The sequence below is a fragment of the Pan paniscus genome, chromosome 18 (assembly GCF_029289425.2).
Source record: "Pan paniscus chromosome 18, NHGRI_mPanPan1-v2.0_pri, whole genome shotgun sequence".
In the NCBI taxonomy this organism is placed as follows: domain Eukaryota; kingdom Metazoa; phylum Chordata; class Mammalia; order Primates; family Hominidae; genus Pan; species Pan paniscus.
This window is the reverse complement of record NC_073267.2, coordinates 75,908,805-76,406,609: the sequence shown is the minus strand read 5'-3', so window position 1 is coordinate 76,406,609 and position 497,805 is coordinate 75,908,805. Positions and strand designations below refer to the sequence as shown.

The window sequence follows — 497,805 nt, the reverse complement described above, 5'->3', positions numbered from 1 at the left end:
TCTTGTAAAGATGGAAAGGTGAATTGCAAAGAGAAGGAGGGAAATTTCTAGGTTCATACAGCCATACGATGCGTCACTTGAGCTACAACCACCACTTTCTGGCCCTTATCCTAGATGGATAAATAGGGAGATAGGAGGGTGCATGGGTGAATGGATAAGTGGATGGCTAGGCAGAGGCATGGCTGGATGGATTGGTGGGTAGATGGATGGGTGGGTTGGTAATTGGGTGGGTGGGAGACCCACAGACGAAAGGGTGGATGACAGGATACCAGGGCAAATGAAGGCATCTGCTCTAGTTTGAGGGCTTCTTCCTCGGGCCTCCAGGCCCCAGACCACTCTTGGTTGTCACTGCTGGAGCTGACCGCCAGGTCCACAAGCCCCTTCTCCACAGACAAGGGCCCAGGTTCCTTGGGCATCTGGGGACATAAAACTCTCCTGTATCCTCAGCCCCATTCTGCAGAGGAAGTGGCCAGGTGTGGTGGCTCATGCCTGTAATCCCGGCACTTTGGGAGGCCAGGGTGAGAGGATTGCTTGAAGCCAGGAGTTCAAGGCCAGCCTAGGCAACAAAGTGAAACTCTGTCTCTACATAAATAGAGAAAGAGAGAAAGGTGAGGATCAGAGAGGGGGTGTGGCTTATCCTGGGTCGCAGAGGAAGAGAGGCACAAAGCTGATTGGTCTCTAGGCTTGGCAGTGGGCCAGTGAATGCCTGTAGAGATTAATGCTAGTGAGGCAGGCTTCATTCTGCAGGCAGGGCCTCGCCCCTTCTAGAGCAAGGTGGGGGCCAACCATTAGCTCTATGGGTAGAAGAGCATGTGTTGTGCTTATCCATGCGATGTGTTCCCAGGAAAACTGCTTCACCTCTCAGAGCCTTGGCTTACTTGGTGATACAAGTTTTTGACGTTAGGAAAACTACATGAGATAATCCCTGCACAATGCATTTAGCACAGTGCCAGGCACTGCAGGGCTCAGTAAATGCGACTTTCCCCAGTGCATGGATTGTTGAGGGACCTACATCCCCACACTTACACACACTCCCTAGAGGTCCCAAGAGGCCCAGGCTTTTGGGAGGGAGTTTGGAGAGGGGCCCCAGCTCCAGCCCCAATGCAAGAGTGCAAGACACCCCTTCCAGCCCCAGCTCCCTTCCAGTGCCCAGGTGCTCATAGGGTCTGTGATGTCCAGGGTCTCACAGGGTTCTGGGCTGGAGCTGGAGGGGGTTGAGGGGTGGGCCCCAGCAGAGGCCTCATGCTCCCCTTCTCCCAGGCCCCTTCCAGAGGCACTGGGCCAGATCAAAGGGACCCAGCACGGAGGATCAGGAGGCAGCTTGGAAAGAATGTAAACATGAGGATATTTTTAAACTTTTTCCAGCCCCAGCGATTAGGGCTCTTGAAGCCAGAGGCCCAGAGGTCAGTCTGGCCCTCACCCACAAAGAAAGCAACAGTCTCGGGCCCTCAGAGACCCCATCCCACCCACATCTACCTACACCCACCCAGGACTCTAGCTGGGGCCTCAGGGCAGAAGTTCTTCCTAGGGTGTCACCTCCAGACACACTGCTACGGCGGGAGGATGCGTTTCTAATGTGAGGGCCTCAGCGGCGTGGGACCCTGACTTAAGGGGTGGTGGGGGCCTACCAGACAGGGCTGGTGTTGGAAGACTGAGCTTGGGAGACTTCTTAGTGGCCCAGTCACTCTACCAGGTGTGTGTGCACACGTGTGTCTGTGGGTGTATAAGTATATGCTGCAGTCTGCTCTGTGTGATGCATACATCAGAATGTGTGAGCGTGCGAGGAGCTTACCTCGGCCCACCCTTCCTCGTTCTTCCCTAGCATCCCTGACCTCCTCCCTGGGACCCCTTTGGTAGGTGGGTGACATGGGGGGGGGGACAAAAGAGGAAGAGTCGCCTGAGAACAGGGAGGACGCGAGGAGAGAAAGGCGCCAGAGCCGGGGGCAAGGAGGCTGGGGGTACCAGGTCCGGGGCCATGCAATGAGTCAGGCTGTGAGAGCTGCAGGAGTCACTGATGTGGGGACTGGGACTCGGCTCCCTCCATCACCCCCATGTGTCACAGTTGGAGATGAGTCTCCCTGGATCTCCCGATTCCGGTGTCACAACTATGCTCACCATGGGTTCCATGACAACAGCCTCTTACCTTGTAGTCACGCAGCTACCCTCACACCCTCACAGGAGTGTCACAGGACTCATGCAGGGCCCCCCCAACACCACCCGGTGGTCGTATCCCAGTGACCCCCTAACTATGAGACATGAGGACCCTCACCGTCTTCACATCCCCACTGACCAGAAAGCCAGAATTCACAGGGGCACTCATAAGCCAGACTAGACTGTGGTCACCAGGACAACGGGGGACCCAGCCCCTGGAGAGGCCTCGGCTGGCTATCTCATTCTCCAGGGGCTGCTGTGCCACCTTGCCCTGCTTGTGGGCCCTGAGAGGGACAATGTCCAGCTCCATGTTATACAGCTCCCCAGTGAAGGGCAGGGCTCAGGCCCCAGCTCAGGATCAATGTGGCGATGGCATCCCCTCCAGATTCCCCCTGCTGAGGCAGCAGCTGCAAGGGATGTGGCTTGGAGTTTTACCCTAAGATGTGGTAGGATTTTGGGCCCAGGATGATGGGGGAGCTAGGTGGGGCTGGAACTGATGAAAAGGGGAACCTGGAGACTCATCCTCAGTCTGAGGCTGAGGCTGGACACCTAAAGACATGGTTGGTGTCCCTGTGGGTGCCCACTCACTGGGGCTGTTGCTATTCTTATCCACCTCCCAGTGGCGGTGGCAGTGGTAGTGGCAGTAGGGTCAGAGATAGCTGCTAGATGGGAGACAGTCATGAGCACCAGCCCTTTATCTGACACATTCCCTGGAAACTTGGCAGGGCCTGCCAGCCTCTGGGGGCCTGGGCGGGGCAGGGCGTGAGGTGGTCACAGGGATAGGATGAGGGGGCTGGGCTGGGCTTAGTGCCGATGAGGACCCGCTCCAGCCGCCTCTCCCACAGCCAGGCAAGGTCCTCTCAGAACTGGCCTGGGGGGTTCTAGTGAGATTTCTTCCCATGCAGAGACTAAGACCACAGGTCACCCTCAGCTCCTACTCACCCCCAGTCCGACCCAGAACACCCTACCGTTGGCCCCATCTCTGAGCTTTGGGCACTCCAGAGAACAATGTATTGGCTTCCTCAGTGATGTGCCTTCTTCCACGGGAGAGCACTGGACTGTGAGCCACAGTGGCCCCATCTGGTGGCTGTCCTGCCTACTTCCCAGCCACGTGATCTTGGGCAAGTCAATTCCCATCTCTGAGCCTCAATTTCCTCATCCCTCTCCTGGGCTGTGGTGGAGATGACAGGGTCCAGTGGTCAGGAAGCAGGCTGACGGCTGCAAAATGTGAGTGTGTGTGCACGTGAGCACTTGGGTTGGGGGCCAGAGTGGGGAGAGGGAGGCATATGGGTCTCCCACTTTGGGAGACTCCCGCCCTATGGATTTTCCACTGGCACGTCGGCACCCTCTCCCCTAAAATAGGCTCTACGAGCCGTGTGCGACAGAGCCCAGACTGAGGGGCCTTTTTTTAGCTGGCCTTTGATTGTCAGCTCTCGAGCGGCTGCTATTTTGAGCCCCAACGCCTAGAGGAGTAGGGCCAAGTGGGGGCTGAGGTTAGCTCAGTGGGCCTGGCTGGCTCCCCGAAGGCATCCCCAAGGGGGCTGGCCATCCCATCTCACACCCTGCATTGCTGGCAAGGAGAGCACGACATCTCCTATAGATGGGGCCTAAGGGCTCCTCTGTCTACCTCTGCGGAAGCTGCAGACCTGGCAGAAAACAACCACATTTATAGAGCACACCCCACAGGCCACTGCCCACCCACCCCCACCCAGAGAAGAGCACGCTGTGGGGATTAACTGAGATCATACAAGCAAAGCCCTTACTTAGCACAGAGGCTGGCACATAATTGGCTCTCAAAAAATGGAACAGCTTCTGTTATTATTGTCATTACAGCTGCAGTCATTCTTGGTTTTGTTGTTATAGTTATGTTTTTACCAGATTTCTTTCTTTTTTCTATGCATTTATTTTATGTTACTGGGTTGGGGACATGACCCTTCCCACCCCATCCCCATACATGTGTACACGCCTAGTTTCAGCAGAAAGCAGCCCCTCTCAGTCTGCTGGGGTGCCCTCTATGTCTCTGTGCTCCACTCCATACAGGAATCCCCCCTTCTATAAAAGGCTTTTGGGGTTGACCCTCGAGATGGCACTTGACCTTTCAGAGTGGATGTAGTCGTGCCCACAGCTTCTGTGATTTCTTCAAATGCCATCAGCCACTGCCCCATAGGATTCCAGGCCCCCAGTTCTGAATGTCCAGTTCTAGATGCTAGATCCCTGGCTGGCCACTGTACCTGGGTTCTAGAGCCCTCTGACTGGAACCTGAGGAAATGGGCTTGGTCCACAGCTAGATGTGAGAAAGTGGCATTGCCACTGCATAAGGCGTGGCAAGGGATCCTAAGGACAAATGTAGATGCTCTGGGACCCTGGTTATGGGGTGTGTTTGTGTGTGTGTGTGTGTGCGCGCAGGGGTATGGGCTGCTGAGAAGAGGGGGATGAGGGTAGGAAGCCAAGTTCTGGGAAGTGGCTGGGGCAGGCCCTCCCCTTCCCTATTGGGGTCACTTCCCGGCAGGGCAGCAAGATCAGCTGGGGTTGGGGGGTCATATGTTCCATCCTTGTCCCAAATGGTTACTGCACAAGGTGAGACTTCCTTGTTACCCGAAGGACAAAAATAGGTCCCAGGTGATGGGCCACGATCCATGCCCAGAACCACAAGGGTTATTCTGAGTAGCAGGCACAGGGCCAGGCCTGGCCTCAGTCAGGTGGACCTGAGCTGGCAGTGGCATCCTCAGCCTGCGGGCTCGCTCTGTCCATTCAGGGACCCTAAATGCAGGTCGGGGGCTGGAACTGCATGCAGGCTGACGCTCGATCGGTAGGGGCTTGAGTCCCAACTCAGCTATGTGACCTTGGGTAAGCCACTTGGCATCTCCGAGCATCTACCTCCTTCCCAAATGATGGGAACCCTGATCCCTGCCTCTCAGGGTGGGTGAGAGAATTTAGTGAGGCTGACAGATGGCACTCAATAGATGCACGAATCCCTGCTCATCTGTCCTGGAGTCTAGGCCCAGGGGTCCAGAGAGGGTAAGGGCCTTGCCTGAATTGCCTAGCAGCAGAAAGGTCTCTTCTCCTCCAACTCTGAAGAAGCAAGAGCCAGGCACAAGAGCACATTTCTGGGAGGGCGTATAGGGATTTTCCAGGAACAGCTCCATCCAGCTGGAGAATTCCATTCCCAGCCCTGCTGCCCAGGGCCCAGGCTAAGGAGGAGACACTCCAGCTCACTCTGGTTCTGTCCAGTTCCTGCTCCTCGCCGGCAGAGCCCAGGCAGAGTGCCCCACACCCTGTTCTCTTGCTGTTTGCTGTGGGGTTTGAGGGGCCTGAGGCTCCTAGGTGCCCCCCTCGAGGCCCTGGCACAGAACAGCTGGTCTGAGCACACAGCTGGTCCTCTCCCAACCCCTGATCCCTTCCAGGAGCCCACTGTTTCCTTCATCCAGCATGTCCTAGAATTTTCCCTGGACCCAGCTCCTGCCCTCAGACTCACCCCAGCTGAACATAGACAAGCTGACATGATGGACGCTGACTTGGGGACAGATGGCACCTGACCCAGCTCCAGGGTGGGGGTTGACAAAGGCAGCTGGAGAGGGGAAAGGTGGTCAGGCTGGGACAACTGTCTGGGCAAAGGCTCAGAGGTGTGGCTGTGCTCAGGGGATTGGGACACACTGCAAAGTTTCCTTAAGGCTGGAAGTCGCCTGATAGGCACCGGGGGGTGGGAGAGTGGGGGCGTGGGAGGTAGGGGGCAGGCAGAGAGTTGAACAGAATATTTATTTGCTGAGCTGGAATTGAGCCCTAGTCCCTTTCCCAACACAGACTTATCTCTTCCCCCCACAACCATCCTCACCAGAATTTTGGCCAGAAACAAGGGGAGTCCTGTCCGAGGAGAGCCCGGCTGGCTGACTGGAATCCCAAGACATGCCAAGGTGTTAGAGGCACTGCCAGGGAGATCCCTCAGCCCTTCACACAGTGGCTATCCTCTGGGATATTCCTGTATCCACAAAATGTATTTTCTGCACACACAGGTCCCTGGGAAATGACAGGACACCCAGATCTGCTGGGAGCAGAGTTCTCATAGGGTCCCAGCTGAGCCCTGGAACTCCCCAGACCCCCTCTGCCACTCCGTCTCTGCGTCAGCCCAGCACCTGTGCCCTATCCAGCTTTGGCCACCATCTCCACCCTGGGGAGGGGGAGCATAACCCCCCTCCAGCCTGAGGTTGGCGCCAAGGTTTAGGAGCCAGCACAGAAGCCTCTGAGAGCCATAAGGGTGGAAAAAGTTACCCAGTACTAAATCAGCCAGCCTTGGGGTGATCTCATCCACTTCCCAAGATAAGTCCCCTCCCCCACCCTCTGGCCACTGGCCAATAGGGTAAGTCACGAGGCAGCTGGTGGAAGAGTGTGTGTGAGGGTTGGGGGAAGGATTTCAACTTGGGGTCACACTGTACATTTTGTTTTGTGATCAATTCCCCCCGACATTTACAGTATTGACAATTAGCAGTTTCCTGTCAGATAAACTTTAAAGATCTTCCCCCATCACTTTTTCTTTTCCTAATTATTTCTAAAGTCTGCCAGGATGGACACATCAGAATCTCTTTGTCCAGTCCTTGAGGAGGACATGTCAACAGTGTCCAGTTTCTCTTTCTTACAAACACCAGTGCCATAACCATTTTTGTTCAAATCCTCTTACGCAATTGCCTCTCTCTCTCTCTCTCTCTCTCTTTCTCTCTTTCTCTCTCCCTCTCTCTATTTCTCACTCAGTTGAGATAAATTCTGCCTGGTAGCAGGTGGGAGGGCAGGCCTCACTGTGTGCCTGAGTAGTTCTGGGCCCTTCCCCAAGCCAGAGGTGCCAGGCCCAGGGCAGAGGCCAGTCCAGGGCCACAGGGTCAGGACAGTGGACAGGCTATGGTCTGCTGGACTCTGCCTGCTCGAGGCGGGCTCCCCAAGCTTCCACCTGCTCTTGCCCACCCCCAGCCCCAAGGACTAGGCTGGCCTGGACACAGGGAAAGGCCATATACAGGGTATCCCATGACCCATGCGTGCACACAGCCCCCAATCCCAGGCATAGGCAGAGGTCCCAGCCTCAGGGTGGGGCCCCCACACTCCGTCCAATTCACATCTTGCCTAGTGCTCCCCAGCTCTTGCTAGAATGCTTCCATAGACCAACAGCTCACTCTCCTTCCTAAGTTGCTGCCAGGCCTTTGGGGAGCAGGTGGAGCACGTGCTTCTTATCAAATTAATACCTATTCAGTAGAATCACATGATTGCTGAGGAAGCTTTGGATTCAGACACCAGGGTTTCAAACTCGACTCTGCATTTACTATTTTTGTGACCTTGGGCACATCCTTTTACATGCCCAGGCTCAGTTTCTTCATCTGTAAAATGGGTTAATAATACTTGATCATTGGGTTGCATGAAGATTAAATGAGATAATACATGTAAAGTGCTCAGCAAAGCTCACAGATGTGACCTAGTTTATGATCACAAATTATCACAAATTGAGTCCCTACTATGTCCAGTTAACAGAGAGACTCCCTCGCTGGAAGCAACTCAGAGTGGCTGAAGCACAGAAGTGGTAGAGGTATGAGATGGGGTTGAAGAGTGGGCAGGGCCAGGTCACACTCAGCCTTGCACATCATGAAGGGATTGTGACATTTTTCTGACTCCTTGGAAGCAGGGGAGGATGGTGGGAGGCAGGAATGGGAGGATGTCACTGAAAGCTTTTATTATTTTTTTTAATGATTTGTTTGTTTGTTTGTTTGTTTTAGAGACAGGTCTCTATTGCTCAGGCTGGAGTGCAGTGGCATGATCATAGCTCACTGTAACCTCAAACTCCTGGGTTCAAGCGATCCTTCTGCCTCAGCCTCCCAAGTGGCTGGAACTACAGGGGTGTGCGACCACTCCTGGCTCATTTTGTTCAACATTATTTTGTTACAACATTGATGAAGAAAAAAATCTATTTCTGGCTGGGGCTACTGTCTGTGTGGAGTCTGTAGAGGACTTTCTCTGGGTACTCTGGTTTCTTCCCCCATCCCAAGGATGTGCATGTTAGATTAACTAGCTTGTCTGCATGCTCCCAGTCTGCATGAGTGTCAGTGTACTCAAGGCAATGGCATCCTGTCTAGGCCTGGTTCCTGCCTGGCGCCCTGAGCTGCTGGGATAGGCTCCAGCCATCCATGACCTTGAACTGGAATAACTGGATAAATAATTGTATTACTTGTTTTTATTAATCTTTCTTGCTTTCTTTCTTTTTTTTTTTTTTGAGATGGAGTTTCGCTCTTGTTGCCCAGGCTGGAGTGCAATGACACAATCTTGGCTCACTGCAACCTCCGCCTCCTGGATTCAAGAAATTCTCCTGCCTCAGCCTCCTGAGCAGCTGGGATTACAGATGCCCACCACCAAGCCCGGCTAATTTTTGTATTTTTAGGAGAGACAGGGTTTCGCCATGTTGGCCAGGCTGGTCTCAAATCCCTGACCTCAGTTGATCTGCCTTCCCCAGCCTCCCAAAGTGCTGGGATTACAGGTGTGAGCCACCACACCTGGCCTTGTTTCTATTAGTCTTTCTTACATGTGTTTCAATGTTTAATATGAGAAGCATTTGGGTCTTTGTTTAGAAGTTTGATGATATTTCTATCACCAGAAATATGCTGTAGGAACTTAACTCTTGTTTATGTCAATTAGCCTATGACAAAATTGGTTTCCTTGTATGTCATTTTGCTTAAAGCTGCAATTTCCAAGAACTACATTAAGTGAGGACATTATATAAAGACTTACTATATTCTATTAGTTATTGTCAGACCTCTGAGCTCAAGCTAAGCCATCATATCCCTTGTGACCTGCACTTATACATCCAGATGGCCTGGAGCAACTAAGATCCACAAAAGAAGTGAAAATAGCCTTAACTGATGACATTCCATTGTGATTTGTTTCTTCCCCACCCTAACTGATCAATGTACTTTGTAATCTCCCCCACCCTTAAGAAGGTTCTTTGTAATTCTCCCCACCCTTGAGAAGGTACTTTGTGAGATCCACTCCCTGCCTGCCAAACATTGCTCCTAACTCCACCGCCTATCCCCAAACCTATAAGAACTAATGATAATCCCACCACCCTTGCTGACTCCTTTTTCGGACTCAGCCCTCCTTGAGTCCAAAATAAATAAACAGCCTTGTTGCTCACACAAAACCTGTTTGGTGGATTCTCTTCACATGGACGTGCTTGAGACAGTTATAAGCAAGACTCTAAGGCCAGCCCAGATTCAAGAGGAGAGGAATTAGACCCCACTCCTTGATGGAAAGAGTGTCAAGGAATTTGTGGTTATCCTTAAAACCATAACAGGGCCAGCTGGAGCAACATGGCGAAACCTCATCTCCACAAAAAATACAAAAATTATCCAGGTGATGGTGCACGCCTGTAGCCCCAGCTACTCGGAAGGCTGAGGTGGGAGGATCACCTGAGCCAGGGGAAGTTTGTCTCACGTGTCCGTGTGAAGAGACCACCAAACAGGCTTTGTGTGAGCAACAAGGCTGTTTATTTCACCTGGGTGCAAGTGGGCTGAGTCCGAAAAGAGAGTCAGCAAAGAAAGGGTGGTGGATTAATCATTAGTTCTTATAGGTTTTGGGATAGGCGGTGGAGTTAGGAGCAATGTTTGGCGGGCAGGGGGTGGATCTCACAAAATACATTCTCAAAGGTGGGGAGAATTACAAAGAAACTTCTTAAGGGTGGGGCAGATTACAAAGTACATTGATCAGTTAGGGTGGGGCGGAAACAAATCACAATGGTGGAATGTCATCAGTTAAGGCTATTTTCACTTCTTTTGTGGATCTTCAGTTGCTTCAGGTGATCTGGATGTATACGTGCAAGTCACAAGGGATATGATGGCTTAGCTTGGGCTTAGAGGCCCGACATTGTTGACGCTGCAGTGAGCCATGATCCTGCCACTGCACTCCAGTCTGGGCAACAGAGTGAGACTCCGTCTCAAAACAAAAAGCCCATAGCAAGAAGCAAAAGGTAGAGGGTTCTGGGCTCCATCCCAGGGATAACCAGGGCACAGGCCCAATGCTTGCAAAAGGTGACTTCAGCTTGTGAGGAAAGATAAGGATCTCTTTCTCTTTTCCCACTCTTTCCTCCCTAACATTTTAAATGCATGTGCAAGTGCCTGCTTCATACCAGGCACTGGGCTGATCCCTGGGGACTCAGAGGAGAGTCAGAGGAGGTCCCTGGTGTCGCCAAGAGGGCAGACAGACTGACAGACATTGGCAAGCTATCTGAGGAGATGTGATGGAGGTCCCAGTGCCATGGGAACTGGAGACAGGAGCTGGTACTGCCTGGAAAGCCAGGAAGTCTTCCCAGGGCAGGGGATGCTTCAGCAGAGTCATGCTGAGTCATAGGAACAAGACAGGTGGAGGTGGATGGTGCAGTGGTAGGTGTTCCAGCGGAGGGAACAGCAAGGCCAAAGGCCTGGCATGTTCTAGGAACATGTGACAGCCATGCCCACCCTGCTGGGAACAGATGGAGGAGGCTGGAGAGGCCACCCTGGGGAGAGGGAGTCTGAGCTTTCCTCCTTAGGGTGAGGGAGAGCCAAGGTTCGGAGCAAAGGAGTGACATGGTCACAATGACTGTGGTGTAGTGGGTGGAACTGACTAGACGGACAGCCGTCATTTGGGGCAGTGGAAGATAAAGGTGGTGTAGTCCATTATTGGAACTGGGACAGGGGAGGACAGATGGGAATGGCCCCCGGGGTGCTAGAAGAGTGGCTGTGGGGACTGGCTGTAGGGAATGGGGTAGGGAGGATGGGGGTCAGAGGCATGGGGCGGTCCACAGAGGAGAACAGCCATGCGGGGGAAGATGGTCAAGGTGGCAGCCACTCCCCCACCATCTGGAGCCCACTGCCTGGCTCTGGCTTCTCCTGGGACCCCAGCAGTTCCTTCCCTACAAGACAGGGCTGGGTGACCACAGGATCAGCCCTTCCTCCACCCACACTTGTTCCCAGCCCCAAAGACATCCCTAGTCCCAGGAGGCCTTCCGAAGGTGCTCCAGGCTGCAGTCGCCGGGAGACCCAGCTTGGGCTGGGGACAGGCCTCAGGCCGCATCTCATGAACATTTTCCTCCAATGGCACTCAGCTGATGCCAGCGTGGTCAGATGGCGACATCTAGAGGCAACTTCTGCTTCATGCTGCCTCACTCACAGAACCCCACAGCCAAAGGCTCCCCACTGGTGTTCTCATCATGCCACCCTCAGGATTTAGTAACCAAGACACCAGTCAGAGCTTGGAAGAGCTTCTCCACCCCTTCATGCCAAAGCCCAGTACAGGGCTGGCAAGGTCCCTGGGACCCCAAGTGAACCGTGGACACTCTCCCCTTCCACAGGCCCAGGAGCATGCTGGCTGGTTGACAACCTTCCCCACCCCATCCCTGCACGGCTTCGTTTCAGAGGAAGGGATTCTAGCAGCTTAGCCAACTCTCCGCTCATACAACAATGTCCTCAACTCCGCCTCACCATCCGGGATCATCCTGTGTCCAGGGCCCTGAGTGAGAACACAGAATGGCCCTCACCTTTCTGTAGTGTTCCCCTTTTTCTGTTTTTGTTTGTTTGTTTTGTCTGTTTTGTTTTGGAGACAGGAATTCATTCTGTCACCCAAGCTGCAGTGCAGTGGTGCGATCATCTCTCTTTGCAGCCTTGACCTCCCAGGCTCAAGCGATCCTACACTTCAGCCTCCCAAGTAGCTGGGACCACAGGCATGCACTACTACACCTGGCTATGTAGTGTTCTTTTTTTGGCGAATTGTTCATTTCCATCCACCCACACCCAAAGCCCCTCTGGTACTGGACACTCCTCACCAACTTTCCTTGCTTTTTAAAGCCATGCAGCCACTCACTGTTTGCCTCCTTCTCTCTCACCTGCTCCTCCCTTAATTGTCTATCCACCGCACCATCAGTCCTCCCATCCTTCCTCACTCATTCCACAGGCAGCCTGTGCACCCCCAGGGCAGGACAGGGGACCAGGACTGCAGCCACAGGGATGGGGATGAGGAGGAGGCAAACAACGAGGAAACAAGAGCAAATACCCAAAAGCCCTGGTATCAACATGCAGGGGAAGTGGGGGATTGAGGCAGGACTTTCTGCTTTGCCCCCTCCCTACCTCTATGCTGATGAAGAGCCAGCCATGCCTCCAGCCCTTCCTGAGGCCACCACATGATCTTGCTTATTTTCCCATTCCAGGAGGTCACCTGCAGGGCTCCTCCCACCTAGCCACATTGGCTAGTCCCACTGCCTCCACAGTGGCCCTGCAGCCCCATCCCAGACCCACCGCACGGGGCCACAAGCTTGTGCAGGGTGGACAGAGCAGTAGCTCATGGCAGACATTCCTTCTGTTCATCTGTTGCAGGGAAAATGGGGTGAGGCATGGGAGGGGTTCCCAGAATCCCAGAAAGGCAGAAGGAGTTGAGATCTGAGACAGAGTAGGCTTTGGAGACTCCCTCCACAGACCACTCTCCCAGGGGCTAGGTTAATGGGGCTGCTTTGGGAAGCTGGGGCAGGTGAATCACCTGAGGTCAGGAGTTCAAGACCAGCCTGGCCAACATGGTGAAACCTCATCTCTACTAAAATACAAAAATTAGCCAGGTGTGGTGGCACATGCCTGTAGTCCCAGCCACTCGGGAGGCTGAGGCACAAGAATCACTTGAACCCAGGAGGTAGAAGTTGCAGTGAGCCAAGATCACATCACTACACTCCAGCCTGGGTGACAGAGTGAGACTCTGTCTCAAAAAAAGAAAAAATGAAAAAAAGAAAAGAAAAGAAAAAGAACTGGGGCTGGACACGGTGGCTCACATCTGTAATCCCAGCACTTTGAGAGCCTGAGGCAGGAGGATCACTTGAGGCCAGGAGTTCAAGGCTGTAGTGAACCATGACTGCACCACTGCACTCCAGCCTGGGCAATAGAGCAAGACCCTGCTAAAAAAAAAAAAAAAATATATATATATATATATATATATATATATATATATATATACACACACACACACACACATATATATCAGAACTCGAGCCCAGGCCTCCACAGCCCCGCTCCCCCACTCCACCCTCCCTCTCACTTCCTGCCTTGCTCCTCCCAGCTAGGTGATTTCCCAGATCAAGGCTGCTTGCTGGTAGAGAAAGTCAGGGGCCAATGGAGCAAAGACATTTGGACCCACAGACGTCAGTAAAGGTTCATCCATCCCAGAGAGCTGATTGGAGCACTGGCCACCAACAATTCAGAGGATCACTAAGCTGGGGACCATTTAAGGGCATTTAGTAGCATCAAGTAAAATGGAAACAGAAACTCTAGAGATGGGCCAGGCATGGAGGCTCACACATGGAATCCTAGCACTTTGGGAGGCCGAGGCAAGAGGGTCGCTTGAGGCCAAGAGTTTGAGACCAGCCTGGATGACATGGCAAAACCCCATCTCTACAAAATACAAAAAAAATTAGCTGGGCATGGTGGCACATACTTGTAGTTTCAGCTATTCTGGAGGCTGAGGTGGGAGGATGGTTTGAGCCCAGGAGGCAGAGGTTGCAGTAAGAAGATATCATGCCATTGCACTCCAGCCTGGGTGACAGAGCCAGATCCTATCTCAAAAAACGAACAAACAAACAAACCTATAGAGATGAAAGGCAAAAAATAAGTCTATAAGTTTAATTCCTCCCCGCTCTATTTAAAGAGCTCAAACAGCTCAATTTAAAAATTTTAATTCTGGCCAGATGCGGTGGCTCAAGCCTGTAATCCCAGCACTTTGGGAGGCTGAGGTGGCAGATCACCTGAGGTCAGGAGTTTGAGACCAGCCTGACCAACATGGAGAAACCCCATCTCTACTAAAAATTAGCCAGGCATGGTGGCGCATACCTGTAATCCGAGCTACTCAGGAGGCTGAGGCAGGAGAATCGCTTGAACCCGGGGACGGAGGTTGTGGTGAGCTGAGATCGTGCCATTGCACTCCACCCTGAGCAAGAAGAGCAAAATTCTGTCTCAAAAAAAAAAAAAAATTTAATTCTCCCTGTGTTCCCTTTATCATGTTCTAAAACGATGGGACATTGGCATGTGTATAAGTTAAATATATGTAGCTTTACTCATAAGAGCGAAAGCATTATCAGAGTCCACAGAGCTATTTTATTATTATTACTATTATTATTACTATTATTATTATTTTTGAGACTGAGTCTCGCTCTGTCGCCCAGGCTGGAGTGCAGTGGCATCATCTCGGCTCACTACAACCTCTGCCTCGCGGGTTCAAGCAATTCTCCTGCCTTAGCCTCCCAAGTAGCTGGAATTACAGGTGTGTGCCACCACACCCATTTAATTTTTATATTTTTAGCAGAGACAGGGTTTCACCATGTTATCCAGGCTGCTCTCGAACTTCTGACCTCAGGTGATCTGCTCACCTTGGCCTCTCAAAGTGCTGGGATTACAGGCATGAGCCACAGCACCCAGTCTTATTTTATTATTATTATTTTTGAGACAAGGTCTCGCTTGGCCGCACAGGCTGAAGTGGAGTGATACAATCATGGCTCACTGAAGACTCCACCTCCTGGGTTCATGCAACCCTCCCATCTCAGCCCCCCAAGTAGCTGGGACTACAGGAACACACCACCTTGCCTGGCTAATTTTTATTTTTATTTTTGTAGAGATGGCGGGGGGGGGGTCTCACTATGTTGCCCGGGCTGGTCTCGAACTCCTGGGCTTAGGCAATCCTCCCACCTTGGCCCCCCAAAGTGCTGGGATTACAGGTGTGAGCCACCACACTCTGCCCATAAAACTATGCTATTATCAGCAATAACCCCCCAAAAGCCTTCTAGCTTCCTTTCAGTACCACCAACCTCTCCTCCCAGCCCCACCCATTCCAGAACAAAATTGTGCAAAAAACTGTACATAATTCTCCCTTCCTGAAAGCCCAGTATTGGGACTTTGGACTTGGTTCAAATCCTGGCCCTATCGCTGTGTCGTGGGTGTTTTTCAACCTCTGGGCATCAATTTGATCTTGCTGAAAAGGAGGGTTGGCTGGGCATGATGGCATGAGCCACCACACCCTTCCACTTCTGCCCATTTCTCTCTTCCGGGGCGAGGGGGTAATGTGCCAAGTTGGTTTTAATGTCTCAAGTTAAATAGTATGAAATTCTGGCAGGCTTTGGCCCTGAGTGTGTGGAGACCCTCACAACAAAAGCCTTCACTTCTTTTCAGGTCTCCACACACATGGTCAACACTAAATGAGGATTTCCTGGGCAACAGCCACCAAACCTTTGCAGAGCAGCATACTTCTCTTTTGGGTGGACTCTTGAACAGCCTAAAATCTTCCACGGTCAGATAAAGGTGGTGAAACAAAGGTTGGCCTAATCTAGTACCCTAAGGACTGAAAAAAAAAATTAGGATTCAAACCAAAAGAAACCAAATTTCATTTTGTTTCTTTCATTTCCAAGTTTTAATTAAATATCTCTAATGGTTAGAAAATCAATGTCAAATACGAACATTGGTATACAGCTTAAAATACAAATGTCAGTAATTATTAAAGAACATGATTAATCATTGTTCCAAGTAAATGCTAGATCATTATTTCCCAGGAGGCAAGTTAAGCGTCAGGTGCCTGAGGGGTAAGGGACAGGGCTTCAGTCGGCTCGGATAGCTGCATGGCTGTCCCAATGAGCTTTCCACTCAGATGGTGCCAGGGGCAGCTCTCATCACAGGCTGGCTCACTGGCCTTTATCCCCAGCTCCGAGGAAACAGCAGGGCTTTTTCTGCCATGAGAATCGTGTTTCAGAGTCAAATGATCCACTTTAAGACGAAATTTGGACAGCTCAGTTCCAGAATATTCTAGTTTAACCTGGGAAGTTAAGACTTCCCAAAGGCTGAAGATAGGCCACTAGGGGCTGATGGACAAGAGTCAGGCCAGAGTCACTCTAAACACATTTTTGTTTTGTTCTGTATAATTAATTATACTGTATCTTCTTTAAGTAACTCAAGTTCAAGCTCTCTATATTTCACTTATGTTTAAAAGGTGCCAATTTGATTGTGTCTAAACTGAACTTTACCCAGTGTGCTGAATACTAAAGACCTTTTAGGCCAAAGGTACTTCTGGGAAAAAGATGTTTATATATTAACATACCTCAAAGTTTACATTTTCATTATAATAAATTAGCCTTAATGTTAACAAATAACATCTCAGAAAGTTGAATCTAAGTAACCTGATCTATCATGCTAATTTGAGTTTGTTTTTTGTTTTTGTTTTTTTGAGTTGGAGTTTCACTCATGTTGCCCAGGCTGGAGTGCAATGGCACAATCTCAGCTCACTGCAACCTCTGCCTTCTGGGTTCAAGGGATTCTCCTGCCTCAGCCTCACAAGTAGCTGGGATTACAGGCATGCGCCACTATTCCAGGCTAATTTTTGTATTTTTAGTAGAGATGGAGTTTTACCATGTTGGTCAGCTGGTCTCAAACTCCTGACCTCAGATGATCCACCCACTCTGGCCTCCGAAAGTGCTGGGATCACAGGCATGAGCCACCGTGCACAGCCGACTTTTTTTTTTTTTAATTCAAACTTTTTTTTTAGACACAGTCTCACTCTGTCACTCAGTCTGGAGTGCAATGGCACGATCACAGCTCACTCTGGCCTAGACCTCCTGGGCTCAAGAGATCCTCTCATTTCAGCCTTCCAAGCAGCTGAGACTACAGGCATGTGCCACACCTGGCTGGCTATTTTTTTTTTTTTTTTGTAGAGGCAAGATCTATGTTGCCCAGGCTGGTCTCATACTGTACTCAAGTGAGTCTTCTGTCTTGGAATCCCAAAGTGCTGGGATTACAGGTGGGGGCCACTGTGCCTAGCCATGAATTTGAATTTAGAATACTATCTTATCTATCCATTTTGACCAAGCCCCAGAATCAACAGAGATGCAGTTATATATTTTTTAAAAATCTGGTGAGGCATGGTGGCTCATGCCTGTAATGCTAGCACTTTGGGAAGCTGAGGTGGGAGGATCACTTGAGCTCAGGAGTTCGCAGCCTGGCCAACATGGCGAAACTCTGTCTCTACTAAAAATACAAAAAATTAGCGGCGTGTGGTGGTGCATGCCTGTAATCCCAGCTACTCGGTGGCAGAAGCACGAGAGTCACTTCAATCTGGGAGGCAGACGTTGCAGTGAGCTGAGATTGTGTCACTGCACTTCAGCCTGGGCAACTGAGTGAGACTGTCTCAAAAAAAAGAAAGAAAATAAATCTAAATTATGCCAATATTATCAAAGTTTCTTACCTAAAATCATATACAATTTTAAGCACCAAAGCATACTTTCTTCAAAAGTTACATCCAAAATATTAAATGTTCAATCTCATTTTTCAGTTCATTTTAAGTCTCAATACTGAAATCTCTGTATAAAAGGAATAATAAATGCTTTGAAAGACCTGACAATTACCACTAAACTCCTCTCAAATCCCAGTGTCCTGGGGCAGTAGCCCATGTGCTTCAAGAAGTCCAATGACAGCAGGATAGTGGTCAGGGAGACAGGAGTTTAATCAGGAGGTGCTCCCCAGAATGTTCATGGAAAGAACTGATGATTCACAGTGGAAAAAAAGCAAATGATAAATAAGCCTTTCTTCTTTCTCAATATTACTAACTAGAAAGCAGGAAAATCTATTAGGCAGAGAAAAACCAGATATGCCTGGAGATACAGGTAAGGAGTCTGTGTTCTCTCAGCTGTCTCACAAGTTAATGAATCAGATATATTTATGACCCATGCTAGGCTCCAAAGTAAGATTCAGGTACTCTGTATGCCAGTAAAGGCTTCAAGGATACTCCAGGGTTTAGCTAGTATAAAGAATAAAGGACAAAGAAAATGCCAGACAACCAGCCTGAGCAACACAGCAAGATCATGTTTTCACCAAAAAAAGTTTTTTTAATTATCTGGGCCTGATGGTTCATGCCTGTAGACCCAGCTACTTGGGAGGCTAAAAGGGGAGGGAACATTGGAGTCCACGAGTTTGACAGTGAGTTATAATGATGCCACTGCACTCCAGCATGGGTGACGAAGCAAGACCTTGTCTCAAAAAACAACAAAAAGTAAACGTCAGCTAGAATCCTCAATTTTAGCAACAAACCCTCATGCTAGCAGAATGGAAGTGATTTACATTTTATTTTTGATTCAAGATCTAGGAGATAGGCTGGGTGCGGTGGCTCATGCCTATCATCCCAGCACTTTGGGAGGCTGAGGTGGGCAGATTGCTTGAGTCTAGGAGTTCGAGACCAGCCTGGGCAACATGGCAAAACCCTGTCTCTACAAAAAATTAAAAAAATTAGCCAGGCATGGTGGTGCATAGTCCCAGCTACTCGGGAGGCTGAGGCAGGAGGATCGTTTGAGCCTGGGCTGCAGAGGTTGCAGTGAGCCAAGATCGTGCCATTGCACTCCAGCCTGGCTACAGGGAGACCCTGTCAAGAAGGAAAGAAAGAAAGAAAGAAAGAGAGAGAGAGGAAGGAAGGAAGGAAGGAAGGAAGGAAGGAAGGAAGGAAGGAAGGAAGAGACTAAGAGATAAGATGGATTTTTTTTTTTTTTTTGAGACAGAGTTTCACTCTTGTTGCCCAGGCTGGAGTGCAATGGTGCGATCTTGGCTCACCGCAACCTCCGCCTCCCAGGTTCAAGTGATTTTCCTGCCTCAGCCTCCCGAGTAGCTGGGATTACAGGCATGCACCACCACACCTGGCTAATTTTGTATTTTTAGTAGAGACGGAGTTTCTCCATGTTGGTCAGGCTGGTCTCGAATTCCCGACCTCAGGTGATCCATCCGCCTCGGCCTCCCACAGTGCTGGGATTACAGGCGTGAACTACCGCACCCAGCCAAGAAGGAATATTAATGGTTTCAGAATAAAAGGATCAAGGCTTAAATATTCAAAAGATAATTTCTTAGATGAAAACACATGACTAAACAGTTGCACTGAAAAATGTACAGAGAAACACCACCAAATGAGAAGTATCCCAACATTTGACTGAATGTCAGCTGGGACATAGACAAAAAACAGGAAACCAAACCTAGCTATTTGTTTTTCTTTTCAGTAGGTGGCATAAAGGGGTAAGATGAGAAAAGGGATCAACAAATATAGTTCAACTTAATTGAAGAATTCTGCCTGATGTAGTAGAGGCAAATAAAATTGTTGGTTTTGTGGGATTATATTTGTTTCCATTTAGGGACACATTTCCTGTTGTTTAAATGCCACAGCAACTCATGAGATGAAATTCATCTCCAAAACGGATCCACATAACTGAATTTCCAAGTAAATACAAAGAGTCTACCGCCCACAGAAACCATTACAAATTACACTTTTATTTTTGCCCCAACTCCTATACTAAATATGGTCTAATTCCTGAGGACTAGCAATGGTGGTTTATCCCACAGTCTTGGGGAAAGCGTCCCATCTGATAAGTCTCACTCCTCCCTCCTACCCACCACCTCTCAGGAAAGGATTCAGAGAAACTTGGTTAGAAACTGTTGTCCTTAAGCCTTTGTGTTTTCACCTCTCCAGATAGAGGTTGAATCTTAAGTCCACAATCCGCTAAATTAACCTGTCCTGTCTAAACGTCTATCACCACAACTACCACATGCAATCACATTTTCTCCTTTCCTGCAGCCATAGGAAGCAGGAACATGTGAAAGATTCTTTCAGACAATATTTTGCAGTTGGCAGGTGCAGGGTGAATGAGGGGTTCAGCATAGCAGAGGTAGAAGGATTGTGTGGAATTGACAGAAGAATGTTTGAGAGGTATAATCAGAAAGCTTAAATGCTGTGAATCAACCCCCAAAGGCTCAGCCCAGGAGGAAATTTTACTAATGCAGGAAAGGTCAGGAGTTAAGGCATAGACTAGTTACCTCCTAGCATGGCTCAAAGTTTCTGGAATGGGACTCAGTAGAAGGGACAAAAAGCTGCACCAGTAAGTTCAGCTGGTCCAGAGGCATAGATCCTATCAGCTGAAAACCAAAACAAGTCATTCCAAGCATGCTTACAGTAGGCGTGTTTGCAAGTTTAAGGATTCAGTTTTAAAATAAACGAAAACAGAACTAGAATGTAGTATTACAAAATTTCTCACAAGCATAATCACAAAAAAAAAAGTTAGGATATTGCATAGAAAAGTGTCCTGTAGTATGCTTTGTAAACCTAGACCTTAGTAATTTAAATAAAAGACAAACAAATAAAATATCTCTTCATAGTCTACAAGTCCATGATTGTGAATTCAGGAGAATTATCAAATTTGCAGATTTTTGTGGCAAGACCTAAGAAGCTCCTGAAGTTCTTTATTCTCAGAATCATGATTAAATTTACCCTTTGAAGGCTCAGGCTGACACAGTTTAACAACATCTTTATCAAATGACTGGGGCTACACGAGCCCAAGCCAATTCTATAGACTTTATGCTCTGTCCTCTCTGCATATAAGACTTAATCAGAACATACAGGGACATGAAATCACTGCTATTTCACTGTTTTTTAAAGCTAGGTTGTTTGCTTTTTTCCTCCTGTTAGTCTATTTAGCAAATTAAATCTGCCTGCGCTTTTAATAGTAAGGTTTGGATAGCTAGTGTAGGAGTAAGTGAAACATTTTAGAAGAGCATTTATGTTAACCTTGACAATAGGATGGGAGATTCTTAACCTCCCTTGTAATATGCACCGATCGATTCTGAGTTAAAATACACCACAGTGACAGTGATATCATCCCTGTACATCCTCGCCAAGTCCTCTGGCAATGTCAGCATCGCCGCCAGCCGCTCTGCCTCCATCTCCCCATACTCATTGTTCCCGATGGCATGTCTGATCAGCCGCGTGGCTGCATTTTGGTCAGCCTCGTGGAGCCCACTGGCTTTCCTCTGCAGCAGCAGGCTCTGCATGAGCCCCAAGTTGGCGGGTCTCTGGGCCAAGTCTGTCTTGTGCCAATCTGCCTCAGCCAGGTGCCCCACCACCAGCCTTACCACGTCCTCATTGCTCAGCATGTCCCACAGGCCATCTGAGGCCAGCACAAGGAACTTATCCTGGGGCCTCAGCCTGTGGTATGTGACCTCAGGCTCAGCAGTCAGGTAGGGTGGAGTGTAGTAGTGTGGGGGTGTGAACTGGTAAATGTTGAGGGCCTCGGTATTGAAGCCCCTCTCCAGAATGCTGCGCTGCAACTCTTTACTCCACTTCAGCTGAACATCCCCAAAGGCCCTGCAGGGGATGAGGACGCCCAGCAGCCTGTCCTCCATGATGATCGTCCTGTCCTCTGACTCAGGGTGCTCCCTCTTTAGCCGGGACAGCTCGGCCTGGTTCCAGGCATTGTGGTCACGTGTAAGGGGCAGACAAGACCACATGCCATTGTCCTCCTGGACACCAAGGATGGCTCGGCAGTCACCAGCATTTGCCACGTGCAAGTGAATTCCATCAACATGGGCCATGCAAGCTGTTGCCCCAGAGAAAGCAACCTGGAGTGACAGGTTCCTTGTCACCTCATCTTCCAGGGGGGCCTGGATTTCCAGCGAGATGTCAGAATCCAGTCTCTGGAAGGAGTACATTAATGCTTCTTCAATGCTTAGTCCCATTTCCATGTGCAAGTCAAGCAGTTCCTGCCAATAGACACGGAGGTGGTCAAGATGCACAGATGTGACATCCTTGTAGATGCTGTCCCCTGGGTGCTTGAGCCAATGCAGGATGGGCAGCAAGGGTTTCATGCTTTCCATAGCTCCCTCCATGTGCTCCAGGGTCTGGTGGGACATCAGGGACACTGCCACATAGTAGAAGAGCCTCTCGCTCACTGCTTGGGCACATGCATGACCACCATGTCCATCGAAGATGCCAAACATCAGTCCATTGGTTTGCAGGCAGGAGGCTACACCTCGCCGGTCCTCCACTGGGGAATTGGCAGCCAGCTGGTTGCTCTCAAACCGCAACACTGAATTTGGGACTCTGCTTTCAAGGTCAAGAATCTTGTGGGTTGACTCGCCAGCTCGAAGCACTTCATTTATCTGCTCAGGGCTGAGTTGCAAGTGAAAATCATCTTCCTCTGTTGATGTGTGTCTGTAGGCTTTGCACAGAGTAAAGCCACCACATGGGGAACTGTTTAGGGTGGGTGGCACCCGGGAAAAGAGCCTCCATTTTAATTTATTCCTATTTGAGACATACCTGGAGTATAAGCGTCTGCCCCCTTGCAATGTGGCAATGCTGTTCCTTGTAGAATTTAAGATCCAGTAGGACACAGTACTTGACATTCTGAAACTATACCAGCAAATGTGTTCCTTCAGCAAAAAAGGATATTTTTAAACCTAAAAATTAAAAAGTTGAAGTTTCAAATTTAATTATTATTTTTTTTTTTTTTTTTGAGATGGAGTCTCGCTCTGCCGCCCAGGCTGGAGTGCAGTGGCGCGATCTCTGCTCACTGCAAGTTCCGCCTCCCGGGTTCATGCCATTCTCCTACCTCAGACTCTGGAGTAGCTGGGACTACAGGCGCCCGCCACCACACCTGGCCAATTTTTTGTATTTTTAGTAGAAACAGGGTTTCGCCATGTTAGCCAGGATGGTCTCGATCTCCTGACCTTGTGATCCACCTGCCTCGGCCTCCCAAAGTGCTGGGATTACAGGCATGAGCCAAAGCACCTGGCCACAAATTTAATTTCTTAAAAATACTGACTTCTGAAAACATTTGCTAACATCCTGAACAAAAATGACTTAGAATAAACTATTTAAAATACACTAAACTCACTCTCACCAGCAGACTATAAGTGTTCATTTAAATATCTGCTTCGGGGGCCAGGCCTGGTGGCTCATGCCTGTAATCCTAGCACTTTGGGAGGCCAAGATGGGTGGATAGCTTGAGCCCAGGAGTTCAAGACTAGCCTGGGCAACATGGTGAAACCCTGTCTCTCCAAAAAAATTAAAAAAAAAAAATTGCCAGGCATGGTGGTGTGTATCTATAGTCACAGCTACTTGGGAGGCTGAGGTAGGAGAATCATCTGAGCCTGGTAAGTTGAGGCTGCAGAAAGCAGTGATTGTGCCACTGCAGTCTAGCCTGGGCCTCACTAGAGAGGGAGTGAGACCCTGTCTCAAAGAAAACAAAAACAGGCCTGATCCGGTGGCTCACGCCTGTAATCCCAGCACTTTGGGAGGCCGAGGTGGGCGGATCACGAGGTCAGGAGATCGAGACCATCCTGGCTAACACGGTGAAACCCCGTCTCTACTAAAAATACAAAAATTTAGCTGGGCGTGGTGACGGGCGCCTGTAGTCCCAGCTACACAGGAGGCTGAGGAAGGAGAATGGCGTGAACCCAGGAGGCAGAGTTTGCAGTGAGCCAAGATTGCACCACTGCACTCCAGCCTGGGCGAGAGCGAAACTCCGTCTCAAAAATAAATAAATAAATAAATAATCTGCTTCGGGCATAGTGGCTCATACCTGTAACCACTCCAAAGGCTGAGGCGGGAGGATCACTTGAGCCTAGGAGTTCCAAGACCAGCCTGGGCAACATAAGGAGACCTGGTTTCTACAAAAAATTTTTTTACAAATTAGTTGGGCATGGTGGCGCACACCTATAGCCCCATTCACTTGTAAGGCTGAGGTGAGAGGATTGCTCAAGCCCTGGAGGTCAAGACTGCAATGAGCTGTGCTCCTGCCACTGCACTCCAGCCTGGGCGACAGAGCAAGACCCTGTCTCAAAAACTAAATTTTATATACATGTATATTTCCCCACTAGTCTATAAACTCCATGACTCAAGCAACTATGGCTGCCTTACTCACCAACAGCTTTCCAGTGCCTGGCCCTATACCCGGCACACACTAAGTCCTCAAATACTGGCTAAATATGACATTTTCAGAGGCCCAATAGCACACTAGCTGTGATACTATCTTGTGTAGCATCAGACACACTGCTGATGAGGTAACACTCCAGTTATCTATTGGTGGAATGGGAATATTAGTCTTAGAAGGTTTTGTGAGAATTTAATAAAATATGACCCTTCTGCTAAAAAAAAAAGAAAAGTAGTTATTATTTTCATCATTAGGTATATACCCCTCTAGTCATTCTGGTTTTTTTTGTTTGTTTTTTTTTTTGTTTGTTTGTTTGCTTATTTTGAGATGGAGCCTGGCTCTGTCCCCAGGCTAGAGTGCAATGGTAAGATCGTGGCTCACTGCAGCCTTGCCCTTCTGGCCTCAAGGGATCCTCCTGCCTCAGCCTCCTACATAGCTGGGACTACAGGCATGTGCCACCAGGCCCAGCTAATAGACAGGGTCTCCCTGTGTTTTCCAGGCTGGTCTCAAATTCCTAGGCTCAAGCGATCTTCTGCCCTTGGCCTCCCAAAGTGCTGAGATTACAGGTGGGAGCTACTGCGCCTAGTCATTCTGTACGTATTTTTGTAGAGTTGTAACCACAACTTTGAATCTGGCTACAAAAAATAAGAGTATTTTTTCACATCTGATGGCTACATTTTGACATAAATAATCACAACTTACTTAACTATTCTTTACTGCTGGAGATTTAGAGGTTGTTTCTACTACTTGCTATTTATTAATATAAAATACCAAACTGGACTGGGCACAGTGGCTCATGCCTATAATCTCAGCATTTTGGGAGGCCAAGGCGAGAGGATCACTTGAGGCTAGGGAGTTTAAGACCACCCTGGGTGATACAGCAAGTGCCCCATCTCTACAAAAATTTTTAGATTAGCTGGGCATGGTGGTACGTGCCTGTAGTCCCAGCTACTCAAGAGGCTGAGGTGGGAGGATCGCTTGAGCCCAAGAGTTCAAGACTGCAGTGAGCTATGATCACACCACTGCACTCCAGCCTGGGCGACAGAGCCAGATCTGTCTCTTTAAAAACAACAACAACAACAAAACCCCACCAAACTGTACTGCTTTATGCAGTAACCTTTTCTCTACTTAGGTTTTATCCTAGTTATTTCCCAAACAAGGAGTCAGTAGGTCCAAGGGTGTAGACTCATTGCCAAACTGATTTCCAAAAGCTTCACATCTGCCTCCGCAAGGGGGTGACGAGTTTCCTAGTCCCTTCACTAGCCTCTGGTGGTACTTTTCCTTGGAATATAATAAATTAAATTAAATTAAATTAAATTAAATTAAATTAAATTAAATTAAAAAAAAAAACAGAACAAAACCTTGACCCATTATAATGAGCTTTTCTCCGGTTTCATGTATGAATCCTGCCCTCGGGATCTCGAGATCATTTGTCGGGACCTCAAGAGTTCCCAGGACTGAGGACCGTCCCCTCACTCCCCAACCCCGCAGGGGGGGGTGCCAGCCCACCCCGCAGAAGTCGGTGCGGGGGCGGTCTGTCCGGGAGCAGAGGGCGCCTGACGCTCCGGCCCTGCAGTCAAGGCAGGCAGCGGTGCAGGGTGATCCCCCGCAGCCAGGACGCAAACCATTTTGCATCCTTAAAGAAAACAGACAGGTCCCAAGTTCAAATCTCTGACTTCAGCCTCATCGCTAAGTGCATGGACTCCGGAGCCCACCAAAACCGATCTCCCTAGAACCCCGGCACGGCCGTACCCCAGCTGGGTGCCCCCGGGCGACCCGCTTGGTGCCTCTGAGCCCCGGCTTGCCAGCCTGTAAAACAGGGGCGTGCATCGGGATACAGAGCCCCAAGGAGTGCTCGATAGGCCAAAGGAGCTAGTGGGGTGCCCCGGTAGGCAGCCAAGGGTCCTCGGCGAGCCCGCGGGCCCACGTGGCGCGCGCACGTGAGTGGGGTGACCGTGGTCGTAGGCCCAGCTGGTCCCTCTCCGCCGCGGACCCGCCCCCTCACCTCAGCTCTCCGCCCAGTCACCTGAGCCGGTGCCGCAGGCCGGGAGGGTCAGGCACCGGCGAGGCCTGGCGGGGAAAGAGGTGTCCACATCCCCCGCTCGTTACCTTCCCTACCTCGGACCCTCGCCCGCTTCTCACCAGCTGGCGAGGCCACAGCCGCCCGCTCCGTCCGGTCAGTTCCGCGCCTGCGCACAGTGCCACAACTGCGGCCACCAGGTCCTCACCTCACCCAGGCAGTCCCTAGTCAGGACCCAGCTCCAGAAGGAAGCGCCCTCCCGCCAGCCCTGGTTGGCTCAATTGCGGAGGCGGGCCCTTGATGGACAGAGGTATTGCCCAATGGCTAAAGAGGATGAGAGGCGGGCAGAAAGGCGGGACCCGGGAGGGGCCAACACCGCCCCTTACCCCCCTGCCTGGGTGCTGAAAGTGTTCCAGCGCGGGGCTACAGGACCAGGCAGTCACGTGCCTGAGATCGCCAGCTACGTGGCCGCTACCCTCTGCATACCCCGAACCCAGCGGCCTCCCCAATTCCTCACCGTTGTTAGAACACCTCACTGCTTCCTCTCCACTTCGGTGTCGACCACTCCAGAACCCTCTCTTGAGCGCCACACCCTGGTGTCCAGCCACCTGGACACCTGCCTCTGGAAGCCCCCAGGCGCCTCAAACATAACTTTCCCCAAACTCAGCTTTCTGCCAAACTTGCTTTTTCTCTTCTCTCCTAACCCAGTAATGGCCCCACCATCTGCCCAGAGACCCAAGCCAAAACCCTGGGAGGCATCTTGATTCCTTCCTCTCCCTCACCCTCTCTTTCCAGTTATCTAATGCTGTAAATCCTATCTCCTAAATCTCTCTCCACTCATCCATCCGGCGACGCAGCCACCCTATTCCAAGCCTCTCACTTGATTTTACGGTTTTCCCTTCTCCACCTTTGACTTGGTCCTAACCACAGAGCAGAGCAGCCAGAATGACGCCCCTCCCACCTTTTCTCGTGGTTGGTGGGTAGAGACAAGGTCTTTCTATGTTGCCCAGGCTGGTCTCAAACTGCCGGGCTCAAGCAATCCTCCCACCTCAGCCCCCCCAAAGTGCTGGGATTACAGACGTGAGCCATCACGCCTGGCAGAATGACACTTCTAAAACTCAAATTCCAAGGCCGAGTGCGGTGGCTCCTGCCGGTAATCCCAGCACTTTGGGAGGCCGAGGCGGGCGGATCTCCTGAGGTCAGGAGTTTGAGACCAGCCTGGCCAACATCACGAAACCCTGTCTCTACTAAAAATACAAAAATTAGCTAGGAGTAATGGTGCGCGCCTGTAGTCCCAGCTACTCGGGAGGCTGAGGCATGAGAATCATTTGAACCAGGGAGGTGGAAGTTGCACTGAGGCGAGATCATGCCACTGCACGCCAGCCTGGGAGACAGAGTGAGAGTCTGTCTCAAAAAAAACAAAAACAGAAACAAAAACAAACCAAAAAAACCCTCAAATTCCTGCCCTAAAGTCTTTAGTGGTTTCCCACAAACCATTAAGCTTTGAACTGACCATTATATTGGCCTGCTACTGACAATTAACGCAGCACGGCTGGCGGCTGGTAGGTTGAGAGAGACAGCGAACCCCGACACCAGATAATCCCTCCGTCCCTTCTGGTCCTAACATTGTGGCATTCCGGTAATCACCTGCTTCCTTATAAATTATTTTCACAGAACTCTTGTAACTATGGTAAGTCAGATGGAGTCCTTCCCTGGAGACAGAGAAAAATGGGAGACAACCAGAAAAAGCCACTTGGAGCCCTGAGAGTGTGGTTTTCCAGAAGGAAGACACACTGGCTTACCTGGGCAGCCTGGCCAGCCTCCTGGACCCAAGGACGTGGTCACAATAAAACTGCTCATGTCAGACTTGCCCTTGTATATTTATAGTTCCACTCACCCTTAGCCCTTTCCAGAAGTTCAAAGTCAGGATTGGCAATATCTCTCTTCCTGCATATTAAGAGGACTGTTTCAGACCCAAACTAAAAAATAAGTCTAAGGGTTTCTAATAAATGAGTGCAAGAGAATGCAAAAGCACACTTCTTCCCTCCCCCCAGCAGACAGGTCATATAGGGTCACAACGGGTTACCCTTCCGGACAGAGGCAGCAGTGTTTAATTATTCAATCTGCAGGTGTTATGGGTGCCCACAATGTGTCAGGCCCTGGGCTGACTGCTGAGACACACAGATGGCGGCCCCCGCCACTTTCCTGAGAAAAATTACATCATTCCACCAAGCCTGAAACCACTGAGTTTTTCTAAGTTACCACACACACCCACTTCCAAAGTAAAAATGCACCCTGGAGGATTTTATGTGCACTGGAACTTTCATTTCAAGGCTATAACCAGTTCAGTCACCCTATATAGGATGGCCAGCCCAAGTCCCTCGCCGGATGTCTCAAGGCTTCCTTGTCCCAAGGTCTTATAAGCAAATACTCTTGGCTCTTTGTCCCCACGCAAATCTCATTTCAAATTGTAATTCCCACTTGTCAAGGGAGGGATCTGGTGGGAGGTGATTGGATCATAAGGGCTGTTCCCTCATGCTGTTCTCATAATAGTGAGTGAGTTCTCACGAGATCTGATTTTGTTTTTTTTTTTTTTTGATGGAGTCTCGCTCTGTCGCCCAGGCTGGAGTGCAGTGGCGCGATCTCAGCTCACTGCAAGCCCCGCCTCCCGGGTTCACGCCATTCTCCTGCCCAAGCCTCCCGAGTAGCTGGGACTACAGGTGCCCGCTACCACTCTCGGCTAATTTTTTGTATTTTTAGTAGAAACAGGATTTCACTGTGTTAGCCAGGATGGTCTGGATCTCCTGACCTCGTGGAGATCTGATTGTTTATAAGAGACAGTTTCCCCTGTGCTCTTGCTTGCCTGCCGCCATTTAAAACGTGTCTTGCTTCCCCTTTGTCTTCTGCCATGATTGTAAGTTTCCTGAGGCCTCCCCAGCCATGCGGAAATGTGAGTCAATTAAACCTCTTTCCTTTATAAATTATGCAGTCTCAGGTATTCTTCATAGCAATGTGAAAACAGACTAATACAGAGCATACATGGAGGCTACTCAATGGGCATACCTTTGATCCACTAATTCTACTTCTTTCAATTTATCCTAAAGAGACAAAGGTGAACATTACAAATTTTTTACAGTAAATATACATTACTCCATCTAGCATAACTTGTATAATGGGGGGGGAAGCAAAACTATTTTTGTTTTATGTTTTATTTATTTATTCTTTTTTTGAGACAGAGTCTTGCTCTGCTGCCTAGGCTGGAGTGCAGTGGCACAATCTTGGCTCACTGCAACCTCTGCCTCCTGGGTTCAAGCAATTCTCCTGCCTCAGCCTCCCAAGTATCTGGGACTACAGGCACACGCTGCCACGCCTGGCTAATTTTTTTGTTTGTTTGTTTGTATTTTTAGTAGAGACGGGGTTTCACCACGTTGCCCAGGCTGGTCTCGAACTCCTGAGCTCAGGCAATCGGCCCGTCTCGGCCTCCCAAAGTGCTGGGATTACAGGTATGAGCCACTGCACCCAGCCGCAACACTATTTTTAAAACAGCCAGATGCAAGAGAATCTCTTGAACACAGGAGGCAGAGGTTGCAGTGAGCTGAGATCACTCCAGCCCGGATGACAAAGCAAGACTCTGTCTCAAAAACAAAACAAAACAAAAACAAAACCACCCAGGTGAGTGACAGGGGTAGAGAAATGGACCTCTTGGATGATTCCTGCAAAGTCCCCTGATTCCTCACCTATGCGACAAGACTTTTTTTTTTTTTTTTTTTTTTGAGACAGGGTCTTGCTCTGTCGCCCAGGCTGGAGTGCAGTGGCGCAGGAACAGCTCACTGCAGCTTCAACCTCCCAGGCTCAAGCGATCCTGGGACTACAGGCGAACACCACCACACATGGCTAATTTTTGAATTTTTTGTAGAGAGACTCCCACTATGTTGCCCAGGTGATCTTGAACTCCTGAGCTCAAGTGATCGCCCACCTTGGCCTCCCAAAGTGCTGGGCTTATAGGCATAAGCCACTGTGCCTGGCTACAGACAAGACATCTATGGAATGTTAGGAAAGCTGGATTTGAGGATGATCTTGTGTCAGGAAGACCTGAGACGGTGGCAGCCAGTTTCTATCTCACTGTTAAAGCTGTAGCATCCGGCCACGCATAGTGGCTTATGCCTGTAATCTCAGCACTTTGGGAGGCTGAGGTGGGCGGATCACTTGAGGCCAGGAGTTTGACACCAGCCTCGCCAGCATGGTGAAACCCCGTCTCTACAAAAATACAAAAATTAGCCAAGTGAGTGTGGTGGTACATGCCTATAGTCCCAGCTACTCAGGAGGCTGAAGCACAAGAACCGACTGAACCCGGGAGGTGGAGGCTGCGGTGAGCCGAGGTCATGCCACTGCATTCCAGCCTGGGCAACAGAGCAAAATTATGTTGCGGAAAAAAAAAAAAAAAAAAAAAAAAAGCTGTAACGTCCACGCTGATATCTAGGACAATTTGTAAAAATCTCAAGTGTCTTTGTTCTTTGCCAGTTAGCAGAAAAGTTTGTCATTGCAGTAGTTCTGTGGCATTCTCACTCCCCAGAGCATCTGAATAAAGCCAGAAGAGCTACCCCTCCCTGTGGGGCAGCTAGCTCAGGGATGGTTTAGCAAGCCTTGAGGCTGTGCCAGTGAAAAATGCTTGAGAATTTTTGAAAAATACAAGTCCTTCTTCAGCCCTTTATTCAAATCTCCTCTGAAGTAACACCACCAACAAGTTTACCAGGTTGTCGGGAGGCCTAAAAATTGTCGTTTTAAGCGCCTCAAGCTAAAGCCAATGCTAAGGCTTGCTCTCCTGTAGAGGAGGATGGGCAGACTCTCTGGGGGAAATATGACCTGTGTTTTTCAGCCTCTTTTCCAAAGAGGGGCAATTCCTTTCACTCACCAGAAAGAGCAGCTGCACACAAGACTGCAGTGATCTGTGCCCTAGGGGCAAAGCAACTGCTCTCTTTGCCACCACCAAGTCCCACTCATCCCCAATCAGGCCTTATTCAGGAGTGGGCTCATTATTTTCCATCGCCTTGGTCAGGGGTGGTGGCTCATGCCTGTAGTCCCAGTGCTTTGGGAGGCCAAGGCAGGTGGATCCCTTGAGGCCAAGAGTTTGAGACCAGCCTGGGCAACAGAGACAGGCCAACAGAAGAAAACAAGAAGAAGAAGGAGGTAGAGGAGGAGGGAGGAGGAGGGGGGAGGAGGGGGGAGGAGGGGGGAGGAGGGGGGAGGAGGGAGGAGGAGGAAGGAGGAGAGGGGAGGAGGGAGGAGAGGAGAAGAAGGGGGGAGGAGGAGGGAGTGGAGGAGGGGGTAGGAGGAGGAGAAGGAGGAGGAGGAGAAGGAGGAGAAGGGAGGAGGAGGGGGCAGGAGGAAGGGAGGAGGAGGAGGAAGGAGAAGGAGGAGGGAGGAGGAGGGAGGAGGAGGAGGGAGGAGGAGGGAGGAGGGGAGGAGGGAGGAGAGGAGAGGAAGGGGGAGGAGGAGGGAGAGGAGGAGGGGGTAGGAGGAGGGAGAGGAGGAGGGGGTAGGAGGAGGGAGAGGAGGAGGGGGTAGGAGGAGGAGAAAGAGGAGGAGGAGGAGAAGGAGGAGAAGGGAGGAGGGGGAGGAGGGGGGAGGAGGATGAGGAGGGGGAGGAGTGGGAGGAGGGGGAGGAGGAGGAGAAGGAGAAGGAGGAGGAGGGAGGAGGAGGGAGGAGGAGGAGGGGGAATAGTGGAGAGGAGGGGGAGTAGTGGAGAGGAGGGGGAGGAGGAGGGGTGATGAGGGGGGAGGAGAAGGAGGAGGAGGGAGGAGGGGGGAGGAGGAGGGAGAGGAGGAGGGGGAAGAGGAGGAGAAGAAGAGGAGGAGGGGGAGGAGGGGGGAGAAGGAGGAGGAGGGAGGAGGAGGAGGAAGAAGGACAGGAGGAGAAGGGGGAGGAGAGAGAAGAATTTTCCATCACCCTGTGGGCCTCAGGACTGAGGCCCGGCTCTGCCACCTACTTGCTGTGTGACCCTGAGGGCCAGTCACTTCCTCTGAGCCTCAGTAAAACTACATGGAAGGGCATTTGTGTGGGCTTTGTGGTTGTCGTTTGCACTCCAATTGGCAAATGACTCACATCCTTTCAAGAAGGGTAGTTTGGAGAGTAGAACGGCCTAAAAGTCTGGTGGGCGTGGACGGAGAAGAGGAAGCTGGGAGAGGAGACTACGAACCTCCGAGGCTCAAGCGGCGCGCATTTGCGGCCGAGGCTTCAGGGGACACGGCCAGCAGGGGGCGCGGCCCGGCGAGCTCGCTCCCAGGAGGCGCATGCTGTAGGAGACCGCAGAGTCGGCTGCGTCAGCAGGCAATGGCCTTGGAGCACCGGCCTGAGCTACCCAGGGAGACGGTGGATCTCCAGGAAACCGCGAGTGCCTAGGAGCCCCTCCCCACCTTTTCCGGGGAAGCCCTGGTCGGAGCGAGCCGGTGAGCAACTCTATGCAAAAAGCATGCGAGCACTGGGGGCTGCGCACAAGGGGGGTGTGCAGGGTGTCAGCACCCCAGGTTGGGGCTGCAGGGATCTCACCTCGGCCTGAGCAGGCGCGCGGTTGGAATTGGCCAGGACAGAACATCAAGTGGAAAAACACGTTTACGACAAAGAGAAGGCGTTTTGATAACAACAACGATTTATTTCTGTATTTCTTCTCTATCCCCTTTTCCTCCCCGTGTGCACGCCTGTTTATATGCAGAGAAAAGTTTAGTAGGACACACAAGCCAGCAGTTACCAATGCTTATCTCTGGGTCATAAAACTGTAGGTCTATTTCTTTATTTCTTTCTTTATTTTTGAGACAGTCTCCCGTCAGGCTGCAGTGCAGTGGCGCAATCATAGCTCACTGCATTTGAACTCCTGGGCTCAATAGATCCTCCTACCTCAGCTTCCTAAGTAGCTGGGACTACAGGTGTGCACCACCACAGCCCAGCTGGAACTCTTACATTCTTTATTTTTCCATTTATTTCATTATTTACTATTCTTATATCTTTTTAATTAAAAAAAATTTTTTTTACTAATTTATTTAATAGAGACATGGTCTTGCTATGTTGCCAGGGCTGGTTTTGAACTCCTGGGCTCAAGCAATCCTCTCCAGTCACCCAAAGTGCTGGGATCACAGGTGTGAGCCACCACTCCAGCCCTACTCATTTTTTTTTTTTTTTTAAATAGAGACAGAGTCTCGCTCTGTTACCCGGGGTTGGTGTCAAACTCCTGGACTCAAACAATCCTCCCGCCTCAGCCTCCGAAACTGCTGTGATCACAGGCGTGAGCCACCGCCTCTGGCCTACTTTTCTTATTTTTAAACATGGAACATATATTTAATAATCAGGAACAATTCATTAAAGTCTGCCTTACACACTTACACATAGGAGTGGGAGGGAAGAAGACACAGCACACCCACTCTCTGGGGCAAGAAGGCAACAGAGAAGAGGCCAGGGTGCAGCTGCACCTGCCCTGCGGGTGAGGACTGGAGGCACCGCCCTTGTAGATAGGAAATCCAGGAAGGCTTTCGGGAGAGATCTGAAGGAAGTTATGGAGAGAAAACAGCAGGGGCAAAGGTCCTGGCCTTGTGGGCCAAAGGAAGGGCTTGGATTTTATGGCCAGGGCTGCCTGCCCCATCTCCAACCCTTGGGCCAGGGCTGGAAAGGACTTGCGAGGGCATCTCCCTCCTGCTTTCCTAAAGCATGCTCCCTGGAACACGATCCCACAAAATGTTCTGAGAGAAAAGATCCATAGCCCACTACCCACCCTTGGAAGAGATTCAGAATGCACAGTGTGTATAGTCAAGGCTTTAAAATTCTGCAGTAAAAGGAATCCATCCAGTTTTATTGCAGCAATGCCAAATGTTTCCCCATGAACCTCCTCTTTGCTGTAGAAACTAGTCACATCTGGCTGGACCCATGTACTTTGTGAGACACCCTTCTAACCATTTTTTTTAAGACAGAGTCTTGCTCTGTTGCCCAGGCTGGAGTACAGTGGCATGATTATAGCTCACTGCAGCCTTGACCTCCTGGGCTCAGGCAATCCTCCTGCCTCAGCCTCCTGAGTAACTGGGACTACAGCCATGTGCCACCACTCCCAGCTAAGTTTTATTTTTTGTAGAGACGAGACTCACTATGTTGCCGAGGCTGGTCTCAAACTCCTGAGTACAAGCAATCCTCCTGCCTTGGCCTTCCAAAATGCTGGGATTGCAGATGTGAGCCACCTCGCCCAGCCCATCCATTCTTTAAGGTGTAAAATAAAGTACAGAGACCTAAACTGACTTCTGCAGGTTCTCTTTTTTTTTTTTTTTTGAGACCGAGTCTTGCTCTGTCGCCCAAGCTGGAGGGCAGTGGTGCCATCTCGGCTCACTGCAACCTCCACCTCCAGGGTTCAAGCGATTCTCCTGTCTCGCCCTCCCGAGTAGCTGGGACTACAGGCGCGTGCCACCACACCCGGCTGATTTTTTTTATTTTTAGTAGAGACGGGGTTTCACCATGTTAGCCAGGATGGTGTGGATCTCCTGACCTCGTGATCCATCCACCTCGGCCTCCCAAAGTGCTGGGATTACAGGTGTGAGCCACCGCACCCGGCCTTCTTCTGCAGGTTCTCTAGAATCCCACTTTAAGCTCCTGGCTGAGGTGGGTCTGGACCCCATTCTCTGGACTCCCATCAAGCCACTTTCCTGGAAGCTTCCCACATTTAGTAGTTGAAGGAGCCAGTTTGGACATCTCCAAAGTCAGAGAGAGAGCTCCTGTATGCTCCTCCAGGGAAGACAGTTAGCGTCTCCAGCTCCATGCTGTGGTTTTTTATTTATTTATCTTTAGATAATGACTATAACTTAATTTTAATTTTTTATTTTATGCTTTTTTTTTTTTTTTTTTTTTGAGATGGAGTCTCACTGTGTCACCCAGGCTTGAGTGCAGTGGTGAGATCTTGGCTCACTGCAACCTCCACCTCCCGGGCTCAGATGATTCTCCTGCCTTAGCCTTCCGTGTAGCTGTGATTACAGGCATGCACCACCACGCCCAGCTAATTTTGTATTTTTAGTAGAGACAGGGTTTCACCATGTTGGCCAGGCTGGTCTTGAACTCCTGACCTCAGGTGATCCACCCGCCTTGGCCTCCCAAAGTGCTGGGATTACAGGCATGAGCCACCATGCCCGGCCTATGCTTCTTTTTCTTTTCTTTTTTTTTGAGACAGAGTCTCACTCTGTCGCCCAGGCTGGAGTGCAATGGTGCAATCTCAGCTCACTGCAACCTCTGCCTCCCAGGTTCAAGCGATTTTCCTCCTCAGCCTCCCAAGTAGCTGGGATTACAAGCACCCACCATCATGCCTGGCTAATTTTTGTATTTTTGTAGAGATGGGGTTTCACCATGTTGGCCAGGCTAGTCTTGAACTCCTGACCTCAGGTGACCTGCCAGCCTTGGCCTCCCAAAATGCTGGGATTACAGGCGTGAGGCACTGCACCTAGCCTCTTTTTCCTTTGCAAAATCATTGGTAAAGAAAGACTATAATTTAAATATACCCATGCATTGCCTTCATTTCCAGGGTGCTAACAATGTATGGGTATTTCTGAGCCTGCTCCCTGACCCCCACTGCCTCCATGGGAAATACAGTTTCAAACACACTCATAGAAAGTCAAGCACTCTTTAATCAGCCATTAGCAACAATCAAACCCTATAAACCTTCACCTGAACAACCCAGTTCTCCATAGAAGGCTGAGAATCCAAACTGGGTATATTTTCTTCCCTGTTGAGGACCAGGAGGACACTTTGGCCTGGAGGCTTGTGTAGGAAGTGCACAGCCCATGACCTCTACTTTCCCCAAAGACAAGAGCCTCCCCTGGCACAGGGTACCCCATGTGATGTGGCAGTTTAAGAGGCTGGGCAGACACAAGAATCCCAGCACTGCCATTGGTCAAATGAGTGACTTGTGCAAGGAACCTCAACTGCATTTGGAGCCTCAGTTTCTCTATCTGCTGAATGGGGGCAGCCGTTCCCATGTATATTGTGGGGGCAGACCCTCCCCCAGCTGTGTGTTCACTGCAGAATGGGGGGCAGGGAGAAGTATGCAGAGTGCTGGAGCACAGCTGCCCTCCTTTCCTTGGCTCAAGAGCTATTTCTGTCTGAAGAACTAGGACCTGTCACTGTAATCAGGGCACCCCCATCTCCAGGCTATGCTGAAGACTGGGTCAACTTTATTTTATTTTTAAAAAAAAATTTTTTTGAGACAGAGTCTGGCTCTGTCACCCAGACTAGAGTTCAGTGGTGCAATTTCGGTTCAGTGCAACCCCCGCCTCCTGGGTTCAAGCTTCTCATGCCTCAGCCTCCCAAGTAGCTGAGACTACAGGCAGATGCCACCACACCGAGCTAATTTTTGTATTTTTAGTAGAGATGGGGTTTAGTAGAGATGTTGGTCGGGCTGGTCTCGGTCTCCTGACCTCAAATGATCCACCCAAGTAGATCAAGTGATGGGTCTCCCAAAGTGCTGGGATTACAGGCGTGAGCCACTGCGCCCCGCCTTGGTCAACTTTTTTTTTTTTTTGAGATGGAGTGTAGCTCTTGTTGCCCAGGCTGGAGTGCAATGGCACAGTCTCGGCTCACTGCAACCTCCGCCCTCCGGGTTCAAGCGATTCTCCTGCCTCAGCCTCGCAAGTAGCTGGGATTACAGGCACCCACCACCATACCCGGCTAATTTTGTATTTTTTTTTAGTAGAGATGGGGTTTCACCATGTTGGCCAGGCTGGTCTCGAACTCCTGACCTCAAGTGATCCACCCACCTTGGCCTCCCAAAGTGCTGGAATTATAGGCATGAGCTACCATGCCTGGCCTGGGTCAACTTTAATTTGGCTTTTTCTCACACCTTCAGTTCCATGTAACTGCCTCCTTGCCCTTGCTGTTCCCTGCTTGGAATGCCCTCTTCTTTTTCTTCTTTTTTTTTTTTTTTTTTTTTTTGGAGATGAAGTCTCGCTCTGTCACCCAGGCTGGAGTGCAGTGGCTCGATCTCAGCTCACTGCAACTTCCACCTCCTGGGTTCAAGCAATTCTCCTGCCTCAGCTTCCCGAGTAGCTGGGATTACAGGCATGTGCCACCACGCCTGGCTAGTTTTTTTTTTTTTTTCTTTTAGCAGAGATGGGGTTTCACTGTGTTGCCCAGGGTGGTCTCGAACTCCTAACCTTGAGACCTGCCCTCCTCGGCCTTCCAAAGTGCTGAGATTACAGGCGTGAGCCCCTGCGTGCTGGGATTACAGGCGTAAGCCACCGCGCCCGGCCCTCTGCCCTCTTCTATCCTTCATAGTTTTGGGGAGAAGTGCACGTCCTTTCCCCAGGAGTCCAGTGGTTGTGGCGCTGGCCAGCTGTCTGCTCCGTCCAGTGCCGGAGCTTCTAGCCAGCAGAAGCAGCAAGAGCTGAGGGCATCAGTGAAACAGGAGATAAACAACAGCAAAAATATTGTATGTAGTTTGACAAGTAGCAACCTGCCAGGCAAACTCTTTTCCAGCACAGCCAGGCTCAGGCCCCAGGTGGTGGATCCCCGGCTAGGATGCACTGAAGACACAGCCGCAGCTTTAAACGTGGCCACCAGGGGGCGAGAACAGATTGCAGGAAGCACCTGAGCTTCTCATTTCCCAGAGTGGAGGGAGGAAGAGTGTGGAGTGAGTGTGTGTGTGTGTGTGTGTGTGTGTGTCTTCACTCCTTTTCAGGGACCTAGTGTGGGGCGGGGGGCTTCACTCCTTTTCAGGGGCCTAGAGCTTGCTCAGACTTCGTTCTGGGATAGACCAATCGTGGCCCGAGCAACTCCTGGCTGTGTGACCCAGAGCAAATGTCTTAATCAATTTGATCCTCAGTATCTCAGTTGCAAAATGGGAATAAGGCCGGGCACGTGGCTTATGCCTGTAATCCCAACGTTTTGGGAGGCCGAGGCAGGAGGCTCACCTGAGGTCAGGAGTTCGAGACCGGCCTAGCCAACCATGGCCAAGGTGGTGAAACTCGTCTCTACTAAAAATACAAAAATTAGCTGTGCGTAGTGGCAGGTGCATTTAATCCCAGCTACTCGGGAGGCTGAGGCAGGAGAATCACGAACCTGGGAGATGGAGGTTGCAGTGAGCCGAGATCCTGCCACTGCACTCCAGCCTGGGCGACAGAGCAAGACTCTGTCTCAAACAAACAAACAAAAATGAGAGAAAGAATAGTACCTATCTCAGAAGGTTTGGGGTCTTGGCTGGGCATAATGGCTCATGCATGTAATCCCAGCACTTTGAGAGGCCAAGCTGGGAGGATTGCTTGAGGTCAGGAGCTCAAGACCAGCCTGGGCAATATGGGGAGACTCCATCTCTACTAAAAATTTTAAAAATTAGCTAGGAGTGGTGGATACTCTGGGGGCTGAGTTGGGAGGATCGCTTGAGCCCAAGAGGTTAAGGCTGCAGTGAGCCATGATAGCGCCGCTGCACTCCATCCTGGATGACACAGTGAGACCTTCTCTCAAAACATTAATTAATTTCTTATTTTTTAAAAAGGTCTTGGGTCTGATTAAATGAGTCAGTTCATGGACTGTTCACTGATGGGCCATTCCACAGGCACATGGAGCATGTTCTCAAAGACACCAAAGGAAGGTGCTCTAAAACAATTTGTTACTTAACATTTTATTAAAACAAAAGCAGCATGAGGGAAATCACAATTATGTTTACCTTCCCTGTAGTTACTTGTCAGTTCGGTATCATTTTGGACTATTTTTCTGTTTAGTGACATACTTGAGGACCCCATCATCCTCTTGGTGTGTGACTTAAGTGGGTTTTCAGCCCACAGAGGTCTCCACAGGAGCTATAGATGACAGGGCCCCCACTGTCTGTTCAGGGGTGCAGTTCGTGGAGGGCCCAGAGCAGTTGAGCAGAAGAGGTCCATGCAGGACCCAGAGAAGTATAGGTTCTGTTGCATCCTCTGCAGAAAGCCTGGGGTCTTGGGCAGCAAGGCCCTTATAGGGTCCCCCCACCTTCCACCCCCAGAGACCAGCCTGCTCCCCCAGGATTTGGCTATGGGGATGCTGCACCTCAGAGTCCCTTGTCAATGTTCCCACCTGGGCCTCCGCCTCCTTCAGACCAACCCCAACACTTTATTCGCTGCCCTCCTGGGGTGCACTTCCCCCAAGCGTAGCTTCTCCTCTCGTCCCCTAGACTTGTTGTACCATTCTGAAAAGCATCTGGGGGAAGGGGTTGTCACATGGCTGGGGAGACCCTTGGCATTTGGGGTGGTCACAGGTGCCAGGATTCCTCCCAGTTCCACACAACAAGGGATTGTTTGAATTCTTCCTGACCTTCGAGTGTCCCACCAGCATGTTCAGACAGGTGAACGATCTGTTTTGTTTTGTTTTTTGAGACAGACTCGCTCTGTTGCCCAGGCTGGAGTTCAGTGGCACAATCTTGGCTCACTGCAACCTCCGCCTCCTGGGTTCAAGCAATTCTTCTGCCTTGGCCTCCCTAGTAGCTGGGATTACAGATGTCCACCACCACACCCAGCTAATTTTTGTATTTTTAGTAGAGACAGCATTTCACCATGTTGACCAGGCTGGTCTCGAACTCCTGACCTCGGTTGATCCTCCTGCCTCGGCCTCCCAAAGTGCTAGGATTACAGGCGTGAACCACCATGCCCAGTCTTGTTTTGTTTTGTTTTGTTTAACCAGGTCTCTACAGGTAGCTGATGAACAATCTGTTTATCATCATTTGAACCTACAACCTTGCTCTGTTTTATTTGGAAACACAAAGGGATTTTTGCACAGTCTTAATATGTAGAATATTTTCCAAGAATACAATTATCATGTGAAATGAGGGAAGATGATACTTTGTGTTGAGAATTTTACCAGGAGTTATCATCATCTAGGAAACTCACACCGTGGGGGCAAAGAGACTCACTTTCCTCTGCCTGGTATGCATCTGAAGCCGCTATTTATGGAGCTTCAAAATAAGGTACAGGCTGGGTGTGGTGGCTCATGTCTGTAATCTGAGCACTTTGGGAGGCCAGTGTGGGAGAATTACTTGAGACCAGGAGTTCAAGACCAGCCTGAGCAACATGGTGAAACCCTATCTCTACAAAAAAATACAAAAATTAGCCAGGCATGGTAGTGCACACCTGTAGCCCCAGCTACTGGGGAGGCTGAGGCAGGAGGATCGCTTGAGCCCAGGAGGTCAAGGTTGCAGTAAACTATGATCGCATCACCAGACTCCAGCCTGGGTGACAGAGTGAGACCCTATCTCTAAAAAAAAAAAGAAGAAAAACAATATGGGTACAAACATCAGAAGACTTCATCACATCTTTAGTGGCGTTGTCCCCCACCATTTACATACTGACATAAATATTATTTTTATTTAAAATTACATGATTTGTGTATATACATACAATTTTATTTTTTATTTTATTTTACTTTTTTTTTGAGACAGAGTCTCATGCTGTCGCACAGGCTGGAGCGTAGTGGCACGATCTCGGCTCACCGCAAGCTCCACCTCCTGAGTTCACGCCATTCTCCTGCCTCAGCCTCCCGAGTAGCTGGGACTACAGGCGCCCGCCACCACGCCCAGCTAATTTTTTGTATTTTTATTAGAGACGGGGTTTCACTGTGTTAGCCAGGATGGTCTTGATCTCCTGACCTCATGATCCGCCCGCCTCGGCCTCCCAAAATGCTGGGATTACAGGCGTGAGCCACCGTGCCCGGCCTATAAATACAATTTTAGTTATATCCATTTAAATACATATATTGTATTATATATTATAAATTACTGCCCTTTATGTTACAATTAAGGCATCAAAGTGATTTTTTGAAATTGCGTGCATAGATTAGTTTGAATTTCATTTCAGGCTCATAATGGGAGGCATTGGATTTATTAATATAAAAGTAGGCTCTGAGAATCTCACAAACATAAGCAAAAAATCCAGAAATAAAAGAGGTTTCTGAAAAGAATGACTTCATTTATTGGAAGTTCAAAGTCAGGCAAATATCATTTATACTCTTAGAAGTCAGGATGATGTTTACTTTGAGAAGGTAATAACTCGGTGGGGACATGTGGGGCTTGGGGTGCAGGAAATACACTTTTGTTGATCTGGATCCTACTTACATAGATGTGTTCAGGTTGTGAAAGTGCATCAAGGGTATATACTGGCCAGGCCTAGTGGCTCATGCCTGAAATGCCAGCACTTTGGGAGGCTGAGGCAGGTGGATCACCTGAGGTCAGGAATTCGAGACCAGTCTGGCCAACATGGTGAAACCCGGTCCCTACTAAAGATACAATTAGCTGGGCACAGTGGCAGGCACTTGTAATCCCAGCTACTCAGGAAGCTAAGGCAGGAGAATTGCTTGAACCCAGGAGGTGGAGGTGCAGTGAGCCGAGATCACGCCATTGCACTCCAGCCTGGGCAACAAGAGCAAAACTCCGTCTCAAAAAAAACCAACCAACCAAACAACCAAACAAAAAAAACCTTAAAGAAGGAGGGTATGTAGTTTTCTGTACCTATATTACATTTCAATAAAAAAATTAAAATCAAAATTAACATCACCAAAAAAGGTACAAATCAATATCAAGTGCCTATTGATATTGATATGACACTGAAAATTGATCATTTTTAATTATATTCCAACAAAATAACCTCAATATTTTCATGCAAAAACGTCAAACAAACCCAATTTGAGGATATCTTACTACCTAACTAGTTGTCTTCCCTCCCCCTCCCTCCCTTCCCCTTCCTTCCCCTCCCCTTCCCTACCCTCTCCTCCCCTTCTTTTTTTTTGAGACAGGGTATCCCTCTGTTACCCAGGCTGGAGTGCAATGGTACGGTCTTGGCTCAGTGCAGCCTCAACCTCCTGAGCTCAAGAGATCTGCTACCTCAGCCTCCTGAATAGCTGGGATCACAGGGTGCTGCACCACCATGCCCTGCTAATTTTTAATTTTTTTTTGTAGAGACAGAGTCTCACTGTGTTGCTCGGAGGTGGTCTTGAACTCCTGGGCTCAAGCGATCCTCCCACCTTGGCCTCCCAAAGTACTGGGATTACAGGCATGAGCCACCGCGCCTGGCCCTAACCAGTATTTCTCAACCTTATCAATGTCATCAAAGACAAAGCGATTGGGAAGTTGTTCTAGATAAAGGGAGACTAAAGAGACTCAGCAGCTAATTGCAGTGCATGGTCTGGGTTTTTTTGGTTGTTGTTGTTATAAAGGCCTTATTAGGACAATTAGCAAAATCTGAACAAAGTATGTGGCTTAGATAATAGTATTGCAGCAATGTTAGTTTCCTGATTTCGATTCTTGTACTGTGGTTATGTAAGAGAATGTCCTTGTTTTTTTGTTTTTAGACAGGGTCTCATTCTGTCACCCAGGCTGGAGTGCGGTAGCACGATCTCTGCTCACTGCAACCTCTGCCTCCCGGGTTCAAGCTATTCTCCCACCTCAGCCTCTCCAGTATCTGGGACTACAGGTGTGTGCCGCCATGCCCAGCTAATTTTTGTATTTTTTGGTAGAGACGGGGTTTCACCACGTTGGCCAGGCTGGTCTCGAACTTCTGACCTCAGGTGATCTGCCCACCTCAGCCTCCCAAAGTGCTGGGATTACAGGCATGAGCCACCATGCCTGTTCTCATTGTATTATTCTTTTGACTTTTCTGTAAGTTTGAAATTATGTTAAAATAGCCTGGCGTGGTGGCATGCGCCCATAATCTCAGCTACTTGGGAGGCTGATGCAGGAGGATCCTTTGAACCAGGAGGTTGAGGCTGCAGTGAGCTGTGATTGAGCCACCAGATGCCAGCCGGGGTGACAGACTGAGACCTTGTCTATAAAATGAAAAAAATAAAACATAAAATATCAAAATACAAAGTTAAAAGAAAAAAACTTAAAAAACATATTTAGAGGTGAGGAGCTCTGGGTCTGATAGCAGAACCTTAAATGCTGGCTATTCATTTCCGTTTCCACAGTTGCAAGCCCAGTTTTCCAGGGCTCAGAAGAGGGGCAGAAAAAGAAGGAAGAAAAAGAAATGCAAAGCCCAGCACCTCCGGCCATAGCAGGTTCTGAGTGCTTCAGATACTGAGGGTTCATCTCTAGGGGTCTTAGTTTACAGCAAAGACTTGGCAAGGTTGGCTTAGGTGGTTAAGCTCTCCCCTGCTAACAGACACCTGATATTTTTCTCCAGGCCCCCTCTCATTTATTTTTGCTCACTGGTACTTCTCCAAACCCCTGCATCATGACCTATGACCTCTGACCTCACGGGGTGCCAGGCTCAAGGCAGGCGCCTCAAAGACTGTACAACTCGATGCTGATGCCCTGACCTGAGCCCCTAGGAGTTGCCATAGCCACCCCTGCTGCCGGCTAAAGCAGCCAGGTTGGTGCTGAGCACTCCATCCCCAGCCTGGGGTCAAAGGGTGCCTGTGAGCCTCTTTGCACTCAGTGGACCAGAGCTGCAAAGTGGGGAGGGGTTCCCCTCCAGGGTCTTTCCACTACCCCCAGAAACCACAGGTTTCTGGATTTAGTGCTCGGGCCAGACCTTCAAAGGCTTGGCGCCTCCAAAATATCTTTTCAGCTCACCTGGCCCTGCCTGGAATTGTACCATTAGAGCCACGCTCTCCAGGAAAGAAATCATTTCCAAGCATCGACTTCTCTGAAAGTCAGACCTCGTTGTTGTATGGGTCATGGTTCATGAACTTGGATATGTGAAAAACATAGAATGCCTTTATTTTCTGTAAATCAATTAAATCTCACTCTGCGCTCCTATTATTGGGCTGCTGGGAAATTCAGCCTACAGATGCTCCTGTCACATTGATGGACTAAGGTCTGGGGGGCTTGGGGTCTCCTCCAGTTATTAGCCCTTGCTGGTTTTGCCCCAGCCCCATGGCCCCTTTCAGTTTAGGAGGCACATGGGGTGACCCACAGCCTGAGATCTTGTGTGTTTTGCCCCCCAGCTCGGCCACAAGTCTGACTCTACTTCTGGGGAGGGAATCCACTTTCTCTCCTCCTTCAAGTTCTACCTGAGGCCTTCCAGGACTCCCATGGACACATTTTACAAATGGGGAAACTGAGGCCTGGCGAAGCGCTCACACAGCAGACTGAAAAGGAGGCGATAACATCCTCCTTTTCATCCCAACAAGGTGTTACTGACTGTGGCCTTGGCAGCGGCACTTGCATTCATCAGGCAACCATGTCTTACCTGTGCACAAGGCACATCCAATGGCAGGATTTCAGGCACTATGACAGGCTGCCAGGGAGTTATTTGGAGCAGGGAGTTCTTTCTTTCTCTTTCTTTCTTTCTTTCTTTCTTTCTTTCTTTCTTTCTTTCTTTCTTTCTTTCTTTCCTTCCTTCCTTCCTTCCTTCCTTCTTTTTCTTTCTCCTTCCTTCCGTCCGTCCTTCCTTCTGTCCGTCCGTCCTTCCTTCCTTCCTTCCTTGCTTCCTTCCTTCCTTCTCTCTCTCTCTCTTTCTGTCTTTCTTTCTTTCATGAGATCTTGTTCTGTCATCCAAGCTGGAATGAAATGGTGTGATCAGAGCTCAGAGCTCCTGAGCTCAAGCTATCCTCCCACCTCAGCCTCTTGAGTAGCTAAGACTAGAGGTGCGGACTGCCACCATCAGCTAATTCTAATTTTATTTATTTATTTATTTTTGGTAGGGACAGAGTCTTGCTATGTTGCCAGGCTGGTCTTGAATTCCTGGGCTTAAGTGATCCTCCCATCCTGGCCTCCCAAAGCACTGGGATTACCAGTGTGAGCCACTGAGCCTGGCCAAGTGGCAGGGGTCTTTCTGTTACATAATGCTGTGTGGATAGAGTGAAAAGTCATAAATCCTAGCTCTTCTGCCAACTCACTTTGACAGACTCTGTTTCCTCTTTGGGCCTCAGTTATTGTATCTATATAATAGGATTAGCTCAGATGCCCTAGGATTCCCTAGATGGCTTGTGTGATGTTGTTCTTGTTGTTTTTGTTGTTGTTTGAGACAGTTTTGCTCTGTTGCCCAGTCTGGAGTACAGTGACAGGATCATAGCTCACTGTAGCCTCGACCTCCCAGACTCAAGCAATCCTCCCACCTCAGCCTCCTGAGGAGCTGGGACTACAGGGACATGTCACCATGCCCAGCTAAGTTTTTGGTTTTTTTTTGGTTTTTTTTTTTTTGTAGAATCTTTGCTATTGCCTTGCTCTTCATTCCCCAAGCTGGTCTTGAACTCCTGGGCTCAAGGAATCTGCCTGTCTTGGCCTCCCAAAGTGCTGGGATTACAGGTGTGAGCCACGACACCCAGCTCCTAGATGGCATACTGACCCCATCATGGCTCCCTCTGGCTGAAGAAGTTATGCCTCCAAACCCTGCTCCTGAACACTCAAGATCAGCAGTAGCAAGGGCCTATGCTCCAGGTCCCTGGGGGGTCTAGGTAACTGGAGAGACAGGGCTGTGTGCCCTCTGGTATCTCCTGTGTCTGGACATTCATGCTGAGAGCAGGAGCTGAGAAAGGAGGAGGAGAAAGAGATTCAAGTTCTTCCCAAAAACCTGAGGGACCCCCAGGGCTCACGTGCCCCTATGCCTTTCTCGCAATGCCAGTCTAAGAGGGCCTCTTGGTAGGAATAAAGGAACCATCTGCTCACCCTCCTATGTCCTGGAAGACAAAAGCACTTGAGTTGCAGCTGGAGGAATGTAGGTTACACTCATAGACTGCCAAACTGGAAACTGCCAGGGTCCAGGCATGATTCCATCCTGCAGGGCCAAGGAGAGGCAGCAGAAGAAGTTGATGAATTGCACTTGCCAGAATTTGCACTCAAGCCCTGGGTTAGAAGGTGGATTCAAACTAAGTGAGGCCTGGTGCTCTCTAAGCCTCAGGAAGAGTCCTCTTGCTCCAGCCCAGGAGGTCCTCAGCCCCTGCTTTAGACCTCAATGACCCCCATGGCCTGTGGATGTAAGGGTAAATCTCTGCCTGGCATTTGAAATCTCTGCAGCCTGGGAGCCCCTGTCTCCTCAGCCCCACTTCTTCTTTTTGTTGATACAGGCTGGGCAAGAGCCAGGCCTTCTTTTTCTGTCTGGTAAATGCTCTCTGCAGCTGAGGCTTCTGCCCCTCTCCTGGAATGCCAGCTTCTTTGTTCTGGGCCCCTCCTCCAGGAAACCCTCCCAGACTAATCAAATCTCAACCAAGCCAGGACTACCACCTCCCCTGACTCCCAACACTCCTCTGCAGTCAGTTCCTTGCTGAGGGTCTTGGCCTTTCTCTCAGTGGAACAGGAAAGGCCCTTCAGGGTGGCCTGGGGCAGAGCCAGCCACACTGGAGTGAAGTGGGGTTAGAGAGGTTTCCTGGGGGAGGAAGGCCCTAGCAGAGGGAGCCAATTTGGCATCAAATGTTCTGAGGCTGCTCTCGTGGAGGACAGAGGCTGGGAGCAGATCTGACTCATTCCTGCCACTTTGCCTGGCTGCACGCCCAGCCAGAGGGCTTTCTCAGACACCTGTCCAGCAGAGTGACATCCATTTAGGACTGTACTGTCTAATATGGTAGCCAATGGCCACATATGGCTTTTTTTCCTTTTTCTTATTTTTTAAAATTAGCAATGGGGTCTCACTGTGTTGCCCAGGCTGGAGTGCGGTGATTATGCACAGATGTGATCATCATGCAATACACCCTTGAAGTCCTGGCCTCAAGCAATCCTCTTGCCTCAGCCTCCTGAATAGCTGGGACGAGAGGCACATGCCACCATACTGGGCCACATATGACTTTTTTCTTTTTTTCTTTTTTTTTTTTAAGATGTGCAGTCTGGGTGCAATGGCTCGTGCCTGCAGTCCCAGCACTTTGGGAGGCTGAGGCAGGTGGCTCACCTGAGGTCAGGAGTTCAAGACCAGCCTGGCCAATATGGTGAAACCACGTGTCTACTAAAAATATAAAAAATTAACCGGGTGTGGTGGCGGGCATCTGTAATCCCAGCTACTCGGGAGGCTGAGGCAGGAGAATTGCTTAAACCCGGGAGGCTGAGGTTGCAGTGAGCCAAGATAGCACCATTGCACTCCAGCCTGGGCAACAAGAGCGAAACTCTGTCCCCCCCAAAAAAAAAAAAAAGATGTCCAACTATATACTGACAAATAAGGCTTTGAGCATATGAAATGGGGCTGCCCTATGCTGAGATGTACTGTAAGCGTAAAGCACACACTAGATTTCAAAGACTTAGCACAAAAAATGTAAAATATTTCATTAGTTTTTTTCTGTTAATATTAGTGACAGATTAAAATGCATATATTTTGGATATAATTGGGTTAAATTAAGTACATTATTTAAATGACTTGTTTCCTTTTACATTTTTCTTTTCTTTTCTTTTTTGAGACTGAGTCTTGCTCTGTTGCCCAGGCTGGAGTGCAGTGGCGCGATCTTGGCTCACTGCAACCTCTGCCTCCTGGGTTCAAGCGATTCTCCTGTCTCAGCCTCCCAAGTACCTGGGATTACAGGTGCACACCACCACGCCCAGCTAATTTTTGTATTTTTAGTAGAGATGGGGTTTCACCATGTTGGCCAGAGTGGTCTCGAACTTCTGACCTCAGGTGATCCGCCCGCCTCGGCTTCCCAAAGTGCTGGGATTACAGGTATGAGCCACGGTGCTCAGCTACATTTTTGTTTTTGAGACAGGGTCTTGCTATGTTGCCCAGGATGGTCTTGAACTCCGAGGCTCAAGTGATTTTCCTGCCTCAGCCTCCCAAAGTGCTAGGATTACAGACATAAGCCACTGCACCCGGCCTTATGTCTCTTTCTATATATTTTATATCAGTATTAGAAAATTTTAAATTACAAAAATGGCTCACACGTCATTTCCATTTTACAGAAGAGGAAATAAGCTTCAGAGGGTTTGAGTGACAGATGGTGCAAAACCCAGGTATGACCCGGGTAAGTGGGCCCTTGGATTTGTGAGGAGATAAGACTTCAAAAGAGATACATTCCCCAGGCCTTGCTTCTGGCTAGAGGATAAATGCCAGAACATTTCGTGATCAAAGAGTCACATCTCCTCCTCCCCCCGAGTCTTGACCAACCAGCAGTACATTTGGCCTTTGAGGGTGGCCTCAGAATTGATGTTGTGACCCATGGACGCGAGAGGATCCCCAAGATGCTCAGGCTGTTGTCTGACCTCTCTCCCCAACCCCAGGCCAGCTCCAACTGCATCCGAAAGCCTTCTGGCCTGCTCCAACCCCTCTTAGCTTTGACATCAGCTGTGGCTCCCTCCCAGGCATCAACTATCAGGTTATCTTGCAACCTCCACCTCAGACCTATTTCTGTTCCTGTCTCCAGCTGTTGCTCAGGCCACAGATCACTCTCCCCACAGATGAGCACACCAGTGGGTATGTGTCCAGCGCTAGCCATGAGGGGACACTCCCAAGCCTTTGCAGCAGCAGCAGCTATAGGGTGACCATGGGATTGTAAGACAGCCCTCTGCAGAAGGAGCTTCAGGGGGATCAGATCTTCACAACCATCCCACCTCCTGAGGCCCGCCCCATAGAAGGGACTTGCTCTGGGGCCCACAGCCTGCACTGGAGGGAAGACTGTGACCCTTGCCTGGGCACAGACTCCGCAGGCTGTGGCTGCTAGCAGGCCCACAGCCCTGCCTGGATCAATCCAAGGGCCACCACTGGCTGCCCAGGGAGGGCCCCTCTGGGGTCCTGGGAGCAAGTAGAGCTCATCTTGTCTTGGATGTCCCAAATGTCCCCAGCATCACTTCCAGGGGAAAATCTTGTCCTGAATGAGGACTTAGGACCCAGTCCTGGGTCCCTTGAGGCCAGGTGTGCTGGGATCCAGCTGGGACATCCCATTTGGATATAATAGGGTCAAATCCGGGGCTGTAATTATAACATAAGGAGGCCACTTTCAGCTTTAAAATAGTTTTAAATTTAAAAAGTGAATTAAGGGAAAGGACTTAGGGAGTGAGGATTCTTGGCAGTCTCGGGGTAATTATTATAAAACCAGCTCCCATTTTCCAAGTCCTCTGCAGCGCCGGGCCTGTGTTGCCACCATCCCTGGGAGGGGCTGGACAGGGTCCCTGGCACAGTTAGCAGCATTGGGGCTATTATGCCACCTCCAGATGGCCACCATCATACCCATCCCACCCTCCTTTGAGCCCAGTTGCTCTAGTACAGAGTAGAAGAGTTACTGGACAGATCCTGGTTCAAATCCTGCTCTGTGACCTGCCTACCTAACCTCCCTGAGCCTCATCATCCTCATCTGTAAAATGGGGTAACAGCAATTCTTGGATCACAGGGAGAGCTGGACGTCTGCCTCAGGCCCTTTACCTGCTTTAACAGGAACATTACTGGCGTTGCTTCCCTGTTACCACAGCTGCGTGCCTCCAAGCTGAGCAAATGTTGTCCTCCAGACACCTCTCTCCCCCTCCTCACCATCTCCTCAAAAGTGGAGGGAGAAAATGGCCCCTACCTAGATCAGGCCAGGGGCGCCTGCAGGGTAACTCTCTATTTGGCCTGCTCCTCCTGTACACCCCACTCCTCCCCACTCCGGAGACAGGTTTGCCCTAAGCATGGGAGTGGGAGGGGGGTCCATAGAGCAAGCCTCTCCCTTCCCCAGATCACTGAGGTCAAAGTTAATCTAAGACCCAAAAGTGCCCTGTGGCCTGGGAGTTCCCTTCTGGTATAGTGACATTGACAGGAGCTGTGGTCAAAGTGAGCTGATGACATGCACCACCAGCCCCTCCTGGCCCTGCAGTGGGGCCTCCTTCCCAAGGGTGTTCGGACATTCCGTCTCCCCACAGCCCCCTCCACTGTCCCTTTCTCCCCCTTCACAACTAAACTTATACATGTGAGGTCCCAGTTTCTCACCTCCCCTCACTCCTCAGCACCCCCAGTGTCTGTCTCCTGCTCCTGCTGCTGTCTCATCTGGGTCACAATCATCACTTGGTCTCTAAGCCCAACTGTGAACTTGCCCTTGGGCACTTTTTTGGACTTGGACTAGGGACTAGGGTGAGGATGCACATTTAAAAAAAAGCACTCTAGGGCCAGGCACGGTGGCTCACACCTGTAATCCCAGCACTTTAGGAGGCCCAGGTGGGTGGATTACTTGGGGTCAGGAGTTCGAGACCAGCCTGACCAACATGGTGAAACCCCATCTCTACTAAAAATACAAAAATTGGCCGGGCATGGTGGTGTGCACCTGTAATCCCAGCTACTTGGGAGGCTGAGGCAGGAGAATTGCTTGAACCTGGGAGGCGGAGGTTGCAGTGAGCTGAGATCATGCCACTCACTTCAGCCTGGGCTACAGAGCAAGACTCCGTCTCAAAAATAAATAAATAAATAAATAAATAAGTAAATAAATAAAATAAAAAAACCCCCTCTTGGAGTTGTGCGTGTGCAGGGCCTGGGCCTGAAGGCACATGCCCCCTTAGATTTTCCTTCCAGGACCCCACAATGCTGCGTGTCCAATGTGGCCAGCTCCCTGTAGGGTTCCCAGAGCAAATGAACGCTCCACTTTCTGCTCAGGGATATGCCCTGGTCTCCTCTCTATCCTGAACAGCCAAACTGTCTTTTGGGCACCACCTCCTAAATCTCTCTCATCCAGCCCTCTGTCTTCCACCTCCCTCCACCCTGTCCCCTCCCGCCTGGACACAGGCCACCCCTTGCTCCCTGCCACCATTCCTGCCTGCCCATCCGCATTCCTCAGGGATGTTCCCCATTTGCAGGCCTGGCCCTGCCCCTCCTCTACTATAAGCCCTTGGTAGCTCCCCGTCAGCCTGGGGAGGGGGTCCCAGGTTTCCCCCAGGGCTCTAGCCCCTTTGAGCCTTTTGAGCCCCACAACTACACTGGGCTCTCTCTCACCTCTGAGCCTGCACACTTGCCCTTCCCTTGGCCTCAAACATGCTGTTCCCTTCTATCTGATTTGGAATACTGGTTGGAATTTCATTTCTTCCTTTCTTTCTGTTTGAGAGGGCCTTGCTCTGTCGCCCAGCCTGGGGTACAGTGGTGCGACCTCAGCTCACTGCAACCTCTGCCTCCTGGGTTCAAGCGATTCTCCTGCCTCAGGCTCCTGAGCAGCTGGGATTACAGGTGCACACCACTATCACCCAGCTAATTTTTGTAATTTTAGTAGAGACGGGGTTTCAGCAGTTGGCCAGGCTGGTCTCGAACTCCTGAGCTCAAGTGATCCATCTGCTTTGGCCTCCCAAAGTGCTGGGACTGTAAGCGTGAGCCACCACGCCTGACCAGAATTTCATTTCTTTGCTGAGTGACATGGTCTTCCCCTCTCGTCTGCTCCCATAGCCCCTTCCCTGCCCTTTGTGTAACCCTCACCTGCTCACCACTCATATCCCTCCCAACGCGTAGTGCTTAACTCACCACCATTGCTCTCCAAAGCCTAGGATGGTACTAGAGACAGCACAAGCACTCAATTGGTATTTGTTGCATGGATACATGAATTTATTAATTCAACAGGGATGGACTGTCATGTAGGTGGCTTTGGTGACTGGGTGGGGACAAGGGGAGATACTGTATAAGCTATAGCCAGGGCCTGCCCGTGGCAGCAGGTGGCTGGAGGGAGAAGGCCACGTCACCTCCAGCATGCTGGGTGCTGATTTTAATGGCCTGGCAGTGAGGTGCGTGCATGGCAGAGCCTGCAGAAGAGGTAATGCCGAGAGGGCAGCTCTGCCCACCTCTAATTATTGCTTGAGTCTCTCTGGTAGTGTCAGCTGCCCGCCCTAGGGAGCTCAGTCTCCTCCATCACAGTGTGCGCTCGGGGTGGGGCTGCTGCCACTGCCAGTGGGGAAGACCAGAGGAGGTTCCCGGGGTCTTTGGGTCTTGGAGAGCAGAGGCAGCCCCAGGCTTGGACCCTGCTTAGCTCCTGTCCTTCCTGTCCCCAGGGCAGCTGAAGGGTGCCCCAGACTCAAGGGTCCCATCCAGAAGCCTCCAGGGTGACCAAGGAGCAAACTGGCTGAAGGAGGGTCCCCAGCACCCCCCAGGGAGGAAGCCTCAGATGGTTTGGTGTCTGCTGACATGGAAGCCCTTGGGAAGATGGTGCCCTAGTGGCCGGCTAGGCAGATGGGCAGCTCAGGCCCGGAAGGAGGCCTTCACCACGCGGCCCTTCAGTGGCTGTGGTGGCCGGAAGTTGTTCACCATGTGGATCCTCTCATCGTCCTCCGAGGTAAAAAGCAGGCTCCGGAACTTCCCCATCTTGAGGAAGCAGAAGGAATGCTCAGGGCAGATTGGGGGTGCTGTGGTCCTCTATGACCCCAGATGCATCATCTGGCATACCTGCCCAGCCAGCTCTATCCCTCCCTCCTCCTTCCCTTAGGGTCTGTCCCTACTCTTCCCCACTCATTTTTCTCTGCAGGACCCTCATTTATTTACTCACTAAAGGGTCTGGGCTCTGCTTTACCTAGTTCTAGTTCCAAGCCCATCTAGCTAAGACTTATCAGCAAATGTAGCATTCAGATTCCAACACAGTAGCGGGGGTGGGGGTCCCAGGATCCACGTATCCCCCCTCCCAGCCAGTGTCTAGGTTCTGGTGATTAACAATCAAGCTAACTCCCAACCAAGAATCTATACATTTATTAGTAAAAAATGGGGAGGAACCTTGAAGGTGGGATCACAGGCTGTGGGGTGCTAGTTGGAGAGTCACACTGCCTGGGGTGAGCCCTGAGTGCCATGTCCCTCCATCTGGTCCTCTGAGAGGACTCACCTGCCTTTCAGAGATGCAGATGGGCTCCCGGAGCACAATCCAGGTGACACTCTCACTGAGTGGGGGAGTCGTCAGAGAGCCCGGGTAGGTCCAGTAGTGCCGGCTGGCAGGCAGGAGGCACTTGGGGTTGAAGCAGCTGAACTGGGCTTTGGTGCCCTGGAACAAGGTGGAGGAACCCAGGAATCAGCACAGACCTCCCCCTGGGACCAAACCAGCAACTTCTCCACCCATCTCTTTCTTTCGTTTTTCTTTTCTTTTATTTTTTCTTTTCTTTTCTTTCTTTCTTCATTCCTTCCTTCCTTTCCCTTCCTTCCTTCCTTTCCCTTCCTTCCTTCCTTCCTTCCCCCCTCTCTCTCTTTCTTTCTTTCTTTTTATTTTTCTTTTTTTTTGAGGTGGAGTCTCACTCTGTCACCCAGGCTGGAGTGCAGTGGCACGATCTCGGCTCACGGCAACCTCTGCCTCTTGGGTTCAAGCAATTCTCCTCTCTCAGCCTCCCAAGTAGCTGAGATTGTAGGCATGCACCACCATACCTGGCTAATTTTTGTAAGTTTAGTAGAGACAGGGTTTCACCATGTTAGCCAGGCTGGTCTTGAACTCCTGACCTCAAGTGATCCGCCTGCCTCGGCCTCCCAAAGTGCTGGGATTACAGGCATGAGCCACCATGCCCGGCATTCTCCACCCATTTCTATCAGCAGGATTTAGGCCTCTCTGTGTCCACTATGCAAATTGTGAGCAAATGTCTGTGATCCCAGATGCCATCTTCCAGCCTGAGCCGGGCCCTCTCCATCCGTTTGCTTGTATGTAAAAGCTGTGGCTCCTGGAGGTATTTGGCCACGATCTTCCCTCCCTTGCCTTCAGCTGCCCTCAATGACATTGCCTATTAGACCACCATTAATGTGACAAGCATCTTATCAATTTTATACCTAGCCGGGCTTCATGCTGGACACCCAAGGGGGCTGCTGACCCCGATGAGGAATCAGGTGCAGGGCCCTGCTGATGCTGACCCTCCTCCTTGGTCTCAGCAAGGGTTTACTCCCAGAATGAAGGACTGGAAGGGCCCAACTTGTGAGCCAGCCTCTTCCTCTCTCCCCATCGGGCTGCTCGGGTCAGGGGCATGGACTTTACCTTGAACCGGACCATGTAGAGCGCATCTGTCAGACGATTCATGCTGGGGTGCTCGTCTCCTGTCTGTCAGGGAGAGGGCAGTGTGAGCCCAGAACCCACTGTGTTCTAGAACTAGGGGCAGTGCCAGGCCTCCCATGCCCCTCCAGGCCCCAGGAAACCACCACTCACCTCCAAGAAAACACCAACCACAGCCAGGCCATCAGGTGCTGAGGCCGCCTCCCCAAAAGTGCTGTACTTCTTGGCATTCCAGTGAACCAGATGCAGCTATGGGGCAACAACAGGCCAATGCTTCGTGCCTCCCAGAGGCAATGGGAACTCTGAGCCAGGCTCCCCTCACTCCCACCAGACCCCTGGCCTCTTTGCAGGAAGGGGAAGCTGTCAAGCCTCCAAGGATTAGGATTCTGGGGGGTCCAGGGGAGCCCCAGAGGGTCACAGGTAGCATCCACCCAACTCTGGGCCCAATTCTTTTCTGGGCTCCGGGGGACCCAAAGAGGAATCTGGCCCAAGCCCTGCCTTGCAGGGAACGAGCTGTGAAATCGATCATGAACATCCAGCGTGACACCTCCTTGAGGAGGTGGTGCCTACAGCTGAGTCCAGAGAATAAGCAGGGGGTTATCAGAGGGAAGCCTTGGGGAAAGGCATTCCAGGTAGAGAGAACAGCACAGGCAAAGCTTGGTGGTATGAAGGAGCCAGGTGTGGACAGGGGATTCGTCACATGCAGCTCAGTGTATGAAGAGGTGAGGGGAAGGATGAGGCCAGGCAAGATCAGTTCATGCACAGTCTTGAATACTGGGCTCAACCCTTGAAGGGCTGTCAGCAAGGCTGCAGTGGGACTGGGTAGCCTTTCAGAAAACTCCAGGACGCACAGACCAGGAAGGATAGCAGTGGACAGGGTCAGATGGAAGACCCTGTGCTGGGGGTGGGTAGAAAATATCTCTCCCAAAGGCCCCGGGTGCTCCTCTTCCCCCTCTCCAAGGCCCGACCCCAGGCATCCTCAAGCCCCTGACTACCCAGGCCTGCGTTCCTTCCCATGTAGCAGAGGGATTCAAGTGGAGGAGGGCCCGTACCTCGCTGGGGAAGGACTTGCCGTCCACCGTGTGCTCAGAACCCACATCGTGCTTCTTGCCCCAGTGGAAGTGAAACTGCTTGAGGCGGTAGGGCCCTTCCAGGGGGCCCCCAGTCACCACTGTGGGTAGAAGTGGGGCGAGTGGCAATGAGTAGGAGAGGACCGACAGCCCAGTGCCAGGACCAGGGCAGCAGCCCAGGAAAGGGACATTTTTTTTTTTTTGAGTCAGGGTCTCGCTCTGTTGCCCAGGCTGGAGTGCCATGGTGCAAACATGGCTTATGATAGCCTCAACCTCCTGGCCTCAAGCCATCCTCCTGTCTTGGCCCCCCGAGTAGCTGGGACTATAGGCATGTGGCACCACACCTAGCTAATTTGTTTATTTTTTGTAGAGATGGGGTCTCTCTATGTTGGCCAGGCTGGTCTTGAACTCATGGGCTCAAGCAATCCTCCTGCCTTGGCCTCCCAAAATGCTGGGATTACAGGCATGAGCCACTGTGCCAGCTGAGATACATTTTTCCTTTTTTTTTTTTTTTTTTTTTGAGATGGAGTCTCGCTCTGTCACCGAGGCTGGAGTACAGTGGTGGCACAATCTCAGCTCACTGCAACCTCTACCTCCCAGGTTCAAGCATTTCTCCTGCCTCAGCCTCCCAAGTAGCTGGGATTACAGGCACCTGCCACCACATCCAGCTAATTTTTTGTATTTTTAGTAGAAAGGGAGTTTCACCATGTTGGCCAGGCTGGCCTCGAACTCCCAACCTTAGGTGATCTGCCCACCTCGGCCTTCCAAAGTGTGGGATACATTTTTCATTTGGAAAATTCACTGGGCTGACTGGGCTTGGGTTGGTCCCCACTGCCCCCTAGACCCCTGTCCCTTGAGCTGGGCCAGGGCAGAAATCCTGACAGCCGGCAGGTGGCAGAAGGGTCTGGGACTGACAGAGGACAGCTCTCTATCTAGCTGTCCTCCCCGCTCCTGCCCGATTTCCCATGGAGGGTGGGACCCTGCCTCCCAGGACCCCCATTACCGCTAACAGTTAGGCCTCCCATGTCTGAAACCCTGATCCAGAGCTAGGTTGAAGAGACTATTTTGTTTAGTCTGCATAGTAGCCCATGAGGGACAGAACTTATTATTATCCATATTCTATAAAGGGAGAAGCTGAGGCACAGTGATGACGAGGCATTTGCTCAAGGTCACACAGCAAGGCACTGAACTAGGGTATGAACTAGTATCTCTTATGTCCAAAGCCCAAGCCACTAATCACCAGGCAACACTGCCTCCCTAGAACCTTGAAACTTCTTTAAACTTTGTGCTTTTCCAGAAGAGGAGGGTAGCTCCTGAGGGTCTCTACCTTCCTGGACAGGCCCAGGTGCCTCCAGTGCCGCCTCCCCCAGAAATGGCCTCTTCTGAGGGCCCCACTTGTGCTGGCTTTGTAACTTTCTTGCCTTGATATCCGGTGAGCTGGGGCCATGCACGAGGCCTCCTGGGACTGATAGAATTTCCAGCTGAAAGGGATCTGGAGGTGGAGGGAGCCCCAGCTAGGCTTGAATGTGAGCTCCTGGATCAGATAACACCCCAGGCTCAGAGTTCCCCTGGTCCCTTCCATGATGGGTGACCAGGGTAGGGCTTTGGCCCTGTGGCCTCCTCAAGCAGGAGGACAGGACAGTCCAGAAGTCCCTCTTTCTTGCCCGGTCTTATCAAAGAGGCAAGACCTGGGCACTGGCTAGGAGTCTGGGAGTAGTAGCTGTGGGCGGGGCCCTAATCAGGCTGCCCCATCCCTGGAAGCAGGAGCGGCTGAGCCTGCAGGCTAAGCAATTGGATAGGTCTGCAGATGCCACCCTCCAAGCATGCCTCACCTGGGACCCCATAGTGTGGGCTCCTGGAGAGGGAGCTCCCTCCGTAACACCCCTTGACCTTGGACCCCTTAGCCTCCTCCCCCAGTTCACACACAGAATGTGCTGCCATTCACGGGGCACTCAATGTGTGTTTGGCACTCTGCTGGCATCAACCCTTCTGACCTCTGGAGTGACCCACAGTGGGTGAGTGGCAGAGCCCCACCATCTCACTCCTCTTTTCACTGGCTTCCTGCGCCCTCCGGCCTGGGCATTCTGGGTGGGGGAGGGAGCCCCAGCCAGGCCTGAAGGCAACACCCCAGATCAGTAATCCAAAGGCATGTCCCCCTGTGTCTTCTCCCACCCCAGTGGCCTTCACTGAGCTACTGATTTCTTAGTTGAGCCCCCAGTGCCCTCTGAAGGCTGTTAGAAGGGACAGTCATATGAAAACTGTTCCTTGCCAAACTATCATCTAGGGTCAGCTAGAGCCCCATGCCCCCTCCCCAAAGCTCTGAGTAAGAGGCTTTTCTTAGAATTCAGTACCAGGAAATAAATGCTTTGTCTCTCTCCTGAGGATCTGCTAGACTCCCTTTCTTTTGCAGCAAAAACTATAATCAATCCTCTTTCTGTTTTTTCCTAGCCTACCAGGGAACTCAGAACTAAGTAAGATCACTCTTCTCATGAAAGGTCTGGCTTCCTTCATCCTCTTTGCCTTTTAATTTTCCATTTGAAACTTAAGTTCCTTTGAGGGCTTTTATTGTATTTGTGGGGAGGGGAGAAGGAGGAGGAAGGAACCAGTTATTAATACTTCCTTACACAAGAAACTCTAGTAGGTTTCTTCCTCGCCCCATTCCACCACTCTACCCAGTCATAAGGCCCAGTCATAAGGACGAAAATCCCTTCAATGAACAGCACTCCTGCCTAGGAATTTATCATGAAAGAACCTGGACTCTAATCCCAGGGCAAAGAGGCCTTGGAAGGAGCTGCCACGAATTCCCACTGGCCTCTTACTGGCCCAAGATGGTTGGACCTTGAAGTCATAGGTGAACTGGAGAGAGAGGGAGAGACCTTCAGGCTGGACCAGGCTGCTTCTGGCCCTCCCCAGCTCATCAAGCCTCTATTTGCCCATCTGAGAGATGGGTTATTGAGAAGAATAAATGAGCGGCTTGTGACTTTAGCAAGGGGTTTGGCGCATGTAAATTTTAGCTCCCTTCTCTCTCCCTGCTGGGCTTGGCCAGATCACACAGGGAGGAAGGCTTGGCAGGTCAGTGATGGGGCAGAGAGTGAAAACAAACCTGATCTGTAGCACCACAAGGAAGGGAAGGAAGGGAAGGAAAGAAATTAGCATTTCCTGAGCATCTGCTGTGTGCCAGATCTATCGACCTTACTGGGTTTTTTCATTTTTCCCCTCTATGACCTAAGAGGGTAGGTCTTATTGCTCTCACTTTATACATAAGGAGACTGAAGATCAGCCCAAGGCTTCACAGCTGGTGAGAGGAGGAACCTTTCTTACCCACCATAGCATGCTTCCTGAGACTGCCCAACACAAGGTTAGGACCCTAAGGGGCCAGGGGCCAGGTGCCAGGCTTTGGCAGGGGCCACTTACCGGTTCGGTCATCGCTGTCATTGAAGTCTACCTGGACAGAGTGGCCATTGTTGGTGATGCTGAGGGACATGCAGGCCTCATAGGAAAGCTCCAGTGGTTGCAGGCTGGGAGAGTACACAGCCTGGCTGGAGATGATATTGATGGGTGATTGGCGATCTCCCTGGGCAATGGGATACAGCTTGTGCCAATGCGAGGGGCCTGCAGGTGGGGAGGAGGGCAAGGACTCAGGCCAGCCAGGATCTCTGGGCTTCAGGCCGAGGACACCCATAGGGGAATGGTCTCTTCAGCATCCTTTCAGAGGTGAGCCCCTGCATTGGAGCTGCACAGCTTGGAGTTCCAATCCCAGCTTTGCCATTTCCCCTTTCAGCCTCCGTTTCTTTGTCTGTGAAATGGTCTCACTAAAACTTACCTTCCAGTGCTGATAGGAGGCCCAGAGAGGTACTGTACGGAAGGGAACATAACAGCTACAGGCTCGGGGTGGCTCAGAGTAATAAGTCTCCCCAACAGGGAGACCTCCAGACATCTGAAGTCTCTGACCTGACCCCATCAGTATCTCACCTCTTTCTGCGCCTTGGGCAATTTGGTGTTGGTGTTTGTGATAAATAACAACAAAAACTCACATCAACCTAGATTTGACTCTGTGACATGTATTTGCCTCTCACAACCACCTTGTGAAATAGGAACCAGCAAGATCCCCATTTCACAGATGAGGGAACTGAGGGCCACTCACACATGTGTGCATGCATATGTACTAATATAAATACAGCATGTGCATGCACTGCCCCCAGCTGCCCTCCCCACGTGTGTGCCTGCAAGTCCATAGAGATCTTCCTATGAACACATTAATCTTTCTATGATCTTCCATTGTGCACACAGAGCAGCCAGGCCCAGAACATTCATGTGTACAAACACACACACAGCCCTGCAGACTACATCTGACACACACATATGCTCCCTCACACACAAACCCCTCTGTTGGAGACCCAAGTTTGCATAAAGGACCACAGCAAAACACATGCCCATGCACACACACACACACACACACACCTGCATACACACCCACAGGCGCCCACCACCTGCCTCCCAGAGGATCCATCTGCAGCCGAGAGGCTCAGCATCTCCCTGGGGAACATCCTGAGATGCAGCCTATTTTTAGAGCTACTGCCGGCTGGTGCTTCTCCCCCTTTTTGGCTTCTTAAGTTTTCCTGAGAAAACAGCAGCAGGTGCCGACAGAGCCGTGTCCCCAATGGATGACTCAGAATCGTGGCCCGGCCCCTCTGGGTTATTTTTGAAGCCCTGTGAACACTGCTGCATGCCGGCACCTCTGTCCTCTGTCCTTCCCTTCCTCGACTGGACAATCCAGCTCTGCCTGGGTGATGGGGTGGCTGCCTTGGGGGAGCAGGCCCATGGAGCAGGCTACACAGGACACTGGGTGCTCAGAGCTGGTGGGCATGACTAGCAAGAAGGGCTGGAGGCAGGGGACTCTGGCTCTGGGGGAAGCACCCAAAAGGTGGCTCAGAGCAGGTGCTGGGAGAAGATGATCCCTATGGGTCCTGTCCATCTGCCCCATGTCTGCCTGTCTCTCCCTCTCTGCTTGTCTATATCATCTTTTTCTGAATGTCTCTTTCCAGCTCTTGCATACCCAGATCTGGGGGTTCTCTTCCAAAATATGCTCCTTTGTTCTTGGGGCCCCAGAGGGAGCCAAAGACTCCACAGCACCCTCCCTCTGGTCTACTGCAACTTTCTGGCTTCCCAGACTGTAGTCCCCCACCCAACCTCACAAAGTGACTGCCTCTCCGCAGAGGAGTGGGGCTGGGGGATGTTCCTCCCACCATTACTTTTTCTTCTCCACACCCCACCTGTCTTGCACTGGTTCCCCAGGGAAATAGGGAACCCCTTACCCCACATCCCCACCCCTGCTTGGTAAGAAATGGCCCCAAAGGGAATTGACTGCCCCAGACCCACACTCCAGCCGTCTGGCTCTCACCTTCTGCCTCTTCTCCCTTTCTCTGAGTCCTAAGGAAACTGAGGCAGGATGAAGGAGCTCTCTTCCGCGTCAGCCCAGGAGGCTGGTGTGGGCCACGGGCTCCCACGACTCACACCCGGACGTGCGCAAACACCCTGCTCGGTGTAGACACCCAGACACATGCTTGCGCCCCCAAGTGCCCCCTTCCCTCACGTACCAGCCGAGAAGGCAGCTCGGCCACTTCTGCGGGGAAATTCTCTCCGGGGGACACTGCGCCCTTGCCACGCGGAGCCCCGCTCCCCCGAGGTCCCCGCTCACTTGCCGTGCGCGCTCCCCGCAGACACCCGCGCACAGCGCTCCGCGGCGCCCGCCCCCCGCTGCCCTGGGCCACCCCCACGCGCTGCGCACGCCCGGGGCGAGTGAGTGAGAGTCTGGGCCTGGGTCTGAGCGGGCTGGGCAATCAGGGGCTTCGCGGAGGAGGCGGCAGGACACAGCCGCCAGGTCGCTTGCTGGCGGCGGGGCCACCCGGGGCGCAGCGCGGACTTTGCGTCTGGCGCGGGGGACCAAGGCTTGGGCCAAGTTCGGGGGCCGGGATGGGAAGAGGGGTCCCGGCCCAGCCTGGAGGGTGGGAGCTTTCCGGTCTGGGAAACCAGCTGGGCAAGAGGGTTGGGGCGAGTGCAGTTGGGTCGGGGGTCCGAGCCAGGGGCGGTGGGGGAGGTCTGCGCCTACCGTCGTCCTGGCCGTAGCCCCAGCCGTGGTGGCCGGTCATGCCGCTGCCGTCCCCGCAGCCGTGCACCTGCCCGGTCGGCTCGGTCCGCTCTTTCGGGCTGCGGCTCCGGCCCCGCTCGCTACCGCGGAGCAGCCTCTTAAAGCAGCGGCTGGCGGGAGGAGCAGTTCCCGGGGGACCCGCCCCCCACCCCCCAGCAGGGCCAGAGAGGCCGGCCTGCCCCGCCCTCGCCCGCCGGCGAGCCAGTTGAACCCCGAGCGGAGATTCAGGGCAGGAGGAAGTAACCCTCTCCCCCCAACTCCCACCCCTGCCCTGGCTGGGCGGCTCTCTCTCTTTTTCCCCCCAGCAACCTGTGCGGACTCTGGGACACTAGATGCCCGTGCCGCACATGGCGTCCCTTCCCTAGGCTTGCCCCAGACCTGCAAATGCCACCACCAGGGACCTGAGCTCTGGGTCCTGAATCCTTTGGAGTTGGAAAGTCCCCTTTAAACTGCAAACTACACTGACCATCAAGTGTCAAAAACTGGAGCTTCCACTGTTTGCCAGAGGCTGTTGCAGGTGCTGGGCCAAGCTTTGGGTCCTTCCTATGGTATAACCCTCTCTGTTACCCTTCAAGGTTGGGTGCTTCCATTAGCCCTATCTGACAGAGGAGGGGAGTGAGGCCCAGAGAAGTGAAGTGACTTGCCCAAGGTCATCTAGCCAGGAGGTAAGGGGTTCATTCGCTGGGGTTCTTACTCCAGACACTGGGGGTTTTGTGGGATTTGTTTGTTTGTTTGTTTGTTGTTTGTTTGCTTGTTTGTTTTTAGACAGAGTCTTGCTCTGTCACCCAGGCTCGTGCTATATCAGCTCACTGCAACCTCCACCTCCTTGATTCAAGTGATTCTTCTGCTTCAGCCTTCCAAGTTACAGGTGTATGCCACCACATCCAGCTAATTTTTGTGTTTTTTGTAGAGATGGGGGTTTCACCATGTTGCCTAGGCTAGTCTCGAACTTCTGGCCTCAAGTAATCCACCCGCCTTGGCCTCCCAAAGTGTTGGGATTAGAGGAGTGAGCCACCACTCCTGGCCTGACACTGGGGTCTTTACCATTTCTCCTTGGTGCTGGGTACAAGGGTGTGCTGTGAGTGTGGGGGTCCAGGAACCCTGGGGTAGATGCAGGGACAGGAATGGCAATGTGAACCCTTGGCCCAGGTGGAACCAGATCCCCCAAGGGAGAGTGAGAAGGAGTGGCATCAACCAATGGGCCTGAAGACAGGCAGACACCAGGTGGCTTCCCCATGGAGCTAAGTCAGGCTCTGACTTCCACCCTCCCTGTTATTTTGTCTGCTGCTTCCTCCTTTCTTCAGGGACTCTGCTTTGTCCCTCCGTAGCCTGCTGTTTGTCCCTCCTCTCCTGACCTCCCCATAACCTTCAGTACACCCCCTGGGAGCTCAGACCCTCCACCCTGCCCTCAACCCCAGTGCCTGCCTTGGCCCAGTATTTTCCCACCCACAAACCCTGGTCGTTGTTGTGCCCTCCACCTGGTGCGTCCTCTGTCTTCCACCCACTGGCTCCAGCCGGCCCAATCTGATTCATCTTAGCATGTGGCCTTGTGCCAGGGATAGGGCTTGTCTCTGGCTAGTCCTCAGCAGGCAGTTTTGGAAAGACAAACAGAGGGGTGGATGGAAGGACAGATAAATGATCCCACCCGGGGTCCTGTACTCAGCAGGAGTCGAACAGCCACTAGTACAATGTCTGCTGTCCAGATCTTGAATAGAGACACTCTTTCAGGCCCTGCTCTTGGCTGACCTTGTGCAGGAATCTGCCATCTTGTCTGCCTGGCTCCCCTTCATCTCTGTGTCTGTCTCAGTTTCCCTCTCCCAGGCCCTGAACCCCAGATCCTCAGATAGAGCTATGGAGATTAATTGATAACTGGTTGGGTGGGCCAATGTCAGTGACTGCCCAGGCCTGCAAAGATGGCCCTCTCTGATCCAGGAGCAGGAAGGGATCCTTAATATAAATATGACCCTAGGGTGGGGCAGGGGACTTATGACAGAGATAAGTAGCCCCCAAGACCATATGTGACAGAGAATCCAACACTGTCAAGGCCCCAGGTCTCCAAGCCGGAAATGGCATCTATAGATCAAGAAGACAAAGGCATGCTTCTGGGTGAGGCCTGGACCTTCTGTCTCCCAGAGAAGCCAGCCACCCTTTACCTGGGAGAGCTGCCAACATCCTTTACCTGGGAGAGAGCTCTGGGGATAGCCCAAACTCCATTGACCCATTTCCTCTTCAGAGGGACTCAGGTCTTTTTCATATTTATTTGTAGTTCTTAAAAGATACAACTGGGCCGGGCACAGTAGCTCATGCCTGTAATCCCAGCACTTTGGGAGGCCGAGGCGGGCGGATTACCTGAGCTCAGAAGTTGAAGACCATCCTGGGCAACATGGTGACATCCCGTCTCCACTAAAATACAAAAAATTAACCAGGCATGGTGGCAGGTGCCTGTAGTCCCAGCTACTCGGGAGGCTGAGGCATGAGAATTGCTTGAGTCCAGGAGGCGGAGGTTGCAGCGAGCCAAGATTGCACCACTGCACTCCAGCTTGGGCTACAGAGTGAGATTCTGTGTCAAAAAAAAAAAAAAAGATACAATTGGAATTCTTCATACAGTTTTGCATCCAACTTCATCTACATAGTAACCCTGGGGGGATTTTTACCCCATTTTACAGATGAGAAAAGCAAGGCTCAAGAGAGGATGAGTGATGGGCTCGAAGATGCACAGTGAGTGACTGAACAAAGATGAAAACCCAGGGCTGCTGGGTCCCTCGTTCAATATTGTCCAAAATCACTGGAAAGGGAGGAAGCGGATTTTAAATTTGACTCTCATTTGTGTGTGTATGCAAGTCCTCTCTAAAAGGACTTAGGAGAAGCTAGGGAGAGTGTTTACCTACAGGGAGGAGACTGGACACCGGAAGGTTGTGGAAGGTTGTGGAAGGGTGTGGTATGGCGTGGGAAGGACACTCTTTACTGGTACTCCTTTGTATCTCTTGAATGAATTAAGGCATGTATTACCTCTTTAACAACCAAATAAAAGTTGATCCAGTTCTTTCCTTCCTGCGGCCTATCTTCAGCATTTTCTCTGGGTACTGGGAACTCAGGAAAGTGAGAGGAGACAATGGAGACTGCCCTTCTAAGGTGAAGCGCCAGCTGCCCCAGCAACCCACTCAGGTCAACTTGGGGGAGCCTGTGCCTCCATTCAGGTGCCTCCAGTCTCAATTACATGCTGTTTTTAAAGCCAAGTTGATTTCTCTGCTTGAGAGTTTTCTCTTTGGTCTCACTGGTGTCAGTGGCTCCTGGTTTTTGCTATTTATATGGGAGGGGAAAATGGGGGGTGTGAGGGCTGTGATGGAGGCCTGGGGGAGGAAGGCATGAGCAGCCTGTACAGCCAAGCCTCATTCATCAAACGACCTTGGCCTCCAACTTTCACTTCCTTTTTTCTTTTTTTTAAAGATTATATAGAGACAGGGGTCTCACTATGTTGCCCAGGCTGGTCTCAAACTCCTGGCCTTAAGGGATCCTCCCACCTCAGTCTCCCAAAGTGCTAGGATTACAGGTGTGAGCCACTATGCCCGGCCTTGTTGGGTACATTTAAAATCCCAAATATTTCTTCTCTAATTATAGTAGTGACATCTATTGTAGAAAATTTGGAAGTCAGAAAAGCATACAGCAGAAAATTAAAATCACTGGTCATGTCACTACTCAAGGATCACCACTGTTAACATTTTAGTGACCATCCTGCCAAGGTTTTCTTTTTTAATTATATTTTTATTTTTTCCATAAGTTATTGGGGTACAGGTGGTATTTGGTTACATGAGTGAGTTCTTTTTTTTTTTTTTTTGAGACGGAGTCTTGCTCTATTGCCAGGCTGGAGTGCAGTGGTGGGATCTCGGCTCACTGCAACCTCCGATACCCTGGTTCAAGCGATTCTCCTGCCTCAGCCTCCCGAGTAGCTGGTATTACAGGCATGTGCCACCATGCCCAGCTAATTTTTGTATTTTTAGTAGAGACGGGTTTTCACCATGTTGGCCAGGATAGTCTCGATCTCCTGACCTCGTGATCCGCCCGCCTCAGCCTCCCAAAGTGCTGGGATTACAGGCGTGAGACACCGTGCTGGGCCATGAGTGAGTTCTTTACTGGTGATTTGTGAGATTTTGGTGCACCCATCATCAGAGCAGTATACACTGCACCATATTTGCAGTCTTTTGTCCCTCACCCTCCTTCCATTCTTTCCCCCAGGTCCCTACAGTCCATTGTATCACTCCTATGCCTTTGCATCCTCATAACTTAGCTCTCACATATCAGTGAGAACATACGATGTTTGGTTTTCCATTCCTGAGTTACTTCACTTAGAATATTAGTCTCCAATCTCATCTAGGTCACTGCAGATGCTGTTAATTCATTTCTTTTTATGGCTGAGTAGTATTCCATCGTATATACATATACCACAGTTTCTTTATCAACTCGTTGATTGATGGGCATTTGGGTTGGTTCCACGATTTTGCAATTGTGAATTGTGCTGCCATAAACATGTGTGTGGAAATATCTTTTTCATATAATGACTTATTTTCCTTTGGGTGGATACCCAGTAGTGGGATTGCTGGATCAAATGGTATTTCTACTTTTAGTTCTTTAAGGAATCTCCACACTGTTTTCCATAGTGGCTGTACTAGTTTACATTGCTACCAGCAGTGTAGAAGTGTTCCCTGATCACCAGATCCATGCCAACATCTACTGTTTTTTGATTTTTTAATTATGGCCATTCTTGCAGGAGTAAGGTGGTATCACACTGTGGTTTTGATTTGTATTTCCCTGATCATTAATGATGTTAAGCATTTTTTCATATGTTTGTTGGCCATTTGTATATCTTCTTTAGAGAATTGTCTAGTCATGTCCTTAGCCCACTTTTTGATGGGATTGTTTGTTTTTTTCTTACTGATTTGTTTGAGTTCCTTGTAGATTCTGGATATTAGTCCTTCGTCAAATGTATAGATTGTGAAGATTTTCTCCCACTCTGTTGGTTGTCTGTTTACTTTGCTGACTGTTCCTTTTGCTGTACAAAAGCTCTCTAGTTTAATTAAGTCCCAACTATTTATCTTTGTTTCTATTGCATTCACTTTTGGGTTCTTGGTCATGAAATCCTTGCCTAAGCCAACATCTAGAAGGGTTTTTCCAACGTTATCTTCTAGAATTTTTATAGTTTCAGGTCTTAGATTTAAGTCCTTAATCCATCTCGAGTTGATTTTTGTAAAAGCTGAGAGATGAGGATCCAGTTTTAATCTCCTATGTGTGGCTAACCAATTATCCCAGCACCATGAGTTGAAAAGGGTGTCCTTTTCCCACTTTATGTTTCTGTTTGCTTTGTCAAAGATCATTTGGTTGTAAGTATGTGGTTTTACTTCTGGGCTCTCTATTCTATTCCATTGGTCTATGTGCCTATTTTTATACCAGTACCACGCTGTTTTGGTGAGTATGGCCTTACAGTAGAGTTTGAAATCAGGTAGTGTGATGCCTCCAGATTTGTTCTTTTTGCTTAGTCTTGTTTTGGCTATGTGGGCTCTTTTTTGGTTCCATATGAATTTTAGAATTGTTTTTTCCAATTCTGTGAAGAATGATGGTGATATTTTGATGGGGATTGCATTGAACTTGTAGATTGCTTTTGGCAGTATAGTCATTTTCTCAATATCGATTCTACCCATCCATGAACATGGGATGTGTTTCCATTTGTTTGTGTCATCTATGATTTCTTTCAGCAGTGTTTTGTAGTCTTCCTTGTAGAGGTCTTTCGACTCCTTGGTTAGGTATATTCCTAAGTTTTTTGTTTTGTTTTGTTTTGTTTTTTGCAGCTGTTGTAAAAGGGGTTGTGTTCCTGATTTGATTCTCTGCTTGGTCGCTGTTGGTGTATAGGAGAGCTACTGATTTATGTACATTAATCTTGTATCTGGAAACTTTGCTGAATTCTTTTATCAGTTCTAGGAGCTTTCTGGAGGAGTATTTAGGGTTTTCAAGGTAAACAATCATATTTTCAGCAAACAGTGACAGTTTGACTTCCTCTTTACCAATTTGAATGCCTTTTATTTCTTTCTCTTGTCTGATTGCTCTGGCTAGGACTTCCAGTACTATGTTGAAGAGGAGTGGTGAGAGTGGACATCCTTGTCTTGTTCCAGTTCTCAGAGCGAATGCTTTCAACTTTTCCCCATTCAGTATTATGTTGACTGTGGGTTTTTCATAGATGGCTTTTATTACATTGAGGTATGTCCCTTGTATGCTGATTTTGCTGAGAGTTTGAATCATAAAGGGATGCTGGATTTTGTCATGCTTTTTCTGCATCTATTGAGATGATCATATGATTTTTTTTTAATTCTTTTTTTTTTTTTTTTTTTTTTTTTGAGTTGGAGTTTTGCTCTGTCACCAGGGCTGGAGTGCAGTGGTGTGATCTCAAATCACTGCAACCTCCACCTCCTTTCAAGCGATCCTCCCACCTCAGCCTCCCGAGTAGCTGGAATTACAGGTGCACACCACCATACCTGGCTAATTTTTTGTATTTTTAATAGGGACAGGGTTTCACCATGTTAGCCAGGCTTGTCTCGATCTCCTAACCTCAGGTGATCCACCCGCCTGGGCCTCCCAAAGTGCTGGGATTACAGGCATGAGCCACTGTGTCCGACCTGATTTTTGTTTTTAATTCTGTTTATGTGGTGCATCACATTTATTGACTTGCGTATTTTAAACCATCCCTGCAACCCTGGTATGAAACCCACTTGACCATGGTGGATTATCTTTTTGATATGTTGTTGGATTCAGTTATCTAGTATTTTGTTAAGGATTTTAGCATCTATGTTCATCAAGGTTATCGGTCTGTAGTTTTCTATTTTGGTTATGTCCTTTCCTGGTTTTGGTATTAGGGTGATGCTCTGTCAAGCTTTTCTGATACAGGTTGAGTATCACTTACCTAAAATTCTTGGGACCAGAAATGTTTTGGATTTCAGATTTTTTCCGGACTTTGGAATATTTGCATATACATAATATCTTGGGGATGGGACCCAAGTCTAAACACAAAATTCATTTACGTTTCATACTTACCTTAGGGACATAGCTTGAAGGTAATTTGACACACTACGTTAAATAATTTTGTGCATGAAACAAAGTTTGTGTACATTGAACCATCAGAAAGCAAAAGTGTCACTATCTCAGGCCCCCCATAGCATCATGTAGGTGCTCAAAAAGTTTCAGATTTTGGAGCATTTTGGATTTCGGATTTTTGGATTGGAGATGCTCAACCTGTATGTATTAGTAGTATGTAAACAGTCAAGGCCAGGTGTGGTGGTGTGCCTATAATCCCAGCTACTCAGGAGGCTGAGGTGAGAGGATCCCTTAAGTCCAGGAGTTTGAGACTGTAGTATGCTATAATCACACCTGTGAATAGCCACTGCTCTCCAGCCTGGGTAACATAGAGCGACCCCATCATAAAAAAAAAGGAAAACAATTGAGCAATCAGGATCATAGGATGGCTTTTTGACCAGTTTTTTCCCACCCAGTGCCCTATGGTAAATGTTTCCTTGCTTTATCGGCCTTGGAGAACTTGCCACATAATATTCATTCACACACTGCTGTGATTTTGTTATTTCTAGTTTTCAGTGTGGCAAATATCACTGCAGTGAACATCCTTACTTGCACATCTTTAGTATTTTTTTTTGAGACCCAGTATGATTTTTTTTTAAGAGATGGGGTCGGCCGGGCGTGGTGGCTCACGCCTGTAATCCCAGCACTTTGGGAGGCCGTGGCGGGTGGATCCCAAGGTCAGGAGATCGAGACCATCTGGCTAACACAGTGAAGCCCTGTCTCTACTAAAAATACAAAAAAAATTAGCCAGGCGTGGTGGCGGGTGCCTGTAGTCCCAGCTACTCAGGAGGCTGAGGCAGGAGAATGGCGTGAACCGGGAGGCGGAGGTCGCAGTGAGCCAAGATCGTGCAACTGCACTCCAACCTGGGCAACAGAGCGAAACTCCGTCTCAAAAAAAAAAAAAAAAAAACACGCAGTGGGGTCTCACTGTGTTGCTCAGGCTGGTCTGTCTCAAATTCCTGGCCTCGAGCAATACTTCCACCTCAGTCTCCCAAAGGACTGGGATTACAGGCATGAACCAATGTACCTGGCCTCCTTACTTATACATCTTTATATGTGTCTGATGATTTCCTTGGAATAAATTGATAGAGGTAGAATTACCAAATCAAATGATATATACATTGCTAGGAACATATTTTAAAATGTACAAAGTATGATGGCAATAGTTTCAGAAATTTATTCTTTAATTCAATAAACATTTATTGAAGACTTATTAGATGTCAACTGCTGGGCCAGGCACAGGTGATACAACTGTGAACATTATAGACTTATAGCTGCTTCAAGGAGCTTATGGGGTTGGGGAGAGAGGCAAGAGATCAGCCAATGAGGACCAGGGTGAGAAGGGATAGGATGTGCAAGGACAGGCAGAGAGGGCTAGTGGCCTGGGAGGATATCCTGGGTTATGACTTCTTCCTGGCTGGTCTCCCACAGACTATAATCTCTGTAAGCACAGAGCTAGCCCCAAACTTCCTGACAGCCCAAAGGTCCAGTCTGCCCTCGTTGAGACCAACTGGACTGGATAAAATAACAGATCTGCACTGGGGTCTGGTCAGATCTGTTGGGGGTATTTATTTCTTTTTGTTTGAGACAAGGTCTCACTCTGTCACCCAGACTAGAGTACAGTGGTGCAGTCATAGCTCGCTGCAGCCTCCAACTCCTGGGCTCAAGTGCTCCTCCCACCAAGTAGCTGGGACTACAGGTATGCCACTATGCCTGGCTAATTTTGTTTGTTTGTTTGTTTGAGATGGAGTTTCGCTCTTTCACCCATGCTGGAGTGCAGTGGCGCAATCTCGGCTCACTGCAACCTCTACCTTCCGGTTTCAAGCATTTCTCCTGCCTCAGCCTCCTGAGTAGCTGGGATTATAGGCGCCTGCCACCACGCCAGGCAGATTTTTATATTTTTAATAGAGACAAGGTTTCACCATATTGGCCAGGCTGGTCTTGAACTCCTGACCTCATGATCTGCTCACCTCGGCCTCCCAAAGTGCTTGGATTATAGGTGTGAGCCACAGCACCCGGCCACATTCTTTAGTTTTTGTAGAGACGGGGTCTTGTTATGTTGCCCAGGCTGGTCTCTAACTCCTGGCCTCAAGTGATCCTCCTGCCTTGGCCTCCCAAAATACTGCAGGTGTGGGACTACAGGTGTGATTACAGGTGTGAGCCACCGCACCAGACTGGGGTATTTGTTTCTAACCCCTGCACCACCTCTTAATCTTTGTTACTTCACTCTTCTCCCCAAACATCTGCCCTCTGTCTGTAAAACGGGGTTAGCAGCAATATCTGTTGCATTGAGTGGTTGTGAGCTCACGAGGTGATGCATGTCAGGGGCCTGCCTGGCATCATAGTAAGTGCTCAGAAAGCCAGGGTAGGATCAAGCATGTATCAGAATCACCTGGATGATTTGTTAAAACAGTTTCCTGGGCCTCACTCTGCAGTTTCTGATTCAGCAAGTATGGATAAGGTCCAAGAATTTGTGTTTCTTTTTTTTTTTCAGAGACAAGGTCTCACCATGTCACCCAGCCTGGTTTCGAGCTCCTGGGCTCAAGCAATCCTCCTGCCTTAGCCTCCTAAGTGTTGGGATTACTGGAGTGAACCGCCTTACCTGGCTTTCTTTTTTTTTTTTTAATACTTAATTTTTTTTTAAGAGAGGAATGTCTCACTCTGTTGCCCAGGTTGGAGTGCAGTGGCGAGATCATAGCTCACTGCAACCACAAACTCCTGGGCTCAAGTGATCCTCCCACCTTAGCCTTCCATGTAGCTAGGACTACAGGCATACACCACCATGCCTGGCTAATTTTTAAATTTTTTTTTTTCTTTTTGTAGAGACAGGGTCTTGCTATGTTGCTCAGGCTAGTCTCAATCTCCTGGCCTCAAGGAATCCTCCTGCCTTGGCCTCCCAAAGTGCTGGAATTACAGTCATGAACCACTGTACCCAGCCAAGAATTTGCCTTTCTTTTTTTTTTTTTTTTTTTTTGAGACGGAGTCTCACTCTGTCGCCCAGGCTGGAGTGCAGTGGCGGGATCTCGGCTCACTGCAAGCTCCACTTTCTTGGTTCACGCCGTTCTCCTGCCTCAGCCTCCCAAGTAGCTGGGACTACAGGCGACCACCACTGCGCCCAGCTAATTTTTTGTATTTTTGGTAGAGACGGGGTTTCACCGTGGTCTCGATCTCCTGACCTCGTGATCCACCCGCCTCTGCCTCCCAAAGTGCTGGGATTACAGGCGTGAGCCACCGCGCCTGGCCGAATTTGCCTTTCTAACAAGTTTCCAAAGTGATGTTGATGCCGCTGGTCCAGGACCACACTTTGAAAACCAATAGCTTAAATGAATTACACCATGGCTTCCTGGTCTGATATATCTGGTTTCCACCCTCCACAACAGGGAGAACTCACCAGTGGGCCCTGAAATCTTTCATGTCAGGGCCATCAAAAGAACTGTGTCTGATCAGCCTCCTCTGCTCCAGCATAGGCACCTTTACATGGTTTTACGGGTTGAATTATTATTATTATTTTCACTTTCATCTCTACAGAAAATAATCTAAAAATTAGCCAGGTGTGGTGGTGGGTGCCTGTAGTCTCAGCTGCTCAGGAGGCTGAAGTGGGAGGATTGCTTGAACCTAGGAGGTTGTGGCTATAGTGAGCCATGATTATACCACTGCACTCCAGCCCAGGTGAAAGAATGAGATCCTGTCCCCCACCGCTGCCAAAAAATAGTAACCAGACTCCAAAAGCATAGGCAACAAAAGCAAAAATAGACAAATGGGTTTATACCAAATTAAAAAGCTTCTGCACAGCAAAGGAAATGACAGAATAAAGAGACAACCCACAGACTGAGAAAAAATATTTACAAAATATACATTAGATCAGGGACTAATATCCAAAATGTACAAACTCAGACCGCTCAATAACAATAAAACAAATAACCCTATTAAAAATGGGCAGGGCCAGGTGTAGTGGCTCATGCCTGTAGTCCCAGTACTTTGAGGGGCTGAGGCAGGAGGACTGCTTCAACTCAGGAGTTTGAGACAAGTCTGGGCAATATAGTGTGACCCCACCTCTAAAAAAATAATGATAATATTAATACAAAGCTTCTGGGCTGAATTATGTCCTCCTCAGAAGTTACTGAAGTCCTAACCTGCCAGTACCCGTGAAGGTGATCTTATTTGGAAACAGGGTCTCTGCAAGTGTAATCCAGTTAAGATGAAGTCATCAGTGTGAGCCCTGATCCAACGTGACTTGTGTCCTTAAGAGAGGAAACACAGAGACATGAGGGGAGAATGCCATGTGACGATGGAGGCAGAGACTGAAGTGCTGTGGCTGCTAGCCAAAGATTGCCAGCAAACCCCCAGAAGCCAAGAAGAAGCGGACGGATTCTCCCCTACAGGTTTCAGAAGGAGCATAGTCCCACCCGTGCTTTGATTGTAGACTTCCAGCCTCCAGAACTGTGAGACAATAAATTTCTCTTGTTTTAAGTCACCCAGTTTGTGGTTCTTTGTTACGACATTCCTAGGAAACTGATACCCTGAGGTATCATTTTACAGACAACACCAACACAAACCTTTTCAAAATCATTTACTTCTTCACGGGCAATATGACTAGCCTTCTACCAAATTTGAGGGTGTTTCCTTTCATGAAGTCCATAGGTATGAGAAACTAAGCAGTGAACTCTCATCTGCTGCCTTTTGACCTTCCTACTTTCCTGGAGTGTATTTTATTATCCCTTATATTTTACCTGTCCACTTGGAGAAGGAAATGTGACAGCACAAACACATGATGAGCTGGGAAAGCCTCACACCTCTGTTTCCCATCAGTGTGTTCCATGGGAGCTGGGTAAGGGCAAGGGAAGGTATGGGAAGGTGTACTCTCACCCTAGTCCAGGAGACCATGCCCAGGGCAAAGTGCAATTCATCATCACTGCATCATTACCATCAAACTGTGCCATCTCTCTGATCCCCATCCTAGGGGATTGGGGGTGGGGATCTGTGTTCATGTTCACCTTATTTCAGGCAGTTATTAACCTGAAGGTGCCTGTAGGGTCTGCGAGATAGCAGGGAAGGAGTCTTCATCTCCCTCACAGATGGTCACCTTGTCTTCAGCACCACCACCCCCCTCCCAATTGTTCTCATGGGGTAACCTCCTTCCTTGGCCTCCCATCCCCACAGGACAGCCATTCTCTTCCTGAAAGGAGGGTCTTTTCAGGAAGTGGAGGACTTTAAATTCCTCCTTGGATCTATGTTCACAGTCCTCAGAACCCAGCCTGTCCCAACTGTCTCTCAAACCTTCTCAACCACTCCCTATCCTTCACCTGACCAAACTTACTCTAGCACCTACAGCTTGCTATGCCTTCTTTGCTTCCTAGAGATGGCACCTGCTGTTCCTTATGCTTAAAACACCCTTCCAGCTGGGCACAGTGGATCATGCCTATAATCTCAGCACATTGGGAGGCCAAGGCGGGCAGATCGCTTGAGCCCAGGAGTTTGAGACAAGCCTGGGCCATGACGAAACCCCATCTCTACAAAAAAAGTACAAAAATTAGCCGGTGTGGTGGTGCATGCCTGTAGTCCCAGCTACCTGGGAGGCTGAGGTGAGAGGATTGCTGCCTGGGAGGTTGAAGCTGCAGTGAATTGAGATCACACCACCGAACTCCAGTCTGAGCAATAGAGAGAGACCCTGTCTCAAACAAAACAAAACAAAACAAAACACTCCTCCATCTCCAAACCACATGAAACATTCTTGGAGAGGGGGACTGGGGAGGTTCTTCTGTGCACCCCTGAGCACCCTGCTTCCCTCTATCTAGAGGAAGGCCACATTGTCTGGTAAGTGCTTGTTTGCTGTCCCTCTTCCTTCATGAGACTAAACTCTCCAAGAACAGAGCCCTGGACTTGTCTGCATCTGCAGCAGGGAGCCCCTAGCTTTGTGATTCAAAATAGGCTTGTGGGCTTTTCATGAGAGGAAGAAATGGGTGAAAAATAATGATCATCAAAATGAAAGTTATTATTCATGCAAGATTTGGGGGGAGTCTGGCCTCCTGTATTCAAAATCTCATTTAAGGTCAAAAGACACTTGGGACCCATTTATCCCCACTGCACAGGTGAGCACACTGAGGATTTGAGAGGTAAAGAGTAGATCTCACAGCCAGTTAAGTGGTCGAAACACAAGTATGCCTGATTCCAATGCCCCAGTCGCCCCCAATCACTGCATGGACAGAGGGCAAATTGGCAGGCTAGCGGGTCTGCCTTTCTGGCCGATGGGGACCAAGAGCCCCAGACCCGCTCGGGTACCGGGGCCGCTTACGCCCCGGCGTACCGGCGACGCGTGCGCAGTGCAGTGCGGCGCCCCCTGCAGGCGGCGCGCAGGAGACGGTAGCGGCGGAGGGGCGCTCAGTGCGCCTGCGCGCTTGTGGAGCTGGTGGCGGCGCTCCGCAGGGGCTCGGCTGTTTTGCGCGCGGCAGGCGCAGCCATGGCGCAGCTGGGGAAGCTGCTCAAGGAGCAGAAGTACGACCGGCAGCTGAGGTGAGCCGAGGCTCACCGAGCCGAGGGCGGGCCGGCGGGCTTCCCAGCATTCGGGCCGGGCCTAAGGGCGCGGGCGGCGCGGTCGGGCCTCCCTCAGGCCTTCTTCCAGGCTGGGCCGGGCCGTGCGGGGCGCGGGAAGCCGGCGCTCGGGGCTCCCGCCCTGGGCCAAAGGTGCTCCGCGAGGGCTGGGACCCCGTCCCCCGCCACGCGGTGTGCAGTTCGGGGGACGGGGTCCCCAGCGCCAGCCGAGTCGCTAAGGCGGCTGCCGGCCCCGTTGCGCCCAGGCTCCTCGTTTTCCGAATGGGGAGGCCCGGAGCGCACCGCATCCCGGCCGCGAGGGCGGCACAGAGGGTTAGGTTTTGTTCTCAGCCAGCGCTGTCCAATGGAAATAAAATGCTAGTCTCATGTGAGCCGCAAATGTAATTATAAATTTTCTAATAACCACACTAAAGGTAAAATGAAACAGATGAAATTGATTTTTAAATACAATTTAACCCAATATGTCCAAAACATTACTATTTCAACACAATATAAAAAGTTCTTGAGATATTTTACTTAAATTTTTATTTTTATTTTTGTTTTTGTAGAAACGAGGTTTTTGCCACCTTTCCCCAAGCTGGTCATGAGTATTTTCCTTTTTAAAACTGTCTTGGAGGACCGGCACGGTGGCTCACGCCTGTAATCCCAGCACTTTGGGAGGCCGAGGCGGGCGGATCACCTGAGGTTAGGAGTTCGAGACCAGCCTGGGCAACATGGTGAAACCCTGTTTCTATTTAAAAATTCAGAAATTAGCTGGGCGTGGTGGTGCGCGCCTGTAATCCCAGTTACTCTGGAGGCTGAGACCGGAGAATCGGTTGAATCCAGGAGGTGTAGGTTTCAGGGAGCCGAGATCGTGCCACTGCACTCCAGCCTGGGTGACAGAGCGAGACTCCGTCAAAAAAGCCCCCCCAAAACTATCGTATAAATATTGTATTTTACACTTACCAGCACATCTCAGTTAACACTAGCCTCATTGCTTGTGCTCAGTAGTACATGTGGCTAGCAGCTACCTTAATGGACAGTGCAGGCCTAAGCCATCAGGAGGGTCCTTGGGTACTTCCCCACCCTTGCCTTTTCTCCTTGCACTACCCATTCCTTATTTATTGAGCGTCTTCTGTGTCTTGAGGCTGTGGAGATAACAAAGCTGCTCAGCTTTCCTCCTTCCTGGAGCCTCTGAGACAACAGAAGTTATATGTCCCCAAGGACTGGAGCTTCTGTTTGCGCCACCAGCCTAGTGCTGTATTAGAGGCTTTAGGCACTTAGTTCTGAGAGTACCCTTGAAAGCAACCATTTCCTGTGCTTTACAGTTGGAGAAACAGAGTCTTGGAGAAGTTAGGTAATTTGCCCAGAGTTCCCCATATCTTTGAGCCAGGATGTAAACTAAGGCTCTTCTGGCTTTTTCGGAGGTACTCAGTTACATCCTGCTTCCAAGCTTTTCGGAGAAGAAACAAGGTAACAGTCCTTATAACCAACTTAGGTTTTCTTGTAAATTCTTGGAGTTCTTGTGTTTCTAATGCAGGTATAACTGTACATGACAGAGCTGAGAAGATAGTTGAGGTTACTAAGCAACTCTAACAAAAGAGGGTTTTTGCTGAGGGCATTCCATTTAAGTCCCAAACTTTACTTTCATAGTGAGAACTGGTTTTGAAGTGTCAAAGGGAAGCAGTTAGAAGCAAAATGCAGCAGTCAATAAGCCCCTCCTTACTTCACCTTAGTTGGGCCGACAAGATAGTAGAGAGGACTGATTCATTTGGCCTATTCTTGAAACATGTTACTTAGAGACACACCAGGATTCTTTTTTTTTTTTTCAGGGACAAGGTCTCACTTTGTGACCCAGGCTAGAGTGCAGTGGCTAGAGTGCAGTGGCAAGAACACTGCTCACTGCAGCCTCAACTTCCTGGGCTCTAACGATCCTCCTGCCTCAGCCTCTTGAGTAGCTGGGACTACAGGCATGTGCCACCATGCTTAGCTAACTGTTTTAGAGATGGGGGTTTGCCCAGGCTGGTCTCGAACCTCTGCACTCAAGTGATCCTCCTGCCTCAGCCTCCCAAAGTGCTAGGATTACAGGCATGAGCCACAGTGCCTGGCCTCAGTATTCTTTTTGTTTTATTTTTGAGATGGGTCTCAGTATGTTACCCAGGCTGGAGTGCAGTGGCTGTTCGCAGGTATGATTATTGGCACACCACAGCCTTGATCTCCTGGGCTGGAGTGATCCTCCTGCCTCGGTCTCCCAAGCAGCTGGGACTACAGGCACACACTATCTCACCCTGCTTGAGATGCACCAGTATTCTTTTTTTTTTTTTTTTTTTTTGAGACGGAGTCTCACTGTGTTACGCAGGCTGGAGTGCAGTGGCGCGGTCTTGGCTCACTGCAATCTCCGCCTCCTGCATTCACGCGATTCTCATGCCTCAGCCTCCTGAGTAGCTGGGATTATAGGTGCGCGCCACTGCGCCTGGTTAATTTTTGTATTTTTAGTAGAGACAGGGTTTCACTATGTTGGCCAGCCTGGTCTCAAACTCCTGACCTCAGGTGATCTGCCTGCCTCCGCCTCCCAAAGTGCTGGGATTACAGGCGTGAGCCACTGCGCCCAGCCAAGATGCACCAATATTCTTAAATTTACTCTCCAACTGTCTAAGCATCCATCAACCATATATGTCAGGTGTCTTCTACGTGCCATACTTTGATGGAGAAAACAGGTGTTTACGGTCCATCTGGTTCTTCTAGGCGATTCCTCCATACATTTGACAGCTGTCTGGGCCCTTATGGAGCATACAGTGGAGTGGAAAGATGGATGCTCAGCAAACAAAAACAAATGAAACCAGGTACAGTGGCTTGTGCCTGTAGTCCCAGCAACTCTAGAGGCTGAGGCGAGAGAAATGCTTGAACCCAGGAGTTCAAGACCAGTCTGGATAACATAGTAAGACCCTGTATCAAAAACAAAAACAAAAAACAAGGCGGTTGCTTGACATGCTCTGGAGGACATACTGACTACATAATAAGGGGTAATCTGCTTTAGATGAGGTAACAGGGAAGGCACATTAATCACTCTATTAGAATGTTCATTGGGTAATATACTTTAAAGCACTCCTGTAGAAGTTGATGTGAGGCTTTTCAGATGATAATTCAGTTTTCTTGGTAAAGCTTTTGCAGAAGTCACAGTAATAAGCCCTATGTCGAGATCTTAAATGCATCTAACTTAAATGCATCTAATATAATTTTTTTTTTTTTTTGAGACAGAGTCTCGCTCTGTCGCCCAGGCTGGAGTGCAGTGGCGCAATCTCGGCTCACTTCAAGCTCCGCCTCCTGGGTTCATGCCATTCTTCTGCCTCAGCCTCCGAGTAGGTGGGACTACAGGCGCCTGCCACCACGCCCAGCTAATTTTTTGTATTTTTTAGTAGAGACAGGATTTCACCATGTTAGTCACGATGGTCTCGATCTCCTGACCTCGTGATCCGCCCGCCTTGGCCTCCCAAAGTGTTGGGATTACAGGTGTGAGCCACTGCACCCGGCGCATCTAACATAATTTAAGAATAAATGAAATAGGGCTGGGCACGGTGGCTCACACCTGTAATCCCAGCATTTTGGGAGGCCAAGTGAGCCGAGATCATGCCACTACACTCCAGCCTGGGTGACAGAGCAAGACTCTGTCTCAAAACAAAACAAAGAATAAATGAAATAGAAAACAGATGAGGTTTTAAATCCAAAGACCCTTTTTAAATGTTTGTTTGTTTGTTTTGAGACAGAGTGTCGCTCTTGTGCCCAGGCTGATAAGGGGCTGGAAGACCAAGTTTCTGTTTCTAATTTGACCCTCTCCCTCTTTTCCCCTAACCATTCAAGGCATCAACCTGAGTTCTAGATTACTGTATAATCACTATACTAATATCTGTTCCCATCTTACCTGTATTCTGTGGTTATCACATCAGTCTATGCAAGGAAAGTTTAAAGTTTAAAGATCAGCATTCAAATAAGAAAGCTGTATTTTCATGAAAGTTTTAAAAACGTCAAATTTGTGTCTGTTTTGTAGGTTGTGGGGTGATCATGGGCAAGAGGCTTTAGAATCTGCTCATGTTTGCCTAATAAATGCAACAGCCACAGGAACTGAAATTCTTAAAAACTTGGTACTACCAGGTAACGTAGGTTTGTGGTTGTGTTCTAAATATACTTCTTTAAGATTATGACCTAGAACTATGTATTCCTGACTGACTCTGTTTTGGCTCTCAGGTATTGGTTCGTTTACAATTATTGATGGAAATCAGGTCAGCGGAGAAGATGCTGGAAACAAGTATGTTCTATTCTCTTCAAATATATTCACGTTAAGGAAGGCAAGGCCTGAGTCTTAGCTTCACCTCCTCAGTCAGGGTGACTCGACTCTCAGTGGAAATCATCCTTATGTTTGGGATTATGGTGAGGAAGTGAGATAATATAGGTAAAATGCTAGTACAGCATCTGGCAAATAGGGCATTAATAAATGTTACCCATCATTACTGTCTTTATTGTTATTAATATAAAGGAGTAGTCGTTATTCCTTTATTCATGGAATATGGGCACTTCCTAAGCTCTTGCATTGATCCGTAGGTGTTAGCATATAATTAACAATAATGCCTGTTGTTTGTGATGTCTTTTAGGCTTAGTCTAGAGGTATCTCTCTCTACACTGTCAACAAAAATGCTGTTTTAAAGATGGCCTGTATATTATTCTTTAAAGTTTATATTTAGACTTTCAGAACATGCCCAAATTTGGATTTAAAGCTCACCTTTTCAGGGACTTGAAGTCTGGTATCTCTCATTATGTTTGTCAGTAACAACAACAGTGAGTAAATATAAGGGAAACCAGCAATTAGTTCATATTTAGTTTTGATGCCTTTTCTTTGGATCGTAGTGCCAGTTTCTGCTAGGCACAGCACAGCTTTTTTATTGATATATACCAAGAAGTCTTGTTATCTTTGCTTACTTGGTTGGTTAGAGTAGAATGTGATAAAAATAAGGTTTCTTCTTATGGAGCCAGTGAGCTTATACCGAAAAGTGGCATCCTGACTCTGATCAGCAGCCTCATATCTGGGCCTTGAGACATGTCAAGGGTATGTGTGGGAGGAAGCCTGAATAAATCTGTTACAGTTACGTGCAAAAACAAATGGTTCAATACACCGAGAGTGGTCTGTGGAACACCGGTTCTAGGGAACGATAAGAGCCGTTAAATGGGCCAGTGGGTTCCATGGTGAAATTAGTTTGGGAAATGGATCAAATGAAGTAAAAATTTCTTTACCATAAGATTTTAGTATCACATGTATTATGTGTATTATGAATTTCCAAGAGGGAAATACAGTATATGGTGTTTCCCAAACTTTTTTTGTTTTTTTTTTTTTGAGACAGAGTCTTTCTCTGTCGCCCAGGCTGGAGTGCCGTGGCGTCGGCTCACTGCAAGCTCCGCCTCCCAGGTTCACACCATTCTCCTACCTCAGCCTTCCGAGTAGCTGGGACTACAGGCGCCCGCCACCACGCCCGGCTAATTTTTTGTATTTTTAATAGAGATGGGGTTTCACTGTATTAGCCAGGATGGTCTCGATCTCCTGACTTCGTGATCCGCCCACCTCGGCCTCCCAAAGTGCTGGGATTACAGGCATGAGCCACCACACCCGCCGGTGTTTCCCAAACGTTTTTTAGCCAAGGAACCCTTTTCTCTCAGAGGATCTTGTGAAATTCACATGCTGTGGTACACACTTTGGGAAAGAAACATTGATTTATTAGCCTATCTTTCTTTATAAGTTCCATCTGATTTTCTTCCTCCAGGAAGGCCATTACAATCTGTAATCACAGTATAGTTTGTTTTATACTATGAATGAAATATGCATGCTATTACAAACAACTTTTCCTTTATAGTCAGTAAGCTTTACTTTTTTTTCCTTTATTCTGTTCACTTTAGTTTCTTCCTTCAAAGAAGCAGTATCGGCAAGGTAAACAATTAGAGAATATAGTTGGATGTGAGCATCTAATGATGCCACTGTGTTTTGATTGCTTGAAAAGCTTTGACTTTGAAAACGTGTATTATTTCTCTGAGAAAAAAATTAACTAATTTTTGTAATCTTGTAAATCTTCATATGTTTGGTAGTTTAAGAACTTAGAGGTGTACTATCTGTGTTTATACATTGTATCCTGTATTAAAGCTAAATCTTGAGTAATGTTAATATTCAGAGGATGGATTCTGGTTAACAAATTTTTTTTTTTTTTTTTTTGAGACGGAGTCTCGCTCTGTCCCCCAGGCTAGAGTGCAGTGGCGCGATCTCAACTCACTGCAAGCTCCACCTCCCAGGTTCACGCCGTTCTCCTGCCTTAGTCTTCCGAGTAGCTGAGACTACAGGCGCCCACCACCACGCCTGGCTAATTTTTTGTATTTTTAGTAGAGATGGGATTTCACCGTGTTAGCCAGGATGGTCTCGATCTCCTGACCTTGTGATCCACCCGCTTCAGCCTCCCAAAGTGCTAAGATTACAGGCATGAGCCACCACGCCCAGCCTAAAAAATCTTACAAAACCATGTTAGTCAACTTAGTGAAATGACTTTTAGCTTAGTGATTAACCACTCTTGTACAGGATTATAGATGTGGGTGGTTAGAGTGAGTCTGAACTTGATCCAGGATATCCCTGCCTGCTACCCAGAGTTTTTTGGTCATTTGCCTAATCAAAAAAGTAGAGTACAAGTAATGTCATTTGAGAACTCTGGATGATGATGGTTTTGCTCTGTTTTAAGTAATATTCTGTTGAGTGTTAAACACTAGGAGAAGCAGAATTGGCTGGGAGCAGTGGCTCACACCTGTAATCTCAGCACTTTGGGAGGTCAAGGCAGGAGGATTGCTTGAGACCAGGAGTTCAAGACCAGCCTGGGCAACATGTCAAGACCCTGTCTCTACAAAATATATTTTTTTTTAATTAGCTGGGCATGGTAGCACATGCCTGTAGTCCCGCCTACTTGGGAGGCTGAGGCAGGAAGATTGCTTAAGCCTAGGAGTTCAAGGCTGCAGTGAGCTATGATCAGGCCACTATGCTTCAAACTGGGCAACAGAGCAAAAGCCTGTCTCTAAAAAGAAAAAAGAAGGGAAACAGAGTTGTCATACTTATGCATGAAATTTGGATAGTTTTACAGTATGTTTGCCTGTTCCATAAATTGGGGGATTATATTGTGACCAAGTTTTTTCTAATTCAAGTTAAATGCTTTGTTTTTAAAAAGAACCGAGCTGCAGCTGCCATGGAATTCTTACAAGAATTAAATAGCGATGTCTCTGGAAGTTTTGTGGAAGAGGTATATATGTACACACATTATTATGTCTGTGCTGAAATACAATTTTTTAAATAATTCAAAGCCCCAGAAATTTAGAATTTTGAATCTTTTTGTCATTTATGATTAGTTGAATTGGAATTGTTGCCTCATTTGTTGTAAAATAGCTTAACTGTCTCTGCCATGTTTAATATGATTGTGAAATTGTTTTTTTTGTTTGTTTGTTTTTTTCTTTGCTGTCCTGTTTAGAGTCCAGAAAACCTTCTAGACAATGATCCCTCATTTTTCTGTAGGTTTACTGTTGTAGTTGCAACTCAGCTTCCTGAAAGGTAAATTTTTATGTTAATATGTTTTTATTTTAATCTTATTAGATTTGCATTGTTTTATTTTCTTTGCACAGTCTATGATGATATGGTTTTAAAAATTGTTAAATTCTACAGAAACTTTAAATATGAAACTTTCTTTTTTTTTTTTTTTTGAGCTCAAATTCCTGAGCTCAAGCAATGCACCCTTCTCGGCCTCCCAAAGTGTTGGGATTACAGGTGTGAGCCAACATGCCTGGTCAAGAGTTTCAGATTTATGGCTGGGCACGGTGGCTCACGCCTGTAATCCCAGCACTTTGGGAGGCCGAGGCGGGCGGATCACGAGTTCAGGAGATTGAGACCATCCTGGCCAACATGGTGAAATCCCATCTCTACTAAAAATACAAAAATTAGCTGGGCGTGGTGGCTCACGCCTATAGTCCCAGCTACTCAGGAAGCTGAGACAACAGAATCGCTTGAATCAGGGAGGTGGAGGTTGCAGTGAGCCAAGATCGTGCCACTACACTCCAGCCCTTGTGACAGAGTTAGACTCTGTCTCAAAAAAAATAAAAAATAAATAAAATAAATAAATAAATAAAAGAAATTCTTAGAAATCTTCCAGCATTGAAAAGATGAGGAAGAGAAAAATACTGAAACTTTTTTTTTTATTATTATTCTTTAGACAGAGTCTTGCTCTGTTGCTCAGGCTGGAGTGCAGTGGCACAATCTTAGCTCACTGCAACCTCTGCCTCCTGGGTTCAGGTAACTCTCGTGCCTCAGTCTCCCAAATAGCTGGGATTATAGGCATGTGCCACTGTGCCCGGCTAATTTTTGTATTTGTAGTAGAGACGGGGTTTCACCATGTTGGCCAGGCTGATCTCAAACTCCTGGCCCCAAGTCATCTGCCTGCCTCAGCCACCCAAAGTCCTGGGATTACAGTTGTGGAGCCACCAAGCCCAACCTTAGATGTGAAACTTTTGGAATATATTTAGAGCAGTTAAACCGAACATTGTTTTTTTGTTGTTGTTGTTTTTGTTCTTTGTTTGTTTTAGTGATTAAAAACTAGTTAGAATTGATTATTGAAGGCTGGGTGCAGTAACTCATGCCTGTAATTCCAGCAGAACTAGGCTGAGACAGGTTCAGATCACTTGAGCACAGGAGTTTAAGACCACCTGGGCAACATGGCAAAACCTTGTGTCTACAAAAACTACAAAATTTAGCCAGTTGGTGTGCCTGCTTGTGGTCCCAGCTACTCAGGAGGCTGAGATGGGAGAATCACTTGAACCTGGGAGGTCGAGGCTGCAGTGAGCCATGATCATGCCACTGCACTCCAGCCTGGGCAACAGAGAATTGGTTATTGGAATTGTTGGGGGTGTATTTGTGGGTTTTATATTTTTTCTCTATCATGGAAATGTTTAGAATTATCTTTCTTTAACTTTTCTCCTTAATATGACAGACTTAAGTTTCACATCCCTCTTGTCCAAAGATGTACTTTCTTTGAGACTGCAGCCTGTGGAAATGCTTGCTTTTCAGTGTGTTCTTGACCTGCTTATGTAAATGCAGTTATGTACCTTTGCATCTATTATTTAGTAAGAAAGTTGCTTTAAGACATTTTCATGTTTTGCATGTTTTCATGTTTGGCATATTTCCATTTGCTTATGTTCATATTTTGCTTTTTTTTTTTTAAACAGCACTTCACTACGCTTAGCAGATGTCCTCTGGAATTCCCAGATTCCTCTTTTGATCTGTAGGACATATGGACTAGTTGGTTATATGAGGATCATTATAAAAGAACATCCAGGTAAAATTGTTGAGCATATGGGCTTACTATTGGTTGCTTTAGCTATAATTTTAGAAACTTGACAATTTAGAAAGTCAGTTTTAAATTACAAAGTAAATTTGTAGCAGCACATCTCTAGTTGCACATTCAAAGTGGCAATCAGATTCAATAGGCTGCAATCTACTCTTTATGTAGCATTATAGAAGGATACAAAGCATGATATACCACAGGCACAGCTTCTTCATCTTATTAGGAGATCCAGCAACTATGCAAGTACCCAGCTTCTTTTGCCCCCTAACCCACATTGGGCATGTATGGCTGTGGAGAGCTAAGGAATGTGGATCACTCTGACCCATGAAGTTACACCACCTTTCCCCACTCCAGTCTTTTTTTTGTTTTTTAAGACAGAGTTTCGCTCTTGTTGCCCAGGCTGGAGTACAATGGCACAATCTTGGCTCACTGCAACCTCCACCTCCCGGGTTCAACTGATTCTCCTGCCTCAGCCTCCCAAGTAACTGGGATTACAGGCGCCCGCCACCATGCCCAGCTAGTTTTTTTTTTTTTTTTTTTTTTTTGAGACGGAGTCTCTCTCTTTTGCCCAGGCTGGACTGCAGTGGCGCGATCTTGGCTCACTGCTACCTCCACCTCCCGGGTTCACGCCATTCTCCTGCCTCAGCCTCCCGAGTAGCTGGGACTACAGGCGCCTGCCACCGTGCCCGGCTAATTTTTTGTATTTTTAGTAGAGACGGGGTTTCACCATGTTAGCCAGGATGGTCTCAATTTCCTGACCTCGTGATCTGCCCGTCTTGGCCTCCCAAAGTGCTGGGATTACAGGCGTGAGCCACCGCGCCTGGGCGCCCAGCTAATTTTTTGCATTTTTAGTAGAGACAGGATTTCACCATGTTGGCCAGGCTGGTCTGGAACTCCTGACCTCAGGTGATCCACCCGCCTTGGCCTCCCAAAATGCTGGGATTACAGGTGTGAGCCACTGCACCAGGTCCGTCCAATCTTTTATTTCATTCTCATGCAGGCTTTAGGTTCTCTCAATTCAGGTGCAATTTCACACAACAAAGACATTTACATAACTACTGTTCCCAAGGAAACTGTTGTAAGAGACCAAAGTCGTTTATAGGCAGACCTCCATCAGCTGAGGGTTTATATAAGCCCTTTACTTATAAAATTTTAATCTTAGATCATCATAAAATTTTCATCCAGTATTCATAACAGTGCTCTTTATTGACTCAAGAAAGCATTTTTACTATAAGCCAAGCACTCTGCTAATGTGGTGATAGCCATTGGCATTGGTACCGTCACTGAGGAGTAATATCTGTGTGGGCAGTTAGGGAGTGCTTGTCAGGATAAGCTCTGGCTGCTGGTGGTGAGCCATTTAAGAGTTGAAAGTGGTGTCAACTGATGGGAGGGAACAAAAGAGTTGAAAGTGGGAGAGTGACCATGTAAACATTTTATTTTAAATGGGTCACTTTGAAGTTGAGTAGAAAGTAAATGGATTTAAAGGGGCAAAGATTGGAGGCAGTGATTGCTGTTAGAAATTTCCAGTGGCCTAAGTAAGAGAGAGTATGTTCTTTTTCCTAATTTAGGGAAGAGAAGAAGAGAGGGTAGATAATAATGAAGGTTCAGCATTGCTAGTTGTGTGCCTGCCTTTATAAGAATTATTTCATTTACTCTTTCCAAAACCTTTATAAGGTACAGATTGAGCATCCTTAATCCAAAAATCCAAAATCAGAAATGCTCCAAAATGCAAAACTTTTTGAGAACTGACATAATATTCAAAGGAAACACTCATTGGAACATTTCTTACTTCAGATTTTTGGGTTAGAGAGCTCATCTAATATGTATTTGCAAATATACCAAAAACTCAACAAAATCCAAAACACTTATGGTCCCAAGCATTTTGGATAAGAGAGATACACAATCTGTAGATACTTCAATATCTGCTTTTTATAGATGATGCTGAGGCAATGAGAGATTAAATTATTTGCCTAAGGTCACATAGTTAGCAAGTGACAGAACTGGGCCTACCTCTAAGCACTCACTGAAATTATACACTCTCCTGTCCTCTCTCATGTGGAGAGCAGTGTACAGAGTGAGATTAGGAAGTGGGGAGTTACTGATGTTGGGGCCAAGGAAGCAAGAAGTGAAGGATGCCCATCAGGTTTCTGGAGAAGAAGTCTAGGTAGATGGTGATGCTGTCTATTGAAGACCACAAGAGGAGGAAGGATAGGTTGTTAGTTGCTATCTGTACATAGGGTTTGTCAATTTTGAGCTTTTCCAGTTAGAACAAATTGTGTTCTAAAGGAATCTTGGTTTTACTTTTACTAAAACTTTATAGTTGACTTAAGATTTCTGCATTTTACTATATGTAAATCGTACCTTAATAAAACAGTGAAAAAACCTGTGGGCCCTGTGTCCATTTAAAAATTAAAGATTTCCTAAGTTTCTATAATTCAGTGTATTGTCATCAGTATTGCCAAAGAATTAAGTTTATCTTTTGAGCTGGGCACGGTGGCTCACACCTGTAATGCAAGGACTTTGGGAGGCTGAGGCAGGAGGAGCCCTTGAATCCAGGAGTTTGAGACTAGCCTGGGTGACATAGTGAGACCCTATCCCTACAAAAAAATTAGCTGGGCACAGTGACACGAGACTGTAGTCCCACCTTCTCAGGAGGCTGAGGTGGGAGGATCCCTTCAGCCCAGGAGTTTCAGCAGTGAGCTATGATTGTGCCACTGTACTTCAGCCTGGGTAATACAGCAAGACCCCATCTCTCTCTTTTTTTTTTTTTAAGTGTTAAATTTATCCTTTTGAATTCTTTGTTTCACAGTAATAGAATCTCATCCAGATAATGCATTAGAGGATCTACGACTAGATAAGCCATTTCCTGAACTGAGAGAACATTTTCAGTCCTATGATTTGGATCATATGGAAAAAAAGGTTGGTAGTGTGTGTGACCTTACATTTACAGATAGACTTAAAACATTTTTTTTAACCTAAGGTTTTTGAATTACACTAAAGTGAGAAAATCCTATAAACTTCCATATTCCTGTCATCCAGATTACCCAATAACAGTATTTTACCTTGTTTTCAACATATTAATTTTTCTCCAAAATTAAAAAACTTTTTTACTGAAGACAAGTACATATACTGAACATCTGTGTAATCACTACCCAGGTCAAGAAATTGGACATTAACCTATTCCAGGTGGGGAGATGGGGATGGTTAATGGGTACCAAAGAAAAATTAGAAAGAATGAATAAGATTTACTCCTTGAAAGCACAACAAGGTGACTATAGTTAGTAATAACAACTTAGTTATACATTTTAAAATAATTAAAAGAGTTTAATTGGATTATTTGTAACATAAAGGATAAACGCTTGAGGGGATAAATGCTATACAGATACCCCATTCTCCATGATGTGCTTATTTCACATTGCATGCCTGTATCAAAGCATGTACCCCATAAATATATACACCTAAGTACCCACAAAAATTGAAAGTAAAAAATTTTAAAACAAAAAACAGAAATAAAAAAATTCCAAGAAGTTCTCTTTATGGACTTTTTCTAAACAAATAGAAATAATGACATAACACTATAAGGAGTATATGTATTTTTTCCCACTTCCATATTAATTAACATGCAGTTGTTTATTTGGTTCATCAGAAAACAGAAAAGATCCTCCTTTCTTACTTAGGATTGGTGTCTGAAATTGAGATTTGAGCTGTGTTTTTGGGTGGCAGTCTCTGAGACTGTTTTGCTGGTATAATGGGGACAATCATAGTATATATGTGACATACTAGGTATCTGCCTCTAGAAAAATTTGTAAAGCAGTTTTTATTAACTCAGTTCATTTTCGTCTATTCACTACTCTGCATATATTAGGAGATCATAAATATTGTTGAATTTGTTGAAAACGAGATGGTACAGTGAAGAATTCATAATACTGATATTTTCTTTTATTTGTCTCTCATTTTTAGGACCACAGTCATACTCCATGGATTGTGATCATAGCTAAATATTTAGCACAGTGGTATAGTGAAGTATGTCCTTTTTTTAAAAAAATTTCATATGCAACTGTATTTTCAGTTTCTTACAAAGGATTTCCTTGATGGGGAATGGGAGATTAATTTTTTTTCCTTATGGGGTTGTATGGTAGGGCAAATGGATGCTTTTAAATTTAAATCTAGCAGTTCCTCTTTTGATCCTGATAATTTTAATTAACAAAATGAAATTCAATAAATGTCATTATGAAACTGGCAGGGGGATTGAATGTAGATAAATGGTCACAGTGTCTGTTTTCTATCAAGTGAGCCTCTGATTTCACAGAGAAATATATTTGTTGATGAAATCTTATGTAGAGAATGGGGGACACTTTAGACTTTCAATTTCTGTATTTTGAATTTTAATAACTAGATTTTTAAAATTTTTAACCAATTTAGACAAATGGACGAATACCTAAAACGTATAAAGAAAAAGAGGACTTCAGAGATTTGATTAGACAAGGTAATATGGGATATGATTAAATACTGTATAAAGCTTGAAAAGCAAATTGCTAGAGGCAGGTGCTTATTGGATTTCTGTTAACACCTTTGTCAGATGATACCATCATGAGCTTTTATTTTCCTTCTGGAGAAGTTAAGAAGCCACGCCTTGTATAGTTTTAAGGACTAATGATAAGCCGTATTTCTTAAGATTTAATATTCTGCAGGATCTGACAAGGTTATTTTTATAATGGGGGAACAGAAGAGTGAAAAGAAAAGGGCTGTTTGCTAACAATTTCCCATTACAATAGGAATTCTAAAAAATGAAAATGGGGCTCCAGAAGATGAAGAGAATTTTGAAGAAGCTATTAAAAATGTGAACACAGCACTAAATACAACTCAGGTAATGAAAGAGTTGCTGAGGGATTCACATGAACAAGATGTTTTCTAGAGGCCTTGGCTATTAAATGGTTGACTATAATGATTTAAGTTAATATTTTCTAAATGTATAGTTAGAAATAAATACAGGGCCGGGCATGCTGGCTCATCCCAGCACTTTGGGAGGCTGAGGTGGGTGGATCACCTGAGGTCAGGAGTTCGAGACCAGCCTGGCCAACATAGTGAAACCGCGTCTCTACTAAAATTACAAAAATTAGCTGGGCATGGTGAACATACCTGTAATCCCAGCTATTCGGGAGGCTGAGGCAGGAGAATCACTTGAACCCAGGAGGCAGAGGTTATAGTGAGCCAAGATTACACCACTGCACTCCAGCCTGGGCAACAGAGTAAGACTCCGCCTCAGATGCCTTTGGTTTTGTTATGGCTTAGTTGTTGAGGTCTGACCATTGAAGTTTTTGGGGAGCTTTGGAATAACACCTGGTAGTTTAAGTTAGAATTTTCTTGTAACTTAAAACAGCAAATATGCTGCCTTTCAAGTTAGGAAGGCACGTAAGATTATTACCAACTTTTTAGAGACAACAAGGCAGTGTTGCTGAGTGATTAAAAGTGTGCTGGCTGGGGCCAGGCGCGGTGGCTCACACCTGTAATCCCAACACTTTTGGGAGGCCGAGGAGGGCAGATCACATGAAGTCAGGAGTCCAAGACGAGCCTGGCCAACATGGTGAAACCCCATCTCTATTAAAAATACACAAAATTAGCTGGGCATGGTGGTGGGCACCTGTAATCCCAGCTACTTGGGAGGCTGAGGCAGGACAACTGCTTGAACCTGGGAGGTGGAGACTGCAGTGAGCTGAGATCTCACCAGTGTACTCCAGCCTGGGCAACAAGAGCGAGACTCTGTCTCAAAAAAAAAAAAAAAAGTGTTTGCTGGCCAGGTGTGGTGGCTCATACTGTAATCCCAACACTTTGGGAGGCCAGGGCAGAAAGATTGCTTGAGCCCAGTTCAAGACCAGCCTGGACAACGTAGGGAGATCTTGTCTCTACAAAAAATTTAAAAATTAGATGGGTGTGGTGGCATGCACCTGTAGTCTCAGCTACTCTGGAGCCTAAGGTAGTGGGAGGATCGCTTGAGCCTGGGGGGTTGAGGCTGCAGTGAGCCATGATTGTGCCACTGCACTGCAGCCTGGGCAATGATATGAGACCCTGTGTCCAAAAAATAAATGTGCTTTGTGAATCACTTTTCTGGGGTGATGAACATTTTCTGTTTTAATTGGGGTTATGGTTAAAAATATGTATATATAGTTATCAAAATGCATTGAATTGGACATTTAAAATCTCTGTATTTCACTGAATATAAAACCACAGTTGAAAAGATTCTAATAGTTGGGGGGCAGTAAGCTAAATAAACAGATAAAAATGCACCAGGTGCTGTGAACAAAATTACAGCAGAACAAAGGGTCAGAGGGCATGTTGGGGACAAGGGAATCCGGGGTTAAGAGACAATTGTACATAGGGAGCCAGGGAGACTTTCCAAAAGACATTTAAGCAGAAGCCTGAGTGAAGTGACACGCAGAGGTCTGGTGGAAGAGCTTTTCAGTTGGAGGGAGCACATGTGCAAAGGCCCAGAAGTGGGATGAAGCTTGACTTTTGTTCAAGCATCAGTAAGCAAGTCAGTGTGATTGGAGTGAAGTGTAAAAGGGGGAAAAGTGGTAGGAAGGATTTGAGTTTGGAGAGGCAGAAAGGGCCAGATCATAAAGGCCTTGCAGGCTATTTAAGCATTTCAATCAGGGAAGTGGATTGAGCTGCTTTGTATTCTAAAAGACCATTCTGGCTTTCATGAGGAGAACACAATTGAGGGGACTGGGAGTGGAAGCAGAGAGACCAGTTAGGAGGTCCCACTGAGACATTTCTTTTTTCCACCCATCAGTAGAATCCAAGCCTATGATTTGTGTGTGTGTGTGTGTGTGTGTGTGTATATATATATATTTTTTTGAGACAGGGTCTCACATTGGTGCCCAGGGTAGAATGCAGTGACACAATCACTGCTCACTGCAGCCTTGACCTCCTGGGCTCAAGTGATCCCCCCACCTCAGCCTCCCAAGTAGCTGGGACCACAGGCACGTGCCACCACACCCAGCTAATTTACTTTTATGTTTTCTATAGACGGGGTCTTCCTGTTTTGTTCAGGTTGGTCTCAAACTCCTGGGCTCAAATGACCCTCTCACCTTGGACTCCTGAATGCTGGGATTATAGATATGAGCCATTGTGCTCTGCTTTATACTCTTGATTAACGTATGAAGATCTTGCTAGCAATAAAATTACTTTATGGTTTTAGTTTTTTTCAGAGTGGTTGTCTCAACGGTCACTAATTAGGGTGCAAGGGTTTCAGATTTTTGACAAGATGGAAAATCATGAAATACTACAAGTCTATAATCTGTTTTGTCTTCAGATGTAACTATATAAAATAATTTACTGGGGCCCCTTCTTTACCCCATTTATGGTATAAGAGAATAGGTATTAAATGGTAGCAACAGTGGGCCGGAGAGGTCTTTCTTCCATTCTTTCCCCATCAAATCTTCATATGGTACTGATTCTAAATAAAATTATAAACAAATCAGAAGTTTGTATTTGATTACAATTTGAGAATTCAAAGAACATATCTGAAGAAATAGCACTGAAAATAAAGATGGGCGAATTCTTAATACTGTGTAAGTAAATGTTTCATGTTCCTTTGTTAGATCCCAAGCAGTATTGAAGATATATTTAATGATGATCGCTGCATAAATATCACCAAACAGGTAACAACAACAAAAGTAAAAACATTGCTGCTAAAACTTTGGGTCAAAGTAAAACGCCACTTAATGTTAATTTTTTCTTATTCTTTTAGACTCCATCATTTTGGATTTTAGCTCGTGCCTTAAAGGAATTTGTGGCCAAAGAGGGTCAAGGAAATTTACCTGTTCGAGGCACAATTCCTGATATGATTGCAGATTCAGGCAAATATATAAAACTGCAAAACGTGTATGTCACTGTTTTCAAACTATGTAACAGAAAAAGTCTGATTATATTAGAGATAAACATTTTATCATCCTGTCAGAAATCAAATGAAAGTTTATTACAACCTCATTGCTTATAAATAAACTAGGCCAGCTGCAGTGGCTCATGCCTGTAATCCCAACACTTTGGGAGGCCAAGGTGGGAGAATTGCTTGAGTCCAGGAGTTTGAGACCATCGTGGGCAACATAGTGAGACTTCCATCTCTACAAATTGAAAAATTAGGTGGGCATGGTAGCGTTCGCCTTTAATCTCAACTACTCAGGAGGCTGAAGCAGAAGGATCTCTTGAGCTCAGGAGTTTGAGGCTGCAGTGAGCCATGATCATGCCACTTCACTTCAGCCTGGGTGACAGAGCAAGACCCTGTTTCAAATAAATAAGTAAAAATAAGCTGAAGAACTTAGACCAGGCTGGGCGCAGTGGCTCACGCCTGTAATCCCAGCGCTTTGGGAGGCCGAGGCAGGCGGATCACGAGGTCAGGAGATTGAGACCATCCTGACTAACACGGTGAAACCCCGTCTCTACTAAAAATACAAAAAAATTAGCCAGGCGTGGTGGCAGGCGCCTGTAGTCCCAGCTACCCGGGAGGCTGAGGCAGGAGAATAGCGTGAACCCGGGAGGCGGAGCTTGCAGTGAGCGGAGATCGCGCCACTGCACTCCAGCCTGGGCGACAGAGTGAGACTCTGTCTCAAAAAAAAAAAAAAAAGAACTTAGGCCGGGCGTGGTGGCTCACGCCTGTAATCCCACCACTTTGGGAGGCCGAGACGGGTGGATCACGAAGTCAGAAGATCAAGACCATCCTGGCCAACATGGTGAAACCCTGTCTCTACTAAAAAAATACAAAAAATTAGCCAGGTGTGGTGGCGCGCACCTGTAGTCCCAGCTATTCGGGAGGCTGAGGCAGGGGAATCGCTTGAACCCAGGAGACGGAGGTTGCAGTGAGCCAAGATCGTGCCACTGCACTCCAGCCTGGAGACAGAGCAAGAGTCCGTCTCAAAAAAAAAAAAAAAAAAAAAACTTAGGGGGCAATTCTTTTTAAGCTCAAAGCAAAATTGAATGGGAAATACAGAATTACCACATATGCCTAGGAGGCAGAGTTTTTTTTCATACTTCATGATAAATATTTGATCACTTAACTCTGTGCTATGAACTATATGTATTAAGTAATTTAACACACACACAAGGTTCACAACGACCTTATGAGAGAGAGAGAGACCGTTACTGGCCCCATTTTACACATGAAGAAACTAAGGTATTGAAAAGGTTACTTATGCAAGGTCAGATAGCTGGTAAATGGCAGAACCAAGATTTGAACCCCAGGAAACCCAGTACCAGAGCCTGTATGTTTAGCTATGGCCCTATACTACCTTCTATTTGTAACTTAAAACCATGAAGGTTTGATGAATTTTTTATCTTAATGTTTCATAATTTATAGTCTATGACTATAGCTAGACACCTTGCTATCCAGGTATCACTAGCCTGAACCCAGATAGACTATCACAGGGATGGGTCTCAATGAATATTACCCTCGTATAGTTAGGGCATGGTGCAAAGAATCCAGGTCTGCTGGCTTGGTTTCTTTGGGGTCCAAGTAATGTCACACAGAGATGATCTCTCTTCCCCAGACAGATTTCACTCTTTATCATGTCACCATTGAACGAATCTTGGTTTGTTGTCCTAGCCTAAGAGTTCAACTACTTAAAACCTGGGGAAGGTCAATTGAGGATAGAAAGAAGTATGACCTTACATGGGAGGTAGTCAGCCTGAACACTGATGATTTTTAGAGGGTGAAAGGTAAATAGACGTAAAGAAAAGTTTTATGGCCGGATGCAGTGGCTCACACCTGTATTCCCAGCACTTTGGGAGGCCAAAGTGGGTGGTGAAATGTGCCACAAGGGATGTTCACAGGTGTTTTAAATGGTTGAAATTTTATGTTTTCCATGGTCTGTCTCAGTGGTATAGATACAGATAATAATTGGGTAAGGGTTTTTTTTTCCTCTCATAATAAATAGAGTATTTTAAAACAATCAGAGGTAGAGCATGTTTATCTATGGCAATGCTAAAAAGGTATGAAGGTCAGTTAATTGAAAATTGTCATTAATACAGTATTTTCAGTTTCTAAATCACTTGAACCCAGGAGTTCAAGACCAGCCTGGGCAACATGGTGAAACTCCGTCTCTACAAAAAAGACAAAAATTAGTCGGGCATGGTAGCGTGTGCCTGAATTCCCAGCTACTTGGGAAGCTGAGGTGGGAGGATCAGTTGAGCGTGGGAAGTTGAGGCTGCAGTGAGCCAGGACTGCGCCACTGTACTCCAGCCTGGGTGGCAGAGCGAGATCCTGTCTCAAAAAACAAAGAAGTTTTACATTGGAGATGAACAGTTTTAATGTATTTAACTTTCCTTGGACTTGACTTCCAGGAGATAAGTCATGTTCTTCAGTAATGTATTTTTTCAGGTCCTCTGTCACAGAAGCCGAAATCATAGATCCCTCTAGGGGAGCAGTTTTTAAGTTGGGTGCTGTTAGAGGGACCCTGGGTTTTAGTGGGCACTGAGAGTCTGTCACTAACACTGGAAAGATTCCCAGCTACTCATGGTGCTGTTGATAGCATTTCCCTGGCATTTTCACATTTCATACATTGTCAGACCTGTGTTTTTTCATGAAAAGGAAAGAAAATTTTTGTTCATGGTAACAATTTAAATTTTGCTAATTTAAAAATTTGTTAGTAATTGCTTTTTATTCTTTTTTAGTTACCGTGAAAAAGCAAAGAAAGATGCTGCCGCTGTGGGTAATCATGTTGCCAAATTGCTGCAGTCCATTGGCCAGGTAAGCTACTGGGCACACTGTGCCCATACAGGCCTGAGCACGTAACTCCAGCCAGAAAGGGTTTAGAGACAGAGGGTGTGGCACTGGCTCTGTGCTTCTTTAGAGGGAGCTGTCATTTCCCTGCCTAATGGGAGAGCTTGCGATAAGGAAACAAGATATTTTTAAAGTGCTCTCCCAGCTCTTGGAGAAAGCCTTCCCATCTCACAGTGATTGGCTTTGTGCCGCACCCTTTGTTAATCTTCTCTTTTAAACTGGAACAGAATCTGTATTTATCTCTTTACAGGCACCAGAGTCCATTTCAGAGAAAGAATTAAAATTACTCTGTAAGTCCCCTTGAATTAATTTCCTTATTTTGCTTGATAGAAATGTGCCACAGGGAATGTTCCCAGGTATTTTGAATGGTTGAAATTTTAAGTTTTCCATGGCCTCAGTGATATAGATATAGATAATTATTGGGTAAGGTTTTTTTTTTCCTCTCATAATACAATACATGGCGAGTATTTTAAGACTGAATCAGAGGTAGAACATGTTTATCTGTGGCAATGCTATAAAGGCTTGACGGTCAGTTAATTGAAAATTGCCATTAATACAGTATTTTCAGTTTTTAAATTTTAAGTAATTTAGGAAGCTTTTTTGTCTGAAGACTTTGGGTGTGAAGTCTTGAGTCACATGTACATTGACAATATTGGTTTAAATACTCATTTTGATCTGTGTTAAATGACTGTAATGGAGTTAAGAATTTTGCCATCTAGTTTCGGAGTGGTTAGGTTCGTAGGAGTCTTCTCAGTAACTCCTCAGTAGGCCAAAAGCATTTTCTTTTATTTAAGAGTCAGTTTCAAAATACCCAATCTGTTGTGCATGCCATCTGAAGATTTCTCCCTGTAGCTACTGCTCCTACGTCCTGTGGAAGTTTATATTTTGCATGCTCCCCATCCTTAAAATAGATTTATCCAAGCTTTCCATTTTATGACTTCTCCACAATGTCTGTTTAGGCTCAGTTTTAATGTTTTCTGCCACTACTAATCTTGCACCTTGTTTGTTCTATTAGACTAATCTTGAATTAGCGTTTGTTGTATTAGATTATATAATACTAGATCACAAGTTTGATGCTGGGTATTTGAACATTTATTATTCTGTTCTACTTTGGGGCGTTTTTGAAAATTTCAATAATACAAAGCTTAAAAAAAGTCATTACATATATCAAGAGTACAATTCATAAACCTCTCTCCTTTAGGACTACTTATCCATAATAATGATGAAAACTATTATTTTTAGAGCCATATCAGGCATTGTGCTAGAGATGCACTTTATACAGATGTCACATTTAATCTGTAGAACAATTCTCAAAGGTAAACAGTATCATCCCCATTTTACACTTGAAAACTGAGGTTCAGAGAGGCCATCACCTTACTTGCTTCTGAACTGGTTGTAGTGCCAGGGATATAAATTTAAGGTGATTCATGTTCTAGTGCTTTCTCTGCTATTAGAACCAAGGAGAAAACATTTCTTCACATTCTCATGTCTGAGAAGGGTATACACATAATTCTCTGTTCTTAAAGTCACCTGTGATTCATAATATTCACCAGTCACAGTCATTACTTCCAGAATATCTTTCCTCTGTTCAGGCAGCAATTCTGCATTTCTTCGAGTGGTAAGATGTCGATCCTTAGCTGAAGAATATGGTTTGGATACAATTAACAAGGATGAAATTAGTAAGTATAATAGCCTTCTGATTCTGGGTTAATTTTAATTAATTTAAAAGATATAAATATTTTGTGTATAATAGTGTTGAGTATATGGTGATGATATAAAAGATAATGTAAACATTCATATTCTAATTTTATTCTAAGCTTATCTAGGTAATTATAATTTATGTATATATTATATGAAACTTACTGTATGCATAAAGTCATATTTAGGTCACTGAGTCCATTGTGTGATATGTATGAGTTAAAGTCAGTATGTTACTACTTCAGTAGAGATTGTGTGACTCCAGCTAATAGTCCTGAAACTCAAGTATATAGTAAATTCAGCCCTTCATTGTTTGTTACATTGCAAATTAACCAAATTAAACTGAAATTTTTTTTCCTTTCAGTTTCTAGCATGGACAATCCAGATAATGAAATAGTGTTGTACTTAATGTTACGGGCTGTTGATAGATTTCATAAACAACATGGTAGATATCCAGGTAAGAATAGCAATTGAATTACCAGATATAATAAGATCTTCAATAAAACATTTAAATTGAAAGTGTTCTCAGGGTATTTATAATAGTGTTGCTTGAATTTCACATTGTGAACAGATTACACCCCAAACGTTCCCCAGTGAAGAACCACCTTTTGTTTTTTAAGTTTAACTATTTGCAAAATAGTGTTCGATTCTAAACTATTACAGGGGGATGTTGGTTGAATATGTATAGAAGAAAACTTTTTTCTGTCATTTTCCATAGTTTGTTACTAAGACTCACACTGAGTTTAATTTAGTGGAATAGGAAAGCCACAAGAAATATGCTGGCCAGGCATAGTACGGTGGCTCACGTCTGTAATGCCAGCACTTTGGGAGACTGATTCAGGCAGATTGCTTGAGCCCAGGAGTTGGAGACCAGCGTGGGCAACATGGTGGAACCCCATCTCTACTGAAGATACAAAAAATTAGCCAGACATGGTGGTGTGCACTTGTAGACTCAGCTACTCGGGAGGATCACCTGAGCCTGGAAAGTTGGGGCTACAGTGAGTTGTGATTGTGCCACTACACTCCAGCCTGGGTGACTGTGGTGAGACTGTCTCAAAAAAAAAAAGTATGCTACTGATTTCTGAACTCAATAACTCTGAAGATGTAGGAATTTCTTTGTTTAGTTATCTACTTTTTATCTTCAGCAAATGTAGTCATTGGAGAATTGGCATAATCTCAAAGATCTGAGGTTGCTCAGAATATTTTTCTTTGGGATGATAATTTTAATTGTGCAGGATTATTGCATAGCAACACATTCTAGGGGTGTCATAAAACCTGCTGCTCCATCTGATACAGTGTGTCTCCAGAGTTTATAGTCTTTTTTTTTTCTTTTGAGACGGAGTCTCGCTCTGTCGCCCAGGCTGGAGTGCAGTGGCGTGATCTCAGCTCACTGCAACCTCCGCCTCCTGGGTTTAAGCAATTTTCCTGCCTCAGCCTCCCGAGTAGCTGGGACTATAGGCGCCCGCCACCTCGCCCGGCTAATTTTTGTATTTTTAGTAGAAACAGGGTTTCACCATGTTGGCCAGGCTGGTCTCAAACTCCTGACCTCAAGTGATCCTCCTGCGTTGGCCTCCCAAAGTGCAGGGATTACACGCATGAGCCACTGCGCTGCCCAGAGTTTATAGTCCTAACAAGCAAGCTTACTAGAAGAAAAAAAAAGAATAAACACCAAATATGTATTGCTTTATTTGTATTATTTGATTAGTATTTATTTCAGTTATCTGTTGCATAACAAACCACTTCAAAACTTAGTGGTTTAAAACAATAAATAGTGTCGTGATTTTGTGGATTGCCTGGTCTCAGGCAGTTCTCCTTGGGGAGGCATGCAGTTGCTTGAGCCTGGGGGTGGAGTCATTCTGAAGGCTTGACTGACTGAGTTAGACATGCAAGAAGACATTTTTACTCATGTAACTAGCACCTTAGTCAGAACAGTGGGAATAGCTGGCGGCTGGTCAGGTATCTCTTCACGTGGCTAGCTTGGACTTCCTTTTGGCATGTCAGTTGGCGTCTGCAGTTAACATTCCAAAAAACCCAAGTGGAAGGTACAGGGCTTTTTATGACCTAGCTTTGGAAGTCATACAGCATCACTTATGAGCTAAGTAACTTAATCTCTCTGTGCTTTAGTTTTCTCTTCTATAAATGGAGATAACTATACATACTTCATAGGACTGTTTTGAGGATTCAATCAATTAATATAGATATAAGGTCCTTAGAACAGTGTCCAGCATCTATTAATGCTCAATAAATGTGACCTATTATTGGCCAGGCATGGTGGCTCACACCTGTAATCCCAGCACTTTGGGAGGCCAAGGCGGGTGGATCACTTGAGGCCAGGAGTTCGAGACCAGCCTAGCCAACACTGAAACTAAAAATAGAAAAAATTAGCTGTGTGTGGTGGCGCTCTCCTGTAGTCTCAGTTTCTTGGGAGGCTGAGGCATGAGAATCATTTGAACCTGGCAGGCAGAGGTTGCAGTGAGCCGAGACTGCACCACTGCACTCCAGCCTAGGTAACAGCAAGACTCTCTCTCAAAAGAAAAAAAAAAAGTTACCTATTATTAATAGCTTTATGTCCTCAGTGTCATTTATCATTTAGTCTTTTAGAATTGGAGAATAACTTTTATAAAGAGTATAAGTAGGACATTACTTTCTCATTCATTAAGTTCTTCTATCAAATAATTATTAAGCACTATGTGCCAGATGCTTTTCTAGACAGTGAATATGATGCAATTAATAAAGATTTAATTAAATTCAAATTTTTACTAGGTTTTAGTTGGTCTCTGATTATAGGTTTGTGATATGTGCAAATATTGGTCTCATACTTTGTTATTTTTGTTCTTCAGTTTCATACATATTTTGACTAGAACATCTGAAACTAGATTAAATAAAGGAGTTGGCCATTAATTTTGAATCACATTTATTTTAATGAAAACTAACTTTTATTTTTAGGAGTATCTAACTATCAAGTTGAAGAAGATATAGGAAAGTTGAAGTCTTGTCTCACTGGCTTCCTTCAGGAATATGGTTTATCTGTAATGGTGAAAGATGATTATGTCCACGAATTGTGAGTATTTTTTAGGGTATCTAGGAGATGATTCCACACCTGTCATAAGGCTAATCAAAATTCATGTCTCTGTGGTCTCCTTTAGTTGCCGATATGGAGCTGCTGAGCCACATACCATTGCTGCATTCTTGGGGGGTGAGTTCCATATATGAGAAGACTCACCTGTTGTTACATAGTACAGTTACTATTTTAATACGAAGTTTTGTCGTCTAGCTATTTTAATTAGGGAGGTCAGTGAAGCAGGATGTTATATTTCTTTTTCTTTTTTTTTTTTTGAGACGCAGTCTCACTGTTTTGCCCAGGTTGGAGTGTATTGATGCCATCATAGCTCGCTGCAACCTCAAACTCCTGGGCTCAAGTGATCTCTCGCCTCCGCCTCCTGAATAGCTGGGACTACAGGCATGTGCCAGTAAGCCTGGCTAATTTTTCAATTTTTTGTAGAGACAGGGTCCCACTATGTTGCTCAGGTTAGGATACTTACTCAGTTGCCCCATACTGGTCTCCCTGCCTTCCATCTCTCCCACTGCCATCCAACTTAAACTCCTTAAGAGTCATTAATCCTTCTAAAGCATAGCTCTGATTGTGTCCTTTTACTAACCCTCTGCCCCACCAATATACATAACACTCTACAACAGTCCTCCAAGCAAGTCCAAGGACTTTGGCTTGACGTTAAAAAACCCTGTGTTTGGTTCCACTCGGCCTTTCCAGCCTTGGTTTTATCATATTACTTGCTTTCCCCCCAGGATGCCCTTTGATTTCCTGCTCCTAGATCTTTGCCCCTCTGTGCCTATTTGCCTTAAAAATATGTTTTTCTGCATGTCCAAAACCTATATGTTCTTCAAGACCCAACTCAAAAATGACATGTCTTTCATAAAAGCTCCCTTTACTTCCCTCCCTCACTCTACTTCCCCCTTGTCTTAGTCAGTTTGGGCTGCTGTAACAGAATATCATCGACTTATAAACAATAAAAATTTGTCACAGAGTTCTGGAGGCTAGAAGTCTGGGATCAGGGTGCCAGCATGGTCAGGTCTGGTGAGCGCCCATTTCCTGGTTCATAGGCAGCTCTCTCTTCTGTGTTCTCACATGGTGAAAAAAAAAAAAAAATGGCAAGAGAAGTCTCTGGGGTCTCTTCTTAGGGCACTAATCCTATTCATGAAGGTTCTACGCTCTTGACCTAGTCACCTACCAAAGGCCCTATCCTCATACAATTACACTGGGGGTTAGGATTTCAACATATGAATTTGAGGGGGAAACGAACCATTCAGTCCATAACACCTCTCAAAAAAAATTACTGTCCTGTGATCTCCTGTGGACTGAGCTATTAGCTTGTGGCATTTTCCTTCTAGATGTTGAATGTTTTAAAGGCAGATTTAGGTCTAATTAATATTTGAAGTGTTCAAAATGTAAATGAATCATACAGACCTAAGAAAACTATTTTCTAAGCAAATCCAAATTAAAGCCTGATTCAGAATAATTTATTTTAAACTAAAACCAAGTAGTCTCTTGTGCCAAAATAGCAAAATTTTCTGCCAATTCACAGAAAAGGGCAAATTATTATTTATTCAGATGCAGTCCAGAATCTAAGAAGAGGTACAGCCAGATGGATGGACTGGATGACTTAACTATAGCAGAAAAAAGTATAAATTGAAGGTTTTCTTTGTTTGTTTTTTTTTTTTTGGTTTTTACTTCTGTGCATTCTGTAATCATTTTGCACAGTGCCATTATATCCCTTCACTTCCTTCAGGTTTTATTCAAATGCTGTCTTCTCTGCGATGCCATCCCTGACTCCCCTATTTAAAATACAAACCCCTTCTCTTGTATTTATATCTCCCTTATTTGCTTTTTCTCCTTAGCACCTATGGTCAGTTGACATACTACACATTCTATTTATTTGTAAATTCTCTCTCTCTTGCTGCTAAAAAGTAGCATGAGGGTAAGTGGATCTTCTTGTCTTTTTTCCTTACTGTATCCCTACTGCCTAGAACAGTATTTGGTGCACAGTAGTCTCAAATTCTATCCAGTCGGCTGAGCGCGGTGGCTAATGCTTGTAAGGCCTCCGCTTTGGGAGGCTGAGGTGGGCGGATCACTTGAGGTCAGGAGTTCAAAACCATCCTGGCCAACATGGTGAAACTCCATCTCTACTAAAAATACAAAAAAATTATCCAGGTGTGGTGGCAGGCATCTGTAATCCCAGCTACTTGGGAGGCTGAGGCAAGAGAATCACTTGAACTTGGGAGGAGGTGGTTGCAGTGAGCCGAGATCACGCCACTGCACTCCAGCCTGGGTGACAGAGTGAGACTCTAGTCTAAAAAAAAAAAAAAATTCTATCCAGTCCATGAATATTTGGGAAAGAGGAATCTTCAGCTTATAGAAGATGCACAAGTTTTTTTCTTAGTAGTTTTTTTGTTTTGAGTAAATATAGCAGTCTGGCGATATTTAATATAGATCCTTCCTAAATTACAAATGCATTCAGAACAAATATACCTTTCTCCTCTTTTATTATAAAACAGATACAAGGTAAAATTCAAATGCAGCAGTAGGGTGTCCTTTGAGAATCTTTTATGCCTGTGTGTATCCTTTAAAGTTTGGTCAACCACACTACTGTTTAGATTTCCTTTAATAACAAAAAGAATTATAGGCTTTTATGTTGATATGACTCAGTAAGCTAACTGCATCTGTTTTGGGTCACTTTAAAACACCTTTGCTTTTGAAAAGGAAAGGTTTCTTTACAGAATTGAGTATGTAACTCTTGAACTTTACTCTTTCAAAGATTTGCTTTTCTCCTTTTTCCTTTCAGGAGCTGCTGCTCAAGAGGTCATCAAAATAATCACCAAACAATTTGTAATTTTTAATAATACTTACATTTACAGTGGCATGTCACAAACTTCAGCAACTTTCCAGTTGTAGAGTAAGCAAGCACCTTAAGTAGTGTGTTAATGATTGAAACTGTAATTGCCTTCGGGTTGTGCTTTAGTCTGTAAAATTCTAAAGGAGAGCTGCTAAATTGTTTTCTTAATAAACATTTTTCTCATTTGTAATAATGTAGTCTTGTTCTTTGTGGGGAGGGGAAAGGAGACAGTCATTTTCCTAGAAAATGAATCCTATCCATTTCTCACTGAGCATCAATACTGGCTTGCTATTTCAAAGTTACTTGTCATAGATTATCCTTGTGTTTTATTAGAGATAATTAAAAAATTTTTTTCTTACCATCTTCAATAATGAATTTAAGCCATGTGCAGATGTTAGCTATGGACATTTTAGGACCATCATCATTTGTTAAAATGAATAGAATTTAAAAAGATATTATTTCTGGATATGTAGTTTTCCCAGAAAACAAGACCATCCCCTTGTATGTAGTATTATCTTAATTAACTTGAGTTTTGGCTGCCTAACCTACTTCTTGAAATTTTATGGGGTCATTCTACTCATATATATACTCTTAAATTTAGTCACATGGGACTAATAGCATTCACCAGCATATTAGAGGGCAAAAAAAAAAAAAAAAAAGGATGTAGTAGATGCAAACGGAGTGGAAATCCAGAATCCAGAAGTGGGGGCAGTTCCCGGTTTTGGGCTTGATGTATTAATACTTAGGGCTGAGGAACGTGGTCCGTGGTGCATGACTCTTAGTAGCTAAGGCCCATAATCTGCTGCAACTGTCTCTGAGGGCAGCGTCTCTTAAGTGAGAACCTGTTAGATTTGCTAGGGTACCTCACAGGGACTTGGTTTTCCGGACGCTGTGTCAGCCATTCTTTGGCTGTTCTTCACTGTATCGGGGACCTTCCCCTCGCCTTCATCGCCTAGCAGTCCCATGGGCTGCATTTTACGGCAGAGGCGGCAAGGGACAGGCCTAGGCCTTGGCCCCACTCTGATCCTTTGGTCCAGGCGCGGAGAAGTCCTCCTGGACTGAACTCCGGAAGGCCCCTGGTGAGGTGGAGGCCTGGCTGCCCCTGTGGGGCTGTGGTGACCATTAGCGAGGTGCCCAACAAAAGGGAGAACACACAGCACAGATGCCAGGTGGAGGGGAGGTTGGGGCTCCGCCGTCCTGTGCTTCGCGGCCACCGTCCCATAGCCAGGCCTCGTCAACCGCGTGCACAGTCCCCTAATTTTGGGGGTAATGCTCGTCTGAGGTAAAAACCCTAAAAACCGGGGGCGGTGAGATTTCTCTTTCAAATTGTAGCTTTTTAAAAAATCTTGCGGCCGGGACACCGACCACCCCATTGCCCTTGGCAACCTAGGGCACCCGCGGAAGCGTAAGACACCGTGCAGGGGCGGCGGGGCTGCCGGCCGGAAGTCCCGCCCACGGACGTGAGCCTGGTCGGCTGGGCGGGAAACCCTGTCGTGCGTCGTGGCAGGTGGGCGGTGATGAAGAAAGGGCGGAAGCTCCCGCTTGAGGGTAGACGCCACGGCCTCCGCTCCCGCGCGTTGTTGTCCTGCCTTACCGCGCTTGGAAACTCTGTATGTTGGCGCCTGTGTAAGGCGGGTTGGGCCGGCCAGGATGTCTTACCGCCCCGTCAGGCCCTTCTTAGCCCACGTGAGAAGGGTCGAGTTGGGGGACGGGGCCTTTATGAGCAGGTGCCAGGCCCCGGCTGTAGTCCCCACAGCCCTTGGCGGGAAGAGACAGTTTAGAGACGTGTAAAGCCTGGCAGTATTCCCCCCTATTTCACTTCTGAGTCCCCAGGCGCCTCCCCAGGTGACTTTGATGTGTGGAGAGGGTGGGACCCACCGGTGAGGTCGTTTCCCAGAGCCAGGGCCGGGCCGCATGTCACACAGCACCTGAGCGAGGAGGGCCTGCTGAGGGGGCTGATGGCTCACGAGTGGCCCGCGCGGCTAACCAGTGTCCTGCTCCCACGCAGGACTTGCGAGCCCTGGTCAGAGAGGAGCCTGGAGGGGCCACCTAAGCTCTGCACAAGGAATTCATCCAACTCTAGGTGAGCGGGCCGCAGGCTGAATGGGCAGGAAGCCGGGCGGGGTGAGCGCCCCCGCCTTGGAAAGGTTACGTGTCTGTTACCTGTGGAACCCGGGAGGAGGCCCTGAGGATTTATGCTCTGGGCTGGAGTGGGGGGGTGTTCATATTGCAGAGCCAGCTGACTTCTGGTACCCACAGTGCGTTTTCTGGGACCTGAATGACTGTTATTTCTTGACCGTTTAAACGATCGAAAACAAATTTGCCCCTTCTCTCTTGCGTCTTCTTTAGAGGGTATTTTCGCTATATATAATTACAAGCTGGATATCCGCTGACAAAAAACAATTTAGTGGTGGGATTATCAGCCCTGCCAGCCTTACACAAAAAGATGCCATTTATCTTTCTGATATACTGGGATAATATTTCGATTTCAAAAAGCTTTCTTGGCCTGGTGTGCTGGTGGGCGCCTGTAATCCCAGCTACTGGGGAGGCTGAGGCAGGAGAGTCGCTTGAACCCGGGAGGCGGAGGTTGCAGTGAGCCGAGATGGCGCCACTGCACTCCAGCCTGGGTGACAGAGCCAGACTGTCTCAAAAAAAAAAAAAAAAAAAAAAACTTTCTTTATTTTTATTTATTTATTTTGAGACAGGGTCTCTCTCCATCATCCAGATTGGCGTGCAGTGGCGCGGTCTTGGCTCACTGCAACCTCCATCTCCTGGGCTCAAGGGATCTTCCCACCTCAGCCTCCCAAGTAGCTGGGATTACAGGTGCGTGACCACGCCCAGCTAATTTTTGTACTTTTCTTTGGTGGAGACGGGGTTTCACCATGTTGGCCAGGCTGGTCTCCAACTCCTGGCCTGAAGTCTTCCGCCCACCTCGGCCTCCCAAAGTGCTGGGATTACAGGCGCGAGCTACCACGCCCGGCCCCCCAAAAGCTTTTGTATACATTTTCTAAATCAGGTAAACGAGTAATATTCAGCTACTTTTCTTGCTGACTTGTTTTGGGGAGTGGGTTGAGTGAAACGTGTAAGTGGGAGAGGTTCTCTCTGTCATCCAGAAAAAAATCCTTTTTTCCTGTGAGAATACAGTAAAGAATTTTGAAATCTCCTTGTTTGTGGCAGTACATATATTCACTAAATTACTAAAAGCACTTCATAATCTGCTTTATATGGCAGATGCTTTTGTTCTTGAGAATATACTTGTTTTATAATTTTAAATATAATTTTATGATTATCAATCCCTTGAAAGTTATAACTTATCCTTTGCTATGGGTGTTTGTAAGCACTTCTCAAGTAAATAGATGACTTGTGTTAATGCTAACAAGTACTTGGCAAACTCTTTTTGTGCAAAGTAACCATTTATAAGAAAAAAGTATAAAAACAAAGGGAGAAAAGAGTGTGGGTGGCCAGTTTTAATTTCAAAGCATTTAGGTTTAAAAGTTATACATTACCCCTCTTAGGCCAGGCACGGTGGCTCACACCTGTAACCCCAGCAATTCCGAGGCGGGTGGATCACCTGAGATCAGGAGTTCGAGACCAGCGTGGCCAACATTGTGAAAGCCTGTCTCTACTAAAAATACAAAAATTAGCCAGGCATGGTGGTGCGTGCCTGTAATTCCAGCCACTCAGGAGGCGGAGACAGGAGAATTGCTTGAACCCGGGAGGTGGAGGTTGCAGTGAGCTGAGATCACACCACTGCACTCCAGCCTGGGCAACAGAGTGAGACTCCAAAGAAAAAAGAAAAAGTTATACATTACGCCTCTTAAAAATTACATTAAAAGCAGAATAGATTGGATAATTAAAATTAAGGAAATAGTCCTTAAGGTTGTCCATGAAACAAAAACATCCATATATGATAACAATTTTCCATTTTCTAAAGAGTTCATCTTTTTAAATCTGGTAATATTTTCCAAATCTTAACCCATTTGTTCAAAAGCAATATGTATTTATATATGGGAGACAGTATAAGAGAGGATAAGAGTGTAGGCCCTAGCCTGAAATTTTCTTGGCTCCCATTTTAACTCTGGCACTTACTAGCACTTTGAAGTTAGTCAAATTATTTGCCCTCTCCTCATGTATCTTCGTCCTTATAATTCCCTCATAAGGTTATTGTGAAGACTAAAAAGAATATTCATAAAGTGTAAAGAACAAAGTCTAGCCTCAATAGGTATTTACTGAATGTTAGAAGCTGTTATTATAAAAATTGTGAAAAATAGAAAATAGTGGGATAAAACCCATAGAACCACCAACTAAAGACAAGTGTTAATATGTCGTCTTTCTAGCCAGTCTTATTTTATGTTTACCTCTATCTACTTTGGATCATACTATAGATTAAATTGAGTCTTACTCTTTTTGGTTAACTTTGTAACATAGCATTTTTCTTTGCTATTGAACATTTCTAGTAAATGTGAATATTCTTGTAATAATATCCAATCCTGTGGACTTATAACATACCTACTTCTATTTTAATGTAATATTTAGGTTAAAAAATGGGCCAGGCATGGTGACTCATGCCTCTAATCTCAGCCCTTTGGGAGGCCAAGACGGGAGGATCACTTGAAGCCAGGAATTCAAGACCAGTCTGGGCAACATAGCAAAATCCCTGTCTCTACAAAAATATTAAAAAATTAGCCCAGTGTGGTGATGTGTGCCTGTAGACTCAGCTACTCGGAATGCTGAGGCAGGAGGATCACTTGAGCCCAGGAGTTTGAAGCTGCAGTGAGCCAAGATCATGCCACTGCACTACAGCCTGGGTGACAGATTGAGACCCTATCTCTTAAAAAAAAAAAAAAAGGCAAAAATAATATACTTGTACATTTGTATACTACTTTATAAAAGATTTTTACATTTGTTATTTCTTTAAACATTTCTTTGTGCTTAGGTATTTTCTTTTTTTTTTTTTCTTTTTGAGACAAGGCCTTGCTCTATAAATGGATAATTGGATATCTCTCTTTAACAACATAGTGTTGGAAGAAATAAGAATTTTAGAGTTTTGTGAATCCTGATTTGTTGCTCTAAGAAGTTAACTGGACTCTGAGGCATTTTTTCTAACTAATCAGTTTAGCATTTTAAAGTAGGGTATGTGAGAGGCCATATCAGAGTTGCCAGTTATTTTAAAAATGGTTCTAGGCTGGGCATGGTGGCTCAAGTGTGTAATCCCAGCACTTTGAGAGGCTGAGGTGGGTGGATTGCTTGAGCTCAGGAGACCAGCCTGGACATCATAGTGAGATCCCATCTCACTATACCATGTTGAAAATAACCATGGGTTGTTAATTTAGTATTTAGCTTGTGAAGAGAAAGGCCAATCTAAAGAGTGTGTGTGTGTGTGTGTGTGTGTGTGTGTGTGTGGTGTGTTTTTAAACCTCTCATAGGTAGAGGGGTCCCTAATCTGAAACTATGAGATGAAGATTTCCATGAAGAAAATAAGAAAATGGGGGCTGGGTGTGGGAGCTCACACCTGTAATCTCAGCACTTTGGGAGGCTGAGGTGTGTGGATTGCTTGAGACCAGGAGTTTGTGACCAGCCTGGGCAATATGGCGAAACCCCATCTCTACAAAAAATACAAAAAATTAGCCAAGTATGGTGGCATGTGCCTGTAGTTTCAGCTACTCTGGAAGCTGAGGTGGGAGGATCACCTTATCCTGGGAGGTCAAGGCTGCAGGGAGTCGAGATCAAGCCGCTGCGCTCCAGCCTGGGTGTCAGAGTGAGACCCTGCTGTCCAAAAAAAAAAAAAAAAGGAAGGAAATGGGACCAGCTAAGAGGTCCAGTTAGATCCAGTCACCCAATCATTCGTTTGCTTAATAAAATTTGTTGAATGCATATAGTGCTTAAAAATGCCAGATATGTTTATGTTTTTAAATGTAATTATGGTAACATCTCTGTGAAATAGGAATATCATTTCTATTTTACAGATGAGGATACAGAGCCTCAAAGAATTTAATCAACCTGCTTGATATCACACATCTAATAAGTTGCAGATTCAACTTATTAACTAAGTTAATTAAGTTTAATTATTATTTTAAAAGTTGTAGTTCCTCGGTCTTTTGGCTTCAGGAAGACAATTTTTCCCGCCCATTTGTACTTACATCTTTGCCATTCTCAAACATTGATTTAAATTGAGAAAATACCTTTATCTTATAGACAAAATATAAGGAAAAAGAATATAGACAAGCATGGAAAGTGAAGACACAACGAAAACACAAGGTGAGAAATTGATGGATCATATATCTGCAACGAGTTTTGTATTGGTAGAATGTACTGTAGATTATCTGACAGGATCCAGGAAATGAAAGAATCATTCAGCCATTTACATAAATATTGAGCACTACTCTGTGCCTGTCACATAATTTCTGGCTTCAGGAAACTGACATTCTAATGGGAAGAGACATACTGACAATTAGAATATCATGTGATAGTTGATTTAATGTCAGTGTATACAAGAATAATGGGAACCTGAGAGGACTACCATCAAAGGATGCCGGCAGGTACAGATTTCAGAATTGTTCCCAGAAAGATGGAAACTGAATCCATGGGCATGGAGGAGGTTAACCAGAGAGAAAAGTGTTCAATAATATACACCATCACATAAGGTTTTAGCTGAGGAAGACAGCCCTTAAAAAAAGTCTGAGAAAAACATTTCAAAAAGGTGAAAAGAGAGTCAGGAATGTGGTATCTTGGAAATCAGAACCTTACGAGAATGCTTCATGAGAAAGAGGTTGCTTAAGAGCCTAAAATGTCAGATGCCACAGCTGAGGACTGAATTTTCCACTGCATTTTGCATTTAGGATGTAATTTGTTATGTTAATGGTAAACTTAATAGATTTTAGCCCGATTGCAGTCTGTTTAGATTTGAGTGGAAAATTAAGATCTGAAGACACACAGTATGAATTGCTTACTCTTTAAGAGCTTGACTAAAGATATATGATCAGCCAGGTGTGGTGGCTCACTCCTATCATTCCAGCACTTTGGGAGGCCAAAGTGGGGGATCACTTGAGCCCAGGAGTTTGAGTCTAAACTGGGCAACACATTGAGACCTCGTCTCTACAAAAACAATTAAAAATTAACTGGGCGTGGTGGTACACACCTGTAGTACCAGCTACTTGGGAGGCTGAGGTGGGAGGATCACTTGAGCCTGGGAGGTCAAGGCTACAGTGAACCACTGCACTTAAGCGTTGATGACAGAGCGAGACCCTGTCATTCATTCATAAATAAATAAATAGTAAGATATATGGCAGTAGCTAGAGGAAAGTTGTAATGTCAAGAAAGTGTTATAAAAGACAGAATTTCTGAAGAGGGAATGGAGATTGTGGAGAGGGAGAAGTTGAAAACTGGAGAGATAGGGGATAACTGTTGGTGATTCCCCTCTCAAACCATTTACGAAACCTCCAACCTCAGTCCCACACCTCACTCTCTTCCATTTTAAGTCTTTAGGTTGCTCCCAGAAGTAGACTGTGAGATAAGGATTTGAGTGCAAGTACCTTTTTTCAGAAAGTGATCCCAGGAAACACTAGCTGGAAAGTGGGAAAATGAGATAGGAAAAAGAAGACAGAGAGTATGTTATCAAATAAGTAGTTATTATGGGTAACTGGAGCTTAAGCCCACTGGGAAACTGGGAGCCAGTTTAGAGTCATGTCCCTGAGAGTCATCCCAGCCAAAGGGTGAAGAGTATTTATCCATCAGCTCCCATCAGTCAATTGTTTAGCAACAGGGTGAAGTGGTATCTAATTGTGGTTTTGATTTGCATTTGCCTAATGACCAGTGATATTGAGCATCTTTTCATATACTTATTGGCAATCTGTCATCTTTGGACAGATGTCTATTTAAATCCATTCCACACTTTAGATTGTGATTTTAGTATTGCACTTTAAGAATTCTTTTTCTGTTCTGAACACAAGCCCCCTATTTATTTGGATAACTGATTTGCAGATATTTTCTTCTAGACTGGGCTATTGTTCTGCATTCTTGATAGTGTCTTTTGAGGTATAAAGGTTTAAAATGTTAAGTCCAATTTATCAAATTTTATTTGATTGTGTGTGTGTGTGTGTGTGTGTGTGTGTGTGTGTGTTTTTTTTTTTGAGACGGAGTCTCACTCTGTCGCCCAGGCTGGAGTGCAGTGGCCGGATCTTGGCACACTGCAAGCTCGGCCTCCCAGGTTCACACCATTCTCCTGCTTCAGCCTCCCAAGTAGCTGGGACTGCAGGCGCCCACCACCACGCCCAGCTAATTTTTTGTATTTTTAGTAGAGACGGGGTTTCACCATGTTAGGCAGGATGGTCTCGATCTCCTGACCTTGTGATCCACCCGCCTCGGCCTCCCAAAGTGCTGGGATTACAGGCGTGAGCCACTGTGCCCAGCCTGATTGTGTTTTTTGTATTCACTTCAGTGTTTGCTGGTTTATTTTATTCAGGAGGTATTGAAGGAACTAGGTTACTTTGCCTAGAGAAGATAAAAACCAAGGTGAAACATGATAGTTGTTATGTCAGGAGATGCTTTGGCTGGGAAGGGAAGGATTATGATAGGAGATACCAAAGTATGAGAAAGGCGTACAGAAGGGAATGGAGGAATACATAAAGAAGTTTCTTGCAGACCAGGCTTGGTGGCTCACACTTATAATCCCAGCACTTTGGGAGGCCGAGGTGGGAGGATGGCTTGAGCTCAGGAGTTTGAAACCAGCCTGGGCAACATGGCAAAATCCCGTTTATACAAAAAATATAAAAATTAGCCAGGCGTGGTGGCATGTGCGTGTATTCCTGGCTACTTGGGAGGCTGAGGTGGGAGGATCCCTTGAGCCCAGGAGGTTGAGGCTACAGTGCCCTGTGATTGCACCACTGCACTCCAGCCTGGGCAATATAGTGAGACCCTGTCTCAAAAGAAAAGAAAAGAAAAGAGAAGAAAAGTCTCTTGTATCCTGCCTGCATTGTGCCTAGAACTGAAAATCATTATGCTCCATCAAAAATTTTCTTTGGCACGTTGATGTGGCTTATTGGTATCCATAGTCAAACTTACCTTCTTATAGTGTCTGTTAGTGTACAAAATGATAAATAAATATTTGCTGTTGCTAAAAGCATCTTAGTGATAACCTTTGTACTATGGTTTTTCACTAACAAATTTTGTCATGAATTATTTCATTGAAACAAATTGACAGTTGAATTTCTTTCAACAGTGAGACTATGGCCGGGCGTGGTGGCTCACGTCTGTAATCCCAACACTTTGGGAGGCCAGGGCAGATGGATTGCCTGAGCTCAGGAGTTCGAAACCACCCTGGGCAATATGGTGAAACCCTGTCTCTACTAAAATACAAAAAATTTAGCTGGGCGTGGTGGTGCACACCTGTAATCCCAGCTCCTTGGGAGGCTGAGGTGGGAGAATTGCTTGAGCCCGGGAGGCAGAGGTTGCAGTGAGCCAAGATTGTGCCACTGTGCTCCAGCTTGGGTGACAGAGTGAGACTCCATTTCAAAAAAAAACCAGTCCGGGTGCAGTGGCTCATGCTTGTAATCCCAGCATTTTGGGAGGCCGAAGCAGGTGGATCACCTGAGGTCAGGAGTTTGAGACCAGCCTGGCCAACATGGTGAAATCCCATCTCTCCTAAAAATACAGAAAATTAGCCGGGCATGGCGGTGGGCACTTGTAATCCCAGCTATTCGGGAGGCTGAGGCAGGAGAATCACTTGAACCTAGGAGGCAGAGGTTGCAGTGAGTGAGATAGCACCACTGCGCTCCAGCCTGGGCGAGAAAGCGAGACTCCATCTCAAAAAAAAAAAAAAAAAAAACCAAACCACAAAACAAAGAGTGAGACTAAGTACTGTATTGATTGATGATACATCTTAATTTCTCTTAGTATGCTCCTCTATATTATATCCACCCTTCATCCTATATCTTTCAGAACTCTAAATTTTTTTTGTTTTGTTTTTTTGAGACAGAGTCTTGCTCTTATTGTCCAGGCTGGAGTGCAAAATAAAATAAAATAAAATTTTATAAAATAAAATAAAAATTTAAAAATAAATTGAGTAGTATAAAGTCTACAGTAGTGTACAATAATGTCTTAGGCCTTCACATTCACTCACCACTCACTCGCTGATGCACCCATATCAGCTTCTGGATATATCTTCTAAAAAATAATCTGTATTATAGCTTTTCTATGTTTAGATGTGTTTAGATATACAAAAATTTGCCATTGTATTACAATTGACTATATTATTCAATACAGTAACATGCTGTGTAGGTTTGTAGCCTAGGAGCAATAGCTATCCATATAACCTAGATGTGTAATAAACTCATCTAGGTTTGTGTAAGTAAAGTCTATGATGTTGATACAATGATAAAATCAACTAATGATGCTTTTCTCAGAATGTATCCCCATCATTAAGCAACACTTGGCTGTACAATCTATTTTTATGTATTAAAGAGTTATCTGGAAAACTTAGTTCACTGATTCTAGTAGCTTTCTGTAGATTCCATCCAGTTATATAGAAGATCATGTTGTATGCAAATTCAAATACTTCCTTGCCAATTTGGGTGCCTTTTATTTCTTTTTTCTTACCTGACGGCACTGGCTAGACTCTTCGGGACAATGTTATATAGGAGTGGTGATACGAACAAACATCTCTGTCTTATACCTGGTTTTAGAGAGAAGATATTCAGTCTCTCCCTGTTAAGTATGATGTTTGCTGTAGGGTTTTCAACTGTAAATGCACTTTGCCAGGTTGAGGAAGTTCCTTTCTATTCCAAATTTGCGGAATATTTTTCTTTAATCAGGGATGCATGTTGGATTTTATCAGATGCTGTTTTTACATCTATTGAGATGACCAAAAGGTTTTCCTGTTTAAGTTTTGTTACATTGATTTTTTTTAAATCATAAATCAACCTTGTATTTCTGGGATAAACCCACTTAGTCGTGATGTATTTTTATTTTAATATATTGTTGGATTCAATTTGCTAAAATTGTTTAGACTTTTTGCATGTATGTTCATGAGGGAAACTGGTCTGTAGTTTTGTTGCTAATGGCTTCCGTTTTGGTATAAAGGTAATACCAGCCTCATAGAATAAGTTGGGAAGTATTCCTTCTCTTAAACTTTTGAAAAAAATTGAGTAGAATTTATATTATTCCCTCCTTAAATGTTTGGTAGAATTTACAGATGAAACCATCTGAACCTAGAGTTTTCTTTGAGGAAAAGTTTTTAACTCTTAATTCAACTTCTTTCATAGATATAGGACTATTCAAGTTGTCTTTTTCTTCTTGGGTGAGTTTTGATGATGTCATTTCACCTAAGTTGTTCAATCTGTAGGTACGAAATTGTACGTAGTACTCCCTTAATATCTTCTGAATATCTGTGGAATGTGGTAATGCCATCTCTCTCATTTCTGATATTGGTAATTTGTGTCTTTACTCCTTTTTTCCTAATTCGTCTGGCTAGAAGTTTATCAGTTTTGTTGCTCTTCTCAAAGAACTTCCTCTGTATTTGTTTTCTGTTTCACTGGTTTCAGCTTACATCTTTATAATTTCCTTTCTTGTACCTATATTGGGTTTAATTTGTTCTTTTTCTAATTTCCTAGGTGGGAGCTGATGTCATTGATCTGAGACCTTTCATCTTAAATACTGTTTTTGTAGCATCCCACAAATTCTCATATGTTGTTATTTTCATTTTTATCTACTTTTTTTTTCTAAATGACAGATATTTAAACCAGTGTGGCTTTACTTAAAGAGAATAATATTTGGACTTTCTATTCCTATATTTATAAAAAGGGAAACTCAAAGAACTATAAGATGTTCATTTTAAGTTATTTTATTTAAAGAACATTTTTAAAAAAAATACATGGTTGTTGGATTATAAAAGTAATACCTGCCTATTACTTTAAAAGTTGACCATTCCAAAGATATGTATTTAGTAAGTGAAATTTGAATGGTTAGTTTATGAAATAAACCTTTTGGTTTAAAATAATGACATTTTTGTTCTTTAGAAATGAAGACTGACCTGAACTTATTATTGGAGTGTCTAAAGTATCAAATGGATAATGCTTTTTCACAAAAGGAAGCTTTGGTCACTATTCATTCAATTTGTCAACAAAACAGTAAGATATAATAGTGAATTTTTATCTGTGATTCTAGTTCTTTAGTACTCTGATATATCAAATAAGCATAGTTCTTTATCTTCCATTCAGTTATTCTACATATCATGTTACGTCTTCATGTGATTTATTTTATCCCTGAAAATAAATATCATTTCTATTTTGTTTTTTTCTGCACATCCTACAGGTAATGCAAGTGTTTATTTTCGGGAAATTGGTGGTTTGATGTTTGTAAAAAATCTTGCGAAGTCAAGTGAACATAGCATGGTAAAAGAAGCAGCCTTATATACATTAGGAGCTATTGCAGAGAAAAATGGTAAAATATAAAACTTTATTTCATTATACTTTAAGCATTGTGTTATATTTTTACAGTATACTCAAAAATAATTTTATAGTTAATTTCCTTTCCTTTTTTTTACGTTTGAATAATTTTATCTAGCCTCCTTCCCCCCTCCCTTCCTTTCTCTCTTTCTCTCTCTTTCCTTCCTTTCCTTTCCTTTCGTTTCCTTTCCTTTCCATTCCTTTCCTTGCCTTTCCTTTCTTCTTTCTCTCTCTCTTTCTCTTTCTTTCTTTTCTCTTCCCTTCCCCTCCCTCCTTTCCCTTCTCCTCCCCTCCTCTCCCCTTTCTCCTTTGCCCCCCTCCCCTTTTTCCTTCCCTTCCCTTTTTCCTTCCCTTCCCTTTTCCCTGTCTTTTCCTTTCTCTTTCATCTTCTTTCCAGATCAAAGGATGAAGATAACCCACAACCATGTCATGTGTGGGTAAATATGCTTTGGGTATAGAAATTCACATTGGCAAGAACACTCTTCTGCAGTGTATCTAAAATGAGGATGAATATAAACCATTGTTTTGTCAGACCAACTTTATATTCTTATATTTTTATTTATTAAATATTTCTTCATCAGCCAGGCGTGGTGGCTCACGCCTATAATCCCAGCACTTTGGGAGGCTGAGGCAGGTGGATCACTTGACCTCAGGAGTTTGAGACCAGCCTGGACAACATGGTGATACCCCATCTCTACCAAAAATACAAATAATCAGCCAGGCATGGTAGTGTGCACCTGTGGTCCCAGCTACTTGGGAGGCCGAGGTGGGAGATTGCTTGAGCCTGGGAGGTGGAGGTGGCAGTGGGCCACTGCACTCTAACCTGGGTGACAGACCACAGAGTAAGACCCTGTCTCAAAAAAAAAAAAAATCACCTTTTAGGAACCAATCTTTGTGCAAGGCATTGGGGATACAGGTATAAGTAAGATATAGTCCCTGAATTTTTTTTAAAATTTATTTTTAATTTTTGTGGCTATATAATAGATGTATATATTTATAGGGTGCATGAGATGTTTTGATACAGACATGCAGTGCATAATCACGGCATGGAGAATGGGGTTTCCATCCACTGAAGCATTTATTCATTATGTTACACAAACAATCCAATTATACTCTTTAGTTATTTTAAAGTGTACAATTAAATTATTATTGATTATGGTTATTTTGTTATGCTATCAAATAGTAAGTCTTAGTCATTCTTTCCTTTTTTTTTTTTTTTTTTTTGGTACCATACCCACCACTTCCCACTACCCTTCCCAGCCTCTGGTAATCATCTATCTCCATGAGTTCAATTGTTTTGATTTCTAGATCCCACAAATAAGTGAGAACATGATGTTTGTCTTTCTGTGCCTGGCTTAGTCCTTGCCTTTGAGATAGGGTCTAATGGCTGGTTCTAGGAACTGGATGAAATGTTGATTGTATCTTTATGTCTATATTATTTTTGTAAAATTCTGCTTGTTGCGTTATCACACACACACAAAAACTATCAGGTAGTATGATTTTTGAAAAGATTTTTATTTCTAGGAAAGTCTCAGAACATAGCACAAATATTGCTTGTCCCTCTGTTTTCCAAAGTAGGTTTCTGAATTTTCTTGAATTGTTTTTCTTGCTATGTTTTGTTACTCATCCTTTAAAGTGTTTTTTTTTTTTTGCTAAATTTTATTTAATTTTTTATTCAGATAAGTTTTTTATTGTAAATTCTAGGGGATTTCAGTATGTGTTTTGGAGCCTAGATTAAGTACTTTTGATTAATATTCTGCTTCTTTGCTAATTGAGTAAGCGCATATCAGTTTGTCAGAAATTTTGTTGTATGACTAGTAAATATCAATTAAATGAGATTTGGTTAAGAACCATCGCCAGTTAGGCAATTTTTTATTTTGTTCAGCATATTTTAAAGCATGTTTGTGACAATGCATTGAAATTAAAATTATATTTTATATTTCAGTTTACTGTCAGCAGACTTTGTGTACTTCAGAGTTGTTTGAAGACTTAACTTGGTTCTTATCTAATGATTCAAACATAAATTTGAAAAGAATGTCTGTTTATGTTATTTTGGTTCTGGTTTCAAATAATAGTAAGTACATTCTCTTATGACTATTTGAAAACACTTTAATCAATTGGAACAGCCATTATTAATTTTTTATTTGAGTTCTTATATCAGTTTTGTTTTTTTGTGTTTTTGGAGACAGAGTCTTGCTCTGGCACCCAAGGTGGAGTGCAGTGGCATGATCTTGGCTTACTGCAACCTCTGCCACCCGGTTCAAGTGATTCTCCTGCCTCAGCCTACTGAGTAGCTGGGATTACAGGCACATGCTATCATGCCCAACTAATTTTTGGATTTTTAGTAGAGACAGGGGTTGCACCATGTTGGCCAGGCTGGTCTCAAATAGTGCTGGGATTACAGGCGTGAGCCACTGTTCCCAGCCCAGTGTCTTTTTTTAACCTCACCTCTGAGGAATACTAATTTAAAGAAAAGTGGGTTATTAGCATGTATTTAAGCATTCAATACTTATTAATTTTAAGAAATAAAGTAATTTATAGTACTTAGCATTGAAAGGTAACAGGTTTAAAGAGAAAAAGAGAGGCATTTAATGAATTAGTTTATTTGATTTTCTGCTGAATTGACCATTTAGTTACAGTGTTTACGGTGTAAGCCAGCAATGGTTTTTATTTGGGAATAATTTTAGATTTACAGAAAAGTGGCAAAGAGAATATAGAATGTTCCCATATACTTACTGCTCAGTTATTTTTTAACTCTTTAAAATTTTAATTCTTCAAACTGTTAGAAATTCTGTAAGCATTTAAAATGTTTCTAGGCCGGGGTGGTGGATCATCCCTGTAATCCCAGCATTTTGGGAGGCCAAGGTGGGAGGATCCCTTAAGCCCAGGAGTTTGAAACCAGCCTAGGTAACATACTGAGACCTTGTCTCTCTACAAAGAAATAAAAAAAAAAAAAAAGAAAGAAAAAGAAAAATTAACTGGGTGTGGTGGCACACACCTGTACTACCAGCTACTTGGGAGGCTGAGGTGGGATAATTGAGTGAGCTCTGGAGGTTGAGGCTGCAATGAGCTGTGATCAAGCCACTGTACTCCAGTCTGAGTGACAGAGCGAGACTCTGCCTCAAAAAAAAGAAATGCTTCTAGGTAGGCACAGCAGGTCACATCTGTAACCCCAGCACTTGGGGAGGCCAAGGCTGTGTAACCCCTTCCCCATGTCTCCCAGGTCCCAGCACGACCATATTCAGTACCAGCAGACTCTCTCATGCCACCCTTCCTGCTAGAGGGGAAATGTGGGCATCAATAGAGGGGGAAGTCTGGGTGGTTGTAGGGCTCAAGGCCCAAACCCCCAGGGTGTTGGGTGGGGGTAGGGCAGCCTCAGGGAAGCGAGGCATCAGGTTGTATCCTTTGAAGGGGATGAATCAAGCCTCGCCTTCTTCTGCTAGCAGTGGCTGGTCTCTCACCCCTCTAGTCCTCTGCTATTATTGTTTCCATGGGGAGGATCACAGACCCAGGCACAATGGTAGTCTGAGCAGGCTCAGGTAATTCAGCTAAGCCTCTTGCCAGAGAGGCCTGAGGAGGCGCCTTCTTGCCGGGCGTGCACTTAAAAAAAATGTTTCTAGATTTTGTTTTATTTTGGAAAAACTAGAAAAGGTTGAATTTATTTATTTTTCCATTTTGGAACTTATCTTGATACTGCAACACAGAACCATGATGCAAAGTAAGAGTTTTGTAATTTTTAGAGGAAATTTGAATACAATTAGTCTCTAAGCAGTAGTGACATATTTTTCATAATAATCTTGATTACAGATTTTTATCCACCATAATTCTATGTTATACTTTGTAATACTTTAAAGTTGTTTAAAAGTTATTTATTAAAATAAAACTTAACTGTTCTTCATTTCTGCAAGACTATTTGTAAATAAAACTCATATTTTTATATGGCTATTTTTTTAAGGGACCGGACAAACACTCGTGAGAGAAACAGGTTGTATTACAGTTCTGTCACGGTTATTCAGGTAAACAAATACAAATTTCTTTTTGTTAATTATTCACTACTTAGGACCTTAACACATTTGTATTAATTTACTTTCTTTTCTTTTTGACCTAATAGGACAGTTATTTCAAAACATGAGTTGGATTTGTCAGATAAAAATGTTTTCCAGAGTTATCAGTTGTGGTCTTCAGTGTGTAGTACTCTGTGTGTCTGTGTCAACAATCCTCAAAATGGTAATTATCTGTCATGTTTAAATATAAAAATAAAGATAAAAACAAATGAAAACTGATATTTTCCAATTGTCATATTAAGTCATGATTGACTTTGTCTTCTTTCAGATGAGAATCAAATGTTTTGCTGTTCCCTTTTTCCACATGCTAATGAATGGCTAAAAAATTGCATGACACCTGAGATAATTCGCCCTATTTGCTCATTTATTGGACTCACTCTTGCAAATAACAGTAAGTGTTCGTTATTTTCTAGGTCATAGTTGAAGAAACATATTTCAAAGCATAATAAAAACTGTTGAATTTATTATTGAATCAATTGAATTCTTGTAATTTGGGTTATTTTGGATGTATTTAGACTCTTAAAGATAAGAAAATCTTAAAAGTAGATATTTTTAGAAGGATATTGGGAAGATGGTGGTAGCAGCATCATTTTTTTAATCTCCCCAGATACTCTCATAAAACGGAGAAACCAGATAGCAAGACTAAAAACCCATAGAGTGTGTTCTCTGATCACAAGGTAATTAAATTAGAAATGAATAAAAACAAAACATCTAGAAAAGCCCCAAATATCTGGTAATTAAACAACTTAGTACTAAAATCTGTGAGTCAATGCATAAATCATAAGGAAAATTATAAAATGTTTCTAACTGAATGATAATGAAAATACAACATTAGGCCAGGCATGGTGGCTCACGCCTATAATCCCAGCACTTTGGAAGACTGAGGCAGGTGGATCACTTGAGGTCAGGAGTTCAAGACCAGCCTGACCAACATGGTAAAACCCCATCTCTACTAAAAATACAGAAATTAGCTGGGCATGTTGGCAACAATTAGCTGGGCATGGTGGCAGACACCTATAATCCGAGCTACTTGGGAGGCTGAGGCAGGAGAATCGCGTGAGCCCAGGAGACGGAAGTTGCAGTGAGCCAAGATCACACCATTGCACTCCATCCTGGGCAACAGAATGAGACTGTCTCAAAAAAAAAAAAAAAAAAAGCCAGACGCAGTGGGTCACACCTGTAATCCCAGCACTTTGGGAGGCTGAGGCAGGTGGATCGCTTGAGGTCAGGAGTTTGAGACCAGCCTGACCAACATGTGAAACCTTGTCTCTACTGAAAATACAAAAATTAGCCGGGCACCTGTAATCCTAGCTACTCAGGAGGCGGAGGCAGGAGAATCTCTTGAACCTGCAGAGGCTGAGATCACACCACTGCACTCCAGCCTGGGTGACAGAATGAGACTCCGTCTCAAAAAAAAAAAAAAAAATTAAAAATTAAAAGAAATCTGTGGGATGCTGCAAAACAGTGTTTAGAGGGAAATTTATAGTATTAAGCCTTGTATAAGAAAAGAAGAAAGGTCTCAAGTCAATTATACTAGCTTCTGGCTGGGTGTGGTAGCTCACACCTGTAATCCCAGCACTTTGGGAGTCCGAGGTGGAGGATCACTTGAGGTCAGGAGTTCCAGACCAGCCTGGCCAACGTGACGAAACCTTGTCTCTACTAAAAATACAAAAAAATTAGCCTGGTGTGGTGGTGTGCACATGTAATCCCGGCTACTCGGGTGGCTGAGGCAGGAGAATCACTTGAACCTGGGAGGCAGGGCTTGCAGTGAGCCAAGATCGTACCACTGCACTCCAGCTTGAGCAACAGAGACAGATTCTGTCTCAAAAAAAAAAAAAAAAAACCCAAAAAAACCATATTAGCTTCTACCTAAGAAATTAGCAAACCAAGTAAGTTAAAATAAGCATAACAAAGGAAATAATGAAGAGAAGATTAGAAATCGTGAAATAGAGAAAAATAATGGAAACATGAGCTAATTCTTTGAAAAAATCAATAAAAGTGATCCTCTAGCCAGACTGATCACAAAGTAATGAGAGAAAGCTCAGATTACCTGTGCCAGAAATGAAAGGTGACATCACTATAGATCTTAACAGATATTAAAAGAGTAATAAAAGAATAGTAGAAACAGCTTTATGTCATGACATTTAACAACTTAGATGAGTTGGACAGATTCTTTGAAAGATACAAACTACCAAACAAAGCTCACCCAAGAAGAAATAGTAACCTGAATATTCCTATATCTGTTAAAGAAGTCAAATTTGTAGTTTAAAACCTTAACACAAACTGGGCACGGTGGCGCATGCCTGTAGTCCCAGCTATTGGGAGACTAAGGTGGGAGGATCACTTGAGCCTAGAAGTTCAAGGGTATAGTGTGCTATTATCATACCTGAGAATAGCCACTGCAGCCTGGGCAACATAGCAAGAACCCACCTCTAAAAAACAACAACAACAACAAAACGCAAAACAAAACCTTAGCTTAGGAAATTCCAGGCCTTAATGGTTACATTGGCGAATTCTGCTAAACATTTCAGGAAACAAACAAATAACTTCACATACATTATTCCAGGAAATAGAAGTGAGAGAAACACTTCCCAACATATAAGGCCAGCATTACACCGATATCAGAACCCAGAAACAACATTACGAGAAACTGTTGGCTAATAGCTCTATGAACATAGATGTAAAAATCCTTAACAAAATATTAACAAATCTAATTTAGCAATATATAGAAAAGATAATATGTTATGACCAAGTGGCGTGTATCCCAGGAATGCAAGACTGGTTTAACATTAGAAAATTCATCATATTAACAGTCTAGAAAAGAAGAACAATATGATAATTTCAATAGATGCAGGAAAAGCATTTGACATAATTCAACCTACATCTGTAAACTCATGGTAAACTAGGAACAGAAGGAAACTTCCTTAATGTGATAAACGACCTCTACAAAATACTACAAGTAACACACTTAACGGTGAAAGACTTAATGTTTTCCCCTTGAGACTGGAAAAAAGACAAGAGACTAGGTGTAGTGCCTTATGCCTATAATCCCAGCACTTTGGGAGGCTGAGGCAGGAGGACCACTTGAATCTAGGAGTTCAAGACCAGCCTGGGCAACATAGAAAGACCCTGTATCTACAGAAAAATTTAAAAACTAGCCAGGTGTAATGGTTCACACCTGTAGTCTGAACTACTTGGGAGGATTACTTGAGCCTGGGAGGTCAAGGCTGCAGTGAGTTATGATTGTGCTATGGCACTCCAGCCTGGGCAACAGGGAGATCCTGTAACACACGCCCCAGCCACACACACACAGAGTAACAAAAATAAAAAAGATATATAATACTCTGGATTGTAAGACTCAACACTGTAAGAACGTCACTTTCAAATTCATCTCTAGATTCATGGAATTCCCAAGCAAAATCCCAGCAGATTTTTCTCTAGAAATTAACAAGCTGCTTCTAAAACTTACATGGAATGCAAAGGGGCTAGGATAATTGAAACTTTTGGGGAAAAAAGTATAAAACCGTAGGACTGTGTTGCCTGATTTTAATACTTATACAGAAATCAAGAAAGCGTGGCATTGGTGTAGGTATAGACTTACAGATTCTTTTTTTTTTTTTTTGAGACAGAATTTCACTCTAGTTGCCCAGGCTGGCGTGCATGGTACAGTCTTGACTCACTACAACCTCCACCTCCCAGGTTCAAGTGATTCTCCTGTCTCAGCCTCCTGAGTAGCTGGGATTACGGGTGCCCGCCACCAAGCCTGGCTAATTTTTGTATTTTTAGTAGAGATGGGGTTTCACCATGTTGGCCAGGCTGGTCTTGAACTCCTAATCTCAAGTGATCCTCCCACCTTGGCCTCCCAAAGTGCTGGGATTACAGGCATGAGCCACCGCACCTGGCCTTGTAGACTTACAGATTAAGGAAACAAAAGTGAGAGCCCAGAAATAGACTCATACATATATTGTTGTTGATTGTCTACAAAAATGCCATTGCAATTCTGTGGAGGAAAAGATATTTTCAACAAATAATGCTAGAAAAAGTGGGTATCTATATGCAAAATATGAATCTGAACCCTTATACAGTATACAAAAACTAACTTGAAATGGTTCATAGACTTAAATAAGTATAAGAGTGAAAAATATAAAACGTTGACAAAAGCAGAAGATTCTCACACCTTGGGGGTAGGCAAAGGTTTCTAAGGACACAAAAAGCATAAATAACTAAAGAAAAAATGATAAATTGGACTTCATTGAAATAATTTTGCTCTTCGGAAGAGCTTGCTATGAGGATGAAAGGTAAGCTAGACTGAGAGAAAATATTTAAGAAACATTTATCTGATTAAGAATTTGGGCCCAGCACGGTGGCTCACCCCTGTAATGCCAGCACTTTGGGAGGCCGAGACAGGTGGATCACGAGGTCAGGAGATTGAGACTATCCTGGCTAACACGGTGAAACCCCGTCTCTCCTAAAAATACAAAAAAATTAGCCGGGCGTGGTGGTGGGCGCCTGTAGTCCCAGCTACTCAAGAGGCTGAGACAGGAGAATGGCATGAACCCAGGAGGTGGAGCTTGCAGTGAGCCAAGATTGCGCCACTGCACTCCAGCCTGGGCGACAGAGAGAGACTCTGTCTCAAAAAAAAAAAAAAAAAAAAAAAAAGAATTTGTACCCAGAAACTTGTAAACAGCTCTTATAAATCAGTAAGAAGACAAAAGCAACCTGATGATTAAAAAAATGGGCAAAAGATTTGAACAGATACTTCGCCAAAGAAGATATGAATATTAAATAAGCACTTGAAAAGATGTTTAAGATTGGCTGGGCATGGTGGCTTATGCCTGTAATCCCAGTGCTTTGGAAGGCCAAGGAGGAAGAATCGCTTGAGCCCAGGAGTTTGAGACCAGACTGGGCAACGTAGTGAGACCTTGTCTCTACAAGAAAATTCTAAAAATTAGCCAAATATGGTGGCATGCACCTGTTTTAGTCCTAGTTACTCAGGAAACTGAGGCAAGAGAATCACTTGAGTCCAGGAGTTCAAACTTACAGTAAGCCACGATCACGCTACTGCACTCCAGCCTGGGTGACAGAGCCAGAACAAGACTTTGTCTCAGGAAAAAAATGCTCAAGAAATAATTAGTTATCAGAGAAATCCAAATTAAAATCCCATGGAGATACTACTACACACCACTAGCATGTTAAAAATAAAAAATGGTCATGTTAAATATTGGCAAGGATATGGAACAACTAGAACTTTCACACATTGCTGATGTATATCTATATTCAAGTGTTTGAAACAAATACTCATATGTCACATGCAAAGGATGTATCTCTAGAATTCAAAAAAAATTGGAATCTATTTCCATGATACCCTAACAGTCCCTTTATCTCTAAAAGCCAACTTTAATGAGTGATAGTTATAGAACGTCATTACCCTCAGTAAACTACAGATCAGAGGAAATCTGAAATATTCAGTGTACAATAAATGTGGTCTAGGATGTTCTTCTGCTTATATGCCTGAGTTTTTGTCACTTAGGCTATAACTAAGAATCTGTGGTAACACACTGCCATTTTCATCAATGCATTAACAAGTGCTTTTTTTTTTTTTTTGAGCTAGAGTCTCACTCACTCTGTCACCCCGGCTAGAGTACAGTGGCACAATCATGGGTCACTGCAGCCTCAAACTTCTGGGCCTAAGCGATCCCCCTGCCTTAGCCTCCCGAGGTGCTGGGACTACAGGCACACACCACTGAGCCTGGCTAATTTTCAATTTTTTTTTTTATTTTGTAGAGATGGGGTCTCACTATGTTGCCCAGGCTGATATTGAACTTCTGAATTCAAGCAATCCTCCTGCCTCAGCCTCTCAAAAATGCTAGGATTACAGACATGAGCTACTACCACACCCAGCCTCTTTTTTGAAGATTTTTAAAAAATGAAAATACTTTCTAGGAAAGAAGTCTATTTTGGAGCCACCATAATATTGAAAATGTTTGCCTGCCCTTAAATAATGTTTCTGGGCTGGGCACCATGGCTCACGCCTGTAATCCCAACACTTTGGGAGGCCGAGGCAGGCAGGTTGCTTTAGTTCAGGAGTTTGAGACCAGCCTGGGGAACATGGTCAAACCCTGTCTCTACCAAAAATACAAAAATTTCTAGCTGGGCATGGTGGTGCACGCCTGTAGTCATTAAAGGCATGAGCCATGGTGCCTGGCCCAGAATTATTTTCCACTAGGGAACAAAAGACTTCAGACTTAAAAAAATAGATACCGGTCATTGAATCTTTGCTTGGAATAGTTACGACTCTCAGGGATCTGTTATAATTTTATGCTCCAAGAAGTAAAAGAATTAGGTGTAAATATGATGGATGAGATGTATGCTCTTTTAGAACAGTTAAATTACTTTGCATCTTGAAGAGTCAATCTGAGGAATTAGTTATGTTGGATTGCAGAAAATAGGCAGCTTGCCAATTACCAAGATAAATGAATGAATGTATTCTTTATAACTCTATTGAAAGACTTGTTTAATAATGTTGAGGGTTAGGTTTTTTTGTTTGTTTTTTTGTTTTGTTTTTGTTTGTTTGTTTTTTGAGACAGAGTCTTACTCTGTCACCCAGGCTGGAGTACAGTAGTGTGAGCTCAGCTCATTGCAACCTCCGCCTCCCAGGTTCAAGTGGTCCTCCTGCCTCAGCCACCTGAGTAACTGAGATTATAGGCATGCACCACCACACCCAGCTTATTATTTTTATTTTTAGTAGAGATGGGGTTTCAGCATGTTGGCCAGGCTGGTCTTGAACTCCTGACTCAAGCAATCTGCCTATCTCGGCCTCCCAAAGTGCTGGGATTACAGGCATGAGCCACCATGCTTGGCCTAAAGGACAGCTTAATAATGCCCTTCTTACAAAATAGAGCAGTTCTTACTAAATGAAACAAAAAAGATTTCTAGTACACAAGAAATACTGTAGTTTTACTGTGTCAAAGTAAGATACATAATAAGTAATCTATTTTATGATTATTTATATGCACAGGTAAAGATTGGATTTTTAGTTCTTTAATTTTGGGATTTTTAGAAAGTATTTGAAAAGGTCAATGTTATATTTAATGCAGATTTATTGAACAAGACATTCAGCTGTCTTGTTTGAAATATTAATAGTTTTGCTACTTTATTCTTTAAGCATATGTTCAGAAATACTTCGTATCTGTGGGTGGACTGGATGTATTGTCTCAAGTTCTCATGCAACTGGAATCTGATTCACACGAGACTCTTTCCAGTGCTAAACTTGCAGTGGTTGTGACAAAGACTGTGGATGCATGCATTGCTGATAATCGTGAGTGACAGTGCTTACTAGTTTTTTTGAAATTGAATTTTGTTTGAATATAGCATGAACAGTGTTGAAATAGTAGATTGAATAGTAACATGGTTTAGACTAACAGTTTCTCACAGGTGGAAGGAAGTATTAGAAAGTATCCAACATGGCTGGACGCAGTAGCTCATGCCTGTAATCCCAGCACTTTGGGAGGCCAAGGCGGGCAGATCACCTGAGGTCAGGAGTTCAAGACCAGCCTGGCCAACATGGTGAAACCTAATCTGTACTAAAAATACAAAAATTAGCCAAACGTGGTGGCGGGTGCCTGTAATTCCAGCTACTCAGGAGGCCAAGACAAGAGAATCGCTTGAACCTGGGAGGTGGAGGTTGCAGTGAGGGAGCTGAGATCACGCCACTGCACTCCAGCCTGGGTGACAAGTACAAAACTCCATCTGGAAAAAAAGGCAGCATTAAATTAAAAATTTCAGGCTGTGTGTGGTGGCTCACACCTGTAATCCCAGCACTTTGGAAGGCCAAGATAGGAGGATTGCTTGAGGCCAGGAGTTTGAGACCAGCTTGGTCAACATATCGAGACTCCATCTCTCAAAAAAAAAAAAAATTAAAATTTTCAAATGAGAAACCAAGGGATATTTTTGAGATTAAGAATGGAAACCCAATTTATGTAAAGAATACATCTCTTTCCGCTAAGTATGAGGTCAGATTTACCCAACACAGCATTACTAGTGAGTGGCAGAACCAGACTTGAACTCATGGCTGCTGCTTCTCACATGCGCAAACACTGAAGAGTAAGAAACTCTATTATTATTCACAAACAACTAGGGAGCAAAAAATAGATGGTTTTTTAAAAAGTGGTTATTGAGGACCTGCTATGTGCGGAGCTTTACAAGTACAAAAATGATTAAGATGTAGTCCCTTCAGGAATTCACAACTTTTTTGTTGATATTAGTATTGTTAGACTCTGGGTGAACTCTGTTAAAAGCCACATTTGGAGAAGTATAGCTTAAAATGGTGGTCTTTTTGACTTTTGTCACATCTCAGCATAGCTTTGCATATGCTTCATTGCATCAGTAAGTCAGTAGAACTGTGGTCAGTTAATAGTGTATTTTAAATGACAGCAGGAACTGATTATGTAGGAAAGTCTTTACTATCCAATCTAGATAAGAAGAGGTATGTAAGGGGAGAGTAAGCATACTCAGCTTTTAGGAAGTTAGTGTTACTTCATCTTCACAGCATTCTGCAGAACAATTAAGAAAAAAATTCTTCAAAAAATTTGCTTTAGTAATATGTCTTTAGTATGGGAAGAAAGAGTAATGAGGGTTATAGTAATAGGCCGCCATCTTATTACAATGAATTTATATTTTATTTATATTCACACATACATATATTTATTAGATGTTATGATATGTGTATATTTAATTTTATATAGATATATAACATTCTGCCTGAATAAGCTCTGAAAAATACATAGTATATATACATTTATAAGTTTTAAATTTGTACTATCTTTTTTTCCTATTTTATACTAATAGCTACTTTTGGGATAGTACTCTCCAAGTACCACATTGTTTCAAAACTTCTGGCATTACTGCTTCATGAAAGTCTGGATTCAGGAGAAAAATTTAGCATCATGCTTACTCTTGGTCATTGCACAGAGGATTGTGGTAAGTATTGGATTTATTGAGTGTGGTTATTAAAATAGTAGAGCGGAAATATACTTCTGTTTTTTTTTTCTTCCAGTTATGTGAAGGTCTTAAAAGTATTGCTTTTCTCCTAGTCATTCAGACCTCAAATTAGTCATTTCAGCTCCTAATTCTCCTTCACTCATTGTATTAAGTCAGTCATTAAGACCTGTAGTTCTACTTCTGTTTACTCTTGATCCCTTTCTGTCCAGTTCCAATGCTGCCCTTCCAAAGTAGGCCCTCAAACCCACAACATCTTTCACCAATATTATTGCAGTGGTTTTCTCACTGCAGCACAGGGAGAAAGCTCCTTCCCTTCTACCTTCATTTTTCAGCCCACTCTGCACATTGCTGCACAAATCTGATTCTGTTCTCCTTGTTAAAACTTTCAAAGATTCTTTCTTTTTCTACCTATTACTGTCTCCTCTCTCTTTTCTCTTTCTTCTCCCCCTTTTATTTTCCTCCTCCCCTCTACTTTCCTCCCATTCTCCCTCTGTTCAATCTACTCCTTCTTACCAATTCTCTCCACTTTCCTCTCTACCCCTCTCTCTTCTAATCTCTCTCTGCTCTTTCCACTCTCACTTTTCCACTCTCCTCCCTTTGCTCTCTCTTGCTTCTTCCACTCTTTCTTCCTTCCCTTACTTTCTACTCCCTCCATTAGTTTATTTACCTATTCTTTCCCTTAACCTCTGTGTAATTTAGGATTGATTATACCCTTTTTCAAACCAAGTGAGTTTGTTGACTCTTATGAGTTATGATACTACTCTGTGGCTGCGTTTCTGAGATCACTTATGAGACAGGTATTTTGTGTAAGTGAATTATTTTCTTTTTCTTTCTTTTTTTTTTTTTTGTTTGAGACAGAGTTTTGCTCTTGTTGCCCAGGCTGGAGTGCAGTGGTGCAATCTTGGCTCACTGCAACCTCCGTCTCCCAGGTTCAAGCAATTCTCCTGTCTCAGCCTCCCGAGTAGCTGGGATTACAGGCATGTGCCACCATGGCCAGCTAATTATGCATTTTTAGTAGAGACGGGGTTTCTCCTTGTTGGTCAGGCTGGTCTCGAACTCCCAACCTCAGGTGATCTGCCTGCCTCGGCCTCCCAAAGTGCTGGGACTACAGGTGTGAGCCACCGAGCCCGGCCTTAAGTGAATTATTTTCTATATTAAAAATCCTTTTGGGGGCTGGACATGGTGGCTCACACCTGTAATTCCAGCACTTTGAGAGGCTGAGGTGGGCAGATCACGAGGTCAGGAGTTCAAGACCAGCTTGGCGAGCATGTTGAAACCCTGTCTCTACTAAAAATACAAAAAAATAGCTTGGCATGGTGGCGTGTGCCTGTAGTCCCAGCTACTCGGGAGGCTGAGGCAAGAGAATTGCTTGAACCCGGGAGGCGGAGACTGCAGTGAGCCAAGATTGTGCCACTGCACTTCAGTCAGGGTGACAGAGCGAGATTCCCTCTCAAAAAAAAAATCCTTTTGAAACTATGTGTTTCTCTATTTTAAAAATTTGTTGTTGTTGTTTTGTTTTGTTTTTGTTTTTGTTTTTTGAGACAAAGTCTCACTCTGTTGCCCAAACTGGAGTGCAATGGTGCGACCTCAGCTCACTGCAGCCTCCACCTCCCAGGTTCAAGCAGTTATTGTGCCTCAATTTCCTGAGAAGTTGGGATTACAAATGCCTGCCACCATGCCTGGCTAATTTTTGTATTTTTTGTAGAGACTGGGTTTCACCATGTTGACTAGGCTGGTCTTGAACTCCTGACCTCAAGTGATCCACCCATCTCAGCCTCCCAAAGTGCTGGGATTACAAGAGTGAGCCACCATTCCTGGCCTATTTTTAAAATTTTGAACTATGTTCATAATTATCACAAGGAAGAATTATGACCTCATATAGATAGTTTATGATAAAATCATTGTCCTCTTTGTTTATGTTTTCCAGAGGAAAATCAGTATGACCTTTTTAAAAACAATGGGCTTCCACTCATGATTCAAGCCTTAACTGAATCGCAGAATGAGGAACTGAACAAAGCTGCCACATTTGTGCTTCACAACTGCAAAAAAATTAGTAAGTGTACTATTACTTTAAGAACATACCAACCAAAGTTTATAAAGGAGAATTTATTTCTGCTTTCATGAGCCAAGGCCCTATAGCTCTCAGATTCTTCTTACATTTGAAAAGCAGACTAGGCCCTGCACAGTGGCTCATGCCTGTAATCCCAGCACTTTGGGAGGCCAAGGCAGTCAGATCACTTGAGTCCAGGAGTTCAAGACCAGCCTGGGCAACATGGAGAAACTCTGTCTCTATAAAAAAATATATATACAGAAAAAATTATCTGGGCATGGTGGCACACGCCTGCCAGCTACTTGGGAAGCTGAGGTAGAAGGATCATCTGAGCTCAGGAGTTGCTCAGGTCGAGGCTGCAGTGAGCTGTGTTTGCACCACTGGCCCTCCAGCCTGGGTCATAGAGTGAGACCCTGTCTCAAAAAAAAAAAAAAAGAAAATCAGAGTATAAAATTTGGACATGACAACTAGGGTATATTCAGCATATACAAACCCATGTGGAAGAGAGCAGCAGTATAGATAATTCATTATTTTATGCCGTGTGCACAAATTTAGTTTGCAGGAATTAAATTTGTGGACTAAGGGTTACTTATTGTTAAATCATAAGTACATTCATTTATTTAAAAATGTTTGGGGCTGGGCGCGGTGGCTCACGCCTGTAATCCCAGCACTTTGGGAGGCCGAGGCAGGCGGATCACGAGGTCAGGAGATTGAGACCATCCTGACTAACACAGTGAAACCCCGTCTCTACTAAAAATACAAAAAATTAGCCGGGCGTGTTGGCAGACGCCTGTAGTCCCAGCTACTCGGGAGGCTGAGGCAGGAGAATGGCGTGAACCCGGGAGGCAGAGCTTGCAGTGAGCCGAGATTGCGCCACTGCACTCCAGCCTGGGCGACGGAGCAAGACTCTGTCTCAAAAAAAAAAAAAAAAAAAGTTTGGGCTGGGCATGGTGGCTCACGCCTGTAATCCCAGCACTTTCGGAGGCCTAGGCGGGCGGATCACGAGGTCAGGAGTTCAAGACCAGCCTGGCGAACATGGTGAAACCCTGTCTGTACTAAAAATACAAAAAAAATTAGCCAGGCCTGGTGTTGCACGCCTGTAGCCCCAGCTACTCGGGAGGCTGAGGCAGAAGAATTACTTGAACCAGGGAGGCAGAGGTTGCAGTGAGCCAAGATCGTGCCACTGCACTGCAGCCTGGGTGACAGAGCAAGACTCTGTCTCAAAAAAAAAAAAAAGTTTGAGTTTCTGTTATGTACCAGGCAGAGTGCTAGACATCAGGGACATCAGGGATACAGTGATAAAAAACAGTCTGTGTATTCACAGAGCTTAGTTTTAACTACAGAAATAGACAGTAACTCAAAAAATGAGATTATGTGTTATTATAAATTGACATAACAAATATATAGGGATAGACCACAGGTCTTTAAGAGCCTATAACAAAGGAATCTGGTCTAGACGTGGAGCAGAAAAGGCATTGGGAGGAAGTGATTCTTGAGCTGAGAACTGAATGTCTAGAGTTAATTAGGTGAAAAGAAAGGAATTTGTTATCAGTGAGTGTCTCAAGCATAAGCAACAGTGAGGCACAAAGGCCCTGTGATAGGAGGGAACCTGGTGCACTTAAGGAATTGATGGCCAGTGTAGCTTGAGCTCAGAGGGCAGTGTCCATGATGAGAATTTTGATCTTTGTGGAAGAAAAACTGCAGACACAGTATGTTTAAAAAAAAAAAGGATTATAGGAAGGAATCAATTTATGAACATTTTTTTTTTTTTTAAACTACTTTATTTTTGAGACGAAGTCTCACTCTGTCACCCGGGCTGGAGTGCAGTGGCTCAGTCTCTGTTCACTGCAGCTTGTGCCTCCTGGGTTTGAGGGATTCTTGTGCCTCAACTTCCGGATTATCTGGGAATACAGGTGCGTGCCACAATGCCTGGCTAATTTTTTTTTTTTTTTTTTTTTTTTTTTTTTTAGTAGAGGTGGAGTTTCACCATATTGGCCAGGCTGGCCTTGAGCTCCTGACCTCAAGTGATCCTCTCGCCTCGGCATCCCAAAATGCAAGGATTACAAGTGTGAGCCACTGTGCCGGGCCTAAAAAACTAACTACTTTAAAACCAGTATCCATGTACCTGAGGGTGTTTATGTGTCTGGCATAACATATTTGCATGTTTTTTCTCCTGTAACTCTGAAGAGTAAAGTCTGATTTATGACTGTTTGAGTCCTGGGCCTCTGCTAGGTAATCTTCCACTTACTTTTCAGTACCAATTAAGCTGTTAAGATAGTCTGGATGGAAAAATTTCGAGAAAGGAGAGGGTGGGCTGTGAAGTTGTCCTTATATATAAAGTGTTTACATAACTTTTCATTCATTGTTTTTTCCCATACTACAAAGCTGAGAAATTATCTCTAAGTCTAGGAGAATATCCTTTTGATGAAAATGAAACACAGCAATTAAAGGACATAAGTGTGAAGGAGAATAATCTTGAAGAGCACTGGAGGAAAGCAAAGGAAATTCTACACAGAATAGAACAGCTTGAAAGAGAAGGAAATGAGGTTGGATTCTTTGTTTTAAAGAATATAGAACTTTTTTCAAATTTTTAAAATTTCTTTCTTTTTTCTCCATACTACACTGACATATAAATTTTTTGTTAATTTTTTTTGAGACAGAGTCTTGCTCTGTTGCCCAGGTTGGAGTGCAGTGGCACGATCTCGGCTCACTGCAACCTCCACCTCCCAAGTTCAAGTGATTCTTATGCCTCAGTCTTTCAAGTAGCTGGGATTACAGATGTGCGCCACCACACCCGGCTAATTTCTTTGTATTTTTAGTAGAGACAGGGTTTCCTCATGTTGGCCAGGCTGGTCTTGAATGCCTGACCTCAAGTGATCTCCCTGCCTTAGCCTCCCGAAATGCTGGGATTACAGGCATGAGCCACCATGCCCAGCCAATATTTTTTAACAGTAGAGGTTGGAGGGTAAAACATTTTTTCTTCCCAAGTTATTTTTTAAAGTTTTAAATAGTTTTAAATGGAAAACTCCATAGTAATACTGGAAGAATCATGCTTTGACATAAAACAAAAAAAAAAAGATTTTTAAAAAGTAGAAATGATGACTGAAAAGACAGGAAATGTGGAATATTGAGCCAAGAGATCTAACATCTGAATAATTGAGGTTCAAGAAAGAGAAAAGTAGTAATAATCTAATAACTTCTTTCCTCTTTATATAAATATATTTTTCTATGTATGCATGCTTTGTGTTTTTGTATATGCATATATGTTAAAAAATCAAAACATAGTGTCCAAGTTAGTATAATATAGTGATTTTATTATTTTAATTGTCTGAGTAGTATTCACTATTGCAGATGTGCCATAATTGATTTAACCAGTCCTTTATTGATGGACATGTAAGTTATATTTAAATTTTTACCATTGCAAACAACTCTAAATACCTGCTACACATGTACGTGTGTGTGTGTGTGTGTGTGTGTGTGTATTCTGTAACAGTTTTAATGAGATATAATTCACATACCGTACAGTTCACCCATTTAAAGTACAGTCAACCCTTGGTATCTATGGGGGATTGGTTCCAGGACCTCCCACAGATACCCAAATTCATGGATGCTGTGAACTTTAGGGAAAGTTTAGGCAAGTTATTTAATCTCTTTGTGCTTTAGTTTCATCATTGATAAATGGAGAAAATAATAGTACCTCTCAAATACCTAGATAGACATAGTTTTTGTTATGAAAGATACTGTCAAATTGTTTCACCACAGAAGATGTATCAACTTACACTCCCACTAGCAATGTTTAAGAGTACATGTTTCCCCACAGCGTTTTGATCTTTGTGAGTGTAATAGATGAAGAAAAATATCTCAGTGTAGCTTTAATATTTATTTATCTTAAGTGGGATGAAACATTTTTTCTTGTGTTTAAGAGCTATTAATATTTCCTTTCCTATAAACTATCTGTTCATCTTCTGTGCCTGCTTTTCCATGCTATCGTTGATCTTTTTTCATATTTCATTATAGTAGCTTTTTATAAATGTTATTTTTAAAAGTTATCCTTCAGCTTGGGCAACATGGCAAAACCCTGTGTCTACAAAAAAATACACAATTAGCCAGGTGTGGTGGTGTATGCCTGTGGTCCCAGCTACTCAGGAGGGTGAGGCGGGAGGATTGCTTCAGCCCAGGAAGTCGAGGCTGCAGTGAGCTGTGATCATGCCACTGCACTCCAGTGTGGGCAACAGAGCAAGACCCTGTCTCAAAAAATATATATATATGTATATCCTGTTGCTTAAGATATATGCTTTATACATATTATTTCTGGGTGTTTTGATTGTCATTTGGTTTTGCTTCTGGTTCTTTATTCCTGAGATCCCTGCCCAGAATAACGTTTTTGGTCTCTAGAAGAATTAAAAAAAAATTTTTTTATGTGGTCGAGTATATTAGTTTTATTATTTAATTTTGGGTAATACTTAGAAAGGTCTTATACCCCTTAAGAATATTAAAATATAATGGTTTCTTTTAGAACATATATGACTTTGTTTTTATATTTAAATATTTGGTTCATTTTGACTTTATCTTTGTATAAGCTGTGAGATATTCAACTTATTTTTTCACCAGATGGCTACCCAATTGTCCCAATATTGTTTAATGAATAAACTCCCTTTTCTTCCTAATGTAAACTGCCTTTTATCATATATGTTCTATTGGCAATCATAAACTTTTTCTTCATTCTTCATTATTTAAATGAAGTATAAATTGGATTATAAAGGGAATGGATTATATTGAAATTATTTGTCATTTTTACGCTATAGGAAGAAATACAAAGAGAAAACTATCAGGATAATATTTCATCTATGAACATAAGTATTCAGAATACATGGAAACATCTCCATGCAGATCAGATTGGTCGAGGTAGCAAAGCAGAAGATGAGGATAAAAGCCATTCTAGACAGTTACAGAGTTATAAGTCCCATGGAGTCATGTCTAAAGCATGTACAAATGATGACCAAATGAAGACACCGTTAAAGAGCACAAATCCAGTCCATGCTTGTTACAGGGAGAGTGAGCAAAATAAGACTTTATATAAAGCCAAGTCAAGCTGCAATCAAAACTTACATGAAGAAACTACTTTTGAAAAGAATTTTGTTTCTCAATCAAGGTATAGTTTAATAATTGTGTGTAACTTTTATTTATTCAGCAAGCATTTATTGTGTACTACAGTATGCCACACTGTTAAATATTGGGCATGTAGAAGTGACATGATGAAACATGGTCTTGGGAAGAGCCTAAAGTAGGAAGTGTTGGGAAAGGAGTTTGGACAGGGAGGTATGGGCCAGTTAATCTAGGGCCCTGCAATGTCATACTGTGGATTTTGGGTTTTAACTCACAGGGTATAGGGAGTGATTGAGGATTTTAAATCGAGTGGCATAACAGATTTGAATTTTAGAAAGGATACTCAGAAAATAAAACCTAAACGGAAACCCTTTACTTGAAGTAACAATGCATGCATTGATAATCAGCAGTATAGCAAAAACTGTTTTTAAATTTAATGTGATAAAGGGAATAGGATGTGAAGAAAATTTGGTTTGGGTTTGCCCTTTTGTTTGTTCCCTGCACTTTGTCTCTAGAACATAGTCTTTTTCCCTTGCAGTTAGTTTGTGGGGCTAGACCTGGGATTGTAGCTTTTCTTAAACCCTTTATTGGGTTGTGCTCTTCTGTTGGTTACTGTACTTGGGAAAAATGAAGAGGATGCTGCTACATTTCGGGCAGGTTGAAGGGTAAACTAAGTACCAGGAAGAAGGGTTACACCAATACCACCCCTTTTATCTGTTTCAAGACCATTCTTGATGTTAATTTTAACTTGATTGCTCAGGTATGGGAATTGGGAAGCAGTAAGATATGGTCCTGGGCCAGCCTTCTTGACCTCCATCCCAAGCTTTCCACCCATACCCTTCTTTCTCCTATAGAGTTAGCCGTATTTCTTTTCCTTTTTTCTTTTTCTTTTCTTTTTTTTTTTTTTTTGAGAAAATTTCGCTCTTGTTGCCCAGGCTGGAGTGCAATGGCATGATCTTGGCTCACCGCAACCTCCACTTCCCGGGTTCAAGTGATTCTCCTACCTCAGCCTCCCGAGTAGCTGGGATTACAGGCATGTGCCACCACGCCCGGCTAATTTTTTGTATTTTTAGTAGAGATGGAGTTTCTCCATGTTGGTCAGGCTGGCCTTGAACTCCCGACCTCAGGTGATCTGCCCGCCTCAGCCTCCTAAAATCCTGGGATTACAGGCGTGAACCACCGCACCCGGCTAGGGTTAGCCATGTTTCTACCTCAGCCAACTTATTAATATTTTCATCTCTTTGAAATGCTTTTTTTCTCCTATGTAGTAGCTCCTACAAATATACGTACATGGACAGATAGCTATAACTATAAAGCTACTGCTATGCCTGCTATCTGATCTACAGTTCTTGCCTTTTTCTGTACTGCCCGTTAATCATTGTGACAGTATAATCAAAACTTGTATTTATTCATCAAGGACTACAGGGTTCAAACATACAAATGTTTTGGGGGTTAGGAAGGATTTTTAAATTCAGGTCTTTAAATGATTGTTGTTAGCACTTTGCCATCCTGCACCCATGTTCATTTTTGCTCCCACTGATTTTGTTCTCTCCTTTTTGCCTTCATCTCTCCTACTTCCTTCTTTTTATAATCTTTTTCTTCCATGTTTCTTCTGGCATCAATACTGTTGCCCTCTGGAGTCTTGTTTGACTCTAGCTCTAGAAACACAGCTGTAATTGTTGCAGGCCCTACTTTGGCAGAATTTGGTAGATTGTGGTTGATCGTGATTCCAGGTTGCTTTTGCCCACCAAACACCGAAAATCACAACACTGCTTACAGAAACATTGGTCCACACACCAAACAGTATGTTTACTTTTAGTAATCTGGTGTCTATTTTCTTTTAGTGACCATGTTTTTAAACACCCAGTTCACATTGCCAAAAATATAAAGCAGCAGTTACCAGTAACAGGTATGATTAAAAATGTTTCTTTGGTTTTTTAATAAAACAGATATTTAGGTAACCAATATAGCTAAAAATGCACATTGACTGGGTGCGGTGGCTCACGCCTGTAATCCCAGCACTTTGGGAGGCCTAGGTGGGCAGATCAGTTGAGGTCAGGAGTTCAAGACCAGTCTGGCCAACATGGTGAAACCCTGTCTCTACTAAAAATACAAAAATTAGCCAGGTGCGGTGGTGGGCACCTGTAATCCCAGCTACTCTGGAGGCTGACGCAGGAGAACTGCTTCAACAGGAGGCGGAGGTTGCAGTGAGCCGAGATCATGCCACTGCACTCCAGCCTGGACGACAGAGTGAGACTCCATCTCAAAAAAAAAAAAGTCCATTGCTATATTGGCCCTCTAAAGCATAAGCCACACCTTTGACTCTTTCTGTTGTAAATGCCTTCCATTAAGATCCAGAATCTTTCTGTTTATTCACCAGCATGACTGGAGGCATAGTACTAGGCTAAGGTTTATGAAAAGCTTGATATTTAATAAATCCTGAAAATATCTGATTCTTTTCATTAATCCAAAAATCCTTCATTTTGCAATTTTTTTCAGATCCATTTACATTATGTTCAGATATAATAAATAAAGAAGTAGTCAGTTTTCTAGCAACTCCCAGTTGTTCCAAAATGTTGACGTATAGGTGCTCAGGTAAGTATTTTTTTAATTGCAGTTGTTTCACAGTCAAAGCCTTCTATGATATTAACTAGAATTTTTTTTTTTTTTTTTTTTTGATACAGAGTCTTACTCTGTCACCCAGGCTGGAGTGCAGTGGCGCGATCTTGGCTCACTGCACTCTCCACCTCCCAGGTTCAAGTAGTTCTTGTGCCTCAGCCTCCCAAGTAGCTGGGATTACAGGTGCCCACTACCACACCTGGCTAATTTTTTTTTTTTTTTGTATTTTTTCGTAGAGCAGGTTTTTACCATGTTGGCCAAACTGATCTTGAACTCCTGACCTCAAATAATCTGCCTGCCTCAGCCTCTCAAAGTGCTGGGATTACAGACATGAGCCACCACGCTTATTGTAATTAACTAGAATTTATAATAGTTCTACATGTATGATTTACTTTGTTCCCTTTGGAGAAATAATACTGTGGAATATCAAAGCATTCAAATTAATATCTTCTATCTGGGCCAGGTGAGGCAGCTGTAATCTCAACACTTTGGAAGGCCAAGGCTGGAGGATTTCTTGAGGCCAGGAGTTCAAAACCAGCATGGTCAACATAGCGAGACCTTGTCTCTATAATTAAAAACAAAGCAAAACAAAAAAAACACCTTTTATCAGCATCAGGCTGAGCTTCCAATATTTGTATGTATGAATAAACACAGTTAGTACCTTTTTATTACTTTATTATCTTTTTGTCGTAATACCATCTATGAATTTAACCTTACTGAGTAAAATAAACATTTTTTAATGTTTTCAGAGAGCCGTTATTAGTAGGTATGCATTCTGGATTATCCTGTAAACATAGGCATTAAGTTTTAAAAATACCTATTTTTATATTTATAATATGTAAATGTTTCTACTGTTTCATGTTCATTATTTGTTTTTTCTGCAGGGCTCTTGTAAATGTTCCACAATACTTATTCCATCCCTTCTCCTCCTCCTTCACACCCTGGTATTTCCTCTTTTTTCATCTTGCTGTTGTACTCTGCTCTATGGACAAAATTGAGGTTCTCTATATTCGGCTCAGAACATCATTGTTCTTCCCTCTTGGATGAAGAGGTTATCTCTATTCTTCTAAAACTGATGTCCGGCCGTAAGCTGAATCTCATATCTTTTTTTTCTCCACATTTTAATACTAATTGCAAAATCTTTCTCTTCACTTCCATTCTATTCATTAACTCCTTTTGTTTCACCTTGAACTATGCTCATTTTTCCTCATCTTAAAAAAATACCCAATAGTTTGTTTGATTTGCTATCCTTTCAATTATTCATCCACTCCTCCCAGCAGATGCACATATACCATTAGAAAGTAAATGTATTAGGCCGGGTGTGGTGCCTCATGTCTGTAATCCTAGCACTTTGGGAGGCCGAGGCGGGTGGATTACCTGAGCTCAGGAGTTCACGACCAGCCTGGTCAACACGGTGAAACCCTGTCTCTACTAAAATACAAAAAATTAGCTGGGCATGGCAGCATGAGCCAGTAATCCCAGCTACTCGGGAGGCTGAGACAGGAGAATTGCTTGAACCTGGGAGGCAGAGGTTGCAGTGAGCTGAGATCATGCCATTGCACTCCAGCCTTGGTGACAGAGCGAGATTCTGTCTCCAAAAAAAAAAGAAAGAAAGAAAGTAAATGTATTTAATAACAATAAAAAAGTACAAATATTTATTTCAGTTTAATTGTATTATTTTTTCAAATGGCTACTAAGTTGTTAGAATATAAATACTTATTAAGTTGTTTTGGATCTGACAGAATCATTAGGCATTTCTTTTGGCTTAGAGGTGCCATGAACCTAGAAAGTTTGGGAATCTCTGGTCAAAAGTATTCTAGGTGGCAGAGTGGATGTTCTGTAATTGCTTAGTTTGTATGAGATGGTTATTTCCTTGTTCCTTTCTCCCCTAGTTACCATTCATTCATTCCACAAACATTATGGAGTGCTTAGTCCTTGGCTGGCACTGGAATCGAAGATGAATAGAACTCAGTCTTCACCTTTATCTTTCTCTTCTTGCCAGATTGCCACAAGTATTCTCCTCAAGACCTGGTCTATAGCACCTACGCAGTTCTTTCACTACATTTACTTTTGTAGCATCATCTATCATTTTATTGATGGTTTTCAAATATGTATCTTGACTTTTGGCTTCTAACGTGGGCTATAGCCTTATTCTTTCATTTCCAGTAGTTCTCAGCACATACCCACTTCAATATCTTCTTGTTACTTTAAGCTTAATGTATCCTAAACACAACATCCACAGCATCTTTCTTCCTTTTAAATTGGCCTCCCAACTCACTGCATTTCTGTCAGTGTTGCCACTATTTGTCTGGTCTCCCAGACTTTAAGCCTTGAATCATCCATGACTGTTCTCTCTCGTTCCGTCCCTTATTTCTAGTCTATCAAATTTTGTTCTTTTTTGCCACATAGGCCCTTTTTGTTTCATGCCTAAATTATCGCAGCAATTTTCTAGCAGTCTTTGTCTCAAGCCTCTCCAACTCCCAAGTATAATATGCATATCACTGTTAACTTATCTTCTTAATATGTGCTTTATCGTGTCATCATGCTAAAGAACCCTCAGTGCTTCTCTGTAACCCACTGAATCAACCTCTCTGCCTGGCTTTCAAAGTTGTATGGAATTTTGTCCTGCTTCCACTTGTTAAATTTCACTGTACATTTACTCTGAATCTGCTAGAAATGTGCTATGGTTATTTCAAACTTTGCCATTTGATCAAGTACTGAATTTCTTGAGAATTATCCTAAATGTTTCCCTTATCCCAACAGCTCATTATTCATCAAACCCTGCTAATTTTACCTCAGAAATCTCTCCATTCTCCCCGCAAATGCCTGGTTTCAAAATCCCTTCATTTATTTTCCGGACTACTAAAGTAACCTCTCAACTGATCCTCTTGCCTTCAGGTGCCCTTTCTACAAGACAAATGAAATTGTGTCATCTTCCTGCTTTTAATAAGTATCTCTATGTTCCTCCCTGTTGCCTTGAAGAGAGTTAAAATTCCTTAGCATGGCTTTCAAGACTTTTCTTGGTCTCGTTCCCTGCAACCCTTCCCATCCCCAGCTTTTCTCCCATACTTCTCTGTACTCTAGCCATATTAGAGTGTCCATGATGCTCTGAATACTATGCTTTTTCACACTTCAGTGGTTTTGCACATCTTTATTGTACTGAAATGTCTTCATCTCAGCCAACTATCTGCGTGGCCAACTTCTAGTCCTTTAGGAATGGGCCACTAATACAATTAGGTGACAAACTGATGGAGAACTTTATACTGGATGGACATGGCTGACATTATCTGAACCTATGAATCTATCTTTTTTTAAAAAATGTTTTTCCAACTTTTATTTTAAGTTCAGGGATACATGTGCAGGATGTGCAGGTTTGTTACGTGGGTAAACATGTGCCATGGTGGTTTGCTGCTGATCTATCTTAATATTTAAAAAAAGAGGGAGTTTTTCTAACCCTATTGGCTCAAGAGGCTGCCCAATTACAATTTCTTTTTTAAAAAAGAGAGAGACGGACAATATGTACCTCTTAATATGATACAGTAAGAAACATACAATACTACCTTCATGGAATTCTAGTAAAAACACTTGAACCTGAATCTGACCAATCATTTAGATTTAATTACTAGTTTATAGGATACACAACAACATTTTAAAGGACACAACTAGGATGCAATCAGCAAAACTTAGCCTTTGAGAAACTATAGTACAAATGACCTAGTATCTTCAGTAAGTAAATGACAAGGAAGAGAGGGGAACTGGTAGATTAAAAGCACCTTGACATATGTTAACCGAATGTAAGTCAGACACAGTGGTGCGTGTGTCTGTAGTTCCAGCTACGTGGGAGGCTAAGGTGGGAGGATTGCTTGAGCCCAGGAGTGCAAGTCCAGCCTGAGCAACATAGTGAGACCCTGTCTCTTAAAAAAAAAAAAAAGTAATGATGAACCTTATTTGGATCATGATTCCAACAACCAACTTTCAAAAGAAATTTTTGAATTGATAGGGAAAATTGAACACTAGATGTTAGATTATATTAAGCATGATTTTTTAGGTGTCATAATAGTTTTATCTGTTTACAAAAAGGAGTCCTGGCCGGGTGTGGTGGTAGCTCATGCCTATAGCTCAGCACTTTGGGAGGCTGAGGCAGGTGGATCACTTGAGCCCAGGAATTCGAGAACAGCTTGGGCTACATAGTGAAACCCGTCTCTAAAAAAAATACAAAAATTAGCTGAGTGTGGTGTTGCATGCCTGTAGTCCCAGCTACTTGGGAGGCTGAGGTGGGAGGATTGCTTAAGCCCAGGAGGTTAAGGTTGTAGTGAGCTGAGATCATGCCACTGCACTCCAGTCTGGGTGACAGAGTGAGACACTATCTCAGAAAAAAAAAAAAGTCCTGGCTGGGTGCAGTGGTTCACACCTGTAATCCCAGCAGTTTGGGAGGCTGAGGGGAGAGGATTACTTAAGCCCAGGAGTTTGAGACCAGCCCTGGGAATGTAAGGAGACCCTGTGTCTACAAAAAATAAAAAATTAGCCAGGTGTGGTGGAGCATGCCTGTAGTTGTAGCTACTTAGGAGACTGAGGCTGGAGGATCACTTGAGCCCAGGAGGTCAGGGCTAAAAGTGAGCTGTGATCATACCACTGCACTCCAGTCTGGGTGACAAGGAGACCCTGTCACAGGAAAAAAAACAAACAAACAAAAAACAATTCCTTATCTGTTAAGGATGCATGTGAAGTATTTACAGATGAAATGATACTTTAATGTAAATTCCAGGTGTCATAATCCAGTGCATACGTGGGGACAGAGCTGAGTAGGTAGAGGTATAAATAAAACATGATTAGCCATGAGTTAATAATTATTGAAGCTGGGTGATAGATATATGGGAGTTCAGTGTTTGAAATTTTACATAATAAAATGTTAAAAACAAAAAAGATGACTGAGCTTAAGGATCACTTCTTTTGGATATCTTCCCTTAACAGGGACTCTTGCTCAAAACCAGACAAACTAGATATTCCTTTTTCTTTTTTTTGAGATAGAGTCTCACTCTGTCGCCAGGCTGGCGTGCAGCGGCGTGATCTCGGCTCACTGCAGTCTCTGCCTCCCGGGTTCAAGCGATTCTCCTGCCGCAGCCTCCCGAGTAGCTGGGATTACAGGGGCGCGCCAATACACTTAGCTAATTTTTGTGTTTTTAGTAGAGACGGGGTTTCACCATGTTGGCCAGGGTGGTCTCCATCTCCTGACCTTGTGATCTGCCTGCCTAGGCCTCCCAAAGTGCTGGGATTACAGGCGTGAGCTGTCTTTTTTTTTTAAGAAACAGGGTCTTATTCTGTGTAGTGGTGTGATCATAGCTCACTGCAGCCTTGAACTCCTGGTCTCAAGGGATTCTCCTGCCTCAGCCTCTTAAGTAACTAGGACTACAGATGTGTGCCACCACACCCGGCTAATATTTTTTTTGGTAGGGACAGGGTCTCACTATGTTGCCCAGGATGGTCTTGAATTCTTGAGCCCAAGTGATCCTCCCACCTTGGCCTCCCAAAGTGCTGGGATTACAGGCATGAGCCACCACTCTCAACCCTTCAACCCTAGATGCTCTTTTCTTTTCTTTCTTTCTTTCTTTTTTTTTTTTTTTTTTTTTTGAGACAGAGTCTTGTTCTGTCACCCAGGCTTGAGTGCAATGGTACAGTCTCAGCTCACTGCAACCTCTGCCTTCCAGGTTCAAGTAATTCTTCCACCTCAGCCTCCCAAGTAGCTGGGATTACAGGCACCTGCCGTCATGCACGGCTACTTTTTGTATTTTGAGTAGAGACGGGGTTTTGTCATGTTGGCCAGGCTGGTCTTGAACTCCTGACCTCAAGTGATCTGCCCACCTCGGCCTCCCAAAGTGCTGCGGTTACAGGCATGAGCCACTGCACCCAGCCTAGATGCTCTTTTTATTTTCTTTTTTCTTTTTCTTTTCTTTTCTTTTTTTTTTTTTTGAGATGGAGTCTCGCTCTGTCGCCCAGGTTGGAGTGCAGTCGCGATCTCAGCTCACTGCAACCTCCGCCTGGCGGGTTCAAGCGATTTTCCTGCCTCAGCCTCCCAAGTAGCTGGGACTACAGGCACCCACCACCACGCCTGGCTAATTTTTGTATTTTTAGTAGAGACGGGGTTTCGCCATATTGGCCAGGCTGGTCTCGAACTCCTGACCTTGTGATCAGCCCGCCTCAGCCTCCCAAAGTGCTGGGGTTACAGGCATGAGCCATTGCACCCAACCTAGATGCTCTTTTTCTTTTCTTTTCTTTTCTTTTTTTTTTTTGAGATGGAGTCTCGCTCTGTCACCCAGGTTGGAGTGCAGTCGTGATCTCAGCTCACTGCAACCTCCGCCTGGCGGGTTCAAGCGATTCTGCTGCCTCAGCCTCCCAAGTAGCTGGGACTACAGGCACCCGCCACCATGCCTGGCTAATTTTTGTATTTTTAGTAGAGATGGGGTTTCACCATATTGGCCAGGCTGGTCTCAAACTCCTGACCTTGTGATCAGCCCACCTCAGCCTCCCAAAATGCTGGAATTACAGCGTGAGCCACTGCGCCCGCTCTAGTTGCTCTTTTTCTTTTCTCTTCTTTTCTTTCTTTCCTTTTTTTTTTTTTTTTTTTGAGACAGAGTCTTGCTCTGTTGCCCAGGCTGGAGTACAGTGGCACAATCTCAGCTCACTGAAACCTCCACCTCCTGGATTCAAGTGATTCTCCTGCCCCAGCCTCCCAAGCAGTTGGGACTACAGGTGCATGCCACCACACCCTGCTAATTTTTGTATTTTTAGTAGAGACGAGGTTTCACCATATTGGCCAGGCTGGTCTCGAACTCCTGACCTCATGATCCCCCCACCTTGGCCTCCCAAAGTGCTGGGATTACAGGCATGAGCCACCGTGGCCGGCCTAGATGCTCTTTTTCTAAAGCACCGTAACTGTTCATACCTCCCTCCCAGCACTTATTTCACTCTGTTGTATTTGTTGTCTTTACTCCCTCATATGATTTTGAGCTTCTTGAGGTGTTTATAGTTCCTGATTTTACTTCAGTTACCATCATATAGATATTTGCTATCATAGATTTGTTACTAGATATTTTGTGACATGTACACATAACTTTAATTTGTTTTCTTTTAGGTTGCATAGCAGTAGAAAAATCCCTGAATAGCCGAAACTTTAGCAAGCTCTTGCACTCTTGCCCATACCAATGTGATCGTCACAAAGTCATTGTGGAAGCTGAAGACAGATATAAAAGTGAACTAAGGAAATCACTTATCTGTAACAAAAGTAATTAATTCAGCAGCTTTAAAATTGTAATTATGGCTATACCTTCTGAACTGTTATCTAAAGCATTAAATATATTAAAAACTAGAAGATAAAATAATCTTAAAAAGAAAATCTGTCTCTAAGCAACAAGTAATTGAAGATGTACCCAGGGAGTAGTCTTAGACTGTTGGTTTAAAAATTCTTCCTAATCTATCTAAGTATTCCCACTAGACGGGGGAATAAAGGAAATATACTAATGGAATTGATATGCTATTACTCAGATTGATATGCTAAATGTGCTAAATGTTTTCCATATTTTTCAGAAATTCTGCTGACCCCACGTAGAAGACAACGACTCAGTAATGAATCTACTACCCCTGGAGGAATAAGTGAATATATTTAATTTTTTTTTTTTCTTGAGACAGGGTCTGGCTCTTTACCCAGGATGGAGTGCAGTGGAGCAATCTCGGCTCACTGCAGCCTCCGCCTCCCAGGTTCAAGGGATTCTCCTGCCTCAGCCTCCTAAGTAGCTGGGATTACAGACATGTGCCACCACACCCTGCTGGTTTTTGTATTTTTAGTAGAGATGGGGTTTCACCATGTTGGCCAGGCTGGTCTCAAACTCCTGACCTCAAGTGATCCGCCCACCTTGGCCTCCCAAAGTGCTGGGATTTCAGGCATGAGCCATTGCACCTGGCTGAATATATTTAATTTTTAAATGAACTTAAATTTCATATATTTCTGAGAAAGAACAGCTGAGTGGTTGTTCTCAGTCTCATTATTAATGGATCTTAAATGATAAACCTTGCCTCTGATGAGGGTCAGACCTTCTAATAAAAGAGACTTTCCTCTTCCCTTCATGTTGCTTGCTCACTCATTGCCTGCCAGCAGGGGAAGGAGCAGGAGGAAACTAACATTTATTAAGCACCTGCTAGGTGTTAGGTGTTGTATAGATATTATTTCCTTTAATTCCTATAGCAATATTGTAAGATATTAATTTGCTCCTATTGTAAGGCATAATTATTAATACTTGGTAAGTGGCAGAACTTAGATTCAAAAAGCCATTCTCCAGAAGCCCTTGTTCTATCCTCACATTTCTATTTTAAGAACAAAATTATTATGCACAAGTGCTTCAGAGAGACTTTGCAGGTTTTTGTTCATAACTATAGTGCTTGAAACAATAAAAATTGAAGAGACAAATAGTATAAACTTTAAAACTCTGCTTGAGAAATAAAAATGCCTCTTAAACAATTAGTTAATTTATGGGAATTTTTATTTAACTATAGGGTTAACATTTCACATTGATCACCATTTCCGATGTATCAGAAACTTAAATAACATCATCATTTTCTTTTATTCCTACGGAGTTAATACCTGCAGACTAAAATAGGTTGGATATATTAATTAGTAACATCTATAGAGCCACTCTGTTATTTAGACATTTGGACGTGATACATTCAGGAAGCATTTTGCCACATATATTTATTTGTCTATTTTCACTGCCAAAACTTTCAAGGAAATTTCAAATTTGCTTTTTATATCTGAGTCTTTTTCTAGATTAAAAGTTCTGCATGCAAATTATAATTAAGTATAGTACCACTACAGATGAGCCCACTTTCTGAAGTAATGTTTTCTATAGTAATTGTTAGAAAATGGGTGTCTTTTCATAGAAACATCATGCACTTGGAGATCTTGTTCTTGACAAGGGCTTGGCATCAAATTAATAATAGGTGTTTTTCAGCAACATGTCTTCAAAGCAAGTATGTAACAATGAAAAATATGCTGTAATCTATTTGCATATTAAAATAATTTGCAGAACTTCATGAAATGTGCATAATAATGGTTATACAATGATTATATACAGCAGTCCTATATACTGTTAAGTGACATCGAGCTCAGAAAAACATGCCTTTTTTTTTGTAGGTAAGACTTGCTTTAGCTAAAACCAAATAATCTGGCCTACTTTTTAGAATTTAGAGAGGAACCTTGAGAAAGTAGTGATTCTTACATCTCTTTCACAAGCCGGCCAGGAATATTTGGTATGTTGCCATTTTTTCCCCCTTGATAAACTTAACCTTTTTTTAGGATACTCACCACCATTCATTTAATTATACTTTATACTCAAATGTGAGCCCATTCTTCTGAGAAGGAACCACTGTCCTAAGCATTTACAGATTTCCCCAAGTCTCTATTTCAAGATGGATTGGTGTTTTGAGAGGGCTTGAAAAATAAAAGAGTCCTTAGAATTAAGCCCTCTTGCCCATTTTCCCTTGCTCTTCCCTAATACCTAATATTACGAGGAGCACTAAAGAAGTCACAGAGCGGGGAGCTTGGGGTGTAGAGAGCTGCTTCCTTCTTCCAGGCTGCTCAGTACTCTGCTGTAGGAATCTTTGAGGATTTGGGCACAGATATTAAGTATAAAAGTCAGGGAGATGGCAGCCACAATGGAAAAGTGGGGCTTTACATGATCAACTCCAGGGCTCAATATCCTGAAAGTTATAGTAACCAATCTAGTCCTGATTATTATGGGTTCAAATCATTTAGCAAGGGAAGTTGAAACCTATTTCTTGGATAGCCGCAGTTTTCCAGTACACCCAAAATGAAAGAATAATTTCATTGATAAGCTTTGAGATAGTTTTACCAATAAATTTTTTCTCTCAACAAGTATTTATTGACTACCTACTATGTGTCAGATACTATTCTAAGCACTGGGGATACAATGGTGAATAAAATAGATCAAAATTGCTGCCCTCATGGAGCTTACATTCTAAATAATACTATTAAGTAATAATCAGACATTTACACTGATATCTCAACCTTCTGCTGGGAAGATTTTTTCATCTGTTTTAAAAGGTGTGAACTGTGGCTCTTAGAAAAGGTAAACAAATGGCTGTCTTGGCCTGCAAGGGCAAGGTTTTCTAAGGGTGACCCAGGACAACTGCACCCAGTACTACGAAAGTAAATAACAGCCTCAACTGGACATACAAAAAACTTCTCCTCACCAGCATCTACCCACATTGATAACATGAGATAATAATGAATGAAAAAGCTTAAAGAAAACTATTTGCTAGTAATCATCACCAGAAAATATTTGTTTACAGATACCAGCTGTATATTCTTTCTTTATAGAAAGTATCCCTTAAAAACCAAATAGTTAAAAACTTCCTTCCTCATTGTGCAGCCTATATTTTGAGTTTTGATCTAGCTGACCATGTGTTTTTAAAAGCAAATTTCAAAAGACCCTTATTCTTAAAAATATTATCAAACCTAATATTTAACAAGTGTTGATATTCTTTTCTATTCTATCAAGTTATGGAGCCCTTTGGGAAGACTGTATCTCTAAGATACGTAAGCTGTTTTTTATTTTTATTTATTTATATATTTTGAGACAGAGTCTTGCTCTGTTGCCCAGGCTGGAGTGCAGTGGTGTGCTGTCAGCTCACTGCAACCTCTGCCTCCCGAGTTTAAGCAATTCTTGTGCCTCAGCCTCCCGAGAAGCTGGGACTACAGTCATGTGCCACCATGCCTGGCTACTTTTTGTATTTTTGGTGGAGAGAGATTTTTGCCATGTTGACCAGGCTGGTCTCGAACTTCTGACCTCAAGTAATCCACCTTCCTCAGCCTCCCAAAGTGCTGGGATTATAGGCGTAAGCCACCGTGCCTGGCCGGTAAGATGTTTGTTAACTGTCCTCACAGGAATGTTGAATTAACAATCAAATGTTTATAAACTTTTGTTTCTTGATTGAAAGATGTTGTATTACTACTGTCAATTAAGTTATAATTACTGAAGAAGTCACAGTGATAGCAACTAGCTTAATATTAGGCAGTCAGGTTTTTAAAATTGAAGTGGGTTTCCACATGATGAGAAGCCCTGGCATTTCTCACTCTGTAGTTTATATCCTTAGGTATAAGTTAAGCATATCCAAATAAGCACTTATGTGCATCTCAGGACCTTTGTTCAGCAAATACTAATATATTCTACAATTCTAATTATAGAAAAAAGAAGAATTCGCAAAAACTTTACTGAAGAAGAAGTAAATTACCTTTTCAATGGAGTTAAGAAAATGGGAAATCACTGGAATTCAATTTTGTGGTCTTTCCCCTTTCAGCAAGGACGGAAGGCTGTGGACCTTGCTCACAAATACCAGAAGCTGACCAAACACCCCACGTGTGCAGCTTCTTGATTGAAAGAAGACTGTCAGTTTTTAGTTTGGATTCTTAAAATACAGTGCCTTGAAAGATACATTTAAAGTATTTTTCTAAACTCTCATGAGAAGGAATGTGGAAATGATACAGTTTTCATTAAACAGTTTTTGTGATGCTGAAACTCATCAAATTACAATGATTTATAAAGCAAATATATCATCAGTGTACGGATTAGTAAGAAAATTCCTTCATAAGATCAAACATTTGTTTAGGAATATGCTTTAATTTTTCCTTAAGCTTAAAGGACACAGAGAAAAGAATTAGCCTTTAAATGTTATTTGACATTATATTGCAATAAATACTATGTGGGACATTTGGATTTTAGTATTTTTATATGGTACAAAAGTCCCTCCCCAGAATTCAGAAAGAATAGTTCCCCAAGCTATTTAACTAAGGTTCCCATACACTAAATCAATATTTGACATTTTGTTAATTAAAATGTTTCCTTGGCTGTGGTGGTGGCCCATATTTGTAATCCTAGCACTTTGGGAGGCCAATGTGGGAGGATCACTTGAGGCAAGGAGTTTGAGACCAGCCTGGGCAACATAGTGAGACCCCTATCTTTACAAAAAAATTTAAAAATTAGCTGGATGTGGTGGCATGCCCCTGTGGTCCTAACTACTTGAGAGGCTGAGGTGGGAGGATCGCTTGAGCCCAGGAGTTCGAGGTTGTAGTTAGTTATGAGTGTTTCACTGTACTCTGGCCTGGACGAGAGCAAGACCCTATCTCTTAAAAAAGTTTCCTCTTCTATTGTTTACTGTAGTATCCTAGAGGAAAAAAAAAAAAGTTTCTTCTTCTAAAGACTAATTATGCAGTTGCTTTGAATACTCCCACATCATATAGTCAGGTTCACTTCTTTTTGGTGTATGTTTATTTGCTTTAGCTTTTCAGAAATGTCTACACTTTCCCTTCTTCTCCCTCTGTATCTTTATCCTTCATATTGATGAGCCCTAGTTACTTCATGTTGCAGCAGAACAATGTCTTGTCCCCTTATGAGTTTAGTCACTGACCACTGGATACCTCTGTCTTTGCAAAATGTGTCCAGAAATGTCACCCTAAGAAATCCAGCCTGACTGGCATGGGGGGCTAGCTTCTTTGTTAGCGTCAGTGAGGTTTTATGGGTTCTACCCTAAGATGTTTCTTGGCATTCTACATGACCAACTCTTAGATTATAGTTAATACAGTAATGACGTTTAGATTATCATTTTTATTTCAAATAATTTCCTATCCTATTCATTTTTAAATTAAATTTTACTTTATTTGACAGTCTTACTCTGTCGCCCAGGCTAGAGTGCAGTGGTGTGATCTCAAGTCACTGCAGCCTCTGTCTCCTGGGTTCAAGCAATTATCGTGCTTCAGCCTCCCAGGCAGCTGGGATTACAGGCGGATGCCACCATTCCTGGCTAATTTTTTTTTTTTTTTTTTGTATTTTTAGTAGAGACGGGGTTTGGCCATGTTGGACAGGCTGGTCTGGAACTCCTGACCTCAAGTGATCCGCCAGCCTCGGCCTCCCAAAGTGCCGGGATTACAGGTGTGAGCCACCGTACCTGGCCTTCCTATGCTTTTTTGTTAAACTCTTCCACAGGACTTTAATAGTTCCTGCTAAATTTCAACTTGTTAGATTTAGTCTCTGCTCAGTTTGTCATGCAGTAGATAAGGCAACCCTTCCTGCTTCAGGTCATCCACAACTTCCATGACTGCTGCTGTATTCTTATCCAAGTCACTGATGGCACCCTGAATTGGCTGGCCAAGGCAGGAGGTTTGGGCAGGCCCCTAGCAGCCTCATCTGCTGGTCCCTCCTCTTCATCAGCCACCTCTGGGCTAGTCTTCAATAAGCCTCAGTGCTATCATCCAGCATTGATTTCACTTTCGCATCTAAGATGTGAATTGTCAAATGCCCTGTTGAAATCTGCATTTGCTGTATCTGCAGCAACCGCCTACCTGGTACTCCTGCAAAAAAGAAAGATACTGTGTAAATCTGGTACTGTCTTTTCCTTTAATGTTTAATCACAAAATTTCACTTAGTGCTGATTAAGCTCACTGGCCTTTAATTTTCAACTCCATCTTCTGTCCTGTGAAAATTCAGCACTGCTTGCCCTTTTAGGACTTCTGGCACTTTGCCTGATTTTCCCAGATTTCCAAGGGAGGAACTCAGTGGGTTTTCACTCTCGTCTTGTTTAAACCTTACATCCAGTTTGGCAGATGATATGCCCATTTGTTTTATCCCGTAATTCATGCTGCCAGATTTTTTGGCATCAGGATCACAATCCTACTCATCTGAAACCTACTTAGGTGGTGCTTTTCTGCCACATTCCACTTCCTTGTGATATTTAGAAATGTCTTGTTAGCCTGTTTCCATAGAGAATGGCAAGAGCCCTCAAGTAGAGGCCACACCTAAAATTAAGCTTGATAATGGAATGTATGTTTTTCCTTCGGTTACTCTCCGCTCTTTCCCTTTTCCATCCCCTTTCGTTTTCCTCCCCGCTCTGCACCTGCCAGCTGGCCCCCAAGGAAATTAAGGGCTCCTCTTCTGGTGTGAAATGCTGGCTCCCTGAAAACATCATTTTAAAAAGCATGTTAATAAAGCAAAGCTAAGTGTATTATGCACTGCGGTCAAGAGCACTACCTCACAGTCTTTAGTCTTCGGAGGAGGATGGGGAAATGCAGGATATTTATGAGGATTCTGGGGTCTTCCTTAAGGCTAGTCTTTCAATGCAGGGCTTGAGTAGGGTTAGGCCAAGTTCATGATATAATGGTCCGAGGTTGGGGAATAAATTAGAAGTACCGAATGTTATCTTCTAGCCTTGGGTCCTTGGGTGGGTTTCTTAAATTTTTTGAGCTTCAGGTTCCTCATCTGTGAAAGGGTTAGATAAGATTCAGTGAGATAATGTGTGACTCTGGCACATGGTGAGCTCTAGATAAATGGCGCTTTTGTGTCCATCAGTCTCATTCCCAAAGCCTAGGCTTTCGGGTCAGTCATCCGGCCGCCCGACCCGCAACGGCGCAGGGGAATCGGCGAGCGTGGCGGGGTGCTGCGCTGCGCCCCTCAGCCGGCAGAGGCCGCCAGCGCGCCCTCGGTCCGGACGGTGCCCGCCCCTGCCACCGCCTCCCCGCGCACGGCTGCCCCGGCGGCTGCCTGACCGCCGCCCGCCACCTCGGCGGCCTCGCAACCCGTGGGAGCCCGTGGCCATCGCAGACCTAGAGGACACGTTGGGCGGCGCAGTCGCCGCGGCAAGGTCGGCGGGCGGCGCGGCGCGAGGGACGGCGAGCGGGGGGCGGCCCGGCCCGGGTCCTCGCGGGTCCTCGGCGGGTCCGGGGGAGGGCCCTCTTTGTGGCTGCAGTTGGCAAGATGGCGCCGGTGGGGGTGGAGAAGAAGCTGCTGCTAGGTCCCAACGGGCCCGCGGTGGCGGCCGCCGGCGACCTGACCAGTGAGGAAGAGGAAGGCCAGAGCCTATGGTGAGGCCGCGGGCGGTCGAGCCGGGCCGTGGGGGGCGCGGCCTCTGGGCCGGACCGTCGGACACACTGAGGGGCCGACGCGAGCCGGGCCATCCCAGCCCGGCCCGGGGCTGACCACTCTTGCCATTGTCGCCACAGGTCCTCCATTCTGAGCGAAGTGTCCACCCGCGCCAGGTCCAAGCTGCCGTCCGGCAAGAACATCCTGGTCTTCGGTGAGCGCCGGCGGCGGGGCGTTGCCCCAGGTCGCTGGGGTGGGCGAGGCGGGCGCCCCTCCCTCAGGTCCCCGCCTTCCCCGTTCCAGCCGCCTGCCCGCAGCCTGGCGGGAAAGGGACCGTCGGCCCTGGCCGGTCAGCTGGAGAGTGGCCAAGCCTCCAGCGCCTGAGGGTGGGATGCTGCCCTCTTTGGAGAGCGTAGTGGTGCTTTGGGGTTGTCGGCACATTGTTTCAGTCACTTGGCCCTCTATGCCTTCATTGCCTCGACGGTTACCAAATTGAGGTCGTGGAGAGGGGAAGCTAGTAGATGAGGTTAGGTGGAGAAGGTGGGAGAACGAGGTGACCTGGGCTCGGAGCTGTGGGGAAATGACCACGGGAGCCTTCTTTGAGCCTCATCAGTAGTGCATAGTCCGAGGTTTTAGGGACTTTGCAGAGGACAGAGAGTCAGCACTGGGGACGTTTCCTCCATTATGCTAGCCCTCACTGCTAGGTTACCTGAGTCAGGTCCCTTACTCCCTCTGGCCTCACTCTCCTCAAGTGAGGGAGTTTGGGTACATTCACACAGCAAGTCCATTTGTTGCTTGGGACCTGTGGGCTGGGCACAGGCTCAGCATAGGCGACTCTTAAACACTATAGAAGAATCTCAGTCTGGTGGAAGACAGATGTATTGGTGATTGCATTGCACCATGCCGATTATTGTGGAAGCATTACACTGCTTAGAGCTGGTGAAGGAGGATGATTTGGGGGTTGAGTATTTTGCAGAAAAGTGTCAGTATGCAGGGACACAGATGACAAGAGGGTGTGGGGTTTGGAAACTGCTAGAAGCGCCTTGTGGTTGGTGGCTGCTAAGGTAACTTGGGGGCAGATTGTGGGAAGGCTGAAGAGTTAGTGCTGTTTCCTGAAGTTCTCTGATTTTTCGAAGGGCTTTTATCTCACCTCCATCCCCCAATTCCCATGGGAATCACTGCCTTGGTAGTTTTCCTACTGTTAGAATGTGTGACCTTTCTCAGGAATTGACTGTGGTAGGTAATACCGGACCCTTAGAGATCTTCAAGAAGTGGGGGATCAAGATCACCAGATCTGAGTTTTAGAAAGAACGCTGCCTGCAGAGGGACAGTAGCTCAAAATGAGCAGATACTGAAGTCAGGCTGACAGGTCCTCACCTTGGTCTGGATGCAGAGGGCCTGAATAAGGTAGAGGCATTGGAGATGGAGAGGAGGTCTTTGATCTGTGGACTGACTGCCTTTCAATTCTCATGTTCTGTAATTCCATATTATTAAATGCCAGAAGTGCCTAGTAATGTTTGGCGATGGTTCTCCTTGATGTTTAAGGATCCGGGGAAGGGGGGTGTTGTTTGGGTGGAGGGAGATGAAGAAGTGCTTAATAATTAACTGAGATTGTACTGAAGAGTTTTGCTAGGTCTATAATTATTTTCGTCAGTTTCTTAGCCTTCAGAATGTTTGTGAAGGAGATGTACTAAAATCAAAAGTGAATAACTTCCATTCTTCACCATTGTGAAGCAGGATCAGACTTTTTTTAGTTCACAGTACCTGGACTTTTAGGTTAATTGTATCATATTTTGAAGATTTCTTGTTTTTCTTGTGGTGAAACTTTTTCTTGTGAGAAACTAACCCTACCTTTTACTTTCACTTCTCCGAATGCATGTCTTATAAATTATAGATAGGGCCTGTGGACCTGCCTCATTATTTCCCTTTTGAAGTAAGGATAACTGCAGTAGAATGTCATTTTAGATCTTGGAATTTGCTGCCTTTACCACCCTCTCCTCCCCACCCTCCCAACCACTCTTCCAGCAAAGTCCTTTGTTTATGAAAGCAGGTGAGACTTCAACAGCAGACTTTGCATGAAATTCTTAGTTTCTCCTTGTCATGTGAGTGTCATGCCTCCCCATCCTTGCCCGGAATAAACAGTACACCTTTGTCTTGCAAACATCCTTTGTAGGTGAAGATGGTTCTGGTAAAACAACCCTCATGACTAAACTACAAGGAGCTGAGCATGGCAAAAAAGGAAGAGGCCTAGAATATCTCTACCTCAGTGTCCATGATGAGGACCGAGATGGTGAGTGAAGCATTGGTCCCATGGTAAGGGGGTGTATGCAGGACTCTGACTGCTTCCTTGGGTGCAGTTCCTGCAACATGGCCAGGCATTCTCAGTTTTCTGTTTGGTTCTCAGAGAGTTAATCACAGAATAGATGAAGTACGTATCTTTTGCAGGACTTAACCCCCTTTATAGAGTATGTTAGCAAAATTGGGGAATGGGACACTTAGCTGTTGCTCTGGCTAGCCTGCCTTTAAAAAGAGATACTGAAGATAAATTTTTACTTAACCCATAAAGGTGGTAAGAAAGATTTTTTAAAGCTTTGGAGTTTTATATGAGAGAAATGCTTGGCTGTCCTGGGGACCATTGTTACTCTGCCTGGTTCTAGTAGAGAATCCGAAGTTGGTGTGGTTTAGAGTGTAACAATTTAACATATGTTAATAGGAGAGTTTCCTGAATCTCTTTGTGACAGTTTAGAAATGGTAGTTTCTGCCGGATTTGGTGACTCCTGCCATAATCGCAGCTACTCAGGAGGCTGAGGTGGGAGGATCACTTGAGGCCAGGAGTTGGGGACTGCAGTGAGTTGTGTTATACACTCAAGCCTGGGTGACAGAGCGAGACCGTCTCTGTTTTTTAAAAAAGAAAGAATGAAAGAAATGCCCATTTTCTGTGTTTCTTCTGGTAGAGGAGTAGATGCTCAGAGGTGGTAATATTCTTTAATTCCTCATCTTTAAAACGTGAGTAGTAATAGTTTCTGCTTAGGATGATTGAAAGCACATGATAAACACTCTTATAAGGAATACATATAATTTTAAAATGTTTTCTTACAAGTGTAATTGTGAGTTGGAGTAATGGTTTTGGGTTACAACTGCTCAGTAATGCCTCCTTTATAATCTTTTGGTTTTATGTTAGATCTTTTTTTTTTTTTTTTTTTTTTGAGACAGGGTTTTACTCTGTCACCCAGGCTGGGGTGCAGTGGCTCAGTCTTGGCTCATTGCAACCTCTGCCTCCCAGCCTCGGGTCATCCTTCCACCTCAGCCTCCTAAGCAGCTGGGACCATAGATGTGTGCCACCACACCTGGCTAATTTTTGTACAGATGGGGTTTCACGATGTTGCTCAGGTTGGTCTCGAACTCCTGAGCTCAAGCAGTCTGCTCGCCTCAGCCTCTCAAAGTGCTGGGATTACAGGCATGAACCACTGCACCCAGCCTATGTTAGATCTTTTCAATGATTCAAAAATAAATAACCGTTGGTACCTAGGTTGGTTGGTTGGTTTGTTTTTTTGGTAGAAAAGTTATCTGTATAACCTAAAGATGAAGTGTATTCACTAAATTACTTTCTTTAGGGCAGGCGTGGTGGCTGACGTCTGTAATTCTAGCACTTTGGGTGGCTGAGGCGGGTGGATCACTTGGGATCAGGAGTTCAAGACCAGCCTGGTCAACTTGGTGAAACCCCATCTCTACTAACAATACAAAACATTAGCCAGGCGTGGTGGTGCATGCCTGTAGCCCCAGCTACTCTGGAGGCTGAGGCATGAAAATCGCTTGAACCCAGGAGGTGGAGGTTGCAGTGAGCCGAGATTGCACCACTGCACTCCAGCCTAGGCGATAAAGCGAGACTCCTTCTTAAAAAAAAAAAAAAATTACTTTCTTTATATTTGCCTTTACTCATTTAAACAGTAAAGATTACGATGTATGGGCGATTATATAATGAGGGCTGATCCTACCACCTCTAGTCCCCCATTTCCTTATTGCTAAAATGACAAAGTTGAACCAAGGTCCTTTCCAGCACCGTAATTCTACCATCTCCAAGAGCTGTTTAGTAGAGGGCATGGGTGGCTGGGCGCGGTGGCTCACGCCTGTAATCCCAGCATTTTGGGAGTCTGAGGCAGGCAGATCACCTGAGGTCCATTTGAGACCAGCCTGGCCAACATGGTGAAACTCTGTCTCTAGTAAAAATACAAAAACTAGCCAGGCATGGTGGCGCACGCCTGTAATCCCAGCTACCCAGGAGGCTGAGGCAGGAGAATCGCTTCAACCTGGGAGGCAGAGGTTGCGGTGACCGAGATTGTGCCACTGCACTCCAGCCTGGGCAACAGAGTGAGACTCTGTCTCAAAAAAAAAAAAAAAAAATGTTGAGGGCATGGGTAAGAGTCTCTTGTGTAAGAAGGACAGAGGCATTTGGGTACTCATCTAGGCCCACTGGAGTCTGTACATACAGGGCTGCTGAGCCTGGCCAGAGGATCTCACATGTATTGAGTCTTTTGCTTCCTTTTTTGGACAGTGTGGTTACTGTGGAAAGAGCTGTGGCTTTGGAGCCAGGCAGAACTCGTTCAGAATGCCATGCCTGTAGTCAGTAGTTGTGTTTTGGGTAACTAACTTAACCACTCTGTACTTGAGTTTCCTCATTTGTAGAATGGGGTAATGGTGCCTATACAAAATGATACAGGGTGTATCAGGTGTAACAGTGCTTGAGACATGGTGATAGCTCTAGTACCCTTTTGTTTCTTTTGAAAGTGTAAAACATGATGTAGGTAATCTGTGAATCTCTATAGCCTCTTCTGTTTCAAGATACCATAAGCATATTTCATGCCAGAGCATCGTGTTGACCACATTTATTTGCCTTTAAGTATATTTTAACTTATATACAGATTTTTTTTAAAGTTACCTTAAAAACTTCTTGGTCTCTGCATTTATTGGATTTTTTTAGGCCACCCGCTTGCAAGTTCCTGTTTGATGGAGGAATTGCCCTTATCTGTTGTTAATGGTACATTTTCCAGCCCTAGTCTTTCTTATTGTGTGATGTGATTGAGTTATAAATATACGCTTTGCAAGCAGTTACCCAGGTAGAGAAAACAGTCTCTGGCTTGTACCTAGTTTGTGGTAGGATGTGACATGTCAAAGGACCTCTGCCTCCAGGTTTGGGGGCATCTGTTTAATGCTACACATGGTGTGATCTCCAAGCACATGGGTGAGTTATGTGTAGTGGGCAGTGGGGAGAGAGGCTGAAAAAAGGAACCATGCCTGTGGATGGGTAGGCATTAAAACCCACAGACTTTGGGTACAGAGTAGTATTTTTGAGGACATTCACAGAACCCAAACTAAAGCCGCTAAAATAGAATTTGAAAGTATTGCTAGATTTAGATACTTTATACTGTTGACACAAAGTCATGAATATAAATTTTTTTATAGCATGTTAATTGCTTATACAAAAAAGGTAGTTAATAAAAGATAGGTTTTTTTAAAGTATATTTTTCTAAAAGAGGAAGATTGGGTTTTTTTGTTTGTTTTGTTTTATTTTTTTTCTTTTTTTGAGACAGGGTCTGGCTCTGTCATCCAGGCTGGAGTGCAGTGGCGTTATCTCAGCTCCCTGCAACCTCCACCTCCCGAGCTCAAGCAGTCCTCCCTCCTCAGTCTCCTGAGTAGCTGGGACTACAGGTACATGCCACCAAGCCTGGCTAATTTTTGTATCTTTTGTAGAGATGGGGTTTTGCCATGTTGTCCAGGCTGGTCCTGAACTCTTGAGCTCAAGTGATCCACCCGCCTCAGACTCCCAAAGTGCTGGGATTACAGGCGTGAGCCACCGGGCCCTGCTGGTTTTAAAGTATATGTTGGAATTTGTTGAAAAAGAAGCTAATAGGCCGGGCGCGGTGGCTCACGCCTGTAATCCCAGCACTTTGTGAGGCTGAGGTGGGCGGACCCCTTGAGCCCAGGAGTTCGGGACCAGCCTGGACAACGTGGTGAAACCCCATTTCTACTAAAAATACAAAAATCAGCCAGTATGGTGGCACACAACTGTAATCCCAGCCACTCAAGAGCCTGAGGCATGAGGATCGCCTGAACCTGGGAGGCGTGGGCTGCAGTGAGCTACGCCAGTCTAGGCACACCCCTACACCACACCACTACACTCCAGTCTAGGCAACAAAGTAAAACTCATCACAAAAAGAAAAAGTATTAATAGTTAATAAAATATTTTTGATGATAGTTCTCAAGGTACTTTTATAAAAAATAGTTCTGCCGGGCACGGTGGCTCATGCCTGTAATCCCAACAAGGCTGAGGCGGGCAGATCACCACAGGTCAGGAGTTCGAGACTAGCCCAGCCAACATGGTGAAACCTGGTCTCTACTAAAAATGCAAAAATTAGCTGGGCGTAGTGGTGCACTCCTGTAATCCCAGCTACTCAGAAGCTGAGGCAGGAGAATCGAAGCCTTAGAGTAGGAGATTGCAATGAGTTGAGCTTGCACCACTGCATTCCAACCTGGGTGACAGAGGGAGACTCCATCTCAAAAAATAAAAATAAATAAAAAATAGTTCTCAAAGATAACTGAAAATTTCTAAAAATACATTATAAATTTGGCCGGGCATGGTGATTCATGCCTATAATCCCAGCACTTTGGGAGGCTGAGGCGGGCAGATCACTTGAGGTCAGGAGTTCGAGACCAGCCTGGCCAACGTCGTGAAACCCCATCTGTACTAAAAATACAAAAATTAGCCAGGCGTAGTGGCACGTGCCTGTAGTCCCAGCTACTTGGGAGGCTGAGGCAGGAAAATCGCTTGAACCTGGGCAGCAGGGAGGGGTGGCGGCGGTTGCAGTGAGCCAATATCGTGCCACTACACTCCAGCCTGGGTGATAGAGTGAGACTCCATCTCAAATAAATGAATAAATTTGGAGAATTGTCTTCGGCAGTTAGGTCATCCTGGTATTCATTTGGAACCACGTTTCATTAAATCTTAGCACTTGCACATTTGTGTGAATCTATTTTAATAGAAAACAAAAAATATATACAAAGTAGAGAGTGGTATCATGAGCCACAGTGTACTTGTCACCTTGCTTCAACAATTACCAGTTCTGGCTGGGCACACTGGCTGAGGCCTGTAATCCCAGCACTTTAGAAGGCCGAGGCAGGAGCATTGCTTGAGCCTAGGAGTTTGAGACCAGCTTGGGCAATATCAGGAAACCCTATCTCTACAAAAAACTAAAAAATTAGCTGGGCATGGTGGCTTGTGCCTGTAGTCCCAGCTACTTGGAAGGCTGAAGTGGGTGGATCACTATCCCAGGAAATCAAGACTGCAGTTGCCACTGCACTCCAGCCTGGGTGTCTCAGACGCTGTCTCAAAAATAAATATACATACATATATAACCAGTTCTTGATCAATTTTATTTCAACTGTACTTTTACTCTTTGCTCTGTTTACTCCCCACTAGATGATTTTGAAGCAGATTTCAGACATTAAATTTTATCTATGTATACTGCCATAAGGACATCTAAGATAAGAATTTTTTAAAAACATAACCATATTATTATCATAACAAAAAATTACTAATTCCCCAATATAATTAGGCGTCTGGTAATTCATATCTCAATTTATGTAAGTGATGATTTTATCTTCACATTTAAATACAAAGGTTCTGTCTCTTTGGCATCCTTTATAGTATGTGAATGCATTGTTTAGTGTGACCAGCACAAGAAGGGCTTGTTTAAACATAGGCTCTTCAGCACAGCTCACTGCTTTACTGATTGCTGTTATCTTAGGATGATGGATTATTTAGGTTGTGGCACAGTTGACCAGTGAACATTAGTATCTTTTGGTTCTTATTGAAAGCTAAGAGACTCTCACCCTTTTTTTTTTTTTTTTTTTTTTTTGAGACCGAGTCTCACTCTGTCATCTAGGCTGGAGTGCAGTGGCACGATCTCGACTCACTGCAACATCTGCCTCCCGGGTTCAAGTGATTCTCCTACCTCAGCCTCCCAAGTAGCTGGGATTACAGGCGCCTGCCACCATGCCCAGCTAAATTTTGTATTTTTAATAGAGACAGGTTTCACCATGCTGGCCAGGCCGGTCTTGAACTCCCGACCTCGTGATCAGTTCGCCTCAGCCTCCCAAAGTGCAGGGATTATAGGTGTGAGCCACCGCGCTGGGTCTGATACCCTCACTCTTTACTTCATAGACATTTTGGAAACCTTTTTAGGTGCGAACACCTCCTATATTACTGTAGTTTTTTTTTTGAGATGGACTCTCATTCTGTTGCCCAGGCTGGAGTGCATTGGCACAATCTCAGCTCATCGCAACCTCTACTTCCTGGGTTCAAGCAATTCTCCTGCCTCAGCCTCCTAAGTAGCCGGGATTACAGGCAAGTGTCACGATGCCCGGCTAATTTGTTTTGTACTTTTAGTAGAGATGGGGTTTTGCCATGTTGGCCAGGCTGGTCTTGAACCCCTGACCTCAAGTGATCCACCTGCCTCAGCCTCTCAAAGTGTTGAGATTACAGGTGTGAGCCACCATGCCTGGACCCTATATTACTGTAGTTTTAAAGGCACCAGGACCAAGGATTGCTGTCTCCTGAGCACTTGGGCACTTTTTGGTTTGGATTTCCAAATTTTGCATTCTATTTAGAATTCATAGCTGTCACCTTCAAGATCTTCCTGATGTGTCTGTTTCTGCAGCTATGCTGATGGTCACTGTCAGGTGGTAACTAGCTTCATTCACTTGTTTTCTCAGATCACACGCGCTGCAACGTGTGGATTCTGGATGGAGACTTGTACCACAAAGGCCTGCTGAAATTTGCAGTTTCTGCTGAATCCTTGCCAGAGACCCTCGTCATTTTTGTTGCAGACATGTCTAGACCTTGGACTGTGATGGAATCTCTGCAGAAATGGGCTAGTGTTTTACGTGAGCACATTGATAAAATGAAAATTCCACCAGAAAAAATGAGGGAGCTGGAACGGAAGTGTGAGTAAAATATAATTTTCTTAATTGGGAAGTTCACTAGTCTCTTTAGATGGTTTGAATCACTTTCCTTTTCCCAATCCTAGAGGCTTCCCTTGCTTCGTGGTTTTGTTTTGTTTGCACCATTTATTTCAGAGTTCCTCTTGTAAACTCAGTAGTCAAAAGTATTCAAAGCAGTCTTTAACTCAAGTGTCACAAGTTGAAGAAAACAAATCAATATTTATTATCTTCATTGGTTTCCGTTTCAAATAAGAGTTCTTCCCTCACTCCCTAAAATGTGTTAAGTTCTGTGGATCTCTGTGCTTTTCTGTTACTCTCTGTCTGCTGAGTTAACATCAGAGGATGTGAGGGTTTGCTGTGGTCTCTGCAGCTTGAGTTTACTGCCCTGGAATTCCATTAAGGCCCTATGGACCCTCATGTTGGCAGGCTTAGAGGAAGTCCTAAAGAAGACAAAGCTTTCAGCTCCTTAGTTCATTTTGGAATCCAGCAAAATACGATTTTAGTTAGAAATAGGAGTGTCTTTTTTTTTTTTTTTCGTAATTAACATGAAAGGTTATTTTAAGACTAAGGACATCCAAGCCCTTTTGACAACAAAGAACTTTCAAATTAAAGGAAGTTTGTTTGGGTTTTTTTTTTCCTTAATGTGGTTCAGAAGCTTGTTTTTCCTTTCCCTTGCTTCTGTGCAGTTACATCATCTTCTGTCCACTTGCCAGGGAAATGGGAGGGGCAGGGGCTGGAGCCATGGCAGCAGCAGCAGCCGTCCTGGCCGGGGCAAGCTTGACCCAGCCTGGCGTATTTTCACAGGATGACATCACCCCCTCTGGTGAATTAATGAGGGCTTCTCGGGCATGGCACACGGGATCTTCACACTTACTGGCAGAATGGTTCAGAAATTTTGATGCGCTTTTTAAATCAAGTTTCTCGCAGTGTGTTTTCTGTCCAGTACTTCATCTTGCTTCTGTCCCACGTTGGCTAAAACAATGAGTTTAACATTGTATTCTTCGGTTTGTTGTGCATGTGTATATTTCCCTGGTCACCCGCATGTGTGCTACTGTGATTGTTATGCAGCTCAGCTCATGTGTCTTCAACCACTGACCTTTCTAGATAATGCCTCTTTTTCCCTGAAATAGAGCCCTTAAGGACAACTTCTCTGAATAGTTCTGAGTCTGAAGACCTGCTTTCATCCACTGCACAGACAGCTTTGTACCCAGATGAGTGGGCTAATGTACTGGTGACTTCAGTTCTCTGAAGCTGTTTTCTTAGAGTGATAACCTTGTAGAGATCTGTTAAGACAGAAAAGAGAGAGATTGAGCCAATATTGTTTTTTCCCAGATAGGGAAAGTGTCTGCCCTATACTGTACCAGGTACCAGGTTCTAGGTGCTGGAGACACAGTAAATAAAATGCCTGCTTCTGGGGGGCTTAAATTTCCATGAAACACTGAATTTATTTTGTGATTTAGTCATTGATGGCTGTTATTTAGGATTAGATTCAGCTGCATGTGACATAAAACCTGAGATAACATAATGGCTTAAACAAGACTGAGGGTTATTTCTCTCCTGTAAATGAAATCTAGAGGTGTAGGTAGTTGAGGACTGGAAATTAGAGCCCTGGGAAGACAGCTGGAGGACCTTGCTCCTTTGTGCTTACTGCTTTGTCATTTCTAGGGTGTGGTTCTCTTCCTCCTGACTGAGAGCTCTAGCCTTCACATCCGTGTTCCAGTCAGCAGGATGGAGGAAGAGAAATGCAGGGCTGCAGGGGCTGCTGTCTCTTAAGGAGGCTGGGAAATGTAATCTTTACTTTGGGTTGCCATGTGTTCTAAATATCAAAGTTCAGTTTGGTTATAAGGAGGAAGAGGAAAGAGGACACCATAGGGCAGCTAGCAATTGCTGGAACCATGTCCCACGACTCTGGTTGGTTTTCCATTGGCCTCTCTGCTGTCACCACCCCTTCTCAGATGTTTGGAATGGTAGCCACGTCTTTGTGTTGTATGTTGGAGGAGGCTTTGTTAGTACTGGGTTTAGGCTACATTTTAATAAAGCAGTTGGCTATCCTCTTGCCCAGAGGACTCTTGCTTTCCAGATTAATTGGACTCTAGATGTTATATGGAATGAGTGAAGGGCTGTTATTCAACCTGGTTTCCAGTCCAACACCAGTCTCCATTCTTATGATTTTAGAAGGCTGCTCCATGGCCGGCCAGTCTCTTTTAGGGTTAGGTTCCCAGTGGTTTTGTGTCTGTGGCAGCTGTTTGGCTGCAGGGATCATCTGAGTGAAAGGGAAAGCATCCCCTATAGTCACCAGAAGGTGGCACTTTTTTGTACTTTAGTCTTCTCTTTCTTGTTTTATATATGGGGCTTTTCTTATGCTTATGTAGGACTATGGAGTCTTCTCAGGACTGTGAAACCAATAAATGAGGTAGGAGGGAAAAGTTGAGAGAGAAGCAGCAGCAGCAGTGAAGATGCTCTGTGATCTTCTTGTACCCACTCCCATCTGATTCCAAAGGGAAGCCCCAAGTGGGCTGATGTCCCCTGCTGTGAAATACTCACCATCTGGAGAGAAATTGTTAACACTGCAGTATGTGTATACCCAAGAAAAAATGCACGTTTTACTATCCAACTTACATGGTCCTTCCTCTTTTTAATACTGCCTTTTCACTCATGTTATGTACATTTGCTCTGCTTTCCAAATTGTTTTCTAAAATGCTAAGTTGGCCAGGTGCAGTGGCTCAATGCTTGTAACCCCAGCACTTTGGGAAGCTGAAGTGGGCTAATTGGTTGAGCCCAAAAGTTTGACACCAGCCTGGGCAACATGGTGAAACCCCGTCTCTAAAAAAATTTAGCCAGTCATGGTGGTACATGCCTGTAGTCCCGGCTACTCGGAGGCAGACAAATTGATTGAGCCCAGCAGGTCGAGGCTGCAGTGAGCCATGATTGTGCCACTGCCCCGCAGCCTGGGCAACAGAGCCAAGACTCTATCTCAAAAACAATTAAATAAATAAAATAAAATGCTAAGTTATTTAAAAATGTGAATTTCCTATTGTTGGGCAGCCACAATTAAGTCATTCCTTTAGAGCGTGAATAATCTAGGGCTTCTGAACTATTTTCTCCTCATGGCACAGGTAAAAAACAGCAGAAAAGTTTACAGTGCACGAGGTAATGGGGTGGAGGTTCGTGGAGCCAGCTGTCTGAGCTGCCTACCTCCACCTTCCAACCGTAGCTTAGCTTACCTGTGAGCCCTTCCAGGCTCTGTGCTTCTCACTGTCTGGGAAGCCCTAGTTGAGTGCCTCATGAGATCTTGGGGCATTAGATCTTGCCCAGTTAAGCCATTGTGTATTTTATTGATTTGAAGATTTGTTAAAAGTGCTTTTAAAGAGAAAAATGTGAGAATATTTGATTCCTTTAAAGACCCTTCCAACAACCACATGGAGGAGTTCTTCTCTGTTTTTATCCAAAATGGAGTACGGTTTACTTGACTAGATTATTTGTATTAACAGTGAAGTATTTGTGTGTGTGTGTGTGTGTGTGTGTGTGTGTTTGTTTTTTTTTGAAACAGAGTCTCACTGTCACCCAGCCTAGAGTGCAATGGCACGATTTCGGCTCACTGCAACCTCCACCTCCTGGGTTCAAGTGATTCTCCTGCCTCAGCCTCCCAAGTAGCTGGGATTACAGGTGCCTGCCACCATGCCTGGCTAATTTTTGTATTTTTAGTAGAGACAAGGTTTCACCATGTTGGCCAGGCTGGTCTTGAATTCCTGACCTCATGATCCACCCGCCTTGGCCTGCCAGAGTTCTGGGATTACAGACATAAGCCATCGCGTTTAGCCTGACAGTGAAAGTACATGAATGAGCTTAATTAAAGAGATGCTGTAGGCCGGGCGCTGTGGCTCACGCCTGTAATCCCAGCACTTTGGGAGACTGAGGTGGGTGGATCACAAGGTCAGGAGTTCAAGATCAGCCTGGCCAAGATGGTGAAACCCTGTCTCTACTAAAAATACATAACAAAATTAGCCGGGCATGGTGGTAGGTGCCTGTAATCCCAGCTACTCAGGAGGCTGAGGCAGAGAATTACTTAAACCCGGGAGGTGGAGGATGCAGTGAGCCGAGATTGTGCCACTGCACTCCAGCCTCGGTGACAGAGCGAAACTCCATCTCAAAAAAAAAAAAAGAAGCTGTAGAGATGAAATATCACATCTGCACTTTAGGGCCTAATCAGTTAGTTTTCAGTTTGCTCACTATTACATGAAAGACAGAGAGCTCTCAGATAATTTCAGAAGCTCATATAATAGTAACGTCAAGTCTTTGTAAATAAAAACTCGTGGTTTGAAATGTTTGAAACGTGTTCTGTGGGTGAAGAGGAGCAGGTAGGACCTTTCTCTAGGTCCTCTTCAGTCCTGTTGTTTGAATTTACTTAGCATGTTGGTGAGAGTAAAAGGCCTTTGATCCTTCAGTCTTACTGGACTTAGAAGGGTAGAGCTGCCTGTTTTCTTCTCTGGCTCAAGGTAGCTTTAACTGTTGCATTTTTTGTTCTCTGGCCCAACATGAGAGCCTTGAAGTGCCCACATAAAGGTGCAGAGCTGTGGGCTTTGTGGTCACTTGGCTTAACTGAGGCTCGGACCATTGTCACCTTAATGGCCTTCCTTAGCTGGATTAGTGAATATTGTATGCCAATAAGTGGATGTTGTACCACTGACCCTTTCTTGTGTTAGGCAGGAATAGGCCGTGAACACTGCACAAGTGACTTGGGATCCCCAAAAGATGAGACTGAGTCCACAAGAGTGAGGATAATAAGGAAATACATCTGGTGCTGGGCAAGACCAGCCCGGTTACTTAGTGCTGACAAGCTTCAGCTGTGTGGAAACAGCATGTTCTTATAAAATTCAATTGTTTCATTAAGCATTTTTTTTTTTTGAAACGGAGTCTCGCTCTGTCTTAGTGCAACCTCCGACTCCCTGGTTCAACTGAGTCTCCCGCCTCAGCCTCCCAAGTAGCTGGGATTACAGGCACGTGCTGCCACACCCAGCTAATTTTTGTATTTTTAGCAGAGACAGGGTTTCACCATGTTGGCCAGGATGGAAGCTTGTTGTTTTTTGTTTGTTTTTGTTTTTTGTTTTGTTTTGTTTTTTGAGGTATAGTCTCACTCTGTTGCCCAGACTGGAGTACAGTGATGCAATCTTAGCTCACTGCAACCTCCACCTCCCAGGTTTAGGCGATTCTCATGCCTTAGCACGAGTCCCCAAGTAGCTGGGACTACAGGTGCACCACCACCCCTAGCTAATTTTTGTATTTTTAGTACAGATGGGGTTTTGCCATGTTGGCCAGGCTGGTCTCAAACTCCTCACCTCAGGTGAACCACCCGCCCCGGCCTCCCAAAGTGCTGGGATTACTGGCATGAGCCACTGTGCCCAGCTCATTAGGCGTTTCTAATGAGGACTGTGATAAGTATTGTAAGTTATAGCTGTTTCTAATGGTCGGCTATGTTGAAGTTACACAGTTCAACTCTTCTGGTATTCCGAAAATATAAGATACATAAGAAAAGTGGCTTTCTTCATGGTAAGAACTATTGAAACCTTAGTATTTTTTAAAAACCTGTTTAAGGGCCAGACATGGTGGCTCAAGACTGTAATCCCATAATCCCAGCACTTTGGAAAGCCGAGGTAGCAGGATCTCTGCAGCCCAAGAGTTTGAGACCAACCTGGCAACACAGGAAGATCCCACCTCTACAAAAATTTAAAAAGTAGCTGGGCGTGGTGGCACATGCCTTTAGTCCCAGCTACTTGGGAAGCTGAAGTGGGAAGATCACTTGAGCTCAGAAGATGGTGATATCAGACTGCTGCACTTCAGCCTGGGCAACAGAGCAAGACTTTGTCTCAAAAAAGAAGAAAAAAAAACCTGTTCAGGGGTTTGGTGCAATTAAAGATGCCCAGGGGAATGTCTTTGCTGCCCCGATGTTACAAAGCTCACACTGAATATTTCAGAATTGGCATTTTGTATCACTATCCCCAAATCCTTGATTTTGCAGTTGGATGTGACTAAGAAGTTTGTCACACACAACTGCCTGTGTTTTGTGCTTATTATTGCCTTCTTTTCAGTGTTCTAAAGCTAACATGTATTTTTATTTATGTGCATGTGATTTTTTTTCCTCTTTTTCCCCCAGTTGTGAAAGATTTTCAAGACTATATGGAACCTGAAGAAGGTTGTCAAGGTTCCCCACAGAGAAGAGGCCCTCTGACCTCAGGCTCTGATGAAGAAAATGTTGCCCTGCCTCTGGGTGACAATGTGCTGACTCATAACCTGGGGATCCCGGTGTTGGTGGTGTGCACAAAGGTGCGTGCCAGGGGGTTGTTGGCTTGGCTGGGTTCGGGTGGTGAACAGTCACCATCTGAAAGTTTGAGAAACTGTTGACGTTTTTTTCCCAAGGGAGACTTGGGCTTATTTGAGATTCATTAAGGTACATTGACTATGTCAAGACAGAAAAAATTATCATGTAAATTGGAAATTTAAATGCAGGAAACATGACTAGTCAGTTTGCTCATGGCCTAGGGTTAATGTCTCTGAAGCACTGTTGACTTTCAAACTTAGAACTCACAGCAGTTGGCCAGTTGCGGTGGCTCACGCCTGTAATCTCAGCACTTTGGGAGGCTGAGGTGGGTGGATCATGAGGTCAGTAGATGGAGACCATCCTAGCTAACATGGTGAAACCCCGTCTCTACAAAAAATACAAAAAATTAGACAGGCGTGGTGGCGGGCACCTGTAGTCCCAGCTACTTGGGAGGCTGAGGTAGGAGAATGGCGTGAACCCAGGAGGTGGAGCTTGCAGTGAGCCGAGATCGTGCCATTGCACTCCAGCCTGGGCGATAGAGCAACACTCCATCTCAAAAAATAAAAATAAAAAAAAAAGAACTCACAGCAGTTTCCTTAAGGCTATTTAAATCAGCTGATGTGGTCCAAACTGATGGTGGAAAATTAGAAAGATGAGGTAGGAATAAAAATTAAGTTCAGTCATGCCAGACATGGTGGCTCATGTAATCCCAGCACTTTGGGAGGCTCAGGTGGGTGGATCATTTGAGGTCAGGAGTTCAAGACCAGCCTGGCCGACATGGTGAAACCCTGTCTCTACTAAAATAGAAAAATTAGCCAGGCGTGGTGGCAGGTGCCTGTCATCCCAGCTACTCAGGGGCTGAGGCAGGAGAATTGCTTGAGCTGGGAGGCTGAGGTTGCAGTGAGCTGAGATGGCGCCACTGCACTCCATCCTGGGGGACAGAGTGAGACTATGTCTCAAAAAAAAAAAAAAAAAAAAAAAAGTTCAGTCATAGAGAAATAGAGAAATAAAGTTGTATCTCTTATATAAGGAAAAACAATAGGTTTTAAAACTTTTTTTTTTTTTTTTTTTTTTTTTGAGACGGAGTTTCACTCTTGTTGCCCAGGCTGGAGTACAGTGGTGTGATCTCGGCTCACTGCAACCTCTGCCTTCCCAGTTCAAGCGATTCTCCTGCCTCAGCCTCCTGAGTAGCTGGGACTACAGGTGTCCGCCACCATGCCTGGCTAATTTTGTATTTTTATTAGAGATGTGGGTTTCTCCATCTTGGTCAGGCTGGTCTCAAACTCCCAACCTCAGGTGATCTGCCCACCTTGACCTCCCAGAGTGTTGGGATTAGAAGTGTAAGCCACCATGCCTGGCCACATTTTGGGTTTTAAAAGTACTTTATTTCCAGTCAGAGCCATCATGTTACCCAATTATAGTGTGCCATTCTCATCCTGTTCTTGAGAATGGAGCTCTGTGGAGTGAAGTGTACAACTGTTTACACCGGGCCTGTCTCCTGATGGGAGCTTGTTTGATGTTTAGAACAAACTGTTAGGTGATCAGGCCTATTACATCTTCACTCTACAGATAAAAAAAAAAAAACGAGGCCCAAGATGAATGAGAAAAATCTCCAGTTCTTTTTTACTCTTCTCTAATTAATGCTTGGACCCTGAGCTGTGGCTTTCTTCTTTGGAGCCACAATACTTTATTTCTGAAGAATGAGGTGTTCCCATCGTCAGCAGGCAATGAAGCAAAAAGGTGACTCTGTCTGTCTTCCCTGCAGTGTGATGCGGTGAGTGTCCTGGAGAAGGAGCACGATTACAGGGATGAGCATTTGGACTTTATCCAGTCACACCTGCGGAGGTTCTGCCTTCAGTGTATCCTTTGGGTGCTGTGTGGGGCCTGGGTCACAGGCTTTCTTCCAAATGGGGCATCTTCAAAGAGATAAAGCACCTCCCAAACCCAGAATAGTGTTCTGCCAAAGAGAATTTGTACATATCTTTTTACTAGGTTTATGTTTTACTGTATCGGAGTTTTAGGTTTATTAACTTGTATCTACCTTTGATCACTCTGTTTGTTTGTTTGTTTGTTTGTTTGTTTGTTTGTTTTAAGATGGTGTTTCACCACTTTGGCCAGGCTAGTCTCAAATTCCTGACCTCAAGTGATCACCTACCTCAGCCTCTGAAAGTGCTGGGATTATAGCTGTTAGCCACTGCGCTCGGCTTATTTTTAAATTTTTTTTCTGAGACAGAGTCTGCTCTGTCACCCAGGCTGGAGTACAGTGGTGCAGTCTTAGCTCTTGTGCTCCTGGGTTCAAGCAATCCTCCTGCCTCAGCCTCCTGAGTACCTGGGACTACAGGTGTGCGCCACCACTTCCAGATTTTTGTTTGTTTGTTTTGAGACAGAGCTTCACTCTTGTCGTCCAGGCTGGAGTACAGTGGCATGATCTCGGCTCACTGCAACCTCCACCTCCTAGGTTCAGGCGACCCTCCTGCCTCAGCCTCCCGAGTAGCTGGGATTACAGGCATGAGCCACCACACCCGGCTAATTTTTGTATTTTTAGTAGAGACGGGGTTTCACCATGTTGGCCAGGCTAGTCTCGAACTCCTGACCTCATGTGATCCACCCACCTCGGCCCCCTCAAAGTGCTGGGATTACAGGCGCGAGCCACCATGCCCGGCCATCTGGATAATTTTTGTATTTTTAGTAGAGACGGTTTCAGCATGTTGGCCAGGCTATTCTCGAATTCCTGACCTCAAGTAATCTGCCCTCCTTGGCCTCCCAAAGTGGTGGGATTACAGGCGTGAGCCACTGTGTCCGCCCACTTTTAATTAATGCTATACATTTGATAAGCTTTCCTATTAAGAATTTAATGTGATCATTTTATCATCAAATTACTTTTATCATACTGTCTTAGAAATATTTTTAAACTTTGCTTTTATGTAGAAAAGGTCAGTTACCAAACAGGGTATTGTTTTATAGGCTACTGGTGTTTCCCATATGTTTATGTTTTGTGCTGTCCATGATAGAGAGGTGGTGTCTGTAGTCTTTTGAGTCCTGTTAACTATAAAAAGCCAATAGCAGTTGGTGCCATGGTTCCACACCCTGGGGTGGAGGTGAGAGATGAGTTCCTGCCATCTTTTTTGGGATGGCCCATTAGCCTGTTGGCACCCATCCCTCAAAAGATGGGTTTAATGATAAATTTGGTCGCATGTAGGCATCTGTCTGGGAAGGAATCTGTACCTTGATACTCTGAGAGTGTTTTCCTGGGCTAACCTCAGAGCCAATACTTTACTTCTCAGGAAGTAATCTGTGGGATCAAGACAACAATTTACACGTTAAAAAATAAACTGCACAGCCCACTAGCATCAACATAGCTTTATGCTTTTGACTTCATTCATCTGCTACTATGACCTTTTTACTTATTTATTTATTTTTTATTTTTTACCAGTGTGCAGTATGCCTATGTAATTCTATAAGCGTTTTAGTTTTTAAAATTGTAATGCTTTCTGTTGCTCATATATTGATCAAAAACTGATCAACCTATGAGTAGTACTTTGAGGTTGTATGTGTTCGATTTTGTCTCCTCCTGCAGTGAATTGATTTTTCTTAAGCAGATTGATTAGATGGAGCTGCCTTGATTTATACATCAGTGAAAGAAGAGAAAAACCTCGACTTGTTGTATAAGTATATTGTTCATAAAACATACGGTTTCCACTTCACCACACCTGCCTTAGTTGTGGAAAAGGATGCCGTTTTTATGTGAGTTATTTTGAGCTGATGCTTTGAAACTCTTCTTTTTAAAGTACATTTGCTTTTTACATTTTACCCCTTCAAGGAAGGTGCCTTCTGTCTATGTCTTCTACAGCCAGCTCTCTCACTGCACCTTCTCTCTGTTCCTTTCCGGATTATGAGGCATCTGCCTGAGGGAAGTGGGTGGTGTGGTCAGGGGTGCTGCCTTTCTTCCTTGAGAGCAAGTTGCCAAAACCTAAGCCAGCCATTTTTGGCACTCACTGTCAACTCTGGTAAAATACTGGCTGGGGAGGGAATATAGGGAATTGTGCTTGGGGGATCCTGAATGTCTTCTATTAAAGCGCCTGCTTTATCTGTGTGTTGGCAGGGATGATTGCAAACATCCTCTCGGCATCTCTGTCAGCATGGGCTTTGGCTATGTTAAGTGCTTACTGTGTTTCTGGCATTTCACATTTTGGGAGCCACCGGGATTGATTGTCCTCGATAGAGACTTGGATACCTGTTTTCCTAAGCTGGTGTCTTTCTCTCACTGGAGAATCATAGTGTTGCTGGATGCATAAATATGAAGCTGTGGTCTCTGACAGGACTTGTGTTAGCAGATTGATGTTCAGGCTTCAGTATCCTCCTGACTTAACAAACAATTACATTATTCATTCAGGAAACCTTATTCAGCACCCACTAGGTGCTCAGGTTCTCTGCAAAGGACACAGAAATGAATGATACGTGTTCCTTGCATATGGCACTGTCTAGAGGGGACATACACAGCTGAAGAAGGGAAGGGCAGTGATGGGGTTATGGAGGAAGTATGGCAGGGAAAGCAGGAGGGTGATGCTGGAAGACAAATGGTAGATCCCAGGCAGACTGGAAAGAATTGGAATAGGGGGAGCCGGGGAGTGCAGTCTGTGAGAGGCTGGAAATGTGAAAGCCAGGAGCTCTCAGGGATTTGGGTTGCCTCCTGCACAGTCAAGGAGAGTGTCACTCAGGCTAGTCATAGATGGCATACCTACAGGCTTGGGCTGATTTTAGATAGTTGTTCAGAGCAGTCAGGCAGGCGCCAGAGGCACAAGCCCAGTGAGAGGTGTGTTTGGAATCACTTGGTATCCAAATCACATGTCATCCCTAGGAGCAAGGAGACCGGTTGGATTTGGGGCTGGTCTGGAATGAAGAAGCATCTCTCAGCTTCGGAAGGCTGCATGGCTCACGGCAGTATCTCAATCATGCCCTGCCCGTTTGCACATTTGGTCCTGTTGGTAGTTACCTCTCTGGTGACTGGCAAAGTCAGCAAGGATATTGGGGTGGAGCACCCTGGCTAAGCACCCTCTTGATTATAGAGCTATGGAGTAGAAGTCAGATGGAGAATGAGAGGCCTGTGAGAACAATCAGTCAGTTGCCATCTTTCAGAGCTGCTCGAGTTCAAAAGTGTGTCATACAGGGTATTTTACCATTGCTACCTTTAAGGGATTCAGGTGGGAACCCTAGGCTGTGGCTTCACATAATGGAACTTGGGTGCCATCCTACCCTGTGATGTTGAGCTGGCCAGCACTGGTGTAGGAACCTCAAGGACTCTGTGCTCCTCTGGTTTGGGGCCTAGGATAAACACAGGCCCTGCTTGCCCCTTGGTTCTAGGACACATCTTCCCATGCCAGCAAAGTTAATGAACCAGTCCACAAGATAACTGTTGAAAGAATTCTTAGAGAAACAACCCACAGGAGGGGAGCCATGACAGAGCCCAAGAAAACCATCCCATCCTGAGCTCTGCCTTCTGTGCTGCTCTCTGCATCCTATTCTCTGTCGGAACAGGACCCCACTGTGTCCTTGCTCTTCTAGGCAGAGTTGTGGGAGAGTGCTAAATGCTTTTGAGTGGGGCAGCCTGTGGAATGGGATCTCATACTGGCTCCTTAGACCTTGGGCCCATGAACTCAGTATGGAGCAGGACCTGCGATGTTCTGATGGATTATACCCACGGTGTATTTTGGCACATCTGCCAAAAGCTACAAACAACCCCCAACAACTACACACTTTATCTTGTGAGAAGGGTCCTACCCAGGAGTCCTGAATGTGATCTGAGTATGCTCTAAGGCAGCCCCAGGAAAAGCAATTCAGTCCCTCTCTCTTTGCCTTTAGACCTGCAGGCTGGGACAATGAAAAGAAAATAGCTATTTTACATGAAAATTTTACAACCGTGAAGCCGGAAGATGCATATGAAGACTTTATTGTGAAACCTCCCGTGAGAAAGGTAGCCAAAGACAATTGCTTTAAGGGTTTAGGGCCGGGCGCGGTGGCTGATGCCTGTAATCCCAGCACTTTGGGAGGCCAAAGCGGGCAGATCACATGAGGTCAGGAGTTTGAGACCAGCCTGGCGAACATGGCAAAACCCCATCTCCACTAAAATACAAAAATTAGCTGGGTATGGTGGCAAGCGCCTGTAATCCCAGCTACTTGGGAGGCTGAGGCATGAGAATCACTTGAACCTGGGAGGCAGAGATTGCAGTGAACCCAGATTGCGCCACTGCACTCCAACCTGGCAACAGAGTGAGACTCCATATCAAAAAAAGAAAAGAAGAAAAAGGGTTTAGGTGTTTTTTAATGCAAAAAGAAGCCTATAAAGATGGGGCGTGGTGGCTGATTCGTGTAATCCCAGCAGTTGGGAGGCTGAGGCAGGAGAATTGCTTGAACCTGGGAGGCGGAGGTTGTAATGAGCCGAGATCGGGCCACTGTGCTCCAGCCTGGGTGACAAGAGCGAGACTCCATCTCAAAAAAAAAAAAAAAAAAAAAAAAAAACTATAAAGAAACAGGTCTTACACATTGTATAGTTTGTGGGGGGTAGTGGGGAGTAGTAAGTCCCAGGGCCTTTTTGTTGATCTTTAAATGAGGTCTGGTGTTATGTAAATGGCTCAGGGCTGGTGGGCAGGAGTGATGGAATGCCCACCTGGAGTTGGTGGTGTTTCCCATTAAGTCCTGCCAGTGCTGCCTCTGGATTACTGTTACTGGATCCCCTCATGTGATGTCCTGCAGACCCTGAGGTGTTTAGAACCTGCCAGACTTAAAAACGCCAGTTGGCTACATGCTGCGGCTGGTTTTGGGAGAGGTCTGTGCCAGGCTAGAAAAATATTACTCTGCAGTCTCAGCAGGGATCTCCCAGACCTGTGTTGAAGCCTGAGTCTCGGACTCTCCTTTCAGCATGAAGTTTGACAGTGGTTAGGAGTATTCTTGGCCTGTGGCCACAAACATGTATGTTGTTTCACAGCTGGTCCACGACAAAGAGTTGGCAGCAGAAGATGAGCAGGTGTTCCTAATGAAGCAACAGGTAAGAAGACCAGTGAGGTTAGAACAGAGGCCTTCTCATGCATGAAATGCCAGTCCCTAGGGTGGGGTTGGGGGTGTCTGCATGTGGGAAGTCACAAAGAGCTTGCAGTGGTAGAGGGGTTGAGACCAGGTCTCCTCATTCCCTCCTTATTTCTAGGATTAGTTGGGGATGGACCACCTCCTTAGGAGATCACCTACCTGCCTTGCAGACTCTCCTACAGGAATAGTAGGATTCACGTCTTTTAAGTGCTCTTTCTTTGGAAATGTGGTTTTCTGGCATAATACTTCCTATGTTGACAGTTAACCAAGTAACCTGACCACACTTCCATTATTTCATGTAGCCTCACACAGCCCTGTACATAAAGGCAGGTGATGCCTATTTTGCAGATGAGGAGAGTAACTTCCCCAAGCTGACGGTTTAGAATGCAGACTTCCCATTTCTGTCACCCAGATTATTGTTAGATGTGTCCTGGGTCCACCTATCATCTGCCCAGTGGTACAGGCAGGTCAGCAGGAAGTTTTGATGGTTCTTTTTCCAACTGTTTCCTTCTTTTTCCATCTTTTTCCTTTCTGTCCTTTGCTTGCTTCCTTAGCTTCAAAACTGGTTACTTGGAGTATTTTTTTTCACCATATACCAAACGGCTCAATTAAAATTTTTTGGCATCTGTGGTATAAAACATAGGACTTAGTTGTTGTTAATAGTGCCCTCTAGTGGAGTACTTGGAGTAAGTTTTTCTCTAGACCTTCAGTGCTCTCTGCAGGCCTTGGTTAATGGCCAGTTTGTCCCTCTCTTTGCAGTCACTCCTTGCCAAGCAACCAGCCACGCCCACGAGAGCTTCTGTGAGTACCTTACACTAAACAGAGGGTCAAGGCCCAGTGTTGTGGGTGTCATCAAACTTTATACCATTATTTGTGAGAGCGTATATTTGTGTGGGTTTTGTATTTTCAGTGGGAATTTGGTTTCCCTAAAGACCCATGACCAGAAACATAAAGGAAACTCAAGAAGTTTCTGATGAAAGAATACAACTCTGGGAATTAGAGTGAGCTGGCTTTGTTATCTGGATGTCTTCCTCTCAGGAGAAACAGAGCCAGAAAGGGCTTGAATTGAGAGCATACTCCCAGTCCTGTACCATAGCCTGTGAAAAATATCCCTCAGAAGCATGTCTCCATTTGTGGCATATGTATTTTTTGTTATTGTTATGCCTGTGTGTGACCTTAGCTGCTTTTGGACTTAGGAATCTCCTGCAAGAGGACCCTCTGGCTCTCCAAGGACCCAGGGTCGGGGAGGGCCAGCCAGTGTGCCTAGCTCCTCCCCAGGCACGTCAGTAAAAAAGCCGGACCCAAACATCAAAAGTATGTATTCCTCAAAAGTATGTCTTTTTGGGGAGTAGTTTAGTTTTAGACCTGAGCCCTGCAGGGGCTGGGTGGCTGAGTCTATAATGTGGAGACTCATGGAAGCCACGCTATTCTCTTCCCCGATAAGGGCTACTTTCCATTTACCCCATTCCAGAGGAAGAAGGTCCATGGTAGGCAGAGACCAGGGCCTGTTCCTTTGTTAGAATTGGTAGCCCATGCACCTGGCTCTGTGTGAGACCTCACTTAGGCCCTGCTCATTCCTTCAGAGAGGAATGCAAAATAGTAACTTTATTTTTTTAGAGACAGGGTCTCACTCTGTCACCCAGCCTGTGGCACAGTGATGCGATCATAGCACACTGCAGCCTCAAACTCCTGGGCTCAAGTGGTCCTCCCATGTCAACTCTGGAGTAGCTGGGACTATAGGCGTGTGCCACCATGCCCAGCTAATTTTTAAAATTTTTATTGTAGGCCAGATGCAGTGGCTCATGCCTATAATCCTAGTACTCTGGGAGGCCAAGGTGGGAGGATAGCTTGAGCTAAAGAGTTCGAGACTAGCCTGGGCAACATAGTGAGACCTCGCCTCTACAGAATATTGAAAAATTAGCTGGGCATGATGGTGCTTGCCTGTAGTCCCAGCTACTCAAGTGGATGAAGCGGCAGGATTGCTTGGGCCCAGGGCATTGAGGCTGCAGTTGAGCTGTGATTATGCCACCATGCTCCAGCCAGGGTGACAGAGTGAGAGACTGTTTCCAAAAAAAAGGCCTGGCGTGGTGACTCAAGCCTGTAATCCTGTAATCTCAGCACTTTGGGAGGCTGAGGCGGGCAGATCACTTGAGGGCAGGAGTTTGAGACCAGCCTGGCCAACATGGTGAAACCTCTGTACTAAAAATACAAAAATTAGCCAGGCGTGATGGTGGGCACCTGTAATCCCAGCTACTCGGGAGGCAGAGGCAGGAGAACGGCTTAAACCTGGGAGATGGAGGTTGCAGTGAGCCGAGATTGTGCCATTGCACTCCAGCCTGGGTGACAGAGCAAGACTCCATTTCAAAAAAACACAAACAAAAATATTTTTTATAGAGGTAGGGGTCTCACTTATGTTGCCGAGGCTGATCTCAAGCTCCTAGCCTCAAGCAGTCCTACGCCCTTGGTCTCCCCAAGTGATGGGATTACAGGCGTGAGCCACCACCCCTGGCTGAGGGAGTCACTTTAAAATGTGTATTTTGAATCTGTAACTTTGTTTCTCATTATGTTTATATGATGACTGTCTATGAGTTGTGGGGATTTTTCCCCCTTCACTTCTCTTGTCAAGCTCAATTACTTTTCAGATTAAGTAGCTTTTATCCCAGTAACTTAGTGATACTCACAGATGCTGCCTGCAGTAAAATCGTTAAAAAACAGTTTTATTTAATGCTTCCTTGTTTGATGGGTGTCTTCTATTCAGGATGTGAGCTTTTCACAGCAGGTTTGGAATGTTAAGTGCTCATGCAACTTTGAAAAACACTGTCTCATGGACAGGGAGGTGGTGTGGAGCACAGGTTATCTATTCTGCTCCCAAACAAGTGGGAAATGTAAACATGGTTCCACTTAGTAATCATGCTAAGTAGCCTCAGCAGTAGTAGTGTAAAGGCATCGTAGCGAATGAATGTTATCAATATCCTAGGAAGCTGATAGCCACAAGTGGCTAATGCCAAGCTGAGAACTAGGGTGTTTAATTTTAAGTCTTCCAGTTTATATGATGCTTTTTTTCCCCTTTAATTTTCCTTAGATAATGCAGCAAGTGAAGGGGTGTTGGCCAGCTTCTTCAACAGTCTGTTGAGTAAAAAGACAGGCTCTCCTGGAAGTCCTGGTGCTGGTGGGGTGCAGAGCACAGCCAAGAAGTCAGGTACAGAAGGGCCCTGGAGACTTGTGACTCTTGTGGTTGAGTAGTGCTGCAAGGATGGAGAGGCAGACACCTGCCCTGCAGACCCTGCAGTGTCCTGAATAGCCAAGCAAGGAAGCAGGTCTTCGTTTCCTACTGAGCAGTGTGCCGTGCTTTCAGTGGGATTGCCTTACTACCATGCAGGTTTCCTTGGCACATTGAGAGTGGGATTTGTGTACATTTGGGTTCTCGGGAACTGGGTGTTGGGTGAGTTGAGGTATAGCCTAAATTACATATGTGGCCCTGTTGTAGAACCTCTCCAGTAGAAGTCATGGTCCATGGATGGTGTACCAGTGACTTTTTTTTTTCTTTTTCCAAGATGGAGTTTTGCTCTTGTTGCCCAGGCTGGAGTGCAATGACGTGATCTCACTGCAACCTCCGCCTCCCAGGTTCAAGCAATTCTCCTGCCTCAGCCTCCCGAGTAGCTGGGATTACAGGCGCGTGCCACCATGCCCAGCTAATTTTTTGTATTTTTAGTAGAGATGTGGTTTCATCATGTTGGCCAGGCTGGTCTTGGAACTCCTGACCCCAGGTGATCCCTCCGTCTTGGCCTCCCAAAGTGCTGGGATTACAGGTGTGAGCCACCATCCGCGGCTGACTTTTTTTTTTTTGATAGAGATGGAGTCTTGCTCTGTCTGCCAGGCTGGAGTACAGTGGCATGATCTCAGCTCACTGCCAACCTCCACCACCCGGGTTCAAGCAATTCTCTTGCCTCAGCCTCCCGAGTAGCTGGGACTACAGGCACGCGCCACCACATCCGGCTAATTTTTTTGTATTTTTAGTAGAGACGGTTTTTCGCCATGTTGGCCAGGCTGTTCTCGAACTCCTGACCTCAGGTGATCCACCTGCCTCGGCCTCCCAAAGTGCTGGGATTAGTGTACCTGGCCTACTTTTAATTTTTTAAAATTATACAAAAGCCTTAGTTGTTCTGAACCAGTGATGTTTTATTTGTTCTATTTTTTTTTCTGTGATGCTTTGTAAGGATTTTTGTTTACTCCACTGCCCCCAGTTTGGCTGTGAACCCTCACTGTCTCACTGCAGAGTCAAGGCCTCCTCCTCCCTGAAGCTCCCTACTTGTCACATACACACCTCTGTGGCAGCCACCCACCTGTCCTTCCATGTAAGCAGGTAGGGCAGGTCTATGTCTTGGACATCTCTGAAACAAAACAAAACATGTTTTCCTTGGGAATTACACATTTTCCCAAGAAGCTGGAGGACATTTTAAGGGGTTTTTGCTTTCCATTTTCCATTGGCTATAAGGTATGTTTATACATTGTTTTCCCTAATTGATGTCTTCAGGGCAGAGGAGACCCTCAGGAAATCACTTGGGGCAGCCTGGGCCTCCAGTGGCTCCTACGTTCTAAGAAACTCAGAGTCTGGTCTAGTGGCCCAGACTCTGGGCTGGTAGTATTCCCTTCTGGGAAATAGGTGTCTATTTCTAGGCCTGTTCGTGTCTGACAGCAGAAAAATACAAGTACAGATTTTGTGCAGGACTGAACTATCTTATTCTTATTGAAACATAATGTTTTCAGGCTATCCATTTGAGTCAGTCTAGAATGTTATAAACAAAAACACCTATCTGGGGCAAAGAAAATAGTTTCCTTCGTTGCTGAAATTCAGGTACTACCTCTAGGAAGATGGTGGCGAGAGTGCACAGGGGTCAGGGTTGGGTGGTGAGAGGGTTTTCAGAAAGGTTCTTGTATTTGGCACAAAGGCACCCCCCGCCAGGGAGCAGTCAAGTCACTCCCTTGGAGTTGGAGGAAGCACTGGCCTGTGACTTGTGGGATTAGGATGTGCCGAGTTGGGGTCTCCTCTCCACTGCAGTAGAAAAGGGCTTTCCTCATTCTTATTAAGGTTACTGTCATCAAGTGATTATAGAAGGCGTATAATTTTAAATGCTCCTTTAAAAAAAATTGTTTCCTCTTCTCACATCATTACTTTGCTTTTTTGCTTTTTTTTTTTCAGGACAAAAGACTGTGTTGTCAAATGTTCAGGAAGAACTGGATAGAATGACTCGAAAGCCAGACTCTATGGTAACAAACTCTTCAACAGAAAATGAAGCCTGAACCTCCTTAAAAAGTGCATATGTCGAATGACCAAATAACTATGTATATTGATCTGCTAAGACCAGGATTTTTCTGATATGGCACATGCTATCAGTTTTTTGGGGCAGGGGAGATGAACTTTAAAAAAAAAAAAAAAAAACTTCATTGGCTTGTCCGAGTGTGAAATGCACATTTAGGAAGGTTACATGTCAGACCCTTTGTTAAGGATAACCCTTGGACTCTGGGGCATGTGGCTCTTTTGTGGGAGGCAAGCACATCTGGGCTTCTTGTGGAGGGGAAGGTAGAGTGAAAGAAAGAGGGCCCACTTTCTAACAGGGTGGAGCAAATGAGACCAAGAAATCATTGGTAAGATGATGGTTAGTCTGACCAGTTTCATGTTAGTAAATTCACTTGTTCTTGGGAAGCAGATTAAGTAGCAGAAAGTCCAGGAAAGAAAGACCAGAAGGAGTAATGAGACAAGTGATGGTGGGGAAGCTGAATGTTGAGGGAGATGGAGGAAGGAGGAGATGAGCAGTGTCAGTAAATACTGTGCATTCAGTAGAAGTTGAAGAATCATTGTTAGAAGCATTTCCAAACAAAACACTAAGCAAAATGGGAATTAGGCTTATTTTGAATGCATCTTTAACTTATGAAAGATGTACTAATTGTGGGGGTGCCTGAGTCAGGCGGAGCTGACCCAGGGGTGGGAACGATGGCAGCTGCCCAGGACCCATGTGCTTGGCCCAGGCTATGTCCTCATGAGAGGTACTGGGGTCCACGGATATGTGTTGTGGGGCAGACAGTCACTGTGGGATGTCTTCAAAGTCAGCAGTTACAGAATTAGTTTACTTTGAATTTTGTTGTCTAAATAGCTCCTGCTTTATTTTTTAAATTAAATTTTTTGTTTTTACTATCACAGGCTGGCCTAACTAATACAAAATAGGTGATGAACCTCTGGTTTTACCATAATGCAATGTGCCACGGAAAGTTTGGGGGAGGTTTTTAATGTAATTGCACTCTGGTTAATTGGCTCGTACCAAGCCCTGCCTTATGACTTGTGGAAAGCTTCAAGGAGTTCCACTGATGCAAAAGGGTCTTTTCCTAGCTTCCTGGTCTGATCAGTGCTATGAGATGGACAGATAAGTGTGAATGTTTTATACAGAAAATGGAAATGATACATTTTTCTTGTTAGGTGTTTTCATAAAATGTAGCATTTTTTTTCTTATGGAAATAAGAGTTTCAGGTGTCTCCCCACCTAGGGCAAATTCATGCACATTGTCATGTTATACCACCATTCTGGAAATGATTTCTGTGGATTTGAAATTGCACTTTTAATTTTATATATGACAGCATTTAAATGCAAACACTACCATGAATTTAATGTATAAAATGTTGTCAAACCAAGGGAAAAAACCACAGTTCACCATGTGGAGTTTACTTTTTTTATATGAATGTTTGTTGTACTGTGTCTAAGCATAACTTCCCTAATGTCATTACTTTTACATACCAGATTTGACTGACCACTAATGTAGTACTGGGGATAACTTAATATCCTATGTTGTGTCAAGACTCTTTGAAGACTTTCTTGAATTGCTTTCGTAAAGGTCTGAACACTGTTAAGGAGAAAGCTGAGTATCAACTTGCCTTTCTGATAGAAATGTTTCTTGTGCCAGTTTTATTGTTGAGATATACTATTTTTTTCCTTTTTAAATTCAGTTTTTTAAAAAAACAAATGTATTGTGGCTTCCAATTACCAGGTTGTCTAGGTAATGACAGTAAACTGACTGTAGAATGATAATTGTGGTATAGTGACCAATAGATGCCAAACAGCTTGTGGCCTCACTAAAGGTGGGGTCGCTTAGTCCCCGGGAGTAAAATGAGTGACCTCAGAAACAAGAATTCCTGGAAAGGCACATGCCGAAGAGGAATATGGTATAATTTTAAATTTTAATGCAAAATTTTAATTTGTCTTTATTTTTTATCATTTGAACTGATAAGCACTTTTTGTGTCAATATAAAATATACTAAAACTGATGAAATGCTAAGACATGTCTTGTGAAGGAAGGTTTCTTGGAGACCACTTTTATTTACTCATGACAAGTGGAAGCTCCTAGTATCAGAAGAAGCTGATACATAGTGTCATGTGCTCAGTGGTTGCCAAAGTCTACCAACTTTGGGGAGCTGCAGGGTTCTTTTTGGGAGGTGGGAGGAAGGGAGATGAGTTTTGTTATTTTGGGGTTTTCAAGCATTGGAACCAAAGGCCAAATAATAAACAGCCTTTAGTTTTTAAAGTAAAATTCATTTTATTTGCAGAGTACACTTGTATGGTAGACTGTTAAAGACAATTTTATGACTATTTATGCACATTATAATGGTTACATCTGCTTTTTGTCTTTAAAATAAAAAAAAAAATCAGAGAAAAGCCCAACTTTGAATACGTGGCTGAAGATAACAGCCAAGAATTGGTCTTTCCTAAAAATGCAACAGATAATGCTGCTAGATTGTTATTTTGTTTGCACTTTTTTTTGATTGGCATTTTAAAGTCGGTATTTAAACTGAAAAGACATTGTCATGTTTTATTAATTTAACAAAGTTGAAAGTGACTGCTCTGTACATCATGACCTTAACAATGTTAATGCTGTAAGTGAAAGTTCACTGTCGTCTGTATACTAAATTTATTGGTGTTTCTAACTTAAAAGTAAGACTGCAGATTATCCCCCACCAGCCTTAGTCCAGGGGTGTGGCTCTGTCCGGGTGCAGTATGCAGTCATGTGGAACCTTGCTTTCTAGTCCTGGGAAAAAAAGATGTCTCTAATTACTGGCTTCAATAAACATGAATCCAGACTGCTTACAAGTTTTGGTGGCTTTCTTTATGGTGAATCATCCCACTGGAGATACATTGAATTTTCTGCTAATCATATGGGGTATCTGATCACATAACTAAAAATGTTTACCTGTCTCACTTGAAATTGTCAGAAATTCTGGAAAGAATAACATTGTAAAGCCATATTTATTTTATCTTATTTTTTAGAGATGGGGGTTGTCAAGTCTGGTCTTGAACTCCTGGCCTCCAGTGGTTCTCCCGCCTTGGCCTCCCAAAGTGCTGGAGTTGTAGGTGTGAGCCACCACACCCAGCCTGGTTTTTTTGGTTTTTAAAAATTACAACCATCCTCATGAGTATGAAGGTGGTAGGTATCTCAGTGACTAACGATGTTAAGGAGCATCTTTTGATGTGTGTATTGGCCATTTATATATCTTTGGAGAAATGTCTATTCAGATTCTTTGCTCATTTTAAAATTAGGTTATTTGCCTTTTGTGTTTTTTGTGTTTGTTTTGAGGGTCTTGCTTTGTGTCTCAGCCTCCCAAAGTGCTGGGATTATAGACATGAGTCACTGCACCCAGCCTATTTGACTTTTTATCATTGGGTTGTAAGAGTTATTTATGTATTCTGGATACTATACTCTTAACAGATATAACTCTGTCCTTTTGATATGCTTCCCTTAATCTCTGAGCATTTTCTTACTTTCTGGCACAAAAAGGTGTTCCAGGCTCACCTTGCATTTTCCCTGACTTTGACCTGGAATCAGCCATTTTTCCAAGGAGTCCTGGTTCCTGGTTTCTTTTTTTCTTTTTCTTTTCTTTTCTTTTCTTTTTTTTTTTTTTTGAGACAGTCTTGCTCTGTTGCCCAGGCTGGAGTGCAATGGTGCAATCTCAGCTCACTGTAACCTCCACCTCCCGAATTCAAGCGATTCTCCTGCCTCAGCCTCCTGAGTAGCTGGGATTACAGGCATGTGCCACCACGCCTGGCTAAGTTTTATATTTTTAGTAGAGATGGGTTTCGCCATGTTGGCCAGGCTGGTCTCGAACTCCCGACCTCAGGTGATCCACCCTCCTCTGCCTCCCAAAGTGCTGGGATTACAGGTGTGAGCCATCGTGCCCGGCTAGAGCCCTGGTTTCTTTTAGTGGGAGATTGGTTTTTGGAAACCAAGATCTGGACGATAGGCATACTTAATTTTACTGAGTGCTATTACTTGTAGGCCTTTTGAGTGGACGCACCATGTCTACTTTTTCACTTAACATTGCCTGTAAGTTGGTTTATATTAGTTCATGAAGATGTTTATTCTTGTTTATGGCTACATCCTAGTCAATTGTATAATGTACCTTGTTTATTCATCCAGTCTCCTGCAGATGGGCATTTAGGATGTTTGCAGTCTTGTATTATTACATCTAATGCTGCAGTGAGTAACCTTCTGCATATCTTGTGTTTTATTTTGGAGATGTGTCTTCAGGGTAAATTCTTAGCAGTGGGCCTACCTACTCAAAAGGTAAATGCGCGTCTGTGGTTGTTAGATATTATCAAAATCCCTTCCATAGAGGTCACACCAGTCTGCGTGCCTGTCAGCACTTGTACAGATTATTAATTCATTGTTACATTTTGTCTTAAAATTAAGTTAGGAAGTTTGGTGAATAAATGTGTTGAGGATTATTTTATTTGATAATACGGGCATTAACATTGTAATAGTAAACGCTTACATTAGAGATTGCTGTATACCAGTCACTTCTATTTTTATTTATTTTATTTTTATTTTATTTTATTTTATTTTTGAGATGCAGTCTCGCTCTGTCGCCCAGGCTGGAGTGCAGTGGCACAATCTCGGCTCGCTGCAACCTCTGCCTCCTGGGTTCAAGCGATTCTCCCTGCCTCAGCCTCCCGAGTAGCTGGGACTAAAGATGCACGCCACTACGCCTGGCTAATTTTTGTATTTTTAGTAGAGACGAGGTTTCACTATATTGGCCAGACTGGTCTGGAACTCCTGACCTCAGGTGATCCGCCCGCCTCCGCCTCCCAGAGTGCTAGGATTACAGGTGTGAACCATGGCGCCCAGCCACCAGTCACTCTTCTAGGTGGTTTATACAAACTGATTTAAACTTCACAATAACTCTGCTGATGTCCATCTTAGTTTCCAGATTGAGGAAATTAAGACATGGATAAGGTAAGTAGCTACTAAGGTCCCAGAATTTGAACCCAGGCAGTCTAGCTTCTGAGTTTCAACTAATCATGGTGGTATGCTGATACTCTGTGCTCATTTAAAGCAGTTGGGGGCCTGCACACGGTGGCTTACATCTGTAATCCCAGCACTTTGGGAAGCTGAAGTGGGCAGATCACGAGGTCAGGAGTTCGAGACCAGCCTGGCCAACATGGTAAAACCCCATCTCTACTAAAAATACAAAAATTAGCCAGGCATGGTGGCACAAGCCTGTAGTCCCAGTTACTCAGGAGGCTGAGACAGGAGAATCACTTGAACCTGGGAGGCGGAGGTTTCAGTGAGCCGAGATCGCATCACTGCACTCCAGCCTGGGCGACAGAGTGAGACTGCGTCTCAAAAAAATAAATAATAAAGCAGATGGGGAAAATGTATCACACAATCGAGTGTGTTTTCATCTGTGGTCGTAAGCAGCTGTGTGCTGCTGTTCAACCTTTTCCCCTTGCCATGATGGATGGAAGAGTCACTCTTGCTAGGTGGAGAGAAATGGCAGATAAAGTACCCAATATCCTCTACAAAGGGAGAAGGGGCTGCAGTCGCAGGTATCTTTCTGGGAAACGCAAATTGAGGTGTCTGCCACTCCTAATCTTGGAATTTCCTTTCTCTTAAGGTATGAAGAGCTTTAGGTGTTGCCTGCGGCAGGAGCCCTTGGCAGGCTCTGAGACAGACTTTCATCAGTGCAAATGTTCCTAGGTGTGCCTGTGAGGCTAGCAGGCTGGCCTGCCTCTAGACCTGCCTTAGGGGCCCTCACACACACCACTAACCTCTCTGGAATTCCTCTTCTGCCACCTCTGGATTGGGAGCAACCCGTGGAGGGAGGCAGTTGGAATGTTGGGGAGGGCATGGGCACTAATGGGTTCCAGTCCTAGTTCATTCTCTGGTGACATTTGAATCAAGCAAGTGCAGTTCAGATGGATGAGAAATTGATCAAGAAGCAAAACAAGAAAACAACCAAAATTGGGGAACTTCACCCCTCTCAGGCCTCCTTTTCCCATCTTTGTAAAGTAGGGATAAAATTTCTTTCTAGTCATTGTGGACATTAGAGGAGGTACACATGTGCCTGGCATATGGTAGGTCTTCAGTGTGATTAATGACCTTGAAAACATCTCTAGGACGTCATCTCTAAGTAACACTGATCCAGCAACCTCATTCTTAGCCCCTACCCTTTTTGGTTGTGGCATTTCAGTTTGTGGTGTAAATACCATCTCTAAAGAGAACAGAGCGCAGAGGGATGGATATCCTGTGACCGTTCACTGTGATGATGCCTGGTGCTGCTCCTACAGGATGCCACAACCGAGTTCTGAGGTATTTAGTATTGTATTCCTTACCCTGCAAGGCTTGCAGATAGCCGAAAGGATGCCAAGTGCTGTCTTGATGCCGTCTGTATTGATAAGGCAGAGATGGTGTGTTCTGACCAGGAGACAGATGACAGGCCAGTCGCAGTGGTGGTGAGAGCTGGAGGAAGGAAGCGGCTGACACTCCCACTGGAGATGAACAGCACACCCTGCTGGCTCACAGTGAGACGGCCAAAAGTGTCTCCCTGGGCTTGACGCTGAGGGACTCTCACAGCCTGAAAGGAGAGGAGAAAGCAGGGGTTTGAGGCCAGGAATTGGGGGTGGATTCTGTGTGGGTCAAGAACTCCTTTCCCCAACCTTGGGCAGTATTTCAGAAGGGACAAGCCTAACCTTTCAAATGTTTCTAACCTTGTTACGAAATTACTATGAAAATTTGGCTGGCGTGGTGGCTTACACCTGTAATCCCAGCACTTTGGGAGGCCGAGGTGGGTGGATCACCTGAGATCAGGAATTCAGGTCCAGCTTGGCCAACGTGGTGAAACCGTGTCTCTACTAAAAGTACAAAAATCACCTGGGCATGGTGGCGGGTGCCTGTAATCCCAGCTACTGGGGAGGCTGAGGCAGGAGAATCACTTGAACCCGGGAGGTGGAGGTTGTAGTGAGCTGAGATCGTGCCACTGCACTCCAGCCTGGGTTATGGAGTGGGACTCACTGTCAAAAAAAAAAAAAAAAAAAAAAAATCCTGGCCAGGCACGGTGGCTCATGCCTGTAATCCCAGCACTTTGGGAGGCCAATGGGGGGTGGATCACCTGAGGTCAAGAGTTTGACAGCAGCCTGGCCAACATGATGAAACCCCATCTCTACTAAAAATACAAAAAACTGGCCAGGCGTGGTGGCTCACGCCTGTAATCCCAGCACTTTGGGAGGCCAAGGTGGGTGGATCACGAAGTTGTCAGGAGTTCAAGACCAGCCTGACCAACATGGTGAAACTCCGTCTCTACTAAAAATACAAAAATTAGCCGGTCATGGTGACGTGCGCCTGTAATCCCAGCTACTCAGGAGGCTGAGGCAGGATAATCGCTTGAACCCAGGAGGCGGAGGTTGCAGTGAGCCGAGATTGAGCCACTGCACTCCAGTCTGGGCAACAAGAGTGAACTTCATCTCAAAAAAAACAGAAAAAAGAAATTCCTATGTAAAAATTCATTTAATGACAAGATATTTTCATGGGTAATGTTCTGTAACAAACTTATTTCTTGTGTAGAACTGAATTAACTGACATTCCTAAGTGATCATCAAGCTCCTCCATCCTCCCTGCCCTGCCTCCCCACAAATCTCACCCAAGCAGGATCTTTAAAGAACTATTTAAAGTTCTGCTAGAAAAGGCAAACCCAGTGTGAAGCATGTAAGTTTTTGTTCTGGGAAGAGTTCAACAATTTATATGCCTTTTTAAGGCAATAATTTATTTTAAAGAGTGGGAGTGCAGCTTGTGGCCTGTTAACATCTGCCCTTGATATTTAAAATATTTGGCACAGTTTGTGAATCTGTTTTTTACCTATTCAAAATCATCTAGCAAATGCTAGCCTGGAATTAAACTTTGGAGTATATAGGACACAACACTGTCACTGTTTAAGCTTTGTATATAGAAAATATGTGGGTGTCGAGAAGGTATATTTTATTTTATTTATTTATGTTGAGACTGTCTCGCTCTGCCACCCAAGCTGGAGTGCAGTGGTGCAGTCATGGCTCACTGCAGCCTTAACCTGGGCTCAAGTGATCCTTCCACCTTACCTCCCAAGTAACTGGGACTACAGGTGCATGTCACCATGCCTGGCTAATTTTTGTATTTTTTGTAGAGATGAGGTTCACTATGTTGTCCAGGGTGGTCCCAAATTCCTGAACTCAAGCGATCCACCTGTCTGGGCCTCCCAAAGTGTTGGGATTACAGGCGTGAGCCACTGCGCCCGGCCCAATACCTTACTGTTAACCATAGTCATCCTACTATGTGATAGAATACCAGAACTTACTCCTCCTATCTAATTGTCACTTTATACCCATCAACCAGCCTTCCTCATCCTTTCTTCCCCCATCCCTTTCCCAGTCTGGTAACCACTGCATTAGACAGATTTTGGGTTTGATTTGTTCTATGGGTGACTGGTAGGTCTGACACGTCTTTGACTGTGGGCATCTTCCAGGTCCCACAGAACACCCTTTGAGAACATTCACATGCAGGATTTCTGAGGCTTGATAAAGGTCCATGTTTTTATGAGCCTTGGAATTTGGACTCTGGTGATAGTACCTTTCAGCCTCTGTTTTATCTCTCCTGCCCCACCTTCTCTTCCCCCTCACAATCCCTGTCCCAGAGGAAATAAGCACTGTGAATTGGTGAATTTGTCATAACTAGGACAATGCTGGGAGTTTTTCCCCCTAGGAGCAGGTTTCTCCCTGATGCCCATGGATAGTACAGTCCTAGCCACAAAGGGGAGTTCAGCAAACATTGCCTGCTGCTGGTGCTGAGTCCTCATAGGAATCATCATCAAGAACAGCCTCAAACCAGCCACTGTACCAGATGGCTCTCCCCACACTTGGAACCGTAAATAATTTCTGGCATTGAGCCGAATCAGAACTGCTCTGACATAAAAGAAAAACTGTAATCCATAGCCCCAGGCCCAACACCTGGGCTGTCTGAGCTGGGAACTTGTTTCAGGTCGACTTGGGTTTGAGTCATAGCCCCAGAACTTCACAGTTGTGTAGTCATGGAGAAGTCAGTTAACCTTAGTGAATCTCAGCATCCAGTGAGGAAATCCTCATCTCCTTTATAGGGATGCTGGATGTGTGCCTAGCACAGTGCCTGGCTTGCAGACAGTGTCCCCAAACAGAACCAGCCCTGAATAAATTGTGTGACACACAGGCCTCAGTTCTTGAAAAGGCTTTAGAGACCAGGCATGTGGCTTATGCCTATAATCCCAGCACTTTGAGAGGCTGAGGCTGGAGGATCACTTGAGCTCAGGAGTTTGAGACCAGCCTGGGCAGCACATTGAGACTTTGTCTCTAAAAAAAAAATCAAAAAAATTAGCGAGGCATGGTGGCACATGCCTGTGGTCCCAGCTACCCTGGAGGCTGAGGTGCTGAGAATTCCAGCCTGGGTGACACAGTGAGATCTTGACTCAAAAAAAAAACAAAAAAAAACAAAAAAACGAGCCTGGGCGCAGTGGCTCATGCCTGTATTCCCAGCACTTTGGGAGGCCGATGCAGGTGGATCACCTGAGGTCAGGAATTCAAGACTAGCCTGGACAATGTGGTGAAATTCTGTGTCTACTAAAAATACAAAAATTAGCTGGGCGTGGTGGCACATGCCTGTAATCCCAGCTTCTCGGGAGGCTGAGGCAGGAGAATCACTTAAACCCAGGAAGCAGAGGTTGCAGTGAGCCAAGATTGCACCATTGCACTCCAGCCTGGGCGATAAGAGCAAAAACTCCATCTCAAAAAAAAAAAAAAAAAAAAAAAGCCGGGCGCAGTGGCTCACGCCTGTAATCCCAGCACTGTGGGAGGCCGAGGTGGGTGCATCACCTGAGGTCAGGAGTTCGAGACCAGCCTGACCAACATAGTGAAACCCTGTCTCTACTAAAAAAAAAAATACAAAAATTAGCTGGGCATGGTGGTGCCTGCCTATAATTCCAGCTACTTGGGAGGCTGAGGCAGGAGAATCACTTGAACCCAGGAGACGGAGGTTGCAGTGAGCCGCGATCGCACCATTGCACTCCAGCCTGGGCAACAAGAGCGAAACTACATTTCAAAAAAAAAAAAAAGGAAAAAAGGAAAAGGCCTTAGAAATTATTTGCCAAGGTTACACAAAGTCAGGAACAGAGTTGGGAATAAGAAACAAAGTATTGCTGCTGTCTTGCAGCCTTCCTCTACCCAATCTGCCTACCTTTCCCTAGCTAGTTAGCTGGTAGCCCAGGCAGTGCTAAACACCAGGTCTTAAATCTGAAGAAATAAATTGCTAGTTGAGACTGAGCAAGAGAGCTATTTTAGGGCAGACAAGCTTTCAGCACACCATAAATTCCATTACCTGGCAACTGCCTGATTTCTTGGGCAAGGCAGCTTTCTGCCATCTGCATGTGTGGGCATCCAAACACGTGTTTGAGGTATGTGGCCTCTTGGGGCCTTCTCCCTGCCTCTGCTCAATAACCATAGCCATCTTCCAGGGAACTGTGGGCATGGGTTGGTGACACTCAAAATGTGAGTGACAAGGAGGTGAACAAGGTAGGCCCTCCCCCTACCGGGCTGGTATTCTGGGAACAACAGACAAGCTAACTGATGTCTTTAATGCCACAGTCAGCTTCTCTCTGCTCAAAATAAAAACCAAAATCTTTGTCAAGCTCTTCTCCCCCAACAATTAAGCCCCGAAGCCTTTAGGTGGGCAGAGCATGGCAGGTATCTGCCTGGGGGTGGAGTGGGGAATTGTGGAGACCCAAAGGAGGGTTTGGAACCTGAGCAGGGTGGAGAGTGTCCCCATGAGTAGGAATGGATGAATGGCCTGGCATACAGTATTAGCCCAAGCAGGGTGGAGAGGGTATACTTATTTGGGGATGGGGCAGGAGTGCAGAGTGTCAGAGAGTGAGTGAGAGCAAACCCATGAGTAGACTCCCCCAGTGGAGAGGAGAGGGTATCAGCTAGGGTAGATGAGGAGGGCATCTACAAGGAGTAGAGCAGGCATGGGGTGTCTGAGTGGGGTGGCCCAGGGCAGGGTCATGTGGTAAGGAGGGCATCTGTGCAGGGATGGAGGTGATGGAAGAGGGGCTGCATACAGGCATTGGTCAAATAAGTTAAATGTATATGGCATTGGATTGGAATTGGAGGTATCAGTGTGAACTCATGGTTTTGGGTTTTTTGTTTTTTGCCTTTTTTGTTTTGTTTTTGTTTTTGTTTTTTGAGGCAGGGTGTCACTCTGTTGCCCAGGCTGGAGTGCAGTGGCACGATCACAGCTCACCACAACCTCTGCCTCCCAGGCTCAAGCAGTCCTTCTGCCTCAGCCTCCTGAGTAGCCGGGACTACAGGTATGCACCACCACACCCAGCTAATTTTTGTATTTTTTTGTAGAGATGGGGTTTCGCCCTGTTGTTCAGACTGGTCTTGAACTCCCAGGCTCAAGCAGTCCTGCCTCCTTCGCCTCCCAAAGTGTTAGGATTACAGGCGTGAGCCACCATTCCTAGCCCATGGTCTTCAATACACTCATGCATACACATTTTCAAAAGGCCAGGCACAGAGGCTCACACCTGTAAAGCCCGGCATTTTGGGAGGCCCAGGTGGGTGCATTGCTTGAGCCTGGGAGTTCAAGACCAGCCTGGACAACATGGTGAAACCCCATCCCTACAAAAAATATAAAAATAAGCCAGGCATGGTAGCATGCACCTGTAATCCCAGCTGGTCTTGGGGCTGAGGCTGGGGTATTGCTGGAGCCTGGGAAGCCAAGGCTGTGGTGAGTCATGACTGGGCCACTGCACTCCAGCCTGGGTGACAGAGTAAGACTCTGTAGATGTAGAGGTGTGCCATATGTATATGTGTTTGCACACATATATCCCTTAGCTTTTTGCCCTGAGAGGGCCTGGGAGCAGCAACAGCCCAATAGCAATGAGCACACCTTATGCCATGATCTTGGTTTCTAAATACCATTCTCTCATAAAATAAATTGGGGGCTGGGTGTGGTGGCTCATGCCTGTGATCCAAGCACTTTGGGAGGCTGAGGTGGGCAGATTGCTTGAGGCCAGGAGTTTGAGACCAGCCTGGCCAACATAGAGAAACCCTGTCTCTACAAAAAATAACAAAAATTGGCCAGCAGGATGGCACACACCTGTAGTCTCAGCTTCTTGGGAGGCTGAGGCAGGAGAATTGCTTAAACCCCAGAAGGCAGAGGTTGCAGTGAGCTGAGATTGTGCCACTGCACTCGAGCCTGGGCAACAGAGCGAGACTCCATCTCAATAAGTAAGTAAATAAATAAATAGGCCAGGCACGGTGGCTCACGCCTGTAATCCCAACACTTTGGGAGGCTGAGGCGGGTCGATCACCTGACGTTGGGAGTTCGAGACCAGCCTGGCCAACATGTGAAACCCCGTCTCTACCAAAAATACAAAGATTAGCTGGGCATGGTGGTGTGCACCTGTAATCCCAGCTACTCAGGAAATTGAGGCAGGAGAATCACTCGAACCTGGGAGGTGGAGGTTGCAGTGAGCTGAGATTGCGCCACTGCACTCCAGCCTGGGCCACAAAGCAAGACTCCATCTCAAAAATAAATAGGGCCAGGTTTGGTGGCTAACGCCTGTAATCCCAGCATTTTGGGAGGCCGAGGCGGGCAGATCACAAGGTCAGGAGTTCGAAACCAGCCTGGCCAGCATGGTGAAACCCCGTCTCTACTAAAAATACAAAAATTAGCCAGGCATAGTGGCGTGTGCCTGTAGTCCCAGCTACTTGGGAGGCTGAGGCAGAATTGCTTGAACCCGGGAGGCAGAGGTTGTAAACCAAGATCACGCCACTGCACTCCAGCCTGGGTGACAGAGCGAGACTCCATCTCTAAAGAAAGAAAGAGAGAGAGAAAGAAAGAAAGAAAAAGGGGCTGAGAGGCAGAGGACGAGGAAGCAAGGAAAAAAAAAGATAATAAAAAACCTGGGGTTTCTTGGGGAAATGGTAGATTCTGGGGCTGAGACAGGGAAAGTGTAAGATGAGCCTGGAACATCTGTGCCAGAAAGTAAGAAAGGGCTCAAAGAACCATAGACACGTGTCGAAAGACAGGAGCTGTATGCATAAAGGCATGAAAAAAATTCCTTAAAAGGAGCCAGGCATGGTAGTGCATGCCTGTAGTCTCTGCTACTCAGGAGGCTGACGTGGGGGGATTTCTTGAGACCAGGAGTTTGAGGCTGCAGTGAGCTATGATGGCGCCTGTGAGTAGCCACTGCACTCCAACCCGGGCAACAGCAAGACCTGTCTCTTTTTTCAATTTTAATTTAATTTAATTTATTTTTTTGAGACGGAGTCTCCCACTGTCACCCCGGCTGGTGTGCAGTGGCACGATCTTGGCTCGCTACAACCTCCGCCTCCCAGGTTCAAGCGATTCTCTTGCCTCACCCTCCCAAGTAGCTAGGATTACAGGTGCCCGCCACCACACCTGGCTAATTTTTCGTATTTTTAGTTGAGACAGGGTTTCACTATGTAGATCTTATTTATTTTATTTTTGAGATGGAGTTTTGCTCTTGTCATCCAGGCTGGAGTGCAATGACATGATCTTGGCTCACTGCAACTTCTGCCTCCCGGGTTCAAGTGATTTTCCTGCCTCAGCTTCCTGAGTAGCTGGGATTACAGATGCCTGCCACCACACCCAACTAATCTTTGTATTTTTGTATTTTTAGTAGTTGGAGTTTCGCCATGTTGGCCAGGCTGGTCTCAAACTCCTGACCTCAGGTGATCTGCCCACCTTGGCCTCCCAAAGTGCTGCGGTTACAGGCATGAGCCACTGTGCCTGGCCAATTTTTATTATTTATTTATTTTTGAGACGGAGTCTCACTCTGTCGCCCAGGCTGGAGTGCAGTGGTGCAATCTCAGCTCACTGCAACCTCCACCTCCCAGGTTCAAGTGATTCTCCTGCCTCAGCCTCCCAAGTAGCTGGGATTACAGGTGTCAGCCACCATGTCTGGCTAATTTTTTTTAATATTTATTTTTAGTAGAGATGGGGTTTCACCATGTTGACTAGGCTGGTTTTGAACTCCTGACCTCAAGTGATTCGCCCACCTCAGCCTCCCAAAGTGTTAGCATTACAGACGTTGAGCCACTGCGCCCAGCCAAGACCCTGTCTCTTCGAGAGAGACTGAGAGAAGCCCACTGGCCAGGGACAATTTGAACATCAAAAAAAGAAAAAAAAGATCATAATGGATTATAACCCATTGAATAAAATAGGAAGTCATGAAGCTATATAAATAAATTAGTAAATTGAAAGTTCAGTGTGAAACAGCATTCCATTCCTCATCAAAACTTCAAATTTACATGATTTATTCAATGGGTTATAATCCATTACTATCAGTATTTATTTTGATGCACAAAGTGTCAGATTTGTTCATTACAAGGGGGAAAAAGCGTATTACAGTGGAGAAGCCTGGCGGCCAGAAGCTCAATCACCTGATGGAAGTGAACATCATTAATAATGGGACACATAGCAGTTGTGTGCCTCCTGATAGGCTGAACAGAGAACACAGTGTTGCTGCTGGGGGATTTCTGCCAAAAATGTATAACCAGGATCTAATCACAAAGAAACATCAGAGAAACCCAGACTGAGGGACATGGTACAAAATAACTTGGCTGCATTACATCTTTGAAGGTGTTAAGGTCATAAAAGACAAGGAGGGTCTGAGGAACTGTTCCAGTCTGAACGAAACTGGTGACGTGAGAAGAAGAAGAGCAACACACGATCCTTAATGGCTTCATTTTGCTACAGAGACATTATAGGGACATTTGGCAGAACTTGATTGGAATGTGAGGGTTAGATGGTAATAAGGTATCAAGAATAATTTCCTGGCCAGGTGTGGTGGCTCATGCCTGTAATCCCACTTTGGGAGGCCAAGACAGGCAGATCAGTTGAGATCAGGAGTTTGAGATGAGCCTCGCCAACATGGTGAAACCTTGTGTCTACTAAAAATACAAAAATTAGTTGGGTGTGGTGGTGTGCACCTGTAGTCCCAGCTACCCAGGAGGCTGAGGCATGAGAATTGCTTGAATTCAGGAGGCAGAGATTGCAGTGAGCCAAGATCACGCCACTGCACTCCAGCCTGGGTGACAGAGCAAGACTCGGTCTCAAAAAATAATAAAATGAATAAAAAAAAAATTTCCTGATTTTGATGCACATTGTGGTAAAAGCAGAGAATGTCCTTCTTTGTAGAAAATACTTAAAGTATTTGAGGATGATGGGCTGTTAGGTTGGTAACATACTCTCAAATGATTCAGGGAAAAACATTATACTATACTTACCCTTTTTTTTTGTAATTTTGAGATTGTTTTCAAATAAATACATTAGTTAATTAACCTTCATGTCTTCCCATGTGTGCATACTAACAGCCAAAGTGGTATGATATTCAGGCCTTTCACAGTGGCCCCTAACACCTCTCCAACCTCACTACTTTACTAAGTGTGTTCCTGGCTGAGTGCAGTGGCTCACGCCTGTAATCCCAGCACTTTGGGAGGCCGAGGCAGACGGATCAGTTGAGGTCAGGAGTTCAAGACCAGCCTGGCCAACATGGCGAAACCCCATCTCTACTAAAAATACAAAAATTAGCCAAGCATGGTGATGGGCGCCTGTAATCCCAGCTACTCGGGAGGCTGGGCAGGAGAAAAGCTTGAACCAGGGAGGCTGAGGTTGCAGTGAGCCAAGATCATGCCACTGCACTCCAGCCTGGGCAACAGAGTGAGACTCCATCTCAAAAATTAAAAAATAAAAATAAAATCAGAGTGTTTTTCCAGCCACCCTTTCACTCCTCCTCCCCCAGCCTCCCAGCCTCCCAGCCTCCTGGGCTCTGCCCTTGCTGTGTCCTCCCATTATGCTTTCCTGCCCACTCTGATAGCTCACCTGAGGCCAGTCTGACCTTCGAGGCTTTGCTCAAGGGCTCATGAATCTGGCTGCTTGAACTCTTGGGGCAATTCTGGCTGCTCCAGGGTTTGCCCAAATGGGTCTGGGGAGCCCTGGATGTCTGCAGATGTTCTCTTGGGGTCCCTGAGACCTTTTTCCCTTTAAAAGGGCTCTATACATTATTCACGGCAACAGTGTTTCTACTACCCTTTTGACACCGGGAGATAAGACTTTGAATTATTCATTAGTACTTTTTGTTTTTGTCCAAATCTGATCACGTCAGTCCCCTGCTTAAGGAGCAAAATGCAGCTCTCATGGCTCCCCGGACTGCAGGCGTCTTCAGAATCAGTTCCCAACCTTCCTGTCCCTCTGTCCCTGCCCCTGCCCTTCACATACCTTCTCGACCCTGCCCATATTTGCGAAAGAAGCCAGACCACTCACCTCTTTCTGAAGTCCTGGGGCCTTTTTTTTTTTTTTTTGAGACAGTCTCGCTCTGTCGCCCAGGCTGGAGTGCAGTGGCACGAACTGGATCTCGGCTCACTGCAATCTCCTCCTCCCAGGTTCAAGCGATTCTCCTGCCTCGGCCTCCTGAGTGGCTGAGATTAAAGGTACATGCCACCACAGCTGGCTAATTTTTGTATTTTTAGTAGAGATGGTTTCACCATTTTGGCCAGTGGCAGGCACCTGTAATCCCAGCTACTCGAGACGCTGAGGCAGGAGAATCACTTGAACCCAGGAGGCGGAGGTTACGGTGAGCCGAGGTCGTGCCATTGCCCTCCAGCCTCGGCGACAGTGAGAGTCCATCTCAAAAAATTATTAAATAATGAAGTCCTCAAAATCATCTTCAGAAAAAGGCACGGACTTTACGGTCTCCTGGGCAGATCCTCAACCTTGACAAAATAAACTTCTGAATTGATTGAGACTTGTCTCAGATACTTTTGGTTTATAACTCCCTCCCACCGCAGTTCTTCTGTGAGAGCCGTGAAGCCCCAGGATATGGCCCAGTGCCTGGCCCCGGGGGGTGGGGCAGCTGCAAATGCCTGGCGAGGTGTCTGTTGCCTCCTGGTTACCTCAGCAGCTCCCTAGGGTTCACATGGCTAGTTTAGCCAGGCCCAGCATGGACACCAGTCCTGGAGGGTGAAGGCAGGTCCCACATTTCCTTATGGCCACACTCTCGGCCTTCTTCCCCAGAAACCCATGCCACTTCCTCTGCCATGGAGAGAGAAGGTGGAGGGCAGCCAGGGAGAAGCGAGGCGGCTGCTGAGCAGGTGAATTCTCCCCAAATCATTATGTTTTGGAAGCAGCAGGAACCACAAACTGGGGTCCCGCAGAAGCTGGGATTCCCTGGAGGCTCTGGTTAGGGGCCCAGGGTGGACTGGCTTGGATTGTCTTTGGTCATTGTAATCAAAGGAATGTCAAACTGGAAAATCCCAGCGAGCACTATTTTTAGAGACTCGGAGAGCATTTTTCCGGCTGAAGGGACAAGTTCCTTCAGAAGCAGCAGTTAACTCTCACCCCTGAACCACTCCTCCCTGGAACTGGCCCAGGCTCTGGTCCCTCCCTCCAGGCATGTGGGAACATTGCTGGAGGAGTCTGGTCAGGGCCCTGCCACCAAGGAGAGGGACAGGGACATCGGCTCCTTTCAAACACAAAACAGTGGGTTTTGATTTTTACATCTTTGAGTCTAATCCTTCAGACATCAAGACATACTGGCACCTTTATTTTTAAATTTTTTAATTTATTTTTTGAGACAGGATCTTGCTCTGTTGCCCAGGCTGGAGTACAGTGGGTGGATCATGGCTCACTGCAGCCTCTACCTTGTATACTCAACGGATCCGATCCTCCCCACTCAGTCCCCCGAGGAGCTGGGATTACAGGTGCACACTTAACATGATTGGCTAATTTTTGTATTTTTTGTAAAGACGGGGTTTCACCATGTTGCCCAGGGTGGTCTCGAGCTCCTGAATTCAAGTGATCTGCCTGTCTCAGCCTCCCAAAGTACTGGGATTTACAGGCATAAAGCACTGTGCCCAGCCTGGTACCTTTCTTTAAAAGGCCTTTTAGAAATAGAATCATTTGCCGGGCGCGGTGGCTCATGCCTGTAATCCCAGCACTTTGGGAGGCTGAGGCAGGCGGATCACCTGAGGTTGGGAGTTCGATACCAGCCTGACCAACATGGAGAAACCCCGTCTCTTCTAAAAATACAAACTTAGCTGGGCGTGGTGGCACATGCCTGTAATCCCAGCTACTTGAGAGGCTGAGTCAGGAGAATTGCTTGAACCCGGGAGGCGGAGGTTGTGGTGAGCTGAGATCGCGCCATTGCACTCCAGCCTGGGCAACAAGAGTGAAACTCTGTCTCAAAAAAAAAAAAAAAAAGAAATAGAATCATTTCATACCAAGTTGTTAGTCTTGAAGCACTAAATTAAAAATGTTCTTGTGTTTTTGGTTCATGCTTTTAACATTGATGATTGTTAATGATAAACTTAATCAGTCTTCCTACTATATACCTTATGCTTGAAATCTTCTGCTTACCGTCCCTGTCTATATAATTTTGTTTGAGGTAGAAGTCTTTAAGGGCTCCTGCTAGTTTTTTTTTTTTTTTTTTTTTTTGAGACAGAGTTTTGCTCTGTCACCCAGGCTGGAGTGCAGTGGTCCATTCTCGGCTCGCTGCAACCTCCATCTCCTGGGTTCAAGCAATTCTCCTGCCTCAGCCTCCCGAGTAGTCGGGACTATAGGCGCATGCCACCGTGCCCGGCTAATTTTTGTATTTTTAGTAGAGATGGGGTTTCACCATGTTGGCCAGGCTGGTCTCGAACTCCTGTCCTCATGCTCTGCCCGCCTTGGCCTCCCAAAGTGCTGGGATTACAGGCGTGAGCCACCGTGCCCGGCTGAGCTTCTGCTAATTACTGAGTATATGAAATGTAGTAGATCAAATCTATTGCTTAACAGAAGTTACAGGACAAGCTATCCCCATTCCCCCACATTTGTAAGGATGCACTGAGGAGGGGCCTCAGTGAGAGATGAAATGAAGTACAAACCCGTCTCTCCTCCCCATGATTAGGCACTGGCTCCAGACACAGAACACGCAGAGACCACAGTTTGGGAAGGTGTTTTGCTCCTAGCCCTTCGTGAAATTTAGAATCTAAGGTCTTTGTAGGACCAATGCTTTTTTTTTTTTTTTTCTCCTTTTCTTACTTTTCCTAAAAATAGGGTCTTGCTATGTTGCCCAGGCTGGTCTTGAACTCCTGGCCTCAAGTGATCCTCCCATCTCAGCCTTGCAAAGAATTGGGATTATAGGCATGAGCCACTGCACCCAGTCTAGACCAATGCTTTTGAGGTTAGGACTCTCCATGAGTCCTGATGCTCAGGGAAGTCAGAGTGTGAGTGTGTGTGTGTGTGTGTGTGTGTGTGTGTGTGTGTGTGTGTAGGAGGGTACAGTTAGTGGTCTCCAGACTTGGAGGTAGTTGCCCTCAAGCCCAGGACTAAATGAGACACTGAGGGACAAACCTGATCCAGGTGAACCAAGGTATCCCGGGGACTAGCCCCTACCTAAAGATGCTAAACATGAGCATGTTCTGAACACACAGGTGCTGACTGTGTAGAGAAAAGGGTCAACGATAAGGAACTTGCTAGTGCCTAAGCACTGCCTGGGGTGAGAAAGACGCTGTTGTAAAAGACCCTGGGCAGCAGCCTAAGCCTCCTGAGGCCCAGGCATGTCCTTCCACATCAGCTGGCTGCCCTGAGAAGCTCTTCCAGCATAGGGTCTGAGATAAGAATCAGCATTCTGGCAGAGTCTATCCTCCGGCAGTAATTAACAAAGTAGCATCTGGCTTATTCATCAGTCTCTTCTGAGTCTGGTTGTCCTGAGTCAGCTTGGATATGGGGACTAGACCCTGGAACCCAGGGACCTGGCCGAGGGCTGTCTGTTTCTGTGTCGTCTTCATTTTGTCTTCAGCACCCGTAGACACCTGGAGGCACAGCTACACCCAGGGACTCATGATGTATTACAATCCAACGGCAAGGAAGGCACCACGATACCAGGTTTTGTCTACTATTTAAGGATCCGTGTGGGATTCCCAACAACACCCTTTGGAAGTCTGCAAACTTCTTTTAAAAACCAGAAGTGAAAATTTTGAGTCTGTCCCTAGAACTAAAAATAAACTTAGGCTAGTGTCCAGGAACGGGAAACAGTTTAATAAGTACTGGAGGACACCCTCCACTGTTGCCTCTGCTCAATCCATCGCTGCACTGAAGCCAGAGAGAGCACCCTTCAAGGCAGGCCTTGTTGGGCCACTCTCAGGCTTAGCCCTCTCCTGTTTGGAACCTACCCTCTTCTGTGGACCATGAGGTCCTTTCAGCTTCAGCTGCCTTTCAGCTTCAGGTCTCCTCTGCCAGTTTCCCACACTTGAATTCTGCACTCCTTTCTCTTCAGTGCGCCTTGCTGGTGCTTGTCTCTGGGCCTTGGCACATGCTGTTCCCTCTGCCCGCAGTATTTTCCCCCAACCCTTTTGCTTAGATAACTGCTGTTTGTATTTCAGATCTCAGCTGAAATTCTGACCCACAGACTCAATTAAATCTTTTTGCTGGAAATGTCCCTACTGTCATGAACACCCTCCTTCCCCCAACAACACACAGCACATATTCCATTGCACTTACTGGTTTCAATACTGGCTCTCCATGTCCCCGCTGGCAGGGACTATCCGTCCCACCAAATGCCAAGTTTTTTTGTTTGTTTGTTTTTGTTTTTTTTCAGACGGAGTCTCGCTCTGTCGCCCAGGCTGGAGTGCAGTGGCGCAACCTTGGCTTACTGCAAGCTCCTCCTCCTGGGTTCACCCGCCATCCTCCTGCCTCAGCTTCCCAAGTAGCTGGGACTACAGGTGCCCGCCACCACGCCCCGCTAATTTTTGTATTTTTAGTAGAGACGGGGTTTCACTGTGCTAGCCAGGATGGTCTTGATTTCCTGACCTCGTGATCCACCCACCTCGGCCTCCCAAAGTGCTGGGATTACAGGCGTGAGCCACTGCGCCCAGCCGCAAAGTTTGTTTTTTAAAAAATCTTTCTTTTTTTTGAGACAGGGTCTCACTCTGTTGGCCAGGTTGAAGTGCAGTGGTATGATCATGGCTCACTGCAGTCTTGACTTCTGGAGGTCAGGTGATTCTCCCACCTCAGCCTCCCAAGTAGCTGGGACTACAGAGGTGCGCCACTACACACGGCTCATTTTTTTGTAGAGACAGGGTCTCACCATGTTGCCCAGGCTGTTCTTGAAACCCTGAGTTCAAGTGATTCGATCATCTCCTCGGCTTCTCCCAAAATGTTGGGATTATAAGCGTGAGGCACCATACTGGGCCTCAAACACATTTTTTTTTTTTTTTGAGATGGAGTCTCGCTCTGTCACCCAGGGTAGCACAATCTCAGCTCACTGCAACCTCCACCTCCCAGGTTCAAGCAATTCTCCTGTCTCAGCCTCCTGAGTAGCTGGGATTACAGGGGCACACCACCACGCCCAGCTAATTTTTGTATTTTTAGTAGAGATGGAGTTTGGCCACGTTGGCCAGGCTGGTCTCAAACTCCTGACCTCAGGTGATCCACCTGCCTTGGCCTCCTAAAGTGCTAAGATTACAGGCATGAGCAACATGCCTGGCCCTCAAACGCATTCTTTTTTTCTTTTTTTTGGAGACAGAGTCTCACTTTGTTGCCCAGGCTGGAGTGCCGTGGCATGATCTCGGCTCACTGCAACCTCCGCCTCCCGGGTTCAAGCGATTCTTCTGCCTCAGCCTCCCGAGTAGCTGGGATTACAGGCACATGCCACCATGCCCAGCTAATTTTTGTATTTTTAGTAGAGATGGGTTTTCACCATGTTGGCCAGGCTGGTCTCGAACTCCTGTTTCATGGGGTAATGGAGGACACTTGTGCTTACTTTTCGGCTACTGTGGACAGTGCTGCTACAAACATTCATGAAGAAGGTTTTTTTGTGTTTCTTTTTATATAAGGGCATAATAATAAGGTTTTGTTTGTTTGTTTGTTTAGATGGTGTCTTGCTGTATTACCAGGCTGGAGTTTGTAGTTACTCATAGGTGCAATCATAGCAAACTACAGCCTTGAATTCCTGGGCTCAAGTGTTCTTCCTGCCTCAGGCTTCTGAGTAGCTAGGACTACAGGCCTGCATCATGGAGCCTGGCACGTCTCATACAAGTTTTTGTTTCAGCACCTATTATCAATTTTTTTCTTTCTTTTATTTTCTTTTTTTCTTTTTTCTTTGTTTTTGAGAAAGGGTATCACTCTGTCGCCCAGGTTGGAGTGCGGTGGTACAATCTCAGCTCACTGCAACCTTCCTCTCCCAGGTTCAAGCAATCCTCCCACCTGAGCCTCCCAAGCAGCTGGAACTACAGGCATGTGTCACCACACCCAGCTAGTTTTTTGTATTTTTTGTAGAGATGGGGTCTTGCCATATTGCCCAGGCTGGTCTTGAATTCCTGGACTTAAGCAATCTACCTGCCTTGGCCACCCAAAGTGCTGGGATAACGGGCATGAGCCACTGTGCCTGGCCACCCGTTATCAGTTCTTTTGGGTATATACGCAGGAGTGGAATTACTGGGTCATATAGTAATTCTATGTAACTGTTTGAAGAACTGCCAAACTTTCAACCCAGCAGTTACACCATTTACATTCTTACCATCAACGTATGAGGGTTCCAGTTTCTCCACATCCTCACCAACACTTGTAATTTCCTGTTGTTCTTATTATAGCTATCCTGGCAGTTATGAAGTGGTTTTGATTTGCATTTCCCTAATTTCCTTCAACTAATAACATTAAGCATATTTTCATGTGCTTGTCTAAGAGGTTTTTTTTTTCTCTGAATATTCCTTTTTGGTAACATCTCATTCTAAACTTTTTTTTTTTTTTTTTTAATAGAGATGGGGTCTTGCTATGTTGCTCAGGCTGGTCTCGAACTCCTGGGCTCAAGCCATCTGCCCACCTCAGCCTCCCAAAACGCTGGGATTACAGGCGTGAGCCACCTCACTCAGCCTTATTCTAAACTTTTTTTTTTTTTTTTTTTTTTTTGAGACAGAGTCTTGCTCTGTCACTCAGGCTGGAGTGCAGTGGCACAATCTTGGCTCACTGCCACCTCTGCCTCCGGGGCTTAAGCGATTCTCCTGCCTCAGCCTCCTGAGTAGCTGGGACTACAGATATGCACCACCACTCTGGGCTAATTTTTGTTTTTTTAGTACAGATGGAGTTTCACCCTGTTGGCCAGGCTGGTCTCGAACTCCTGACTGTAAATGATCCACCCACCTCGGCTTCCCAAAGTGCTGGGATTACAGGCATGTGCCACCACACCCAGCCTTATTCTAAACTTTTTATGGTTACAGTATCTTCTCAGTTTACCTGAGAATACTGATATATACATGTGTATAAAATGGTATATATATACACACACACATATATACCATTGTAAACATTTAATGACATATCTTTTTCTTCGTTTTGACCTCTGTTATGTTATAGGCTTTCCTCAAATGTTTGGTGACTCTTAGTTGTCATTTATATTTCAAAGTAGAGTCCTCAAAAGCTCATTGGAAGCTCTGTGCCTGTAGGTGAGAAGTCTCAACTGTGGGATTCTGTGTTGGGTGATCTGGCTGGGCTCCACTTTGGGGTACTTCCATTGTCAGGATCTTTGGGTCTTTCTTCTTGTGCTAATCATGTTTTCCAGAGAGAATGTGAGGTCTTGGCTACCATGATCTAGGGAAGGATGTCTGGGGGTCTCATTCATTAAGCAAACTTTCACTTACTCCACCTGTTTTTAGTACAGTATTCCTTCCCTGAACTGTGCCTAGTGATCTCTAAGAGGCCTTCTGTTTCACCCTCTCCAGAGAACAAAGCTCCAGTCTTGGGGGATGGGTGTGAAAAGGGATCTAGGGATCCACTTGCTTCTTTAAAAGACTTTCACTTGATCTTCTTGTTTATTACTCCTGCCTTCACCCCCTAACTCTACACTTACTTGGTGCTGCCCATTCCTGAGCCTTTTGTTCTGTGATATAACCTGTGCTGCATAATATTTCAGCCTTTCCCCTGCCAGTTTAGGGTTTGGCTTTCTTGGATCTGCTAAGTTACAGTTGCCCATTTGCTTCCCAGCTTCCAACATTTTGTTGCCATTGTCTCCTTTCCCATTCCTTTTTTTTTTTTTTTTTTTTTTTTGGTAGCCCAGGCTGGAGTACAGTGGGGTGATCTCAGCTCACTGTAACCTCCACCTCCCGGGTTCAAGTGATTCTCCTGCCTCAGCCTCCCAAGTAGCTGGGATTACAGGCGCTCGCCACCATGTATGGCTAATTTTTTTTTTTTTTTTTTGTATTTTTAGTAGAGACAAGGTTTCAACATGTTGGCCAGGCTGGTTTTGAACTCTTGACCTCAAGTGAACTGCCACCTCAGCCTCCCAAAGTGCTAGGATTACAGGCATGCGCCATGGTGCCCTGCCTCCTTTGCCATTCTTTATCCCAACAGTTTAATGCCCAACCCCACCCCCTCAAAAAAATCCCTGTAACTGTCATTTCACTGGGATTTTGGGAGAAAGCAGAGGCAAGAGTCTACATCCAACCAATCAATGTCACCATCAGCTAGCACCATTGTCTATCCCAAGTTCTTAGTATATTGCTTAATCCATAGTAAGTGCCCAATAAATATTTGTTGATTTAGGGTCAGTCCTCTGTATCTGTGGTTTCTGCAGCTATGGATTCAACCAACTGCTGATAAAAAAAAATTTGGAATAAAATAGGCTGGGCACAGTGGCTTATGCCTGTAATCACAGCACTTTGGGAGGCCAAGGTGGGCAGATCTCTCGAGGTCAGGAATTCAAGACCAGCCTGGCCAACATGGCAAAACCCCGTCTCTACTAAAATCACAAAAATTAGCCAGGCGTGTTAGTCGATACCTGTAATCCCAGCTACACAGGAGGCTGAAGCATGAATAGTTGCTTGAACCTGGGAAGTGGAGGTTGTAGTGCGCAGCAATCATGCCACTGGGTGACAGAATGAGACTCCGTCTCAAAAAAAAAATTATTTGGAAAAAACAATAAAAAATAAGCTGGATGTGGTGGCTCATGCCTGTAATCCCAGCACTTTGGGAGGCTGAAGTAGGAGGACTGCTGAGACCAGAAGTTTGAGACCAGCCTGGGCAACATAATGAGACCCCATCTCCAAAAAAAAGAAAGAAAAAACAATTTAGCCAGACATGGTGGTGGCACGCCTGTAGTCCCAGTTACTTAGAAGGCTGAGACAGGAGGATTGCTTAAGTCTAGGGGGTCGAGGTTACAGTGAGCTATGATTATACCACTGTACTCCAGCCTGGATGACAGAGTGAAAAGTCTATTTTAAAAACAAACAAAACAAAACAAAACAAAACAGAAAAACAGGTGGGGCACGGTGGCTCACATCTGTAATCCCAGCCCTTTGGGAGGCTGAGGTGGGTAGATCACTTGAGGCCAGTAGTTTGAGACCTGCCTGGCCAACATGGTGAAACCCTGTCTCTACTAAAAATGCCAAAATTAGCTGGGCGTGGTGGTCCCAGCTGCTCGGGAGGCTGAGGTGGGAGAATCACTTGAGGCGGAGGTTGCTGTAAGCAGAGATCTCACCACAGCGCTCCACCCTGGGTGACGAGCAAGACTCTGTCTCAGAAAACACACACACAAAAAACCCCCAAACAACACACACACGCACACACACAAATATAGATAAAAAGTAATACAGTAGAACAATTATTTAAAGTATACGAGAAGATGTGTGTAGGTTATATGTAAATACTACACCATTTTATATAAAGGATTTGAGAGCATCTTCAGATTTTGGTATTTGAGGGGGTCCTGAAAACAAGCTCCCTCTCTTGCCCCCATACAGAAGGACAACAGTATTAGAGTCACTGTCCTTCCTATCTTTGAAAAAGTTGAGGGCTGGGCATGGTCAGTCACACCTGTAATCCCAGCAATTTGGGAGGCTGAGGCAGGAGGATCCCTTGAGCCCGGGAGTTCGAGATCAGCCTGGGCAACACAGTGAGGCCCTATCTCTACAAAAATAATGATGATGAAAATAATAAATAATTTTTTTTTTAAAAAAAGAAAAAGTAGGAACCTGGGCTCTGCCCACCAATGAACTGTGTGACCTTGGACAAGCTACTATCCAGTCTGCAGCCTTAGTCTCTTCTTCTGTAAAATAGAAATAACAAAGATACGTTCTTCAAGCGCCTTGCTCAGTGCCTAGAACATGGCAAGCTCTCGGTATTTGTGGTTGTGGAAGGGTTCAATATCAAAGCGACACTTCTTAGAAAGTCAGTGTTTTACTTAGCTTAAAATTAGCCTTCACACTTGAATTGTAAATTGGTCCCTAATTAATGCCCTTCGGGGCAAAATCTGTGTTTAACCTTACTTTATGCGTAGACAGAGCTAGCAAAGCTTTTCAGTTGAGAGGAGAGGAACATGTCAGTCGCCTGGGTCAGGCCGGCGGGGACAACCTGCAGTGGGGCGGCTCCTCACCCTGCCCCGCCCGCCCCTGGCCTCGGAACCGGTTTGTTCCAGGCGCCCAGCGTGAGAACACAGGCACTTACCCACCTCTCGTCGGCCCAATAGTCTGAGTCAAGCCCACCCTGGCCACGCACCGTTCCCGGCACCCGGGTGGCGCAGCCCGTCTCTGTCTTTACCGAGAAGCTCCCCACCCTATGCGTCGAGGACCCCACTTTCTTCAAAGGAGAACCTGAGGCAGCGTCTGGGAAAGCAACTCCATGGCCTCCAGGTCCACCTCGACCCTTTCCTCAGCCCCAAGACCCCGCTGCCTGAACCCCATCGCCCCGCGTGCCGGGATCGCCAGCGCCCACCAGCGGCTCCCGCCCCGGCTCTAGGCGCAGGTGGGGGCGGGGCCAGGGCGGGGCCTCAGGAGCCGGCGCCCCGCCTCGCCCCGCCCCTCCCCGAGGCCCGCGGCGCTGCCGCCTCCACCTCGCCCGAGCCGCGGAGCGCCTCCGAGCGGCCGGCTGCGGCCTGGCTCCGCCTCTCCCGGCCCGGCGCGCCCGCTCCCGCCTCCTTCCCTCTCCTGGCTCCCACCTCCCTCCCTTTCCGCTGCCGAGGCGGCGGGAGCCGAGCCCGAGCGGACCGAGCCGCAGCCGCAGCCGCAGCCGGGCGGCGGGCGAGAGGCGGCGGCGGCGGGCGGGCCGCGGGCAGTCAGTCGGGCGGCGGCGGCGATGCGGCGGCCCCGCTGAGTCCGCCCGCTCCTGGCGCCGGGAGCCAGCCGCGCGAGGCGGCCCGGGCCGGGCGGCAGCATGCGGAGCGGCGAGGAGCTGGACGGCTTCGAGGGCGAGGCCTCGAGCACCTCCATGATCTCGGGCGCCAGCAGCCCGTACCAGCCCACCACCGAGCCGGTGAGCCAGCGCCGCGGGCTGGCCGGCCTGCGCTGCGACCCCGACTACCTGCGCGGCGCGCTCGGCCGCCTCAAGGTCGCCCAAGTGGTAGGTGCCGGGCGGGGCCCCAGGTGCCCGAGGGCGGCCTAGCCGCACGCCTCCCTCCCCGCCCCGCTGCGGGGCCTCCGCCGCGTACCCGCTTGCCCAGGCCGGAGCCCGCTCCTCGCGCCCCCTCTCCCTCGTGGGGTCCCGGGACCACTCTGCAGCCTCTTCTGGGGACCCCGCCCTCGGCCAGAGCCTGCCCTTCCCAGGCCGGCAGCCTCAGGTGTGCGCCTCCTGCCTGAGCACCTGCCTTCGGGCCTACCTCTCCGCTCCGCCCTCGCTCCCGGGAGTCTGTGGCGTTACTGGGCTGGGTGCTGCTGGGAATCCTGCTGTCTCCTGGGTACAGCTGGTCTTAGCAACCTGTGGCAGGTTTTCCCGGCCCGCGCAACCTCCAGACGGTGCTCGTCTGTTTCTGCCTGCGGAGACGGGGGACTGTGGCTTGGTTCCCACTTGATGTCTAGCTGGGTGCCAGGCGTATATGGTAGGCGCTTAGTAAGTATTTGCTGGATGGAGGCAGGTAGCCCTGATGCAGTGGAGGAGCCCAGATATGCCCACAATTCTCTACACTGCAGAGGTTTGTGTCCTTCTAACCAAGAAGACAGACTTGGCATCCCGGAATCCACCGCCCAGCACGGTGGCTGGCACTGCCCAATTGGTACCCAGAGTTAAATCTGGGAGGGCAGCCAGTTTTGGAGGTAGCAGAAACAGAGAACTTTCTGTTGGACTTGTCTGTAGTAGAGCTCATTTCTCAGGGTCCTGTGTTTTAGCTTCCAGGGTGTTCTGGGCAGGGGCCTCTCAGCTCTGTTCCTGCTTTGTGGTTTTGTAACATGCCTCTGCGGGCAATTGCTTAGCTCTGTTGTGGGCATGCTCTAATTCAGAAAAACCCGTGTGTCCCCCCAACATTCTCTGTCACAGGTAGGCCTTCTGAGGCCACCGGCCTCAAAACTTTATAGACTTCTCATAGGCAGAGATGCCACTTGTTCTTGTTCTCTCTCTCTCTCTTTTTTGAGACCGGGTCTCTGTCGCCAGGGTGGAGTGCACTGGTGCGATCGTGGCTCACTGCAGGTTCGACCTCCCAGGCTCAAGCGATCTTCTCACCTCAGCTTCCCGAGTAGCTGGGACTACAAGCACGTTCCACCATGCCGGGTTAATTTTTGTATTTTTAATAGAGATGGGGTTTCACCATGTTGCCCAGACTGGTCTCCAACTACTGGGCTCAAGCGATCACCCCTCCTTGGTTTCCCAAAGTGCTGGGATTACAGGCATGAGCCACCGTGCCAGGCCTGGTCCTCCTTTTCCTACTTGAGTGCATAAGCATTCCTTGGGAATAATATAATGTGTGGATACCCTTTAAATAAATGTCCTGGCGTTTGTAAATGACAGAATCATAGGCTATTTTATGTCTCTCTTGGGTGAAAGGCTTGTTCTGCTGACTGCCAGAGGGTATTTTTGAAGGGCTTTATGGAAAGAAAAATGGATCAGATAATCTGTCTTCAGAATTTTAAATTTACCTTATCTGGTAAACTGGAATGTTTTCAAAGATGTATTGGTTTTTAGTTTGGCGTTGCTGTTAGCAAAGAGAATGTAGGAGGTGAAGGGAGGTGTGCAATTGCCTTTTTTTTTTGAGATGGAGTCTAGCTCTGTCGCCCAGGCTGGAGTGCCGTGGCACAATCTTGGCTCACTGCCACCTCTGCCTCCCGGGTTCAAGCGATTCTCCTTCCTCAGCCTCCCGAGTAGCTGGGATTACAGGCGCCCACCACCGCGCCCAGCTAATTTTTGTAATTTTAGTAGAGACGGGGTTTTGCTGTGTTGGCCTGGCCAGGCTGGTCTCGAACTCCTTACCTTATGATCCGCCCACCTCGGCCTCCCAAAGTGCTGGGATTACAAGCGTGAGCCACCACACCCTGCCTGCAATTGCCTTTTAAAAGAGGCAGCTAGCCAATGTTTGAGTATGGGGTGCCAGCAGCCCGTACAGATAATTAGAAATGAATAAGAAAAGAGCAGGGCTTGGTCAAATACCTTGCTTTGTTTGCACTGTGGGATTTTGAAAGTAAATAGAACTTGTCCCTAAAAGGATCTAGTAAAAGAATTGAAATCCAGTTTGTAGACTGTTAGTTATTACTGCATTGCTAGGAGTTTATCACCTAAGTCCAGGGATGGAAACCTGTGGCATTTATCATTACCTTTTGGTAAGGTACTGTTTTGTTGTAGCGTTGTTCTTTTCTTTTTTTCTTTTATTTTCTCTTTTCTCTTTCTCTCCCTCGCTCTCTCTCCCTCTCTCTTTCTTCTCACTCTTTCTTTTTCTTTCTTTTTTAAACACTGGGTCTAACTCTGTTACCCAGGCTGGAGTGCAGTGGCACAATCTTGGCTCACTGCAACCTCCGCCACCTGGGCTCAAGAGACCCACCCACGTCAGCCTCCCAAGTAGCTGGGACCACAGACGCACACCACCATGCCCAGCTAATTTTTTGTATTTTTGGTAGAGACGGGGTTTCACTATGTTGCCCAGGCTGGTCTCGAACTCCTGAGCTCAGGTCATCTGCCCGCCTCGGCCTCCCAATGTGCCTGGATTACAGACGTGAGCCACCATGCCCGGCCTAGATTTGTACTTTTCATCTGGAAGAACTTTTGGGCCTAGCCCCCAGAATCTCGCCTAACTCTGTTGTTTGTTAATCTCTAGAACTTAAACTCTGAGAGGTTATATGTGGATGAGTAAAGGAAAGGGACCTGCTTGAAGGGTATGGCAACTTCAAATGGTTTTGGTGCAGTTGGCTTCCCAGCCTTGATGAAAATCCCACAAAACTCCAAGAAATTGGACTCTAAATTTAAACTGGAAAAGAAAATAAGAAGTCATTATGAAGATACTTCTGAGATGTTACAAAACTCAGAATCCATCAAGAAATATGAGTAAGTTCTAACTCTGTGGTTTGGAGAAAAATTTGACTTTTAAAAATCAGGAAGCCGAGGTGGGGGGACTGCTTGAGCCTAGGAGTTCAAGGTCACAGGGAGCTATTATGGTGCCTCGGAGTAGCCACTGTGCTCCAGCTTGGGCAACGTAGCAAGATCCCATGTCTAAAAATAAATTTAGTTGTGTGTATGTTTTTTTTTTCTTTGAGGCAGACTTTTGTTCTTGATGCCCAGGATGGAGTGCAGTGGCACCATCTCAGCTAACTGCAATCTCCGCCTCCTGGGTTCAAGCAATTCTCCAGCCTCAGCCTCCCGAGTAGCTGGGATTACTGGCGCCTGCCACCATGCCTGGCTAATTTTTGTATTTTTAGTGGAGACGGGGTTTCGCCATGTTGGCTAGGCTGGTCTCAAACTTCTGACGTTAGGTGATCCACCCGCCTCAGTCTCCCAAAGTGCTGGGATTATAGGCGTGAGCTACCGCGACTGGCCATAAATTTAGTTTTTTTAGATTTTTTTTTTTTTGAGACGGAGTCTTGCTCTGTCACCCAGGCTGCAGTGCAGTGGCACGATCTTGGCTCACTGCAGCCTCCACCTCCCAGGTTCAAGCGATTCTCCTGCCTCAGCCTCCCAGGTAGCTGGGATTACAGGCGCCCACTAGCACGCCCGGCTAAGTTTTGTATTTTTTAGTAGAGATGGGGTTTCCCCATGTTGGCCAGGCTGGTCTTGAACTCCTGACCTCAAGTGATCTGCCCATCTTGGTCTCCCAAAGTGTTGGGGTTACAGGCGTGAGCCCCTGCGTTGGGCTGTAGACTTTTTTGTGGTGTTTTTTGTGGCCTATTGCAACCTGTAGATCCTTGCTATTCCAAGTTTGGCCTTAGGCCAGCAGCATTGCCATCACCTAAGGGCTTGTTAGAAATGCAGAATCAGTGGCCTTACCCCAGAACTTCTGAGTCATCTGCATTTAAACAAGATTCCCCAGGTGATCCACGTGTACATTAAAGTTTGAGACTTACCTTTCTATATCCTTTCAGTGTTAACCTTGCAACAGGCCGGGCTCACGCCTGTAATGCCAGCACTTTGGGAGTCCAAGGTGGCTGGATCACTTGAGGTCAGGAGTTCAAGACTAGCCTGGCCACCATGGTGAAACCACATCTCTACAAAAATACAAAAAATTAGCCAGGCATAATAGCGAGTGCCTGTAATCCCAGATACTCCAGAGGCTGAGGCAGGAGAAGCGCTTGAACCTGGGAGGCAGAGGTTGCAGTGAGCTGAGATTGTGCCGTTGCATTCCAGCCTGAGTGACAGAGCAAGACTCCATCTCAAAAAAAAAAAAAAAAAACCTCACACAGGTGCTAGCAACCAGCTTTCGATAAATAGTCAACCTTAAAGCTGAGATTTTTATGTAAAATGAGACTGCCAATACCTCCCTCAAAGGATTAAGAAAATGAAATAATATGTGTAAGTTAGTACCTACCGTATTAGGTATCTAACTGATGTGCAATAAATGTTAGCTGTCGTAGTGCTAACAATGCCTGTCTCTAAAGAAACTGTGTGAAAATATCACCAAAAACATAATTATGTGTTTGAATTAAAGATAGTTTAATTCCTTATGATTTAAGTTAAATTGGTATTTTTAATGGAATGTGATTGGATACTAAAGCTAATCTGAAACATTATGAAAAAATTAAACGGTGCAGTTGCATAGATTTTATCTTTTCTTTTTCTTTTTGAGACAAGGTCCTGCTCTGTGCCCTGGCTGGAGTGCAGTGGTACAATCATAGGTTACTGCAGCCTCGACCTCCTGGGCTCAAGTGATCCTTCCACCTCAGCCCTCCAACTAGCTGGGACTACAGGTGTATGCCACTATGCCTAGCTAATTTTTAAATTTTTTGTAGAGATAGGGTCTCCCTGTGTTGCCCAGGTTGGTTTCAAACTCGTGAGCTCAAGCAACCCTTCCTCTTCGGCTTCCCAAAGTGCTGAGATTACAGGCATGAGTCACTTACCTCCGCCTATATCTTTTCAAAATGAAACCTGTACATATCTCTTAGTTGGGGAGAATGTCTAGTGTAGTTAAACAACTGATTTAAATTATCTTCTTCCTCCTTGTGTGAATTTTTTTTTTTTAATGAATAAAGACAGAGTCTAATGAGACTGTGTTGCCCAGGTTGGTCGCAAACTGGGATTACAGGCGTGAGCCACCGCACCTGATCCACATCCCTTTCTTGAGCCCTTCCCATGCCTAGATGACTTTCTGACAAAGTATTTGTATAGGACTTCTTAATAACAAAAGATGGGTAATAGGAATTTTTTTTTTAAGACAGATTTTTGCTTTGTCACCCAGGCTGGAATGCAGTGGCATGATCATAGCTCACTGTAACCTCGAACTTCTGGGCTCAAGGGAGCCTCCTGCCTCAGCCTCCTGAATAGCCAGGACTACAGGCATGTGCCACTATGCCCTGCTATTTTTTTTTTATTTTTGTAGAGACGAGGTCTTGCTATGTTGCCTCAAACTAGAGGCTAATCTCAAACTCCTGAGCTCAAGCAATCCTGCTGTTTTGGTCTCCCAAAGTGCTGGGATTACAGGTGTGAGCCACTGCGCCTGGCCTGGAAATGTTTAAATGCAAATTTTAGCTCTGCTGATTTTGATGTCTCTTAATCTCATCGAATCTGGGTTCCTCAGTTGTACAGTATGGGTAGTAATGACTAATTGACCATTTTAGGAATTGTAAGAATTAAGAGGTTAATGTTTGATAGTTGCTTTCTTATGTTAACTCAAAAACAAATGTGAGTATTTGCACTTCAGGGGTGGGTAATGGCATCTCTTTTATTTGGTGGAAACCTTGTTAGTTTTTTAAATCTCAAGCCAGTCAGCACAATCCCTGGCTGGTTACTGTTCTCTGGAGGATGTGCAGGGGTGGGGCAGTAATACATTATAGAAATCATATGCAACACAAATATAGCTACATTTACAAAGCTGCAACTTTGAGAAATGACTGGCTGTAGACATAGCACTGAGCTTATCAGCCCCAAATCCCCTCAGTTCTGTTGGAGGGGCTGGTTCAACTGAGGTTCAGCTGGGTTCCTGATTCGTAAGAGCTGGTCAAATGACCAGGCAGACACACAATGACCCTGGTCAAACCGTGAAGGGTTCTGCGTTTTGTTTACTACTGAAGATTCCTTTGTACTTCTGGCTCCTATTTATCCCTGAAGTCATGCATATACAAGCGCATAATGGTAGATGAAGCAGTGGGTTTCTCTATGTTGGATTCTCAGATCCACCATTCTGTGGCTCCTTGTAAAACAGTCCCATTTTCCTTTAGGGAGATTGTTATCTTTAGGAGTTGTCTTCCTGATCAAGGACTTGGAGTCAAATAAATTCTGGCAGAAAAGCAAAGTTATAATTACTCTTAAGTTTTTTTGATGATTAAAAATAGTGAAATTATAATCCACGATCTCAAAAGAAGTTGTTAAATGTAGAGTGTACATGTGTTTTACAAAACCACACAAAGACAGTTCAAGAAAATGATACTACAGACCAATATTCCTTATATGAACACAGACACAGAAATCCTCAACAAAATACCATATAGAAAATAAAACTCAGCATAATAGAGAAAGAATAATACACCAAACCAATTGTGATTTATCCGAGGAACAAAAAGGTTGGTGCAGTTTTTGAAAGTAAATGTTATAGGTGTACACCATATTAACAACTTAAAATAACAGGCCAGGCACAGTGGCTTATCTCTGTAGTCCCAGCACTTTGAGACGCCGAGGCAGGTGGATTGCTTGAGCCCAGGAGTTCAAGACCAGCCTGGGCAACATGGTGAAACCCCTTCTCTACAAAAAATACAAAAATTAGCATGACATGGTTGTGCATGCCTGTAGTCCCAGCTGTAGGCTAAGGTGGGAGAATTGCTTGAGCCCAGGAGGTCAAGGCTGCGGTGAGCCGCGATCGTGCCACTACACTCCAGCCTGGGCAACAGAGTGAGACCGTTTCTCAAAAACAAAACAAAACCCAAAGCCACATGATTCTATCATTTGATGCAGAAAAAAAAAACTTTTGACAAAATTCAGTACTTTTCCATAATAAATGCTGTCAGCAAACTTGGAAGAGAAAGGAACTTCTTCAACCTGAAAAAGGGCATCTACAAAAAATCTACAGCTAACATTATACTGTAATATATAATGTTACAGTGGGGAAAGAATGAATGCTTTCCCCCATGATGGGAAACAGGCAATGATGTCTACTGTTACCACTCATATTCAAGATCATACTGGAAGTCCTAGCCATTGCAAAAAAATTAATAGGAGGCGTACAGATCAGAAATAAATAAAACTGTCCCTATTCGCATATGGCATGATTATCTAGGTAGATAATCACATGGGAATCTATAAAAAACCTCCTAGAACTAATAAGTGAGTTAGCAAGGTTACAGGATATAAGGTCAACACACAATAACCAATAGTATTTTTATATCCTAGCAATAAATCATTGGAAATTAAAACAAAAAAACCAATATCAGTTATAACAGCACTCAAAAGAATGAAATTCTTAGATATAAATCTCACAAAACATGTATAGAATCTGCTCACTGAAAACTACAAAACACTGAAGTAAGAAATCAAAGATGACCAAAATAAGTAGACAGGCATTCTGTGTTCATTAGGATTGGAAAACTCAATATAGTTAAAATATTAGTTCTCCACAAATGATCTATAGGTTTAATATGATCCCAAAATCCTAGCAAGGTTTTTTTGTAGATAGAAGAATGCTGATTCTAAACTTCATATTAGCCAGGCAAAGGGCTAGTGATGGTTTATGGAGGTATGTTCCAGGGAGAGAGAACAATGACATGAAGTCACCCTTGTTTAGGGTAGAATGTGTGTGTGTGTGTGTTGAGGGGAGTGTTTATGAGAGTATGATGGACTTCGTATCTCTTATCGGCCATGAGACTTTTGGCAAGCTACTTGTTCACTCAGGCCACAAGCAGATCTCCTGCAGGTCTCTCACTTGGGGATTGTAAGTTGGGGATAATGGTAGTATTACAGTGCTGGTGAGCCCACCATGCTCCCTAGCTCAGCGTCTCAAGACACCACATCATCAAAGCCTGTTGGAGGTTGCTATGGTCTGAATGTTGGTGTTCCCCCAAAATTCAGATGTTGGAACCTAACACCCAGTGTGATAGTATTAAGAGGTGGAGCCTTTTGGGAAGTAATTAAGTCATGAGGGCTCAGCCCTCATGAATGGGATTAGTGCCCTTTTAAAAGAGTTTGAAGGGAGTGTCCTTGCTCATTCTGCCATGTGAGGACACATAGAAAGTGCCGTCTGTGAAGAATGGGCCCTCACTCAGATACTGAATCTGCTGGCACCTGGATCTTGGAGTTTCCAGCCTCCAGAACTATGAGCAATAAATTTCTATTTATAAATTACCCATTTTGGCCAGGCGCGGTGGCTTACACCTGTAATCCCAGCACTCTGGGAGGCCGAGGCGGGCAGATCACAAGGTCAGGAGATCAAGACCATCCTGGCTAACACGGTGAAACCCGGTCTCAATGAAAAATATAAAAAATTAGCCGGGCGTGGTGGCAGGCGCCTGTAGTCCCAGCTGCTCAGGAGGCTGAGGCAGGAGAATAGCGTGAACCCAGGAGGCGGAGCTTGCAGTGAGCCAAGATTGCGCCACTGCACTCCAGCCTGGGCGACAGAGCGAGACTCCGTCTCAAAAAAAAAAAAAAAAAAAAAATTACCCTTTTTACGGTATTTGGTTATAGCAACCAGAACAGACAACAGACTGATAGCGATACAGAATATCTCTGGAATGATACAAGTTGGGGAGCTGGGTGGCCGAGGGCCAGGGTGTCAGGGAGACATTTTCTGCTGTATAACTGTTTGTACCTTTTGTATTTTATTTTATTTTATTTTTGAGACGGTCTCGCTATGTTGCCTAGGCTGGTCACAAACTCCTGGGCTCAAGCGATCCTCTTGCCTTCAGCTCCCAAAGTCCAAGGTTTACAGGCGTGAGCCACTGCTCCCAGCCCTTGAATTTTGTACCACATGCAAGTACCTTCTATTCAAAAATTACTAAAATAGTAGATGTTACTAGCTTTACCTTAGTATAGCCTTAAAGCTCATATACTGACTGTAATCTTTAACTTTTCATGACTTTCCTTTCTTTGTAATTTGGAGGCCCTTGGGAAGAATGATTTAGATAATACAGACCACTTGGACAAACTTGAAGCTTAAATTGTTTTAAAATGCACTTTTCTGTAAAAAAAAAAAAAAAGCATTCTGCACAATAGTGGGTGCTTAATAAATTTGTTGATGCTAATGGAAAACTTCTTCCATTTGAAAGGAATTTACCCTCATTTGTTAGTGAAAATGTTGTAACATTAAAGAAAATTAGAAATTAGAAAAATAATCATCGTATTATGACAGACTCAAATGAAAAGGACTTGGAAATTTTTTCCTTTCCAAAGGCTACATATGATCCCCTGTGGCAAAGTCTGGTGATTATGTTTTCTAGTTTTTTTGCTATTAGGAAGATGCGTCAATAAATGTCCTCATGAGTGTAGCCTGGATTCTTCTTTTGAATTATTATTTTTGGTTAAATTTCAAGGAGTGCTTTTACTACATCAAAGGACAAGACCACCACATTTCTGAACATTTAAAAAAAAAAATACAGACTTGGTTGACATTTCCTCCCAAAGCATATCTGAAGGTCTCAGTTTATTCCAGGTTTCTAGTGTGCTTACCCACAAGTACAGACAACTGGGAAATGGTGACCTCTGTAAGTCCTAATGGCTTCTCCTGGACCACAGGGCTAAATTAATTCTTTCTCCCCACCTTTGAGGAACTTTTTTTTTTTTGAGACAGAGTCTGACTCTGTCACCCAGGCTGGAGTGCAGTGGCGCAATCTTGGCTCACTGCAACCTCCACCTCCTGGGTTCAAGCAATTCTCCTGCCTCCGCCTCCTGAGTAGCTGGGATTACAGGCGCCTGGCTAATTTTTGTATTTTTTGTAGAGATAGGGTTTCCCATGTTGGCCAGGCTGGTCTCGAACTCCTGAGCTCAAGTGATGTGCTCATCTTGGCCTCCCAAAGTGCTGGGATTACAGGTGTGAGCCACTGTGCCTGGCTGGAACTTTGTTCTTTTTTTTTTTTTGGAGACGGAATCTTGCTCTGTCACCAGGCTGGAGTGCAATGGTGCGATCTCGGCTCACTGCAACCTCCGCCTCCTGGATTCAAGGGATTCTCCTGCCTCAGACTCCCCGAGTAGCTGGGACTACAGGCGCGTGCCACCACGCCCAGCTAACTTTCATATTTTTAGTAGAGACAGGGTTTCACCATGTTGGCCGGGATGGTCTTGATCTCTTGACCTCGTGATCCACCCGCCTCGGCCTCCCAAACTGCTGGGATTACAGGCATGAGCCACCATGCCCGGCTCCAGAACTTTGTTCTTAATTAGAAATCAGGCCAGGCGCAGTGGCTCATGCCTGTAATCCTAGCACTTTGAGAGGCCGAGGTGGACAGATTGCCTGAGCTCAGGAGTTCGAGACCAGCCTGGGTAACGTGGTGAAACAAGATCTCTACTAAAAATACAAAAAATTACCCGGGTGTGGTGGCCTATGCCTGTAGTCCCAGCAACTCAGGAGGCTGAGGCACAAGAATCGCTTGAACCTGGGAGGCGGAGGTTGCAGTGAGCCAAAATTGCACCACTGCACTCCAGCCTGGGCAATAGAGTGAGACCCTACCTCAAAAAACAAACAAGAAATCAGTAAGAATCTTTCCCAGGTTATGGCACTCCAAAGGATGCTTAGAGGTAAGGACAGGGCTGTGTGTCAGGATGCTTCTCTCTCGGTAGAATGAATGCATACCTGGGTGCCTGGGAGAGAGCTCTTTCCAGCCTAAAGTCGTGCTGTACAGACTTGAGCTGCACCACACGTGTGGCCTACCCCGTTAAGGACTGAGGTATGTCTGGAAGCTGGGGTTGATTTTTTTTTTCTTCCCCCACAGCAGTCTTCCCTGAGCCATTGAAATAGCCTGGAAATACCAGCATGGAGTTTTCAGCCTATAGCTGTTATCACTGACTCTCGCATCCTTGTTTCTGGAAGTAACCCCAAATGCTTTTGCAGGATGACATGGGATTCCTTTGGAAAATAAAGTTACTTATTAGAGAATAGAGCAGAAGGGATCACAGATAATAAATTTTCCCAGACAGTCTCAATTTCCTGTGCTGCCTCATCAGACCATATATAAGTATAATCCTAAATTTTAAATAATTATTTTACTATAAATTGTGAAGTATTCTAAGCATTGAAATTACAGCAATTCATGTGACAGTACCCGTGTGCTCACAATATACCCTGATATTTTTATTTGGAAAATAAGGTGATTCCTGGAGAACAGGCTGTGTGTACAAGAGAAGTAACATGCAGGGTGAGATGAGATGGGATTTGGGTTCATTAGCCTCAGGGCTCCAGGAAGGAGGAAGGATATAGACTGGGAGAGGTGGAGAGGAAGAGAGCAGGGAACCCCTGCTCAGGGGGATGGCTTCGGCCTGTCAGCTGACTTAAACTTTGACCTCAGTTTGAAGTGGTCCAGGGCTCTAGAGCAGGGCTGCAGCAGGCTGGAGAAGAGGCCAATAAGTAGAAGGGCTCAAGCTCAGAAAATGACACCTCCTGGGGGAGAAGATATTGCTTGTTTAAGTATTTGGAAACTATCCTATTTTTAAACAGTTTAACTTCTTGATGGGGGAGGATTTTTGTGCAAAATTCTCAACTTAAAGCAGTGGGTTGGGGGGTGTTCAGGCTTCATTGCAGTGCCTCTCGTGTGTGGCCTTTTCTCGAGATGGGGGCTATCACTGGTTTTCAGAGTGGGGTCCTGGGATCACTAGAGTTTATTAAGGTAGTAATGGGGGATTGAGAGAAAGAGGGCTGAGGGGTGCAGTGGCTCATGCCTGTAATCCCAGCACTTTGGGAGGCCGAGGCAGGCAGATCACTTGAGGTCAGGAGTTTGAGACCAGCCTGGCCAACATAGTAAAACCCAGTCTCTACTAAAAATGCAAAAAAAATTAGCTGGGCTTGGTGGTGGGTACTTGTAATCCCAGCTACTCGGGAGGATGAGGCAGGAGAATTGCTTGAACCCCGGGAGGTGGAGGTTTCAGTAAGCCGAGATCATGCCACTGCTCTCCAGCCTGGGCGACAGAGGGAGACTCTGTCTCAAAAACGAAAAAAAGAGGGCCTGGGTACTAATTATATTTCAAACAGTCTATACTCTAAACCACAGTAAGCAGAATAAGGCAGATTTCTGCTTACATTAAGCAGAATGAGGTAAAATTTCTTACCTCTGGCTGGAATTTTATAATACCGGTTACTTCAGGTTGATCAGGAGCTTTCAGTAAGCTTTTGATTAATATGCACCTGCCTTCATCTTTGCACTCAGGGTTTATTCTCTCATCCCTCACTCTCTTCCTGAAAATGCCCACTTAGCTATTTTTATTTTTTAAATTAGGCAGCCTCCTGCACCGGAATAGGCTCAGAGAGATTCCCACTTGGCTCTGTTCTTCTGGTTCCCGCTCAAAAGAGACCTTCCCTATCCCCCCACATCTGGAATAGAACACTCCCCCACCCCACTCTGCCTTATTATTGACCCCTCTCACCCTGCTTGATTCTCCTCCAGAGCATTGACCATCCAGCTGGAAGGTCAGCTCCATGAGAGCAAAGACTTGGCTTTCAAGTTCCCTGCTGTATCCCGTGTCTAAACCAGGGTCTGGCACATAGGTGTTGAATAGACAGTTGAATGTATGTGTTTGTTTAATAAAAGAAAAAAAATGGGCCGGGCGTGGTAGCTCCCAGCACTTTGGGAGACCGAGGCAGGCGGATCATGAGGTCAGGAGATCGAGACCATCCTGGCTAACATGGTGAAACCCTGTCTCTATTGCAAATACAAAAAATTAGCTGGCCGTGGTGGTGGGCGCCTGTAGTCCCAGCTGCTCGGGAGGCTGAGGCAGGAGAATGATGTGAACCCAGGAGGCGGAGCTTGCAGTGAGCCGAGATCACGCCACTGCACTCCAGCCTGGGTGACAGAGTGAGACTCCGTCTCAAAAAAAAAAAAAAAGAAAAAAATGGGTTATTAATGTAGTTTGTAAGGTCAAGTTTTTGAAAACATGGAATCCATGGGGAAAATTTATATATATATATATATATATATACACACACACACATACACACACACACAACTAGATTCTATTTGAGGTGGAAAATATTGGAGAGAAACTATGGAAATAAAATGCCATCGTAATTACTTTTTCTTTTTTTAACTTTAAGTTGACTATCTACTGCTACTAGGAAACAGAAGATTTTGCTTAGGAGACAGATTTTTGTAAAAGTTGGGGAAACCATAAGAGGCTTTGCCAATCTTTTTGCCTAGAAAAGTGTAAAATGAAAACCAGGATTCTGTAATTATTATTGAAGTTGTCTGCTTTCTGATTAACACATTCAGAAAGAGAGAGGCTTGTATCTGTCAAGCAAGTATCTTTCAAGAGACACTTTTCAGGCAAAGAAAAAGTCACAACTGGCACTGATGCTGAGGGTCATAGTGATTTTTTTTTTTAAAGCTTTCTGATTAAAATAAAAGAACAACCGTTCCATGAGGCCTGTAAAGGGAGGCTGGCGATCTTCAGTGAAGGCTAGAGAAGGCTATGGGAAATACTGTTAAGCCAGCATTTTGTTGTTGACAATTTCAAATGAATGGTTAAGTTTGAGAATTAAATGAGTTAATAAACACTTAAAATGTTCAAAGTTTAATCAAGTGTGGATAGTTCTGGATGTTTTCTTTACTGCCACTGCGATTTGATGACTGGTGCAGTGGAAGCCTTCATTTTTGTGGTTTCCCGTTTATTCCAGCACCACTGTGAAAAACAGTTTAAGGCTAAAAGATTTTTGTGCCAGTGGAAAAAAAAAAAAAGAAAAACAACCCAGAAACAATGGCTCTTCCAGGGGTAGTTGCTTCCTCAGCTTGTCTACTTTCTTTCACCCATTTTCAGGCCAAGCCCTAGAAATGTGTATAACTTGAGATTAAGTGTTGGCTAAATAACTTGAAAGTTAAATCAAGATCAGTAACTAGATGTCAGTAAAAATGCTATCATTCACCCCTTTTTAAAAAATCCATACTTTATATACATTTGAGTGCCTAGGGTGGGCCAGGTACTATTAGAAATAAGACAAAAATCTCTGCCTCCAAAGAGCTCCCAGAGCTCTTGGGAGTAAGGGTTTGGAGTGGGGCAGACAAAAGTACACAAACCATTGGACCACCTGAGCCAGGGGCTGTGATAGAGGCCCGGCGATAGTGGGCTTGGCAGGAAGCACTTGTGGCCATTTGGGAAAGGGGCACATTGCTGTAAGATGCTGAATGGCCAATGCCTGGAATAAGGAGGGTGTGCCTGTGGCAAAGGAATATCCCAGGTGCTAGGGTCCAGCCCAGAAAGGTGTGGTAAGAGGTGAGTCAAGTGTGGTTCACCAGGCAAAGGTATGGAAGGGAAGGGCAAGTGATCTGACAAATGGGGCAAGATGAGGGGGACCCAGGCTGGTGAGGGGCCGATTTGTTAGCCTGATGAAATTGGATTTTTCTAAAAGAGATGGGGAACAGTTATAACTGTGGCTATTGAGCGCTTGAAATGTGGCTGGTACGAATTGAGATATGCATAAATACAAAATACACCCTGGATTTTAAAGATTTAATAGGGAAGGCTGGGCGCGGTGGCTCACGTCTGTAATCCCAGCACTTTGGGAGGCCAAGACGGGTGGATCCCAAGGTCAGGAGATCGATACCATCCTGGCTAACATGGTGAAACCCCATCTCTACTAAAAATACAAAAAAATTAGCTGGGCGTGGTGGCGGGTGCCTGTAGTCCCAGCTACTTGGGAGGCTGAGGCAGGAGAATGGCATGAACCCGGGAGGTGGAGCTTGCAGTGAGCCAAGATCAGGCCACTGCACTCCAGCCTGGGCAACAGAGCAAGACTCCGTCTCAAAAAAGAAAAAAAAAAAAGATTTAATAGGGAAAAAAGCATGTCAACTATCATTAATAATTTTATACTGATTATATATTGAAGTAATATTTTTCATTTGTTTTTCCTTTATAGAGACAGGGTCTCACTGTGTTGCCCAGGCTGGTCTGGAACTCCTGGCCTCAAGTGATCCTTCTGCCTCAGCCTCCCAAAGTACTAGGATTGCAGGTGTGAGCCACTGTGTCTGGTCAATATTTTGGATATATTGTATTGCATAAAATATACTATCCAAATTCTACTTTTTTACTTTTTAAAATATGGCTATTAGAAAATTTTCAGTTGCATGTGTGGCTTACGTATTTCTGTTGGTTATTTCTAGGTTAGAAGGTGTGTGCAATGGCTTTGAGAAGGGTGAGATTATTGCAGCAGGACCTGGTCAGAGACTTTGAGTAGATCCAGTGAGAAAAGAAGGCTTAACTAACTGGTCTTTTGGCAGTGGAGATGGAAAGGACATAACTAAATGAGAGAGAGTTAAGAGGTGGAGGTGGCCATTATGGTTTTTTTTTGTTTTTTTTTTTGAGATGGAGTCTTGCTCTGTTGCCCAGGCTGGAGTGCAGTGGCACGATCTCGGCTCACTGCAAGCTCTGCCTCCCAGGTTCACGCCATTCTCCTGCCTCAGCCTTCCGAGCAGCTGGGACTACAGGTGCCCGCCACCACGCCTGGCTAATTTTTTGTATTTTTAGTAGAGACGGGGTTTCACTGCGTTAGCCACGATGGTCTCGATCTCCTGACCTCGTGATCTGCCCGCCTTGGCCTTCCGAAGCGCTGGGATTACAGGCATGAGCCACCATGCCCGACCTTTTTTTTTTTTTTTGAGATGGAGTCTCACTCTGTCACCCAGGCTGGAGTGCAGTGGTGTGATCTCGGCTCACTGCAGCCTCTGCCTCCTGGGTTCAAGCAATTCTCGGGCCTCAGCCTCCCGAGTAGCTGGGATTACAGGCACCCACCACCACACCTGGCCAATTTTTGTATTTTTAGTAGAGACAGGGTTTTACCATGTTGGTGAGGCTGGTCTGGAACTCCTGGCCTCAAGTGATCCATACGCCTTGGCCTCCCAAAGTGCTGAGATTATAGGCATGAGCCACTGTGCCTGGCCGGCAGTTATGATTTATTATATTTCTTGCTTTTAGTTTACAGTACATTAAATTCATTTCTCAATCAATAAATGATACTAAAGGTAGCACTGAAGTGTGCATTGCTATGTGCCAGATTGCTAAGTGTTTTATTTGTGTTACCTCATTTAACGTTCATGGCAAGCTTATCAGGCAGGCACTGTTAATGTTGCCATTTTACAGATGCAGAAACAGAAGCCTATTGGGGTCAATAACTGGCTAGCTGGTGGGGAGCTGTGCAGTCTACCTTCCAAGGCCAGAGCCCCCGTGTGAGTTTGTTTCTGTAACCATTAGGCGGATTGTGAGCATTGCTCCAGCATCACTCATCGGTCTCATCTTTTTTTTTTTTTTTTTTTTTTTGACATAGAGTCTCGCACTGTCATCCAGGCTGGAGTGCAGTGGTGTGATCTCAGTTCACTGCAACTTCCACCTCCCAGGTTCAAGCGTTTCTCTTGCCTCAGTCTCCCGAGTAGCTGGGATTACAGGCACCCAGCACCACGCCCGGCTGATTTTTATATTTTTAGTAGAGACAGGGTTTCACCATGTTGGCCAGGCTGGTCTCGAACTCCTGACCTCTAGTGATCTGCCCACCTCGGCCTCCCTAACTGCTGGGATTACAGGCATGAGCCACCATGCCCGGCCTCATCAGTCCCATCTTACATTGACTTGGTCCGTTTCTGTTTTCCCCTCTGCTGGCTCTGCTCCTGGGGGGGTCTCCAGCCTCAAGAGAACCCTTTTTGCATAATTCAGGGGTCACATCTCTCAGAGTCAGGGGAGAAGGGGGGCCCTCAGTTCTTCTTTCTCCTTGGATTATTGATAAAATTTAAGAATTGCTAAAATCAGAACCAGTAAAAGTGATGAGGAAGCTGGAAGCCATCTTTTCCCATGGAGCGGGGTAAAGAAGTGAAAATTGAGACTTGATTGTCATCCTTCTTGCCAGCAGACTTCAAAGTGTTTGGGGTTGGATGAATTATTGACCTAGAATCTTTTTCTTTACTTCTTAGAACAGCGAATACAGAGTATTGGCACTTTGTTTGGACTTTAACTTGTTTGTAGATATTAAAGGATAATTTTTTTTTTTTTTTAGACGGAGTCTTGCTCTGTCACCCAGGCTGGAGTGCAGTGGCATGATCTTGACATACTGCAACCTCTGTCTCCTGGGCTCAAGTGATCCTCCCACCTCAGCCCCCCAAGTAGCTGGGACCACAGGCGTGCACCACCATGCCTGACTAATTTTTGTACATTTTGTAGAGGTGGGGTTTCGCCATGTTGCCCAGGCTGGTCTTGAACTCCTGGACTCAAGTGATCCACCTCAGCCTCTCAAAGTGCTGGGATTACAGGCGTGAGCCACTGCTCCTGGCCAAAGAATAATTTTTTAAAGATAAAATCATGACTCATACAAATATAAAGTATTTTATTAATTAATGAGGGAAACAGTAGGACATTACAACCAGCCAAAGGAAAATTCAAAGAGCAGACACATGCACACACACATTCCATGAAATCAATTTCAAATACATGCAACTCTGGCTTGGAGTTGAATCAATTGTCTCTCCACCAGACAGAATTAATTTGCCTATTTATAGATGAGGATCATTTGCATTGCTGTCAGTTATGTACAGTTTAACAGAGTTACAAATAGCTCAAGGACAATGAAAGGTGCAAATACCATAGGATCAGATAACTTGGAAAGTTATGTTCTAACAAGGCCTAGTTTTCCGTCAAAGATACTTGGTATTTTTGGTTCATTTCGAAAGCATTCACAATTTATGTTGAAATGGGGACTAGGTGGCGAGAGGGGGCTGGATTTTTATCCAGCTCATCATGTTGGAACCTCCCAATTTCATTTGTTTCTTTCTCTCCCTTTCCTCTGTTCCTCTAGCCTGAGAGGGGAGCCCTGCATCTCCGGGTTGCTGGAGGAGCATTCTTTATGGCTTTGTGCTCTCCTCTCTGGATTTTCATTTTTCTCTTTTTCCCCTGATGGCTTTGCTTTTCATTTCTTTTGTTTTTAGAGATGAGGCCTCACTGTGTTGCCCAAGCTAGAGTACAGTGGTGTGATCATGGCTCACTGCACCTTGAATTCCTGGGCTCAAGTGATCTCCTGCTTCAGTTTGCTGAGTAGCTGGGACTATAGGCACGTGCCACCACACCTGACCCTGGTCACTTTTCTTCACGAAAATAGATCTTGAGGCCGGGCACGGTGGCTCATACCTGTACTTCCAGCACTTTGGGAGGCTGAGGCGGGCAAATCACCTGAGGTCAGAAGTTTGAGACCAGCCTGGCCAGCGTGGTGAAACCCGAACTCCAAATATAAAACTTAGCAGAGCATCATGGCACATGCCTATAATCCCAGCTACTTAGGAGGCTGGGACAGGAGAATCGCTTGAACCCAGTAGGTGGAGGTTGCAGTGAGCTGAGACCATGCCATTGCACTGTAGCCTGGGCAACAGAGTGAGATTCTGTCTCAAAAAAAAAAAAAATCTTGACCACCTACACTTAGGACCATGCCCTTTAGGCCTCAGCTTGGCCTTTAAGGGCCTGTGTCAGGCTAGAATGATTAGGAGTAGGAGTACAGATAAGACTACCTGTCACCATAGGGTTGGTATGACGTGGCCGTGGGAAACATTTGATGAGTGTTGTTATTGTTAAAATGTCCATGGGCGCTTAATTTAGCCAGGTTCTGGTCCAGTCACTTTCCCATTCAGATTCTCTCCACGTAAATCTGCCAGCCTCAGCCTGGCTGGAAGCTCTTGTTCCCCACAATAACACGCTGCTGCTGCAAGGCCGCTGCTGCCCTTTGCCCAGCCTACAGATGCCCCAAAAGTCAGTGGGCCAGGGTGAGGCAGGGCCTCATGTCCCCTTCCCTACTTCCCTGCCCCCACCTGTCTTCCTCTGGTCCTGCCATGCCTGGCGTCACTGGTTTTTCTTTTCTTTTTTATATATTTTTTTGAGACAGGGTCTTGTTCTGTTTCCCAGGCTAGAGTATAATGACACAATCATGGCTCACTGCAGCCTCAACCTTCCTGGTCCCAAGTGGTCCTAGACCCTCAGGCTCTAGAGTAGCTGGGACTACAGGTGTGCTACCACGCCTGGCTAATTTTGTGTTTTGTAGAGACAGGGTCTTAACATGTTGCCTCAGCTGCTCTTGAACTCCTGGGCTCAAGCAATCCTCTTGCCCTGGTCCCCAAAGAGCTGGGATTACAAGCGTGAACCACTGCACCCAACCTGAGATGGGGTCTTAACATGTTGCCTCAGCTGCTCTTGAACTCCTGGGCTCAAGCTGCCCTGGCCCCCAAAGTACTGGGATTACAGGCATGAGCCACCACACCTGGCTGTCACTGGTTTTTCTCTGCTCTGATTGGTGTCCTGCGATGAAGCACTATCTTACATTACATATGTCCCTGACTCTCTGGGCACTGGCTTTCTGAACAGATTTGGATAATAAGGAATACTTAGGTTCTACTGTAGTAAGTTTATAAACATCTGCATGGCAGAGGCCCAGTTTTCTTCTGTAAAGTGCTCACAGTGGTGATCACTTGGTAAGCATTTGCCGGCTCAGCCAAGTTCAGTTTGATGGTGTTGGGAAGTTTGGAACAAGTCCCAAATCAAGGAAGAAAAGAAACAACTAATTCATGTTGAAGGTGAATACATGATATAAATCAATAACGAAGGGTCAAGGTGGCTCCAGTCAGAAACTCAAGAGTTTTAGACTCTGAGGGATCGTGAAGCTATTGTGCGCCTCCCTTGTTTTACAGGTGAGGAATCTGACCCCTAGAGAAGTTGGGACTTTCCTGTAGCTACCCCGTTGTTTGGTGGCCCTGGGAGCTGAGCCTCAGGGTCGCGTTCTTTCCCCATGCTTTACTGTTGCTGCCATAGGGATGGAGGTTTGATCCTTTCTGTGAGGCAAGATGTGGGACAGTTCTGTGATTTGTGATCATCTTTTTTGTCCGTTATATGGTTATGGGGAGAGACAGAATTATGAAGAGCCTTAGGCGTTTTTTGGAATAGTAGTTTAGGAAAGACCGTATATGACACATCAACTCTTTGTGATGTTCTGTGTAAAGAGCAAGTATTTAACCAACTCAGGCAATTGCCCAAGTGAATGTACTGGGGCAGGCAATTAATTGACTGAGAGCCCCAAAGTTTGTATTGCAACAAAATCCTGGTGTTAGATATAACTTTGCCTTACTGTCTATGATAGTAAAGTGAGAACAGGATAATTTGACAGCAAATTTGTCTACATTCCCGTTAGAGTGTGATTTATTTATTTATTTATTTTTAGCTGGGCATGGTGGCATGTGCTTATAGTTCCAGTTCCTTGGGTGGCAGAGGCGGGAAGAGTACGAGGAGACTGGGAGTACGAGGTTACAAGCTATGATCGCACCACTGCACTCCAGCCTGGGTGACAGAGTGAGGTCCTATCTTAAAAAAATAAAATAAGTATTTAAAAAATAAATAGTGTGGTTTTAGAGCTGGAACTGGGGAAACAGGCCCCCACTTGTCGTGTGTAAATAATTTGCATGGCTGTTCGGTCCTGCAGTGTGTGGCGCTGGTGGAGGTGGTGGTGAGTGGTTGCTGGTGGTGTGTTGCTCAAAGATGGCTGAGGAGTCACTGTGCATGTCCATGTCTCACCTTCACTAGATGCTTTGGAAAAGCTTCAGCTGTTGATTTGGGTTGGGGGCCTAGGGACTGTCAGGCTGGTTAAATGAGTGAAGCCCACAAGAAATGACTAACTGCTAGGTCGCAGGCAGCCCAGCAGGGCCAGGGGTCTGCAGAACTTCTCCTTTGTGTCTTTGCCTCCATGGAGTTCTGTAGGTGGCCTGCAGGTTTTTTTTTTTTTTTTAATGAATAATAAAGTCTACCATTGTGTCTCAGATCAGATCAATATAAAGGAAAAAATTTTTGTTAAAATTCTGGCTGTTGGCTGGGTGTGGCTCACACCTGTAATCCCAGCACTTTGGGAGGCCCGAGGAGGATGGATCACCTGAGGTCAGGAGTTTGAGACCAGCCTGGCCAACATAGTGAAACCCCATTTCTACTAAAAATACAAAAATTAGCCGGGCATGTTGGCGCATGCCTGTAATCCCAGCTACTTGGGAGGCTGAGGCAGGAGAATCGCTTGAACCCAGGAGGCAGAGGTTGCAGTGAGCTGAGATCACTCCATTGCACTCCAGCCTGGCCAACAGAGTGAGACTCTATCTCAAAAAAAAAAATTAAAAAAAAATTTTTTTTAAGTAAAGAAAAGAATATGTAGCACCAGGCAGGTGCGGTGGCTCACGCCTGTAATCCCAGCACTTTGGGAGGCCGAGGCAGGTGGATCACCTGAGGTCAGGAGTTTGAGACCAGCCGGGCCAACATGGTGAAACCCCACCTCTACTAAAAATACAAAAAATTAGCTGGGTGTGGTGGCAGGCACCTGTAATCCCAGCTACTCAGGAGGCTGAGGCAGGAGAATTGCTTGAACCCGGGAGGTGGAGGTTGCAGTAAGCTGAGACTGTGCCACTGCACTCCAGCCTGGGCAACAAGAGCAAAACTCCATCTCAAAAAAAAAAAAAAAAAAGAATATGTAACACCTTTCAGCACTTGGTCCTCTGTGAAGTCTGTAGATGATGATGTATTCAACACCAAATGACTGAATGAACACAGATACACAGGTAGCTTGCTGACTCGTTTCGATGAGAGCATCCATTTGTTGAAATTCCACTTGAACCTAATTCCAGTGGAAATTAGTTTCCACTGAGAACCTAAGTTACCATCAGGATATCTGTCAAGCAGTTGATGTTGTGTGATGGGCAGTAGAGACTAATGCAGATAACCTGTTAGAATTTCCACTGTAGTTGTCCCTGTCTGGGTGTGTGCACCGAGGGGCCTTTGTGACCATCTGGGCTGCTCCTGGGCCATGTCCGTCCCTGTCTCTGCAGTGTTGGCCTGAGTTGCCAGGAGCAGATACCTGGGTTCCTTTGGGTTTCCTGCAGGACTCACCAGTAAGCCAGGCCTTTGAGGGAGCCTTGGAAGGGCCAAGCAGCTGGGCCTCAGGAATCTTGGGGACTCATGAATCCAAAGGGACTCAGCTTTTCCATCTATCTGGTCAAGTGCAGCCTGTGGCCCCTGGGTCCCAAAGGCCTATGTCCTCCCTTCGCAGACCAGACTGTGACCCAACTGCATCTGAAAGAGAACTTGGCTCTGCCTAGCTCCATGCTAGCCTCACTAGCCTAAGGCCAGCCAAGTGTTTCCTCCTCTGCCAACTGGGCATGAGAGGGATCTGCCCACCAAGCTTGTCTGGCAGGGGCTGATGAGCACTGGCTGCCTTGCTCTGAGAACTTGGGGGCAAAAACTGGCTGGTGGAATGCAGGGGCCATGGCCCCATTGTGGAAGACAGCACATGGCACTTTGTCTCAGATAACCAAGGACTGGCCACCATTGACCTCAAAGAATCCCACGACCAAGACTATTTCAGGACCTGAGCGGAAGTTGCAAACATGCAAAGGAAGGTGGTGTTCTCAATAAAATGTCAATCCCCTGTTTGGTTACTGCCAAGAAGAGAACACTGGCTGAGGAAAATACTGTGTTTTAAAGTAAGTAAACTGCAAGGAGTATGTAAAAAACATTGCTGTCTGGCTTGTTTGCAGTGGGAAACACAATCTCTTGCTTTAAGGAATGCCATATTAAGAGGCCCTGTGGAACAAACCACATTTCACTGTTAAGTAGCTGCACTGTTAAGTACAGTACAACATTGTGAATCTGCAGTGTGCACACTGAGGCATTTTCTGTAAATAATAGTATAACGTGGGCCGGGTGCAGTGGCTTATGTCTAATTCCAGGACTTTGGGAGGCTGAGGTGGGTGGATCCCTTGCGTCCAGGAGTTCGAGACCAGCCTGGGCAGCACAGGGAGACCCTGTCTCTACAAAAAATAAAAAAATTAGCTGAGCATGGTGGTGTGAGCCTGTAGTCCCAGCTACTTGGGAGGCTGAGGTGGGAGGATTGCTTGAGCTTAGGAGGTTGAGGCTGCAGTGAGCTCTGATTGTGCCACTGCACTCCAGCCTGGGTGACAGAGTGAGACTCTGTCTCAAAAAAAAAAAAAGACTGGGTGTGGTGGCTCACACCTGTGGTCCCAGCACTTTGGGAGGCTGAGGTGGGAGGATCACTTTAGACCAGCCTGGCCAACATGTGAAACTCCGTCCCTACTAAAAAATACAAAAAAAAAAAAAATTGGTGTGGTGGCGCGTGCCTGTAATCCCAGCTTCTTGGGAGGCTGGGGCAGGAGAATCGCTTGAACCTGGGAGGCTGAGGTTGTGGTGAGCCGAGATTGCACCACTGTGATGGGAGCAAGACTCCATCTCAAAAAAAAAAAAAAAAGCCAGGCGCAGTGGCTTACACCTATGATCCCAGCACTTTGGGAGGCTGAGGTGGGAGGATCACTTGAGGTCAGGAGTTCAAGACTAGCCTGGCCGACATATGAAACTCCGTCTCTACTAAAAATACAAAAAAAAAACAAAACAAAAAACTAGCTGGGTGTGGTGGCACGTGCCTGTAATCCCAGCTTCTTGGGAGGCTGAGGCAGGAGAATCGCTTGAACCGGGGAGGCTGAGGTTGTAGTGAGCCGAGATCGCACCACTGCAATCAGAGACTCCGTCTCAAAAAAAACAAAAGTGTAACTCAAAAGTGACCCTTAAGAATCAGAGGAATAATAAAAGATTGTTTAGTGGAGTTGCAGGTATTACATTTTCTGAGATATGTTACTAACTTATATATTACATAGGTTATAATATATTATCAGCCTATATATAATAATATATACATATTATATATATATAAGTTGTTGCAAAAGTAATTACGGTTCTGGTCATTAGGTTTTTTTTTTTTTTTTTTTTTGAGACGTAGTCTTGCTGTGTCTCCTCCCATCTGTCTCCCAGGCTGGAGTGCAGTGGCTCAATCTCGGCTTATTGCAACCTCCGCCTCCTGGGTTCAAGTGATTCTCCTGCTTTAGCCTACTGAGAAGCTGGGATTACAGGCGCACACTGCCATACCCAGCTAATTTTTTTTTTTTGTATTTTTAGTAGAGACAGTGTTTCACCATGTTGGCCAGGCTGGTCTCAAGTTATCCACCTGCCTCGGCCTCCCAAAGTGCTGGGATTTCAGGTATGAGGCACTGTGCCCGGCCTGGTCATTACTTTTAATGACAAAAACTACAATTACTTTTGCACCAACATATGTGTTATAAATATATCCTGATAGATTATATATACGTGTGTGTGTGTGTGTGTGTATTTTGAGACACGGTCTAACTGTGTTGCCCAGGCTGGAGTGCAGTCATGATCATGGCTCACCACATCCTCGACCTGCCGGGTCCAAGTGATCCTCTGTAAGTCTCCTGAGTAGCTGGGACCACAGGTGTGTGCCACCACACCACTCCTGGCTAATTTTTTTTTTTTTAATATTTTTTTGTAGAGACCGGGTCTCCCTGTGTTACCCAGGCTGGAGATTATATATTTGAAATATTCATTACTGGTCTGTCTGTCCTCTCATCATGTTGCTAATTTCAGTTGAATGCCAGAGAGCATCTGATGGTCTATTTGGGTAGAGTTTTCCCAGCTAGGCCAAGTTACAGGTGCCTGGCCAGCCTGTGGGTTGGTGCCCCTGGGTCAGGTGCCCACTCTTGTGTGCTAAGGATCCTGAGCATGACAAGCTGTGTAAGCAACAGTCTGGAGTCACTTTCCTTGGAGGTTCAGGGGAGAGGAGGAGAAGATAAGGGATGAGAATGGAATGGTTAGTTCTAGAAGGGATCAGTGAGCCCGCTGATGTTTTCCTATGAAACCATTGTTGTTCTCTCCATCACAAGTCTTTGCTGAGTGCTACCCTTTCCTTCACACCTCTTCCAAATTTTCTGTCTCCCCTGGGCCCACTCCCCTGTCTTTGTTTCCATCTCAGGAGGCCTTCGGCCTCTTCACCATCACTTATAGGTCTCCTTCCATCCAGCCACCCGTGCCGCTTGCCTGATTCCTTCCCCTCTATTTGGAGACTCCCGAAGTTAGCCCTTCTCTTTGAGAAGGCTTCCCTGTTTCTATTCTTCATTCTCCAGCCGCACATCTGGTGAAGTGTCTTTTGGAAATCTGGTACTGTATGAGGCTTACAAAGCTGCTTTACGTCAAGGAGCTTACAGTCAAGTCATACATAAATTTGTCTGTAATATAAATATCAGTTTTTTTATCTTGAATATTTTCCAAAATGGCAAAAACTTACTCTCTGATTACAAAAAAATTTGTGTCCCTTGTTTTAAAAAGTCAGACTGATGTAGAAAAATAGAGAAAAAAGTAAAAATACTGGTGTTCTCCTCAGCTAGAGAGGACTCCCATTAACAGTTAGGTCTACATTGTTTTGGACTTTGTTCCCATGCGCATACTTGTAAAAATGGGTTATTACACATACCACAGTTTGCTTCGGGGTATGATGCAGAGTGGTTTTTGAAATTACAGATTTACATTATTACTTTTTTTTTTTTTTATATGGAGTCTTGCTCTGTTGCCAGGCTGGAGCGCAGTGGCCCGATCTCGGCTCACTGCAACCTCCACCTCCTGGGTTCAGGCGATTTTCCTGCCTCAGCCTCCTGAATAGCTGGGACTACAGGTTCGTGCCACCACACCCAGCTAATTTTTGTATTTTTAGTAAAGACGGGGTTTCACCATGTTGACCAGGATGGTCTCAGTCTCTTGACCTCGTGATCCGCCTACCTCGGCCTCCCAAAGTGCTGGGATTACAGGCGTGAGCCATCGTGCCCGGCTACATTATTACTTTTAAGAACTTTTTATGGAAGTGCAATATACGTATAGAGAAGTGCATGATTTTTTTTTTTTTTTTTTTTTGAGACAGAGTCTTGCTCTGTCGCCCAGGTTGGATCTTGGCTCGCTGCAGCCTCTGCCTCCCAGGTTCCAGTGATTCTTCTGCCTCAGCCTCCTGGGTAGCTGGGATTACAGGTGCACGCCACCAAGCCCGGCTAATTTTTGTATTTTTTTTTTTGGTAGAGACGGGGTTTCACCATGTTGGCCAGGCTGGTCCCGAACTCTTAACCTCGGGTGATCTGCCCGTCTTGGCATCCCAGAGTGCTGGGATTACAGGCGTGAGCCATCGCGCCCGGCCGAAGTGCACAAATTTTAAATACACAACTAAGATCTGAACATGATGCTTCGTTATGCTTTAGCCTCTCTCTGGTTGGCTCCATGTAGTAGACTCTCTCTTGCTTTTGTTTTGGCTGCCATTTTGAAAATTGCTTTGTTTCCTTCTTTACATTATTTTTGTTTCATGATTAAGTGGCAAAATTGAAGGCTTTATTCTCTACTTTGAATCTAAAACAAATAGTTAAAGCTGATTTAGAATTCGTCATATAGGTTTGAATTAAACAAATCTAATAAAGGAGTGTGCACCATTTTCTTTCTGAGAGCATTAAAAAATCCAGCAAATGGCTGGGCACAGTGGCTCATGCCTGTAATCCCAGCACTTTGGGAGGCCGAGGTGGGTGGATCACAAGGTCAGGAGATCGAGACCATCCTGGCTAACACAGTGAAACCCCATCTCTACTAAAAATACAAAAAAAAAATTACCCAGGCATGGTAGCGAGTGTCTGTAGTCCCAGCTACTTGGGAGGCTGAGGCAGGAGAATGGCGTGAACCTGGGAGGCAGAGCTTGCAGTGAACTGAGATTGCTCCACTGCACTCCAGCCTGGGTGACAGAGTGAGACTGTCTCAAAAAAAAAATCCAGCAAATGTTTGAGCTATAGAGGTTTGGGCACATGCCAAGGATGTTGGTGGTCTTCACATGCTCTTTTTTTTTTTTTTTAATTAACATGTAGTAAATTGACTTTTTTTGGTGTACAGTACTATGAGTTTTAGCATGCACATATATTCGTGTAGCCACTACCATAATGAGGATACTGAACAACAGTTTCATCAACCCACAAAACTTCCTCGTTCCCTTTCTTTGTAGTCACATCCAATTCTTGGCAACCTCATCTGTTTCTCATCAGTATAGTTTTGTCATTTCCAGAATGTCACAGAAATGGAATCATAAGTATGTACTTTTAAGACCGTCTTTCATTCAGTGTAATGCATTTGATATTCATTCATGTTGTATTTTATGAATAGTCATTCCTTTTTATTGCTGAGTAGTTTTCCATTGTAGGCATGTCCCACAGTTTCTTTATTCACCTGTTAAAGGGCATTTGAGTTATTTGCAACTTTTGGTGATTATGAATGGAGTTACTGTAAATATTCATACCATTTTTTCTGTGAATGTAGGTTTTTATCTCACTGGGGTTAATACCCAGGAGTGAAATTGCTGGGTCATAGAGTAAGTGTTTCACTGTACAGGAAACAGCTAAGCAGTTTTCCAGCGTAGCTATACCATTTTGTATTCTTCCCAGCAGTACATGGGAGTTCCAGTCGCTCTGCCTCTTGGCTAGCCCTTCATAGTCCTTTTTTTTAAAGCTGTTGTAATATTCTTTTTGTTGAAGCAGATGAGAAATTAATTTTATTAGGAATAATATAAAGAAATAAATACCAGCAAGTTTCTCAACTCTTCAAAACTCATGGTGATTTTAAGGTAATAGTCAAAAGCTTATTTAGGGACAGTGAAGTGTTGTCATCTGTTTTCCTCAGAGATCCTAAAATATATGACATTCTAGATTTCCAAGTTCAACAATTCAAATCTTACTCATAATATTATGACACTTTAAAGTTATCCAGAGTTTATTACATTCCAAATGCCAAAAATGAGGAGTTAAATCAAATTATGTATATTTACTTTAGGATCAACAAAAAATTTTAGTATATTCTAAGAATAGTAAAGAAAAAGCAAAAACATGGACAGATATTTCCAAAAACAATCCATAAGTTCTGTGGTCATAGCAACTCTACAAAACACCAGCAAGGCATCAGAATGGCCATAAGCAGAACTTAGTTTGTATAGAATCAAGCATACAAACCAACCAGAAAATGGGGCTGGGCGTGGTGGTTCATGCCTGTAATCCCAGCACTCTGGGGGGCTGAGGTGGGAGGATCACTTGAGTCCAGGAATTTGAGACCAGCCTGGGCAGCATAGCAAAACTCTGTCTTTACACAAAATTTAAAAAAAAAAAAAAATAGCTCTGTTAGTGGTGTGACCTGTAGTCCTAGCTACTCAGGAGGCTGAGGTGGGAGGACCCTTGAGCTGAGCAGTTGGAGGCTTCAGTGAGCAATAATTCTGCCACTGTACTCCAACCTGGGTGACAGTGAGACCCTGTCTCTCAAAAACCAAAAGCAAAACAAACAAACAAAAAACCCACAAAAAAACAAAAAAACAGGGAAAAGTTTTGGTTCATATAAAGCAAAGAAAACAGAAGAAATATTATTTCCAAAGATGGTAACTACTTTTTTTTTTTGAGACAGAGTCTCGCCCTGTCAGCCAGGTTGGAGTGCAGTGGTGCGATCACGGCTCACTGCAACCTCTGCCTCCTGGTTCAAGCGATTCTCCTGCCTCAGCCTCCTGAATAGCTGGGATTACAGGCACACACCACAACACCTGGCTAATTTTTTGGATCTTTAGTAGAGACGGGGTTTCACCATGTTGACCAGGCTGGTCTTGAGCTTCTGACCTCGTGATCTGCCCACCTCGGCCTCCCAAAGTGCCGGGGTTACAGGCATGAGCCACCGCACTCGGCCCTTTTTTCTTTTTTAAACTTTGTAAAGTTCATATGTTAATATCAAAAGGTAATGTAAGGGAAGCTGATATGCATTTTGAACTGTGTGTAAATGCATCTTATGTATGTAGGTGTGATATTACATATGACAAGACACATTTCTACAAAGAAAATGGAGTCATTTAATATCACAACCTGAAATGTAGTACATAACAGGTCCCTAGTTCATTGCTTTATAAAACCTTCACGTTTGTTATTTTATTTTACAACTTTTATTTTTTTATTTTTTATTTTATTTTATTTTTTTGAGAGGGAGTCTCGCTCTGGTGCCCAGGCTGGAGTGCTGTGGTGCCATCTCAGCTCACTGTAGCTTCTGCCTCCCAGGTTCCAGCGATTCTCCTTCCTTAGCCTCCCGGGTAGCTGGGATTACAGGCGTGTGTCACCACACCCAGCAAATTTTTGTATTTTTAGCAGAGATGGGGTTTTGCCATGTTGGCCAGGCTGGTCTCGACCTCGCGACCTCAGGTGATCCGCCTGCCTCGGCCTCCCAAAGTGTTAGGATTACAGGCGTAAGCCGCTGTGCCCGGTCCCAACTTTTATTTTAGATACAGGGGGTACATGTGCAGGTTTGTTACGTGGGTATATTGCACCCAGGTAGTGAACATAGTACCTGATAGGTAGTTTTTCCACCCATTCCTCACTCCCTCCCTCCCTCCAAGTAATCAGAGGTGTCTTTTGTTTCCGTGTTTATGTCCACAGGAGTTTAATGTTTAGGTCTCACTTATAAGTGAAAACATGTGGCATTTGGTTTTCTGTTTCTGTGTTAATTTACTTAGGATTATGGCCTCCAGCTCCATCCATGTTGCTGCAAAGGGCATGATCTCATTCTTTTTTATGACTGCCATTGTAACATTCTAATAGGTGTGTAGTGGCATCTCATAATAGCTTTATTTTGCATTTCCCTAAAATGGCTAATGATATCTAGCATTTTGTGCTTATTTGCCATCTCTTAGGTGAAGAACCTGTTCAAGTAATTTTTATTGGGCAGTTTGTTTTCTTACTATTGAATTTTGAGAATTCTTTATATACTTTGGATACAAGACTTTTGTCAGATACGTGAGTTGCAAATATTTTAACTCTGTGGCTTGTCTTCTTCTTTTTTATTTTATTTTATTTTTTTTGAGACAGAGTCTTGCTCTGTTGCCCAGGCTAGAGTGCAGTGGCGTGATCTCGGCTCACTGCCAGCTCTGCCTCCTGGGTTCACGCCATTCTCCTGCCTCAGCCTCCTGAGTAGCTGGGACTACAGGCGCCCGCCATGACGCCTGGCTAATTTTTTTGTATTTTTAGTAGAGACGGGGTTTCACCGTGTTAGTCAGGATGGTCTCGATCTCCTGACCTCGTGATCCGCCTGCCTCAGCCTCCCAAAGTGCTGGGATTACAGGCGTGAGCCACCGCACCTGGCCTGTCTTATTTTCTTAACAATTTCCTTTGCAGAACAAGTTTCTTTCTTTCTCTTTCTTTCCCTTTCCTTTTCCTTTTTCCTTTTCCTTTCCTTTCCTTTCTTTTCTGTTTTTTTTGAGACAGAGTCTCACTCTGTCGCCCAGGCTGGAGTGCAGTGGTGCAATCTCCGCTCACTGCAACCTCCGTTTCCTGGGTTCAAGCCATTCTCCTGCCTGAGCCTCCCAAGTAGCTGGGATTACAGGTGTGTGCCATGATGCCCTGCTAATTTTTTGTGTGTTTTTAGTAGAGACGGGTTTTTGCCATGTTGGCCAGGCTGGTCTCGAACTCCTAACCTCAAGTGATCCACCTGCTTCAGCCTCCCAAAGTGCTGGGATTACAGGCATGAGCCACCATGCCTGGCCTTTTTTTCTGAGACGGAGTCTCGCTCTGTCTCACCCAGGCTGGAGCGTGGTAGCATAATCTCTGCTCACTGCAGCCTCTGCCTCCTGGGTTCAAGTGATTCTCCTGTCTCAGCCTCCTGGGTTCAAGTGATTCTCCTGTCTCAGCCTCCCGAGTAGCTGGGACTACAGGCATGTACCACCACACCCAGCTAGTTTTGTATTTTTAGTAGAGATGGGGTTTCATTGTGTTGGCTAGGCTGGTCTTGAACTCCTGACCTCAGGTGATCTGCTTGCCTGGGCCTCCCAAAGTGTTGGGATTACAGGTGTGAGCCACCGTGCCCAGACCAAGTTTCTAATTTTGAAGAAATTTTATCCGTTTTTTTTCTTATGGATTATGCTTCTGGTGTCATGTCTAAAAACTATTCTCAGCTTATAAAGATTTTATCCTATGTGTTCTTCTGAATTTTATTGTTTAACATTTTACATTTAGATCTATGATCCCTTTTGAATTAAATTTTTTTTTTTTTTTTTTTTTAAGAAACAGGGTCTTGGCCAGGCATGGTGGCTCATGCCTGTAATCCTAGCACTTTGGGAGGCTGAGGTGGATGGATTGCTTGAGGTCAGGAGTTCGAGACCAGCCTGGACAACGTGGCAAAACCCTGTCTCTACAAAAAAATACCAAAACAATTAGCTGGGCATGGTGGCATGTAACTGTAATTCTAGCTGCTAGGGAGGCTGAGGTGGAAGGATCACTTGAGCCCGGTAGGTCAAGGCTGCACTGAGCCGTGATTGCACGACTGTACTCCAGGGCTACAGAGGGAGACTCTCTCTCGGAGAAACAGGGTTTTGCTGTCACCCAGGCTGGCCTTGAACTCCTGGCCTCAAGGCAATCCTCCTGCCTTGGCCTCCCAAAGTGCTGGGATTACAGGTGTGAGCCACCATGTCCTGCCTATATTTAATGTAATTATTAGTATGCTTAAATTTAAACCTACCATTTTGTTATTTATTTTCTGTTTGTTCCCTCTGTTTTGTTCCTGTTTTCCCTTTCCTCTTTTCTTTTGGAGTCTTTGAATATTTGTTAGTATTTCATTATAATTGATTTATTGAGTTTTGACTAGTATCTCTTTATATAGTTTTTTTTTTAAGTGTTTGGTCTACGAATTACATTATACATACACATAATTATAACATTAATATTGTACACTTTACTTATAATTAATATTTCATTACTTAGAATGAAATACAGAAACCTTGCAAGTACATAGGTCCCTTTACCCTCCTACTTTGTTTTCGTTGTCAAATACATTGAAATCCCAACATTGTTACAGATTTTGCTCTTAACCATCATGCATACTTGAAATAACTCAAGAAGAATTGTATATTATGTTTACCGAGGTTTTTACCATTTCTGTTGCTTTTCTTTCACTACTGATGTTCCAAGTTTCCCTCTGGTATCATTTCCATTCTCCATGAAGAACCTCATAGCGTTTCATTTAGAGCAGATTTGTTGGCTATGAGTTCTCTTCATTTTCCTTTATCTGAATTTTTTTTTTTTTTTTTTTTTTTTTTTTTTTTTTTGAGACGGAGTCTCACTCTGTCACCCAGGCTGGAAGTGCAGTGGTGCGATCTCGGCTCACTGCAACCTCTGCCTCCCGGGTTCAAGCAATTCTCCTGCCTCAGCCTCCAGAGTAGCTGGGACCACAGGTGCCCACCACCATGCCCAGCTAATTTTTGTATTTTTAGTAGAGACAGAGTTTCACCATGTTGGCCAGGCTGGTCTCAAACTCCTGAGCTCAGGTGATCTGCCTGCCTCAGCCTCCCAAAGTGATAGGATTACAGGCGTGTGCCACTGCACCTGGCCTGTTCTAAGCTTTATATAAAATAATCCAAGAAGTAGGGATGCATACTCTTTAAACAAATAGAAAGACAGAAAGTCTCAGCTAAGAAATAGAAGATATAAAGAAGCAAATGGGCTGGGTGTGTTGGCTCACACCTGTGATCCCAGCACTTTGGGAGGCCGAGGTGGGTGGATCACGAGGTCAGGAGATTGAGACCATCCTGGTCAACATGGTGAATACCTGTCTTTACTAAAAATACAAAAATTAGCTGGGTGTGGTGGCGCTTGCCTGTAATCCCAGCTACTTGGGAGGTTGAGGCAGGAGAATCGCTTGAATTCGGGAGGCGGAGGGTGCAGTGAGCCAAGATCGCACCACTGAACTCCAGCCTGACGACAGAGCTAGACTCTGTCTCAAAAAAAAAAAAAAAAAAAAAAGCAAATGAAAATCTTAGAACCATAGAACGTAGTATCCAAAATAAAAATGGATGGGCTGGATAGCAGAAGGTAGCTCATCACTCACTGTAACCTTGAACTCCTGGGCTCCAGTAATCCTCCCGCTTCAGCCTCCTGATTAGCTGGGACTGCAGGGGTATACCACCATGCCTGGCTAATCTTGGGTTATTTTATTATAGCTGCTTTACAATCTGATAATTCCAACAACTGTGTCATCTTGGCATTGGCATCTGTTGATTGTCTTTTTCCATATGAATTGAGATTTTCCTGGTTCTTTGTATGCCAAGTAATTTAGAATTATATCGTGGACATTTGTTTATTATGTTATGGGACTCTGGTCTTGTTTAAATCCTATGAAGAATGTTGATTTTTGTTTTGTTTTCGAAAGCAATCAACCTGGCTGGGGTCAAGTGAGAAGTTCTGGTCAGTCTTCTGTGGGTTGAAGGTTCAATATCAATTCTGTTTCAAAGCCTTTGTGATGCTATTTGAATCTTTGCTTGGTATATGCCACCCAGTGGTCAGTCTGGGACCTAGGCGGTGAGCTATCCCATAGTTCATTCTCAACGTCTTTACTGCACTGTTTAGGGTCAGATACACATATATACAACTTTGGTGAGCTCAGGAGTTTATAAGCTTTATGGGCTTGGTGTTTTGATTTATAAACAGGAGTTTATAGAACTTTATGGGTTTGCTTCCTCTTTCTGCCAGTTCCTTGGTATTTTCCAGCCCTTAGAACTCCTCTTTCGGGTCTGTGTCCCAAAAGCTGGTTCTTTAGTTACCCTACTCTGTTGAACAATTTCCACAGCTGTGTCCATGTCCTAGGCCACATGGTGGGAGGACAGGGGAAGGGGAAAGCAAGGGGGTTCGCTCATGCCCTAAGAACTCGGGTTCCTCTGAGTCGACTCCTCTGTTGTGGACATCTGTAGCCTCCTGCTGCTGCATTGCCTCTGACACTTCAGGATTGTCTGGGGTCTGAAATCTAAGTGAGAATGAAGGAAAAAAAAGTTAAAAGGAAAATAAAACCCAGGATTGTGTTCAATGTCTATGAGTGTTAGGAAAATCTCCCTGTCTACTTTTCTGGCCAGAACTAGAGGATTGTCCTGGACTCCCTGTCTATACCAGGCTCTCTTTTCTGGGTTTTTCTGGGTTTGAGGCTCCTTAGAGTCTAAGCTGGGGAACACTGGAGGAAAAATAGGAACCTGACTGTTGGTTCTGTGGTGCTTTGAACTCTGGGCATCTTCCCCATCTGCCTACTTTGATTTGTTTTTCAGCGTCCTGAAATAGCTGCTCTGTGCATTGTTTCCAGTTTGATAGCAGCATTCAGTGGGACAGACAGGCTGGAGTGTACCTACTTCATTAACTGGAACTGGAATTCCAAATTTATGATACTTGGAAGCTTTCTAATTTGTTTTTGTTGTCTGTTTTTATTGTCTGATAGCCAAATAGGCTCCTGGCTTGCAGGCTGCTGGGGCCCTGGCTTGTGTAGAGATGAATCACGGTGGCATGGTGTTTTGGTTTTTTGTTTGTTTTGTTTTTGTAGTAAGGAAATGTTTTATTTTTATTTTATTTTTTTTTTTGAGACAGAGTCTTGCTCTGTTGCCCAGGCTGGAGTGCAGTGGTGCGATCTCAGCTCACTGCAGTCTCTGCCTCCCGAGTTCACGCAATTCTCCTGCCTCAGCCTCCTGAGTAGCTGGAATTACAGGCATGCACCACTATGCCCGGCTAATTTTTTTGTTGTTTTAGTAGAGATGGGGGTTTCACCATGTTGGCCAGGCTGGTCTTGAACTTCTGACCTCAGGTGATCCACCCACCTTGGCCTCCCAAAGTGCTGGGATTACAGATGTGAGCCACTGCGCCCGGCCTATAGTAAGGAAATGTTTTAAATATTACTCTGGGATATTCCTGGCATGTGCAAGGAATCATATAAAAGGATCCATTTTAATAAAATTTGGACTTAATGTTACTATCTTTTCATATTAGCGAACAGACTTTTCTGCCTGTGAATATGAAAACAGAGCATTATAAAAAAGATTTGGGACTGCTTAGCTCTACTTCCCACCAAAAATGACAGTCTTTTACTTCATCATTAACTGACAAGCGTTTAGCCTCAGTGTGACTGATGTCAGCTAAAATCACCAGGTCTGTTTTCACTTGGCTGCTTTTATCAAGTCTGTTCTCCCTACTCTATATTCCTGTAGCTGAATCTTTGAACCTGAAATTTATACGGGTTACAGTCCATCTGCAGCACCAGTCTGGCTGATGTTGGGATAATTTTGAAGCTTATTATCTTACATATTAGCAATCTGAAGTCTCTTATTCACAGATGTGGCAAGTGATAAACCAGCTTTGTATGTTTTCTCCCAAATAATTTCTAGAAACTTAAGTGGCCCTTCACCTGAGCCCATGTTTTAGGCTGACATGGAACATTAATTATCAACCTTTGGATAGTGTCCAGTTGCCTGTGGACATGGTTTAATGACTGTTTCGTAGATGCCTGTTCATGCCCTGTTGGTCAGTCATTACTCAGCTATTTTCCTGAGTGTCTGTTCGGGAGGGATAGAGCAGGGAGCCAGCTAGACGCGATTCCGGAGACAGGCCCCACCGTGCGGTAAACTGCACTTCCTCACTTAGCACAGCGAGCAGGAGAGGGAAGAGCTGACTATGGGGACAGGGCAGCCAAGTGTTAGGAGATTTGAGGAGACAGCAGGAAGCCTGCAGAGGGAGAGGTTTATTGTGGAGGGATGAGGAAAGGCTTCCCAGAGCAGCTTGCAGTTATTTTTTTATTTGCTTGTTTTTAAATTACTTCTTAAAGAAATCACACAAGTAATACCAATTTAAGAAAAATTAGAAAATACCTCTAAGTTAAAAGAAAAAAACACATGTCCTAGTATCTTACTTATCAGAGATGAACACTAGTCACATTGTGTGTAACACTGTCTCCGTATTTGTTCACATATGTCTGTGTGCATATATTTACAAGTACAGATTGCTTTGTAACATGACTGTTCTATGCTGCTTCTCCTTATCAATAGACTTTACAACATTGAAAATTTTTCTTTTTAATTTACATGCAATAAATTTCACCTTTTATGGTGGAGTGTTTTTTTTTGTTTGTTTTTTGTTTTTTTTTTGAGACAGGATCTCACCCTGTTGTCCAGGCTGGAGTGCAGTGGCATAATCAGGGCTCACTGCAGCCTGTACCTCCCAGGCTCAAGCAATCCTCCTACCTCTGCCTTCCAAGAGGCTGAGACCACAGACATGTGCCACCACGCCTGGCTAATTTTTTCTTTTTTTGTAGAGATGGAGTCTCACTAGACCCGGGCTGGTCTCCAACTCCTGGGCTCAAGTGATCCTCCTGCCTTAGCCTCCCAAAGTGCTGGGATCACAGGCATGAGCCACCGTGCTCTGCCTTGTAGTTTTAATTTGCATTTTCCTAATAGCTAGTGATGTTAAGGATCTTTTCATGTGCTTGTTTGCCATCTATATATCTTCTTTTGTGATGTGCTCATATCTTTTACCCACTTTTTAATTGGGTTGTTTCTTATTGTGGAGATTTGAGTTTTTTTATATGTTCTGGATATAAGTTCTTCAACATTTTAAAAAAATTAAAATTTTTATTATGGAAACTTTCAGACATACACTAGTAAAGATAATAGTACAAGTGCCCACATACTTTTTATCCAGCTTTTACAGTTATCACCATTTTGCATTTTTGTTTAATCAACGCTCCCCTCCTTTTTTGTTGTAATATTTTAAAACAAGTCTTCAATATCATAGCATTTCAACTATAAATATGAAGTATGCATCTCTATCAGTTACGAACTTTATTTTAAATGACACATCCACAATATCAATATTACTTCAAAATAACATATAATTATTCCTTAATGTCATTGACTATCCTGTGTTCACTTTTCCCCAGTGATCTCCAAAATGCCCTTTTGGTTTGTTTGAATTAGGATCTAAACAAGATCCATACGTGATTGCATTTGCTTGCTGTGTCTGAAGTCTCTGTTAATCTTACAACAGCCCTCATCTCCCTTTATGTCATTTGTTTGCTGATGAAATGGGGTAATTTGTCATATAGATTTCCCATTTTGGCCTTGACTGGTGGCTTTCTCTAGTGTGATTTTTTTTTTTTTTTTTTTTTTTTGAGGCAGAGTCTCACTCTGTCGCCCAGGCTGGAGTGCAGTGGCACGATCTCGGCTCACTGCAACCTCCGCCTCTGAGGTTCAAGTGATTCTTGTGCCTCAGCCTCCCAAGTAGCTGGGACTACAGGTGCACACCACCATGCCCAGCTAATTTTTGTATTTATAGTAGTGACAACGCAATATTGGCCAGGCTGGTCTCAAACTCCTGACCTCAAGTGATCCGCCTGCCTCAGCCTCCCAAAGTGCTGGGATTACAGGTGTGAGCCACCATGCCCAGCCTCTAGTGTGATTTTAACATGCTCCTTCAACTTCTCTGTTTCCTGTAACCTGGTTACTCTATATAGCTTGACTGTGGGATGGGGTTGGGGGTGGGATGGAAAGAAGCTGTCTCAGGTCTGCTGGCTTCATCCTACTGCATCCACACTAGCAGGTGGAGCAGCTGATTGTCTTGCTTTTAGTGAAGCCAAGATTGATTGGTGGGTGCTTGATCCATCTGTTTGAAATTCCGCATCGGTGGCTTTAATAGCTACTGATGCTCACAAGCTAGATCAGCCATTCTTCCTCCCTGTGGGAGGAGATTTTGCCCCCCAGGGATATTTGACAGTATCTGGAGACATTTTTGGCTTTCTCCACTTGGGGGTGGGAGGAGTACTGGCACCTAGTGGTGTGGAGGCCAGGGATGCTGCTAAACATACTCAATGCACAGGACAGCCCCTCACAATGAAAAGTGATCCGGTCTGAGATGCCAATAGTGCTGAGTTTGAGAAATCTTGTCCTAGAGCCCAATGTGGGTATCAGGATTTTGAAAGGATCCCTGGATGAACCAAGTGTATGAGCCACTGGCATAGATCAAGGTCCACAGGAAATCACAGAGCGATAAAACTGGTTTGGGCTGAAGAAAGAGCCACAGAAAGCTTTGGTGGAGGAAGTGCGACTTGAATGGGAGTTAGGAGCATGACTTTGATAAATGAACAGGCAGAAAAAGAATGTTTTTTTGGTTGAGTTCAGCAATTAATGCCCTCTAACTCCTGGTTTTCAGATGGATTGAGAATCCGGATCCAGATCATTTCAAAATAATGGTTTCCTCCCCTCCCTCCCTCCCTGCCTGCCTCCCTCCTTCTCTCCTTCCCTCCCTCCTTCCCTCCTTCCCTCCCTCCCTCCTTCCCTCCCTCCCTTCCTCCCTTCTTTCCCTTTCTTTGCTTTCTCTCAATCATAGCTCACGGCAGCCTAGACCTCCTGAGCTCAAGTGATCCTCCCACCTCAGCCCTCTGAGTAGCTGGGACTACAGGCATGCATCACAACGTCCAGCTAATTTTTAATTTTTAAATATTTTTTGTAGAGATGGAGTCTTAGTATGTTGCCTAGGCTGGTCTCGAACTCCAGGCCTCAAGTGCTCCTTCCACCTTGGCCTCCCAAAGTGCTGGGATTATAGGCATGGTTATGGAGCCTGGCCAATGATTTTCTAATTCAATCATTCCTTTTGCATTTATTAACTGGAATTTTGTAAAGATCTTTTCCTCACCATCTGTTTGATTTTCCTGAAATACAGTTTGTACAGGAAAGGCAAGGTAAATGCTGATTCTTTTGATTCTTTTCCTTCATTAATTTTCCTAATAACAAGCTAATGCTTTAGCAACCTCTAAAGGTGAACAATGAGTTTTTTCTCCAAACTCGTGGATTTTTACAGATTTGATACATGTCATTTAAAAAGCCTTTATTTTGAAATAATTACAGACTGAAAGATTGCAAGAGTAGTATAAAACAATATATGCTTTGACCTAGATTCTCCAAATGTTAATTTCACCATATTAGCTTTATCCTTCCTCTACTGTCTCTCTCTCTCTGTGTGTTTATATATCTGTATATGTATATTTATAGAATATTTTAAGTCTTTTGAGAGTACAGACTTGATGTCTCTTTTATCTCTAAAAACTTCAGTGTCCTAAAGACAAGATTACTTTCTTACATAACCACACTATAGTTACCAAAATCAGGAAATTAGGGCTGGCTGCGGTGGCTCACGCCTGTAATCCCAGTACTTTGGGAGACCAAGGCAGGCAGATCACCTGAGGTCCGGAGCCTGGCCAGGCCATGAGCCTGGCCAACATGGTGAAACCCTGGGTCTACTAAAAATACAAAAATTAGCTGGACGTGGTAGCGGGTGCCTATAGCCCAAGATACTCGGGAGGCTGAGGCAGGAGAACCGCATGAACCTGGGAGGCGGAGGTTGCAGTGAGCTGAGATCACACCATTGCACTCCAGCCTGGGTGACAGAGTGAGACTCCATCTGAAAAAAAAATCAGGAAATTAACACTGATTCAGTACTCTTAGCTAATCTGTAGACCTTATTCATGTTTCCCTCTTTGTCTCAAAAATCTGTTTAATAAATGAAAATCCTAGATCATGTTGTCATTTAGTTGTCATGTCTCTTTAATCTCCTTGAGTCTGGGATAGTTCTTTAGCCTTCGTTTCATGTCATTGACAGTCGAAGAATACAGGCGAGTTATTTTGTAGATTGTCCCTCAATTTGGGTTTGTCTGACGCTGTCTCCTGTTTGGATTCTGGTTATTTTGTGGTAGTGTCGGGAACACCACAGAAGGGACGATGTGTCCTTTCAGTGCATCATATCAGAGGCAGATGATGTAGATTTGACTCATTACTGGAGATCTTAACCTGGTTAAGGGGATGTCTGCCCAGATTCTCCACTGTTGAGTTACTGTTTTTTTTTTCCATGTAGTTAATAAGTATTTTTGTGTGTGTGGGAAGATACTTTCAGACAATGTAAATATCTTATAACTTCTTAACCTTTCACAGCCTGGGCAACATGGTGAAACTACAAAAAATTAAAAAATTAGCTGGGTTCTGTGGGGCATGCCTGTGGTCCCAGCTACTCGGGAGGCTGAGGTGGGAAGATGTTTTGAGACTGGGAGGCAGAGGTTGCAGTGAGCCAAGATCACGCCGCTGTACTCCAGGCTGGACAACGGAGTGAGACTCTGTCTCAAAAGGAACAACAATAACAACAACAAAAAACCCTTTCATTCATTAGTTTTAATGTCCATTGATGACTCTTGTCTGAATCAAGAATTACGATAGCTGCCAAATGGCAGTTTTTTAAATCCACCATTCCTTCTATATTTGTTGGTTGGATTTTCAACTGTAGGAAAGAGTTTTTCCTTCTCCCTTCTTAATTTGTATGAACTCATGAGTTTGGATTTTTTTCATTGATTTTAATACTTAATTATTATTTTTGTTTGTTTTTGGAGACAAATACTCTGTCTCCCAGATACTGTGCTCTGTTGCCCAGGCTAGAATGCATTGGCACAATCATAGCTCACTGCAGCCTTGACCTCCTGAGCTCAAGAGATCCTCCCAACTCAGCCTCCTGAGTAGCTGGGACCATAGGCGTGGGCCACCATTCCCGGCTAATTTATTTTTGTAGAGATGCTGTCTCACTATGTTGCTCAGGCTGGTCTCCAGTTTCTAGGATCTTCATGCCTTAGCCTCCCAAAGCACTGAGATTACAGGCATGAACCACTGCACCCGGCCAAACTATAATTATTTATTTTGATGCTCAAGTTGTCTCAGATTTGGCCAATGGGAACCCCTCTACACTGGTTCCAGTGTCCTTTAGACGTGTTCCCTTCATTCTCTGAGCACAAAATGTTTCACACTCATCTTGGACTCTCCTACCCCAGCCCTGGATTTTCCAGGGAGCCCTGCTTCCTTTAAGTGAAAAATGGTAGTATTTAGAAACTAAGATTTGGATCTTATATCTCGTATATATGTATGTAATACATATATACACATATATAAACACACACACACACACACACATATAAACACACACACACACACACGTTTCTGTCCTAGACCTCAGGCATTTTACCAAGAAATCCCTGTTCCTTTAGTGGGAAATAATAGTTATCCTGTGGATGTCCTGTCCCAGACCTGAATTAGCCATTTCTCTAAGAAACCCTTGTTACTTTTAGTAGGAAATATTATTTAGAGACCTCAATCTGGGTACTTGAGGTGCTTATTGTCACTGAGTTATTACTTCTAGGTCTTTTTGGCCGATAATAGCTATTTTTTAAAAAGAAATAAGTTCAGCTGGGCGCAGTACCTCACGCCTGTAATCTCAGCACTTTGGGAGGCCGAGGCAGGTGGATTGCTTGAGTCCCAGCCTTGGCAACATGGCGAAATCCTGTCTCTACAAAAATTAGAAAAATTAGCCGGGTATGGTGGTGTGTGCCTGTGGTACCAGCTGCTTGGGAGGCTGAGGTGGGAGGTTGGCTTGAGCCTGGGTGGCGGAGGTTGCAGTGAGCACAACACTCTAGCCTGGGTGACAGAGTGACACTCTGTCTCAAAAAAGCCCCCCGAAACCCAAAAAACAAAAAGGAAATTCGGATACATGCTACATGTTCACATTTCTTTACTGGACTGGAGCTTGGTGAAGACAGGAAATATATCTGAGGGCTCTGTTGGCCCTTTCACATAGTAAGGACAATGGCTGCCATTTAGCTGAATACTCACTCTTGGGCATGGTGCAAAGTATTTTACATTTAATCCTCACAGCAATCCTTTAGCATCAGAATTGCCCCTTAATTCATTTTACAGTTGAATAAATAAAATAAAACCCATTTTACAATTTATAAAGAGAGGCTCAGAGAAGAGAAGTAAATGTGCCCAGGGTCACAGTGGCAGAGCTGGGATCACGGCCCAGGGCCGTGAGCCTCCAGAGCCCCACTCCTTAACTACTGTGCAACGGGCAATGCTAACGGCAAGAGGATTTTTGCACTCACATTTGTGGGTGCCTGGTGATATTACGTAGAGGTGCCCAGTTTGTGGGGGAACAGTTATGGCCTGGGTCTGGGGCTTAGAAAGACATTCAGACTAGAAGGGTGAATTTGGGAGTGTGAGTCTGGAGGAGGGAGTCTGTTGGTAAGCATGTGTTTCATGAGAAGGCAGCAGAGGCGAGGCCCTGGAGAGCACCTGCCATGTGACAGGAGGCAGGATGGGAAGGGGGAGCAGTGGAAGTCCAGTGCAGGTGGAGGGTGATCACTAGTGCCTAGTGCTGTAGAGGGTTCTGGGGTCCAGATTTGAACCCCAACTCTGCTGTTAACAAGACTTATCTTGGCTGGTTTGCTTAACAACTTTGCTTCACTTTGCTTGTCAATAAGATGGGGATTAAAAACCATGTTCTTCCTGGGGTGATGAAAATGTTTTGTAATTGTGTAATAGTGATGGTTGCACAACTTTGAATATACTAAAAGTCACTGAATTGTGTATTTTAGAGAGTGAATTTTATGGTGTGTGAATTATATCTTAATTAAAAACTGGCTGGGTGCAGTGGCTCACGCCTTTAATCCCAGCACTTTCAGAGGCCGAGGCAGGTGGATCACTTGAGGCCAGGAGTTTGAGACCGGCCTGGCCAACATAGCAAAACCCTGTCTCTACTAAAAAAAAAAACACATAAAAATTAGCCAGGCATGATGGCACACGCCTCTAATCCCAGCTACTCGGGTGGCTGAGGCAGGGAGAATTGCTTGAACCCGGTAGGCAGAGGTTGCAGTGAGCCGAGATTGCTCACTACACTGCAGCCTGGGCAACAGAGCAAGACTCTGTCTTAAAAACAAACAAACGAAAACCAACCAACCATGTTTCTATCAGGATGGAATGAATTTTAAATTAAAGGCTAGAATGCTTATAGAAGTGCCCAGCATTGTATTTGACTCATAGTAGAAGGGCTCAGCAAACGTAGACTTTTTAAGGAAGGCCACAGTGTCACACATTCTAGGTTCCACTGTTCTCACTGTCTCTGGAGCTGGGGACACCATTATAACCACCATGCTGAACAGTAGTCCCTGACCTATGGGGTAAGGATGGCGGCCCTGGGGGTCATAGGTTTGGGCCTGTACTGCTAACCCTTAGCTCACTGCATCTCCCTCTCCCAGAGACTGGTTCCAAGACCTCTCTCTCTGGGTGGTGTAGAGGTCCTGGGGGTTGCCAGGGTAGTGGGTCTCACGACTGAGCTGGGTTTTCCCAATGGACTTCCATCTGGCCTCTTATGTATGATATGCAGTTCACTATTTTGGCTGAAATCAATCTTTAGCAAAAAGCTTCTCCCAGCCTGCTCGTTTCTCATTCAATGAGAAATGCTGTGTCCTTACTCTCAGTTAAGGTGGTTGGCCAGAGTTGTTAGGTTGGGGAAATACCCAGGAAGTAAAGCAGGAAGAGGAAGGAAAGGGGGAGGTTTTGCTTTTGTATTGTGGGGATGCGACACTGCTTTCTGGGATTTCAGCTTCATCTATGAAGCTAGGACCATGAGAAAGGAAAGGGGAAAAGAAGATCCTAATGGCAGCAGTGTAGTTAAACAGCTTCAGATGTTTATGCTTTAAGGGCAGTTTGTTTCCTCTGTCCTCTACATGTGCTTTGTTTTTGCTCCATTACTAATTTAAACGGTCTGAAAATTTGACTTTTTGAGCAGGGTAGCATTCGCAATAAGATTCTGTGGGCAATCTCTTGGCAAGAAGGATGCTGACCGTCCTGTGGTTTTCTGAAATCATGTGCAGTTATATCATCAAACCACATAATAAGGATTTCTGGATTTTCTTTTAAAAATAAGAAAATGTTTTGCACTTTATTGGATAACCCTGTTTGTGTGCTCTAAGTAGTTAGATACCAAAAAATAAACCTATTTTAATTGGAGCCTGTGATACAGTATCCAGCTGTTGTTGATGGGTAACCTGTGGATTTAATGTATGCATTAGAGCATGCTTCTAAGTATGAAAATTTACGTTGAAGGTGAGAATCTTGCCAAAAAATTGAATTGAATGCAATGTCCAAAGTTCAACTCTTATTTATGGCTTTAGAATTCCAAAATATCAAAATTGTTTACACAGAGAACCCACTTGAAACATCTGTCAGGGACACTGATTGAATAGGCCTTAGTGACACAGGCCACACCCAGACCCAACCAAGCTTTCTGGGGCATCAACAACCCAATGCTTCTGTCCTCGGTGGAAAACGGTGCCTTCAGGGGTCTGCGGTAAGCACCACTTAGAGTGGAGTGTGGCCTCGGAGGCTGGCGGGCTTTCTTTGGGAGTGCACACCTTGCTGCCGTCTGCTGCACCCCAGCCTTGCCTGCGCTTTGTTTTCTTTCACCATCCTGAGTCCTTGGAAGCCTCTCCCTTTGACCCCATTTCTCCTTTTCTTGTCAACAATGAGGAACTTACTTGCCTCCACCTCTTGGCTCCTTTGCTCAACTAATCACTGTTGACTAATTAGTCCTGCTGGCCAGCCCAGGTGGCTTTAGCTCCTGAGGGCCATCTCTGCCCTTCCAGAGCAGGTAATTTTCTATTACTTCTTTGCTACCCTCAGGTCCTAGCTTGGGCACTGCTAGAGAAAAGCAATGAAACCAGAGATCACATGCAAACACCTTGGTTGCAGATTGAATAATTTACACTTGCAATTAGCTCCTTTGTTTCAGAACCAAACATTATTTGCTCATTGCTCGATTGTCTCAAGGGAGAGGAGGGTGATAGTTTAAATTTATCATCCTCATGGGATGGCCTCCCTTGGGAGGGGAAAAAACTCATGGATTATTTTTCTTAGAAAAATTAAGATATTACTACAGCTAGATCCCTTTGAGAATGAGCAGTCATGTTGTGGGCTTTGTCAGATTCTCAGCACTGGCTACCCCAGGTCTTGTATTGCTTTCCTTGAAGAGAAATCATACATGGTGATTTTTCCCATGGTGAAAGGGGTGGGAAGACTCTGGATAAGTCATATGTTAGGCATCTTATCTAGGAGAATGAGGTAGGGGAGGAACTAGCTTTGGGACCTGGCCACACGATGGAGGTGCTGCCTGCTTCCTGAGTCGGGGTGTGAGGATCAGAGATGTTTGGACTGTGCCTGGTGCAGAGCCCTGTAGCTTCCTTACCTTATTGATGCTCCCTAAGTGGAAGCCGTTGTTATTCCGAGGTGCCTGGCATTGCAGAACTATTTGCCCCCGTTTGCAGACCATATAAATGGCTTCTGGCCTGGGAACTTATGTTTTAAGGTGATCTGTTGTTTAGCGTGTGTATAAAGAGTGGCTTAAAACTCCCGATCTCAACACCGTGAAAGATGGTGGGGAGAGGCTTCGTGCCTCTTCTGTAGTTCCGGCTCCAGGAGCCCATCTTAACATCCCCTGTTGGTTGCTAAGAGAGGAGCTGGCTTCGGAAGCACAGTCCCTGCTTTGCTCTCTGCTGCCCCCTCTGGATTCTCTGTTCTGCACATTCTGAGGTCTTCCAGCAGCCGTTAACAACTAGCCTTTTTCGTCTGTGGTTAAATACAAGCCCTGTCTCGTCTTTCAGATATTTTTTCAGTATTGGCAGGAATAGAGACATTTTAATTTCGAATGTGCTGGAGTTGATTAGAGCTTCGTCTGATTCTGAAGACACTTTGAACCCTGCTGTGTGTGCGCGTGTGGTCACCACTCAGCGTCGTAGGTCTTCACTAGGTTAACAGGGTCCTTAATAGTTGCTCCCCTGCTGGGTAAATGAGCGTCCATGTTTTTACTCTGTAAATTGTGCATGACGTGACAAAGCTGAGTATTGACCAGCACATGCCTTTTGTGTTTCCCAAACTAGTTTACCTCTAGACATGACTGTGCAAAGTGTTAAGAGGTGTGTGGGGGGAAGAAATCTGTGCTCGTGTAACATCCATATATTAAGTAAAGGTAAACAGGTTTTACTGTGAGGCTTTTCAGGACTGTTAAGATGCTGGTGTGCCTGATACCCTAAGACCAGGGATATAGTTAAGGTGGGAACAGCATGGGGCTTAGTATGAGAAGACCCAAAGCTGTATGTCTGCGGGGCCCACCACTCTCCACACTTGTGTCCATTTGGGGCTGCTCCTCTGTAAGGGAAAGGGCCAGGCTGCATCTGTAGTCTCAGCCTTAAAAAGAATTTTTTAAAAGCACAACAGAAATACTTTCCCAATGTATAAACCCGAGCGATGGTTTGCAAACTAGTCTTCTTGGAACATTAGTTTAGGAGAAGGCTATTAACAGGTGTTCTGTTCTTTGGCCAGAAAACTTTAGGAACCACTGCTAATGGGAGTATAAACATAAAACAGAGGCACTTTGGTGAGGAACTAGGTTGTATCCCAACCTTCCACCCACCTCCAGCCAACCAAGGAACACATCTTGAAAGTTAGGCACTATCTCACACAAATGTTCTCTCCCGTTTTTCCTCTAAGACCACCTGAGTTCGGTGTTGACTGGGAAGCCTCCTAAAGCCTCTGCTGCTGCCTAAGCCCTCATTGACCCTCCCTCTTCCAAATCCCAGCAGCACTTTTTGTCTCGATACCTCCCTGGGCACCGAGCCACGCACCTGGTTAGTTCTTTTTGTGTATAATAGCGTGTGTTGGCTGGACTGGAACTGAGACCTTAAGCACAGAGAGTCTCCAAGTGCCACAAAACGATCAGGGTTGAGGGAGAAGTTGTCTGGCCTCACCCTGTTTGCCTGGGGCGTGGCCTTTCTTATACATGTCTGTGATCCTGACATGTACAGGGATTAGGGGCCCTGAAAGAAGCCATACTCAGGAGAGGAGGGCAGCAGACGAGTGCCAGTGAGAGCCCTGCCCCTGCCCCCCATGAGGAGGGAGTCGGGCTCTGGACCTGACTCGTGTTCATAGGAGGGTGTGAACCCAGTGCAAGGCTGAGGTTGAGCCCAGGCTTGGGGAGTGGGGAGGCTGCTGAGGACGGACCATACCTGCTCCCACTGTGGAGTCTGCAGGACACCAGGTGATATACGTCATGATTAAATTGGGATATACTCTTCAATAGATTTGAAATGACTTGTCATGGAAATAATGCATATATTAGGAAGAAAAAAATCAGGGATAGATAGATAGATAGATAGATAGATAGAGAGAAGGAATCAAGACCAAAAGAAAAAAGCAGCATATTTTTTCCCTAAGGAGCTTGTTCACCAATGCATCCCTAGAGTTAGGATCGTGCCTGGCATGTAGTAGATCCTCAGTTAATTTTAGCTGAATAAAGGGATGGTACTTGCCTAAATACTACTTTAAAAAAAAAAATGGACTTTTAAAACATAAAGGCAAATGTCCACACCCACCTCAGGAACTTTTTCTTTTTTTAAGAGACAGGGTCTCACGCTATTGCCGGGACTGTAATGCAGTGGCTATTACACAGCCATGATCATAGCTCACGGTAGGCAGCCTCAAACTCCTGGGCACAGGCTATCCTCCTGCCTAGGCCTCCTGGGTAGCTAGGACTACAGGTGTGCACCACTGTGCCCAGCAACCTCAGTCACTGTTTAGAACATAGTGTCTGGGGGCTAAGATTTCTCTTTTCTTTTCTTTCCTTTTCCTTTTCCTTTTCTTTTCTTTTTTTGACAGAGTCTCGCTCTGTCAGCTAGGCTGGAGTGCAGTGGAATGATCTTGGCTCACTGTAACCTCTGCCTTTTGGGTTCAAGCGATTCTCCTGCCTCAGCTTCCTGAGTAGCTGGGATTATAGGCCTGCGCTACCACACCCAGCTAGTTTTTGTATTTTTAGTAGAGATGGGGTTTCACCATGTTGGCCAGGCTGGTCTTGAACTCCTGACCTCAGTTGATCCACCAGCCTCGGCCTCCCAAAGTGCTAAGATTTCTTAAGATATTAATGATGAGGAAAAACCCAGATCCAGGAAAAATATTTTCATTCCCAAACAGATGAAGGCACCATCCTCGTAGCAGTTGGGAAAAGCAAGAATACTAGGTAGTAACAACCAAGGTTCATTTTTCTGCTTACTCTTTCTAGCCCATGTGTCCTCACTGCTGGTAGAGCAGCTACATTTCAGAGCTTGCTGGGCACTGTGGTGAAGGGAGGTCTCTGGAACATCTCACACTGGCAACAAAGTCTTCCACCTGAAAGTGATGCACTTGGCAGCTCATTAGCCAGAAGTAGTCTTGTGGCCCCACACAAATTCAAAGGATGCGGGGAAGGTGCTGGATGGTGGAGAACCACAAATATTTGGCAGCCAGCATTAATGACTCCTACAACCCTAATGACAGCTGTCTTTTATAGGATGAGAGTTGCTTTGGATTCAAGTGAATACAGACAAAGTGCATTTAAAGCAGTGGGTCACCATCACTGTAAATAAAAATACCACTTTTATCAAATGATTTCACAACTTCTCTCACACAGATGTCTAATGAGTAATCAAAGAACAGCAAAGCTGGGTGTGGTGGCGTGCACCTGTAATCCCAGCTACTCAGGAGGCTGAGGTAGGAGGATCTCTTGAGCCAGGAGTTTGAGTCCAGCCTGGGCAACATAGACTCATTTTTTTAAAAAAAAAGAAAGAACAATAGTTTGAAGTTAGGTTCTCTGGTGTTTTGTGGGGGTGATTAAGGCTGGATCCTGAACTTCTCTGAGTAGCACTCAGAGAGATAGATGTTCACATTCCTCATTTGCTCTTTTGTCCAACTTCTTCCCCAGTCTCCTCACAGTTAGCCCTGCGCACACCTTCCTTACCCCCAATGGTGTATCAGAAGCAATGCTCACGTATTTCTAGGTGATGTCATAGATTGCTTTTTTAGATGGAAAAACAGGGTAAGTTTTTGACTTCTCAGATGACTGACAAGATTAAATCTGGACTAAAAAGAGAACTTGCTTTTGTGAAAACAGGCTATAATTGTGATGCCTGTGTACTATTTAAAAGGACTTTTTTTTTTTTGAGACAGAGTCTCGCACTGTTGCCCAAGCTGGAGTGCAGTGGCATGATCTCGGCTCACTGTAACCTCTGCCTCCCCATTTCAAGCGATTCTCCTGCCTCAGCCTCCTGAGTAGCTGGGACTACAGGCAACTGCCACCACACCCGACTACTTTTTTGTATTTTTTTTTTACTTTTTTGTATTTTTTTTTTTTTTAGTAGAGGCGGGGTTTCACCGTATTAGCCAGGATAGTCTTGATCTCCTGACTTCATGATCCACCCACCTTGGTCTCCCAAAGTGTTGGGATTGCAGGTGTGAGCCACTGCACCTGGTGAAAAGGGCTTTTAAAAAGTCCTGACCGGGCTGGGCGCGGTGGGTCACGCCTGTAATCCCAGCACTTTGGGAGGCCGAAGTGGGTAGATCACCTGAGGTCAGGAGTTCGAGACCATCCTGGCCAACGTGGTGAAACCGTGTCTCTACTAAAAATACAAAAATTAGCCGGGTGTGGTGGTGCATGCCTATAATCCCAGCTACTCAGGAGGCTGAGGCAGGAGAATCGTTTGAACCCAGGAGGTGGAGGTTGCAGTGAGCCAAGATCGCACCATTGCACTTCAGCCTGGGTAACACAGTGAGACTGTGTCCCCAAAAAAAAAAAAAAAATTCATGAATGGTTTCAAAACAAGTAAGGATTGGTTCTTAGAGGTCACTAAAATTTAACTCATAACCTGGATGTTTCAAAAAAGTGTCCATACATAGGGCATTTAATTTTTTTTTCTAATTAAAAACACATATACTCTTTGTAGAAATTTTGGGACATGAAAGCGGGCTCAATGAAAATAAACCTATCCACATTTCTACCATATAGATGGGTTTACTATCAATATTTTACTATAGATTCTTCCTGAATCTATAATATATACATGTGATATATTTACATACATGCAGTTATATACAATGTGTACATATATGTGTATATATTATATGCATGTATTATAAATACATATATGTATGAATATGCATATTTCTTACATATTCAAACACGACAGGAGTGTTAATTAAAAAAGGTAAAATCTCCGTGATTTCCCTGTTCCCCACCTAATCCTAATCCATAGAGAGGTATTGATTTTTTACTGTTTAGCTTAAATCCTTCAGTGCACATAAATGTGTTTGTAAACACAAATATGCTTATTTTTTGTTCTTCACCAAAAATGGGGTCACTTTATACCTCGTGTGCTGTACTCTGTTCTTTCTCTAAGTATCCCTTGGACCCTTTCCCCGCCAGTCCACAGAATCCCCCATCTCTCTGCCTTGTGTTTCTTACTGTATGTAGATGTGCTGTTGTTTATTCACCATGGCTCTCCTGCTTTGTTTGTTTGTTTGTTTGTTTTTGAGACAGAGTCTCGCTGTGTCGCCCAGGCTGGAGTACAGTGGCGCAATCTCAGCTCACTGTGACCTCCGCTTCCTGGGTTCAAGTGATTCTCCTGCCTCAGCCTCCTGAGTAGCTGTGATTACAGGCGCCCACCACCACACTCGGCTAATTTTTGTATTTTTAGTAAAGACAGGGTTTCACGATATAGGTCAGGCTGGTCTCGAACTCCTGACCTCAGGTGATCCAGCTACCTAAGCCTCCCAAAGTGCTGGGATTACAGGCGTGAGCCACCACAGCCGGCCTGGTTACTTTTTAATATGACACACAGTGCAGCATCATACATGTGCATTTATTCATAGGGTACATAGTCCTAGAATTTCTGGGTCTAAAGGTGTGCACAGTTACAGTTTTTTGTTTTTTGTTTTTGAGATGGAGTCTCTGTCGCCCAGGCTGGAATGCAGTGGCACAGTCTTGGCTCACTGCAACCTCTGCCTCCGGGTTCAAGCAGTTCTCTGCCTCAGCCTCCCGAGTAGCTGGGATTATATGTGCACGCCACCACGCCTGGCTAATTTTTGTATTTTTAGTAGAGACAGGGTTTCACCATCTTGACCAGGCTGGTCTTAAACTCCTGACCTCATGATCCACCCGCCTTGGCCTCCCAAAGTGCTGGGATTGCAGGCGTGAGCCACTGTGCCTGGCCATGTTTTTTCTTTGAGATGGAGTTTTGCTCTTGTTGCCCAGGCTGGAATGCAGTGATGCAATCTCAGTTCACTGCAACCTCCGCCTCCCAGGTTCAAGTGATTCTCTTGCCTCAGCCTCCCAAGTAGTTGGGATTACAGGCGCCTGCCACCATGCCCAGATAATTTTTGTATTTTTAGTAGAGACTGGGTTTCAACATGTTGGCCAGGCTGGTCTCAAACTCCTGACCTCAGGTGATCCGCCTACCTTGGCCTCCCAAAGTGCTGGGATTACAGGCATGAGCCACCGTGCCCGGCCAATTTTGACAAGGATTGGGAGATCACTGTCTGCATGCCATGCTGGTCTGTACCCTCACCATCAGTGTGGAAAATGGCCTGATTTGACATTTTCTCACCAGTATGGGATATCACTTTATAATTTTTATGAATCGAGTAGATGAAAAGGGTACCTCAGTTTGCATTTCTCTTGTTGGAAGTGAAGTTGAGCATCTGTTGATGTGTTTATTGATCATTCCCCTCCCCTGCCCTGGGTCTGGAACATTGCAGGCTGCTGTGGCAGGGAAGGAGCATGGTGGAACTGTCTGTAGTTCCAAAAGGCTGCTGCCAAGGGTCACGACAGGGGTCTACCCCACTCACACCTCATTGTCCAAACCTAGCAGTAGGTACAGGTTTTGAGGAGCTTAAGACTCATGATTTTGGAAAAAGAAAGACAAAAACACAAGACAGGTACAATAGTGAATATTGTTTTAAAATAAGAAACACACTAAATGACAAAGGGGGGGCCTTCTTTTGACATCCAACAGGAAACAATAAATTACAAATTTAAAAAGCATTTTCTTTCTGTTTTTGTTTTGGCCTCCACTGCAATAGATCCTTCGTAGATTTGAACTTCAGTATGATCAGTAATTCTGAAAAAGTATACAAAGTCTACCTGACATTTCGGTGTACACAAGTGCAGTTCAGATTTTAGGTTGCCACTACATTGTTTCGAGCAACGTCATGTCATTATACGGCCAATATGTTCTGAGGCCCCATTCACTGATTTATTGATGAACATGTGTAGGAGTTTGTCACTGAACACTTGTTTCTTCATGCTGTTTCAGTGAGTTGGAAGCAATTTTGTGTGCCATTTTATTTGGGATTGTCAGACTTTGTCAATTTAAAATTCATCAGCTGTATCAAGATGCGATCTGGTACATTGGGATACATAAAACTCCAAACTCCTGCACAGAAGTACTTGGCTGTTGGCCGGGGGCGGTGGCTCACACCTGTAATCCTGGCACTTTGGGAGGCCAAGGCGGGTGGATCACCTGGGGTCAGGAGTTTGAGACCAGCCTGGCCAACATGATGAAACCCCGTCTCTACTAAAAATACAAAAACTAGCCGGGCGTGGTGGCAGGCACCTGTAATCCCAGCTACTTGGGAGGCTGAGACAGGAGAATCGCTTGAACCCGGAAGGCAGAGGTTGCGGTGAGCCGAGATCATGCCATTGCACTCCAGCCTGGGCTGCAAGAGCGAAACTCCATCTCAAAATAATAATAATCATAAAGATAAGAAGTACTTGCTGTTTATAGTACTGCCACAGTTTTGTGCCCTACACACCCTGGAATTCTGATAAATTCTATTTCATGTGGCTCCCATCAAAAAAGGGAGAAAACGTTTAGTGCATTTATAGTTGCATACACTACATTACTGAGTATTTTCCTGATAAGACACAACTCTCATTTAGGCACTGATGACAATAGAATTCTGTACTTACAATTTTATGCATTTGATGATCTGGAGAATTTCCCACAGACAAGCTTCTGGCTCCGTATGTTTCAAACCCTATTTCTCCTCTACTACCCACATATTTCTAGTTGGTCATCATAGGACAGTTTATCTCATGAAGTTTGGGGTCTGTTCCATTGTCATAATGTCAGATGAGCCTGTGCAGTGGTGTCAGAGCATATGTGAAAGCCATTCCTCCACTGGGAGTGCTACGGTAGCTTAACCACACGTGGAACCGGCAGCTAAACCCAAATTTAATGTATCCCTCACTCAACTTCCAGTTAGCTGAATGCCAAAAATGCCCACTGTGGCTGGGTGCAGTGGCTCATGCCTGTAATCCCAGTACTTTGCAGGGCTGAGGTGGGTGGATCACTTGAGGTCAGGAGTTCGAGACCAGCCTGACCAACATGACGAAACCCTGTCTCTACTAAAAGTACAAAAATTAGCCGGCCTTGGTGGCAGGTGCCTGTAATCCCAGCTACTCAGGAGGCTGAAGCAGGACAATCACTTGAACCCGGGAAGCAGAGGTTGCACTTGCCAAGATCTCACCACTGCATTCCAGCCTGGGCGACAGAGACTCTGGCAACAAACGAAACAAAACCAAAAATTGCTATTTCATTATTGCCTGGCACAAGAAGCTGTGACAGAAAGTTAGAGTGGAAGGATGACTATTATGTAACTTCATCAGCCAGTCCTCTCTCTTTCCTTCCCTTCCTGCTTTTTGATGCTGCCAATCATAATTTGCCACAGTTGTGGAAATCTGACAACCTGTTAATATCAATTCTGGTTTTGTTTGTTCGTTTGTTTGTTTTGGTGATGAAGTCTCCCTTCGTCACCCAGGCTGGAGTGCAGTGGCGCGATCTCGGCTCACTGCAAACTCTACCTCCAGGGTTCAAGCGATTTTCATGCCTCAGCCTCCTGCCTAGCTGGGATTACAGGCATGTGCCACCACACCCAGCTAATTTTTTGTATTTTTAGAAGAGACAGGGTTTCACTGTGTTGGTCAGGCTGGTCTGGAATTCCTGGCCTCAAGTGATCCAACTCCCTTGGCCTCCCAAAGTGCTGGGATTACAGGTGTGAGCCACTGTACCTGGTCCAGTTTACTTATCAAATATGAAAATATTTACTCTGGTCAGTTTGTAGTTGCCACCTGGAAAGGACTCTCTCCAAGGGCATCCATAATCGCATGATTAGTAAACAAGTTTTTTCTTATATACATCTTTTTAGACATCTCTGTATAATTTGTTCACGTGACATTTGCTCACTTCAAGGTTGTTATAAGTTGAACTATTTTTGACTCTTTGGTTCCCTTGAAGTTGTTGGCTTCTAGTATCACTTTATCTGAGCCCTTCTTGGTCAATAGATAGTTTTTATTTCAGCAGTGATTAGATTTCACTGTGCTAGAGAAAATGTTGACATTTTGCTGTGTCCAATGTCAGACAAAAAAATGTTTTGCTTTTAACAGCAGAGTATTAGAAACCATCTAAATGCCTATCAATAGGGGATCAATTAAATTGTGGTTGTGTATAGAGGTATATATGTGTGTATTTATGTATCTGTCTATGTAATTACATATGAATACATGTAATTATTAAAAGTAACATCTATATGTGGACATACCTGTGGAAACACTATTTAGCAGAAAAAGTGGGCTAGAAAATAAGATGTATAATAGGTATTTTATGGTTTAAATAGGTGTAGGTTATAACATGTTATTTTCTTATTTTGTGTATAGCATTTTGTCATTTGTAGAGCCCTTTTACATATATTTTTGTTTGGATTTTGAACACAGTGACCATTTGAGATTTGGAAAGGAGGCAGGTATAATTTTATGGGTGAGAAGCTAATAGGGGAATAACATAGTGGGGCAGTAAGAACTGGAGAGACTGAGAATCAAATCTTGGCTATTACATCCTGGCACCGCTTCTTGCTATCTATATGTCACAGAACCTTAATTTCCTTATCTGTAAAATGGGGCTAATATCTACCTCATAAGGTTGTACTGGGGAACTAAATGATAAAAAACGAGAAGTGCCTATAAGGTGTTTGATTTGTATGTACCTGTAATCAATGAGTAATGAGTAGAATATTAATGTTTTATAACAACAAGAGTTTTCCCTCCCTGATATATTATTTATTGCCGTGTAACTAATTACCTTAAAACTTTGTGACTTAAAACAAGACATCTTAGGCGGGCCACAGTGGCTCAGACCAGTAATCCCAGTGCTTTGGGTGGCTGAGGCGGGAGGATCTCTTGAGGCCAAGAGTTTGAGACCAGCCTGTGTGAGACCCTGTCTCTACAAAATAAAGAATTATCTGGGCATGGTGGTGTGCCCCTGTAGTTCCAGCTACTCGAAAGTTTGAGGTAGGAGGGTCACTTGAGTCTAGGAGTTCAAGGTTGCAGTGAGCTATGATTGCATCACTGCACCCCCTGGGTGACAGAGGAAGACCCTGTCTTAAAAAAGCAAACAAACAAGAATCAGATCTTTCTTTTCTTTTCATTTCTGTGTGTCAGGAATTTGGGGGGTGGCTTTGCTCTGGTTCTCTCAGGAGGTTGCAGTCAAGCTTTTGGCTAGGGCTATGTCATCTGAAGGCTTGCCTGGGGCTGGAGGACCTATGTCTAAGACGGCTTGTTCAACATGGCTGTTGGCAGGAGGCTTTAGTTCTTGGCACCTATACCTCTCCATAGGGCTGCTTGAGTACCCTCAAGACATGGCAGCTGGTTTTTCCCCATCATGAGTGGTCTAAGAGAGAGCAAGGCAGGAACCATGCTAACTTTTCTGACTGAGCCTGTGCAGTCACACACCTGTGAAGTCATTTCTGCAAGGTAATAGGTCAGCCCTATTCATTGTTGCAAGGGTCTTCTCACTCTCCTCCTGGCTTCTGCCCTTGTCCTCACTGTAGTCTGTTCTCCACAAAGTAGCTGGTGGCCCTTTTAAGACCCAAAGGAGATCCTGCCACTCTCTGGTGCTTCCATCACACTCAGAGTGAGAGCCGCATACCTCACTGCACCCAAGCGCTCTTTGGGTCTGACCTCCCTCCTGTGATTCTCCCTAGGGGCCACCTGACCCCCTTCCCAGGGATCTCACCTTGCTCCCCCCTCTGCCTCCAGTGCTCTTTCTCCAGACAGCTGTCCCTTATATGTTCGGCAACTCTGTCTCAAATAGCACCCTCCAGGGACACTCTGTCTAAACTTTATTTATTTTTATTATTTTTTTTGAGACAGAGTCTCACTCTATCACCCAGGCTGGAGTGCAGTGTAGTGGCGCGATCTCAGCTCACTGCAACCTCCGCCCCCAGGCTCAAGCAGTTCTCTTGTTTCAGCCTCCGGAGTAGCTGGGATTACAGGCGTGCGCCACCATGCCCAGTTAGTGGTTTCACCATGTTGGCCAGGCTGATCTCGAACTCCTGACCTCATGTGATCCACCCGCCTCGGCCTCCCATAGTGCTGGGATTACAGCTGTGAGCCACTGCGCCTGCCCTAAACTTTATTTTATGTTAAAATTTTTTTAGACAGAGTCTCACTCTGTCACCCAAGCAGGAGTGCAGTGGCACAGTCTCCACTCACTGCAACTTCCGCCTCCCAGGTTCAAGGGATTCTCATGCATTAGCCTCCCTGGTAGCTGGGATTACAGGTGTGCAGCACCACGTCTGGCTAATTTTTGTATTTTTAGTAGAGACAAAGTTTTGTCATGTTGGCCATGCTGGTCTGGAATTCCTGGCCTCAAGCGATCCACCCGCCTCAGCCTTTTGATGTGCTGGGATTACAGGCATGTGCTACCATGCCCAGCTACTTTTTGTATTTTTAGTAGAGACAGGATTTCGCCATGTTGGCCAGGCTGGTATGGAACTCCTGGCCTCAAGCAATCCACCCGCCTCAACCTCCTGAAGTGCTGTACTCCCAAAGGGATTACAGGCGTGAGCCACTCTTCCTGGTCTCTGCGTCTAAACTTTCGAACACCTTTGCCCCAGCTATGCTTTGTTCAGCTTCCCTGCTTCCATTTTTCTCCTTCGTTCTTATCACTAACTCACTCTGTTTTTAAATGTAATTAAAAAAAAAAACAACTCCTTTATTAGACTGTGAGCTAAGAGCAGGAGTTTTTGTCTGTTTTGTTCACTACCACAACAAATGGTCTATTAGATTTGCATATCCGTGAAGCCATTTTTATGTTAATATTTAAGAATGTAGGTGTTACCTTCCCACACAAATATGGTTGAAGTTAGCATACCAGAAACATTTGTAACTCATCAGTACAGTGTGTTATTTCTTGCCCAAGATTACTAGATCTGATTACTGGGGTGATAAAAAGGGGAAAGTTTAGGAGTTTCCCTTATGTGAACTATTTCTTTTGTGAATTGATTGCAAGTTAGGCATGTAATTCAGATGGAGAATTAAAGTCTATGGTGCAATAGAGAATTATGAGAAGAGCCATTAGGAGAAGCACAGTGTGTATATTTAAAGACCCATATCTTTTGTGTTATTGACAAGTAAAAATTTCTATATTTACTGTGTACAGCATGATGTTTCTAAATGTGTATACAATGTGAAATGGCTCAATCCAGCGAGGTAACGTGCATTATCTCACATACTTACCTTTGTTTTTTTTTTTTTTGTGGTGAGAACATTTAAAATCTACTCTGTTTGTTTGTTTGTTTTTGTTTTTGTTTTTTTTGAGATGGAGTCTCACTCTGTCGCCCAGGCTAGAGTGCAGTGGCACGATCTCGGCTCACTGCAACCTCCGCCTCCCGGGTTTCAAGTGATTCTCCTGCCTCAGCCTCCCAAGTAGCTAGGATTACAGGCGCCCACCACCATGTCCATCTAATTTTTGTATTTTTAGTAGAGACGGGGTTTCACCATGTTAATCAGGCTGGTCTCGAACTCCTGACCTCAGGTGATCCACCTGCCTCAGCCTCCCAAAGTGCTGGGATTACAGGCATGAGCCACCACACCCGGCCTAAAATCTCCTCTCAACAATACAATGCAATACATTGTTGTTGACTAAGTCACCATGTTGTACAATAGATCTCTTGAACTTATTCTTCCTGTCTAACTGAAATTTTGTATCCTTTGACCAAGAAGACCCGTGTCTTTAATGTGTTGACTTAGAAAAGACCACATATTGTTAGGAGAGAGGTTCTGTGTAGAAGTATTGACAATGGGAAAGGCAGAACCACTCTTCCATTCGCCTGAAGACACTGACCAGGCAACCAGGAATTGTAGATGTGGGTTTTCTAATGGCTCATTCAGCCCCCATCTGCCAGCTATGTGAAAGTTACTGTGCTTGGTGCCTTGGGGGTAGATGGGGATGGACTACCCTGCCCCCTAAAAGCTCCGGAGGCAGAGGCTGCAAGATGGTAAGGATAGAATGCAATCACAGGTGAACCAGCTTTCCTGGGAGAGGGTGGGATAAGCTGATGTCTGGCAGGGAGAAGCAGTCAGGGAAGACATGGGGAGGAGGTGGCGGCATCATCAAGTGGAGCATTGGAAAGCATGAGTAGGACTTTCAGCAGGCGGAGAAAGGCCCCAGAACAGCCCGTGCCTTTGGATGCTGCTGGCACTTTAATCATCTGAAGATCTCATCAGAAAGCAGATTCTGATTCTGTAGTTCAAGGGGAGGAAGCAGAGATTCTGCATTTCCCACAAGCTCTAAAGGACAAGTCTCTAGAGGACCACAGAGCTGCCTGCCTCTGCTTCCTTGACTTTTGAGGTGGAGGCCAGCCTGGAAGCAGCGACATAGGCTTCAGATGCCACTGAACTGGGCGGAGCGGGAGCCTGAGACTGATCTGGCTTTAGGTGCTCGAAACCTTTCTTTGATCACAGGGCCATTAACTCCGCCTTTGGGCCTCCTCCTCCTGAAATCCCCCTTTAAAAGTTCACTTGGTAATTTCCATCAATATCTATTTGATTTTATGATCTATGAACTCTTAGGACATATTGCCAGAATGGTACTTTGGTCCTTCAGAAAAAAATTCATTCTTTTTTTTTGAGATGGAATTTCGTTCTTGTTGCCCAGGCTAGAGTGCAATGGCGCGATCTCAGCTTACTGCAACCTCTACCTCCCAGGTTCATGTGATTCTCCTGCCTCAGCCTCCTGAGTAGCTGGGGTTACAAGCATGCGCCACCACGCCCGGTTGATTTTGTATTTTTAGTAGAGAGGGGGTTTCTCCATGTTGGTCAGGCTGGTCTTGAACTCCAGACCTCCGGTGATCTGCCAACCTTGGCCTCCCAAAGTACTGGGATTACAGGCATGAGCCCCCGTGCCCAGCCTAGAAATTTATTCTATTATTGGTAGATTTCTTAATGTTTTTTAATAAGCTGCCATCTTGTTGTGATCAAGTTCAAAAAATATATTTTTTAAAACCATATGAATTAATTAGGTGCGCCTCTTGTTCCCACCTAATTGGGGGAAAAGGAGATTATACCAATCATTGTTTTAAAGCCATCAGGAGTCCCAGTTAACCTGTGTGACTTTAGCAGGAGCCACCAAGGTAACTGCAGATGGCACAAGTCAGACACCATCAGAATTCTGCTCTCCCAGTGTTTGGGATAATTGTGGTAGAGACCATGAATTAGAAACACACATAGGCAACACCCACTTACTTATTGGTGGCAGGAGAAGACCTAGAAACATTGTAGAGATGTTTCTGCTTCCTCGCAAGGGCCAGCAGTTTACACCCAGGGGCCACATCACACCAGATTGATTTCAGTGTATGTGGTGGGGCCTTCACTGTTTACATTAGTAATTTGATCCTTCCATTAAGACCCCTGCACCTATTCTTTATGTAAGAATTGAAGCAGGTCTGATTTCTGACAGTTACACTGCTGTCCCAGAGGAAAACTCAGTGGCAGTATGTTGTTGTTGTTCAGTGTTATATAAGCATGGCAGGTACGTATGTCCGCAGATGTATACTAAATATATACATACATATATGTTTCCAATTTTCTTCCTAGATCTTGGCCCTGATTGCATTCATCTGCATAGAGACCATCATGGCATGCTCCCCGTGTGAAGGCCTCTACTTTTTTGAGTTTGTGAGCTGCAGTGCGTTTGTGGTGACTGGCGTCTTGCTGATTATGTTCAGTCTCAACCTGCACATGAGGATCCCCCAGATCAACTGGAATCTGACAGTGAGTACAAGCGGCCACTCTGGCCATGAAAGGATCACGTGCCGGTTGGCTCCAAGGAAAAGCTGGAATCTCTCCAGGTCATGTTTGGTTCTAGTTCATTTTGATTCTTAAATATTCCATTATAATTCAACTGTGAAATTTTAAATTTCTTTACTGGGTTAAGTAAAACTACAAAATAAACTGAATCTTAACTAATGGGAGAAACATCATAACAGTTATTTTGGCCACCTTAAAGATGTCATTTCAATTTTGCAATCATCTGAGAAGACTGGTCATGTTGATATTTGGAGAATATGGGAAATAAAATACAGTGTAAACATTTACATACTTTTCAGACTGGACCTAAAAGCCATTTATAAAAATATTGATTCTAGAAGAATTGAAAATATGAATGAAAATGCCAGTAACTTACAGAGCCTAGGAATATTATTAAATTCAAAGCAACTAGGAGGACCTGGGGGGGGTTGGTGGTTTGATCAGAAAGTCTTGAGTGGAAACCTGCCCCTTCTCCCCATGGTTTGGGTTCTTAGCTCTGTTTGGCCACCCTTGTTAATCAGATGGAAAGCACAGGGCTGGTCAGTCCTAGACCCCCTTTCCTAGACTGTGTCCTTACTGTGCTGAATGAGAAGAGGATTTTAATATCATTTGGTTTTCTTGATATTTATTTACAAATTAGCATGTGCAAGAGCTCAAAGGGAGTCAGTCAGGGAGATCCACGTAAGCACAGTTGGCTGCCTCACACTGCTGTGCCTGTGGGATGAGAACGCCGTGGGCACCTCAGCTGCTGAGGGGGAAGCAGGAGGAGAGCGCCTCAGACCAGCTACCCTTGCCTGAGATTGGGAGCCACACAGAAGCCACACGTGGCTCTGTCTGTGTTTGGCTGCTGCTGGGCCCATGAGAAAGTGTGGGCCCCAAGGAGGAGGCTGGAGCTGCCACCTCCCTGGCAGGGCTGCTCTCCTGGTGTGCCCTGGGTGGGGAAGGTCCTCCTTACAGCTGCTCTCTGGGTTGTCCTAACCAGCACAGACTCCTAAAGGAGGAAAAAAGGAGAGTTGCTGATCTAGAAAAGTAGATATCAGTTGAAAACTTAGCTGTTTTTTGTCTTAGCACTGGAAGCTGAGAAAAATGTGGTGGTATTTTAAATTTAAGCTCTAAAACCTCAAGATAACTAGAAGCATTTTGTCTGAGTTTTTGTGACAGGTTGTAATGTCTCAACTATTTTTAAAATGAGGTTTATGTTATCCATAAGAAAATGCTTACAGAGCATGTAGTAGACTGTTTAAGAGAACTTTGCAAACCTCCCCCAGTTAAAATGCTCATACTATGGATGCAGGGTCAAGGTCAAGGTCAGCATCTTGTTCATTGCTATCCTACTTGCCTAGTGTTCCTGAGGCCTGTCAATAAATACTTGTTGAGTAAGGGGCTGGGCTGTGAAAGCCTGCGGGAGGACCTGTTTGACAAAGAAGCAGCTGCTGGAAAGGTTAAGACTATAGGCATTGAGTCAGACAGACCGAGCTGGGTTCAAGTCCAAGGTGGCTGCTGAAACAGGCTGTGCATGACCCTGGGCTAGTCACTGAGAGCCCTACATTGGTGAAGTGTCAGCACTGGTAAAGTGGAGATAATAATTTTTTTTTTTTTGCAGGGTTTTTTTTTAAGTATAAAATGAGGTAATGGGTGTAAAGGCATCTGGTAAGGCCTCAAACCAGTGGGCGCTGTGGCCAGTGCAGCAATGTTCATCTCACCTGAGTAAGAGGTGTCCTGGCACGCTGCTGTTATGTTACCCACACTGTTCCCCTGTTTACTTCCACCAGGTTTGACTTGACCCCCTTAATTCTGTTTTGTCCGTTTATCTGACAGCCATTAACCTGTTAAAAGACTTCATGCTTCAGATTTCTTACTAATTTATACCAGCGTTTATCCCCAGAAATACCTACTTTTTGTTGTTTTTGGGTTTTTTTTTGTTTTTTTGAGATGGAGTCTTGCTCTGTTGCCCAGGCTGGAGTGCAGTGGCGTGATCTCGGCTCAATGAAACCTCCACCTCCCGGGTTCAAGCGATTCTCCTGCCTCACCCTCCCTAGTAGCTGAGATTATGGGCATGTACCACCATGCCCAGCTAATTTTTGTATTTTTAGTAGAGATGGAGTTTCACCATCTTGGCCAGGCTGGTTTCAAACACCTGACCTCAGGTGATCCACCCACCTCAGCCTCCCAAAGTGCTGGGATTACAGGTGTGAGCCACCACGCCCAGCCCAGAAAATACCTATTTAGTGAGCTTTCTGGAATTCTGCTTTTTCTATTTTAATCATGAAAGATTTTCCATTTGCTGACTACCACACTACCATGTCACTGGTCATGTTGAGGTGCATCTCTTCCCAGGGAAGTTGATACTCGTTCTTTTCCTCTGGGTGGTGGTGGCCTGGGCCTGTGGTTGGGTGTTGGTGATGTGGTCACTTGAGAACACGATCCTGTTCTTTGGGATCCGTTCCAGACTTTCCACTCTTTTGGAGCAGATAAAGGCTGTGTGTTTGCCCAACAAAAGGGCATATACCTTACATGAACTTGAGGAGATGGTACCTTTTTTTTTTTTTTTTGAGATGGGGTCTTGCTCTGTCGCCCAGGCTGGAGTGCAGTGGTGCGATCTCGGCTCACTGCAACCTTTGCCTCCCGGGTTCAAGTGATTTTCCTGTCTCAGCCTCCTGAGTAGCTGGGATTACAGGCATGTGCCACCGTGCCCAGCTAATTTTTGTATTTTTAATAGAGACGAGGTTTCGCCACGTTGGCCAGACTGTTCTCCAACTCCTGATCTTAGGTGATCTGCCCACCTCAGCCTCCCAAAGTGCTGAGGTTACAGGCGTGAGCCACTGCACGCTACCAAGATGGTATCTATTAAAGGCAGCTCATGTCCAGTGTTCTCTGAGAGGGGTGAAAAAGTGAGCTCCTCAGGGCCGATCTCAGCTCATCAACTCGCTACAGAAGGGTTGGCCTTGGCTGTGTTGTGTTTCTGTAACAAGGTGGTGGGAGTATTGGGAGTATTTTTGTCTCCAGCAGAGCCAGCCTGATGGTTAAAATAGGGTGTGATTGGTATAGATTTAAAAACACAGGTCATTCCAGGAGCCCAGGTTGACATAAATATGGATGAGAAATGATAAATTAGGAGGACAGTGCATAATTTTCTACAAGCATAATTTGATGGAATTTGAATGATTCTGTTAATGTCAAGTTTTTGGTTTGGGTTTATTTTTGGATGGATTGTGGGACTTTGATATATATATATTTATATATATATATATTTTTAATATATATATATATTTTTTGAAACGGAGTTTCGCTCTTGTTGCCCAGGCTGGAATGCAGTGGCGCAATCTTGGCTCACCGCAACCTCCACCTCCCAGGTTGAAACGATTCTCCTGCCTCAGCCTCCCGAGTAGCTGGGATTACAGGCATGTGCCACCACACCCGGCTAATTTTTTTGTATTTTTAGTAGAGAGGGGGTTTCTCCATGTTGGTCAGACTGGTCTTGGACTCCCAACCTCAGGTGACCTGCCCGCCTCAGCCTCCCAAAGTGCTGGGATTACAGGCGTGACCCACCCCGCCTGGCAATATTTGTTTTTCTCTGTCCTAGGAGCTCATACACTCACATGTTCCACCCCTGTTTACTTTGATTAGTGCCACGGGGCTCCTCCTTTCCTCCCCTTCCCTTCTGGGATGTGGCGCTATCTAAAAGGCGTGTCTGATCCTCCCCCATCCCAAAAGCCTGCCAGTGGCTCCCACTCAACTGGCCCCAGAGCCCAGGGCCAGCTCAGCCCCACTTCCCAGAAGAGGAGGTCTGCACTTGCCTTCTCTACTTCCCCCTCTCCTAATCTCACTTTTCTAATCTCTTATTGTCAAATTCTGAAAAAATTATGAAAGTAAATATGGAGTTTAATATACAGCCACCACCTGGGTCAATAAATAGGAGATTGTCAACACCCCAAAAGCTTCCCATGTGTATTTTCCAGCTAAACACACCCCCTGCCCCTTCCCCCAGTCCACCATCCTGACTATGTGGTGGTCTTCCGCAATTCGTCTTCAGCCCACTCCAGTCTGGCAGCATTGAATGTCCCCTGGTCAGGAGCCTGGGACGGGGCCTCTGTGTTCCTAGATCCTCTGGTTGCTCTTGGGTTCTCACCCTACTCAACATCCTGGTGGTGTCTGCTATGGGGCACTCTGTCCTTCCTGCCATACTCTCTCACCTCGCATCCTGGGCCCCCACACTGTCCTGTTTTTCTTCTTCCACTTTGGTCACCCTTTCTTAGTGGGCTCTGTGGCCCTGGAGGCCTCTTAGGCCTCTATCTCAGAACCCAGGCTGGGTGCTGTGGTGGGTTGAGAACAGTTGGCAGTTACCCACAAGGGCCACTGGCTGAGCCCTGAGCCCTAGGGCGTGACTCGTCTTGTGTTTTTTTATTTTATTTTATTTTATTTTTTTATTGATCATTCTTGGGTGTTTCTCGCAGAGGGGGATTTGGCAGGGTCATAGGACAATAGTGGAGGGAAGGTCAGCAGATACACAAGTGAACAAAGGTCTCTGGTTTTCCTAAGCAGAGGACCCTGTGGCCTTCCGCAGTGTTTGTGTCCCTGGGTACTTGAGATTAGGGAGTGGTGATGACTCTTAAGGAGCATGTTGCCTTCAAGCATCTGTTTAACAAAGCACATCTTGCACCGCCCTTAATCCATTTAACCCTGAGTGGACACAGCACATGTTTCAGAGAGCACAGGGCTGGGGGTAAGGTCATAGATCAACAGGATCCCAAGGCAGAAGAATTTTTCTTAGTACAGAACAAAATGAAAAGTCTCCCAAGTCTACTTCTTTCTACACAGACACAGCAACCATCCGATTTCTCAATCTTTTCCCCACCTTTCCCCCTTTTCTATTCCACAAAACTGCCATTGTCATCATGGCCCGTTCTCAATGAGCTGTTGGGTACACCTCCCAGACGGGGTGGTGGCCGGGCAGAGGGGCTCCTCACTTCCCAGTAGGGGCGGCCGGGCAGAGGCGCCCCTCACCTCCCGGACGGGGCGGCTGGCCGGGCGGGGGCTGACCCCCCACCTCCCTCCCGGACAGGGCGGCTGGCTGGGTGGGGGGCTGACCCCCCACCTCCCTCGCGGACGAGGTGGCTGGCCGGGCAGAGACGCTCCTCACTTCCCAGATGGGGTGGCTGCTGGGCGGAGGGGCTCCTCACTTCTCAGACGGGGTGGCCGCTGGGCGGAGGGGCTCCTCACTTCTCAGATGGGGCAGCTGCCGGGCGGAGGGTCTCCTCACTTCTCAGACGGGGCGGCTGGGCAGAGACGCTCCTCACCTCCCAGATGGGGTCGCGGCCAGGCAGAGGCGCTCCTCACATCCCAGACGGGGCGGCGGGGCAGAGGCGCTCCCCACATCTCAGACGATGGGCGGCCGGGCAGAGACGCTCCTCACTTCCTAGATGGGATGGCGGCCGGGCAGAGACACTCCTCACTTTCCAGACTGGGCAGCCAGGCAGAGGGGCTCCTCACATCCCAGATGATGGGCGGCTGGGCAGAGGCTGCAATCTCGGCACTTTGGGAGGCCAAGGCTGGCGGCTGGGAGGTGGAGGTTGTAGCGAGCCGAGATCACGCCACTGCACTCCAGCCTGGGCACCATTGAGCACTGAGTGAACGAGACTCCGTCTGCAATCCCGGCACCTCGGGAGGCCGAGGCTGGCGGATCACTCGCGGTTAGGAGCTGGAGACCAGCCCGGCCAACACAGCGAAACCCCGTCTCCACCAAAAAATACGAAAACCAGTCAGGCGTGGCGGCGCGCGCCTGCAATCGCAGGCACTCGGCAGGCTGAGGCAGGAGAATCAGGCAGGGAGGTTGCATTGAGCCTAGATGGCAGCAGTACAGTCCAGCTTCGGCTTGGCATCAGAGGGAGACCGTGGAAAGAGAGGGAGAGGGAGACTGTGGGGAGAGGGAGAGGGAGGGGGGAGGGGGAGGGGGAGGGTGGGGGGAGGGGGAGAGGGAGAGGGAGAGTCTTGTGTTTTTTTTTTTCTGACACCAAATACATTTTCCACACCAAGCTGTTCTGTAATCCTTTGACACTGACTGGGTGTTTAACAATTCCGTTCAATTCTGACACTAACTCTCGGAGTTAGCACAGATCCCACAGATGAGGGCCCAGTCCCACAGGATGGCCCCACTTTAGACACCAGCTGCAAAAGGGGTGCCCAGGCACTTCTGTCTGGCTGAGTACAGATTCGATGGTTTCCACCACCCCTCAGGTTCAGTCATTTTCTGCAGTGACTCACAGGACTCAGGAAGGGGCTTTACTTAAACAATTACTGATATGTTTTAAACGATACAACTCAGGAGCAGCCACATGGGAGAGATGCATAGGGTGAGGTCTGGAGGGCCTCAGATGCAGGAGCCTCTGTCCTTATGGAGTCAGAATGAGCTCCACTCAGAAGCTCCCCAGACCCCATTGTTCAGGTATTTTTTCTGGAGATTTCACTAGGTAGGCATGACTGATTGGCCATTTGGTGATTGAACTCAATGTCCAGCTCCTCTAACTTCCCTGGAGGTCCAGGGGATGGGGCTGAAAATTCCAACTCTCTAATCACCTGGCTGGTTTTTCTGGTGACCTGCCCCTATCCTGAAACTGTCTACCACCCTCTTCCCACAAAAGTCACTTCGTTAGCATAAACTTGGGTATGATTGAAAGGGACTCATTATGAATAACAAAAGATGCTCATATCACTCAAGAGAGTCAAGGATTTGATTAAATATTTTTCATTATAGCACACTCATTCTTTCTGGGACCCAGTTTCCTCATCCATGAAAGTAGAGCAAAATAACAAGTCCTGTCTTGTGGGCATTTTGGATCATAATTAGGTTAGAATTCACTGGGAGCAATATGATTGGCACAGTGACTCCATAGATGGTAGCTGCTACTGTCATCAATATTATAATTGTTCCTTTGATCCTGGGGCCATTCAAGCACAAGTGAGTGCAAAGGATGGGCCGAGTGCTTGCAAACGTTCTTGTCTCCTGGATGTATAGGACAGAGGCTAGAGCCAGCCACCTAGCACATTGGTTTGGGGGCCAACCAGGATTGCAGTGACAGCCCCCGGCCGATTCTGTGTACAAATATTTCATTTGTGATCAGTTCAGCCTTGATTTGTTTCATGGCCCAGGAACTCAAGTGCTTGATGCTGACTTAAGATTTGCAGTATTCCAATATTAAGCCTTTCAAGTTGTGTGAGTAATAAGTGCTTATTGTAAAACAAAACAAAACAAAACAACAAAAACCCCAAAAACTAGAAGATAATAGATAATTAAAAAAAAATCATCTGATGACCCAAGAGAAATGAAAACTTGTTCACACAAAAGCTTGTAGGTTCATAGCTACATTATCTATAATAACCAAAAAGTAGAAATAAATGTCCATCAATTGATGAAGGATAAATAACGTGGTGTATCTATACAATGGAATATTATTCAGTAATAAAAAGGAATGAGTACTGATACATGCTACAACATGAATAAACCTTAGAACCATTATACTAAGTGGAAGATGTAGGGGAAAAAAAGAGAGATCAGACTGTTACTGTGTCTATGTAGAAAGGGAAGACATAAGAAATTCCATTTTTACCTGTACCTTGAACAATTGCTTTGCTGAGATGCTGTTAATTTGTAACTTTGCCCCAGCCACTTTGTCCCAGCCACTTTGCCCCAACCTTGAGCTCACAAAAACATGTGTTGTATGGAATCAAGGTTTAAGGGATCTAGGGCTGTGCAGGACGTGCCTTGTTAACAAAATGTTTACAAGCAGTATGCTTGGTAAAAGTCATCGCCATTCTCTAGTCTCAATAAACCAGGGGCACAACGCACTGCGAAAAGCCACAGGGACCTCTGCCTTGGAAAGCCGGGTATTGTCCAAGGTTTCTCCCCGTGTGATAGTCTGAAATACAGCCTCGTGGGATGAAAAAGACCTGACCGTCCCCCAGCCCGACACCCGTAAAGGGTCTGTGCTGAGGAGGATTAGTAAAAGAGGAAGGCCTCTTGCAGTTGAGATAGAGAAAGGCCACTGTCTCCTGCCTGCCCCTGGGAACGGAATGTCTCGGTATAAAACCCGATTGTACATTTGTTCAATTCTGAGATAGGAGAAAAACCGCCCTATGGCGGGAGGCGAGACATGTTGGCAGCAATGTTGCCTTGTTATTCTTTACTCCACTGAGATGTTTGGGCGGAGAGAAACATAAATCTGGCCTACGTGCACATCCAGACATAGTACCTCCCCTTGAACTTAATTATGACATAGATTCCTTTGCTCACATGTTTTTTTTGCTGACCTTCTCCCTATTATGATCCTGCTCTCCTACCGCATTCCTCTTGCTGAGATAATGAAAATAATAATCAATAAAAACTGAGAGAACTCAGAGACCGGTGCCGGTGCAGGTCCTTGGTATGCTGAGTGCCGGTCTCCTGGGCCCACTGTTGTTTCTCTATGCTTTGTCTCTGTGTCTTACTTCTTTTCTCAGTCTCTCGTCCCACCTGACGAGATATCCCACAGGTGTGGAGGGGCAGGCCACGCCTTCAGAAGAGGCCAGGCACAAAGCACATGTTATGTCATTCTATTTGTATGAAATGTCCAGAATATTTGTGGCAGATTTCACACACAGGAAAAAAAAAATGTCCAGAATAGGCAAATCCATAGAGACAGAAAGCAGATTGGTGGTTGCTTAGGGTTGGGGGAGGAATGAGAAATAACTGCTAATGCGTATGAGGCTTTTTTTGGAGTGCTAAAAATGTTCTAAAATTACATTGTGATTGAATTATATACTTTAATTGGGTATATGTTATGGTATGTGAATTATATCTCAATAAAGCTGTTTAAAAATACATGATATGACCCAATGAAGGGTAACCACTTAAAATACTTGAGTATAAATCCTTCTAAACTGTTCTCTCTAGACAGTCTTTTGCGTATGCATGTGTGTTGTGATATGTGAGTGCAGAAAAATGGAACCATTAAAATCATGCTTTTTCATTTAAATTATTGTACCTTACATGTTAAATATATAACTACGTGATTATTTTTAATGACTGCATAGTGTTCCATTATGGAAATACCATTTTATTGAACAACTCCCCTATTGAGCACTTTGTTTGCTTCCTTATACTTAGACCTTTTTGCCTTATATCATTTATTTATTTATTTTTTTGAGACAGAGTCTCACGCTGTCCCCCAGGCTGCAGTGCAGAGGCGCAGTCTCCGCTCACTGCAGCCTCGACCTCCTGGGCTCAAACAATCTTCCTACCTCAGCCTTCCAAGTAGCTGGGACTACAGGAACGCACTACCATGCCTGGCTAATTTTTTTGAATTTTTTTGAATTTTTTTGTAGAGACAGGGTTTTGCTGTGTTGCCCAGGCTGGTCTCGAACTCCTGAGCTCAAACAATCCACCCACCTCAGCCTCCCAAGTGTTGGGATTACAGGCAGGAGCCACCATGCCTGGCCCCCAATATGATTTTCTTTTTTTTCCTTTTTTTCTTTTTTTTTTCTTTGAGATGGAGTCTCATTCTGTCTCTCAGGCTGGAGTGCAGTGGCGCAATCTGGGCTCACAGCAACCTCCACCTCCTGGATTCACGCAGTTCTCCTGCCTCAGCCTCCGGAGTAGCTGGGACTACAGGCATGTGCTACTATGCCCAGCTAACTTTGTTTTTTTTTTGAGAGGGAGTCTCACTCTGTCGCCCAGGCTGGAGTGCAGTGGCGAGATCTTGGCTCATTGCAACCTCCGCCCCCTGGCCTCTAGCGATTCTCTTGCCTCAGCCTGCTGAGTAACTGGGACTACACGGTGCATGCCACCGTGCCTGGCTAATTTTTTGTGTTTTAGTAGAGATGGGGTTTCGCCATATTGCCTAGGGTGGTCTTGAACTCCTGAGCTCAGGCTGTCCACTCACCTTGGCCTCCCAAAGTGCTGGGATTACAGATGTGAGCCACCACGCCTGGCCACAGCTAATTTTTAGTAGAGACGGGGTCTAGCTAATTTTTGTATTTTTAGTAGAGATGGGGTTTCACCATATTTGCCAGGCTGGTCTCCATCTCCTGACCTCAGGTGATCCGCCCACCTTGGCCTCCCAAAGTGCTGGGATTATAGGCGTGAGCCGCTGTGCCTGGCCTCCCTTTTTCTTTTTATTCTGTTGACTTGTTAGAAAAACTGGGTCATTTATCCTGTAGAGGGTCTTGCAGTTGAGTTGGCTGCATGCACCCTCATGGTAGTGTTTCATATGTCCTTCTTTCCCCATTTTCTCTGTGACCTAGTCATTGATCTCAGGGCAGTGTGGTGCTATAGCAGCTGCTCTGACAATTGAAATGTTTTCTGATCTGCTCTGCCCTTGAGGCAGTCACTTGTCACACGTGGCCACTGAGCACTCGAATTGTGGCTAGTGTGATTGAAGAGTGAAATTTTTTATCTTATATGAATTAGTTTAACTTCAGTCACATATGGATAGTGTTTGCCCTATTGGACAGCACAGTCCTAGAAGCTCAATTATATTTAGATTCATCTTTTAAGCAAGTGCTTCAGTATTTAAATATGATTCAGTGGGATTTGAGGAGGCAGATATGTTATGCTCTTATTAGCAGTTGCTGGCATTTTTTCCCCCTGGTTTAATCTGGTTCCTTAGCCTCAGATCATGTTGAAAGATTATTTTTTATCTTTTTAAAATAGGCTTTTTGACATATTTTTTCCCTGTATTCGCTGATCCCATTCATCATCTCATTCTCCACTCACTACTGTTAATGATCATTACTAAAGCAAATTTAAAACTACTGATACTCCTACAACTTTAAAATTTTTGACTGTTTTCTTTCTTCTTTTTCTTTTTTTTTTTTTTGAGACAGAGTTTCGCTCTTGTTGCCTAGGCTGGAGTGCAATGGCGCAGTCTTGGCTCACTGCAACCTCCGCCTCCCGGGTTCCAGCGATTCTCCTGCCTCAGCCTCCCGAGTAGCTGGGATTACAGGCATGTGCCACCACACCCGGCTAATATTGTATTTTTAGTAGAGACGGGGTTTTTCCATGTTGGTCAGGCTGGTCTCGAACTCCCAACCTCAGGTGATCCGCCTGCCTCGGCCTCCCAAAGTGCTGGGATTACAGGCATGAGCCACCATGCCCAGCCTGTTTGTTTTCTAGCCCTTTGCTGCATCTCTATTTTTATGTAGTCACTGTTAATGTTGATACTGTTTTATTTGATGTTTGACCTCACAGTGTATTATATTTTCCCCTCGTTTCTGAATAGTCTTTGCTTTGGGAAGTATATTTTATATTCTCTTTTTACCCCTACAGCATCTTACCCAGAGCTGCGTGTAACTAAACGCTTCCTGGTTTGAATTTGTGAAAAATTTGCCCTGGCTTACGCAGGTCATAGCTGAAACCCATCCTGCTGGCAGATGTGTCTGAGCAGAGCTTTCCGTGAGCCAGGAGCAGGTTGGGTGTCTGCTGCAAGGCTCAGCACTGTTATGATGCCAGCATTGTCTCTTTACATCTTATTTTATTATTTTATTGAGACAAGAGTCTCGCTCTGTCACCCAGGCTAGAGTGCAGTGGCACGATCTTAGCTCACTGCAACCTCTGCCTCCCGGGTTCAAGTGATTCTCGTACTTCAGCTGCCCAAGTAGCTGGGATTACAGGCATGCGCCTCCATGCCCAGCTAATTTTTGTATTTTTAGTAGAGATGGGGTTTCACCATGTTGACCAGGCTGTTCTCGAACACCTGACCTCAAGTGATCCATCCGCCTCAGCCTCCCAAAGTGCTGGGATTACAGGCATGAGCCACCGCACCAGCCATCTTTACATCTTCAAAAAGAGGAAATCAACCTTGGAGCCAGGCCAGACCAGAGGATCCATCAGGTGTGGATAGTGTAATCAGCCTGGCACTCAGGCAGTTTGGGCTTTTTCCTGAATTTTTTTCCTATAGAGGTTTTAGAGGTACTCTGGTATGACCCAGGCTACTGGGTGCCTCATGCCAAAGTAGTAATAACAGAAGTGACAGTAAATATGTAGGCCACCGTAGCTGTGGGCCAGGCACCATGCTGGGCTCTTCACCTGTATGGTTCCATTTAATTCCTTCAACAACTCTGGGAGGAAGGGGGTACGTTCTCACGTAAAGCACAGAAACAAAGTAGCTTGTCCAAAGTCATATGGGTGGTTTGGACCCTGCTCAGGCTGTGACCTTTCATTACCCTGCTATGTTCCCTTCTACAAATAAGACGAGCTAAATCTGTGAAACGGTGGATGCATGCTGTGCAAGAAGCTTAGGAGAAAATTCTCCAGGCTTTAGTGACATAGAGGCTTGAAAGACTGCTTGAGAAAGAGCGTGAAGTCTGGCTAAGTGTGCTCTCTATGTGTGAAAGTTTGTTTTGAATGTCACATGTGAGTGCAGGGAATGCTGGAGGGATTTCACCAGTTTTAGTACATTTGGATCCTTGGGGAGCTTTGTCCGTAGCAAGATGATTTGAGTGTGGTTTTTAAAAGATGGCACCAGACCTCTAAATGGTAATTAGTGTTAGCAATTTTGGTTACTATTTCTTCCGAAAGGGTAGTGGGGTTGGTGAAAATGTAGATTTTGTGGTGGTGATTTATCAAGTAGTGTCATAAACTGTTAACTTTGCCTTCTTTTGTGTGACCAGTAACCCTGTGACATTGAGACTGAAATATGGAGCCACCAGGGAGGTTGGGTATCGTGGGTCTTATTTTGAAAGTTCTTCAGTTGCTTTTAGAGCAAAGATGGAATGGTTCTTTTCACTTGGTTTATTTTGTCTCTCTCTTTAGGATTTGGTCAACACTGGACTCAGCGCTTTCCTTTTCTTTATTGCTTCAATCGTACTGGCTGCTTTAAACCATAGAGCCGGAGCAGAAATTGCTGCCGTGGTAAGCAAACTCAAATGGTTAAAGCAAGCTGATCTGGGGACCTCCTGTGACCTGCTCGCCTGTCCCTGGCATGTGTCCTGCTCCCCCTCCTGTGGCTTTTCTTTGCTAAAGATGATGTTACTGGGCCAGTGGGGGTCCCAGTCCCTTCAGTGCTGTGGTTCTCAAAGTATGAGCCCCAGAACAGCAGCCTTGGCATCTGTTAGACATCCTTAGGCTCCGCTCCAGAGCTACTGAGTCAGAAATGTATTTGAAGTAACCCTCTGGATGATACAGATGCGCTCTCAAGTTCAAGAACCCCTGCTTTGGTTCGTTTCCAACACAGTCCTTGATGTCTAAGAGCCTTATCTGCCTGGGGAAGGGAGGGTTCTTGAATGCAGTCATGACACCATTTAGCAGTCACATGACATTTCAAGGTGGAAATGCCACGGCAGGTGGGGACCAGATAATGTAGGACTTCCCCTCTCCATGCCCTGCATTTCTGTATGGTTCTCAGTTTATGAGGAACAGTTATCCTTTTTGTAATGGGGGGATTAAAAGGTTTATAAATGATTAAACGAACTGCTCTCCCAGGTGCCACTCAGGCGATTTGTAAGTCTTAATAATTAAAACTCTGTGCTTCTTACTCTGGAGCTGCTTACTTGGAGCTGCCCCATGAGAGGCAGGTGTGGGATGGGGGCTGTGATGTGGAACATTGGCCCTGTGGCTTGATTTGGGACCCACATGTGAAACCCTGATTTTCTGTCTATGTTACATTTTTTTTTTTTTTTTTATTTAAAGTAGTCTTTTTTTTTTTTTTTTTTCTTTTTTATTGATCATTCTTGGGTGTTTCTCGCAGAGGGGGATTTGGCAGGGTCACAGGACAATAGTGGAGGGAAGGTCAGCAGATAAACAAGTGAACAAAGTTCTCTGGTTTTCCTAGGCAGAGGACCCTGCGGCCTTCCGCAGTGTTTGTGTCCCTGGGTACTTGAGATTAAGGAGTGGTGATGACTCTTAACGAACATGCTGCCTTCAAGCATCTGTTTAACAAAGCACATCTTGCACCGCCCTTAATCCATTCAACCCTGAGTGGATACAGCACATGTTTCAGAGAGCACAGGGTTGGGGGTAAGGTCACAGATCAACAGGATCCCAAGGCAGAAGAATTTTTCTTAGTACAGAACAAAATGAAAAGTCTCCCATGTCTACCTCTTTCTACACAGACACAGCAACCATCCGATTTCTCAATCTTTTCCCCACCTTTCCCCCCTTTCTATTCCACAAAACCGCCATTGTCTTCATGGCCCGTTCTCAATGAGCTGTTGAGTACACCTCCCAGATGGGGTGGTGGCCGGGCAGAGGAGCTCCTCACTTCCCAGTAGGGGCGGCCGGGCAGAAGCGCCCCTCACCTCCCGGACGGGGCGGCTGGCCGGGCGGGGGGCTGACCCCCCCACCTCCCTCCCGGACGGGGCGGCTGGCCGGGCGGGGGGCTGACCCCCCCACCTCCCTCCCGGACGGGGCGGCTGGCCGGGCAGAGGGGCTCCTCACTTCCCAGAAGGGGCGGCCGGGCAGAGGCGCCCCTCACCTCCCGGATGGGGCGGCTGGCCAGGCGGGGGGCTAACTCCCCCACCTCCCTCCCGGACGGGGCGGCTGGCCGGGCCGGGGGCTGACCCCCCCACCTCCCTCCCAGACAGAGCGGCTGGCCGGGCAGAGGGGCTCCTCACTTCCCAGTAGGGGCGGCCGGGCAGAGGCGCCCCCCCCATCTCCTGGACAGGGCGGCTGGCCGGGCAGGGGGCTGATCCCCCCACCTCCCTCCCGGACGGGGCGGCTGGCCAGGCGGGGGGCTGATCCCCCCACCTCCCTCCCGGACGGGGCGGCTGGCCGGGCGGGGGGCTGACCCCCCCACCTCCCTCCTGGATGGGGCGGCTGGCCGGGAGGGGGGCTGACCCCCCCACTTCCCTCCCGGATGGGGCGGCTGGCCGGGCAGAGGGGCTCCTCACTTCCCAGTAGGGGCGGCCGGGCAGAGGCACCCCTCGCCTCCCGGACGGGGCGGCTGGCCAGGCGGGGGGCTGACCCCCCCACCTCCCTCCTGGACGAGGCGGCTGGCCGGGCAGAGGGGCTCCTCACTTCCCTGTAGGGGCGGCCGGGCAGAGGTGCCCCTCACCTCCCGGATGGGGCGGCTGGCCGGGCGGGGGGCTGACCCCCCCACCTCCCTCCCAGACGAGGAGGGAGGACGCTCCTCACTTCTCAGACGGGGTGGCTGCCGGGCGGAGGGGCTCCTCACTTCTCAGACGGGGCGGTTGCCAGGCAGAGGGTCTCCTCACTTCTCAGACAGGGCGGCCGGGCAGAGACACTCCTCACATCCCGGACGGGGCGGCAGGGCAGAGGTGCTCCCCACATCTCAGACGATGGGCGGCCGGGCAGAGACGCTCCTCACTTCCCAGATGTGATGGCGGCCGGGAAGAGGCGCTCCTCACTTCCTAGATGGGATGGCGGCCGGGCAGAGACACTCCTCACTTTCCAGACTGGGCAGCCAGGCAGAGGGGCTCCTCACATCCCAGACGATGGGCAGTCAGGCGGAGACGCTCCTCACTTCCCAGACGGGGTGGCTGCCAGGCAGAGGCTGCAATCTCGGCATTTAGGGAGGCCAAGGCAGGCGGCTGGGAGGTGGTTGTAGCGAGCCGAGATCACGCCACTGCACTCCAGCCTGGGCGCCATTGAGCACTGAGTTAACGAGACTCCGTCTGCAATCCCGGCACCTCGGGAGGCCGAGGCTGGCGGATCACTCGCGGTTAGGAGCTGGAGACCAGCCCAGCCGACACATCGAAACCCCGTCTCCACCAAAAAAATACGAAAACCAGTCAGGCGTGGCGGCGCACGCCTGCAATCACAGGCACTCGGCAGGCTGAGGCAGGAGAATCGGGCAGGGAGGTTGCAGTGAGCTGAGATGGCAGCAGTACCGTCCAGCTTCGGCTCGGCATCAGAGGGAGACCGTGGAAAGAGGGGAGAGGGGAGAGGGGGGAGGGGGGAGGGGAGAGGGGAGACGTCTATGTTAGATTTTGTCTGCACTGTATTTTCTCATCTGGGACCAGAGGCCCTGAAGGTGCAGTAAAAGAGGTACTTTTGTGATTTATTTTCTTATACGTCCAAAATACTTCAAAGGAAACCTTAGGCTGTCTTTAGGTCAGGCAAGATTTTCTGTGTGTCACATGACTAGAGACTCAGCTGTGGTGTGACAGCCACACATCCAGCAGGGCTGGGCACAGGCTTCCCTTTGACTCTGAGCCACCCCGTCATATGTATTTGAAACAAGACTTTAGATCAAATGGGGCTGCTGAGAGGGGGAAGAGATCAAGGAATGAAGGCACAGGGTTGTAATGATCAGTTGGCAGAGCAGGAAGGGGCTGCATGTGGCTTGGGTCACCACGGAAGCCTTGAGGGGCCAGGCCACGTGCCCGAGGACTAACTGTGCTGGTGTGTTTTTAGATATTTGGCTTCTTGGCGACTGCGGCATATGCAGTGAACACATTCCTGGCAGTGCAGAAATGGAGAGTCAGCGTCCGCCAGCAGAGCACCAATGACTACATCCGAGCCCGCACGGAGTCCAGGGATGTGGACAGTCGCCCTGAGATCCAGCGCCTGGACACGTGAGGACCTGCCTGGATCCTCCTCCCTCCCGTCCTCGTGCCTGTCTCTCAGTCAAGTTTTCTTTCCCTTGTCCTGTCAGATTTCCATGTGATTCAGTTGAATTTTGTCCTCTTTGGTAAAAGTTCATTTTGGGAAAGGGTTTCCCGAGTGGCCCAGTGGGCGGGTCCGCGGTGGAGTTGGGAGGCCCACGTTCCTCAGCGTTTGGGGCTGTGGAGCAGCCGGCGTCACTGCCCAGGTCCACTTGAGGTCTTACCTGCCCTGAAGCACAGGCTTCCTTTGACTCTGAGCCACCTTGTCGTGTGTATTTGTAACAAGACTTTGGATTAAATGGGGCTGCTAAGAGGGGGGAAATATGAAGGAATGAAGGGACAGCATTGGAACGGTCAGTCGGCAGTGGTTCTCAGGCAGCCTTAGGCACCACCTGCTCCAAGTCAGTGTTGAGTCTGCGTGCTGGGATCCAGCCCACTCCTCGTCTTCCATGCCAGGGCCCCCAGGCAGCCAGCACCAGCCCAAAGGCCACAGGGCTGGGGAAAGCTGATGTCCTGTTAGGATGGCTCCCAGGGACCTCTGACTCAAGGAAGGGTGACCTTTTGTTTCCTACTCTGCTGAGAAATCACTTGATTCTTCCTCAAATGAATCACCTTCCTGAACCCCAGGTTCTTCTCCAGGAATATGGGGGCCATCTTGTTATGGGACTATCTTGTTTTCCAGTTTCCTGCCTACCCTAAATACTTTGAGGCTGAATTGCAGATTTTCAGTCATTTTACCTTCTCAGGTAAAAGCCATGAAAGAAACAAGCCTACTCCACCAGCCAAAGCACTTGCCCATTTGCTGGCTTCATGAACCACAGGTGGGAGGTATGTGTTTGTGTTAAAAAACAGCATGCACACGCGTGCGCGCACACATGCACACACACACCCCTCTATTTTAGGGATGTGTGCTAATTTTCTAAATGCCTGCAAAGAGTTCTAAAATGATTCTGAGCAGATTCGTCTAGGATTTGAAAATACTTGAATTTGCACCAGAACACACCCTTCCACCCATGTTTCAGAAGGCACTAATTGTCGCTTTGGGCGCCTCAGTGTCATAACTGTAGACATCATTCTTGGGAGTTGTTGGGGGGAAAAATCCTAGCTACTTAAGGTTTCTGATTGATTCTTGATAAAGTGAAGATTATTGTGTGTGGTGAATGAGTTCAGTGAGTCCCCGTGATGCAGTAGTTTTTTTAAAAAATTAGAGATTAATTATATCTTTTATGGAAAAAAGTTGTTTTAGTTTGTCAGGTTTTCCCTCTTTGAACTGTTTTTAATGTTTACAAACCTCACTTTAGGGCTAACATTTTGTGTTTAGCCCTCACAAAAAAGCACTTACTGTGGCAGGAAGATTTTGCAGTAACATGGAGAAATCCCCAAGATCAAGTGCTGACAAATGTTGACAGCTTTAGCAGCGTACTGTGTAATAAATAACTCCGAGGGGGCGGCGGGGGGTCTGTGCAAGAAAGCGTCCCCTTATGCACATGTGGCGTCTCATTCCCCAGAAAAGGACAGCATCTGAGCTCACAGTGTTGATCAGGCAACACTGCTGGGCTGGGGGTCGGAGTTGGGGTTAGCTTCCTGCACCAACACCTTCAGTACGATCTGAGTTGGGAGCAGTGTCCCAGGCTATGTGGCTGAGCACCACGTCTGCCTCCGGGGCTGACCCTGCTAGCCTGTTAACAACTCGTCTCCCCTCTGCTCCCACAGAGAGGGCAGCCAGGCCAGCTCACAGCTGGGTGTGCTGCCTGGCAGGTCTGTTGAGTGTGTTTGCAAAGTCAAAATTGGGCTTATCTCTCTTTGAGAGTTCCTTTTAAAATAGGGCCACAAAGGCTCAGCCTTGCATTAAATGGGGCCCACTTGGAAGGACCATCCTGAGCTTTATCAGAAATCTCCTGCTGGGAATCATGTTACTTGGCCCCCAGAAAAGGCCATCTTTGAAGTGAGATTGAAAACAAGAACACCATTCAGATGGGCTTGTTGCCCAAGTTTTCCCAGGTCACTTCAGTAAAACCACTTGATCATCTGGTGAAAGAGGGGGGCAGGTGGTTGGCCTCCTGAGGATATGTTGTCAGCTGCAAGAAATAGTTCTGAAGTCACTGAAACTAAATGCAGATGAATGACCAAAAAGGATGACACGCCAGAGAGTGACTTAGGAGTTAATTTGCATCTTCGTGATAGACTCTTCAGAATTATTTATGTCCCTGTAACTATTTAATATCCTTTGTGCCGTGAGGCTCCTCGGTGGTTTTGTAAATGTTCTCCTTGTATTTAATTAACTCCCACTAGAACCGGAAGTGGTGCCATGGACGCTTCCTAGTTGATGTAATGTGTGGTTGCACATGTCATCATGTATAGACCACGTGGTGATGAAAGTTCTGGAGGGAATAGGGTTATCCAAGGTGAATATGAAGACGCCTATATTTTTCTTATATTGCCTCTGTATGCAAACAGAAGACAATCGATATCTGGGGGCCTTAAAATGACCTCTTGGCAAATTGAAGGATGCGTTTTTGCGTTTAATAGTTTCAATAGGGACCAATATCAGTTTGGTTTGGGGCATTTGAAGGCTGAGCGACCTTAGTTTTTCTCAGTGTTCTGGTGGGACGATATTGGTTTTCACATTTAAAGCAAAACTTGAAGAAACTGCAGTTGCTGTGTGCATTTGGGTTTTTTCCTGGACACTGTACAGCTGAAACCCTCAAGCATTTGGTGGAACCTCTGGTGGTTTTAGATGGATGCAAACACTGACGTCCTCAGAGAAAGTTTATTTTGGCACTGATTGGGTGGATTTGGTATTTTTTCCCTCTGATTCTCTTTGATATCCTTCTTTCACACTGCTGAAGGCATGGGAGGGAAATATGTTTTCCCTGCCTTAAAGAGGGATTACAGTCAGGAAAGGCTGGAGATACTTGTTGGCCCCACATAAAGCTGGGAAGAACAGACGCAGTTACAGATTAAAATCTCGTCAGAGAAGTTTGATTTGAAGTAAACAGCCATCCGAGGGAGGTGACTTTTGTCTACAGAAAAAGCAAGAATGTGGCAGCCTGCACAGCCCCAATACACATCTTCCTTGGCAATGTGAGCTGAAGCCAGCATGGGCAAGGCCGGCCCAGCTCTGAGGGCTTGGCCCTGGGAAGCCGGCGGCACCCCCAGCCCTTCGGGCCCTGTTACTGTCCCCTGGCAGGAAGGCTCACGCCTGTGGGCAGCCAGGGAATGTGTCTGACCTCCACCCTATGTCAGGTGCTTCTGGGACAGCTTCGTGACTCAGTTGAAAACATTCTGACTCTCTTCAAGTTTGCAGTTACATCTGTGGTTCTTGGAAGCTGTCCTAGTGAGTCAGCCTTGGGTTAAGCCTGAGGAGACCAAGCTCCAAAACCTTTGTGCACTCATGTACGTGAATTCTTGCTTGCAGTGAATGAGACCTGAACAACCCTAGTGGGTGCCATGTCCTGCGTGTGGCCCAGGCGTACCTTTTCTTGTAGATTCACATGAGAAACCCGTCACCTATCCATGTGCTCTGAGAGGTGGACTGAGGTCTAATCCCTTTCTGTGCCAGATTTTCTGTGGGTTGGTCTTAGCACCTAGGAGATGAATAGAGCATGGAGACACCTGAACAATTTAGTGATTCTGCAAGGCAGTGATGATTTAAGGGTTCCTATTGTCTCATCTGTGTTCAAAACAAAACAATCATGAAGTCTTTGTGCCACTGCCTGACTGTCATCTTCTCCAGATCTTGTTTACAGAGAAATAATGACATTAAACAGGTATCAGAAAGGGGAAAAAGTTTCTAGGCCAAGAGCTGCTGGTGGATTCTCTTGAGCAGAATAACAAGTTGCTTCCTGCTCCAGGGACTGCCATTAGCTTGTGAAGTCTCTAGGTGCCTTGTTATTTCCTAGTGAAGTTGCAGAATCCAGGGTTTTTTCCAGGTTTGTCTTATTTTATCAGCACCCACGTCCAGGCCCAACAGCTTGGTAGGCTGGTGAGGTCCACACACGGCCAGGTCTGGGAGATAAGGGAGGAAGCAGTGGCCTGGAACACCCCACCTGTCTGCTATCAGCACTAGACAGCTCAGGCTGTCTTGGAAACGTGTACTTTGTTAACTGCCTTCCTGTCCTCTTGTCTTTGAAAGCTGTCTCGCGTTCCACAGTCAGCTTGAGGGCAAGAGTGGGATGCTGGGGACAGGTCTTTCCCATCCTGTGGGTGAGCTCCTGGCATCTGGCTCAGGAACCTGCTGGGTCCAGCAGGTGACTCTGAAGCTGGCTTGGCTGCCATCTCAGACAGGACGCAGGCCTGACACCCTCAGCTTTTTAGCTTTGTAAACTTCCCTGGCGCTTTGTAGAATCTTGTGTTTCTTCTCTTCTCAGCAGATATCATTCAAGTCACAAGAACTGTCTGGTTGAGAAAGTAATTTAAAATATTTGACCTTTTATGTTTCTTTTATTTAGAAACTGTGAGAGAAAATACCGTCAATATCTGTTAGGTCTAGAAAAATTTTCTTCCGAAAGTGAATGTTCTGTTTAATTCTTCTTCATGCACGCGAGTGGCATTTTGTACACTCTTTAGCTTGAAGTGGAGTGGGTCCTATTGTATTTTCCCTTCTTTTGTCTGGAATATATTCTTTTTCCATTTGGATACAGTTTTTCAACCTTTGGGATTTTTTTTTCCTTTCTAGTTTTTCCTACTCCACAAACGTAACAGTAAGGAAAAAATCACCCACAAACCCGCTGAGTTTGAATCACTGGCAACTTGCCTAGAAAAGTTCAGATGATGGGTCCTTGAACTGTGTATCTATTTCATAGGGTAAGTTTGTTGTCTATGTTTTTTTATGCTGAGGCTTTAATTCAGGTGACTTGCTATCTAGACACCTGGGGTGGCGTGTTTTCTTTGGGATGCGTAATACACAAAGGCCAGGGAGCCTTTGGCTTGGACCCCCAGGGAGCTATTGGAACTTTTAAAGTTTGAGTTTAGGAGTAAGAACATATCTCAGACCACCTTAGTCAGCTTTGCTGATGGGATTTAGGGCCAGGTCAGAGTTTCTTTTCATAACTGCCTGAAAAGAGAGATGGTGTGAAACAAGATTCTGATAATGGTTTGTGTGAGATTTGATCATAGTCTAAAACTATCACGTCTGAGTTGCCTTAGGATGACAGTGCTGACACCCAGTAGGAAGTATCCCATTTTTATCAGGAAAGTCAGTCACGCGTAGGGATGGTGAGGAGACGAGGGGAGAGGAGGGAGACCTGCTGGTGCCCTTGCACCAGGGTGAGGCCTGACTCACGCTGCTTCCCCCAACAGGCCCTGCTTTGCTTGCCTGCTTTCTCCAGAATCGATTTTGCAAGCTTCAAGATTCTGTTCCCCTCTTCGCAGAAGTGAGGAAGGCAAATACTCAGGGTTTGAAGGGAGACCTGGCCGGCCTGAGGGCTGGCAGATGTGAGGGCAGGACACCTGGGATGGACTCATAGGCTGGCCCAGGCCCAAAGGAGGCTGCCTGTTCCCAACTCTTTCACTCTAACCCATTTTAAAATGAGTTTTTGAATCTTGCCTCAAATTGACCTACTTGGATAAAATCAGTGCTTTTCCTAACTTGATTTTGTTTGACGTGGTTCCCTCTAAGAGAATGGTAGGAATTGAAACTATTTGTATATGTTGAAATTTGTAGGGGTTCAGGAACCCATGGCAGAAACACTAAACTATTTATTTACAAGTATGACTATTTTTTTTTCAAAGTGGGCAATTCTTTGTATATTTTAAGGCAAATAATCACTTCACCTCTGGTGCCTTCCATGCGTCGCATAAGCACTCTTGTCAATCATGGAATTGGAAAAAAAGATGTACATTTAGTTAAACAAGATAACACTATTTTTGTAGCATGATTTTTGATTGTGTCCTTTTAATATTGTTTTCAACAATGGTAGTTTTGAGGTTTTGGCCATTTTCTCTTTACACTTCGTATGTATTTTAAAGAAGAAAAAAAACAAAAAAAATTCCCTGGCTATTCCTCTTTCCTCTCTGCTGCTGCTTCTCCTGCATCTTGTTCCTGCTTATTTAAATAGTCTGAGAGTAAGAGTATATTTCTGTGAAATAATTATAAGTCAGTATAATTGCATTTGGCATTTTTTAACCACTTGCTCAGTTTGGAGCCACTGCTCACCTCAAACAGTACAAAGAAAGTGGTTCCATATTTTACAAACAGAAGAGTAGCATCAGAGCCCTGACCTCCTGTCTTTGGGTGTAAAATGGTGAGAGGCCAGTGTCTGGCTCCTTCCCCTGTGGTTTGGGCTGGTGAACTGAGCCCAAGCGTATTCTCTGGCCTGGGCCCCTTCCAGAATCAGTGCGGGCGTCCTGCAGAGGCATGGCCTTCCTGCCGCTGCAGAGTGGGAAGCTTCCCGGGGGACCTCAGCCGGCTCCGGGGCTCTCATCTTCCACTCGGATCTCAGATTGGTTCGTTGTGGATGCTCTGGCTAGGCTCGGCGGCCTTTTCCAGGCTTCAGGCCTGAACAAAACAGGCTGTTTGCTGTGAGGAGCTAGATGACACCAAGACACAGACACGTACTCTTCACCGGCTCCTTTTGCTTCTCCTTCCTGCAGGACGTGAGTTATGTCTGGTCCCAAAACCCTTGAGTAAACTAGCTGAGCCATTGCAAATGAAGGTACAGATGGATTGAAACATAAAATTGTAGCTTTTGGTGTCCTTCTGAAGGGTCAGAATATGTAATTATTTGATAACCAAGGAAGTCAAGTCAGATGGCTAAGTAGTAACTTTCCAATATGATTTCTCCGTGGTACTTCACCTGGTGGCACTTTTGGGGGGCAATGTTAACAACTATCACATTTTACTCATCAAGTCTCTTTCATTTCGGCAGTTTAAAGACACAACTGTGGGCTTTCTGAGGCGATGCCCGTTGGGCAAACTTAGGTTTATGTGTTTGGTTTTTCAGCTGACGTGGAAGCCCTGGGTGGGCGTCCCCTGGCTGGCCTGGCTTTCGGGTTCAAGTCTGTATGTATGGAGTGGGTTGGGGCCCCAAAGCTTTGCTGCTATTGATTTGTCCCCGACAGCAGGCAAAGCCTCACATTGCCCTCAATTTTCCCCCTTTCATTTGAAGGACCAATTTTTCATGGTACTTGTCTTGATCTTTTTCATAGTGTTCAAATCTGTATTTTTGTATGTAGAGGGAAATAATTTTCTCAACACTAATCGTTAATAACTATTGTATTAAATTGTCATGAAGGAACTCGTTTAATAAATGGACGTGTAAGGATGTCGTTGTCTCTCCTCACTCTGAGTGGCCTCCTCTGCCCCTTAAACGTTACGGATCCAGTTCCTGAAATAGGGCTGCTGTGTGGAGGTTGAACAGAGCCACGATCCTCAGGGTGGAACAAGGCCTCTGTGACACCAGCTTTGCCGCTTTGCCAGGGCTTACAAGGTGGAATGTAAATTCCACCAGGGGCCTCTCCACTCCTGCACACCCAGCTTTCTTACCCATTTTCAGCACATGTGGTGTGTGACAGTTTGGGTGGAATGTCTTGTCTTTTCCCATCAGCCTGGATAAGAATGCGGACCCGGGTCCTCCAGGGCTGTAGTTCTCTGGGCTGTTATGCAACCAGCTTCCAAACCAGGAGAGCCCCAGGGTTCCGGCTGCCTGAGGCTGCCGTGAGACACTATCCTGATGTGTAAGTGAGAGGGCCCTGGGCCAGTTACCCGACCTCTGTCTCAGTTTCTTTGTTTGTAAAACAGGGTAGTGTGAGAACTAGAGCAGGGGTCCCCAACCCCTGGGCAGTGGACTGGTACCCTGGGACCTGTTAGGAGCCAGGCCGCACAGCAGAGGTGGGTGGCAAGCAACGGCATTACCGCCTGAGCTCTGCCTCCTGTCAGATTGGCAGTGGGATTAGGTTCTCATAGGAACGTGAATCCTATTGTAAACTGTGCATGCTACGGATCTAGGTTGTGTGCTCCTTATGAGAATCTAATGCCTGATGATCTGAGATAGAACAGTCTCATCCTGAAACCATCCCCTCCCACCCTCACCCCAACCCACCCGCCAACCCCCAGTCCATGGAAAAACTGTCTTCCACGAAACTGGTCCCTGGTGCCAAAAAGGTTAGGGAAATAAAGGATTAAATGGTAGTCAGATTTCACGTGTATTTTTGCTAAAACTGAAAGCTGTCAGGATCCACATTGGCGTTACCAGTTTGTACTGAAGCCTGACACAATACCCAACAGTATTGCTCTGGTTTTTTCAAACACACACTCCAAGCAAGTGGTCAGTCTGGCTTAATTCATTATGGCTTTTTTTCAGGGTAAGAGATTCACATGCAAGAGAATAAGGCTACAAATGCTCCAAACATGGGTCCAGAACTCTGGCTCTTTTGTGAGGCCTAGAGTCACAGAAAATGCCATCTGTTAAGAAGCTGCTTTTGCATAAAAAAATATAAAAAGTTACAAAATTCCATCAAAGACAGATACACAGTATAAATCGTTAGGTGAACACAGAAGGCTGGTCTCATCTCCTGCAGTGGCCCATAGACCTGCCCTGAGGTCTGGAAGTTCACTGTCCTGAGGGTCCAGGAACTCCTGCCTGCTGGCTGGGCTCTAGGAAGAAGGAGGGTTTGGCTGGGCCCGCCCAGCTCCCCATGACACTGTCACTGTGATGCCACTGTTGTACCCTCTGTCTTCTGGACCAGTCAGTCTATGAGCTCTTCTTTGAAACAGTCTTAGACCCAGAATGGTCATCTCACCCCCAGAAGACATGGTTTCCAAGGGTGGGAGGTGTTAGTTATGGGTGCCGAGCCCCACTTCCTGGGCGACAAGGCAAAGGTCAATTTCTCCCTGCTTCAAGAATGAAGAGGGAACTGGTGCTCCTTGAACCAAAGATTCTTGGAAGGGTCATTGTCACCAAAGTGGCTGGTGTGGGCAGGAGCACCAAGTGCAGACAAACCCACCGGGGCCTGGCGGGGCAGCCCTGTCATGGTTTCTGTCTTTGTTCCTGTTAGTGAAACAGAAGACCCCCGACCCCCGCCACCTAGCATCATGGAACACCTGCTGCCCAGATACAGACAAGGCTCTGCTTTGTCTCCTTGTGCTGGTTTTTGGCAGAGAGGTTAAAGGGCTGAAGGCCTGTGGGACAGAAATGGGGAGAAGGAGTGGGATACCCAAGATGCCCTCATACGCAGCGTGGTCAACAGTGCTGAGCTGAGGGGCAAGCCTGGTAGGCTGGGCTCAGGCAGAACCTGAGGCTGTAGGGGGCCTGCTGTGTCCGCAGCCCCCTCTGCAACTCAGAAGTCCAGGCCTCCGCTCCAACGCCAGCGACCCCTGTGAGGCGCAGGGGTGGAGGCCTGTGTGGCTCAGGTTGCCAAGGCACCCGCCAGGCCTTCAGTCAGAGTCCGAGTCGGAATTCTCTTCTGAAAGGAAAGCAGAGAGGATGCTTGGCAGGAGGCTCAGGGCAGCGGTGCCTGGGAACGGTCTCTGGGGAAGCACAGCTGGGTTGCTGGCAGGAGCCTGGGTGCAGGCCTCCTGCAGCCGACTCTACCGTTCCCAGTGATCGCTGGCATCAGGGCAGGCCGCGGGCCTGAGGCCCTCCACAGGCAGCAGCCACTTTCTCTCTCTCTCTCTTTTTTTTTTTTTGTTGTTTTTTGTTTTTGAGACAGAGTCTTGCTCATCACCCAGGCTGGAGTGCAATGGCGGGATCTCGACTCACTGCAACTTCCTCCCTCCTGAGTAGCTGGGATTATAAGCGTGTGCCACCACACCTGGCTAATTTTTGTACTTTTAGTAGAGATGGGCTTTCACCAGGCTGGTCTTGAACTCCTGACCTCAGGTGATCTACCCACCTCAGCCTCCCAAAGTGCTGGGGTAACAGGCGTGAGCCACCGTGCCCGGCCGCAGAAGCCACTTGCACCTCCAGGGTGTGGGTGCGGGTGCAGGTGAGGGTGTTTCCACCCCAAGACTGAAGCCCAGGTGCCCCTTCCTCAGGCCCAGCCCCTCCGGAGTCTCCCTGGGCTTTTCTCAGCTGGGTGGGTCAGGGCTGTACCTCTGCATTCCAGCTCTACCCCCACCCCCAGGTTCAGCAGGACAAGGTGAGGACAGCTATTTTCTTGTCCCCCAAACTAAAATATACTGGAAAATCAGCAAGCCTCTTTTTAGCCATTTTATATCTTCAATCCCCCTCCCCCAATCCTTGTTTAATATTGTAATCAGAAACAATTTTATAATGGTAAGGGCCTGCCTATGAGGTGTACCTCGAGGGTTCCTGAAATCCCAGTTCTGTCTCGGAGCTCTGTAGAGCCTTCTAGAACCTCCACCCCAGAAGGAAAAGCACCAGAGTCACTAACCCCCCACCCCACCCCAGTGCTGGTTGCTACTTCCTGATGCTCATCCCCTCCCTGGCCAGCCTCTGTCTCTCAGAACCCCAGTCAGTCCCCATGAGCTGTCGCTGGCTCATGGCTGGGCTCAGGGCTGGGGTGTGGGCAGCCTAGTCCCTAAACCCCAGCTCTGTCCCTCACTCCTGTTCCTGGGCTGCACTTGTCAGATTTTGTGGGTTTTGCTATATTCAGTTTTTTCCCCCCGAGGTGGAGTCTCGCTCTGTCGCCCAGGCTGGAGTGCGATGTCTTGATCTCAGGTCACTGCAACCTCCGCCTCCCATAGGTGATTCTCCTGCCTCAGCCTCCCGAGTAGCTGGGATTACAGGCGGGTGCCACCATGCCTGGCTGATTTTTGTATTTTTAGTAGAGATGGGGTTTCACCGTGTTGGCCAGGCTGGTCTCAAACTCCTGACCTCAAGTGATCCACCCGTCTCGGCCTCCCAAAGTGTTGAGATTACAGGCGTGAGCCACTGTGCCTGGCTGCTATATTCAATTCTAACATATAAGTCAAGAATAATTTTACAGCAAAATAATTGTTACATATGTGAAACTCTCCAAATAGTAAAACAAAAAAACAAAAAAAAAACCACCCAAGTTTCCACTGACGTTTACTAATTGTTCCCTGGGCTAGTTGTCTGGGATCACTTGCTGCGGGCAACTGGGAGCAGGTTGCAGAGCCTGAGGAAACCGCCTGGGAGCTCTAACCTAATATTTGCCAAGGGACGGGATGGGATGAGTGGCATTCATTTTCAGCAGAAGGACGGTTTCTGGGATTCACAAATCCCCATGGCCCCAGCACCTGGCTGTTAGGAAACCAGTGGCTCTTAAGCCTAACCTACTGGTCCTGCCTAGGGAAGATCCCAACCACAGGGTGGGGCCTGCAGGCCCTTCCAGAGCTGCCCTTGTCTACCTGTCCAGCCACAGGCACTGCCAGCACAGGGGCACATCCGCCTGGTCCAGAGAAGCATCTCCCCAGGCAGAAGCGCCTGCTGTCTCTGCTCTCAGCCTTCTTCCCTACACCGGCCTGGTCTCTTCTGCCTGCATACTCCTCTACTGCCATCCGTCAGGACCCAGCTCTAGTGTCCCCTCCAGAGCCTCGGGCCAGCTGACACCCAGCGTGGGCCTGCTTTCAGCTACTGTATCCCTCCCTCTATCGGCTCCTATTTTACTGTCGTCATTGCTGCCCCATCTGGCCCCTCCCCTGGTACGGGACACATCATCTGTCCCTTGCCACGGTTTCTGGGTCTGACTCCTTTCTGGGCTCTGAGCTTCCCAGGACAGGCCTGGATGGGTAAGACAGCAGAGGGGCTGGGTTTGGGGGGTGGCCACTCTGGATCCCAGGTGGACAGGTGCCCGAGAGTGACTGGCTGCCCGGGGGGGTCGTCCAGGGAGACTTGCCGGCCTGGCCCGAGGCTCAGCCATGCCCACTGCTTGCCCCTCCTAGAAAGGCTGGGGTGAGGGTGCACGAGGCGAATGGGACTGGCTTTGGATCAGTGCTGCATGAGGGTAGGTGAGAATGGGCTGTGAAAACACTTCCTGCCATGGGGAGAGAGGAAATGATCCCACCCCAGCCTCAAACTAGCTGGCATCCCCGAGGGAGGGCAGGCCCCTGTTGCAGCACTGCTGGGGTGATCAGGGCAGCCGCTCACCTTCTGTCTTGTGGGCTGTGGTCTCATCTGCAGAGTCCCCTTGTTTGAGGAATTTGGCCACGTCGTTAAAGATCAGGTAGAAATCAATTGCAAACACGATGGTAGCAAAGAAGCCAAACACCTGTGGACAGGGTGGATGGGACGCATCACAGGGCTGACTCCCTGCTCCGGGAGGCTGCTGCCCCAGCCTCACGGCCCATTTCAGATCTGCTTGGACAAACAGCCCGAGTGACAGGCACAGACCCCTCTGAGTAACGGAAGTGGGAAAATGAGCTGTGAACTTGGTTTGACAAACAGCCTTTCAAAACCCTGGGTAGAGTCAGTCTTTAACGAGAGGACTTTGGAATCATCATCGGGACCCACATGAGACCCCAGGGGGGCCCCAGCAGGGAAAGGCTCTGCCCCAGGTCCCACCCTAAATGAGGGGCTAGAGGGGCATCTGCAGTTTCCAGAGGGGTGGGGCGGCTGCTCACCCCAGCGGCTTTGGAAGCCCCATCCGAGTACTTGGCGACGGCCGTGATGGAGATAGCAAAGTAGATGAGGGCCGCGGTGACACAGCGCAGGAAGTCCTGGGGAGAGAGGGGCATGCTGCCCTGAGCCCCTGGAGCTGAGCACAGCATGGGGAGGAGGCCTGGCAGCCTGGTCGTGTTCCCAGCCCCAGGCCTAGCACCTGAGGGCTCCTACCCCGTCCTGGCCCCACCCACATGCCTAGGCCCTTGTCCCACCCCCCAGGTGCCTCTGCTGCCTTGCCAGCAGCTGACACTGCCCTATCCCGGGTCCAGCGGGGCTGCTGTCCTAAGCTCTGGGCAAAAAACTGTGTGGATCAGGCTGTAGCCTGCCCTGCGATGCAGTGGAAGCAGAAGTTGGAAACACCCCCACCTGCTCCCTTCCCGCTCTCCATTGGGGAGATCTGGCTCTGGGCCTCGGCTTTGTCACACTCTTGTGGCCGATCCATTCATGGACCACAGTTTCTGCTTATCCGTCCCTAAGATGGGGACACAGAGGGTGCAGCCCTCCTGAGGCAGCAGATGCTGGATATGAAGTCAAGAGACAAGGGTTCAAGTTGAGCCTTTGCTGCCCTTTCTCTAGGACACATTTCATTCAGCGAGGTCCACTGGGGTCTGGGCCCTCACAGGTGATAAAACGAGGTCAGGGTTGCTGATGGCTGAAGTCTGGGTAAGCCCTGCAAGTCCTCAGTTAACCTGTCCTGCCCACGTAGAAATGGCTTGAATTCCTGTGGCGGCAGCTCATTCCTGTAGGCCCGGTGGGGAGCACCGGCGCCACCTGGTGGCCAGAGACCCCTCTCCAGGTTCCCTGCCTCACAGACCTGCTCTAGAGGCACCACAGCCCACTTGAGGTCACAGGGCTGCTGAGTAGTGGAGCTGGGATGATCTGAAGCTGGGTCTCTCCATCCAGTTCTAACCAACTGCAAACTCCAGCACACTAGAGAAAGGATAAGGGCCCAAGTGCACGACTCCGGACTCCTCATCTGGCCACTTTGTGCAGGGCACCCCTCCCTCCTGGGGCCCCTGTCCTCACCATCATGGGCCAGCACAAGCCCTGCCACTTGTCATTCAGCTGCATGGCATCAGCAAAGAGGAAGTACAAGGCCAGCAGGAACTCCAGCAGAGGCGCTGTGAGGAAGGCAGATGCTGAGGACGCCACATAGCAGATAAAAGTGATGAATGAGAGACCCTGCGGGGAAGGAGTTTGAGGTGAAGTCAGAGCCTTTTCATGCTCCTTGTCCAGTGCTCCTCTGAGCCAGGCCCTGTGGTCAGGATAGAGGAGGTTCCAGCAAGGGAAGCCAACTGCTCACAGTCCCGCAGCTGGGAAGTGGCAGAGCCAGATTAGAATCCCAGGCCAAGCACAGTGGCTCACACCTGTAATCCCAGCACTTTGAGAGGTCCAGGCAGGTGGATTGCTTGAGCCCAGAAATTTGACCCCAGCTTGGGCAACATGGCAAAACCTCATCTCGGCAAAATACACAAAAATTAGCCGGGCATGGTGGTGTGTGCCTGAAATCCCAGCTACTTGGGAGGCTGAGGTGGGAGGATCACCTGAGCCCGGGGAGGTCGAGGCTGCAGTGAGCTGTGATCAGGCCACTGCACTCCATCCTGGGTGAGAGAGAGAGAGACCCTGTCCGCACCCGCCCCTACAAAAAAAAAAAAACCCCAGCATGGCCCAGGCTCACACCTATGCTGCCTCCCAGTCCTGGGCATGGCCCTGAGTCCTCACCTTACCCCACCCCAGCTCCCTGCCAGGACCTAGTCAGAAAGCCCCAGTCTTCCAAGCACATGCACTCCACTCAGTGCCCTGCGGAGGGAAATCAAAGCGAGGCAGGAACCAGTTTCCAAAAAGTAACACCCAACACCAAAGACGTGTGCTCGTCACTGAATGTAGATTTCACCTTGAAAAGAAAAAACAAACCTTGAACCTTAATGATATGCGTCCTGAAGTGTTCAGAGTTGAAATGTCCTGATGTCTGCAATTTATTTTGTGTTAAAAGATAAAATGGCTTGATGGACAGATAGATAAAGCAAAAAAATCTTTCGGAGTTTCAATGTATTTGCAAATTTTCATAATGATAAGAAAGGAACATCTAACAGAGGGTGCGTTGGCACTGACACCTCAGGCTCTGCTGCCTTATTCATACAGGGCCAGCTGTGAAAGGTGGGGCCAGCTGTACTTGAACTACAAGAATCAAAATGTTCACTGTGGTCTTGCCCACAACTCTGTAGGTGGGAAGAGCTGATGCAGGAGGATGTCGAGCCCTGGGCAGTCCTGCAGCCCAGGTGCGCTGCAGAGCAGGCCAAGGTGACCTGTTGGCCAGCCTGGGGCTCCACAATGCCTGGTACCCTGAGGCTCACGGGCATCTCCTCTGACCCTCACATCCACCCATGAGCACAGCCCCACTTTACAGATGAGAAGACTCTGTCACATGGCTAATCAGAGGCTACTAGAATTTGAACCCAGGGCTGGCTGACCCCCCAGATAGAGTTATCTTACCTCCGCCCCAGAGATGGAGTCTTGCTCCGTCTCCCAGGCTGGAGTGCAGTGGCACGATCTCAGTTCACTGCAACCTCCACCTCCCGGGTTCAAGTGATTCTCCTGCCTCAGCCTTCCCGAGTAGCTGGGATTACAGGCGCCCGCCACCAAACCCAGCTAATTTTTTTATTTTTAGTAGAGACAGGGTTTCACCATGCTGGCCAGGCTGGTCTCGAATTCCTGACCTCAGGCGATCCACCCACCTCGGCCTCCTAAAGTGTTGGAATTACAGGCATGAGCCACCACGCCGGGCCCAGGTAGAGTTCTTAAGCAACTTGGCACTGTGGGTGTTGGGGAGGCCATCTGTCCCTGGTTTCTGTCACTGTGGCTGCGTTTGAACATGTCTATGGCTGAGTAGTTTCTAGTGGGTGCAGGAGTCCCCATGGGGACACCCAGATGCCCCACAGGAAGCACTGTGGCTGCTTCAGACAAATGAACTGCAGGGATCCCAGGGGGTCCCCAGAGCACCCCCATTTGCTCTGCACATGGCCTTGGGTGCAGCTGAGCCCCCTTTGGAAAGATAGACTAAGGCATAGAGACGGGCTGGGAGGCTGCTGGGGCCTCCCAGGAAGGCCTTCCATGGGACTGACCCAGCTCTGGCCCTCCCCTTCCTGTCTCCTATGCCTGCACCCCAAAGCCTAATTCTGGGGATTCCCCTCTCAATTCCTGTTTTTTCATCCCGCGATTTCTGGGGCCACTTCCTCTCTCTGTTTCTGTCCATCTCAGCCTCTGCACTTGCTTGGCCTGGGGCTGGGAGTGTGGGCTCGGAGTGTGGCATTGGTGTCTCACTTGGGCGTTGGGCAGGTGGCTTCTGGGCTGACCGTGGGAGAGGCTGCAGGACCACCTTAGGCCCTCTGCCCTGAGCGACCAGGGAGAGGTCCCGGAGCAGAATCCCCCTTCCTCCTGCCCCCACCCTCCGGGCCGCTCTCACTGGGCCCCTCAGTTGAGCCACCTGTCAAATCAGGCGCCTGAGCGCTCTCATCTGTAAAGTGGGGACAAGGGCAGGAAGCGCCAAGTCCCTGGGATCTAAGCAACAAGTGGCCGCCGCCGTGCGCCGCTCTCTCCTCCCGCCTCCCCCGGTCTCCGGCCCGGCCTCTCCCTCCCCATCCCCGGCGGCCCAGCGCCACCCCTACCCCACAGCGGACAGTGCGGGCGCCTCCGGTGTCCAGAGGACAAAGAAGCCCCACCGGCCGGGGTGGGGGCGAGGGCGGAGTAGGAAGGAGCCCGGCCGCGGAGGGGAGGAGGGCGATGAAGTCACCGCGGGGCCGCCTCACCCAGTCCCGGGGGTGGGGGATCCCTCCCGCTCCGCACGGCCCCCCGCCCGCTCGGCCCTGCAGGTCGAGGCCCCGGCCCGCACTACCCGCGCGCAGGAAAGCGGACCCCGCTGCGGCCCGGGAGTCCCGGAGGTCCGAGTTGCCCGAGTCCCCGGGGCCCAGAGAGGGCGGGGGCGCCTGGCTCACACAGCAGGACCCACATCCCCGGGCCCCACCCACTTCCCACGGCCCCCAGCTCTGGACTCGCGGGGACAGCGCCGCGGATGGCCTGGGCTCGGGCCCCGCCCCGCCGTCCAAAGTTTGGGGACCTCGACCCAACTTCGCCAGGCGCCCAAGAGAAGTCGGCCGAGGCGGCGCGGAGAGGGGGTATCGGAGCACGGCGGCCGCCCCCGGACCCCACCCGCGCCCCGACGTCCTCCTCCGAAAGGAGCCGCGCAGTCCCAGCGGGGCGGCCGAGGGTCCCGCCGCACTCACCGACTCGGCCAGCAGGAGGCGGCCTTTGAGAGAGCAGAGGAAAGCCCGCGCCGGCAGCAGGGCGCGGAGCCCGGGGACCGCGGGGCCGGGACGGGAGCCGCCGGCAGGCTCGGGGTCCGGGTCGGGGTCGGGGTCTGGGGGCCACATGGCGGCGGCGGCGGTACGGCCGGGGCTCGGCCTGGCTCCCCTCTTCTCGCGCCCGGAGGGAAGCGGAAACCCGGGCTGTGCGGAAGGAGGGCAGGCGACACTGGCTCGCGCAGGGGCGCATCCCCCGCCGCCACGCCCCGCCCCGCCCCCACCCGCTCCTCCAGCCCGCCCCTCCCCCTCGGACCCCGGCTGCGGGGGATGCTGGGCCCGACCCGCCCCCTCCCCGGCCTGGGGCCTCCGCAGACTCCACCTTCTTCTTCACCCTGGTTCGGGCCGCTGGAGACCTCCCGATCACCGCCCCGGCACCCCTTCGGAGCTCCCACCCGTCTGCCCCTATCCAGAAGGGCTGTCTATACTCGCTGTCTCCGGTCTAACTTCCTGCCCGTGCGCGTGTCTGGGATCCGGGAACCCAGGCGTCTAAACAGCAAAGACCCCGGCCGTGATGTCGGCTCCGCAACCCATGCCCTCTCTTTTTCTTGGGGGTCGGAGTTTTCTTGCGACTTTCTTGGCCACCCCTCCTGTCCCCGGCCAGCCCCACCCTCCTCCAGGGCCTCTTTGTTGGCTGTTCCAGGCCTCGGTCCTGCACCCGCCTCCCCCAACCCATTCTCAGAAGACTCTCAGACCTGCAAGCACAGCTCCAGGCACACACACAGACACACACACACACGCGCGCGCGCGCAAACACACACAGGCACGCACATCTGCAGGACTTCCTGACCTGCAGTCCCCCCACCCCAACACATCTCTCTCTCTCTCACACACACACACACACACTCCACACGCACATGCGTGCACATCTAGAGAGCGTCTGGAGTTCAGCGTGATCAAGACCCAGCTTCCTGTGCCTCTGCGAAGGGCACTGCCCCCTCCTTTCCTTCCACCTGACTAGCGGAGACCTGCGGGTTGTCCTTGTCCCTCTTCACCGGCAGTCTGTAACCAAGGTCCTCCCACTTTCACCTCCTATAACTTTCTCTGAACTCTGTCTACTTCTCACCACCACTAGATCCGAAACCATTCCTGCCTGCTCCCCGCTGAACTGCTGTGATGGTGTCTTTAAGAGGTTTTCTCTCTGGGCAGCCGGGGGAGAGCTTATGGCACAGTACTGCGCACCCTTGACATAACTAACTCCATCTTAGAAAAAGACTTCATTTTATATTTCATAGGGTGCTTTGCCAACAAGGGCAAGATGTTTTGTTTAATAAAAAATAGAAGGTCAGGCGCTGTGGCTCATGCCTGTAATCTCAGCACGTTGGGAGGCGGAGGTGGGTGGATCACGAGGTCAGGAGTTCAAGACCAGCCTGGCCAATATAGTGAAACCCCGTGTCTACTAAAAATACAAAAATTAGCTGGGCGTGGTGGCACCGTGCCTATAATCTCAGCTACTCAGGAGGCTGAGGCACAAGAATCGCTTGAACCCGGGAGGCATAGGTTGCAGTGAGCCAAAATCACACCACTGCACCCCAGCCTGGGCGACAGAGCAAGACTCTGTCTCAAAAAATAAAAAAATAAAATAAATAAAGACTGCATCCAACCAGATAAGGACACAAAGAAGCACACTGTTCCTCGACCGTTTCTCACCAGAGCACTCTGTGACTACAAAACAGCAGCCCAGCAGCCTTAACTGACAACCATCCCACTGCCATTCATAAGAACTCTGCATCTGCCTCCCAAGGCTCTGCCCCTCAAAGACTCTGCAAGACCCTCAAGCCCAGACCAGGATTCCTTTTGTCTTCTTCCTTACCCTGGAACTGGTTCCTTAACCCTTTCTCCTATCTCTTTTTCTCTTGATGTTAAATGCTACTTTGTTTGTTGTGGAATGTTTATAACATTTACATGTGGATTAAGTATACTATTATATGTGGTTTGCAATATTGACTGACTTGTGGAGTGGCTTGAGCCCATGTGCTCACTACTGAGTGAACGAGAAGTACTAAGGAAAATTGGCTCCTTGGGTCTGGGTGCAGTGGCCCATGCCTATAATTCCAGCATTTTGGGAGGCTGAGGCAGGCAGATCACCTGAGGTCAGGAGTTCGAGACCAGCTTGGCCAACATGGCGAAAACCCATCTCCACTAAAAATACAAAAATTAGCTGGGCGTGGTGGCACAGGCCTGTAACCCCAGCTACTTGGGAGGGTGAGGCATGAGAATCACTTGAACCCAGAAGGCAGAGGTTGCAGTGAGCTGAGATCGCACCACTGCACTCCAGCTGCACTCCAGCCTGGGCGGCAGAGTGAGACTCTGTATGAAAGAAAAAAGAAGAAGAAGAAGAAGAAGAAGCAAATTGGCTCCTTGGGATAGCTCGTGGCTTTTGTTTTTTTTTACCCTTGGGTATAGGGTGAATAAAAATCTGACATTGTGGAAAGACACAAACACGTGTGGACCTAGTTATCTCTTTTTTCTTTCTTGAGACAGAGTCTCACTCTGTCACCCAGGCTGGAGTGCAGTGGCATGATCTTGGCTCACTGCAACCTCCACCTCCCAGATTCAAGGGATTCTCATGCCTCAGTCTCCCAAGTAGCTGGGATTACAGGCCTGTGCCACCACACCCAGCTAATTTTTGTATTTTTAGTAGAGACAGGGTTTTGCCATGTTGGCCAGGCTGGTCTTGAACTCCTGGCCTCCAACAATCTTCCCGCCTCGGCCTCCCAAAGGTTTGGGATTACAGGCGTGAGCCACTGCACCTGGCCGGACCTGGTTATCTCTAGACCTTGTACCACTCATGACAATCACCAGTCATTGATCACTTTTGAGGGCAGCTGTGGCTCCAGACAACCTGCTGCTATCATCACCCAGCTGCAGCAGGGAGGCATGGCCTGGGCTGCACACTCCATGGAGCAGGCAGGAGTCCTGCTCTCCCAGGTGCAGCTGCAGCTACCCAAACTGCAGCTGCAGAATGGGGCCTCCTCCATGGGGCAGACAGGAGCCCTGGGACCCCCTTTCCCACAGCTACAGCTGCCCAAACCACAGCTGCAGGCTCAGGCATCCCTGTACTCTTAGGGGCCCAGGAAGGCCCCCACCTGCCCTCCCAGGCTCGGAAGTGCCTTCTCCTGCTGCCTGGCTTCTTCCTGCTGTGGACACCTGCTCTGATCTGGGAGCAAAGTTGGGGCAAGCCTGGGCTTCATGAATGGCAGCAGGAGGCAGACAGATTCCTGGGTGGAAGGGGGCAAGTCCCATTGAGGCCCCACCTTCGGGCCAGGGAGGGCCTGAAGGCTGGGGGCCAGGCTGCCAGTCCGACTGACCAGAGTGGGAACTTGTACCTCCTTTTCTGACCCACCCATGGCTGCCCATAGATCAACTGGGCTCACACTTCCTCCACTCTGAGGCCCATAAAAGCCCCAGTCTCAGCCAGAGCTGAGCAGAGGTTGGGAGGACCAGCTACAGAGAGGAGCCACACTCTCCAGGGCCTCCTCTCTGCTGAGAGCTGAACACTCAACAGAGCTGAACATCTCTGTAGGGATGACCTCCCTACAGAGAAGAGCTACCCACTGTCAGTCTCCTCTGAGCTTTCTAACACTCAGTAAACCTCCTTGTTGACTTGTTGTCCCTCCACTTGTCTGTGTACCTCATTCTTCCTGGATGCAAGACAAGAACTCCGGCAAAGGTGCCACTGGCCACAGAGGTTTCCAACCAGAAAATTAACACCCCAAAGATCCTGTAACACTTCCATCTCCTCCCCACAAAGATAAACACACACACACACACACACACACACACACACACAAACCGTGGGAGCTTCCCATCCTGCACAGGGTCTTAGTATAGAAGGAAAATATAACTGCTTGCTGTGCTTCCCTCCCCTGCCTCTCCCATGGACCTCTTACAGTTCCTGGAACAAACTATGGTCCCTCCTGCCACAGAGCCATTGTCCATGCTGAACCCTCTACCCAGAATGCTTCTCCACCTTCTTCTCTAATTAACTCCTCCTTATTCTTCAGTGACTATAGTGCAGTATTGCTTCCTCAGAGAAGCCTTTCTTGACATTCATTTATTCATCCAACAGCAGTGCCTAGGGTACAGCAAGGCCCCAGCTTTTTCTGCTGCTGCTGGTGATGGTGGTGGAATAAACACTAAACATATCCAGAGAATCCTGAATAAGGTGTTCCTGGTAATAGATAACAGATGTCTGGCTGGTTGGGAGGACAGCCAGGAAGGGAGTGTCAAAGAAAGGACTGAGCCAAGGTGTTTGGGGGGAAGGGTGGGGGAAGATGGGGGGAGCTGGTCAGAAAAGGGGCAGGGCTAGACTGGGAGGACCAGAACCTGGAGTTTGGATTTTACGGACAATTCCCTAGGAGGAGGCCAGCTGAGGGTTCTAACAGAGAGAAATCTGGTTCCCATTGGTGTTATTAAAAACATGGCCCTGGGCTGGGCACAGTGGCTCATGCCTGTAATCCCAGCACTTTGGGAGGCCGAGGTGGGCTAATCACCTGAGGTCAGGAGTTGGAGACCAGCCTGGCCAACATGGTGAAACCCTGTCTCTACTAAAAACACAAAAAATTAGCCGGGTGTGGTGGTGCGCCCCCTGTAGTTCTAGCTACTCAGGAGGCTAAGGCAGGAGAATTGCTTGAACCTGGGAGGCTGAGGTTGCAGTGAGCTGAGATCATGCCACTGCACTCCAGCCTGGGTGACAGAGGGAGACTCCATCTCAAAAAAAAAAAAAAAACCACACACACACACACACACACACACACACACACAAAAGGATGGCTGTGAACTGCAACTCATTCACAAGAAGAAAACAACCCAATTTTTTTTAATGGGCCAAAGATTTGAACAGAGAATTCACTAAAAGACATATATGAATGTCCAATAAGCGTGTAAAAAGATGCTCAACGTCATGAGACATCTAGGAATGCAAATTAAAACCACAATGAGATACTACTGCATGTCTACTGAAATGGCTTCAAAAGGGGGCACTACCAGCTGCTGGTGAGGATGTGGGGAGCTGGGGCACTTGTGCCTGTGGTGTCCTGGTTTGGCTCTTTCTGGCTTCTTTTCGTTTCCTAATCTTAAAAAAATCTGTAAAAGACACTTAGTTTTCTCCAGTTAATACTGGAAAAAAGACCACACTGATAGACATGGTTAAATTCCCTCATTTCTTTAGGGATGAACTAAATGGCTAGTATCCTCATTTTAAAAAGTATCTTGAGGGCCATGTGTGGTGGTTCATGCCTAATAGCACAGCACTTTGGGAGGTAGAAATGGGAGGATCACTTGAGCCCAAGAGTTCCAGGTTACAGTGATCTGTGATCTCCTCACTGCACTCTAGCCTGGGCAATAAAGTGAGCGAGTGAGACCTTGTCTCAACAAACAAACAAATAAACAACAAACAAACAAAACCACAATGAGATCATGTCTCCATGAAAAAAAAAAGAAGAAAGAAAAAGTGTCTTGACCTTGGTGGAGCTTATGTTGAGAAATAAAATTCATTTTTAAAAATTTTAATATTTTAATTCAATTTCCATGAACTTTTGGAGGTCCCCTTATATTTTTTCTTTCTGTTTTTTGTTTTGTTTTGTTTTTTGGACAGTCTCATTCTGTTGCTGAGGCTGGAGTGCAATGGCAAGATCTCAGCTCAATGCAACCTCTGCCTCCTGGGTTCAAGTGATTCTCATGCCTCAGCCTCCCAAGTAGTTGAGATTACAGGTGTGCATCACCAGAGCTGGCTAAATTTTTTTTTTTTTTTTTTTGTAATTTTAGTAGAGGCAGGGTTTCATTATGTTGCCCAGGCTGGTCTTGAACTCCTGGGCTCAAATGATCTACCTGCCTTAGCCTCCCAAAGTGCTGGGATTACAGACGTGAGCCACTGTGTCCAGCCTCTTATTTCTTTTCTTAATTTTTAATTTAGAGATGGGGTCTCAATATGTTGCCCTGGCTGGTCTTGAACTGTTGGGTTTAAAGGATCCTTCAGCCTCCCAAAGTGCTGGGATTATAGGTGTGAGTCACCCTGCCTGACCCCCTTGTAATTTTTATAGCCTGAACTGGAAACCAAATGGCCATCAACAGGTGAAGGGATAAAGAAACTTCCATCCATACAATGGAATACTACTCAGCAAGAAAAAGGAACGAACCATTGATAAACAAAGCAATGTGGATGCATTCTGCAGACAGCATGTTGAGGGAAGGAAGCCAGACTCAAAAGGTACATACTCCATGATTTCATTTTTATGAAATTCTAGAACAAGCAAAAGTAAGCTACAGTAACAGAAATCAGATCGGTGGTTGCCTGCGGTGGGGGCAGGAGAAAGCTTCCTGGAGTGCTAAGAAGTGTTCTTTATTTTGATTGGGGTGGTGGTTACACAGGGACCTACATTTGTCAAAACACATCAAACTGTATACTTACAATGGGTGCATTTTATTTCATGTAATTTATATCTCAATTTGCAAAAAGGGTACCGAGAAAAAGCAAAATATGGCACTGAACTAGAGAAGCTGAAAGAGGAGAAGTGGGTGGGTGCTTGTATATAAGATAACTGCACACTCATGATGTCACCATCCATCCTGCCAGCAGACTGTGATCTCCTGAGGGGGACTGTCATAGCCCAGCCCCAGCCCAGAGCCTGTCACATAGGATGACATCAGGAAATGTCTGCTATGGAATGAAGGCAGGGTGGCTCTATTTCCTCTACATGCCTCCGGTAAGGAAGAATTTTTTCTTCCTCATTTATTTATTTAATTCATTTGTTACAATTAAAAACCATCGTACTGGCCGGGCACAGTGGCTCATGCCTGTAATCCTAGTATTTTGAGAGGCTGAGGCAGGTGGATCACAAAGTCAGGAGTTTGAGACCAGCCTGGCCAACATGGTGAAACCCTGTCTCTACTAAAAAATACAAAAAAATTAGCTGGGTGTGGTGGCGTGCACCTATAATCTCAGCTACTCGGGAGGCTGAGGCAGGAGAATCGCTTGAACCCGGGAGGCGGAGGTTGCAGTGAGCCAAGATTGTGCCATTGCACTCCAGCCCGGGTGACAGAGCGAGACTCTGTCTCAAAAACAAACAAACAAACAAACAAAACCCATCATACTTAATTTTGTTAGCTAAGTTGTTTCAATTTGGCCCCTAGGCCCCCTTCGTTAGGGACTTCATTCAGTATGTAAGTGAGCTCCTGTGTACTTAACATGCCTCCCATCTCGCCCCGCCCCACTTCCTTATTTTATGACACCGTAAGATGCTCAAGGTTCATTTTGTATTCTCTGCATCCCAGCTCTAGAATCACCCATTCCTCCAAAAAGTTCTGGTTCTTTTCATTGGAGAATGATATTTAGAAGCCAAGGGCTCTCTGGGCAGTTTGCATTAGAGAATTTGCATTTCTCTGGTTATGAGTAGATTAAGCATTTTTCACATGTGTAAGAGCCGTTTGCATCTCCTTTTCTGAGAAGTGACTGTTCACATCCTTTTTGGCTTTTCTTTTGAATTGTTGTTCTTTAAAAATTGATACATTAAAACACATAAGGCTGGGTGCAGTGGCTCATGCCTGTAATCCCAGCACTTTGGGAGGCTGAGGTGGGTGGATCATGAGGTCAGGAGGTCGAGACCATCCTCGCTAACACGGTGAAACCCTGTCTCTACTAAAAACACAAAAAATTAGCTGGGCGTGGTGGCACATGCCTGTAGTCCCAGCTATTCGGGAGGTTGAGGCAGGAGAATCGCTTGAACTTGGGAGGCGGAGGTTGCAGTGAGCCAAGATCACGCCACTGCACTCCAGCCTGGGCGACAGAGCAAGACTCCATCTCAGTAAATAAATAAATAAACAAACAAACAAATAAGTAAGATAAAAAAGAAGAATGTGTATTCTGCTGTTGGGTGGAGTATTCAATGCACACCTGTTGGGTCTAGATGGCTTCTAGTGTTGTTCAGGTCCTCTGTATTCTTCTTCTGCTAGATAGCCTATCCCTTCTCTGCAGTACTATTTGGATTTGTCGTCTGTGTGCCTGAGCGGCCGGTCTAGGATGTGAGTCCTAGTATACCCTGTGGTTTGGTTCTATAGGACTTTGCTATGCTGTCTAGGGTCAAATCCATGCATACACAGTTTGAGGGTGATCCCGGGGTTCATGGCCAACTTGACGGGATCTCTTTTTTAAGCTCTCTGCTGTCCATGGCCTCCCCGCCACTTTCAAGTTCCTAGGGGTCCCCTGTTTAGAAAGCGTGGGCTTTAATTTCTCCACTCTGTTTCACACTTCCTGACATTGCTTATGTTTTCAGCGGAGAGCAGTAAGAGGATAGAGAAAAACGCCAAGGGGATTTCCCCCCACACTCTTGGGATCACAGTTCTGCTCAGAGCGAAAGCTTCCCCTGCCTTGGACTTTCAAGTTCCTACTTTTTTTTTTTTGAGACGAAGTCTTGCTCTGTTGCCCAGGCTGGAGTGTAGTGGTGCTATCTCAGCTCACTGCAATCTCCACCTCCCTACTTCAAGCAATTCTCTTGCCTCAGCCTCCCGAGTAGCTGGGACTACAGGTGCATGTCATCACACCTGGCTAATTTTTTTGTATTTTTAATAGAGATGGGGTTTCACCATGTTGGCCAGACTGGTCTCGAACTCCTGACCTCAGGCAATCTGCCTGCCTCAGCCTCCCAAAGTGCTGGGATACAGGTGTGAGCCACTGCGCCCCACCAAGTTCCTGCTTGTTAAACTGCTGCCATCATTGCCATTGATATTGTGATATTGTCTGGGGGCTGGGGCTGGAGAGAATGATAAAAACAGACTATTTCCACACCCCCTCCCCACTCCCTGATCCATAAGGGCTCTGTTTCATGCTCCTTGGACTAGTGTATTGGTTAGCTCAGGCTTCTGTATCAAAATACCACAAACTGTATCACTTAAATGATAGAAAGTAATTGTTTCACAGTTCTGGAGGCTGGATACCATGATCAAGATGCCAGCAAATTCGGTTTCTTTGAGGATCCTCTTCTCAGCTTGTAGATGGCCTGTACCACTGTCTCTTCACATGGTCTTTCCTCTGTGCCATTAGGGCTGGGGAGAACACACCCTGGTGTCTTTCCTTATGAGGACACTAATTTTATCAGATCAGGGCCCCATCCTTACTCCCTCACTTAACCTTAACTACTTCCTTAGAGACTCTTATCTCCATACTAAAATGAGGGCTTCAGCATATGATTTTTTGGGAGGGGGACACATTCAGTCCATAAAAACTAGGAATAGAAGGTTTCTCTTGGAACTCTTTCTGTCCATACCCCATGTGTAGTTTTGGATTTGGATTACCTGTGAGTCCGGGGCAGGAGACACCAAAGGGGAAAAAAAACCCAGGACATTTACTGCTGGTTCAGTGGTACTTTATATTCTGGTCTCTTCCCCCAAACTACTTACTACTATTTGCTTTTCAGAAGCACTAGAGAGCTGCTCCATGCACTCTGTCCAAGGCTTTTTGTTGCATTCATTGCTTTCAGCAGGAAAGATAGAATGTGATATACCTCCTCCATCTTCCTCAGAGCCGGCTTTTAAAAATAGTTGCATTTATAACTTTTTTGAGTCATTTTGTTATAGATGTATCTCTTATACAAATTATGAAGTTAGATTTAGAAAACCTCAACAATCTGATAGTTTCTGTCTTTTTTGTTGTTGTTGTTTGTTTGAGATGGAGTCTCACTCTGTTGCCAGGTCGAAGTGCAGTGGCACGATCTCAGCTCACTGCAACCTCCGCCTCCTGGGTTTGAGCGATTCACCTGCCTCAGCCTCCTGAGTAGCTGGGATTACAGACACGTGCCACCATGCCTGGCTAATTTTTGTGTTTTTAGTAGAGATGGGGTTTCACCACGTTGGCCAGGATGGTCTCGATCTCCTGATCTCGTGATCTGCCTGCCTCGACCTCCCAAAGTGCTGGGATTACAGGTGTGAGCCACCACACCTGGCCTAAATCAATTTTTCTATTAAAAGACAGAAACTAGGCCACCTAACACTCCACCTGATGACAGAATACACATTCTTCTTAAGTGCACATGGAACATTCTCTAGGACAGGCCATATGTTAGGACAAAAAACAATTTCAATAAGTTTTCAAATATCGACATTATGGGCTGGGCACAGTGGCTCACACCTGTAATCCCAGCACTTGGGGAGGCTGAGGTGGGTGGATCACTTGAGGTCAGGAAACCCCCTGGCAACAAAGTGAAACCCTGTCTCTTAAAAAGAAAAAGTGATACAGCCATAAAATGGAATATTATTCAGCCATAAAAAAGGAATGAAGTTATAGAAATGTTTTGGAACTAGATAGAAGTGGTGGTTGCACAACATTGTGAATGTACTAAAAACCACTTACATTTTCACTTTAAATTTTTTTTTTTTTTTTAGATGGAGTTTCACTCTTGTCGCCCAGGCCTGAGTGCAGTGGCACGATCTTGGCTCACTGCAACCTCCGCCTCCTAGATTCAAGCAATTCTCCTGCCTCAGCCTCCCGAGTAGCTGGGATTACACACACGCGCCACCACGCTAGGCTAATTTTTGTATTTTGTAGTAGAGACAGGGTTTTACCATATTGACCAGGCTGGTCTCGAACTCCTGACCTCGTGATCCACCTGCCTTGGCCTCCCAAAGTGCTGGGATTACAGACGTGAGCCACTGTGCCCAGCCCAGCTCCATTGTTTTCTAATATCTGGAGTGGACTCTGATGTTTGGTTTTTCTCTAGTGTCATCTTTGTGTTCTCTCTCTGTGTCTCTCAGCTTTTAGGATTTTCTCTTAATCTTTAGAATTCTGATACTTCACCAAGAAATGTGTAGGCAGGTGAGGATGCTTTCCCAGTAAACCTGCTCAACACTTGGTGGGCCCTCTCCCTCCCCTCCCCTCCCCTCCCTTCCCTTCCCTTTCCCTTCCCTTCCCTTTTTTCTCCCTTCCTTCCTTCCTCCCTCCCTCCCTCCCTCCCTCCTTCCTTCCCTTCCCTTCCCTTCCCTTCCCCTCCCCTGCCTTCCTTCCTTCCTTCCTTCCTTCTCTCTTTCTTTTTTTCTTTCTCTCTCTCCCTTTCTTCTTCTTTTTTTTTTTTTGAAACAGGGTCTTGCTTTGTCACCCAGGCTAGGGTGCAGTGGTGCAATCTTGGTTCACTGCAGCCTCGACCTCTCAGCCTCAAGTGATTGATTTTCCCACTTCAACCTCTGGAATAGCTGGGACTACAGGCACACACCAGTATGCCCGGCTAATTTTTTTGTTTTTTGTAGAGACAGGGTTTTGCCATGTTGGCCAGGCTGATCTCTAACTCCTGAGCTCAAGGGATCCACCTGCCTCGGCTTCCCAAAGTGCTGGGATTATAGGCGTGAGCCACCACACCTGGCCTTGGTGGGTCCTTTCTATAAGATTTTAGTTTTAACTGAAAATTTTTTTCTGTTTAAGATTTTCTCACCTTCTGTGACTCCTTTGAGATGGTTGTTGGATAAATCCTCCTAGATTTGTCCTCTGTGTCTTTTTTCCAAAAAAGAAAGTCTGCCTTTTTGTTTGATTTTCTAGATTTCCTTTATTTTTCAAATCATGAATTGCCATCTTAAATTATGTCTATTCTATTATTCAACCCCTCTGTGAAATTTTAAAATCTTGGCTGGATGCAGTGGCTCACGCTGTAATCCCAGCATTCTGTGAGGTTGAGGCGAGTGGATCGCTTGAGGTCAGGAGTTCAAAAGCAGCCTGGACAACATGGTGAAACCCCGTTTCTACTAAAAATACTAAAAAAATTAGACAGGCATGGTGGCAGGCACCTGTAATCCCAGGTACTTGGGAGGCTGAGGCAGGACAGTCGCTTGAACCGGGGAGGTGGAGGTTGCAGCAAGCCGAGATCGCGCCACTGCACTCCAGCCTGGGCGACAGAATGAGACTCTGTCTCAACAACAACAACAGCAGCAACAACAGCAACAACAAAAATTCAAAATCTTTGTTGTAGTTTCCCACACTCCTACCCCAAGAACTCTTGTTTGCTGGTTGCCCTTTTTGAGTCTCTTTTGTTTGAAGGACACAGCATCCATTTTTATTCTGTGTGTATTAATTAATTAGGCTTTTTGCTGAATCTGCATTTCAACCAGATGTGTAAGTGACATGCCCCACACCCAGGCCATTCCCTGCTCCAGACAAGTACTTACCTGATGTAGTTCTGTTCTGAAGGGGCATCTTCCTACAGCCCATGTCGCTGTCCTGGGGTCCTCTTCTTAGCATGACACCTGAAGTCTCGCTCAGCCCCAGCCCAGCCCCCACTTCAGGCTCATTATATCCTGGGATTCGCAGAAACCCTGCCTGCTCACAAGTATTACCCCAGGAGTTGAGAGGAGTGACCAAATTCGTTTAGGAAAGTTCACACTTTTCCACAGGATTCTGAGCATAAGTCATATTTAGCTTCCTTTGTTAGGTAAAACTTATATACAACGAAATGCACAGATCTTAAGTATACTATTGAATGTTTTGACAAATGTGTACACCTGTGTGACCAGCTCCTCCAATGAAGAGATGAAATTTCTGGTACCCGCAAAAGCTCCCTTATGTCTCTTTGGAAATGTGAAAGGAAAATAAAATACTCAGGACCCCGATTCACTGTTCCAAAAGAAAAAAATTAAGCTGAGAGCTGAGTCATGCAAGAAGCCGCCTTTCCTTTTGTTCCTAAGTGGAGAGCTACAGATGAAAAGTGAAATATCCCCACAGGTAGCTGCTCTATGTTCATCTTATGTCAAATGCCAATTTAACGAGCGCCAGAAGAAGACATCATTCGCTGTTCCCCTACCTGCTCCTTTTCTCTTGCAACTTGTGGTTTCAGTAACTTGACTACACCCTTTCTCTTTCCCTTTCAGCTCGCTTTTCCCCTTTAAATGTTGAAGCCCTCAAAATCACATTTGGATGATTTGGAGAAAGGCACAGACCTGTTTCTGAGGCATTGTCCTTAACTGTGGCACTTTTGTTTGTTTGTTTTTTTTTTTTTTGGAGACAGAGTCTTGCTCTGTCGCCCAGGCTGGAGTGCAAGTGGCGCGATCTCAGCTCACTGCAACCTCCACCTCCCGGGTTCAAGCGATTCTTCTGCCTCAGCCCCCAGAGTAGCTGGGACTAAGGTGTGTGCCACCACGCCCGGTGAATTTTTGTATTTTTAGTAGAGATGGGGTTTCGCCATGTTGTACAGGCTGGTCTCAAACTCCTGGGCCCAAGCGATCTGCCCACCTCGGCCTCCCAAAATGCTGAGATCACAGGCATGAGCCACTGGACCTGGCCAAAATAAACTTCTAAATCAATTGTGGCCTGTGTCTGATACTTTTTGGGTTACATAATCAATCCCCAAGCAACCACTGTTTTCTTTCACTGTATTTTTGCCTATTCTTGAACTGCTTAGAAATGGAATCATATGGTATGTTTCTATTATGTGAAATCCTTCCTTGTTGTGGTATTCATAGTTTTTTTTTTTTTTTTTTTTTTTTTTTTTTTTACTGCTGAGTAGCGCATTCTGTTTTCTGAATGTAGCACATTTACCTCCTTTTGAACATGTGGCTCTTTCTAGTTTTTGGCTGTTATGAACATTCTAGTATACCATTAATCTTGGCTAAATATACAGGAGAAGAATTCTGGGTCATGTGGCAGGTTAGTGTGCATTTTTGAGTTTTTCTCTACAAAGCTAGAGGTAGGTGTGCCTCACACTGCCTGGCCTGCAGGGGATGCTGTGAGGCTACAGAGGGGACAGTGGACTTGAAGTGTAGAGGAGCCTGGGGCCACCCCAAGTTCCAAGGCTTCACCCCTAGAGGCCACCAGCTGCCCGTCTCCCCACCTGAAGGACCTGCAGGGGCCTCCTTCCTCCGGCACACCTTTGTGGCAGCAGCTAAGCACGTGGCCTTCTCACAGCCTTCAGTGATCGCCTTGGCCCAAGTCATGATCATGTCCCCAAGGCTCAGTGAACCCTCCCAGCTTGTCTCCCAGGCTGGGCTCGGGGCTCCACGCTTCCTCCTGCAGACCCCCTTCCAGCTCCTCATGGGTCAGTTTGGGGCCTGGCTTTCCTCTCATGGAGACAACCCTTCCCCTGCCAGGATGGCTGGACTGTCCAGTGAGAGCAGAGCCTTCTCTGGTGGAAAGATCTGCAAGGCCTACATGTGGGGGCTCCAGGCCTTATGCTCAGGTTGTCAGTAGAGGGAGACACTCCAGGTCCCAGAGGGAAACAGCCCCTAGGCTCCTCCTGTGCCCACCCTGCTCAGCCCATATGCCAGCCTGACTCAGGCCCTTGGAGGCCCTGAGCCCTGAGAAGTTGACACCCCCTGCCCTCCTCACTTCGACCGGAGTGAACCTCAGTGAGGATCAATACTAAATTGCAGGCCAGGCATGGTGGCTCACGCCTGTAATCCTGGCACCCTGGGAGGCTGAGGCGGGTGGATCACCTGAGGTCAGGAGTTCGAGACCAGCCTGGCCAACATGGTAAAACCCCATCTGTACTAGAGATACAGAAAATTAGCCAGGTGTGGTGGCAGATGCCTGTAATACCAGCTACTCAAGGAGGCTGAGGCAGGAGAATTATTTGAACCTGGGAGGTGGAGGTTGCAGTGAGCCGAGATCACACCGTTGCACTCCAGCCTGGGTAACAAGAGTGAAACTCTGTCTCACCAAAAAACAAAAACAAAACAAAACAAAACCAACCTAAAAACTAAACTGCAAGGAAGGCCAACAAACTTATTTTTCTCATAACAATTGCTTGGATGCTTTTTTTAAAAAGTAAAATTAAAATAATCAGTGTGAACAAAATGATCCTTTTGTTTTCTGGTTTCTTGTCTTCCTCTGCCCCCCATGCCCTGGCCCCCTGCCCCCTGCCAGTTGGTTGGTGTCACTAGCCGGCAACACCTACACTTCTGGTCCCCCAGGCCCTTGGTGCCCAGTAGCCTGGGAGCACTTCAGGAGCCTTGGCTCCCCTGCCCTGGCCTTGCCCTCTGCACCCTGACAGTCAGTAACTTTTGCTGAATGAACAAAATAATGCTTACATCAACTTTAGGCTTTTAGAATCCATTAATCCATTCTTTTCCAAGCAAAGGTGGCCATGAAAATGGAAAAGAAAACCATTCCAGAAAGAAGACAAGGAAGAGAGTGGAAACATATTGCTGTAAAATACACTGCCGTTTCAGACACCAGGAGCCTCCTCCAAGTCATTTCTTTCCCTTTGCTGGCCCTGGTGGCTTGCCAGGTTCTGGTGGCTTGGCGGGTTCTGGTCCCTTGCCCTGCTGGGGTCCTTTTTCCTTTCCTGGAGGAGGAACCAGCATATGCTTTTTGGCCTTCTTGCCTCTGAAGTGGTTTCTTTGAAGACACACATCGATAAAAGCAAAAACTCCAGCCGCACCAATAAGGATCTGGAAAACAAAACGGTCCTCATGACTTTTGCTTTTCATTCCAAAGGTGGTGAGTTTCCCTCCTGGTTTCTCATTCATCAGGGGGTGCTGTTTCACACATCCCCCATGTCCCCTCAAATGTCAACCATCTCTGAGAGGCTAGGAGCGTGCCTACTCCCTCAGCCTCTGCCTTCTCCACTCCCCCGTCCTGCCATCTCATCTCTGTTTCTTTTCTCTCTTGAAACCCAGCCAGAGTGGGACTGTTTGCTCTGGGGTCGGCAGCTACAGGAAGGAACTTGGGCTGGCTCCCCGGACATCATCTTTATTTAAATGGTGGTTCCGTTGGAAACATCTGTCTACTTTACTTTTTTTTTTTTTTCCTTTGAGACGAAGTCTCGCTCCGTCGTCCGGGGTGGAGTGCAGTGCTGCAATCTCTGCTCACTGCAACCTCTGCCTCCTGGATTTAAGCGATTCTCCTGCCTCAGCCTCCCAAGTTGCTGGGATTACAGGCATGTGCCACCATGCCTGGCTAATTTTTGTATTTTTAGTAGAAAATACATTTTCTACTAAATTTTGTAAATTTCATATTTTTGTATTTCACCATGTTGGCCAGGCTGGTCTCAAACTCCTGACCTCAGGTGATCCGCCCGCCTCGGCCTCCCAAAGTGCTGGGATTATAGGCATGAACCACTGCACCCGGCCTACTTAACTTTTAAACTTTGCTTTGATCCCAAGACTTTTGTGGAAAATAAAGAAGCCCTTTCCTTAAACAGAGGACAACACCCATCCTCCAAAAGAAGTGAATTCAGAGCAAATGCAAGGCCCAGCATGGAAAGACTCACCACAGCAAATAAGTAGTGGAGATTCATGGATCGCCAACTTCTCACAGCAAAGACCACGGCTCCCACAAGGAACGCACAAGCAATCAGGTCGTTGAAGAGGTCCTGAAGGTGGAGAGGTTAGTCAGCCTCAGCCAAAGCCAGGGTCCCCATCAACAAACACTGCACCCTGGCTAGCTTCCTCCAAAGGAATGATTTGCAAACTTCCACCTGATTTTAAAATGTATGCATAAAGATAATCACACACCGGGCTAGGTGGACATATCTGTGGCCCTCCAGCTGGGCTTTTTAAATTGAAACCTAAAAAGTCCAGGATGCTAAAATGCCCTCGTGCTGAAGCCTGTGAAGTCACCAGCCCCCTCTTCTACCATCTCTCTGTGAAATCACACATTTGGTTTCTGCCTATGTCTCCTCCCACTAATACTCATTTATTATTTTTATTTTCTACTTTTTGAGACAGGGTCTTACTCCGATTATGCAGGCTGGAGTGCGGTGGCACAATTTCTGCTCACTGCAGCCTCGACCTCCTCAGGCTCAGGTGATTCTCCCACCTCTGCCTCCTGAGCAGCTGCGACTACAGGTGTGTGCCACCAAGCCTGGGTAATTTTTTTGTGTGTGTATTTTTAGTAGAGACGGGGTTTCACCATGTTATCTAGGCTGGTCTCGAACTCCTGGACTCAAGCGATCCGCCTTCCTCGGCCTCCCAAAGTGCTAGGATTACAGGTGTGGGCCACAGCGCCCAGCCAATACACATTTAAATAAATACACAACTATAAAACGTCATGATGTCCCTCTTAAGGACCCCACCACCGCCTTTCAGCTCCCAGGACCAGCTCCCCTCTCTGGAGTCTGGGTGGGCTGCATTGGCTCTGATGGACTCTAGCATCTCATTGGGAGCCTGGCAGCTTCCTCTGCAACCCCCTGCCCTTGGCCTGACTTCCTAGACCCCTTCCCCTCTTTGCAAGGCAGCACCACCTCTTCCTTCCTCAACCCTCCTGCCCGTCCCCTGTGACTTCAGTCTCGCCCTCCCCATACCATATACGCATTTCCCTCCTGCTAGTGACAAGGCATTGCCAAACTTCTCAGAGCTGGCCAAACCATGGCCATAGCAGGCTGGCTTCCTCCCGCATTTCTCCTGGGGCTAGAGGATGGGGTGAGAAGCAGCTGATCCTGCAGTGCTGGAAGACACCTGCCATCCCCCTTGGTTTCTATAATGCCATTTCCTGCTGTTGTCCTTTCCTGACCACTTTGTTTCAGGCCTTTTCCTTTTTAATGTTTTGAATTTTGATACATTTCAAATGCCCAGAAAATAATAGAACATCCTATCCCCGACTCCCACCTCCACCAGGCCAGGAGCCACTGACATTTAACAGATGTTAACGTCTTGCCAACGTCCCCTTTAGGCCTCTTTGAAAACAAGAAGTCCAACTTCACGGATGGAGCTGCAGCCCCCTCGCTTCCTTCCCTTTTCCTGTCCCTCATGCCTCCCTCCTCCAACTTTTGGAAGCTGATGTGCAGTTTGTCTGAATTTGTGCTTTTCTACATATTATATATTTATAAACAATGCATACTATTTTGTGTATTTCAAAATACACTTTTTATATTTAAATAAAAGGTATCCTACCTTTCAATGCTTGCTTTTTGACTTTTGAGATTTATCCACATTGAGAAATATAGATTTATTAATTTTAACTGATGTAGCCTACTATATGAATGAACGAAATGAGACACAGGGTGTTTCTACCACTCACTGCAGTCTTGAACTCCTGGGCTCAAGCGATCCTCCCCACCTCAGCCTCAGCTGGGACTATAGGTGCCTGCCACTGTGCAATTAAAAAAATTGTTTTTGTAAGCTGGGCACAGTGGCTCACGCCTGTAATCCCAGCACTTTGGGAGGCTGAGGCGGGCGGATCACCTGAGGTTGGGAGTTCGAGACCAGCCTGACCAACATGGAGAAACCCCGTCTCTACTAAAAATACAAAATTAGCTGGGCGTGGGGGTGCATGCCTGTAATCCCAGCTACTCAAGAGGCTGAGGCAGGAGAATCACTTGAACCCGGGAGGCAGATGTTGCGGTGAGCCGAGATTGCGCCATTGCACTCCAGCCTGGGCAACAAGAGCAAAACTCTGTCTCAAAAAAAAAAAATTGTTTTTGTAGAGGCAGGGCTTCCCTGTGTTGCCCAGGCTGGTCTCCAAGTCCTGGACTCCTGGACTCAAGTGATCCTCCCGCCTTGGCCTCCCAAAGTGTCGGGATTATAGGTGTGAGCCACTGTACCTGGCCTATGATGTCTTCTGTTGAAGTTTTAATTTTAATGGGATACATAGTCTGTCTCTCTCCCTCCCTTCCTCTCTGTCCACAAATCCCAGGGACATTTATTGAATATTCTAGTCAACTGTTTTATAATGCTACCTCTGTCATATACCAAGTTGCCATATGTTTGTATATCTATTTCTGAGTTCTCTTTTCTATTCCTGTATTAGTCTACTCAGGATGCCATAATAAAATATCCCAGACTGGGTGGCTTAAACAACAGACATTAACTTTCTCACAGTTTTGGAGGCTGAAGTCCATGAGCAAGGTGCCAGGAAATTCAGTTTCTGGTGAGGGCTCTCTTCCTGGCTTGCAGATGGCTGTCTTCTCACTACGTTTTCACATGGCCTTTCTTTGATGCGTGCGTGTATATGTGTGTATGTGTGTGTGTGTAGAGAGAGAGCAAGCGGGAGAGAGAATTCTCTGCTCTCTTCTTATAAAGATACTGGCTGGGCATGGTGGCTCACACCTGTAATCACAGCACTTTGGGAGGCCAAGGCAAGCAGATCACCTGAGGTCAGGAGTTCAAGACCAGCTAGGCCAACATGGCAAAACGCTGTCTCTAGTAAAAATTACAAAATTAGCCTGGCTTAGTGGCGCATGTCTGTAATCCTAGCTACTCAGGAGGCTGAGGCAGAAGAATGCTTGAACCAGGAGGTGGAAGTTACAGTGAGCTGAGATTGTGCCACTGCACTCTAGCCTGGGTGACAAGAGCAAAACTCTGTCTCAAAACAAATAAACAAAAGACACTTATTTGATCAGGGTCTCAATGTTCTGACCTCATTTAACCTTAACTACCTCCTTAGAGGTCCATCTTCAAGTACAGTACAGTGGGGGTTAGGGCCTCAGCATATGATTTTGCAGAGTGGGAGACGCAAACATTCAATCTGTAACAATTTTGTTAGTCTTCTTGTCAATCCCTGAACTGGTACCAAAGCTTTATGGTAAATCTGATATCTTGTTGGGTGAGTCCATCCTTGTTAGTATTTTTTCTTCTTTCATAAGAATTTTAGAATCACCTTGTAAAAGTTCCATGAAAAACCCATGTTAGGTTGAAATTTTATTTAATTTATAGATTAATTCAGAACTGAATTGACATCTCTATGATAATAAGTTTTCGTATTTGTGAATGTGGAATGTTTCTCTATTTACATTTTCCTTTGATGTCCATTACTAAAGTCTTATAATCTCTATGTAGTGTCTTACATATCTTTCAGTAGGTTTATTCTTAGACACCTTGTAGTTTGTGTTGCTGTTTTAAGTGATTTCTTTTAAAGAGCATTTTTTTTTTTTTTGAGACAGTCTCGCTCTGTCACCCAGGCTGGAGTGCAGTGGCTCCATCTCAGCTCATGGCAACCTCTGCCTCCTGGGTTCTAGTGATTTTCATGCCTCAGCCTCTCGAGTAGCTGGGATTACAGGCATGCACCACCATGCCTGGTTAATTTTTGTATTTTTAGTAGAGCCGGTGTTTCACCAGGTTGGCCAGGCTGGTCTGGAACTCCTGGCCTCAAGTGGTCCGCCCACCTCGGCCTCCCAAAGTGCTGGGAGTACAGGCGTGAGCCCCCGTGCCCAGCCAAAAACATCCTATGTTTCTCATTGTTCATTGTTGGTATTCAGGAACACTACTGCTTTTGTGTCTGGTAACCTTGTGGAACTCAATCAGTTCTAGTGATTTGACTGTAGATTCTCTTAGATTTTCTGTGTAGATATTTCTATTAGATTTTTCCTCTTCTCAATCTCTATACCTTTTGTTTTTCTTGTCATATTGAACTAAGGTCTCCATCACAATGTTGAATACAAGAGAAGCTAGTAAGCATCTCTAAGGAAATGCTCCTGAAGTGTCACCTAAAATACAATTTGTGTAGGTTTGGATAGATGTCTATTTTTTTTATTGTATTTATTTATTTTTTGGGATGGAGTCTCACTCTGTCGCCCAGGCTGGAGTGCAGTGGCGCGATCTCAGCTCACTGCAAGCTCTGCCTCCCGCTTTCATGCCATTCTCCTGCTTCAGCCTCCTGAGCAGCTGGGACTACAGGCACACATCACTGTGCCTGGCTTCTTGACACCTCTTTTATTATTTTTTAGACAGGGTCTCACTCTGTCACTCAGATTGGAGTGCAGTGGCACCATCAGAGCTCTCTGTAGCCTTGACCTCCTGGGTTCAAGCCATCCTCCCACCTCAGCCTCCTGAGTAGCTGGAACAACAGGCATGTGCCACCATGCTTGGCTAATTTTTAAATTTTTTTGTAGATACAGGGTCTCCCTATGTTGTCCAGTCTGGTCTCAAACTCCTGGACCAAAGGGACCCATCCACCTCAGCCTCCCAAAGTGCTGGGATTACAGGTGTGAGCCACCACACCCAGCCCGACAACCATTGATGGATGTTCTCACTCCATGTTCTGTCTCAATCTCTTATTTTCTCTCTCTCTGTGTGCTGTGTTCTGGGTAATTTCCCCATACCTTTCAGTTAACAATTCCCTCCTTCAGCTATGTCTGATCTGTTTTTGAATTCATCTATTGACATTTTTATTTCAATAACTATATTTTCTATTCTAGACACTGTACTTTTTAAAAATCTGTCTATTTTGTCCTCATAGTGTCTTACTCTTTTCTCAGGACTCTTATGTCTATAATCCCTTAAAATATATTATTATTTTCAGACAGCTCTTCTATTATCTCATATTCTCAGGATTCTAATCCATTTGTTGTGTTTGTTGATTCTTAGTAAGGGGGATTTTTTAAAATCAGGTGTTTAGTAATTTTGAATTATTAGTTCATTTTTGACAAGGTTTTCCCCCCACCCCCACTGTGAGAATCTCTTCATGCCTTGATTGTGATTTTGCATTTGTTTCTATCAGGAATCCAAGGATATCAGCAGAATGTCATCAGACTGGGATCAATTTTTATGGTAATTCCCAGGGATGAAGGTTTCTGGGCTGCATGAAGGTTTCTAGGCTGCAGGTAACAAAAATTCAAACTCCAATCTGTACAAAGGGCAGGCTTAAGCTTTCTATTTCTCAAGGAAGACTTCCTCTCCGCCCACTCAAAGCTCAGGCAGAGATGAACATGTTTTCTTATTCCTCTGTGTTGGGAATAAGAAGGGTATGTGTCTTTGTCCATCTTTTCCCTAAGGAGGTAGTCTTTCCAGGGTGCTGGCGTTATACAGGGTTTTCAGTTCTAAACTCCCACTTTGCTTAGGATCAAGGCCTTATTTCCTGACTTGAGAGTGCATGAAAATCCAGGCTGTAGGTTCCTGAGACAATACCTCTTGGACCATTCCCACTCATACTTTGTAGCTTATGTGATCACTGCCCTGTTTTCCATTTCTGGCGCCTGTGTGTTTTCATTTCTTTTTTGCCAGCTCATTCATTCAGTTAAAGCAATACTGGTTACATTTCCCCTGGTATTTTTAGGTAAGCACAGCAGGAAGATGTTCAGGGTTCATTGGTTTTTCATCTTGCTGGAACTAAAAATGTCTTCTCAGGCTCCTTGTTTAGGAACTTGTCCTCTGCCTGTCCTTTTACCTTGTCCTCTGCTTGTCCCTTTCTGAGAGTCCTTATTTGGCCCTCCTGTCCTTTCTCCCTGTATCGGAGGTCCTCATCTGCTTCACCAAGACCTCTGGATCCCTGGACCCTAATAGCTTTTAACAAGAAGGCAGGACGAAATGTACTCATAAAGCTAAGTTTGAAGCTTTTTTCTGCTACTTACCAGCTGAGTGACCTGGGGGCAAGTTACTTGGCCATTCTAGGCCAATTTCCTCATGTGTAACGTGAGTGAAACAGTGAACAAGAGGGCTCTGGAGGCAGGCTGTGAATGTGCAATGAACAAAGGGACTTGGGAATTGGGGTCTTCATTGACTGGCAAGGGGTTAGGTGGGTGTGCCCTGTGGTTAAACAGGTGATGGGCAGGGATTCAATTCCATGAGTCCTCAGGCACGGTGTCAAGCAATTTACATTTAATCCTCAGGATTGAATGTCAGTTCTGCAAGGAATGTGACTGTCTCATGTTACAGATGAGGAAACAGGCTGGGAATGGTTTAGTAACTTGCCCAGTTCTGTCTCTTTCCACTAGACGACTGCTTTGGGCTGAACATCCTTCTGATCCAAACATCCTTTATAGGGATATTCATTGGAGACCTAACGCTGCTTTAGAAGTGATTTTTTAAAAAAATTCCCATTTTGTTTTATTTTATTGACTTATGGGAGAGTAATTTTCTTCTTTGAATTTTGGGAATGGGGTCCTTCTGGGGTGATCTCCTGTCAAGTGTGAGCTGGCACAGGAGTTCGGAGGAACAGCTGGTTGCTACACCTCCCCTTCCCCTAAAGAGAACAAAGGCTCAGGCCCTCTTTGACCACCAGGTAAGTAAGAGTTCCCCACTCTCACTCCAACACACAGATAGGCTTTTTGGAGCATTTTCTGCCTAGCTACCCCTCTTGCACCCAGCTGCCTCTGCCTGGGCCCCACTGATGTTCTGAGTCCCTGACCCAGGCACAGATGTGGGAGGTGAGGTGTGTCTCTCTGTTTGGTGACTTTCCAGGTGCCAAGACACACCTGATCAGCATTCTGGACGTAGGCACTCCCCATCACCCCTTACTTACAGAATGGGCCACAGGATGAAGGGTATGTATCTATGAATGGCAAAGCTGTACAGTAAGATGAAGAAGCTGAAGATGGATATCTCCATGGTGATGATAAGCCTCAAGATGGGGTGCACGGTGAGTGAGGACAACAGTATCATTGCCGCTATTAGGCAGCCCTGCAGTGAGACATAGACACCTGAGCCAGCAGCAAGGGCCTCACCATCTCTCTGAGGACCCCTGGAGCCTACTTCTCCTTCCACCACCCTCGGCCAAGGCCCCCCACCCAGGGATACCAGTTTAGCTCACCAAACTCAGAATCTTGATCTCAGCGTGCCCCAAGAGCCAGAACTCTTTATTGCTGTCTTTTAATTCCCACCGGTAGCGGCGACACCCCCTCCTCGTGCCCACTTCGTGCTTGGGCTGCACCGCCTTTTGAGGTTTGTCCGATGGCTCCTTATCGTCCTTCTTATCTTCCTCGGGTTTGGCCCCGGGTGGAGGTGGAGCTGGCGCTGGCTCTGGCTTGGCCCCCTTTGCCGCCTTAGGTGCCATGACTGACTCGGTGTCCTTGGCTTCTCACAGCTGGCCTGTTTCTTCTCTCTCCTGCTGTTTCTGGGTAGGCCAGGCCTACTAGAGTGCCTGGTGTCCAACGAGCGGCTCAGAGGGCGCGCTCAGCTAACTGCCAGGACCACCGAATGCCAACTCCCGCGCCCTCTCCACGCGCGCCCGTCTCCTCGCGCAGCTCCCATCCGCCCGGCAGCGGCCGGATCCGCCCACCCTCCACGCGCCGGCCCCCGACGGGCCCCAACTCCGTTTCCAACCCGCCGGTCCCACCTCCGCGCGGAGCTGCCCTCGCGGTCCCATCCCGGCGTCTCCAGGTGGCCCCAGGTCTGTAAGCCGCCGCTCCGCTGCGGGGTCGGGGGGCTGCGAGCACCGGGTCACGGCCCTGAGCTCCGCGGGCGCAGCGCCAAGCGCAGGAAAATACAACGCGACGTTCACACAAGGCAACGAGAGGAAGCAGGTGTTCTCGATAAAAGCAGCAGCCCTAATTTTATGGTCACATTTAGGCTGGAATGGGTGACAGCACGCGAGCTCGGGGGTGGGCTCGGAGGCAGCGATTCGACAGACACGTGCATCTGCTAGGGCGCCGGGCTGGCTTCAGGCAGGCCTCTGCGGGGCGTCGGGGCCGGTTTCGGGGTAGGCGTCCTTGGCGGGGGAAAGCTTCCTTTCAACTTCGACTCCCAGGAATCTTTTCAAGTTAGTCCTCATCTTCGTGGTGACCACAAACGCATCGATGCAACACACGATTACCGCTGTGAGACACAGGGACTGTCAGATACAACACCATATGCGGGAAGGAAAGACGGGGTTATTTTGCAGCTCAGTAGCAACCTCTCGAACCTATCCCTATCCAGGGTGGGCGCTGCGGGTGGCCTCCTGTCCGCTCTGACCCTTCACTACTTTCTTGGCGCCTGCCCAATTGGCTGCTGCAGGCAGATTCTGCCTTTCCCAGAAAAAGGGATTTTGGAAGTGGGGGATTTTGTTGCCAGTAGTAGCCTCGCTTGATGTCTGAGGCACCCGGAAAGGACTAGGGAAGGGCAGTGGCCCTAGGTGGCTGCAGGTAGGGGTTAGGTCCTGAGAAGGCCTCTCCGTGGAAAGACTTTTGGGCTATGTTTGCAAAGGGCAGGAAGGAGTTCCTAAGGGGCGGAGGAGGACCCAGGCACTGGACTAGGGTCTCTAAGGAATCTGGTGTGGCCAGGACCTCCAGAGCCGCTGAGAAGGGGGCAGAGTTGAGGCTGGAGAGGTGCAGGATCTGGGACTCTATCAAGAGGTCAGGTGTGAGACTCAGAAAACCTGCTTGCAGTGTTCATGAGGTGAATGGAAGGTGAACCAGGCTGGAGGCAGGAAGACCAGTGAGTGGTGGGGTGGGATGCTGCCATCCAGGTAAGAAATGGATACCTGGGGGTGGGAACCCCTGGCAGTAGAAGGAGTGATTGCGGAGTCAGCCGATGGGGACCAGGGGCTGATGGCACAGATATTCCCCTGTGCACTCCGGGACTCTTGACAAGCTTGGATGTTTCTCTTTATGGTCACTTAATTCCTGGCTGCTTAATGAGCTTTTCCTAGGTATGTCTTGCCCCAGTGAATCTGTGAGCTTCCCCAAAGGGGAAAGGGCTCTATCCCCAGCACTGAGCTCATGTCTGGCACAATCGATGGGACTGACAGATATTTATTGATTATAGAATGAATTCAAATGAACTCTTTTTCTGCATTAATTTCTGTTCTCATTGTTTAACTTCTTGAACCAAAGCCCTACCTCCCCTCCCAACCCCCTGAATCTTCCAAGCATTTGATCTGCCATTTCTTTTGAGTCCCAGTTTGTCCCAGTCTTGTGGCCCAGAGCAAGGTATTTAACCTCAGTTCCTATATCTGTACAAATGAGAGTTGTAAAGATTAAGTCAGAGTGTGCCCCGCTTGGTGCAGGGCATATACTGGGCACTTCAACATGTGGCAGTTTCCTTCCTTCCTTCCTTCCTTCCTTCCTTCCTTCCTTCCTTTCTTCCTGAATAGGCTGGATTCCTCACTTTAGACAGTGCACTTTTCCTCCCTTACAATCTCTCTTATCATCTGTCTTTAAAATACAATTCTCTAGTCCAGAAAATCAAAGTCCTATTTATAGACAAAAAGATCTTGCTTAACATTTCAAAAATAGTGTCCACAATTCTCAAAAGGGGTTTAGCAGACTCTTGTTTTTGTACCTATTTGGAGAATGCATGTTAGAATTAAGATTTTCATGAGCTCAGAGTTTATGCAACTTCATATCACCTGAAGAAGTCAGTGCAAGAAGGAGAGAGGGTGGCAGTGGGGATTTTGCTTGGTTAATGATATAATGGGGTCTGCCAATTTCCCTTTTCAAAGTCTCGGAATACTGATCTTAAATGGAGTCATGAAGGCCTCTACTTACCCCCCCGACATAGAGTAAATGCCTTCTTTTCTTTTCTTGCATGGCCAAGATGGCAACTACTGAAAGGAACACAGCTGTAATGATACTGTTGGTAAGATCCTGTAATAAAGAATTGAAAATTATCAAGTTTACACAATATAATTTCACAAATATTTAAACTGGTCAATTACACATCTAAGAATAGATGCCTTTAAAAAACCTTCCATTTGATTAAGATGAGGAGGAACCTTCAGAGGCATAATTCTTACATCGTCCAGAGACATGAGTTTATGTGATTTTAAGATCCTAGATATGACTTTGTCTGTAGAAACGGGTTTATTTTCATTAAAGAATACCATTAGAAAAAAAGCTAACAACTTTTTCCATAAAGGGAATAGGAAAGTGAGCATGAAAAAACCTGGTGGTCAAGGGGCCTAGCCCAAATTGGCCCTCCATAAATGTGATTTTTTTTGGGAAGTCTTATATTTTTTAATGTAAATTCTGCATTCTATTCCGTAACTCATTTGTTTTAATATAAAAATAAAATTTTAGATGAGCACTTTAATTATTGGTTTACTTCTCTCAAATCTGCAGGTAAAGCCAACACTCTGGAAATTGGGCCACATTTATTCTGTGAGTTCATGTGTCCCAAGAGCATATGAACTCATCTGAGGAGCAGGCCTGATATTCTGGAGTGAATGTTTTTTGCTCTTTCCTGAAATATGGCCAGAATTGGGTGTGCCCCGACATCTGCAGGCTCATTGTGCTCCTTCTTCTGGGTTTCAATTGGATTTCAGTCCTGAGTTCTCTTTTTTTTTTTTTTAAGACAGAGTTTCGCTCTTGTCACCCAGGCTAGAGTGCAATGGTGCGATCTTGGCTCATTGCAACCTCTGCCTCCCAGGTTCAAGCAATTGTCCTGCCTCAGCCTCCCGAGTAGGTGGGATTACAGGTGCCTGCCACCACGCCCAGCTAATTTTTGTATTTTTTAGTAGAGACGGGGTTTCTTCATGTTGGCCAGGATGGTCATGAACTCCTGACCTCAAGTGATCCACCCGCCTCGGCCTCCCAAAGTGCTGGGATTATAGGCGTGAGCCACCGCGCCTGGCCAGTCCTGAGTTCTTTAACTGCTAGCCCAACCTGCTTCTTTGTGTGCTGAAATGAATAGTGAGGATGAGTGCGTGGCAGTGCCGTCCTGGGTGAGCAGTGGCTGGGTTTCCTTAGCAAAACAATAATGGAGGAACGAGTACGCAGTGTGTCAGTGGCAGCAGTGTATGGCTATGGGCAAAAGCCCAGAGGACGTAACCACAATATGGGCCAGACAGCTAATCTGAATAGCTCAAGTCTTTGAGTGTTGATGGTCTGCCTTGGTAATGGCAGCCTTTCTGGCACACTCGTCCAAACACAGCAAGAAGCACTGCCATCCAGTGTATGGTATCATGGAATCACAATGGCTCCAATGGAGCTCTTTGATGTGTCAAGCATTTCCCAGTCCATCATTTAACCTCATTTAACCCTCACAAAGCAGCCTCCAAAGTCAGAATTGCCATCATCCCCAGTTTACAGAGGACATGGTGGAGGCTTGGAGTTTTTCAGTTGCCTAGGATTGAATAATGGGTGGAATCAGAACTGAACTCACTATTGCCTCCCATGAGGGACACCCAAATAAGGAGGAAATGAGCTATTCTCCCAGTCTGGAAGTGCAGCATCCAATCCATCTTTGGCATTTTCTGTGGAATGGGTCTGGAGGGTCAAAATGATACAGTACCAGTCAGTTGAGTATTTTTGTTGATGAACTCTTTTGGCCTGCCAATTCCTAGATTGGGCGTATTTTATCACCCATCTGCCAACTTGCTAATTTGTAATATGGGGATAATGACTGAGGCTCATTGGCTCTGAGGATTAAATGGCATAATGAATCTGAAGGCATCTGATAACATGCCTGGCATCTAGTAGCTGGTGGGAGTGCATCAAAATATAGGTTCATATCTGCCCTCAAAATGTTAACAGATAGTAAACTCTCTGCAAACTCCAGATGTTCTTCCTATTGGGGCTGGCGACCGAGGAGCCCTCTTGTGGAATGTGACTTGCCTCTTGGAAAGGCACTAATGCCTACTGTTTTGGTGCCTGGTAGTTAATGCTGGAACAGGGGTATGTAGCAGGGCTGGTGGAGGTTGGAAGTAAGTCCCAGCTGGGTTCTGCAGGCTGAGCGAGAGGTCTGCCCATAGTGGGCAGGCCTGACTGAGGCAGGTACAGTGGTTTGCAGCTTTGCAGGAAGCTTACACCTGAGGATTGTATAAACCAAGGTAGTCAAAGATGTGAACAAGGATTCTTACAACTAAGAAGCAGAGTATAAACTTCAAAAGTCAAATATTCTTTTTTAAAAATTGCTCTCTGTTGGCCAAAATATCTATATAACCGGAGCTCAGTTTCTCTGACCACTAACCAGCTGTGGTCTTAGATTACAAGAATTTGAACAAACGCACATCATTAATGATAATAATAAACCAACCACAGACCAGGCCCAGCCAGTCTTTGACTTCCTGTCATAATTTTATCTCCTTGTTGGACTATGGACATTATAGTTTACTGTGGTCCTTACTTACGAAGAAGCGCTCTCCTGAACTGTCCATTGGAGCTAAGGTTTGCCCTGCATCTAACATTTCTATTGTAGCTAGCTCACATTTATTGAGCACTTACTGTGCCAGTGTGTTAATATGTGATCTCATTTGATTCTCACAACAAACTCTCATTATCCCCAGTTTACAGATGGGTAAGCAACTTGCCCAGGGTTGTTCAGCCAGTAAGTGGCTATGACCTTGGGCAGTCTGATTTGAGTGCCCATGAGCCTTCTTCCTGCTAACCTCCCCCCTTTTGCCTTAGACACAGACTCTCTTATTTGCCTCATCTGGGCAGAGAGACAGATATCCCTGATGGCTGTGTTAAAATTGCAGCTGAGCTTGGCCATGTGTGGGAGGACTTCCACTTTCCTCATAAATACCATCCTTACTTGTTATATTTTTCTTTCTCCGCTAAATACCTTATTGACTCAAGTAGCCTGCTCTGACTAAAATGAGAAATGTGTTTTTTCTTGACAATTTTTCCATAAAGCTTCCAAACTATTCTCTGAGATATTAAAATCATGTAGAATTATAAGTAGGAAAGAGAAAGATGCCTTAATGGTGAGTGCTTATTATTAAAAAAAAAAAAACACTGAATATTAGGAAAAAAGTTAAACAGGCCAGGCACGGTGGCTCATGCTTGTAATCCCAGCACTTTGGGAGGCTGAGGTGGGTGGATCACCTGAGGTCAGGAGTTCGAGACCAGCCTGGCCAACATGGTGAAACCCTGTCTCTACCAAAAATACAAAAATTAGCCAGGCATGGTGGTACGTGCCTATAATCCCAGCTACTCAGGAGGCTGAGGCAGGAGAATCGCTTGAACCTGGGAGGTGGAGCTTGCAGTGAGCCGAGATCGTGCCACCGCATTCCAGCCTGGGCAACACAGTGAGACTCCATCTCAAAAAAAAAAAAAAAAAAAAAAAAGAAAAACGTTAAACATGATTTGTTTCACAAAATGTAGTATTTGTAATAGGAATTTACATACAATGAATATTATCTGGTATTCAATTAACTGCAACTTTCATTGGTTTCATTTTTTGTTTTAGTTTAAAATGTTTATTCCTTTTAAAAAATTGCTTTCTGTTGGCAAAAACATCTGCTTCACCAGAACTCAGTTTCTCTGACCATGCTGGATTATATTATTTATGATGTAGAAGTGTTTAAAATATGAGCTATTTAGAAGACAATAATTCAAATTCATAATTTCTTACGATCTTGGTACCCGACACTAGGTTAGAGTGGGGCGAGTTGGTAAACCTAAAAATGAAGAGAATGTGTGGGGTGAGGAAAATTGTACTTTTCCTAGCTTTGATGCAGACTTATGCTGGTAAAAATGGGTTTAAATTTTAAATTAACTTTATTTACTGATTTAATTCCACTCTCAAGTCTGCAGGTAAAACCAGTGCTGTGGAAGCTGGCACATTTATTCTGTGAGTTCACATGACTCAAGAACACCAAGAGCCCATCTGAGGAGACCTCATAGGCCCTAACATAGGTTAGGGGTTGAAAGCAGGACCTGTGTCTTTCCCATGGTGTCAGGGTCCCTGGCACACCCTTCACAGCTGCAACTCAGAGACTGAGTATGGGTCCATCCTCTGTCCAGAGGAGGAGGCCTTGACAAAATATGGTCCCAGAGCCCACAGATCTGAGCAGGTCACCTGTATCTGCAGTCAGTTCTCTTTGGGGCTTCCCTGCTGAGTCCAAGCCCTGATGTATCACAGTCTGTCTCCCTGGTGGAGACTTTTACCCTCACCCCTTTTTCAAACAATAATCGGAATAGGGAAATAAGGAACTCTATCCTTTTATGAGCCTTTAAGTTAGAAATCGCCACTTAAAGTCAGTACTCCTTACCCTAATCCCATACCTCCTGGGAGCCAAGCCTTCTTGCCTGGAGGGAAGGGCTGAAAGGAAGTGGTAGCTGCATGCTGGGCACTCTCAGCTGTGGGCAAGCCTCTGAAGCTGTGCAGAGCCCGACTCAAACAGTTCTAGTATGAAATTGACCGTGTGTTCTGTGGCTTCCTGCACTGACCTTATCATAAGGTCCCAAGTGACTCCTGAAGCTTGATTCTAAGCCTGCCTACCTTCTGAAGTGCCAAGTCATCACCTCCTAGCACCAATACCCTCACAAAACTAGCACATTTCCTACTGTGCCAAGGCCTCCCAGTGTAGCTACTTGCCCCTCTGAAAAATTGTGTAGGTACACATCCTTCATCTCACAGAATCTGAAAGAGCACATTTGAAAGGAAGGGACTGGATAGGAGAAGAGAACACAATTTGGGTCCTGTTTTGATGAGTCTTTTTCAAAAGCTTCCAAGTTAATTAAATCACTTACCATCTGACCAACTGTGTGGTTGCTCAGTATGTGTCCTGCTAGTGTGAACTGAACATCAGAATAACTGGGCAACCATCTTGGTAACAGAGTTTCCCCACCATGAAGCTCCTGGGAGCTCACAAAGCATATCCTGTGCTGTGCTAGGTCTGGCCCATGCTCTCGAGGACAGTAGCAGGAAAAGACAGGGGCTCCGAATCACCTCTGGGCTCCCAGTCATCCCAAAAAAAGAGGATACTGTCACTTAAGACAGACACAGCAAGGGGGCCTGGCTTTATTGGAGTTGACCAAAGGCCTGTAACCCTGCAGGAGCTGGGCTGAACTTCCTGTGACCACTGTGAGAACAGGTTCTCTCATAGGACACTCACGGTTCATGCTCAGGAGATCCTAGTTCTTACCTTTGTCTGGGATACTTCTTGGGCATTACCACTGGACCCTACAGCAAAGTATGATGTCTCCTGGCCCTCTCCAGCTTTAAGTGTGGACCCAGCCTGCATGAGTCCATTTCTCAGAGGGCTCTGATCCTCCTGACCACAGCTGATGGTGCTGTGGAGCCATCAGTCACCCACCCCCAAGGGCCTGTGTACACCCACCAGGATAACCAATTCACCTTTGGTGCTGTATTTTAAGGAAAGCATGAGGAAACAAGATACAGAGATAAAATTTAGAGAAGCTGAGGAGGACATAAAGACATAGTTTCACTGAGTTTCTTACCTTAATGGAGAATGGAGATAGAAAACCATCACAAGATAATAGGTTGTAAAGTCTGCAAAGAGTCTGGGCTTTAGAGTCAGATAGACCTGGGTGCATATATGAGTTTCTGGCACCTACATATGGCTATTGAATTGAATTCAATTGGCAACTGAATGTCTTTAATCCAATTTTCTCATCTGTTAAATGAGGGGTGAGGGGTGACCATAACCTCACTGGGTTGTTGTGAGGATTAAATAAGGTGACATGAAAAAGTATCTGGCACATGGTATATGCTCAAAAATGGTTACTTTACCTTCCCTTCTTGAAAATTTCCACGGACAGAGATTTGAGTTTCCCCTGAGAAACCTCTCCATAACTAAAAGGGTCTTCCACATGTTCAATTAAAGTTGCTCATATTTGCTTTGTCTGCTTCCTGTACTCGGCATTCTGTGGGACAGAGAGAGCTCAGCAGCCTTTGCAGAAAATCTCTCACAGATTTGAAGACAATGTTTGAGTTTTAGCTCAAAAGGAACATTCTGACTTTAAGGTTAGAAAAATGTTCTATAAGGAAGTGGGATGTGGAAGAGGCCTAAGCTCTGAATTAGGATTGTTCACAGCGCAAGACAGAATGGCAAACGCCACCCAGCTATCTGATGGGTCTGATGGGTGGCTGTTCTTTTTGGACATTAGAATATTTACTTTGTGTCACATACTATGTTATTGGCTTTGCACACATTTAAATGTTTCAGGAACCCTATGAGGTAGTTATTATCACACTTTTCCTTGTCTGTATTTCTTAAATGGGGAAACTGAGGCTAAAGGTTACATAGCTAGTAAGGTGGCAGGACCAGAATCTGGGCCTATGGCTGCCTCTGGACAAAACCGTACTGCCTCTCTAGTCTGAGACCTGAGGGGTTAGCTTTAGCAATTGTTCAGTTGGCAAAGAATGTGAAAGTCTGGGAAAAGCTATTAAAGAAGGCTCTGTAATGTCTTTTTCTGGATAGTCCGGCACCTCTTTGTGATATGGACCCTAACACACACACACAGGTTGACTCTACAATCTTTAAGTGTATGCACGGCAATTTTCTACAATGCCATCATATCAACTTTTGCTTTTGGGGAGAATGTTTATAATCAGAGTGCTCTCTGCAAAGTAGAAGCATGCACTGTTTTACAAGCAATGGCTGAGAAATGTGCTTACCTACTTCATATACTAAGTATATATATATTTTTAGGACAAGCTGAAAAGTACCATGTGTCTAGTGCCATAATGAGGGGTTTTACACTCAGGGCTGGAGCAGCGGTGTGTTGGCTGTCCTGCAGGCACAAGGGTTCAAGGAATCCTTCTGGACCAGGGCAACACCCTAACTGTCACAGCTCAGCTATGTCCTTGTCTAGAGAGATAGCTCCGTTGTTTTCCCTTAAGGAGAGCCCTTACTCTGGGGCTGAGGGCAAAGCTTGGATTTGAAGAATTGTAAAAATGAACACTTACAAGTAAGGGCCAATGTAAATAGGTCAGCAAGTGGTGAAGGGTTAGCACATATATTAGAATAAAAAAACCGACAATGCAGATTTCCAGACTTGTGATTGTTATAAATGACTCATTGGCTTGGGTGATGATGAAACAAGCTAATGCTCCTAAGATAAGACTCTGCAATAAAAGAAACAGGATTTGTTTTAATGCATGATTTAAAAAAATCTACATTGTCAGAATGTAAATCTGATTATATCACAGTACAGTGGCCTGTACTGTTTTGCACATACATTTTTAACATTTCTTACATTTTGAAGAAATGAAATACATGAAAATAATAAAAAAAGCACACAGTATAGAAGGATAAAATAATACCAATTTCTTTCTCTTCCCCCAACCCAACCTTAGTCTCTCTCCTTAAAAGTAACCACTATTAACAGTTTATATTTCATACTAGAAAGAAGTCTGTATATATACTGGTAAAGTACATATACATTGATTTTGGTAGAAACAGTGAGGAAGAGCCTCAGTTTTCTTTCTTTCCAAACAGCTGCTGATTATCTCAACATCATTTATTGGGAAATGCCAGTATTATCCCTATTGATCTGAAATCCAACCTTTATTGTATACTAAATTCTCAGATGTAGTTCGGTCTCTTGAGACTGTTCTCTTCCATTGAATTGGTGCTTCCTTCTCTAGTACTCTAAGTTATAGACAATTCACTCTATACTGAGTTATTGTTTCGCCTAGTCTTCCTCTTCTTACTCATTCTCAGACTGTTTATGTCTCCCATGTTTGTGTTGGTCAAGTTCCCCAGACTAAGCCTGTTGGCATTTTAGTTGGGATTTCTAAATGAAATACTTACTTATAATTTGGAAAAATTACAGAATTTAGTTTTTCTCAAGAACAAAATATATCTTTCCAGTTATTTTAGTGGTTTTTAAAAAATATCTCTCAGGAGAGTTTTAAAGTTTTCTTCCCATATGTGTATCACATTTCACTTATTTTTAGATATTTGATCATTTTGATGACTTGTAAAGAGAAATATTTTCTTATATTTTAAGTGGTTATTTGTCTAGGAAAGCTTTTATTTATTAACACAATAATGAGTCACCTGACTAAATCATCTTGCTCTAAATTGTTTCCAGTTGATTTGTTTTTTTCTAGATATGCAATCACATTAGCTGAAAGAAAGGATATATTTTACCTCCTTTTTTTTTTTTTGAGACAGTCTTGCTCTGTCGCTCAGGCTGGAGTGCAGTGGCGTGATCTCAGCTCACTGCAACCTCTGCTTCCTGGGTTCGAACAATTCTCCTGCCGCAGCCTCCCGAGTAGCTGGGACTACAGGCGCGTGTCATTAAGACTGGCTAATTTTTGAATTTTTAGTAGAGACGGGGTTTCACCATATTGGCCAGGCTGGTCTTGAACTCCTGACTGAGGTTATCTGCCTACCTTGGCCTCCCAAAGTGCTGGGATTACAGATGTGAGCCACTGCGCCTGGCCACCTCTTTTCAAATATTATTTCCCCTTCCTAATTATGATGACTAGTGGTTTCAGAAAAAATTGACTCATGGTGTAGGCATCATTTTTCCCCTCATTTAATAAATAATACTTCTGATATTTAATTAAATATGCTGACTCTTAGTTTGAAATGTTTATTTTTACAATGTCAATGGAATATTTATATACTCCTATCTTACTGGTCTCCCTTCTTGGCAATCAGGGACAAATGTTGAATTTTGTCACATGTTCTGTGACATAATCTCCTAATTTTTTATAATGTGATAGATATAATCTCATTTTCACTTTTACTTCTAATACAGTGAATTATTTTAATAGAATCTTAATATTGAATCATCCTGTTTCTTTCTTGTGGTATTGTATTTTCAAAAAATACTGATGAATATTATCTGCTAATATATTGACATTTTGTTCTGATGCAAGTGAGATCTCTACTTCGTTTTTTTTCTGAACTCGGTCAAGTTTTCCTATCAGTATTATACTGATTGTGTAAAGATAGTTCAGAAGTTATTTCTTCTTTCTCTATTCTTTGACAAAGTTAGAGTAGTGTCAGAATTATATCCCATGAAGGCTTGAAAGAGTTAACTTGTAAAAAGGTCTGGGCCTGATACATTTTTGAAAGATACTCATTTGCTAAAATTCTCATTTTCTTCTATGTTTATATTGCCCTGTTTAGATTTTTCCCTATTCTGGGATCAGTTTTGGTAATTTACATTATTCTGGAAAATCAACCATTTCATCCAATTATTCACATCTATTTTGCAAGGTACTCCTGTAGATCCTTTCAGTTTTGCTGATGTTTGTGATTATTTTCCCCTTCTGGTTTCTAATTTTAAATATATGTCTTTTCTTCCCCCTTTTTTTCTTGGTTGGCCAATGGCTTATCAATTTAATAGGACTTTCAAATGACAGCTCTTGTATTGACTGATTCTATTATTTTTGTTTCCTAACTTATAAATTCCTATTATCTTCATTGCTTCCCTAATTTCCTTTGTGAGAGGAAACTGAACCAACCCAAATGTCCATCAATGATAGACTGGATAAAGAAAATGTGGCACATATACACCATGGAATACTATGCAGCCATAAAAAAGGATGAGTTCATGTCCTTTGCAGGGACATGGATGAAGCTGGAAACCATTATTCTCAGCAAACTAACGCAAGAACAGAAAAGCAAACACTGCATATTCTCACTCATAAGTGAGAGTTGAACAACGAGAACAGATGGACACAGGGAGGGGAACATCACACACCGGGGCCTGTAGGGAGTGGGGGACTAGGGGAGGGATAGCATTAGGAGAAATACCTAATGTAGGTGACGAGTTGATGGGTGCAGCAAACCACCATGGCGCGTATATACCTATGTAACAAAACTGCACGTTCTACACATGTACCCCATAAGTTAAAGTATAATTAAAAAAGAAAAAAAAAGAAAAAAATAGGGGAAAAATGAGGCAAGTTTAGTAGGAAAGGTTTAGTGTGTGGGGAGCAGGGGGTGGTGGGGAGGAAAGGTGAGGCAAAACAAAGGTCAGTGGCAAAGTGAATTATGGAAGGTTTCTGGAGCTGGCACCCCGTGGGCATTTCCCCGAGGCCACTGCCGGCCACATCCGCCCAGCTAGGTCTCACCAGCTATCCGCTCACCAGTCTCAGGATCTTCAACATTCCAGTGGGCGAGAAGGAGAAACGTTTGAGGCTGTCCCTGAATTTGTACGGGACTTTGGCTCGGCCCTCCACGCGCTCTTTGATCGCCGTCTCATTTAAGAGTTTGGATTCAGTGTGTGCAGAGGGCGTGGGGGGTGGAAGTGTGGGCTTTGGGGGTGGGCGTGTGGTGGCTTTCCTTGAGGGTGCGGTGCCCTCACTGCCTTGGGGACGTGCGGCGGCTGCGGACTGCGCACTGCGAATTGAGACTGCGGGGTGCTTCCGGGGTGCGGTCTTCGCTGAGATGTTGCGCTGTGCCTTGGGTACAGAACTCACTACGCTGCCGCTACTTGCCAGGGCTGCGGCAGTCTCTGGTTGTTTCAAGTTCCCTGAAGGTGCCTCGGATGACTCAGGTTTGGCGTGTTCAGGATCCATGGTGGGTCCCTAGGGCCTGGCCGTCTGAACCAGTGCCGCGGCAGCGGCTGGCTCTCCCCTGGGAACCAGCGTCGCGTCCCAACGGCTGTTGGCTACCTCCCCGGCGCGTGCACCCGGCTCTCGCTGCCCCACCGACAAGCCGAGCCCTTCAGCCACCCTCATTGCCACAGGGGGTGCAATGCCACCGCCTAGCCCGAGAACTCAAAATCTCTGCAACCCCACACCTCGGAGCTGCCGGCCAGCCAGGGAGTAAAGAGATTCAAAGATCCCTGAGGCGGATCCCGGCACATTCTTCCCTGCCACCCAGGCCCGGGTGCCGGAAAACCCGATCCCGCTGCTCCCAGCGCTCCCTTGGAAGTTACAGTAGTGCTCTGCGCGGGGTGCAGAGTTCGGAAATCTCTTCCTCTAGCTCCTATACTGAGTTAAAATAACTGCAGAAAATATGTGGAAGAATACAGAAATATGTTTAATACTTAGTATCAAACTAAAAAGTAATATAAAATTACAAAACTTCTTTTTTTTCATGCACAGGCTTTTTCTGGTAAGGACCGCTGGGATTGAACAGAAGCTTCCGGTAAATAAGGGCCCCGTCGGCAAGACAGCATACTGCTGTCACAAGTGCAAACACCTGGAAAGAAAGACACGTGTCACTGCCCTAACCATGGTCCCCACTCCTGTCATTCACACAAGTTTTAAGTGGTCTGCCCACCAGATTCCTCTCTTGCTAGGGTACTCGGATTGCTCCCTGTGCTTCATCTAATACTAATATGGAGAGACTTCAGAGATCATCTTATTCTCCTCATTGCTAAGTTTTCTAAATACTTGCCTATAGAAAGAGAAAAGATAATTTAAGTGAGCAGAAAAATAATAAAGCAGTGTGGGCTCTGAAATCCATACTTGTTTGCTTTTATCTCTTGACCTTCTCTTGCATGTATTCTTTTAAGCCCTACTAAGGATATTTAGTTATTAATATTTCTAACCCCAGTGTTCAACTCTGACTTCTCTACTGACAAACTCACAGAAGAAAAGGTCAAAGTTAACACCAGCTCAATATTAAATCATGGGGACTGTAGCTCCAGAAAACTGGAGTTAATAAGATGATCCAAAGTGAACTCTCAAAGGCTAGGCTACATCTGCTTAAGGGGTGAGATTCTAAATAGACCTTAAGAAAGTAAAATTAGATAAAAACAATAACTAAGAACACGTGGGGGCCTTCAGACACTCTGATGGCTATCTGAGAGCTGGTGCCTGGGGTGGGAGAGGGGGATGTCATTCCTTGCATGCTGTTTGGTCAGCTTCTTCCAGTCATCAGGAAGTTTGGCTTCCTGGCTCCAGACATGGCTCTCACAGTCTCCTTTTCCACCCAGAGTCTCAAGCCACTGCCTCCTAGGTTCTGACCACACTGAATACCTCCTACCAATCTTTTCATGACTGGCACTCTGTACACTATTGGCTCCTCTATCTGGAACCTTTTCCCTTTTTTCTCCTTTATTCTCAGCAAACAGCAATTCCACTGCCAGAGAGATAGTTTCCTCTTTTCTGCACCATGCAGCTCCCTGTCAACAGCTTATATACAGCGGTTTCCACTTGTGTCTCCTGTGTTAAGCTCTAAGCAACTTGAGGACGGGGCTCACACTCTAGTCAGTGCTGTCTGAAAGCAGCATAATGTGAGTCACCAATGTAACATAGCCACATAATTAAAGATTTTTTAACAGCCACATTATAAATGTAAAGAAAAAAGTCGGCTGGGCGCGGTGGCTCACGCCTGTAATCCCAGCACTTTGGGAGACCGAGGCAGGCGGATCACGACGTCGGAAGATCGAGACCATCCTGGTTAACATGGTGAAACTGCGTCTCTACTAAAAATACAAAAAATTAGCCAGGCATGGTGGCGGATGCCTGTAGTCCCAGCTACTTGGGAGGCTGAGGCAGGAGAATGGCGTGAACCCGGGAGGCAGAGCTTGCAGTCAGCTGAGATAGCACCACTGCACTCCACCAGCCTGGGCGACAGAGACAGACTCTGTCTCAGAAAAAAAAAAAAAGAAAAAAATAAGTCATAGATTTTAATATATTTAGCTCAGTATATCTAAAATATTATCATTTAACATGTAATCAACAAAGTTATTAACAAAATATTCTACATTCCTTGTTGGGGGTAATAAATCTTTGAAATTAAATGTGTATTTTTATACTTACAGCTGATCTTGATTCAGACTAGCCACATTTCCAGTGCTCAGTAGCCCCATGTGGCTAGCAACTATGGTTACTATACTGAATAGCACAGCTCTATATTTTGTCAGCCCCTCCCAAAGTACACTTAAGAAATGAGTAAATGAATGAATGAGTAAAAAAGTGAATGAAAGTAAATCCTATGCCTGGTCCTTCCTTCTTCACAGTAGAAAGATGAGTATTATCTTCAAAAACAACTGGGGGAAATTGATACAGAGCTATCTCATTTCTAGAATAATTCTGACTCCTCATGAAGTTGCTCAGGGCCTAAGGGAGATGAAAATCATGGCTTCTGACATATATGGCTGAGAGTTCTCCTAAGTGACCCATACTATGAAAGAACATGGAAGTAGGAAGATTTATTTAAGAACTTTCTAATTCAATTCTCTAGGTCAGAACCTAGAAAAGCTAAATGATTTTGAACCTTGTATGAGAAATCTTAGAAGAATATCAGATAGAACTATAACTAAATTACTTGAGTCATATTCTGGCTTGCTTTCTAGGATGAAGTCTGATGGAATTGATCTGCTTCTCTTCAAGCCGGGTTCAAAATGATCCTTTAGTTGCAAGGTGCCCTGCCAATGTTCTCTTACCGTAAGGACATCATCTATTATATTCTATCTGAAGGATCTGAACAAGAAATAACTGAGCTCAAAACAGTCTGTCTCATCTTAACAAATGGTATGTATCCTTTTCTGTAAAAGGGAGAGCTATGAAACTCATCCATCTTTTTGTTTTGTTTTGCTTGACATCAGGTTTCTCAGAGCTAAGTGCTGTAACTGATTCCAGTAGCTTTTGTCAGTCTAGTCTAGCCCTACGTACCTATAAGAAATCTGTAGGAACCCCTTATTGGGTTAATTCTGCTTCTAGTATAAAATCATACTCCTTCACGTTAATCAGGGCAAGCATTCACAGACAAAAATATTAAGCCACTAGGCACTGTATATTGGCCTAGGAATCTCAAGGATGAATATAGTATAGCTTTCTATTCTTACATCTGTTTTCCAAATAAATTTGCATTCTGATAAAACCTGATGAAAGAAAGCAGAAAGACTTCCACTTACCCCTCCACCAACTGTCAATGTTGTGGTTTCTGGTATCAGTGCCAACACAGATACGATGAGCATGAATACTGTTGTTACCAGTGAGTTGATAATATCCTAAAAACACACAATAAAGCTGAGCCTTACATGAAGACTACCAAGCAATGCTAAAAACGAAAAACAAAAAACAAAAAAACAACAACAAAAAAAACAAAGTCAGCAGGCAGAATGCACTGGCTCCCGCCTGTAATCCCAGCACTTTGGAAGGCAGACAGATCACTTGAAGCCTGGAGTTTGAGACCAGCCTGGCCGACATGGTGAAACCCCGTCTCTACTAAAAAAAACAAAAATTAGCCAGACATGGTGGTGCATGCCTGTAATCCCAGCTACTTGGGAGGCTGAGGCACAAAAATTGCTTGAACCCGGGAGGCAGAGGTTACAGTGAACTGAGATCATGCCACTGCACTACAGCCTGGGCAACAGAGTGAGACTCTGTTTCAACAAAAGGAGTCAGCTTCCTAAATATTTTAAAAGTTTCATTTTATTAAACAAATTTATTTAGCATCTATCTTTCAGGAAACCAAAATGTCACAGTAAAATGATACCTAGATAGTATCTGGTCTATAATGACACCTAGTGGTTTTCTTTTACCTGTGATATGCCAATCATTTACTTAAAAAGCTTTTTATTTCTTTTTTACTTAACATAAATGTAGTTGAAGGGAAAACTCATCTGATTAGGAAATAAAGTAGATGATGTATTATGTAGAAAGTTTAAGGTAGAAGGGGTGCCATGGGAAGTAAAAATGCTCATTTTTAATAACGTAAGAAAATGCAGAGTAGTCTACATTGTATATCAAACTTTAAGTTACTAAATGCAATTAATGCTGGGCGCTGTGGTTCATGTCTGTAATCCCAACACTTTGGGAGTTCAAGACCAGCCTTGCCAACATGGTGAAACTCTGTCTTTATTAAAAAATACAAAAATTAGCCAGGCATGGTGGTGAGCGCCTGTAGTCCCAGCTACTTGGGAGGCTGAGGCAGGAGAATTGCTTGAAGCCAGGAGACGGAGATTGCAGTGAGCCAAGATTGCATCACTGCATTCCAGCCTGGTGGAATTTTTTTTACTCCGTCTCAAAAAAAAAAAAAAAGGCAATTAATAAAACTTAAAATAGCACACACTTAAGAGAAAGTGGTAATTTTCAGGAAACCCCCACAGACATCTCTATGCAATGGATGACCAATTATGTTATTATTGCTGATGATATAGCTCATTCGCTTAATACTTTTACAAGGTAAAAATTAGTTTCATTCTTAACTGTGACATCAAGAAGTGCAATTTTACATTTTTAAAATGGATGTGTAGCGTGGGAAAGGTAAACTGTCTAGTTGAGAAAGGTTTATGTATGTTTGCAGATAACCACAGGCAGGAAGGAATAACACAAATAGCAAATTGCAAAACCCTGGTAATTTAGAAAAGCACTTATTAGAAAGAAAGTAGGAACAGGTTCAATGGGGGTAGGGCAAGATCAGATATACTTAGGAAGAAAAAAGTTCTCATTTGTAGGAGATACTGAGACAACTATTCTAGGTTAACTCTCTTCTGTGTTGGATATTTGCTTTGCTTCAAAAGGCAACAGACCACACTCCTACTTCAGACAGGCAGCCTGCCTCCTGTGAGCAATCTGGGCAAGGGTTTATAGATGGCTTTGGATCAAAGTGGTTTTCTAGGGAGTGCAGACAACCACAGGGGGGAAAAAAAAGATATGCCCGCCCTGAAACACCAATGATCCTCAAGAGTAATTTAGACCATTTCTTGTATATTAAAAATGAAAACATCTATATGCCACAGAGTAGAATGTAAACTTAATTACAAAAATAGGGATTTCAAAGGAATTCTGAGCCTATGCTTAGATACCTCCTCAAAGCCATGGGTTGACTGGCTTTTTGTGTTTTCTGTCATTTGGGGCTCTCGGGGGGGAACAATCAGAGAAGGCCTGCTCTACAGACTGTTATCAGGGACAACAACTTTGGGACAATTTGAATGGAGATGACCAAGCCCTCTCCTAGTTAGCAAAGGCAGTGGCTAGCAGATGGAGGTACTTATAAGTTACCTTTCCCCCACCTACAGATTAATTGGAACAGTCAGCCATCTCTGTGTCCTACACTTTAGGTAACATCCCCAGGCAACTTCTCCACCTGTGCTCTGGCTCCAATTCTACTCTGCAGGGACCTCACTCTATTCATTACTTTTATTTGTCCCTGGCCATATTTCCTCAGTTCAGAGATGACCCCTCTAGTTGTCTCTTTCCTTGCCTGCTCAGTCCCACAACTTTCCTGTCACTTGCCCACTGGAGGCAAACTCCTCTGGAAAAGGTCACCAGGGAGCAGAGAGAGAGAGAGAAAGTGTGTGTGTGTGTGTGTGTGTGTGTGTGTGTGTGTGTGTGTGTATACTTATCTTTCTGTTTAAATGTGTCCATTCTTCTTGAAATGTATTCCCATCCTGGCTTCGGTGACACGAGTCACACTTGGGTGCTCTCCTGCCTTTTCTGGCCACTCCTCATCTCATATGTTGGCGTTTCCCAGTTTTACCTTCAGCTCTCTCTACACTCTCTCTGAGCTATTGTGGCCAGTCCGAGCTCAGTTAACATCATGAGGTGATGATTCCTAAAGCTGCAGCTCTAGCTCCTCTTAAGTTTCACACCATTTCTGAACATCTCCATATGAATATCCTATAAGTAACTAAAATCTAGTATTTATCAAGCTAAACTCATTACATACTTCTCTCCTGCACCCTTCCTTAAACATATTCTTCCTCTCTCAGTATCCTCTCAAGACACGGAGGCTGATCATCTGATCATGCTACTCTCCTACTTAAAAACCTCCAAAAACTCCCATTAGCCTTTGGGTTAAAGTCCAGAGCACACAAACCCTTGTATGCCCTGACCCTGTTGTCACAAACCTCACTCTTGCCCCAGCTCTTGTTCACAACTCAATACCCAACCATTCAGATACACCTGCAGGTCCTGGAGGGTCATGCTCTTTCTCCACCTAGACCCTCACATATGCTGCTGCTTTTCTAGCAGAAAAGCACTTTCCCTTCCCTGTATCAGTCATCTGCTAACTATGTTTCATCCTTCAGCCCTCAGTTTGGGCAGTTTTTCTTCACAGCCTACTGTGACTTGGTCCCTTTCCCTTGCTGGGTTGCATCCACGCCATCCTAGGTGTATATCTATCATAGCACCTATATTCTCTGTGTTGCTTCCTGGGTGCATTTAAAGTTTCTGAGGTACAAGGTTTTTGTTTTGTCTTACCAAAGAACCAATTACAGAATCTAGGATTAGCAAATACTTAACATTTGCTGAATAAATAATTTCATTAGATCAAGATCAGAAAGGATTCTGGGTTTCGTAATGGAGCAAAAACTTAGTTACCCATATAACACCCCATTTCTAAGAGATACAATATCAGTAAAGTTTGACCCTTAGAGATTTGGGGACTATTCCTTTCAGTGTGCTACATATAAGCTACTCTCTCTCAGTGTATTCTGTTACACTCCTGGCTCCCAGTTTATTACTGGGACATGTAAGAAACTCCAAGGAATTACGTTTGGAAAAAAAGAAAGGCTAAAATGTGTTAGTTTTATTAAACTCTAGAGAAGCAGAGTGTGAAGAGCAACTATACAAGACCTAGAGGATGTGGACCAGTGTTCATTATCCTCTTGAAGAAATCTTTAGAAAAATTTAGTTTAACCCTTTCTGCCACTAAATGAGGGCCAACTGAGGAAGACTTTGTAATCTCTTCTCCTAGACCTCCCTCCAACGAAGTCCAGCTCTGAAGTGTACATCAAGTAGTTTTGAGAGGAGAGGTTCTATGAAGATCCTATTTCCCAGCTTTTCCCTTTTAGGACTTTTAAAAAGCTTATGATTTGCCTGAAATGCTTGCCACTGGCCTTGAAGGTGGTTCCAGAAGGTACCATTTAAAGGCATGCTTATGGTTTAAGAATAGCTCTAAAGTCTTTTCTTGTTAATAGGAATTATCAGCTTGGATATTAGCACTGTGGCATCCAAGAGGATGAGACCAGTGCAGCCAAGGAAGACATGGCAGCAATCAGTCCAGCCAAAGAGGAGAAGGGCATTAGGGGGATTTAGGAGTGAGACCTACAGAGACAAGATGCTGGGAATGAGACTTCCAAGAGGACAGAGGAGAAGTCACTCAGTTTTTCTTAGAATCAGCTTCTAGTCCAGGCTGAGGGGCTGCATACATCTTAATGAACAACTTCAATCTGCCCAATTTGACAGTTTTCAGAACCATCTGGGCATTCCACTGGGCAGTTATTCCTAATGATATGAGTATGGCAGGTTACAGTCTATATACTATGAAATATAAGAGGTGCCAACATTATTTAGTAATAACTACAGATATTTTCAAGTGAGATAACATTGTACTTTAGCCTCCCCAATTAGTTTGATTTTCCATTTAGTGACCAAAGATGTGCAAGGATAGACACTTGTGTATCTGTCTCCATCTCTATCCCAATTTTGAGGCCATATTAACATGCATTCAAATAGGTAATAAAGATTAAGAATGCACTACAATTTTATTAACATGGTCCTAAATTTAAATTTTTTTAGAAGATCTATCCAAGTGAATTCTAACAGAAGCGTCAGCCGCATCTACTGATAGATGGTGCAGGGAACTTATGCTCTGTGGCTGCCCTGCATCCTTGAGACCCTCTCCCAAAGCAATACAGGGCACATTAGCAATGGGTAGAGCTCCTCCTTCCTAAGCCTAACAGAGATTACCTTAAAGGTTTAAGAGAAGCAAAAAACAGAGTTCATTAGAATATCTCACTATGGTAGGAAAAAGTAAAATTTAAGGATGAAACTGAACACTTACAAGCAAAGGCCAAAATAACCACTTCATTAATCGATCAAGTCTGAGTATATATAAAAGTATGAAAAATAAGATAACGGTGACTTCAAATCCAGTGATAACAATATATGGTTCAGGGGCTTGTGCGACGATAAAAAAGGTCATAGATGTCACAGTTAGTGCCTAGAAGAAAAAAACCCACGATTTATTCAGTGACAATTGAATACAAATTTAAACTGTAAAAATGACAATTTCTAAAATAATAGGCTGGGCACAGTGGGTCATGCCTATAATCCCAGCATTTTGGGAGGCTGAGGTAAGAGGATCGCTTGAAGCTAGGAGTTCAAGACCAGCCTGGGCAACATAAGGAGACCTCATCTCCAAATAAACAAAAATAACCAGATACTGGGGTTTCTGCCATATACACACACATATAAAACAGCCATGGCTAAAGTGTATGATATTGACTTCTCTTTGTCTTTTAGAGGACTGGGTATTCCTCTCTGTTTTAAGTCCAATTAATTATTCCTCTTGTGCTTCTGACACCATCACTTCCCACATCAGTTCTCTTGATGTTTTTCCACCAAGTACCTCCGTTCCCTCTTGTACTTTCAATCTGTCCTCTGCTAGCTCCTTTTCTCATCATCCTAGAAACATCTCAGTTGTGTTCTTTTAAAATACACACACACATACTCCTTCCTTTTATCCTGCTCCCCACAGAAACCCTTGTTCTGTTTTCTACTGTTGTTATGCTTCTTCAAAAAGTCTGTATACTGGCTGTCTATAATTTCTTACCATCCATTTATCACTCCTTAATTCTTAACAATCTGGAGTCTACTGTCAGATTTAAACTTAGAATGCTGCCATGAAAAATACTGAGGAGCAAAGTTCAAAACAAATTGTCAGGGCGGGCGCGGTGGCTCATGCCTGTAATCCCAGCACTTTGGGAGGCCAAGGCAGGCAGATCGCCTGAGGTCAGGAGTTTGAGACCAGCCTGGCCAACATGGTGAAACCTTATCTCTACGAAAAATACAAAAATTATCCAGGTGTGGTAGCAGGCGCCTGTAATCCCAGCTACTCGGGTGGCTGAGGCAGGAGAATCGCTTGAACCCAGGATGCGGGGGTTGCAGTGAGCTGAGATGCCACTGCACTCCAGCCTGGGTGATAGAGCTAGACCCTGTCTCAAAAACAAAAACAAAAAAAATTGTCAGAGAAAAACAATTCTGATGTTTAATAGCTTTATTACCAAAGTACCAATTTTTACACACCCCACCTAAACAATGCAATCAGAATCTATGCTATTTTAAGTGGAAAAAAAAACCACAAAAAACTCTGAAATGTCTTCATTTCCAAATGAAGATACAGAACATGGCAATGTTAAGTGAAAAAAATAGCTGGTGGGTCCCAGGGGAGTTCTGTCAATGTTCTTAGGAAATAAAGCTCTTTCCAAAGCTCTGTGTTTTTGGTAAATGGTTTGGTCAAGAGTCTTCCCTGGCTAGACTTTTAAAATATCCTGTCAGCTGGTAACATATACATACTCATTTTAAGTCCATATAGGTTACTTATTCATAATTCTTCCAATTACTTTATTAGCATAAATATGGCTTTTAAACTTCTAAACTGATCAGTTTGATTACAAATAACTAGTTACTAAGTAACTTCATTCTTTATAATTAATATAATTACTATTAGCAACACATCATCTCAGACTACTCCAATTACTCTATTGGACCAAGGTCTTCAGCCCACAGATTATGAAATGAAGGGCCACTTTTTCAGTCCCTATCCTCTGTAACCTTTTTCATCATGGTGATTTGCACTGGTGATTACTCCATTTCCTTAAACCTTTCTATGGTTTCTGTCAAACTGTGTTCTCCTGTGATTTATATTTACAGTTCTTACATCTTTCCTAAGCCCCGGCCTTTGTTTCCAGTTATCTTTTACATATCTCACTAATAATATCTCAGACATTACCACTCTATGGATATTGCTTTTGCTAACATCAGTGACTTCAGAAATACTAAATTTAATGAATGCTTTTTTCTTTTTTTCCAGTACTTTGAGCTGCTGTTTTATAATGAACATTTTTCATTCCTTATCCCAGTGGACCCCTATGACGTTATTGCCATTGGCTGTCCTTCCCCTACTAGTGTTTTCTTTTGGCTCCCGTGTCACTTCTCCGAGATTTTAAACCTCTGTGACTGTTCTCTCTTGGTGGGTTCTTCTCCTTTTATTCTCGCCTGTAAAATGCTGTCATTCTCATTCCACTCAATGAGTCTGGGTCTCTAACCCAGGTCCATTCTCCACATTTCACACCAAGTAGCCATTTAGAATCCCTATGTGGATAACCTACAGGAATCTCAATTCACCATGTCTAAAACTGAAATCCCGCCCCTTCCTCCTGGATTCACAACCTCAACTGGTGATACCACAATCTACCTTATCACCCATGCCAGGAACCTAAGATCACTGTTCCTACCCATTCCCCAACTGATCAATAATCGGATCCTGCTGACTTAATGCCTAAACATTTTGGGCACTCCCTCCTCTTCATCCTTACAACTACTGCCTTTCATCTTCTTTTCCATGATCATGATGAAATTTCTAACATGCAAATTTGTTTACGCATTTCTTCATCTATTTAAAATTCTTCAGTGGCTCTCCAGGGTCTTTAGAGCCTGCTTCTCACCATGTTTTCAAGATCTTCCACAATTTGGCTCCTGTCTACTTCTTGAGAAAAGACTTGCTTCGCAATTTATCCACATGAATCAAACTCCTGATCCTTGTTTCACATTTGCTTTATCAATAGGCTGTCTCATCTCAGTGGATGGTGACTCCATCCTTCCAGTTGCTTAGACCAAAAACTTCAGAAGCTGTCTTGGACTCCTCTTTTTCCCCACCTCTGGCTCATCAGCAAATCTTGTTGGTGCTACTTTCAAAATATTATATCCCAAATGTGGCCACTTCTTATTACCTGCTTTGCTACCACCAGCCACCATCATCATTTCTTGCCCAGATTACTGCAATTGGTCTCCTTGGTTTTACCTTTGCCCCTGCAGCAATCCCCTTCTGTCCTTCCCTACCAATCTACTGTTAACATAGCAGCTAGTATATTTTTGTTTGTTTTTGAGATGGAGGCTCACTTTGTCACCCAGGCTGGAGTGCAGTGGGGTGATTTTGGCTTACCTCAACCTCTGTCTCTCCGGTTCCAGTGATTCTCCTGCCTCAGCCTCCCGAGTAGCTGAGATTACAGGCATGTGCCACCACGCCTGGCTAATTTTTTTTTGTATTTTTAGTAGAGATGGGGTTTCACCATGTTGGTCAGGCTGCTGGAACTCCTGACTTCAAATGATCTGCCTGCCTTGGCCTCCTAAAGTGCTGGGATTACAGGGTGAGCCACCGGGCCTGGCCTAGTATACTTTTAAAATGTAAGTTAGATCATATACTTTACTTAAAACCTTCCTCATCTTCACTCACTCACCCCAGTCCAGTTACGCTGGTTTCCTTGCTCTTTCTTGATGCCTTCCCACACATTCCTGCCATAAGGCCACTGCACTGGATTTTCTCTGCTTCAAACACTCTTCTTCCAGGTATTCTCATAGCTAACTCCCTCATTTCACTCAAATCTTTGATCAGATGTCATCTCAACAAAGCCTAGAATTCTATTCATTACGCAACTTTTCTCTGCAACTCCTTCTCCGCCTTACACTCCCTTACCTGGCTTTTACTTTTCTCGTTCCACTGCACGTACCACCTTCTAGAATACTAAAATTTATTGTGTTTGCTTCCCCTGCCCTCCCATCCCAATAATGTGTACTCCACGAGGGCAGGGATCTTTGTTTTTTTTTCACTAGTATTTTTCAAGAGCCTGGAATAGTGCCTGGCACATGACAGGCATTACACAGATTATTTGTTGAATAAATGAGGTAACACTCAACTTCTTATATTTCTCTGCATCAATTGTGCTATTTTTTGCCTCCATGCCTTTACTCAGGTAGCTCTTAGATCCAACCCTAGATTGCTCTAGGAAGAGCTTTTTTCTGACACCTCTCCTTGGTTAGACACCTCGCTTCTGTGTTCTATCTCCATCTTATCACATATCTTAACTATCTGCTCATGTGTCTGTCTCATAATTAAACTGAAGAACTCCATGAGTCAGGGATTTTTGTCCTGGTTCGTCTTTGCTGTTCCAGCTCCTAGCCCAGAGTTTGGACCATATTAAGTATTCAAATGGTTTGTTGAGGGAATTAATATATCAAAAACTAACCATTCTCACAGGACCATTCTCACATGGTTCCCCCTTCAGTGTTCAAGATCTTTCCTTTTTCAGTGTTCAAGATCCCAGACCTTCTGGTCACTTTTGCCCTGAGTATTTACTCCCAATCAAAAGTTATTTCTCCTTCCCTCAACTCCAGAGTGGTTTCTAAACCTCTTATGTATCTCAACTTACATGATATGAAAGCTACTTCTCACAATCACAGACTTTTGGTGTGAGAAGGATCTTATATGCACTTTGTTCAACCCACTCACCTTAAGTTTGAGTCTCCTGTATAACATCCTCACAAAGTGCTCACCTATGCCTGGTACTTTTGTCTGGGAATGTACTTCCTTCCCAAGTGGCCATTTAGTTTTGGGAGCTCTCCCAATATAAGATTCCTCCTCACATTAATTGGAAATGTTTTCCTTGTAACTTTGAACTATCTCCATTTTGCCTCTCCCATGTCAACTCTTTAAAACTTAAAATGATTTATTTTTTCCTTCCCTGTAAGGTTTCTCTGTGAATTCCTTCAATGATGAGTTTCTAGAATAGATTCCTTCAACTAGGATAGTTTCCACTTCTCTAACTAGCTAGGTCACTTCTCTCCAAATGATCAACTTTCTCCAAACCTGTTCAGAAGCGACTGCAGTGCTCCCGGTAGGAAGTCTGCTCCTGGAAACGAGCAGTTCTCTCCTTGTCCTGGTTCTGGGCTGTATCAGCCTTGAACTCAGTCACATCAAACGTCTGTCTCACGGAAGTCCACACAACATTCACCGAAACCCCTGAGGCTTTTTTTTTTTCTTTCAAATCTTGTGGGATTCTGAGAGGTATAACTGCAGTTGTCTCGCCTGGTAACCTGGGTACCCGGTTTGTGGGTCCAAATGTAGACCATTTGGGTAGATCTGATTTTTAATTTAAAAAAAGGGGTTTTTTGTTTTGTTTTGTTTTTGTTTTTAAAGAGGCAGGACCTCTCTGTCGCCTAGGCTTGTGTGCAGTGGTGCGATCAACGTTCACTGCAGCCTCGAACTCCTGGGATCAAGCGATCCTCCCGTCCCGGCCTCCCAAAGTGCTGGGACCACAGGTGTGCGCCACGGCGCCCCGCCCTCTCTGGTTTTCATGAATGAGTGTGTCCCTAAACCCTCCTAAGGGGAGGACAGTGCCGTATCTCTCTCCTTCTTCCCCAAGGAGGCCATGCCTTGCCTTTCAATCTTGATCAAAGTGAGGTTGAAAAGCAAACAGGCGTTCAGCTTTGCACTTCATACCCACATCTCCCGCCCCCCAGCAGCTTCATCAGCCTCCCGCCCTCCGCGGCCCGGCCTCACCAGCCGCAGCATCTTCACGTGGCCTTTCACACTGAAGCAGAAGGGGCGATGTTTTATTTTCGGCTGCACGTTATCCATCGCGTCTGCAGACCCAGCAGCAGCACTTTCCCTCAACTCTTCTCAGCTGGCTGCCTGAGTAGGTTCTGCGAAGCGATAGCAACCGCCACCGCGGCGGGGCACCGCCCTCCCCGACTTCTCGCCCAGCTCGGCTTCCCGCTCTCTTGCGCGCATGCGCACGGCGCCGCGTTCGGTCTCGCGCATGCGCCCCAACGGGATCCCGCGGCCGTCCGCTCTGGCTTGTGCTGTCTTTCAGTTATCGCGTAGCACATTAGCGGACCTAGTGCTGGGCACGTATTAGCGGACCTAGAGATGGGCACGCAGGCCAGCGCCCTGTTAGCCCGCCGTGTTCTGGCCTGGCGTTAATGACGGCAGCACTCCAGCTCTCTTGAGGAGTCTTCCTGTCGGGAAGTCCTCCCAGGGTTGGGAGCAGAGGAGAGGGAGGGGGGTCTAGAAATGGCGGCCCCATCTCCCAACAACTTGGGCATTGTGAATATCACCTCCTTAGAGGGGATCTCCTTTGGTCATCCCGTCTAGAGCAGCCACCATCACTTCTCAGCGTTTATTGCTAGCTGATATATATCAGAAAAATACAAATTCCACAAAAGCAGGGAGTGGTCTGCTTCTCTCCCTGCAGGGCCCAGGTTCTGGCACATAGTTGGTGCAGAATGTGTGCAGCCTCAGGTCCTATCCAAGCCCCCAGGGCATCACACTCTGGACTTGTTCTGCATATTTTTACTTTTGCCTCCCACTGGTACTAGTTCTTCCGTGGAACAGCCTGAGTCCCTTCAGATACTTAATGTTTTTCTCAAGTGCTGCCATGAAGCCAGATCTCCACCGTCTTGGGGCATTCCTTTTTAGGGATGGGAAGTATATGTCGCTCCTTTTATGTGATTTAAATTCTATCTTGGATAATTTGGCCATCACCCTAGTTCATTCAGATCTGTTTGGATCCTGCCCATCTTAGTTTCAGTCCATTTCATTCCTTTAAATCTGATCGGCAGTTACCTCCAACAGCTTCATCACAAATCACTCACAAAAATGGCCTTAATCCTGAAGTTTATTTACGGAGAGCACACTTGCTAGGTGTGTGGCAGATACACAGGAAGCACAAGATGAGGCAGCAGATCTAGAGGCAAATGACTTCCTTCCCCCTGCCTAGTGGTGACTGCCAGCATCACGCCCTCCCGGGAGAGGTGAGAAACCCCTCCACGCAAGCACTGGAACCTTCAGAGTCAAGAGTGGCAACAGCTCCGGTTACTGGACCTGGGCCTGTTGAATTCTAATACTCTGTGACTCCACATCTGGGCTGAATTTTTGCTGAGTATGATGGAATTTACATGCTTCCTCCCTAGCCCCTACTTGTCTGTACAGTTGGAATATTTGGTTGCCTCCTCTGGAGGGATCTAGTACGTTTAGAGTCTAGACGCTGGAACTGTCAAAGTTCAGAGGAAAGAGCTCCAGCTGCAAAGCCAGAGAAATGGGCTGGAATTCTAGCTTCACCCCTTAATGAATGCTTCTGATTTTTTTTTTTTTTTTTTTTTTTTTGAGACGTAGTCTCACTCTGTCGCCCAGGCTGGATTGCAGTGGCCACAATCTCAGCTCACTGCAACCTCCGCCTCCCAGACTCAAGCGATTCTCGTGCCTGAGCCTCCTGAGTAGCTGGGATTACGGGCGTGCGCTACCACGCCCGGCTAATTTTTGTATTTTTAGTAGAGACAGTGTTTGGCTATGTTGGTCAGGCTGGTCTTAAACTCATGACCTCAAGTGATCCGCCTTCCTCGGCCCCCGAAAGTGCTGGGATTACAGGCCCGAGCCACCGCGCCCAGCCGCTTCTGATCATTAAAAAAAATTTTTTTTTGTGGGGGGGAACGAAGTGTCCCTCTGTTGCTCAGGCTGGAGTGCAGTGCAGCGATCTCGGCTTACTGCAATCTCTGCCTCCCAGGTTCAAGCGATTTTCCTGCCTCAGCCTCCTGAGTAGCTGGGAATACAGGTGCCCCCCACCACATCCAGCTATTTTTTGCATTTTTAGTAGAGATGGGGTTTCGCCATGTTGGCCAAGGCTGGTCTCGAACTTCTGGCCTCAGGTGATCTGCCTTCCTTGGCCTCCCAAAGTGCTGGGATTACAGGAGTGAGCCACCGTGCCTGGCCAAAAAATTTATGTTTTAAAAAGACTAGTCAAGTGCAGTAGTGAGAAGGGGGGAAAGAGTAGAGCAAGGAGTTATATCTGTTGCTTCTGACCATTTTGAGCAAGTTACCTAATTCTCTGAGGACAAGCTCGGAGAATGGGAGAGACAGTTATCTATTTGCAGGGTTGTTGGGAGGAATAAGTGACATCATGAGTGTGTGCCAGGTGTCTGATTACAGAAGGTGTTCAATTAATCTGCAATCATTAATTAACCCTTCAGTCGCTGGTATTATTTGCCATCCATCCTCCGAGTGTTGCCAAGTTATGGGTGCGTTCTGCTAGCGTCCTAGCAGTGGTAAGGCTTCTGGCTGCCAGCGGCGAACCTCTCCCTTCGAGTATTTCTCCTCTTGCTGAGAAGATGAAATGCGACCGGGTCTCTTTAAGGGCCAGGCGCCGGGATCCAGGCGGCGCGCAAGGGCTGGACTAGCAGTCGTCCGCGCCGACTCGCACAGGAAGGAAGCCCGGGCCTCTGGATCCGCTCGCCCAGCTATGCTGCTGCGGCCGCTGCGGGGCTGGGCCGCCCGGGCGCTGCGCTGCTTTGGGCCGGGAAGCCGCGGGAGCCCGGCCTCAGGCCCCGGGCCGCGGAGGGTGCAGCGCCGGGCCTGGCCTCCCGGTAACGCGCGTCTTGGTCCCGCCTCCCAGGAGCCCCTATGCGCCCACCTACTCCCGGCCCCTCGGCTCCCGGAACCCGCCCGAGCCCGAAGCGCCTCCTCCGAGGCGCGGGATTTCCTCCCCGGCTGCGGCTGGGGCGGGGGCGGCCATCGGTCGTTACCCGGGCGCGAGACCGCAGCGAGCGCTGGGGGCGCCCGGCTTTTGTTCTGGGATGGAGAGAGGGGCTTTAAAGAGCAGGACGGACACGCTCTGAACATTCCGGCCCAAACTCGGTCCCCCGACCCATTTCCTGTCCCGATTCTTTCGACCTTGGGGGCGATGGGGACTGGGAGCTGCCCTAAGCCGATTCTGCTCACACTCTGGTGCCAGCGTGGGGGAGGGGGGTTACGCCCCCGGCGCTCTCCTGCCCTCCCTGGGAGTGGGGACCCACACAGAAACGGGTCACTGTTACACCCGGGTTCTGGTGTCCGCCATATGGCTGTTGAGAGACGCCTCAGAACCACCTGTGGGGCGGATGGGCAGCGATGCCCGCCCTGGGCCTAGAGGAACACCTGGGTCCCAGGCCCAAACCCACGCCCGCCGCCCACTCTTCCCCGTGCACCGCGAGTGGAGGCTGTTCTGCCTTTCCACTTGCTTAACATCCAGTCTGTGAAGATCTAAATAAATAACGTGGAAAATGCAAAGTATAATGTACTAAGTGAAAGAACTCGAGCACACTGGGGGTCCACGAAGCTGCAGCTGCAGCCCAGGGTGGCACATCGGCGAGACGGTGGTGCGCGCCTCCAACCTCGGAGGGCGCTCAAAATGGAAAATATTTTTAGGCCAGGGAGTGAGCATAAACATTAGTGTTTTTGTGGTCATGTAGCAAATTAGGGCAGAGGAGAGTTATTTAAAAGTGAGTTTAAAAACTGATTTCCTTTCTTTTGTAGATAAAGAACAGGAAAAAGAGAAAAAATCAGTGGTAAGTCCCTCTTTTATGTGTACTCTCTAGGATAATTTTTATTTGTTTTTTTGAAGAGGAGAGAGAAAAAAGCAGAGTAAAAAGCAAAAATACATTCCATAGTAAAAAGCAAAAATACAAGAGGATCTCCAGGGAGAAGGAAGTCTGTCACCCTCCTAGAAGGCCACCTCTGTTACCAATTTCTTGTATCTTTCCCCAGAGTCTGCACAGATAGGAGCACACAAGTATTTGTATCCTTCAGGTAGATTTGGGCTGTTAAAGCTTAAGGGATGATTGTGAAAGGATTTGAAAAACGCTCATTGTGTTGTGGGGAAGGTCAGTTTCATCTTGGGTTGGGCAGCTCAGATGTGAGGGAAGCTCTGTCGACCACCACCCTCTCCCCCCAGTGTTGAGACTGGTAGGTGGGCAGGGGATCAGAGAGAAACCATTAGGGTCCACAGATGTGGGTTCAGTTATCAGGGTGGCTTTGAGATGCTGGCTCTGGGCTGGGGCTGTGACTAGTGTGAGGTTGAAGGTCAAAGAAGGGTCAGGTTGGTGTCCATGGGGATATTGGGTGCTTTAGCTGGCTGGGGTAGGGAGTGATATTTTGGTCACAAACCAAGGCTCAATTCCTTAAAAGAACTGAAAGTCCCTAGCTCCTGTGGCTGGGAAGGGGGTGGCTTGGCAAGTGGTGGCAGGAGTTCCCTGGCTGGGATCTGCAGAGGGTAGACAGTGTGGGCAGGCCCCCAGGGTACTCAGGGTGGTGGAGAGCTCTTGGGAAGTAGTGAAACCACATAGAGAGGATTGAAATGCTTGAGATTTGTGGAAGTTTGTTGAAATTAGGAGAAGGATATGCCAGCGGGTGCCATAGAAGGGGAAGGAAATGCAAAGTTGAGCTGGATGGTAATTAATGTATTTTTGTTTGTTTATATATTTAAGAGATGGCGTCTTGCTATGTTGCCCAGGCTGGCCTCCAACTCCTGGGCTCAAGTGATCCTCTGGCATCAGCCTCCTGAGTAGCTGTGATGACAAGTGTGAGCCACTGTGCCTGGCTATTTATTAGTTATTGAGCTAGCATTGATGTGAGCTGGGCCTGTTCTTTGTGCTTTTTGGGTGTGGTTTGATGTGCCCCCAGACACACAGTAGCTAGTTCATAGAAAGTGGTATAGAGCCTGCATTCAGGCTCAGGACTGTTTGTAAACATTCAAGTCCTATGAGCTCCTGTGTGGGATGCACTGGGCTAGGACCTGGGCACCTGGCAATCAAACAGCCCTGACATTTGGGAGTCTGCGGTCTGTCTGATGGGGGAGGTTTGTCTGATGGGGGAGGTCTGTCTGATGGGGGAGACAGCAGTAACTAGGAGAATGGTGGAACTAGAACAGCAGTGAACATGGTGGCTGTGAGTAGGGGGGCTGATGACTGAGAGGAGCTTTGGGAAGCCTTATTGCCTGCTGGGAGATGGAGCAGAGTTTGAGGCAGGAGTGTTGGAACAGGTACAAGTCACAGAAGAATGAGAACCTGCAGGCCTGGGCTTGTGTCCAGTCCCTAGAGAGGTGGCTGGGGAGGGCTGGGGGATAGGTGCAGAGGGACTGCGAATAGGTCCTAAAACCCAGAGTCACTGAAGGGCTTCACCCCCACCCAGCACGATCCGGGTTGCCTCTCAGGGAGCGATGTAGGGGACCATGAGTGGAGGGCCTAGCTGGGTGAGACTGGAAGGGGAGAGACCTTAACTAAACTAGAGATGGCACAGAGCCCACAGCTGAGTGGGAAAGCAGGGCCCAGGGGAGTTGCTGGTTGGTTGACTGGTGTTGGTGGGTGAGGAGAGATGTCCAGAGCGTTAAAGGTGTCTGGGTGGATGGTGCAGCCATCACATGGCACAGTTTACAATATTAAATAATTGAGTATCACAACAAAATTTTTAAATAAAATAACTAGACAGAACTTAACATCCAACAGGGCCATGCCTAATGGCTCATGCCTATAATCCCAGCACTTCGGGAGGCCAAGGTGGGAGGATTGTTTGAGCTCAGGAGTCTGAGACCAGCCTGGGCAACATGGCAAAATGCTGTTTCTACAAAAAATACAAAAAATTAGCTGGGCATGGTGGCATGCACCAGTAGTCCTAGCTACTCGGGAGGCTGAGGTGGGAGGGTTGCTTGAGCCTGGGAGGTCAAGGCTGCAGTGAGCTGTTATTGCATTGCTGCACTCCATCCTGGGCAACAGAACGAGACCCTGTCTCAAAAAAAAAAAAAAAAAAAATCAAATAGTAGGGAGTTCAATAAATTGTGACAGGTCTTATATAATGGAATATGTAAAGCCATTAAAAACCATGTTTTTGAAAAATATTTAGTGACCTGGGAAGGCACTCACTATGTAAAAGATGAAAAAAAAAATAACAAAACCAACAAAAGTATATGAAGTATGATCCCAAATGAAAAAAAAAACTGTCCTTAGGAAACAAACAGGAAAGAAATATTATAAACATTAATGCCGAAATTCTCAGTCTAGTTAAGAAATAGATGTGGGGTTAACAAGGAGCATGTAAGAGAGAGTTTGTGGTGTGATGGGGTAAAAGTGTCTTCCCTTAGTTATTTGAATGTTAAATGAAATTCAGCTGGGTTCCTTTTTAAAACAGCTTTATTGTAATTTGCATACCACAAAATTCACCCATTTTAAATGTGCAATTCAATGATTTTTAGTAAATTTACAGAGTAAACAGCACTACAGAGTAAACACCACTACAATCTAATTTTATTTTATTTTATTTTTATTTTTTATTTTTTGAGACAAGGTCTGGCTCTGTTGTCCAGGCTGGAGGGCAGTGGCACAATCACAACTTACTGCAGCCTCGACTTCCTGGTCTCAGGTGATCCTCCCACATCAGCCTCCCAAGTAGCTGGGACTACAGGCACATACCACCATTCCTGGCTAATTTTTGTATTTGTTGTAGAGATGGGATTTCTACATGTTGCCCAGGCTGTGCAATCTAATTTTATAACATTTCCATTACTCCAAAAAGAAACCTCGTGCCCATTTGCAATCTCTTCTGGCCCCAGGTGACCACTAATCTACTTCCTGTCTCTCTAGGGATTTGCGTTTTCTGGACGTTTCATATAAAATGGAACATATAGCATGGGATCTTTTGTATCTGGCTTCTTTCACTTAGCACATTTTTTTTTTCTTTTTTGAGATGGAGTCTCTCTCTGTTGCCCAGGCTGGAGTGCAATAGCATGATCTTGGCTCACTGCAACCTCCGCCGCCAGGGTTCAAGCCATTTTCCTGCCTCAGCCTCCCAAGTAGCTGGGATTACAGTCATGTGCCACCACGTGCAGCTAATTTTTGTATTTTTAGTAGAGTCGGGGTTTCACCACGTTAGCCAGGCTGGTCTCGAACTCCTAACCTCAGGTGATCCGCCTGTCTAGGCCTCCCAAAGTGCTGGGATTACAGGCGTGAGCCACTGCTCCTGGTTGCTTAGCATAATATTTTGACATGCATCTGCCTTGTAGCACGTATTAGTATGTCATTTTTTCCTATAGCTGAATAGTATTCATGGCGTGGCTGTAGTGCACTTTGTTTATCCACTTGCCAGTTGTTAGACGTTTGGGCAAGTTTCTTTTGACTGCAGATTTCTCAGGGTCTTTGATAAGACAGGATATTTGGATTCTCCCTGTGGAGGCTTTGGCACCCAAGCCAGTTTGCCTCTGGAACCCTGGGTTCTAATTAAACATCCAAATGACAATGATTGCTGGGATTTATGAGTGATTTTTATTTTCTTCTTTTAGGGATTGTGTAATAAGGTTTGATCAGAGAAATCCAACTGATAAATACATATATGCATATTCATAAACATATACATATATTCATGCATACATACATTCTTGTGTGTGAGAATGTATTTCTTTTTTTTTTTTTTTTTTCTTTTGAAGACAGGGTCTCACTCTGTCACCCAGACTGGAGTACAGTGGTGTGATCTCGGCTCACCACAACCTCTACCTCTCAGCTCCCAAGCTCAAGCGATCTCCTGCATCAGCCTCCCCAGTAGCTGGGATTACAGGCATCCGCCACCACGCCTGGCTAATTTTTGTATTTTTAGTAGAGACGGGGTTTCACCATGTTGGCCAGGCTGGTCTTGATCTCCTGACCTCAAATGATCCCCTGCCTCGGCCTCCCAAAGTGCTGGGATTACAGGCGTGAGCCACTGTGCCTGGCCACTGAGAATGTATTTCTTAGCACAAGAATGCTTAATTTCCATTTTTAGGAAAGATTAAATATTGTTACTTATAATAGGGATAGATGGCTCATCACAGTTTCAGTTATAATCATGGAAAATTGGACTCAAGGGCTCATAGCAGAGGAAAATGGAGATAAATTGTAGCGTAGTCACAGAGCGTTGGGCCAGGCCGGCCATGTGCTCCCAAAGCATGGGGACCATCTCCTTTTCACAGTTTCCTGTTGCTGTCCTCCACACACTCATGAGCTCTTTGGCCGTTGCAATGAGGCCCTGAGTACACAGTGCCTGGCACAGCATAGGCCTTCAATAAACAGTTGAAACATGCTCAAAGATGAGGACTGTATAGAAAATAATATTTGGCATGAAATATACTCACATGCCATGGGCTTTATCTCTTAGTATTGGGATTATGGGTGATAGTTTCTCCTTTTTTATTTTCTGTATTTTCTTCAATGGGCATGTACTTCTCTTATAATATTTTTAGACATCACTTTAAAAAGAAATATAAAGACTCCCTTTGCTTGCTTCCTGTTCCCCCTTCCATTTCAGGGGAACTTTGTGAGATTCTTCCTGCGTTGCCTGCTGTAAACCGGAGGGCAGATTGGCTGAGCTCATTCAGGGCCTGACATTCACCAACTCTTCAGGATTTCATGCTGGGAATAGGAACAAGTTTCTGGGAGAAGGGCTTATCTGAACAACCTGTTAAAATGCTTCAATGAACAGGAAAGAAAAAAGACTCTGTAGAGTGATGTCTAGGTTGAGCTCTTTTTATATATCTAGGAAGAAGAAAAGTTTTCTTTAAAGAACAATAAAAAAATTAAATCCATTAGTGCCCTAATGGGGTCTTTTCATGCCCTTTTGTTCATTCCCTTGGGTTCATTTTGTAGTTTGGGGCTCTAAAGGAGTGGGCTGGGAGGGACCCAGGATGGGAGAGTGGCCTTGTGTCTCCTGGATACCCGTTAGGATCAAGGCAGGAGGAACCTTCTCCGCCAGCTGACAGAGTTCTAGTTGCTGGGGAGACTTTAGTGGGGTCGGGTGAGACGGCCCACTGTGACCTGGTGTTTATGTGAGGTGTGACTGAGGCTCCATCAGGAGTCGTGAGAAGGGGCCTGGATGTGAATTCTAATTCTGATTCTTCCCTAGCCAAGTCTGGCACTTGGGTAAGTTACCTGTGTTGCCCAGGTTTCTCTGGGTGCTTCCAGCCTGAGTGCAAAGGAACAGGCCTCTGCGCAGCAGGTCGGGCCCCTCTCTGTGTGTGCCCCTGGAGGATGTCTAACGTGTTCTCAGGGGACAGTTTGTCTTATGTATTGGAGCTGCCCGTTCCCTGTGGCCATCTGCTGGAGCCAGAGCCACTGGGCCTATGTCATCAGCAGTGCCTGGCTGAGCAGAGCTTGGTCAGAATCACTGGGCCACAGGTTCAAGGGCTCCAGCCTAGAGTCTGATTTAGGGTCTGGATGCTACCTGGTGCCACCTCATGTTTAACCAGCTCCTCTGGTGCATCTGAAGCAGGCATCTGTGGACTAGACATGGAGAAGCTCTGCTCCAGCCTCATGGTTCCCAACCTTGCCTGCACATTGAAATCACCTGGAGAGCTTTAAAAGTTACTGAGGCTTGGCCGGGTGCAGTGGCTCACGCCTGTAATCCCAGCACTTTGGGAGGCTGAGGCGGGTGGATCACCTGAGGTCGGGAGTTTGAGACCAGCCTGGCCTACATGGTGAAACCATGTCTCTACTAAAAATACAAAAAATTAGCCGGGTGTGGTGGTGGGCACCTGTAATCCCAGCTACTCGGGAGGCTGAGGCAGGAGAATGGCTTGAACCCAGGAGGTGGAGGTTGCAGTGAGCTGAGATCACGCCACTGTGCTCCAGCCTGGGCAACAAGAGTGAAACTCTGTCTCAAAGAAAAAAAAAGTTACTGAGGCTTGAGTCTCACTCTCAGAGATTGTGGTGTAATTGGTCTGGGCTGTGGCATCCCTGTAGAGATTTTTAAAAGGTCCCAGGTGGTCCTAGCGTATAGCCAGAGCTGAGAACTGCTGCCTGGAATACCTTCTCTCCCTAAGATGAGTTACTTCTAGGATGCTCCTTGGTCTTTGGTATAGGTAGACCCCAGAAGGCAGTTTCTGGCCCCTCCCACTAGTGCCATGACCCCCTTTCCCTCCCGGGTGCAGTCATTGTGAGCAGAGTCTAGGTTCAAGCTGTCCTTGCTTTATTGTCTTCTACAAGCCTCATTTTTCTTTTCTGTGAAAAATGTTAGGACTTACCCTTCTCAGGTTTCAGTGAGGTTACATGTGATAATGGTGTGTTACCTGTCTCAGGGCTTGGCCTGTGACAAGGTGCTTAACAAAGTCCTTGCTCTTTTTTTCTTCTCCCCTTTCCTAATGGTTTCCAGTCAGTGACCAAGTGCTTTTTTTTTCTGTAAAGCAGTGAATTCGATTCTAGATAACATATATGTGTTTCCTAGCCTCAAAGCCATTGATTAAGCTCTCGTTAAGGAGGCAGGACACTTAGGCCTAAAATCTAATAGTCTGTGGGGTTGAACTAAGGAAGGGCAGAGCTGGGCTGGGCAGACAAGCTGTGTATGGTTTAGGAGTTGACGTAAAGGAGGGTCTGGTCTGGGGGGACCACATGAGCCTGCCACTCAGGGAGGATCGGCTTATCTGTTATTACTAACAATGGGACCTTGCCAGTTTCCCGAGGAGGGATTTTGGTTTACATGTGAAAGTCTTGGACTGAACCAATTATGCTGGTTACGTGAGCCCTTTCCGTAGCCATTATTCCCTGACATTCCCCTGGGTGCTTGAGTTCTGGTTCTAATATGCATTCGTCTTTTGCCAGATCTGTGTCGAGGGCAATATTGCAAGTGGGAAGACGACATGCCTGGAATTCTTCTCCAACGCGACAGACGTCGAGGTACAGCCTCCATGCTAGGTTTGAAGGAAGCGGAGAAAGCTTGATGGGATAATTTATAGAGGGTGTGGACTAACCTTGTCCAATAGGACTATAATTTGAGCCACAAGTGCAAGCCACAGGTGTAATTTAACATTTCTAATATCCTCATTAAAAAAACAAAAGGGGCCAGTGCAGTGGCTCAAGCCTGTAATCCTAGCACTTTGGGAGGCGGAAGCAGGTGGATTGCTTGAGCCCAGGAGTTCCAGACCAGCCTGGGCCACATGGTGAGACCCCATCTCTACAAAAATATGCCAGGCATGGTGGTACGTGCCTGTAGCCCCAGCTACTTGGGAGGCTGAGGTGGGAGGATTGCTTAAGCCCAGGAGGTGGAGGTTGCAGTGAGCTGAGATCACGCCATTGCACTGCATCCTGAGCAGCAGGAGTGAAACCCTGTCTCAAAAAAAGAAAAAAACCCACAAAAAATAAAAAGGACATTTTATTTCACATAACATATGCCAAATGTGATCATGTCAACATTTAATCAGTATAAAAATCATCAATGAGCTATTTTACATTCTATCTTGTTATACTAAGTCTTTGGAATATGATACTGGTTGAGCATCCCTTATCTGAAATGCTTGAGACCAGAAGTGTTTTAGATTTCAGAATTTTTCAGATTTTGGAATATTTGCATAAACGTAATGAGATATCTTGAGGATGGGACCCAAGCCAAAACACGAAATTCATTTATGTTTCATATATACATAGCCTGAAGGTAATTTTATACAATATTTTAAATAATTTTGTGAATGAAACAAGTTTGTGTTAAGTATTTATGTGTGGAATTTTTCATTTGAAGTGTCATATCGGTTTCCAGAAAGTTTTGGTTTGGAGCATTTAGGATTTTGGATTTTTCAATTAGGGATGCTCAAACTGTTTGTATTTGTAAAATAAGTGTAACTTATAGCATATCTTAATTTGGACTAGTCATATTTCAAGGTCTTAATAGTTGCCTGTGGCTCATGGCCACTGTATTGGACAGTGCAAGTGTTGACTGCCTCAAAGTCTGGTTAGGAAAAGAGTCTACATGGGTAAGAAGAAAGGACAGGCTATTGAGCAGGGCTAGAAGTGTGACATCTGAGATAGCAATGTCTGAGCAGTGGGTATTACTATGCATAGGCAATTAATTTAATTTCTAGTTCATTTAAAGCCTAGTCACTAAAACTAACCTCAGAGATGTTTAAGAATCATCTCTACACTAAGACATTGACCTGTCTTCCTTGTTCTAGATTTTAGTGGTATAATCTTCTCTATTGATGGCTCTCTTTTGTTACTACAGAAGCTACAATTTCTATACTTTTATAGTCATTTTCTTTCCTTCTTCCTTTCCTTTCCTGTTTTTACTTCTGCTAGAAGTATATGCATGGCCAGGTGTGGTGGCTGATGCCTGTAATCCCAGCACTTTAGGAGGCTGAAGGGGGAGGATCACCTGAGCCCAGTAGTTTGAGAGTAGCCTGGCCAACATGACAAAACCACATGTCTACAAAAAATACAAAACTTAGCTGGATGTGGTGGCACATGCCCGTAGTCCCAGCTGCTCAAGAGGCTGAGGTGGGAGGATTATTTAAGCCCAGGAGGTTGAGGCTGTGGTGAGCCAGGACTGTGCCATTGAACTCCAACCTGGGTGACAGAGTGAGGCCCTGTCTCAAAAAAAAAAAAAAAAAAAAAAAAAGGAAAGAAAGAAAGAAAAGAAATATATATAGTTTGATAAAAATAATAATAAACATTATATAGCCCTTGTCCTGCTGTGTTCATGTGCTGCTGTGCAGGAAAGAGTTAACATAGCAGACCTAAGACTGCTGCCCTTTAGAAATACCTGCTTGCAAGGGTGGTCTTTGGCTGGCATCTGGGAACTTAGATCTTGGGAGGGCCCCCACCATTCCTAACTGATAACAGTGGCTCTCTGCTTAAATTGTTTCTGCAAACAGTATGGTTTATGCTGACACCTGCTTTCTTCCTGGGAGTCCGGAATTTTGGTACATGTCAGGAAGTGGTTGCCTGCATGGCTGAGCGCTGATGAAAACCCTGAACTCCCAGGTTCAGGCCAGCTTGCCTGCTAGACAACATTTCACACGTATTGTCACATCTTGTTGCCTGGGGAATTCAGTGTGTACTGTGCAACTCCTCTATGAGAGGACCCTTGGAAGCTTGTGCCTGGTTTCCTCCAGACTTTGCAACTGCCCTTTTTCCCTTTGCTGATCCTTTTTTCTTTTTCTTTCTTCCTTTTTTTTTTTTTTCTGAGATGGAGTCTCGCTCTGTCACCCAGGCTGGAGTGCAGTGGCATGATCTCGGCTCACTGTAACCTCCACCTCCTGGGTTCAAGCAATTCTCCTGCTTCAGCCTCCCAAGTAGCTGGGATTACAAGCGCCCACCAACATGCCCAGCTAATTTTTTTATATTTTTAGTAGAGATGGGGTTTCACCATGTTGGCCAGGCTGGTTTCAAACTCCTGACCTCAAGTGATCCACCTGCCTCAGCCTCCCAAAGTGCTGGGATTACAGGCGTGAGCCACCGTGCCTGGTCCCCTTTGCTGATCTTGTTTTGTGTCCTTTCGGTGTAATCCATCTTAGCTGTGAGTATGACTGCGTGCTGTGTCCTGTGAGTTCTCATGAATCATCAAACCTGGGGAGGAGGGGGGTCTTGGGGACTCTTGACCCCTGTCCTGAGTGATATGACTCTTAATGGCACTTTAGAAGTGCTTATAGTCTGACTGAAGACCTTGGAGCCGATTAACAACGATAGTTAACATCCAATGAGTATACTGCTATTTGCCCAACACGGTGTTGAGGGTTCATCATAAATACTAAATGATCTCATCCTCACAAGAATAGTCCCTCTGAAGTAGGTACCATTTTTACCACAGTTTTAGATGAGGAAATCATGGCCCAATGAGGTTAAGTGGCTTGTCCAGGGTCACTAGGCCAGTGTGTGATACAGCCAGATCCCAGCCCGGATACAGCCAGATCCCAGCCCAGGCTGTCTGGTTCCAGGGGCCACACCCTTGTTTGATTCTGTGGTACGAAGAGCTTTGTTGGCTTTAGGAAGACCACTCTCCCTTCAGATCTGAGCTCCGTGTCCCCTGACCTTCCCAGCGAGGTTATGCTTCCTGACAGAGGATCCCCTGGCCGCTCTGTACCTCTCTTTTATACCACTTCTTGGGGTTTGAAAACATGTTGGCTTCTGTGATTACCTGAGTAATGTCTGCTTCCCCTGGTAGGCTTAAGGTTCTGTGAAGGCAGAGGCTGGGCTGGTTTTGCTATTGTTGTATCCTCAGTGCCTAGCATGGATATCTGGCACACAGTGGGCACTCAATAAATGTTTGTTGGGTGACAGTGCTATGGATGGAGCACCCCTGAGCTGGGTCGGGGAGCAAGGCTGCCTGTGACCCAGACTCTGGTGGGCCTGTGTGGTGCTGTGTATGCTACTTAGGGGCTAGGAAGAAGACCTAGAAGAAGGAGAGGGGGTTTGAGAGGGGCAGGGGAAGGGCATATTTGAACTGGATTTTGAAGGGTGTATAGAAGTTTTCCATGTGATGAAAGTTGATGTGAAGTGGAATGGGGTGGGAATGCTGGTCAGAAGAAACAACATAAGCAAAGACATAGAGTGTCTTGCTTGAGGGTGGATCACTTGAGGTCAGGAGTGAAGGGTGGGGGGTGATTACTTTTCTTTTCTTTTTAGAGACGGAGTCTTGCTCTGTCACCCAGGCTGGAGTGCCGTAGCGTGATCTTGGCTCACTGCAACCTTTGCCTCCTGGATTCAAATGATTCTCCTGCCTCAGCCTCCCGAGTATCTGGGATTACAGGCATGCACCACTACATCGGCTAATTTTTGTATTTTTAGTAGAGATGGGGTTTCACCATGTTGGCCAGGCTGGACTTGAACTCCTGACCTCAAGTGATCTGCCTGCCTTGGCTTCCCAAAGTGCTGGGATTACAGGTGTGAGCCACTGCACCCAGCCAGGGTGGCTACTTTTCAAGAATTCCATGCATTGCCTGCCATTGGTCTTTTGTCACCTATGGCCCCTTCTCACATGTACTCTGAAAGTTCCCAGATAGATCCTGGCACTCTGAAGATCTTGGCCCCAAGAACACCATTTAAATCTTTTCTAGCACACACCTGCATACCCAGAAAGGCTCTAGCAGAGTCTGGGGTTGTCCCAGATTTGTATGTCTAGACCACAGATGGAGGCTCTAGAAATGCCCAGCAGAGATCCTGATATGTGTCTGAAAACACACAGGATGTTGGACAGATTGGCAGTCATCCTAAAAGGTACAAACAGGACCAGAGGGAAGGAATGCCTCCAAACCAGTGAGACAGGGAGTGTACTAAAGAAACAGGGACTCTTAGCAGCCAGCGCACCCAGTGCAGTGATCAGAGGCAGGAAACGGAGGCAGGTGGCCTGCCAAGGCCTAGCCCTGTCCAGTGTCCCTCCTGGCTTCTCCCACCCACCTGCCAGCTTGATGTGGTAGGCAGGCAGGGCTGGGATAGAATACACAGAAGAGGGATGGACAGAGCCAGCTCTGACCTTGGGGAGGCTACCAGGGCAAAAGAGAGGTAGGATGTACCTATGCTTGGCACATTGGGTAACATGGATAGAGTTATTCTCAGGACATTTCTGGAAGTAATGTGAGGAAGCCGTGTCTAGATAGAGTTGTGACCTCACGGGGGTTGTCAGCTATTTTGGCCTACCTTGGGCACCCAAATTTGGATAGTCTTTTTCTCTCTTTTTCCCTTCTGTCCTCACTTTCCCCTCAACACTTACACACTTTTACAGGGTTCAGCACAGAGAAACAGTAGCTCTGATGTTTTCTTTCCTTCCAGGTGTTAACGGAGCCTGTGTCCAAGTGGAGAAATGTCCGTGGCCACAATCCTCTGGTGAGTGGGTTGTTGGTTGCATGAACCCCCGGCTTCCCCTTAAGCACCTGAGAATGATGGTGCCTCTGCCTGAGCCCTGCCTGCCCAGGCATTCTCTGCGCTCTTAACTGAGTTGGAGAAGACCAGGGAGGGACAACCAGAAAATGGTGGCATGTTGGTGTTCTGAGGTCAAGGATCTCTGAGGCCTGAGTGGCTGTGCACAGAGCCTAGGGACTTCCCGTCAGCTATCCCATGCTATTCCCAGTGGCCGACCTTAGCCACTAGGGGTGTCCATTTCTTGTTGCTCATTCCAGCCTTCCCCTCCCCTAGAAGAAACCTATCAGAACCCGGGACTTCTCAGGCCTAACCCCCCCCAGGACCTATCTCTAAGTAACCAGGATCCTTGGTGGACCCCTGACTTGGGTTTGCAAACTTGGCCCTGTCTGGTAACAGGGGCCACCTCTGGCTTACCTGGAAGCCACCAGCCTGCTTTCCCAAGGGTGAACCTAGCAGCAGGGGCTGTAGTATGCTGTGTCCCTTCCTTCCCCTTCCCCAATTCGAGGTTCTGCTCTGGTTGCTTGAAAGAGATGGATAGAATCTGGGTCCTGCAAGAGAGCTTTAGAAGAGGATGTTGGTTCTGAGCTCCCATCCCATGAGGTAGGGATGATTAATCTCATTTTTCAGCTTAGGAAATTGTACTTATATAAGTTGCCTGAGGTCACACAGCTAGTAAATGGACTTGGAAGCCTGTGCTGCCCCCTGAATTTTTTTTTTTTTTTTTTTTTGAGATGGAGTCTCAGTCTGTCCCTAGGCTGGAGTGTAGTGGCGCGATCTCGGCTCACTGCAACCTCTGTCTCCCAGGTTCAAGCGATTCTCCTGCCTCACTCTCCTGACTAGCTGGGACTACAGGTGCGCACGACCATGCCCAGCTAATTTTTGTGTTTTTAGTAGAGACAGGGTTTTACCATGTTGGCCAGGATGGTCTCCATCTCCTGACCCTCATGAGCCACCCACCTCAGCCTCCCAAAGTGCTGGGATTACGGGCGTGAGCCACTGTGCCCGGCCATGCCCCCTGATTTTTAGCAACTCAATTGGCATCTCCTGTGTGGTTCATTAGACTCTGAGTTCTACTAGGAGCAGGGACTGTATCTACTTTGTTCATTGTTATTTGCTAAAACCAAGGCACACTGCCTAGCACTTAGTAGGGGCTTGTGCATTCATCCATTCATTCAACCAATATTCAGTGCATGTCAGCCATGTGGCAGACACTGTTCTAAATGATATGGCAGTGATAAATTCAAAGCCCTTGCTCTCCTGCCCCTAATATTCCAGTGTGGGGAGGCAGAAGACAAACGTATAATCTGGCGGGTGGTGATAGGGCCTAGGAAGAAAACTAAAGCAGGTGAAAGGATGTTTCTTAAATAAGGCAAAACCTCTCAGTCTTTCAATAAAGAATCCTAAAGAGACATGAGAAGAATTTCTTCTCTGTGCATTCGGGAGAAGATGGAATACCAGTCATCTTCTTTGGATATAACAAAGAAACCTCTGTAACATTCATATTCTCTAGAAGCCAAGGAGGAACCCAGGCTTAGTTATTAAGTAGGACAGCTAGAGTTGCAGGTGTTAGGGATCATAAGTGACGTTTCACGGGACAGAATCACAGCCTCAGAAGTCTTAGTGTCCTTGGTACAGATAGCCTTTTCAATGAGAGTTTCCTAATAAAAAATACAATAGAAGTAGCCATTTTTATATAAGTTTCCACTCTAGACCAAAAGAAAGATCGATACTTTTGTGAAAAATCTCAATTCATCACTTTATCTGAATTGGTTTTCTGATGCAGAAAGGTGACTGTTTCTGCGGCCATCAGGCAAGAGGGAGTGTTTCTCCTAGCCTTTATGAGATTTTCTCTCAACTGCAGTCAGAGGAGTCTGCAGTTCTCAATGAAGAACACTGGAGTTTCATTAGTTTGCACCAAGAGAAAAATGAAAAGCAAAAATGAGGAAAAGGCCGGGTGTGGTGGCTCATGCCTGTAATCCCAGCACTTTGGGAGGCCAAGATCAGAGGATCACTTGAAGCCAGGAGTTTGAGACAACCCTGGTCAACATAATGAGACCTCCATCTCTAAAAGAAATAAAAGTAAATAAAATTAATTTAAAAATGAGGAAAAGAGCAGAACAGGTTTCTTAGCAAGTACGCTGGAGCATGAAGTGTTTTGCTTCTAGAAGGGATGGAGAGTGATTGAGTAGGTGGGTTGGCTTCTGTTTTACATGAGATAACCAGGGAATGTGTCTATGATAAGGTGCTTAAACATGAGGGTGTGAGCACTGCAGATATCTGGATGAAGAGTGTTTAGGCAGAAGGCGCTGCAGAGGCAAAGGCCCTGAGATGGGACCATGGTTGGCCTGTTTGAGGAATGCTAAGTAAGCTCATGTGGTTGGAAGCCAACCAGGCCAGAGGGAGAGTGGTAGGAGATGAGAGAAAGCCTTGTGGGCCATGATAAGGGTTTGGATTTCATTCCGCATGCAATGGGAAGCCACTGGAAGGTTCTGAGCAGGGGAGTGGCAAGAACTGATTTAGGTTTCACAGACTCACTCTTGTGGCTGGATAGAGAACAGACTACAGAGGGCTCAAAGACCATTCACTGAACGACTTGAACGCATGTTCCTTGGTGATTTTATTTTATTTTTTGAATTTCCAAAGAAAAGTAATTTATTTTTTGCAGTTAGGGCAGCTGAGAAGTCCAGGGTTGAAGGGGTGCATCTGCTGAGGGCTTTCTTGCTAGTGGGGACTCTTCAGAGTCCCCAGGTGGTACAGGGTGTCACATGGTGAGGGAGTTGAGCATGCTAGGTCAGGTCTCTCTCCCTTTTCTCATAAAGCCACCAGTGTAAGATAACCCATTAATCTATCAATCCGTGAATAGATTAATCCATTCAAGAGGGCTCTGTACTCATGATCCAATCTTTTTTTTTTTTTTTTTTGAGACAGAGTCTCACTCTGTCGCCCAGGCTGGAGTGCAGTGGCGCGATCTCGGCTCACTGCAAGCTCCGCCTCCTGGGTTCGCGCCATTCTCCTGCCTCAGCCTCCCGAGTAGCTGGGACTACAGGCGCCCACCACCACGCCTGGCTAATTTTTTGCATTTTTTAGTAGAGACAGGATTTCACCGTGTTAGCCAGGATGGTCTTGATCTCCTGACCTCGTGATCCACGTACCTCGGCCTCCCACAGTGCTGGGATTACAGGCCTGAGCCACCATGCCCGGCCGATCCAGTCATTTCTTAAAGGCACCACCTGCTACATACTGCCACATGGGGGATTAAGTTTCCAACACATGAAATTTAGGGGATTCATTCAAACCAAAGTATTATTTGTTAAAGATGATCTTAAAGAGCTTAACTTTTTTTAAAATTTTAAACTTATTTATTTATTTATTTATTTTGGAGTTAGGGTCTTGCTATATCACCCAGGCTGGAGTGCAGTGGCACAATTATAGCTCACTGTAACCTTTAACTCCTGGGCTCAAGTGATCCTCCTGCCTTGGGCTCCCAAAGTGCTGGGATTATAGGCATGAGCCACTGCACCTGGCTCTCTTTTCTTTATGCTAGAAACATTCAAATTATTCTCTTATAGCTTTTTTTTTTTTTTTTTTTGAGATGGAGTCTCGCTCTGTCACCCAGGCGGGAGTACAGTGGCATGATCTGCCTGGCCAGCATGGTGAAACCCCGTCTCTACTAAAAATACAAAAAAATTTAGCTGGGTGTGGTGGTGCATGCCTGTGATCCTAGCTACTTGGGAGGCTGAGGCAGGAGAATCGCTTGAACCCAGGAGGTAGAGGTTGCAGTGAGCTGAGATCATGCCACTGCACTTCAGTCTGGGTGACACAGCAAGACTCTGTTTAAAAAAAAAAAAGATTTTTATCAAAAAGACAGGTGATAGGTGTGGAGAAAGGGGAACCCTCATACATAGTTGGTGGGAATGTAAATTAGTACAGCTACTATAGAGAACAGTTATGAAGTCAGGCAGTGTGATGCCTCCAACTTTGTTTTTTTTGCTCAGGATTGCTTTGGCTATTTGGGGTCTTTTGTGGTTTCATATCAATTTTAGGATTTTTTTTCCCCTATTTTTGCAAAGACTGTCATCGGTATTTTGATAGAGATTACATTGAATCTGTAAATTGCTTTGGGTAGTATTGTCATTTTAATAGTATTAGTTCTTCTGATCCATGAGTGTTGAATATCTCTTTTTTTGCGTGTGTTCTGTTCAATTTCTTTGTTCAATTTCAGTGTTTTATAGTTTTCCTTGTATAGATTTTTCACTTCTTTGGTTAAATAGATTCCTAGGTATTTTACTTTTATTAATTAATTAATTAATTAATTAATTTTTTTTTCGAGACAGGGTCTCATTCTGTCATCCAGGCTGGAGTACAGTGGTACGATCTCGGCCCACTGCAGCCTCTGCCTCCTGGGTGCAAGCGATTCTCATGTCTCAGCCTCTAGAGTAGCTGGGATCACAGGTGCGTGCCACCACACCCAGCTAATTTTGTGTATTTTTAATAGAGACAGGATTTCGTCATGTTGGCCAGGCTGGTCTTGAACTCCTGGCCTCGAGTGATCCGCCTGCCTCAACCTCCCAAAGTGCTGGGATTACAGGCATGAGCCACTGTGCCTGGCCGGCATTTTATATTCTTTGTAGCTATCACAAATGGGATTCCTTTCTTGATTTCTTTCTAGATTGTTCACTGTTGGTGTATATACGTGCTACTGATTTTTATATGTTGATTTGTATCCTGCGGTATTACTGAGTTCGTTCATCAGTTCTAACAGTTGTTTGTTGGAGTCTTTAAGGTTTTTTTTTTTTTTTTTTGGTCATTTCAACTTTTATTTTACTTTTAGTGGGGTACATGTGCAGGTTTGTTACCTGGGTATATTTCATGATGCTGAGGTTTAGGGTATGATGGATCCCATCACCTAGGTACTGGGCATAGTACCCAATAGGTACTTTTTCAACCTTTGCCCCCTCCCTTCCTCCCCACTCTAGGAGTCCCCAGTGTCTATTGTTGCCATCTTTATGTCCATGAGTACCCACTGTACCCACTTATAAATATCCACTTAAAGTGAGAACATGCAGTATTTGGTTTTCTGTTCCTGCATTAATTAGCTTAGGATAATGGCCTGAGTCTTTAAGCTTTTCTAAGTGTAAGATCGTGTTGTCTGTGAACAAGGTTAAGATGATTTCTTCCTTTCCAATTTGGATGCCCTTCATTTCTTTGTCTGGCCTAATTCCTCTGGTCCCTCGGAGACTTTCCATAGGCTCCTATTATAGCTGTTACCATACTGTCCTATAATTGTTTCAGTGTCTGCCTTTGTCCACCCTGCTGTCAGAGCCCTGTGATCATGCTGGGTTCATCTCCAGCCCCAACCCCGCCTGTGTAGGTTTCTTGAGCTGTCCTTCAGTGCCTTGTGAGACCAGGGTCCTCCTGCAGATGCCACTTTGATGGAAAGTGCTGTGTTTTCCCTTCTGCAGGGCCTGATGTACCACGATGCCTCTCGCTGGGGTCTTACGCTACAGACTTATGTGCAGCTCACCATGCTGGACAGGCATACTCGTCCTCAGGTACGTTTCAGATGCTCAGTTTCAACCTTCTTAAACGTTTTCTTCAGACTTGGGGTATGTGATTGCCAGGAAGGGAAACTTCACAAGGAAGCCAGGCTAGGCCTTCAGTGCTGTGGGGCCAAGGTCTCTGGCTTCTGCGGTTCTCTTCTGACCAGCCTCTAGTGCCCCCACCTGCAAACCTCAGCCAGCCCGGTGGTGCCCCTGCCACCATTCTGAGCTCACATCTTTATGACCTGACAACTGCTGGGCTCAATGCCGTTTAACTCAGTTCTTCTCAAAGTGTGGTCCCTGGACCAGCAGCGGAAGCATCACCTGGAAACTTGTTAGAAATGCACATTTTCAGCTGGGTGCGGTGGATCCCACCTGTAATCCCAGCACTTTGGGAGGCCGAGGCATGCGGATCACCTGAGGTCAGGAGTTCAAGACCAGCCTGGCCAACATGGTGAAACCCCGTCTCTACTAAAAAATACAAAAATTAGTCTGGCGTGGTGGTATGTGTGTGCCTATAATCCCAGCCACTTGGGAGGCTGAGGCAGGAGAATGGCTTGAACCCAGGAGGCGGAGGTTGCAGTGAGCTGAGATCATACCACTGCACTCCAGCCTGGGTGACAGAGTGAGACTCCGTCTCAAAAAAAAAAAAAAAAAAAAAGAAAGAAATGCAAATTTTCTAGTCACATCCCAGACCTGCTGAATTAGAAATTCTAGGGATGAGGCCCAGCAATCTGTGTTTTATCAAGCCCTCCAGGTGACTTGAATGCATGCTTTGTTTGTTTTCACATTTGAGAACCACTTATTTAACCTTCATGGGGTCTGGCTCTTAGTTCAAATTCTTGAGACAAAGAATCTGATTGGTTCAGCTTTGGTCAGGTGTCCAGCCCTGGTTCAATCAGGTGTTGGGGACAGGACCCCAAGGCACAAACATGGCTGCTTAGGCCTATTCCATTAGTGAGGATGCATCTAGAGACAGAGTCTCTTAGAAGAAAGGGGGCTGTGGAGGTCCTGATCAGCACCTATGTTTCAAAGCTATAAGCACAACCTATGATGCCAGCTTTAAGGCTCTGCATGAAGGAGACAGACTATCCCTACAGTCAGTTAACACTGGCACAGCTGCTGGGCTGGACAGTTCGGTCCCAGTCTGGGTACCTGCAGCAATAGCTACCATTCTTCTGTAAGTCTGTCTTTTAAAATTGAAAGATGTGAGCGGGCCGTTTTTGGTGAATAAGAATTTCCATCTCCCCAAATATCTGTCTAAATTACACAAATCCACAAATCGAAAGATCTGAGGTTAGTGCATTTTGCCTTTGCTAATTTGCTTTTCCTGAGCAGGCACTCAATTGCAAACCTAAGTTGTATCTAATGATATTTGAATAGGAAGGGATGTAAATGCACTCCTCTATTTAAGGAAATCTACCTCAGGAGGCAGAGAGAGATGGACAGACCAGGAAAGATGAGCAGAAGGAGACCAGAGGGATCAATGGGGAGCTAGGAAGTAAGGAAAGAGAGGATGGAAGAATGGAAAGGAAGATGGATGGGCAGAGGATGGATGGACAGAGGGACAGCAGGGAGAGGGAGGAAGTGCCTGGGTTATGGCTTTGAATCTGCCTTGGATTTGTTGGCCCAGGTCCCATGGGTGCTGTGGGCCATGGCCAAGTGAGAGTAGTGTTTGTCTGCCTGGCATCAAGGGTCAGGGCGCCTCTTGCTTCCCAGAGGAACGCTGGACAAAGGGCAAGATCGTCTGCAGAGGATTTGATTGAGCATCCTGGCAGAAAGGGGCACTGTCAGGCTGTCTTCCTCCCTCTTGGGCATCGTTCTTACCAGTTTCCTTAGGCAGAGCCCCCAGAACGTCACCCCCAACCCGACCCTCGTGGGGCTGTACCTCATGCATGTGGTCCCTCTACTTAAGCAAAGTCACCCTATTTAGGTCCGTGTTAGTCACCGCATGTTGCCTCAAGTGGACAGCTTTGGATGGTTTCTCCAGGGCTTGACTGTGTTCTAGTTGAGACTCACCTCCCATCAAAGAGGCAGCTGCTGATGAGCCCTCAGCCTCGGCATTGCTGGGCCATGCATGCAGCTTTGGGGTGTGGGGCAGGTCAGGGTGGAAGGGGGACACAGCCTGAGCCTGGTGGCAGATGTGGCTTCTCCTCCTGGCAGGGGAATGAGGAGGTCCTCCTGCTTCACTCTCTCCGCCGCCTTGATTCTCATATTCAGCAAAGTCCCCAGGCAGGGGGAGTAACAGACATTTCTCAAGGCCTCCTGGCTGTCTCCTCTTCCCCTGAGTTAGTGATTCTCTTTTTGTTTTCCTTTAGGTGTCATCTGTACGGTTGATGGAGAGGTCGATTCACAGCGCAAGATACATTTTTGTAGAAAACCTGTATAGAAGGTACTGTAGTTTGCATAATTGATAATTTATTAAACCACTAATTTTTCAAAATGAAATAGAAACTTGTTTATTCGATTGACAGATATGGAGTACCCGCTGTTGTATCAGTTATCCATTGCCATAGCAATGCGGTGTAACAAACAGCCACGAATCCTCATGGCAGACAGCTATCTGCATTCATTGCCCAGTCAGCCAGGGTGGTCACCAGGCAGCTCTGCTTACCTTGGCTAGGCTCAGTGAGATGTCTGGGGATCAGCCGATGTAGGATAGCCTAAGCAAGGGTGACTGGAGGTGGCTCATCTCTTTTCCTCTTGCCTGTCACTCTCCTTCTGGGACCAGCAAACCAGCCCAGGTGTCCACTTCTCACGGTGACAGAGGGTAGAAGCAACAGCAGAGATGCAAGGACATATTTTCAGGCCTCTGCTCCAAATTTGCTAGCATTCCATTGGCCAAAGCAGATCACATGGTCACATGAGCCCAGGGTGGAAAGGTGGGAGGGTCCAGTGAGTTACACAGCATGGTGCAAGGCTAAAGGGAAGGGTGGAGAGTTGGGCGAGTCAGACGCACAGTGTGCGTCGCATTTGTTGTGTTTTTCGCTAAAAGCTTCCCTCATGAGAGCAGACTCTGTGATGTATACCTAGTTAGGGGCTTCTGGTGGCCTGTCAGTGCCAAGGGCTCAGGCATGGGGCCCTCCATCCCTGTGCTCAGAGACTGCCGATTTCTAGGGGTCTTGGGGAAATGGGTTGCAGACCCCACCTGTCCCTGCCGTGAGCTTGGGATACTGCTGTCCTTCCCTCGCAGAGCTGTTCGGATGTCAGCGCTGGAGGCCCTTCCTCCCACTCTCCTCTGCAGCTGTCTTCCTAAATGCCGCCCTGTCTCCCAGCCCTCCCCGACCACCCTGTCTAGATAGGGCAAGCTCCTTGTTAGTCTTTGTTTCGTTTTTGGTTTTGGTTTTTGTTTGTTGAGGCAGGGTCTGGCTCTATCACCCAAGCTGGAGTACGGTGGCATGATCTCAGCTCACTGCAACCTCCGTCCCCCAGGCTCAAGCCATCGTCCTGCCTCAGCCTCCCGAGTAGCTGAGACTACAGGCACACACCACCGCACCTGGCAATTTTTTTTGTATTTTTAGTAGAGACAGGATTTCGTCATGTTGCCCAGGTTGGTCTTGAACTCCTGGGCTCAAGTGATCCTCCTGCCTTGGCCTCCCAAAGTGCTGGGATTATAGGTGTGAGCCACTGTGCTTGATCCCCTTGTTATTCTTAAGGACTACTTTCTGTTAGTTTTCTTTGTAGTATTTAAGGCAATCATATGAAATCGTTTAACCAATTATGACCTACAAAAATGGCAGTTTTGTGTGGTTCAACTTAGTATGTGTCTAATTGTTTATTGCCCCCCGCCCCCCCGGACCATAAGCTCCTAAGGGCAGGCACCAAGTTTGGTGTCCTTGCCTAGGGTGGACCCAGCACAGAGCAGGCTCCTCGTTGATACCTGTTAGCTATTGTTGGATGAGGGGACCTGTGGCTGTGCTTTGGTCTCCAGCCCAACTTGTTCCCCAGGCTCTGGTCCCCCATGTTTTGCACCTTTCATTTGAGGGGCCACTAAAAAGGCTTCTCCTAGGAGCCCTGAGCTGCCATGGATCATGCCTTTGAGCCTGTGTCACCCCCCAAAATGAGAGCCTCTGCCCCAAATCCACCCAGAGCATCAGAGCAATGCTGTGGGCTCAGGGGCTGGCAACCAAGGTGAGTCCTGGCCGTGGCTTTGCCCCCTGGCCTCAGAATTTTCTTGTGGGCTGCAGCTTGCCCTCTCAGCAGGTGGCATTCCTGACCTTACAACCCCATTTTCACCTGACAACCTGGGTTCCCAGGTGTCCACTGCTAGGTTTATCCAGCCCTCTGCCGTCCTCAGCTCCTGCTCCTTAGCACCTCAGCCAGAGGGAGGACAGGCAGGACAGAGGAGAGCGAGAGCAGAAGGGAGCCTCTGTTATGTTTGTGTACTGCTCTGATTAGAACTGTAACCCGAGGCGGAGGTTGCAATGAGCCGAGATTGCGCCACTGCACTCCAGCCTGGGCAACAGAGCGAGACTCCGTCTCAAAAAAAGAACTGTAGCCTGAGGAACAGATCTTGGCAGTGGGGTGGGATTACCTATGAACCTCGCAGAGTGGGGCTGTGTCTGTCTTTTAATCACATTCAGCTTGGCCTGTTCTGTGTGGGGTCAGTGGCTCTTGTTGCTTTTTTTATTTTTGAGATGGGCTTGTGCTCTGTCACCCAGACTGTAGTGCAGTGCCATGATCATGGCTTACTGTGGCCTCGATGTCCTGGGCTCAAGAGATCCTCCTACCTCAGCCTCCTGAATAGCCGGGCCTACAGCACATGTCACCACTTCTGGCTAATTTATTTCTTATTTTTTGTAGAGACAGGGTCTCCCTGTGTTGCGCAGGCTGGTCTCAAACTCCTGGGCTCAAGCGATCCTCCTGCCTCAGCTTCCCAAAGTACTGGGATTACAGGCATGAGCCTGATTACAGCTGTGCTCGGCCTCGTGGCTCTTTTTGAAGCAAGTAATCTGGAATGGAATGACCAGAGGTTAAGGGGAGAGGATAGAGTGTGGCATTTGGTGGGCCTGGGTTCTATCCTGGCTCTGAAGTTTGCTCTGTTTGTGAGCAAGACCAAGTTTCTAAATTTCTCTGAGCCCATCTCTCATCTCTGATTCCTCTTGTCCATCTCTGAAGAGCCTTTGGACCTGCCACCTCCTTCGTGTCTTAGGACCCTTTTGTGGGTCCTTGCCCACCTTGGTCTTTATTAAATTTGTGAGTTCCCCAATCCTACCCCCAAACCTGTAGGCCACCCAGCGCTAGGTAGATTTCCCCAGGAGCCATTTGTCTTTGTTTGGCCGGTCACAGTTCCTGCTGATGGCCATGGGCTTTGGTAACTCACGCCCATGGTCCTGCATCACCACATTTCTGATGCGTCAGTTCTGTATCTCCCAATCTCTGTGGTTACGGCATTGGTCTAGATGACATGGGCCTTGCCTGGAGCTGTTCTGTGGGTAGTTTAGGAAGAGAATGTAGCTTTTAATTTTTTTAGCTCTTTTCCTGTCCTGATGACTTTATATTTATGTCTCTCCCTGGCCCTCCCAGAATGCATGGCCTCTGTGGTTAGGATTTCTGTGGGACAATGAACCACAGAAGAAACTTACAGTGTCCTTTCTGTTCTTGGGATCTAATTGTTTTAAGTTCATATGGCTTTCGTGGGGCTCAGATTCCCCTGAAGACCTTGTTGGGGCCTTGAGATCCATCACTGGGATCTCTTGAAGCCAAAGGCTCTCAGTGGGCATGTGGCCTTGGGCACTCCAGAGGCTACTGGGAGCACTGTGGCTGTCCTGGAGGGCCAGGCTATCTACCATGGTCTCCAGGGAGATGAGAAAAGGCGGTGTTCCTCAGACCCTTTCATCGGAATCCTCTGAAGGCAGAGGAAAGCTCCCCACAGCACTGCTTCCTCATCCTCCCAGACCCTGTGGTCCAAAGCAGCCACCTGCCAACAACCCAGAAGTTTCTTGGAGTCTCCTATTTTAACCTACAATTCATTGGGATTTTGCATTTTCCTCCATAATATGTTCTTAAGTTTGTATCTAAAAATAATAATTTACATACTTATCATTGAGGACAATGGATGTTCCTGTATTAAACACCATGCTTTGCATGTGGCTTGGAGTTCCCACTCCCTCAGCCACATACCCCAGAGTCCCTAAGTCCAGGAGGCAGAGAACTGAGGGGTAGGGGCATTCAAAACACCTTCCCAGGGCAAGTGATTCACTTGTGAACTGCACCTGCTTATGTGTTCCCTGGAAACGGGGGCATCTGCTCTCATGGTTAAGGAACGGGGCAGGGACCCATGGACAGGAGCTGCATTTACTGTCTGGTTGTTGACCCTATTGGGCAGATAAGGAACTGAGAAAGGATTACAAAGCCAGTGCTCCTTCCTGATCGGGCAGGAACTAACCACAGGAGGGGAAGGTGTTCTGAACCCTGCTGTGTGAGGGCAAGCAGCAAATGAGGAAGTGGCAGGAGGCATCTAGATTTCTCTCATCAAGGCCAAAGGCTTCAGGGCCCACTGGGTTCCCCAAAGCTGAGAATCCTGAGGTATTAGCCCAAGGGGGAGACTCTGCCTCTTTCCAGACAGGCTTTACTCTAAGCTTCTCCCACAACCACCTGTGCATCTTGTTTACAGGCAGATTCCACTTCAGTAGCACTGAGGTGGGGCCTGAGAGGCCACATTTCTAGCAGGTGCCCAGGTGGGACCATACTCCTACTGGTCGGGGATCACACTTTGAGGAATACGGGCCTCAGAAGAAGGTGGCAGGGCCGGGTGTAGTGGCTTATACTTGTAATCCCAGCACTTTGGGAGGCAGAAGGGGAAGGATCACTTGAAGCCAGGAGTTCGAGACCAGCCTAGGCAACAAAGTAAGACTCCCATCTCTACAAAAAATTTAAAAAATTAGCTGGGCCTGGTGGTGCACATCTGTAGTCCCAGCTACTTAGGAGGCTGAGGCAGGAGGATTACTTGAGCCCAGGAGGTCAGGGCTGCAGTGAGCTATGAGCATACCACTGCACTCCAGCCCAAGTGACACAGTGGGACTTTGTCTCAAAAAATAAAAATAAAAAAAGCTGGTAGCCAGGTGGTCCACAGGGCGCCCTCCATCCCAATGCCGCGACCCTTTTCCCCTGGAGTTCTGACGGTAAGGTGGGCTTCCTTGGGGCTTCACTGGACCTTTGGGGGTCATAAGAACAAGAGCCTCGGCCTGAGGGTTGTCTTTGGGACCATGGTGAAAAGTTCTGCGCAGTGCAGGATTTCCTGTTTCCTGCACCTGGTCTGTGGTTTCTTAATTTCACATTTGTTGCTTCATATTTGGGTTGCTGGGGGCTGTGTTGTGTTATCTTTGTTTTTAAGGTTTCTGGACTTATTCCTAGGCCAAGAATCAGGCAGCCATAGGGCAAAGTAAAAAGTATTTTTAGCCAGAGCCACAGAAGGGATAAAGGGAAGGAAGACTAGAGCTTGGCCACTCTCCGGACAACTCCAGCTGCCCTCGATGGAGCGGTCATCCACAACGAAGTATTACTGAGAAAGTAGATGTGGGGTTTTTTTGTTTTTTGTTTTTTGTTTTTTTGATTTTGAGACAGAATCTTGCTCTGTTGCTCAGGCTGGATCACTCAGGCGATCTCAGCTCACTGCAACCTCTGCTTCCCAGATTCAAGCAATTCTCCTGCCTCAGCCTCCCGAGTAGCTGGGATTACAGGCGCCCACCACCACGCCTGGCTCATTTTTGTATTTTTAGTAGAGACAGGGTTTTACCATGTTGGCCAGGCCGGTCTCGAACTCCTGACCTCAAGTGATCTGCCTGCCTCAGCCTCCCAAAGTGTTGGGATTATAGGCGTGAGCCACTATGCCTGGCCAAAGTAGATGTTTTTAGAGGTTTCGGCTCCTCCAAAATGCAGATTACTGTCATTGTCACTACCTATGCAAAATGTAACATAGAACTGACTTTGGCTGGGTCCTTTGCCCATACCTAGAATAAGGTGTCTTGGTTCCCACCTGCAGGGAGTTCGGCCAGGTACTGGGAACCACACGGTGGCATGTGGGGCGTCAGCTCCTGCCTGGGAGCTCGTGTTTCCTCATTTCCTGGGATGCTCTAGGAAAAGGCTTCCCAAAATGCCATGATGGGGAGCCCTTCACAAGGTGGGAGGGCACATTACCATTGCCCCTTCAGTGCTCGGATTGATCTTTTTCTCCCTCTCAGAAGCTCTTGCAGCCTTGGTTCAGGATCTGTGGGGGCCTAGACAGAAGGGTATATGGCAGGCTCAGGTCCCCAGAAAAGCCCACATATTGGAATCCTGCATCTCCTCGAAGTAAAATTTCTTGAAGGGTGTTCTTGCTCTTTGGGCTGTGAACAAATGAAGAGCTCGCCAGGGAAAAGACCCACCTCTTCTGGCACTGTCTACCCTGGCGAGGTTGGGGTGTGCAGAATGTAACTGCAGTTATGCCACCAGGGATTCGAGAGGGCTGTGTTAATTCCTGGAGAGGAAGATTCCAGTTACACAGTATCCTTAAAGACGGGAACTTCTTTTTTTTTTTTTTTGAGACGGAGTTTTGCTGTTATTGCCCAGCCTGGAGTGCAATGGTGCAATCTCGGCTCACTGCAGCCTCCACCTCCCGGGTTCAAGCGATTCTCCTGCCTCAGCCTCCCGAGTAGCTGGGATTAGTCATGTGCCACAACGCCCAGCTAATTTTGTATTTTTAGTATAGATGGGGTTTCTCCATGTTGGTCAGGCTAGTCTCGAACTCCCTACCTCAGGTGATCTGCCTGCCTCAGCCTGCCAAAGTGCTGGGATTACAGGCGTTAGCCATTGCGTCTGGCCAAAGACAGGAACGTGTAAGGGGCAGGCAGCTGGCTGGCATGAAAAGCTGAAGGTGGTGAGCAAGATTCATGTAGCTAAAGAGGCCACACAGGTGACTGTGTGGGCCGAGTAGTGGGAAGCAAAGGTTTTACAAGATTGCCTGGTCGTCCTTTTCTTAGAACAGAAGTGAGGGTGTGGAGTGGGACCTAGCTCGGAAAGTGGCATGCTGACTCACCTGCGGCTGGTGGTTGGGGACACTGAGTAAGACCTGGTATTTGGAACCACAGGCTGGGCCTCCTCCCCCGCTGATTGGCCCAGGGGCTTAGGTTCTTCCCAGCTCCTGTCTAGACTGAAACCTCCTGGTGTGGGTCATGCGCCTAAGAGCTGTGGCCTTCCTGGAGCTCAGGCTAGAGAGACACTGGACTTGATCCGGGTCAGCTGACAGACTGGGGTGGGTGGGTGGTGCAATGGAGAGCATTTGGGTTTGGGGGTAGGGAGAGCCAGGCTTGGACCCCTGCTCAGACAGAGTTGGCCTTCACTTCTCTGATCCTCAGGTTTCTTCTATAAACTGGGACTGAAGCCAGCCTCACAAGGTCTTGTGAAAACAAAAGGAAATAACGTATACAAGGGAGCTCTTCTATTCCATTCCGCACAGACTGGGGGGCTCTCTTGGCCTCAGGGAAGGATGCAAGAAATTGTACTGATGTAACAGCAGGATTCATGTGGATCAAGACCGTGGTTTTGCCCCCTTGGGGTCAGGGCAGGGGTGAGACCCCCATGCCCACTGTTGAGTCGTGTGCTTGGATTTGCCAAGCTTGGATTTGCTTGGTATTGCTCTCTGTGCATTCTGTAGAAATAAAGGCAGTGGCTTGTCTTGTCGGTGGTGTGGGGAGCCCCATGCTTGAGACAGACACAGGAGGAGCTGGGCAGAGTTCCTAGGAGGAAATACAGTTAGAGCAGTGCCCACTGTGCCCCATGTCCCTCGGAGTCATGGAGATCAGGCTTCTGTTTCCTCACTCAGCTCAGACGCTGGTCATTCAGTCCTCCTGGATCCCCCAGCCTCTTCCGGCACATGGTTCTAGTCATGGAAGGGTTTTCAATAGGTCTGGCTACTGACCCTGCCCATGGGAGGCCACCCGACCAAGGACCCCTTCCAAGAGCACTGGGAAGGGAGAGGCTGCCCCTCAGTCTGCACCAACCCTGTGGGGGAAGCCTTTTGTTTGGCTGTGGTGGGGGTGGGAGTGGGAGGCCCCTGTGACTACCTGGAGCTGATTCCCAGGGGAGCTGTGGCAGGGGCAGAGCCACCGGAGTCTGTCAGTCCCAGAGTCCCCCACAGGTGTGACCCCCTCCCCATGTCTCCATGTGCAGACCCCCGTGTACTGTGACTGTTTTGCAGTGGTGGTCGGTTTGGTTTTAGTTAACACTGCTTCATTTGTTCTGAGCTGTGGTTCAGTTCCATGATCCTATCTGTGGGCACCCTCCCAGCTCTGGGATTGGACAGAGTCTCCCTCGAGCTGTGCAGACGCATGAGGTACTCCAGTGGCTAGTCCAGCCTTGGACATTTGGGAGACTGTCCCATGGGCAGCTCAGCTTCTCCCCAGTTGCTGCTAACTGGCCCCACCCCTTCAGTGCCACCTCTTCTGTGCCCTCAAGCCATGAGTTTGCTGGAGTAGGCGAGAAGCTAATCAGCAGCTTCCTCATTGCACATCTTCATTTTCTTAGAGTCAATTTTGTTCTCAGTCTTCTTTTTCCAGAAAAGGAAAATAAGAGATAGTGGTTTGCTTTCTTGAACATCATATATTCAGAGCTGAACTAACTGAAACCCAACTCAGGGTAGCCTGAACAATGAGTTGTCATCAACTCCCAACAGATGGCTTAATTTGGTGCCTCTGGCCTGGTTTCTCTACATTTTGCTACTGTGCATCCTGTTCGTGTCCTCATGCAATTCTCTCAGGGTGACAATGTAGTCGTGGCAGCATTGGGCTTCTCACTCGCTGGTTGGAGTAAGGGCAGGTGTCTTGCTAGTGGCTCTTCCCTAAGCGTGTGGAAGTATCTTTTCTGTAAGTCCCTGCAAACCTCCCTCACGCCTGCCTAATCCAAATTGGGCCCCTGGCTGGGGGAGGCCCTGCACTGATTGACTTAGCTTGGCTTCCTGAACGCATTGCTGGAACTAGGGGAGACGACTTCCCTTAGACCGATTGTGCCTACCCTAAAGCTTGGAAGCTTGGGGTGGGGTGAGGTTTCCCCGAAGCCCTTGGGTCTGTGGATGGACCCTGAATAAAGAATGGGCTACTTTTAAGGAGGTAAGCGGAGAGGAGGCAGGGAGGCAGCCTGTGGGCACAAAGTTGTCACCTGAACTTGCAGTGCCTGAGTTTTGTTGGCTGGGAGTCCCCTCTGCAATGCTGTAGGATTTCCTTCCCACTCCTCCAGCCTCCCACGCAGCTTCTCCAGGTTTTCTGGGAGTCCTGGCAGTCCCACAGGTTGGTCTGCCCTGGCCTCTGTGCTGCAGTCTGCTCAGGCCCTGCTGCTGTTCTCCGTCCACTCTCCCGCTCCTCTGTCAAATACTCTTCTCTTCTGAGGACATGGGGGTGGTCTCAGAGACTAGGGGAGAATGTCCCTCTCCAGTTGGTGCCATGCCTTGCTGTTAGGGCCCCAAGACAGGGCTACTTGTGCCCTTGGCCTCCCAGAGTGCCTGCCTTACTTTTCCAGCCTCTTACTTCCTTCCATGCTCATCCCCTCGTGGGACTGGAGTCAGCCCCTCCCTGCCCCCTCCCCACTGAGAGCCTCCCATTGCACATGGCTCAGGTACGGCCACTCCCCCATGGCCAGTCTTGCCGAACCCAGCTCTGAGCGGGACCCACATGGAGCCACTAGTGGAATGGAGGATGTTAAAGGGAGAATTCCTCTGCTGAGCCTGTGAGGGTTGTCTGCCTGCTGATGGGCTTGTGCCCTCCAGCTGTGTCCATTCCTGCTCTCTCTTTCCTGTTCATTTCCTCCCAGGGCACAGGAAACCCACAGGAATACCAGGAATAGATGCCAGATTTCTCCTTCACCCTGGCTCGTTCTTCCTTCCCACTTTCTTGCCTTTTTTTCTTTCTTTTAAAGTTAACATTTAAAATGTGTAGTAGGCCGGGTGCAGTGGCTCATGCCTGTAATCCCAGCACTTTGGGAGGCCGAGGCGGGTGGATCATTTGAGGTCAAGAGTTCGAGACCAGCCTGGCCAACATAGTGAAACCCCGTGTCTACTAAAAATACAAAAATTAGCCAGGCATGGTGGCACACACCTGTAGTCCCAGCTACTCAGGAGGCTGAGGCAGGAGAATCGCTTGAACCTAGGAGGCGGAGGTTGCTGTGAGCTGAGATCACGCCACTGCACTCCAGCCTGGGCGACAGAGTGAAACTCTGTCTTAAAAAAATAAAAAATAGACTATCCTGGCTAACACGATGAAACCCTGTCTCTATTAAAAATGCAAAAAATTAGCCCGGCGTGGTGGCGGGTGCCTGTAGTCCCAGCTACTCGGGAGGCTGAGGCAGGAGAATGGCGTGAACCTGGGGGGCGGAGCTTGCAGTGAGCCAAGATCACACTATTGCACTCCAGCCTGGGCGACAGAGCAACACTACATCTCAAAAAATAAAAAATAAAAATAAATAAAAACTAAAATATGTAGTAATGCTCCCCAACTCCCACTGCTGATTTGAGAAGTAATGTGTTGTTAAAATTTGGAAAATACAAAAAGGTATAAAGAAAAAAAGAAAAGTCTCATGTAGTCCTGCTGCTTGAGAAAAGCACTTTTTACATTTTGATATTTTTCTTTCCCACCTTTCCAAGATGCATTGGTGAATACTTTTGGAAATGTGGTTGGGGTATACACAGTTTTAGATCCTGTTGCTTTCACTGAACATTAGATTTGAAATTTTTCCATGCCATTAAATATTATTTTACAATATCATCCTTCAGTTACTGCGTGAATTTTCTGTTATATAGATTTACCAAGATTTAGTTTTTTATTGGTTTAAACAGTGCTGTGGTGAGCATCATGATTATTTTCACAAAATAAATTTTTTGTTTTGTTTGAGTCAGGGGTCTCACTCTGTTGCCCAGGCTGGAGTGCAGTGGCATGATCATGACCCACTACAGCCTTAAACCCCTGGGCTCAAGTGATCCTCCTGCCTCAGTTTCCCGAGTAGCTGGGACCATAGGCATGCGCCACCACCCCTAGCTAATTTTTTTTTAGTTTTTGTAGAGATGGGGTCTTTCCATGTTGCCCAGGCAGATCTTGAACTTCTGGCCTCAAGCGATCCTCCCACCTCACCCTCCCAAAGTGCTGGGATTACAGGCATAAGCCACCACCCTGGTCCACAAAATAAATTTCTAGAAGTGAAATTGGTTTGCTGATTCATTGCCCAACCTGAGCACTGTCTCTGTTCTCAGGGTAGAAGCTTTAAAGTCCCTTTCTCTGCTTAGAGTTCCAATCCCAAGTGAATTCTCCCATCACTCCATGCCATGGCCCTTGCAGCATTGTGCCATAAGCCGCTCCCAGGCAGCAGGAGGTCGGGAATGCTTAGGGTCCTTGTCACTGCATGTCCAGTATTGCACGGATCACACTGTGCCCTGGTACCCTTGGTGACTCCTTTCAGTGAGAGCCGTCTCCAGATCCTTTTGGGGGAATTGCATAGCCCAGAAGTTTTCTCTTAGGTGAATAAGCCCTTACAACTCTCATTGCAGTGGGAAGATGCCAGAAGTGGATTATGTAGTTCTGTCGGAATGGTTTGACTGGATCTTGAGGAACATGGACGTGTCTGTTGATTTGATAGGTGAGATGCACCCCTCCCACCTCCCTCTCTTGTCTCTCTCCTGGGTCCCTTGAGGATGTGCTTGGCTGGGCCCCAACCCTTGGGGGCAGTGGGTGAGGCACTTGCCCTTGGCAATTCCTTCCCCATGGGAGTTCAGCTTTCTCCCTGAGGGCAGACAGAATTCGGGACTTCTGGTCTCTCATGGAGAAGAAACCTGGCCTTTGTTCTTTAAACTTCCCTCCCTGGCTCAGCTACTTTCAGACCCAAATCCACTGTGATCTGATGGGTTTTTCTAGTTTGCAAAGGAACAGGAAGGACAGAGCCTGAACATTCACTGAGACCTGCTGGGTGTGAGGCCTGTTTTGAGCTCTGTCTATGAACAGAATCCCATTCAGCCTCAAAACGACCCCACGGGGCCGCTGACACGGAAAGAGAATGAAAGTCGAGGCGGAGGGTCAGTGGTCAAGCTGAGAGCTGGCCCTCCCTGCTTCCTGCTCGAGCTGTGCAGACCTTCCTCCTGCCTTTGCCTGTGTGCCTGCTTTGCTTCCAAGCCATGAGCAGAGTCCTGAGAGCCACGTATTCTTTTAACCTCAGTTTACCTTCGGACCAATCCTGAGACTTGTTACCAGAGGTTAAAGAAGAGATGCAGGGAAGAGGAGAAGGTCATTCCGCTGGTAAGAGGCCTCTTTGACTTGGTTAAAGACAAACTGGGAAACCACCTCTGTCCAAGCCCGGCTTCCTCTCCCGGCCCCACCCCCACGAGATCATTGTGCCCTTGTCTGCAGAGAGAGAACAGGAACCAAGTGTATCAGAGGGTGAACTCTGACTTCCTGTTTGGCCAGAGACCCACGTGGATGTCCAGATCTGCTTGGCTTCCTGTGGTCGCTGACTCACAGTTTGGCAACCCTCCTGCTTGGAGGCGTTCCCCTCCCCTCCCCACCTGCCCCTCCCCATCTTGGCAGCACCAGGGCTTGTCTGTTCTGCCTCCTGAAGATTGCCTGGCCTTGTGCTCTCTGGGTCCTCCCTAGAATGCTCCTGGTTCCAGGAGGGCAGGACCCAGCCCTCTTGTTCACTGCTGCATCCCTAGTGCTTAGCACAGTGCCCGGCACGGAGGCGGTGCTCATGCTTAGTGGTGTTTGCCCACTGGAGAGATGCCATGCCCTTCTGAGTTCTGCTCAGGCCACACTGACTCTCATGGGGACTCTGCCAGTATAGGCCCGGGCTGTGCATCTCTCCCTGGCCCTTCCCTCCTTGCATCTCCCTTCAAAATCTGGCCTCCAGGCTGCCGCCCGGCTGATATTTCCAATACTCATCACCACTCGTGCAATTTCCCAGCCCAGAACCTTTCAGTGCCTTGCTGCTGGCTAGAATGCAGTCCCCACTTTGTAATACGGCTTATGACCCGGCCCCAGCTGCCTCTCTGGCGTTATCATCCTCCATTCCCTACTTTCTATGCTCTGGCTATAAGGAACTAGTTGTGGCCACACACAGACAACCACATACACAGTGGAGTTATGCAAATGTGCCTTTGCACAGTCGTTTCCTTTGTCTTTAAAGTGTTACTCAGATGTCACCTCCTCCAGGAAGCCACCCCTGACCTTCCTTCCATTGTAACCCCTCCCAAACCCACCCCCTGGCTTTCTGTGATCATGGGCCTTAGGACAGCATACTGACACTGTTTGTTTATACCTTTGTTCCCCATCCCTCACTAATGTGAGCTTTTTAAGATTGGGTCTTATTCCCTCTGTGTCCTCTGCATGTGCATTGGGGCCTGGTGCCTAGTAGTTGCTCAGTTAGTATTGAACTGAATGTCGCATGTGAGAAGCTGCCACTGGAGGGAGACAGAGGCTGGGCAAGCATTCAGTGGGGTGTCAGGGGCTCTGAGCTCAGGATAGGCTGGACTGGGGGCCCTGGGAAACCTATCCAACTCCTGAAGTCCTGCTCAGCCTTGTTTTTCCCTGGTGCCAGCACGATGCATTCCTGCCACGAGGGCCCAGGTGTCACTCTGGGCAGCTCCTTTGAAATCTTGGAGACAGGAATGCTAGGAAGATGGAATGTGGTAGAATGAGGCCAGGCTGGACCATGCTGTGATGCGCGCAGCAGCTCTGTGCAGTGACCCAGACCCAAGCCTGGGGGCCCTCCAAGCCATGATCCAAGCCATTGTCTTAAGGGTTTGACCAGGTCCATGGGACACATCTGGCTCCTGTTGCCAAGGGAGAGCTGGGCAGGAGATGAAAAGGCAGCTGCAGAGTTGACACGCGAGCATCTGGGATGGCGAGTGGAATCCGTGTGAGGAGCCATCCCACTCTGTGCCTGGGAGGGCACGAGTATCTGCTCTGCCTGGCATGCGGGCCCCATGGCTCGGGAGGGCCTGTGCCCCTTTTCCCTTGGGCTCCGCCGCATCAGGCTTTCTGCAGTTGGTGGTCTTTATAGTCTGGAGGGTCTATAGGTTACGAGTTGTTGAGGGGGTAGAAGGGCAATGGGTGAGGGTCACAGTCCTCTTGGTGGCAAGACAGAGCGGAGGGTTTAGAGGCTGCCCAGGGCTGGGCCCCTGCCTGAAGGAACTGAGGCCCTGCTGCTGCAAAAGTGGCAGTAAATGGGAGAAGCCAGGTGTGGGTCCTGCCTTTTTTTTTCTTTTTCTTTTTTTAGTATTTATTGATCATTCTTGGGTGTTTCTCGGAGAGGGGGATTTGGCAGGGTCATAGGACAATAGTGGAGGGAAGGTCAGCAGATAACCATGTGAACAAAGGTCTCTGGTTTTCCTAGGCAGAGGGCCCTGCCGCCTTCCGCAGTGTTTGTGTCCCTGGGTACTTGAGATTAGGGAATGGTGATGACTCTTAACGAGTATGCTGCCTTCAAGCATCTGTTTAACAAAGCACATCTTGCATTGCCCGTAATCCATTTAACCCTTAGTGGACACAGCACACGTTTCAGAGAGCACGGGGTTGGGGGTAAGGTTATAGACTAACAGCATCCCAAGGCAGAAGAATTTTTCTTAGTACAGAACAAAATGGAGTCTCCTATGTCTACTTCTTTCTACACAGACACAGTAACAATCTGATCTTTCTTTTCCCCACATTTCCCCCTTTTCTATTAGACAAAACCGCCATCGTCATCATGGCCCGTTCTCAATGAGCTATTGGGTACACCTCCCAGACGGGGTGGCGGCCGGGCAGAGGGGCTCCTCACTTCCCAGACGGGGCAGCTGGGCAGAGGTGCCCCCCCCACCTCCCGAACGGGGCGGCTGGCCGAGCAGGGGCTGCCCCCGTCCTCCTGGACGGGGCGGCTGCTGGGCGGAGGGGCTCCTCACTTCCCAGATGGGGCGGCTGCCGGGTGGAGGGGCTCCTTACTTCTCAGACGGGGCGGCCAGTTGGAGACGCTCCTCACCTCCCAGACGGGGTGGCGGCAGGGCAGACACTTCTTAGTTCCCAGACGGGGTCGCGGCTGGGCAGAGGCGCTCTTCACATCTCAGACGGGGCGGCGGGTCAGAGGCGCTCCCCACATCCCAGACGATGGGCGGCCGGGCAGAGACGCTCCTCACTTCCTAGAAGGGATGACGGCCGGGAAGAGGCGCTCCTCACTTCCCAGACTGGGTGGCCGGGCAGAGGGGTCCTCACATCCCAGACGATGGGTGGCCAGGCAGAGACGCTCCTCACTTCCTAGACGGGGTGGCGGCCGGGCAGAGGCTGCAATCTAGGCACTTTGGGAGGCCAAGGCAGGCGGCTGGGAGGTGGAGGTTGTAGCGAGCCGAGATCACGCCACTGCACTCCAGCCTGGGCAACATTGAGCACTGAGTGAGCGAGACTCCGTCTGCAATCCTGGCACCTCGGGAGGCCGAGGCTGGCAGATCACTCGCGGTCAGGAGCTGGAGACCAGCCCGGCCAGCACGGCGAAACCCCGTCTCCACCAAAAAATACGAAAACCAGTCAGGCGTGGCGGCGCGCGCCTGCAATCCCAGGCACTCGGCAGGCTGAGGCAGGAGAATCAGGCAGGAAGGTTGCAGTGAGTCGAGTTGGCGGCAGTACAGTCCAGCCTCAGCTCGGCATCAGAGGGAGACCGTGCAAAGGGGAGAGGGGGAGGGGGAGGGGGAGGGGGTCCTGCCTTTTGCCTTGGCTTTGATTCAGGTGCCAGGGGAAGGGCCACTGTTTGTGCCCACGAACCCCCAGTGGAGCAGAGCAGGGTGGCTGGTGACACTTCTGCTGTTTTGCTCAGCCTGGCCACCGAGTGTGTGGCTGCGTCTGCCGCTGTCCACTTGAGCCAGGTTTGCTCTTGCAGGGTTCCTTTGTCTGAGTCACTGCCCATGGTCATTGACTACTTTGCCCCCCTCTGCTTGAGACCCTTGTTGGGTGGGGTCTGCTCTGCCCATTCCCGACAGACTGCTTGTGTTTCCCTGGCAGGAATACCTGGAAGCAATTCACCATCTCCATGAGGAGTGGCTCATCAAAGGCAGCCTTTTCCCCGTGGCAGCGCCTGTTCTGGTAAGTAAGACTCCCTTACAGGGTACGAGACTGTTCTAGAAAGAGGAGTGACCCGGGGAATGTCAGCCACCTTGCCAGACAGGGGAGGGCACAGTCCTTTAGAGTTTGACAACTTAGAAGAAGGAAGGTGGGAAGGCTGGTCCTCTCTCTCCCAGTGCCTGTTTCTGGGCTGAGTCTCAGAGTGAGTTGGCCAGACCCGAGGGAAGGCAGTCTGTGCCAGTGCCATCACACCTGGCAGTTGTCACTGATCCAGCATCTTCAGCGAAGACTCTAGACCCGGGTCTCAGTTTATACCATTTGGGATGGTAGTTCCTCTGATGTGACCTTCCTTCTTCCGTGGATGACACAGAGCCTCATTTCACCTTTGTTTGGTGACTCAGGTCATCAGAAGGAATGTCAGTGTCTGGTCTGGGCTGTCACACAGTGATGCCCTTAGGAATGCTGAGGTGTGTGGAACTGTCTGCCCTGCCCACTAATGTCTCTGCGTTCCTGTGTTTACTTTTTACAGTAATCCTCCTTTCTCTTGCTGCCATGTGTCATTTCTGACTGATATTGATGTGTCTGTCCCCGTCAGCATTTCCTCACTTCCCCATCTCCTTGTTTTCCAGTTTGCTGTTTCCAGATTTCTTTACTCAGACAAATATGCAGTGGCCCAGATGCTCCCAAGAAATGCGGAGTCTGGGGTCCCTCCGAGTCTTGATTGGAGGGAACCTAAGATGGTTACATATACAACATGGGATTGGCTGTGAGGCAGGGTTGTGCGCAAGCTTTGGTGCATGGCTATAGGAACATTGTTTGATGGGATGTGAGGCAGGGCTGTGCATGAGCTTTTGTGCGTGGCCATAGGAATATCTGTTTGGGCTCAAACACTTCTGCTTATGGCTCTTGCAGGCAGTGAGGTTGCCGGAAAGTGAGATATTACTGTAGTAATTTTTTGTTTGTTTGTTTTTGAGACAGAGCCTCACTCTGTTGCCCAGACTGGAATGTAGTGACGCAATCTCGGCTCACTGCAACCTCTGCCTCCTGGGTTCAAATGATTCTCTTGCCTCAGCCTCCTGAATAGCTGGGACTACAGGCGCATGCCACCATGCCTGGATAATTTTTTATATTTTTCGTAGAGATGGGATTTTGCCATGTTGGCCAAGCTGGTCTCAAACTCCTGGCCTCAAGTGATCTGCCTGCCTCGGCCTCCCAAAATTCTGGGATCACAGGCGTGAGCCACTGCACCTGGCTTACTGTAGTAGATTTTTAAATAAGTACAGCTTATTTTTCTCCCTCATTATGAAAAAAAAGGAGGGTAGAAAGTGATGAGGGAAAAAAACAAATCATTCATGAGCTTACAGGGTCTCACTGTGTTGCCCAGGCTGGTCTCAAACTCCTGGGCTCGTGTAATCTTCAGGTCTCAGCCTCCCAAAGTGCTTGGATAATAGACATGAGCCACCATACCTAGCTCTTGTAGTACATTCTTAAGTGAAAACCTCATTGGAAATGTAGATTGCCCTAGAGCTGAAAGCGATTTGGCTCTAACCTTCCTTTTTATCTGCCTGCAACCTTCTGTGCCCTTCCCTGCCCGCTGCTGCCTGCTTCCATCTGTCTGTCTCCAGCTGTGAAAGGAGGATGCTGCTGAGGTCAGTGCAGCCTTGTGACCCATGTGTCTAATTTCCAGGTGATTGAGGCTGACCACCACATGGAGAGGATGTTAGAACTCTTTGAACAAAATCGGGATCGAATATTAACTCCAGAGAATCGGAAACATTGCCCATAGGAGGCAAAAGGTCTATGGCTCATGTCTGAAAAATGCCTGCTGCTGCCAAGTTAGCTATTGGGAGCAATCTGGAAAAACTTGCTCCCAGGAGGGCTTTGTGTCTGGCCAGCTTGATTTTCCTAATGGTCCCATCTCCTTTGCTAGTGTCTTTGTCATGCGTCTCTGGCCCTCGTGGGTAAATGACAAATGGGACCAATGGGTTTGCCAAGCCCTTTGCTGTTCACAGCCTCACATTCCCCCGGTGCCTCTCCCATGGCTTTGTGCTGTTGAGTCGCTCTCATGAAGCCCTTAGGGAGAGCACCTGTTGTGTGCCTGACACCACGCTGGAGCTGTGTACCAATCGTCTCAGCCTTCATTAGGAGGCCGAGGTAGGAGTCTTATATCCCAGGTGAGGAATTTGAAGCTCAGAAAGGTTGAGGGGCTCCCCAGAGGTCACACAGCCTGTGTGCAGTGGAGCTGGCACCATTCAGACTTTCAGCCGACTCAGCAACTTTCCCTTGCCCTGGGCTGCCTCCTCCTGAGAGCTGTTCCCCACCGCCCTGCCTCTTCCGGTTGGAGGCTCTCATGTCTCTTTGGGGAGAGCTGGCAGTGTGCGGAGCTGATAACATTTTCCCAATATTGAGCAGTTCCCAAGGACAGTCAGCATTTCTAGACTTCCACAAAATTATGCTGCATTTGGCTGGAGCCCGGTGTTCAGTGGTTTCCCTGCCCGAGGCCGCTGCAAGCCCCATCTACCACATCTTCATGTGGACATTGAGATTCACACGCTGGCTCCTGAAGGGTGCTCAGTCCCCTTGGTGATGAAGGTCCTGCTTGAACTGCTGCCAACTCCATGTCAGGGAAGTCGCTTTTGGTGCCTGGCTGGTTTGCCCAGAGCCAAGCTGGGGCAAGGGGCAGCCAGCCCTGGCTTCCAAGGCTCCCGTACTGTCTGTGTCCTTGTAATAAGGAGCTTTGCTCTTGGAATTACTGAAAGTCTGTGGCCCAAGAGAGAGACACAAGTGGCCTTAAGTCTTTTTGAAATGTTATTTCATCCAGGGAAATGCCTTGAGCCATAGAGCCTGAAATCATCTTTGTTGGCTCAGAAAATACCTTAGCTTCACTCAGCTGGAACTGCATTGAAGGCAAGGCTGCCCCTTCGAGCAAGCAGAAAACAAGAGAAAGAAAGAACGTTCCCTTTGGGGATAGTCTGGAAAGTTGGGATTTGCAAATAAAGGCTCTGGAAGCATTGCTGGTCCTGAAGCTTTGGAGGTGGGCAGAGAGAGCTTCAAGAAGACTAGATGCGAACCCTGGAAAGGATTAAGGCTCAACTCTGGAGAAACAGGCCACAGCCTCTCAGAGCAGCTGTTGGCTGTAAATAGAGGTAGCAAGGCCACTCCCAGGCCCCTGTGAGTGTGGGCACCTGTGCATGCGATGCTCCGACTCTGCAGAGGTGCCAAGTGCCCCTGCTGGGCCAGTCCCAGAGAGTTAGGAAGTCAAGGCCTCCAACTCCTGGTTCTTCCTGTTTGGACCAGTTCTTGTGCCATTGGCAGGATGAGAGGCAGCAGCCAGGCGGGAGCTGTGTCCAGCAGCACCTGTAGCCCACGTGCTGCTAATTAGCTGGAAGACTGGCGAAGGCAGAACCTTTGCTACCAGGAATCTTGACATGTGGGGTCTGTCTTTGAGAATTTGTAAATGAACAGTCCAATATTTCCTCTCGGCTCATTTTGCACATCCATTTTGGGGGAAATGTGATTTCTCTCTCTCTCTCTCTCTTTTTTTTTTTTTTGCCTAAGGCACAATCTCAAGAGGTCCTGAGACCATGTACCCATGATTTTTTTCTTGCTCTGTGATACCCAATAACTCCTTCACCTAAGCCCTGTTGTTGATTTTGAAGTGCTTCCTAGGCCAGTGATTTTAGCTTCTGCCAGCTGCTTTTGCCAGTAGATTAACGTGTTTTTATTTTTCAAACTCCGTGTTTCCTAACGTGGAGTGTATGGGTCTAAAAGAGCCTGCTGTCCTCCCTGCCTTCCACTTTGGAGAGGAGGCTGGACGCATCAGCAGTGGCCAGGGCAGGTCGCAAAATCTCCCAGCCTAGAGACCACACCTGAAATGGCTGAAGCCAGCTTGCACAAGGGCTGCTGTCCCCCTGCGGCAGGCAGAGCTGGTGGGGGCAGGGGTCACAGAGCAGTCATAGACACTGTGGACCAGGGCAGGAGAAGGGCAGATGGCACATGGGCACAACAGGGCCTCGTCCTTAGAGCCCTGGGGGGTCATGGCTGGGAGGGGCTTGGCAGGGGCTGGCATCCCTGTAGAGCCAGAGGGGCCACCCAGGGCAGTGACATTCCAGATATGTTGGGTTCACCTCATCCTTGCTGTGAGACTGGAGTTCCATGGGGACATGAAGTCAGTACACCGCAGAGCTGCTCAGCTGCTCTACCTCTCGCTGACTTTTTTGTTGCACATCATATACATTTTCTTTCAATTAGCATTTATTTCAGCTTTTATTTAAGCTTTTTGACAGTACATGTAAAATATATGATTATAACCATTTAAAAATACCTTATGTACCTGGTTTTTTTTGGAAACTAGATAGAAATATGTTTATCTTTTACATAAAAGAAGTGTGTAGCGGGGTGGTCCAGGGCTTTGTGGTGGCTTAGTGGCCATCGGGGTCCCAGGCTCTTCCCACCTTTCTCTTTTGGATCCACCTCTTGGCTCCTGGCTTCCTTCCTCTGGGGCCTGACTGTCCAGGATGGCAGCTGGAGCTCCTGCTCTGGGCACGGTTGGCATCAGAGCCCACTGCTCCCCATCCACTCTTTAATCCAGATGCTGGTAATGTCCCTTTCCAAGGCATAATTAAGATAAGCTGGAAGGTTCCTACGAGGCTTTGCTAGAGGCCCTGGGAGGTGGGGGGAAAGGCAAGAGGGCAGTGCCCACCCATAGACCGGGTCACATGACCTGGCATAAGCGCTGTGGGGTCCTTTGGGCTTCACCTCCCTCTCCCCTCTGCCCCCACGTCATCCCACCCTCATCCTCACCCTCACCATTCCCATCCCGTACCGTAATGTCCCTTGCGAGGCCTAACTCTGTGAGGAATGAAACCACCTCATCCTTGTTCCAATAACGTGAGTGACCGAATTTACAAACGAGTGAATGTGGACCTCTGGAAACATTACCCAGCTTGTTTTTACTTTTCACTTTCTCTTTCTGCCCCTTTCATTTCCGTAGGAGCCCTTTACCTAGATGAGAAGTGTCCCCCCGCCTGGGGAATATATCAGTCAGAACAATCTTCCTGCAGACTTGCACCATTAGACCCGAGGGACGGTGGTGCCATTTAAACCTCAGAGCAGGTAAAAGGTGGTCCTGAAACCTGTCTACCCACAGGGTGCTATGGAATCTGAATCACTTCTTTTTTCCTAGAGCCCTGGGGTGGGGAGCTCCCTCAAGTGTTCACATGTGTGTGGAATGAGGAACACCCATCTCCTTGGCCCTCTCCACCCTAAAGAGTTAGTTATTAAAATAATTGGCAAGCTCTTGCAAATGTCAGTCATCCATTGTTCAGAATGGAATAGCAATAATACATCCCTGGCTGCCCTGGGCTTGGCCAGGATTACTCACTGAAGGCCTCAGGGTTACTGGCACACACTTTCTTTTCCTAATAATCCCATCCCCTCAGCTTTCCTAAGGCTAGAGTGAATTTCGTGTTCCTCTAGTTTACATAAGATGGTGAACTTGGCAAAAGCTATCATTAAACAGAAGCTAAGAGAAAGCCTATGTCGTGGAATCCAGAATGGGTGTTGCCATTTACTGCTGTCCACAGAAGCTATCTTGAATTTCTTTCTGTGTCTCTTCTTTTTTTTCTTTAAGACTGTTGTTTACCAGACTGGGCTCTGTGGAACACAGGTGTCCTGGGAGATGGTTAATCATTACAAAATATTGGAAACAATCTAAAGATGCATACATAAGAGAGTGGTCAAATAAACCATTTTCCATTCACATGGTGGAGTACTATGCAGCTTTATAGAAGAATGAGGAAGATCTCTCTGAATGGTTATGAAGTAATGTCTAGGACATAAAGTTATGTGAAAAAAGCAATGCCCAAACGAGTGTCTATAGTATGCTACCCTTTATATTAGAAAGAAGAGAGGCCAGGCGTGGTAGCTCATGCCTGTAATCCCAGCACTTTGGGAGGTGGGTGGATCACCTGAGGTCAGGAGTTCGAGACCAGCCTGCAACATGGTGGAACCCCATCTCTACCAAAAATACAAAAAAGTTAGCCAGGCGTGGTGGTGGGCACCTGTAATCCCAACTATTCGAGAGGCTGAGGCAAGAGAATCACTTGAACCCAGGAGTTGGAGGCTGCAGTGAGCCGAGACTGCGCCATTGCACTTCAGTCTGGGCAGCAAGAATGAAACTCCATCTCGAAAAATAAAAAGAAAACCGATAGAAGAAAATACACAGATGCAAAGGAAATATAGGAAGGACGCCCAGAGACAAAATAGGTTGGTGGGAAAAGGCTAGAAAGAAGGGAAGGATGAGACTGGGCTACAGGGATGAGAAGGGAATGACACTTCTCTGAAATATCTTTTTATTTTATTTATTTATTTTTTTGAGACAGGGTCTCGCCCAGGCTGGAGTGCAGTGGTGTGATCTTGGCTCACTGCAAGCTCCACCTCCCAGGCTCAAGTGATTCTTGTGCCTCAGCCTCCTGAGTAGCTGGGATTACAGGTGTGTGCCACTACACCTGGCTAATTTTTGTACTTTTAGTAGAGACAGGGTTTCCCCAGGTTGGCCTGGCTGCTCTCAAGTGATATGCCCACCTTGGTCTCCCAAAGTACTGGGATTAGTGAACTGCTGCGCCCAGCCTGAAATGTCTTTTTCTATAACTGACTGTTACATACTGTGATGTAGCAATGTTTCACGTACCCTTCACATACTGCCAAAATAAATAAGAGCAACCAGGATGTAGGGAAAACAGAAAACAAAATTACAGATGAACTCCACCATACCACAGGTGAGTAACATAACCATACTGAAGGGGGCAGGAAAGAACAGAACTAACAAATAACTGTGGAAAACAGTATCTTTACTGGATATGGTAAGAGTAAAGGCAAAAATTTCTGTACATAAAAGTTGTAGTATAGTTATTAAAAATGTTTCTCGACCATGCGTGGTGGCTCACACCTGTAATCCCAGCACTTTGGGAGGCCAGGATGGGCGGATCACTTGAGGTCAGGAGTTAGAGACCAGCCTGGCCAACATGGTGAAACCCTGTCTCTACTAAAAATACAAAAATTAGCCGGGCGTGGTGGTGCACGCCTGTAATCCCAGCTATGTCGGAAGGCTGAGAATTGCTTGAACCCAGGAGGCAGAGGTTGCAATGGGCAAAAAAAAATGTTTCTCACAGGAGTATAGGTTAGTGATTCTGAAACTATGTATACTAAAGTTGAACAAACAAGTAAATAGATTGTAGACTATGAGGGCTGGATTTCTTACTGTTAGTGAAAGAGGTTACAAATTATAGGGGTCTAGAATAAACCCTGTGGTGCTGGGTTAGAATAGGAGGTGTCAGTCTAAACTCATGATTTTAAAATTTTAGGCTCTGGTGGCTCACTCTTGTAATCCCAGCACTTTGGGAGGCCAAGGCAGGCGAATAGCTTGAGCCCAGGAGTTAGAGATCAGCCTGGGCAATGTGGCAAAACCCCATCTCTACAAAAAATACAAAAATTAGCCAGGTGTGATGGTGTGCGCCTGTAGTCCCAGCTACTTGGGAGGCTGAGATATGAGAATAGATTGAGTCCAGGGGTTCAAGGCTGAAGAGAGCTGTGATTGTACCACTGCACTCCAGCCTGGGTAACAAAGGAAGACCCTGTCTCTAAATAAATAATAAATAAAATTATATATAGATGGATACAGAAATACAGATATGTGTGTGTGTGTGTGTGTGTATGTATGTGTGTGTTTATGTGTGCTTAGTATACATACTTATGTTTCCTAGCTCTGTCCTGAGTGGGTCTAGAGGCAATGGCACCCAGTAACAGTGAGCACACCCGGTACCCAGTTCTTGGTCTCCAAACATCATTCTCCTGTAAAAGGAACCAGGTCTCCTAGGAGATGTGGTTGATTCCAGGGATGCCACAGGGGAATGACAGGATGACCCTGGAATATCTTGTGGTGCTAGAAAGAAAGTGCAGGGATGTGGGGGGATGATGGAGCCATGTCAAGGGAATTGAGGAGCTTGCCTGAAGTTCCTAACGGCCAAAGCTGGAACAGTTTGAGGAACAAAATAAATTATGATAGTATTGGATTCTAACACATAGACTAAAATAAATATCCACAAATCCATGCTGATATAAACAGTTGAAGAAATAAGTAAACAGGGAAGAAAGGGAGTGCTTCCTTATGATAGATTTCCAGTTAATACAAAAGGCAAGAGGGAAACAGAGACTTGCCATTACACAAACACCACAGTTAAAAAATCACAGGCCAGGTGCGGTGGCTCACGCCTGTAATCCCAGCACTTTGGGAGGCCGAGGCAGGCGGATCACAAGGTCAGGAGATCGAAACTATCCTGGCTAACACGGTGAAACCCTGTCTCTACTAAAAATACAAAAAATTAGCTGGGCATGGTGGCAGGCGCCTGTAGTCCCAGGTACTCTGGAGGCTGAGGCAGGAAAATGGCGTGAACCCAGGAGGCGGAGCTTGCAGTCAGCCGAGATCTTGCCACTGCACTCCAGCCTAGGTGACAGAGCGAGACTCCGTCTAGGAAAAAAAAAAAAAAAAAAAAAAAAAAAAAAAATTATATATATATATATATATATATATATATAATCACAGACAAGATTTACCTGTTGATACTAAAATTAGTGGACAGAAGTTTGAGGAGAAACAAGATTTGCATAGTTTCTATTTCCCCTAATATACTTATCAAGTAAAAAGGGAAAGAAATTAACTAATTTGACAGTGGAGATGGAAACCCCATAGAAACCAGCTTAATAAGTGATTAAGGTAATAAGACGTAGTGACATCATGAAGCCTTTACAAAGATGCACTGAGGACAGCATCTTTTTTTTTTTTTTTTTTTTTTTTTTTTGAGACAGGGTCTCACTCTGTCACCCAGGCTGGAATGCAGTGGCACAATCACAGCTCACTGCAGCCTCGACCTCCTGGGCTCAGGTGATCCTCCTCAGCTTTCCGGGGAGCTGGGACTACAGGTGTGTGCTACCAGGCTGGCTAATTTTTTGTATTTTTTGTAGAGTAGGGCTTTTGTCATGTTGCCCAGGCTGGACTTGAACTCCTGAGCTCAAGTGATCTGCCTGCCTTGGCCTCTGAAAGTGCTGGGATTACAGTGTGAGCCATCATGCCTGGCAGCATCATTTTTTTTTTTGGTGTGGTATCCTTGCCAGAAATGCATACTTGACTCCAGTATTAAGAAAGCACCAGACAAACCCAAATGGAGGGACATTCAACAAAATAACTGATTGGAAAAAACTCTTTAAAAGCATCAAGATCGTGTTAGACAAGGAAAAAACAAGAACTATTACAGACTGGAGGAGACAAAGGAAAATATACAAATGCAATGTGGGATCCTGGATGGGCTCCTGGAATAGAGAAAGGATTTTAATAGAACACTAGGAAACTTAAATAATATGTGTAGTATCATTAATAACATTGTATCAATATTAATTTCCTGTTCTTGATCATTATATTATGGTTACATAAGATGTCAACTTCAGTGCAATGTGGGATCCTGTATATGCTCCTGGAATAGAGAAAGGATATTAATGGAACACTGGGGAAACTTAAATAAGGTTTGTAGTATAGTTAAGAACATTGTATCAATATTAATTTCCTGTTCTTGATCATTATACTATGGTTACGTAAGATGTCAACTTCAGGAGAAGCAGGGCCAGGAGTGGAAAGGAGTTCTTTGTACTATTTTGCAACTTTTCTCTCCATCTAAAATTAGTTAGAATAACGCCCTTCATGGGAAATAAAGGCAGAGCACAACACTGTAAATATTACAATCCCAAATGTTTAATATATGCGTATATAGAAAAAAGACTGGGAGGAATTGCAGGAATGTGGTGACATTGGGTATCTCTGAATGGTGGAAATTATGGTAAGGTTTGCTTTCGTTTTCATATTCATCTGTACTTTCTAAGTTTTCTACTCATTTGATAGTTTAATATGATGGATCCTTGGAAAGAACGGTGAATGAGACAAGATGAAGTTTATCTCTCATGGAGCTTATCTTCTAATGGGGGGAAATGGAAAATGAATACATGAATTAAAATCTTTGTGCAGAAAATTAAGCTGATGTGATAGATGGTTGGTCAGAGGGGGCCTCTCTGAGAAGGTAACATTTAAGGGGAGATGTGAATAACAAGGAAGAGAACATGGCAGGGTAGGGTAGGGAGACAGAGCAGAGGGAACAGTCTGTGCAGAGGCTGGGAATAGGGCCAGGCTCAGCATGTTCCAGAACCTTGCAGAAGCCAGGGTGGCTTTGGCTACAGCGGACAATGGGGAAGGGACCTGAGATGAGTTCAGAGGGAAAGTGAGGGGCTGAGCCTGGGACTTGATATGGCCTCGGGCACCCCTGGAGGGAACTGAACACATGAGAATCATGATCAAATGTAGGTGGGTTTTTTTGTTTTTGTTTTTGTTTTTTTAACATTTTCTATTTTATTTTATTTTTTAAATATATAGAGACGGGGTCTTTCTGTGTTGCCCAGGCTGGTCCCAAACTCCTGGACTCAAGCAGTCCTCCCACCTCAGCTTTCCAAAGTGCTGGAATTACAGGCATGAGCCACCACGCACAGCCCTAATGTAGGTTTAACGGAATCCTCCGGCATTTGGATGGAGCACAGGCTGCAGAAGGCTGGCAGCCTCCAGGGATGTGAGTGAGAGAGGATGGTGAATTTGGTTACTGTGGAAGGAGGTGGGAAGGGGTTGGATTCAGACTCTGTTGTGAAAGAGAGGAGCTAGGAATTGGATGAAGGATGTGATAGAGAGAGCGGGGGGAGGAGGAAAGAGAGAGGAGAGAGAGATATATGTTTGTCAAGGGTGATGTCTGCATTGGATTGGAGTGAGTGAGTGGATGGTGGATTCATTTACCCAGATGGGGAACGCGGGAGCGGCAGGCTTAGTGGAGAGAGCAAAAGTTCTGTTTTGGTTTGGAATGAGCATGCTTATTATGTTAATGGTCAGAAAAGAATGAATAAAAAAAAATAATTAGCTCTCCTTTCCTGCCCCTGGAATCCTTGGCCTAAGTTGCTCTCCCAGGTTCCTTTGCTGCAGGTCAGGTGCCCTGGGGGATATGCCTTGGAGTGGCTGTCATGGTTCCAAGCTGATGCAGCCTCTTGCCTCATCTTTCTCCTGAGATTGCTGACCTGCTGTGCCTCCAGATCAGCCTGTTCTTTTTTTTTTTTTTCCATTTATTTATTTTAAGAGACAGGGTCTCACTCTGTCACCCAGGCTGGAGTGCAGTGGTGTAATCACGGCTCACTGCAGCCTTGAGCTCCTGGGCTCAATCAGTCCTCCCATCTCAGCCTCCTGAGTAGCTGGGACTACATGGCTGGCTAATTTTAATTTTTTTTTAAATTATACTTTAAGTTTTAGGGTACATGTGCACAACGTGCAGGTTAGTTACATATGTATACATGTGCCATTTTGGTGTCCTGCACCCATTAACTTGTCGTTTAACATTAGGTATATCTTCCAATGCTATCCCTCCCCCGGCCCCCCACCCCACAACAGGCCCCAGTGTGTGATGTTCCCGTTCCTGTGTCCATGTGTTCTCATTGTTCAGTTCCCACCTATGAGTGAGAACATGTGGTGTTTGGTTTTTTGTCCTTGCGATAGTTTGCTGAGAATGATGGTTTCCGGCTTCATCCATGTCCCTACAAAGGACATGAACTCATCATTTTTTATGGCTGCATAGTGTTCCATGGTGTGTATGTGCCACATTTTCTTAATCCAGTCTATCATTGTTGGACATTTGGCTTGGTTCCAAGTCTTTGCTATTGTGAATAATGCTGCAATAAACATACATGTGCATGTGTCTTTATAGCAGCATGTTTTATAATCCTTTGGGTATATATCCAGTAATGGGATGGCTGGGTCAAATGGTATTTCTAGTTCTAGATCCCTGAGGAATCGCCACACTGACTTCCACAGCGGTTGAACTAGTTTACAGTCCCACCAACAGTGTAAAAGTGTTCCTATTTCTCCACATCCTCTCCAGCACCTATTGTTTTCTGACTTTTTAATGATCACCATTCTAACTGGTGTGAGATGGTATCTCATTGTGGTTTTGATTTGCATCTCTGATGGCCAGTGATGATGAGCATTTTTTTCATGTGTCTTTTGGCTGCATAAATGTCTTCTTTCGAGAAGTGTCTATTCATATCCTTCGCCCACTTTTTGATGGGGTTGTTTGTTTTTTTTCTTGTAAATTTGTTTGAGTTCATTGTAGATTCTGGATATTAGCCCTTTGTCAGATGAGTAGATTGCAAAAATTTTCTCCCATTCTGTAGGTTGCCTGTTCACTCTGATGGTAGTTTCTTTTGCTGTGCAGAAGCTCTTTAGTTTAATGAGATCCCGTTTGTCAATTTTGGCTTTGGTTGCCATTGCTTTTGGTGTTTTAGACATGAAGTCCTTGCCCATGCCTATGTCCTGAATGGTATTGCCTAGGTTTTCTTCTAGTGTTTTTATGGTTTTAGGTCTAACATTTAAGTCTTTAATCCATCTTGAATTAATTTTTGTATAAGGCGTAAGGAAGGGATCCAGTTTCAGCTTTCTACATATGGCTAGCCAGTTTTCCCAGCACCATTTATTAAATAGGGAATCCTTTCCCCATTTCCTGTTTTTATCAGGTTTGTCAAAGATCAGATGGTTATAGATATGCGGCAATATTTTTGAGGGCTCTGTTCTGTTCCGTTGGTCTATATCTCTGTTTTGGTACCAGTACCATGCTGTTTTGGTTACTGTAGCCTTGTAGTATAGTTTGAAGTCAGGTAGCGTGATGCCTCCAGCTTTGTTCTTTTGGCTTAGGATTGACTTGGCAATGTGGGCTCTTTTTTGGTTCCATATGAACTTTAAAGTAGTTTTTTCCAATTCTGTGAAGAAAGTCATTGGTAGCTTGATGGGGATGGCATTGAATCTATAAATTACCTTGGGCAGTATGGCCATTTTCATGATATTGATTCTTCCTACCCATGAGCATGGAATGTTCTTCCATTTGTTTTATCCTCTTTTATTTCATTGAGCAGTGGTTTGTAGTTCTCCTTGAAGAAGTCCTTCACGTCCCTTGTAAGTTGGATTCCTAGGTATTTTATTCTCTTTGAAGCAATTGTGAATGGGAGTTCACTCATGATTTGGCTCTCTGTCTGTTATTGGTGTATAAGAATGCTTGTGATTTTTGCACATTGATTTTGTATCCTGAGACTTTGCATCCTGAGACTTTGCTGAAGTTGCCTATCAGCTTAAGGAGATTTTGGGCTGAGACGATGGGGTTTTCTACATATACAATCATGTCATCTGCAAACAGGAACAATTTGACTTCCTCTTTTCCTAATTGAATACCCTTTATTTCCTTCTCCTGCCTGATTGCCCTGGCCAGAGCTTGCAACACTATGTTGAATAGGAGTGGTGAGAGAGGGCATCCCTGTCTTGTGCCAGTTTTCAAAGGGAATGCTTCCAGTTTTTGCCCATTCAGTATGATATTGGCTGTGGGTTTGTCATAGATAGCTCTTATTATTTTGAGATACGTCCCGTGAATACCTAATTTATTGAGAGTTTTTAGCATGAAGGTTGTTGAATTTTGTCAAAGGCCTTTTCTGCATCTATTGAGATAATCATATGGTTTTTGTCTTTGGTTCTGTTTATATGCTGGATTACGTTTATTGATTTGTGTATGTTGAACCAGCCTTGCATCCCAGGGATGAAGCCCACTTGATCGTGGCGGATAAGCTTTTTGATGTGCTGCTGGATTCGGTTTGCCAGTATTTTATTGAGGATTTTTGCATCGATGTTCATCAGGGATATTGGCCTAAAATTTTCTTTTTTTGTTGGGTCTCTGCCAGGCTTTGGTATCAGGATGATGCTGGCCTCATAAAATGAGTTAGGGAGGATTCCCTGTTTTTCTACTGATTGGAATAGTTTCAGAAGGAATGGTACCAGCTCCTCCTTGTACCTCTGGTAGAATTCGGCTGTGAATCCATCTGGTCCTTGACTTTTTTTGGTTGGTAAACTATTAATTATTGCCTCAATTTCAGAGCCTATTATTGGTCTATTCAGGGATTCAACCTCTTCCTGGTTTAGTCTTGGGAGGGTGTATGTGTTGAGGAATTTATCCATTTCTTCTAGATTTTCTAGTTTATTTGCGTAGAGGTGTTTATAGTGTTCTCTGATGGTAGTTTGTATTTCTGTGGGATCGGTGGTGATATCCCCTTTATCATTTTTTGTTGCATCTATTTGATTCTTCTCTCTTTTCTTCTTTATTAGTCTTGCTAGCAGTCTATCAATTTTGTTGATCTTTTAAAAAAACTAGCTCCTGGATTCATTGATTTTTTTGAAAGTTTTTTTGTGTCTCTATCTCCTTCATTTCTGCTATGATCTTAGTTATCTCTTGCCTTCTGCTAGCTTTTGAATGTGTTTGCTCTTGCTTCTCTAGTTCTTTTAATTGTGATGTTAGGGTGTCAATTTTAGATCTTTCCTGCTTTCTCTTGTGGGCATTTAGTGCTATAAATTTCCCCCTACAGACTGCTTTGAATGTGTCCCAGAGATTCTGTATGTTGTGTCTTTGTTCTCGTTGGTTTCAAAACATCTTTATTTCTGCCTTCATTTCGTTATGTACCCAGCAGTCATTCAGGAGCAGGTTGTTCAGTTTCCATGTAGTTGAGCGGTTTTGAGTGAGTTTCTTAATGCTGAGTTCTAGTTTGATTGCACTGTGGTCTGAGAGACAGTTTGTTATCATTTCTGTTCTTTTACATTTGCTGAGGAGTGCTTTACTTCCAACTATGTGGTCAATTTTGAAATAGGTGCGGTGTGGTGCTGAAAAAAATGTATATTCTGTTGATTTGGGGTGGAGAGTTCTGTAGATGTCTATTAGGTCCGCTTGGTGCAGAGCTGAGTTCAATTCCTGGATATCCTTGTTAACTTTCTGTTTCATTGATCTGTCTAATGTTGACAGTGGGGTGTTAAAGTCTCCCATTATTATTGTGTGGGAGTCTAAGTCTCTTTGTAGGTCTCTAAGGACTTGCTTTATGAATCTGGGTGCTCCTATATTGGGTGCATATATATTTAGGATAGTTAGCTCTTCTTGTTGAATTGATCCCTTTACCATTATGTAATGGTCTTCTTTGTCTCTTTTGATCTTTGTTGGTTTAAAGTCTGTTTATCAGAGACTAGGATTGCAACCCCTGCCTTTTTTTGTTTCCCATTTGCTTGGTAGATCTTCCTCCATCCCTTTATTTTGAGCCTATGTGTGTCTCTGCACTTGAGATGGGTTTCCTGAATACAGCACACTGATGGGTCTTGACTCTTTATCCAATTTGTCAGTCTGTGTCTTTTAATTGGAGCATTTAGCCCATTTACATTATTGTTATGTGTGAATTTGATCCTGTCATTATGATGTTAGCTGGTTATTTTGCTCATTAGTTGATGCAGTTTCTTCCTAGCCTCAATGGTCTTTACAGTTTGGCATGTTTTTGCAGTGGCTGGTACCAGTTGTTCCTTTCCATGTTTAGTGCTTCGTTCGGGAGCTCTTTTAGGGCAGGCCTGGTGGTGAGAAAATCTCTCAGCATTTGCTTGTCTGTAAAGTATTTTATTTCTCCTTCACTTATGAAGCTTAGTTTGGCTGGATATGAAATTCTGGGCTGAAAATTCTTTTCTTTAAGAATGTTGAATATCGGCCCCCACTCTCTTCTGGCTTGTAGAGTTTCTGCCAAGAGATCAGCTGTTAGTCTGATGGGCTTCCCTTTGTGGGTAACCCGACCTTTCTCTCTGGCTGCCCTTAACATTTTTTCCTTCATTTCAACTTTGGTGAATCTGACAATTATGTGTCTTGGAGTTGCTCTTCTCAAGGAGTATCTTTGTGGCATTCTCTGTATTTCCTGAATATGAATGTTGGCCTGCCTTGCTAGGTTGGGGAAGTTCTCCTGGGTAATATCCTGCAGAGTGTTTTCCAACTTGGTTCCATTCTCCCCGTCACTTTCAGGTACACCAATCAGATGTAGATTTGGTCTTTTCACATAGTCCCATATTTCTTGGAGGCTGTGTTCTTTTTATTATTTTTTCTCTAAACTTCTCTTCTTGCTTCATTTCATTCATTTGATCTTCCATCACTGATACCCTTTCTTCCAGTTGATCGAATCGGCTACTGAGGCTTGTGCATTCGTCATGTAGTTCTCGTGCGTTGGTTTTCAGCTCCATCAGGTCCTTTAAGGACTTCTCTGCATTGGTTATTCTAGTTAGCCATTCTAATTTTTTTTCAAGGTTTTTAACTTCTTTGCCATGGGTTTGGACTTCCTCCTTTAGCTTGGAGTAGTTTGATCATCTGAAGCCTTCTCCTCTCAACTCGTCAAAGTCATTCTCCGTCCAGCTTTGTTCTGTTGCTGGTGAGGAGCTGTGTTCCTTTGGAGGAGGAGAGGCACTCTGATTTTTAGAGTTTCCAGTTTTTCTGCTGTTTTTTCCCCATCTTTGTAGTTTTATCTACCTTTGGTCTTTGATGATGGTGACGTACAGATGGGGTTTTGGTGTGGATGTCCTTTCTGTTAGTTTTCCTTCTAACAGTCAGGACCCTCAGCTGCAGGTCTGTTGGAGTTTGCCGGAGGTCCACTCCAGACCCTGTTTGCCTGGGTATCAGCAGCAGAGGCTGCAGAACAGCGGATTTTGGTGAACAGCAAATATTGCTGCCTGATCGTTCCTCTGGAAGTTTTGTCTCAGAGGAGTACCCGGCTGTGTGAGGTGTCAGTCTGCCCCTACTGGGGGGTGCCTCCCAGTTAGGCTACTCAGGGGTCAGGGACCCACTTGAGGAGGCAGTCTGTCCATTCTCAGATCTCCAGCTGTGTGCTGGGAGAACCACTACTCTCTTCAAAGCTGTCAGACAGGGACATTTAAGTCTGCAGAGGATTCTGCTGCCTTTTGTTTGGCTGTGCCCTGTCCCCAGAGGTGGAGTCTACAGAGGCAGGCAGGCCTCCTTGAGCTGCAGTGGGCTTCACCCAGTTCGAACTTCCTGGCTGCTTTGTTTACCTACTCAAGCCTTGGCAATGGCGGGCGCCCCTCCCCCAGCCTTGCTGCCACCTTGCAGTTTGATCTCAGACTGCTGTGCTAGCAATGAGCAAGGCTCCGTAGGTGTAGGACCCTCTGAGCCATGCGTGGGATATAATCTCCTGGTGTACCATTTGCTAAGACCATTGGAAAAGCGCAGTATTAGGGTGGGAGTGACCCAATTTTCCAGGTGCCGTCTGTCACCCCTTTCTTTGACTAGGAAAGGGAATTCCCTGACCCCTCACGCTTCCTGGGTGAGGCGATGCCTCACCCTGCTTTGGCTCATGCTTGGTGCGCTGCACCCACTGTCCTGCACCCACTTTCCGACACTCCCCAGTGAGATGAACCCGGTACCTCAGTTGGAAATGCAGAAATCACCCGTCTTCTGCGTCGCTCATGCTGGGAGCTGTAGACTGGAGCTGTTCCTATTCGGCCATCTTGGCTCCACCTCCTAATTTTTTTTTTTAATAGAGACAAGGTCTTACTATGTTGTCCAGGCTGGTCTCAAAGTCCTGGGCTCAAGTGATCCTCCCATCTTGGCCTCCCAAAGTGCTGGGATTATAGGTATGAGCCACCGCACCTGGCCTCACTTGTTTTTGATGTTCCTGATGGAGGCTTGTGGCTGGGGTGTGGCTCCCTCACTTTCCCGATAATGCTTCACACCCTGACAGCTCTCCAGCTTGGCTGTGGGCTGCCAGATGCTGTGCTAAGTGATTAGGATGGGTGGATGGATGGATGGATGGATGAATGGCTGGATGGATAGAAGGAAGGAAGGAAGGTGGGAGGTGGGGATGGATGGATGGAAGGATGGATGGATGGATGGTTGGATGGAGGGAAGGAAGGAAAGAAGGAAGGAAGGATCAAGGGCAGGAGGGAGGTGGGAGGCAGGGATGGATGGACGGTTGGATGGAGGGAAGGAAGGAAAGAAGGAAGGAAGGATCCAGGGCGGGAGGGAGGTGGGAGGCAGGGATGGATGGATGGTTGGATGGAGGGAAGGAAGGAAGGAAGGATCAAGGGAAGGAGGGAGGGTGGGAGGCAGGGAGGGATGGATGGTTGGATGGATGAGTGGGTGATAACCAGCATGCCCTGTGCTGCCCAGTGCATACTGCTTCCTGATTTGTGTCTCAGAAAGCCTGTGTAGGGGCTGTTTTAGGACTGCTGTCTGACTTGGATGCAGGTGGAGCCAAAGCTTTTAAAATCCTTCCAGCCTGAGGCCCCCCCCTTGGTCTTAAGGACTGAAAGTGTTGTGGTTATATGCTCAGTTTCAGGGAGAGCAAAGGCAGGTACCAACAATTATTAAACACCTGCTTTGCACCCTGAAGGGACCTTCACCTATTTAATTTTTCCCATTTCACAGATGGGAAGCCTAGAGGCCGTCCCTGGGTTAGTGACACCTGCCACCACATAGAGAAGCCCCTGGTTGGAGGAGGATGCCCTCTGTTGGGATCCCAATGAGGAATGACTAAGGGCGTGTGTATGTGCATGTGCCATACCTGAATGTACCTATTTGTGTGCACATGTGCATGTATATATGTACATAAAGGGGCAGGAGATGGCAGGTAGAGGGGGTGCCCCCGCTCCTGGATGGAGAGCAGGCATGAGAGTTGACCCTGAGCTCCCAACAAATTAGCCGAAAGAAAAGGGAGGCCAGTAGTGGATCCTAGATGGATTAAGGGTGTACTACACATCCAGTTGTCTACACATCTATGCCCTCTTTATTTGCACTGTGATAAGTGAAATGGGTCTGAAGGCTGCTGAGGGAAGCGGCTACTCAGAGCTGCAGGATGACTTACCCAGGGTCACACAACTGAACTGGGACATGAAGGGGACAGAAAACCTAAAGGGAGGGGCCCTTCTCTGGGTCGGTCTCTGATGGGCACTGAGCACACCTCACCTCACTAACTCTTCCCAGCCTCCTGGGAAGGAGGTCTGACCATAGTCACTTTACAGATGAGGAAAACGAGGCTCATAGAGGTGGAGTGAGTTGCCCAAGGTCACACAAGCCATCGATGACAGGGCTGGAACTTGAGACCTTTTGGGGTTAGCAGATTGGCTCCTATGCCTCACAAGCAAGCCATAGGTTTGGCCACTCTTCCCCCATGCCCTGCTTCTCCTCCTGTGCTGTGATCCCAGGTCTAGCACCTCTCCCAGCAGTCGCCTCCTAGTGGACATCACAGTGAGAGCTATTTGCTTATTCAGGGTGCCTGCCCTGTACTAGCGAGAGATCACTCCCTCAGCTATTGCTGGGATGGTGTCTTTGGGTGGGTACTGGTGCCACCAGCCCCCACTGGGGGGTATAGTGGGTGCTGGGGTGCTCTCATCCATGCAGGGGAGCCTGGGTAGACCTCCAGAATGGAGTGACTCCACTTTCTGGGCTGCCATCATCACCAGTTGGCTCTGGCCCCACAAGAGGCCCTAGTTGTCCATCTTCCTCCACCTCAGGGCGTGGGAGGCCTCTAGGATGGCCTGCAGGAGTTGAGGGGCCAAGAAGGTGAGGGAGCACTCACAGAGCTCATTCCTCTCGGAAGAGGTGCTGGGAGGTGCGGCGTCTATTCTGGGGCTGGCCAGCTCCAGCTATGCTTCTGGCTTCCCATCTAAGGGCTGCCCTGGAGATTGGGGACCTGGTGTTGGGCAGAGCTGGCTGAGAATGGTGACTTCTCTGCCCTCAGGAACTGCATCCGAGACCAGGGGCTGCCCCCTGCTGCACCCTGAGGCAGTGACCACCTCACCCGATGAAGGGCCAGGGGCCAGGGCTGGGCCTGGGAGTTGGTTTCCCTTCAGGCTTCTCAGGAAAATGTCCTTGGGAAACCAGGGCATCCAGTGTAAGACAGGGTCACTGAAGCAAGGCAGGACCTCCTCACTGTCCAGGCATGTGCTGCCATGGCACTGGGGGCCCTAGAGGACTGGAGAGCCACTGGGGAGGCTGTTGGGGGCTGTTGAGACCTCAGATGGGCTCAGAGCCATGGGCAGAGATCTCTGGCCAGCAGTGCCCTCTGCCAGGGCCCTCTCGGACCCCACCCCTTCTGAGGGACCTTGCTGTGGTCCCCCGGAACCTGGGCCTGGCTGAACCCCCTCGAGGCAGCTGCAGGGCTTCACCAGCCTTTTCTCTGAGCTGTGCCTGCTGTGGGTCCTAGCGAGTTTCTCTGTGCCCGGCTCAAGCATCCGTGTGCCCATGGTTCTGAGAACGGCTTCACATGAGACCCTCACCAGGAAGATCTCGAACACCATCTGCTTGACATTCTCTTTGCTGATGGCCTGGACCAGTAAGAACTCAGACTCCAAGGTGGCCGTGTAGCCCAGCCTGCCCAGGATGGTGTCCAGTTCGTGTCTGGAAAGCACAGATCGCACCCAGTAGGTAAAGCTCCCAGTGTACATCTAGAACAGACAAGGGAGCTTGTTAGGAGTGGGACAGGCCTCAGCAGAGTGGCTGAGAGGGACCAGGCCAGGCAGGACCAAGGGCTGGTGCCGAGGGACACTAGGGGCTCCTGAGAAGCACGTGGATGAGGGCATTTGGCCAAAGGAAAGCCTGGCCCATGATCAGGGGTACACTGAGGCTCAAAGACAAAGCAGGATCTGTCCAAAGACACTCAGAAAGTGGCTGGGTGTGGTGTCTCACGCCTGTAATCCCAGCACTTTGGGAGGCCAAGGAGGGCGGATCACCTGAGGTCAGGAGTTCGAGACCAGCCTGGCCAACATGGTGAAATCCCTCTCTACTAAAAATACAAAAAAATTAGCCGGGCATGGTGGCAGGCGCCTGTAATCCCAGCTGTTTGGGAGGCTGAGGCAGGAGAATTGCTCGAACCCAGGAGGTGGAGGTTGCAGTGAGCACAGATTGCACCACTGCTCTCCAGCCTGGGCCACAGAGCGAGACTCCATCTCAAAAAAACAACAACAAAAAAAAAAACGCAAAAAGAGAGTGACTGAGCTGGGGTAAGGCTCTAGGTATTCCAGCTCCCAGCCTAGCAGTCAGGGCCTGGAGCAGGAAGAAATTAAAACTCTGGTAGGGGCCGAGTGTGATTGCTCACATCTGTAAACCCAGTACTTTGGGAGGGCAAGGCAGGAAGATCACTTCAGGTCAGGAGTTTGAGACCAGCCTGGCCAACATGGTGAAACCCCGTCTCTACTAAAAATACAAAAATTAGCCAGGTGTGTTGGTGGACACCTGTAGTCCCAGCTACTCAGGGGGCTGAGGCAGGAGAATCGCTTGATCCTGAGAGGCAGAAGTTGCAGTGAGCCAAGATCGCGCCACTGTACTCCAGCCTGGGTGACAGAGCAAGACTCTGTCTCAAGAACAAAACAAAATGAAAAACAACAAAAAGACAAAACCTCTCTGGTAGCTCTCTAAAGCCCAACTCCTCCCGTTGTTTATTATGAGCACCTTGGTTCATCTTTCCTCGGAGAGGCAGTAACAGTCCAGTGCAGGAGTCCCCAGTCCCCAGGCCTTGGACCAGTACTGGTCTATGGTCTGTTAGGAACCTGGCCGCACAGCAGGAGGTGAGTGGCGGGCAAACAAGCATTATCACTTGAGCTCCGCCTCCTGTCATGATCAGCAGTGGCATTATAGGAGTGGAACCCTATTGTGAACTGTGCATGAGAGGGATCTAGGTTGCGTGCTCCTTATGAAAATCTAATGCCTGATGGTCTGAGGTGGAAGAGTTTCATCCTGAAACCAACCCCCGCCCCCATCCCTCCACCCTGTCTGTGGAAAAATTGTCTTCTATGAAACTGGCCCCTGGTGCCAAAAAGGTTGGGGACCACTGGTCTCGTGGTTAGGAGCAGTTGTACCACTTGCTAGCTGTTGACCATGCATAAGTTGCATCTGTCTCTTTAGCCCTCAATTTCTTAAACTGAAATGGGACTGAAGTCAATGGATATGATGGGCATGCTGTTTCTCCAGAGGCAGAGCCCCAACCCCTGGCTGAACCCCCCTTGCTCAGACGTGTGGCAGTGCCTACCTTTAGGGACCTGATTTCCTTCCTCCAGGGAAACAGAAGCAGGTTGACAGAGATCAGCTCCAGGAACTCTAGTGCATGCACCAGCTCAGGGCTGACTTTTGGGACAGGGCTGGGATCCCCACAACAGCAGCCACCCAGAACAAGGGCCACTTCCTCTGGCAGACAGAGCCATGGAGGGGCCCTCCTGCCCAGGAGCCACCTGGCCCTGTGGGTGAGGGCTGCTTGCCTGCAGACATCGAGCCGGCCCTCCCCTGCCCTCTCCTGGCAGTAGCTGATGATGTTGCCCAGGAGGGTCTCACCCAGAGCAGCTTTGCCTGGGCCTGGGGATTGGGACCTGCTCATGGTGGCTTCGGGGGGGCTGGATATGGAGGAGAGAGTCCTGTCCCAGGCCAGGCTCAGGCTGGGCACTTGGAGGAATGGATGGGTCCTGCCTCTCCTGCTCCAAAGCCCAATCTGGAAGCAAAGGAGGAAGTTGTGCTAGCAAGAGATAAAGCTATGTGCAGCCAGGCCCTGCCACTGCTTGTCACTCTGAAAGGCTGAGATCGGAGGGTGACCGGGCCCCTCCCAGTGGAGCAGGGCCTAGGTCAGGATTTGTCCTTTCTTTGTCCCCCTGCCCCACAAAAAATGAAGACCAGGCACATCAGCATCTGCATCTTTCCACACTACCATCCCATCCAGATATCCCCAGTAATGCCTCATGCCTGAGTGCTCCTGGCTGCAGAGGCATACTCTGCTAGTGTGCGGGACAGGCTGGAAGCGCCAGGAAGGTGGCGACCCTCAACCAACCAAGGGCCAGCGGGGTGAGAGTTACTGGATAGAAACCCCAGCTTCCTGCCCCTGGGTGGCCAATTCTTAGGTATGTTTTTGTAAACTGAAAAGTGTCGGAGGCAGATCTCAATCAATTTAGAGGTTTCTTTTTATTTTATTATTTTATTTTATTTTATTTTATTTTATTTTATTTTATTTTATTTTATTGAAACAGAGTCTCGTTTTGTTGGCCAGGCTGGAGTGCAGTGACGTGATCTTGGCCCACTGCAACCTCCACCTTCTGGGTTCAAGCGATTCTCCTGCCTCAGCCTCCCAAGTAGTTGGGACTACATGCATGTGCCACTATGCCTGGCTAATTTTTTTTTTTTTTTTTTTTTAGTAGAGATGGGATTTCACCATGTTGGCCAGGCTGATCTCAAACTCCTGACCTGAGGTGATCTGCCCACCTTGGCCTCCCAAAATGCTGAGATTACAGGCATGAGCCACCGCATCTGGCTGAGGACCTGGTTCTTGATTGTCATTTGCTTTCTATGAGACTCTGCTGGGCTCCTGCCTCTCCAGTCACCAGGAAGGACAGCCATCTGGGTGCTTGGTCTTGGAGCTGCCTCAGACCTGGGCTCGTCACAGCTGGGATCTCTGCTCCCTGCTCCCAACTCCCCTGCCCCCTACAATGTTCTCTGAATTCAGTGGCCAGGGCAGTTCATATCCCTTTGATTGAGAAACTGCATCCCAGTTGGAGTTCTACTCGAAAATAGATCCCCCTGGAGTAGCACCGTGATAGTTCAGCAGCACAACCCCTTTCTGTATGTAGCCCCCTCCAACATGATCCTATAACACTTCCCTCCAGCCTCTGCCTCTGTGCAGACAGCCCTGTCTCTGCTGTGCTGCCCGTTGCAACCTTGCAACATATTTTCTCTCTTTCCTACCTTCTCTAATAAATCTGCCTGTCTGTATCCACAACTGTCTTGGTAAATTCCTTTACCACCCACACTACTGGCTCCAGATAGTCACTACCCACAACGCTGTGGGTGCTACTCATTCACACACATGGGCTCATCTGATCCTGAACATCAGAAATGTTAGGTCCAGGGTCACACGTGGCCACCCCTTGGCTTCCCTGTCTACCTCCCTCTGAAATGAAGACACAAGTAAGGCCCAGGGCAGGTTCATGTGAGAGAATGCTAAGAGTTGGCATGATCACAGCCTGGGGTCAAAGAGGGTTGGAGAGGCCTTTGCCCATCACTTGTCCAAATCTGCCTTCCTCTCATCTTATGAACCAAGAGATTGAGGCAGGGAGAGCAAGAGCTGGGATTGGAACCCAAGTGTATTCGTTTCCTATTGATGCTGCAGTGAATTTCTACGGGTTTAGTGGTTTAAAAGAAGTAGTATTTATTAACTTATACTTTTTTGTTGTTTTTTTTGAGATGGAGTTTCGCTCTTCTTGCCCAGGCTGAAGTACAACAGTGTGGTCTCGGCTCACTGCTACCTCCACCTCCTGGGTTCAAGTGATTCTCCTGTCTCAGACTCCCAAGTAGCTGGGATTACAGGTGCCTGCCACCACGCCCAGCTAATTTTTGTATTTTTAGTAGAGACAGGGTTTCACCATGTTGCCCAGGCTGGTCTCGAACTCCTGACCTCAGGCAATCCGCCTGCCTCGGCCTCTCAAAGTGCTGGGCTTACAGGTGTGAGCCACCTTGCCTGGCCTATTTTATACTTTTAAAGGTCAGACCGAGGTCCAAAATCAGTCTCACTGGGCTTGTTCCTTTGGGGAGAATTCATTTCCTTGCTTTTTCCAGTTCCTAGAGGCCACCTACATTCCTTGGCTCAGGGCCCCTTCCTCCATCTTAAAAGCCAGCAGTGTGGTTTTCTGTTTGTTTGTTTTTGTTTTTTGCTTTTTGAGATATGATCTCACTCTGTTGCCCAGGCTGGAGTACAGTGGCACAGTCAGCTCACTGCAGCCTTGACCTCCTGGGCTCAAACAATCCTCCTGTCCCACCCTCCCCTGTAGCTGGGACTATAGGCACACCCCATAGCATCTGGCTAATTAAAACAGTTTTTTTTTTTTTTTTTTTTTTGGTAGTGATGATAAGGTCTCACTATGTTGCCCAGGCTGGTTTCCAACTCCTGAGCTCAAGCTAGCCTCCCATCTCTGCCTCCCAAAGTGCTGGGGTTATAGGTGTGAGCCACCACACCTGACCTCCCTGAGTTGTGTTGAAGAGTATAGTCACCAGGCCAAGGTTCTCTCTTTTTCTCTCATTCTTCGACCCCAGGCAGTTTTGTTCCCTAGGGAGAGGCCTAGAATGGCCTTTGTTTTTTCTTGTTAATAGCTAAAATTCCACAAATTGGTACATTCCAAGGCCCCCACCCCCCTGCCCCACCACTGTGATTCTTGTATTGCTTTTGGTTGCTTACTAACTACATTCATTCTGGACATCTTAGTCCTCCGTTCCCCTCATGGGGAACCTGTCATGCCTGTGAACTGCCAGCCACTCTCATCTTTCCCAGGGTGGCTGAGACAGTGAGGGTGAGAACGCTGGGCATGGTGCCTAAAATCACCCCTTCCCTGCCCTCTCATGCTGGAGTCAGCCTTGCTTCTCCCCGTTGGCTCGCTGCAGCCTCCTTCAACAGTTGGATTTGGTGTTAATTGCATTGTTCACATTTTCTGGGTCCTTGGGGGAGTGACTGATTTCGTGAGAACCTGCTCTCTCTGCCCGTCAGTGTGACTGACTTTGGGAACAGTGCAGGCAGGGAGGGGAGGTGGAGGCATGGGAGATCTGCAGGGGCTGCTTTGGCCTAGGTGGGCTGATGGGGCATGGGGGTCCTGAGGCCTGGTTCAAGTTCACATGGTGAGCTGATGACAGAAGCAGAGAAGCCAGACCTCTGGGTCCCCATACTCAGCCTTCACTCACAGCAGCTCCCAGGTTCCTTGCAGAGCTTAGGAGCTCAGAGGCCACAGGGTCTCTGGCTGGCTGAGCCTGAGTCATGTGCCCATTCTGCAGAGGGTGAGGAGGAGGAGCTGGATGGGGATGCTGGCTGGGCAGAGGGTCCCAGGTCTGGAACTCAGCACTTACTGTCATCAAGTCTGTGTGACTGGCAGGAAGCACTGTTTCTCTCATAATTGAGCTGGGAGTTCCTGCTGATTACCCCATAAACCCTCCTGGGCTCTGTGCTGGGCCCACCACCTGGAGAGGAGTCAGCTTGGGCCACAATTCCAGGCCCTAGTCTGGGAGGCATAACTCAGGCCCTTGGGGACAGCCCAGGAAGGGAAGGGCTGTAAGGAGGAGAAGAGGCAGGAGCCCATGGTGAGATTGTCCTAGGGAGAAGTCAGTGCTTGGAGTGGTGTCTCAGGCCCAGTTGCATAGATTCATACCTTGGTCTTTTGCCCAAATTTATGTTCCTCTTCAGGAACACAACTATGTAACCATGCACTGTGGGTGACTGTATTCCTTGGAAGAGTCTTGTAAGTCCACAAGTCACAGACTGCCCTCAGTGTGGAGCTCAGCTGGCTCCCTGCAGCTGGCTGGGGCCCCTCCCAGTGGGCAGTGGAGCTGGGCCTCTCTGGTCCAAGCCCCCTCCCTGCTATGGCAACCATGGGAAAGAACTGGCACAGATTCAAGATGGTGTCCAGTGAGCCTGGAGCCCTCAGGCCTGGCTGGAGGCTGTTGCTCTTTCCTCCTTTCTTTGCCATGGGCCCTGCTTAGCAACCACTCTCCGCCTGACCCTGCCCCAGCACCTGCCCTGACTCACTGCCCAGCTTATTGTCTATCTGTGGCTTGGGGTCATCGCTCAGACTGAGATCTGAGGGGTAGGGCCTGTCCCTGTCAAGGGAACATGGCAGAGGCTGCTCGTCTGTGTGTCTCCAGTCCTCCCAGCCTCCTCCCCTCTTTTCTTTGCAGAACCCATTCCAGGAGAGATGAATGTGGCTCCTTCTCCTCCACCCTCCACAGAGTGGCAGGCAGGGAGGGGAGATGGAGGCATGGGAGATGTGCAGGGGCTGCTTTGGCATGACCCAGGCTCAGTCAGCCAGAGATCGTAATCCTGGCTGGGTGCGGTGGCTCACGCCTGTAATCCCAGCACTTTGGGTGGCCAAGGCAGGCAGATCACCTGAGGTCAGGAGTTCAAGACCAGCCTGGCCAACATGGTGAGACCCCGTCTCTACTAAAAATACAAAAATTTAGCTGGGCGCAGTGACATGTGCCCATAATCCCAGCTACTCAGGATGCCCGTAATCCCAGCTACTCAGGAGGCTGAGGCAGGGTAATTGCTTGAACCTGGGAGACGGAGGTTGCAGTGAGCCAAGATCGTACCACTGCACTCCAGTGTGGGCGACAGGGTGAGACTTTGACTCAAAAACAAACAAACAACAAACAAACACCAGAGACCCTAATCCCAGCCACAGCCATTCAGAGAGTCAGGGATGAGGACATGTCTGGGCCAGTTTTCTCTGAGACTTGGTATTTGCTCTCTGGAGAGAGAGGATCTCTTTGTTTTGGATTATGAACCAACCAAAGTAGACTTGGGGCTTCCATACTTTTGTTCTGATGGGAGAATGAAGGCACTGTGGTGGACAGCAGAATCCAGAGAGAGATGACATACCTGCCCATATTCCCGGACTTTCTGGATCCAGCCATGCCTGACTTGGACAATTCAGTAAGTATTCTTCCTTGCTCATGAAGATTCAAGTTGGGTTTCTGACTCTTGCAGTTGGATAATGAGGCTCAGAGTGGCAGGGAGTGGAGGGTCCTTTTCAAGGGATGCCCTTCTACTCCACCACACAGTTCAGATGGTGCCAGCCTTGGGGTGGGCTGTGGACCAGGCAGCCACTGGCAGTGGAAGAGAGACAGGCAGCCCCAGGCCCCCAGGAGTCATGCTGGTGAGATGGTCAGTGGTGGCATGGCTGAGGTGGGGACGGCAGGGCCTGAGGACCTGCAACCTTGGATTTCTTGGAGACATGTTGGGCTGGCACAACTGGGCTGCCACCCTGGGGGTAAAGATCTGCCCAGCCCCCAAGCCCAGAGATACCCGGCCTGATCTAGGCAACCAGTCCTGGGCTCCAGAGAGTTCTTCTGGCCCCGAGGGCATGCAGTGTGGGGTGAAGCAAAGCAGAGACCAGGACAGAAGATTGACTTCCTCAGACGATGAAGCTTACTGTCTCTCCACCGCTCATGCCAAGAGCCTGGACATGCAGGTGGGCATGGATAGGAACAGCTGAGTGGGAGTGTCAGTGGCACTGGAGTATGCAACACCAAGTGTGTACGTGCACAAGCTCTAAGTGAGAAGGGCACTAGTGTGTGTACACCAAAGCTGTCTGAGCAAATGTCCACGAAACCACAGGAGGTGGAGCTGAGGGATGCTACATGTGAGTGTGTGCCAGGGGTATCTCTAGGAACTTGGTGGGAGGGGCCCCAGTGTGTGTATGTGCATGTGGGCTTGGCCAGTGTGACAATGGATGTTCCTCGTGGTGGCTGTGAACAGCCTTACTCTGTATCAACCCTCCTTCTGCCCTCTTCTGGGCGATGCCTGTTGCTTGTATGTGGCAGCAGCTGCTGGAGCCCTTTGCAGAGACCTGGGACCTCGCCACGCCCATACACGGGGACCCAATGATGGCTCTTGTGGACTATCACGATGGTGTCATTGCCAGCACGGTGACTCCCCTGAAGACTTTTTCTGGCCAGAGGAGCCCATTTGGCCTCCACAAGGGGCAGGAATGAACATTCTCCAAAGGGCAGCCTCCAAAAATGTCTGCTGAGCATCAGGGTACAAACAGCCCATCTCCCCCACCTGAGGGCGGGCGTCACTTTGAGGTGCGTTCTACTCTGTGTCTCAGAGTCACCATTGGGACTGCGCTCAGTGGCCTGCAGTGGTGACCTGCTTGGCGACCCCCTCACTGGCTTCCTTGCCTTTCTTGTTTCCTGCCTCACTCCATCTGGTACTCCTGGGAACACTTCCCTAACTAAACTCTCGCACCCACATCCTCATCCCAGGGTCTGGCCCTGGGGCGCCTGTCTCCATCGTCCTGTGACGCAGCTTCACCTTCCATCTCCTTGGGCCTCTGATGAGCCCAGGTACCTGGGGTGTTCTCCTTGGCCCCTGGCACAGACAGGCGGCATCTCCTTAGGAATGTGCAAAGGACCTTGAATGTGGTGCCATATGTGACACACCACAGCATAGGGCATGTCGTGGATGGAGGAGCAGGAAAAGCCAAGAGCGAGACAGTCCCAAAGGCCTGTGGGATCCTAAGTCTTTGTGGTGGGAGCTGGGTGTCGGTGTGGGGTGGTTTCGGTTGGGGGCAGCACATGGCTGGACACCATCACTGTGGAAGTTTCTGCATTCATTCCCAGGAGGTGGAGCCCCAGAGCACTGAGGTGGCACCAGAGCCATGCCTAGTGATGTTCAGAACAGAGGGCATGCAAAATGATTATTTTGCATACAGAGAGGGGGACATAAGTGTCAGGCTTTGTCCAGAGAGAGATGCTGGCGGGGCGGGGGTGAGCCCCAAAAATGGAATACTTGAATGGGTTAAACCTCATAGAACATCTCAAGGGTGGAAGAAAAGCCCAGGATTAAAATGACGGGTTTTGTCTGCAATTATGAGTGTTGGTGGGTATTGTGTTTCAAGGTGAGAGGAGGGGCTTCCTCATTCTTCAGGGCCTGACTTGTTCACTTTGAGCAGTGGCAGCAGCGAGCCGGCAGGTGGCAGTGTGGGCTCAGGGTGGGGGTGATAGGCGCGGCAGAGCCAGCCTTGGCCTGTCCAGCAGGGACGTGGGCTGGAGAACCAGAAGGATGAGCCTATCTCGTGGTCTTTCCCCCCGCTGCACCCTCCTTCAGGATTGCACCCCACTTTCAAGGCACTTGGGGGTCTAGGACTATATTAATGGACTATTCGAATTTTGGATTGCACCCCACTTTCAAGGCACTTGGGGGCATCTAGGACTATGTTAGTGGGCTCTATTGGAGTTCTGGTGGAAGGGAAATGTGACAGAGGAAGGGGCCCAGGCTCTGTCCGCTAAGAGATCAATAGCCCAAGCCATGGTATTGTGGAGGGCATGGAAAGGAAGAGGGGAATTCCTGCAGAGGGTGAGACAACAGCTCATTTCAGTTTCATTGCCACTTTCCTCTCTTTCCTGGTGGTACAAACCATCAGGGTGCTACAAGCCAACTCCTGTTAGAGTAAAACGTGTAGTCTCTGAAGTTCCTAGAGTCAGGTCCTGAAGTTGATGGCCCATCCTCATGACGTTACACCAGCCATGTCTCAGAGAAATGATGCTAAGTTTCAGTGAGGTTAAAAAAAAAAAAAAAAAAAAGCAACTCCTGTAAGGCACTGACTATCCAAATATCCACATCAACAGGAAAATGACAAGGCTTCAATGGTGCTTAATCTTGAGAGGTAATGAATGGGTAGAGATTGCTAGCCGGAGGTGTATTTTCATTTTGTTGCTATTTAGTGTTTCCTTTTCTTACAAGTTTCAGAAGGTATAAACCCTACTCGGGAGGCTGAGGTGAGAGGATCGCTTGAGACCAGGAGTTTCAACTAGCCTGGGCAATATAGCGAGACCCTGTGTTTACAAAAATTCAAAATCAAAAATTAGCTGGGTATGGTGGTGCATGCCTGTAGTCCCAGCTGCTTAGGAGGCTGAGGTGGGAGGATCACTTGAGCCCAGGAGTTCAAGGCTACAGTGAGCTATGTTCATACCATTGCACTCCAGTGTAGGCGACTGAGTGAGACCCTGTCTGAAGAAAAAAAGAAAAGAAAAAAAGGAACCCTTATGCACTCTCTGAAAGTGTTACTTTTTGCTACATTTTATTGATATGATGTATTTATTTTGAACACAGAAAAGATACATTGTTGCTTATTCATTGCCTAGTCCAGGAACAAGAAAAGCTATTCAGCTCCATCTTTCAAACACTGATGAGTAGGTAGGAATTTTTATCCCTTTTTTTCCCCCAGCACTCTCTGGAATTGCAGAAGCAGGATGTGTTTCTTAAAAGAGTCTCATTCCTGGAGTGCATTTTAAAGGCTATACAGTACAACAGACAGATATTTTTTGCCTAGAAAACAGTCCACCACTAAGGTGGTCAGAACTGCTTGTAAACAAGTCCCTCCCCCAGATGGAGTCTGGGGCTCCAGGAGGCTGCACGCAGGATGCTACAGAACTTCTGGGTGGATTCCTTTCAGCTCCGCACCAGAAGAAATGCTATCTCTACAGAAAATAAAATTCAAGATTGCCATCCTTGCCACTCCTCTGCTTAAGAAAGAGATTACTAAATAGTCTTAGCCCTTCATTGGAGGAACGGAAACGTGGGGAAGCAGGATAGGGTGCTGTTTTTTAACGACGAGGGACAAGAGGTGGGAGGGAGGCAGAGTGATGGCCGCTGGCGATGCTAGCAGGGACACTGCTCAGAGATGCTTGGCTGCCACCCTCGGTGGGCTGGGTCTTCAGGAATCACCTCTGTTACCTGCGTGGTCTTTGATGGAAATCGCTGGGGTTTCTTGGTCAAGATCTGAGCCAGCCTTTCTGCAGCCAGGCTGACCCTACAAATCCCCTTCTGTGGCAGCAAGGCCGAGTAGCCTTCTGGTCCTCTTGTGGTGGCAAGGTGGTATTTATGGGGAGCATATCCCCTTCATTTTGTCTCTGAAAACACCCACGTGGGCAAGGCCAGAACACAGCCACTCACCATCCCCAGCTATGAGCAGCCACCTAGAAGGACAGCACCAGCTCCGGGGTCTGGCTCTGACCCATTCGTGTGCAGGCCACAGTGGTCGGCCAGGCAGGGACTGAGGAAGGGGACACTTCTCTGCCTCAGAGAGGTGCCCAGGCAGCACTGTGGTGAAGCCACCTGGAGAAGGGCAATGGCCTCATCTTCCTTGAAGACCCTTAGTCCTGGGCAGTGGCTGGACTGATGAGGGAACCGCCGCTGCACACCCACGGAGGGCCCTGCCCATCTACCTGGGGCCTGCAGCGTCAGAGATAGCTGTACTAGCACCACCTGACTGAGGGTACTGGGGTTGGGAGGGGGCCTAGTGGGCTGTGAGGGCCTCCAGGTTGCGCCTGAGACCTCAGACCCGGGTCCCCCACCTTGTAAGTGGCAGGGTGGTGATGTTGTGGCTCATCTGCCCTGGAATCGAGAGATAGGCACAGCGCACAACGGAACCTCACTGGGGCCTGTCCCGCCTCCCAGGAGGACAAGCTGGCCCTGGGGTAGGGGTCAGGGCAGGCAGCTGACCTTGGATGGTCCAGCAGTTTCCAGAGGCAGAATAGAATTTGGGTGCAGCTTGCTGGGCGAGGGTAGGGGCAAACGGGCCCGGGAGAGGGAAGAGAAAGTCCCACTTCCTACTTCGCCTCTCTCTCCGCAGCGCTCTCTACAGAGGCACAACAAACAGGCCGGGAGGAGGGACGGGAGGCCAGGACAGGTCCACGTTCCGTGAAACCTTTGCAGGTGGGTTTTGTGTTTGTGGTAGGCCTGTATGTGCGCATGTTCACACATATGTGGAGCACGTCTAGATCTATGTGTGTACATGGGGTATGTCAGTGTAGATGTCTGTGTGTATACAAGTTTGGTCTATGTGTGTGTTATGAGTCACGTGTGCATCTCTGTGTGTGTGTGTGTGTGTGTGTGTGTGTGCACGCCTTTGTGTGCCTAAAGAATGTGGTTCAGCCTGTAGGGACCAGCAGGACCCGGCTGGCTGGGTCCCTCACACAATCCTCTCTGGGCCAGAGGCTGGGGCCCGGGTTGGGGTGGGTGAGCCCTGGGAGCCCCTTGGCCCTGGGCCTGGGCCCGGCAGTGGCAGCAGGCCTGATGGGGGGCCGGCCCCGCACACAGCCTCGTAGGGGGGAAGGGTGTCCATGGAGACCGTGTGGAGGCCACCTTGGGCCGGAGTCCTCTGCTCCTGCTGGTGTCGGCCAGGGCTGTGGCCGCTGCCTGAGTCGGAGGTGCCATCCAGCGTGGGGCAGGAATCAGTCAGCGAGTAGGGTGGCGGTGCGTCCGTGGGGACATACAGCTGAGTGGCCCCTGGCCCCACACACTCCTCGTAGCTACGAGAGAAGAGGCTCCCTCAGTGCCCCACCTAGGCCTTAGGGCTGGGTCTCTCCCAAAGGCCTGGGGGTCTATCTGCAGTGACAAGCTGTCCTGGCTGTGGACCAGGGTGGGCCTTGTCCACGCTGGCTCCAATGAAACCCTGCTACTTCCCTCCATCTCCAGAGGGGGACCTCAGAACCCTGGGACCTGGATTTGGGACCTGACTCAGCCCTCATATGCGGTGTGAGCTCAACGCATGAACACTGAGCTGCCTGGGTCTGCGGTGCCTCGCAACAGCAGTGGCCACTGTCTAGGGAGCATCTCCCCGCAGCGCACTGGGTGTGCAGAGGCTGGGTAGGACCAACCTCAGGCTACCAGACACCCTGGTCTCCAGCCACTCCAAAGTTCCCCTTCTCAGTTTAGGAAAGAGTCCCCTGGGCCCCTCTGAACCCACAGATGCAGAGCAAAAGAGCACCCATTGCCCCGAAAGGACTGGCAGCACCACCCCTGCTTGAGCCCCTGGGGCAGGGGTGAAGGTGGAAGGGCAAGGAGGAGGACACGGGCCATTCATCCAGGGCTGGAGGGGTCTCCTAGCAGGGAATGGTGGAGGTCCTGACCCCTTTCCCTCTTCGAGTACTGATGGGTGATCTGCCTGAGTGGGGCTGGCAGGAGAGGAACAAAAGCCCTCCAGAGAAGAGCTCCCCATGGGGAGGGGGCTGCTTGAGGGCCCTGAGGGCAGTTTGGACACAGCCACTCCTGTGGGCATGATCACAGGCACAGGGCCCTCCTGGGCACAAGCTCCACCTGTCCTTTCTCTTCCCACTGCCACTGTCTCTGGGGTCCTCAGGAGCTGAGGGCATAACTCCCTCCTTCCGGCTCCATGACCCCCCACTTCTCTGAGAGGAACCCGTCTTGATCCCTAAGGCCAGTCTCTGCCTCAGTGGCTGCAGGTGAGGCCACAGGGACCCCAGGCTCAGCCAGACCCTTGTTGCCTGGGAGGTCTCGGAAGGTGTGTGCGTGTGTGTGTTCGTGTGTGCATGTATGTGTGTGTGTGTGTGTTTGGAGGGGGAATCACCTCTGTCTTTGTAGTCGTGCCCCCACCTTCCCCACCCCTCTCCACCCCTGCCTCATGCCTACCCAGCCCTGTCCAGGCACTGGACCCAACCAGCCTTGGGGGTGCCTGACCACAATGGAGGCCTGCAGCTGGGGCATCCCCTCGTGTCTGAGGCCAACCCAACCCTCTGCTCTGACTCAGGGAGAAGTCGGCTCCCAGGCACCCCCAGGGCATCTGTACACCTCCACCTCCATCAGAAGCAGCCCCACCTGTTCCTGTCCTTTAGATGAGCTGCACCAGGCAGAGGCAGCTGGGGATGGGGGAGGTGCCTGTGTCCTCAGGCTATGGCCTCAGGAACCAAGGGCTCAGGTCTAACCCTGAGCCACATCCCCAGATACCCACAGTATCTTCCTTCCCAGGAAAACCCAGGAAGCAGGGTTATTTGTCCTTATTTCATAAACAAAGAAATGGAGCCCCTGAGAGCCACAGTGACATGCCTGAGAGCATCAACCTGGGCGGCGTCCAGGATGGGCTCAAACCCAGGTGGGTATGACTGGAAAGCCAGGGCAGGGGAAGGGGAGAGGAGGTCAAACCCCACTGTGCCCTCTGTAGTGTGGCACACGCGTGCTCGCCTGCCTCTGGGCCTTTGCTCATCTGTGCCCTCTGCTGGTCACACCCTCCTCTGTATCTCTGAAGGTCCCAGTTCCTCCCAACCCAAGCACCACACACCCTTGACAAAGGCCGATTTCCTGTGTCAGCCCATCCTCCCTGATCCCCTCCCCTCGTCCTCCTCAGCATGATAGTTATCACCTGTGGCCTCGAAATAGTAACGACACCACTGGTGGGAAAAGCCAGTGCCTTGCTGAGCATTTTACTGGCACTTCTGTGTCATTTTCATGAGTATCCTGTGGGGCAGATATTATTATTATTATTTTATTATTTTTTTTTGAGATGAAGTCTCACTCTGTCGCCAAGGCTGGAGTGCAGTGGTGCGATCTCAGCTCACTACAACCTCCGCCTCCCGGGTTCAAGCGATTCTCCTGCCTCAGCCTCCCAAGTAGCTGGGACTACAGGCGCTCACCACCACGCCCGGCAAATTTTTTGTATTTTTAGTAGAGATGGGGTTTCACCGTGTTAGCCAGGATGGTCTCGATCTCCTGACCTCGTGATCCCCCCACCTCAGCCTCCCAAAGGGCTGGGATTACAGGCGTGAGCCCCCACGCCCGGCTGGGGCAGGTATTATTACATGGACATTTCCACAATGGAGAAGCAGGCACAGCGGGATTAAGTAACTTGCTCATGATCATACAAGAAAGAATTTCCAGAGCGAGTGCACCTGGGGCCATCAGATGCCAGCATATGGGCTTGTCCCCTCTTTACCCCCCAGTCCCTGGTGTTATTTATAGAAACACAATACAGTTTTTTTTCCCTAGGGGGAAGTTGATCCCACGGCCACTGAAATAGCCAAATACTCCTCTGGCCTTCCCTCCCACCCTGAGGGAGACACCCAGAGGAGCAGATCCCCAGGGAATTCAGAACAGCTGCCACGGAACCTCCCCTGAAACTGCAAGGGCATTCCCGGCACACCTACTCAACAGCCTGAGGAGCTGGGCTTGTCTCTTCCTTTCCTAGCACTTCCAGGTGACATCTGCTAAGTCACACTGCCTCAGTGGGACCTACTTGGTCAGGAGTGGGGAGGAGGTGGCCATGCCCACTGAGCAGATGTTTTCTGCATTTATATGACATGGAGAGGTGCCACTCTTTCCCTTGATGGAGTTGGGGGGTCTTTGTGTCCAGGGCCCCATCCTCTGATGCCCCCTTCCCCACGAGGCCTCCTTACCCTGGTGGAGAATCTGGGTACAGCTCCCTGAGCACTGTGGCATCCATGTCCCCGTCAGAGCTGATGTCCAAGGGTGGGGGCCAGTCCTCTGAGGAGCTGCAGGCATAGCGCATCCTGTGGCTTGAGCGGCTGTATGTGTGCTCGTCCGACACTGCAGGGAACAGACCACCGGCCTGGGCCTCAGACCAGGATCCAGGGACAGTCCTCATGGGTCTGTAGGTCTACCTGGGGCCATGGAGGCTCTGATTCCCCACCTGACCACTCCTCTCCTCACCAAGCACAGCTGCCTTCATCCATCAGTGACAGCTCCAGGATGTGGGTGCCATTGTCGTGTTGGGCATGGGGATACAGAGAGGAAGCAGAGCTGGCCCTGTCCTGGCCAGCTTCCAAGGTGGTGGCAGCCTGCTTTGGGGATAACCTGGCACTGGGCAGTGTGTCATGAGCTTTGGTAGAGGTCCTACTGGGACTGTGGGAGTAAAGGCAGGCCTGACCAGTCTGGAAGTCAGGGAGGGCTTCCTGGAGGAGGGGCTGCTACAGCTGAGTCTTGTCTAGGATTTAACCAGGGGAAGAGGGGAAGGCTGGGAGGAGGGAACTGAATAGCTTTCCAAGGAGGGAGATAAGAAAGAAGAGTGTGGTGTGAACAGGGAGCTTTGAGCTGTGGAGTTGGGCTGGGCATGGAAAATGGGGTGGAGAGTAGCAAGGAACGAGGGCTTCAGAGAACTCTGGGATCAGCCCTCCCACACTCACTTCCCTTTAGGTATCTTGGGGAAAAAAAGGGGCTTCTATGATGAGTCTGGCAGCTCCCCACACTGCATTCTCCTCTGCATTTTTTACCATGCACCAGTACATCAAAAGCTCTGAAAAGTCCTGCAGCTAAAAAACACATTTAACTGTGCCTGTCCAGCATTCGACCTCAGAATCTTCCTTTCTTAGACCTAGTAACACTGTTTAGGAAATGCTGCTGGAGCACAATCCTCTCATTCCACAGCTGAGGTTCTGGGAGGCCCGGTGACTTGCTGGAGGACAACACACAGTGAGTGGTTGGGCCAGAGGGCAGCTGGGTGTCTTGGCTCCTCCTTGCTAAGCTCTCTACAGCCCAGTTTCTGACATGTCTCGTCCTGGATGGGAACAGTGGGAGCTGCAAAGGTGGCTGAGACATGAGGTCTCCTCAGTCCAGGGCTCCCAGGTGCCTCCTCCCCTCTGGGGGTGGGGCTTGGCATCAGGGGCGGAGCTATAACCTTTCTCTGCTGTGAGTGGCGCAGTTGCCATCCCCATTCTACAGACAAGGAAGCTGATACTCAGGGTCACATACGTGGTGAAGCATGGAGTTGTAATTTATGCACTCTGTATAACCCCAAAGACTGCTCTTCCCATTCCCCTAAACTCTTTTTCCCACTCTTCATATAATAGTGAGTGGAAGAATCTGGATATGAAATTCTATCTGCAGGTACAATTCCAATTCCAGGGTTATATACCGACACCGAGAAAGCTCTCAGAAGAAAATATTCAAACACGTTGATGGTGGCCCTGTCCAGATGACAGAGGATCATGACCCTTATTTCTTTTTCTTTTTTTCTTTTCTTTTTTTGTTTTTTTGAGACGGAGTCTCTCACTGTCGCCCAGGCTGGAGTGCAGTGGCGTGATCTCAGCTCACTGCAAGCTCTGCCTCCGGGGTCCACGCCATTCTCCTGCCTCAGCCTCCCGAGTAGCTGGGACTACAGGCACCCGCCACCACGCCCGGCTCATTTTTTGTATTTTTAGTAGAGACGGGGTTTCACCGTGTTAGCCAGGATGGCCTCAATCTCCTGACCTCGTGATCTGCCTGCCTCGGCCTCCCAAAGTGCTGGGATTACAGGCGTGAGCCACCACGCCTGGCCTATTTCTTTCTTTATATTTCTTTTCTTATATTGTCTATATTTTTAAGGTTTTCTATAATGAACACACATTACTTTTCTACTAGGAGAAATGAAGTCAATAACATATGCTGTAAAAAAGGAGCTGAAATGCCATTTGTTTCTCCTGTTCAGGGCACCAGCTGAGAGACAGAATTTTTGGAAGAACTTAGGGAAGAAACTAAGAAAAGACAACAGCACACAGCAACAAGGTGAGACTGGAAGTTGAACCAGGGCTGCTGGGCTCGGGTGCCAGGTACCCCTTCGCCCCACCAGCCAGCATTGCCAGGGAAGGGTTTTTGGGTTCACGGAGGGTTCCACCTGCAGGGCAGCAGGTGTGCCTGTCACACAGGGATCCCTGGGGAAAGTCAGGGCTGCTTCCTGGACCTGAGAGGAGTGACTGGGTGGGCAGCGCTGAGGGCTGTTAGAGCTGGAGCAAACTGCTATCTACCCTTTCTTCTTGGGCTGCTTTTTCTTGGACTTCCCAGAGGGGAGCATCTTGGGAAAACTGAGGCTGCCCTAAGGTGCTCAGACCCCAAACCTGAGACATCCAGCTGGGCAGAGCTCCTGAGAGACAGCTGGAAAGAAACCCGCACCCTCCACTCCCATTTGAACTTCCCAAATCCCTTCTTTTCCCTTCTCTCCTGACTTCCCTGTCAGCACAGACCCAAATAGTCCAGGACTCCGGAAGCCCTGCTTCCCACTTCACATAAGCTGAAACCTCCTGTTTACCCCCATACCTTGGTTCATTATTTAACATCACTCCAAGTTCACTGCCCCTTGACAGGCTCTGGGAGAGGGAGGAAGAGGAACTGGCACTCATGAGCACCTGCTGTGCTCAATCTCTATGATCTCATCTACCTCACACCCCACTGTGGGAGGAGAGCAGTGGTTACCCCTTCCACCAGATGAAGAGACCGAGAGTGAAGTCACTTGCTCTAAACCTGCAGAAGTGACAGGAGACAGAGTCAGCCACCAGATCTCTCTTAAAGCTCAAGATGGAACAGAATTACAGAATTTTCTTTTCTTTCCTTCTCTCTTTCTTTCTTCTTTCTTTCTTTCTCTTTCTTTCTCTCTTTCCTTTCTTTTTCCTTTTTCTTTCTCTCCTTTTCTTCTCTCTCTTCTTTCTTCTCTTCTCTTTCTTCTTTATTTCTGTCTCTCTTTCTTCTCTATTTCCCCTCCCTCCCTCCCTCCCTTCCTTCCTTCCTCCCTCTCTCCCTCCCTCTCTCCCTCCCTCTCTCCTTCCTTCTTTCTTCTTCCTCCCCCACCCCCATCTCATTCTCAAAGATTTGTGGCTCCTCTCTGTGTCTGGCTAGACTACAGAAAGGCTCTGTGGGCAGGCAGAGGGCCAACTCTGTCCTGAGGGCTATGGGAAGCCATTGGGAAGTGGTCACAGTGCTGTCACTTTGGTTGCCTTGTGGAGAATGCCTTGGAGGTGCCAAGCTGGTGGCTGGCAGGCAGGGACAGCTGACATTAGTGCAGTGGCCTGGGAGCAGGTTTTCTTGGAGAAAGAGATGATGAAAATAGCTCACATTTATTGAGCATGTATTTACCCATTAGCCAGGTGCTGTGCTAATTTAGTCCTCACAATAATTGTTTGAGGTGGATCCTCTTGCACCAGTTTTATAGACGACTCGCCTGAGGCAAAGAGAGTTTTGGCAGCTTTCCTGAGGATGCGCATAGGAAGTAGGAAATCAGGCCTCTGTGGACACCTGGAGCCTGAGGTGCCTGTGGGGCTTCACAGGGTGATGTCCAGGGGACTTCTGGGCATGCAGTTCTGGAGCTGACCTGCGGGCTGGAGCTAGGTAAGGGAGGATGATGGATGGTGTATGAGGTGGAGCAGGGAGTGGGTGTAGAGAGAGGACCAGGACCAAGGTGTGGGATCTGAGGGACCTTGACCTATAAAGGGACTGAGGAGAGGAATCCGCAGCCAGAGGGATGGGAGAGAGGCCGGAGGGCTTGAGTCACCAGAGCTGGGGGGCTGTGAGTGTGTCTGACAGGTGGAAGGGGCCCAGTGCCAAAGGTTGGGGTTCGCTGGTGCACTGCCCCTCCCTCTTTTATTATTTATTATTTATTATTTATTTTTTTAGAGACAGGGTCTTGCTCTGTTGCTCAGGCTGGAGTGCAGTGGTGTGATCGTAGCTCACTGCAGCCTGAAACCCCTGAGCTCAAGCTATCCTCCCAGCTTGGCCTCCCAAAGTGCTGGGATTACAGGTGTGAGGCACCGCGCCTGGCGGTGCTGCTTTCATGTTCTCCCACAGCTGCTCACAGTGCGTTTCCCTCTTCCCTGGCACCCTCCCAAGGCTCCCGGCAGCCCCTGCGCATCCTCCAGAAGGCCGGGGGAAGGTATGGGGCAACAGCACCTCTGGGCTCCCTGCCGAGGCCCCAGGAGGTGTCAGAGCTGGAGCTGAGAGCAGAAGTGGGGCAGGGAGGCCGGAACCCCACAGGGGTCACCACCACCACAGGCTGCAGTGGGGAAGCCAGGGCCTGACCCCGCTTGGCAGAGCTGTGACCTCAGTCATCCCACCCACCCCAGGGATAGAGCCGAGGCCTCATTCATTGGCACCAGTCCCGAGGCCACCACAGGCTACAGAGGGGCTGGCCTGCCCCTAGGCCCATCTCTTTCCTCTGCGCCAAGGCCAACCCCTCAGCCCTCTCAGCTTGGGAACTACTGTGGGCCCCTAGCGTGCACTCCAAGATAAGTCATTGAACAAGTTGCTTCTTTGTGCCTCAGTTTCCCAGTCTTAATTTTTTTCTTATTTTTTTAGAGACAGGGTCTCTCTCTGCTGTCACCCGGGCTGGCATGCAGTGGTGAGATCATAGCTCACTGAAGCCTTGACCTGGGCTCAAGGGACCCTTCCGACTCAGCCTCCTGAATAGCTGGGACTACAGACATGTGCCACCACACCTGGATAATTTTTACATTTTTTTTTATAGAGATGGGGTCTTGCTGTGTTGCCCAGGCTGGTCTCAAACTCCTGGTCTGAAGTGATCCTCCCACCTCGGCCTCCCAAACTGTTGAAATTACAGGTGTGAGCCATGGCACCCAGCCCAGTTTCCTATTCTTTATTTATTTTTTATTTTTTGAGACAGAGTCTCGTTCTGCCACCCAGGCTGGAGTGCAGTGGCATGATCTCGGCTCACTGTAACCTATGCCTCCCAGGTTCAAGCGATTCTTCTACCTCAGCCTCCTGAGTAGCTGGGATGAGAGGCATGTGCCACCATACCCAGCTAATTTTTGTATTTTTAGTAGAGACAAGGTTTTGCCATGTTGGCCAGGCTGGTCTTGAACTCCTGACTTCAGATGATCCGTCCGCCTCAGCCTCCCAAAGTGCTAGGATTACAGGCATGAGCCACCGCACCTGACTAGTTTCCTAGTCTTTAAAGGGGGCAACTACATCTTTTGCCTTGAGGATAAAATACAGTGGCTCCTACCTTGCCCATGGAGCGCTTCCTCCAGGCCCGAGCCTGTGTGGGGACGAGTCACCTGTGGGCCCTGCTCTCATGGATGCAGCACAATCACCCCATGACCGAGACACTGAGGGAGGCATGGGTGCAATGCCGAGGAGGTACAGAGGAGGGGGACACCCATCCAGCTCTGCCTGGTAGGCGCGAGGAGAGGCCAGACAAGCTCCCATAAGGAGGCAGCCTTTGAGTGGGGCCTGGAAGGCTTTTTTTCGGTTTGAGAAGCCCAGGGAATGGCAGTCAGGGCAGAGGGAAGAGCCCAGGCAAAGGGCAGAGGCTGGAAGGAGCATGGACAGGGGATTGGAAAAGAGTGGGAGGAGCTGGGCAAGGGCCAGGCTGTGCGAGGGGCAGGCAGCAGACTGACCATCCTGGGTCTACCCGGCATCCTCCAGGGCTTGGGGTCCTGGGTTTCTCTTGCAGGGGATGGGCATGCTCTGGGCAGGAGCCCTGGACTCTCCAGGCTCAGGTTGGTGATGCAGGGGTGGGACAGGCCCGTCCTGGCCTGGGAGTGCTTCTGGCTTGTCTCCTTGGGGAGTCCCTGGCTTCTGGGGAGACTTGCAGAGACTGGGTGGGCTGAGCTTTCCACATCTGTTTTATTCATGCTGAACTTTCTCTTTGATCCTCATTGTTGGACAGTGAGAACAGTCCACTAGCCTGCTGTGTCTTTCCTCAACCGTGGCCACTTGTCCGACTTATCCCGGGATGTCCCTCTGTGTCTTACACAAGGTCCAGCCTCCTGCTCTTCTGGTTCTCCTAACAGCTTCCCAGGGGAGCGACATCCAGGTCTGAGTGACACCCACTGTGGCCATGTACGTGTCTGCCGGACACTGCCTTGAGCCCACGGGGCGGCTCCCAGGGGCGTCTCCCCGACACCTCCAGCTCCCTTCCCGGGCAGTGCTGTGCAGCGGGCAGCCTGTGGGTGCCAGGTCAGGCTGCCTGGGCTCAAGTCTGGGATCCACCACTTGCTGGCTGGGCGATCCCACTTGGTTACTTAATCACTCCAGCCTCAACTTTTCGATCTGTCAATTGGAATGATGATAAAAGGTAGGACTTTTATCATCTCACTAGGACCATGGTGAGGATTTTGCAGTGAGATTATGTGCACAGACAGCGCCAGGCACCCAGCAAGCACTCCTTACTCACTGGCCATTACTACCAGGCGCCTGTTCACCAGCTCCAGCTACCCATCAGTCCCCTCCTTAACCAGTTAACTCTGAAAAAGGACAGGAAATACCCCAAACCTGGCTAATCAGGGTGTGTCTGGGAGGGGGAGGAGGGGCCCCAAAGGCCAGGGCTGATCGGATCCAATTCAATCTATTTTAAAAATGTTTCCTATCTTTTCCCCAAGCTTTTCCTGCCTTGGAGGGGGAAACGCCTCAGGTCTGGCCATGGCTCTGGCTCCTAGGAGGTTGGCATCACTTCACCCTGCAGTGTGAAGGGTGCCTACTGTTGTTAAGTACCTCCAAGGTCCTGCTTTTCTTTTCCCTATCTGGTGGTGGCCTTGGACCTAGGCAGAGGCCCCTGAAGGCCTGTGGATGGTGATTTGGGAAGGAAGAGTCTGGCTTTTTCCTGCCATTGAAAATTGTCTGAGAATGGAATGCAATTGAATTTTTTCCTGCTGCCTTAGACAGCTGGCCCCTTCCAGGAGTGACACAGTCAGGTGGCTGCGTTCTGTAAAAAGTTCAGGCATTCTAGTCACATGCACAGATTTGGGACTGGTCACCCAAGAATTAGCCACCAACTCTGTTTAAGGGTGATCCCAACAACTGGGAGACCCTCAGATCAGTTCTATTTGCACTCTGCTGACTCTCACCAGGGATAGTTTTATTCACTCATCATTCATTCCGTAAATTCACCCATTCACTTATTCATATATTCACCCCCATCAACCCATCCCACTGCCCACCTATTTATCTTTCCATTCCTCCACTCAACCCTCCCTTCCATCTCTCCACTCAGGCATAACACTCAATCCACCCATCTATCCATCCCTCCATTTTCTCATTCATCCATCCTTTCATCTACCCATTTATCCATTCATACTCTCCACCCATCCATCTCTCCACCCATCCACTGACTCTTCCACTCAACCTCCATCTATCCATCATCTCACTCCTCACCCATCCATTTTCCTACGAGTCCTTCTCCCTTCTCACCCATCCATTCCTCTCTTCATTCATCCACTCATCTCTCCACCCAACCATCCATCCATCCATCCATCCATCCATCCATCCATCCATCCATCGAGACACCAGATGGACCAGCCCTTGGTGCAGCCTGGACCAACAGTGGCAGGGGAGGAGTGACACACTCTCCCTATGACCTTCAGCCTCACTCTGAGTTTCTCTCTTAGCAGTCATCTGGGCCTCTCATGTCACCGAGAACATTATGGTGGGCGCCTGTGAGCTCTTCCTGACCACCCAAGACTTCTAGGATGCTTTCCCGACCACCCTGCTCCACCCAGGGCAGAGTTGCCAACTCCTTGATGCCTCCTGTGTTGCAATCGCAGTCAGATGAGGTCCCAGGGCCCCAGGGTGGGTGGCAGCTCACCGTAGCCGTGCTCGTACTCTCGGTGTCGATGCCGGCGGTGGTGATGGTGATGGTGGTGGTGGTGGTGGCGGTGGCGGTGCCGCTGAAGCCGGGCCTGCCTGTCCCTGCGGATGCTGCCCACAATGATGGTGATGCAGGAGAGGATGATGACCACACCTATGACGGCACTCGCCACCAGCACGGGGGACACGAGCAGATGGCTGTGCTCCGAGCTCTCTGAGAATGTGGGGTAGAAGTAGCTGGTGCGGTTGTATCGTGCTACTGTGGACAGAGAGAGAGGACACTGAGCTGGAGCCCAGGCCTGCCACACCCCTTCCTTCTCTGCCCCTGCTGCCCTGTGAGCTGTTGCTCCCTAAATAAATGGAGGAGGGTCTGGGCTCAGGCCCACGGACTCTATCCTGGCTGCTCCTGGGAGGGAGAAGGAGAGCAGAGCAGCGCCTCACTCCGCTGCCTGCAGGAGCCTCTGGTAGTGAGGGCTGACTGTCCCTCCTCTCCTCTGAAGCCTCTGCCCACAAGCTGAACTACCTCACAGATAGGAAACGGGAAGCTCAGAGAGGGCAGTGGACTTGCCCAAGGTCACCCAGCAAATTAGTGGTAGAGCTGAGGCTTGAATCCAAGACTCTTAGAGCTAGACAAGTTGAAAGGTCAACATGATTTTACCAATGTTTTAGGAAGCAGTGGGGGATGCACAGGGGGACAGAGTATGAGTAACGATTCTGCCGGCTTCAGGCAGGCCTGGGGCTGTGGGCTGAAATTGACCCAGATGCGTCAGGGGGTTGGATCAGATGAGAGAAGGTTTCCCAGAAGAGGTAAGGCCAAGGTGATCTTGGAGGGTGAGGATGAGTTAGCTCAGTCAGGGAAGGCAGGGAGAGGCATTCCAGGAGGGACAAAGGCACAGAAGGGTGGAGGGGACTTCCAGGGAGGATGTGGTGTGGTGGGAGCACGGGGAGAGTGCAGGAACCTTCTCCAGGACTAACAGCTGGATCCTTGAGAGCCTACGGAAAGAAGCTCCTGGGGACGGGTGGCTTAGTCCTCTCACCGGAAAAGATGCTGGGGCCTTGGGAGCTGGGGTCCTGGGGAGGGGTCAGAGTCAGCTAGGGGCAGCCATGGGCACCCACTGCCTCACTTGGACAGTCAGCTCCTCATTAGTGAGTGTCTTGGAGTGTCACTGAATTCCCTCCAACTCAGCCCTGCAACTCAGGATGCAACTTTCTCCTTTCACAGATGGGTGGACTGAGACTCAGCGCTGGTAAGTGACTGGCCCATGGTTGCTCAGTTACTCCACAGCAGAGCTAAGCTAGAACCCAGATCTGGCTTCAAAGTCCAGTGCTTGCTCTCTTGCCCTCAGTGCCTCTCCTGCTCTCAGTGCAAACCCTTCCTGAGGCTGCCAGCCGGATCTCTGAACAGCAGTAGGGAGCCAGCTTCAGACATTCAATGAACCACAGGGTCACGGGCAAGCACCAGGAAGGTCAGATCTTTCGTAGGCTCTGTTCTGAGAGGGGTCCCCTTGCACGTTCTCCCAGAGCCCATGTTCAAGCCCCAGCTTTGCATTTGTTACATATGATCATGTCTGGTTTCCAGGGCTTGTGTTTGATCACTCTCTGTGTCCTCAAACTCAACAATGGGGCTGGGCACTCCAAAGTTTCCTAATGCATGTATTGAGTGAGTAGCTCCAGTCTTGAGACCAGATGGGGAAATGGCAGGGAGGCCTTGTGATGCCTCAGGAGAGTGAGGCCTCTGTCTTGGGTGGTAATCAAGGAGAGCGTGGGTGGCCACCTGCCTGAGTAGCTGTAGGAGGGCTTTTTTCCCAGGTGAGGGCCTGGCCATCTACCAATCAGAGGCTTGACACTCAGCTGTGATCGTTTCTCCTTCCCATACCTTTCTAGCACTGACCCCAAAAGCCTCAATCACACTCAACCTAGGACAGGAACAGGTGGTAAAGCACAAACTCGGGACCTTAGCTGGGGCTAGAAACATGCACTTGGGGCAGGTGTGGCCCATGCTGGTGGCTCTTGCAGCCTACTAGCCTTCATCAGGAGGCAGTGAGATGGAGGCTCTAGTGTCTGGGCCAGTGCGTCATCTCACTCTTGAGAGCCAAGCCTTTGCTGAAGTTCACTCTAAGACGCTCCCCTGGAGAGGCACGCACTGGAGTGAGGGAGCGCCCTAAGGCTTTGGTTGGACATGCATGCTTCCTGACCCTCCGATGTGAGAATGTGGGGTGTGGAGACAAGAGTGACTCCCTCTTGGATGCTGATATAGTTTGGCTCTGTGTCCCCATCCAAATCTCACCTTTAATTGTAATCCCTATAATCCCCACGTGTTAAGGGCAGGACCAGGTGGAGGTAATTGAATCTTGGGGGCAGTTTCTCCCATACTGTTCTCGTGATAATGAGTGAGTCTCATGAGATCTGATGGTTTTATAAGTGTCTGGCATTTCCCCTGCTTGTACTCATTTTCTCTCCTACTGCCCCGTGAAGAGGTGCCTTCCGCCATGATTGTCTGTTTCTTGAGGCCTCTCCAGCCATCTGGAACCGTGAGTCAATTAAACCTCTTTTCGTTATAAATTATCCGGCCTCGGGTATTTCTTCATAGCAATGTGAGAATGGACTAATACAGATGCTAATCTGCCATGTTGACTTCTGATTAGCCCTGGTCCTGTGAAAACCTCCTGATTCTCACTTTATTTACTGTCTTTAGCATAAGAACATGTCAGCCTTGATGTTATTGCACAAATTATAGGTTATGACGCATGTAGCATTCTTGCCTGTTCTGGAGGGCTGCCTTTAATTGTCTTGCATAGAGCATGTATACCCTTTCCCTGTGATATATAAGCCCTGGGTCTGGGGAGCAACAGTGTGGAGATCTACCTGTTTTGCTGCTCTCCAAGACTACACTTCCATCCTTAAGTTCCCCAAATAAATCACTCTGTACTGACAAATTGGATTTGTCTGCCTCACTTTGGTGATAAGTTAAAATGACATCACACTAAAACTTGTGAGATGCAGGCTGGGCGCAGTGGCTCATGCCTGTAATCCCAGCACTTTGGGAGGGTGAGGTGGGTGGATCACTTGAGGTCAGGAGTTTGAGACCCGCCTGACCAAGATGGTGAAATTCCGTCTCTACTAAAAATACAAAAAAATTTACCCGGGCGTGGTGGTGGGTGCTTGTAATCCCAGCTACTTGGGAGCCTGAGGCAGGAGAATCACTTGAACCTGGGAGGCGGAGGTTGCAGTGAGCAAAGATCGTGCCACTGCACTCCAGCCTGGGCAACAAGAGCAAAACTCCATCTCAAAACAAAAACAAAAACAAAACAAAAAACTTGCAGGATGCAGCTAATGCAGTGTTTAGAGGGAAATTTATGTATGTAAATGTCTACATTAAAAATGTAAAAAGATCTCAAATCAACAACCTAACCTTCTACCTTAAGATACTGGGAAGAGAAGAGCAAACTAAAATCTGAAGTGGGCAGAGAGAAGGAAATAATAAAGATTAGAGTGGAAATTAGTGAAATAAAGAATAGAAAAACAATAGAGAAAGCCAATAAAACCAGAAGTGTGTTTTTTTTGTTGTTGTTTTTTGTTTGTTTGTTTTTTTTTGAGACAGAGTCTCGCATTGTCTCCCAGGCTGGAGTGCAGCTGCAACCTCTGCCTCCCAGGTTCAAGTGATTCTCCTGCCTCAGCCTCCTGAGTAATTGGGACCATAGGTGTGAGCCACCACGCCCGGCCCAGAAGTTGGTTCTTTAAAAAGATTAACAAATTTGGCCGGCTGAGGTGGCTCACACCTATAATCCCAGCACTTTGGGAGGCCGAGGTGGGTGGATCACTTGAGGCCAGGAGTTCAAGTCCAGCCTGGCCAACATGGTGACACTCCATCTGTACTAAAAATACAAAAAGTTAGCTAGGTGTGGTGGCACACACCTGTGGTCCCAGTTACAGGTGTTACTACAGACCTTACAGAAATAAGAATTTTCGGGAATACTATGAACAACTGTATGCCAACAAACTGGATAACTTGGCTAAAATGTGCAAATTCCAAGAAATACACAAAGGTAAGGAAAAAGACTTAAAAAGAAACAGAAACTCTGGCGAGGCCTATCACAAGCAAAGAGATTGAATTATTAACACGAGAAAGTTCTCAGCTTCTTTTTCCAGAAAGAAAATCCCAGGACCAGATAGCTTCATTGGAGAATTCTACCAAAAGTTTACAGAAGAAATAATAACTTTAATGCATATAGGATTTCAGTTTGGGATGATGAGAAGAGTTCTGGAGATGGATAGTGTTGATGGCTGCATAGCAGTGTGAATGTACTTAATACCAGCAAACTGTATACTTAAAAATGGTTAAAGTGATAAATTTTATGTTATATATATTTTATCACAACAGAAAAAGCTAAAAAGGGAATAATACCAATTTCCATAAACTTTTCTAAAACATAGAAGAGGAGGGAACACTTATCAACTCATTCTATAAGGCCAGCCTTACCCTGATACCAAAACTAGACAAAGACATTACAAGAAAAGAAAATTACAGAACAATATCTCCTAGGAATATAGGTGCAAAAATCCCCAACAAAATACTAGCAAATTGGATCCAGTAATACATAAAAAGGATTATACACTAGGACTAGATACGATTTATCCCAGGAATGAAAGATTGATTTAACATCCAAAAAATCAATTAATGTAATATACCATATCAATAGACTTTAGGACAAAAACCACATGATCAAAACAGATACAGAAAAATATGACAGAATTGAATTCTCCTTCTTGATAAAATCACTCAACAAACTAAAAATAGAAGGGAACTTCCTCAACCTGATAAAGGGCATTTATGAAAGACTCACAGATAACATGGTGCTTCATGATGAAATACTAAAACCTTCTCCCTGTGATCAGGGTCTAGACAAGAATGTCCACTTTTGGTACTGCTATTCAACATTATATCGGAGATTCTAGCCAGGGCAATTTAGGCAAGAAAATGAAATAAAAGGCATCCACATTGTAAAGGAAGAAGTAAAACTACATTTGCAGATGGCATAATCTTGTACATAAAAAATCCTAAGGAATTCATTAAAAAACTATTAGAACTAATAAATTCAGCAAAGTTGCAAGATACAAGGCTGATAGATAAAAATCAATAGTATATTTATATGGTAGCAATGACCAAACCTAAAATGAAATTAAGAATGAAATAGAAGTAAATTTAACTAAAGAAGTACAAAACTTAGGCTGGGCGTGGTGGCGCACACCTGTAATCCTAGCACTTTGGGAGGCTGAGGCGGGTGGATCACCTGAGGTCAGGAGTTTGAAACCAGCCTAGCCAACATGGTAAAATCCGTCTTTACTAAAAATACAAATAAAATTAGCCAGGCATGGTGCCAGGCACCTGTAATTCCAGCTACTCAGGAGGCTGCGGCAGGGGAATCGTTTGAGCCCGGAAGACGGAGTTTGCAGTGAGCCGAGATCGCGCCACTGCACTCCAGCCTGGGTGACAGAGCGAGACTCTGTCTCAAGAAAAAAAAAAAAAAGTACAAAACTTATATTCTGAAAACTCCAAAAGATTTTCAAAAGAAATTAAAGACCCAAATAAATAGAAAGACATCCCATGTTCATGTTTCAGAAGACTAAATATTGTTAAGATGACAATACTCCCCAAATTCATCTGAAGATTCAACACAATGCTGATCAAAGTCCCAGCCTTCCTTGCAGAAACCGAAATGATCTTAAGCTGATCTTAAAATTCACGTGAAAATTCAAGGGACCAAACGTAGCTAAAATAACCTCAAAAGAAGAACAAAGTTGGAGGGGACACATTTCCTGATTTCTAAACTTACTACGGAGCTACTATGATCAAGATAGTGTGGTACTAGCATGGAGATAGACATATAAATAAATGGACTAGAATTGAGAGTTGAGAAACAGACCCTCATATTTATGGTCAGTGGATTTTCAGCAAGGGTGCCAAGACAATTAAATGGAAGAAAGAATAGTCTTTTCAACAAATGGTGTTAGGACAACTGAATGCTTACATTCAAAAGAATGAAGTTGGATTCCCTATATAATATACAAAAATTAACTGAAAATGGATTAAAGACCTAAATGTATGACCTAAAACTATAAAACTCTTAGATAAAAACATAGGGGTAAGTTGTCATGATTTTGGATTTGGCAAATGATTCTTAGATACGACACCAGAAGCACAAGAAGCAAAAGAAAAATAGATAAACATCAAAATTAAAAACTAGTGCAGCAAAGGACACCTTCAAGAAAGTGAAGAGACAGTCGGTAGAATCGGAGAAGATATTTGTGTATCACTTATCTCATAAGGGACTTTTACCTAGAATACGTAAAGAGCTATTACAACTCAATAATAAAAAGACAACCCAATTAAAAAATTGTCAAAAGATCTGAACAGACATTTCTCCAAAGAAGATACAATTGGCCAGTAAGCACATGAAAAGTTGCCCAACATCATTAACCATCAGAGAAATGCAAATCAAAGCCACAATGAGATACCATTTCACACCCAGTAGGATGGCTATAATCAAAAAGACAGATAATGCCAAGTGTTGATGAGGATGTGGAGAAATGGAAACCCTTAATAACTGCTGGTGGGAATGTAGAATGGTACAGCTGCTTTGTGAACACAGACTGGCAGTTCTCAAATGGTTAAACATAATTATGACATGATCCAGCACTTGCACTCCTAGGCATATACTCAAGAAAAATGAAAACATAAGTCCACACAAAAATTTGTACATGAATATTCATGAGTATTATTCATGGTAGTCCCGCAAAGTACATGGTGCACAGCTGCCTCTTTCTCATCCTTTAGAGCTTTCCTTAAAAGTCAGCTCCTCAGACAGGTTGCTCCTGATTGACCTCCACCCCACTATATATCATGCCATGTGTTTTCTTTGAACAGCAGTCATCACAATCCCTAAACATCCTGCTTATTTATTTGTTTACTTGTTTATTAAATTGTGATGTCTTTGGATTCCCTGTCCACCTCATTTGATTGTTAGATCTTTGAAGGCAGATATCCCATCTGTCCTGACTTTTTTTTTTTTTTTTGAGACAGTTTTGCTTTTGTTGCCTAGGCTGGAGTGCAATGGCGCGATCTCAGCTCACCGCAACATCTGCCTCCCGGGTTCAAGCAATTCTCCCGCCTCAGCCTCCCAAGTAGCTGGGATTATAGGCATGTACCACCATGCCCAGCTAATTTTGTATTTTTAGCAGAGACAGGGCTTCACCATGCTGGCCAGGCTGGTCTCGAACTCCTGACCTCAGGTGATCCACCCGCCTCGGCCTCCCAAAGTGCTGGGATTACAGGTGTGAGCCACTGCCCCTGGCCTTGTCCTGACTCTTTTATTGCATGAATCTGCAGCACCCATCAGGTGCTGGGCACATAATAGGTGCTCATTAAATATTTGTTGGGTGACTGAGTGAACTGCAGAGAACTTAGTTGGCTCTGTGTCTGTCTCTTCATTAGTCTAGAATTCAGTTTCTTCTCTATTTTTTGACTGATTGTGACAGCTTGAGTTTTGGATGAAGTGCCAACCTCTAATTTTTATTCCCTTGGCTACTGTAAACTAAAGCTTGTAATTTTTCTTCAAGACTCACAGAGAAAAGGTGGCAAGGTGAGGCTCTCCTCCATCTTTTTCTTGTAGGCAAATGGAGTCAGTTTAATTTGGCTTGTTTGACCTCAACTTAGGAGAAATCTAGTCCTTGTCTGGTGAATCTATAGCGTACCTGCCACCACTTTCTAAGTCTATGCCAATGGCAGACATTACTAATTGACCATGGTTCTCTTTCCAGTTCGGTTCAGAAGGCAGACTCGGCATCCTTCTCAACACAGCACTCCATGCTGTGACTACAACTGGCTAGAGCTGGTTATGAAATGGAGCTTTTGGCTACCACTCATCTAGCATGATCCCGGTTCTCCCTGCTACCACTCCTGAGCCAATGGCCACTCTGATTGCTCTCTGTCATGCGTCCTCTCACCTTCAGAGCCCAGGGCAGGACTTGGGAGTGTTAGGGACACCAGCCCTCCTTAGGGAGGGTAGTGTGAGGGGTTCACACTGCTGTAGAATAGTGGGCTGGCTCCAAGAATCTTGTCCCCGATGGGGCTCTGGAATGTCTTCTGACCCCAGATGTGGGTTGGGACACACTGGTCACCCCATGATCCCCCATGACCCCTGGCCATGGCAGGGTTGCAGGTGCTTAGATTGCAAACCTAGAGTTGGATGTGCGTGCATGTGTGTGTGTGTGTGTGTGTGTGTGTGTGCGTGTGTGCGCCTGCCTGCCCTGCACAGCACGCAGAACCTGCCTCTGGGACCAGCCCCATGGGGTCACCTTGAAGATGCCTCTCCCTTCACCTGCGTCAGCAGCAGATGAGAGCCTTGCCCTTGTCTAGCAGCACCAAGCTCATTACCAGCTGGGCGGGAGATGGCATCACCCATGCCTGCAAGATGGAGCCAGCTGGTGCAGGCATCCGCCTGCTTGGACGGCTAGGAAATTAATCTCCCAGTCACCACAACCGGCAGAGGTAGGCGCTGCTTTAAATTATGAGGGAAATTCTTCCAATTTCCATAACAAGGGCCTATTTTATCAAAAAGATAAATATGACTGCAGAGAAATAACATGATGACAATCCCCCTTCCCACCCCCGGTCTCCCTGTCCCCCTGTACCAGCTGCAGCAAGGATAGAAGATGAAACAAGCTTTGCCTCCTTCCTGGACTTTCTTCCCAAGCAGTTTCTATAAAGGTGCTCATGATCCAGTGGAAACCTCAAAAAAATAGGCTCTTCTCTGAGATACCACCTCCCCCCCAATGCCAGCATGAGTAATTACCATCTCCTGAGCACCTACTGTATTGCATGCCTTACACCATATGTGGTACTTGTCATGCACCACATTATCTCATTTAATCCTCATGATGGTCTATAATGGGATCCCCCAGTTAACAGGTAAGGAAACAGCCTCAGAGAGGTTAAGTAACTTTCCCAAGGTCACACAGCCCCACAGATAGAGACCTGGGTCAGTGAAAAACTGAAGCCCTGTGCTCTTAGCCAATATGCTATTCTGTAGCTACCAGGCACCGTGCACTGGGAGTTCTGGTTTCTTAAATCTTGTGAAGGGAAAATACTCTTCTCCCCAAAATGATGTTTTGCTTCTTCTGAGCCACTTGATATATAGCCAGAGCCAGCCATGACCTGGGGCTCTTCAGGATGAAGGTGTATCAACAGCTGAACATTGCGATAAGATACCAGGATTCCAGAGATGGGAGCCTGTGTGTCTCAGGAAGAGATGGGCCACAGCAGGCAGGTGCTTGGGGAGAAGCAAATCATCCAGGGATATGTGAGGACCTCCTGTTCTGTATCTGTTCTATCTCTGGGTATGTCCTAGAGATGTTCTAGATTGCAGGTAGGGACGCTTGGGTGATTTTACTGAGGAAGAACAATGATAAAGATAAGATAGCTCTCACTGACAGCACTTACTGTACATCCATCAGGCTCTAAACTCTTTTCATGCATGCTTCTCTCATTTAATCTTCACAGCAGCCCTGAGAGGTGGAGAGTGTCTTTCCTCCATCTTACAGAGAGGGAAGCTGAGCACAGAGCTGGTTAAAGTGGTGAGCCTGGAATGCTCTTTGCAATTCCTGAACTGGCACTCTCCAGCGCTCTGGTTCCACAGGGACTGAGAACGCCAGGAGGGTGGGGCCTGTCTCTCTCTCTCTTGTCACCCCATCTGCCTAGGATACTGGGCAGGGCCAGTGCAGAGAGGAAGCTCAGGAGCCATTTGAATTGGACCAGGGGCAGTCTGTGACTGGTTGCTTGGTGTGCATGGTGTGCCTGAGTGCATCCCAGGGGAGCTGCTCCCAGTCACCCATTGGCCCATCCTTCCGTCCATCACCCACCCAACCCCCACAGCCCAATCTTGGGATCCACAGACATTTACAAGCAGTGGCAGAGTGTCGGAACAGAGTAGGTGCTTTCAGCCAGAAGAGCAAGTCAGGACTTAAAATTAAAGAGTCCTGGTCTGGAATGGGCTGCCCATCAATGATAAATCCGTCTGGCAAATTCCATTATAGGAGAACCTTGGGGCCCTGCTGAGGACTTGATGCATTTGAGGAATCACAAGAGAGGAGGAGGCTGGAGAGAAGCCTGCTGGGGGCTAAGTTTGGAGGGGCTTGCAGGGACCATACCGTGAGGGGTCTTCAAGGTCACATCAAGAGACTGTCCTTTGGGACAGGTGCAGTGGCTCACGCCTGTAATCTCAGCACTTTGGGAGGCTGAGGTGGGTGGACCACCTGAGGTCAGGAGTTTGAGATCAGCTTGGTCAACATGGTGAAAACCTGTCTCTACTAAAAATACAAAAAATTAGCCTTGCGTGGTGGCAGGTGCTTGTAATCCCAGCTACTCGGGAAGCTGAGGCAGGAGAATCGCTTGAACCCAGGAGGCAGAGGTTGCAGTGAGCTGAGATTGTGCCACTGCACTCCAGCCTGGGTGACAGAGTGAAACACCACCTCGAAAGAGAAAAAGAAAAAAAAAAAGAGAGAGAGAGATTGTCCTTTTCCCCAAGGGCAAAGAGGGGCGTGGTCAGAGTGTTTTAGGAGAGCCTCTGGTTGCAGATGGAGGACAGAATGGGCAGAGGCAGGGTTCGGGGCAGGAGACCAGGGAGGAGGCTGCTGCAAGAGTCCCCATGAGCTTGGAACTCAGGCTAGAGGAAGCTGAGCCCACGGCCTCTGCCCTGCACAGAGGTGAGCACAGAGCTGAGCACGGCTTGGATGAGCACACTTGATGCCACAGAATGACACTGCAGGGAGTTCCTTAGCCTCTCCAATTAGTTGTCTTCTGAGCAGGCTTCAGAGACAGCCGTGGTATTATTCCCATTCCACAGATGGGACCCCAAGTCCCCTGACGAGGCAGGAGCGGTGCCTGGGTCCATGGGCCTCTGCTGTGCAAGGCAGAAGCCAGCTCTGGCTCCTCCAGCTTCTAGTCCAGGGCTGGGACTGGGAACTCCATGGAATCAGAAGGTCCTAAGTGCAAAAAGGTCCTTTTGCAGACCTGGATGTGGGAGTGAGTCTGGGGCTTGCTTCCTCTCTGTGTGGATACCATTGTCACTCTCATTTACAGATGAGGACATTTTGTCTTGGTGAGCTAAAGTTATGTGTTCAAGATTGCCCACCTGGTTTTGTGGCAGAGCTGGGGTTTGAACTCAGGTTTATCTGATAATTTATCAAATAGTAGCACAGAGCAGAAGGAGAGAGCAGGATTTTGTGGGGCTGAGGGGTTTGGGGGTGGGGGCCGGAGAACTGGGCTCTGTTCCTCGTTCTGTCATTCACTGTGTGATCTTCGGCATGCCCCTTGCCCTCTCTGAACCTGCTGGCTGTTTGAAGAGGCACTGATTATTCAACTCCCTCCAGGGTGGGAGGGGAGGGGGCCAAAAACTATGAGGGGAGGGAATGAGATCCAGACCTGTATCAGGTGGCTTAGGTCAGGGCTGGCTCCGGTGTGGGGAACCTGGGGAATATTAAGGGCAGGGAAACTGAGGCAGACCATCACTCCCAAGTCCTTGCTGAGTGTAGCATGGAGGCAGCTCCACAGTCATTCTGTCTGGGTTCAGGGAAGTGCTCTTTGCAGCCTGAAGCTACCTGAGCTGCAGTGACAAAGGGAAGGAACAGAGACGCAAAAGTGCTGACTCAGCACCTTCAGGCTGCCAATCCTGCCCACTCTCTCAGAGATGCTGGTTAGAGGGAGAAGGGGGGCCAAGGACTCAGAACTAATGGATGGCTCCTGTCACAAAAATTCCAAAGACATTTGTCACAGGTCCACTTCCCGGGCAAGTCTGGCCTCATCAGTACACTCTTCCTCCACTGCTGAAATGGACAGGGTGAGGCGTGGAGTCATTGGAAGGAGTGTAGGGAACATGACTCAGGCACCATTTTCCCTCTGTTCACCATTGGCTGGTCCCATCCTCTAAGCAGGGACTTCAAGAAGGGCTGGGGGAGGGGACATGGCAGGGCAGGGCTCATTGGTTTGGATACTTCTGAGTCTCCTCTGCTGCTGTTTTTTTTTTTTTGGGCAACTTTTTAGCTCACTTGCTGATATCTGTCCTCTGGTCACCAGGAGACTGATAGAGGGATGTTGGAGGTCTGGGGACAGGCCAGGGACATCTCAGAGAGGAGGACACAGAAGGGCTGGGTCTCGAAAGATGAACTAAGCATATCAGGATCAGTAAAGGGAGAGAAGAGCATGGGCAGGAACACAGAGGGGTGAGTCTGTAGGATGTCACCTTGATGGCAGCTGAACATTTGGATCATGGGGTGAGGAAAAGGATACTTGGTGTTCAGACTACTTTTTACAATGAGGATGCATCTCTACAAGAAGTCAACTAATGTCTTGTCCTGGTCCATGCCACCTGACATTTGTGGCATTGGGAGCGGGGCAGATTACAGTGGACAGGAGACATGGAAGGTGAAGTCATATACCTATTCATCAGTCCCTATTCAACAATCCTCCATCAATTCACCCAGCCAGCAAATCATCCATCCTCTCAGGCATTTACCTATCTATGCATCTACTCAACATCCACTCAATCATTCACTTATCCATCCATCCATTAATCATCCATCCATCCGTCATTCATCCATCCATCCACCCATCCCCTCACCAATACTCACCAAACACTTAATTCATGCCTGGATATATGCTAGACACTGGGAACACAAATATAAATAAGACTAAAATGGACCTCTCAAACTGGGGAAAGCAAGAGGTCCCACACAGCTGCCCTGGCACTGTTCCCTGCTCCCACCTCTGCTTCCATCTGTTTAATGTGTCAGAGTGAACAGGAGAGCACTTCACTGCCAAATAGAAGCTTTTCAACCATTGTGTTAAAACGTAACTGGAAAAATACAAGTGACCACCCACAAACCCTTAATGGTTCTATAAATGTAAGATGAAAGCAATTCATTCCACTATTAAGATACATTCTGCCACTTAAGTTTATTTAAATAAACTCACTAAGAGTAACGCACATATTCCTCTGTGTATCTAACTGCCTTAAGTTTACCACCTTGTCATCATTCACTAAGGTTTTAACTCCGGCTTAAAGAAGAACTTATTTATTGGCTGAAAAACTCACTGAAACAATTTCACAAATTACTTTTCCCTATTTCTGCAGAGGAAATGGCAAACTGGTTGACATCACAGAACCAAGCCACATTAGAATTAAACATTCCACTTGAACCCACACCAAGCTCTCATTTTCTTGCTAGAATAATGACTGGACTCAACCTGCTCATATTCTCTTCTCTTCCATCACCATCTAGAGTTGGCTCTTGGGCCATTTTCCACAAAGAACCCAGAGGCTTTTATATATATAATATAATGCCAATGGAGTTACTGTGCATGCCTGATAAGTAGGAGACAGTGGAATTGGGTTGAGAAGCAGATTCTGGGGGGGCTGGCTGGGCCCACCTACTGGCTAGGGGATTTGCTCCCACACCCCAGCTTGCATTTTGCTACTCAAAATCATGGCTCAGAAAAATGACCTTTGACTATAATATAGACTTTCCAGTAAGCTAGTGAATAATTGACATGTAAAATGTTAAATTCATGAATGCTGTGAATTTTCATCAGCTATCCCACCCAGGGGAGAGAGAATATTTACAAAGGATTGTGTGAAGGCCATGGCATCCACAGGCTGCTCTGCACAGTAAAGGTTTTAGTCCTTGGAACAAGTTCAACCAGCCTAGAGCTGTGTTCCTAGGCCACAGTGACTGAGCCTCCTTCCCAAGAATGAGCTTCCTGGAGTTGGGCTTTGCCTTATGCTCAGAGCCTGTGTTGAGGGGACTAGCTTAAGAAGTAGCTTTATCACAGCCAGGAGCAGTGGCTCACACCTGTAATCCCAGCACATCGGGAGCCTGAGGTGGGCGGATTGCTTGAGCGCAGGAGCTCAAGACCACCCTGGGCAATATGGTGAAATCCTGACTCTTAAAAAAATACCAAAATTAGTTGGGCATGGTGGCGTGTGCCTGTAGTCCCAGCTAATTGGGAGGCTGAGGTAGGAGGATCACTTGAACTTGGGAGGTCAAGGCTGTGGTAAACTGTGATTGCACTACTGCACTTCAGTTTGGGCAATAGAATAAGACTCTGTTTCAAAAAAAAAAAAAAAAAGTAGCTTTATTATAAGCGTGTTGCTGCAGGTATTGTCCACTATACCTCTCAGTATCCCTAGGTAAGGCTCCATGTAAGAAATTTCTCCAAGATATGAGGGCCAGGGAAAGCTTTTCTTTCTCCAAAAGAGCTACTTTCTCCTCATAGACCATGAGAATCATGTAACTGATCCACTTTGCTGTTTTGCTTTGGCCTCCAGGAAGCTCAGGGACACTCTGTAGCTCAACTTCAAAAGGAAAGGAAATCAGTCCTTCTTTGGCTCTCTGGTGCTAGTTAGCATCATTCAACACAGCCAATTTACAAATTCCCTCTGTGATTCAGATTTGGGAGAATGAGCCAACTTATGGTATGTGCAGGTCACCATTACATTACTTGCTGTTGTAGCTGTGAATAATCATCCTGATTTGGGGGTGTTACTTGCATTGCTCTAAAAGCTATTGGGAGAGGATGTACCCAGAAGTGGTAAATGCAGTGTTTAAGAGCCTGGCTTAGTGACACTGACCAGGGTATTTAACACCTATGTACCTTAGCTTCCTCATCTGTAAAAGAGTAATGACCACTCAGAGTGTTTCTGTGAGGATTAAGGGAGATAATTTAGCAGTCCATACATGCAACTATAAAGCTGGACAAAACTGTCAAAGTACCATTGCAGTTCCTGGAAATTGATCAAAGGCATACAACGAACTGAGAAGCACTTAGTATGAAAAAGACTGAATGTCAGGTAAGCACAGTGTGAACCTGTAATGTTCTTGCCTATGACTGCCTCCATACCCCTCCCCACCAGCTCTGCTCCCCAGTCTGTGAAAACCAGCAGCTTCCCTGCTACTGTTGGAAAGAGCCCATCCAAATGGATCACACTTTCTTGTTTCTTTGTCTTATAAAGTATGATCCATATTCAGGAAAAAAAAAAATAACAAAATAAAAAACCAAACCCAAAGCAAAAAAAAAAAAAAAAAAAAAGAAAGAAAGAAAAGGAAGATGTATGAATGGATTAATAACTCCACTTAAAGGGCAGAGATTGTCAGAGTAAATAAAAAGACAAGACCTACCTGTATGCTGACTGCAAGAAACACACCTGATTCAAAGACACAAATAGTTTGAAAATAAAAGGATGGAAGGAGATATAGCATACAAACAGCTTGAGTGGTTATGCTGATATCAGGCAAAATAGACTTTAAGGCAAGATATATATTTCTAGAGACAAAGACATTTCATAATGACAAAAAAGTCAACATATTAGGAAGACATAAAAACTATATATGTATTATATATGCACTTAACAAGCCCCCCAAAACATGAAGTAAAAACTGGGAGAATTGAAAGAAGATATAGATAATTCAACAATAATAGTGGAGATTTTAATGTCCCAATCTCAATAACTGACAAAGCAATTAGAAACTCAGCCAGGATACAGAAGACTTGAATGACGCTATCAACCAGTGTGACATTCATAGAAGCCTTCACCAACTGAAGATTACGCATTCTTTTCAAGTGCACATGAGACATTCTCCAGGATAGACCACATATGGGCCATAAAACAAGTCTCAATAGATTTAAAGAGATTTAAATCATACAAAATATGTTCTCTGACCACAATGGAATTAGAGATCCAAAATAGAAAACTATCCGGGAAAACCCCAACTACTTAGAAATTAGGCTGGGCGTGGTGGGCTCACGCCTGGAATCCCAGCACTTTGGGAGGCTGAGGCAGGAGGATCATTTGAGGTCAGGAGTTTGAGACCACCCTGGCCAACATGGCAAAACCCTGTCTCTACTAAAAATACAAAAATTAGCCAGGTGTGGTGGCATGTGCTTGTAATCCCAGCTACTTGGGAGGTTGAGGCAGGAGAATCATTTGAACCTGGGAGACAGAGGTTGCAATGAGCTGAGATTGTGCCACTGCACTCCAGCCTGGGCAACAGAGCAAGACTCTGTCCCCCTGACCCCCCCCCAAAAAAAATTAAACTACATGCTTCTAAATAATCTATAGGTCAAAGAAGAAATCACAATAAAAATAAAAATATATTTTAGGCTAGGCACTGTGGCTCATGCCTGTAATCCCAACACTTTGGGAGGTCAAGGTGGGAGGATTGCCTTAGCCCAGGAGTTTGACACCAGCGTGGGCAACATAGTGAGATCCTGTATATACAAAAAAATAATAAAAAGTTAGCCGGGCATGGTTGTGTGTGCCTATAGTTCCAGCTACTTGGAAGGGTTAAGTGGGAGGATTGCTTGAGCCCAGGAGTTTGAGATCAGCCTGGGCCACATAATGAGACCCTATATCTACAAAAATAATAAAAATTAGCTGGGTATGGTGGTGCATGCCTATAGTCCCAGCTACTTGGGAGGCTGAAGTGGGAGGACTGCTTGAGCCCAGGAGTTCAAGGTTACAGTGAGCTATGATTGCACCACTGCACTCCAGCCTTTTGAAGCCTTTGTCTTCAGAAAACAAAACAATGTGTGTGTGTGTGTGCATAACAGAATGAAAAAAAACACAACATAGTATCAAAATTTATGGAATTCAGCTAAAGCAATGCTTAGTGGGAAATTCATAGCTTTAAATACTTATATTAGAAAAGAAGAAAGGAAAAGAAGAAAGGCCTCGACTTGAAAACCTAAGCTTTCATGTTAAGAAACTAGAAAAAGAGTAAACAAAACCCAAAGCAAGTAGAGGAAGGAAATAATAAAGATGAGAGCAGAAATCAACGAACTAGAAAACAGAAAAGCAACAGAGAATATCAATGAAACCAAAAGTTGTTTTTTTGAAAAGATAAAATTTACAAATCTTAGCAGCCTTATGAGGTAGGTGCTAGTAATCTGATTTAATAGATGAGGGTACTGAGGCTCAGGAAGGTGAAGTGACTTGCCCAAGATCGCAAAGACAATTTTTAGTTGGGGGGAGGGAGACAGGATTTGAACCTGGTTCTGACTCCATAGACCAGGGAATAATATGATATCCTCTCTCCATCCTGGGGAGCTGTGTGTCCCTTCCTTACTCTGGGGCCGTACAATTGGGCATTGGGGTAAGTGAGTCTGCCACGTGAGGTGCCATGAGGATTGGGAAACCCAGCTATGAAGCAAACCATCTCTAAACCCCATCCTCCTTTTCTCTACACTCTGGAATGTCTGTCCTGCAAAAAGCATCTAGAAATTTCCCCAATAAACACTCACCTGACAACGCACTCAGATTCCTGGTCTCCCCACAGATCCCTTCGCCAAACACCCATGAGGGATTCTGGTGCCACCTGACCTCTGTAAATGTCACACTGGATGGGCACGCTTTTGCCAACTCCTTTAGGCCTTTCTGGTGGGACAGCAATTATGGCTCCTTCACCGTTCACCACGCTGCCCAGGCCCAAAGCCAGAGGCCTACAAAAGGCATGGCCCTGTGGTTTTCGATTCTGGAGCACATTAAAGGTGATAGGATTTTGTCCTCTGATCCTCAGAGATTCCTTCATTCCCCAGAATTTACAAGGGCATCTGGAAAACCAGCATCAGGGTAGCAGTGTATTAAAATTAGTATACCAGGGCTTATTCCAGAAATGCAAGGATGATTTAAGATCAGGAAATCTATTAGCATAGTATGTTACTTCAGTAGGCAGGACGACAGAAACCAGTAGAATAGGAAAAGACAGTTACCTCTTTGCCATGATAGATCCTGATGATCTCAACTGACTGCCAACATCACACTAAACCATGGAGCTTTGGAGTAGTTTCCCAGCATGAGATTCATGGAATGTGGATTCCAAAAAACATTACGGGGCATTTGGGGAGAAGTTCTTTATCCCCCACTCCCCATCAGATTGCTTTGCAGGCCTGAGCTATTTTGAGAATCAAACCAGTCCCAGTCCCAGGCCTTGTGTTCACCAACGTTCAGTATCCTGAGAAGGTAAGCAGCTCTAGGGTCTCTGGAAAAGGATCACCCTTCAGCCACCTTCCTTGGGCAGCCAAAGTCCCGAGTTCCTTTGCTGGAGCTGACCTGCTTCTTGGACTAGGACAGAACTCTGGTTAAATAAGACACAGACAATCCTGGCTTCAAGTCCTGGCACTGCCTCTTGCTGGCAGTGCCCACTGAGCAAGTCAGATCTCTAAGCCTCTATTGCCTCATCTGTAAAATGGGAGCAGCAATTTCGGCTATGAGCTAATCAAAGCAAACTGCCTAACAGGATGCCTGGCTCATAATAGGTGCCCAATACATGACAATCAAATATTCAAAATTTAAAGACATTCCCTAGACACAGAACTAAATGTGAAAGACAAAAGAGTAAAGCTTGAAGTGGAAAACATCAGAGAACATCTTCATGACCTTGCATTTCTTAAACAGGACACAGAAGATACTAACCATTTAAAAATGGATACATCGGACTATATTAAAATAAAAAAACTTTGGTTGGAGTTTGGGTTGCAAAGTGGTGGAGGGCTGAGGGCCTGCACAGGGACTGAGGCATCCAGGGTCAAGGTCAAGGTCATGGCTGGAACAAGTGAAAGATTTTGAAAGAAGATTCTCTAAATATATTCATCATTTGCAACCTCCCCCAGGACACTGGAGAATGTTTCTCATGGAGGGATCTGTCTGTACTTGTGCCTGGGAGTGGTTAATAGATCCCGAGACAAAAGAGTTCCTTCTTCACGTCTTTATGGAATCATCCATTTTTTCATGATTAGCTTTTCACTCTAATAGGTTTGTTCTTTGCTGGATGCACAAGAGGTAGTTGCACCATCAATTACAGCAGTTCAGTGTCAAACAGTATTAACAGAGTATAATATGTCTGGTGATGATACTGGAAAACTAATTTTGAAACCTAGGCCTTGTGTTCAATGAGGGGGCCTAAAACAGCCTTTCTTCAAATAAGTGATAAGTAAAAAGCCCCCACAGCATTCCTTTTCAGTTCAAAATATGCAAGCCACAGCAGCTGCTGAATGGAAATGTGTGATATTTACCTAGACTGTCTTTTAATGATGACTCATATTATCAGTGCTTTTGATACCTCTGCTCACCTATGCTTCAGTGTAGGTGTCCCTTGAATACTTCTCATCCTGCAAAGATTTTTTCTTTTTCTTTTCTTTCTTTCTTTCTTTTTTTTTTTTGAGACAGGGTCTTCTTGCTCTGTCACCCAGGCTGGAGCCTGGAGTACAGTGGCACAATCATAGCTCACTGCCGCCTCGAACTCTTACGCTCAAGCGATCCTCCTGCCTTTGCCTTCCAAATAGCTGGGACTATAGGTGTGTACCACCACACCTGGCTAATCTTAAAATTTTGTTTGTATACACAGGGTCTTGCTATGTTGCCCAAGCTGGTCTCAAACTCCTGGCCTCAAGCGATCCTCCCGTTTCGGCCTCCCAAAGTGCTGGGATTACAGGTATGAGCCACCCCATCCAGACCCATCCTGCAAAGATTTTTGCAGTAGTAGAAGTATAGGTCTTGGTTATTGCAGTACACTTAGAAACAGACCCTCATTCAGCCTTTGTATGTTTTTTTCAGTCTGTTCTAAATCAAAGCCAATCAAAGCCAATGTCAGACAAAGGGAAAGTGCTGTGAGCACCTATGTTCTCCTGCATGTGTTTCATCAGCTTGCCATCCCCACGGCTCTCGTAATAAGACAATCGTGTAGAGCTGGGGCTTTCATTCTTGCACAGTGAAAAATAAGCCCCACTGCAGGAGAAACCCTGGATGTGCTAAGATTGAGCTAAAATTGATATTGAAATGATACGTAAACATTTGTTGAGTCAGATACTGAACTTCAGCCACTCTTGTGGTTACACTATTTAGTTCAGTGTTTTTATTTAATGCTTAGGATAATTTCTAGTTTGAAGGAATTTAAAGAGCACTTCCCAGGTTTCTGAATATACAAATTCAGTAATAAATTACATAATGTCTGGGAATTTGATCATCATATTATTTTAGATAATTGGATCTTACACTTGATAGACATGCCAGCACACTAGTATTGCAGGTGTAATTGATCATCCTACTCCCTCACAAGAATAATATGGGAGCAATGCCACAGTGCTCTATTCTCACTGTTTAGAGTGTGTTGGTGACATATTGTGTGTGTATAATAGCCACACGTATTCATAATAGTCCTTGAACTATTGGGATCACTGCTGATATTTTAAAGCATTGGAGGTACCTTTTATCTTGAAAAAATATAATCTTTTTGAAAAACTTTAAATTGTTTCATTAGTGATTTTTTTTTTTTTTTTTTTTTTTTTTGAGATGGAGTCTCACTCTGCCACCCAGACTGGAGTGCAGTGGTGCGATACCGGCTCACTGCAACATCTGCCTCCTGGGTTCAAGAGATTCTCCTGCCTCAGCCTCCCGCGTAGCTGGGATTACAGGCATGCACCACCATGCCCACCTAATTTTGTATATTTAGTAGAGACGGGGTTTCTCCATGTTAGCCAGGCTGATCTCGAACTCCCGATCTCAGGTGATCTGCCCGCATTGGTCTCCCAAAGTGCTGGGATTACAGGTGTGAGCCACTGCACCCGGCCCATGAGTGATCTTTTAAATTTTAGTTAACTTAAAATCTGAATTGTTTTTTTGAGACAAGGTCTTGCTCTGTTGCCCAGGCTGGAGCGCAGTGGTGCACTCACATGGGTGAATCTCACAACATAATACTGAGCAAAAGTAGCCAGACCTGAAAGAAAACATACAACTCCATATATATAAAATTCAAAAATAAGCAAAACTAATTTACGGTGACAAAAGTCAAGTTAATGTTTACCCTTGACATGGGATAGTGACTGGGAGGACACATCAGGGGAGTTCTAAGATGCAAGTAAGGATGTGTCTATCTTCTTCTTTTTTGAGACAGGGTCTCACTCTGTTACCCAGGCTGGAGTACAGTGGCAAGATTGTAGCTCACTCAAGCCTTGAACTCCTGGACACTAGCAATCCTCCTGCCTTAGCCTCCCAAAGTGTTGGGATTACAGGCAGTGAGCCACTGTGCCTGGCCAAGGATGTGTTTCTTTTCTTTCTTTCTTTTTCTTTTTTTTGAGACAGAGTCTCGTTCTGTTGCCCGAGTGCAGTGGCACGATCTCGGCTCACCGCAACCTCTGCCTCCTGGGTTCAAGAGATTCTCCTGCCTCTGCCTCCCAAGTAGCTGGGACTACAGGCATCCGCCACCACACCCAGCTAATTTTTGTATTTTTTAGTAGAGACGAGGTTTTGCCATGTTGGCCAGGCTGGTCTTGAACTCCTGACCTCAGATGATCTGCCTGCCTCAGCCTCCCAAAGTGCTGGGATTACAGGTGTGAGCCACCGCACCCAGCCGTGTTTTTTGATATGAATGTGTTCAGTTTGTGAACATTCCTTGAGCTTGCACTGATGGTTGGTGCACCTTTCTGTATGTATGCTATATTTAGTGGTATGCTGGCAAACCAGCTTTCAGGAAAAAAAGAAAAAGAAAGGAAGAAAGAAAAAAAGAATCCCTGATTTGTACCGTTTGTCATTTTCCACAGTGTAAACACTCTCACTGTGGTGAATTTCAAGTTACCAGTGGTTTAGCAACTGGCTCATGAAACTCCTGCTTATTTAGCTATTGGCTCTTGTGAGCTGGTATTTCTACTAAAAACAACAACAACAAACAACAACAACAACAACAGCAAACCCTAGAGCATCTCTCTAGGAAAGGAATTCTCGGTTCTTGCTGTAGATGTTCAGAGATTCTCCTAGTGTCTTGGGGCCTACAGGGGAGGGATTGCAACAGGCAGGAGGGGAAAGTTTTGCTGGTCTGACTGTCCACTGCCTCCTAAGTGGCAGGTGGGGACCGGGTTGTGACATTTGTCTTTTTAAAGATGTGCCTTGGGTCACAGTTTTACTTTCCAAAGAGGTCTTCTCCTCTGCATCTTCACTGAGAACAGAGCAGCAGGCTCCCTCCTGGGGCATTTTCCACATTTATGTAGAAAGAGCACCTTACGTGGACTCAGGATGGGAGGTTGAAGTTTCAGCCACTAACATACTGTGTGACCTGGTCCCATTCCTTTCTGGACTAAGTTTCCACATCTGTAGTGTGAGACAGTTAGGGTAGAGCCCCAGGGTAAGACTCACAGGCTTGGCAGATGACCTCTTGCAACCAACCTATGAGGTAGGGAGAATCTATTTGCCTGAGTTACCCCATCAGGTGTTGGTGATGGGGTCAGGCACAAGGCTGGCACCTGGCTGGTCCCTGCTGGAACTTGGCAAATGCAGGTGGGCCACCTTGCCAAGCTGCCTCTCAATGCCAACCTGGGGCTGGTAGGGAAGGGAGAGAGAAGATGTGTTCTCTCCCTGGGCAGTCTGGGGAGAATCCTGCAGGGAAGACTGAGTTAGTTCTGCAACAGTCACTGTAGGATAAACACTCTGAAAAAGAAAGAAAAGAACACATGCTCACTGAGCACCCCTGTGTTCACCAAACCCTCATAGTCACATTGGAAACTAGGTCTAATGATCCCATTTTACAGGTGAAAAAACAAAGGCTCAAAAGATTGAAATACGTTTGCTCCAGCAGTTTTCAAACCTGGGTCTCTTAGCTCTTGCTGTTGTTATGGCATGAGGCCACATTCACCTCCAATCCTCTTCCTTAGGCCCATTCCTAGGGGACACAAGTGCCACCCAGGTATGAAGGCACCCGCAAACTCCTGGGCTCAAGTCATCCTCCTACCTCAGCCTCCCGGGTAGCTGGGTCTACAGGCATGTGCCACCATGCTCAGCTAATCTTTAAATTTTTTGTAGAGACAGGGTCTTGCTATGCTGCCCAGGCTGATCTCAAACTCTTGAGCTCAAGTGATCCTCCTGCCTTGGCCTCCCAGAGTGCTGAGACTACAGGTGTGAGCCACCACAGCTGGCTGGGTTCCTCTCTCTTGTCTTTGAAGCATGCAGGCTGCATGCTTCTGCAGTGACACCTGCAGAGGACAACCAGGCTTTCCCAATCACCTGGGCACAGGTCCAGATGCAGAGCTGAGAATCAGGGTAGCTAATTTAGGGTAGCCCTTGGCAGAGAAACAGAAATGTCCTTACTCATTCCTGTTAGTAGGAAAATCCCTCCCCCAATGCACTTGGCTTTGGGGTGCCATGGGTGACGACCCCAGGGGATCTTGCTTTCCCTGGCAAGACTTCTAGATACAGAAATCATTTTGCCCTTCACCAGCCCAAGACTCAGTCTTTTGACCCTTCCCTTCCCCACATTCCCACACTTGCTCCCTGGGTGATCTCATCCCACTTCACAGCACTGAGCGGCATTCACACACTGACAGTCCTCAAATTTACATCCCCAGCTCCAGACTCTTCTCTGAACCCCACATTCATGTACCCAACTGTCTGCCCTGTATCTCCACTCCAATGCCTGCAAAGCGTCTCAGACAAAACATGTCAAAACTCTGCATCTTGACTCACAGTCCCCCACCAAACCTGCCCATAATATTCCCCATCTCAGCAAATGGCAGCTCAGTCCTTCACGTTTCAAGCCCCAAACGCTGTCCTTTTTGACCCCTTCCTTATCCACCCCAAATCCAATGAATTTGGAAATCCTAACAGTTTCACCTTCAAATCTGATCCCATATTGACACTTCCACTATGAACCTCCTGGTCAAGGTACCACTGTCATCACCTAGACCACTGTCCCCCCCCCCTTTTTTTTTAGACAGAGTCTCACTCTAAGAGTCTCGCTCTATCACCCAGGCTGGAGATCAGTGGCATGATCTTGGCTCACTGCAGCCTCTGCCTCCCAGGTTCAAGCGATTCTCATGCCTCAGCCTCCCGAGTAGCTGGAATTACAGGCGTGCCCCACCACACCTGGCTAATTTTTGTATTTTTAGTAGAGACGGGGTTTCACTATGTTGGCCAGGCTGGTCTTGAACTCCTGACCTCAGGTGATCCATCGTCCTCGGCCTCCCAAAGTGCTGGGATTACAGGTATGAGCCACCTGGCCTGGACCACTGTCTTAACCTCCTAATTGGTCTACTTGCTTCCAACTGGGTCCTCCTCTAGCCTATTCTACTACAACCAGGATGATCAGGTCCCTTCTCAGCTCAAACCCCTCCAATGACTACTTGATTAGATGCCAAAGTCCTCCCATGGCTTCCAAGACCCTACATCATCTGGTCCCTACTGCCTCTGGTACCTTTCCTCTCCTCCTCTTCAGGCACCCTGGCCTTCATGCTGTTGATGGATCAAGCCAAACCTGCTCCTGATTCAGAATCCTCTGCCTGGACCCTCTTCATCTAGACACCTGTATGGCTCCCTCTCTTCCCTCTAGCAACTTCTGTTCCAGTGTTACCTTCTTGGCGAGCCTATGCCCTGACCCATCACCTCACTCTGCTTTTTTTTTTTTTTTTTTTTTTTTTTTTTGAGACGGAGTCTCACTCTGTTGCCCAGGCTGGAGTGCAGTGGTGTGATCTCGGCTCATTGCAAGCTCCACCTCCCAGGTTCACGCCATTCTCTTGCCTCAGCCTCCTGAGTAGCTGGGACTACAGGCGCCCACCACCACGCCTGGCTAATTTTTTGTATTTTTAGTAGAGACAGGGTTTCATCGTGTTAGCCAGGATGGTCTCAATCTCCTGACCTTGTGATCTGCCTGCCTCGGCTTCCAAAAGTGCTGGGATTACAGGTGTGAGCCACCATGCCCGGCCACCTCACTGTGCTTTTTCTGTCTTTGTAGCTCCTCCCCCAATTTGACATATTAGATATTCATTTGTCTGTTTGTGTCTGTCTCTTCTGGCTATGTTGGCACCATAAGAGCTGGGACTTTGCTTTGTTCAAGGCTGTAACCCTGGCACCCAGAAAGATTTTAGCATGTAGCAAATGCTCAATAAATATTTGTTGAACGAATGAATAAATGAATGGAAGAGGATGCCTGATATCAGGGATGACTGTCCACAGTTTACAATAGGAACCATGATGGAGCGGTGCTGCAGATAACCCAGCCTCAGGCTTCATTCTGGCTTGTGGAACCCATGGCCAGCTTGAACTGGAGGGCGGCAATGCTCCCGCCACAGTGCCGGGCATTTGGCACATATTAGCTCAAGCCCCCACCTCCCGCTCATGGCAGGTAATCCTCATGGTAACTCTCACAGCACCGGGATACCCCCATTTTACACCTGGGGGAACTGAGGCTCAGGGAGGTCAGGTAGTACACAAATGACGTGAGCAAGATTCAAACTCAGGTCTGTGTGCTCCAAAACACAGCTCCAGTTACCCTCTCCTGGGCTGTTGGCGAGAAAGACACAGATCAAGTCAGTGTCCTCAAGCCCCAGTTCCCAGAAAGACCTGCCAACAATTGCAAATTTCACAGATGGGTTAGGTCTTTGCCACCCACTCTCTCTGTCTTCCTCCCCTCCATCCTCCCCCTGCACTGTGACCAGCAGGGACCACCGAGGGGACCTGCCTCCAGCCACCTGTGATTGGCTGGCTCCACCTGCAGCCTCAAAGCCCCTCTACAAGCCATGGAGGCTGATGTTCCTCTGGCCTGCAGCCCTCACTGCCCTTTGTCCTGGAGGGAGGTCAGGAAGGAGGGGCTTGAGACCTCTCTATGAGGAAAGGGAAGGATCAGATTGGGGAAAATCTAAGTTCAGAGAACAAAGGGAGCTCTGGGGAAGAGCTCAGGAAGCCCTTCCTCGGGGCATGGTGGACACAGGGGAAGAGCCACCCAGCCGCTATCAGGCAGGGCTGCCACCAGGGACAGTGAGCTCACCACCAGGGGACAGTGAAATGCAAGCACTTTGCCAGCATAGAGTGCTCTGCAACAGTTGGGGCTATTAAGACTGCATTTAGTCCTCCAGCCAGGTTGAATGCCCTCTTGCCAGAGACCTGAATATGATATGATTGTGCACTGAAAATTAAGATGAGCGGGCTGGGTGCAGTGGCTCATGCCTGTAATCCCAGCACTTTGGGAGGCCGAGGCAGGTGGATCACTTGAGGCCAGGAGTTTAAGACCAGCCTGGTCAACATGGTGAAACCCCATCTCTACTAAAAATACAAAAAATTAGCCGGGGGTGGTGATGGGCACCTGTAATCCCAGCTGCTCGGGAGGCTGAGGCAGGAGAATCACTTGAACTGGGGAGGTGGAGGTTGCAGTGAGCTGAGATTGTGCCGCTGCACTCCAGCCTGGGTGACAGAGCAAGAGTTTGTATTAAAAAAAAAATTAAGATGAGCTATCAAATGCCGAGTACTCACTAGGGTCAGACTCTGTGCTAGACCAGAGAACTGTGAGGAGGGGCAGCTAGGATGTTCAGGGGCCATGAAGTCCCGCGGCAGAGTGGATTCCTCACCCCTGCTGTGGCAATGAAGGAGTAGATTTGGCTCCACCCTTGTCCTTTTTCCAGCTGTGGTTTGGCTAAGATTGAGCCCTGGACAAACTCACTTGGGGCGTAGCCCTGACCCCACCATTTTCTAGCTGTGCCATCTAGACTAATTTCTTCATCTCCTTTAGCCTCAGCTTCCTCATGTGTGGAATGGGCACACTGACCCCTCCCTTGCAGGACTTCTTCAAGGAAGCAAGGAGGCCACATAAAGAAATGATCATAAGGCCTTGTAAATCCTTCACCTGTGATATCTTATTTGATCCTCACAGCAACCCTCAGAGACAGAGCACTGGCTGAAGTCACTCCCTCCATCCCCTTGCTCACTCCAAAGTCACACTTCAGCAAAGGATGGATAATGGTTTCATTTCACAGGCTAGAGATCATTGGGCAGTGTCTGCATGTGTTCCAGCTCAGTGGGGAAGAGTTCTACAATTGATTAGTGATGTCTGCTCTGAGCACAGAAGTGGTGAATTTTGCAGTGTGTGCCATCGTTTGCCCTCCTTGCCCTCAAGTCCTTTCTTCTATTGGTAGCTAGGTCTCTGCAGAGATAACTGTCACAATGAGCAGAGCGAAAAACACCAACATCTGGTCTGAACCCCAAATTCATCTCCAAGAGTCCCTATCTCTATTTCCTCCTCTCCCTCAATACAGACCTGTGTAGGGAGAAGGTAGCCAAAAGGACAAGACTTTCAAATTTCTTGAGCATCTTCTCAGTGCCAGGCACCAAGCTAGACTCTCCGTGTAGCATGTCAATTTCGAGCACCAAACCAAAAGGGTGCTATTGTTATTCCCATTTTATAGATGAGCAAATTGAGGTTTTTAGAAATTAGGCTGCTTGCCCCAGCTGATAAGAAGCAGGGCCAGGTTGCACTGGAACCCACACACTGTATATCATACCATCTCTGAGGGAGACCCAAGCCCACCCAGAGGCCTTGCCTGGGCTGCGATTCCTGCCAGCCTGCAGGCAGCCACCATGAGCCCAGCAGAGACAAGCCCCACTTGACTTCTCTGTGGATGATCAGATGCTACCTCCCACTCTTCTTCTTCCTGCTTTGCTACAGACTTAGTCTCTTCTGGGGCCCCCAAACCCCTCCTTCCTTAGATCTGTTCCCAAAGGCCAGAGGGAGGCGGGCTGCCCCATCTTTCAGGGAGCTCCACGGAGCTGCCATCAGCTGGTGGCAGAAAGAGGTTGTGAAGCATCTGCTCTTGGAGCCTGCATCCTGGAGGAGTCCTGGGCCACCTTTCCCAGCTGGGGCCTGATGGAGAAGGCTCCTCCACCTCCAGCCTTCCTGAAGAGCCAGGCTGGTTCTCCTACTCACTCAATGCTTGAGGCAGGTCCTCTGAAGGCTGGGAAATGGCTCACAGGCTTGGTATTTGCTGGCAGAGAAACTGATCTCCCTCTTGCAGCCACTTGGCCAAAACCCCTCTGGGCTGCCCTGGGTCAGGGTTTGACTGCCTCCCCCTTTCTTGTTTTTGCCTCCTTCCTCTGCCTTGGTCTTCTCATCTGCCAAATTGAAAGGAGGCAGTTAATAAGAGCTGCTGGCACTATCTCCATGAGGGGCAGGGATGAGCTGAAATGCCTGAAAGTAAGATGGCGTTGAGGGGTGGGGAAGTTGGGGTGTGAGCAGTGCCTAGGAGGGGTCAGCCCAGCCTGGCCGATTAATGCCTGCTGGACTCCTGAGGGGCTGATGGACAAGCCTGCTCCCCCAGGGCCTGCAGCCATGGAAGCTGGCAGACCTGGGTTACAGGTGGGCTGGTGCCACTCACCTTGCCACCCTGCACTTGGTGGGCATAGCTGTTCACTCTCTCCAGACCTCACGTGCACTGACTCCTAGGGGCAGGGTCTTGCTTGGGAAACGTTTGGGCTTGTTTTATCTTCTGCAGACTTTTCTGGCTACTCTTCTAACCTGGCAGGGAGTAGGGGTGGAGAAGCCCAAATGGGAACAAACTGGGGCTCCTACTCTAACTTTCCCATTTTGTGGGGGCTTCAGTATCTTCACATGTACCTGGCAAGCTTATTTTGGGGGCTAAGGAAGTTAAAGTTATTCTGTATGTTTCTAAATGCACAACAGCTCCAGATCTGGAATGAGGAATTAAAAACAGCGGTGTGTGTCCATGTGAGTGCCCTCCTGGGATTTCTGGGTTTCCTTCCTGAGTGTTCCTATGTCTGTTTTGGGGGGTCTGGAGCGCTCAGGGTCCAGCATCCCTCCCAGAACCTGTGTGAGGGCCTCTGGTCTGTGAGCCATGGAGGCTGTCCACAAAGCATCTGCTTCATCTCGACTCATTCGCTTGTTCAGTTGCTCAATAAACACTGAGCACCTCCTATGTGCCAGGCACTGAGCACGGTGCTGCGGGCGAACTGGGAACCCAGCAGGCATGGCCCCTGCTTCCTGGATGTTCACCGTCCACCGGCAGCACGAACAAGTGAACACGCAGAAGAGACTTAATGAATGAGCAATTTCTAGGTTGATCTGAAGTGGGGGCCGAGATGGGGGCCAGGTCAGAATGATGATCTGTTGAGCCAATTCAGAACCCCAAGGGTCTCCTTGGGCAGCTGGCAGTGATGGATGTATGATAGGAGGGGAACTGAGGTTCATTTCCAGATTTCTGACTTGAGCGCCCCAAACCAATACAGCAAAATCAAGCAAAGCTGGCCTAGAGAGGAAGACAAAGAGATCAGTTTGGGTCAGGTTGAATCTCAGGTTAGGGGTGGGGGCTGCCCAAGGCAGACAGACAGCAGGAGGAAGAAGGAATAGAAAGCCCAGGAAGAAACTAGGGTGGGAGAGACTTTTGGAAGCTACCGGCCTAGAGGCTGCAGCTGAAAGCGGTGAGGCTGAGAAGGTCTGGGGCATGCACAGCGAGAAGGGCAGGGGCTGCACTGGAGCCCTGGGGGCCCAGCATCCCAGGGCAGGTGCAGGGAGAATCCCTGCTCTTCCACCACTGCTAAAGGAGACCACGAATGGAAGGTCAGATGGTCTGAGAGGCTGGCTGGAGGACACAGGGAGGACTCTGAGTCAGGGAACCCAAAGCAGGAGAAGTCATCACAAACAGAAGCACCCAGCAGGGGCCAGGCACTGTGGCTCACGCCTGTAATCCCAGCTCTTTGGGAGGCCAACGCAGGCAGATCACCTGAAGTCAGGAGTTCGAGACGAGCCTGGTCAAATGATGAAACCCTATCTCTATTAAAAACAAAAAAAACTTAGCCAGGTGTGGTGGTGGGGGCCTGTAGTCCCAGCTACTCGGGAGGCTGAGTCAGGAGAATTGCTTGAACCTGGGAGGCGGAGCCTGCAGTGAGCTGAGATCGTGCCACTGCACTCCAGCCTGGGTGGCAGCGTGAAACTCCATCTCACACACACACAAAAAAGTACCCAACAGGGTGAGACGCAGCTGAGAAATGGAAACCATGGAATGGTTTTAACTACACAGAAGTTGATGGGATGTTGGGGTGCGGGTGCACAAGCCAGACTGGACCCAGACTGAAGCTGATTGTGGGTGCTGGAAGGGGACACCAGGTGCTTCTTGGACAAGTTCAGACTGGACAATGTGAGAAGAATTTGGCAGAGACAATGACAGAGTCTCCATGGAGCCTCGCAGCAGTCCTGAGCTCCTGGAATCCACTGGGCTTGGTGGACCCCTTTGTCTCAGAGATATGTCTGGGTCAAAGTCATGGAGGGATCTGGTGGCAGAGTCAGGGGCTTCAGTTTCTCCCTGACCAATGGCCTTTAGCTCCTCCTCCAGGGTGTTTAATTATGTGTTTATTCACTCAACAAACATTGAGTGCCTACTGCATGCTAGGTACTGGGTCTTTGGGGAAGGGGGAATTTCAGAGATATGCAGGAGCCACTTCTAAATGGCCTCGAATGTCAGTGACCACACCCTGGAGTCCTCAGGAGGTGGATATGCAGAGGGCTGCCCTGCAGGGATGGCCTCTGTTAGTGAGATGGACCCAGCTTCCAACTGCCTGGCGTTCACCCCAAAAGGTTCTGGAAAGCCCTCCGCACTCAGCATCCCCAGCCTCGACTTTTCCCAGGCTTCTCCATGCTGGGCTGCTCCTGCCTGGCCAGAAGATAGGGCCAAGAACGTGACCATCCCAACGCTCTGCAGGGCAGGTGTCCCTGGGCTCTGGGGTGCCCTGAATAGCAGTCTCCTCTCCTGGCCTGGGACTCGGGCTTTCCTTTCCTGATCATGCCACAGCAACAGTGACAACAGCAACAACAATTTGTTGAGCCTGTGCTATCCATCACTACCCCTCCTCGGGTACCAGGCCGAGCTCCACCACCCTCTGGACACTACTCTTTGAACAATGAACCCCACAGCCAGCTCATCCCCCTGGCGTGCCTGGTGATGATCTCACCCAGGTGGGACATGCCAGTGTCCCCTACCTCCCACTGCAGCTGTCCCTTGATATCCAAATGATTTAACAATCAGGGCTTCGACTTTTGGAAGAGAGGCCCCCACCCCATGATCCATGTAAACAATGGCACAGATTGGAACAGACAATGGCGAGTTGGGGAGGCATTACCCACAGTGAGCAGGGGAGAGGGGAAAGGGTCCCCCTCTGAGGTTAGGGTCTCTGATTTCACAGACTCACAGTCCTGACTTATCAAGGAGAAGGGACAGGGCAGTCCTGCATGTCTCCCCAAATTATAGGGAGTGGTGGTGGTTTGGGGGGGGCTCAGGGAACATCATGGAAGAAAGCAGGTGGCTGCTGTGGGAGAAGTGAAAGGGGCCCTGGGGCAAGGGTGGTGGCACGAGTCGAGCGGGTGGAGACTAGGGGAGAAGTCTAGGGGGCTGCAGTCTTGGACATCAGGGGTACCCCTGGCTGATTCCATCACTTGGACTCAGGGGCCTCAGGGAGCCATGAGAAGACTGCCGACGGGCAAGATCATCTACCGGCTTCCGCGAATGAGGAACTTCATGGTGGGGATGCTCGGGATGGGTTTCCTTAGGAGAGTAAACCCCGAGAAGTGTGTTCTGGGGAACACCAATCCCATGAAACATTCTTTGTGGTTAATGTTTGAGAGGAGCAGTGGGTTTTCTCTTACCTATGGGAGCCTCACAACACACATCACCATGTTGTTATTATTTGTTTTCTGAGACAGAGTTTCGCTCTGTCGCCCAGGCTGGAGTGCAATGGTGCGATCTTGGCTCACTGCAACCTCCGCCTCCTGGATTCAAGCGATTCTCCTGCCTCAGCTTCCTGAGTAGCTGGGATTACAGGCGCCCACCACCATGCCCAGCTAATGTTTGTATTTTTAGTAGAGACGGGGTTTCACCATGTTGGCCAGGCTGGTCTCGAACTCCTGACCTCAGGTATTCCATCTGTCTCGGCTTCCCAAAGGGCTGGGATTACAGGCATGAGCCACCACGCCGGCCACATATCACCACATTAAAAGCTCAGGAAAGTCTTGCAGGAGCAAAACTTTCTTAACATGACTCCCCCAGCATTTTTCCCACTTACTTGGCCATGGAGTCTTTTATTTGTGTGTGGGTGTGTGTCATCCCATTAACATCCCTCAGAGGAACTCCGATCCACACTTCGGGAAGGTCTGATACAGAAGAATGGGCCAAAGTGCGATTTTCAGTTTTCAGGGAGCATCTTGCAGACGTCAGGGGTCTTCCGTGTTGCCCTCTCCCCACCCAGCATGCCACATTAGCCTCTGGTTGGACCCCCGCAATTCTTGGGCCAAACACCTCAAGCCGTTCCCTGCAGCTCGACTCCAAGCTCTGCCCTTGCCTGGCCCCAAGTGGTGGAAGGATGCGGGGAGGAAACTTACAGGGGCAGGGATGTTTGAAGGACATGTAATCCTTGGAGCAGAACAGCGGAGCCAGCCTGCCCACGGGCACAGCTCTGACTTCTCGCAGGGAAGGCCCCTCCACTCACCTGCGGAGACACAAACAGGCAGGTGTTGGGGGGCCCATGGCGCACCCACAGCCCCTGCAGGCTGGGCGCTCACATCTCCTGAGCTGTCAACCTCTGCGGGAGAGGATGGTCACTTTGAGAGCACGTGCCTAGTCTGGGCAAGGGGCTGGAGGGCCTCTGGGCTGTAGAATGGGGAGGGGACACAGGGGTAGGGCGAGTGTGTGTTGGGGTCCCAGTGGTGGGGGGTGGTGGGGAGGAGATAGCTCTCTTGGGTGGATCTTTGAGTGGGAATTAGGATCCCAGAGTTCTTCTGTCTCATGATGAAAATGTGAGATCCCACTGCTTCGGACAACTTCAACAGACCATGGCATCATGAGCCACTTGGAACTATCAGGGCTGGGAACACTGAGACCTGGAGAGGTGAGGGGCTAGTTCAAGCTCTCACAGCTGGCTTTTGAAGGGTGTTCATTGACACCTAGCCCAAACCATATTATTATTATTATTATTACCCCAACATAAATAAGAGGAGGATGCTCTTTTCATCCCATTTTATAAACAAGGAAGTGGAGGCTCAGTGGTTATGCAGCTTGCCCAAGGGCACACAGCTTCTAACTACTGGCTGAGACTTGAGTCCAGATCAGTTTGACTCCAGAGCCCACACTGTCAGCCAGCACAATTCTTCAGAAGGCATCTGTATATTAAATTACCGATTCAGAAACAAAGGCCTACAGAATGAAAATGCTTCTTTCCCTCTCTCCCCGCCCCCCAGTATGAACTTGATGAACAAGTGGATGTCTAGAGCAGTGAGGGAGGGCCAGGTCACTTTGACTCCAATTTGCAATGGAGAAAACATTTTAAAAAGGTAACTCATGGCTGGGTGCAATGGCTCACACCTGTAATCCCAGCATTTCGGGAGGCTGTGGTGGGAGGATTGCTTGAGTCCAGGAGGTCAAGGCTGCAGTGGGCCATGTTCACACCACTGCACTCCGGCTTGGGTGACAGAGTGAGACCCTCTCTTAAAAAAAAAAAAAGGGGCTGGGTGCAGTGGCTCACACCTGTAATCCCAGCACTTTGGGAGGCCGAGGCGGGCAGATCATGAGGTCAGGAGATCGAGACCATCCTGGCTAACACGGTGAAACCCCGTCTCTACTAAAAAAAAAAAAAAAAAAAAAAAAATACAAAAAATTAGCCGGGCATGGTGGCGGGCGCCTGTAGTCCCAGCTACTCAGGAGGCTGAGGCAGGAGAATGGCGTCAACCTGGGAGGCGGAGCTTGCAGTGAGCCGAGATCGTGCCACTGCACTCCAGCCTGGGTGACAGAGCGAGACTCTGTCTCAAAAAAAAAAAAAAAAAAAAAAAAAAAAAAAAAGTAGCCCATTCTCCCATGTTGCTGAAGATCTGAATTGGTTCATGTCTCCCAAGGGACATGAGGCTGTAGGAACAGGAGAGAGATAAGGCTTTTATTTCTAGGGAGTGTGGTCACTTGCCTTGCAGAAGCGAAACTGCACCTGTGGGCATTGGTGAGCAGAGATCATGAGTGCCAAGCCCTGTGGGCTTTTGTAGGGCAAAGCTGGCAGCCCTAAAGCCAATGGGAAAAGAGTTTGCCCCTGCAGGGGTCATGAGGGGGTATATATCCCTCATCCCTAAAGCAAATTGAGGCTTGCCATCCCTGCTTGGGAGGGGCTAAGAAGAATATGAGGACACCAAGGCTCAGAGAGGCAAAACACTGCCAAGAAGTGGCAGAGCTGGTATTAGCACTGAAGGATTAGACTTTTGAGCACAGACTCTCCAAAGACAGTTCTCTGATTCACGTTAAATAGAAAAACCAGTTATTTTGGCCAGGCGTGGTGGCTCACGCTTGTAATCCCAGCACTTTGGGAGGCCGAGGCAGGCGGATCATGAGGTCAGGAGATCGAGACCATCCTGGCTAACACAGTGAAACCCCATCTCTACTAAAAATACAAAAAATTAGCCAGGTGTGATGGCATGTGCCTGTGATCCCAGCTACTCAGGAGGCTGAGGCAGGAGAATCGCTTGAACCTGGGAGGTGGAGGTTGCAGTGAGCTGAGATCATGCCACTGCACTCCAGCCTGGGTGACAGAGTGAGACTTTATCTCAAAAAACAAAAACAAATCAGTTATTTCTCAGTGCACTTTGGCTGCATTTCCCTACAAGGAAGCCTTCTGGGCACTGGGGCCTCCAGCTGTGGCTCACATTCACCAAATACCTGCATGTGCCTAATGTCACCAATGGTATTGCAACAGACCTTCGAGGTGGGGGACATCATTTCCATTGTGCAGATGAGAGAACAGGCTCAGGGAAATAACCCATCCAAGGTCACAGAGAAGAGATGGAGGAAGAGCTGTGTGCAGAGGGACTCTGTCACCCCCAGTGCCTCTCAGTTACTGCCAGGGACACCCCCAGAGACCGGCTGCCCTGATGCTCTGGCTGGCTTCTTCCTAGACACACTGGACTGATCATCCTTCTGGGCTGTTCCCTCTCCCTAGCATGCCATTCCTTCCACTTGGCAAACTCCTATGTAGCTGTCAATACCCAGATCAAGACACCTCTTCAGTGAGGTCCTCCTTGACTGGTGGAGACAGAATGATCACTCTGGCTGTGTTTCTGTCACACCTGGGTGCCCTTCCAGGACAATTCTGGATCTAAATTATTCTAGAGCAGTAGCTCCTCGAGGGCATGGAGGGTCAGTGTGGCCTCTGCAAACTAGCTCAGGGTTGGGAACTGAGGGGAAGTTCAAAAGTGCATGGAAACGCTAGAGCAAGCCAACCTCAGCCTGATGCAAGCGCACGACTGAGGGGTGGAGGCTGCCTTTCAAAGGTGCTTGGCTTGCTGAAGAGGAGGATCTCTATGCAAAAAGCTGAGATGCTTCCCAGGCATCTTGTCACCATTGGTGACCACGATGCCAACAGTAACCCGGGCTGCCACTCCCTGCCTCCTGCAATGCCATCAGCACTTTAAACACAGCCTCCCGCTGCAACCTCCTAGCACCCCGGGCTTGCATCCATTGATTCATTTCCCAAGCACCTACGCGGTGTCCCTCAAAACCCTTGGAAAACACATGGAGGGACTTTGGGGGGGTCCTAAAATAGGAGCTGGACTTTCAGCCTGGCTGCCTGTTTCCTTCTCCCTTCCCCCACTCCAGGATTGCTGCCGGAGGACCCAGAAGAAAACCACTCCCTGGTGGCATCAGACCCTCTGCTAGGGTAGAGCTTTGTTGGGGTCATCAAGACATAGGAGCTGGGTGTGGGGGCTCCAGGTAAGCAAGTGCCCATCCTGGTGTCCCGCACGCATGTGACTAAAGTTGCTGTGAGGAGACAGCCATGAGGGGCACAGATGGGCTGGGACTGTGGTTCCTTTGCCAGGGGTTGGGGTCGGGATTGGGGTCGGGGTCGGGGGCAGGCCCACCCCAGCTGCTAGGCCAAGCGTGGTCACCTCTTCCCCTGCCCGCCTCTCTTTGAGCCCAGCATGCGAGGCTCGCTTCTGCCAGTGACTCATCTCCGACTGGATTGTCTGGCTGGGAACTCGAGGGCGGGCGGGTGGCACTCCAGGCTTTGAAGTGGCTGAATGGTGTGTGGCAAGTCCACGTCATTCCCACTCCCCTTCATGTCCCCGCTCCGGGAATATCTCCACTCTGGGCTCTGCTGTGACACTCAGAGTTGGGCAGGAGAGCATGTGGCTAAGGGGAGAGAGCCTGGGTCTGCTGACGCGCCAGTGTCAGGGGATCCTCATGGCAGAGGCTTACAGAGCTGGAAGGCCCCAGGAGCGGCCAGCCTCACACCATGGGCGGCAGACAGAGATAGGCTGTGGGGGTGGGCTGGCCTTGTGAAAGAGGCCACAGGATGGCCACCTGTTTATACAGCCTCTGCTCAGTTGCTGCCACATGCTGTCAGCTTACTGGATCCTCAAAACAAATCCCCAATTCACAGATGACAACATGAGACTCAGAAGAATAAGGGGCCTGATGAGGTGGTGAGCCCCTGCCCCAAGAGGGTTCCTAGGAGGATTTGAAGCAGGATATTGGCTTGCTCAGCTATTCTCTCTTTAGGAAGGTGGAGGGGGCGCCAGGTGAGGGAAACAGGAGGCGGGGAGCATGGGAGGCTGTGGCCAGAGGTGATGGGGCCTAAACAAAGGCAACGGTGACTGCAGAGGAGGGGCAGAGGCTGCCATCACTGGTTCAAGTGTTTATTGAAAGTCTCGGCTGAGTGCAGTGGCTCACGCCTGTAATCCCAGCACTTTGAGAGGCCAAAGAGGGCGGATTACTTGGAGTTAGGAGTTTGAGACCAGCCTGGCCAACATGGTGAAATCCTATCTCTACTAAAAATACAAAAAAATTAGCTGAGTGTGGTGGTGTGCGCCTGTAGTCCCAGCTACTCAGGAAGCTGAGGCAGGAGAATCACTTGAACCCGGGAGGTGGGGGTTGCAGTGAGCCAAGATTGCACTACTGCACTCCAGCCTGGGCAACAGAGGGAGACTCCATCTCAAAAATAATAAAAATAATAAAAATAAATAATAAATAAAATAAAGTCCCTGATGCAGCAGGTTTTAGGTGCTGGGGACAGACTGGTGAGCCACACTTTGACAGTCCCTTTCTGACTAGGACTGGAGATGCAATGGTAATAGTGAAGTCTGCAAGCTAACAGTACAGGAAAAACAGAAGCAGTGTGTGCAGGTGGGAATTGCACTGTTAGATGGTTAGATACAGCGGCTGCAGAAAGCCTTGGTGAGAGGGTGCAGGTAAGCAGAGACTGGAGGAAGCAAGCTAGGTGGGCAGATACCTGGGGAGAGAGGATTCTGGGTACAGGTAGCAGAGAGGGCAAAAGACCCTGGGCGGGAACACCCTTGGTGGGTTTTAGGGACAGATGGATCTGATAGAGAGGGTGAGGAAGAAGGAGGAGTGTAAGGTGATTCCCTGTCTGCCTGGGTGACCGGCAGATGGTGGAGATGGGAGAGATGGTGACTCCAGGTCTTGACAGCTCAGACAGTCACTGTGTCCCTGGCACTCAGCATGGTGCCTGGCACATAGGAAGTGCCCCGTGACTGCTGAGTGAAGGCATGATGCCATGTCACAGGGGTTTCATGGGTCTGCGGGTGTGCATGTGATTGTCTAGAGCCAGAAGGAAGTCAGAAATCCCAGGGACTTCGGTCAGTTGCACTGATCTTGAAAGGACTGCATCTGCCTCACCAAGGCAGGGGCTCACTTGTGAAGCTGCAGTTGGGGGTCCTCAGGCAGCAGGCAACACCTTTCTCCTGTCCCAGGAAGGTCTTCATGTGAGGTGAAACCCAGCTAGTAACTTCCCTAATAGAGAACATACCTTGGCCAGTGTGGATAACCTCATGTTTGTCATATGATTGAATAAAGGAATCTATGAATTTAGGAGTGGGGGAGAAAAGTAATGAGAAGCCAGTGGCAAAGAGGTGGGCAGAAGGCACTGAGGTTTGCAAACAGTAACTTGGTCTTGATACTAGAAAAGGGATCCAGGTGTTTGGCAGCCTTCAAACTGAGGAGGCCTTCTTTGTTTGTTTGTTTTTTCAGAAAAAGTCTCAGTCTGTCACCCAGGCTGGAGTGCAGTGGTGCGATAACAATGAAACCTCGTCTCTACAAAACATACAAAAATTAGCTGGGCATGGTGGTGCGATCCTGTGATCCCAGCTACTCGGGAGACTGAGGCAGGAGAATCGCTTAAACCCAGGAGGCGGAGGTTCCAGTGAGCCGAGATCGTGTCACTGCACTCCAGCCTGGGACAGAATGAAGCTCTGTCTCAAACAAACAAACAAACAACTAAAAAAATTAATAACATAAAGACTTTCAGTCCAGTCTAAAGATGACTTTCTGGGGAAAAAAAGAAAAAAAAAGTAAAAAAGACTTTCAGTATAATATTAAGGGGGGGAAAACCCTGTTATTTTTTAAAACACACACACACACACAACAGTTTGTAGAATTGTGCATATACCATATACCGCGATCCTTATTTTGTAAAAGAAAAAAAAACTAGGGAATATATTAATACATAGCAAAAGATTAGAAAGGACAGAACACAGACAGAAAGAACACTAATGTGTTCACAGTCATTGTGCTCTCTGGGCGATAGTGGGATTAAGGAGGATTTTTATGCGTTTTACATTTTTAATGATTTTACAATTTATTTCTTACAATGAACATGTATGACTTTAATAACAATCTGAAAAATCATTAAAATGAAGACTCAAAAAAACATTTTGTGCTAACAAAATGAAAAGCAATTAAGTGAATAAGTCAGTGATCGTTAATTCATTAGAAGTTGTGGGGTTTTTGTTTGTCTGTTGTCAAGAGCCAGGGTTGCCTAGGCTGGTCTTGAACTCCTGGGCTCAAGAGATCCTGCCTCAGCCTCTGGAGCAGCTGACTACAGGCATGTGCCACCATGCCGGGGTGTTCTCAAGGAAAAATTTTAAGGCTAATCTAATTGCCTTTGAACATGTCATTTGTTATTGGAAAAAATTTTTTTAATTTACTTGTCATTGAACTCACTGATAAGCTTTATTATAATACTAGAAAAATAATATCCATTGTTTTTAACCTTTATCAAATTATCCTTGGCACTTGAGCAAGTCCTATTTGCCAAATATTTGAGGGAATGGTTTCTGCTATTAACTTAACGTTTTATTTTCAATCAATCTATACACTTGGCAAAAATAATAACAATAATAGACCATATGTTTGTAAAACACTTTATAATTTTGGAAGGCACAATAAGTGCTGGGTACTAGTCTAGGCTCTGAGGATATAGTGAACAAAACAGTCAAAAGTCCTTGTTCTTGCAGTGCTCACATTATATTGATGTGGGCATACAATAGACAAATGAATAAGATATATAGATGTTGGAGGTAATAAGTGCTCTAGAGAAAAATGGAGAGAAGAAGGATAGGTAATGAACAGGGAACTGCTCTTTTAAATCAGTTTGATTACTGTTCAAACAGGAAAACAAAATACGAAGGTGTCTAAAAATTCTATAGCCTGTGGACAATTAACATATTCTTTTTCAGTTCTCAGACATAAAATGATTGAAGATGTACATGAAAGAATCATTCTAATAACTGATTACATGTCATCTAAATTACAATGTGATAATTATCAGTTTTACAAACGCATACAATTAGGATGAGTCATAGTGATGTTTTAATTATTCTATACCTGGCAGAATTAGATAGTTCTTAAACGTTTCAAGCCTCAGTGTTCTCATCAATAAAATGGGAACAAGTATAGTTCCTAAATCAGAGAGCTGGTTATCAGAATTCAAAGAGAAAATGCATACGTTTAGGAAACAGCGTGTGCGCAATGCATGTTCACAATGTTGACACCGCAGGCAGAGGTCCACTGGACATGGCTGTGTGCTATCTGTATATGATTTCTTCATCCTCACACTATTCTGGGAGGTGTGTAACATTTATTCCCATTTTCAAGAGGGAACTGAGGCTTTGAAAAATAAGTCACCTTCCCAGAACCACATGCTATAAACCCAGGCGGTCCAGCTCCAAAAAACTGCTCTCAGCCATGACTCTTGTTTGTGCCTGCTTGCTAATGGACTGCAGAAGCCCTCCTGGCCTCAGTTTCTCCCTTTAGGAGGCTGACAGCAGATGCCCCTCACCCTATCCTCTGAGTACTTCCAGGGCAAGAGTTTCAGACAATGGTCCTCTGAGGGTGTCCGGCTGATTATTCCTAAAGCCTGACAGTAATGCCTGCATCCCCGTCACATTCCCCACTGGCTGTGTTCCAAATCCTGAGCGAAGCAGGAGACTCAAGCCTAATTAGTTCCTGATTAACTCCTTTGGGAAGATGAGGAGTGAGGATTTTGGAAGACACAGCAACGTGACCCCTAGTGGGTGAATGGGGAAGGGGAGGGGGAAGCTACAGAGGAAGAAGAGGAGAGAGGGAGATTCCGTGTAGGAGGCCCCAGGTGGCAGCTCATCCTGCCTGTCTCACCAGGTGTACCCTGGCACCATGTGGACATGTTTCCTCATCTGAGATTCCTCCCCCATCCCTGTTCTGGGTAGCTGGGCCACAGGTGGCCAGGGACCAACATGGGTGTGAACTGGACCACTGCTTTCTTCCCATCACTCCTGCCCGCCCACCTGCTCCTTGCCACCTCCAGGATCCCAGCATCCTCCCCTATCCCCTGGGCCTATGCCCTGCTCTGCTCTGGGTCTAAGGTCCCAGCCACACAGACTGGAGCAAATCCCTTCCTGGGGACACCCTGCTCTGAAGTTTGAACCTCTCAGTCAATCACTGGCTCCATTTCCTCCCCGACATCCTTCATTTCTGGTGCCTCATGGCCCAGTTGCCTGGACGAATACATCATAGTCTGCGAAGAATCAAGGCTGGGACCCCTCAGACCTCTAGGCTGTCTCCCTGGTGCTTCTTGCTGCCTGTCTGAACCGTCACCATCGGTGTGTCCAAGCCACCTGACAGCCTGATGGCTCCTCAGGGAAAGCAATCCTCCACCCGGGAGTGGAGGGAGGTGTTAAATTCCCTTGTACAGAGCTCCAGCAATGGGTGGGTGCCCCTCTCTGGGGCAGCGGACATCAGCTAAGGGCAAGGAGGAAAAGGGTGCACCTTACAGTCAGATGCAGCCTTTTCACCCTGGAGAGAGATGGGAGGTAGCAGGGGAGAACTGGGCTGGGCGGTAGAGAGCCTTGGAGGAGGGAGCGTCTGAGAAAGGGTGGGCCCTAAGGAGAAAGTTTTGCTTTGCAATTAAATGTCAACAGCTTGGGGAATTCAAAGGCCTCCTTGGAGGGGGCTGGGAGCACCACTTCAGATTCAGAGGCACTCAATCTCAGCATCTACTGGTGCTGGACACCTCATGACACCTGTAGCCCACCACAATTGACCACTGGCTGCGTGCCAGGCACCAGGCTACATACCCCCACCAGCATCATCTCATTTAATCCTCCCAATTCACCTTCCCCATGTTCCAGATGGGGAAACTAAGGCTCAGAGAGGTTTGTGTCTTGCTTAAGGTTGTACAGCCAAGAAGTCAGCCAAGCCCACCTTCTGGTTCCAAATCCCTTAAACATCCCGCTCACAACAGACTCCTGCTTACTTTCAGATGAGGAAACTGAGGCACAGGGTGGTGAAGTCTCTCGTTCCAGCAGAGCAGTTATGTTTGAGGAGTGAGTCCAGAGCGGCATGCTCTCGGCAGGGGCTCATCGGAAATCGTGGCTCAAGAGCAAGGATCCCTGAACCCCTGCCTCTCACACCAGTTACTTGCGCCCTCCCTTTCCCAGCCTGCGCCCGGCCACCCACGCCGGCACCCGCCCGAGATGGACAGGGCAGTCCCTGGTCCTCACCGCTCTCCAGCCTCCAGACCGCAGAGCCCGATAGGGAAGGAGGAAGGGCAGCGAGAGTCAGCCGGGTGTGGGGTGGGCCCTGCCCCTGGGGAGCGGCGGCGGTGCCACTCAGCGCTGCGCAGCCAGCCTGAGCTGCCGCCTCGCCTCGTACTTAGCCTCGGGTCCCTCTGACAGCGCAAGGGAAAGTCTGCCCCAAAGTGGGAGAAGGTGCGGAGGGCGCGCTCTCTCTCCCACGCTCGGTGCTGAGACAGAGGCACGGAGACAGGGGCATACCCCAGGCGACCTGCTCGTCGAAGGGTCAAACTTCCTAGCTCAAAGGGGTGCGGGTGGGTTCAAACTCCAAACTCCGTGAAGCCCCAGCCCCTTTCCTCTCCCACCCCGGCCGAGAGTGCGCCCTAGTTTTCCCTTCTTGGTTGGGATGTTCAGGGGTCCCCAAAACCGAGGGCAAGCTGCTGGGGAGGCTGTCTTGGGTTCCCCAAATGGGGCTGATGCTCGTCGGGGCAGAAAACCTGGATACCTCCCCTTCCCCGAGGCCCGAGGGCGCGATCAGGGTCAGCCTCGGCTCGCGCAGATCCCAGTGGCCAGCCCAGGGTCGAGGGTCCGCGGGAGACCCGGGATCCCGCTCCGTTCCGAGCGCGCTGCGGTTCCGTTCCGGACCGCGCATCCGCCCGCCCCGCGCACCGAGGCTCCGCGCGGCGCGCCCCCGGGTGTGTCGTTCGCCGGTACCACCGCAGAGCGCGGGGGAATGGGGCCGGGACCCCCCGCCCGCCCCTCCCCCGCGCCGCCCAGCCCCACGCCCCTTACTCGGCTTGGCTGCAGCGCTCCGCTCCGTGCGCCGCAGTGCCGGCTCCAGCTTCGGCTCCAGCTCCGGTTCCCGCTCCGGCTCCGGCTCCCAGTCCGGTTCCCGCTCGGAGGCCACTGCGCTCGGGCTCGGGCGTCGCGGGGGGCGCGCCGCTACGCTTCGGCCTGCTGGGCGCGCAGGGGCGGGGCGGGGCGGGCCAGGCGGGGCCAGGCGAGCCGGGCCGACCAGCCGCCCGCAATCCCGGGCCGAGGCAGCGGCGGCGGCGGCTTCCCAGGCCCCGGCCCCGGCCCTGGCCCTGCCCTGCCGCAGCCCCGCCCGGCTGCCCGTCGTCCCCGCGCCGCCGCCCACGCCACCGTCACCGGCCCCGGCCCCCCTCGGCGGCGGCGCGGCTCCCGGGCCTCAGCACCGCGGCGCCGCGGCCCGGGTCACTCCGAGATGCGTGGGGTGGGGGGGCGCGGGTGCGGGGGAGGGCCGAGCCGCGCCCCTTTGCGCACAGCCAGCCCGACACCCACACAGCAGCAGGCGGGGCAGGGCGGCGAGGAGGCCGGGAAATGCGGGAGGCCGACGCTCCAGTCAGACGTGTGAAGAGGACACACAGGCGTGTGTAGGGAATGACACACGGACGCGAGCGGGGAGCCACTGACACGTGCAGAGAAGGGTAGACAAACGAGGTGTCAGGGAAGGACAGCCAGACAGGTTGGACCGAGGCTAGGCTGGGCATTTGAGCAGGGGACCCCTGTCGCGGGCAAAGAGCAAAGTGCGGGATGGAGAGGGGGACCCAGCGTGGCTGGGCCGCTGGCAGGGGCAGGCGAGCCTGGCAGGGCTTTCCGCTCGCCGTTGCTGGCAGGTGAGTTTTGGGATTCCAGGTAGGCCTGGCCCAAACCTTCCTTCGGAGCCACCAGCAGGCCTGTTTCCTTCACCCCGTCACCCTCCCTGTGCCCCCGTTCCCCGCTGCCCAAAGGTCAGGGCATAGAGCTCAGCCCTGGCAGGTGGAAGCCGGCCCCGAGGGGATGCCTGGCTCAGGCCGGGGTTCCAGGCTTCCAGGACCTGCTCTGTCCCCACCCTGCTTTGGGGCCTTGGATGAATCCCAGCTCATCTCTCAGGCCTCCCTGTCCTCATTAGGATATTGCTCCCAATGATTGCACCCCTACTGTGTTGGGGTGCTCGCCAGCATGGAGGAGTTATTTATTTAACCTCCGCCACTTGCCTGGGAGTGCCAGGAGGGCAGCGTCTGGGTAGGGCTGCGGGGGTCTGCACAGAGTGGGCACTCAGTGAATTTGCTGCAGGAATTGATGAAATGTGTTGTTGCTAACACTCTCTGAACCACTACTGTTGATGAGGAAACTGGGGCTTAGGAGGCAAGGGGAGTCAAAAGCTGGGTTTGTTTCAAAACCCAAAGGCTTGTCACTGGCGGGAAAGTGGTTCTCAAAAATAAAGCATGGTGACAAAGGGCTGAACATGTTGATGCTAAACCTTGGGGAAGCAGTGAAGCCATGGGGATGTTGTGGAAGGGAAAGTTGGCCAGGGACTGGCCTTGCAGGGAGGATGGGGCAGAGCAGGCTCCAGTGGAGAAAACAAACCTCACTCCACCCCAGCCCTGCCAGTCATCACGTCTTGGGCTTCCCTGGGGCCAGGCAGGGGAAGCTGCGTGGTCTAGGGCTTGGGTGCTTGAGGACATCTCCCAGCCTCCTCTGGTAACTGTTCATTCTGGGCTCTGCTCCCTGCACTATTTACCGCCCCACCCCGCCCCCACTCCCCGCCCTCCTGCAGGCTGGGGCTGTCACGGGGACATCAGCTCTGAGTAAGGGATGAGGCTAGAATAAAGGGAAACAATTCTCAGAGAACCGAGGAAGGGGACCTGAGAGACCCTTTGTCCAACCTCATGCATTTATTTTATGAATGAATAAATGAAGGATCAGAGAAAGGAGGGGATAGGCTAGGGTCAAAGAGGTAGGATTGGAGGCTCTACAACTCCCAAGCTAGGGCTGTGCCCACGGTATAACCTTGATCTCTCTGAGGACACCTGCTGACCCTTCCAGGATGGATATTCTAGTTGTTGAGTGGTTTTGCCTGTAAACTGCCCCCTTTGGCAAGACTCTGTGTGTGTTTGTGTGTGTGTGTGTTGTGGTGGGGGTGGGGGGACCAGGGATAAGTGTGTGTGGCACACTTTGAGTGAGTCCTTGCGGAAGGTCCTAGCCCTAAAGAGTTAATTCCCGTCCACTCCCCTATTTGTGCATCACTGGCCTGGCAAATCTGGCTTGCTCCTCAGACTGGAACCAGGACTGTTTTCCAGTGGTGTTGGGTGTAGCTTCAGGGAGCTGGCTTATGACGGCGTGCCTACCAATCTCTGTGTGTCTATGTATCCATCCACAAATATATATTAGTGTAGGGCACTTGGAAAATACAAAAGGAAAAAGAAGAAAAGAAAATCCAGTCATTGTGAATATTGAGCTTTCCTGTTTTCCTTTCTTTTTACTTGTGTAACTCTACAAGAGTCCTTAAATGGAGTGAGCTTGCTGACTGATATCTCCTCTCCTATGTCACACTTTTAGTGGCTACCTAGCATAGGATCAGATGGTCGTATTGCACATATTTTTTTAACCAGTCCCCTATTTCTGAGCATTTAGTTTGTTTCCATTTTTCATACTTCTAAACAACACTGCAACGGACATCTTCATGGGGAGGCGTGTGCATGCCCATGACTATCCTTTATGTCTCTAGGTATGTCATAGTTTTGAGGCTTTCTTCGTGTAGGGTCAGATTTGCAGAAGGGGCATCTACTGGGTACCAGGGAGGCACAGTGGTGTTTAGTGTTTGCTTGGCCTAGGGATAGGTAGGGATGCTGGAGGGAAGAGTCTGAGGGAAATCAGGAAGTGAGATCTCAGGACAGTGAGATGCCCAAAGAGTGCCCAAGTGCTGGGCTTTGGGGCTTGCCCTAGAGTGTGCTTCATGTCACCCCAGCCGCTCACAGGGAATCCCAAAAAACGTCTTTTCTGTTTGCAAAGAACAGGATCCATGATGTCATCCATCCCAAACAGAGCCCATGGCATGGAGATGTTGGAAGGGTCTCTTGGGCCTGATCAGCTTGTACCTCCCTACCATCCTTCCTTCTTTGAAATGTCTTTGCTTTACCCCCTTACAAATTACCCAGTCTCATATATTCCTTTATAGCAATGTAAGAACGGCTTAACACAGCCAGGCTGCCCCTTCTGTCTTCCTTTAGGAGGGAAGCCTCTCTTCTAGGACCCTGGACTAGGTCTCCAGGAGCTGAAGTATAAAAGACAGCCTCTCCTCTCCTATCTCCAGGGGCCTTTCTGGGGAAACTTATTTCTGGGGCTTCTTGAAGATCTGTATTCAAGGTAGAGCTTATTTCAGGGTAAGTGGCTGAGCGCTGAGCAGGGACTGGGTATAGAACTTTCTGCTCCTGCCCCCAGCCCAGTCCTGACATCTCCTTAGAGAGGCCTGACAATGTGTTAGTTATGCTACATGCAGCATTTAATTCCATCCTCCCAACATCCTGAGGAGGTGGGTAATATTTTCTTTATATTTCACATGCAGCAGTGAGGTTTATGGCACTCAAGTAACTTGCTCAAGGACACATAGCTAATTAGGAGCAGAACCCAGATTTCTACCTAAACCTGCCCCAAACAAGTTAGGCCAACCTGGTGCAGCCAGGTGGGTGGTGTTGCCAGTCACCAAGGAACAGAACACTAGAAGGGAATCAAATGTGAGAAAGGAGAATATGAGTTTGATTATACACATGTTCAATTTCAGGAGTCATCGGCAGGCAGCAGAACTCTGAGAGGAGTCCAGGTCACAAAGACAATCTAAGGACTGAACCCTAAGCCTAGGCAGAACTGATTGATCCATCCATCTACCCACCTACCCATCCACTCATCTATCCTCCTATGGGTCCACTTATCCTTTCTCCATCCTCCTATGATCTATCCGTTTATCCAGCCATTCACCCATCTGTCCTCCCACTTATCCACCTAGGCCTCCTCCCATCTTTCAATCCTTCCTTCCTGCCTTCCTCTCATCTAACCACCTCCCCATCCTCCTACACATGCATTTATTCTTCCTCCCATTCACCCACTCCTCATCTATCCATTCAAACTCCCATCACCCATCCACTTACCCCATCTGCATCTATCCACCCATATGTCCCATGCATACTTACTGATGCTCACTACAGGCCAAGAACTCTGCTATGAACTGATGAAAAAAAAAAAAAAAAAAAGGATGTGGAAAACAAGGTCCCTGCCCTCTAGGAGCTGGCAATGTGTTAAAAGAAGCAGATTATAAACAAATGATCCCAGAACAATATATTTTCTGTGCCAGATGTGTGCTCAAAGAAAAAACACTTAACTCAATCTGTGGAGGTCAGAAAAGGCCTCTTTGAGGGTGTGTTTCTTGAGCTTAAAGTTCAATCAAGATTTCATCAGATGGATGGGATGCAGTGAGTGAGATGTTCCAGGAGAGGGAATAGCTTATGTGTACAATGATGGAATAGGTGTCAAGAGACCAAGGTGATTCCAGGGACACAGGTAACTCGGAACATTGGGAGCAAAGTTGAGTGTGAATGAATGGTGTGTTATGAGGAAAGACAGGAAAGGCAGGTCGTAAAGGCCTTGAATGATAGGGTGAAGGCCTCGGGAACCATATAAGGGCTTTAAGAGGGGTGGCTTGGTCAGGTTGTTATTTTAGAAAGATCTCTCTGCTGCATGGAGGATAAGTTGGGGTATGTGGGTGCAAGGGGGATCAAATGGTCCAGCCTCTGCAGAGTGAGGACTTAGGATTCTCTGGGTCCAGCCTCTTGGGTCAGCCCAGGCCCCCACATTTGGCCTGGACCCAAAACCACTTCCTTTGCCAAGGACGAAGTCAGGACAGCTGGGCTGAGACTGTGGGCATGAGGAAGTTTCCGGGGCTCTCCATTTTCAGTGACATGCAGTACTCCCAGCAAGGGCTTTAGTCTATGGTTGTCCCTCTTCTGATCTGGGATCTAAAGTCCATTGCCACAGACTTTAATCAATTTCTCACTGGATTCTCTGTCAAGGTCACCACAGAGTGTCTCAGTTCCATGCTCCACTTTTCTGCCTCTACAATTTGCAGCCACCAAAACCCATTAATTTCCCATCAGTCATGCCATGATGTTTCTTTTAACCCTATGAAATCTCCACCCTGGTGGTTTGCAAGTGACACCTGATGGTGTATAGCCTAGGGGGAGCTGCTACAGTGAGTCAGACATGACCCCAGCCCTCAAAAAGCTAGCGGCGGGGTTGGGGTGGGGGTGCGGCAGGGAAAGACAGATGTCCTGTTGGCTTGGACAGATGTCCCAAGGAGCACTGGTGTGGGGAATGGGAGGCTGCTCAGGCTGCAGAGAGTTGGGTGAGTTTGGGCTCAAGTCTTTGCTCTGCCACACTGAACGTGTGACCTTGGGCAAGTCACTTTACCTCTTCAGAGCCTCCATTTTTTTCATCTGTGGAATGGGAAAAATAATATTGACCTATCTTCGTTTAGATTTATTTATTTTTTAGAGACAGGGTCTTGCGATGTCTTGAACTCCTTGTCTGGTCTTGAACTCCTTGTCTCAAGCAATGCTCCTGCCTCAGCCTCCCAAGTTGCTGGGATTATAGGTGTGAGCCACTGTCCCTGGCTTAGATTTTTATTTTTTGGTAGTAACTAGTAGGAACCAACTTGGGCCATTTTAACAAAACCTGGAGAATTTACTAGAACTCACGTCTGGGCTCTCTGAGGCCTTGGAGTGAGAACCAGAGAAACAGACAGGAACCTAGGTAAGACTCTGCCTCTTGTCTCTGTGCCTCTCTGCTTAATCACTTAATTTTTTTCTCCCTGCAGACCTTCTTTTTCCACTATTTTGTAAAAAAAGCCCTCACTGCAGCTTGAGAATGAGTTTACAGCTCCTCAATTCTAGCCACAGGCAGGACTAACTGGCCATCTTTCAACCACACGTCCAAATTCCCAAGAAAGAATCTAATTGGTGGAACTGCACCCCTGGTCCAATCAACTGTGACCAAAGGGTGGGATCATGTAGCACAAATATGGCAGCCTGTTTTCATGTGCATTCATTATTCTCAGAGAAGGTAGAACTCATGAGCCTGGCAAAAACCCTGAAGATGTTCCCTATGTCCTCACAGGTTTGTTGGTAAGATTAAACAGGATAACGGATGTAAACATTTGGCACAGTGCCTTGTATATACTGAGGGCTCAACAAATGGTAGCTGCTGTTATTCATTCATTGCTCTATTTAATAAGCATTTATTGAGTGCCTGGTTATACTGGATCCTACAGTAAGTCCTGAGGATGAGAAAGACGGGATGACACAGACAGAGCTTGAAAAATGAGAGTAATTCAAGTAAAGCTATTTCAGGGGGTTGTTGTCAGGATCGAATGTAACAATACATGCAAAGTGTTTAGTACAGTTCCTGACACACAATAACGTCTCAATAAATGTTGCCTACACATGTTGAATGTCTACTTGTACAAGAGCAAAGAAAAAACATTTCTTATGCCTTTTCTATTTGTTTGTTGCTCCCCTGGCCACAGGACTAAGACATCTTTGGTTACAAAAATAGATTTCAGTGTTCAGAATAATGTCAGCTGCCAGACTGACAGTTTTTGGATGTTGCATTTGAGTCTAATTTAAAAGTTTAGAAAAATAATGTTGGCATCTCCTGAACTCAAGCACTTACATGAATTATTAACAAGAGTTAATGCAGATAAAAATACCCACGTGCAACCTGTGATCATCTTTATTTTCCTGACCAAGAATGAATGAACCTGAACATCTACTGGAGAGTAAATTGTGGTACAGTCACAGGATGAGAACATTCCACAGCAATGAAAGTGAACACATTACAACTACAAGCAAACATATGAATAACTTACAGGGTTGAGCTAAAGAAGCCAAATGCTGTATGATTCTATTTATATAAAGTTCCAAAGCAGGAAAAGCAGATCCATGGTATTGGAGCCCAAGCAGTATTTACCTTTGGGGCAAGGTAGTGACTAGAAGTGGGGGACTTGCTGGTAATGCTGTTTCTTGATCTGGGTGCTGGGTACACAGGTGTATTTTATTTGTGAAAATTGACAGAACAGTACACTTCTGTGCATTTTAATGTAAGTATGTTATACTTTAATTTTCTAAAAAGAGTGTCTTATCTTTATGCATTTGCCCAGCCGAGGCAAGAGAGTTAGGCTTCCGGCTTGAAGATGGAGGAGGAATTTGGGGTTCCAGGCAGAAGGGGCAAAGGGAAAGGAACTAATATTTATTCAGCCTATGGGAGAACTTTCTTTCCAGGCTTAGTAACAAAAATAGTTTCATTTCTTCCAAAAACAGTTTTTATTCTTTTTGTTTATTTTAAACTATTGCTTGAATCACTCCCTGATTAAAAAAAAAAAAAAAGGAGACGAATGTATGTTTCCTTTGCCTCTATTTACTCACTTGTTAAAGAAAACATTATACTATGTATGCATTTTTGGAAGAAGATGGTGTATAAATGAACAAAAATGGTGCAAAAAGCATTTGTAGAAAACCTGTGTGTGTGAGAGACATTTCCACAGTTCATTTCAGAGGACAAAGGGGAAAAGGCCATGGTTCAGGAGGGGTAGTGACTGGCCTGGCCCCTAGTAGATACCCAATACTCTTGTGAAGCATTGGCCAGCAGGGGGATAGGGAGGGAACGCAGGGAGTCATGCGAGGCCTCTGCCTCCTTTAAGTTCCAGAAAGCATGGAGATGTTCTGGACTGGCTTGGGCTCTGGGTCTAGAGGATTTGAAGACCTGAGTTCAAATCCCCCTTCTGCCATTTACTTGCTATGTGTTCTGGAACAAATCATTTGTCCTTCCAGAATGTCATTCCAGCAGACGAGGTCACCCTCATGCATTTCCTGGTACCTGGGTTTTCTTGACAGCATCTCCAGCCTGCGGTCCCTGCTGCTGAAGTGGCCAGTGCAGTGTAACTGGGGACTTTCAACCATGCCAGCCTCCCTCCCTCCCTCCCTCCCTCCCTCACCTTCCCTCCCCTCCCTTTCTTCCTTCCTCCCTCCCTCCTTCCCTTCCCCTCACCTTCCCTCCCCTCCTCTCCACACCCCCCTCACCTTCCCTCCCCTCCCCTCCTCCTCCCCCTTCCTCCTTCCCCTTCCCTCCCCTCTGTTTTTGAGACAGAGTCTTGCTCTGTCGGGCCATGCTGGAATCCTGGAATGCAGTGGCGCGATCTGGGCTCACTGCAACTCCACCTCCCGCATTCAAGCCATTCTCCTGCCTCAGCCTCCTGGATAGCTGGGATTACAGGAGCACAGCACTACACCTGGCTAATTTTTGTATTTTTAGTATTTCACTATGTTGGCCAGGGTGCTCTCAAACTCCTGACCTTAAGTGATCCACCCACGTCATCCTCCCAAAGTGCTGGGATTACAGGCGTGAGCCACCTGCCCGGCTCGTGCCTCTCCTTTCTGTCCTGGTGCTCTCTCCCAGAGTTCCTGGTGACTCTTGGGAACTCAAGAATTTCTCCATGTCACCTGCACACATCCACAACACTCAGAGGAACAGGGAATCCCTGAACCCAATGTGACGGCTGCGGGGAGGGGGCTCCAGTTCCCCTTGCATCTGCGTCTCTTAGGCAGGCACCAGGAGGCTGTCTGAGTCTCTCTGCTATTCATTTTGAGCTGGCCATGATGGACCTGAAATGCTGTGGGGAAGTCATTCCAAGGAGAACAGTAATCGTGTCACCTTAAGGCGGTCTAGCACATGAACAAGCAACCCTCCTGGCCTGGAGCAGCTGAGTTTTTGCACACGGGGAAAGGCAGGGCGGCCTGATGGGCGGTGGAGGCTCATGAATTAGGTCCTGTGGGGAAGAAGTTGTTTTCTCAGCCTCTCTGCTTGGATTATTGCTGTGTTCATTTTCACTGTCACACAATGTACATTCTGCCCCCAAAAGCAGGGCACAGACTGGCCTCACTATAACCTCTCCTCAACTCAGACTCTTGAAAAAAAGACACCTCTCCACACTGCAGCCTCCGAGCTTCCTTAAATCAAGCCACACCCTTGCTAGAACCCTTTAGGGACTTTCCATTGCTGCAGAATCAAGTCCATGTGGCCTTGTAGCAAGATAGTCAAGGTCCTTTCTGATCTAGTTCCTGCCCAGTCTCTGGGTTCTATTCTAGCCACTCTCCACCTCAACTCCTGGGCTCTAGCACCTCTAATGCCCATACCCCCTTCTCTGGAGGCTTTTCTGACCTTGACTCCCTGCAGGTTAAATGAGTAGCATCCTCATCTGAGGTCCGATAGCACACCTCACATTTCAAAATGATGGAAATCACATACGATTTTCTTTTGTGTTTGTGCATACTTGCCTCCTTGTTTGTGAGCCTTTGGAGGGCAGAAACTGAGAGTCCTGCCCTCCAAAGGACTGTGGACTTCAATACTGTGTCCCTAGCTTGATGTGTGGTTCAGGGCTCCAGGAACATTTGCTGCAAAAATGGAGCTGGATCATAAAGATATCAGTGATTGTGCTGGAACAGGAGGCTGCCTCCAGAGGTCCTTCAGGTGTGTAGGCCTGTCTGCCCTTGTGCTAAATGGCTCCAACCTGCCTGCATTAATCCTTTCTCTCTTCCTGTCGCTTCCAGCTCTCCTCCTCCTTCCGTTTGAGATATCCAAGCTTCACGGAAGAACTGAAGTTTTCTAGAGAAAACAATATCCGTGATTGCTAAATAAATAAGCCACATTCATGGCCAATTCAGCAAAACCAGGTTTGGTGGGAATGACTTCATTCTTACCAGGATGTTGCTGGCCGCCTGGAAGTCCTTTAAAAGACAAAATAAAACACCCTTTTAAAGATAATTTTAGACTCGCAGAAAAATTACAAAAATATTTTAGAAAGTTCATGCATACCCTTCACCCAGCTTCCCCTAATGTTCACAACTTATGGAACCACGGCACAATGGTCAAAACCAGGAAATTAACACTGGTACAATGCTATTATTGTACCTTATGCAAATTTCACCAGTTTCTCTCTAGTGTTCTTTTTCTGTTTCAGGATCTGATTCAGGATCCCACATTGCTCATAGCTGTTGTGTTTCCTCAGACTCTTCCAATTTGTGGCAGTTCCTGATTCTTTCCTTGCTCTCACGGCCTCTGATGAGTCGTGATCAGTTCCGCAGAAGCTTTCTGTTTCTAGTTCCTGGTTGGCTTCTGGGTGATTGAAGTTCCTGGAGGCCTTCCTGTAGGATGGGTTCGGAATGAGTGCTTCTTTTTCTTTCCTCCTCTCGTTCTCCTTTCTTCCCTTGGGATTCTCCAGAGGAAGAGTCAGTTAGAGAGGAATGCATGGTGAGGAGGTGATTAGTGTGTCTTGACCTTGGGTGTTCGTCTCACTGTCAGAGTTCTGGCTCCCATCTGCAGTTGATTATGCAATTAGCCATGCATGTTGACCTCAGGATAGATGTCGACTCCTTCTTGCTCCTCCTTCACTGCCTACCTTTCTCCATTCCTCCCTCTCCCAAAGTCATCTCCTTTGGTTGTAGGTTAGAGGAGGCTTCAAGCCAGTTAGGCCTGGTGTGCACAATTCCTTGGAGTCATGTGCCCTGAAACATCTCTGGCCGGCCTGCTGGGGGACATGGGAAGTGGATTTGGGAAGGGGTCTGTGTGCTGAGTCTTACGGCCCTGTTGCATTGCGCTTATGTGGTCATGTGGCCCATGAGGTTAGGGACAAGTGCAAGGGACTGAGAGAGAAGTCAGCTGTGGTAAAGAAGGTCCATCAGCTGAGTCCCATCACATTCAGAAAGTCATCCTCCAATGAGCCTGGGCCTTTCTGAGGGACAATGGAAGAAGAGGTGAGAACCAATTCAAATTAATTCATTAATTCAATCAAATATTAATTCATCACTAATTTGACTGCAACAAGCCCTGGTTGGTTGTTATTATTATTGTTGTTTTTGTTTTTGCTATCATGATTTCGTTGTTGTTAGGTATGCGGAAATAGGATGAATCAGATGCAATCTGTGCCCTCAGGGTGCTCAGAGAGAGACAGACCACAGAGGATCTCAACCATGTGACAAGGGCTCTGTTGGAGGGACATGTTAAGTTTGTGGTAACTGGGAGAGGGAGTGACTTAGTTGTGACAGGGATGGGCAGTGGATGGGGCAGGTGGTGCTAAAGGATTTAGAAGGGTTAGGCAGGCAAGTAGGGAGGGGACTGGTGCTCTAGGAAGAGGGAAGAGCATTTGCAAAGGCCTGGAGTGGAGAGGGCCTGTGGCTGCTTGGAAGAGCTGCAGACTCCCCACTGTCTCACTCCTTTGTTCATTCATCCATCCACTTGCTCTGGGCCAGGCACTGTGCTGGGCACAGGAGCCACTAAGGTGAGGCCAACCTAGCTCTGCCTTAGGGTCGCAAAGTCAGAGCAGGGAGACAGACAATTATTACAAGAGCAGAAATATACATGGATGCCTTGCAGAGGAGGGAGGATGGTACTATGGTCTAAATGTCTCCCCAAATTCATTTGTTGGAACTTAATCCCCATTGTTGTGGCATTAAGAGGTAGGCCTTCTGGAAAGTGATTAACTCAAAAGAGCTCCACTCTTATGAATGAATTAGTGCTTTATTGAAGGACTGGAAGGAACCAGCTTAGGCCCTTTTTGCATTTTTGCTTTCTGCCATGTGAGGATGCAGCAAGGAGGCCCTCACCAGACACTGAATGCTGTGCCTTGATCTTGTATTTCCCAGCCTCCAGAACGGTGAGGAATACATTTCTGTTGTTTATAAGTTACCCAGTCTGTGTTTTGTTATAGCAGCACAAAAGGCCTAAGACAGATGGGCAGGGAAGTCTTCTTAGAGGAGATCTTCAAGGTTTGACTTGAGAAAGAGTTGGGCAAGTGAAGAAGCAGGGATGGCCACTCTTTACAGGGAGAATAGCATGTGCAAAGGCCCAGATCACTTGTTCATTCATTGGTCACTTGTTTATTCACTCACTCATTGTATTCATTTATTCAACAAGTAGGTAGTGAATGCCAGTTATGCAGTTAAGTGTCTATACTATGCACAGAGACTACAAAGTGAATAATTGGGGCGCTCTCAACCTAAGAGTGTTTCAGTCAGCTTAGGCTAAGTTATGTTGTGGTGACAAACAAACCCCAAATATTGGTAGCTTATGACAATGAAGGTTTGTTTTTAGCTCATGTTATATGTTCATTGCTGGTGGCACAGAGAAGAGAGATAGTAGAACCATACATTGGTTCTTAAAGTTTCTGCTCTGGGGTGGCATAAGTCTCTTCCACTTACATTTTATTTGACAGGATGAGTCACATGGCCAAGCTTGACGTCAGTGCATCAGGGATACCAATCCTCCCACAGAGAAGGGCAGTGAATATTTTGACCAATAACACACTCTACCATATGTCTGAGTAAAGGCTAATAACTCAGTCTGACTAGAATGTATGGCATGAGGGTGGCTACAAAAATAAAGAGATTAAGAAGTCAAGGAGAAGCTATATCATGTAGGGCCTTGGGTACCAGGCTAAAGAGTTTGGGTTCCATTGATTGTCAATGGAGAGCCACTGAAGATATGAAAAGTTCTGTTGAGTTTTGAGCAAGGGAGAGTAAGATCTTATTTATGCTTTAGAAAAATCATTTCAGTAGCTTCAGGAAAAGGCCTGGGGGTGGGGGGATTGAGGCTAGAAATAAGAAAACCAACTGAAAAGTTGTGGGAATACCATAGCAGAGTGAATGTTCAAACTAAGGTTGGAACAGTAGAGACGGAGAGGGCTTCTAGAGCTGTTAGGAACAGAATCAAGGGAATTTCATTAGTACATTGTTCAACAGGTATTTTAGAAACAAAGAATGAATGAGACCAGGTGTGGTGGCTCATGCCTGTAATCCCAGCACTTTGGGAGACCAAGGCAGGTGGATCACTTGAGGCCAGGAGTTCGAGACTAGCCTGGCCAAACATGGTGAAACCCCGTCTCTACTAAAAATATAAAAATTAGCCAGTCATGGTGGTGCATGCCTGTAATTCCAGCTACTCAGGAGGCTGAGGCGCAAGAATCCCTTGAACCTGGGAGGTGGAGGCTGCAATGAGCCAAGATCATGCTACTGCACTCCAGCCTGGGTGATGGAGTGAGACTCTGTCTCAAAAAAAAAAAAAAAAAAAAAAGAATAAATGAATACGTCGTAACAGAGTGCCCCTGAACCTTGTACATCAATGAAGTGACCAATAAATTGATCCCTTATAAAATGAGACAGACCCTGATCAAATTTTTTTCATTATTTTCAAATTTTGTTGATGACTTTCAAAAGTTTACTTTTAATTTACATATGGTAATTTTTTTTTGGAGTACAGCTTTATGATATTGACAAATGCATGGACTTGTGTAACCACTACCACAATTAAGATATTCAACAGTTCCATCACCCTAAAAGTCTCTCTAATGCAGCTTCTCTTTGTTAGTCCAATCCTCCCTTCTCCCCAACTCTTGGAAACCCTGATATGTTCTCTGTTGCTACAGTTTTGCCTTTGCAGAATATTGTATAAATGGGATCACACAGTATGTAGTCTTTTGAGTCTAACTTCTTTCAAATGGCGTAATGCACTTGAGATTCACCCAAGTTGTTGCATGTATCAATGTTTCTTTCCTTTTTACTGCTCGATAATGTTTCATTTTATGGCTGTGCCAGAGCTGGTTTATTCACTTGTCTTAGTCCATTTGGGCTATATAACAAAATATCATAAACTGTGTGGTTTGTAAACAACAGAAATGTATTTATCTCAGTTCCAGGGGCTGGCAAATCTAAGATAAAGGCATCAGCAGATTTGGTAGATTGAGTGTCTGGTGAGGGTCCACTTATTGGTTCATAGACAGCACCTTCTAGCTATATCTGACATGGTGGATGGGGATCTTCTGGGGCCTCTTTTGTCAGGACACTGTGTTAGTCCATTCTTTTTTTTTTTTCTGAGGCGGAGTCTCACTCTGCCACCCAGGCTAGAGTGCAGTGGTGTGATCTCGGCTCACTGCAACCTCTGCTTCCTGGGTTCAAGCAATTCTCCTACCTCAGCCTACTGAGTAGCTGGGATTACAGGCATGCACCACCATGCCTGCTAAGTTTTGTATTTTAGTAGAGATAGGGTCTCACCATGTTGGCCAGGCTGGTCTCGAACTCCTGGCCTCAAGTGATCCACCCACCTCCCAAACTGCTGGGATTACAGGCGTGAGCCACCGTGCTCAGCCTTTGTCCATTGTTGCATTGCTATAAAGAAATACTTGAGACTGAGTGATTTATAAAGAAAAGAGGTTTTATTGGCTCATAATTCTGCAGACTGTACAGGAAACATGGTGCTGGCATCACCTCGACTTCTGGGGAGACCTCAGGAAGCTTTTACTCATGGTGGAAGATAAAGCAGGAGAAGGCACATCACATGGCAAAATTGTGTGTGGGGGAATGCCACATACTTTTAAACAACCAGATCTCACATGAACTCAGAGTGAGAGCTCACTTATCACCAAGGGGATGTGCCAAGCCATTAATGAGGGATCCACCTCCATGACCAAACACCTCACACCAGGCCCCACTTCCAGCACTGGAGACTATATTTCAACATGAGATTTGGAAGAGTTACATATTCTAACCATATCAGGCACTGACCCCGTTCATGAGCGGTCTGACTTCATAATTTAATCCCACCCTAAAGTCCCCACTTCCAAATACCCATGCATTGGGGATTAGGTTTCAACTTATAAATTTTGGAAGGACAGAAACATTCAGACCATAGCACCCCTCACCAGTTGAGGGACATTTTGTTGTTTCTGGTTTTGGTGTTATAACTTTATAAGAAACTGCCAAACTGTTTTGTAAAGTGGTTTTACCATTTTGCATTCCCATTAGCAATGTATGAGTGCTCCAGTGGCTCTGCAGTTGGTATTGTCAGTTTTTTCCCCATTATAGTAGGTACGTAGTGGCATGTCATTGTGGTTTCAATGTGCATTTCCCTGATGAGTAATGATGCTGAGAATCTTATGCTTATTTGCCATCCATATATCTTCTTTATTTATGCTTATTTGACATCCATATAATCTTCTTTAGTGAAGTGTCTGTTCAAATATTTTGCCCATTTTTAACTTGGGTTGCTTATTTTCTTACTGTTGAGTTTGAGAGTACTTCCTATAGTCTGTATATCCTTTGTCAGGCATATGACAGTCCATGGCTTTTCTTTTTGTTCTTATAATTTTAATTTTGCTCTTTTTAGAGCAAAAGTTTCTAGTTTTAATGAAATCCAACTTATAAATTTTTTCTTTTTATGAATTAAATTCTTGATGTCATCTCCAAGAACTCTGCCTAATTGTAGGTCATGAAGATTTTACCTATATTTTATTTTAAAAGTTTAAAAGTTTTTATGTTTTACATTTAGGTCTATGATTCTTTTTGAATTAATTTTTTGTATAAAATGAACATATAGGTCAAACATTTTTTTCCTGCATATGGATGTCTAATTGTTTCAGCATCATTTATTGAAAATTCTGTCCTTTCTCCATTGAATTATTTTTTCGTCTTTGCCAAAATTCAATTGATCTTATTTGTGGATCTATTTCTGAACTCTTTATTATATTCCACATAGATATATAGACAGATAGATATATAGAATGTGTCTCTCCTTTTGCCAGTACCATACTGACTCGATGACTGTAGCTTTATAAGAAGCCTTGGAATCAGATAATGTGAATCCTTTAACTTTTTTCTCCTTTTCTCAAAGCTGTTTGGCTCTTCTACATTCTTTGGATTTTTATGTGAATGTTGGAATCAGCTTGTCAATTTATATAGCCAGTTAGGATTTTGATTGTGATTGGGTTGAATCTATAGATCAATTTGGATAGAATTTACATTTTAATAATTCTGAGACTTCCAATTCATGAACATGGTATATCTCTCCATTTATTTACACTTTCTTTGATTCCTTCATTAGTGTTTTGTAGTTTTCAGCATACAGGTCCTGTACTTACTTTGTTAGATGGTAACCAAGAATTTCATTTTTAAAAGTTGCATCTGTCAATTTTTAACACTTTGTCTCTCTTGATCCATCACTCATATATTTGCTAGTGAGTCTTCACTTACTGTAGAATGCTTATTATAAAGGGAATTTTTAAATCTTGCAAAAGACAAAGGATTTCATAAAGTTGACAGGAGCATTATTGGAGAAATACTCAAATTTACAGAGCCAGTGACAAAGGAAGATCCAGATGAGTTGGGCAAATTAACAAAAAGAGTATCGACAAGGCAGATAAAAAATGACTTGAAAGAGGGAATGATTTAAATATCAAAGGATTATGAGAAGCCTTTGGGAAAACTAATGAGCCTGGAATATTTGTATAAAAATTCTCTTGTGTAAATCAAAGATAAAATACAAGTAAGCTACATTATGTTCCTGTATATTTATGTTGGGAAAATATCAACACTTGAATTATCCTTTCTTTAAGAGTTAGAAAATGGTTGCAGTAAAAATCAAAACTTTCTTATATAAAATATGAAAAATTTAGAATAATTTTTGGTTTTATTTTAAAGTCTCAATCAACCCTTACCTTCCAGTAATTATTAGAAAAATCAGGTCACTATTTTAAGTAGATTCATTTCAATTAGCCTTATAGTTCTTACTCCTGCAGCCAGTAGACAAACCCTGGGTTTATTAGCTGATCCAAATGGACACTCAAAAATATGCCAGGCCTTCAGCTTCAGGAATGGCCAGATGCGGAATCCCAGATTTGGTGAGCTGAGAATTCCTGTGTGATGGAAGAACTCTAAGATGACCCCAAATTATCCCCACCGCTGGTACTCCAGCCCTGTGTAATCCCCTCCACTTGAGTGTGGCAGGACTTGGGACTCATTTATAATGAATAGAATAGAAAAGGTGACCAAGGTGACAGGATGTCACTTCAGTGATTGCATTAGATAAGACTGCAATGTCCTCTTGCTAGTGGACTCTCTCGCAGGCTTTGATGAAGCAGGTGAGCATGTTGGGGAGGCCCTCAGTTCAACGGGCTGCAAGGACTGAATTCATTCAACTCTGTGGTCTTGGAAGTGGGTCCTTCTCTAGTCAAGGCTTGAGATAAGATTTTGTGGATGACACTTTGATTGTAGCTTTCAGAGGGGATCCTGAAGCAGAGAACCCAGCAATGTTATTCCTGGACGCCCAGCCCACAGAAACTATGAAGTGATAAATGCATATTTTTCTAAGCTGTGAAATTTGTTACAGAGCAGTGGATAAGGAATACACCCTGCTGCATTTAGCCATTTAGCCATTCTTACATAAACCCACCGTACATATGATTCATTTAGTTCCAGTATAAACTTCTCACTAAAGACCCTGTATTAGTCCGTTCTCACACTGCTATAAATAACTACTTGATACTGGGTAATTTCTGAAGAAAAGAGGTTTAGTTGCCTCACAGTTCCGCAGGCTGTGCAGGAAGCATGGCTGGGGAGTCCTCAGGAAGCTTACAATCATGGCGGAAGGGTGAAGTGGAAGCAAGCACCTTCTTCACATGGCAGAGCGGGAGAGCAAGAGTGAAGGGGGAAGTGCTACACACATTTAAACAACCAGATCTCCTGAGAACTCACTCACTATCATGAGAATAGCAAGGGGGAAATCCACCTTCATGATCCAGTCGCCTCCTATCAGGTCCCTCCCCCAACACTGGGAATTACAATTCAACATGAGATTTGGGTGGGGACACAGAGCCAAACCATATCCAAACCCTATTAGACCCACACTTCTTTCCCTCCCTCCTTCCCTTCTTCCCTCCCTCCCTCCCTTCCTTCTTTCTTTTCTTCTGTTAGGAAAGATTATGAAAGACTTTCAAATAGGAAAAAAAAAAAATTACTGGGTTTTTTGTCCGGTACACTTTTCTAGGTTATTGCCTTTCATCGTCTTTGAGCTATTTTACAACTCTGTAAGTTGAAGAAAACTTAGATTAATGCAAATTATTCTTGCCCATGGGAGTACAAATGATTATGTCCAATGGAATGCAGTCTATCTTTACCCTGTGGATAGACCAGTTTTATTTCTGTATGTAAGTTGATTTCAGCATTCCTTATTGGCTTTATTGTGGGATTCTCTGAATACTCCTTTCAGTGGGTTGTAACATTGGACAGGTTCTATCATAAACTAACGAGTTAAATAAAACCTTTGATACATATTCATTTTACATGAGTAAAGAGTTATGATTTTTACCTTAAAAAACAATCTTTTAACATTTTCTTCCTCCTTCCCTTCCTTCCTTCCTGTTAACATTGAATAATTACTATGTGCCAAATTTGGTTCTATTACCTTTTCAAGATTTATTTCTTTTGACTTTCACAAAAACTTAGAGTAGGCAGTATATTACCTTATTTTATTTACAAATGAGAAAATTGTGACTCAGGGAGGTTAAGAAACTAACTCTGCTTGTAGGAGAGCACTGACTCATCCAGGACTGCTGACTCTGAACCACCTGGCCTGGGACTGAGGAGTTTCCAGGACACAGGACTTTTAGTACTAAAACGACGAGAGTCCTGGGCAAGCCAGGATGAGCCTATCACCCTGCATAGCTCCAGAAAGCCCAGGAAATGGACTCACCATGTTTAGCTTCAGATGTCCTGTCTTATCTCCCAAGCCCTGCCCAGTACATGCTGGTGTTTTGCTTCAGGGCTGTTGTCACCAAGTTCTTAGTGCTGTGTCTGCAAATGCCCCGGATGACTTTCACTCTTCCCTATGCTTTGCAAAATATTGGCTGCTTTATGTAGTGCTCTAGGGAGGGCTGTTCTAGCTCCTGCCCAATGCCCTGTGTCTATAGGCCTTTCCCTGCTCAGCCAGCAAAAGCCAAAGGCAGAGTTCTGTTGCTTCCTTCCCTGTGAAGATTCACTTCCTGCCCAGAGTCTGATCTGAAAACAAAAGACTCTTGTTCAGCACAGCTTCCTGCGTAACAACATTAAACATCCCCTTGGCAACCATTATACAGGAATATTATAAGATAACTGTGCTTTCTATGCCCTAGGCTACAAGACCACATTGCAAAGTTTTGTGAAGTCTCCTTAAGTGTTGGGGCATACACAGATTTCCTAAGCATCCCAAATAACCTCTGGATGGGCTGAGAGAAATAGGCCCCAGCTGTTTCTCTTATCTTTGAGGAAGAGGAATGTTGGATATTTCTATGCACTGCAGAATCCTATGGAAGTCACTTGGCTGAAAAACCGGGTTTCCCTCATCTCAGAGACTGTAACTGCTCTGATCCAGAAAGTGGCTGGAAATTTGCTGTTAACTCCAAAGGTTAACAGGATTAGACTCCCACCGACGAAATTCAAAGAAATGCTTTCAGAAGTAAGCAAACAGACAGACAAAATTAATCAACCCTTTAACAACAGATTTTCTGGATTCAAGGGTGATGACTTCAAAAACAATTCAGTTAATTCTTTTTTTTTTTTTTGGACAGTCTCACTCTGTCGCCCAGGCTGGAGAGCAGTGGTGCGATCTTGGCTCACTGCAACCTCTGCCTCTGAGGTTCAAGCGATTCTCCTGCCTCAGCCTCCTGAGTAGCTGGGATTATAGGCAGCTGCCACCATGCCCGGCTAATTTTTGTATTTTTAGTAGAGACAGGGTTTCGCTACGTTGGTCAGGCTGGTAATTCTTAAAAGTCTCTGTTGCATTAATAGTGAACTCAACTTTTTAAAAAAACAGAAAGTTTTAGTGTTAAAAAATGATATTTGGGGATAAATTTTGCTTATCAATTCACTGTTTTCCAGTGACAAAAAAGTGCTTAGAAATCAACATTAAGATAACTTTTTTTGATTATAAAAATAATATATACTACTTATAGGAAATTTGCAAAACAGAATAGAGAAGAAAATAAAAATTTTTCATAATTTCATAACCTGAAGATGGATATCTACTAGAAAAAATTGAGATCTGACTGTAAATAATTCATTGGGTTTTGCTTTTTAGCCTTGACCTTGAATTTAGCTCAAGATCACCACGTCCCAACATGACTTTTAATGGTTGCCCGGTAGTGTTTTGTGGATTTGCCATAATTTACCTAACCAATCTCTTATTGTTGGACATTTACATTGTTTCGAATCTTTTGCTTGTAAGTAACACTGAACTTACTGAGGCAGATACACCCAGTGCATCTTAGGTCCCTAGGAGGTCCTTAGCAATCCCTAGAAGGGGGATTGCTGGGTAGTCTGAGGTTTGGATTGTGAACATCAGAGACTCTACCAGTCACCTTGAAGACAGTAGGATTTATTCGAAGGATTCTTGACCTGGGAGGCGCCTGAAACCAGGGCGCTCAGGGACTGCAGCTCCGTTCCTGGCCCAGAGTCAACCTTCCAGGATTGGCTTGGCGAAAGCAGGGCGGGGCCGAGCAGGAGGACGAGGTGTGGACACTGCGGCAGGGCCACCCGGTGCAGGGAGGGATGGTGTGGTGCACTGTGACTCTCACAAATCCAAAGATCCGATGGCCAAGGTCAGCCGCTCTCGGAGAGCCGAGATTCTTGGTGCTGGCTGGGCTGCTGGAGACAGCGGGTACCCCGTTCCTTCGGGAAGGTGGGGGACTAGGTCCCTGGCTCTCTCTACCCCATCAGAGCCTGGTGCGACGGAGGAGCGTAGCGAGAGCCCAGGCAGGTTGTGGGGCCAGACCAGGTTCTCTGTCAAGGTCCAGAACCCCCAGAACCTGCGGTCCATTGATTGCCAGGATGCCCGGCCGCGGAGCTCGCAGACACCGGCCCTGGCTGAGCATTTATTGACACAGCGCGCCCCCTAGTGGTCATTTCCCATTACCAACCCAACAGCCGCGGACGATGCTCCTTGGTTCAGCCTCTAGCCCCCCAGGTCTGGGAAGTCTGTAGATTCGCATTGTCCTGCGACCCAGGAGGCAACGGTTGAGGGTGGTCTAGGGGAATGGGAGAGTGTCTAGGCCCAACTCTGTCCCTAACTTGCCTGTGTGGCTCTGGCCACATCTCATCCCCGTCTGGGTCTCACCTTGGACATCTGTGAAATGAGGAAGGTCATGCTGGCTTCACAGGTTTGGCCTGGGGGAGGGGAAGGGCTCTGAG

The 497,805-nt window shown here is 46.8% G+C and overlaps 13 protein-coding genes, 3 long non-coding RNA genes and 1 pseudogene across 51 annotated transcripts; 9 read left to right on the top strand and 8 right to left on the bottom strand.

Moving 5' to 3' along the window:
• The first annotated feature begins 3,295 nt into the window (after positions 1–3,295).
• LOC117976259 (uncharacterized) lies at positions 3,296–9,310 on the top strand. Its single transcript, XR_004666882.3, has 3 exons — positions 3,296–3,378; positions 7,653–7,714; positions 7,902–9,310. It is a non-coding gene; the product is annotated as an uncharacterized LOC117976259 (long non-coding RNA).
• Positions 9,311–13,092: 3,782 nt separating this feature from the next.
• PDP2 (pyruvate dehydrogenase phosphatase catalytic subunit 2) lies at positions 13,093–26,218 on the bottom strand. 8 transcript variants are annotated; one of them, XM_063598033.1, is made up of 3 exons: positions 26,015–26,211; positions 23,546–23,633; positions 17,278–22,421 (listed from the first exon to the last, which is right to left on the bottom strand). In XM_063598033.1, exon 3 carries the CDS (start codon positions 22,365–22,367, stop codon positions 20,778–20,780), a length of 1,590 nt encoding a protein of 529 aa, XP_063454103.1. In that variant the 5' UTR covers positions 22,368–22,421; positions 23,546–23,633; positions 26,015–26,211; the 3' UTR covers positions 17,278–20,777. The 8 variants fall into 8 exon arrangements, 6 of the variants coding, with proteins under 6 accessions (XP_063454103.1, XP_003823723.3, XP_054956274.2 ...); XM_003823675.6 differs by having other exon boundaries at positions 26,039–26,211; XR_008621467.2 differs by lacking the exons at positions 17,278–22,421; positions 23,546–23,633 and adding an exon at positions 13,093–14,109 and having other exon boundaries at positions 26,015–26,218.
• Positions 26,219–31,863: 5,645 nt separating this feature from the next.
• On the top strand, positions 31,864–63,957 carry LOC117976258 (uncharacterized). Of its 4 annotated transcripts, none has more exons than XR_010110375.1 (4): positions 31,864–32,363; positions 42,241–42,362; positions 61,482–61,571; positions 63,573–63,957. It is a non-coding gene; the product is annotated as an uncharacterized LOC117976258 (long non-coding RNA). The 4 variants fall into 4 exon arrangements; XR_008621466.2 differs by having other exon boundaries at positions 31,866–32,363; positions 42,245–42,362; XR_004666880.3 differs by lacking the exon at positions 42,241–42,362 and having other exon boundaries at positions 31,977–32,363.
• Positions 51,254–61,046, bottom strand: CA7 (carbonic anhydrase 7). 3 transcript variants are annotated; one of them, XM_034940369.3, is made up of 7 exons: positions 60,868–61,046; positions 58,173–58,370; positions 54,741–54,859; positions 53,842–53,937; positions 53,674–53,736; positions 52,549–52,704; positions 51,254–52,040 (listed from the first exon to the last, which is right to left on the bottom strand). In XM_034940369.3, the coding sequence occupies exons 1-7, from the start codon at positions 60,905–60,907 to the stop codon at positions 51,918–51,920; spliced, it is 795 nt and encodes a 264-aa protein (XP_034796260.1). In that variant the 5' UTR covers positions 60,908–61,046; the 3' UTR covers positions 51,254–51,917. The 3 variants fall into 3 exon arrangements, with proteins under 3 accessions (XP_034796260.1, XP_034796261.1, XP_034796262.1); XM_034940370.3 differs by lacking the exon at positions 60,868–61,046 and adding an exon at positions 60,356–60,488; XM_034940371.3 differs by lacking the exon at positions 60,868–61,046 and adding an exon at positions 60,160–60,279 and having other exon boundaries at positions 51,291–52,040.
• Positions 63,958–74,361: 10,404 nt separating the features above from the next.
• NAE1 (NEDD8 activating enzyme E1 subunit 1) lies at positions 74,362–102,522 on the top strand. Of its 3 annotated transcripts, XM_034940348.3 has the most exons (21): positions 74,397–74,532; positions 77,296–77,393; positions 78,596–78,699; positions 78,793–78,853; positions 80,491–80,521; positions 81,792–81,863; positions 82,089–82,168; positions 83,833–83,942; positions 86,761–86,870; positions 87,912–87,974; positions 88,374–88,437; positions 88,727–88,818; positions 91,553–91,612; positions 91,702–91,835; positions 94,617–94,692; positions 94,976–95,015; positions 96,318–96,404; positions 96,788–96,880; positions 99,370–99,484; positions 99,570–99,619; positions 102,282–102,522. In XM_034940348.3, the coding sequence occupies exons 2-21, from the start codon at positions 77,359–77,361 to the stop codon at positions 102,389–102,391; spliced, it is 1,587 nt and encodes a 528-aa protein (XP_034796239.1). In that variant the 5' UTR covers positions 74,397–74,532; positions 77,296–77,358; the 3' UTR covers positions 102,392–102,522. The 3 variants fall into 3 exon arrangements, with proteins under 3 accessions (XP_034796238.1, XP_063453693.1, XP_034796239.1); XM_034940347.3 differs by lacking the exon at positions 77,296–77,393 and having other exon boundaries at positions 74,362–74,532; XM_063597623.1 differs by lacking the exons at positions 77,296–77,393; positions 102,282–102,522 and adding an exon at positions 99,769–102,275 and having other exon boundaries at positions 74,389–74,532.
• A 1,306-nt stretch (positions 102,523–103,828) lies between these two features.
• Positions 103,829–150,601, top strand: TERB1 (telomere repeat binding bouquet formation protein 1). 3 transcript variants are annotated; one of them, XM_055100291.2, is made up of 18 exons: positions 103,829–104,018; positions 104,341–104,415; positions 114,344–114,454; positions 114,639–114,767; positions 116,718–116,846; positions 118,728–118,788; positions 118,884–118,999; positions 119,105–119,227; positions 126,002–126,154; positions 127,684–127,815; positions 129,764–129,889; positions 132,272–132,432; positions 134,692–135,038; positions 136,837–136,901; positions 137,492–137,587; positions 144,741–144,890; positions 145,193–145,258; positions 148,866–150,601. In XM_055100291.2, the coding sequence occupies exons 1-18, from the start codon at positions 103,850–103,852 to the stop codon at positions 149,051–149,053; spliced, it is 2,397 nt and encodes a 798-aa protein (XP_054956266.1). In that variant the 5' UTR covers positions 103,829–103,849; the 3' UTR covers positions 149,054–150,601. The 3 variants fall into 3 exon arrangements, with proteins under 3 accessions (XP_054956266.1, XP_008975589.1, XP_054956267.1); XM_008977341.6 differs by lacking the exons at positions 103,829–104,018; positions 104,341–104,415 and adding an exon at positions 108,528–108,590; XM_055100292.2 differs by lacking the exons at positions 103,829–104,018; positions 104,341–104,415; positions 144,741–144,890 and adding an exon at positions 108,528–108,590.
• A 1,600-nt stretch (positions 150,602–152,201) lies between these two features.
• DYNC1LI2 (dynein cytoplasmic 1 light intermediate chain 2) lies at positions 152,202–183,056 on the top strand. Its single transcript, XM_034940351.3, has 13 exons — positions 152,202–152,531; positions 152,670–152,743; positions 154,703–154,819; positions 161,299–161,529; positions 167,678–167,847; positions 169,608–169,701; positions 171,451–171,586; positions 173,702–173,813; positions 174,825–174,884; positions 175,682–175,723; positions 176,119–176,236; positions 178,005–178,121; positions 180,123–183,056. Exons 1-13 carry the CDS (start codon positions 152,425–152,427, stop codon positions 180,221–180,223), a joined length of 1,479 nt encoding a protein of 492 aa, XP_034796242.1. The 5' UTR covers positions 152,202–152,424; the 3' UTR covers positions 180,224–183,056.
• Positions 182,424–212,087, bottom strand: LOC117976255 (uncharacterized). The gene is made up of 2 exons (XR_004666877.3): positions 207,884–212,087; positions 182,424–186,817 (listed from the first exon to the last, which is right to left on the bottom strand). It is a non-coding gene; the product is annotated as an uncharacterized LOC117976255 (long non-coding RNA).
• On the top strand, positions 207,110–323,910 carry CMTM4 (CKLF like MARVEL transmembrane domain containing 4). 4 transcript variants are annotated; one of them, XM_034940362.3, is made up of 5 exons: positions 207,110–207,627; positions 267,141–267,317; positions 280,138–280,236; positions 283,699–283,859; positions 323,797–323,910. In XM_034940362.3, exons 1-5 carry the CDS (start codon positions 207,442–207,444, stop codon positions 323,891–323,893), a joined length of 720 nt encoding a protein of 239 aa, XP_034796253.1. In that variant the 5' UTR covers positions 207,110–207,441; the 3' UTR covers positions 323,894–323,910. The 4 variants fall into 4 exon arrangements, with proteins under 4 accessions (XP_034796253.1, XP_034796254.2, XP_034796255.1 ...); XM_034940363.3 differs by lacking the exon at positions 323,797–323,910 and adding an exon at positions 306,816–308,627; XM_034940364.3 differs by lacking the exon at positions 323,797–323,910 and adding an exon at positions 288,568–288,795.
• On the bottom strand, positions 292,158–301,653 carry CMTM3 (CKLF like MARVEL transmembrane domain containing 3). 5 transcript variants are annotated; one of them, XM_034940366.4, is made up of 6 exons: positions 301,094–301,653; positions 300,697–300,918; positions 297,443–297,598; positions 296,377–296,472; positions 295,904–296,024; positions 292,158–293,294 (listed from the first exon to the last, which is right to left on the bottom strand). In XM_034940366.4, the coding sequence occupies exons 2-6, from the start codon at positions 300,841–300,843 to the stop codon at positions 293,266–293,268; spliced, it is 549 nt and encodes a 182-aa protein (XP_034796257.1). In that variant the 5' UTR covers positions 300,844–300,918; positions 301,094–301,653; the 3' UTR covers positions 292,158–293,265. The 5 variants fall into 5 exon arrangements, with proteins under 5 accessions (XP_034796257.1, XP_063453697.1, XP_034796258.1 ...); XM_063597627.1 differs by having other exon boundaries at positions 301,167–301,653; XM_034940367.4 differs by having other exon boundaries at positions 301,200–301,653.
• On the bottom strand, positions 308,724–324,587 carry CMTM2 (CKLF like MARVEL transmembrane domain containing 2). Of its 2 annotated transcripts, XM_003823685.5 has the most exons (4): positions 324,146–324,505; positions 323,863–324,015; positions 316,953–317,060; positions 308,724–316,131 (listed from the first exon to the last, which is right to left on the bottom strand). In XM_003823685.5, the coding sequence occupies exons 1-4, from the start codon at positions 324,386–324,388 to the stop codon at positions 315,931–315,933; spliced, it is 705 nt and encodes a 234-aa protein (XP_003823733.1). In that variant the 5' UTR covers positions 324,389–324,505; the 3' UTR covers positions 308,724–315,930. The 2 variants fall into 2 exon arrangements, with proteins under 2 accessions (XP_003823733.1, XP_003823734.1); XM_003823686.5 differs by lacking the exon at positions 323,863–324,015 and having other exon boundaries at positions 316,953–317,054; positions 324,146–324,587.
• On the bottom strand, positions 324,163–337,841 carry CMTM1 (CKLF like MARVEL transmembrane domain containing 1). 2 transcript variants are annotated; one of them, XM_008977345.7, is made up of 4 exons: positions 337,057–337,841; positions 333,913–334,071; positions 326,802–326,900; positions 324,163–325,165 (listed from the first exon to the last, which is right to left on the bottom strand). In XM_008977345.7, the coding sequence occupies exons 1-4, from the start codon at positions 337,486–337,488 to the stop codon at positions 324,995–324,997; spliced, it is 861 nt and encodes a 286-aa protein (XP_008975593.2). In that variant the 5' UTR covers positions 337,489–337,841; the 3' UTR covers positions 324,163–324,994. The 2 variants fall into 2 exon arrangements, with proteins under 2 accessions (XP_008975593.2, XP_034796247.1); XM_034940356.4 differs by having other exon boundaries at positions 324,863–325,149; positions 337,057–337,613.
• Positions 337,842–337,933: 92 nt separating this feature from the next.
• On the bottom strand, positions 337,934–351,850 carry CKLF (chemokine like factor). 3 transcript variants are annotated; one of them, XM_008977343.4, is made up of 4 exons: positions 351,215–351,850; positions 345,659–345,817; positions 340,782–340,877; positions 337,934–338,116 (listed from the first exon to the last, which is right to left on the bottom strand). In XM_008977343.4, the coding sequence occupies exons 1-4, from the start codon at positions 351,290–351,292 to the stop codon at positions 337,991–337,993; spliced, it is 459 nt and encodes a 152-aa protein (XP_008975591.1). In that variant the 5' UTR covers positions 351,293–351,850; the 3' UTR covers positions 337,934–337,990. The 3 variants fall into 3 exon arrangements, with proteins under 3 accessions (XP_008975591.1, XP_063453700.1, XP_008975592.1); XM_063597630.1 differs by having other exon boundaries at positions 337,934–340,877; XM_008977344.5 differs by lacking the exon at positions 345,659–345,817.
• TK2 (thymidine kinase 2) lies at positions 340,260–441,786 on the top strand. Of its 8 annotated transcripts, XM_034940353.3 has the most exons (11): positions 353,834–354,072; positions 355,001–355,032; positions 362,077–362,151; positions 367,012–367,065; positions 372,564–372,653; positions 374,960–375,033; positions 386,149–386,237; positions 386,811–386,890; positions 390,614–390,694; positions 422,790–422,872; positions 428,373–432,720. In XM_034940353.3, exons 1-10 carry the CDS (start codon positions 353,949–353,951, stop codon positions 422,859–422,861), a joined length of 771 nt encoding a protein of 256 aa, XP_034796244.1. In that variant the 5' UTR covers positions 353,834–353,948; the 3' UTR covers positions 422,862–422,872; positions 428,373–432,720. The 8 variants fall into 8 exon arrangements, with proteins under 8 accessions (XP_054956271.1, XP_054956269.1, XP_054956270.1 ...); XM_055100296.3 differs by lacking the exons at positions 353,834–354,072; positions 422,790–422,872; positions 428,373–432,720 and adding exons at positions 340,260–340,398; positions 392,361–394,996; XM_055100295.3 differs by lacking the exons at positions 386,149–386,237; positions 386,811–386,890 and adding an exon at positions 434,056–441,786 and having other exon boundaries at positions 353,817–354,072; positions 428,373–428,449.
• BEAN1 (brain expressed associated with NEDD4 1) lies at positions 399,466–476,860 on the bottom strand. 2 transcript variants are annotated; one of them, XM_063597624.1, is made up of 6 exons: positions 476,726–476,860; positions 466,496–466,602; positions 434,253–434,513; positions 426,346–426,496; positions 410,919–411,086; positions 399,466–408,162 (listed from the first exon to the last, which is right to left on the bottom strand). In XM_063597624.1, the coding sequence occupies exons 2-6, from the start codon at positions 466,518–466,520 to the stop codon at positions 407,994–407,996; spliced, it is 774 nt and encodes a 257-aa protein (XP_063453694.1). In that variant the 5' UTR covers positions 466,521–466,602; positions 476,726–476,860; the 3' UTR covers positions 399,466–407,993. The 2 variants fall into 2 exon arrangements, with proteins under 2 accessions (XP_063453694.1, XP_034796248.3); XM_034940357.3 differs by lacking the exons at positions 399,466–408,162; positions 410,919–411,086 and adding an exon at positions 423,128–423,468.
• On the top strand, positions 411,081–419,510 carry LOC100988730 (uncharacterized). The gene is given in 3 exon segments (XM_063597626.1): positions 411,081–419,100; positions 419,103–419,398; positions 419,401–419,510. Coding segments are annotated over 3 exon segments (603 nt in total). The 5' UTR covers positions 411,081–418,883; the 3' UTR covers positions 419,491–419,510.
• Positions 451,559–461,364, top strand: LOC134729342 (uncharacterized; annotated as a pseudogene).
• Positions 476,861–497,805: the final 20,945 nt, after the last annotated feature.

Bases quoted from the DNA above. Each gene is read 5' to 3' on its own strand.
- CMTM1 (XM_008977345.7), bottom strand. From the start codon at position 337,488: ATGGATCCTGAACACGCCAAACCTGAGTCATCCGAGGCACCTTCAGGG. The intron at 334,072-337,056 runs GTGAGCGGATAG...CTTTTATTGCAG, and splicing joins TGTTGAAGATCCTGAGACTG to AGTCTTATCTTAGGAGCATT. The intron at 326,901-333,912 runs GTAAGTGTTCAT...TCTTTATTACAG, and splicing joins ATTTACATTGGCCCTTACTT to GATCTTACCAACAGTATCAT.
- CMTM4 (XM_034940362.3), top strand. From the start codon at position 207,442: ATGCGGAGCGGCGAGGAGCTGGACGGCTTCGAGGGCGAGGCCTCGAGC. The intron at 267,318-280,137 runs GTGAGTACAAGC...CTCTCTCTTTAG, and splicing joins AGATCAACTGGAATCTGACA to GATTTGGTCAACACTGGACT. The intron at 283,860-323,796 runs GTGAGGACCTGC...GTGACTTTCCAG, and splicing joins GAGATCCAGCGCCTGGACAC to GTGCCAAGACACACCTGATC.
- CKLF (XM_063597630.1), bottom strand. From the start codon at position 351,292: ATGGATAACGTGCAGCCGAAAATAAAACATCGCCCCTTCTGCTTCAGT. The intron at 345,818-351,214 runs GTGAGGCCGGGC...TTTTTCTTCTAG, and splicing joins ACGTGAAGATGCTGCGGCTG to GCACTAACTGTGACATCTAT. The intron at 340,878-345,658 runs GTAAGTGTTCAG...GTGTGTTTTTAG, and splicing joins GGTTATTTTGGCCTTTGCTT to GATATTATCAACTCACTGGT.
- DYNC1LI2 (XM_034940351.3), top strand. From the start codon at position 152,425: ATGGCGCCGGTGGGGGTGGAGAAGAAGCTGCTGCTAGGTCCCAACGGG. The intron at 161,530-167,677 runs GTGAGTAAAATA...TTTTTCCCCCAG, and splicing joins GAGGGAGCTGGAACGGAAGT to TTGTGAAAGATTTTCAAGAC. The intron at 175,724-176,118 runs GTGAGTACCTTA...TTTTGGACTTAG, and splicing joins CCACGCCCACGAGAGCTTCT to GAATCTCCTGCAAGAGGACC.
- TERB1 (XM_055100291.2), top strand. From the start codon at position 103,850: ATGAAGAAAGGGCGGAAGCTCCCGCTTGAGGGTAGACGCCACGGCCTC. The intron at 127,816-129,763 runs GTAAGTATTGGA...TATGTTTTCCAG, and splicing joins TCATTGCACAGAGGATTGTG to AGGAAAATCAGTATGACCTT. The intron at 137,588-144,740 runs GTAAGTATTTTT...GTTTTCTTTTAG, and splicing joins GTTGACGTATAGGTGCTCAG to GTTGCATAGCAGTAGAAAAA.
- CMTM3 (XM_034940366.4), bottom strand. From the start codon at position 300,843: ATGTGGCCCCCAGACCCCGACCCCGACCCGGACCCCGAGCCTGCCGGC. The intron at 296,025-296,376 runs GTGAGCAGCCGC...CCCTGTCCACAG, and splicing joins GGGCTTCCAAAGCCGCTGGG to GTGTTTGGCTTCTTTGCTAC. The intron at 293,295-295,903 runs GTGAGCGGCTGC...CTTTCCTTTCAG, and splicing joins CACAGCCCACAAGACAGAAG to AAGAGAATTCCGACTCGGAC.
- PDP2 (XM_055100299.2), bottom strand. From the start codon at position 22,367: ATGTCAAGTACTGTGTCCTACTGGATCTTAAATTCTACAAGGAACAGC.
- BEAN1 (XM_034940357.3), bottom strand. From the start codon at position 466,520: ATGTCCTTCAAACATCCCTGCCCCT. The intron at 426,497-434,252 runs GTGAGCTGCCAC...TGTTCCCTGCAG, and splicing joins AGAGTACGAGCACGGCTACG to TGTCGGACGAGCACACATAC. The intron at 423,469-426,345 runs GTAAGGAGGCCT...CTTCTCTCGTAG, and splicing joins TACCCAGATTCTCCACCAGG to CTACGAGGAGTGTGTGGGGC.
- TK2 (XM_003823688.6), top strand. From the start codon at position 353,949: ATGCTGCTGCGGCCGCTGCGGGGCTGGGCCGCCCGGGCGCTGCGCTGC. The intron at 362,152-367,011 runs GTACAGCCTCCA...CTTTCCTTCCAG, and splicing joins CCAACGCGACAGACGTCGAG to GTGTTAACGGAGCCTGTGTC. The intron at 390,695-392,360 runs GTAAGTAAGACT...TCTAATTTCCAG, and splicing joins CCGTGGCAGCGCCTGTTCTG to GTGATTGAGGCTGACCACCA.
- CMTM2 (XM_003823685.5), bottom strand. From the start codon at position 324,388: ATGGCACCTAAGGCGGCAAAGGGGGCCAAGCCAGAGCCAGCGCCAGCT. The intron at 324,016-324,145 runs GTGAGCTAAACT...GTCTCACTGCAG, and splicing joins AGATCAAGATTCTGAGTTTG to GGCTGCCTAATAGCGGCAAT. The intron at 317,061-323,862 runs ATTCTGTAAGTA...TAACCTCTCCAC, and splicing joins TACCCTTCATCCTGTGGCCC to CTTCAGGACCTCTTCAACGA.
- CA7 (XM_034940369.3), bottom strand. From the start codon at position 60,907: ATGACCGGCCACCACGGCTGGGGCTACGGCCAGGACGACG. The intron at 58,371-60,867 runs GTAGGCGCAGAC...CCCCACCTGCAG, and splicing joins GGGCTACGGCCAGGACGACG to GCCCCTCGCATTGGCACAAG. The intron at 53,737-53,841 runs GTGAGTGGTGGT...TCTCCCTGACAG, and splicing joins TGGTTGGTGTTTTCTTGGAG to ACAGGAGACGAGCACCCCAG.
- NAE1 (XM_034940347.3), top strand. From the start codon at position 74,480: ATGGCGCAGCTGGGGAAGCTGCTCAAGGAGCAGAAGTACGACCGGCAG. The intron at 80,522-81,791 runs GTAAACAATTAG...GTTTTTAAAAAG, and splicing joins AAAGAAGCAGTATCGGCAAG to AACCGAGCTGCAGCTGCCAT. The intron at 96,881-99,369 runs GTAAGAATAGCA...TTTTATTTTTAG, and splicing joins ACAACATGGTAGATATCCAG to GAGTATCTAACTATCAAGTT.